The sequence below is a fragment of the Eptesicus fuscus genome, chromosome 12, assembly GCF_027574615.1.
Source record: "Eptesicus fuscus isolate TK198812 chromosome 12, DD_ASM_mEF_20220401, whole genome shotgun sequence".
Classification (NCBI taxonomy): Eukaryota; Metazoa; Chordata; class Mammalia; order Chiroptera; family Vespertilionidae; genus Eptesicus; species Eptesicus fuscus.
Window position 1 is genome coordinate 65,230,914 of NC_072484.1, and position 576,716 is coordinate 65,807,629.

A 576,716-nucleotide genomic window follows, 5' to 3' on the forward strand; every position below is an offset into this window, starting at 1 on the left:
ACGTTTAAGTAAAGAGCTAGATAGTAAATATTTTCCATAGTTGTCCATAATCGACAAAATACTCATGTTACAACTTTAAGTTAAAAGTGTAATGTAAGAGTGTACCCAGAAAATGAATTCAGCTATATAAATATTCATAGAAAATGTCTGGAAGGAAATTCACTAACATGTTAACAGTGGGTGTCATAGGCAGTGAAATCATGGATAATTATTTCTTCCTTTCGAGTTTTTAATACTTCCCAATTTTCTATTATAAGCACGTATTATTTTTATAATTGAAAAAAAATAAGCACTATTTTTTTTTTAACTAACTGTAATTGCCAAGTATACTGCAGTATTCATGTCAGTGGGTTGCCAAATTTTCTTCCCAGCAAAGAAGTCTGCTTGGAAAATCAGAGTTGATCTTGGTAAGAATGGGTCCTAAAGAACACGAACCCGAGGATGCATGGCGAGAATGCAGAGATCTTGTCCTTTTACAGCCGCAGGTGGGGTGACGCCTGACAAGTGACTGGAACACTCAGGGGTATTGAAAGGGCCACCCCTTCCCTGGTCCATTCTTGGCATGTTCTAATGAGCTGCCATTTTCTATGTAGACCAGATTTCTGATTCCATATTCCTAACAACACCTACCCTTTCAACACCCCATGGGGTGATGCTCTCAGCAGGTGGCATTCGGCGTGTTCCTGAGATGCTGCCTCTGCAGATTGATGATACGCTTTGTTAGTGGAAAAGCGTAATCTTACAGCTCAGGAGAACAAGCACATGCCTGGAATGCAGCCCTCACCAGCTCTTCCTGAACCGGCCCTTCCCCAGCACATATTGGTGGGCTTCAGCCCTCCCCACACCTATCCTCAGTCCTTGCCTGGACAACTTGGAGCTCCTGTTTCTTAAAAGGTGCTGTGGGAGACCTGAGAATACAAAAGGTAGGATGCCTGCCCTCAGAGAAGTTCATGGCCAATGAGAAATACAACATGGCCACGAAAGGAGACCGTATGGAAGGATGGTAAGTGCCCTAAGGAAGGTCAAGATGACGTGCCTTGTGCGAGATGGAGAGATTAATTCAGTTTTAATGGTCCTTGGGGATGGCCTTAATGGCCAGGAAGTGAAGTTTTAAAGGTGAGGGCGGGGTGGATGAGGAGTAGAGATGGAGAACAGAGACCAGATCCTGATCTTATCTTCTATGGCTTGCTGTGAAGTTTGAATTCTATTCAAAGTAGAGGAGATCTCTAAGCTCTGCTGAGGAGCTGTGTGTAAATAATTTCTCATGTTTCAAACATTTTACAAAAGTGCTCAGGATATTTTGAAATTTATAAGATAATATGGGAAATCTTTTTGGAAATGAAAAATAATTTTATATTGAAAGTCATTAATCTTTACTTTTTTATTTCAAATTTAAAATTATATCCTATACCTTGACTTCTTAAAGTGAAGCATCTAGATATATAAAACGCTAATATGCAAATAGACCAAACGGCAGAACAACCGAACAACCAAACAACCAGTCACTATGACATGCGCTGACCACCAGGGGGCATGTGTGGAACATGGCGGATGTCGGCTGCGGTGGGATGGTGGAGCAGGTGAGCAGGGGTGCCAGACCAAGGCGGGGGCGCCAGTCGCTGTCATCGGGGCAAGCCTCTGGTGGTTATTGAAAATTCTTTGTTCCCGCTCGCCACGGTCCCGCTGGGCACTCGCACCTGCTGCCAGTGCCAGCCCTGCTCACACCCGCTGCTGGCACCAGAGCTGCCACTCACACCCGCTGCTGGTGCCCGGCGCCGGCCCCGATCGCTCTGCACCGTCAGTGGGTGCGAGCAGCAGCTGCAGGCCCTGATCACCCCTGAGGGCTTCTCCACCTCCCCATGCTCCTTAGGGGCGGTCGGGGCAGCAGCAGTGGCTCACACCCACTGCTGGCGCTGGCCCCAATCGCTCCACACCGTCAGCGGGTGCGAGCAGGGCCATCGCTGTCAGCAGCGGGAGTGGGGCTGCTGGCAGACAGGGGACCAGGACCGTGGTGGGGAGGCCGGGCGGGGGCACTGCAGGTCGAGACCCGACCCTGTGCCCACTGCAGCCTCACAGCCCACAGTTCCTTTCAAGGTGCACGAATTGGTGCACTGGGCCCCTAGTACTAATTATAAAACCAACCCCATTCATGGTTCTCAGCAGCTGATTATCTTAGGTCAGGAGATGATGTGGTTGATAGCACAGGAGACAACTAGCAGGTACCATGTGTACTGTTAGTAATTTTGAGACTAAAATCTAGACCCTTACCTTCAAATGGTCTTTATCTTATCATTGGACAACTTGATTACACATATGTATGAGGTCATTTCTCTTGGCTGAATCAACTAGATTTCAATGTATAATAGGTTAACATAGAACTGCAATCTAACAGGGCTGGGAGAACTTACGAATCACCTGGTCCAATTCCCCCCTCACTTTACGGTAAAAGAAAATAAAACTAGGCAATATTTGATTGACTTAAATTTACACAGTTAGTAAAAGGCAAGGTTGAAATTCAGATCCAAGTTTTCCAATTCTAACTTCAATATTCATACCTTATAAGCAGCTATCATAAAACCTTCACTATTGTCTCTGCGTTTTTTTGTTTTGTTTTGTTTTCTGTTTACAATATTTATAGATCAACTAGAGGCCCAGTGCACGAAATTCATGCACGGGTGGGGTCCCTAGGCCTGGCCAGTGATCAGGGACAATCAGAGCCTTCTGGCTGTCAGCCAAGGCTTTCCTGCTGGCTGCCAGCTACCGGCCAGGGCCTGCTAAATGGGGGGAGGGACCATAGGATGTTGGCTGGCTGCGGGAGGTTGGCTGTGGGAGCGCACTGACCACCAGGGGGCAGCTCCTGCATTGAGCGTCTGCCCCCTGGTTTTCAGTGCATGCTATAGCAACCCATCGTTCTGGCATTCCGATCACTTAGGCTTTTATATATATATAGATAGATGTTTATTGTATATGCTTTTTATGAAGTTCCTTCTCAAGTTATTTGCCTACCTTGAGTTCATGAAAATATTCTCCTTTCACATTTAGGTTTATAATGCAGCTCAAATTCATTTTATGTATGTTATAAGGTAGGAGTCAAACACCTCTCCCCCCCAATACACAGTGTCCACTTTAGCCACTACTATTTGATTAAAAGACAATTTGTTTCTGGGAATCAAAGGTCTCCTGGTTAGGAAAATGGATGTTAACGACAGAAAAAAGAGATGTGTGAAATTAACAAAATAAATACACTGTATTGTGATTTTTCTGTTGGCCTAGAGCAGGGGTGTGTAGAATAAAGTCATCAGACCAAATCCAACTCTCTGCCTGTTTTTGAATATGCCTGCAGGTATGAATGGCCTTTCAATGGTTGGGAAAAAAATCAAAATAATATTTTGTAACATGTGAAAAATATATAAAACTCACATTTCAGTGCCCCCAGGTGAAGATTTTTTGGAACACAGCCATGGCCCTGTATTTAGATTTTGCACTGGCTGCTTTCATGCTACAAGGGTAGAGTTGAGCAGTTGCAACAGAGATCTTCTGGCCAGCAATGTGTCAGGCAAAGACTAAAAACACTCACTTTCTTAGAAAAAGTTTTCCAATCTTTGGCTAAAGAGTGTGTGGTAGCATCACAACCTTGCCTTTGGCCAGTGCTCTGAAGATGAGCGTCTTCACAGTAACCTGCAGTAAGAACTCAGTAAGAATGCTGAGGGATAAGCAGGGTTGTTTGGGGTTGTTTGTTTGTTTGTTTGTTTGTTTTTAATGGAAATCCACACGCAGATCCCGGTGAAAATTCAGAACAGAAAGATAAAGAGAAGATCCTAAAAACCTCAGAGAGAGAGAGAGAGAACAGGCTTTCTAGAAGGTTTTGTAATTTTCCACCAAACTTTTCATGAGTAACACTAGGCAGATGACAAGTTATTTTTAAAATTTCTGGGGTGAGCAATTTACTAGATGGCTGTAAACTGCTTGGCTGTTTAACTAACTATCTCTCTCAGTTTCCCTATTCCATTTGTCTACCTTTAGTAACTGCTCTCTGCTAATAAGAGTGGGCCATGGTCCCTGCCTCTGTCGGGTATTGAAGTCTCTCCCAGCCTGATTTAAGGGAGACAAGGGAATGGGATCTGAGAGTGGAACAGAGAGGCTGTTAGCTGATTCTTCCAAAGTAGGGATGGGCTGGAATCCCCAAGTGTCATCATCTTGATATGGAATTGTATCGTTCCAGAAGCAAAGTTCGTGGATTGCTTCATATTTCATTGGCTCAGTTATGTAGTGTGGACTCCAGCACTCAGGAGACGGTCATGTGTGCAGGTGACTCCGTGTCCTGAGGGCAGGTTTATCTTCTGTCTCAGCATTGATGAGCGATGTTCACCACAATGAGAATAATTTTGCTTTGTTTTGTTTCATCCCAGGACTGTTTAGGAATTTTTAGATTTCAGATTTTGAAGAGATGTAAAAATCTATTTGTAAACTTATTTCGGATGGGGCAGTGATATTTGTAAATCCAAATAGTGTTGTTAAGAAAACATACCATGAGATAAACTGTGATTAAAAATACAAAGAAAACATGATCTCTAACACTATGGCCTGGCATTAAAATTGAGCTTAATGAAGCATCTGCTATCATGATGCTTCTGAATGTGAGCCATGTTACTTTCATGGTTCGCGTGGGGAAGAGTAGCCAGTGTGTGGGGCTTTGACAGCCACGTGGCTATGTTTCACTCCATCCCTGATTAAGTCCTTTTGCCCCACTATAAAGAAAAAAAAAATCTGGGGTGAAGAATTTGTAAACTAGAATCCTAGACCCACATACACCTTATATCAATGTGAAGAGAAAGAAATCTAAAAAGATGAGAATTCCGAGTGTATTGCTCATATTTTTTATATTAAAAAAAATCTACCTGAGGTATTATAGCAAAATAAAACAAGAAAGAGCTCCAATAGGAAGACTGTAGAAGGTGTATGTGACCAATAAGAAAGGAAAGCAGCCAGAATAAAAATATAAAGGATCTGCCGAAACCGGTTTGGCTCAGTGGATAGAGCGTCGGCCTGCGGACTCAAGGGTCCCAGGTTCGATTCCGGTCAAGGGCATGTACCTTGGTTGCGGGCACATCCCCAATAGGGGGTGTGCAAGAGGCAGCTGATCGATGTTTCTCTCTCATCGATGTTTCTAACTCTCTATCCCTCTCTCTTCCTCTCTGTAAAAAATCAATAAAATATATTTAAAAATATATATATAAAGGATCTAACAAAACGATAGTTCTCGATCTTTAATGTGTGGGAGAATCACATTCAGTGATATTAAAATTTCAAAATTCCCCGAGAGCTCTTCCAGAGATTCTGGTGTGGTGGTCTGGGAGACAAAGCTATATGTTAAATGAACTCTCTTTGAGATACTGCACTAGGTTCTGAGCTCTCTTTAGCAGCAGTTTTCATGACAAAGAATGAGCATTTTCTTCTCTGTGGGTCCAATCACACCATTTAGTATTTTTACTTATTCAACAAATACTTATTCAAATGTTTATTGACTACTATGGACCAAAGAATTGTTCTCTTCTAGGCTTTTGGATTATATCCATGCTAAAGCAAATGAACATCCCTGCCTCTGGAGCTTTTTCTTTTCCTTTTTTCTCTTTCTCTCTCTCTTTCTCTCTGTATCAGCAATTTGATTTCTAAACATATCTATTCAATCTCTTGTTCCTTCTAAATTATTAATTATATCTAGAATAGTGTTTTTTTGTCTTTTCTTTATCTTTCCCTTTCATCTGATTGTTACCTTATTGCCTCAGCATTGAGCTCGTTTTATTGACTCCATATCATGAAAAATACCTAAAAGTTTTTTTCTGTTTCTTAGATTATGTTTTTCTCCAGACTGGGTTCTTTGACTGTTGTTTACATGTAATATTTTATGCATTTAGGGTTGTTGTAGATTTGCATAGCTTCATATCATTTCTTTTTATCTTACACATACTTATGCTGGTACCCATTTGCCCAGATCTTCTATCTGCTCTGCTAATGTTGTAGTGTACCCCGAATCTCACAAAGGACGCCTCAAAAAGTCAAATTATGGAGTCATTTATTCAAAGGCCGTCGGCTACAAGGGGCAACAGCTCTCCAAATCTCGCAGCCCCCAAAGGTTCGCCACATCTGGCTTATATGCAGAATATCACAAAGGTATCGATTACATCTTTGGGTTTGGAATGAGGAACCTGGTTTGCACAAAGCAGTTACAGAAGCGAAACTGAGCAAGTTAGTTATCTATAAAGATTAAGTATAGTTTTGGGTCTACGGATCACTGAATCAACAGAAACACATTATCTGGAGCCACTGAGGCAATTTAGAATAATAGTGCTGTCTTTGTCTTGGGACCACTGAGTTAACAGAAATGCATTATCTATAGCTACTGACACAATTTAGGGTAATTGTGCTGTGCTTCGATAACCAGTAAGATCACAATCAATGGGATATTCAAACCACCATCCATGGAGTATTCAATCGGTTAGGATAGCATACATAAGTTCAGAAAATCAAAATAACTTTTCTATTGTTTTAGCAAGCAAATAAGTACAGAACCCAAAACAGCAGGGTTCAAGTTAAAGTTAAAGATGAAACTGCAGTTTCTACCTGAAATGATTGCTACCATACTTCACTACCATATGGATAAGTTCTCTTTGATATTTATTTCACCTCATCCGACAGTCATTTGTCTTCCTCTCTGAGCCACAATATGTAGCTTAAGAGTCGCATTTTATTAAAGTTTGTGTGAACTGAGGGTATGTTGTTAAGTGTTAAGTGTGGGGGACGGGGAGGGGAAGGCTGACCCAGCTAGAATTGTTTGAAGCCCTTATCAGGGCACAACACTGCTCTCTTCTGAACATTCATTTAGTGTCTTGTATTGGGGATACTCACCCTCAAAGAGATGTGTCCCACTCCAATGGGCTCTGAGTCCTCTTCTCCACACAGCAAAGAAGCCAAGAACATGGCTCCTCTGGCCTCTTCTATTACCTGTTGGTGTGTAAGATTTTCCACTCCCAACGGTTTTTCTTCTCTCTTCACCGAGGCTGCATAGCTTTATTCTCCGCTCATTTTTCTTCAAACTGGAGGGCATTAGTGAGAATTTTCTGTATTTCCTTGTTTGGAAGTAGGTGAAGAGGAGGCTACGCAGTTTAAAAATTCCTCTTCAGGATCTCAGTAAGATACCTTAGTGGACATTTGACATGTCAAAATTTAGACTGCAGAGTCTATCTTACGTTAGAAAAAAACTTACAGATGAGAAAGAGTATTGGGGACTACAGCAAGCTAAGGGAGAGATGAGAACACATTAAAAGCAGAAAGGAGAGAGCCCAGCTATACGGCCAGATACTGATAATGAAATGTAAATTAAACAGACCAATGGACTATCCACTGACGTGCATTTTTTATTTGATATGCTATGTTGCAATATTAAACTGCTCTGCAGCTGCTAAAGGTCAGTCAAACACAACACTGAGTCAGGGGTACTTTCAAGAGTGAAAATGGCTTTATGGCTGTTGTCCCAAGGAAAAAAGTCATGTGCAAAGAGCAAAGGAAGCAAAATTCAGAAGACAGATTACAAAATCAGTGGAAGCTGAGACTTATGGTAAATACAGGAGTGATCAAGAGAATTATAATTCCTCCACCCTATTGTGGATGAAAGGAGCCACCTGCTAACCTGACAAGCTCAGGGGAGGCCTGTGTGGCCGTCTTGCAAACTCAGAGACATAAAATAACCACAAAAGATGGTCTGAAAATTAAATATTTAACTACAAACATGTTATGGCCGATATTTTCCCTGACAAAGATCAACTTAGATCTTTACTGAGCCCGTTTGCCTTTTTGCCTCTAAGATAACATATCTGTGAGATGTCTGGGTAACTTGTAACTTCCTTTTTACCCCGACCCCTAAGGACACAACAAATGGCACCGGGACATTTCCTCATTGTTATTGTTATCAAGTTAATTGTCAACTGTTAATTACGTTAAAGTATCCTGTAGCCATCTCTGTAAAAGAAGCACATGTCCATCATTTCACTTTTTACCCTATCCCAGAGGTTTCCCCGCTTTGCTTTATCCCACCTCCTTAATCTATCACCAATGAATTTCATGTAACTCCCCTACGTCCCTTTCCTTTGATTGCAATGTATAAATACAAATGTAACCCTCCATTCTCTGGAGCATTATCTCAATTCATTGAGGTTCTGCTTCCCGGCATATGTCGACAGTTTGGCTCAAATAAACTCACAAAAATTCTTTACAGGTTTCAATGGTTTTTACGTTAACACTATTAAACCCTGGAAATACTGGCTGGGAAAAACAGGTGTTTAAGTTTTCTTATCAGCTGCCAATTCACTTCCCCATACTGGACTTCAAAGTTTATTTTCAAAACATATACCTGCACATTTAATATATGTTTGTTATTTTTGTTAAATAAAATGGTTTAGATACATTTGTTGTTTTTCTTTAATAAGACATGGCAAGTATACTCCATGTATCCATGGTTATTTTGTGAAATTATAAATTTCCTAGTAAATAAATTAAAAGAGTTTGCTTTGAATAATTTGGTTAAATTAAAATACCTGAATCAGCCCTGGCTCAGTGGATAGAGCGTCGGCCTGCACACTGAAGAGTCCCAGGTTCGATTTCGGTCAAGGGCACATGCCTGGGTTGTGGGCTCGCTCCCCACTGGGGAGCGTGCAGGAGGCAGCAGATCAATGATTCTCTCTCATTGAGAAGGCTAAAAAGGGCTAATTCCAATGTAACCCTGATATTTGGGGCTAGTGATCTGAATTCAAGCCAGCAAGCTCAGTGTACATTCTTGATAACCTATAATTAAGTCCCTCTCTCCTTCCCAGGTACTGGTCTTGCAGAACCTGTTACTGTGGACAGTGCACTGCCCCGGAGGGAGGGTTATTAACACTGGCGCCAGGCCAGACCACCAGATATGGCCTGGAGACCCCCAACACCTGGGGGCCTTCTTGCAAGGCCCGTGAAAAGGACTGGAAGCATAATCCATGTTTGTGGGACAAAGACCACAGGGAGGGAGATATAAAGGAAAGCCCCATGCGTGTTCCTTCTCTCAGATTTGGAAGGCTGTTCCCTGAGTCCGCCGGTGTATTAAAGAGTGTCCCTCCTTTTTCTTAGAAGCGTCTTTGGTTTTCTTTGGTCTTCTGCAACAAAATCATTGATGTTTCTATCTCTCTCTCCCTCTCTCTTCCTCTCTGAAATCAATAAAAATTTATATTTTAAAAAATACCTGAATCATCACTCAGCTTTCTTATTTAATTACAAAATTCTTAATCTGAAAACATGAAATTAAAATACTCCATTAAACCAGGATACACCTTCTATCTCTGGGAAGAACATTAACTTACCACCAAACCAAATGGCTAAACTGCACCCTTTGCAGATGAACAAACAGCAAATGAGTCTCCTTGATTAATGATTTGAATTGAGTCTTCCTGACTGTGGCATATATCATGATTTAAAATGTGATTAGCATGGACTCAATGAAAATAAAATTCACACTACCTGGAAGCCATGTATATTCAAAGACAGATAGTTTGTTATCATGTAAATGACCATGAGAAGCAAGCCACCCTTGTAATTTTCAAAATAAAAGCAACTAGAAATTTCTATTCGATGGAATTTGAGGCTTTGTGCCTCAAAGTGATATGTCCACTTCCTTTTCATTATCGATGACTCCAGATTACACTCCACGAACCTTGACATAATTATGTCAAGAAAAAATATAAAACAAAAAGATGTGCCATGCTGCTGCATTTCTGCTTGCCAAATTGGAAGAGATGAAAAAGAGTTATTATGCCGTTTTGCTCTACTGCTGCATTCCAGCAGTTTTAATTGAAAAACATCATCCATCATGCTTTGCATGACAATTTTTCTTTGCCATTTTCTCCCAGCTCATCATAACATAATTAGGTTCCATTTTTCTAGCCAGGGGCCTATGTTTTCTTTCATACAGGACAACAGCTGCGAAGCTCAACCTTGATGCCTCCTCAAATGGTGAAATGCCTTTGTTTTTTGCTTCAGTCTTAGCAATTCTAATTTTCACACTCCTGCTTGACAAATTTTCTTGCTGGAAAAAAAAAAATGCACTCAGCTCTGAAACTTTCATGGGGTTGTGCAAAGGAGCTTCAGGATACTTAGTACTTGTCTGTACTGTAATTTATCCTTGAGCCAAGCTGTTTTGGAAATATGTTGAGAAGACTAATGTTGCTCTCATTCTTTTTATAGCTTCATAATTGCTAAAGGAGAACTGTCTTTGTTTCCAACCCATCTGAACATTTTAATCCTTCTTTCTATTTATGTCTATTCATGTATACTTGCATCAGTGTTTTCTGAGAGTTGGGAACATCAGGCCAAAATCTTGTCAATAAAAATCCTATTCTTCATGGCAAAAATTCTAAGACCTGGTATGAACGGTAATAATAGAGGTTAGTTTCTGAGCATTACTCTGTAATAGACATTGTTTTAAATGGTTTTGGTGAGATATCTAATCTATTGCTCATAAAAGTCATGAGGTAGGTGCTACTATCATCCTCATTTTTCAGAGGAGGAAAAGGAGGCTGAAAGGGATTCGAGAAACTTGCTTAAGAGCCCACAGCGAATGCGGTTGAGCTGGAGAGTTAAATTCAGGCAGCGATACCCCAAATACAGCATGTTGCCCTCCTACCTCCCCCTGTAGTCATCACCAGCTCCCAAATACTCAGGGGGCCCAGATTCCGCCCCCACCCCCACCCCCAACCTTCTATCCTGCCAGGTAAGTTCTCAGCATAATCCTTACCAGCTCTGTGGGGTATTGATATTAAAAACCTCATGGACAACCAAAAACTGATTGCATCTTATGTGTTCGGAGACCTTGTTGAAATTTCTCTCCCTAACGGTATAGATTTTAAACTGCTCTGGTCCTGGTCACACACTGTTTATCTGAGTGTTCACAATTTCCTTTCATCACTAAGTGGTGAAATTAAAATAGGAGAGTGACAGTGAATAGAGCTTCCGCGGCCATTTGAGAAGTCTGACTACACTGAGACTGTCATGCTAGAGGGGCCACGTGTAGAAAGATCAGAGACAGAGACAGAGAGATGCCTGGGGAGCCCCAGCCATATTCTGATGTGGTAACCCTATTTTCCCCCGTATGTAGTATTTTGTCATATTGAAAAGGTTGTACAAATGAAATTGTAGCAGGATAGTAAGAAGCTAGGAAAATCCCTGGGCAGATGGAGCGGGGAAACTAAGACAAGAAAATTAAACAAGGCCAAACAGTTTGGGCAGCTTGCAGCCAGCTTGTGGATCACAAGACCTTGTCTTCCCTAACCAAGGACACTGAGAGCAAATGGTTTATACCCTCCTCCGTAAGCAGAGAATACATAGCTGACACCACCCTGGCCTGGGAAAATAGAGAACAAAGACCCAACTAATGCCATCTGTGCCAGCTAAACCCAAGGACAGATGAAGTTGGGGAGGAAATAACAAAAACTCATGAAAACCAGACAGACCCAAGATAACAGTAAAATAGACCAAAGAAGAATCCAAAATTCCTCTATACAGTCATCTTGATGCATCAGCACATTAAAAATGCACCTGAAAAGTTGATGAATATTCTACTGAAACCCTCCCCTAAGATTCTCCCCTACAGGGAAAAACAACAAAAAAAAGGGATAAAAATCCCTCAGGACAGAGACTCAATACAGGCTCATGTTAGAGTCCACCCATGCCCTTTCCCGGACACGAACTTTTTATTTCTTCTTAAATTCTAAAGGTCCCCACAAGACTGCAGCCAGGGGAGTGGTGGGCAGTGGCAGCTTGACCGGGCTTACCCCCCATCTTATCTCCAAGGCCCCCTTTTCTCTGACTTGCCAGTGAGCTAAGCAGTCCCGCCTGGGCTCGCTCACGTCACTGTGACCTTCACGTCCCAGTGAGCTCAGCAGCCCTGCCCTGGCTCGCTTCTTCCCTGTAACATTTCTAGACACAAAGCAGAGCCCCCCTAGGCTCTCCCTGCTGTTTCTTCCACCCTAATTCCTTCCTTTGTTTCATTACCGCTTCCTTTAGTGACCATGCTTTCCAACCCATCTGGACTCGTGAAATCTTTCCTACACGAAGCCAAGGACCCACACACTGCAGGCCACCTGAGGCAGACCTGCTCTGGGCCGGCCCCTGTCTGGTACATTATGATTCACTTTTTCACTCAGCCCTTGAGATCCATCCAGATTGTTGCATATTTCAATAAACCATGCCTTTTTATTGCTGAGAGTGTTCTATGGTATAGAGATATCACAGTTTGTCCATCACTTATTGAAGTTCACTTTGGTTACAAGTTTGGGGTTATCCTAGATAATAAAGCGGTAATATGCAAATTGACCCTCACACCCTCACATAAGATGGCTGCCCCCCACGTGGTTACAAGATGGCCACCACAAGATTGCCAGCAGGGGAGGGCAGTTAGGGGCAACCAGGCAGGCAGGGGAGGGCAGTTGGGGGGACCAGGCCTGCAGGGGAGGGCAATTGGGGGCGACTAGGCTGGCAGGGGAGGACAGTTGGGGGCAACCGGGCTGGCAGGGGAGGGCAGTTAGGGGCATTTGGGCCGGCAGGGGAGCAGTTAGGTGTCGATCAGTCTGGCATGGGAGTGATTAGGGCGTGATCAGGCTGGCAGGCAGAAGCAGTTAGGGGCAATCAGGCAGTCAGGCAGGCGAGCGGTTGGGAGCCAGCAGTCCCAGGTTGTGATAGGAATGTCTGACTGTGGGATTGGGCCTAAACCGGCAGTCAGACATCCCCCAAGGGGTCCCAGATTGGAGAGGGTGCAGGCTGGGCTGAGGAACACCCCCCCGCCCCCATGCACGAATTTCATGCACCAGGCCTCTAGTTATAAATAAAGCTGCTATATGCATTCATGTAAAGGATTTTGTGTCACAGAAATACCATTTCTTTGCTAGAGAGTATTGTAAATGTGTATTTCATTTTTAAAGAGACTACCAAACTCTTTTCCAGAGTACCTGTACTATTTTAATTCCCAGCATTGATATGTGAGAAAGCCAATTTGCCCACATCCTTGTCAGCATTTGGTATTGTCACTACTTTTTATTTTAGCTTCTGTAATAGATGAGTACTGATATCTCATTATGATCTTAATTTGCATTTTTCTCATGGATAATGATGTTGTATATCTCTTCATGGATTTATTTGCCATTCCTATATCCTCTTTGGCAAAATGTCTCTTTATGTCTTCTGCTTATCTTTTAGTTATATTGTTTATTTTATTGTTGAGCTTTGTTTTTTTAAACTGATATAATTCATGTACCATAAGATTTACCCTTTTAAAGTGTAAAATTCATTGTTTATGTGTGTTTTTTAAATCCTCACCCAATGACATGTTTCTATTGGTTTGAGAAAGAGAGTAAAGGAGAGAGAAAGGGGAAGAGAGAGAGAGAGAGAGAGATCCATCAGTTGCTTCCCGTATACTCCCCCACCGAGGATCCAACCTACTTTGAGTGTTGAATGTTCTTCACACTCTGATAGATATGTGATTTGCAAATCTTTTATCCCAGGCTATATTTTGAATGTTTTATCCTAATAATAGGTACTTTAACAGAGTAAAAGTTTTTAATTTTTGATGAAGTCCAACATGTCACTTTTTTCTTTTATAACTGGTAATTTTTGTGTCATTTAATAACTCTTTACCAAGCCCTAGATCCCAAATATTTTTTCTATATTTTATCCTAAAAGGTTTATACTTACATTTTACATCTAAATTTATTATGCATTTTGACTTTTTTTTTGTGTGTGAGGTGTGTAACTTAGGTGAGACTTCTCTCTCTCTCTCTCTCTCTCTCTCTCTCTCTCTCTCTCTCTCCTTCCCTGCTTCCATCTCTCCCTCTCATTTCTATGAATATCCAATTGCTCTGGTACCATTTACTGAAAAAAACTCTCCTTCCTACTCATATTTTGCTCTTTCACCTCTGTGAAAAATCCTTTGGTTGTACTTGTATGGGTATATTTCTGGTTCTCTGCTCTGTTTCACTGATTTATGTGTCTATCTCTCTGCCAATACAACAGGATTTTGATTAATGCAGCTATATAATTATCCCATTAAAATTATCCCATTTTATCTTTTTTTTTTAAATGGTTTTAGCTAGTCTGATTCCTTTGCCTTTCTATATAAATTTTAGAACAATGTTGGCTGTATCCAGGAAAAATATTGCTGGAATTTTTATAGGAATTACATTTTTACAATGCTGATGCTTCCAATCCAAGGACATGATATATCTCTCCATTTCTGTAGTTATTCTTCAATATCTTTCATCAGTACTTGATAATTTTCAGTATATAAGTTCTGTATGTGTTTTTGTTATCATTTTACCTAAGCATTTCATGATTTTAATTATTATAAGTGATCTAAACCTAAACCTAGTCCTTACACTAACACTACCCCATATTGTATTTATATAGGCGTATTACTATTTTTAACCTAGCTGGAGAATATATATTTATATGGTCTGTTTTTCTGTCTTGAATTGAATAGCCATTTTGAACTTTGAATTGTCATTGCCATTTCCCCATTAGGGCATATTATCCAGAGGATTTTATGTCTTGTTAAAATGCAATACTACTCAGCCATGAGAAAAGATGAAATACTGCCATTTTCAACAACACGAATGGATCTGGAGAATAGCATGCTAAGCGAAATAAGTTCTATGGAAAAAGTCAAGAACCATATGATTTCACTCATATGTGGAATATAAAACTGAAAGCAACAAATCAACAAGCAAGACAAAGGATCAAAAACTCTTACACACAGACAACGGCGTGGTGGCTCCCAGAGGGAAAGGGGTGGCGGGGAGAAGGAAGTAAAGGGTAAAGGGGGTCAAACACATGGTGACAGAAGGAGATTTGACTTTGGGTGGTAAACACACAAAGTAATGTGCAGGTGATGTATTATAGAATTGTACACATGAAACATATAATTTTATTAACCAATAAATTAAATTTTAAAATACTAATAAAAAAGCAGGCAGTAAGGAAGGTCCCAGGAATAGTCTGAGCACCTGCTGTAGCTGGCCAAGATTGGGATTTAAGGTTTATCACAACAAATCTATAAAATGGAAAGCAATGTTTAGACAATTAACCACATTCTCAATCCATTATATGCAATATTGGGCACACAACAGGCACTTTATTCAAAAAGACATTTTGGAATAAATGTATATAACTTAATCTTTAAGCATTCATCACAATAGATTTCCCTTTGCAGACCATGCTTATATTCTTCCCTGGTTTTCTTTGTTGACCTAAGATCTTATCCACCCTCTGTGTTTACTATTTTTGCAAATTTGTTTATCTTGAAAAATACTGTTGCATCTCTCCACAGCATTTTCTGTTCACATCTGGCTGTGGACATCATCAGCTTACGGAGTCCACTCATGTCTATAATGTTTCCCCAAGCTTTGTTTTGGAAATTTGGGGCACTTTGGCTTTGAAACATGTGTATAGAAGATTTTTAACATAAAAAGCCCTTCATGCATTGTTATTTTAAAATAAATGTTAAATTTTGTGCTTCTGGGGTTTTGTTTTCCACAGCGGAGTGGCTCATTCCCAGTCAGGAAATAAAGTCGGCAAAACAGCTGCAATAGTGAAAAGAGGGACCAGTGGCCATGGAGGAGAACCAATGAAAACCTCTGCTACTGTATGAAGTGAGGTTGTGGAAGAGGCAACCAACTTAAAGATACAAAATGCTAAGGTGTGAGACTTCCGTGCAGTGCTTCCTGGGGCTCAGAAAATTATAAACATGTTGGCAACACTTCATGTTAAACATATAAAATGTATTCTATGAAATGTAAACTATGCCTGGTTCTAAGTCTAATGAAAAGTCTGGTATTGGAGCTAAAGAAATTTAGATTTTTTTTTTTTTCCCTTGGAAAGCAGTAGCATGGTTTTTTGTTTTCTTTTTAATCCTCACCCGAGGATATTTTATCCATTGATTTTTAGAGAGAGTGGAAGGAAGGGAGGAGTGGGAGAGAGAAAAAAACATGGAGGTGAGAGAGACACATCAATTGGTTGCCTCCTGCACACATCCCGGTCCCCATAACCAAGATACTAGTACATGCCCTTGATCAGGAATCGAACCCAAGACCCTTCAGGCCATGGCCTGGCACTCTAATTTCTGAGTAAGCTGGCCAGAGCAATAACTTTTTAAAATTTCAACCCTGCTTTTATCTAGTTGTGTGACCATAGGCACTTAAATAATCTGAGTTGTCTTAGTTTCCTTGTTTGAAACAAACAAGCAAACAAAACAAAAAAACAAAACTCCCAAAACTGATAAATAAATTCAATTAGGTAGCAGGATATAAAATAAATGTCCAGAAATCAGCTATATTTCTATACACCAATAATGAACTATCAGAAAGGGAAACTAATAAAATAATCCTATTTGCAATTGCATAAAAAAAATAGCTAGGAATAAATTTAACCAAGGATATAAAAGACCTGTACTCGGTAAATTATAAGACACTGAAGAAAGAAATGAAAGAAGATACAAATAAGTGGAAGTATATTCCATGTTCATGGATAGGAAGAATTAACATCATTGAAATGTCCATACTACCCAAAGCACGCTACAGATTCAACACAATTCTGAACAAGATACCAATGGTGTATTTCACAGAACTAGAACAAATATGCCAAAAATTTATGTGAAACCACAAAACACCCTGAATAGCCACAGCAATCTTTAGAAAGAAGAACAAAGTGGAGAAATCACATTACCTGATATCAAACTATATTATGAGTCCATAGTCATCAAAACAGCATGGTACTGGCATAAAAATAGACAAATAGATCAATGGAACAGAATAGAGAGCCCAGAAATAAAACCACGAGTTTATGCTCAATTAATATTTGCAAAGGAGGCAAGAACATACAACGGAATAAAGTAAACGGTGTTGTGAATATTGAACAGATATGTACAAAAAAATGAAACTAGAGCACTTTCTTACACCATACACAAGAATAAATTCAAAACAGCCCTGGCCAGTTTGGCCCAGTGATTAGAGGGTTAGCCCATGGACTGAAGGGTCATCGGTTCGATTCCCGGTTAAGGGCACATACCTTAGTGTCAGGTTTGATCCCTGCCCCTGGTCCAGGAACGTATGAGAGGCAACCAATTGATGTGTTTCTTTCATGTCCATGTTTTTCTCTCCTCTCCTCTCCTCCCCTCCCCTCCCCTCTCCTCCCCTCTTCTCTCCTCTCCTCTTCTTCCACTCTGTCTGAAAATCAATGGGGAAAATATAACCTTGGGTGATGATTAAAAATAAATAAATAAATAATAAAATAACAAAGCAGATTATAGACTTAAATGTAAAACTTGAAACCATAAAAATCTTAGAAGAAAACATAGGCAGTAAAATCTAGGACATTTCTCATAACTATTTTTTCTGATATTTTTGCACAGCAAAGAAAACCATCAACAAAATGAAAAGACAATCCACCGAATGGGAGAACATATTCGCTAATGATACATTTAATAAGGAGTTAATATCCAAAATTTATAAAGAACTTATGAAACTCAACACCTAATAAATAAACAATCCAATTAAAAAATGGCCAAAAGACCTAAATAGGCACTTCTCCAAAGAAGACCTACAGATGGCTAACAGACATATGAAATGCAAATTAAAATCACAATGAGATATCCCCTCACAACTGTCAGAATAGCTATCTTACCTAATAATAGACAAACATGTAAATTGACCGTATCTCCGCTATGCCCACAGCCCATCAGAGTGAGTATGCAAATTAGAAGGCCAAAGATGGCGGCCGCCCAGCTGCTCCAGGCATGGAGTGGCCAGGCGGGGCAGGACACCTGCTATGAGAGGGAGGGCAGGGGGCAAAGGGATCTACAGGAGCGGAGTGCTGCAGCAAAGACAAGACTGCAGACTCCGGAGTCTGCAGCTAAGACGAAGACGGCAGACTCTGGCCGGAGTCTGCAGTGAAGATGAAGACGGCAGACTCTGGCCTGAGTCTGCAGCAAAGATGAAGAAGGCAGACTCTGACCGGAGCAAAGGCCTGGGTCCCAGGTGCCAGAGGAAAACTGGTGCTGGAAGCCAAGGGAAGGAAGGCCTATTGCACGAATCTCTTCATGCAACGGGCCTCTAGTTATCAATAATTCAACAAACAACAGTGTTATCAAGGATGTGGAGAAATGAACGCTCATGCACTGTTGGTGGAAATGCAGATTGGTGCAGCCAGTGTTAAAAGCAATACCGAGTTTCCTCAAAAATTGAAAATGGAACTGCCCTACGACCCAGTAATTCCACTTCTGGGAATATAGCTGAAGAAACCCAGAGCACTCATTTAAAAGAATATATGCAACCCAATGTTCATTGCAGTATTATTTACAATAGACAAGATTTGGAAGCAATCTAATTGTGCATCAGTAAATGAGTGGTATATTTACCCAATTGAATACTACTTGGCTATAAAAAAGAAGGAAATCTCACCTTTTGTGACAGCATGGATGGACCTGAAGAGTATTGTGCTAAGTGAAATAAGCCCAGACAGAGAAAGACAAGTACCATGTGATTTCACTTATATGTGGGATCTAATGAACAAAATAAGCAAACATACACAATAGAAACAGACTCATAGATACAGAAAACAGACTAACAGCTGTCAGAGGGGTGGTGAGTTTGGGGGCTGGGTGCAAAAAGTGAAGGAATTAAGCAAAAATAAATATCAAAACTCATAGACACGATTAACGGTATGGTGATTACAAGAGGCAAAGGGGTTGTGGGAGGTAGAAGAGGGTAGAGGGGGATAAATGGTGATGGAAGGAAACTTGACTTTGGGTGAACACAATACAATATACAGATGATGCAGTATAGAATTGTACACTTGAAACTTTTATGATTTTATTAACCAATGTTACCTAATGAATTCAACAAAAAGAAAAAGAAACATGTGAGCAGAGATGCCCGAGCTGACTCACAGACCTGAAGTGAGAAGCAGAGGTGTTCCAGCCACCACAACCTGAAGCTCGTCACCCAGCTGAGCCTGAATCAGACCAACGCAAGGCAACCTGTGATGATAAATGAATACTGTTTGAAGTAACAGAAGCTTGACGTCGCTGTTACACAGCAGCAGTGTTATCACTGAGAACTGATACATGTCAGAATTTAGTTTGTGAGTGCTGGTGTCCCTGGCACAACCTTCAGGTGTCGCAGTAAAAGGACAACCTACTTTCTGGCTTGGGCCATGCCCCTGTCCGGCTCAGGCTGGTATTTCTCCTCCCACAGCCACTTAATGCTGACGGCAGAATTCTGCCTCTGGAGTAGCCCCATGAAGGATATGGGCTTCTGGTATTTTCCCAATTTTCTTGTCCCTTACCACCCTTTGACTCTAGAATATCTACATCTTTTTCACACTTACCACGGTGTTGAAGACTCAGGAGTTTCTTGATATCTATTATTTGAATAAATCAATCAATGGCTGCATTAGAAGGTCATTTTCTGAAAGTGTCATGTGAGTTTAAAAGTCCACCTTTTTATCTAATGCACTTAAGTACACCATTGATATTAAGAATAAATAAGCAAAAGTATATTTTTCAGCCCAACAGCATGGCTCAGTGGTTGAGCATAGACCTGTGAACCAGGAGGTCACTGTTCGATTCCCAGTCAGGGCACATGCCTGGGTTGCGGGCTCGATCTCCAGTGTGGGGCATGCAGGAGGCAGCCGCTCAATGATACTCTCTCATCAATGATGTTTCTATCTCAGTCCCTCTCCCTTCCTCTCTGAAATAAATACAAATATATTTTTAAAATTATATTTTCAGTGGAATTTGATTTTGATTGCATTTCATTTTAAAATGACAAAAAGGGGTTACATGCTAACCTGACTAACTCAGGGAAGGCCTGCTTGGCAGCCTTGCAAACTCAAGAGACCTAAAGTAACCACAAAGGATGGTCTGAAATTAAAACCTTTTAATTAAAAAACAGTTTATAGTAGTCATGTCCTAGGCCAGTATCTTCCCTGACAAAGATCAACTTCCATCTTTACTGAGCCTATTGTCTTTTTTGCACCTAAGATAACATCCCTGTGAAATGTCAGGGTAACTTGTAACTTCCCTTTTTCTGGACCCCTCAGGGCACAACAAATAGCGCCAGGGCACAAACCACAAATTCCCTCATTGTTAGTTATCTTGTTAACTATCCTGTACCCACCTATGTAAAAGAAGTACGGTAGGTCCTCCGTAAGGTTAAGTCGGAGATTCGTTCCTACGGCGCGACGTAACGTGATTTTCGCCGTAAGTCGTAACCCACCTACATAAGCACCTACGTCAAATACACAGCAGTAATGAAGTGAAACAGTAAAACAATTTAAAAGAAAGGTAACAGCCAAAACCGGTTTGGCTCAGTGGATAGAGCGTCGGCCTGTGGACTGGAAGGTCCCAGGTTTGATTCCGGTCAAGGGCATGTACGTTGGTTGCGGGCACATCCCCAGTGGGGGGTGTGCAGGAGGCAGCTGGTCGATGTTTCTCTCTCATCGACGTTTCTAGCTCTCTATCCCTCTCCCTTCCTCCCTGTAAAAATCAATAAAATATATATATATAAAAGAAAGGTAACAATTCCTGAGCTTTACTTGTGGTAAATAATAATAAAAAACATAAAGCACATATGTACATACGTCGAAATGACGGAACTTTTTTTTTTTTTTAATTTTTTTTATTGATTTCAGAGAGGAAGGGAGAGGGAGAGAAAGATAGAAACATCAATGATGAGAGAGAATCATGGATTGGCTGCCTCCTGCACACCCCACACTGGGGATGGAGCCCACAACCCAGGCATGTGCCCTGACTGGGATTCGAACTGTGACCTCCTGGTTCACAGGTCGACGCTCAACCACTGAGCCACGCCAGCCGGGCGGAACTTTTTTTTTTAATAAATAAATGGGAGATGGCGACATAACCACGAAATGACGTATGAACCTGAGAACTGCCTGTATGTGTCTATCATTTTACTTTCTATCCAATCCCAGAGGTTCTCCTCCCCCACCCTTTGCTTTCTCCCACCTCCCTATCTATCATCAATGCATTTCATGTAACCCCTTACATCTCCACCTTTGATGGTAATTTACAAAAACAGGTGAAAAACCACCATTCCCTGGAGCATTATCCCAATATGTAGAGATTCTGCTTCCTGGCAATTGTCGACAGTTTGGCTCAAATAAACTCACAAAAATTCTTTACAGATTTGAATGCCTTCTTACGTTAACAGACACATGGTTTAGTGGGGGCTGGGGAGACTCTGTGACAAAAGAGAAAGTAAAATTCCATTAATTAAATCTCCTCTAGCCCTTCCAAAACTGGTGCTAAGGGAAACCTGCTTGGCTTAAAAGAAACTTGTCCTTTGTACTAATATATCTGCTTAATCACTCAGAAAACTAAAACTGAATTCTTCCCTGCGGTACTCCTCAGAACTTTTAATATGCTAATGCACATTGTAAACTCCCCTCTCTGGGGAATTAGTATGCAGCATATCCTCAGCCAACTTGGCCCTGGAACCCGGAGAACTTTTTGTGCTTCGGGCATTTGTATGATTATCAACCCAGGGAACACAGTTTGAGAAATTCTGCTCCTTCCCAGTGACCTACAAAGTAATGAATCATTCTGTCAGTTACACAGTTACACTTAAATCCCACCTGACTGGCCCTAAATTGACTTCCCCTGGTTGGTAACCTTTTTATGGTTACAGCACATTTAAAGGGAATGAGAGGATGGGGGCAGCGGGTGGGAAAGAAAGCCACTACACAGGTCAGAAATGATTACAATGAAAAGACTTCTTCAGCTGAACTAAGCTTCACAGGTCTACAAAAGAGTCCGTGGTCATCTCACTATTCCCCTTCAACACTGTGTCTTTGAGTAGAACTAGTGCCTGGCCCCACACACCTAAGGGAAAGCCAGGAGCATTCCAGCAAGCGCTGGTATGTTGGGTACAGGCTGAGGTCACAGGACATCCTTTAACTCGTTGGTAATAAGCTGTATCTTGTTCTCACAAACGGAGCATTGCTGTGGCTGCAGATAGACCCGCTTGAAGTAAAAGAAATTCACACAAGTTCAAAACTTAATAGCACACACGTCCTCAGAAGTCACAGTGTTGCCGCAAGCTCCCCACACACCAGAGGGAAACAGCTGAGTCAATCAAGACAAATGACATAGCACCAAAAATCCCTGGTGAGTAAATGATATTCAAACAGATCACTGTTTTTTATCTAATGAATTTTGTTTGATTTAGAGTTAGTTCCAAACAAGCAAAACCAAGAATAAAAAAAGCACCTTTAGCCACCTTGGTCCTGGGGATGCAAAGTGGCCACTTGCTAAATATGATAAGCTCCGGGGAGGCCTCCATGGCAGCCTTACAAACTCAGAGACCTAAACTAACCACAAATGGTCTGAAATTAAACCATTTTAACTAAACGCAGTTTATGGTGGGTAGTCGTTCTAGACTGGTATCCTGCCTGACAAACGTCAATCTTTACCCTTAACTGAGCCTGTCTGTTGTCTTTTTGCATATCATTGTAATGTCTAAGTCATTTTCTTTTTCTGGACTCCTCAAATCACAGGCACGGCTCTGCAGAGACCACAAATCCCCTAGTTGTCACTGAGTTAATTGTTGACTGTTAACTATCCTGCACCACCTAACTAAAAGAAGTATGTGTCTATCATTTTACTTTTTATCCACTTATTTAGTTTTTGTGATTCTAAGTAAAATTTCAAAGCAGTTTTCTTGGAAACTTGACAAAATGATTCTAAAATTGAAGTACAAAAATGGATGTATAGGGATAGTCAAGAAAATTTTGAAAGAAAAAGACAAATTTACCCTAGTGTGAGTTAAAGGATAGTTTAAAGCTATAGGACTTAAAGTAGAATGTTACTGAGATAGGTTAAACAGACAGCCCAGTAGGAAAAAAGAGAGTGAAGAAATGGAAAAAAGTAAATAAGGAAATTTGGTATAGGAGAAAGTTAGAATTTCAAATAAGAAAACTCCAGATGGAGTATTTAATAAGTGGGATTGGAACAACTAGCTCAACACTTGGAAAAAATAAAACAATCTAATGAACAAAATAAACTGATGAACACAATAGAACCAGAAGCATGGATACATGGAACAGGTTAGCAGGTGCCCGAGGGTTGGGGGATGACTGGATAAAGGAGATGAAGGGATTAACTAAAGAACATATATGCATACCCCATGGACACGGACAATAATTTTGTGAAGGCCATGGCAGAGGAGGGGGAGGTGGGAGGAGGTGGGCAAAGGATGAAGAAAAGAAGGACACCTGCAATTATGTCAACATTAAAACTTTTTAATAAAAAAATAAATATTAAAGGGTCTTTTTAAGAAGAAGAAGAAGAAGCAAAAAAAAGATTAAAAACATGAATAACAAAATTATAAAGTGCCAATAAATACATATAATAACAACAATTTGGAAGATGAGGAAGCAAAAACACCCAATCAGAAAAGAAAAAAGAATCCAAAAATATGAAGATAGTGTAAGGAGCCTTTGGGACAACTTCAAGTATAACAACATTTGCATTATGGGGGTGCCAGGAGGAGAAGAGAGAGAGAGAGCAAGATATTGAAAACATATTTGAAGAAATAATGACAGAAAACTTCCCCTACCTGGTGAAAGAAATAGACTTGCAAATCCAGAAAGCACAGAAAGTCTCAAACAAGAGGAACCCAAAGAGGCCCACACCAAGACACATCATAATTGAAATGCCACAGGTTAAAGACAAAGAGAGAATCTTAAAAGCAGCAAGAGAATAGCAGTTAGTTACCTACAAGGGGGCAAGAAATATTCAAAGTGGTGAATAGTAAGGACCTACAACCAAGATTACTTTACCCAGCAAAGCTATCATTTAGAATTGAAGGTCAGATAAAGAGCTTCACAGACAAGAAAAAACTAAAGGAGTTCATCACCACCAAACCAGTATTATAAAATATTGAAAGACATTCTTTAAGAAGAGGAAGAAGGAGAAGGAGAAGGAGAAGGAGAAGAAGGAGGAGAAAGAAGAAGAAGAAAAGAAGAAGAAGAAGAAGAAGAAGACAATAAATACATATCTATGAACAATTGAATCTAAAAATCAAAATAAATGAACAAGAAATCTAATGAACAAAATAAACTGATGAATAAAATAGAACCAGAGGCATGGATACATGGAACAGACTGACAAATCTCAGAGGGGAAGGGGGGAGGGGGCGGGAAGAGATTAATCAAATAACTTATATGCATATATGCATTACCTATGGGCACAGACAACAGGGTGGTGAAGGCCTGGGGCAGGTGGGAACTGGGTGGAGAGGGGCAATGGGGGAAAATGGGGGAACGTGTTCTCAACAATAAAGATTTAAAATAAATAAAATAGTCCTTAAATATAAATTTAAAAAAAGAATAGTCCTGGGGATATAAAGTAAAACATAGGGTGTACAATCAATAATCTATAATAATAAAAGCGTAATATTCTAATTAGACCGGACATTCTTCTGGATGTCCTTCCAGTCCACCTTCCAGACGAGGCCGGGGCTGCGAGGGAAGCCAGTGCCGGCAGCGGGGGCAAGGAAGGCCTACTTTTGCATGAATTTCGTGCATTGGGCCTCTAGTATTATAGTAACTATGTACAGTGTCAAATGGGTACTAGATTTATTGGGGCGATCACTTAATAAGTTATATAATGTGCAATCACTGGGTTGTACACCTGATATGATATTGTATATGAACTATATTTAAAAAATAAAATTATTTTTAAAAAATAACAATTGGGTTATGAATAATCAGAGCTTGGTTTGTGCCTTTATACAGACTTAAAGCTTCTGTCTTACCATATTCTTAATTTATCCTGAGGTCCTCTTCTGCCCAACCAGTGTTTCCCAGGTGTCTCTGGGTCTATTTTTTTTTATCATCAGTTTTATGTTGTTCATTAGATTCCACATATGAGTGAGATCATGTGATACTTATCTTTCTCTGCCTGGCTTATTTCGCTTAGCATAATGCTCTCCAGGTCCATCCATGCTGTTGCAAATGGTAAGAGTTCTTTCTTTTTTACAGATTAAACGGATAGCTTTGTCATTTTTAAAAATCTGACTTCCAGATTGTCTTTAAAAATGTGCCCTCGCCCCCTCCTGGCGGATCTTCAGTGGCCCTGGCACGCGGGTGACTCCCGCAGCAGAGCGGCCTCGGGAGCTGGAGAGTGGGGTGGGGAACCAGGGTGCGAAGCCCTCCGCGGGCGCAGAGCGGCTCCAGGCTTGGGGGGCGTGGTCCCCCGCCGCCTGGGGCACGGAGCAGGCCTGCAGCTGTCACCTCAGAGGACCTGCCTGCGCCTCCCTCCTCCTCTGCCCTCCGCAGGGCGCGTACCTGGTCCGCTGCCATCCTGAGCGGCCTATTTATTCCGACGGCCGGCCGCACAGGCCCATATTAGGCCGTGCCGGTCAGTCAGGCCCGGCGCCAGCCGCCTGCGCCCTCGGCCCGCGCCCTCCAGACGGCGGAGCGCCCTGACAGCCACCAGGCCGGCGGCCTCTGCGGAGCCAGCGGGGCCATAGCCCAGGCGTAAGTAACGGAGTGCGGGGGCACGGGGGCGTCTAGAGCCCCTCTTGGTGTAGCGCTGCCCTTGCGTTGCCCTGGGGCCAGCTCTGGCCAGCAGGGCTCAGCTCAGCAGTGGCCTCCTCCCCAGACCACCTCCACCCGGCCCGGCTCTCCTCCCGCTTCCTGTCACATTATGCAGTTTGGTAGCCTTCATGGTGCCGTCATTCTCTGAACTATGAACTACTTGATCATTTGCCTCCCTTACTGGTCTGTACGCTCCAGAAAGGTAGAAGCAAGCCGTCACTCTGTTCCAGGGTGTCTCGCTAGAACCCTGAAGAGTGCCGGGCACTTTAAAAATTTTCCATAAACATTAATTATCCCCGGGCAACTCTCTTAACTTTAAAGCCAGGAATATAATTGCCCTGCATTTCCTCCCCCCTACACTCCCCCCCAGGATTCTTTAGCAGAACTAATGAGCTATAAAGCATCTTAAAGCTCTTTAAAAAGTATAAAGCGTGGTGAGAATGCAAAACATTGTGAACTCCTCAAGGAAAGAAGAAGCCTGTCTTATACTCCTGGCCTTTATTAAACGCCTAATGTGGGGACGATTATTCCTATTAAATGAATCAGGCATGTGTCCATACCAGTGGGAGACTCAGAGTGCAAATGGTAAGAGTTCTTTCTTTTTTACAGATTAAACGGATAGCTTTGTCATTTTTAAAAATCTGACTTCCAAGATTCTCTTTAAAAATGTGCCACCTCTCAGGTGGCACATCTAATCACGTGCACTACCCTAGATGCACTCTACAATATAGCAATAGTGGGCCCTTAATTCCCATGGACTACTCAAGTCCTGCACATTGTTGTTGCCATGGGAATTAAGGGCCCACTGTTGCTATATTGTCCATTATTTTCTCTTTTTTAAAAAAATATATTTTGTTGTTGTTGTTTTAAATATATTTTTATTGATTTCAGAGAGGAAGAGAGAGGGAGAAAGAGATAGAAACATCAATGATGAGAGAGAATCATTGATTGGCTGCCTCCTGCACGCTCCCTACTGGGGATCGAGCCTGCAACCCAGACATGTGCCCTTAACCAGAATCGAACCCGAGACCCTTCAGTCCACAGGCCGATGCTCCATCCACTGAGCCAAACCAGCAAGGGCTAAAAATGTTTTTATCGATTTTCAGAGAGGAAGGGAGAGGGAGAGAGTAAGAGAAACCTCTATGAGAGTGGAACATAGACCTAGCATGCCCCCTATCAGGGATTGAGCACAACCCAGTCATGTGCCCTGACTGGAGTCAGATAGAACTGGGTTCAAGACTCAGTTCTTGCACCTGTGTAATGTGGCCATTTAATGAAAAGAGGTAAACTCAGAAGAGTGTCTTAGTGTTGTTGCCTCCTATTAAGGAGAAATGATGATAAGTAGACGTTTCTATGGTTCTTTTTACTTGATGTAATAATAGAAAGTATAATAATATAACAAAAGTGGAATTTTGTAAAATATAGAGTTGAAAGTACCTTACTCAACCTTTTCTCGATATTTTTACATATGCCACATATACTCATAAGGACTCTTGAGTGCCAGTAATAGCAGTATCAGTTCAAACTAGCTTAAACAAGAAAGGGAATGGCTTGTCCCTCAAAACTGAAAAATACAGATATAAGGCATGTTTCAAACTCCATTGCTCTGGATTCTCTGCTTCTCCCCCATATTTCCCAGGTACTGGCTTATGACAATATGGCTGCAGCAGTTCCAGACCTCTCATCTATATAGCACATGGACACCCCCAGCCATTGAACCAGAGACCTGAGCTACACCCTGATTAGGCCAGTCTCAGATCTTACACCCAGCCCTGAATCAGTCACAGTGGTGAGGGAGATGGGAGTCAATCCCATCCCAATTTCACCAAATGAAGGCAAGTTGGATGCTTGGGGAAACCCAACATTGTCCACTATAAAGTTGTTGATAAGATATTATGTATAATGTGTTTATAAGAAAACAAGCAGAAAATGGGCTAGTTATTGTCCATTCTTAACCTCTCTTTGAAACTAATGCCATCTGTGTTTTTATTAAAATAGCCCTATTCCAAAATGTTTGACAAGGTTGGTTTGGTTCCTGCCTTAAAGATATGAAATCCACCCAGCTGGTGTGGCTCAGTGGTTGAGAATTGACCTATGAACCAGGTCACCTATTGAGATCATAGTTCAATTCCTGGTCAGGGCACATGCCTGGGTTTTGGGCTCGATCCTGGTTGGGGGGAGGGAGTGGGAGAGAGAGCTTGCAGGAGGCAGCCAATCGATGATTCTCTCTCATCATTGATGTTTCTATCTCTCTATCCCTCTCCTTTCCTCCCTCTGAAGTCAATAAAAACATTTTTTATAAAAAGATATGAAATCCTATGGGTTTAGTCATATCATTTGGGTTCTCAGCAACTCACTTCTGTCCTAGCAACATCAAGATCAACGTGTTAGGAACTATGAGTCTGAATTGCCTGCAGCATATTGGATCTCATGATCGTATCTGGATGCGGCAGTTGGCCTTGCAGCATTGTTAATGTTGATATCCTTTGAGGGAGTCTTGTACATCAATGCCATACTAAAAATGTTTAAATATGTGTTTTCTTATAAGAAAGCTTTTATGCTTTTCAACTTAATGTAACAACTATCATCTTAAAGTTGATTGATGTTCTTATGTTTAATGTAGCCTACATAATATGATTTAGGCTAGTCATAAGGTGTTATAGAAGAGTTCAGAAATATAATGACCTCTTTTAACCTGCAAGTCCTTGCAAATAAAGTCTTAAGCTCCTAATGAAATAAAACTGAGCTATTAATGCCAGAAAATCTGTCAAGAAGGGTTTTATTTCTATTTTAAGTATACAGATTCTGGCTAGTTGTTATAATTCCTTTTTATAGGTCTTATAGTTGCCATTATATAATTAAACACTCCTATCATGCTTAACACTTGTTTCCTGAAAATAACTTTAATTTAGCACTGAAAATAATGCCATGCCTTATTGAGACACACGAGATTTCTAACTCTTTACAGGATCACAGAGATTTAGAAGATGTATAAACTTTACAGCTGCAAATTTTGTGTCCCCATTGTTGAAATTATCACCTCCCCTTCTTTCTTAACCTCTTAGTACTGACTTTTCTACCATTAACGTTTATTCTTATTGCATGCAACTTATAGCCAAGTACAAACTAGAAAGGGCGACAGATATTTAAGATCCCCTCCTCACGTTAAGGTTACTGACTCTAAGAATGTCCTTCATAAGTCAAAACTGTGCATTAACTTCCTTGAAACAGCCTGTTTCCATTTCCCTGGGGAAGATGAGACATCTAGCTTAGAGACTTTTCATTAGACTAGTGCTCTTTAAGTTGAGAAGTGATGCGGTCCCTGCTACTATGAAATAGGGAACAAAGAAAAGCTGAGTAAGGAGGGAGGAGAGAGAAACCTAATGACTTTTTGCATTTTCTAAGTGTAGGATGATTTAGTTTAAGTTTCAAGTATTGTGAAGTCTCAAATCAGCAGATATTGGGTTGTGCTTTCCAAAGCATCTGTATTGAATGGTTTACTTCATAGCAATGTTTTGAGCAGAACTTTAGGGGACTTTTTTCTTTCTTTCAGCCATACTGCATGGCCCCATGTTGTGACTTTGTGAAGTGGCCATGTTAACATTTGGGTGCATTTTGGGGAGGTGCACATAACGTTTTAGGTGATGCTGCATCTCGTCAGAGAGAACGTTACCTAATGCCTCTGTACCCTCTGCCTGCAGGGAGGGCAGCTGTATTTGGTAACTGGAAGTGGAACTGCAAAATGTGCCCATCTTATCGCTTCTGTCTTCATTCACCATGGGAGGGAGGGCTTTCCAGCCCCCCTAGAAAAATCTCTGCTGCTGGTTAGGAAAATACAAATTTACTGTTTATCCCATTGACATTATTTTTAGGTATGAAAAAGTAGATATCTTAAAGTTAAACTATTCTGTTTGGAATGAATAATATTTATTTATAAATACTTCTTCGAACTAATGCTGCATTTTTATTAAAGAGACTTTTTTCTTAGAGGAAAACCACTTCTTTTTCTTTCCCTCAGGAATGTCATAAGACATCTCTGTTGCTTTGTGAGTAATCAGACATGCAAATAGCCCCTCAAGAATCAAGCTAAATTTAAAGACGACTTACTTAGAAACACTGGAGAGTGTATCATGGAGTTCAGACTTGAGGGGAAAGAAAAATGCCAACATAGCTTGAATTTACTGAATAAAATTAAGAACATGAAAGAATTAGCAGAAATGGTAGATGTAGTACTCATAGCAGAAGGAGAGACATTTCCTTGCCACAGATTGGTCCTGGCTGCCTTTAGTCCTTATTTCAAAGCTATGTTCACCTGTGGACTAATTGAATGTACTCAAAGAGAAGTCGTACTCTATGACATCACAGCAGAAAGTGTGTCAGTTATATTAAATTATATGTACAGTGCGGCGTTGGAGATCAATAATTCCAATGTACAAACTGTAGCTATGGCTGCCTACTTTATGCAGATGGAAGAAGTCTTTAGTGTGTGTCAAAAATATATGATGGACCACATGGACGCCTTCAACTGTGTAGGTATCTATTATTTTGCAAAGCAGATTGGAGCTGAAGATTTATCTGATCAATCGAAGAAATATTTGTATCAGCACTTTGCGGAGGTGAGCTTACATGAAGAAATACTAGAACTTGAAGTGCACCAATTTCTGACGCTTATTAAATCCGATGACCTTAACATTTCCAGAGAGGAGAGCATTCTGGACTTAGTTCTGAGATGGGTAAATCATAACCAAGAATTGCGCAAAGAGCATCTTGTTGAGCTTTTGAAGCAAGTCAGATTGGAACTTATAAATCCTTCTTTTTTAAGACAAGCCCTAAAGAGGAACACGATGCTTCTGTGTGATGCAAATTGCATTGACATAATTCAAAACACATTCAAAGCCTTCAAGACACCCCAACCACACCCTCTAAATCTTCGTTACGGCATGGAGACGACTAGTCTTTTGCTTTGCATTGGCAATAATTCTTCAGGAATCAAGTCAAGACGTAGGAACTATGGGGATGCCAGTTTTTGTTATGATCCCGCGTCACGGAAGACCTACTTTATCTCCTCTCCCAAGTATGGGGAGGGTTTAGGAACTGTGTGCACTGGCGTTGTCATGGAAAACAATGCTATAATTGTGGCTGGAGAAGCAAGTGCTTCTAAACTCTCTAGACAAAAGAACAAGAATGTTGAAATCTATAGGTTTGTATCTAGCACTACATTTATCTTTGTTTGCATTATCTTGCTTTAACATTAGCAACAGTGGCAGAAAATACTACTGAAAGAATGATCACATCTTAAATATCATGCAGTCAAAATTATCCTGTAATTACACATTTTACATATATGTAAAAGTCATCATTAAATCACCCATACTTAAAAAACTTTTCTCTCCATTTGTTAAAAACATATAGTTGAATTTGCATAAGTTAAATGTATGCTGTGATTCCACTGTATATTTTCATTCTTTCCTTATTTATCAATATACTTTGTTTTTGAAGAGCTTGATATAACTTTTAACCAGAAGAAAACTTTATTTCTACTGACTCCTTTGAGCTGATTTATTTTAGTTCCTGCTTCAGAGTACTATTTTTTTTTCTCAAACAAAAATTACTAGTTATATGTCACTTTTCATTCTGTATCCTTAATTTGTGGATCTTCCGTAAACCTCCAACAGTATAAAATGTTTGTAGCCTAAGTAAGAGTGCTTCAATCCTAGAACTGTAAGAGGAACAAGAGTGTCTGCTAAGAAGTAGCATATCACCTAGGTCTTGTATGTGAGGACACATACATTTGTTTACTATTTATTCGGCAAGTATTCAGTGAGTATTCAGTTCCTACATCTAACTGGGTAAGTAATAAATGTGCACATAGAATACATACTAGACAGTAAAGCTCTCCTTCAATATCTTTCTCCTCTCAGTACTCTTTTACCAGGTTTTGTTAAGACTTTTCCATCAGATGCCCTAGTTGGTTTGGCTCAATGGATAGAGCGTCGGCCTGCGGACTGAAGGGTCCCAGGTTCGATTCCAGCCAAGGGCACATGCCTGGGTTGTGGGCTCGATCCCCAGGAAGGGGCGTGCAGGAGGCAGCCAGTCAATGATTCTCTCTCATCATTGATGTTTCTCTCTCTCTCTCCCTCTCCCTTCCTCTCTAAATTCAATAAAATATATATTTTTTAAAAAAGACTTTTCCATCAGAAAGTAATTCTTCTGGACTGTGAAGTTTTGACAAAGGAAGAATTAGGAGGTCTACTATCTTTCTGTCACCTCTTAGCATTCAATGTTTCAAGCTATAGACCTGTCCCTTTTTCACATTCATCCTTTGGAGATGTGTTTCATCTTCCCTAGTAGAGAGAGGGAAGGGAATGCAGAGCCCTGGATACGTGGCCTGGACCTATGCCCCTTGTGGCAGAGCATGTCACGGAGCAGAAGGAGCAGTCTTCTTCAGAATTACCAGGTAACCACTAAAGAGCCAAGATATCAATTCCTATAGGAGAGGAAGCTTTGGCTTCCCCAGCATGATTCTCATAGATCCATGCCACTTGTTTTGTTTGGTCTTGGTTAGATGCACTTCTTTCCACTTGAGAGCCTCTTGTTAAAAGTGCCTCGGGTTCTTTAAATAGCTCCTTTTCTTCCTGATCAAGATAGTCCACAAAACTGCCATCAGAATTTTTAAAAATTTATTGTTGACAGTATTACAGATGCCCCCTTTGCCCAGCCCCAGCTCCACCCCAGGCCTTCCCCACACTATTGTCTGTGTGCATGGGTTATGCATATATGCATATGTGTTCTTTTAATAAATGTCCAATCCTATCAAAATGTGTTTCTGTTTTGATCCTCAAACATCTTACCTCTTAACTTTTTTGAAAGCCTGCTTCCTTTCTTACAGCATATGTCTATCTTATCTATCTTGAACTCAACCAGGTTCCCATCACCAACCAGTTCCTCCACATTGGTCAGAATTGGGGTAAAAATATCAGTTACCCTCTTCATTTCCTTCAATAATGAAATTGTCAGCAAGGCAAATAATGAAATTATCGGAAGCACTGCTTTGGGTTTAAATGATACTTTCAGCAGTTGTCTGGATAGTTAAAGTCTTACAGCACTACTGAAGGTCACTTCAGTGCCAATTTTGTGATATGTATGAGAAGTCAATTGTGGTATATTCCTGCTATATTATCCCTGTTTCTCATCCCTTTTATTTTTTTCCAGATGCTCTTCAATTTGTTTGTACTCTATACTTCATAGATTTTCATGCGGATGTATTTCTTTTTGACTGAAAAAGGAAGTAGATTCATACTCTAGTCAGTCATTTCTTTTCAAAAACATATACCTTTCCATCTCCTTTACTTATTTCCCTTACTTCGATATACAGCTGAGGTTGTCTATTGTTTTCAGACTGTCAACCTCTGAGAACATTGAATGTTTTGTCACTATTATTTTCTTTTTTAAGTCTTACCCATTTTTCTTAATAAATTTTAGGGTTTTTTAAAAATTTTTATGATTTTATTTGAGCCAAAACTGATAATTGCTGGGAAGCAAGATCTCAATCCTCCCAAATTTTAGTTTTATCTGGGCATTTTCTCTCTCCATTTTCAGTTCAAAATGTTAAAAATCAGACTAGCAAGTTGCCCAGCAAACATGTACATCCCAACCTTCACGGGATATAATTCATTCTTGCCCTGTATTCTTGAATCATGTCTCAGCAAACCAAAATGCATTTTTTAGTTCTTGGTGTATATTCATTCATTGGCTTTACTTCAGTAGCCCTCCTTTTTCTTATAAAATCCAGTACAATTTAAAATGGTTGGGGGGGAGGAAAAGGAGATATCTGTAATACTATCAATAATAAAAAGTATATTAAAAATAAGAAAATAAAACAGTGATTCCCCTGTGATGCTAGGGGCTCTGGTTTCCTACCTAGAATTTCATAGAAGACAGCCATCGTGAGGTTTGATAAATGTCTGTGCTCAGTTTGGACAAGCCAGCCATACCCTCTAGGAAAGGAGCATAATCTTCCAACTTCTCTGTCAAACCTAAAGTAAAAAGTCATCTCTGGGGAAGAATGAAAGAGTTGACCTTAAACAATAGAGAAAAACTCCTATAAATATGATCAAATGTCAATGTTTGATGCAAAATCAGTAGTCCATACATTAAAATTGTATTCCATATGGAACACACACATATAACTTTTTCTTTGTTTCCAAACAACAAATTTTTTCCCCTATTTTCCATATTTTACATTTTTTGTTGTTTTGTTTTAGCTTTGAATACATTCTGAATTTTCTAGGACAGATCTAATATCACATATTTTATCCCACTGTCCCCATAAGTACTTTTGTCCTTCTTAGACTGTCCCAAATCAAGATTGACTTACCACTATCAAGAGGCATGACAAAGTATAGCCACAAACTCATATATTCAGTGACTATAAAATGCTACACACGTGCACACACACACACACACGCACACACAGATAATCAGTTAATGTGTTGGACTTCTGGAGGAATTGAGAGATCATATATCCTAATGTCCCTATCTCCCAAGATTCTTCTCAGGCTGACATAATTATTCATGGAAGAAATTACTGAAATTATCATATCTAGGGGATTAAAATAGATGTTAAATGCCCAACAGACGCCTGCAGGCGGATTTCCATACACCTACAGGAGCTCTTGATGCTGTTCTAAGCCAGCAAGAACAATCTTTAAAGTCTACACATCCTACATCATCTCATTAGAAGTCATTGAATGGAGATATTTTCAGATTCTCTGCTCTAAAACTTTTTCTTTAATGTAGTATTAAACTGAAACTTCTATTCTACAGAAGAGACTTTTTTGTGTGTTTATTTTTACTTCTTATTCTCTTATGGCAAAGTTACAAATGATTTGCTGAAAGACTTTCCTATTGTCTGTGTGTTAATCCTCACCAGAAGATACTTTTCTATTGATTTTTAGAGAGAGTGGAAGGCAGGGGAGAGCCAGAGAAAGAGAAACATCGATGTGAGAGAGACACACATCGATTGGTTGCCTCCTGCAAGCTTCCCCACCAGTGCCAGGTGTTGAGCCTATAACTGAGGTAGGTTCCCTTGACCAGAATAGAACCCGGGATCCTTCAGTCTGCAGGCCTACACTCTATCCACTGAGCCAAACTGGCTAGGCCTCCTATTGTTCTTGATTTTCTTCCCCAGAATTAGGAAATGAAGGCTAGTCCTGGATATTCTATACTTTTTCAGTATATTATTTTTCCTAAAATTCTGCAGGTAGGTGTGGTTATTTCGATGCACATTATATTTTGTTCATCAGTCCTTGCAAAAAAAAAAAAACCTGTATCACTATCTTATATTGATTTTTTCCCTTTCCAATTAGAAGAACTAAATCATATTATCTTAGTTGGAAAAGAAACTTATGTGTGTTTCTTGGGTAGTTGTTTTCATATTGACTCTAATCCTGACTTCTCTCTCTATTAATTTACAGGTATCACGATCGAGGAAACCAGTTTTGGGAAAAGTTATGCACTGCTGAATTTCGAGAGCTCTATGCTCTGGGCAGTGTCCATAATGACCTCTATGTTATAGGGGGACAGATGAAAATTAAAAACCAGTACCTTATCACAAACTGTGTTGATAAGTACTCTGTAGAACGGGACAGTTGGAAAAGGGTGGCTCCCCTTCCACTTCCATTGGCATGTCATGCTGTAGTGACAGTGAATAACAACCTTTATGTGATTGGCGGCTGGACCCCTCAGGTTAAGACATTTCCTATGTCCCCAATTGGCATGGCTATGCTGAGTCTGGCTGCTATGTTGAAAAATGTTATGGTTGTTGTATACTAAAGGAGTATGACTTACATTTTTTAATAAAATATTTTTATTTTTCTAGAAAACTGAACTTAAGATTTTAAGTGTTAAAGCAGTTTAGGGGAGTGAATTTTAAAAGTGTGTTATTCATAGACATGACTTCATTCAGTATTCATGCTGTATTCTTTTTTTAAACATATTTTTATTGATTTCAGAGACGAAAGGAGAGGGAGAGATAGAAACATCAATGATGAGAAAGAATTATTGATTGGCTGCCTTCTGCACGTCCCACACCTGGGATGGAGCCCGCAACCCAGGCATGTGCCCTAACTGAGAATCGAACCGTGACCTCCTGGTTTATAGATCAACACTCAACCACTGAGCCATACCGGCTGGGCTCACGCTGTATTCCTCATGATGCTTCCCATCTTGCTAATAATGAAAGATGCTTATGTTGAGGGATTATCTGTAGGGAGCATCTAAGGAGGAGGCAGAGAAGCTGGGTCCTCATCCCAGTACTGTCTGCATAACTGCTGTGTGACATGAGGCAAGAACTTTTTAAAGGTCTTTTCCACATTTAAAATTCCTACTCTAAGAGGGAAACCAGAATGCTCATTTCCACAAAGTATATTGTGATTTTAAACACTGTATGCGTTTGCTGGGCATCAGCAGATAGAGAAATCAGAATACTATTTGTATTGAAGCCCCATGAAATGTTGGCAAGCCAAAATTGAAAAGTCAATAGAGTGTGACCGCAGTGGCCAGTCCTTTATCTCCGCTTGGGTGTTCCTCGCAGTGCCTGGAGCTCTCACAGTGGTATCATATCACTCCAGCTGCCTTTTACCCTAGCCATCTAGTCTTTCTAATAGAAATTAAGCTTACTAACTCCTTGTCCACCCACATAACATAATTGAATTTATTTTTGCCTATATAATTTCTTACTTCTCCATATTTGCTTCATGATAAAACTGATGCTTTGCATTTATTTCATAAGCTTGGACTTTGCCATGTATATAGAATATCATGCTCATTTTAAAAACTTAAACTTTACATTTTAAATTTCGTGCTCTGTATCAAAAAGACGTACAGGTTTAATCACAGCTGATACCTGACAAGTTATCTGTGATTACTTTTTCTCATAACTATTCATTACATTGTTAATTTTCCATGAATAAGCTCAAAAGACAACTTAGAAGCTTTTCTTTACTTTTCTTTCACTGAATTGGAGATTAAATACATTAGAAGGAAAATTTAAAGAATAAAGTTAATATTTAATAATTTATATTATCTTTGAACAGATGGCATGTGAATATTTGTTGCATAACAGAAGCTTTTGCTAGTCTGTACCTAATACTATACATTAAATTGCAAGGTAACATGGGGTTGTGATTGCAACCATAGTGATCATAACTCTTGATGCATTTAAAGTAATTAAAATTAATTGCACACAACTTTCACAAATATGGCAATTATTTCTGTGTTGAACACCTGCGTCCAAAACAAAAAACAGAAGACACTTAAGCATCCTTAGCCTGAAGTCATAGAAGTTCCTGACATGTTGTAAAAAAAATTACTTCACCTGAAGCTTATGAAAAGACACATCTGTGTAAGAATAAATAGTCATTCAATTTGTACTATCTCTAGTCATTAAAAAAATAGATGTAAATAAAATAAACTGCAAATAATTTATATTAATCCATATATTTTGAAAACTGAATTCAGACCATTCCTATATAGGTCATAATTATGGGGTTGAAACTATAATGTTTTTGTAATTTTTTCTACTTGGATTAGAAATTTATTATAAATAAAAATACCTTATAAAATTTTAAAATCAGTATCTCACAAATATTAAAATCCACCACTATAAAGTTTGGCAAAATAAAATTATACTTTAAATGCTGCTTTAGAAAGCTTGGTTTCATTTTTAAGATGTTGAACTTTTTTTAAAGTGCTGTATTTTATTGTCTTATCTTTTTAAAAAATATATTTGTGTTGATTTCAGAGAGGAAGGGAAAGAGAGAGAGATTGAAACATCAATGATGAGAGAGAATCATTGACTGGCTGCCTCCTGCACGCCCCTTTACTGGGGATCGAGCCCCCAACCTGGGCATGTGCCCTTGACTGGAATTGAACCCAGGACCCTTCAGTCCACAGGTCGATGCTCTCTATCCATTGAGCCAAACCAGCTAGGGCTGTCTTATCTTTTTTAATGCTGTATTTTATTGTCCTACTGCTAGATCACAGATGATTTGCTGTAACCCAACGCCTTAGCCCCACTGTTACAGAATAGAAATTCCTCTGATATTGACAATGTACGTATAACCCCAAGTCATGAGATGTATGTGTTGGAGAGTTTCAGTCGCTACACTTAACCTCTGTCTTTTTGGCTATTTGATTTGATTGATTGCATTTATGTACTCACAGAGATCTTTAAATGGTGTATTATTATATTGGTTGTCATATCTCATGCAGATGGATCTTCCTGATGAAGAACCTGATCGATTAAGCAACAAACTGTTGCAGTATGACCCCAGCCAAGATCAATGGACAGAGCGGGCGCCCATGAAGTACTCTAAGTACCGATTCAGTACAGCTGTAGTCAACAGTGAGATTTATGTCTTAGGTAAGAAGAAGCAGATTGCTAAAAGAATATAACTACTTCTTTTTCCTCAGCAGTTTGCCTCAATTAAAACAAATTATTCTCCCTTCCTCTTGCATTCTAGTTCAAATGTGTACCTACTGTAGCTAGCCAAAATTTTTCTTTTATTTCTTGTTTTCTAGAGCACAGTCAGATAATATTAAATGAAAATCCATTGACATATTGAATGCAAAATTATTTTTATGGAATTTTTAAGTCCCTTGGAATGTAAGACTAGTAGTGATACATCCTTATATATACTACCAGGAAAAATATTTTGAAATGGGAATGACTTTGGCTACCTTTAATTGATGAAATGTAAGCTTTTGCAACCAAATGTGATTATCTGTGCTAATAGAAGAGAAAGCCACCATAGGTAAGACAGTGCCACTGATCAGGCCAATCCTCTTCATTTGCCTCACCTATCTAATTTCTGTAGAGATGTTATAAAGTAATTTTTATCTGAATGCATTTTTTTTTATTGCTTGAATATGTATGGTCTTATACTACTAGCCAGTAGGGGTGGGTGAAAGACTGGTTCATTCCCACAAGCAATCCTAGAACATCAATATACTGTATTTCCCCTATTCTTCCTCCTTGGTTTTTTTTTTTTCCTCTTTTATTATTAAGTCCTTTGCTCTTCTAAGCACATTCCATTTTCCTAACATCATCCTCTATCACCTTTTCTCCCTTCCTCCATAAGTATGGGAAACAATTAAACTGAGGTAAGGAGGCTGACTGGACTGGGGGAAAACTATGCCAATTCTTTATTTTGTTCTATCTGTACTGATGGCTAAGTGGAAAAAACTTAGGGAAGAGAATGGATAGCAAGAAGATGACAAAGAAAAAAACAAGCATTTGAATAGTTTTGGTTATTTTGTTTGTTTGTTTGTTTTCCTTAAGAGAAGCCATTATTTTTTGGATGTCTGCACAGCAAGAGGCAAAATAATTAATGTGCTCAAATATTAATAGTTTTATGATTTTAAGAATGAAAACATTATGTAACATAATTTATAACTATCTCAGTTCTGAGATTCATTTGTAATTTTTTAAAATTTCTTTATTGATTAAGGTATTATATATGTGTCCTTCTCCCTCCATAATCCCCCCAACCACCCTACTCATGCTCATTTGTTATTATAATCTTTTCTTCTGGATATACACTGAGTGGCCAGATTATTATGATCTCTGAACTCATAATAATCTGGCCACTCAGTGTATATCCTATATAATAAAAGGCTAACATGCAAATTGTCCCCTCGACCAGGAGTTAGACCAGCAGGCAGGCCGGCCAACCGCCCATGTCCCCTCCCCCTGGCCAGCCTGGCTGGACCCCACCCATGCATGAATTCATGCACCAGGCCTCATACACACACACACACACACACACACACACACACACTGAGTGGCCAGATTATTATGCGTTCAGAGATCATAATAATCTGGCCACTCAGTGTACATTTGTTACTTTGTTACAACCATATGCTTGTCATAGGCCCAGAGAAACAATATTTAAACTAGGATAAATTGCCTAGGATATATGACTCAAGGGAGTAAAGGGCTCATCTACTAATTATGTTAAATTTAGAGGTAGTCAAAAGTGGGGTAAAAGTAATGTATTGATTGGGCCAAAGTGAGATTTCCCCCTGATGTGGAGTCACAACTAAGCTAGATGTGGAATAAAAATGATAATGTGTCTTTTGGTAAATTATCTGAGGAAAGACATCTTTTAGAGGTTATACTTTATGGCATGAACTAATGTCCACTGAATGAATGAAAGGAAGTAGATTTTAAAGGGCCTGTAAGTTTGGGGTAGGTGAAATGGAGAAAAGAGTGTGCTCTAGGAAAGGAGGTAATGAGGAAGGGCAGGACAGAATAAGTAGGGAGAATGGCAAAAGCAGAAGTTTGGAGGTAAGAATGAAGATGGTAAGAGTAGAGGATGAAAGGAGAGTGAGAAAATGAGCCCACAGGGGCAGGTAGCTGTGAGAGATAGAGAGTTGTATAGGTGAATGAGAACCAGGTTTCCAAGGCCTATGGATAAAGAATTAAGAGGATAGTAGAAATCAATGAGAAACTACAGAAGCAAGATGATTAAAGAATGTCTTAGGAAGACTGGTGAGGTGAGGATATAAAGAACAAATCAAAGGTGAAAAGAATTCTAATGACTCTAATTCTAGTGACTGATCAAGAAGATTTTATTTGCTAGTGTGAAAGTTGGCACTTTAATTAAAGGCAGTGTTTCTTTTCTAAAAATGTATTATGGCTTTTTAAAAGTTGTGTTTTTTTAAAATTGATTTCAGAAAGGTCTCATTACCCTGAAGGGGGCGTGTAGGAGGCAGCCTATTGATGTCTCCCTCTCTCATTGATGTTTCTCTCTCTCCCTCTCTTCCTCTCTCTCTCTAAAAATCAGTAAAAACATATTGAAAAGAAAAGGGTTTGGAAGAACTGACAGAGTAAGGCCCAGACTTGACTTGCACATTGAAAGTCACTGAGGTCCAATATTGGGTCAATACGAAAAGCCCAGGAGTTATTCAGAACCAGATGGAACGGCAATTTTGTAATTGCAGCTTATTTGGTACCCAGGACTCAGCACTGAGTGCTATATTTTCACTTGAAATGTATTTTCAATTCCAGTGGAAATGTAGACACTTCAAACATTTGATTTTCTCTCCAAAACCAAGCATAGTCAGGCTTTAACAAATGGAACTTGATCTTCCCTTTTAGTTCTTTTATTTGATTTTCATGATAATCTCTTTTGAGGAGCAAACAAAATGCAGAGAGATGTTCGTGTTTTTTCCTTAGCCCGGAGAGAAAAAACTGGCAAAAGACAGTAAAGGGTGAGCAGGTGAAGAGAATGGCCTTAATGCAAGTGAGGACCATCAGCCCAGGCTCTGTGAGCCCAAGACACCTGTATATACTAGTAAATTAGCATTGCCTGGCATACCCAGAATTTGTAAAAAGCAAGCAATAAGCCTGCTTTCAATGTTGTCCTGAAAATACCCAAGAACCCTGTGTGACTAAGAAAGGGACAAGAAGCTAGGTTCGTGTCTTTTAGGGTTGTAGGCTCCAAAATGAGAGTAGAAAAAAGTCACAGAATAGAAAACTCAAGTGAGAATAAAATTGTCACAAGCATTATATTAGCAGTGAATAGGTTGTATTTGACTTGTGCGTCAAAAAGTGCCCAGCCACTCCTGGAAGTTGACAGAATGGAAAATCCCTTTCTACCTTGTATGATGGCACCTGGCAACTCCTACCTCTCTCAGATGTTTATAACGAAATGAGTTCCTGTACATCACAGGCAGGGAGATGTCTCCCCACTTGAAGGCTGAAAGGAAGGCTCAGCTTATTTCTCATGACCTGGTGTATGTGATGACCTTCTATCCAACCTTGAAAAAAGTTGATCAGTAAGTCATCAATTATAGACATAGCAAATAATTAAATTGAGAGTCAACACAGGTAAGATTTTGGCAACATCAGTAAACACTTATTTACTTATGCAGCATGCTAGAATGTGAAGGAGAAAGAATTAACATTATCGAGTACCTACTATACGCTAGCCATTTTGTTTCTATGCAGCACATGAGAATAAATAAAATTCTTATAGTGGTACTTGTGAATAGGTATCAGCAATTGTAAGTTCTTCCTTACCCTTCTCCACCTTTCCATAGTGGGAGAAATGGCTCACCTGTCCGAATCTCAAAAGACGGACTGGGAAAGAGAAACAGGGCAAAAATGAGATTTTTAATAACATTCTTGAGAGCCGGAGTCCATGGTAGGCACACACGTGGGGCAGGGAACATAGCCTATTTACTTAGTCCCTCCTCCGGTTCCTCATTGGCTACGTCCTATGAGACCACCTAGTTTCCTCATACTTCGCCTAGGCCCTAGGGTCTTGCTCTCTTTCATTGGGCCATTAAAATTTTGGGCTAAGGCCTTTCTAGTTGTCTCCACCTCCCTTTGTTTAGGGGAATCTTTCTGGAAAGTGGGTTATGGGCCTGGTGCACAGCTCTCATACCCTCTTCCCACCTCCCCACATCCTGTTTGCTCTGGGGAAATTAAATAACCACCTGGCGGTTTTCGTTTTTTGTTTCTTTTATATGAAGATGAATCAGAAGCATGTTTCTTACACACAGTTAACTAATAATTTAACCTTTGCAACCATTTATGAGATTGGTATTATTATTCTTAACTTATAGATGAGAGCATTGAGGCCTAGAGAAATTATATTGCCCAAAGTTGCCCAGCTTGTAAGTGGTGACACAGGCATATGAACCAGGGTCTGTCTGTTTCCAGAAAGCCTGCATGCTTTTCCCGTGACACATGGGAGCCTACAACAGTAAATATATTTGCTAAAGCTTATTTAGCAATGTAAGCCACTTTAGGAGCCTGTCAGAATGACTACAAAATCCCCTCCTCTTTTGGATGCAGCCCAGGGGAGAATAGGGTACGCTTGCCACCCGAAGCAACCCTCCAGTCAGAAGGGCATCAAAGCAGCACCAGTGTCTTCAAGGCACTGTGGAGGCAAGTCCTTGGAGCCAGTCAGAAAAGTACAGCTCCGCCATTGCCCTCAGCCAGCTCCCTGCCAGGTTTTGCACGGGGAGAGATCTCCCCCACACCCCACAGAAGGGAAAGACTCTACAATAACCAAACACGAGAAGAGCTGGTCTTTATCTCTGTAGAAATGATAAGAGAGAAGGAGGTATATTCTCTTCCATATCCATCACACACACCGGGAAAACACTAAGGTATACGTTTTGCATTTGAAGTCCATTTGGGTATGACTTTAAAAGGTAATTTCCATTCATTTCTTTGTTCTGGAATAAAGTCAGGCTCAGGTTCTGACAGCATATAAATTAAAGATATGGAGGTTTCTCATTAAAATTCTAAAGATGTGTTGATCCTACCCTAGGATTCTTCTCATCAAGAGCGTTCTCTTGTAGTGCTGGTGCTGCCTTATTAACAGAGATCATGCTTTTATTTGATTATTTATCTAATCAGGATTCATCTCCAGTTTAAGCTCATTAAGTCTGCTGTTGATAATCTTGCTGAACGTGTACTTGACTGTGGAATTACATCCAAGTGAGAGAGAAAATGTGTTCAGGTATTAATGGTCAGAACAAGGACAGAATGCCCTGTAAGCCATGTTGCCCTGGAGTAGAGTATGTGAACCATCTACCAACCAAATAAAAAGGGCACATATTTAGCCCTGGCTGGGTGGCTCAGTTGATTGGAACATAGTTCCATACACCAAAAGGTTGCAGGTTCAATTCCCGGTCAGGGTACATACATAGGTTTGATCCCAGTCGAGGTGCATATGGGAGGCAACTGATTGATGTGTCTCTCTCTCTCTCCCTTCCTCTCTCTCTAAAAAGCAACAAAAACATATCCTCAGGTGAGTATTAAAAAAAAGAAGGCACATATTTAAATGGTTGGTTTTGTAGAGTAAGGGCTGACATCATATTTAAATACACTCAGTAACAGAGAAATAAAATGACAAGCATTCTAATTAGCCAAAAACCAAGAGATTAATACCCATTCTTTGTATGCATTATCTTGGAGGAGCTTTTCTAATGGGCTTTTACGTGAAGCTTCTGAATTGCATTCAGAATGTTGGTGCTCAGTGTTTGTGGCCTAACTTCCAGGAACTTTCATTTAACCTGCTTACTTCTCCTTGTACGGTGGCTGTAATATGAACACAGAGCTCTGCAGTTCACTGAGGAAAGCATGTCCCTTCCTCGGAGACACTGCGGCTCAGACTTGGCACTGTAACGCGCTAAATTATTTATCCAGCAAGATAAGAGAGAAAGTAGCTAAAAGCTTCCTGAGTTTTTAGCCTCCGTCCCTAAATTCATATTGAGATAGGAAACAGGCCACCCTCCATCAGCAAAGAGAAAAAATAGATTTCCTCCAAAGTCCTCTTCCATCACCGCTTATGCCTGGCATAAGTCCCAACCCTGGCGACAATAAGCTGTTCCCAGCAGCCTTGGGTTCATTGAGGACTGTGTGGCAGGCACTGTGAAATCTAAGATGTGTAAAAAGTGGCCTTTGCCTTGAATGAGCTTACAAATACATCCGCTTGGACAGACTGAGAAACCATAGGAAAAGTTACGTTCCCCATTCATTCGTTCCAGACACACATGTGTCAGGTACTGAGGATGCAGTTCTGAAGAAAGATAAAAAATACAGATGATGATGCAAATACCATCTGACTAGTGCAATGATAGATAAAAGGTGTTAAGTAACAGTGTTCAGTAAGCGCCATGAGATCAGAGCAGTTCTTAGTTTGGGTTTTGATATTGCTATAAACAACACAGCCAAGCACCAAGGACTCTTCTAGGACTCTCTCTACAGGAAAGAGAGCTAGTTTCACCTGAGGCCAGCACTTTAAAGCCATCTTGTTGTTGTTGTTGTTGTTGTTGTTGTTGTTGTTGTTGTTGTTAATCCTCACCCGAGGATATTTTTCTCCCATTTATTTTCTTAGAGAGAGTGGAAGGGAAGGAGGGAGGAGGAGGAGGAAGAGAGAGAGACAGACAGACAGACATCACTGTGAGAGAGACACATCCATCGGTTGTCTCCTGCACACACCCCAACGAGGGTGGGGCTCCTGCAACCCAGATACATACCCTAGAATGAGAATTGAACCTGCAACCCCCTGCTCCATGGACTGATGCTCTAACCACTGAACCAAAATGGCCAGGCCCTTCTAAAGTCTTTTGAATTGATCATGCAGATCAGGGATATCAGATTGGGTATGCATGGAATGAGGTCACTGATGAGAAGAGTGTCTGCAAGTGCAGGAGTGTCTCTCCTTCAAGGAATTCACCTGTCTCAGGAGCCACATTTCAGGTCAGGAAATATGGTCCTGACATTTAAGAACTTTCACTGTGGGACTTCAGAGGAAAGAACAAAAAGATCGCCTACAAACTTGTATTATTATTACAGTCTATTGGAAATTCTTACACAAGTACTTTTCTCATAGAGGGCTGTACTTAAAGTCATACTTATGTACATACTATTTCTGTTACTTGTTATAGTCTCTGGACTTCTGAGTCTAATTGTATCTCTTTTAAGGTACCTGCCATGAGAGCCTCCATTTATTTGCATACATGGCTCTTTCCAGCCCATTAATTTCTTTTTTTAGTATTTTCTTTTTTATTTATTAATGATATCATAAATGATAACTTTTGTAAAATAAAACATTATTTGGATGAGTTCCTACTAATAATATATAAATTCTAATCGAATGAAAACAAAGACCTTCATACCAAATGATGTCATGTGAGGGGAGTAATAACAATATTAGTAGTTAATGAACGTGTATCATACTTCTCCATGGTGCTTATAATTTTGTTTGCTTTTTTAAAATTTATTCTTCACAGCAACCCTATTAAGTGGGTAGTATGTGTAATTGTTAATGGTTTATAGATAAAAGAAATGACAGCCCATTAATTTCTTAGTGTCAAGAAAGATGCCTTATTCATCTTTCTAAACTCCTTATCACTTAGCACATTGCCGTGCATATATTAGGCAATTAGTAAATATCTTTTGAATGAACTGTATCATCCAAAAGTGGAAGATACACTGGACATTTGGGTTTGGGCCTTCTTTTTATCCCAAACCTTAAATTTACCAAATAATGGCCCTTTCCTAATGGGGAAGAATTCATGCAACTTAAGAAGAGAGGAAAAGGCTTGCAATGAGAAACAGAAAGGACACATCCCTAGCCTGCAAGATTGGTGAAATCATTGCTAATGATCAACAGGAAGGCAGATGCCGGTCAAGTCACCCTCACATTCAAACCTGGAGTTCTTATTCTTTTTTTTTTTTTTACATATATATTTTTATTGATTTCAGAGAGGAAGGGAAAGGGAGAGAGAGATAGAAGCATCAACGATGAGAGAGAATCATTGATTGTCTGCCTCCTGCATGAAGCCAATAACCTGGGCATGTGCCCCGACCAGGAATGGAACCTTGACCTCCTAGATCATAGGTCGACGCTCAACCACTGAGCACACCGGCTGGGCTGGAGTTCTTATTCTAAAGGGAGTGCTCATTGTGTCAACCAATGTTGGATATTGTAGAATATAAAGCCTGCAATATAATCAGCCTCATGCATAAGAACAAGCAGATGGAACACTATGAATAAAAATGACATTAAATTTGGCTATGGAATACCTAGTTGACATCACTATTGCTTCGAAGTAACACCAGGCAAGAAAGAGAAATTTCAAAGGCCCACAAATCTCTGATACAAACCATAGCAGGAAGGGAGTGCTATCCACAATAAAGTGTTTGTTCTTAGTTAACTCATTTCTGTGTATCATTCTCAATAGGTGGAATTGGCTGCGTGGGTCGAGACAAGGGCCAGGTTCGAAAGTGCCTGGATGTGGTGGAGATATATAACCCTGATGGGAACTTCTGGAGAGAGGGCCCACCTATGCCAAGTGCCATGCTTTCTCTTCGAACCAATTCTACCAATGCCGGAGCTGTGGATGGGAAGCTCTATGTCTGTGGGGGATTCCATGGAGCAGGTACTGATATATTTTTTAATGTTTTATAACCTCCTCTGTTGTTGATTGAGCTTCGTAACTGACCCAGTCACCAAAGAATAATCCTAAGAGCAGTATGAGCACTGGCAAAAGCATGGATTTTAGTGTTCAGTGACCTTGAGCAACTTACTGAACCTTTGAACTTGAGTTTTCACATCTACGAAATGGAGCTACAACCTCCAAAGGATACCGTAAGAATAAGATGAGATTTAGTTTATAAAGTGAATATGAGGAGAAACGGGAGAGGGAAGGCTAATCTCTGATTATAGGACTGAATAAGAAATATTTTTCTTTTTATTCTTTTTATTTTTTTATTGTTGACACTATTACAGATGTTCCCCATTTTCCACTCCTTTTCCCACCTCCACCCAGCCCCTGCACTTCCCAACCCCCCAGCCTTCACCACACAGTTGTCTGTGTCCATGGACTCTGCAAATATATTATTTGGCTAATCACTACACCTTCTTTATCCGTTAACCAACATCCCCCTCTCCTCTTATATGTGTCAGTCTGTTTCACATATATATGCCTCTGGTTCTATTTTGTTTGTTAGTTATTTTGTTAATTAGATTCCACATATTAGTGCGATCATATGGTATTTGTCTTTCTCTGATTGGCTTATTTCGCTTAGCATGATTATCTCCAAGTCGCAAAGGGTAAGAGTTCCATCTTTTTTACAGCCACATAGTATTTCATTGTGTAAATGGTCTACAGCTTTTTTTTTTTATCCACTCGTGTACTGATGGGCACTTGGGCTATTTCCAGATCTTGGCTATTATAAATAATACTGCTATGAACATAGGAGTGCATATATTCTTTCTGATTGGTGTTTTGGGATTCTTAGGATATAGTCCCATAAGTGGGATCATTGGGTCAAAAGGCAGTTCCATTTTTGCTTTTATGAGAAAACTCCATACTGTTTTGCACAGTGGCTGCACCAGTCTGCCTTCCCACCAACAGGGTATCGGGGTTGCCTTTTCTCCACAATCTCGCCAGTACTTGTTTGGCTAATGTCAGGCACTGCCTGTAACAGGTGCGGGGCTAGCTGTTTGGAGCTACAAAGTGATCACAGTTTGCGGCTGTCTCTGCTGTGCCTGGGTGTGTGGGGGGGAGAGGCCAACCTGTGTAATAAGTCTGGCTCCCACCAGCTCCAAGCCTGGAGGCCATCAGCCGCAAAGGCCCAAGGCACCCCCATTTCTGCTTTTGCCTGCCAGCTGCCAGTTAGAGCTTCTGGTAGCACATGCATTGTTTGAAATTGGTTCTCAGTGAGTCACCAGGTAGTGGCAAGTGGTGTTCACCAGACTGATACAGACTCAAACTCGGTGCCGGTGCTGGGTCTGAAGTCACTCAGCAAAAATCCTAGGGACACCAATGCCAGCTGCCACCTGCCACCTGCCAGGAGCCTGGTGACCTTTATGGTGGGACAGGGTCTCAAGGAACCATCAGGATGAGGTCAGCAAAGTCCATTATATTCTAACAGACCAAGATTTGGCTGTGTGAAGGGAGAGCATATGATGGGGATATGGCTCTCTCCCTAAAGCTACACAACTCAGTCTCTCCCTGATTCTGCCTGGACCTTTTCAAGAACTTTCCTAGATAGTTTGCATCATGAACTCAGGCTGGCCATAGCCAGTTGACTCCTCTGCAGAGTGTGAGCTCAGCAGAGCAGGATGACAGGGAGTCAGGATGGTGGGGCTAGTGCATTTCCTTCGTCTGATGCCTATGGAGGGAGTGCTAGACTCAGGAAAAATGGAGTCCGTGGGCAGTGTGAGAGAGGGGCTCAGTACAGGGAGCCTGGTGGCTGTCCCTTCAGCTCTCTCCCCAGAGCCACACAACCCAATCTCTCCTTGCATGACTACAGTCCACTCTGAGCCACCCTCCCTCTCTTGGCTGCAAATGAGATTTTGTGTGCTGGACCTTTAAGAGGGTGGCTGGGTTTCTAGCAGACTTGGGTCTCTCTCTGGTGGACAGAATCCCCACTGATGTTCACAGCCAGGTGTAATGTGGGCTCTTCTTCCCAGCTCTGGTGCTCCTGGCATGGGAACCTGGTGTGGGCTCAGGGGGGACCTTTGCAGCTGAGCTATCCCTCTGTATTCTCAGCTAACATACTTGTGTGTGCGGCCAGCCCTTTTCACATCTCTGCCCTTCCTATCAGTCTCAATTTGGCTTCTTCTATAAATCTCTGGTTATGAGACTTATGTTCAGCTAGTCTTCAAGTTGATTGTTCTATAATTTAGTTGTAATTCCAGTTTGGTTTGGGGAGGAGGTGATTGTAACTTACACCTACTCTGCTGCCATCTTGTATCCCTGATAAGTTTATAAATTATAACAATTTATATTTACCTAATAACAGACTCAAAATGGGTACACTAAACATTGATAGGAGAGCCCTAGCCAGTTTTGCTCAATGGTTAGAGCGTCAGTCTGTGGACTGAAGGGTCCCAGGTTCAATTCCGGTCAAGGGCACATGCCTGAGCTGCAAGCTCTATCCCCATTATGGGGCGTGCAAGAGGCAGTCAATCAATGATTCTCTCTCATCGTTGATGTTTCTATCTCTCTCCCTCTCCCTTCCTCTCTGAAATCAGTAAAAAATATATTTTTAAAAAGTTGATAGGAGAAAAGGACAAATCCATAATCTTACTGGGATGTTTTTAACGCAGCTCTCTTAGTAACTGACAGAGCCAGCCGACAAAAATCAGTGAATGTGTAGAAGAGTAGAATAACACGACCTAATTAACACATATGGAACACTACACCCCACAATTACAAAATACACATCCTTTAAAGCACACATAAGCCATTGATTTTTATATGCTAGGACTGGACACTTTTTTATATATTATCTCCTCTAATCATAGCACAATTGTGAAAAAGACAGCTGGGCTGGAACTCTTTCATTTGCCCCTGCAGGCTCACCCCATCCCTTCTCTATCCTGCTGTCTCTTTCAAAGCTAACCTGTATGGGTTCCATTCATGGCTCCTTTCCCCTCTGGCTTCTGGTTAGGTTCAGCCAATTGGAGCCCAGAGCAGATATTGTTGAGTGAAAGGAGTCCTTTTATTTATTCTCCCTGCCCCCTCCCTGCAGGGCTGCCAAAGATGGCTGCATCTTCCCCTCCCTAAATCTGCCCCTGCCAGGCAGCACTCTCCAGACAGCTGCCCTCTGCAAGTCCCAGTACCCATTCTCCCCTGATGCCTTTCAGGTGGCAATGGCCCTTGCTGTTCTTAGTCCTGGGGTGCTGTGCCATGCCTGTGGGTCTTCCTAAACACTGCCCACACCTTCCCAACAGTCCCTTTGCTAAACTCTTCAAATTACCCAGTTAGAGTGTGCCATGTTTCCTGCAAGGACCCTGGCTGTGTATTAGCATCTCTGTCTGCATTAAGAAAACATAAGCTCGCCCTGGCTGATTTGGCTCAGTGAATAGAGCTTTGGCCTGTGGACTGGAGGGTCTCGGGTTCGATTCCAGTCAAGGGCACATGCCCCAATTGCGGGCTTGATCCCCAGTGGGGGGTGTGCAGGAGGCAGCCAATCAATGATTCTCATCATTGATGTTTCTCTCTCCTCTCTCTCTCTCTTCCTCTCTGAAATCAATAAAATATATTTTAAGAAAGAAGGAAAGAAAACGTAAGCTCAAGGAAGTCAATGACTCCCACAGGTCACATGACTCCAGCTATACCTCCTTTCACAGGTGTAGAAATAGAACAGTTTTGTCTCTTGCCCCCAGCATCAATAAATCATTAACATAACAGTGGAACATCCTTTCAACTTTAGACAATCAGTGCGTCTTGAATAAATTTTTAATGTCAGTTGTAACTTGGCCTTTCTTAGTTTCTTAAATGACAGGAAAACTGTGTCTTCCATTTGTACCTTGATTGTTTTTTTTGTTGTTAATTTTTGGTCTGTTAGATAAAGTTATTTAATACAGTAATTATGAACTCTGAATTTAATACCCCTATAATATTTTATCTTCCCACTTTGCTGTTTTTCAGATCGCCATGAGATTATCTCCAAAGAAATATTGGAGTTGGACCCATGGGAAAATCAGTGGAATGTTGTAGCCGTCAATGTCCTCATGCATGACAACTATGATGTCTGCCTGGTGGCCAGAATGAATCCTCGAGACCTCATCCCCCCGCCTTCAGATTTGGTGGAAGAAGGCAAGGACCACTGAGGTCAGCATTGTTATAGAACCTTCTGTTGTGTCTGCAAAGGAGACGTTAGGAATGGAGAGAGCTCATGGGCATCCATAAATGTGCTTTGCGTGCATAGTGGCCCGTGTGCAAAGCAGCTTGTGGGCGAGGGGGAGTGTGCAGAGTCCACCCTCAGGGACCCCCACTTGGTTAGGGTGGACAAAACATTACAAAGACTGAATGTGGTGATGTCACAAGAGGAGTACAGGGTGAGTGCCACAGAAGTGCAGGGGATGGAGGAATCTCACTCTGCTGGGGACTCAAGGACAGCATTGCCAAGAAGCAGGCCTTCATCAGAGCCTCCGAGGATGAGGAAGAAGTAGTCCATGTGTCCAATTGATAGTGAGATTACAGATAGCTGAGTGAAGGCCAGAGGTGGGCCAGGCTGCCTGGACCACTGCCTTTGCTATAAAGACTAGAAAGGTAGGTTATAGCTAAATGACCAATATTTGGAAAACCAAGGACTTTGGATCTAGTCTCTAAGCAGGGAAATGATCTCAAAATAGTGGTGTGAAGGAAGACTTATCTTTGTACTCTGTTCTGGCTTCAGTCTTATAAAGACTGTCTATTCTCATGCAGAATACTCTTCTGCTGCAGAAACATTGTCCAAAAAAGGGCTAACAGTGTACTGACTACAAGTTCCTTAAGAGCCCAGGCCCTCAAGCCAACCACAGTGAGCAGAGGAATTCCACCCTGGGCTGGGTCTGTATCAGTGAAGGAGATACGGTGTTCTATAGCCATGGTCCACTCTTGGGTTGGTACAGAGGGTCCTGGATTGGACCTACCCAAGCTGCCTTTGACTAGTTCTCAGACACACAAGGCCTTTCACAGGCTGGTCCTGGCTGAACACAACTGGCCTACACCACCCAACCCAGGCACTGACCAGTCCCTGGAGTAAAGAGAGAAAGCATACCCCTTTGGCAGCCGGCTGCCCTCTTGGACCCAGTCTTTGCACTATCTTCCCCAAGGTGGAAGGGGAAGGATGGAACCTCCTGCTTCAGCCCGCAGTTGAGCGTAGTTAGAAAACAGCCACTCTCGAAATACATTTCAGGGATGACATTTAAACAGCACTAGGGAAATCCATCTATTTTTACTTACTTTCTATACTTCTGGAAGCACAGTGGATTCAAAGAATGCATTTTGATCCCTGATCTTTGACAACTTCTCCCGAGTTTCACCTTACACAGGCTCTCTTTTAAGTAGGAGTGGTTAGTAAATTCCCTAGAACTTGGCCGCAGGCTGACATTCTTAGATGAGGATAGCTCTTCTCTGGTATAGAGTTGTGTGACTTTTGTGACCTCTATTCCATGTCCCCAGGTTCTAGCTGTTAACCAGGCAGGAGAGATGGATCCATGGATATGAGCCAGTTGTAAGCCTGCTCCTGCCACCATGAAGGGGGGGGGGGGGGGCAGTTAGACCCAAGGTAGGTTGTCCCCTAGTAGGCTAGACAGAGCAGGAGCCATGTCTGTCTCTCTGCAGTTGTACCCAAGTGCCCACTGCAGTGCCTGGCACATAGGGTGGCCCACACAGAGTAGCAATTCTCAGTCTGAGGGCTTGGTCTCTGAGCATTTCCAGGAATCTGAGTTAAATGAGTTAATTCTTCTCCCTGCTGGAGGGTCTTCTAATCCATGGATTCTTTTTCTCGCTGAAAAGGCAGAGCAGTTCTTCCCAGAGGGCTGTACTGGCTGGTGGTGTTCATGGTTGAGGAGCACCCCCACAGGTTGCTGCTTGCCTAACCTCCTCTTAATGGGACCCCTGCACCTGCTCCTATTTAAACACAGAAGCTGTCACATTTCCCTGGATCAAGGAGGCCTTGCCTACGTGTCATGACACATTTCTAGATGCATTGGGTTTCAGATCTAGGCTTTAGTCCCAACTCAGCTACTTAGCTAGCTGTGTGATCTGGGGCAATATAACCTTTCTAATGCCTTACTTTCCTCATATACAGAAAGGGAAGAAAAATGCCTTATAGGGTTGGTGTGAGCATTGAGTGAGAAGACGCTGACCAAAGTGTGTGTAAGATATTAAAATGGTAAACATTTATTAGCTGCCATTATTATTATTATCATTACTGTTGCACTCAGCATTTCCCAAAGCATAGTGCCCAGAACAACCCGGTGCTTGAGTGCAATCTCTTGGGATTCTAGGGAGAGATGTGGATGCGGTTTGAGACAGTTCTTAATTTCCCAGACCCGGCCTTTTGGGTCCTCCATATGGCATGCTGAAACAAACAGCGGTTTGCTTTAGTGTTTTCTTAAGCTCTGGGGTTTCTTGACTGACTTTCACATTTGTAATTCAAAACTAGACGCTTCTGCCCTCCTGTTGTTACATATTGGTAGAGATTCATCTTTGAAACAACATTTTCCTATCAATCCTTTTTCACTTTAGCTGAATGCTGTCCCAATATCACATGGAGGGCTCTTGTAAAACTTTGGCTGTTTGCTAGTTCTTCTCTTTATGAAGCAGGATTATTTGACACTGAGCAATGTATCCTAAAAGGGAAGTGATTTGGATGCTGAGGCTGATAGAAGGCTGCAGCTGTCAAGCACACCCCCGTTCAGTTTGTGTTCATAAAGAAAGCATCATTGTTCTCTCTGATTGACTTTATAATGAGCCAAATGCTTTGAATTTGAACTTATAAAACTTTACCAATAAACGATCACTTTCATCTTGTTTTTTCATATTGCAAATCCATGTCAGTTTCATTTGAAGAAGGGGTTCCTGTGCCTGGGACGTGCTGAGCATCTCCAGAGTGGGCTATGACCAGCCAACAGAGCATCAGGAGTGAGGCCAGAGGCCAGGATGTCTGAGGCAGATGAGGGGCAGGAAGTGGTCCCATTTGCAGGATGGTTAAAGCACAGGAGGATGGCAAGCGAAGGAGATGAGGCCAATCACAGAAACCCTCAGATGCCATACCAACGATCTGGCCTTTATGCCTCAGCATCATGGCTTCAGGCAAGGAAACCCTTTAAGAACATCCTACCACAGCCCCAAGTAGATGAGTAAGGTGAGAGCAAACAGGGGCAGATGGGCAGGAGGCCCTGTAGGAGCTCAGGTCATAGAAGCTGACTTAGCCCAATAGCAGCAGGAACCATGAGAGTCCAGTGCAGTCAGAAATGGAGGGTGTCAGCAGTTTGCTGGCCAGTTCAGAGCCAGGGAGATGCCAGGAGTTTCACCATAAGAGAATGGCTGCTCAGCCAAAACCAAAATCTTTCAAGGGGTCCACCCCCTTCACCTTAAAGTGTTTCTTAAAGAGAGCTACTACCCGAATGGCTCCAGTTGATCATCCTGGGACTGTCTAGGGGTTGCCAAGATAGAAGAGGTACTGGGGTGTAGAGTCAAGTCACCCCGCTTATTTGCTAACTCTAGCAAACCCAGCTGAGTGTGCCCCGATAGTCATTGCCCTATTCTTCTTGTATACAGCGGCTTGGCCCTGCCCCAGCTCATTGGTAGATCCTACCTCGAGTGAACCAGTCGTAGCAATCCCATGTCCTTCCCCAGGGTTAGTTTATCACAGCCATGTGGCACAATTCCAGCCAAAGAGACACAGAGGGGTATCTACAGAGGGGCTTTGGGAAAGGTTTTCTCTTTTTGAAAGGTGTAGAGGAAGAGATGGGCTCTTCTTCTGTTGTCTTTTCAAGTCTGCAAGCCCCTGGAACTGCAGTCACTGTCCTGCAGTGACAACAGACTGGAGAGAAAATGCTGCAGTTGCCCCACGGAAGGAAAAGACCCAAGATTTGTGACAGAGCCACCGAATGAACCAGCCATGGGACTTCTTGTCAGATGCTAATTATTGCAATAAATTTTACGTGCAGCCCAAGACTTCCTAATTGATAATCCAACCTTCCCCCACCAAAGCCACTTTCTCTTGGGATGACCTTGATACCCCTGCTGAAGGGGAGGACTCAAGCAGTCTGGACCTTGGATGTCTCCTGACAAGGTGATTTAGTTCATTTCCGTGAGGGAAGCTCTGCATGCCTGGCAAGTGCCCAGGGTTTACAGTCCTGAGTCACTTCTTAACTATTTCTTAGGTATTTTTCTCTCCAAATGTCAACATTTTTGTTTACTACAAATCCCACCCACCAGCCATTTTTGTAAATAATGTTTTATCAGCACACAGACAATCATCACTTCTGGATTGTCTGTGAGGCTTTCATGCAGTCACAGCAGAGCTGAGGGGCTGCAGGAGAGACCTCTGGCCCACAGAGCCGAGGATAGTTCCTACCCAGCCCTTCACAGGAAAGCTTTGCCAACTCCTGGTGTATTCCATCAGATTTTCTTGAAGAAAAATACTGAGCTAAGGGAATAGATACATTACAAAGGAATATATATGCATGTACTTTTATTTTTACATATATAACCTGGTTCTAATCCATTCTTCTTTCATTCAACAATATAGCTAAAGCAGCCATCGATGTAGCATAATTTCTTTTTTTGTTTGTTTGTTTAAATTTCTTTATTGATTAAGGTATCATATATTTGTCCTCATCCCCCCATTCCCATCCCACACCCCTCCCCACGCATGCCCCCACCCCCCTGTTGTCCTTAACCACTGGTTAGGCTCATATGCATGCACACAAGTCCTTTGGTTGATCTCTCCCCTTTATCCCCACCCTCTCCTACCCTCCCTCTGAGGCCTGACAGTCTGATCCATAGCATAATTTCTTAAACAAATCACCAAGAGATGGACATTTCGGTTGAGTCTTCCAGTTGTTATTCGAAGGGGAAAGACCTGACCTCCCACTCTATTGCCCTGAGCTCTGGCACCAAACTCCAGGGTGGTGGTTGTTTAGAAAGAAGGTGGGCTTTGCATGGCACTGACTCTCTGTGGGAGCCTGGGAACATTAGACACAAGTGCAGGAGCCTGCCTCCTTGTGGCAGACGTGGCCCCAAGCCCCTTTAGAGGCATTTGGGCTCATTGAGAGGCATTACGGATAACTGCCAAGTTAGGAAGCACACCAGTCTCATGCAGAAGGCTGCTCCAGGCTACACAGAGGAGCCCTGGGAGGACGTGGTCAGCTGTCACTGAGAGGACAACTGGACAACTCAGGCATAGTTGCAGCATCCTATGGGAGGCCACGCCCACCCCGCAGCATTAAGAAACTCAGCAGTAGGTAATCTCCATTGGCATGGAGCGCAGGGAAAATAACGCGTGTTGGGAAGAGTAGTTGAAGCTTCAGATTCCAGCCAAACATGAGGCTTTTCACCAGCAAGGGCACTTCCTTCCCATCAGAGGCATGATTTAAGGCCCAGCAGCCTTACTGAAAGCTTGTTTCTCTGCCCTCCCAGTGCTGTGAGTCTTAGAGCAACGTTACCACAGGGAAGTGTGCCAGTACTGGGTCTGCTTCCCCGGGAGGGGGTGTGCCACGCGAGGGTGGACCAGGGAGAGGGCAGAGGTCCCCTGGGGCATGGATCTGACAGCCCCTGGCTCCGGATAAAAGTCACTCTCTCCCCCTTTCCCTATCGCTACTCAACACACATGGCTGCTCAGCCCTGAACTAGGCACTACCAGGATACCCAGAATAAAGCTAGAGAACATCTAGCCGTTGCTCGGAGAGAAGACGTGCAGGAAGAAGATCGAAAAGCATCGGTCAGCTGGTCAGTGGAGCGCTTCTTCTGAGCCAGGCACTGCTCAGGGCAGAGAGACGTGATGCAAGGCCGGGCTCTCGACAAGGTCACATCTGGAGAAGAAAAGAGATGTGCAAATACAGTGACATGGCACCTTGTGAGAGGTTAGAGTCTAAACCCACATCAGGCAAAAATGCAGTGTAATTATCCCTGCATTCGCTTCCGATTGCTGCCAAACAAATCTTTACACACTTAGTGGCTTCATTACAACACACATTTATTCCTACACTTCTGTAATTCAGAAGTCTAAAGTGGATCTCTGTGAGCTGAAGTTGGAGTGTCTGCCGGGCCGCACTCCTCCTAAAGCTCTGGGGAAGGGTCTGTCCTTGCCCTTTCCAGTCTCGGGGGGCCGATGGCATTTCTTGACTTGCGGCTCCCTCCTCCATCTTCAAAGCCAGCCATCATATTGCCCTGCCCTGCTCCTGCGGTCACACTCCTCCTCTGACTCCCTCTCCCACTTTGTTGTTGTTAATCCTCACCTGAGGATATTTTTTCCATTGATTTTTTTTTAGAGAGAGTGAAAGGGAGGGGGAGAGACAGAGAAAGTAACATTGATGAGAGAGAGACGCATCGATTGGTTGCCTCCTGCAGGTGCCCGACCGAAGGATGAGGTACGTACCCTTGACCAGAATCAAACCCACGACCCTTCAGTCCACAGGCTGATGCTCTAACCACTGAGGAAAACCGGCTCCTCTCCCACTTTGAAGGAGCCTGTGATTACACTGAGCCCACTCAGGTATTCAGGACATCCTTTCATCTTAAGGTGGGCTGACCAGTAACCTAATTCCCCTCTGTCACAGTGACTGGTTCCAGGACCTCCCCCATACCAAACTCTGCTGATGCTCAAGTCCCTTATTAAAGCAGACAGTATCTGCATATAACCTACGGACAGCCTCTTGTTTACTTTGAAATCATCATCCAGGTCACATACATTACCTAATACAGCGTAAATGCTGTGTAGATAGTTGTTATGCTGTATTGTTTAGGGAATAATGACAAGAAAAAAGTCTGTACCTGTTCAGTACAGACACATCATAGGCCTAACTGCATAATACATATCAGTAACAACATAACATTTCTTTTCCTGAATGTTGATCCGCGGTTGGCTGACTCCATGGCTGTGGAACCCGCGGATATGGAGGAGGGGACTGCATATTACAAGTTCCATGGATTAGGATGTTCATTTGGGGAAAACCATTATTCTGCCTAATGTCTAAGACTGCCCATGATTCACCTGTGCACAGCCTGTGCAGAACTTGATGCGGACACGGAAGTTTGGGCGCCACCACAGATAACAACGGCAAGTGGAAATGTGGGTGCTCAGTCCGAGACCATCTCAGAGACCTCTGTGACATCCCAGGGGGGCGGGCGGTGACGAGGCAAGGCTCCTGCCTGCGGGGTGACCTCCCTTCTCCTTTAACGTGAAGCCGTGCATGCGTTCCGCAGGAGTCGAAGAAGTGTGTGACACTAAACACGAGTCCTCGCACAAGTTAGGGGGTTCTCTGTCCGGTACGAGCAAAGCGGCCCAGACAGCGGAAGGATCCCGGAGGGAGGCCGTGGCTTTAGGGAGCCTTGGTGGGGCTCCTCTCACAAGCGAGGGACCAACGGCTTGGGTTTGCTAGATGAACAAGAAAGGGTGAGGGCATTCCAGGTGCAGGGGCCGCCTGTGCGAAGGCCCGGGCCTGGAAGAGGCCCGCTGTGCAGGTACGGAGAGAAGCTTGGGGCCGGGGGCTGTAACAGCAGACTGAGCCAGGCGGGCTGGGCCCTGGTGCAAACTCATGGAAGCCAGGGTGGGACTTTATAAAGATCATGTTGGTGGCCACACCTCAGGGTGAACAGGAACAGGCAGCCTGGTAGGAGGCTGTTGGCAGAATCCAGGTGGAGGCTAACTACGTGGGACAAAGGAACAAAGAAAATGAACTATAGTCCGGCCAGTGCTGGAGTGGAGTGGAGTGGAGTGGAGTGGAGTGGAGTGGACAGTCCCTCCTCCATATCCGCGGAGTCAACCAACCGCGGATCAATATTCAGGAAAAGAAATGTTATGTTGTTACTGATATGTACGATGTAGTTAGGCCTATGATGTGTCTGTACTGAACAGGTACAGACTTTCTTTTTCTTAATCAATTTCTTTATTGATTAAGGTATCACATATTTGTCCTCATCCCCCCATTCCCATCCCACACCCCTCCCCACGCATGCCCCCACTCCCCTGTTGTCCTTAACCACTGGTTAGGCTCATATGCATGCACACAAGTCCTTTGGTTGATCTCTCCTCTTCCCCCCCCCCCCTCCCAGACTTTTTTCTTGTCATTATTCCTAAACAATACAGCATAACAACTATTTACACAGCATTTGCCCAAGATCCCAACTCCCTGGTGCCTGTGGGCTGGACCGGGCGTTTCACTGCTGCGTCTGCATTTGCTCACCTGCACCACCTCCTGGGTGGGAAGGTGAAGTGGGACCAGGCGCTGGAGCTCTTGCACAGCGTCAGGCACGATGAAGTGTTTAGACGCCTTAAGTGCTGTGGCTGCTAAGCAGAAAGTGAGAGGAATCAGAGGGCCCCAGCCGTCTGTCCGGTAGCTTCCTGCTGTGTCCTGAGACCTGCTCTTCCCACACCCCCAAGGGACGAAGGTAGGCTCCCTGGGGTCCCACGGCTGCCCCTTTATTTCCCAGGGCCACTACATTAGGAATTTCTTGTCCTTTTGAAAAGCAGGGGACAGACTAAAATTTCTCACTTTATGAAAGCAAAACTATAGGGGGGAAACCTCAGAAATCACTCGCTGCTTTCTTTGCTTATTCAAAAGCAGAAGGGATCACCCTCCTTTCTGCCTACGTTTCTCGGTCACGTGCACCAAGAGTTCCCCTTGCTCCCGGGAGATAATTACACGCCCAGTAATTAAACCCCGGGAGGAAAAGAGCTCTGGAATCTCCTGTGACTTCCCTACCTCCCTTTGCACAGGCTAACGCTGCACCTGGAATGCCCTCGCACCCTTCCCAGAAGCGTCCCTGCCGTGGCCTTTACTCTGTATAGTGCAGCGGCACCCTGTCACCAGCAGCGCTCACTGAGCCCCGTGCACCAGTCCCGGGCACGGTGCTGTCCATGGTGAGGAGGAGAGAGGTGTAGCAGAGAGGGCATCGGGGGTCTTCCGAGAGGTGGAGGGCATGGATTGGGGGGTAGGAGAGACCAGGAAAAGGTTGGCAAATTCTGGAACTGCGTGGGTACAGAATTGTGCAAAGAGAAGAATGGAGGGGGTCCCGGCAGGACAGTTTGGCCAGCCCTGGTCTCAATGCCTGGGGCACCAGGATGCCAAGTGTGGACTACCCCAGGTGTCCAGACTCTAAGACAGGGAACGGCTGATAGGTCTGGGGTTTGGAGAGATGCCACCGACGTGTGGTGGAGGGGAGGACAGGGAACCCTGGGCGGAATCTCCTCTACGCCCCAGTTTCACTAGGCCCCTCGGCCAGTCCCAGGGTGGGGACGGCACACTCAGATGGGGAGAGCGGTCAGGGGAAAGGCTTTACGACACTGGGGTATGGCTCCATCTCAGCCCAGTTTGCTACGTGACCTCGGGGAACACACTGGCCCTCACTGAGCTGCAGCTGGGGGCTTCTCTTAAAGGGGCAGATAGACCTAACCCCCTCTTCTCCCCACCCCATGCCCCTACATCTCACTCAAAGGAGAGAAAAGGCAACATGCCTATTATATAGAGGAGGGAATGAGGACACAGGCTTGGGCCACATGTGCTGCTGAGAAGAGCCAATCATGGGGCTGAGGGAGAGCCAATGGACCATCTGTAGATAAAGCAGCTGGGCCTGTGCACCTGCCCCCAGGTACCACCACCCCTCCCCGCAGGGGAGAAGGACTCCTTGCTGGAGAAGCCAGCGGCTTCAAGAAAAGACACCCCTCTGGCATTTCCTCCCCTTTTGGATGTCCCCCTGCTTCTCTACTGCCAAAGACACCCCAGGTTCCCTCAGGAATTCTGCTGCAGCCCAAGGATTATAAGGCATTGACCGCCACCCCCTGTTGAGGGAGCCTGGCTGGATGGAGCCCACCTGTGCAGGCTCCTAGGCCCAGCAACACATGACCAGGGAGGGGAGGGGAGCCTCTGGGACAGCTCCTGCCACCTGGAGGAAGTGGAGAAGCATTCAGCCTGGAGCTGGCTGGCGGCCACTGGGCTTCCAGGGGGGTCAGCCACTGATGAAGTTGGTACCGTGAAATGGAAATACAGAGCATTTTTTTACACCAATAATGAACTCTCAGAAAGAGAGACTAAAAAAAAAAAAACTCCCATTTACCATTGCAACAACAACAACAAAGGAGATACGTGGGAATAAACTTAACCAAAAGAGGTTGTAATTCTGTATCTTGAGATTATTTCTTTCTAAATGCCACAGTAAAGTGTCCCCGAAGTGTGCGGCTTCCATTTGTTCATGTCACTTGATGCTCAAAGAAGCTTGGCAAAGTTCCTTAACCCAAGTTACAAAGTTCTTTGTAAAAAGGGGTTAATAGTACTTTCTTCAGTGTCAGCGTGAGGATTGAATTAGTTGCATGGACTGCTGCACTGCCACCCCTAGGTGGCGCCATCCTCATTAGATTCCGTGTGATTGGCCCGAGGGGAGCTGGGCAGCACAGTCTGCATAGCCAGCCCAGGCGGTCCTGCCTACCAGCACAAGTGGTAACAGGAAACGCTCAGTAAGTGGTAGCTAGTGTAATAATAATTACGTATTCTTATAGTAACTTTTTCTTGCAAGAAAGGCGAACTTGCCTCTGGATGCTACAAAGAAGCTTCAGTTAATAACAAAAAGGAAATTAGCAAACATTAGACTTTCCAGACCAGGCATTTTCCTAAGGTGCTTTCACGTGCGTTATTTCACTTAATCTTCACCACAACTGCGTATTATCACCTCTCTTTGACAGATTAAAAAACTGAAACTCGGATATTTTAAATAAATCAAGTTGACTATTAAATATTTGAGCCAGAATGGGAACAGAAAGGGAATGGGAGTCTGTTGGACTCTATATCCAATGCTCTTTCCACAGTGGCAAGCTGCAGACAGGTGTGTGTGTGTGTGGCGGGGGGGGGGGGGGGGGTGCATTCTTTCTTCTGTAAGTAGCTCCCTGATTTTCCATCATAGATACAACCTCCCCTGGGACATTCTCAATCCACATGATTTGGATGAGACTAATGGCCAATTTGTTCTGGCCCCTATGGTCACAGTGATGGTTCAGGAATGAACACTTGGACCAAGTCAATTTGATTAAACTCAATTCCAGGACTTTCGTGAGAACTGTAGTGGAGGACAAAAGCTCTCCGTCTGCTGGACTTTAAACTATGAAGCCTGGGACTTTTGAAGGTCACTCTGAGGAGGGGCCTGTATTCAAAAGACAGCAGAAAATAGGTGGAGAGAAATTGGGTCTGACATCTCCTAAGCCCTTAGAAAATTAGGTCAATCTTTGTTTAAATCTATGTGAGCTAAATAATTCTAGAATTTTTTCTCAAACCTATTCAAACTGTTGTGTTTTTTGTTTTGTTGTTGTTTGTTTGTTTTGTTTTAATCCTCACCCCAGAATATTTTTTCCATTGATTTTTTTTTTTTTTTTTTTAGAGAGTGGTAGGGGGAAAGAGAAAGAGAAACATCAATTTGAGAGAGACACATCGATTGGTTGCCTCATGCAGGCACCTTACTGGGGCTGGGGATTGAACCTGCAACCCAGGTATGTGCCCTTGACCAGAAATCAAACCCAAGACCCTCTGAATTTGGGTTAAGCAGTATAACAGTGAGTTTTATGTGTCAACTATGTTGGGATAGAGTACCCAGTTGTTCAAACACTCAATAAAATATATATTTTTTAATGTATTTTATTGATTTTTTACAGAGAGGAAAGGAGAGGGATAGAGAGCTAGAAACATCGATGAGAGAGAAACATCGACCAGCTGCCTCCTGCACACCCCCCACTGGGGATGTGCCCACAACCAATGCACATGCCCCTGACCGGAATCGAACCCGGGACCCTTCAGTCCGCAGACCAACGCTCTATCCACTGAGCCAAACCGGTTTCGGCCCAAATAGCTATTCTTATGGATCTAACTAAATGCTGTTTGCCTCTCGCTTTGAAAGGCCTTTTGTTCTTAGGTTAACGATATTAACAACCATGATGAAGCCTGGTTTCTCCAATTATATTTCCATTGCTCCTTTCTCTTCATCTTTGTCCAAGCCCAGAAGTTTACCGTATTCCCTCTTCTCCCTTCTTCCAGGGTAATTGTGATTTTTAGCCAGCACATAACTTTCCATAATAAAACTATATTTCTGAGCCTCATTTCAAATGTGTGGTCATAGAATAGGTTATAGCCAACGAATGGGACATGAGCAGAAGTAATGTGTTTAACTTCCAGGTTCCTCATTAAAAGGAAAGGCATGCCCAACTGAAGAATGGTGATGAGCCATCCTGGATTTTGTGGATCACAGCACCACCCCTAGGGGAGTGAAGCAATAAGATATACTGTCACCTGAACTTCATCTGGTTTATGATATTGATTTTTGGGATTTCTGCAGCAACATACAAATTTTCATCCTAACCAGTATGCCACAAAGCTTACCAAAGGAATAATCTACTTAATTCAACCATCTACTTCTTTTAAAAAAATTTTTTTTTATTGATTTCAGAGAGGAAGGGAGAGGGAGTGATAGCAATAGCTATGATGAGAGAGAATCATTGATTGGCTACCTCCCGCAAGCCCCACACTGGGGATCGAGCCCGAAACGAGGGCATATGCCCTGACGGGGAATCAAACTGTGACCTCCTGGTTCATAGGTCAACGCTCAACCACTGAGCCATGCCAGCCAGGCAACCATCTACTTCTTGAACCACTGAGTGTCCTGTTTCCTGACTGCTTCTCCTCCTTCTCACCTTAAACATGGGTGACTCCCTCCCAGGGTCTTCCCCTAAACCTGGTTTCTTTCTATATTTTCTCCCTTGGAAATCACATCTACTCTTATAGACGATAACTTCACACTCTTCTAAGCCTAATTCATCTCTGAGTACCAGGTCTGCTTATGAGATCTCTCCTGCCTGACGAATTGCTAGCAAACCGAATTCTGTATATTTAAAATCAAACTGACAATTCTCCCCCGCCCTCCTCTCTCTCTCTCTCTCTCTCTCACACACACTCACTCTCTCTCTCACACACACACACACACACACACATCAGGGTACGTGCCCTTGATGGAATTGAACCCACAACCCTTCAGTCCATGGGCCCACAATCTAACCACTGAGCAAACCGGCTAGGGCCCAAACTGCTTTTGCAGCTCCAGCACTTCAAGCTGTCCATCAAGGTTCACTTTTCATTACTTAAGTTGCAGCTGATTTTTTTTTTTTTAAATCCTCACCCAAGGACATTTCCACTGATTTTAGAGAGAGGAAGTGAGATGGAGAGAAAAACATCAATCGATTGCCTCCCTTAAACGCCCAACCAAGGGTCAAACCCGCAACCTGGGTATGTGCCCTGACTGGAAATCAAATCCATGACCCCTTGGGACAATGCTCCAACCAACTGAGCCACACCAGCCAGGACACAGTTGATATTTGATATGTGACAATAAATAGTTTATTGATAAAAATATGAATTACTTGACTGAGATCTTATATTCCTTTATCTAAAATTAATTAAATTTGATAACTTAGTGCCAAATTCAAACATTCAATTTTTTTCCCAAACTTTTGGCTAAAACTCCAGATTCTTTCTAGCATTACAATGGCATTTTTTGTACAAAATCCAATAACTTTTTAAAAACTGTTGTAAAATATCTCAATGACAATATTGTGGAAATATTTTTCAATGAAATATAATATTTCTGGCCCTCCAACTAAAGTTCAATACATTGTATTCAATGTGGTTCTAAGTGCCACAAGCTCAACAAAAACCAGTATCTTCAAAATCTTGACATTTGTATTTTAAGCAATTTATTTTTTATTAAATATTTTTTTTGTTCAATTACAGTTTACATTCAGTATTATTTTAAATTCATTTCAGGTGTACAGCACAGTGGTTAGACAATCACATAGTTTACAATGTGCTTCTTCCCTCTCTATTTCCAGTAACCACCTGACACCATACATAGTTATGACATTATTATGGGCTATATTCCCTAAGCTGTACTTTATATCCCATAACTATTTTGTAATTACTAATTAATCCCTTCACCTTGTTCACCCAGTCCCGCAAGTCCCCTCCCCTCTGTCAACCATTCGTCTGTTCTCTGTAGCTAAGAGCCTGTTTCTGTCTTGTTTATTCATTTATATTGTTCTTTAGATTCCACATATAAGTGAAATCATCTGATATTGGTCTTTCTCTGACTTATTTCACTTAGCAGAATACCCTCTAGGTCCATCCATGCTGTTGCAAATGGTAAGAGTAAGCAAAATATTAAGACACTTTTATGTGAAACAAATGAAGCTTCGTTGAGGATGATTTAAAATGTATTGCCTTGATTATGTTTCCCACAGTTGTTTTCTCATTGTGGTACACCTATGTTTTGTAACAAGCAGGTCCATAGTACCCATGTCCATACCAATATTATTCCTCTATAAGTTTTAGCAAATATTTTTGTGAAATGCTTAATTATATTTTATTATATAGTGCTAAAAATTCCAATAGTACCTTCTAAGTCTTTTTTATTGCTTTATTCTCACTTTGATAACATTTTGGGGAGTTTTAAGTTTTCAAATATTTAATGTACGAAACTTTAATTTCTTCCAATGTGCTAACAAAATTATTGTAAGCTAGTGATTCTCCTAAAGCAACTTGTGTTTTGTTAGCCACAGTCCCTTCGGTAACACAGGCCAAACTATGTCATCAGTGTTTCTCAAATGTCACTACAACAGAATGCCCATTTTCTATGGTACTACATCCTAAAACTGTTAGTACAAACCAGTGAGTTTCTATTAAACATTTATATTAACTAATTGTAACATATAGCACAAGTACTATGAGACTGTTTACCATTAAGTATTTCAATATTTTCACCATCAGTATGGTGCAGGGTGTATAGACATCAGCTCTGGTCTATCTACTGAATTTAACCCAAGGACTGCCCGTTTTAGCTTCTGGTCAAAACTCCAGATCATCAATGGGTCCTGAATGGAAAGATGGGGCTGCATTTCAGAAGCAACTCTAGAAGAGTAGTCCATGCTTAATTTTTAGTGTGGGGGATGGGTATCAAGTGATGTCACATCCAAGCCCTTTACTGATTGAAGTTACCGACCTGCCTTCTATAGTAATTTGAATTTTTATAGTAATTTGAATTTTCCGCATCCCTGGATTAGGCTTTGAAAAAAAGACTTCCACGGTTATGATGGTTTCTAGAGGGGAATGGGAAGGGGGGTTAGTAAAGAGGGGCAAATATATGGTGATGGAAGATGATCTGACTTTGAGTGGTGGGCACACAATGCAATATACAGATCATGTATCATGGAAATGTAACTTAAGACCTATATCTTATTAACTAATGTCACCCCAATAAATTTAAAAAAGAAAAACAGAAAAAAAAAGAAGAAAGATCTGTTAAACCTTAAAAAAAAAAAAAAAAGACTTCCTGTCCTACAAAAATCCTGAAAAGTGATTGACAAATCCTGGCTACCTGCTAGAAATGGGAGGAAAGGGAAAAATAGATAAAGCAACCCCTAAATTATTACTGCCAAAATAAAGCATCTTGTCACATCTGTACCTCCAACTTCTGCTGGTCCAGGTCAGGATTTAGCTCCATAAAATTTTCACTAACCCCCAGCCAGTAGCGCCCACCACCCCCTCAGGTAATGCTCCCAGTAGTCTCTTTCTTTTAATTTACATGTTACCCTTGATTATAGATGCATCGAAAATAAATCCAACCTTCCCATCTAGCATCCTCTGACCTACCCATTGGTCCACGAACACTAAATCTTATTATTTTCCTTCACATGGCCACACAGGGCTTCTTTCCCCATAGATCTTAAGCAGTCACACCGTGTCTTCCTCACAAAGGTTTCCTCGACCTGGAACACCCTCCTTCCTTTCTTCTCGCTGGAATCCGTCTGCGTCTGGCACAGAAGCAACTGAACTACTCAAGATCTTCCTGGATCTCCCAGGGGCTTAATCACAAGGAACAACAACAGCCTGTAATTATTGGAATCGAGAGTCTAGTAGACCAGACCGTTTCCTTAGCTGCCCCCGCTCTTCTCTGACCGTCTGTCTCTCGTGCACTCATCCTATTCGTCCCCAGATGACAGAGGCTGGGCAGAAGTCATTTCTGGCGACCAGGACAGGCCTCGGAGTTTGCTAAATAACTCTGCTAACGAGGGTGTCGGCCGACGTGCCGAGCACCTACTAGGTGCCAGAATGGTTAGCGCTGGGGCACAGTCTGCTCCAAGGAGCTTACAGGCTATTCACTAATTCAAAAGTTGTAAAAGCTGTGAAAAGCAAAGAAGCGACCCGGACTCCGCCTCGCTCGCAGAGCCGTGGGCGCAGGAAGCGTCTACCATTGGCCTCAGTCCTTCCACCAACCAGCACCGCTACGGTCTCCTGAGATGCGACCAGTCCTTCCTTCCCCGACGCGCTCTCGCGTTACCAAGTCCGTTCAGCCACACACTCCCAGTCCCGGCGTGCCCCGCGCCGCTCTTCGCGGCCCCACCCCGCCGGCTGAGCATCCTCTTCCGGAGAGGCTCCGAGGGCCCCGCTGCATGCTGGGAGTTGAAGTCTCTGCGGAGGCGGCGCGGCGCCTGGGCCAGCTCTCAGCGCGTGGCAGGAAGCGGAAGCGGCCTACGGGCTGCACCCGGTCCCGGCTCCGCCCCGCCCCACTCATCCCAGTGCTATCACTGACGTGTCTCTCGGCGGAGGTGCTGCACCCGGTTGCTGGCTGAGCCGCGGGCAGCGTCGCCTCGCGCGGAGCGGAGTGGAGCCTAAGCGGGACCCGGAGTCCGAGCAGCCGCCGCCATGGCGAGTGAGTCCCTGGGGGCAGCCCCGGTTGCGCCGGGATGGAACACAGTCCCCCTTTCCCCTCACCGGTCCGGGCAGGTGCCCGCCCACCAGGCCTGCCCGGATCCCAGGCCCTCGGGATTCCCATGAGTTCTGGTACTCGGTCTGCTCCCCTGCCCCCTACCTCCTGCCCCAACACAAGCTGGGCGGAAGGCTTACCCGGGTAGCGCGAAAGGTTCTCCCAGCCCTAATTCTTCTTTCGTTTTTTCCATCAAAGTCAAGTTTCTGGAAGTCATCAAACCCTTCTGTGTCATCTTGCCGGAAATTCAGAAGCCCGAGAGAAAGGTAAGTCCCCAAATCGCTGTCAAAGGAGGCTTTGTGAAACTCTGATGCTTGAAGTTTACAGTACAATTAAATATGGCTTCAACACGCCAATGGAAACTCTCTCCCTTCTCTTCCCCCCCTAGAGTATAGTTGTATGTACTCCTGAGCTTTGTCGAAAGGTGACCTCCTTGTGTGGGAATTTCCACCTAAACCATCGTGCTTTATTCAGAGCATCCTTTGTGGATGTTACTCCAGTGAGCAAAGCCTCGAGTTTGCCCTGTCCCCAAAATTGACCCTGGCAGTGAATGAGGAAGGCCTCAAAAGCCCTAGGATACTCAGGTTGGGTCACCCTTCCCTCTTCACCTCCAACAGGAGCAGATGCAGTTGGGTTTTTCTAGGAGATGCTCTTTGTAGCCAGCTGCTAAAAGGAGCTAAAAGCAGTCGCTTTATTCTGTACGAAAACTTTTTATGTAGGCTGCCAAATCACCTGAGAGTAAAGGCATTTTGTGAGCCCTGCTTTTTATAGCAGGTGCACTAAAACGTGAAAAAGTAGAAGTGTAGATTTATATTGCATCTTTGTCAGAATTTCTGCTGCTACATGGATAGCTACAGGCCAAGATAGTGAGTGTTGCCAATGTAAGCAAAGCTGTCATTGGGTTCTTAAAGAATAGGAGTATATTTTGTCTTCACATTCTTTTCAGACTGTTGTTCATGCATTCACATATATGTACTTGACATCAACATGGACACTTGGGTTCTTGGAGTGTCTTTTCTTTTTTGTGTGTGGTCTTTGTTTGTTTTGTATAAATGCCCCACATATGTATTGCCTTTGGTGGACTAATATGCAAAGCCCTTCCCCTGTCACTCCCCCCCCTCCCCCCCAGCATGGTAGAAAGGTCATGGCTCTGGAGGCAGGCAAACCTGGGACCCACCCTTCCCACAACCTCTTACTAGCTGTGTGACATTGATTGGCCTTGTAGCTTACAAGTAAGTGTGATAGACGGAGCAGTGAAAATATGTGCAAGATATAGCAGTGGCTTCAAAAGGGGTTAACTCTGGAAGATGTGATTTCTGATGGTGGTTTTGCAGGAAGAATAGAAGTTTTCTTGAAGCGAGGGAGAGGAATTTCAGGCATAAAGAATGTGTAATGTGCAAAGGCAATGAAGACAAGCAGGTTGGAACACAAAGGGTAGGTGGGAAGCGATAGGAGCCAGACATTAGAAACTTGCCTTGAAAGCAGGGTAGAGGATTGGAGTAGACAAGACTTGAATAAACAGCTTTTGATGTGTTACTGTTAAATTTGGCTGCATCCTGGAAAGACTTGTTTATTAACAAATAAGGAGTCTTATAAAAATTGTCTACTCATTTTTCCCATAAAAAATCATTTCAGCCCTGGCCAGGTGGCTCAGTTGGTTGGAGTGTTGTCCCATTCACCAAAAGGTTTCAGATTAGATCCTGGTCAGGGAACATATGGGAGGCAACTGACCCGACCCAACCGACTGATATTTCTCTCCCACTTCTGTCTGTCTGTCTGTCTCTGTCTGTCTCTGTCTCTCTCTCTCTCTCTCTCTCTGTCTCTCTCACTTTTCCTTCCCTTCCTTCCCTTCCTTCTTCCCTCCCTCCTTTCCTCTCACTCTAGGAATTAATGGAAACATATCCTCATGTGAGGATTAAAAAAAGAATCATTTCAAAGAACAAGATTTGTTCACTTAATACTGTCACTCACAAGGCATTTCCACATAAAGATCCGTATTCTGCACAATATTACTGTGTTTTTAAGCCTTTTATAGCTATTCTTGCAGTGTAAGCATCAAGTACTAACAAAGACACTGAGTTTTAGAAGCAGAAGACCCAAAAGAATTCCCACTCTACTTCTTAGTACCAGAGACTGATATTAAGAGCACATGCATTGGACTCGAACTCACTTCAGCCTTTCTAAAACTCAGTTTCCTCATTGTTAAATAAAAATAAGAGCTATGTAGTGCAAGGGTCCACTGAGATGATGCATATGAAGGTCCTTGCATATAGAAAGCCTGCAGTACATGGACTTGTATTTTGACATGAATGTTTGGTACATGGTTTGGCGTATAAGGCTTACCTTTTTTTTTTTAATATATTTTATTGATTTTTTACAGAGAGGAAGGGAGAGGGATAGAGAGTTAGAAACATCGATGTGAGAGAAATATCGATCATCTGCCTCCTGCACACCCTTTATTGGGGATGTGCCCGCAACTAAGGAACATGCCCTTGACCGGAATCGAACCTGGGACCATTCAGTCCGCAGGCCGACGCTCTATCCACTGAGCCAAACCATTTAGGGCAAGGCTTACCTTTCTGATGAACAGAAAATGGGGTCTAATCTGAGTTGATTTCTATTAATTTGCTTATGAAAGTAACTTCTTGCCTTATTTCTTTCTCTTCTACATAGATTCAGTTTAAGGAGAAAGTGCTATGGACCGCTATTACGCTCTTTATTTTCTTGGTGTGCTGCCAGGTAAGCCAGATTTCCCGTTCCTGTATCGAGGTGGGGGTCAGAGAGGGCTGGAGACAAGTGTGCTGACGCCTTTTCTCTATGCTTGTTTCCAGATCCCCCTGTTTGGCATCATGTCTTCAGATTCTGCCGACCCTTTCTATTGGATAAGAGTGATCCTAGCCTCTAATAGAGGTAGAACTCTGACTCTCTGCACCTCTTTTTGTACAATGTGGCTTGACTGACCTTTTTTAGTTAAATTACAGGCTTTGGCTTTATGTGGCGCTCAGAGAGTGTTTGGGAAGAATGTCAGTGTGCTGTGCTGAATAGCCTTAGTAAATGCTGAATTCAGCATCGAGGCATGTCATCATATTCAGAATTGCATATGAATGCAGTATAAAAGCTGTAATAACAAGATTGAGTATGTTGCAGGGGTCCTCAAACTTTTTAAACAGGGCGCAGTTCACTGTCCCTCAGACCGTTGGAGGGCCGGACTATAGTTTAAAAAAAAACTATGAACAAATTCCTATGCACACTGCACGTATCTTATTTTGAAGTAAAAAAACAAAACGGCAAAAACACCCGCATGTGGCCCGCGGGCCGTAGTTTGAGGACGCCTGTCGTAGAGAATAGGAAAAACTAGAATGTTTTTTAAACAACTGAAATAATGATGTTTCTACCTGTCTTTCTTGTGTTTTGATAACCTTTAGAATATGTATTTGTTTCTCAGCTGCATCTTTTTCATATCTGTAGGTTACATTGCTATATGTATCAAAATATGTAACAGTATTTTGTACACTCTAATTCTTCGGGGGGGATTTTGAACATTTATGTCAGTACCACTTTTGATTAACCATTTTTTAAATATAGTATAGTTCAAATAAAATCAGTTGGAAGTATTTTAGTGTAATGAAAGTAGTTTATTCACAACTAGATACAATTGTATAGGCTTCCTTTTCAGACTTGGGAATTATTTGAATGTTATCCTTTTTATTAACTGATGAAGAGACAAACCTTCTTATCTCTGTAAAACCAGAATGAATCTGTTTATGGTGAATTTAATGCAACTATCTATTTAAAAGCCATGTGACTTCTGAAACAGAATAAGATGTGATCTGGCCAACTGAATAGAATGAATTGAATTATACTGTAATTGTTGATATTTTGGGATCAATCTCTAAATGCTGCTAGCAAACTGAAGCACACTAGTTTTGTGTAAGGGTACACAGTCAGATTTTGCTCGTTCATTTTCTTAATAAACTGTTGCTTTTCCAAGCTAATATGGGCTGTTTTGCCTCCCCTGTCCTCAGGCACATTGATGGAGCTGGGTATCTCTCCCATTGTCACCTCCGGCCTCATCATGCAGCTCTTGGCTGGCGCCAAAATAATTGAAGTTGGTGACACCCCAAAAGACCGAGCCCTCTTTAATGGAGCCCAAAAGTGTAAGTGAGATTTTTAGTGATGTTCAAATGTCTGTAGTGGAGAATTTGAATTTGCTATAAAGTTTGGGACATCAAAACAGTTTTTCCTTTGGACAGTGTAACTTCCTTGGCCCACCAACCCCTGCAGGTGCTCCGTGGCTTGTGTTAGCAAGAAAGCACTTCTCGGGCTGGGCCATTGGCTGGGGCCTGTGATTCGCTGCTTCAGTGAGGGGCTCAACTGTGGCCACCTGGCCTGTTGTTTTCCTGGGCACCACTCCTCCAGCTGCCCAGCACTATGTGCCGGTAGTGTGGCCCAATTCCTCTTGTGCTTCTGGGCACTGCTCTGAGCAGTGTGTCACCCTTTAAGCCAGAGTACTGGTGGGCTCTATGGGGGGAAAACAAAACAAGAAGAAAGTGGAGGAGGTGCTAGAAGAGAAGGAAGAGGGATATAGTGGGCAAAGTGCTCAGCCGTTGAGAGGTAATGGCAAAGGTGGGGTACCTGCTAGAGTGGAAGGGGTTCTCAGATGAAGGCAACACATGGGAGCCAGAAGAGAACTGGATTGCTCCAACCTCACAGATGAGTTTCTATAGTCACAGAAAACAGCACATGAGACAGAGAAGTCAGAGGGAGGCAAGTGCAAAGCTAACTCTGATTGTGAAGCTAAGGGAGAGGAGAACAAATGGAAGAAAGACGAGTCAAAAGGCCCGAGGCTTTGCCTGGGGTTTGGAGCCGGAGCCGATTATTAGAGCTGCAGAATCCAGTGGAGAACTCACGTTTGATGAGGCTGACCTGGTCCCTGCCAAAGAAGCCACTGTCTGGTGCCCCCAGGTTGTCATATCCTTCTATGCTGATGTGGCATTCCTACCCCTCAGAAGATGATGACAAAAAACTCTGCTGGTGCCAGCCCCTGTCACATCTGACTGTGGGTTTCAGGTGGGGAGGGGAAGGAGTTCTACTTGTCTTGAAGCTGTAGAGGTGGCTTGAGAAGATGTCCTTTGAAGAGCCAGTCTAGTTTCTGTGCCCTACAGCAGCCCAGTGCTTTAAAGCTGTTCCATGCCATACAGTTTGCACACCCATCCCAGTGGAGGGGAAGGAAAATAAGTGTTTCAAGGCAACCCATTCTGCACTTTGGGGAGAAAAGCAAAGGGCCTCCTATGAAGGGAAAGATCTTACAAGCCAAGGTGTTCCCAACAAAGAACTAAACCAGTTGATAAGTTACCAAAGCTGCCATTTTGGGGATGGAAACTGGTTGAGAAGGGAAAGTATTTCATTGGAGCATATACATAGATTATTCTTTCTTAGAGGTGCTAATTCTTGAAATTTACAAGAAGACCCTTTTCTAATTATGAAGTTACAAATATTAGCTTATCCATCAAAACCACTTGGCTGAGGTATTTGGGGAGGGGAAGAAGGTAGCATAAGAGGTGTTTGTTTGTTTTTTGGGGGTTTTTTCTTATTGATTTTAGGGAGGGAGCAGGGAAAGAGAGAAAGAAAGAGAAACATCGATTTGTTCCACTTATTTATTCATTCATTGGTTGCTTCTTGAATATGCCCTGACCAGGGATCGAACCCACAATCTTGACATATCGGGTTGACACTCTAACCAACTGAGCTACCCGGCCAGAGTGCCTCTCTGTTTTTTAATGTTGAACTAGGAAACCATTAGTGTCAGCGTTCAGTCACTGAGCACAAATTCATCAAATCATTTTAAGAGTTGGATTATTTCAAAAGTCCTGGTCTCAGGAGAAGATTAAACTTTCATACTGGGACAGTGGTTCACTTTAGAGCACAAAACAAAATAATTCTTTTTTAATCCTAAGAATTAACCAATACCCAATATGCTGTCTTGACTCAGGAGATCCATCAGTTCTTGACATTATCTAGACCTGCATCTAGAACTCCATTGTAAATCTTTTTAGACATCTGTTAAGTGTTTGTGAAAACTTTGTTTAAATGTAAACTTCATACTACATTGTCAGTTTCTTTCTTATTAATAGTATATAGATTTATAATCCCTAACAAAAGACAGAAAGCACTTCTGGGAGAGCCATGGTGCAAGGTACTTGGATGGGCTGGACAAGGCAGAGTGGGAGGATGTCCATTGCCCCAAGGCTGCACAATTGAGTGGGAGGAGCAGGGCTTGGCGGTCTCCCTCCACCAGCCAATGTCCTTACCACTTATGAGGAGATGATGTGTACTTCAGAGTTATTGTAGGAATTCAGTGGAATAATGTTTGTAAACATCTCTCAGTGCCTGTCAGGTATTTGGCAGGTATTGTTTTTCTTCTGGGAGTTTAAAAAGATTCAACTCAGGAAAGTTGACTCTCCCAACCCCGTTCTACTATTTCCTAGCTGTATCACTTTTGGACAGAGTTAGGTGTCAGCTATGACAGCTTTCACATCTCAGTTTCTTCATCTGGAAAAAATGGGAATAACAGTAGTTACTTCATAGCAAATTAAGTGTCACTAGTAACAATGACCAGTCATCAAAGTGATATTTACAGTTTTCTATCCAGCCATATGTTCTTCCACACCAGAAGAAATCTTTTTAACTTAGTAGGTTAAATAATGAAACAAAAAACCAATCTAATTTAAACTTGTCAGTTTTAAACATAAATTAGAATTTTAAAATGTATACATGAATTATTTTTAAGCACAGATTGTCTATTTTTTCTTTGGTCTTGACAATTTTTTAAAATTTCTTCTGCTTAGAGAATTCAGTTTCAGTGAGCAGTTCTTTAAAAGTCAAATGAGAATTATATATGATGGGTACTCTGGGGCACAATTTTATTTTACTAATTATGTTTGACAAACTAACCAGAAAAGCTTATCTTGAAACCCATGCTCTTGCTTAGAGATTCATCTAGTAATTTGGAACCAGTAAAAATGTGTTGGTTCCATTTTGCCTAACAATGAAGTATAATGATCTAAGACCCGCAGATAGTCTACACAAAGCTTCTATTAGGCCAAGAGAGCTTTGTGGCAGAGGAAATGGGACAAGTGACTAAGTTACTGATGGCATTGTGAGGTTTTCGTTAAAAAAAAACAAAACACCACATACGTTACATACAAACTGGGAACCCCTTTATCCCAGAGTTAATCATCCTTGTTCTGGACTCAGACCTGGATGATAAGCCTGCAGAGGTGGCCCAGGCATGTAGTTCAACTCAGGAGCTCTCCACAACCCAAGTAACCTGATCTGAGTGTGGATGCTGTGGGGCAGTGACATCACCGAATAGTGTGCCTAGCATACTGTCTTTAGAAGATTTTGCTCCTTGATTTGTCTTCCACAGAACAGATTTGTCATGTTCCAACTCTTCCTCTTCCCGTCACTGAAGGGAAAGTGAATTTAGGAGGTGAAATTAAGGAGCTCACCTGCTTCTGTTAATAGGCATTTGAGTTATTGTATGCTTTGACAGTGTAACTGTTGGGTGTTTCTTGGACCAAGCTCCTTGAGGCAGTATCAGTATACATATAAAAATAGATGTTTTTATTGATTTGAGAGAGAGAGAGAGAGACAGATTGATGTGAGAGAGAAACATCAATCTGTTGCCTCCCCATGCACCCTGACTGGGGATTGAACCCAAAACCTGGGCATGTGCCCTGACTGAGAATTGAACTGGCAACCGTACAGTGCTCAGGACAACACTCAACCAACTGAGCCACACCAGCCAGGGTGGCAGTATCAGTATTATTCATCTTTGTTCTTCGTGCTTTGTACAGAGTAAGTGTTCAATAACTGTTTCCTCTATGACTGTGTAATGTCCCACTTTGAGAACATAGTTTTCTTTTGATTTCTAGTATTTGGCATGATCATTACCATTGGCCAGTCTATTGTGTACGTGATGACGGGAATGTATGGGGACCCTTCTGAAATGGGTGCTGGAATCTGCCTGTTAATCACCATTCAGGTAATTGTTATGCTGACATTCTCCCCTTCTGAGTAGCTCCTCACACTCACTCAGACTTCCCAAATAGCAGCCCTGAACCATGCATAAAATAAACTCTATGGAGAAGGAGCCTCTTTAAACTCAACAGAGGAAAGCCCTGCTGTCTGTTGTCTCCTCAGCCTTCAGCATTTATATCAGAGAAGCCCCTTGCAGGGGAGGAAAGAGCCACGCCTGTAGGGAACAGGAATGCAGTCTATTTGGGTTTCTTTACTTTCATTTTTTAATTTACAGCTCTTTGTTGCTGGCTTAATTGTCCTACTTTTGGATGAACTTCTGCAAAAAGGGTATGGCCTGGGCTCTGGAATCTCCCTTTTTATTGCCACTAACATCTGTGAGACCATCGTGTGGAAAGCGTTCAGCCCCACCACTGTCAACACCGGCCGAGGTAAGCGCCCTGGGATCTCCGAGGGACAGGGGTCGGTGAAAAGTATGGACATGTGCAAAGCAGAAGAGCAAAGTTCCCGTTCCAGAGAAGAAGCAGCTCCGTTTTAGGTACATTTCTCCTGATTCTTCTGTGTGCATTTTTAAACACAGGCTTCTGCTCCTAATGATACATAACTTACATATTCCACGTAAGAGTATTTCACACATGTTTACCTTGCCAGAGTACAGAATCCTGCCTCTTTTTTCTAGCCAAGTGTGGACTTCTTGGCAAGGATGAGCAGCATTTATTGAAGCAGTCTTCTGATGGACATGTAGGTCATTTCCAGTTTGGGTTGTTACTGCAACAGAAACAGTGAACAGCCTCATGCATTCATGTTTCTGTATTTTGGCAGTTGCTTTCAGTGAATACGTTTCTAAAAATGAAATCACTGAACCAACCAACGCACTTGGTCGTGCAAGAAGCAACTTTGTGTAAAAGGCCTGAACTTGGCGTTCACCTCCTGGCTGTTCCTGTTAGGAGTAGATAAGTGGTTTGGGGCAAATCCCTCTACCTCCCAGCCTTGGTTGCCAGGATGAAATGAGAAATAGCATGAAATGGTCCAGGAATAACCAGCAGGAGAAGCAGCAGGTGGTCCCACCATCATGTCTTAGAAACATGAAGAAAGTGCCCTCAAGGGCCATTATGCAGGTGCCCGTCACAGTACTGATATCAGGACCTCCCACCTGCCCACAGAGCACAGCTCTGGACATAGCACTGGCTCCCTGCAGGAGGCCAGACTTTCATTGTGGGAGAGTTACGCTGTCCTCGGGGAACATAGAGTAATACAGTGCTCCTGCTTCTTACTTTAGCTGGGGGCTTAACTTCAGTAAGTTTCTTGAATTTTATAAGCTTTCTAAGCCTTACTAATGTCCAGCTCCCCAACTCCCCCTCACTTGGGTCTGCTGCCTAACCCTCGGGCCATGTACCCATTCTTGCTCTTGATTCCTTCAGTCCCTCGGTAAGCTGCTCTGCTTCCTGGCTCTTTCAGCACCCTTTCCTATGCGGTGTGTACTGACTGGATCAGGCTGTGTGGTGGGCATGCATGTTGTCCTTTCTGCTTGATCATCAGTGTAAGGAGCAGAGAAGTCAACCCCGTCCCCCAACCCCCTTGTCAGAGGCAGCCTGCACTTCAAAGCTGGGGATGCTCTACTGCCTGGGGTTTTCCAGGGAAATGAATGGGCAGCTCCGAGCCACTCTTCAGTGTAGGACCTCTTCAGCTGGAGTTCAGCTGGTCCTGCTTTTGTGGTTTTATAATTGATCATCATTCCACACATCTGGTGGCCATTGACTCACGTGCCAACGAAGTGAGAAATCAAAAGGGTAGACTAGCCCCTTTCTGCAGGTTGAAATCTCTACTGGAGAAATAGAAATGAGGGAGGAGAAAATGCCACTGTACCCCTGTGGTTATAGGAACAGGCACCATGGATCTCAAAACTAATTCTGTTTTCCTCTCTAAGAAGCTGTTTGTCTCCTTACCACGTGTGTCCCCTCCTTTACCGACAGGGATGGAATTTGAAGGTGCCATCATTGCACTGTTTCATCTGCTGGCCACACGCACTGACAAGGTCCGAGCCCTTCGAGAGGCCTTCTACCGCCAGAACCTCCCCAATCTCATGAATCTGATTGCCACCATCTTTGTCTTTGCAGTGGTCATCTATTTCCAGGTGCGTCCAGACCCACCACAGGGAGACCTAATGGTCCGGTTTAAGTTTTGGAATGTCTTGGTGTGTGCGCCCTCACCCGCACCCAGGGTGGTGTACATCACTGTATAGTATTGAAGTGATGGGATGGCATCTGAAAGGAGAGATTTCCATGTGAGCTGGGCAAGTGTGTTCCATCGAGTCATGGGGACCTGCCTGAACTAGACAGAACTGAGGCAGATGCAACATTTCTGATATTATGCTCCTTTGGGTCGGGCGCAGCAACAGATAAAGAAGATACATCTTTAAGTTCCTAGTTCAAGAGAAGTGAAAAGTCATCAAGCTCTAAAGCTTCATCGCCATCTTACCCAGAGTTTATAGAGTATTTGTAGGTAGTGTCATTCTAGAAAAGGCCCTTCCTCTTAAGAGCTCTTACCTTTCAGATTATTAGTCTGTGCCACTTGCCTGTGAGTAAGAGACCTGAGCTGTCAGTTGCTCTTCGGTAGTTGGATTAGTCTTTATATTTTTTCATCAGCCATTCTGATAATTATTGAAAAGAAGGGATGGCAATGGAAAAGACAGCTTAGTGCTTATAGGAAGGTCATTATACCACCAAGTGCTTTTTCTGAGGACCAGACAGTCTGTTTCTTCAGCTGAGACTTAATCAGATGCCTAATTAATAAGCTTTAGTGCACCATAAGCTTGGTGTGGGTATTTGGAGTTAGGTCATTAAATTTTTATTTTATTTTATATATTTTATACTGAATCCTGTTTTAGGCACTTGGAGTTTGTAAAAATAATATAAAAGAGAGCCTTTCTATTCTCCAAGGGTTTCAGAGGGAGCGGCTGTATTCATAGAAAAGCTTAGCTTTTCTGTTTATGATTTAAAACATCGGAAAAGACTGCTCTGGGGTGTGAGGTGGAGGCCATGGTGGCCTTGTCTTGAGGCCACTGTAAGAGCACAGGAGAGGTGACCACCAAAGAGACCACTGTTAGGACTTGCTGGGCACGTGTCCTTCAGGCTCTCTTATGGCCCACAATGATGCAGGCTCTCTTATGGCCCACAGTGATGCAGATTTAATGTGATGGGCCTCGGGTTGCTTGTTTGTTTGTTTGTTTGTTTTTGACAAAAATGGGATTATTCCACTGTACTGGGCTTTGGTGCATTTTTTAAGCCTTTCTTTCTGGGAACCCTCAGTTAAAGTGGACCTAAGTGCAGTGATGGGTGAGGAAAGGGCATGTGAGCCTTGGAACCAATGTAGGTCCAGCCATCCCCAGCTGGGCTGTGTCTGTGCAGACACTGGAATGAGGCAGTGAGGGTGCTCTGCTTTGTTTGGCTTCTCAGGGCTTCCGAGTGGACCTGCCCATCAAGTCGGCTCGTTACCGAGGCCAGTACAACACCTACCCTATCAAGCTTTTCTACACCTCCAACATCCCCATCATCCTGCAGTCCGCCCTGGTGTCCAACCTATACGTCATCTCCCAGATGTTGTCAGCCCGCTTCAGTGGCAACCTGCTGGTCAGCCTGCTGGGCACCTGGTCTGTAAGTATGGCTGCTTGAAGAAATGCGTTTTAATGCTGTAGCTAGTTACAGTGGTGTGCATCCATGTGTCTTCCTTGTGACCAAACATTTTACCCAAAGATATTTCCTAACCATGCCTTTTACAAATTCAGCACATTAAATTCTCTTTTCAGTAAGAAAATGGCGCTGTGGACACTTGAGCAAAATTGTGTTCCTTTTCATCAGCTCAGAACTTCCTTTGTCCTTATGCTAAGGTATAATGAAACAGCACTCACAAGCTTTCTGTGTATTCTTCCCAGGATACATCTTCTGGGGGTCCAGCACGAGCTTATCCAGTCGGTGGCCTTTGCTATTACCTGTCCCCTCCAGAATCTTTTGGCTCCGTGTTAGAAGACCCTGTCCATGCCGTTGTATACATAGTGTTCATGCTGGGTTCGTGTGCATTCTTCTCCAAAACATGGATCGAGGTCTCAGGCTCCTCTGCCAAAGATGTAAGTATAAGTTACAATTTAATTAAACCAGGAAACAGTAGCTCTCGCATGTCACTGGTGTAAGTGGTCTGTGAATACCTGCAGCCGCTTCCTCCTCATTAGGCCGAAGTGTTTATGGCCATAGACGAGCCCAGGGGTAAATTAATGCTCACCTGGGGAGATGGAGCCAAACTAAAACTAGACTTCCTCATACGACCTCTTTGGAGCAGTTTTTAAATTATCTGTATAAATATTACTAGGATGCTAAAGAAGGAAACCTGTGTTTAAGCCACTATGAAATGTCTACCTGGCTCTCAATTTCAAACTTAAAATTGAACATTGTCTTCTCTTCGGGCATCATGCAGGTTGCAAAGCAGCTGAAGGAGCAGCAGATGGTGATGAGGGGCCACCGAGAGACTTCCATGGTCCATGAACTCAATCGGTGAGGCTGGCCCTCGGTCCTAGTGGTTTTCTCATAATTGTAGTTTTCTTACACATCAAGCATCTTGATAGGGCTTAGAGATTTCTGGTTAATTAAATCTTATCCAGGGTAGAAAAGGTCCTTGAGTCCACAAGAAAATCAGCATTGCCAATTTCAGATTGTTTTTCGATCCCTAGCAGGGACAGTAGACAATTTTGTTCATCCTCTTAATGAGAATTCTCTAGATTTACAGCACATTGTTCAGGAGAAATAAAATGCAAGCTATATAAGAACTCTTACATTTTCTAGTAGTCACATTTAAAAAATAAAAATTTGTAATTAATGTAAGGAAAATCATCAGATATTTTATGTTCTTGTCTTCAAAATCTAGTGTGACAACTTTAATATCTCAACTTGGACTAGTCATATTTCACTAGCCACATGTGGCTTGTGTGTCCACTTACTGGACAGCAGTCCTAGTCTAGACCTAATGGTATGTGAGCAGTTAAAGTTTCAAGGAGGTAGCGGAATGACCTCTACAGGAGTTAGGTTCCTAAATCAGAGGTAAGTAGGCAGGTAGCCTGAGTATGGGGTGGGCCACGCTACAGGTATTTATGTGGTGGCCACCTTGCTGACTCATCTCCTCCTCCCCAGGTACATCCCCACTGCTGCTGCCTTCGGGGGGCTGTGTATTGGGGCCCTCTCCGTCCTGGCTGACTTCCTGGGTGCCATCGGATCTGGAACTGGGATCCTGCTCGCGGTCACAATCATCTACCAGTACTTTGAAATCTTTGTAAAGGAGCAGAGCGAGGTTGGCAGCATGGGGGCCCTTCTGTTCTGAGCCATGTCTCCCCTGGACCAGGAAGAGAAGCCATGCTCTGGAGTTGCCAAGGAAGGGAGCAACGAATCCAGCACGGGGTACTGCTATGGCATGTGGACCTTTAATTTTTATTTTTTTAAATTTCATATTCTTTCATTCCACTTTGTAAAGTGCTAGAAATTTCCAATTTGACATTTTGCTTTCTATTCTGGCATTGGCAAAAATAACCATAGAAGTGAGGTTTTATTCACCTGATGGCCAGAGGTTGGGAGGATAAATGACTGTACTCATGTGTCCACGTAACCTTTGTTTTAACCTTTGCACCTTCTCAGTGCCGTAGGCGGCTGCAGTGGTCCCAGCTGTTCCCTACAAGGGAATAACTTACTGGTTAGAAGCACAAACATTGTTGAAAGGACTACATTTCATTGTGGTAGTAGGTGTGAGGCTGGGAGCAGACCATGTGTTTTCTGGTAGATGTGGGAGACTCATTAGCATGTCCCCTCATGGTCAGGGGTAGGAACATCTACTTAAAACTGGTTCTCTGGATGACACAATTGTCTTCTCTTTTAAAAGTAGTTTTAAAGAGGGATGAATTTCCTGGCAGACACTTTTGGGCTGTCTGTTTATCCTCACCTGAGGATATGTTTATTGATTTTTAGAGAGAGAGAAACATCAATCTGTTGCCTCCGTAAATGTTCCAACTGGGGATCGAACCCACAACCTATTTGATGTATGGGACAATGCTCCAACCTACTGAGCCACCAGCTGGGGCGAGTTGGGATTCTTTAGCTTATGAAGTTGTGCCTGGCCAAGCTAGGCAAACATTGTGTGGTGGATCCCTGAAGTGATGTCTGTCCAGTTCTTCCAGTTGTCACTGGACCTGGTCCCCCGTGGTTCCTTCACTCCCCACTCAGCCTGAGCAAGGGGAGGCACTGTGGCAGGTGCTCAGACATGGAGAGACAGTGACTTAACTTGGTGTTCACAGGCCACCACTATCTTCCCTCGGCTCCCCAGAAAAGAAGGGCTTAGACCTGAGATCTGTGATGCAGTTAGGGTCAGAGAGCTTGTAAGTTGCTTTAATGTTTGATATAAAAGACTCACTATTATGTGTAAAATCAATTTTGTTTGCAATAACAGGTGATCTAGATCTTAGGAATTGGAACGTTTTTTAAGGCCTTTAGGGAGGTCCCTCTCAAGGACAAGTGCCTGGCAGTGTTTGGCAGTAAGGCACTGCAGGCCTGTGGGATTCTTGCTGGAGGGCGCCCCAGTTCTAAGAAGGGAGCATCAGCCCTATGAAGAGCAGTGTCCCTCCAGCAGCAGGTACACACTGGCTTCTGAAGCACAGAGAGGTGGTCATGAGTCAGTAGATGTGGCAAACTGGACACCTGAGTCAGGAGGGCTCCCAGGAGTTCTCACTGGCAGTGCAACCAAAACACAGACTGACCAAGGGACAAGAAGTAACTTGCTTAAAGCCACCCGGCAAGTCAGCCACAGAACCATGATGGGCCTGTCCACCCCCCCCCCCCCCCCCCAGTCCAGGGCATACCACCATGTCACACGCGGCCTTGTCAGACCCAGTCCTGAGCCGAGACCTCCGCTACACTTGGTCTCCTCGGCCCCACCCATAGGAATCCTGCAGCCTCGAGGCAGGAGCCCCGCAGCCCTGCCTGCAGCCTGTAGTCATCAGAGGGGCCCTGTGGGGCTCAGGCTCAGGCTCAGGCTCTGGTTAATAACCACAGTGGGTTGGGGCTGACCTCAGCTTCCAGGGACTGTCACTGTGGACGCCAAAATGGCATAACTGAGATAAGGTGAAAAAGTAACAAATAAAGCCAACGTTTTACAAGCCATTTGTTCATGTTCTTTTGGTTTTCAATACCCTTTTATTCCCAAGAAGGCCTGTGAGAGAAGACACCTGAGGCTTGGTTGGGTCCTGATTCTTTTTTTTTTTTTTTTTTTTGAATACGTTTTTATTGACTTCAGAGAGGAAGTGAGAGGGAGAGATAGAAACATCAATGATGAGAGAGAATCATTGATTGGCTGCTCATCTTCTACTGGAGATTGAGCCCACAACCCAGGCATGTGCCCTTGACCGGAATTGAACTTGGACCTTTCCGTCCACAGGCTGATGCTCTATCCACTGAGCCAAACCAGCTAGGGCAGGTCCTGATTTTTTACAGGGTGCCCAAGGTCTCCCCTAGGTGCAAATTCCTCCTCAGAAAGACATTTTGTCTGGAAAACTTTCTTCTGGTGGTAGTATCAATCACATGCTCAGGATTTTGTTAATTTGAAATACAGGTGATTAAGCAGAAATCCTGATTCTGGGCCCGTGTGCAGACTGCTCGAGCCTCTCCTAGGACTTCAGGGATGTGTCCTGAGGTGCCGAATCTTCCCAGCAGAAGCCTATGGCCCCATGCCTCCCAGCCCTTTTCAGTCTAGGCCAAGGGGTGCTGTTGCCCTTGGCAGAGACAATGGGCATCAGTACATATCCAGTCACTGACCAGGAGAGTCTCACTGCCCCTGGACCACAGCATCATGTGGACAGCAGTGGCAGGCATGGTGGCTGCTTCCCTAGAATGTGCCATGCAGAAAAGTCTTCCAGTGGTTTTCACTCAGAGCCCAATGACAGACTGTTTCCAGGGTAGAGGGAGAAAAATCTTCCCATTCACCCAGGTTTCAAAGCTGACACGCTTGTCCTGGCCAAGGCCTCACCCCAAGCCCTCCATCGCCACTCCGTGCATCATGTTTCCTCAGTGATCCATGATGGAGGCCCTGAGGCTGGAGCCTCGTAAGGAGGAGGACCTGCCCTCCTGTCACCATGCTCGCTCAGGCGGTATTGGCCAGGGCAGGCTGTCCCTCTGGGGCCACTGAGGGACAGGTGTTGGGGCATGGCCTTACAGAGACCATGTGCTGTGAGACCAGCAGGACAAGATGTGCAGCCAGTCTGCCCTGTGCTCCCTCTACACTTGCCGGCCAAAGGGGTTGGCTCAGAGATGCAGGGCAGGAGCCAACAAGCAAGCACGGCAAAATGTGGAGACAGGCAGGGGGTTCTGTTTGGACCTAGAGAAACTCAGAAAACCTCCTGCTCCCAGAGGAGCACTACATCTTCTCTTGCCTGTGCCTGCGGCCAGACCAGCCTCACCTGGGAGCAGAGTGAACGGAACCCACCTGTGAGCAGCCACGTATATGGTTTTGGTGCCGGGCTCTGCCTTGGCTCACTGTGACACCAGGCTGGCCCCTCTGCACCTCACTTCCCACCTGTGCACGAGAAGTTGAGCAGTGACTCCTAATCATCCTGGGAGTAATGATTCTGTGGGGCAGGCACCGTGATAGCTACCAAAACATGATCTCATCCGCCACTCCCATGCCCTAGCTGCGAGAGGCCTTGGGAGGAAACCTCTTGTTCTGGTTTTATAGGTGCAGAAATAGAACTTGGCCAGAAATCACACAGCCACGTAGCAGCAGAGCCAGGACAAAAAGCTCAAGGCCCTCTTCCTCTACTCCAAGAGCCTGCTTGGCTGCTGGGCCTGTCTGCAGGTACCTTTGCTATGGGCCTGGCTGGGAAAGGAATGAGGGGCTCAGGGAACATGACCCACTCCTAGGAGCCTCCCCATGCTGCCGGTGGCTGGGTCCCTGCAGGGAAACTGCCTTAGCTTGGGGGCTCCGCTCCAGTCCCATCACTTTCCTCTATCTGCTGACACCCACTCCTTATGTCCCTCCCAGCAAGGCTGTCATTTAAAATTAAAGGCAAGATTAGGAATTTCCCAGACAATGAAAAGTTAAAGTTCATCACTACCAAACCAGTATTATAAGAAATGTTAAAGAATCTTTAAGCCTGGCTGGCGTGGATTGATGATTGAGCATCGACCTACGAACCAAGAGGTCACAGTTTGATTCCCAGTCAGAGCACATGCCTAGGTTGCGGACTGATTCTCAGTGGGGAACATGCTGGAGGCAGCTGGTCGATGATTCTCTCTCATCATTGATGTTTCTGTCTCTCCCTCTCCCTTCCTCTCTGAAGTCAATAAAAATATATATTTGATAAAAAGAACCTTTAAGAAGAAGGGGGAAAACATAAATATGAATAATAAAATGGCAATAACTACATACCTAAAAATAATCACTTTAAATATAAATGGATTAAATGCACTAATCAAAAAACATAGGGTAGCTGAATGGATAAGAAAACAAGACTCATTCATATGCTGCGTACATGAGATCCTATTCAGATCAAAAGACACACAAACTATAAGTAAAGGAATGGAAAAAGGTATTTTGTACAAAAGAAAATGAAAAAAAGATGACTTATATTAGACAATAGACTTTAAAGGCTATAATAAAAGACAAGCACATTACATAATGATAAGAAATCAATCCAACAAGAGGATATAATCTTGTAAACATTTATGCATCCAACGTAAGAGCACCTAAATATATAAAGCAGATATTGGTGAACATAAAGGGAAAGAGCGACAGTAATACTGTCATAGTAAATTTAACGCTCCATTGACATCAGAAAATCAACAAGGAAACAGCAGTCTTAAATGACACATTAGACCGGATGAATTTAATATTTTTAGAACATTTCACCACAAAGCTGCAGAATATACATTCTTTTCAAGTTCACATGGAACATTTTCCTGGATAGACTATAAGTTAGGTTACAAAACAAGTCCCAATAAATTTAATAAGGTTGAAATCATATCCAGCATCTTATCTGACTCTAACAGTATAAAACTAAAAATCAATTACAAGAAGAAAATGGAAAAATACACAAACACATGGAGACTAAATAGTATGTTATTAATGAATGGGTTAACAATGAGAAAAGAAGGAAATCAAACGATAACTTGAAACAAATTAAAATAAAAACACAACAACCCAAAGTCTATGGGTCACAGTGAAAGCAGTCCTAAGAGGGAAATTCACAGCAATACGGGCCTATAAACAAGAAAATATCTCAAATAAGCAAGCTAACCTTAAAACTAAAGCAACTAAAAATGAACAACAAACAAAAACCAAAGTAAGTAGAAGGAAGGAAATAATAAAGAGCAGAACAGAAATAAGTAAAATAGAAGTGTTAAGAAAATACAAAAGAAAGATAAATAAAACCAAGAGCTGGTTCCTTGAAAAAAATAAACAAGATTAATGAACTTTTAACCAGACTCATCATGAAAAAAATAAAAAGGTGAGGACCCAAATAAATAAAATTAGACATGATAAAGAAGTGACAACTGACACCACAGAAATGCAAACAATTATAAGAAAACTAGAGGCCCGGTGCATGAATTCGTGCATGGGTGTGGTTCCTCGGCCTGCCTGGCAATCAGGGCCGATTGGGGCCGTCTTGCCTAGTCCCAATCAGGGCCCATTGAGGCCAGCCAGCCAGGGGGAGGGACCATAGGATGTTGGCTGGCCACAGGAGGTTGGCTGTGGGAGCACACTGCATTGAGCGTCTGCCCCCTGGTGGTCAGTGTACGTCATAGCTACAGGCCAGTCGTAATGGTTGCTTAGGCTTTTATATATATAGATACTATGAACAATTATATGACTACAACTTGAACAACCTGGAAGAAATTAATAAATACCTAGAAACATACATTTTTTTCCAAAACTGATTCAAGAAGAAACAAATCTGTACAGACTGATTACTATCAATGAAATCAAATCAGTAATCAACTCCCAACAAAGTCCTGGACCAGATGGTTTCACAAGTGAATTTTAACAAGCATTCAAAGAAGAATTAACACCTCTCCTTCTCAAACTATTCCAAGAAATTCCAAAGGAGGGAAGGCTCCCACGCACATTATATGAGGCCACCAATATCCTGATTCCAAAACCAGACAAAAACATTACAAATAAAATTACAGGCCATTATCCATAAGAAACCTAAATGCAATAATACTTAACAAAATATTACCAAACAAATTCAGCAAACATTAAGAAGATCATACACCGTGATCAAGTGGGACGCAAGATTGGTTCAATATCTGTAAGTCAATTAACCTGATACACGATGGAAACAAAATAAAGGATAAAAATCACATGATCATATCAATAGATGCAGAAAAATCATTCATTTATGATAAAAACTCTCGGCAAAGTGGAAATACAGGGAACATACCTCAACATAATAAAGGCCATGTATAACAAACCTACAGGTAACATCATACTCAATTGGGGAAAAGCTAAAACTTTTTTTTAATGTTTTTATTGATTTTGAGAGAGAGGGGAAGGGAGAAGAATAGAAAGAGAAACATGGATGAGAGAAAAACATCAATAATCAGCCACCTCCTGCATGCCCTGTTCTGGGGATCAATCCTGCAACCTGGGCATGTGCCCTGACCAGAAATTGAACCAGTGACTTCTTGATTCCTGGGTTGACGCTCAACCGCTGAGCCACACCAGCTGGGCTAAAACTGTTTTCTTTAAGATCAGGAACACTTTAGGGTTGTCCACTTAACCACTTTTATTAATATAGTATTGGAAGTCCTAGCCACAGCAATCAGACAAGAAAAAGAGGTAAAAGGCATCCAAATTGGAAAGTAAAAGTAAAACTGTCATTATTTGCATAAAAACAGACTTATAGTGCAATGGAACAGAATAGAGAGCCCAGAAATAAGCCCATGCCTATTAATATTTGACTAAGGAGGCAAGAATATACCATGGAGTAAAGACAGTCTCTTCAATAAATGGTGTTGAGAAAATTGGACAGATGCATGCAAAAAAAGGAAACTAGACCATCAACTTACACCATATACAAGAATAAACTCAAAATGGTTTATTTTGTATAAAACAAACAAACAAAACAAAAACCATAGGCAGTAAACGCTCTAACATTGCTCTTAGTGATATTTTTTCCTGCTGTTTCTCCTAGGGAAGGAGAAACAAAAGAAAAAAACCTAAACAAACGAGAATAAGTCAAACTAAAAACGTTTTTCACAGCAAAGGAAACCATCAACAAAACGAAAAGAACCTACTCAATGGAAGAACATTTGCCAATGATACATCTGATAAGGGGTTCATATCCCCAAATTTATAAAGAACTCATACAACTCAACACCAAAATAACAAACAATCCAATAAAAATATGAAAAGATGCTCAAGAGAAATCAGAGAAATGCAAATTAAAACTACGAGATACCACCTCACACTTGTCAGAATGGCTATCATCAATAAATCAACAAACAAGTAAGTGTTGACAAGGATGTGGAGAATAGGGAACCCAAATTGGTGGAGCCACTGTAGAAAACAGTGTGGAGGTTCCTCAATAAATTTAAACGAGAACTACCTTATGACACAGCAATTCTACTTCTGGGTATATATCCAAAGAAACCCAAAACAGTCATTTGTTAAGATGTTTGCACCCCTATGTTCAGTGCAGTGTTATTTACCATAGCCGAGATATGGAAGCAACCCAAGTGCCCATCAATAGACAATTGGATAAGAAGTGGTACATATATACAATAAAATATTACTCAGCCTTTAAAAAGAATGAAATCTTACCATTTGTGACAACCTGGATGGACCTAGAAGGTATTATGCTAAGTGACATGTCAGACAGAGAAAGACAAATACCATATGATTTCACTTACATGTGTACTTTAAAGAACAAAATAAACAAAACAGACACAGCCTCATAAATACAGAGAACAAACTGAGTGTTGCCAGATGGAGAAGTACTAATTGGTAGTTACAAAATAGTCACCAGGATGTAAAGTCAATATAGTCAATAATATTGTAAAAACTATGTATGGTGCCAGGTGGTACTAGAATTTTTGAGGGGATCACTTCATAAATTATATGATTGTCTAATCACTATGCTGTACACCTGAAACGAATATAAAATAATATTGAATGTCAACTGTAATTAGAAAATAATTTTTTAAAAAATATTACAAGTAAATATTGAACTCTAAGTAATTGAATTTTTGCTTAAATATTTAGGGATGTAGCCCGGCCGGCGTAGCTCAGTGGTTGAGCGTCCACCTATGACCCAGGAGGTCACAGTTCCATTCCCGGTCAGGGCATATGCCCAGGTTTCAGGCTAGATCCCTAGTGGGGGGTATGCAGGAGGCAGCTGATCAATGATTCTCTCTCATTGTTGTTTCTATCTCCCTCTCTCTCCCCCTCTCCCTTCCTCTCTGAAATCAATAAAAACATATATTTAAAAAAATATTTAGGTATGTAGTGTATTGATGTCTGCAACTTTAAAATAAATAAATGATGATTGGATAAAAATGGCGGATGGCTTGAGGAGAAGAATGGATAGTTTCTAGGCGATAGGTATGCAGATTGTCACCAAGCCATTCCTGCAATGTTGAAATTTTTCATAAATGCCAGGAATGCGTGTGTATTGGCACAGGACATCCCTGGAGAGGTGCACCTGCTGTATAATTCAGCTTGCTTCTGGAGAGGGAAACAGGATGAGGGCAAGGGAAAAGAAGGTTCACTGTACTTTTACGTTTTGAACCATGATGTAAATTATCCATAACATTTTTTTCTTTTTTTTAAATTAAAATCCCAGCTCAGGAAGCTTTCCCTGACCGCTCTTTTCCTAGAGGCATGTTGGGGCACATTGGCTCCCCATCCCTGCCCGCCTTGGCAGCCTGGACTGCAGGGAAGGGAGCTAGGGCTGTGGCTAGGACGCCAGATTGCACTCCAGGATTGGTCACGCCCCCAGGCCCGGAGGTGTGGCCCGGCAGGTCCCCAGGCGCGTGATGGGGCCGAGTTGTGCGCCTCTTTCCGCAAGGGGGCGCTGTGGCCTCGCAGTCACCAGAGCTGTGCGGCCGCCGGGCCAGTAGGGGATGGGAGTGGGGAGGGGGCGGGGGAGAGACAACGGAGACCTAAGGGATTGGAACCGGCGAGGGAGTGGCCGTGGGCCCGCAGCGGATAGCCTTTGATCCCCGCCGCCACCGCATTGACCTTGCCCATGACCCCTCGGCCACTCTAGCTACTCGGGCTCCCCGCCAGCCTGTCCCGCCTGCTCAGCCCCCTGTCCCAGTCCTGGAGCGGCCGGCCTCCCCTGGGCTCCGGTTACCACCTCTGGAAGCCCTCCGGGCCCCTCCTTTATCACCAGGCGCTAGGTTTCTCCCGGTCTGTGGGTGGTGGGGCCCGTGGCAGGCTCTTTTCCCCGAGGAGAGGCCTGGGAGCGCGGGTCACCACGGCGTTTGTGTGCCTCGGAGCTGGCAGAGCCCACCGTTTCTTCTTTGCAGTCGCCTGGTGTCGCGCAAGCCAAGCAGGCGCGTCAGAGAGCGCCCGGGCGCCGGGGACTGGGAGCTGGAGGCGGGCGTCCTCAGGGGCCACTATGAGACGCGCCCCTCAGGGCCTTGTGATCTGTCCCTTGGGAACCTAGAAAGGGGTTTTGAGCAGAGGCCTGACTGGGGCCGTGGGGAGGAGCCCTGCAACGGGCGAGCAGAAGCCCGGGCCAAGCAGGGGTCAAGGTGGGGAGATCATATTGGCTGCTCCCCACCCCAGCGGCTGACGGTTCTCAGCCCGAGTCACGCAGGCCCGTGGTGACTGCTCAGGTACGCCTGCGGGCACCTTAGTGACACTTCTGTGCGCGCTGTCCGTGCACATGCCCTCACTCACGCCTGTGTCCTACACACGAGTCCTGGGTACTGCCGGCCCCGTGCACAAGTGCTGTAAGCTATGTATGGTCCAGACTTGCACTGGCCACCCTGTGTCCCCTGTGCCGCGCACACCGCGCCCGCTGGCCAACACGCACCCCCGGGGCCTGACGCCACCATGTCCCTTTGGTGCGGAGTCCGCGCGCCCGCGCCCTGCCGGCAGCTTCCCGCGTCCCCATTAATCACGCGGCGCAGACGGCACAGATCTGCGCACAGGCGGCGTGTCGGTAACTGCGGGTGACGGAGCGGGTAATCGGCGGGCGCTCATCGGCCCATCTTATCGCGCCGGCCCAGCCGCTGCCTGCCGTGTGCTGCCCATTGATCGCGTCGGACAGGGGCCGAGGGTCAGCGCCGGCCGGGCCGGCCTGACAGCCACATCCATCGCCGCCCAGACGCATGCTGATGGCAGAACAGGCAGCGAGGCCTGGCCATTAATCACTGCACCTGCCGCGGAGTGACAGGGAGGGGCGACAGGGTCAGCCGGCTGACAGCCAGCCCCTGCTTCTGGTCCATCCCTACCCCCTCTCCTAGTCCTGCTGCAAGGTTCTCCTGCCCCCGCCCCCTTCCCAGGGGCCCAGTCACCCTGACCAGGCCTACCCTCCTCCCCACAGAGCCTGCTGTCCCAGGAATAAACGGGAGTGGGAGTGGGTTGGGGAATGGAAGGGTGAGCAGCAGGTGGATTGAGGTGAACACTGTTCTAACCTCTCAGTAGGCGGAGACAGCCATTTCTCCCCTCTGGCTGCACCAGCTTTGGCTGGGCCTCACTGAGGATGGGATCCCAGGAGCCCAGTGAGGGATCTGTCTTCTTCTCCAAAGTCAGTTGTAAACACCGAGGATAAAGCCGATGCCTTTGCAGGTTCTCTTCTTTCTGCTCCCAAGCGTGTGTGGCCCTGAGCCTGCCCTTGTCCCTCGGCCTAAGGGGAAGGGTTAAGTCAAGAGGTATTTCTCTAGGGGCCTTTTCTAGGTCTTTGCAAGGGCCATCTGCCTGGGATGGGGAAGGATGGAGCCTAGCAGGCCTCTGGCTCCTATTGGACAAATAGTGACCTCTTCTTCTAAGAGGGATAGGGATTGGGAACTCTTCACTGAATTCCAGTATCTTGAGTACTCTAGACAGCCACATATCACCTCACCATGTCCCACCTGGATATGTGGGAGATTGCCCCATCTTATGGATGAGGAAACCAAGGCTCAGGACTAGAAGGGACTGGCCTCATCAGGACCACGTCCCTACCTGCCATGCCCCCGGAGCCTGGTTGCTCCACTTTACCACCTGTTGCCTCTGCCCAGGGCCCCCGGAGATCAGGGACTGCTAGGGTCCCTCTATGCTGATACTGGGAGGGAAAGAGGATGTTGGGTGACTAATGTCTACTGCTTTCCTAGCAGCAAGAAGCCTGCTGGCCCTGAGGTCTGAGACATGGAGGCCAACAGGGAGTGACTCCCATCATTGTGCAGCTCCGTTTTATTAGAAAAATGGTTGAAAAAGATCTGCTAACCAAGAAGTCACTTTCTGGTATGATACCACCATCTGTTTATTCCTAAAAATCAAGATATCCTATGAACCCATCTAGGGGGTGCAGCTGAAGAGGTGTGTCCGTGAGCCCTTCAGGCTTCCACAGCGGGCCATTAGCACAGGCTGGGATTTACATGCAAACACTCCCTCTCAGCCCACCCAATCAGCTCGCCCAATCAGTTTGTGGGGAGGCACCCAAGAGCTTGGGCCCAGAGCTTGAATATCAGCCATTTCCTATGATCATCCCCCACCCTGCCTCACTTTAATATTACAACAATTTTTCACGCCAGACCTGAAATAGTGCAAAAAATGGGGCTGCTATAATTGTTGGTAGATTGTGTGTCAGCCTGATAAGATGTAACAAATATTTTCCTCCCCACAGGGTCTGTTTCCCTCTTGGTAATGGATGGAGAAACTTCTCATAGTCAGTGAGGGATCGGTCGTAAAAACTTCGCATGGAAGATTAATGTAATAATCACAGGCCTTGCTGGAAAAAATAGGAGGAAAATTAAAATAACCCAACTGTCCCACTTATCCAGAACCATCTCCCTCACTTTGGAGGCCAGATGAGTGAGGTGGGCCACATCTCTGAGCACGAAGGAGCAGGATTTCTGAGGAACAGGTACTGGGGCTATGACCACACACACACACACACACACACACACACACACACCTCCCCACCAACTGCTCTGGACATCAGGGTTTCCTGAGCATCTGGGGGACGCTGTCCAAACTGCATGTGAGAGGTTAGCCATCACCGCTGCCTCTCTACTGTGGAAGGTTTGGGGGCTGGAGGAAGAGGTCCAGGTGGGCAGAGCCTGGTTCTTGTCCTCTGGGGTCACACCTTAGGAAAGTCACCTTCCTCATATCTGCTCCTGCTTGCCTCACCTGCCTGGGATGGTTAGATCTTAAAGGCCCCTCCCACAACTCAGCACACTGAGGAAGGTGTTATAGCCATAGGGGACTGGTGCACAGACTCCAACCACTGATTCCAAACCCTCCTGGTTCTGTCTCTTACCAGCTGGGCAAGTGACATAACTGGCACCAATATCACAGGGCTGATGTGAGACTATGAAAGGAAATATGAAGCATTAACACAGGCCCTAGCCCATAATCATCTCTTGCTACACTGATATCAGAGGTAACATTATTCTGTTTTTTCTGATGTGGCTAAGTTGGGAGGTCAGAGACACAGGATATGAACACCCAGGACAGGCCACAGGGCTCAGCCCTGACTTCAGATATATCTCCTCCCCCACCAAGAACCCCATGCTGGGATTCTCCTTCAAGGGCCAGGCCAGAAGTAGGTCCATTCTGGCAGCAGGGACTAGCTGGGCTCTTAGGGTCTGAGTATGGCCTGAGGGCTGGATGGACTCCCACAGCATTATCTCAGCCCTCCTGTTCCCGCAGTCTTCTGGACCTGCTCAAATAATCATCACTAATGGGAGAACAGTTGTGCTTGCCCAAGGACTTTGTGGTTAACTTGGAGTAGAGCAACAATTGGATCAAATGGCCATCTTGGTTAGTCTCTTCTCTCTCCTGCACAGACAGCAGCACGGAGATCCTGCTCATGAGGGCAGAGAACCAAAACAACCAGCTTGTACCAAGGCATTGCTTCTGTGGCTAAGCCTGCCTCAGGCAGCACAGAGCTAGCAGACAGCAGGCAGCCTGGTAGAAAGAATGGGAGCTCATCCTACCAGGTGAGAAAGTCCGGGTACCAGATCTGTCAGGCACTGCCATCTCTCCTTCCTCTCAAGGGGCTGAAAGTCCCGCTTTAGTGAACTAACAAATAGATGTAATACCAGTGATGGGGACATGTCAAAGGGACACAGAAACCAACTGAAAGAACTCTCAATGGTCAAAGCAGGGCTAATATGAGCAACCAAATAAATAGCATTGTATGATAACCCAAAGTATATAATAAATATCCATGAGTCCATACCGAGATAAATGATTGAGTAAACAATTGGTGAGAAGAGACAATCTCCCATGCAGAAGAATTCCAAATAATTTATGTAGATGCTTAGCCCTCAAGGAGGTGGAGCCAAACTCCCCACCCTTTAAGTGTGGACTATGTATGCTCAGAAACTTCTTCCAAAGAGGACAGTGTGGGGAGGGAAAAGGGTAACTTTACAGTGGAGAAATCTAACAAATATGACCTCAGCCACGGAAGATAGCTCAACACAAATAGTGACCTGTTAATGGTATGTGATAAAAATGGCACTTTACCTGTATGATCTTACTCCCAATAACCTGCAACCCTGGTTTAATCAGGAGAAAAACATCAAACACACACCACTGAGCCCTGGCCGGTGTGGCTCAGTTGGTTGGAACATTATCCCATGCACCAAAAGGTTGTGGGTTTGATTCCTTGTCAGGGTACATACCTAAGTTGTGGGTTCGATCTCTGGTGGAGCGCTTATGGAAGGCAACCAATCAATGTTTCTCTCACATCAATGTTTCTCTCTCTTTCCCTTCCTCTCTCTCTAAAAATGAATAAGCATGCCCTCAGGTGAGGATTTTTTTTTTTTTTTAAAGGCTGCTGTTACTGTGAGGAGAGAACAGTCAGTAGAGGGGTGCAAAAAATGCAGAGCAATAAAAACTGTAACTTGGAGAAGCAAAACCATGCTCTAAGGAAGCAGCAGCAGCAGCTGCCACCGCTGTCACCAATACTTGCAAATGGGCAACAAGACAGCAGCCAAAAATGGAGGCTTGACTACTGACCTGTAGAATTTTAGGAAACCAGGAGACCTTCATCCAAGGTAGCCGGCTCTTTGTGGACAATCTTCCTCCTGACATCACTGAGGCGGCAATGAGGAAGCTATTTGATAAACATGGGAAGGCAGGCGGTCTTCATTCATAAGGATAAGGCCTTGGCGTTATCCACATGGAAGCATGAACCCTAGTGGAGACTGCTAACGTGGAGCTGGACAACATGCCACTCCATGAAAAGCAGCTGCATGTGTGCTTTGCCTGCCATAGTGCATCTCTTCCGAGCCGAAACCTTCCTCAGTTTGTATCTAATGAACTGCTGGAGGAAGCCTTTTTTGTGTTCAGCCAAGTAGAGGACCGTAGTCATTGTGGATGACTGAGGAAGAGGAAGGCCCTCAGGAAAAGGCATTTTTTAAATTTTATTTTGTTATATTTGTATTGATTTCAGAGAGGAAGGAGAGGGAGAGGTAGAAACATCAATGAGAATCACTGATTGGCTACCTCCTGCATGCCCCCCAATGGGGATTGAGCCCACAACCCAGGCATATGCCCTGACCGGGAATCGAACCATGACCTCCTGGTTCATAGGTTGATGCTAAACCACTGAGCCATGCTGGCTGGACATGGAAAAGGCATTGTTGAATTCTCAGGGAAACCAGCTGCTCAGAAAGCTCTGGACAGATGTTCTGGACAGCAAGCTCCTTCCTGCTAACCACATTCCCTCAGTTTGTGACTGTGGAGCCCATGGACCAGTTAGATGATGAAGGGGGACTTCCAGAGAAGCTGGTTATAAGGAACTAGCAATTTCACAAGGAGTGGGAGCAGCCACGTAGATCTGCACAGGTTGGCTCCTTTGAGTATGAGTATGCCATTGAAATGGAGAAACAGCAGCAGGACCAAGTGGACTGCATCAAGGAAGCTTGTGAGAAACTGGAGATGGAGATGGAGGCTGCTGCCATGCTAATGAGGCATCAAGAAGAACTTCGGAGGATGGAAGAGCTACACAACCAAGCGCAAAAACGAAAGCAACCGAAGCTCAGGCAGGAGGAGCGCAGGCACAGTGACGAAGACATGTGGCGACAGTGGAAGGATTCAAGGGAAGGGGACCTTCCCTGATGTGAGAGAGCAGGAAATACAAGATGGGCCAGATGGCTATGAAAGGTACACAAACAACAGAGGTGCCATGCCCCTTGCTCCTGTGCCTGCTGGTATCCCAGCTCCTCCAGGACCTGCCACTATGATGCCAGATGGAACCTTGGGATTGATCCCACCAACTACTGAACACTTTGGCCGTGCTGCTACAATGGAAGGAATAGGGGCAATTCAACCATGCAGCTCCTGGAGCTGAATTTGCTCCAAACATCAATGATACTAATAAAATTGCAGTCTTTAGTTTCCCTAAACCCTTAAGAAAAGGACCTTTTTGGACTAGCTGGAATTCTACTCTGGAAACGTGTTAGGGATTCCTCCCAATAGTTAGGTCTTTCCTGCCTGTACTGCTCTGGGGAGTATGCTGGAGGCAGAGAGCAAGGGAGAGGCAATATTTAACAAATCATTTCTGGGTGGTATACTGTTTAATCATATCTGCGTGGTGCATTCCTGAAGTGTCGTGATTATTGAAGGCCTGGGAGGGTGGGAACAATGGCAAAGTGGATCCAGTTAGAGCCCCCATTAATCTTGATCATTCCATTCTTTGTTTATCCTGTTCTATTTGTGTTCTCATTCTTATATTCCCCAACCCGAGACACTGCCATATGTACCGCTAACATCCCCCAATGACCTTAGCCCCATCACTTCATCAACTCCCAGGTGGGAATTCAGGCAAATGACTGCAGAGGTCACAGACAACATACATACGGTCTTATTATAGCCCACAGATTATTCCTTCATGTCCTAAAGAAGACACTTCCTCTTAGAGATTTTCAGTTTAGCATATCTTTTAAAAAATCTTGTGTTAACTTGCTTCCATTTGGGGGAGCGGGGAGGGAGAGTTAAAGATCACCCAGGAATGGCCCTTCTGTGTCTGATGTTTCTGTTCACAGTTTTTCTTTTTCTTTTTTATATATATAAATATATATGTATATATATATTATTGACTTTTACAGAGAGGAAGGGAGAGGGATAGAGATTTAGAAACATCGATCAGCTGCCTCCTGCACACCCCCCACTGGGGATGTGCCCGCAACCAAAGTACATGCCCTTGACCGGAATCGAACCCGGGTCCCCTCAGTCCACAGGCCGATGCTCTATCCACTGAGCCAAACCAGCTAGGGCATGTTCACAGTTTTTCTTTTTCTTTTTCCTCTTTTTAAATATATTTTATTGATTTTTTACAGAGAGGAAGGGAGAGGGAGAGAGAGTTAGAAACATCGATGAGAGAGAAACATCAATCAGCTGCCTCCTGCACACCCCCTACTGGAGATGTGCCCTCAACCAATGTACATGCCCTTGACCGGAATCGAACCTGGGACCCTTGAGTCCGCAGGCCGATGCTCTATCCACTGAGCCAAACCAGTTAGGGCCACAGTTTTTCTTGATAGGCCTAGTACAACCTTGGGAACGGGGTTGCTGTATGCTGAATGTCAGACAGCTCTTAGCCTTGCCTACATATCTCAGTTAGTTATGGTGTGCCTTTTTATTTTTTTTAATTGGTGTACCATGTTTGATTTGTCCTTGATACCTTTAGAATTTTTCTGGGGGGAAAAATGGAGCAATAATGCAGCATCAATTTATTAAAATACATTTTAATCCTTAAAAAAAAAAAACCACAAAGGTACATTTGGCAGAACACTACCTGATCAGCATTGTGAAGGTCATTATAAACACGGAAAGTGTGAGGAACTGTCATAGCCACAAGGAGTCTAAAGGGAAATGACAACTAAATGTAATGTGGGATTCTGATGGGATCCTGGGACAGAAAATGTGAATCAAGTATAATAATGCATCAGTATTGGTTCATTAACTGTGACAAATGTATCACATACTACCACCATAAGATGTTAACAGTAGGGAAACTAGGTGTGAAGTATGTGGGAACGCCCTGTACTTTACAATGCTGTTATCTAAAACTGTTCTAAAATACAAAGTGTTGGGTTTTTTTTAATTAAAAGAAGAGATATCATCAAAATATCCTATAAGGATTTATTAGAAAACATGCTAAGTGAGGCAGAGTTCCTTCAAAGCAACCATGGGAGAAATTATGATAACTTAAAAAAAGAAAACAGTACACTGAACTTGCCATTAACCACGCCAGAGGGGGAACAGAATCCGAAGGCCAGGGGTGAGCCTTGTATCTGCAGGCTGTACCCAGGCCCAGCATGCTGGGAGTGTCTCTTTGCAGAAAGACTCACTTCATGTACTTATCCTGCTGGTCAGCCAGGATTTTGGCTGATGACTTGGCATCATAGAAGAGCTCACTGATCTCCTCAACGTGCTCTTTCTCGATGCTGTCCTTCCCGTTGATCTTAGCAAGCAAGTTGGCCGGGGTCAGCAGTTGCACTGAGTACCTAGAGTGAACAGGAGCCAGGGCAGGAGTGAAATGGTGGCCACAGATAGGAGCCCTTCCACATCCACAGGAGCACTGCACCAGGGGCTGAGCCCAATGCTGGGCTGTGAGAGCTGTTGCAAATACAGCAGACAAGGAGGCATGAGAACTGTCCTTTCTCAAAGACTTGTGTGATCTCATTGAGGGGTCAGAAGTCACCAACATGACCAAGTCCTACTCCCCAAATCTCTGTCAGTCTACAAGTTCTTCGACAGGAGGTGATTCCATTGCTGCTTGAAAGGGAGCGCAAACTTAGTGGCAGGTAATGCCAAGGTCCAGATCAGGACTGTGACAATGGCAGGGAAATGAACACAGCCACCTGTAAGCACATGCCCTATCCAAAGGTACGAGCATCCAGGAGATTTAAAAAGCACCATTCTACCCAAACAAAACATCTTGCAATTCTGCTTCAACCTTAGGAGTGGGAGAAATAGGGACAGGAGCGACATCATGATTTCACAAGGAGCCAGGACACTTAGGCGGGACATCCTCCACAGGCAATGGCTTTGAGCCAATGAACAGTCAGGAAAGCAGTCCATGTCTGCACTCCTCCTCACGCTCACCTACACCCACCATTCCCACCCAAGACACGCCTGGAGGACAGAACCAGCAGGGCGACGGGTAAGGAGGTGAGGTAGGGCCCAGCTAATGAACTCCCTGCTCTGGACCCTGGTCTCTAGTCTGTCCTTTTCCTCTACTAAGGGGACTGACCTGGGGTCAGAGCCAGCTGTCCATCACAGGAGTGCACCTGCTACAGGACAAGGGGACTTCACCTGTTACTCTAGCTTTTAAAACACCATCATCTAAATATTCTGCACTCCACATCACAGTGTCCTGGGACAAGACCCATCGTACCAGTAAAAACAGACATGGTCCTATGCCCTGAGAAGGGGCCTGCCTTTAGGTCCCCACAGGCCTTGCTGAGAAGGCATCATTGGGGTCTGGAGCAGCTCCAGGGGACAAGTGGCTCACCTCAAAGTGGTCTTGGTGCCGATCTCCCCCAGGTGGTTCAGTGCCTCCTCACTGATGTTGATTCCCTCTGTCTGGGCACGGATTTTAATGATCTTTTGAAGAAGAAAAACCATGATCAACGGTGAGCAACCTCAAGTCTCTCATTTATAAAGTGCTTTAAAAACAACCTGGTTAAGTGTTTCTCATCCCATCATTAGAACAGCAGAGGCCCAATCCTAGGCTGGTGGGGCAGAGCGCCAACCTCTCCTTAGGACTGCACTCACCCACCTCTGGAGTGCCATCTACACTGTGCATGGCTTTACAGCCAGGGTGTTACATTCATACTGACTGAAAAGCAGCTGGTACCCTTGGAGGAGTCAACCAGGGTGGCTCAGCTCCTGCCTCCTGGTCCTTCCCACTCAATCCCCAGGACTAGAAAACTGAGGCCTCTCCAAAACCTGCCCAGGCTCTACCCTTCCTCTCCAGTGTGGACACCACCACCTATAAGCACTCAGGTAAGAAGAATGATTCTTTATTTGCTTGATAAATACGATGGCTGGATAAATCAAAAAAAGTTACTTTTAAAGATTTACCGGCCCTCATAACATCACCCAAAGGTATCTAATCTATCAAGAAGAGGCTGACGCTTGCTGCAGTTTGAAGATCCAGTAAAGTTGGATGGGAAATAAGCTGGCAGTATGGACGCAGTAACACAAGTGGCACCGGGATCCTGCAGGCGCCCCAGCACTGAGTGATAAGAGGCAGCTGGGATAATGATGTTGTGTGTTGTGAAGCCGAGATAACTCGAAGACTTTGAGCCTCATATAATACAGGAATTTTTCACTTTGGCAGCTTCGTAAACAAGATATCAAGAAGCCCTTGTTTAAATTAAAGCCATAAAAACACACCCGAGTAGAGGCGTAGAAAGTAGGAGAGACTGAGCCCCCAGCTAAAGCCTTCCAAGGGGAAGAGCAGGAGCAGAGGTTTAGGATATAGACATTTCAAAACTGGCCTTTCAGCTCTCAGGCAGAGACCCTGAGGACAGGAGCTGCAGGGGGAGGCAGTTCAGTGTCTGGTGGCTCTGATAAGGGGCCCAGGATGTTACCTGCTTTGAATGGGAAAGGTACTGCTCAGTAAGAAAGCCAGGCTCAGGGCCAGGGCTTCGGCTGAGGTGGCTAGGCCAGCAGCACACATCGGGGGAGGTGGCCAGGTGCTGGCAGAAAAGACTTTTATTCTGTCAACAGACTCTGAACTCAGAGTTTTGTATGAAATGTCCTGATTTCTAAATGTTGGCAACTTGTTCAAATATTTCGCACTGCACCAGCCACATTAAACCTAGCTGTTCAGCTAGGGTATGACCTCCATCAAAAGAATCTAAGCTTGTGCATGAGGGGTTCCACCACCTGGAGTCCAAAGCTAAATGCAGCTGAGCAGGGAAAGTCCTTGATGGATAAAGGGAAGGCAGAACTGGAGCAGGAAGGGAGATCCCTGCTCCCTGCTCCCTGCACAGGACTCCCCTCTCACCACACAGTCAGATCCGGACGGGTTTGTGCTCCAATATAAAAAAGGGCTTCTCATTGCCAGCTGGGGACCAAGGAAACCTCCAGGTCCTGTCAAGAAAAATGTCCCCTGCAGCCTTCGGAAACTTTAGGGCGATGCAAATATTTAATCCTTGAGCCTGCTCCAGGGGAAAGCTTCAGCCCTGAGGATTTCATCTTTAGCGAACTACACTGATTTGAAAGTTGGGCTCCAGGAATGTCAGGGACACTACTCTCACTCTCTCTAGAGCAGGTCAGAGCTATCCCAAGAGCTCCTGTTTCAGACTACTTGGAAATGGACAGTTCATAAATTAGATCTTTAATCATTTAATAACCTGCTGGGATAGTTTATGAGGGTGTCAGCACTGATGGCAGAGTACACAAGTTACATTTGCTCTGTTTTTTAAAAACTTACCCCAGGCTCCATCCAATAAAGATGCTGAAGTTCTCCCTTGAACCAGCAAGAACAAGGCAATGCCCATGTGGCAGTTAGTCAGTGCTCTGCTAACCCAAGAGGAAGCGTGGCTGAGCCAAGGTGGAATGAGGCTGGGAGCCAGCCAGCAGTTACTGCTCTGGAGGCACACTGGCAGAACGTCCCAGGGGAGATCAGACTGTGTGCTCCAGGGTCAAATGGAGGAAACAAATGTGAACTGGCTCTGAGTGGGTCCTAGCTCTGCAGCTTATTCTCTGTGACCATGGGGCCCTACTGTTCCCGAGTCCCCAAACCTGGTTATTGAAAGCTGTTGTAAGGATCCCAGTGGATGCCTGTGAAGCACCTGCAAGCTGGTAAAAACAGTAATAATTACTGCAGTAGGAAGGGATGGCCCGCCCTTCCTTCTCCTCTAAGTTATTGTCACTATCTCGCTTCATCTTCACGATAACCTTGAAAGGAGGGAACAGATCTTCCAGTGAACCAGGAAGGCCAAGGCTCATAAAGGTGCACCAAATTGCTCATGTCAACTCAGCCAAGTGCTCTGAGTGTGCAGGGCTGCCTCTCCCAGCAGGCTCCAGTCCCACGGAAAGGATGGGGAAGGGACCAATTTCCCCTTTGCTTTTACTTCTATTCCATGAATGCCTTGACTTCAACCTAGCATTCATCCAAGAGCAAAAAAACTATTATCTGGTGACATGGCCTCCAGTCATGGAATTATACAGTTGCTGCCATGAACTACAACTGTTTCAGGTATTCTGACAATGCTGGGTATGGAGGGAGACCCCTGCTCCATGCTCACCCTGGCACTCCTGGGTACTGGTCAACAACAAATGCTGGCAGGGCCAAGGAGGATAGGCCACACATAAGCAAAGGGGCAGCCGGAGAGTGCCCAGGAGGGGCCCTCAGAGCTCCAAAAGGAAAGGCCCCGCCAGTGAACTGCCAGAGGGGCTCCACCCTGAACTGAGGGATTTCTAGCAGATGGGAAGCTGGTGGCATCGTGCTTAGGAACATAGGCTTCAGGATCAGACAGCCTGGATTCCAGTTAGTCTGGCCTGTCACCTATTAACCAGTGACAAGCTTTATGAACTTGGGCATTAAATTAGCCTAAGTCTCGGTGTCTTCATCTTTAAGAATGACAAGGATAATAGTTCTCCCTGCCTCATGGTTCTGGGATTAAATGGAATCGTGCTGGCTAATCATGTCCATGGGTTTAGTACAATGTCCAACCAACAGTGCTCATTCTCTGGTGAGAAGAGAGGGTCGAGGCAGAGCCCGTCAAGATGTCAGTGCTGCCCTGGTCCACTCTATGTCCCATCCTTGGCCGTACGTGGACCTCAAAGTGACAGACCTACACCTTGACAGCAAGACCATCTGGGGCACCGGGGGGCAGAGTAGGGAAAATAGCACAGCCCTTGCTGTCCCAGTGGGTCAGCAACCTATGGCAATGAGTAGATGGCCTGGGCTCTGCAGGGCAGACTGGCTTGCATCCTTGACTTGCCACTTCATGACTCAGTCATCAAAAGGAAAAGAGATTATGGCCGTAACGACTACTGAAGTACCAGTAAGGGGACTCGAAATTCTAAGTGGGCAGTGCCTAGGCACTGTTTAGCACACAGTTGGTATTCCAGCTCCAGATCAAGCAAGAGGCCATTCCTGTGGGAAAAACTAAGACCGTGCCCCTTTGGGTAAGGCCCAATCTCATACATGCTGGCACCCCCACCCCACCCCCAAACCTAACCCAAATTCAGCTCACGTGGAATTTTGAGCATGCACTCTGTGTCAGGGACTGAGTTAGATGCTTTTATGTACATTTCCTTCAAGCCTCTCATTATAAGGTTAGTTTTATGACCACCATTCCACGTGCCCCTCTAAGCTCTGTGACCCTGCTTCACCATCATCTCTACAGCCAAGGCAACAAACCTATGCACCACCCCGAAAAACCTGCCACTAGTCAGGCTCTTTACGGCAGCCAGGCTCTGCTAAGACTCAAGTGCTTATCCTCTCCAGCTTCTGTTCCCTGCTGGAGCTGGCTTGCTGTGGGTTCTGATGGGACAGAGTGCCTAGCTTTGCCCACTGAGCAGAGACCTCGGACAGGGCCTGTCCTGGGCCCAAGAGGCTATTGCTAAGTCATATTTCATTGCCTCTTTCCTAGAGCCAGTAGCCTCCCTAATGACCATCATCAAGTCAGTATTTTTCACCATCCCTTTCCTAAAGTTTATTAGAAGGGATGTAGGCAACTGAGGTTTTGTGACACTTCAGGCAATGTCTCGTTGGCCCATCCGTCCCTCTGATGGGGTATTGAGGTTCTGGAGTATTGTGACTTGCCCATGGCAGCAGCTAAGTGGCAAATGATGGTGAGAGCCAGGAGCCTTTCTGCACAGCATCAGGGAACACTGGGAGCAAATGAGGGAAGAGAGCGAGGAGGTGGGAAGGCAGACTCACCTGTTTCATTTCCTGTGGAGTGTACAGCATGGTCCGGATGATCATCACTCGGTCCAGAAGGTCGAGGGGGATGCCATGAGGAGAGGTGATATCCTCAGTACCCCTGCAAAAGCCAGAATGATCACATCACCCCGTGCTCTTTGAGATCAGACTCTGAACACTGAAAACATAGCTGAGGTTCTCACCATGACAAAATAGCTAGTTTACGTCCTAAGAGTCAGAGCCAGGGTAAACAGACTAACATTCAGGTATCATCAAAAGCAACTTCACTATTTGAGAAAATATCAATACCACAGGAAATTTGGGAAAGAGGGAGAAAAAGCCACACACCCAAAAAAATCACATTTTCATATATAAAGATTTTTATAAACTACACTAAGTATGTAGTTTTTTATTTTTTATTTTGTTTTGGTTTTGTCTATGTCACTTTAGTTTTAATCCATCAGGCATTTTATAAAACCCAAACTGTTGGGCATTTAGGTAGTCCCAATTGTTATTTTTTACTAATGATGCTTTGATAAACACTTTTATACAGTCAGTCATGAACATTTCCTCAGAAATTCTAGTAGTGCCTGATACAATCCTGAATATCTATTTGAATGGATGAATGAATGTCCTAATTTACAAAGCTACACAAGTGATCTGATCTCATTGCATTATAGCCAGCACTGGGCATTCTAATTTTTAAAATATCTTGCTGCTTTGACAGCAAATGGTTTAGAAAATAGAAGGGTAACATCTTGTTTGAATTTGCATTTCCTTTATTCATTTGAATGCTTTCCCTTATATGCACTAGTTATTTTATTTCTTTTGGGGAACTGACCAGTCATGCCTTTTTCCTATTTTCCTCTTGGATCCTTAGCCAAGTCATAGGAAGAACAGTCCAGGAGAGGAGCCCTGTTAAACCCACTAGGTCTTAAGGTACAAGCTGCCTGCCTGGCAGGAAGCATGTTGGGCAGCCCTGGCAGCCCACGGGGCCAGGCTTCAGCCACAGCGTCTGGAAGCCTCAATCTTTGGGAGTCACAACAGCAGAAGGTCTACCTCTACACCGTATCTGGTGCCAGATTAAAGTCTATGTCATAACTTATCAATATAACAAAGAACAAGAATAGGTCATTTGAATTTAATGGTTAATATCAGAATACTTAGTTTCTAATATAAGTAATTACTGTAGAAATAAAACTTCAGTAAAAAAAAAAAATCTGTTGAAATTCTATGTGGCCAGTTGAAGTGTAATGTATATTTATCACTGCAAGAATAAAATGCTGTTCTGATATATGCTACAACAGCATGGACCTCAAAAACATAGTGAAAGAAGCTAATTATAAAGGGGCAAATATTGTATGATTCCATTTATAGGAAATATCTAAAAAAGGCAATTCATAAATACAGTAGAATAAAGGTTACTAGGGATAGGGTAAGGGGAAAATGGGATTTATTGCTTAAGGGGTACAGAGTTTCTATTTGGGGTGATGGAGAAGCTTTGGAGATGGATGGTGGTGATGGTTGTAAAACACTGAATATAATTAATACCACTGAATTGTATACCTAAATGGCAAACTCCATGTTATATACATTTTACTACAATAAAAACAATCCAAAAAAGAATAAAATGCCACATTAATGAACAATTGTTAAATATAAAAAAACTAGAGGCCTGACGCACAGAATTCGTGCAAGAGTAGGCCTTTCTTCCCCTGGCTGCCGGCACTGGCTTCCCTCTGGCACCCGGGACCCAGGCTTCCCTCCTGCTGCCGGCAGGCACCCGGGCTTCCCTCGCAGCCCCGGCTTCATCTGGAAGGTCATCCAGAAGGACATCCGATCAAATTAGCATATTACGCTTTTATTATTATAATAGTTAAGACTTTTCAAAATAAATGGAGAAATAGAATAGCAAATACAAATATTATTATTATTACTTTTAAAATATATTTTTAATGGTTTCAGAGAGGACAGGAGAGGGAAGAGAGATAGAAACATCAATGATGAGAATCATTGATCGGCTGCTTCCAGCTTGCCCTCTACAGGGGATCGAGCCTGCAACCCAGGCATGTGCCCTTGACCGGAACTGAATCTGTGATCCTTCAGTCCGCAGGCCGATGCTCTATCCACTGAGCCAAACTGGCTAGGGTGCAAATACATATATTAAGATAACTTTAGAGAAAAAAAGATCTCTTCCACCAACAAATAAATTCTAAAATTAATAACAAGTAAGAATTATAAAAATTAAATTCTATCATGATTCATATATTGGTATTTGGTTTTCCCACAATCTTCATATTAAACAAAATAACCTTTAAAAACTATATTTAATTTTAGTTACAGTATTTAATTATATTTATGCCATAACTTTGAGGTTTCTTAAGTCCTATTTTGGAATTCTCTTGAGAATTCTTGGAAAACCTTTAAAAGATCTCACCGTTATCGTGTTAAAATATCCCAAATTCTGCAATGCTCATGATAAATCATCTTCAATTCAGACATAATAACAAAAGCATAGGTGTAAAGAAGAATCGCTTAGAGAAAAATGAATGACTCCCTAATCAAACTTCAAAAATAACAGAACTTATAAGAATGTATTAAGAAAACTTCTTATAGTTCTGAATCCATAAAATTAAAAACTGAAACAAAGTCCTGCTTAAAGACTACGCGGTTTTCCAGGAATTAAAGATGAAACATTTTTTAAATTTGTCCAAGCTATGGACCTTAGGTGCAGTTTCTTTTAGAAAACATATCAGTGAAAAATGGTTTCCGAAATTCTCTTCTGCACAGAGCAGCAACTCCAGGAGGAGCTCTCAGTGTGGAGCAATCACTGTTTGACAGGGGAGCCATAATAGCCATATTACATTATAAAACTGCTAACAATAAACTGCAGTAATAATTATATTTTGGCTAAAAGTGCAGATTTATTCTTGTACCTGGAAGTTCATTACTGACTCTGGCCTCAGCCTAATACTAATTTCATCATTATGCCATTCGACAACTGTTCAAACTATGTTAATGGTGTGCTTCTTCCAGATGGGTGTGAGGCCACAGACGGAATTCTCCTTGGAATCCAATATGGTATATCTGTAGGAACAAGGAATTGTGCGTCTAAAAAATTATCCTATAGACACACTTATATGGGTGCAAAAATTATAACTCAAGGGTTCCTCCACTGTCACACTTTAAATTTTGGACCAAATATATTTTTGTAGAGGACTATCCTGTGCATTGTAAGATGTTCAGCAGTGTCCCTGGCCTCTACCCACTAGATGCCAGCAGCACCTCCAGGCAAGACAAATAAAAATTTCCCTGGCTCTGAATTACTGCCTGACTGGTTGTTTATATAACCTTGTAACTGCAGGGACACAGATAACACAAAGCTTAAAGCTTCTATGATGACAGGAAGCACAGTAAAGAATACTTCTCTGGGTAACATGAAGGGTAACTCCCATAAGTCCACTGAGCCCTAAGAAGAAAGCCATTTGATTTTTTGATGAGGCTGCCAATTCAATAAAGTAAGAACAGTCTTTTCAACAAATGGTCCTGGGACAACTGGGTATCCACATGCAAAAGAATGAAGTTGGACAGACCTATTATTCCTTATGCCACACACAAAAATTAACTCTAAGTGATCAGTAACTAAATGTCAAAGCTACATTAGAAAACTCTTATTAAAAAATCATAAGAGTATAAATCTTTGTGACCTTAGATTATGTATGAACTAGAGGCCCAGTGCACGAATTAGTGCAACAGTGGGGTCCCTAGGCCTGGCCTGCGGGATCAGGCCGAAACCGGCTCTCTGACATCCCCTGAGGGGTCCCAGATTTCGAGAGGGCGCAGGCCAGGCCAAGGGACCCCACCGGTACATGATCAGGGCTAGGGAGGGACGCAAGAGGTTGGCCAGCCAGGGAGGGACTGTGGGAGGGCTCCAGGGCATGTCTGTCCCATCTTGCTCAGTCCCGATTGGCCAGACCCCAGCAGCAAGCTAACCTACAGGTTGGAGCATCTACCCCCTGGTGGTCAGTGCATGTCATAGCGACTGGTCAACTGTCTGCCCCCTGGTGGTCAGTGCACATCATAGTGAGCCGTTGAGCAGCCTTAGCATATCATTAGCATATTACGCTCTGATTGGTTGAACGGCCGACCAGTCGACCGGACACTTAGCATATTTGGCTTTTATTATATAGGATGATTTTTCTTAGACATGAGACTAAAACACAGGCAACAAAAGAAAAAAACAGATTAACTGGACATCAAAATTTAAAACTTGTGTGTCAAAAGAAAGACACAATCTAGAAGACATTGAGCCCTAGCTAGTTTGACTCAGTGGGTAGAGCGTTGCCCTGCGGACTGAAGGGTCCCGGGTTCAATTCTGGTCTAGGACACGTACCTCAGTTGCAGGCTCCATCCCTGGCCCTGGTGGGGGTACATATGGGAGCAATCAATCGATGTGTCTCTCTCACATCAATGTTTCTCTCTCTCTCTGTCTCTCCTCCTCCCACTCTGTCTAAAAATCAATGAAAAAACTATCCTTAGGTGAGGCTTAACAACAACAAAAAAGACAACTGACAGAATGTGAGAAAAAATATTTGCAAATAATATATTTGGTAAGGGTCTAGTACCCAGAATACATAAAGAATAAAAACAATAAAAAAATACAACCTTCATAAAAAAATGGGCAAAGGATCATAAACAGATAATTTCCCCACAAAGATATACATATGGCCAACAGGCACATGAAAAGATGTTCAACATCACTAACCATCAGGGAAATGCAAATCAGTATTACAATGAGATACCACTTTATACCCACTAGATGGCTAGAATAAAAAAGACAGACAATAATAACAATTGTTGAGGATGTGGAGAAATTGGAACCCTCACACACTGCTGGTGCGAGTGATGAAGCCACTGTGGAAAACAGTCTGGCAATTCCTTGCAAGGTTAAGTAGAGATACCATTTGATGCAGCAATTGCACTCCCAGGTATGTATCCCAATGTCCGTCAAATGATGAATAGAAAAATGTGCTACTAAATTTTCCATATTTTAAAATACTATTTATTCAGCGTTAAAAACAAGTAAGTACTGATGCATGCCATAACATGGGTGCACCCTGACATTACATTAAGTGGAAAAAGCCAGACACAAAAAAACACACACAAGAATGTATGGTACCATTTATATGAAACTAGAGGCCTGGTGCTTGAATTCGTGCATGGGTGGGGTCCCTCAGCCTGGCTGGTGATCAGGGCTGATCGAGTCCATCTCGCCCAGTCCCGACCAGGGCCAATTGGGGCTGGCTGGCCGGGGGGAGGGACCGCGGGAGGTTGGCAGTGCATGTCATAGCGACCGGTCATTCAGTTGACCAGTCGTAATGGTCACTTAATGGTCACTATCCAGAAAAGGCATGAAATGCATAGAGACAGAAAGTAGGTTAATGGTTGTGAGGGGCTATGGAAAAAATAGGTGTGTGTGGGAGGGAGGGGTATGGGTGGAAGTGGCAGGGTAGCTGTTGATAGGTATAGCATTTATTTTGCAGGTGATTAAACCATTCTAAAATAGACTACGGTGATGATTACACAACTTTGTGAATATGTTAAAAAAAAAGCCTGAATTTTACACTTTAACTGGGTGAACTGTATTATGTGTGAATTACATCTCCACAAAGCTGTTCTATTCTTATTTATTGTTGAGAAAGAGAGAGAGAGAGAGAGAGAGAGAGAGAGAGAGAGATATGTCAATTTGTTGTTCCACTTATTTACTTGATGCATCAGGATAATACTTCAACTGAGTCACACGGCCAGGAAAAAGCTGGTTTTTAACAAAAGTGCCACTTGGGGTGTTCTGCCACAGGGGTACACTGAATTCAGACCTGATTGTTTCTTAAGGCTCCATGCTTTAATGCAACACTGACTTGTGAAGAAAAACTCCTACAAAGACTACTTAATCCCAGGGAGCTAATCTCCACAGGAAAAGAAGGCCTCCCAAGTTTTAGAGCTGGGATCAGGCCAGGCTCTCCTTTTACACCTGAGCATCCTGCAGCCTGAAAGGGAAAAGACTTCTCAAGGTAAAAAGAGTGGAGCCAGTGCAGCTTCACCTCCCACTGTGTCTGTGAATGTTCTCTCTTCCCATGGGAGAGGGAGGCACCATGGAAGAAGCCTAGGCCATGTGCTCCTCCAGGAATGACTCCCCCTATGTACCCAGAGGACTTAGGGATTGTCTGCACTTTCACAGCCACACCTCTCCATCAGGTACGGACGCTCCCCACACCACCAAACAACATCAAAGCTCAACCCTACCCACTCACTGACCGGGCAACTACGGAAAGCAGTGCAGGGAAGCAGCAATGGCATGGACTTTGGAGTCAGATGGCCCTCGCAATTCACCTCCCATGTGAATCTGGAGATAGGGTGGTCAGGGTGCCTTGAGATTACAAGAGAAGGCCAGCGTAGAGTACTTTAGACAGTTTCTGGCACAGAGGAAGCCCTCAATTACTGTGAGTTTCCTTTCCTCTCCCTTTCTTTTCGGGCTCTAAAGGTCATATATGGGTCTGAAGGCAAGGAAGCTCAAACTCTACCTCCAGGGGGTAGAGTCTGATGGGCGGCAAGTCAGATGAGGCCAAAACTATACAGACATTCCAGAAATTCCATCATTTCACATCTCACATCTCAGAGCATGGCTCTGAAGTACAATGCTCCGGTCAAATCCCAGCTTTGCTTCTGAGCTGTGTGACCTTAGCCAAGGGCCCCTCCTGGTGCACCCTCGATGTCCTCATCTGAACGAGAACAGCAGTCCCTTCCTCACTAAGCGGAGGGGAGAGCAGCAGTGTGCCTGGTACACAGAAAGAGCTCCTCATACATGTTGGATATTTTTATTATTGATATTTTGACATCATCATCACCACTCAACAAATTTCCCACTAGAGCTTGGCACCAAAATCCTCTTGTAGAGCACACACACCCCAATTTTGTTTACCTCAGTGGGCCTGCACAAGACCCACACTCTGAACATCTTCCCTCCACTTGGGTGATTGCAGTCTGACAGCAGTGAGCAGCCACAGCCTCAAGGAGCCCTTGATCAAATCAGTCAGAATGAGGCTGGCCATGTCTCCCAGGTTGCAGACTGACCAGAGCTCTGTCCCTACTGGGAAGTTCTGAGATCAAAGCCACCTTCCTATGCACCTTTTTCCTGGACGGGACAGGACTGAGAGAAGGTACTCTAAGTCCAAGAGATCTTGCTCCTGCCAGAAGCTACCAGGCTCTACTGGGCTGGGTTATCCACTGTGAGGGAAGGAAGCCTGTTAGAGCTCCGCAGCAGGGATGCCATCTGTCCAGGCTGAGCCCTTTCACCAGCTGTCCAACTGTAGCCAGGCCTGACCAAAGCAAGGCAAGTACAGCAAATCTGCAGGGTCTGTGTGGCGGGGACACCACGCTCACCGGACACCAGACCACATATCTGGTTTCCAGAAGCTGCCTAGGTAGCCAGGCTCCTCTCACCAACAACTGTCCTGGACCTGGTACAAGCTACCTTCTCTCTAAGATGGCAGAAAAAAACCTGGGACAACAATGCTATCAAGACAGCATATTTCAGGGATTCAAAGTGACTACAAGATACTACTATATAAACTTGAATCATGAACACACGTTCTAATTCCCAGTCAACTGAGGGGGAATCTAAGGGGGTCCCAACCCAGTGCCAACAGCACGGCTTCTGGACAACCTCAATGGAGAAGACAAAGCTGCTCCATCAAGAGCCAGCTAAACTGCACATGACCCACTGCCACTCAGGAGCCAAGTCTAGGTGAATCAGCAATCTGGATTCCTAACAGTGTGGCTCCAGCTCTGTGCTAATACTCATGGGCCTTGGGGTCTCTTTCAGGATTCCTAGCACCCTTGCTGCCAGGAGGACGCAGCCTCCAAGGCTCTGTTGCTCTCACTACTCTGCTACAGACTTAAAAAGGGGCTCCTCACCATCCCCCTTCATGCCACTAGCAGGCCTCAGCTTTCCAACAGGAGGACAGAAAACCAAAACAGCAAAAAAAAAGTACCAAGTATGGGATACTGACATTTAGGCTTACGAGCTGGGAAGATAGTGTGTCCTCAGGGGCTCACAGGCCTACAGAACACTCAGGAGAAAACAGTTATCAACCAAGTCCCTGTTCCAGCGCTGGGCCCACCTTGGCAGGGTAAGCATCATATGAGCATTTGCCTTCCAGGTGTTAACACCTCTCCTTTTCAAAGGCAGAACTATGGGAATAGGGGTGAGGAAAGGCACCAGTGTGGCTCCAAAAAGTTCTGGAGTAGAGAGAAAATTCTGGTTTTGTTACTGGTTCCACTATGAGAAAGACCTGGGTTCTCATTCTATCTTTATGACCACGAGCAAGTTAAGCTACCATTCTGTTTTCTCATCTGAAAAATGAAGCCAAGAATATTTACTCCCAGAGCTAGTATAAGGATAGAAGGTAACATATATATATATCATCCAAGACCAGCCTGTCTGATCTTGTCTTTGCCCACTCTAACTGAATGACCAAATCATACCACACTGTAACCCCAGACACCCCGTAGGAGGCCCTCATATTCAGTAACAGGGTGACTGTTGGCTTTGGTGACCATGACGGATTGAGGCTGACACACGAACTACCTTTGAAGGCAAGCCACTTTGGCATGTTTCTCTCAAAATGAACATGAGCTCGCTCATCCCCAGCCTGACTCATGATGTAATAATGTTTAAAGTGATCCCAGAGGAACAAGTTAACCAGATGGAAGATAGAAAACTCTCATGGCTGGCAGATAGCCCCCTACCTGATCACACAGTTGCCTCGGTTAGATGCAAAGATGACGATGGGGGCGATAGAAGATTCCAGGGCCCGGTGCAGGTAGGTGAAGCACTCGATGTCCAGCATGTGGACCTCATCAACAAAGAGCACTCCTGGAACCAGCTCAGCAATGCCCTGATCAATGTACTTGTTCACCACCTTGTTAATCTCCCCTCGAAGTTTGTCTAGGAGACAGCAAGGGTAGACATGCAAGGTCAGTACCAGGTGGGGAAAACGGTCACCGTTTCTCTGCTCCCCACACCTGAATTCAACCCAAACCCAAGTTTGGATCCTGGTTTTGTGTTCGCTATGTGACCCCAGGCAAGTTGTGTCCCTACTCCAGGCTTTGGTTTTATCATCTGAAAGTAGGAATAATCACACCAGAAGTCACAAAATAGGCAGCTCCTTAAAGATGTGCTTTAAGTCACTCTCCCCACCAGATCTTATTACTCACACCCCCAAACTTAGCTCCCTGCCTGATGCCATAGATCCTGGAGTTTGGGAGCCCTGGATGAAATGAGTTTCCATATGCAAATTATCCTATTCTGCACTGGTAAATGACCCTTTCTTTTGACCCTTTATGACAAAGCTTAGGTTAATTAACTTTCATTCAAGTGGCTGGACAAAGAAATGAATAGAAAGCATGTGTAGAATCCTTTCTGGAAGGAAACCTGAAAGGAATGAAAGGTTCTGAGAAAAGGTCCAATCTCAGAGTTCTAAGATGGACGAGTCCCTCAAAAGTTAAAGAACCCATCTAAAGTCACAGTTCTCATTTTCCAAACCAGATCCTGTGCTATCATCTGGAGGGAGCTAATCATAAACAGAACATGAAGATTTGATACAGCATCTCCCACCAAAGCCATGACGCAGGGATGGTCAAAATCATGTTAAAATACAGAAACTGCTCTTGGTATCTCTAACAGAAAGGCCTCAGATCACTCCAGTGGCTGAAATGTTAAAGAAAATAAGATGCTTTAATGTTTAACACTTTAAGGTGACAAAGCTATAGGGGGTAAAATAAGTGAAGAGAGATACGTACCCATAGGGAAGAGAAGCAAGGGAAACTAAAAGTCCACAAGGGACCAGCAACATTCTTACCAAGCTCTGGGAAGTGCTCAGGAGGCTGAGCGAGTGGAATGGGGACCCCTGGCACCCAGACAGCAGAGCTTGCTGTGCTCAGGTGTGTTCTGGCCGGAGCTATCCTACAGAGCTGGGGTGACACAATCCACATTTCTGGAACCTCAAAGGACCAGAATCTGTGACAGTTTCCATCCAAAGATGAGTGCAAAGATACTGAATGCAGTCAAGAGTGTGTGTTAGCAAGCAGGGTCAGAGGACACACGATATGCTTTTGGCCGTCTAAACCAGCCACAGACTATTAGCATAGAGTCAGGCTCTTCCTCCGTTTTGGGGAAGAGTCACTCACAGAGCCTCACACAGGAAGCATATAAGAATCCAGGGCCCTCCAGCTCTGCTTCTGGCTCACAGGCCTTGCTGTTGCTCTTACCTGTGATTTCTGTCTTCTTTGGCTTCATTAACTGGCCCATCATAGACAAGATGTCTTGTCCCCCCTGTGTAAGAGAAGACTTAACAGAGTCAGTCCTGCTTCCTAAGGCAGCTGTAAAAGCCTCACCCGTCCCCACTCCCTCATCCCACCAGTTCCCAATGTCAACTTGACAGGGTCCTAAGGTGTACAGACCCTGAACAGCTCCAGTGGAAAGCTTAAGAAGCTTCTAAAACAGGAATTCTTAAGAGGTTCCCCCTGACCTGTAAGAATAAAATTAAATCCCTTCATGGGAAGTACAAGCTCTGTGGGGCTTGGCCCAACCTCCATCTCCGGTCATATCATTTTCCAATCCCATACTCCTTGATTAGCTACATAGGACTCCTAACTGTTCCCTGAACACCCAAGTTCTTTTATGACTCAATGCTTTTGTGTATTCTAGTCTATCTTCCAGGAACCACATTCTCTTTCCTGGGAAGCTCCCAGTTATCCATTCAAGTTCAGGTCAAAGGTCCTCTGTGGGGTGTCTGACCCCTCCTGGTGCTCCAGCTCCCTTGGGGACACTGTTCGAGTAGGTATAAGGTGTACTTAATTATGTTCCTGTATTTCCTTTCATTAGACTCAGTGACGCAGTCGCATTAACTTAGTCCTAACCTGGAGCTGCTCAGAGTCCGTGAGCTCATCCCTGAATAATAGCTGGCTCCTAATAGGCTCACCCCCTGCCTGAACCCTCCCCACTAGCTCCTTGGGGGCAGTCAGCAAGAAGCTGCTGTTTTGTCATTTACCCAGCAATTCATGATAACCTGTTGGTTACCAGACCCTGGTACACAGAGGCGCTCACTAAATGTTCACTAGTAAAATGTAGCAAATGTTTCCTGAAGACTTACAACATTTGATCCTCAAAACAGCCCTGCAAACAGGTACTATTATATCCTTTTCACAGAGGAAGAAACTCAAAATCAGAGAGCCCTAAGTCACAGAAAACCTGGAGACCCAAAGTGACTAATTAGCCAAGCTCATTAGCATCACAGCAACACAAACCCTGACTTGCAATTCTCAGCCCTGCACTCTCTCTAAGTCAAAGGCTCCTAGAAGGTCGGTTTGGGGAGAGCCATTCCACAAGCAGAGCGAACCTGTTAGTCCACAATGTGATTCTTCAGCAATCTCTTGGCCAAGGCTCCAAGGGACAAAACACCCAAGGATCCAATTTCAATTTCAAAAATCCATCCTCTCTAGAGAAGAGGTAGCCTCTCTTGGCATGAAGAAGAAAGCAAACTCAAAGACTACCAGCAGGAAAGAGTTGGGATTTTAAATTGCACATTTCCCAGAGCTGTCATAAAGTCATACTGTATTTTCCCACAAAGTATCCATCTTCTACTCAGCACGAGCAGCACATACAGGTCCCACTCAAAGCTATAAAACTTGGGATTTTGCTAAGCATGGGGAAAGACACAGCCTTGTCAGCCTTTCTAAACTCCTGCAAAGGGCTTCAAGAACACTCCTGTCCCCCCACCATTAACACCCAAAGAATCCCAGGTGTGAGCTGCTGCTGGAGAGAAGCCACAGAGGCTATATAGTCAGGGCCAGAGGCCTGGCTGGGATAAGGAACAATACATGTGAAATCATCTGTGACTAGAGCATTTGAATTGGAACAAAGGAGTCCCTCTTAGCTCATGTCGCTGTTCACTGCTAAACATTACAGACACAAAAGGACTTGTTTCTCTAAGAAAGGGCAGCAGCAAGACTCTGACAATTCACTCCCAGAGCTTCTGTGCACATGCAAAAGGGCTTGTGTGCCAGTTCATGCCCGGGTAAAGGCAGTTACCTGGGGCCGTGCGTTGGCCACGTCCAAGTCATGCAAGGTCACATCCTGGATGATTTCTTTCTTCTTGTGCACATCCCCCTTTGGCAAGGGGACATACTCTTCAGCTTCAAGGTCGAATTCTGTGGCATAGGTATCACACCTGCCCTGCCGCTGCAAAGGGAGAGAAACCTGAGTGCCTGGTGAGTTTTCACTGCCAAGTCCCCAAATGGCACATTGCTAAGTGAGATTAAAGTCTCAGTTCCCAAGTGTAGGCCTGACAGCATACTCGACTAACTCATATTCGACCAACTCCAAGCATTCCCCACTCTTCTGCTGCCAAGAGAAGGAAGCTATCTGCTCATCTCTGGGCTCCAAAAACCCAGTTGAAAAACACCTGATACTTTCTCCAAGAATATTTTTCCTTCTCTCTTTTAACTGTATGCAATTCCCGATAAAGGGCAAATCCAATAGATTAACTGGAGCCGGAGGGAGTTGTTCAGACTCCTTTGTAGGTGGGTGATTTATTGTATGATATGAAGTATTATGCGCATCCATTAAACAGTGAGGAACACTGTACAGGACACTGAAAATCAGATATAAAAGGAATGCCAACTAATGCAGCATTCCTTTCCACACACATATATCTTGAGAAGAAAATACCAAAGAGATAAAAGGAAGATTAAATACACTGCACATTTCAATTTAAAAATGACTACAGTTGTTTTGCTTTCTCACCCTAAACTCCCCCCTCTAAACAGGTTTTAGTATTTTTCTAACAGACTTTTTAGAATGAAGATAAAGGGAAAGCAAACTTTATTAAACACAAAGGGGCAACTGCTGACCTTCCATCAGCATCGCCCCAGACACCCCATACCCACTCCCAAAGAAAGCAACTTCCTGGTCACCCAGGTCTCCCCATGGCAGACAAATCATGCATTACCTTCACGGCTCCACTGTTGGCTTCAATGTAAATCACATCTCCAGCCTCTACTCGCTCTTTCTGCAAACTTTCAAAAATGCTGGGGTCCAGCTTAAAATTAAAAAAAAAAAAAAAAAGTGAATCAGAGAAGTGTAATACATATTATATTTATTTCTGACAAACTGTAAGGTATCTTTCCGTAAGGGATTTGAGATAGCTAATGACTGTATGGAGAAAGTGTATTTGTGTGCATGTGTCTGTATTAGAATGTGTGAGGCTGGCTCTGAGGGTTTGAGTGTCCTAGAGGGAAAGCAAAAGAGTGAGTGTACCTGTGTTCCAGGTAGAGAGGGACGTAGGGGGAAGCCTAGTCTCCTTTCCCCCTTTACTCCTAAAGTTGCGAACTGGCAAACATGGCTCTGACTACTTTTAGGCGGCCTACACTGTTCCTGGAGGACAGGCCCCAACACCCCTTTAAAGATGGCTGTCGCAGGTTCAGTCCCTCACATTCCTCACCTTGGGTACTGATAGAACCTTCTGCAACTAAAGCTTTCTTTTTGTAACTAGCATTTTGTGGGCCTGTGACTTTGGACAAGGCTATCAGTTTCTTCATCTATATAACAGCACCCAGATGTGATCACAGATGTGTAAAATTCAAAGGGAAATATAAACCAGGATCTTTCCCAAGCCTTTTGATTCAAATTCCAGTTTTTGCTCCCTGCTTGCCTGCCTGTTTCTATCTCCAGGAAAGTAGCATATTTGGGGAACTGCTGCTTTTCTCCAGATCGTCCAGATTCAGGCTACCCCTGATGATCAATATTCTAGGACAGCATCTTTTGTAAGGAGTTAGCATTTAGAAATAAGTTTCTCCCAGTTAAACTTCATTTTGTAATGTGAAAAACACTTGGGCTTTGTCTCAAACAATATTAAAGAGTAAAAGCCCAGGATTCAGTGAAAGAAGTCAGACACAAAAGAACACAGATTGGCCCTAATCGGTTTGGCTCAGTGGATAGAGTGTCTGCCTGCGGACTGAAAGGTCCCAGGTTCGATTCCGGTCAAGGGCATGTACCTTGGTTCCGGGCACATCCCCAGGAGGGGGTGTGCAGGAGGCAGCTGATCGATGTTTCTCTCTCATCGATGTTTCTAACTCTCTATCCCTCTCCCTTCCTCTCTGTAAAAAATCAATAAAATATATATATTTTTAAAAAAGAACACATATCGTATGATTCCACTAGTATGAAATGTTCAGAAAAGGCAAATAGTATATAGAAACAGAAAGTAGATTAGTAGTTGCCAGGGGCTATGGGTGAGAATGGGAAGCTATTGTAACTGGGCATGAGGTTTCTTGGGGTGATGGAAATGGTCTAAAACTGGTTGGTTGTACAACTCTGTAAATAGATCTAAATTCCTTGAGTTGTACACTTAAAATGGGTGAGTTTGTTTGAAATTATATCTCAATAAAGCTCTTGCAAATGGTAACCACAAAAACAAAGCTCTGCCTCTCTGGCTGGGTTGGGCCTGATGGCCTCTTGGAGCACTGCCATGGGCAGGAGGGACAGTGGTTGGTCAGCCTCTGACACAGGGCATGGGATGAGGGAGGCATTCGATACTGATTGCAAATAAGGTATTCTCCTTCACACTTAAATATCCATGAGTATTTAAGCCCCATCTATCCAAATACCTTATACTCAAAGCAGCTAGAAGTACTCATTTTAAAAGAAAAATTTCACCTCTCCCCTATGTCATTTTCTAAGGAAACTGTGCAAAGCAGCCTTATGGATAGCTGAAATCTAAGTTGCATGCCTTATTTTATCTATCATACATTGAAGAGCACACACTATTTTTTGCCTTAAGCATTTTTATATTGGTTAATTTCCCAAATGAATTGACTGAAGATATAATTATTGGAAGGTGGCAGGTCCTACTAAGAAATCTAATTAATACAGAATGGGAGAGATGAGGGGCAGGTTTAAAAGAGATTATTTGCAGAGGCATGCCCCTAAGATGGAAACCCTGTTAGGAAAAAGAAAAATGGCCCTTTGAAGAAGAGACATTTTTATGATCTCCATAAAGCAGTGACCAAGAAACCACCTCACAGAATCAAAGAACCATGAAATCACAGACAGGAACAAAGATGGAGAAATTATACTGCAAATTGTGATCAATCTACTGCAGTTTACAGATGGGAAAATGAAGGTCCAGAGAGTTCAACTGATTTCAAAAGGTCACATACTAGATTGGAGGGTGCTCTACCACTTAACTAGTTGTATGATCCTAAGATAACTACTTAACCTATTAATGAGACTCAGTTCCTTTATCAGTGGGAAATTATACTAGTACAAACAAATACATACATAATAAATAATAATAAATATTTGTTGGAACACTTAGCACAGGGCCCAGTACATACAATAAATAAGAGCTATGATGATGATGTTATATTATTAATAATAAAGCAAGCCACTCTGGCCAGCGTTGCTTAGTGGTTAGAGCATTGGCCCACACACCAAAGGATTGAGGGTTTGATTCCCAGTCAAGGGCACGTACCTGGGTTGCAGATTCAATCTCTGGCCCTGGTTGGGGCGCATGCGGGAGGCAACCAATCAATGTGTCTTTCTCACATCGATGTTTTTCTCTCCTCTCCCCCCCTCCCTCCTTTTCACTCTCTCTAAAAATCAATGAAAAAAAATATCCTCAGGTGAGGATTAACAACAACAAAAAAATAATAATAATGCAAAGCCTACTATCTAAACTGCTCCATTTCTCTAACTGAAAGCTCTGACAATAACATCAAAAGCTACCACTTCTTAGGTAACTAGGTGCCACATACAAAGCTACAACTTTTATCCTTAAAAGAACTCTGTGAGATAGGCAATTTTTTATTCCCATTTAACAAAGTCACTTCCCAAAGGTCACACCATTATCAGCAGCAGAGCCAGAATTCCCTTTCAGACTCTAACTCCAAAATCCATGCTCTTCCCACCAGGCACCCCTGTTGCCAGCATCCTCAGGTTTGTAGGACAGGGGTCTGAGGGCCTCCTAGGGCCTCCCACAGTCCAGCACTATGGCTTCTCTACAAAGCCCTGGCCTAAGCAGAACCAACCACTGAAGTACTCCAGGTTTCTAGGTCCTGACATATATCTGCTGTATTTGGTCTCTTGAAGTCAACTCATCATCCATTCTCCAACTCTTACCAAATTACTCAATGCCATTGCTTTTTGTAAGCATGAGCACTGTAACTGAAAGTATATGCCCAGGTTCAGAGAGTAGCCCAGGGTTCTGACAAATAGTCATAACATAAATAGGTGGCAGAAGGTATACTCGAACAGCCACACAGCTCATGTTTTAACATATACAATTTCCTTAGAGTAAATAAGAAAAAGCTATCTTTATTAAGTCCCTTGTGTACTGGCCCTATACTTGTTACTACTTTATACACATAGCATCCTCAGATGGCCCTATGATAATCATCACCCACAGTGCACAGACATGGAAACTGGAACACAGGTTATACCACTTGCCCAAGGCCACACAGTGCTGAGAGATTCTAAGGCAAGAGAAAAAAAGTCCACAAACATGTACTCACTTTCAATTGTTTGGTTCCTTTGGCTGTTTTGAGTCCTATGATTACATGACTAATGGTTTTACCATACCCTCCCATGGGGTTCTCTGTCTCACACGGAGTTAGCTCTGTGACTTCACCTTCATAAACCTCCTTGGTTTCCTTTATCCGCAGCCCTGGAAGAGATGGCAGATGAACTCTGGTCAGAGCATAATTTTCTTACTCCTTAACAACTTCTATTGCCACAAAACTTCCATGTCACAAGAATTGACTAGTCAGCCTTACTGACGTACATTCAAGGGTATACTCCTGTGTAGAAAAGCACCACAGATACAAATATAACAGAACACAGAAAAACAATTGTATTTCAGCCTTTCAAAGGGACTTCCTCGATTCTAATCTAGAACTAAACAGACAAGCTATAATTCTCAAAATTGTTTCAGATATCTGCTACACGTTCAAGGGGTGACAACAATGAAATACTACTCTACAACCTCCAGAATCACTAAAATTAAAGGCTGATAATCCCAAGAGTTGGTAGGGATGCAGAACAACAGGAAGGTTACACTGCTACTGGGAGTATTTATAAAGTAAACTGGTATAAATACTTTAAGAACAACATGGTATTATTTCTTAAAGTTGAATATCCTATGATTCTGCAATTAACTCCTAGGTATATACTCACTAGGCATGAGTGCACATGTGCACCAAGGGATACAGCCGGTAGTAGTCATAAAAGCATTGTTCTTAATTGCCAAACCCTGAGAAAACTCCACTGTCTGTAAACAGTGGAAGACAACTGAATTGTGGTTTACTCATACAACAGAATATCACAACGCAATGAAAAAGAATTATGACCACATGCAACAACATGGATGAATCTCAAACATAACTTTGTGGGAAAGAAGCCAAATGTGGCAGAATATATACTGCAAAATTGCATTCATTTGAGGTTTAAAAACACGTACAACTACACTATAATGCTAGATTCAAGGCAGTCATTAATTTGACAAGGAAAGGAAGGATGGAGATAGAGGAGGACACAAACTACACTTTAGGGTATTGGCAATATTCTTTTTCTTGACTGGGTGGGTTTTCAATTTATGATAATCCACTGAGCTCTATATTTATGGTACATGTACTTTTCTGTATGTCTGCACAAAATTACCAAGTCACCTTAAAAATATTTAAATAAATAATATTGTATTAGTGGGACCTAGTAAAGGAAGAACACTGATGGCTTAAGTTTAGGAAACACTGCTCTAAGCCTTAGCTGGAGTCTACAGTCATGGTTCTTACCTTTTAGAATCACCTGACGAGCTTCTACAATTCCTTATGCCCTGGCCACACTTGAAGCACTTACCTCCAAATCTCAGGGGTGGGGACCCTGCCATTACTATTAGTTTAAAGCTCCCTAGATGATCCCAATGTATAGCCACAGCTGAGAACCACTCATCTAAAGAATAATGAACTCTGTTCTACTCAAAATGTGAGCCATACAGTACTTCTGATGGCAGGAAGCCCTGATATGGTCTGGGTGTCCTCACCATGGAGCCACCTCTGTTCTGATATGGGAATACCCAATGGCAAAAAGAAACACTGCCAATGGTGTCAATCACTTCCCACTTTTAAATGTGGTCATTATCTTAACACTGGGGCGGCTGACTTCTTTCCCCAGAAACCCAATTTGGGCAAAAACTCTCTCAGATATTCAAGTGAAGGAAACGTTTTATTCTACCTTCACTCAATCTGATAGCCTACAAATGGAAGTTTTGGAATAGCCCCAAAATAGAGGTTGCATTTCATTTTTGCCTCACCAAATTCTTAGTTCCTGAACACCATGTCAAAATTTTCTAAATAAAATGAATGTATCAGAAGACTGTGACAGGGGACTCTTTGAGATTCTTTCCCCCTCCCCATGTGGGAGTCTGTACTTGTTCTTCAATAAATTTCCACCTTTACTAAAAAAAAAAAAAAAAAAAAAGATTGTGACCAACTTGGAAAATTCTGTACTTTTTAAATGAAATTTTGATTTTTTTTAACCCACATGGCAGACATGATTTTTTTATTGATTTCAGAGAGAGAGGAGAGAGAGAGAGAGAAGAGAGAGAGGAAGAGAGAGAGGAGAGGAGAGGAGAGGAGAGGAGAGGAGAGGAGAGGAGAGGAGAGGAGAGGAGAGGAGAGGAGAGGAGAGGAGAAAAAGAAATAGTGATTGGTCACCTCCCATACATGTCCTGACTGGAGATCGAACCTACAACCTAGGTATGTGCCCTGACTGGGAATCAAACTCACAACCTTTTGGTGTACTGGATGATGATCTAACCAACTGAGTCACTTCGCCAGGGCTGAACTTTGATTTTTTAATTCAAAACTTTCATATCCCAGAGATAAATTCCTCCAAATGGAATGTTTCCCTATATTTACTGTTAGACGACTATGACATGAAATTCCTCAAGCGGGGGAAAAGGCATTCCCATCTCTCACTAGTTCCATATTTGTTTAGAAGTTGCTCTGTGCTGACAAGCAGACAGGGGATATGGTTGACAGACAATGAAACAGGCTGTTAGCCAGGAAAGGGACTGAGCTGGCACTATCTCTGGCAACAACAACGCAAATGACACAGGTTTCATCTGCTGGCTCAGGTTTCTAAATCCCTGACAGGGACCTTCATCACATCAAGGAAATAGCACAGACTCCTTGCTTTTTATTTCTGGTCAGCTTACTGCTTTCTCCCACCCCCACTGTCAACATCACAGAAACTCAAAGGCAGAGAAAGATGGGCAGGGTTCTTTTTTGAAGATTGTCAATGACCTGCCTTTTTATTCGGTGGCAGGATCAAGAAATTTCTCTTCACCTGGCTGCCATCAAAAGAACTGTGTTGCTCTCCTCCCCCCCAAAAAGGGCAAATCACAAAACTGGTGCCTAGGAAATTTATCTTTATTTTTTCAAATGTTAAAGCATTTGAATTACCTTTAAGCAACCTAAACACATACACTCACGTAAAGGTCAGTTTTGTCAGATTTTATCAATGTCAGTAAAATATTTTTCAAATTTGTAAAAATGCATTTTATTAGTACACATATTTGAACCAGTTGTAACATCTTACAGATTATCTCCTTAATTAATGAGTTAAATAAAATCTATGACACATGTTCATTAAATTCTTTAAAAGTTCTCAAAAGATTTAAAACCTATGGCATCATAACATTCACTGAATGCCTTTCAACACTTCATGTAATAACACAGGCTAAACCTTACAAATACAAATGTTGCTAAAAAAGCAAGAAATGCCCGGCTGGTGTGGCTCAGTGGTTGAGTGTCAACCTATGAACCAGGAGGTCATGGTTTGATTCCCGGTCAGGGCACATGCCCAAGTTGTGGGCTCGATCCCTAGTGTGGGGCGCGCAGGAGGCAGCTGATCAATGATTCTCTCTCATCATTGATGTTTCTCTCTCTCTATCTCTCTCTCCCCCCCTACCTTCCTCTCTGAAATCAATGAAAAGATATTAAATAAATAAGTAAATAAATAAATAAATAAATAAAAAGTCCATATTCCACCCTGGCCACGTGGCTCACTTGGTTGGAGCATCATCCTGTACACCAAAAAGGTTGCGGGTTTGATCCCTGGTTGGGGTGCCTATTCAAGGCAACCAATCAATGTTTCTCTCTCGATGTTTCTCTCTCCCCTTCTCCCTTCCTCTCTCTCTAAAATCAATAAAAACATATTCTTGAGTGAGGATTTAAAAAAAAAAGTCCATATTCCAAATAACACAAAGCAGCCTACAGACAGTTCACAGTGTCTCTGGTCTAAAGCAAGAGTCCCAAACTCCAGGCTTACCTAGACCTGGCAAGGACCATTGAGAAGCAGAGCAAGCCTCACAGAGACTGGGGCAAGCTGGAGTGCAAGCCTGCTCTGAACAGGAGAGAACCCACTTAGCTTTGACCGACTGCTGCTAGGTGGAAATGAAAGCTTCTTTCAAGCCAGAAGGAAGGATTTTATATGACATCTCTCAATCTCTAAATACTGGCAACTACATAACTCAAATTTCATTTTTAAAAACACTGTATAAATCAAACAGAATGTCTATTGCCAGAAACAGACCAAGCGCTATCTTACTTTAGCTAAAGGTTGTTTTCTCTCTGCTTTACAGTCCACCCCCTTCTCTCACTCACAAAAACTTCACTGAGCACCTACTGTGTGTCAGCAACTTGGGCAACCTTTGTTACCCCCTATATCTATAGTAGACATTTAATGAATATCCAGTCTGTTCCTTCCCATGCCTTCCCAACTCCCAAAATGACAAAAGCTGGGAAAAGAGGGTGACATCTTTGCCTCCTCTTTCTTTCAGCCCCCAACACCTAATCCTTCAGGAAATCCTGTCAGCTCTATCACCCAGCTATATCCCAAATCCAACCATTTATCACCTCTACCATCACCACCCTTGCTGAAAGCTATCACCATCTCTTTAAAAAAAAAAAAAAAAAATTATATTGATTTTTTACAGAGAGGAAGGGAGAGGGATAGAGTTAAAAACATCGATGAGAGAGAAACATCAATCAGCTGCTTCTTGCACACCCCCTACTGGGGATGTGCGCGCAACCAAGGTACATGCCCTTGACCAGAATCGAACCTGGGACCCTTCACTCCGCAGGCCAACGCTCTATCCGCTGAGCCAAACTGGTTAGGGCTATCACCATCTCTTTCTCAGACAACTTATGATCTCTCTACTTGTACCTGCCCTCTTTACTGTCTACTCTCTATACCCCAGCCAGAGATTCTTATAAAACCAAAACTATTCTCCAATTACTTCTCCTTTCACTCAGCAAAAAAGCCAAAGCCCTAACCATGGCTAAGGCCCTATAGGATCTTACCCCTAAACTAGACTTTAGCTGTTCTGAGGCAAGGATCCTGGGCTAGACAAATCTATTCTTGCTTAAACTTTCATATTTTCCTTGAAATTTTAAAAAATAATTTCTCTCTAGTTTTAAAAAACATATTTTTATTAACTTTAGAGATGGAGGGAGGGATAGGGAGAGAGAAATATCAATATCAGAGAGAAACATCAATCGGTTGCCTCCTACACACACCCTGACCAGGGACTGAACCTGCAACCTGGGCATGTGTGATCGTCAATAAAACTGGGGAACTTTAGGTACATGGGAAGATGCTCAACCAACTGAACCACACCAGCCAGGGCTCCTTGAATTTTTTTAATAAACTTCCTTCTTCAGAATATTTATCTTTGACAAGCAAAAGGACTGGAAAATGATGCAGGCACTGACAAGTGTTCATAAGCCATGATGACTCAGCAACTAACTATATCCTAGAGACAGACTCCCACACGTGCAGAATCATTAAATATTTCTTAACAGCTTAAAAGGAATAAACTATTTCTACAAGTAGATGTGAGAGAAGCTGAGATTTTCCCAGAGGTAGGCCAGAAGAAATAAGGACAGGAGCCTGCCCCACAAGTCCTAGCTGGCAAGAGGGAAACATTCGGGAGAGAGGTCATTCTCTCCTCACAGCAGCTCTTCAAAGCATGGGCCCTAGAATCAGACAAATTAGGTTAAAACTAGAGCTCTGCTTCTTACTAGCTGGGTCACTATGGACAAGTTATTGAACTTTCTGAATCTGTTTTAGAAGATGTTAAATGAGACTGAGAGCTTCCTCTCGGCAGAAGGAAAGGCTATAATCAATGCAGGGGCCTGGCACATAACAAACACTCCATATGGTAGCTCCAAGCCCTACGAGATTGGCACTGCCAGCCTCAAAGCTCTGCCAGTGACCAAATAGTATCATCACTCTCTGACAGGCCACAGTTCTTCTGGCTCAATATCCAGAACCAGGGGCTTTCTGGCAGCATGACACACAATTCTTTTGGCTTAAGTCCAAAACCTTTCCAATGGAAAGTCATCTCTAAAAACATAAAAAGGCTTCTAGGAAAATCTGATTTTTTTTTTTTTTTTTTAAAGCCAAAGCCCTAACCATGGGCTTTTTTTCCCTCCTCAAGTAAGATGTCACTGTGAAGATTTTTTCTTCAAATATGTTTTTATTGACTTTTTAGAGGGAGAGGGAGAGAGAGAAAGATATATGTAAGAAAGACAGAAACACTGATTGGTTGCCTCCCATACGCACCCCAACCGGGGACTGATGCCACAACCTGGGCTTGTGCCCTGACTGGCAATCAAACTGGCGACCTTTCGATGTACGGGACTATGCTCAACCAACGGAGCCACACCAGCCAGGGCCTGACTTGTTTCTTAAAAATCACTTTATAGCCACATTTATTTTGTCAGGTTAAGAACCTCAGCCCCATAGCTAGGGCCCACGTTTGTTGCTTGTTAAAGCACCTCAATTAGAAAGTTGGGTTTTTGTTTTATTTGCAAAGATAACACTAATGGTGCCAAAAGAAAAAGAGCAGTACAACAAATACAAATCATGAAGTCTTTTTCACAACCAGGAGGCTTTAGTGCACCGTGCAAGTGAGAACTCCTCCTCCCACAAACATGATACTCACCAATGGCCCTGCGGAAGTTCTCCATCAGCACTTCTGTCTTCTTGATCTCCGTAGAGTAAACTTCACTCCCCACCATGGGGCAGAAAGGCACCTTACTACCCAGCTCCTGAGCAATAGCGAGAGCTAGAGCTGTCTACAGAAAACAATGAAAATGTACTTGTTTTACTTCTTGAAAATATGATCATTCAGAGACATATGCTGTTAAAAAAAGTTATAACCAGAAACAACTGAAAATCTAGTCCTTTTAGTTTTAACATCAATTGGCATGTTTCACACAATAAATGTTTGATGACTCTTCTGTATTTATAATCTAAATGGCATTTTTAATCATCCCTGTAATTACAAGTTATCATTCATTGAGACCCAGTGCAGGCCCAACTCTAGTGCTTCACATGACCTCCCACTCACCCTATGAATTAGATGCTACTACTATCACCACTTTACAAATGAGGAAACTGAAACACAGAGAGATTAAATAACATATCCTAAGTACCATAATCTAGAAAACGGAGGAGGGGGGACTTAAATACTGGTAGCAGGGTTACAGAGATCATATTCCCATCATAATTAGTATAGTCTTCCAAAACTGTTCCCTCAATATTAAAACAGGGTCCTGACCTAATCACTCAGAACACCACAACTGGGTCTTTGAAATAATTGCTGCCTATTTACACAGGTACAGGAAGACAACCCACAGGAAATCAAAAAATTACATGATGTTCACTTTATATTAAGTGGCCCACACATAATGAATACATGAGGTCAGGTTCTGAAGCTATGAACTGGTCTTAAGTTATACTTGAACATGCCCTAGTAAAACTACAAGTTGATTTTTAGTAAGATAACCACAGTTGTCAGATGCTAAACAGAAGCAGACTTAACAGATGTACGGTCAAACATCAAGTAGCAAAAGCCAGACTTCTAAAGCTGGTACAGGACTGAGAAGTGCCATGACCTTTTAATGCCATCTCATCTTTCCTCAACAAGAGTCTGAGTAAGGTCAGTTCCCAAAGTGTATGGGCTAAGGAAGAAAACAAGCTTGGTGTTGAAGAAAAACAAAGCAGCTTGCTCTCTCCTTTTTTTTTTTTTTTTTTTAATATATTTTTATTGATTTCAGAGAGGAAGGGAGATAGAAACATCAATAATGAGAGATAATCACTGATTGGCTGCCTGCTGCACGCCTCCTACTGGGGATTGAGCCTGCAACCTGGGCATGTGCCCTTGACTGGAATCGAACCCAGGACCCTTCAGTCTGCAGGTGGATGCTCTATCCACTGATCCAAATTGGCCAGGGCAACTAAGTGGCTCTCTGAGACAGTGTTATAAAATTGGCCCAGTAAAAGTTTGGCTTAGATTTTCTTTTCAATGCTCCTTTGGTGATAGTTTTTGAGACACTAGAATCCTCTAAGAATCAGCATATAGTGTAGCCCAAAAAGCACTGGCCTGAGCAGCCTATTCTCCTGTACCCAGAGGTCCTTTCAAAGAACCAGGGCTGAATGGGGACTCTGGGGTGTTTCAAATATCTAGCCAGTCCCTTTACAGATTCCAACAAGCCATACTGCCTCCTCTGACTGAAAGGCCCCTTTCTTCCCTGCAAAGCCAATTTTCTCCCCACTCTGCAGGGCAAATGTCAAGATCACCCCTTCCAGTTTTACCAGCCCTCAGTGCTGCCTCCTACTCAACTTCCAGCTGCATTTAAGATCAATCAATACCATGCAGCTTAGTGTTCAACTAAAGCATTTTGTGCTGTCATGGTTTCCTCTCTCTGCCCTGAAAGCCCCTTGAAGATAAAAATCGTGTCTCCAATTCCTATATTCTAGCCCCCCTTCCGCCCCCCGCCGCATCTCTCACACAGCCAGAGGAGTACTGGATAAAGTTAGCATTCAGAAAAATGCTTGCTGAGTGGTTTTCTTCCCTCCTCAAGTAAGATGTCACTGTGACGATTTTACGAAGCCCTAGGCAAACAGAAATGTATTTCTAAAGCAAAGGAGCCTCGAACGAGATAGGAGACAAATTCTAGAGACAATGAGACCCCTCCACGGACTTCATTCTCTCTTCTCTGGAGGTAGTCCAGGATAATCTGGATTTTAGAAACTCAATTGTATTATTGCACATTGGTTTTAAAGAACATACATTGACCAATTTAGCTAAACAAAGACTAGTTAAGACAAAAAATTAATTTGGCTTAGACACTAAGTTCATTCTCTTGGGTAGATTAAAAAAATGAGAGAAAATGAGTACCTTGCCAGTTCCAGGAGGTCCTGCCAACAAGACAGCTCTTCCAGCCATTTTCTTGCTTTTGATTAATTCTACTATCACGCCACATGCCTAGACACCACAATGGAAATAATAAATCAGTATTAAAATGTTCCGCGAGGGGAAAAGTCCAGTCTCTGGCCCAAACAATTCACATACTCATTCAACTAACACTGAGTGCCAATACACTGCAGGCACTGTTCTAGGTGCTGGAGGCAGTGGAGGGCAAGACAGAAAAGCCCTGTGCTCATGGAGCTCCTATTCCAGTGGCAGAGACCATCACAAAAACATTGCAGAAGATCACTACCATGAAGAACAAAGGGTAATGACGGAGCCAGTGTCTGAGGCACAGGTTAGTTTGGAAAGAGTGATCTGGGAAGGCCTCTTTGATGACAATATATTTGATACACTGCAAAGTTCTAGGCATATCTGGGCAGGAGTCAGTGTTGCATTCAAAGGAAACAGCATGCCCACGGGACAGAAAGGCTACAGTGACCAAAGTACAGGGAATAAGGAGCATGGGTAGATGAGGTTGAAGAGGCAGGCAGGGGCCAGAACTCAGAACAGAATTTTAGTGTCCACATTAAAGTTTGGATCTTATACTACTTGTAATGGGAAGCTTCTGAGAAGGTCTTCGGCTATGTGTCATGTTACGATGATTTGTTTTTAAAAGATTTTGATGGCTGCTGTGTAGAGAATAGACAGTAGGAGTGCAAATGGGAGCAGTGACATTTAGCCTGGGGACCAGACATAGACTCCAGGAGCCCACACACGTCCTGAAACTGAAAATTAAATTGGAAACAAAATTATGCTTATGTGTTCACATGTGCATTTTTTGATTCACAGCTTTCATCAGATTCCCTAATTAACTCACTAAGGGTTAAGAATCAATGACATACACTACTAGTTGGTATCAGTTAACTATCCCAGGATCCTGCAAAAAATGCTGGTGAGGTTAAACCTGTGGCATCATAAGATTCACTGAATGCCTTTCAAATTCACAAGATCAAATTTCTTGCCTTAGCTTTACCAGCCCTCAGTGCTGCCTCCTACTCACTACTGTACACTATTGACAGGGTCTTGTGAATACATCTTACCTTCTGTACCACTATTCCCCATAGACTGTGGAGAGTATCTTGGTACCACACTTAAGACAGCCCCTCAAAACTGTGGGTTCAAGAAATGCATGTAGATGTACTATATTCCACTTGTGATTCACCTGGAAAAGCACAGTGCTCTTAATATAGCCTAGAAGCTATTCTTCAGATGCTGCATCTCTAAAAGATAACAGAACCATTATGGTCTTTCTATAGAGCCTTATGTCATAATCCTCAGCATTAAAAGTCTTTGGGAAACTCAAAAGAGGTAGAAGAGACTTTCCAAACCTTGGATATGTACTCTTATTCACAGACTAGGACCTCTTCCATTTACTCTTCCTCAGTTTAAGTTCCAAGTTCTCTCCAGTAAGGTATGTTCAGTGAATACTAAAATTTACAAAGTAAAAACTGGAAGAGCCTTTAAAAGATACCTAGTTAAACTCTCTCCTTTTTTCAGATGAGGATATTAAGCACCTGCAAGAAGGCTGAAGTGACCAGACGTACAAGGATCTGGTAGCTGAGCTGGGATGCCTATTAATTCAATAAATACTGGACCCCGATAATGAGTATTTAATAATATTACTGGTCTCTATCCTCAGGAAGCTCATAGTTGTACAGAGGCTTACAGCATCAAAGTTAAGAGCATGGATTCTAGATTCAATAGACTTGGGTTTAAACTCTGGCTCTACTACTACCCGTGACCCTGGACCTACCTACCTAACCTCTGTGAACCACAATTTCCTTATCTGACAACAGAGTTCATAATAGCGGCACACATGCTAAAGGATTTAAGGGTAAAGTGTACTATTGTCTGCAACTTACTTTGAAATGCAAAAGTGGATTGGTAGATTGATAAATGAACAGATATATGATAAAGCAACAGAATAAAATGTTAATTGTAGAATTTCGGCACACAGGTATTCACTATATAAGTCTTACAACTTTTTTGTATGTCTGAAAAGTGTCATGGTAAAGTGGGGGAGAGACATTAGGGTGGAGGGGAAAACAAGACAATGGAGATAAAGCTGCTTAGTATAGTGCTTGGCTAACTCAACTAGTGTTAGCTATTTGCAGTAGCAGGTCCTTAGTAAGCAGAAGCTGTATAAAGAGAAATTTGAAAGACACCTTGATCATGTCAATATTGCCTTTTAGAAAAGACAATGCTCAAAAAGGAAGCCAGAGGCTTTTCTTTGGCCCTTTCTATTAGCACAATTAGGCTAGGAGGAAACAATCTTAATCTCATTACTAGGGTTTCTATACCTGCTAAACCACAGCAAGGCCAAGGGGCATGAATTTGACCCTAGAGCACAGCAAACTGACAGGTGGATGTAATGGCATAGACAGTACTAAACTGGGAGTCAGAATGACAGGTAGGTACAAACCCCAGCATTGCCACTGCTAAATTGAGTGGCCAGTGGGTAGGTGAAGTGACCTCTCTCACCCTCATTTTTAATCTGCAAAAATAATAATACAAAGAGCTCAAATAACTGTGATTATAATGTAGGTGAAAGAATTTGACATCACCGCCACTTAAAAAAAAAGTGGATTGAATTGGAATGGTCAAAAGGATGCTGGGAGTGTAGGTCAAACAGATTGCTCCTCCCTGTAACTCTCACTTCCCTCCTTCAGCTCCCAGGCCCTGGGAATCACAGTAAGCTTTTTAAGGTTGGTCACTCCCCTACTTTAAAATACTCATAGCATTGGCAACAATCCAAATTTCTTATCATAGCCGGCAAAGCCCCGCAGGAAGTGGCCCCAACAAAATATGATAATTATTTTCTTATACTGGTTTACTAGTAAATGTTTATCGTCTGTCTCTTACCACACTAAAATGAAAGCTCCATGAGAGCAGAGACCTGATTTATCTTGCTCCCCGCTGGATCCCCGCGAACAGAGCATGGCGGGGAGGGGGGGGGGGGTCGGTTCACTCAAGATTTGTGGTCAAGGAGGTGAAGTAAGCAGTCAACCTCCCCAGTGGGGTCATCACCTGCTCCGCTGGACCGCCCCACTCCCGTCCCAGCGAGGTGGTCCTCGCCGCCCCCATAGTCAATTTCCACTGCCCCGAGGAAACTTCAGCGGGACACCCCGGCTCCTCGCCACGGCGGCCCTGCTCAGCGCCCCAACCCCCGGCCGCCCGCCAGCCCACCTCTCGCGCGTTCTCCTGGCCCACGAGCCCGGAGGCCGCCTGCTTGGCCAAGCCGCTCTCGTCCAGCCCCAGCCCCTTCACGTGGCTGTGGGAGGCGATGCGCTGCGTCTTCGTGGTGCTCTTTACTTCCTCGATCTTCATCTTGTACCGGTCGGGAGCCGAGACCAGCGTGGGAAACCAAGAGCGAGTAACCCACGCCCGGAACACCGGTTACCATGCGGCCGTAACTAAGCGGTTGGTCAGGGCCCGCCTTGTTCGGCGCTCTATTGGCGGAGGCGGAAACGCCTTCGCTCTTCATTGGCTCGTGGCTGGCCCCGCCCCACCTACTTCCGTCTGTGTTCACGGATTTCCATTCCCCACACCCGGTGTTCGGGCGGGGTAGAGACGCCCGTGCAACACAGACCGGCCAGCCAAGCCTGGGGTTTGGTCTGGGGCTGAAGCATTGCCTGGAGGTCGGGGTCATAATCGTGCCATCCTATACATTTCGTATTGGAACGTCCTGTGCTTCAGCGAAGCTCAGGTAATTACCTCCGTTTGGATTTGGAGAAACAAGTTTAGAGTTCAAGCTTTGACTTTTGCTTCGTTTTCTGACTTCCACACTTTTGTGTCTCCCTAGGGAGTCCCAACGCAGCCAGCCAATCACTCCCACCTTGCAACCCGGTAATCGAACCCATGACCTCCTGGTTCAGGGTTGACACTCAACCACTGAGTCACACCGGCCAGGCTGGAAGTCATGCAGTTTTGCTGCATGTATTTTACACACTGGAAATTAAGGGACGTGGTAGTGGTTTCTGTCAGTGAATGGGACCTTTGGCATTTTTAGAGCCTGAAAAAGCAGAAGCAAGGCCTTGGAAAGCTGAGGTTACTGGTGGCCTATGATTCATTAACCCTATAATTATCACCTCTAGGTCACTCCAAAAGATCACTTAACATTTCATTGACTTATTCCTGGTCATTCAGAGGTGAATAGTAATCCTTTTACCCTGTGGAGGGGGGAGTCTTTCATCCAGTAGTCAAAGTGAGGCACTCTGAGGAACTTCTTTGTATATTATCCAGTTAGGAGAAAAGGCCACTATACATTTATTATTTTAAGCCCCAAACTTTGGCACAAAGTAAAGAGAAAAGTTTCCTTTCAGCCAAATAAGGAGGTGGTAGGATGACTTTGGAGCCCAGAGGAATCCATAGGAGCACTTGGTCCAGTGGTTTTCAAACCACATTTCCTAGAGTTGTCGAATTCTTTCATGGCCAGTATGAATGGGGGAGGGGGACGGCTGAGAGTATAGGATACTAATTCCAAGCCCCTACCTTCCTTTCCACCAAAGCTCTTCCATTTTTTTTTACTGCTAAAGAACAGTTCAGCTGAAACCGGTTTGGCTCAGTGGATAGAGCGTCGGCCTGTGGACTGGGGGGTCCCGGGTTCGATTCCGGTCGGGGGCACGTGCCTTGGTTGCGGGCACATCCCCAGTGGGGGTTGTGCAGGAGGCAGCTGATCGATGTTTCTCTCTCATCGATGTTTCTACTCTCTGTCTCTCTCCCTTCCTCTCTGTGAGAAATCAATAAAATATATTTTTTAAAAAGACATTCTAAAAGTAATAGGCTTTAAAAAAAAAAAGAACAGTTCAAAAATCACTGATCTGGCCCTAGTTGGTTTGTCTCAGTGGATAGAGCGTCAACCTGCAGACTAAAGGGTTCTGGGTTTGATTCCAGTGGGGGGCACAGACCCAGGTTGCCGGCTTGATCCCTAGTGGGGGGTGTGCAAGAGGCAACCAATCAATTATTCTCTCTCATCATTAATGTTTCTATCTCTCTCTCCCTCTCCCTTCCTCTCTAAAATCAATTTAAAAAAAATTTAAAAATCACCAATCTGGCTTAGCATTCTCACTTTACAGGTAAGGAAATTGAGGCCCTAAAAGGGGATGGGAATTGTCCAATGTCACAAGTTGATCAATTGCCTGACAAGAGTCCCAGACCCCAGATCTGGGGTGCAAAGAAGCTGGACCTTGGCGGCCAGTTTGGCTCCATGGTTGAGCATCAACCTATGAACCAGGGGGTCACGATTTGATTCCCGGTCAGGGCACATGCCTGAGTTGCGGGCTTGATCCCATGTGGGGTGTGCAGGAGGCAGCCAATTAATGATTCTCTCTCAGCATTGATGTTTCTATCTTTCCCTCTCTTCTTCTCTGAAATCAATAAAAAAAAAAAGAAGAAGAAGAAGAAGAAGAAGAAGAAGAAGAAGAAAAGAAGAAGAAGAAGAAGAAGAAGAAAAAGAAGCTGGACCTGGTTGCAGATCCAGACAGTGCCTTTTATTTAGACAGATGTCTATATGGTGGGCCAGTGTCTGAGATACACAAGCTGAATGAAGGGCAGGTGAGGCCTGCAGTAGTGGACATGGGTTATTTTGCCTACCCAGAATCCAACCAACTTCCTCTGGCTCTCATCACTAATTTTTTTAGAGACCCACACACTTTGAGTCTAAGTGGTTTGGATGGGTTGACCCCACCCTACAGGATTGTTTCAGGGATGGACGCAGAACCCTGGCCTATCAACGTATCCCATCCTCCTGGACATGGAGATTGGTTTGAGAATGTGAGTGGGCAATCCAATAACAGTCCTGACACTTTCATGTTTTATATTTTTTATATATTGGTTCATGGGTGTCCAAGTGATCTTTGCTACTTCATGAGAAGACTCTGCCTGAAAATGGAACCAACACAGAGGAGGAAAGCTGATAAGAGATTCCTGATGAAATCCTTTGCATTCCCTTATCCAGCCTTGCCCACTTGCAATGTAATATGACACTGAAATTGGGGCTTAAAATAGTTTGAGTTAGGTTTTTACCTGTTAGTACTGAAAATCCATATTAGTTGAATGGTGCATATACAAGTAATGGTGTGGACTGCTACATTCCAGGGCTGTGCTGTGTGAAAATCCCAGGACTGCCAACTCTCTCACTCCCATGACCCTTGCTCTTTAACCACCAATCCATCCATCCTTCTTTTCTCCAGTCCAAGTAAGTTCATTTCAGCCGCGTGGTTTCCAACCCTTTGTTCCCTCCTGGACTTGACTTCTTTCACACCTGACCTTTGAACCCACAATCCTAGGTCAAGCCTATCTCTGCCTTCACTGCCTCATGAAGGATGCTGTGTATGTCAGCAGGTAGTTATTCAATAGCCCATTATACCGTTATGGTCTCCAGCTTGAGCTGAGCACTCAGAGCTGCCCAAATAATAATGAAGTGTTTTTTAGTTAGGATATTCCCACACATACTAGTACCTTCTATCCCCTGGTCCAAGATGGCTGCTTTAGCTTCTCCTAAAAGGCTATGTTTGAACAGCAAGGAGAAAAGGGGTAAGGGAAGGTATGCTCCTTACATTTAACCTTGACCTCAAGTTGCACCATCACTTCTACTTATATCCCAATGGTCAGACTTAATCAAATAGCTGCAAGGGAGTCTGGGAAATGTAGTCTTTAGCTGAAAAGATATATGCCCCATTGAAAATTCTTTTCCTGTGTAAAAAGAGGGAGAAGCTAGATTGGGAAACAATTCTTAACTCTATCCTAAACTTCTATTTGCCAAGCACTGCTGGATTATTCTTGTATACTGATTTAAGTACAGACATGATCTTCCTCCTAGTCAAGGTAACTCTACTAACTGGCTTTCAGATAACAATCTGGGCCCCACTTCATCTCTCAGAGGCCTCAATACACCCATTACCCTCCTTTTCTTGTATTTCATCTATTCTCCCTGATAATTCCCCACATGATATAAACATACTAAATTGTTTCCATCTTAAAACACATTATATTCAATGATGAAACACTGAATTTTTTTCTTCCTAAGATCAGGAACAAGACAAGGATGCCTGCTTTTGCCACTACTATTTAACATAGTAGTGGAAGTTCTAGCCAGAACAATTAGGCAAGAAAAAAATGAAATAAAGGCACCCAAATTGGAAAGCAAGAAGTCAAACTATCTCTCTTCTTAGATAACATAAAATTTTAAATTTATCTTTATTGTTGAAAGTATTACAGATGTTCCCTTACTTTCCCCATTGACCCTTCCACCCTGCACCTGTTCTCCCAGCCTGACCCCCTGCTGCCCCAGGTTCTACAAGCTGTCCACATTTCTGGGTTCATGATCTTACATCTTCGAAAAGAGGAATGGCTAATAGAGTCTTTCTCCTGATGTCATTTCTCTGGTTCTGACCCTCCTGCCTTCCTCTTATAAGGACCCTTGTGATTATATTGTAACCAAATGACCAATGGGTCTGGGCTGCCTGTCACTACTTGAGCCAATTAAGCAGAGACAGGGTTGAATCAAATATGAGTGTTTATTCCAATAATGCTGGCTGTATGGAATAGCAGCAGGTCATCCACAAAAAATCTGCTCTCCAGCCCCCATAAGCCAGCTGCTTATATTGGGTAGGACAAAGATTACCTGGTGAAGTAGGCAAAAGGAATAAGAATGGGTTTGCAAAATGGGTTTTACAGGCACTGGGAAGTAGGCAATTCGTGCTGGGACAGTACTCCATTGTTTGGGCAATCTTTCCATGATAATAGGCAGTTCTTGATTGGATTCCAAGGTTGACTCCTAGGTCCAAGGTTGACTGCCAGATACAACTCCCAGCCAGATTAGAATGCCCTTTCTTTAATCAGAACAAAGCAATCACAGTTAACAGAGCATGATTAATATTTATTATAACTATAGCTAGTTCCCAATATTCTATTTTTGCCCCTAACATTATCAGGCTCACAGGATAGTCTATCTCCCCATCTTAAGATCCTTCACTATGGTGGACAATGAAATTAGGTCTCAAAAGAACTGTTGGTCCAGAAGGAAACTCACTACAGACTGATTCATTTGCCTGCCAGCATAACTATTATTGCTCGTCTCACATTCAGTTCTTATAAGTATATCTCTAGTGACACATGAACTCGCTCATCTAGGGGAAATGATGAACAACATAGACTGATGAACAAGAACAGAACCAGAAACAAGGAGGCATCAATCGGACTATCGGGCCTCAGAGGGAAGATAGGGGAGAGTGGGGGGAGGGGGGAGAGATCAACCAAAGGACTTGTGTGCATGCATATGAGCCTAACCAATGGTTAAGTTCAACAGGGGGTTGGGGCATCCGTGGGGAGGGGTGTGGGATGGGAATGGGGGGATGAGGACAAATATGTGACACCTTAATCAATAAAGAAATTAAAAAAAAAAAAGAAAAAGATTCTTCATTGAATCACACCTACAAAGTCCCCTTTACTATGTTGGGTATCATGCTCACAAGTGCCAGGATACGGACATCTTTGAAGGGCTTTTATTCTGCCATGGCCAGGCTCCCCTCCTGGGATTCCATTACAACCCCAACTGATTTACCCAGGTTTTAATCCAGTATCAGAGGGCACACTTTTGTATTGCTTGCTCTGGACAAAATTCCAGGTTTTTCTCCCATTGTGCTAACTTGGGTTACATGCTCACTACCAGTCCAATTGTCAAGGCTGGTGGAATGGATCTGAGTCTCAGGCTCACGCTTGGAGCTATAGTGGGGTCAACACCCACAGTGACCCAGAGGAAAGGAAGTGAGATATCTCCTAGGAGAATCAAGGGGTCTTACAGAAGAAGGCGGAGTGGATGCTGACCATTACAGACCATAATGATCTTGCAAAATATGGTTATATCCACGTGGAGATGGAAGAAATGGTGAGTTACACAGTTACCATGGGGGTAGGGCCATGATTTGAACCTTCATGATGGAACCAGTTCCTTACAGGACATCATCTTTCTCATCCTGTGACTAAGGTGGCATTAGCAGCTCTGTTTAGTGCTGGGAATGCCATGAAACATGGCTGGTGGCTTGGGTAACAATCTCATCCCAGGTTATTATGGGACATATGGAGGAAGTTAATGGTTAACACAATCACTGGCAAGGTAGATACCCTCAGAGAAAAGGGAAATTTCCATTTCACTCCTAAAAGAATCTTTAAAGGCAAAGCTCAAATCAAAGAGCAAAGTATAATAACTTCCTCTGGGTAAATTTATAATTAATCCTGGATTAATTGGCTTTAATGAAATTGAATTAATTACTAGCTGTTTATAAAGAACTTTGAACTACGTGAGTACAAAATGGCATTAAAGAAACAGAAAGGAACCAGCATCACATTAAGAACAAATCCCAAATAATCACAGTTCTGCAGACTGTTTCCTGTCAGTCATTTCCCAGGGACTGTGCACAGCCTGTGGGACTGTGTGACCCGGGAGTCTGCTATAGAGGAGGTATTTTTGAGCTAGAGGTTTGGGAGTGAGTACTCTCAAGGAAGAGTTATGGAACATTTGCATGTGCTAGTTCCCAGCTATCAAAGATGTGCAAGGCCCTGGCCAGTGTGGCTCAGTTGCCTGGGGTGAGGGTGGGGGGCGTGCAGGAGGCAGCCAATTGAAGTTTCCCTCAAAAACGTTGATGTTTTTCTCTCTCTCTTCCTCTTTCTCTAAAAAAATCAATTAAAAAATCTTTTAAAAAATGTGTAAAGGATCCTCAGCCTACAGACTAGGGGGAGAGCATCAGAGCCCCAGTCAAGCAAACTTGACTCAGTGTAGTAGATGCCAGGATAGAGACAAAAGACACAAATGAAGGAGAGTGATGTGACCTGGATTTTCCTGGCAACAGCACTGTTTCAATAGGGAGTCCCCCCTTTCCTTCTGGCTCTTGGAGTGAGCTTATGACTTATGCCTGGCTAGGGAGAGCATTGTATTTCTCTGCTTAGTGCTGGGGCACAGGACTTCATCGAAGACAATGACTTGAACTGGACATCATGTGCAGTTGCTGAGGTTGCAAGCTTGGAGGTACTGACAGCTATCTTGTCACCATGAGGAGAGAGCCTGCCTAGGGATGAAAGCAACCTAGAGGAGGGAGGAACAGAGACATAGAAACAAAGTTGGTGCCATTGTGTCATCATCTGAGCCCTGGCTGAGGCTCTGGGTTATCACAAATTAAGCTGCTCTAAACGCTCATGCATTGGTTTCTGTGTGAACATGTCTTCATTTTACTTGGCTCAATACCTAGAAGTAGGAATGCTGGGTCAATTTTATAAGAAACTGCTGAACTATTTTCCAGAGTGGCTGTGACTTTTTCCATCCCCCCCCCCCCCCCGCAATTTAAGAGTTGTTTTGTTTTAATTTTAACCTTTCTAATAGGTGTATAGTGGTAGCTCACTGTGATTTCAATGTACTGAAATCATTTTTCTGCATCAGCTTGGCTCTCCTATGGCCTATTCTCCATATAGAAACCAGAGCAATGCTTTTTACACATACGATAAGTGAAGGTGTAAACCAATGATAGTCTGTCCGTACAATCCTATATAATAAAAGGGTAATAGGCAAATTGACCCTAATGGTGGAATAACCAGAACGACTGCTCGACCAGTCACTATGAGGCGCACTGACCACCTCTTGGTCCCTTGCCCTGGCCGGCAGGCTTTGAATGGGGTGGGGGGTGGGGGGGGGTGGCGGCGGGGAGCAGGGCTGGCTGCGGGCAGCCGGGAAAGATGGCCCTAATAGCAGGCCAGGCCTAGGGACTGTACCCGCACACGGATTTCATGTGCCAGGCCTCTAGTGGAATAATAAACAGCGGTAAAAAGAAGTATGCACTGCAGTTACAGGCAATAACGTGGGTGAATCTCAGATGCACTAAGTGAAAGAAGCTGGACTCAAAAGGCTATCCATTGTATGCTCCTATTTACATCATGTCCTGGGAAAGGCAAAGCTTGTAGGGGTAGAGAACATAGGTCAGTGGCTTCCAGGGTTTAAAGGTGTGGAAGTGTTTGATCACAGAGGGGTTTCTTGGAGGGTTGTGGAACTGTTTTGTATCCTGATTTTGGTGGTGGTTACATGACTGTAGATTTGCCAATGCGCATAGAACCATACACCAGAAAGAATCAATTTTATTGTTGCAGTTATCCAGGTAAGAGATGATGGCTTGGACCAAGTGCTAACAGTGCAGGTGGTGAGATGTGGTTGCATTCTAAGGGTAAAACCAATGGGATTGGTTGATGAATTGGATGTGGGATATAAAAGGAAGAGAGGACTCATGGATTGAGCCAGGTTTACTGCCTGAGGAACTGAGAATGTAGTTCTCATTAAATGTGATGGGGGCTGCTGGTGGAGTGAGGACACTAAGTTTGAGATACCTATTAGACATTCAAGTTGTATGTATAAGCCTGCAGTTAAGAGAAGTCTGGTTAGAGATATCCATTTAAAAGTCGATGTCTCTTACAGCCAAGAGAGAGGAAAGATCACCAGGGAGTGAGTGAGTTAGTGAGGAAGAAAGAAGGCCGAGCCCTGGGTCCAGGGTTCTGATTCTCTGTGTATTCTATGCTGTTCTAGCTTTGCAGTGGATGGCAGGATGGATTCCCCAATCTCAGGTTCCTCCAAGCTTTAGGTGGGAGGAGCCAGGTGAGCAGCACTGGATTCGGCGACTTCGGTGGAGTCCCGTCCTGGGGCACCCTCCTTCTGCGCTGTGTCTGGCGGTGCCCTTAGGTGCCCGGAAGGCGGAAACTTCGGGGCCGGAACTGGAATGTCTGTCGCGCGGGTGACGGAGGGGACAGCTTAAAGGATCGGACTGCAGCGGCGGCCGCGGGAGGGGCGAACCGGCTGGTGTTCAGGGTGGCGGCGGCATGGCAGGGGTGCGGGTAAACGTGAACGTGGGCGTGCTGGGCCACATTGACAGTGGCAAGACGGCGCTGGCGCGGGCGCTGAGCACCACGGCCTCTACCGCCGCCTTCGACAAGCAGCCGCAGAGCCGCGAGCGCGGCATCACGCTCGACCTGGGCTTCTCGTGCTTCTCGGTGCCGCTGCCCGCGCGCCTGCGATCGGCGCTGCCCACGTCCTACCCCGCGGCGCCGGAGACCGGGCCTGAGCCTGGCGAGCCGCAGCTTCAGGTCACGCTGGTCGACTGCCCCGGGCACGCCTCCCTCATCCGGACCATCATTGGCGGTGAGCGCGGGCCGGGGACGGGAGCCGGGCTCGCGGACGCTGGGCGGAGCGGCCGGGCTCCGCTGCCTGGCGAGGGAGATCACCTCGCTCAGTAGGTGGGGCCAGCGAGGCTCCGAGAGGCGGACGGGACTTGCCCAAGGCCCCGCCCGGAGCTTGACTTGGAAGCTTTTCCCACCCAGCACAACTGAGCAGGAAGGTGCTTTCCTTAAAAAAAGAAAAAAAAAAGTTTTTGATTTTTCAAAAAGTCAAGATGTGTTTGTAATATACGAACAAACTGAGAAAACTGAAAAGAGTACAAAAGTTATATACGTAAAAAATGTCACCAAAAGGTCTCCACTCACCTGTCCTTTGGTCGCCCTGTTCCCATTCCCAGAGTCAACACTGTTCCCAGTTTCTTGTGTATCATTTCAGAAAAACTCATATAAAGACAAGCATATCTGTGTATACCTATATCCCCCTCCTTATTTTTCTTCTTCCTTTTTTTTTTTTTTTAACAAATTGGTAACAACATATACACTATTTTACTCTAAGGGTTCCATATCTGTACATATAAAGCTACATCATTCTTTTAAAGGTCTCATAAAACTCCATTGTATACTTGCACCAACATTTCTTAACTCTCTCTCCTTTTTTTTTTTTTTTTTTTTTTACAAAGGTGGAAATTTATTGAAAACAAGTACAGACTCCCATGTGGGGAGGGGGAAAGAGTCCCTTCTTAACTATCTCTTAATGATGGATATTTATTCGTTTTAAGTTTTTGCTAATGATGCTTCAGTGAATTTTCTAGAACAGAAATCTTTGATGGGTGTGCTGTGCTAGTATATGTAGGATAAGCTCCTAGAACTGAACTGGCTGTGGCAAAGGGCATGTGTATATATATTTTTAATATTTTATTTATTTCAGAGAGGAAGGGAGAGGAAGAGATAGAAATATCAATGATGAGAGCGAATGATTGATCAGTTGCCTTCTGCCTGATTGGGGATCAAGCCCGCAACCTGGGCATATGCCCCGACTGGGATTTGAACTGTGACCTCCTGGTTCCTAGGTTGACGCTCAACCACTGAGCCACTGCTGGGCCAGATGATTATTTTTTATTGAACATGTTTAACCCGCGGTTCTACAAAAACAGCATCTTCAGAGATTTATTAAAAGGGATGAAAAACAGTGACATAGGCATAGATTTGAAATATATCAAGGCATAGATTTGGCTCAGTGGCTGAGTGTCGACTTATGAGTCAGGAGGTCACGGTTTGACTCCCGGTCAGGGCACATGCCCAGCTTTTAGAGGACTCGATCCCTAGTGAGGGTCATGTGGGAGGCAGCAGATCAGTGATTCTCTCTCATCATTGATGTTTCTATCTCTCCCTCTCTGAAATCAATAAAAACATAAAAAAAAGAAATCAAAGAATTTTGAAAAGTTCTATGTGGGGAGGAGGATGAGCAGAGCCAGAGCAGGTTCCTAGCTGTCACCACTTGGCTCATCAGTGGCATCTTGAAAATCTTACAGAGCATGTCTTTCTCCTGGGACCCTCCTAGCAGCTGTTTTGCTGGTACCATAGGGCCAGGCAGGCAAGGGATGAAGGGAGTTTCTAGAAGTATGTTCTCAGGAGTATTGATTGGATCAGTCGGTGCAAATCCCAACTTGTCTTCCACATGGACTCTGACATGAGCCTAACGTGGTCTGTCTTGGGCTGATGATTTTATTGGCCTGGTGGCGGATGGCCTAATTGGTCCATGGGCATGATGAGTGTGTTAGGTGCTTTCATCATTGTTACTGCTTAACGGTTCCATGCTGTAGGCAGTCTGAGATACTAGTAACTTCCCCATTTTATAGTAGAGGAAATGGAGGCTCAAAGAAGAGAGGGGATCTGCCCAAGATCATGCTGCCTAAAGTCTGCTACTCAAGCCATATATATATTTCAGTCATCAGATGAATATAAAGGGGCATGTGACCTCTACCCTTTTCTCCTCCCCTTGTAACTGAATTCTGTTTGGTCACATCCAAATATATTTTAAGGCATGTACTCTGAGTCAGTCTAGGTTGGAAGTGGAAGAGACAGATTTTAAAAAGAGAGAGAGAGAGAAGGCAAATTCTTAGTCTTTTTTTTTTAATTTTTTTAAAAAATATATTTTATTGATTTTTTACAGAGAGGAAGAGAGAGGGATAGAGAGTTAGAAACATCGATCAGCTGCCTCCTGCACACCCCCTACTGGGGATGTGCCCACAACCAAGGTACATGCCCCTGACCGGAATCGAACCTGGGACCCTTGAGTCCGCAGGCCGACGCTCTATCCACTGAGCCAAACCGGTTTCGGCTCTTAGTCTTTTTTAGTATATAATGTAAAACGGTGAAGGATGTACTTTTGGAGTCAGAACTGGGCTTGGGGCCTGCCTTTCACTCTTACGAACGGTATGACTTTTGAATCTAATTCTGGACCTTCCAAACACTGGCAGATAGTAGTAACTACAAAGCTCTTTATTGGCATTGCTTTTCTGGCATGTTTGCCACTTTCTGGGCAAACCCTACAAAAAGTGTGGTGGTTACCATTTAGCAGTTGAGGTAATTGGGATTTAGGAATGTTGCTAATAAGTGGCATAGCCCAGATGTGCTTCACTGCAAAGCTTTCCCCACGCTTCCTCAGACCACTTTATACTGCCACTGCCCCCTTCTAACTTATACATTTATAGAGAAGCTTTTGATAGGACACAAATGTTTCAGATACTGCCCTGATTCTACGTAAGCAATGCCCCAAGAATTAGGCAATCTTGGTCTAGATTATAACATAGAAGAAAAGAAGAGGAATTTTTCTCTTATAGGTACATTGTGACTCTTTATTTTTCTCTCACCTCCTGAGTGAGACTTTCCTATTCTTGTTATAGGCATTAAAATGTGACCTGAGTACATGGGAATGGTGAGACCGTGGCTGCTAGTATTTATCCTTAAATAGGTCAGATTCCCACCCTCCTTTCCAGGGAAATGAGAAAACGGAGTTTTTTCTTTTGAGGGGAAGGATGCTCACATTTGAGGTCCTACTCTGACCCAGGCCCATTGCCAAGAATTTGATTGTATGCAACAACCTCAAGTGGTGGGCATGTAGTGGGAATATTAGTCCTGTTTTTCAGATGAGGAAACTGAAGCTTGGAAAGTAAAATACCCTGGGCTGATGTTGGAACCTGACTATGCTGCCCTTAACCTGGATCTGGTCAATATCTTTAGTTATCCTCATGATCCACAAGGCCATGGATATCTTTGCCTTCTTGAAATGTCTCTAGAGGCCAAATCCTGGCTTGTGGCAGCTGGACTCTTACAGTTCTGGACTTTGTTCTTCCTCTCCTAACCACTTGCACTCTTCCTCTCTCTAATTCATTCTCCACATAATAGACAGTGTACTCCTCTTACAAATGATCATCAGATCTTGCCAGCCCTCGGCTTCTAGACTTTCCAGTGGCTTCTTATTGTGCTTAGAGTAAAAGCCAGCTTCCTTTTTATAGCCCACAGGAAGAGACCCTCTTTATGGTCAGGCCTTTGCTTTCCAACGAGCCTCATCCCTTCCTTCCCCTACCTTCAGCCACACTGGCTTCATTTCTACTTATTGAATGGGCCGGTCTTTGCACCTGCTGTTCCCTCTGTTTAGTCATCTGGCTCCCCATCATTTATGTCTCAGTTTGAATGTCACTTCAGAGAGGCCTCCTCTGATCTACGTATCTAAAGTGTCTCCACCTCTCTTCTCATATTTTCTCGTGTCCATATTTTGTTTCCATATAGCCCTTTTCATTTTCTGATATTCTTCATCTTTTTACTTGTTAATTGTCTCTTTCCTCCAGTGTATTCTCACTTTTTGGTCCAGAGCCTGGGGCATAGTAGGCACTTGGTAAGTTCCAAGTGAATGAACCTGTGTACCAGCTCCTGGGCTAGCTGGTTATAGTGAGCAGAAAGCAGTCAGTATGAAGTAGGTACATAATGCATGCTGATTCTTTTGCCTTCCTCTAGGAGCTGACAACAGAGCCAGGGAGAGGGCACTGTTCCATGTGCAGAGTGACCTATTGAGCTCTTTGCACATAGGACAAAAGCAGGAATAACTTAATTTGCTGGGGGCAGGGGTGGGGGAGGCATGATAGGGAAAGAAGAGCTTTCCTGGTAGAGAAAATACCTGGACAGGGCTCTGAGGCTTAAATCTGCTGTCTTGTTTGCTTAGAATCAGAGATAACAGCTAGCATTTAGGTGCAGCTGGAAATCAGCTTGGTGTGTAGGGAGGTGTGCCGAAGATGAAAATAAAATGTTGATGGGCCAGATCCCTAATCTAAGTGTTGGGCTTAGATTAGGCCCTTAGTTTAGATTTCTCCTAAGGGTACTGGAAGGCTTTTAAAGCAGGTTTGTGACATGTTCAGGCCCAAACTTTAGAAAGGCAAGATCCATGGGCAGGGACTCCTACTGCCACAAGGCACTGCACCTATACCTGGGATTGCTGGAAGATTGGGCTTTTGTTAGTGTTCCCGGCCTGTGTGAATGGTTTAGACCCCTTGCTGAATACATTATTCTCAGTAGAAGGAAATTAGAACTATTGTCTGAGTTCCATGATGATATCTCTGAAATTTAATGTATCGTAAAGCTGGCTCTCTTTAATCCTGTTGCTCCCCTAAATACTTTCATGTACAAAAAGAATTATTTCTTAACTTAGAGAAAATTGGGTTTTATCTCCTTAATCTATGTGGCCATAGATAAAACTCCTAAGTGGTGCTATGGGGTTAATAACAACAGTAGTACTTCCCATTTATTTAATGCTACCCTCATGTTTTGTTTTTTGTTTGTTTACCTTCACAGCAATTGTGTGAGGTAAGAGATATTCCAATTTTACAGATGAAGAAGCAGAGGCTCAGAGAGATCAGGAAACACAATTCATAAATGGCAGAGCTGTTTGAATTGTTGATCTGACCACACAGCCTATCCTCGGGCATTCTCAATGTGAATGACAAAGTGCCTATCCTCTCCAGTCCCCTATAGCGGTGTTTCAGGGCAGCATTTTTCTCTCATCCATTTTGAGTATAAACCTTTCAGGGTTAGAACTTCGAAAAGATTCAGTAATGTATGTTTTAAAGACTTGGGTGGGGATGAGGGACTTGGACCCATCCTTAATCTAACTCTGGCAGGAAAGAGGAGAGCTGAAAAATGCTGGTATATTGGTTTGGCAATTTATAGTCCTCCAGTGGCTGCTAGGATTAACAGTGTATTGTCTCCTGGTCTTTTGTTCGAGTAGTTAATGAACAGCAGCTCTTCTGCTACCACTTGTTGCCCTGATCTCTTGCCTCCTGTGCCTACCATTTATTTAAGTGGTTCTTCCTGCGTGGCTTGGACCATCTTAGGTCCCCCTGGACACAGCTGACGAAAGCTGCCAAAGCTTTGTAAGTCTAACTCAGGGTTACTCTCTTTGGAGGAAAAACAGTCAGCAGCCCCGGGATTTTTACCTCTGCAGCCCGGGAAAGAGCATTCTTTGTAAAACAAGCTAATTTGCCTTCTGTTTTTCCAGCTTTCTGAGCTCTTGGTGCCAACGTGGAGAAAGTGCTTGTCCCTTTGTCCTGTTTTATCAAGGAGTATGCTTGCAGTCTGTCTGAGGTTCTTTCTTTGGCCCCATGAAACAGGGTGTTTGTGGGTGTTACTGAATGTGTGTTTTTTACCAGATTTAAAAAAAAAATTGATTTTAGAGAAAGGAAGAGAGAGAGAGATTTGTTGTTCCATTTACTTTTGCATTTATTGGTCGATTTTTTATGTACTCTGACTGGGAATGGAACCCTCAACCTTGGCACATTGGGATGACGCTCTAACGAACTGAGCTACCTGGCCAGGGCTCAATCAGATTTTTTATATTAACGTGTGGGCATCTGCACCTAATGCCCAGAAAGCCATACAGGACGAACAGAGATAACAAACTGGGGGCCTAACCATTTGAGATATTTGGATGTTATTCTAATGCAAAACCAACCAACCAAAGGAAAAAATCCTACTTTTGGTTTTTCTTGTCCCTAAGTCTTTTTATGAATCTGTGTAGAAATACATTGTGGTATTCATATATGTTTGCCCTAAAATATTGAGGCATATATATATATATTTATATTTTAATCCTCATCGAGGACATTTTTCCATTGATTTTTAGAGAGAGGGAAAGACAGAGAGAAATATTGATGTGAGAGAAACATATTGATTGGTTGCCTCCTGCATGAGCCCTGAACGCGGGACCCTTCAAGTCTGCAGAATGACGCTCTATCCACTGAGACAAACTGGGTAGGGCTATTGAGGCATATTTAAAGGAGTTGATATAAGTGGAAATGCTTCCTTAACCTTAACTTCTTTAGTTCCTAGAATCTGCCAGGTATAGGTTCCCTGAGCCTTAATGCTCACCCAGGGAAAGTTGCCTTTTATTTTTTTTTATTCTTTGTTGAAAGGTGTGCACCATACCAAAGATTCTCCTCTCTAGTGCCACTTAAATTTTTAAATTTTATTTTATTAATTTTGAGAGAGAGAGAGAGAGAGAGAGAGAAAGAAACATCGATAGGCTGCCTTCTGCACTGAGCCAGCAACCTAGGCATGTGCCCTGACTGGGACCTGAACCAGCAACCTTTCGGGGCCGGAATGACACCCAACCAACTGAGCCACACCAGCTAGGGCCAGTGCCACTTTTGTGATGTTCTCTACTGGTGTCTCTTGTTTTAACTTGCTTAAAGCCTCTTTATGTCCAGATTGGAAATCGGCCTTCCTCAGTGCCAAGTGTACTTCTTTCTATTCATATACAAGTTTTCCTGTTTTGTCTGCTACCTTTTCACTCTCTGACCCCACCTGATCTCCATCCAAGTTGGAGTGCCTTTAGCCATCTCTAGGAGAGTCTCAAGTTGAACTGTGTCTGCAGTACTTTCTCCTGGAGTTGGACAGCGGGTGACTTTACTTCAGTTTCGATGACAGTGTGGGAGTAGCACAATATCAGAGATGCAGCTCTGAGTTTAAATTAATGCAGAATATTTGAACAGGAACCAACAGGAAAGAAAAATGGAAACAGGTAGTCATATTTCATTCTGTTAGGGTACATTTTTCTTCTCATGGGGCTTGCCCTTGAGAACAAAACATATCAAATGTTAAATCAAAGAATATTTTTGTAGTCATGCTAGGAATAGAAAATAATGCAAAGACTTTGCCTTCTTAAGGCAGATATTTTTGCTGGAAGGTTATAATAAAAGTCAGAAGGAAATCATAGCCATAGCTTTTGGTAAAGCTGTAATCATTTAAAATTAATTGTTTTTAAACTTTTCACTTAGCATCTCTTTTGTTTTCTCTCAGCATGTCTCTTGGGTTTTTCTTCAAAGTCAACCCATCCAGGATGGAATATAAGATTTGAACAGGCATCCCAGGAAGCAACTCATAAATTAAGCCCTGGGACATATCTCCATCCCCCTGCTCCCCACCTCCACTCCATGATGGCTGTCATCCTTTGTTGGCTGGAGCCTCAGTTGACCTTGGACTATACTGAATGAAGATGACAGTACAGTATATGCAGCTCTGATGCTTTAGGTAACCCTAAGGCCTCAGTCCTGATGAGGTGCAGCCTGATATTTCTGAGGTGGCCTCAGGGTGGAGCTGGAAGTGGGAATGGGCCCTCACTGGCTGGGCTCCAGTTCTACCTTATGCTTCCACTCCTCTGTTGCAGACTGTCTTCCAACTGTTGTTCCCATTAGCCTCACAAGGGGCATCACAGGACAGAGACATCTGAATTACTTTGTGTGCGCCAGGCACATAGTAGATATTCAATAATGTTTTAAAACATTTTTATTGAGATATAATTCACGTACCATAAATTCACCCACTTTAAGTGTACACTTCAATGTTGTTGTTTTTTTCAGTATATTCACAGCACTGTGTAGCTGTTGCATAGTCTAAGTTGAGAATATTTTCATCACTACAAAAAGAAACCCCAGCCCTAGCCAGTTTGGCTCAGTGGATAGAGTGTTGGCCTGTGGACTGAAGGGTCCTGGCTTTGATTCTGGTCAAGGGCACATTCCCAGGTTGTGGGCTTGATCCCCAGTAGGGGGTGTGCTGGAGGCAGCTGATCCATGATTTTCTCTCTCACCATCATTGATGTTTCTATCTCTCCCTCCCTCTCCCATCCTCTGAAATAAAAATATATTTTTTAACAACAGAACAACAACAAAAAACCCCCAAAGAAACCCCATACCCATTAGCAGTCACTCTCCATTCTCTCCCCCAGGCCTAGGCAAACACTAATCTACTTAATGTCTCTATAGATTTGTCTTTTCTGGACATTTCATATAAATGGAATCATACAATATGTGACCTTTTGTGTCTAGCTTCTTTTACTTAGTGTACTGCTTTCAAGGTTCATTCATGTTGTAGCATGAACTATATATACTTCATTCCTCTTTTGAAAATAATTTTTTATTTTTAATTGTTGTAAAGTATATATTACATAAAATTTACCATCTTAACCATTTTTATGTTTACAATTTGGTGGCATCTATATTTAGAACTCTTTTCATCTTACAAAACTGAAACTCTATACCCATTAAATGATAACTCCCCATTCACCTTACCCCAGCTGTACTTAATTCCTTTTCATGACTGAATAGTATTCCATTATATGGATAGACCACATTTTTGTTTTTGAAATCCATTCATCAGTTGAAGGGCATTTGGATTATTTTCACTTTTTGGCTATTATAAATAATCCTGCTATGAACATTGGTTTACAAGTCTGTGTGGAATGTTTTCATTCTCTTGGGTATAGACCTAGGAGTGGAATTCCTGGCCCATAGGGCAACTCTGTTTCTACTTAAAGAACTGCCAGGATGTTTTCCACAGCAGTTATACCATTGTACTTTCCCACCAGCAATGTATGAGGATTCTAATTTCTCCACATCCTCACCAACACTTGTTATTGGTTTGTCTTTTGGTATCTCATTGCATTTCCTTGATGGCTAGTGATGTTTAGCATGTTTTCATGAGCTTGTTGGCCATTTATATATCTTCTTTATTTTTTTTTAAAATATATTTTTATTGATTTCAGAGAAGAAGAGAGGGAGAGAGAGATAGAAACATCAGTGATGAGAGAGAATCACTGATTGGCTGCCTCCTGCATGCCCCCTATTGGGGATCGAGCCTGCAACCTGGGCATGTGCCCTTGACTGGAATCGAACCTGGGACCCTTTGGTCCATAGGCCGACACTCTACCCACTGAGCCAAACCAGCTAGGGCTATATATCTTCTTTAGAGAACTATCTGCTTAGATCCTTTGCCCATGTTTTAATTAGGTCATTTGGCTTCTTTTAAAAAGTTTATTATTGATGAGAAAGAGAGAGAGAGAAGAGAGAGAGAGAGAAACATCAATGTGAGAGAGAAACATCGAGCGTTGCCTCCCACTCGTGTCCCGACCAGGGACTGGACTGTACCAGGAACCTAGGTATGTGCCCTGACCAGGGAATTGAACCTGCAACTTTTTTGGTGTTAAGGATTTTTAACATTTATGTTCATCAGGGATATTGGCCCATAATTTTCTTTGTAGTGTCTTTACCTGGTTTTGAAATTAGGATAATGCTGGCCTCGTAAAAAGAGCTTGGAAGTCTTGCCTCCTCTTGAATTTTTTGGAATAGTTTGCGGTTGATAGGTGTTAGTTCTTTGAATGGTTAGTAAAACTTGCCTGTAAATCTGTCTGGTTCAAAAATTTTGTTTGCTGGGATTTAAAAAAAAAATTTTTTTATTGATTTTAGAGAGAGAGAAAGGGAGAGGGAAAGAGAGAAACATCAATGAGAGAGAAAAACATTAATCAGCTGCCTCCTATATGCCCCCTACTTGGGTTTGAGCCTGCAACCCTGGCATGTGCCCTGACTGGGAATCAAGCAGGTGAATTCTTGGTGCAACGGGACAACACTTAACCAACTCAGCCACATGGGCTAGGGCTACTGGAAATTTTTAAATTACTCCTTTAACTTCATTAGTTGTTATTGGCCTATTCAGGTTTTCTTATTCCTCCTGATTGAGTTTTGGAAGATTGTATGTTTCTAAGAATTTGTCTATTTCACCCAGATTGTCCAATTTGTTGGCATATACTTGTTTGTAATATTTTTTTTATAATCCTTTGTATTTATTTGGTATCAGTTGTCACTTCATCTCTTTCATTTCTGATTTTATTTATTTGGGTCCTCTCTCTTTGTTTCTTGATGAGTCTGGCTAAAGGATCATCAATCATGTTTATCTTTTTGAAGAACCAGCTCTTGGTTTCATTGATCTTTTCTATTGTGTTTTATTTATTTATTTTTAGTCTCTATGTCATTTATTTCTGCAATGATCTTTATTACTTCCTTCCTTCTACTTCCTCCGGCCTTTACTTGTTGTCTTTCTAATTTTTTTTAGTTGTAGGGTTAGATAATTTATTTGAGCTTTTTTTTTGTTTCTTGAGGTAGGCCTGCAATGCTGTGAACTTCCTTCTCAGGAGTGCTTTTGCTGTGTCCATAGATATTATGTTGTTGTATGTTCATTTCACTTGTTTCCAGGAAGTTTTTTATTTCATTTTTTATCTCATTGGTAACCCATTCATTGTTTAATAACATACTATTTAGTCTCCATGTATTTTAATTTTTTTGAATTGACTTATAGTAGTTGATTTCTAGTTTCATGCCATTGTGATCTGAGAAGGTGTTTGATATGATTTCAATCTTGAACTTGTAAAGGCTTGTTTTGTGTCTTAACATGTGGTCTGTCTTTGAGAATGTTCCATGTACACTTGAGAAGAAGGTATATTCTGCAGCTTTGGGATGAAATATTCTATAAATGTCAATTAAATCCAATTAAGCTTCAAGTGATCCACAGCTTGTGGCTGCCTCCACTGGGCTTAGCTGCCCATGGGAGGGACCACACTGAGCTCCTAGGCAGTTTTTTTTAGCTGCACAGCACCCGAAGGTGGGTCAGCAAACATTCAGACTTTATGGAAGATTGGGTTTAGTTTTTTATTAACAAGTTGTGAAAGTTCTTTTTGCATTCTGGAGACCAGTCCCTTATTCGATATATGATTTGCAAATATTCTGTGGGTTATTTTTACTCAATAATATTTGAGTTAAAGAAATAATTGAGTTGAGTTGAATTAAATAAATACATATTGACAGAATTAAATGTTCTCAACACATTATTTGGCCTGTGGTAGGTGTGTAGCAAGTGCCATTTGCTTGTTTCTGGAAGGCCTGTTGGGTTCTCTCCTGTTCTCTTCCTGGATCTGCCCATTTCTGTCCTTCGTGCCTCACAGGAGATGGTTATCTGACTATTCATCCCTTGGTAGGGTCTCATCCCACATTAGGGTCTTGTCCAGGGTCTGGCCTGCAGATGTTTTGATGACCCATATAACAGTTTAAAAAATTTAAAAAACTCATCACCATTTTAAAGTCAGGATTTCTTATATAACAACCCAGATTCCTGGATTGTCTGGAAATAAGGAGACTCTCGTATCCATGGAGCCATGCTCCAGCCTGTTGGCACTGTCCCAAAGCCGAGTAGAAGGGGTATATGTGCTTCAGAATGCTCTTCTTTCTCTTACATGCCTGGACCCTGGAGGCATTTGGGCTTGTATTCAACCACTTATTCAATGATTCTGCAAACATATATTATGCATTTGTTTGAAAGTGAGGGCAAGTGTCTGTCTTCAAGGAGCTCCTAGTCCTGAGGCTAATGAAGAGCAGGGGCAGTGTCAACAGCCAGTTAAGATAAGATGCAGAGTTGTAAGGGTTTTATGAAAAGGAGCATAAGATGTGCATACCCTAGAAGGGTGGTTTGGAAGTTTCCACGCAGAAAAAAAGAAAGGGCAGAGCTGACCCATGGCACAAACTGAATGGTCAGCAGTATGAGAGTGTACTTGGCCACAGAAGAGGAATAGTCAGTAGCTGCCACTTTGAAGTGTGGGGGAAGTGGGAGGTGAGGCTAGGGCATCAAAGTAATGGGTGAGTGAGAAGGAGGGGCTGTCTTATTGACACTTTGAAGGATGGTTGAGATTTTGCCAGTGGAGAAGATGGGAGGCTTTCCAGGTACAGGACTTGAAGTAGACAAAGATACAGCCAAGATGAAGGAAGGGCTGGAATGTGACGTTCACAGAGGAACCATTAGAGTGTTAGAGCTGCAGAGGCAGGTGTGGCCCAGAGCTCAAGAGTTTGGAGAGCCTCTTGTGTGTGTACTGGCTTTTGAAGAGTCTGAGGAGCGGGCATATGACAAGTAGTCTGGAGGTTGGACATCCCTCTCCCCATTGTGACTGCAGCTTTCAGATCTGCTGGAAGAGGGAGAGGGAGAGTGATACCACTGGCAGAAGGGCACCATCAGGAGGAAAGTGTGGCTCCTGGGGTGTGGATATGGGAGACTGAGTAAAGGCTGAAGAGCCATTTGTCATTCAGAGGGAGCGAAGCGGAATGGACATGTTTAAGAACAGCTCCTGTCTGCTGGATACTGTTCTAGACCCTTGATCATCTCACTGCACCCTGCAATCCAGGCTCTGAGGATGGTGTTTCCCTTCTATATTACATAGCCCATAAAAACAGGCCAGTGGATGGAGCAGGGTTTTAACTCAGTCAGATTTCTGAGCCCCTGATTTGTCCAGGAGCCACTCTTTGACTTTAGCCCCATCCTTGCTGAGGAGTTTATGGATAAGTTAGTTTGTCAAAAATAGATTTCTGTTTCCATTCTCTCCTGGATTATTTGAGTTGTTTTTTGTTAATTGGGTCTTTTATTTTCTTGTGCTGTGTGATTAGGCTTGGCTGCTTTGAAGTGGCCCTAGTTGGGTGGGGAGGGAGCGGGAGGACTTAGTTAACATGGTGATCCTCTCTTGGCAAGAGAAGAAACAAGTTTTACTGTTGAGAGAGAAGTTGACGTTCTCTCTTTTCATATCTCTTGTGTTGTGATGATGCCTCTCTTGTCTTGGGGCCTTTAGGAAGACTGAAATAATTTCCTTTGTCTCTACCCTGCTTCCTGAGGATATTTATTTGGTGGCATGCACAGGTGCTACCTAAAGATAAACCTGAATTATTTTTTAAAAAATTTTTAAAAAAAATTAGGGCTTGGAATTGCTAGCATTGACCTACTTGGCCTCAGGAACCTGCCCTGGCTTCATCCTTTACCACAGATTTATTTGGGTTGCTTAAAGCTCTGGGAGGGTCAATGGCTTGTTCTTGGTCTTCTGACACTGGGACTAAAGCTCTGCCTCCCCAGTTGTATTGTAGTGTGGTGCTTAAAAAATAGCTCTACTTGTGGTCATTTCCAGGTGAATTCCAGGGCTGATGCCATAAGCACCAAAGACCCTCTTGTGTGTGGGTGTGCATGCTCAGTGTTCTCTATTCTCTAAAACGATCCAGGACACATTCAGAGATGATCCTCAGAACTTCTGCTCTAGAGAAAAAAAGACTTTACCTAAGAAGGATTCCATTTTTTGAGCACTTGCTGTTTGATGTCCACAGACAGTAGACCATGGGAAGATTGGGAAGGAAAGCTAGTTTTTGCCAGCACATTGTTTACCATTAGTTTTCAGCATGGTCAAGAGAGGGCTGACAGTACTTTCCAACAGATTTTTTCTGGGAATATTCTGGGTGGCACAGTCTAGTATGGTAGCTGTTAGCTATTGGGGCTATCGAGCACTTGTACTCAGGCTAGCGCAACTGAGGAACTGAAATTTTAATTAATTTAAATATGAATAGGTGATTCTAGACCTAAGTATCTAACTGCTTATTGGGCTGGTTTCCCCACCAGTGAACACCATAGGCCCTCAGACTCCATAACTGTAAGACAACCCTCCTTACTGCCTTACCTTCCCAATGAAATGATATCTCCATTCTTAAAAGTCACAACTTTTTTTTGGTGTGTTTTTTTAAATCTTCATCCTAGGATATTTTCCATTAATTTTAGAGAGAGTGGAAGAGAGAGGGAAAGACAGAGAGAAATATCTATGTGAGAGAAACACTTTGATTGGTTGCCTCCTGCATGTGCCCTGACCAGGGTCTGGGCCAGGGAGGAACCTGCAACTACGGTATGTGCCCTTGACCAGAATGGAACCCTGGACCCTTTGGTCCGCAGGCTGACACTCTATTCACTGAGCCAAGGCAAGGCACAACCTTTGATATGATCCTCAGCATGTCCTCCTTTGCTTTCATATGAATCAGTTACCAGGTCTTGTCCCTCCTGAATATCCTTTAACCTGTTCAGCGTCCCCATCACCACAGCTGCTTCCTTAGAACAGGTCTCTACTAGCTCCTGACTAGATGCATACAACATTTCTTCACAGTCTCTGATTGCTAATGTAATTATTTTTCTTTCCTGTTTAAAAGTCTTCAGTTGTTCTCCATTGGCATAAATGCCAAATTCCTCAGTCTGGCTGACAAGGTCCTTCCAGATGGGTCTGTGTTTCTCTGTCTTGGTCTATCTCTCAGTCTCTGTCTCTGTCAAGACTCCCAAGCTTAATGAACTACTTGCAAATCTCTGGACAGATGCTTCTGGCTACCTGCATGTTTTGGGGAGCCCTCACTGCTGGCCCTCCACAGCCTAGATTAGGTGACCATCATTTGAGGGCCTATAACATTCCCTAGGATCTCATTTTCTTTCCATTTGTTGTTATTTTCTGTTTACTGGATTATGTTTTTCACTGGACTTGATCCCTTTGAGGGCAGGGGCCTATTATCATTCAACTCCATCTTTAAGGGCCCAGGTCAGGGCCTGGCACAGAGTAAATGTTTGGTACTTGCATACATGAATGAATGAATGAATGAATGAATGAATAGATGAAGAGGTCATTTCCCACTGCCTGCAGCAATTATGCACCCTCCTGTGGTACTTTAAACCACTGGCCAAACAGAGTTCACAGTGGAGGAAGCCTGCCTTGAGGTTAGACAAGTTAATCTTTCAGTGGAAATTCAATCCTCATATTTCATTTTCAGGCCACTTTGCGTAGCAAAGTAGTTTAACTCGGAGCAGATTTCTGCTGTGCTGATGGTTAATTTCATGGCCCACAGAGGGTCAGCACACTAGTGCCTGGAACACGGCGACCACAGTGCAGCTCACCGCACACGCTGAGGGCCTGGCAGCCCTGTTATTTTAGAGAAGCAGTTTTCAAACATCCTTCAACAGACTGATTTTGAGTTAACAGGGGTGACCTTTTCAAGAACATTTTAAAAAGCTATAACATAGATCCCTCCCAGACCGTATATTTTCCTTTCTCCACGTAGTTCAAAGGGATTGAGTTTTCTCATAGGTTTTGCCGGCAATCTTCAGCTTGACCCTGGTTGTTTAAATCTGCTGAAGGAAATTTGAACAAACTTGTTCTTTGGTAATTCTTCTGCCTCTGTGAACCTTTAACCTTAAGGTTTCTTTCAGAGCCAGGGGCTGCATTGTCACCAGCCGTCCCTGCTGGGGCTTTCAAAGGGCATTGTCTAGTGTGTCTGTTTTCACTTTGCTACTGGAGTTCTTTTGAGGAAGGGTATTAATTCAGACCTGATTCTGAGACAGGACGAAGATTTTTAAACTCACCCCAGAGCTTGGGGTCGGGGAAATGAGCATAATGCAAGCCTGTGGCTGGTGCCAGTGATTGTTCTACAAATAGTCTGAGAAGGTGAAGGAAGAGGCGGCCTTCCAGAGATTGATTGGGCATATTTGCTGTCCAGTGAGTGACCCCAGATCTGTTCAGGTCTTGTTTGACAACATGACAAAAAGAGATTCCTATCTCTGAGGGCCTAGAGTCCCTTCCAAATATAAACTTCCTTTAGCACCAAGTTCTAATGAACTTGGGAGGCCAGACATGAACTTGGGGTTCATATACCATTATAAAAATAAACTTGCTGGGGAAAGAGAGGAGATTCTCGGAGACAAGAGGGTAAAAACTCGATGCTGCTCCTGTTGTCTTGCTCTGAGACGGACTCACCTCCATCAGGTAGCCAGTTTCACTATTTAGTTTTTATGTGTTTTCTCAAGGAAAGCCCAAAGACACCCCAAAATGTGTGACATCACAGTCATAGGCCCCTGTGGGCTTTGGGGCTGGTGTCTTAGGTCCTTGATGCCTGCAATCTGTCACTAGACAGTTCCTTGTTTGTTTTGTCACTCACTCTTTTCAGTAGGTTGGGGCTGTTTGAGCACCTGGTCTGGCTCCTTGGCTTTCTTTCATTTCTTCTCCCCAGATTCTTAGTGTCCTGAAGATTTGTCCAGGTGACCTTATTTCTGAAGGTCAGACATTGTAGAAGTAAAGGTGTTTCATTACATTAATTAATTCAGTCAACAAACCCTGAGCAACCTACTACATGCTAGGAGTTGGGTTTACATTGGTGAACAAGGCAGCAGTGATTCCTACTTTCATGTACCTCACTTCTAGTAGTGTGGGAGGAAGACATTACAGAAGTAAACAGAATTGTGCAGAATTATAAGTTGTGATAGTGCTATGAAGGACAATACATGATGTGCAGAGAGGGATGAATTGGTGAGGGGAATCTAGTTTGGAGGCCAGGGAAGGCCTTTCTGAGGAAATAAAGTTTAATCTAAAATTTGAAGGAGGAGCAGGAGCTGACCACTGGAGTGTTGGGAGGGAGTGACACATATGAGAGTTTTGAGGCAGAAGACAGGTTGGGCTGTTCTACAAGTAAGAGGTCAATCTGGCGGACTGTTTCATAGACAGTTTCCACAAAGGAGACCTGGTATGGAACCGATATATTTGGACAAATATGTATAGTTGGATTCTATGTCACTCTATTATGCTGGAAGATAAAGCAACTGTATGTCTTTTCATTCTGATATGAGGGCAGAGAACAAGAGGGAGGAAGGCAGCCAGCCTCTGGTGGCATATGGTCTCAGCATGGCTGTCCTTTAGTCTTCTTCCACCCATAGTATTGTAGGTTTCTGGTACGGCACTCTCATTTCCTTCCTATAGTTGAGGGAAGGGCTGAAGTGGAAGGTAGGAGCTGGCAGGTAATCAGTGAACCAGAGTTCTCACTGCTCTGTGACTATTTGATCATTTACTATTAGCCCATTGACTACTTATGATTCACAGTCAGGCAGAGGTTAAGGATATATTCCTGAACCACTCTACTAAGCACTGGACATCAGAAATGGTAAATGAAGTAGCTGAATTCGCTGGTACCCAGCCCAACTTCTGACTACTGGTCAAAGCCCATAGAGCACATGCCCCTAAGTATTTTCTTTTATATATATTTATATATATAAAAGGCTAAGCCACCAGCCAACTGGTAGGTATGACACGCACTGACCACCAGGGGGCAGATGCTCAACACAGGAGCTGCCGAGCAACAGGAACTTTGCAGAGTGCCCTCTCGCACTCTGGGACCCCTCAGGGGATGTTGGACTGCTGATTTCGGACTGATCCCCACAGGCCAGGCTGACAGACCCCACCTACTGGAGGGACCATGCTCACTCTGCAGATGCCCTTCAAGCCCCGGAGCCGCCCCAGGTGCGGCTGGCCATGGAGGGACTATGGGAGGTTTGCTCCAGGGTGTGTCTGGCCCGTCTCGTCCAGTCCCACCCCACTGGCCACCTTCTAATTAATTTATTTTCAATGTGCACGAATCCATGCACCGGGCCTCTAGTATATATATATTTTGTTAATTCTCATCCAAGGATATTTTTCCATTGATTTTTAGGGAGAGTGGAAGAGAGAGGAAAAGACAGAGAGAAACATCGATGTGAGAGAAACACATCGATTGGTTGCCTCCTGCACGAGCTATGAACAGGGTCTGGGCCAGGAAGGAGCCTGCAACCAAGGTACGTGCCCTTGATCGGAATGGAATCCGGGACCCTTTGATCTGCAGGCCGATGCTCTATCCACTGAGCCAAACCAGTTAGGGCCCCTAAATATTTTCTTCATCCCCTTTCCTTGTGGAGTTCAAGATAATGCATTGGGAGAAAATTTTGCCGTTTTCTCTCTCCCAGAAGTGAGTTTGGCATGAGATTGGTCCAGCCTGGATTGTGCCCAGAAGGGTAGAGGGGTGGTGCAACATTTGGATGGTTTGTAGTTCAGAACTGGAACTGGAGACTCACAGAAGACCAAGACCTTACCCTGAAGGTTCCTTCTAAGCAGGCCTGGCCTGGCTTGGTCTCAGACTTGAGTGGATCTTTTCTGCCTTTGATTTTTCTCAACTTCTTTAATAAGGGAACAGTAGGTTATATCCTTTAAAGCTCTTGTAATATGCCAGTTTAGTCTTTTGGGGACAGAACCCCGCCCCAGGTTGGAGGAGAGAATGTTTGCAGGTAATCCTACCAGGAAGGGGCTCTTCAGAAAGAACGTATTACTGAGCTTAGGGGATTCCTCAGAGAAAGAGCAACATGGGTTTCCCCTGCCTTTGGAATCAAATGGAATCTCTTTTCTTGGCAGATATTTCCTAGATAAAAAGAAGTACTATATACTTGTTATTGTAGAGTCATTAGTTGTTCCTAAAAGTTTTTAAAAGTACATAATAAGAAACTTTCCATGGTAACGAATAGAGTTTCTTTTCGAGGAACGGATATTTTCTAGGAAAGATAAGTCAGTTATTTTTGGTTTGATTTCTTCAGCTGAATCTCCCCCTCTTCCTTTTATCTCAAAATCTGTCTTGGAAGGCAATCTGGGGACATTTTAGCAAGCACCACCCTGGTAACAGATGTGTATCATCCTTTCCTTGACACATTTCCAGGCCCTGGAGAGAGAAACTGTACAGTTGCAGGCGGTGGGTGGAAACCTTCTCCATGCTGACTTTGGTAGTGTTTGGTGCACAAGAGGGCAGTGTTTGCTTACAGTCTTGTATGGAGATAATCAGGTCAGCATAGTTAGAACGACCTGGGACTCTTTTAAGACAAAATAAACTGTAAGCCACACCATGATGGTTTCCTATATATGCCTATAAGTGCTTCATTCCTCCACAGTATAGTTGCTTGCTATCTTTTTTTCCTTAAAAAGAAAAATATTGTTTATTTCAGCATTTAAAAAAATTAATGAAAATGTGGTTTGCAGCCATGTACCTACAATGGCAAAGGTTAAAAAGTGTTGTGAAAGTAGAACAGCTACTTTCTAATTAAAAACCACATGGGAAGTGTATTGTTTGAAGCAAGGGTCAATGTATACGCTCCCCCTTTAACATCAGTGTAAAGATGATCTGACTTCACTTTACAAGCATTTGAAGAAGTGGACTTCAGTCACCAACCCTTTTTTTTTTTTTTTTTTTTTTACCAACCCTTCTTACATTGTTTTCTTTTTCCGCAAGTTTATGGTATTAACCAAAGCAAAGATTTCCAGGAGAAAAAAAGGCGATCTCCTTGCCTCCTGGAGGCACAAAGTGCTACATGAAATATGCCATGTCTGCTTTTGTATAGGATTTGCCTGTTTTCAACTCTTCTGTGTTGTTTTTTTGTAGAGGCTTTCAAGCCAGAAAGACATATTGGTGAACAACCCTGTCCCACTAGATTCCACGATGCCAGAATTGGAGTCAGTTGGGAGCTATTGATTTCAGGTCCCTCCAGAATGTTAACACCCAAAAGAGCTTATTGTACAACAACAGCAGTAGGGAGGTCAGCATCCTGAGGCGACACTAGAGATGATGGAGAGGTGGAAGGAGCTGGTCTCAGGCAGGCCTGGACCTGGCTGTGGGCACTGCAGTGTCAGTGACACGTCAGGTTACCTCTCTGGGTCTGTTTGTGTACCGCAAATGCAGGTGATTATCCTTCTCAGGGTGGTGGTTTAGAGAAAATGTCTATAAAGCTTGTGGCACACAGTAGGGAGCAGTTCTTGTGATGTTGGTCCCTCTGGCCCAGGCCAGTTATAAGCATATGGGTGGGGGTTGTAGAGACAAAGATAGTGTTGTAGTTCTTTTATTCGATTCACTGAGCATGTCTGTTGCTTGGCCCCTGTGAGCATCTGCAGCAAGTCAAAATGAAATCTATGTATGGGGAGCCGCTTGCTGTCTGATCCTCTGATAGCCATCGAGGAGAAAAGCTGGGTTCCCAGGCTTAGCCCTATATGAAATCAGATGTCTTGTAATCTTTTCTAATCGCAACATAAATCTTCCAAAGTGAACATGTCTATAAAATAGATGTGCATACGCAGTAGAACATATTAGTATGTGTGACGTCCTCACAGAGTTTAATTGATCAGTGGCATTTAATACAGAATTTGAATTTGACAGCACTGAGTGAGGAGACCCATGGCTGGCCTTCTCATTTGCTTCCCCACGAAGTTCCTGTCCTGGCTTTTATTAGAAGGGTCTGGGTAGGAACGGAAGGTTTTTGAGCTGCAGGGTTTCAAAAGAGGCTCAAGCTATGTTTTTCCAGGAACATAATTTTTGAAAAATGCTGGAGTCCTCAATTTCTAAAGAAGCCTAATTGGAAGGGGAATGAAAAGTTGTTTTTGCTTGTGGCTTCGGGGTTGTTCTCCATCTTCACTCCCTAAGGCAGGGTTGGTGAACGAGGAATGGGACAGATGTTTCTTGGTAGTAATTTCCAGTCCGATTCTTGAATGCCTTGTATGCTCTGGGTCACCATCAGCTCATAATGGAGCAAAATTGAGTGAGAATTCCTGCAATGAAAGATGTGAATGGCACACCGGAGAGAGATGATGGTGGAGATAGAGTGCATTCTGTGAGAAAATATTTCCAGTACTATCTGTAAAATTCAGATTGTATAACTATTCTGAAGTGCTCCCTTCAAAAGAGTTTCCTTCCACAAGCATTGCAGCTGAGTAAATACCAATAATTTTTATTTTCCTTCTCCTTATCAGTCCCTCTACTGAAATGTTTCTGCATAACCTATCTGTTCTTTTTAAGTGAACATCAAATGATTAGTGTCAGCTTCCAGTTTGAATTATGATCCTCATTTCAAAACACAAACTGCTTCTTTCCTTTTGCATTTGGATGGAATTATCAATATTTACCAATACTGGGAAGAGCTGGAAATGGAAGCAATGCTGCTGAAAATGGTGTCCCCAAGTTAAGATAGCAGGGAGGGGTTATATGTGTCATGTGTGTATGGTAGGGGTAATGGTCAGGGGGCTGGAAGGGCCTGTCCGGACACTGGATGGCCTGTCTGTTTGGCTCCAGCCTCATCACAGCCTTTTTACAGATGGGTGAGCGGGACTGTGAGGACCCAATTGCACAGCCATCTTTTGGGAATGGAAACTCAGAAGAGGCTGGGAAAGCTATTCCTGACACCTGTGAGAAATGCTTGATCTGGCCTCTGCTCTCAGAGGCCCTCCCTCTCTGTTTCCTCAGTGTCTGTCATGGGCTTTGGTGAGAAGGGCAAGAGAAACTGAGGGCTGCTCCTAGACCTTTGTGGGCTGAGGTCCCACACCCACAGCCTGGAAAGCAGATGAACAAGAATAAAATGTGCTGACATCTCACATGAAATACAGTTTATACATACATATGCCTTGAATCCCAAGTTGCTAAGTGACATTCTCTTACATTTCAGTTTTTGCAGTTTTCTTTTTGTATTTTAGAGCTGATACATTATTTTTAAGTTTATTAACACTGAAAACTTTGGTACTTTGCTTATCGTACCTAATAGATGGCTGCCTTTGGGAAATCCAGAGGAGATTTCAGACTTTGCCTTATAGAACTTCCCAGAGTTAAGAAGCTGCAGTGCAATAGCTCTGGGTTCTGGTGGCAGAAAGATTTACTAATAAATTGGAATTTCGCCTCTTCTACTTGCTTATTGTGTGACATTTTGCTTTTCCTTAGTTTCTTCACCTATTTCAGAAAAGGAATAATACCTACCCTTGGCGTTTGCTGTTAGCAGTAATGACTGAGATATGGTTAGCATGGTTCTGGGTGCGAGGCAGAGATGCAGTAAATGAAGCAGCCCTCATGGTCACTGTCGCCCGCAGGCCAGCACTGCAAAGTTTGACACAAGAATGTCTCTACTTCAGAGGTCACTGGGGAGAGTCAGACACCCGCTCCCCTCAGCATTGCAGACAGCTGGAAAGAGCATTGAAATTATGCAAGGGCTTTGTTTCAAAGAAAGAAATGAAATTCTTGAATTTTTTAAGGCAAAAAAGGGGAGGGAAAGAAACAGATTCATTGTTTTAGTTGGCTATTCAACAGGATGCAGGACAAAGCTGGCCTCTCTCCTGTCTAATGTCATCATTGGCATTCTTTCTTTTTCATTTTCTTCTTTTTTTCTCCTTCTCCTCCCCCTCCCTCCTTTTTCCTCCTCCTCCTCCTCCTCCTCCTCCTCCTCCTCCTCCTCCTCCTCCTCCTCCTCCTCCTCCTCCTCCTCCTCCTCCTCCTCTTCCTACTTTTATGGCAACAATCCCCAACCCCCCTTTTGCTCCAAGTCATTCTCAGTTTCTGAGCCTGGGATTAAATCTTATGCTCTGGAGATCCTCTAATGCTAGGAATTATTTCCTCTTTTGCAGTATTTGGTCTCTTCAACATTTCTTGTTGCTTTCAAAGGGAGGTGCCAGTTGCTGGCCCCAAAGCTAGTTTTGAGGGGCTGTGACATTTGGGAGCTCTTGGACATGCTCTCACAGTTCCAGAGCAGTGGGCTGGTGACAGGGCGATGTTGGAGTGAGCAAGGTTTGGAGGAAGATGGGTGTGGATGGAAAACTGGACTGACTTCTGGATCAAGTTTGCCTGGGGTCTCAGGCCAGGTTGAGACTGGCAGATGCTGGGGGAAATTCTGTGGGAGGGCTGAGAAAATTCAACATCACCTCACCATTTAATGAGTGTACCGGTAGAGTGGGCTCTGCTAGCCCAATGCAGTGCTGGTTTTAAAAAACCTAAAGAAAAAGTTAGGGTCCTTGCTTTAGGGACACTCAGTGCTGGGAGTAGCTCACTGGGGTTCTTCTTCAGAAAGCAGGAGGACATGCATTCAGTTGTGAGTCACCTAATTAGGCACCCAGTTATTCTGGTGATGTGCTTGGCCCCAAGGGCCTGTATTTGCATCTTATCCTTCTTTCCCTAACAGTGGCTTGTGACACCTGTAGCTACCCTTATTTATAAGAAGCAGTGGAAAGAGCTGGGCTGGGCATGCTGGCCTAGGTGTAAGCCCTAAATTTTCTCATATTCAAATAGGGAGAATCACCTTGCAGATTTTTTAAAGCTATGTATAGTGTTTATCTCAGTGCCTGCAACCTATAAAGTGCTCAATAAATGTTGTTAGCTATTGTGACAACTAAATATGATTTGATTTTTAATCTTTAAAAGACTGTTTGTATAAAAACAAATCATTTGTCAGAGTCTTATATTTGGTTGGGAAAGCAGGCTAGATGGATGGTGTCTGATAGCATGTGTACTATATGATTTTTGCCTCTGCTTTTAAATTGGTGATAATGTAGTTGGAGAAACTCCAGAGAACATACTTGAAGTAATCAGAGTGTAAGTACTTAATTGTGTTGATTTGGCTGTAAAATTGTGAGTGCAGTTGGAATTGAAAGGAGGAAGGCCCATGATGGGGAAAGACAGGGTAGAAACCAGAAAGGAAATGTGGATGGTTTATTAGAAAGCAGCGTGTTTTGTCTACCAGGAGAGATCAGTCTCCAGGAAGCCTTGGCTTGTTTTGTGTTTGGAAGCTGATAGGTGCCAATCACTGCTGAATATGTTATGGGAGGAGCTTAACTTTTCTTTAAATAATTTATTCATCGGTATTAAAGAAAAAACCACAAAACCATATAAAACAGCATAAATGCAAACATGGTATAATTTTAAAAGCTTGAGGCTTGGAGTCTGAGAAACTGAATTTGAATCCTGGCTTCAACATTTGTAGCTGTATGATCTTGGTCAGATAACTTAACTTCTCTACTTCTGGCTCTGCAAAATAGGAAAGAACCATTTCAAGGATTAGAAGAAATGTATCTGGTACACGATAAGCTCTTAGTAAACATGGTTATTGTTATCACCATTACTTTTCTTCCTGATAATAAAGGCTTCCAGTCTCTTGTGATTCTACTTTGTCAGCTATAAATGTGGGCTTCCCTGAAATGCTATAGTTTTTTCTGAAGTATAACTGTATATATACTGGAGCATTGGTTCATTGTTGTGGAGAAGTTCATAAATGAATTTATGACTAAGTTTTGGAAAGCTTTTTTTTTTTTTTAATGCTTTATTTTAAAACCAGAACAGAAAAAGTTCTTAATAGTTTATTATTTTTAGAGCCTGAACGAGGTCTATGTGTATGCCTGGGGAAAAATTCAGAAAACTTTAGTTTTTTTAAAGATGTGTGTGGGGGTACCCTCATTTAAATTGCAGAAAGAGATTTCTCCCTTGAACTTACTGTTTATTTTTTAGGCATGTACATTTCCAAATATATCAAATATAAATGATTTTAAGTTTTTAAACTAACAATAAAACATTAGAACTTAACCGGGGATTTAAAAAGGTCTTGCTGACTTTCAGTTTCCCTCAGATTTGCACTACTCTGAAATTTCTGGATGTTTTGTATCTCCAGCTGAGCCAGAAAACACCTTTGTTTTGGGATTGTAAAGAACTCCATATCAAGCCAATTCTTATTATATTAAACTTTAAAGAACCTCCTACATTCTTTTGTTTTGCATATTGCAGCAGGGCAGGTTGCTTAAACTAAGCGGGAAATTGGCTGTGAATTTTAAAAAATAGAGGGAATACTCATTTTTGTGTCATTTGTCTTAGAGGAGTGGGCTCAGGTTTGTTTTTATAAATAGGAATATCGATTTGCAAAAACTGAATGAGGAGTAGAAGACAGGAGATGATATGTGGCACATTTAGAATTTGGAGAAACCACAAGCTTAAAATATAATATGAGTAGACATTCCTTATATAAATGGATAGACCAGCCAGTCCTCAAAAAAATGTTTGTTAACACAAACACACTGGACTGCGAGGTGAATATCATACTGTTGGGTTAGTTTATATGCATGTTGGCACATGTGTGGAAACTCATGGCAAAATAGTATACTGTAGTAAATGCATGTAAGCAGATTAAACAGAGCTCGGAGTCATGAGTTAAGTACTAAAAATGAGTGGGCTACGTAATTTTCAGTGACATTTTTATTATTTTGGAACTAGGTCTTTTTAATTGTCTTAAAGGAATATCTTTTTTTTGGGCAAGTTTGAAATATGAAAATTATTTTATTTTCCTTTAAATGAAACATTTAAATACCTCTCCCTCCCATAAAGTGTTTCAGCATATAAAGTGAAACTGGAAGTAGTTTTGATAAGTGACCTATTTTGGGGGCTGAGGAGAAGCACTAGAAAATTCAGTTGCTCAAACTCATTCTTTATGAGAAGTCAGCGGCATCCAGACAGATTATCATGTGAATATTTTCTCCAAATTTTGCTTTTTTTATATTCAAACTCAAACTTAGTTTAAAAGTGAAATGTCTAAATAAAACTTTCTAAAGATAGGTGAATTTTGGAGAAGGCAAATTGGTAGAAGCAGTACATAAAATCCAAGGACAAAATGACACGTTTTTCCCTATTAAACTCAATTAATATTTGACATTTCAAAATTCATATTGAATTTTTGCAGTGGAACATTTGTGATTCTAAAAGCCCAGAACTTGAAATAAATTCAGATTGACATATCGTTTCTTGCACCAATCTGAACCTTTTTACTTTACCACTGACCAAAAACTGCTTCTTACAGTTGCTCGACCTTATTACTTTAAATCTCCAAATCTCTATTATTATTATTGTGATTGTTATTTTATTGTAATAGTTATTGTTGTTACTATTATGGACAAGCTTTGGATGTTTGGTTTAAAAAGAGTCAGCCTTGCATCTTGATTACGGTGATTAGTATGAGTATGAAGCCATACAGGGATTTGATATATATATATATTTCTAGAGCATTTTCACTGTGATACCGGGGAGTAAGATTTTTGTTTTCACAGGCTAGAAAGGTTGCTGTGAATTCTATTACTTGGGAATCACAGCTTTAATTCTGGTTTGTTCAGTAAAACAAAAATTAGCCCTTGATACTGTTTTAATCTCTTGAATGAAAGGAACCTATTTCTGATTCTGATTTTACTGTAGCAGTCTCTCCGTTTCTTCAAGTGCCACTTCCCAAGGTGGACAAAACATGTTCTGTGCAGGAGAAATGTGAGCTGCTGGCTGTATGGGGGACGAAGGAGTTTAGGAAGCTATTTGCAAAACTACTTAAAATAAATTTGAGGGGTCAAACATGAAACAGTTGCAAAGGAGAAAGGAAAAAATGCTTTAGGTCAGTTCAGCTAAAATAGCGTAGGCATTCACATTGGCTAGAGGATTGTGTATTTCTTGCTAATCAGATAAATTGGTATAGATAATATTTGAGTATCTGAGGCTAGATCTCATTGCCTGTATATCAGGGAAATTAACCTAAAGGGGCATGTCATAAAGGGTTGATTTTGGGGAACAGATACGTTCGGAAGAGAGACATTAGCTGTTTATCGCGTGTCCAAAGACTGCTCTCAGACTTGAGTCTTGCTCTCCAACTTGCAGCTTGTCCATCAGATGCAGCCCTGGCTTGAGTCTGGGCAGATGGGCTTGCGTTAGCACTTCATTTAAAAGCGATCAGTACTTTTAAATTAAACATGTGAAGTTATCTTGGTGAAGCATTGAATAGGAGGTTGCTGGATCATTGAATTTGTCCCACAGTTTAGCCAGTTCAGCAGGGATTTTGGAGTCTGAAGCAATTAATATGCAAGTACATTTGAGTCAGCAAGGTGGGAGATTACCCTGTCTTATCAGGGTAAGAAAAATTTCTTTTCCCAAGATCCAAACTTTTTAGGAGATAGATAAAACCCATTGTTTGAGGCTCATGTTTGAGAGTGACTACCTCAAATAGCCAGATTTTAACCACTAAAACACACAAGAGGGTATAATTATATTAAAAAAACCTTTTGATCTATTATTTTGCATTTTGTATTGTGCTTAGCATAGAGGAGATCCCAGTTTCCAGTTTCCAGTTTCCTTTCTCACTTTTTTTCTTTTCTTTTTTGCTCATGTAGGTTGGTAGAAAACTTAATTTTCTTTGTTGAAAAAAATAATTCATTGAATGATTAAAGCACAGAAGTTGTTTTTGTCCTGTCAAATTGAGTACTTAAAAAGACAAAGCTGAAAAGGATTTTGACATGTAGCTAAACCTTCATGTGTCCTGTAAAACCAGATGTGCTCCATCCAAAATGCTGTCTGATTTCCTGACAAATTGACCTGGCTTAGGGTAACAGTTATTTCTTTGATAAACTCCTTCCCCTTGTATAGAGTAAGAACGTTTATACCTGTATGTGTGTGTTTTTAACCTGGTAGGCAGCATTTGGGCATGACACATGTGTGACACAGCTTTTCACACAGCTTTTCACACAGTGCCTATGCAGTCATGGGTTGGGATATGTTTAATACTTTTCCTTGCCTTTATTATTTTTTAATGTATTCATCCATTATCTCTCTCTTTTTTTAATCCTCACCTGAAGATATTTTCCCATTGATTTTTACAGAGAGTGGAAGGGAGAGGGAGACAGAGAAACATCGATGTGAGAAAGCCACATTGATTGGTTGCCTCCTACATGTGCCCCAATCAGGGCCGGGGATCGAGCCTGCAACCGTGGTACATGCCCTTGACCAGAATCGAACCCGGAACCCTTCAGTCCACAGGCCGATGCTCTATCCCTGAGCCAAACCGGTTTGGCTCCATTTTCTTGTCTATAAAATAGGGAAAGTAAGACCTTAAAGAATTGTGAGGATGGCGTGAAAGGACATGTGTGCGATGCTGATGCAATGATAGTCAGGTAGCACCAGCTCTGGAGATGCCTCTTCCTCTCCCCATACTCAGTGGGGGACACCTTGCCTTGCATTAAGGGGTGGGGCAGGTCTCTGAGAGAAGCAACAGCCCTGGACGCAGGGGCTGGCAGAAACTAGGACCTATTGGGTAACTGGGGCTTGGAAATTGTTGCTTTATTCCAGAAGACAGGGATACAGCAGGAAAGTTTAGTCTTTGAAAATCACATGTGACTTAAAAATAGTGTCTTATGCCCTGGCTGGTTTGGCTCAGTGGATAGAGCGTCGGCCTGCGAACTGAAAGGTGCCAGGTTCGATTCCAGTCAAGGGCACATGCCCGGGTTGTGGGCTCGATCCCCAGTGGGGGACTTGCAGGAGGCAGCCGATCCATGATTCTCTCTCATCATGGATGTTTCTATCTCTCTCTCCCTCTTCCTTCCTCTCTGAAATCAATAAAAATATTAAAAAAAAGTGACTTATAAAGACCCTTTACTTCTGGAAGCTTTGATTTGATGGCCTAATTTCAAGAATTTGGGGACATCAGTAACTTAGGAGAAGATCACCAGGGCCTGAGCTTTACTTAAAAGTGTATAGCCCTAGCCAGTTTGGCTCAGTGGATAGAGCGTTGGCCTGCAGACTGAAGGGTCCCCGGTTTGATTCTGGTCAAGGGCACATGCCTGGGTTGTGGGCTTGATCCCCAGTAGGGGGCGTGCAGGAGGCAGCCAATCAATGATTCTCTCTCATTATTAATGTTTCTCTCTCTCTCTCTCCTTCTCCTCTCTCTGAAATCAATAAAAGTATATTTAAAAAAGAATGTCTTTAAAAAAAAGAAATATCTTCCCTTCCTTATTAAAGGGCACCTGAAAAAGTAGTCTCACTATTAAAAGAAAGAAGAAAGAAAGAAAGAAAGAAAGAAAGAAAGAAAGAAAGAAAGAAAGAAAGAAAGAAGAAAGAAAGGAAGGAAGGAAGGAAGGAAGGAAGGAAGGAAGGAAGGAAGGAAGGAAGGAAGAAAGAAAGAAAGAGAAAGAAAGAAAGAAAGAAAGAAAGAAAGAAAGAAAGAAAGAAAGAAAGAAAGAAAGAAAGAAAGAAAGAAAAGAAAGAAAGAAAGAAAGAAAGAAAGAAAGAAAGAAAGAAAGAAAGAGGGAGGGAAGGAAAGAAAGAGAAAAAGAAAGAAAGAAAGAAAGAAAGAAAGAAAGAAAGAAAGAAAGAAAGAAAAGAAGGAAGGAAGGAAGGAAGGAAGGAAGGAAGGAAGGAAGGAAGGAAGGAAGGAAGGAAGGAAGGAAAGAAAAGTGTATAGCCTAGGGCCCTGGCCAGTATGGCTCAGTTGGTTGCAGTGTCGTCCCATACACTGAAAGGGGTGGATTCGATTCCTGGTCAGGGTACATACCCAGGTTGTGGGTTCAGTCCCCAATCTGCATGTGCATGGAAGGCAACTGATCAATGCTTCTCTCACATCAATGTTTTTCTTTCTCTCTCTCTCTATTACTTTCTCTCTAAAAATCAATAAAACATATAGTCAGGTAGGATTTTAAAAATACAAGTGTATAGCCTTGACTGCTTGAGGGGCACTTCAGGACATGACCTTGGAATGCCTAGCCAACTGACCATGTTCTTTACACAGGTGACACAGGGACCTAGCCTGGGCGTGTGTGGGTGTATGGCCTGGCTGCCTGGTAGCCAGCCTCCAGGGTTTCCTCTGGGGCCTTGCCTTTTCTTCCAATGCAACCGCCTTTCTATTTCAGATGTAGGATAAAATACTTTGGAGAATAACTTTCATTGTTTCCATTCTAAAATCTTTTTCTGTGTGTTGAGAGCATTCTGTGTTTGTTTACTGTGTTCCCATCAAGACCCTTAGCCTGTGCCGACATTCTTCTGAGCAGATCACATGTGCTTGGCAAACGGATGGGCCTTCTGAGCACTTTTTGTGTGTTTTCAGCCATGGTCCTTAGTTCTCAAGGGATATTGCCAGCTTCCATCCTTATTCCAGATTTAGAGGGGGAAAAAGACACCAAACCAAACAAAAAAGAAGCCTTGATATAAAATGGAAGTAGAATTTGGCAGTGGCTAGAGGAGATGCGATAAGGAGTTTGAAGTGTCTCTCCTTTGAAAAGTCTTTCTTGTTGGAGAAGAACTTGTCTCCCAGCATGTCTGTTCCTGGCGGACACCCCAGTTGGACTGATAGCGGGTGGGCTCCTCATTGCTCTGAGGCTGTGTTTCTTTAACTTGAGAAATGTCCTGAGGAATAATACATGAAACAAGCAATGCAAGGTTAAATCCTTATTTATTTATTTATTATTATTTATTTATTTATTTATTTGGAGAAAGTGTCCAGATGAAGTTTATGGCAGCTAAAAATAATAAAGCTGCACATTTGAGTCCTTATTAATCATATCTCATTTAATCCCTTCAAGAATTCTGGGAGGAAAATTAAAAAATATATATTTTATTGATGTTTTACAGAGAGGAAGGGAGAGGGATAGAGAGTTAGAAACATTGATGAGAGAGAAACATCGATCAGCTGCCTCCTGCACACCCCCTCCTGGGGATGTGCCTGCAACCAAGGTACATGCTCTTGACCGGAATCGAACCTGGGACCCTTCAGTCCGCAGGCCAACGCTCTATCCACTGAGCCAAACCAGTTAGGGCTGGGAGGAAAAATTTTAAAAATAAATGAAGAAAAGGTAACTCAGAGAAGTTAAGTAACTACCCAAAACTTATAGTAGGAAAGTGACTGACTCATGATTTTTAAAAAAAGTATTATGTTTCTGATCACTGGCCCAGGCTTGAGTTCTAGTTCCACTGTTTTATTAGTTGAGTAACCTTAGGTAACTTATTAACCTTTATAAGCTTCAGGTTTATAATAAGTAAAGTTGGTGCTCATATGCATATGCTAGAAAATTCAAACAATACTGAAAGATATACAGTGAAAAGTATGTCTTCCTCCGGTCTCTGTGCTCGGTCTCCTTATTTGCCTTCTTCCCAACATATCAATTTCCTTTTATGAGTATATTTTGGAGGTGAGTCCATATCAGTGTGTAATAGCTTCACTTCATTTTTTAAAAATGGAAGCCTACTGTCCCACCCCCTCAAGATGACTCTGTGCTATTTCAAACAACATTGAATGGACTTTGTTATTTTATCTTCTACATTTGTGTGCATGATTATAGGATGGATTCCTGGAGACAGAATCCTGTGTGGAAATGGGGTTGTCTCACTTGGCAGGCCTGTGTAGACACCACTGACCACTCTCTTCTTAGTTGGGCTTAGTGCTGTTGTCCTTGCCTAGAGAGGCCAGAAGGTCCCACCTGCCCTTCTGCCTGCCCACTGAGACCTGCTGACAGCTCCTGCTTTGGCTCTTGGCCTGCCTACTGCTAGCCACTGAGGAGCCTGTGTCCTGAGTAGTTGCCCCTGCTGGAGAGAAGGAGCAGTGAGAGGCTTTTCCATTTTCCCTGTTTTGTGCTCTGCCATCTTGTCCTTTTCTGGAATCCCACTGGCCCAGGCTTGAGTTCTAGTTCCACTGTTTTATTAGTTGAGTAACCTTAGGTAACTTATTAACCTTTCTAAGCTTCAGGTTTATAATAAGTAAAGTTAGTGCTCATAATACCTAATTGTGAGATTTGCTATGAGAAAACAGAATATTAATACTGGGAGTACTACAAGTAGTTAGCATTATTGAGCTTCGACTGTGCCAGGCACTGTTGCAAATCCTTTAATCTATGTTAATCATATCTCATATTCATTATATTAATCATTTATCATATCTCATCCCAGAGATGATTATCTCTTTCCAAGGAAGACTCTTGACATTTTGCTTCTTACCATGCTTATTAGAAACTAGAGGCCCAGTGCATGAAATTCCTGCACTGGGGGAAGGAGGGGAGAGGTCCCCCAGCCTGGCCTGTGCTCTCTCACAGTGTGGGAGCCCCGCGATCGGTCGTCCCATAGAGGTAGGCCCCGCCCACCTATCCAGGGCTCCTCAATGGATTGCCTCAAAGAGGTAGGCTGGAGCCACGGGACCCACCTCTGTGCCGCATGGAGCTATGGGACCTACCCACCCACGTGTGCATGCAGCTCCACCCACCCGCACGTGCCTGCTGCACACGCAGCCTCCTGGTGACCACTCGTTACGGCGTGAGGGCGTCACGGCATGAGGGTGTCACGACCACATAGGCTTTTATTAATAGGAAGTGACTGGAACAAGATACATTATATTTTTTGTACCTCAGTTTCCATGTCTGTACCATAGGGATGGCAATGCTTTATTTTCTCACGTCATTGTGAAGACTGATCAACGTAGAGCACCCTGCCCAGTGCCTGGCACAAAGTAGGTCCTCAGTTATTGTATTGGTTCCTTTTTCTTCTTAATTTTGCTGATGCATAGACTACTGAAGGGAATTTGAGGGTTCCTCAAATGTCCTATATAATAAAGAGGTAATATGCAAATTGACCCTCACGCCCTTGCACAAGATGACCGCCCCCATGTGGTCAAAGATGGCCACCACAAGATGGCTGGCAGGGGAGGGTAGTTGTGGGCAATCAGGTCAGCAGGGGAGGGCAGTTGGGGGTGACCAGGCCGGCAGGGGAGGGCAGTTAGGGGCGACCGGGCTGGCAGGGGAGGGCAGTTGGGGTGACCGGGCCTGCAGGGGAGGTCAGTTGGGGGCAATCAGGCTGGCAGGGGAGCAGTTAGGCATCAATCAGGCTGGCAGGAGAGTGGTTAGGGTGATCAGGCTGGCAGGCAGGCAAGCGGTTGGGAGCCAACAGTCCCGGATTGTGAGAGGGATGTCCAACTGCTGGTTTAGGCCCGATCCTCCGAGGGGTCCCAGATTGGAGAGGGTGCAGACTGGGCTGAGGGAACACCCTGCCAGGCATGAATTTTGTGCTCCAGGCCTCTAGTGTTTATATAATGACTTGCTATAAAGTCACTTTCTATTTGCTGTCCCTGTAGGAAATGATATGTGAAGTATTAACTTGGGGGAGAGGGGTTGGACGCTGTTTGTATTCTGAAGTTTAAGTTTGACTGCTTTCTGTGTTGCCTGAAAGGATACCATACACTGCTAGCAGGAGCAGCAGTGCAAACCACTGGGCTTCTTTTGTCACTCACCACTCTTTTATTGTTCCCCAGAGAAATGGTAAGAATAAGTGGAGAGGTATCACAGAAAAAAAAAAAAAAGGTGCATTTAAATTGGTGTGGCCGTCCAAACACCCATGAATCACACCAACAACTACTTTAATGTTTTCTTGTATTTTCCTCCAAGTTTTTTTTAATGGTGATAAAATGTACATAATGTACAATTTACTTTTAAACCATTTTTAAGTGTTCAGTTCAATTGTATTAAGTATATTCACATTGCTCTGCAACCATTACTACCATCCATCTCCAGAACTTTTTCATCTTCCTAAACCAAAACTCTGTGCCCATTAAACACTAACTCCCCATTCACCCTCCCCAGCCCCTGGAAACCACCATTTTATTTTATGAATTTGATTACTCTAGATACCTCATATAATTAGAATCATACAGCATTTGTCTTTTTGTAACTGGCTTATTTCACTTAGCATAATATCTTTCAAGGTTCATCCATGTTATAGCATGTGTCAGAATTTCATTCCTTTCTAAGGCTGAATAATATTCCATTGTATGTATATTCTTCCAAACTTTAAAAGCATGGGTTAAATACATAAACACACATTTATTTATAACCATCTCCATAGTTTTGTATTTTGCTTTGACTTAACACATTTTATTTTCCACATTATTACTTGATCTTTGTGAATATTATTGTTAGTGATGACATACTGTTTGATTCTCTTTTTAATTTTTTAAAATGTATTTTTATTGATTTTTGAGAGGAAGGGAGAGGGAGGGAGAAACATCAGTGATGAGGGAGAATCATTGATCGGCTGCCTCCTGAATGCTCCTCACTGGGGATCGAGCCCAAACCCAGGCATGTGCTCTGCGACTGGGAATCGAACCATGTCCTTCTGGTTCATAGGTCAACACTCAACCACTGAGTCACACTGGTTAGGCTGATTCTCTTTAAAATGAAGGTTATCTATTTCTTTTCTTTATTTCTTATAGAATTAGTTAAATTAAACTCTTTGCATATTTTTGAAATTAATGGTATTTCCCAGTGATACTGAGAAGTTTGTGGTTTGAGCTCTGCTCATTTTCCTTTTGAGATTCCTGATTATATTGCAGACTCTTCGAGATGGGTTAGCAGCAATGAATGGCTGTGTTTTGTCCCTTACTTGGATGTGGTAAAAAATACAGGTCTACCATATCTTAAGCATAATTCCAAAATTCAAAAAGCTTTAAAAATTGAAAGTCTTTTGGGGAAGTTTGGATGTAAACCTGGTCTGAACTGACTGAGGCTATTTATAGCTTTTATTTTTTCCATTTAATGTGACTATTTAAATGTATTATTATGTGGAATGGGTCCATTTCTGCTAGGCTATTAAATAATATATGGTATATTCTTATATGTACTGAATTACCTTGTTTAGGGGTAATATATGTTAATTTATTCATAATATCACAATTTAATATAAAGCACTTTATATGTAACTTTTACTTGATAACAATGTCTTTCTATGATATTAATTTATAGTGGAAGATTGTATGGTAACTATCATATTTTTTAAAACTTTTAAAATAAAAGCTTTATTGAGATATAATTAATTTGCTATACAACTCAGGCATTTAAGGTATTAATTAAATGGTTTTTAGTACTTATTAAGTTGTGTAACCATTAGCACAAAGTAGAACATTTTTATCAACTCCTTAAAGAAACGCCATACCCAGTAGCAGTGACTCCCCATTTCCCCCTTCCTCATACCCTAGGCAACCACTAATCTACTGTTTGTGTCTATAGATGTACTTGTTCTGGACATTTAATATAAATGGAATCATATACAATATATGGCCTTTTGTATCTGACTTCTTTCATTTAGCATAATGTTTTTAAAGTTCACTCATGTAGCATAAGTCTATAATTCATTCTTTTTTGTGACCAAACTATTTTATTTCATGGATATATCACGTTTTGTTTATTCATCAATTCATGGATATTTGGGTTGTTTTCACTTTTTGACTATTGTGAATAATGCTGCTATGAATATTCTTGTACAAGTTTTCATGTGGGCATATGTTTTCACTCTCTTAGGTATATATCTAGGAGTGGAATTGCTGGCTCATATGCTCTCTATTTCTACTTTTTGAGGAACCGCCAGGCTGTTTTTCACAGTAGCTGCTCCATTTTACATTACCACCAGCAATGTACGAGGGTTCTAATTTCTCCTTATAAAGCATGCCAAACTCAAAGGCTAACATGGGCCAAATAAACAAGGTTTAAGTTTATGGGGGCCGCAAAAAAACAAAAGCTTCAATTTTCATAGAAACATAGGTTTATTTCAATAGAGACATGCTGAATACAAAGGGATGAAATAAATGAGTAATTGTTAACATAAAATAATAGAACATTTTAATAAAAATTAGTATTTTTTTTCTTGAACATTAACTTACCAGACACTGAATAACTGCACAAATTAATAAGTATAACACAAATAAACCTATTTTTCTTGTTCTCTGAAAGTGAAATATTTCCTGTTGCGCACATCAAACAAGTCAGTCCAAGACTAATGATGTGGCAATCGGCTGCTAAAATATTCGCTGCTGGTATTAGTGGAGAGAAATGGTGTGCTTTCTCGGAAGGCACGTAAGGGAAATGAATGCAACATGATTATAGTAATCAGTCATTAGGGAACGTTGTAGTTTGTTATTAATAATAATGTATAACAGGATATTGTAAAAGTTAAGTCATGAAATTTTTATTAGAACGTTTCTTACCTACCGTTATATTGGCTGGGCTGCAAAAATATTCACTGTGGAGAGAGGAACCAAGATGGCGGCATAGTTAAACAACTAATCTGCTGCCTCACACAACAATTTCAAAAACACAACTAAAAGACAAAAACGTCTACCACCCAGAACCACGGGAAAGCTGGCTGAGTGGAAGACTGACAACTAAGAACAGAAAGGAGCACAATCGCTGAAAAGCTGAGGTACGGAGGCACGCGAATCGGGCCAGCGGCGGGCGGCTGGGTGCGCGGCTTTTCTTCAACCCGCAGGGAGACAAGCTCCCGATCACTCTGAAATCCAGTTTCTGGGGACACTCGGGGGACCCAGACACCTATGGGGAGAAGCTGGACTCTCGGCCATCGGGTCGGAAAGTGAGAGTGACTTTTTTGCGGTGGTGCGCCCAGCAATCATTGTTTACTGCGCTGGACCGTGGGGCGCAGGGACTTGGAAACGGGAAAGGCAGAGACGGCTGACGGCAGCCATCGCTGTTGGCCACGCCCCAGCCTAGTGACGCCCTGAGATCCCGCCCAGCCCTGAGGCCCCGCCCTGAGGCCCCACCCCGCACATTCTACAAACCTGCCCAGGCTCCACACAGCGGCTTTTACATATAAATGGCCTGTTCTGTGGCAGCTTAACCAACTGCAGCTCCAGTCAGACTGCTCCAAAACCGCCCAAGCAAAGGAGGAGAAAACTAGCCCTTGCTGTAGCTCCTGCTGGGGAACACACAGTACACAAGGGTACACCAAGAGTGTCCACCTCAAGTAACTGGGAGGCTGACCCGTTGAACCAATAGGACACCTAGTACACAAAACTACCCTACCAACTCAGGGAAGCAGAGAATATGAGAAGGCAAGGAAACAGATCACAAACCAAAGAAATGGAGGAAAACAAGCGATTGGACATAGAGTTCAAAACCACGGTTATAAGGTTTTTCAAGAATTTCATGGAAAAGGCCGATAAATTCCATGAGGACCAACTAGAAATTAAACATACACTGACTGAGATAAAAAATATTATACAGAGACCCAAAAGCAGACTAGAGGATTGCAAGAATCAACTCAAAGATTTGGAATACAAAGAGGCCAAGGACACTCCTCCAGAGAAGCATGAAGAGAAGAGAATTCAGAAAGTTGAAGATAGTGTAAGAAGCCTCTGGGACAACTTCAAGCGAACCAACATCAGAATTATGGGGGTACCAGAAGAAGAGAGAGAGCAAGATGCTGAAAACCTATTTGAAGAAATAATGAATGAAAACTTCCCCCACCTGATGAAAGAAATAGACTTACAAGTCCAGGAAGCGCACAGAACCCCAAACAAAAGGAATCCAAAGAGGACTACACCAAGACACATCATAATTAAAATGCCAAGAGCAAAAGACAAAGAGAGAATCTTACAAGCAGCAAGAGAAAAACAGTTAGTTACCTACAAGGGAGCTCCCATACGATTATCAGCTAATTTCTCAACAGAAACCATGCAGGCCAGACGGGAGTGGCAAGAAATATTCAAAGTGATGAATAGCAGGAACCTACAACCAAGACTACTCTACCCAGCAAAGTTATCATTCAGAATTGAAGGGCAGATAAAGACCTTCACAGATAAGAAAAAGCTAAAGGAGTTCATCACCACCAAACCAGCATTATATGAAATGCTGAAAGGTATTCCTTAAAAAGAGGAAAAAGAAGAAGAAAGATAAAAATTATGAACAACAAATACATATCTATCAACAAGTGAATCTAAAAGTCAAGTGAATTAAAAATCTGAGGAACAGAATAAACTGATAAACTTATTAGAATCAGAGGCATAGAATGGGAGTGGATTGATAATTCTCAGGGGGAAAGGGGTGTCTGTGTGGGGAGTATGGGAAGAGACTGGACAAAAATCATACACCTATGGATAAGGACAGCGGGGGGGGGAGGGAAGGGCAGAGGGGGGGTGGGAACTGGGTGGTGGGGAGATATGTGGGGAAAAAGGAGAAACAATTGTAATCTGAACAATAAAGATTCATTAAAAAAAAATATATATTCACTGTGGGCCGCGAGTTTGACATGCTTGTTCTATATCCTCTCCAAAACTCATTATTGTGTGTCTTTTTATTGTACCAGTTATAGTGGGTGTGATGTGTTAATTTTATTGTGGTTTTAATTTGTATTTCCCTGATGGTTAATGATGGTAAGCATCTTTTAATGTGGCCATTAATATATCTTCTTTGGAAAATATCTATTTAGCTCTATGCTCATCTTAAAATTGGGTTATTTGTGTTGAGCTGTAAGTTTTTCAAAATAATCTCTTATCAAATATATATTATTTGCAAATATTTTCTCCCATCTTGTGGGTTTTTTCACTTTTTTAATAGTGTCCTTGGGAAGCACAAAAGTTTTAAATTTTGATGAAGTCCAATTTGTTTTTTCTTTTGTTGCTTGTGCTAAGAAACCATTGCTTAATCCCAGATTATAAAAATGTACACTTATTTTTCTTCTAATAGTTTTAGCTCTTACATTTAGGTGTTTGATATATTTGAAGTTAATGTATATGGTGTGAGGTATGGGTCCAAATTCATTCTTTTGCATGTGGATATCCAGTTGTCCCAGTAACATTTGTTGAAAAGACTATTCTTTCCCCCATAGAATTGAGTTGGCACTATTATTGATAACCAATGGACTGTACTAGGTGTATCGGTTAATAATGGCGGATTTTGTAATCAAAGAAAACACGATAATTTCAAGAGAAACATCAAAAGTGCTTTATTGAAAGTAATGTCCATCACTAGCTACACATTTCCCCCATCTTTCAGGTAATTTGTGGATACCGTCCCAATAGAACTTTTCTTATTTTGAGGCAAACCATTCAGAGACCCAATTTTCCACCTCTTCGTATGTTTTGAAGTGTTGCTCAGAAAGTGCGTGTGCCATCAATCGGAACAAGTGGTAATCTGAAGGAGCAAGGTCTGGTGAATACGGCGGGTGGGTTAATACTTCCCAGGCAAGATCTTTTAACGTGTCTAATTCGTTTTGAAGTGTGTGATGGTGCATTATCATGAAGCAAAATTACTTTGCTGTGTCTTCTGGCCCATTCTGGTCATTTCACGATCAAAGCGTGGTTCAAATTGATTATTTGTTGTCGGTAGCGATCAGTATTAACAGTTTCACCTGGTTTTAGAAGCTCATAATACACCACACCTTTCTGATCCCACCAAACGCAGAGCATTGTCTTCTTTCTGAAGTGATTTGGCCTTGCAGTCGATGTTAATGGTTGACCTGGATCAACCCATGATTTTGTGCGTTTGGGATTCTCAAAATAAATCCACTTTTCATCGCCAGTCACAATTCGATGCAAAAAAGACTTTCTTTCGTGCAGTTGAAGCAACATTTTACTGATGACTTTTCAGTTTTCCATTTGTCTTATGTTCAGTTGATGTGGCACCCATTTTCCTTCCTTTAAAATCTTTCCCATTGCTTGTAAACGATTGAAAATAGTTTGCTGAGCAACGTTTAATATTTCTGCAAGCTGTTTTTGAGTTTGACACGCATCTTCATCCAATAATGCTTGTAATTGTTGGTCTTCAAACTTTTTCGGTTGACCTGGACGTTCTTTGTCTTTAACATCTAAATCATCACTTTTAAAGCATTTAAACCAGCGTTCACAAGTATCTTGAGATGGAGCATGTTCACCATAAGCTTCCCGAAGTATACGATAACTTTTTCTTCAAAATAAAGTAATGAATTAAAACTTCCCGCAAATGCTCTTTTTTTTGGCACGAAATTCAACATTTTTAAGCGTAAAAATATCTGTTAACACCTTCAGCAAATTTGACATATGAAGTTTTGAAGCTTGCTGTCAGTACAACAAAATAGCATACATATCAATTGCATATATATCAACATACCGGTATGTGTAACTCCATCTATTGAAAAAAATCTGCATTATTAACTGGTACACCTAGTAAATGTGAGACGCTATTCCTCCACTCTCAACTCTATTCTATTGATCTAAGTGTCTATTCTTATTCTGAATTACTTTTTAAAATGTTCTGGATTCTGAACCACATTTTCCCTCAGAGTCTTAGGGATTAGATAATATATTGCTGCTAACCCGTGGGGAGGGCACTGTTTTTCCAGTTCCTCAGACATCACCACATTACCTTGCTTGTCTGTCTTACCTTGTGATCTCCATGGCATACCCTAGGAAATCCTGAAAACAGAGCTGAGGCTCGTCATAGGTTTCCTGACATTCACACCATCACTGTGTTTCAGCATGGTAATGTGATTATTTTTAGAATCCAAACCTTGAACATGAGATGCTGTACACTAGCTGGAAGGTTGGTAGCCTTCAAGAAGTCCCCAATCTCTGAACTCCTGCTATACAAATGTGAGCACCCAGGAACCATATTTGGGCTTGGTGACTCTGACCATTTCCATGTTTGATTGGTCCTGTGCCAAGATGAACTAAAAATATGTTCTCCCCTGGGAAGTTGAAACTTGGGAAGAAGGGGCTGAGGATCTAGGAGTCCTGGAAATCAGCATTTTGATGGAAATAGTGTGTTAGACCAGAGAGAAGGCTGCTGAGATCCTCAGAGCTGTTCTGCTTTGGGGCTTCTTCAGAAACACCCTCAATCCTCCTTGTAAATCCTAATTTTTTGCTTAAAATTAATCAGTTTCCGTTACCTGTGAGGGAAAACATTCTTTATTAGTATCTTAGTGAATGGGTCCATGTGATAAAGGATGCCTTCTTTTTGCACAAATGTGCATTTTCTATCTGCCAGGAGCAGGGAATTCTGAATGCTTAGGCACTGAGAACACCCTGGCAGATAAAGAATGGTCCTGCCTGGTAGGACTCACTATTGTGTTCAGTATAGGGGATAGCAAATGTGCTGAATGTCGGATAGATGTGCCATAGTCAAAGACTAAGAGAGAGCTGAAGGAGTTCTGAGGCTCCAGAGAAATCAGGGAAGGCTTCCAGAGGAGGTGACATGGAGTGCAGTCTGTCTGGTGGCCCATGAAAGATTGTGAGTTCTAGGAGAAGGGCACTGTGTGTGCAGGGGCTCAGGAACCTGAAGGACTCAGGGTAGGGTGGGAATGTGAAATTTGTGGGGTTTTAAGCAGGGAAATGAAGATCTGTGGTTTACAAAGCTTACCCTGGTATAGGTGGGATAGAGGGGTGAGAGGCCAAGAGACCATTTTGCAGATTAGGTGGTAAGGCAGGGATGGAAAGGGAGGAGAAAACCCAAGTTAGGAAGTAGACTGTCCAGATCAGGGGACTAGCTCTCCATTGGGGACAGTGCAGTTTAAAGAAGGGGAAGGAAGGAGAGGGGGTGGTTAGAATAGAATGGGTATGAGATGGGGGTGTGGGAAAGGGGTGAGAACTCTGCTGCAATGAGGCCTGGCAGTCAAGGCAGGGCTGGGGGCAGTAAGGGGCAACAACCTCAGGGCCCCTCTTTTGTTGGGTAGATGAAAGGGGCTCCATTCGACTTTGTTTTATGCCAATCAGGTGCAGCTTTTGGATTCCTGGCTAGCTGCCATGTTGCCTCCAGCAAAGGTTTGGCGGCCTTGGTATTGTTGACCCTTTGTGCTGGATGGTGAACGTATCTGCCTTGCAGACCTGGCCCTGGAATCAGGTATTTGGAATGCATAGCTAATGTGTTCCACTCCCGACCTTGGTATTATTATTATTCCACAGTATCACATCTAATTGACTATTTCCAAACGTTCTTGTACATTTTGACTGTACAAGCAAGGGAGGTTGCCAGCAGCCCCTCTTTGCTCAGGCTGCTTCATCTGTGAAGTTTACTGGTACCCCCTCTTCACAGGTACCTGGTTCATCTCCAAGCCCTGGTTCATCTCCTAGCTTCACCCACCTATCCTTCTGGCCATCCTCAGCAGGGAGTTGGATGATGTACTGTTGTGTGCAAAGGACAGTCTTAGCCCCAGGACTGCCCACTGCCTCGCTATGTGTGGATCTGTGTGGAGATGGATGGGTGGGTGGGCTAAGGTATCCAATGCCTGGCATAGGGGTGGTGGTGAGGAGCAGTGTTCTCAAAGTGGGTCACCCCCACCATAGTGGGATCAGCAGTGGTGTTAGGGGCTATCTAAATCAGGTGGCATTGAATCACCTGTTGAGTGAGTCCTTCCCTTCTTAGTCCTCTCGTGCTCCCTCTGACAGTGTCAAAGAGAGAGGATCATAGGCTCTCTGAACACTGCCAATCTCCCTCCCTTACCAGAAGCAAGCAGCTCATAGAAAGTGCAACATCATTTAATATTTATCATTTTTTATGGTTACCTTCTAATTTTGGCATGTTACTGTTTTCAATTTAAGGAAGCCATATAAGGTTTCCTTTTGGGGGGTATTTTTAAAATTGTGGTAAATATACATAACATAAAATTTACAATTTTAACCATTTTAAGTGTATAGTTCATTCATTAAGTATATCCACAATGTTGTGCAACCATACCATTATCTATTTCCAAAATTTTCCATCACCTCAAACTGAAACCTCATGCCATTAAACAATAACTCCCCAGTTTTCCTACCCTAGCTATTGGCAACCACCATTCTACCTTCTGACTCTGAATTTGTCTCTTTTAGGGGCTTCATATAAGTAGAATCATATAGTAATTGTTCTTTTGTGTCTGGCTTATTTCACTAAGCATTAAGTTTTCAAGGTTTATCCACGTAGATAGTATACAACATGCAGAATTTCCTTCCTTTTAAGGCAGAATAATATTCCATTGTATGGATATACCACATTTTGTTTTTCTGTTCATCAGTTGATGGACACTTGAGTTGTTTCTACCTCTTATCTATTGTGAATAATGCTGCTATGAACATTGGCATGAAAGTATCTGTTCAAGTCCCACTTTCAATTCCTTTGAGTATATACCTAAAAGTGGAGTTATTGGATAAAGTGATAAATTTTCCTTTAAGGGAAAAAAGTGGTTTTAAAAAAGAAGGCAAAATTAATTATTTAGAGAAAAATATTAAGTAACAGTGTGGGTCATTGTAATATAGTGGAAAAGATGGAGCTGACCGGGGGTGATGGCTAGTGCAGTAGTGCAATGTAGCTCTAGTAGTAGCTCCTTAAAGGGTGTTCATGCTGGGGTGACCCAACTTTGAGAACCGTTTTAATTCTGCCTGTTCTAGCTATCATCTCTGTAGCTTTGGACCATTATTTCACCTCTAAGCCTCATCCTGTAAAATGGGGATGACATTTCTTTTTTGTTAAAATAAGTATTTTTATTGATTCTAGGAGACAGAGGAAGGGAGAGGGAGAGAGAAAGAAACATTGATGTGAGAGCAGAACATCCATCGGCTGCCTCCTGCACACCCCCTACCGGGGATTGAGTCTGCAACCCAGTCATGTGCCCTAACCGGAAATCAAGCCAGCAACCTTTTTTTTTTAAATTAAACATGTTCATTTTATTTTTATTTTTCCAATTTTTTAATTAAGGTATTATATGTGTACATATCTTACCATTGCCACCCCCCACCCCACTTCCATATATGCCCTCACCCCCCAGAGTTTTGCATCCGTTGGTTATGTTTATATGCATGCATACAAGTCCTTTGATTGATCTCTTATCTCCCCCACCTCTCCCTAACTTTCCCCCTGTAATTTGACAGTCTGTTTGATGCTTTACTGTCTCTGTATCTGTCTTTTTGTTCAAGTTTATAATGTTCTTTATTATCCATAAATGAGTGAGATCATGTGGTATTTTTCTTTCATTGACTGGCTTATTTCACTTAACATAATGTTCTCCAATTCCATCCAGGTTGCTGCAAATGATGAGAATTCCTTCTTTTTTATGGCAGCATAGTATTCCATTGTGTAGATGTACCACAGTTTTCTGATCCAGTCATCTGCTGACGGGCACCTAGGCTGTTTCCAAATCTTAGCTATGGTGAATTGTAAGCCAGCAACCTTTTGGTGCTTGGGGAACAATGCCCAACCAACCCTGGCCAGGGCAGGGATCTTATTTCATTTCCCTTCAGGTTGCTGTGCGATTCTGATGTGGTCGCATGTGAGAAGCCTTCTCACTGCCGGTGCTCCTTACCCCATTCCTCTCTACGTGCTCAGAGACCACAGCACTGCTGCAGGCACTGGACCGGCTCTTCCTCTACAAATTCCTTAAAGGGTGTGCATGTGGTGTGATCCAGAGTCTCGTCTCCCTAACCACATTCTTCCCCTTGCTGCTATTGCTCTGACCCCTAGAACAGAACCTCAGATGATCAGGCATCTCCCTGAACTTTACAAATGTATTTTTATAAGCGCTTACACTCTTGTGCTAATTTTGTAGTTTTTTTTCCCCTTGTTCCTCCTTTTAAATTTCTTTTTTTTATTCCTTTCATTTAATTACTTGATTAACACTTTCCATCATGTTTATTGAGCACCTGTGATGTTGGAAAAGGGAGATGTGAAACATGAGCTTCAACACCAGGAATTCTAGACAGTGTAGGTTTCTTTGGATTTATTCCCAGAAGGAGAATTGCTGGGTATTAGGGCAGTTCCATTTTTTACTTTTTTGAGATAACTCCATACTGTTTTCCACAGTGGCTGCACCAATCGGCATTCCCACTAACAGTGCATGAGGGTTCCCTTTTCTCCACATCCTTACGGACACTTGTTGTTTGTTGATTTATTGATGATAGACATTCTGACAGGTTTGAGGTGAATATATGCACTCCTGTGTTCATTGCACCCCTATGTTCATTGCAGCATTATTTACAACAGCCAGGATTTGAAAGCAGCCCAAGTGCCCATCAGTAGATGAATGGATAAAAAAGCTATGGTATACAATGGAATATTACTCAGCCTTACAAAAAAGAAGGAAATTTTACCTTTTGTGACAGCATGGATGGACCTGGAGAGTATTAGGCTAAGTGAAATAAGCCAGTCAGAGAAAGACAAGTACCATCTGATTTCACTTATATATGGACTCTAATGAACAAAATAAACTAACAAAAAACCCTGATATTTATGAAAAAATTTAATAAAACATAATCACATTAAATATAATGTCAAGTGAAAAAGCAGGAAAGATACCAAAAAGACAGAAATCAAGTGTTAATAGCAGCTAACTTTAGGGGATGGGAATGTACGTCACTTTTAGTTTCCTTTTATAAAAAAAGGTATTTTTTCCCAAGGTTTTTTTCTTTGCCAGTATTATTTTCCAAAATTTCTGTAATAAACATTATTAGTTTAACTATAGGCCTGGTGCATGAAATTCGTGCACTGGGGCGGGGGGTGTCCCTCAGCCCAGCCTGCACCCTTTCCAATCTGGGACATCTCTCTCACAATCCGGGACTGCTGACGCCCAACCACTTGTCTGCCTGCCAGCCTGATCACCCCCTTAATCACCCCCTGCCAGCCTGATCGACGCCTAACTGCTCCCCTGCCAGCCCGGTTGCCCCCAACTGCCCTCCCCTGCTAGCCCAGTAACCCCCAACTGCCCTCCCCTGCCAGCCCGGTCGCCCCCAACTGCCCTCCCCTGCCGGCCTGGTTGCCCCCAACTGCCCTCTCCTGCCAGCCCGGTCACCCATAACTGCCCTCTCCTGCAGGCCTGGTCACCCCCAACTGCCCTCCCCTGCCAGCCTGGTCACCCCCAACTGTCCTCCCCTGCTGGCCAGCAGGGGTTTAGTGAGGGACAACCAAATGACTGAACAGCAGGCTGCGTGGGGCAACCAGGCTGGCGGCGGGGGGGGCCCCAGTTGGGGGTGACCAGGCTGGCAGGGGGAGCAGTAAGGGGTGCCTAGACCGGTGGGGGCGGGGGTGGTTAGGAGCTACCAGGCCGGCAGGGAGGGTGCAGTTGGGGGCAACCAGGCTGGCATGGGGGGCAGTAAGGGGTGCCCAGGTTGGCAAGGGGGGGGAGTTAGGAGCGACCAGGCTGGCAGGGAGGGGGGAGTTGGGGGCAACCTGGCCGGCAGGGGTCAGTAAGCGGTGACCAGGCCGGTGGAGGGGGGCATAAACTGCCAGGGATCGGGCCTAAACTGGCAGTTGGACATCCCCCAAGGGGTCCCGGATTGGAGAGGGTGCAGGCTGGGCTGAGGGGACTCTCCCCCATGCACGAATTTTGTGCACTGGGCCTCTAGTCCTACATAATAAAAGCCTAATATGCTAAGTGTCCGGTTGTCCGGTCGGCCGTTCAACCAATCAAAGCATAATATGCTAATGATATGCTGAGGCTGCTCAACTGTTCACTATGACATGCAGTGACAACCAGGGTGCAGACAGTTGACCGGTCGACCAGTCGCTATGACATGTATTGACCACCAGGGGGCAGATGCTCCAACCGGTAAGTTAGCTTGCTGCTAGGGTCTGGCCAATTGGGACTGAGTGAGATGGGCTGGACATGCCCTGGAGCCCTCCTGGGGTCCCTCCCCGGCTGGCCAACCTCCCACGTTCCTCACCGGCCCCGATCATACACTAGTGTGATCCCTCGGCCTGGCCTGCGCCTTCTCACAATCTGGGACTCCTCGGGGGATGTTGGAGAGCCGGTTTTGGCCCGATCCTGCAGATCAGGCTGAGGGACCCCACTGGTGCACGAATTCGTGCACCGGGCCTCTAGTAGGCTTATCTAATAAAGAGGGAATATGCTAATTGACCATCACACCCTCACAAAGATGGCGGCGCCCAGTCCCCTCAGCTCCGCATGCCTGCCTCTGAAGTCCCCCAGTCCCCTTAGCCCCCCAGCTGCCCAGGGCTGGCCCGAGGTGTAGGCAAGCCTCGGATGGTGGCTGCCTAGCCGCCTAGGGCCGGACCGAGGTGTAGGCAAGCCTCGGATGGTGGCTGCCTAGTCGCCTAGGGCCGGACCGAGGTGTAGGCAAGCCTCGGATGGTGGCTGCCCAGCTGCCCAGGGCCGCCCGAGGCTCAGGTAACCAGGGCCAGCTGAGGCTTATGCTGCTGGTGGTGGCAGCAGCAGAGGTGTGATGGGGGCATCACCTTCCCCTGATTGCCGGGTCGCCTCCTGCCCCTGAGGGCTCCCAGACTGTGAGAGGGGTCAGGACGGGCTGAGGGGACCCCCCTGCCTCTCAGTGCATGAATTTTCATGCACTGGGCCTCTAGTCTTTGTATAAAAGTGCCTGCAATTTACATTTTAGTTTTCAAAGATGACTAAACCTTCTCTGTGTCCCTGGATGGTAGGGTGAGGTTTGGGCATGGGTTTAGATGGTAAAGCCATCTAAATGGCCATCAAGACTTGCTGTGAAGTCTGGGACTGGCATGTATAGATTAGTGGTTAGAGATCCCTTTGAGAAACGGGAAAGCTCTGGCCCTTCGCCCCAGCAAAAAGCACATAACTGTTTCGGGAGGTATTTGGATGCAGGGCCTTCAAGAAGCAGTTGTGGCCTGGCTAGACTTGGGTGATGGGTTGCCCTTGTTGACTTTCTGGAGGGCCCAGAATGTGGGCCTGATACCCATGTGGGTGGGTCTGTGCTTTAGCCAGGAGGAGGGCCTGAGAAAGTTGATCTGTGTCTCTCTGCTTGTATGTATGAGAATCTATATCCAAAGAGAAGAATAAAAAGGAAACCAAACTCACTTATAATAATTGTCTTCTGACATGTATAACCCTAAATGACTTATAATAATAAGGTTCTAGCAGAATGAAGTTGTTCATTTATGATTCATAGAACGATGGACATAAACACAAAGTTTTCCTTGGCTTAGGTCTCAGCATGCATATTTTCTGATACTACTACATATGTAGAATTTTTATATAAAACAAAAGTGAGTTGGTGTGCATATGGGCGGATGTATGCTATGAAACAAAAACACAGTGGCCCTTTATATAGTTTTTAAATACAAAGTCATATTTTTTTTCTGACTAAAACTAATACAGACCTATTTTGGAAAATTTGGGTAATAGGCAAAACTATAAGGAAGAAAATGATCATCCTGTTTACATGGTCAGAATTATATATTTCATGTAATATTTTTCTGCTTTTAAATGTTTTTAAAATATATTTTTATTTGATATTTTTAGACAGAGGAAGGGAGACAGAAAGATAGAAACATCAATGAGAAAGAAACATTGATCCGCTGCCTCCTGCACGCCCCCTACTGGGGATTGAGCTAGTAACCCGGGTGTGTGCTCTGACGGAATTGAGCCAGCAACCTCTTGGTGCATGGGACAGCACTCAACCAACTGAGCCACACCAGGTAGGCATTCTGCTGCTTTGTAAAATTTAACATTATATTCTAAGCATTTTTTCCACACCATTAGTCACTTTCGTTTCCAAACATCATTTTTTCATGCCTGTTGGAGTTCCATTGTATGAATTTACAACTCCTTTAAGCATGTGGTGTTGTGGAAAGCATGTAAGCTTTGACTTAGAGAAAACCTGTCATTTCCTGGTTCTGAGTGACCTGAGGAGCCTAGATTTCCTTATTTATAACACGGGAACAGAATAAGCCCCTTGTTGGGTTGCTGGGAGGACTCGGTGAGAATGATCATAACCTGGCACAGTGCGGGCACTCAGCAGTAATAGTTTCTGTTACTGTTGGTGGCAATGGCCCTGTTATCTATGGGCCCTCATAGTGTGTGTGTGTGTGTGTGTGTGTATGTGTGTGTGTGTGTGTGTGTGTGTGTGTGTGTGTTAAGAAGCAGCAGTCCAGCTCTGGCTTCATTTTTTAAACAAATTCTTTTTTCTGTTGCTGTAATTTGTTCTTTTGCATTTCCCCCCTTTGTTCTGTGTATTTATGTAAGCTGCTTTACATCCTTTTTGCAGTAGGCAGATAGAAATAGACACTTAACTCTTCCCTATAGTGCTGGATGTTTAGGTTGTTTCCAGTTTCTTGTTATTGTAAATAATACTGCACAGAATATCTTTGTGCATCAAGGTCTGTCCTGGGTTAGATTTTTTCCTGGAGCTAGACTCCTAGACATGGCATTACAGGGCCAAAGGGCATATGCATTTTTACCCCTCTAATCCAAATTTCCAATTTTCTTCTTAGAAGGTTGTACCAGTCTACACTCACAAGAGCAGCCATGTAAGAGAAGTCTTTGTGACTGATATATTTTTTCCAGCCCCCTCTCCTTCCACCGTGGTTCAGGGTAGCAGTGATCTAATGCTCACCTGGCTGCTATGCTCTGTGCCATCATCAGTAAATGGAGCTCCGAGTTGAGGTCTGCTTCAGTCTTACTCCCCCCCGCTTTTGGTAAATCTTATTTTTGATGGGAAGGCAGTCCTGTCGCCAGCCAGTCCTGCCTGCATAGACTGCCCCCTCTGCTAAACAATGAGCACATTCAGACCCAACTCGTGTTTTCAGTTATTAAAAAACGGAGCCGTCTGTCTCTGCCTGTGACTTTAATCTTTAAGCCTTTATTCCTTCACCCCCTTCCCCCTTCTCCCAACCCTTTGTTTGTGCACTTCCAATCTCTGGGATATGTGGGTCCAAGAGTTTCTGAATGTATTGTGCCTTCCCCTGGCAGCTACAGATGGTCGTAGCCCTGAGCAATGTTATTTCAGGGTATTCGGGAGGGGGAGGACTGCAGATGAGAGGGAAGGAGAAAACAGGAGATTGATCGAGAGAAGGTTCTCTTTGCCTCCAGTCATTTGGACTTGCAAAACGTATTTTTATATAGCTCTGGAGTGAGTGCTACAACTCTATTCTCTCCATTTTCAAATTTGGTAGAGAACAATTCTCTCTAGGAGCTGCTTAGTCTTAATAAAGTTTATATCTTCCTGTGGTCTCTTAGCATTTCCTCCTGAGAACTAGTTCTTGTGGTTGAATTCTGTATATGTATTTTTAAATAAAAGCAAAAATCCCAAGAAAGAATCTTCAGTAAAACCCCAAATCCCTTAAAACATAACCAAAAAATACAGAACATAAAAATGTCTTCAAGTTCAGAAAGGGAACTCTTTTGGCAACAGCTTGGGTCTGTAGTATCTTCTTGCTCAGGGCGTTCCAGAAAGTTGGATGTGCAAACCCGAGACAGAGCCAGGAGCTGACCTGTGGAGAGCGTTGGACATCATCACTCTTATGGGCTCTCTTATATGATCACTGGAGTGTAAGACAACATGGGGGAGGTTGGGCTGTGGGCACTCTGGCCTAAGGAAGGCTCTGTCCTGCTAATGTAGCATTTTTCTCAGAAAGCTGCTTATATCTTCCTCAGAAGGTCCCTACCAAATGTGTGTGTGTGTGTGTGTGTGTGTGTGTGTGTGTGTGTGTGTGTGTGTAACTTAGAACTTGGGCCTGGAGGTGCAGCTCTGAAGATGAGGCCCAGAGGAAGGGGACTTTTTTTTTTTTTAATGTATGCATTTTTACATGGGAACACTCCCTGTTGGTTTTCGAACTCTTTTGAGTACAAAGTTTCTGTAACATTTCAGCATTTCATAAATACTTCCAGAGAAAATGAGAACCTCCCTACCCTTCCTGATGTTAATGAATCAGGCTTTTTCCATACAGATGTATAATTATACTCATATTAGTATTAGTATGAGTATCATTTAAAATTTATTTTTAAATTTCACAGCAGGGCTACAGTACACCTGTTCTTTTGCACTTTGCTTTTCCCTAATTGACAATGTCTTGGAGATTTTCTATATGCGTTCAGATAGCCCAAGATGCACTCTGTTTTTGTGGCTGTAGGATACTGCCTTGTAAGCATGTATCATTCAGCCAGTCTTTTGATGGTGGCCATTGAGGGTGTCTCTTGTCTTTTGCTAGGTGAGCATACCTTTTTGCACCCTTGTGGAAGTGTTTCTGTGGATTTCTGTCTTAAAAGTGGAAATTGCTGGGACCATTACATTTTAATAGATCTGTTCCAAACTCGAAAAATTGTACTCGCTATGTGTGTTGTATAAAAGTAATATTTTAAGTGAGTTACCACCAGGGAAAATAAAAGCTTTGTCTAAAATCTCAGGGTTGTTTTTCTTTCTTTCTGCAAATTTTTTTCCCTGTAAAATTTATGTCTTTATCTGACATTCATTTCGGTGTGCCCTGACACACCATCATACACACCTGGGTTTGCAAACTTGAATTTGAAAATCCCAGCCTCCAATATTAGTCCCTTTTCTTTTATTCATTGTATATTTGTTGTGTGCCTGTTTTGTGCCAGACCTCCAATTCTGTGGTGATAAATACAAGGAAAATGTTCTCTCTCTGAGTGCTAATGTGAATTTCTCTTTGTGGTCATGTTTTCATAGCTGTGCCTTGGACAGACCATGGGAGAATTAAGTCTGGTGGCATGTATTTGTGCAAAATAAATAGAATTCTGTTTCCTGCAAAACAACAACCATGAAGCTGTTGGAGAATAACCTTTGTTTGGTGTGGTCAGGATTTTGGTGTCTATATCACCCACACTGCCCCATTAGGACATATGTGCTCACTGGGGAAATGTGGCACCTTAGAGTGCAGTGAAGGGTCCCTGATAAGAGAAGTTCAAGTTTCTCCTTGCTCTGGGATAGGACAATAATGCTGTTGATTATTTTGTTGACTTCTGGTGACCCATCGTCCTAGTGATCTCAGACTTGAGTTGTTCACAATCCACTCATGCAATTTTCATCTTATCTACACACCACTTCTATTATTGTTAATTTTTTTTTACTTTAAATGGACTCATTTCTTTTATTTAACCTTCTCCTAAGTAATATTATCTTTGAAATAAAGGGCTAGTTACATTTTATTCCAATGCATATTAAAGTGAATACATAACTATTACAGTAAAAAGTTTAGATCTATGATCCATCTTGAATTAATTTTTGTGTATGGGTTTTTTCCCCTTATGGCTACCCGGTTGTTCCTGTTTATCATTTATTGAAAGTTTTTCTCCATTGGATTGTTTTGTTGCCTTTATTGAAAATCATTTAACTGTGAGTTTATTTCTGGACTCTGTCGTATTTCACTGATCTGTTTGTCTATCCTTACACCAATATCACACTATCTTTATTAAGTGGCTTTATAAAGTAAGTTTTGAAGTCAAGTAGTGCAAGTCCTTAAACTTTTTTCTTTAAAATTGCTTTGAATATTATAGATCCTTTGCATCTGTGAACTTGGCATAGCTCTTCATTTATTAGGTTTTCTTTTAGCACTGTTTGCAGTTTTTAGTATAGAGATCTTGTATACATATTTTGTTAAATTTATTCCTAGGTATTTTTTTAAAAATATATTTTATTGATTTTTTACAGAGAGGAAGAGAGAGGGATAGAGAGTTAGAAACATCGATGATAGAGAGACATCGATCAGCTGCCTCTTGCACAACCCCTACTGGGGATGTGCACGCAACCAAGGTACATGCCCTTGACCGGAATCAAACCTGGGACCTTTCAGTCCACAGGCCGACGCTCTATCCACTGAGCCAAACCGGTTTCGGCTATTCCTAGGTATCTTATGTTTTTTTATGCTATTGTAAATTATATACTTTTTTGTTTCTAATATATTAACATAATTAATTTGTGTATATTGATCTTGTTTCATGAAAACATACTAATCTCTTTTTTTAAAATATATATTTTATTGATTTTTTTTACAGAGAGGAAGGGAGAGGAATAGAGAGTAAGAAACATCGATGAGAGAGAAACATCAATCAGCTGTCTCCGGCACACCTCCTACTGGGGATGTGCCTGTAACCAAGGTACATGCCCTTGCCCGGAATTGAACCTGGACCCTTCAGTCTGCAGGCCAATGCTTTATCCACCGAGCCAAACCGGTTAGGGCCCTACTAATCTCTTTTAATCCTAGTGGTTGTTTTGTAGATTTCTTAGGATTTTCTGTATAAATAATCAACCATGTTGCCTGTGAATAAAGGTAGTTTACTTATTCCTTTCTAATCTCTACGCCTTTTAGTTATTTTTCTTGCCTTACTGCATTGGCTAAAACTTTCAGTAAAAAGTTTTAAGAATTGATGAGAGTGGACTTCTGTGCTTTGTCTGATCATGGAAAGGAAAGCATTGAGTATTTCCCCATTAAATATAGTGTTAGTAATGGGTTTTTCATAGATGCCCTTTATTGTGTTGAGGAAATTTTCTTTCTATTTCTAGTGGGCTGAGCATTTTTATCTCAAGTAATTATTGAATGTTGTCAGGTGTTCTTTTTGCATCTTTTGAAATGAATATAGTTTTTTTTTACTATAATGCTGGTTGACCTTTACTTCCTCTAGTCCTGGGACTTGTGTCCATCCCCTTCTTATGCCATCTGCTAATATTCTTCTTCCTCTGCTGAAGGGGAAACAATGGCATAACTAAGAAAACAGCCAGCCTATTACGTATGATTCAAGATCATGAATTAGGGCATATCAAAAGAGAAATATAAATGATATAGCTTTCTCCATAATATAAGCATTACTAAAGGGCTAAAAATCAAATAATACTTCCCCAACAAATTCCACTAGAATGTCAGAGATAGAACAAAGGCCCTGCCACTTCTGCTGTTTCCCTATCCCAAATTTTCACCTTTTGGGCATAACCATTCATTGTTCCCAGCTATAATCTATATTCTGCCTATTGTCTGATCTGTGGGCAAAATAATCAACTTCGGGAAAATAAAAATCTATATCAACCCATTCAAACCATGTTGTAAAGCAGGGGTGGGGAACATCTGGCCCACGGGCCATATAAGGCCCACAAAATCATTTGGTCTGGCCCTGCCAAGGCAACCACAGGTGGGACTTGAAATTCAATAAATCTAGGAGCTTTTTTCATAGCAACATAAATTTATATTAGATGAATTATATTAAGTGGATGATGTTATAAATATTCAAATGGCCCTTGGCAGTAAAAAAGTTCCCCACCCCTATTGTAAAGCAATGCTTCAAGGGAAATTTGTAGCTTTTTATGTTTAATATACAAATAAATTTTAGAAATAGCTTAAAAATTTTTGATTTTAGAGAGAAGAAGGGAGGGAGAAAGAGAGAGAGAGACAGACAGAGACAGAGACAGAGACAGAGACATTGATCAGTTGCCTCCTGCATGTGCCTGGACTGGGGATTGAACCCACAACCTTGGTATGTGCCCTGAATGGAATCGAACCCACCACCTCAGTATTAAAAGAATTTTCAGTTCACCCCAGATTGATCTATAGATTCAGTGTAATTCTAATCATAAATGTAATTCTAATCATAATTCCATTGTGTGTGTGTGTGTATAAGGGAGGAAGGGAGGGTGAGAGAGAGAGAAACATTGATGTGAGAGAGTCACATTGATTGGTTGACTCTCACATGCACTCACTGGGGCCAAGGATCGAACCTGTGGACCAGTTATGTGCCCTTGATCAGGAATCAAACCCAAGACCCTTTGGTGTGCAGGCTGACATTCTAACCATTTAGCACACTGGGCAGGGCAACATCTACCTTTTTAAATTGTGAAATATGAGACTCTCTGAATTTTGGAGTGACTCTTTAAGCTTTAAGGGTAAAGTAACAGAGTTTCCAGGATAGTTTATTAGTTGATATCACCTTATCTTGTTGATTACTATTTGAGTCACTATTAAACTGAGCCTATTGAATGCCAAGCTTGGTGCTCCATAAGATAGGAAAACCTTGTTTTTAGAATATGTCAATAATCCCAGAAATCCTTGGCATGAAACATGGTTGCCAAATATAAATGAAACCCCAGAATTATTTACTTGTGGGAATAAATAATTGCATAGAGATATGGTTTTCTATGAGATGAGTGAGTCCTATTTTCTCAGTGACTTCTATATTATAGAATCAGGTGATGTATTCCCAAGTTACAAATTCTTCATAGACTACTTAACCTTGATAAGTAAGGAATGTGGAAAATTCTGGACAACATAATTGAATAGGAGTTGTAAGAGGACAGACTCTAAACTATATCATCCTCTCTGAGTCTGCACCATCACTTGTTTACTCTGTGATCTTGGGCTGGTGGCTTACCCTCTTTGTATCTTAATTTCCTCATCTGTAAAATAGGGTTAATAATAGCATACCTACTTTTAACAGTCATATTTCAGATTAATGAATTAATATAAAGTGCTTAAAACATAACCTGGTATGAAGTCAACTCTCACTAAATATTCACTATTATTATTATTTGTTATTTGTAGTAATATACTTGTGATACTTATTTCTTAATCTTTGGCAGCACTTCCTTGCCTTTTTTAGCTTGTTCATTCTACTCAAGAATTGCCAGCCCTGGCAGGTAGCTCAATTGGTTAGAGTGTTGTCCTGATATGCCAAGATTGCAGGTTCGAGCCCCTGTCCGGGCACACGCAAGAATCAACCAATAAGTGGAACAACAAATAAACCTCTCTCTCTCTTCCTTTCTTTCTAAAAAAAAAAAAAGAATTGTCATAGCTTTGGTATTCCCCACTTCTTGTGTGAGGCAGGGCAGGGCACTCTCAGGTTTTTTTTCTATTTGTCATGGTGCCTAACAGGGTTGTACTCAGGTGGCCTTATGGAGTTGCTCTGTAGAGTCAGTATCGGTTGTTAAATGAATTACTCTCTGCCACCCCTCCCCGGGAGAGTCTCCACTGCCATGTACATGTTGGAAGCAGACTTGCACAAGGGGGAGGTGAGTGGCTGGCCCTACCCTGAGGTGCCCCTGCCTTACAGGTACATTTTAAGTATGCTGAGCATTATTTGCATGAATAAGACACTCCTAAGCTCAGTGAGAAGTTCATCCAATAGGTTTTGCCTAACCAGGTAACAGATGAAAACCGAACTGTAAAAGGTGTATTTATTTGGACGATAGTGAAAAGAAAGGAATCACAGTTGTTACGCTTATGTTGTCATTAGATACCTCTGTCTGCGTCATTATACTAGTAGGCTTCCTTGGAAGATTTTTTCTATTTGAAGTTGTAGGTTGTTAGGCTGTAGATGGGTTCATTGTTTCCTAATTCTGTATAACTTAATATACAGAAGGTGCTCAAGAGGTGCTAGTTGAAGGAATGAGTTAAAATTAAGATGAGGGATAGCAACCCTTCCTTCACTTATCCATCTATTAAGTCATCTACTAGTATTGATTTGTTCATTGGTTTGGGCACTTACTAGTATCTGTTCATCCAGATTTTATTGGGTCTTTGCCTCCTCTGGGCCAGAGGGACTCAGATGAATCTGGACAGCCCCCTTCCCTGTGGAGAGACAGCTACAGGAGTACCCTCTGCAGTGCTGCTGACCAGCCTGTCAATGCAGGGAGGGAGAAAATACTGAGCCCAGTGAGGAGATGAGGGTGCCATCCAGCAGCACAGTTAATGCCATCACAGTCAGATCTGCCTAATAAAAGGGTCCCCCAGACCCCAGCAGATGGCTTGCTAATTTCATTTGTCTGTAAGGATCCTTTGCCTTGTAAACATTTTATTAGACCATTAAGTTGCCTTCAGCCTCTCCCACGTTTACTAATGCTGAAGAAGGCTGAGCATCCGCTTCCATTTTTAGGAAACTGTTGCTTTTCCAGAGGCTTATTCTTTGACCTAATTTATTCTGAATCCTACAGATCTGGTTTAATTTGCATGACTTGGATAACTGTCTTGCAAGGAAGGGTTTTCTGGAGTTGGGAGATGAGCTAGATAAGTGCAGGAGGCTCTGCTTGCTGAGGAATTCGGTGGTGCATTACATTGTATTTCTTTTAAAAACGATTCTTCTTGTAAGCTATTACTGACAGTGCAGCATTTTGGCAGTGGGGTGTCCAAGTGTACCAACCAATTTGGATCATGTTTTTTGCCTTCTTTTTCCAAGTTAACATAATGACTCTGAGTATTTTACAATGCAATGTAATACTGATCTTCAGAACCCATTTTAATGTTGTAGGGATAAATGAAGACCATACATCACTCTGATATTTAGTTTTGTGTCTTATGTTCTTCTAAGGAATATGAAACTGTGAATGATGCAGCTGGATTGTGTGAGGCATTCTGGAACACCTTTCTGGGAGGGAACTGCTGGAGAGCAGAGGTTCATTGACTCTAGGCAGCATCTTTTCATTTTGGCCTTCTGGTAGTATTTGTAAACCTTGGAGGAGGCAGAAGTTCCTCATTGTGATTGGTTTGCTTGGAGGTATTTAACCTGCCATTAACCTCGAAAAATACTCTTGTCTTTATCAGACATGTTTTGAATGCAGCTTTAGAGGAAGGGGTGATGGGAAATGCTTCATCTGTGCTGTGGGAGTCCACTTGGCTTGGAGCACACCAGTCACTTCTGTCTGCATACGCACAGAACACAGATCTGTTTTGAAAGTTGAGCATACCTGAAAAAAAGATGACGAGGGTATGACATAGAAACAGTTGTGTAACAACTATTGCTGTTGGTACTTTCTATTAGGGAAGAGGAGGGACAGAGGTAAAATTGGTTCCTCAGCATGTGTTATTTCTGATCTTTTTTATTGTATTATTTTATTTCTGATCTTTATGTAAGGTGGGTGGTATTGTTACCTGACCAAAGTTCATGTGCCTTTTGCTTCAAAAGGCCAAAACTCAAAATGTCAAGTTTGTAATAAGGAGAGAGGGTTTTTGGTCAAGAAGGTGCCAACTAAGAAGATAGAAGACTTAGTGGTGCCTCAAATCTATTTTAGGAAAGAAAATACAGAGTTCAGGCTTCTTTTATATCAAGGGAAGGGAAATGGGAGGAGCAAAAGGTGATTGATTATTGTGTTAGGTCTGATCAAATAACTGAATCAACACCCCCTTCCCTGGGAACTGACCTTTAGACCACTTCACAACCCACATTCCCTTTTGCTTAGACCACATTTCACTTCCAAAGACCATTATCTTTCCTCTCAGGACCCGCCCAGAAAAAGCCCACCTAGAGTCCTTTAAAAATTTCTGACTCCCCATCCCTTGGTGCTGGCACCATTTTGGGTCTCAGCCCATCTGGTTTTCCAGATGACCTAATAAATTTATAATTCTTTACCCCTTTTGGCCTCGTGTGTTTCTCCTTTGGCGACCCTAACAGACTACAGCCATATGGGTGACATCAGGTTGGGTTTGAGGAAGATTGTGAAACTTACTTGTTCTTAATCATGAAGTTCCTGCAAATCTTTGATAAACCATCATTATTTTTGTACATATTTCCCTTATCTTCTTCAGAGAGGCACTTCTGGTAAGGGGCTGTTTTTATAAAATTCAAGCTGCCAGCAGAATTCCTCTAATGATTAGCATGTCTATATGCAAGAAGCTATTAACCTGAAGGCCATGGGAACAAAGCAGGCTTGAACAAGATGGAGTCAGAGTGGCCAAGCATGTCACTGTGTTACAGTATTTTCTCTGTGTAACAGATGAGAGAACGGAGGCACAGGAGTGCAGAACTGGGACTGGGACCCCACATTGCTTCACCACTGCACTGCTCTTGGCTGGTCAGGAGACAGATGGGATAAGAGCTGCAGAAAGCTTTTCCTGCCTACTCAGAAGCCCACCTGTAGGAGCTGGGGTCTTAGAGTTGGGGGTGGGCAGCCGGGATCCTGCACCCAACATAGGCACAGCTCTCTACATTTAGATTGCCCACATCTGAAAGCACCCAAGAGCTCTAGTTCAAGAAAATTGCATCTTTGAATATCAGAATGTGTAAAGAGTACATTTATCGCCATAATTTAGGCTTCTTGCTTAATTTTAAAATACCAAACTTGCCCTGCCGGCATGGCTCAGTGGTTGAGTATTGACCTATGAACCAGGAGGTTTGATTCTCAGTCAGGGCACATGCCTGGGTTGTAGGTTCACAAAACTTTTTTTTGTTAAGGATTTACATTTGGCATTTACTCAATTGTAATTGATCGTGGATGGACAGCTCAGTAAAATTCTAGATGAGAAGGTCCTGTTAATAATCATGAACACTCCCCTCCACCCCACACCATTGGGGTATTTCTGAAGGGTGATAAAGAGAGTTTTGATGCTCATTTGGCTGCCGAATTAACTTATGATCTGATTTCAGGGCTTATCATTTCTGGAATCCCCAGATTTCAGTTCTAATAAAGATTCCAGGCTGGTGGTAACATCAGATCACCTGGGAAATTTGCCTGCTTGCCTATCTACTTTGTTCTCTCTTTTGATAAATGATAGATTTTTGGTTCCTAATCTTGGGAGATACCCCCCCCCCCCCCGCCCCGAATTATCACCATTGAAGAAACTCCAGGCAGTTGGATTTGGGCTCAATATGAGGAAGTCATTTCAAACAAGGCAGCCAGGACCTCCTGGTGCTGCCTCACTGTTTCCCTGTCACTGAAGTGTCCCAGCAAAGACTGTACTCCCCTTTGGGAGATGCCACCATTGGGCAGATGGTTGTCCCTTTAGCACCCTTAGAGTCTGTCCTTGCAGATTTCAGTCTAATAGAAACCAAAGTTACTTTACTTTTCCCACTCTCCCCCCTTTCTCTCCTTTTATCTATTTATCTTCTCAGGTTATTGGATATCCCGTTAAGTCAGGAGCAGAAAGGATGACTAAGATGTCATTCCTGCTTTCAAGGGGGCTCACAGTTTAGAGGGAGAGAGACCCGCAGCAAGACAAACTAGTGAATTCTGTAGGGAGTCACACCTTTAATGTGAGCTGTGTCAGGTCTCGTGTTGTGACCAAGGCAGTGTGTTGTCTGAATTACCCTTAAAAATGACTAGAAAGGGGGCTTTGTTGAAGGTGAGTGTCTTTTTTCTCAGCTCATTGTAGGGCCAGTTTCTCCTCTGGCATTGGGATGGATCGCTCTGTTGAGCACAGAGAAATAGTTAGCTGATGTTTAGGACTAACTGCATGAAAAATATCTATCTTTTGAATGGTGGGATCGCTACTCACCTCGAAGGTCTGTGAGAATGGAGAGAACTCTCCCTTTGAAAGAACAGGATATGGTATTTGGTGTTTCTCAAACTGGTTTAGGCAGGGTAGAAAGCACATGCAGAGTCATGTAGGTTTGAAAGACCACCACTAATCCAGGAAATTGTGGGTTTGTGTGTCTGAGTAGACAGAGTATGGGAGGGAAAGACAGTGAAGAGATTTGGGGACTTGGAGAGAAACGGCCAGCTTCTTGAGAACTACTTTGGGTCCTGGGTCAGAGTAGGAGGCCAGTCTTTCTCAAGTACAATCATTTTAGAACAATCTTCACAAACTCTGATTTAATATTTTTCTTTAAATCAATTCAGTTAAAACATTTTTTAAAATCCTCACCTGAGGACATTTTTCCATTGATTTTTAGAGAGAGTGGAAGAAAGAGGAAAAGACAGAAATATTGATGTGAGAGAAGCACATCAATTGGTTGCTTCCTGCATGCACCCTGACCAGGGTCCAGGCCAAGGAGGAGCCTGCAACCGAGGTATGTGCCCTTGTCTGGAATTGAACCTGGGACCCTTCGATTCCAAGGCTGATGCTCTATTCACTGAATCAAACCGGCTAGGGCTCAATTAAAAATTTTTAAATAATCCTATGGAAATTTTGTATTACTTAAGCAAGTGGAAACCAGTATTCCTTCCTATAAATAGAGTAAATATACATGTTGGCACACACACACACAGTTGTCAAGATCTAGTCTGCTGCAGGCTATGACCTTGAGCCACGATTTTATTTATTTATTAGTGAGATTGAAAGAAAACCAAAAAATTAATAATTTTCTTACACTATAATTCCAGATCATTATGTCACCCAAAATACTGGTTGCCCCTCAAAAATGTATACACATTTTAACAACTGATAGCTCAATTTTGAAAATGAAATGTATTTTAATAAACACTGCCTTTATAATTATTCAAAGTGTGTGTATATATTTTTGGGGGATACCTTATATTTCCCATTTTGGGAAACACTGCTCTAGGCAATGGGGAATCAGTAAAGGTTTGTAAGCAGTTTATGCTTTAGAAAGTCAGTTTGTGCAATTCTGTGAGTGGTGGTTGGAATAGGTAGAACTGGAGGTGGGAAGGCTATAGTTTAAGGAAAAAAGAAGCCCAGGAGAGAAATGCAGAGGAATAGGCTTTGGGGAAATGGCTATAGCAGGGGAAGAGGGACTGTTGCATGATTTAGCAGAGAGAATGGACAGGACTTGGGGCAAACGATGAGAAAGGGGGTCCCAGAGATGACTTGGCTTGGTCTCCTGGGTCAACCATAGTGGCCCCAATTGTGACTGAGGAGTGAGTGAAGAGGCAGGTTTGGGGATCAAGGAGGCATGTTGACTTGGAGGCTTCTGCAGGAAGTCTTCATAGAGAAGTCAAGTGAAATACATGTATATCTATTGGTATGTATAACTCAAGATCTCTGTTAATGGAAAGAAGAACAGATTTGCCCTGACCAGCGTTGCTCAGTGGTTAGAGCGTTGGCCTGTGCACCGGAGGGTCATGGGTTCGATTCCCATTCAAGGGCACATACCTGGGTTGCAGTTTCGATCCCTGTCCCTGGTCAGGGCATGTGTGGGAATCAACCAATTGATCGATCAGTGTGTCTCTTTCACATTAATCTCTCTCTCTCTCTCTCTCTCTCTCTCTCTCTCTCTCTCTCTCCCTTCTTCCCATCCTTTCCCCTTCCTTCTATTCTCTCTAAAAATATCAATGAAAAAAATATCCTCAACTCCTTGGGTGAGGATTTAAAGAAAAAAGAACATATTTTAGAGCTAGATAAATCTGAGTTTGACTCCTGGCTCCACCTCTCATCTGTTGGACCTTGGTTTCCTCTTTTGACTGTGAGATTGCAAATCCCAACCTTAAGGATTACTATGAGGGTTGTTGGTGTGCTTGGGCTAGCATGTGGCACAGAGCAGATGCCCAGGAACCAGTAATGATTACTTAAGGTCCTTCTACATTCACAGTCATATCTTGATATTTCGGAGAAAGCGAGTTTCAAAATCAGCAGATTGCTGCATGTTTTCCCTAGAATGAAAGAAGCATTATTCCACCTTTGTGATGACACTGGGCATTCTTGTGTTGGTGGGTTTTTGGGGTAGAAAGAGCAAATTGCTGACCTTTGTTTCCTGGGGAAAAGCTCAAGCCAGCTGAGCATCCTGGAATTCTTCCCTGTCCATTTCTGTCTGCTTTTTATATTAGCAACAGTGAACGGGCCCTCTCCATCTGCTTGACTGGCTTTGCTTACTGCCCAGTGCCTTAGAGAGGAGTAATTTGGAGGCCAGAGCTCTGCAGTTACACAGCCTCCCTACTTACTGGCTTTGTGAGCCTGGGCAAGGGCACTGCCTGAAGTCTCTGTTTTCATTTGCAAAACAGGATTAATAATACCCACTTTGCAGTTGGGAGGATCAGAGATAATATACGTAGAGAACTGGTTTAGTTCATGTATAGATGTGTGGTATATATTTTAAATACAGGTGTTGTTCTTAGTTGTGTCATTTGTGAAGCTTCTTATGGTAGACAACTTCTCACTTCTTTAGGGGGTGTGGGAGGCAGTAATTAATATGAAAGTCTTCACCTTGAGATAACCCTCTGTTACTTGAAAATGCAACATGTGAAGATCTAGATTGATCAAGAAGAGAGATACATGTACTTCCCACTTGGAGAATATTGGTGTGGAATGGGATTGTGGAGGACATCTCTAATTCTCTTTTGAGGCAGTGGAAGGGCTGGGAGGGCAGGGGCTGGCCCTTACTTCATCACAGGTGTTTCTCCACTGTACTTTAGTACTGGAGTTAGTTTTTGGTGTTGCTCCTTCTGCTTATCCATGTGCTGGTCAGAGACCGGTTCCTGTGCCTGTTGTGAGCCTTCTGGCCCTCTGCCTTACAGGAAGGACTACATCAAGTTCTTGTTGCACTCAAAGCCCTGCTCTTGAGTGTCACCTCTTACTGATATTGAGTGCAAAAAATAATGAAATGAATGCCACCCAAGAGAAGGATTTGAAGCTGGCTGAGAGTCACATTCCAAGAGCAATGGTTAAAAGCTCTATGTCAAAAAAAAAAAAAAAAAAAAAAAAAAAAAAAAAGCAGCTCTATGTTAACATGGGGAATATTTGGTTTAGAGACATGACTTTGGCTTTGACCTTCTGCTGTGGAGTGTTTTTAGAGAGGCTTATAAAAAAAGCATATTTAGGGGTAGAGTTTCTACTCTGTTGGAGATAGAATAAAAATTCAGATGATCTCTGTGGACTTAGACAGTGAGCCAACGCCAACATGATGAATGAAACAAGAGTAAGTGAAAAGGGTGTTGGGAGTTCCAGCTAGCTACCAGCTTCCCCAAGCAGTAATGGGCTGGTGCTGCCAGGTCAGCTAGCTCCCTCCAGGATTTCCCGTGATCACAGGATCCATGGCCTGGGAAGCAATGTCCAGCCAGCACACCTCTGGAGCACTGGCTTCCACCTTGAGCTCATGTTTGAAGAGGAACTCTGTCAAACTATCATTGACCCTTAGGAGGGCTTTGGCCACCACACCACACCTGTGTTACTCAGTGGATGGCCTTGAGGGTAGGCCTTGGCTAAGCAGGGTGACTGGGAGACCAAGAATGCTAGAATTAGAGACCTGAGTTATGATAGCTGCTCTCTTACTCAGTGGTTGTATGTTCTTGGCCATAAGAATCCTCCTCCTGATTCTTGGTGATACCCCTGGTGAAGGGTCTGGAGATCTTTAGTCAGGGGAAAAGGGAAGTGCTTGGCATGTCCAAGTATGTAGGTGGTATAGTGGGAAGTGCTTTTGTAGTCTAGCTGATTTGGAGGGTTTGGGCAAACATTGTAATTTTTGTGAGCCTGTTTTCTCATTTGTACACAGGGAACATTACACTTACCTCAAAGCAGACACATGGCCCGTTGCCATTGAAGACTTGTTAGAAGGTACAGGCAGGAGGTCTTGACTCCTGAGAAAGGAAGAGCTCTGCAGCTGTGGCAGAGCTGCCCCATGCAATGTCTGGAGCCCTTGGGGTGTTGAACCAGTGGAAGGGTCAGGCTGAGGCTTGGTGGGGACCCAGGTAGACTAAAGTGGTTTCTCACAGGTGGCACGCAGGATAATTTAAATGGAGTACCATCAAACAGACACTTTTAGTCTTAAACTTATATACTTTAATGTGTATTAGGGAAAAAAAACCCAAATAACTAGTATATCCAACCTATAATTTTGATGGAAGTTGTTGCTCTCCTTTGGCTTCATTTTTTTTTCAGCATTAAAAAGTGTGTAATTAGTGACTTTGAGCATGTTTTCATATGTCTCTTGGCCTTTTGTATGCTCTCTTTCGAAAAGGGTCCATTTAGGTCCTTTGTCCATTTTTTTTTATTGGATTGTTTATCTTCCTTTTGTTAAGTTGTATAAGTTCCCTATAAATTTTGGAGATTAAACCCTTATCAGAAATAACATTGGCAAATGTGTTCTCCCATGTAGTGGGCTCTCTTGTTGTTTTGTTGATGGTTTCTTTTGCTGTGCAGAAGCTTTTTATTTTGTTGTAGTCCCATTTGTTTATTTTCTCCTTAGTTTCCATAGTCCCAGGAGCTGTATTGGTAAAGATATTGCTACAACATATGTCTGATATTTTGCTGCCTATGGATTCTTCTAAGACTTCTATGGTTTCCTGTCTTACATTTAAGTCCTTTACCCATTTTGAGTTTATTTTTATGTATGGTCTAAGTTGATGGTCTAGTTTTATTTTTTTGCATGTATCTGTCCAATTTTTCCAACACCATTTATTGAAGAGACTGTCTTGACTCCATTGTATGTTCTTACCTCCTTTGTAAAATATTAATTGAGCTAATGGCTTGGGTCGATTTCTGGGTTCTCTGTTCTGTTCCATTGGTCTATATGTCTATGCTTGTGCCAGTACCAGACAGTTTTGAGAACAGTGGCTTTGTAATATAACTTGATATTTGGTATTGTGATCCCTCCAACTTTGTTCTTCTTTCTCAAGATTGTTCCGGCTATTCGGGGTCTTGACGGGGTGGGGCTGGCCGGGTCTGGATCTCACCCAATGGAAATGGGGCCCACTGGGTCTGGGTCTCGTGTGATTTTGAGGTGCATGTGGGTGGGTGGGGACTTGACTCTGGGTCCCGCAGCATGCCCCAGACTCTGACAGGAGGAAGATTTTCATATACATTTTAGTAATTTTCTTTCATCTCTGACACTTCTATTACACAGAAAGGGCAAATAGCAATATTAAAATATTTCCTCTAATTAATTCCCTTTTAATGTGCATGAATTTCGTGCACCGGGCCACTAGTCCTATATACTAAAAGGCTAATATGCAAATCGACAGAATGCCGGAACGACCAGCTGCTATGATGTGCACTGGCCACCAGGGGGCAGATGCTCAATGCAGGAGCTGCCCCCTGGTGGTCAGTATGCTCCCACAGGGGGAGTGCGGCTCAGCCAGAAGCTGGGCTCGCGGCTGGCGAGCGCAATGGCGGTGGCGGAAGCCTCTCCTGCCTCCACGGCAATGCTAAGGATGTCCCCGGGGGAGCGGGCCTAAGCCATCAGTTGGACATCCCTGAGGGCTCCCAGGCTGCGAGAGGGTGCAGGCCAGGCTGAGGGATTCCCCGCCCTCTGAGTGCCAGAATTTCATGCACCAGGCCTCTAGTTGGTGTATAAAAAAGTCATAGATCTCTGGGTGTTAATTTTGTATCCTGCTACATTGCCGAATTCATTTATTAAGTCTAGTAGTTTTGGATATGGAGAAAAACTGGTAGGAATGCAGACTGGTACAGCCACTGTGGAAAACAGTATGGAGTTTCTTCAAAAAATTAAAAATGGAACTCCCATTTGACCCAGCAATCCTACTTCTAGGAATATATCGCAAGAAATCAGAAACACCAATCAGAAAGGATATATGTATCCCTATGTTCATAGCAGCACAATTTACAATAGCTAGGATTTGGAAACAAGCCTAAGTGCCCATCAGCAGATGAGTGGATTTAAAAACTGTGGTACATCTACACAATGAAATACTACGCTGCTGTAAAAAAGAAGGAACTCTTACCATTGGCAATAGCATGCATGGACATGGAGAGCATTATAATAAGCTAAATAAGCCAATTGGAGAAAGATAAATATCACTTGATCTCACTCATTTGTGGAATATAATGAACAATATAAACTGATGAACAAAAATAGATCCAGAGACAGAGAAGCATCGAACAGACCGTCAAACTTCAGAGGGAAAGGCAGGGGAAGGGGTGGTGGTGGTAAGAGATCAACCAAAGGACTTGTTTGCATGCATATAGCATAACCAATGGACACAGACACTAGTGGGGTGAGGGCATGTGCTGGGTGGTGGGAGTGGCCGGGGAGAGGTCAGTGGGGGAAAAGGAGACATATATAATATTTTAAACAATAAATAATTTTAAAAAACTCACACTGAAATCTTGATGTTATGAGCAAAATCCAAATAAATCCTTTGTGCTCCAGAAAAAAAAAAAAAGTGTGTAAATTTAAAGAAAAATATGAAGTAAGTAATAAGCCAGGCAAGACTCTTCAAGAATGTCCAGATCATAAAAGGTATTCTCCCACCCTCCACCAAAAAAAGGAGGGGGGAGGCAGGTGATATTTCTAGATTAAAGAAAACTAAAGAGACCAGATCTAGAAAAAATAAAAACAAAAGTTCTGAAAGAGATTATGGGTAATGAAAGACAATTGGAGGAAATGTGAATATAGAGTTAGAATAAGTAATATAATGGTCTGTGTTAAATTATTGGGTAGGAGAATATAGATGGTACGCATTAAGGATTTAAGTACCATTGTGTCTAAACCTACTTTAAAATGGTTAGGGAAACATTTGTGTATATTATCTAAATTATATGTATTATATATATATTATATAACATATATTTATATATATACATATACATATACATATACATATACATATACATATACATATATATATATATATATATATATATATAGATATATAGAGAGAGAGAGAGAGAGAGAGAGAGAGAGAGAGAACACAAGTGTAAAAACTATTAACAGTTGGTGGCACAACTAGGTGAGTGATATATTGTGTTCATTATTCTGTTCTTTTAGCTTTTCTATAAGTTTGAAATTTTTCAAAATATAATGTTGGGAAATTAAAGAACTAAAAGCAGCAATAAGCATGATGAAACCCCCTGTAGTTTATCACTATACTCTGAGTCAAGCCGAATCCCTGTGGTGACCTGTGGCACCCACATTGTCACCCTCCTGTCCTTTAGGTACACAACAGGCTATGGTTGTTTGAATTGTAGGGCCTTTGTACGTGCTGCTGTTCCCCTTGCTCAAACCATCCTGTCTCTGTTTTGTCATTTCATTCTTAGCTCCAACGTATGCCTCTGAGTAAGGGATCCCCAAACCTGCTTTTCTAATGCTGTCAGTCCTCAAGTTACTGTCATAACATCAAAATTTAATTTCTTTACTGCATTGTCACCATCTGACGTGACCTTTGTAATTAATTACATAGTATTGTTTATCTGTCCTCTCACTAGAATATCAGTTCCATGAGTATTGAATGCTTAAAGGGAGAAAACAAAGCCAGGAAGAAGCAGTGGATATAGAACAATTTATAATGGTGGCATAGGAATGACTTAACATTTGAGAACTACTGCATTGTGGGATTTTCCTTCAAGTCTTTTTGGAGTCCTTGCTGACTTTTCATTTCTGGAACATATCTTTAATATTATATTATGATTTGATAAGAAAACATTTTGACCTAAGAAAAGTCATTCAGTGACATATCACTAGAATAATATAAGTTGGTTAGGAAATATGATATGAATTTTAAAAAGTTCAGTTTTCTTAGTTACCTAAATGTGATGGCTAAATTAAAAATGTTGTCTCGGTCCGTGAGGTAGAATTTATTCAGTAACTATTTGTAGCCGCAAGTTAAGATACTCAATAAAAAATAACCTAGTATAGACCCAGAGGCCATCAGTTGACGCCAGAATATTAACCCTTTGCACTCGCTTGCTTTTTTCTCGATTCCTTTATTCTACTGGGGATTTAATTTTTTAAATACCCCAGATTTTACAAAGCGCGACAGTAGAATAAAAAACTGGAGTTTCTTTTCATACAAACTTATTTATTTGGATTTTTTTATATTTCAAATTATTGATACATTCAAAGAGTAATTTTAATCTCGACATCTGAGTGCAAAAGGTTAATGATGTAAAGTAGGATTATAGAATTATCTGAGGCTTATTTATTTCTAGGAGGAAAACTGGAAATTACTGTGCATGGTGTCACTTAAAGGCAATAATTCAGATGCTTTTGAAGAAGGTTGGTGGTCAGCAGATCATGGCCTGATTCAGTATTACTCTTAGTGTATAGTTATGAGGAATGCTTTTGCAGTCTGGAGGAGGGCAACAGCAAGATCACATAATAGGGGAAACCTTGGTTGAAGATGTGTCTGGGGGAGTTGAGGTGGCCTGTGAAGAATTGAATTAGAAGATGCAGTGTTTCATTGTTGAGGTAGATGTAGCTTTTTTTTGCTACCTCTCCTTCCTGCCATGTGACTACTACCTGGACCACACATTTGGACTCTCAACTATATTATGGCTTTTAACATCCCTAATTGGTTTGTGGACTTAAGTCTAGTTTCAAGGTGATTGCAAGCCCTTGGATGTTAGGGATGCAGCCTGTGCTCCTTTTGTGTCTGCCTACATTTAGAATGGGATTGCACACACAGGTGGCAGGGCCTCTGCTGGGGAAAGGAACATGGGTTTGAGATTCAGAGGGCCTGGCTCTGGATCCTGGCTCTACTACCCAATATCTATGTGACATTGGATAAAATGATGATGACTGTGACATTGATGGTAGAAGTTAATGAATTCATTGGGTCTTGTCTGTGAAATAAGGGTGATCATAATGTGTTGGTGGGTCAAGTGAGATAATGTGAATAAATAGTCAGTTTAGTGGCATGGAAAATGCTATGAGGTATTAAAATCATGATACTCAAAGTGAATTGAATTGTAAAAGCATGGACTAATACATTATACTAGTATATAATCTTTGGTTGTAAAGGACATAAATTCAACCCAAACTGCTTCTTAAAACCAGCAAGATGATGATGACAGGCTTTACGCACAGCTGGTTCCAAGATATCAAATGATATGATCAGGACCCTGCCTCCATTTCCCTTATGTCAGCTTACTTCTCAGGCTGCTGGCTCCCGTGAGACTGCAGAGCTGCTCATGGTTCCTCAATTCAGCTTGCTTTCTGCCGAGCCAGCTCCTCTAGCAGAGAGATCTTTCCCAGGAGTCCTAGCAGAAGGCACAGGAGAGACTGAGTAGCTGGATCTAGGACCCAGCCCTACACCTAGAGTTGGGACTAGAGTTCCTGCCACTTATATATTAGGGACTGAGACAGGGAAAGAGGTGATTCCAAAGGAAAAGAGAGGCATTGTGACTAGACTAGTCTCCCTCATCACAGGAGAGGCACAGTTCCTGCATGGGGTTCCAAGTCTCTCACAGCCTAGAAGATTTACCGGCCTTCATTACAATCCAAACATTCTGCTATTTTTCGCTTTGGAAATTGTTGATAAAACCTTTCCTGTTTAGTTGAAACATTGCAAAAGTTACACAGGGAAAATAAACAAGACTCTGGCCAGTTGTGAAATGGAGAACATCAAAGTTTGGCCAGTCACCAAGCATAGCTTCCACTGGAGTGGCTTCATGTCTATGAACAGGTCTGTAGACATGGGTTTTAGTTTAGGTTCGGTTGGTTGCAGAACCAGAAACTAGGTGAGAATGGCTCTAGTGAAGGGATGGGTTGTGGAGAGGCAGAGCTGTGCTTGGGCTAGGCACGCTGAGTTCAGGTTGGAACAGGTGGTTGTCTATACCATGCACCACAGCTGTGTCCCTGCTTGGCCTTCCACCTGCCCCAGCCAGGGTTCCTGTCCCCACATCCACCTTTTCATCCCTTGACTGGCCCACTCAGCCTTCACACCCTTCACTTCAACGCCCATCTCATGGCTCTGTTTGTCAGTGAATCAACAAGATCCCCAGGGGAACCTGTTAGCTCAGCTTGCTGAAGTCACAGGTCACTGGCCAATTTCTGGCTAGGCCACTCTTGGGACAAGGCAGTGTAGTTCTATTCACTGTGACTGATTTAGGGCAATGGAGACTATAGATGGGTTGGAATCCTTTAACAAGAGAGGCAGGCAGGGGCAGTCTTTACCCCACTGCCTTTGGCAGTGGACTTGAAAATTGTTTTCAGATACCTGACCTCTGGACCCTGGGATGGATTCATTATATGTGTAGCTCAAGCATTTTTACTCTAATAACTTAGTAGGTAATAAGGTAACCATTTTTATTATAAATATTTGTATTTATTGTGAAGTAGATGTTATTTTTCCAATTTTGGACAAGAGAATAGGAAGAAAAAAATTAAAATTAACCATAATCCCACCTCCATAGCTAGCAGTTAACACAACTTTTGCTTTGTGCCAGCCACCATTGTATGCACTCATTGAATTCTTATAGCAACAATATGAGGTAGAATGGAGATATTATTATCCTCATCCCTGGTTCTGAAACAGAATTCAGGTCTGTGGTGTGTGTGTGAGGTATGTGTGACAAGGACACTGAGCCTATAGAGGTGCTGACATAATGCCCTGGTTCAAGTACTAACCATGTTTGACCAAGTGCTAACCAGAGGTTATCATCCCAGGTGGAGTGAGTGAGGTTGGGGTAGAAGTGGTATCCTCTCCAGTAGCTGATGTGGCACAGTCAAAGACAGGGTGTTACCTCCCTTGTCTCCCAGCAGGAGGTGCTTAAGGATCACCAGGTGAGACAAATTGGTTCTTAGTCCCCTAGGCCTAGACCCTCTGGGCTTGCTCACCTGCCCCTACAACCTGCCTGGATGTGTTTGAATTAAATACATGAGAGTCTGGGAGCCAGTGGCACAGCTCCCTTTTCCTCACCTCCCATGTGCATAATTTGTCTCAGCTGTGGTCTTCTTTTCCACTCTTGCCATGATTATTGTCCTGGAGATAAGACCTCCTGGGAAACCTCAGCATCTTAGAAGAGGGGTGGTGTGAGTGATTAGAATGAGTCAAATATCAATTACCATCCCATTTATTGAGCAATGTCTATATTTCGGGCTCTGTTTGGCACTATAAAAATATTTCCACTTTGCTCCACAACTCAGGTTTTATAGAAGAGGAAAGTTGGGGCTAGGGACAGGGGTGAAAAGGCTTGCTCAAGACCACACAGCAGGCCAGTGGAGAGCTGGTGTTGGAATCCAGATCCAAGTAAGGGGCAGAGACCAAGAGTCAAGACCACAGTGTGCATATGTTTCTTTTAATCCAAGTCCCTTTTTAGCAAGCTTTTGGCAAATATCACTGGGAGTACAGAAAGATGCTATCCAAGAGATTGTACTTTGCATGATTCAAGGAACTAAAATGCAAGAGGGGGAAAATGAAAGAAAAAAAAGACCAAGTGTAACAAGTTTGGGTAGGCCCCTTTAGTTGTCTCTGGCCCTGGCACTGATGTAGACTGTAAGAACCACTCTGGAAATAGCTGGTAACAGGACACCGTACTTTTAGCCTTTCTTTTTTCATTGTTGCCGGAAAAATAATCAGCTCTATATCTTAAGTGGGTGATAAAGTGGCTCAGACACCAGCTGTAACTTAAAACAATTTTTGTTTTAGTTGCTTTTAACAAACAGATGCGGCTGGCTCTCTGGGCCAAGCACAGTGTTCTGCTTACAGTGCGCTACTTGCGCCGCTCCACTGTCTTGATTTGTGTTTCCTTCTTTCTTTAGATGTGTCCATTCAGCCATTATTTTGGAATGTTCCAGAGGCTTGGGTTTGGGGTTTAAAAGAGTGATTCTGGACCGGTATTCATTATAATAGCATTTATTGAATGTGTCCTACGTGGCAGGCACTGTGCTGTACAGTGGGTGGTCAGGATGGGGCCCCAGCCCTTTCAGAGTTTATAATCTAGTAGAGAAGCCAGACAAATAAGTAAGAACTGAGCCTCTTTCCTCCCCAAAGGCAACCATTTTCAACTTTTTTAGTGGATATTTTTTGTATAATCTTTAAAACATGTTATTATGCTATTTTTTTTTCTCAGCTTCAGACATTATTTGTAGCCTCCCTCCTAAGGAAGACAATAATTCTTCCCCTTCTCATCTGCTCTTTTCAGTTATAGACGGGCATTCTTTCATATCTTCAAAAAGCTTAGAGGCACTGCACTTTGGGAACACTACGCAGCTGAATAAAACCCAGTGCTTGCTGTCAGGAAGCTTACAGATAGTGAGGAGAGGGGCCTGTGAGCAGACAATGTGAGGATTAGTCATTCTGTATTAGATTTGAAGAAAGGGTGGGGCTGAAGTCCCCGGTCAGCTTGCCACCTCTGTGTCCAAGCTGGCTCACTCTGGCCGAGTGCTCTGGAGCACTCAGTGCTGTCCTGGCCCAACCACCATCCTCTTCCACTGGCCCACAGCAGCCACTTCCCAACTGGCCTCTTGCCTTTAATAATCCATTGTCCCCACTGAACTTTTAAAAAATATCACTCACCTAAAAAACTGCCATTGGCCTTCTGTTACAAGTGAGATAAAACCCAAGCTCCCTACTTTAGCCTTCAAGGATCCCTGTGACTCTGCCCCTCCTCTGTCAGCAACCTCCCTGCAGCTTGTTGTGCAGCCACTCAGACCTGTCCTCTCGCTGGGGCCTTCTCACTTGCCGTTTCCTCTGCTGCGAACACTCTTCACTTTCATCTTCCAAGGGAACTTTACTGGCTACTCTTTTTAAAAATATATATATATTTTTTATTGATTTTTTTACAGAGAGGAAGAGAGAGGGATAGAGAGTTAGAAACATCGATGAGAGAGAAACATCGTTCAGCTGCCTCTTGCACACCTCCTACTGGGGATGTGCCCGCAACCAAGGTACATGCCCCTGACCGGAATCGAACCTGGGACCCTTGAGTCCGCAGGCGGATGCTCTATCCACTGAGCCAAACTGGTTTCAGCTACTGGCTACGCTTTAGAATATCACCCCGCTGTACCCCACTACTCTATACCACAATCCTGTTTTATTTTCTGCATAGCTTTTATTTCTATCCAGAAGTGTCTGTGTCTCTCCCAGGAGAATGTAAACTCCATGAGGACAGGGACCCTGCTTGTTTTGTGAAACTATGGCATCTTCTTTAGAGTAGTGCTTGGCGCATGATAACCCACTGAACAAAAATGTACGGATGAAATTAATTTTGGAGTGCTCTTCCATTGAGCACTGTCACTGCCTTGCTGCCTGGGGCCATTAGTAAAAACATTGTCCTAGTTAAAGTTGTGTCCAGGAATATAGTATTGTTGCTAAATAGCACTTATGAGCATGCTATTTAAAAAGAACGACTACCAGTTATAATAATAGCAAACAAGGACACTTACTATGTGCAAGGCACTGTTCTGTGCACTTTATTAGAGTAACATGTATTTCTCATTCTCACACTATAGGATAGGCATTATTATCACCCCCATATTGCAGATGAGGAAACCAAAGACAGAATGCATAACTTAACAATGTCAAGCTGTATAAGCAATGGAGCTGAGATTTGAACCCAGATATTCTGGCTCCTGAGTCTGTGTTGTCATGCAGATGTGCCTGAGTTCCATCAAGGGAATATTTCTGAATTAGACCCACTACATCTCTAGAAGTGAAACTGGGGATAGTAGGAATCATTCCCACTTATTGAGCACTCTGTTATGGTGTTTCTAGGCTGTTGCAGTGTGGCCAGTGATGGTGCACAAGTGCTTGCAGACACAGAGGACATAAATGTCTTAAAATGTCAGATGATAGGGGCCTTTTCAGAGACCTCAGTATGTTCTCAGACAGATCTGAATGGCCAGGTTCTTTGAAGTTCCCCTGGTATATACGGCTATGGCTATTACTAGCCACACAGTCTGAGGATTTCTCCAGGTGCAAGAAGCTCCCTTTGCCATTCTCATAAGGATTTTCATGCCCTTCTTGTCTCTGCTTCTAACTCACTGCTCTGAAGTTCTGACTCTGTACCTGCCTGAAGTAATTGTAGAAACAATCCCAGCCTGTCCTTGAATGTGTACTGTGAGACCAGGGCAAGCAGAGATCAACTTCCCAGGAACATCCCAAAGCAGACCAGGCTTCAGGCCTATATTTCCTCTGTTGTACTCTATGCACATGATTGCCAGTTCTCATGATACCCCTCTTTGTGGGTGGGTGATGGGACAGATCAGCAGCCCAGATTGCCACGCTGGCAGAACCAGCGTTCGGATCCAGGTATTTCTGACTCAGAAAAGACAATATAATTCTGGTTATAGTTCTGTTCTCCAAAGTGACTTCCAGTTACTCCTAGTGCATTTAGTTTAAATCGGTGTTTTTGGTGAGAATGGCAAGTGTCCCTAACAGCAAGCCACACCCAGTCCCTTAGAGTTTACCGCATTTTTCAAACATACTCAAGATAGGGAGAATAAACTCTCATATACCCATCATGCAGATTTAATAGTTACTAAGATTTTGTCATGCTTGTTTCAACTATTCGCCCCCCCCCCCCACACACACACTTTTTTCTGAAGTATTTTAAAACAAATTCATAAGATCTCAAGTCATTTTACCCCTAATACTTAGGTATATATCTCTAAAAAATAAAATTTTCTTGCATAACTCAATGTCATTATTACACTAACAATAGTAATATCTTTGATATCTAATTCTTCATTCATATTCAGAATTTTCCAAGTTTTCTAAAAAAATATTCTTTAAGTATGGTACCTTTCTTTCCCCTCTACCCCCTGCCAAAAAGATACAGGCACACTTATATTCCAAGGTCCTTGATAATGGTGAGGAGCCTGAGGTTCTGAGATATAAATCAGCTCCCTCAGGTCAGGTGGTAATATTGGGACTTGAATCTACACCTCTCTTTCTGAGTTTTGTGTTTTATGCCCTATACATGGCTGCCTGGGAATGTTTACCCTGAGTAGGATGAAACATTTAACCTCAGCCTAAATCTATAGCCCACAGATGTAGGGGCTACAACTGGGAGAGGAAACAGGAAGATAAGTGCTATCCCAGAAAGCACACCCCGCACAGAGTGGTTTTTCTCTAGAAGATGGAACTGATTGCCACGGTGAGTCAAAACCATCTCCAGCCCTGGGCCAGTGTCGTTTCTTCTTTGGTTTTGTGTTTATTCTTAAGGACCTTTTTCTGTGGTAGGGGCAGTCGCAAGACCCCCTAAAATGAGGACACCTGGCTATAGGGAGCTCTGCGGGATTATGGAAGAGCATGGCCTTTAGGATCTTGGCTCTGCTGCTCACTCACTGTGTGTTTGGGCCTGGGAATTGACCTCTCTGCCAGAGCTTCTGCCTGTGGAAAAGGGAATTACAGTGCTTACCTTGCAAGGTTGTTATGAAGATTATGTGAACGTAGGTGCAAGTGTCCCTAACATGGTGCTGGGCACAGAGTAGTCTTTTATAAAGGGGAGCGCAATGCCATTTCTCTTTGCTGTGGAGGAGGATGGAGCACTGAGTCAGCACCAGCCACTACCCCTCAATCCCCTCTCCAGCCGGAGGAAGACCTCGTACATCCATTTCCTCTCTCCTCTGCTATTGTAGAAGAGGTCTGGGGGCAAGATATCCAGTATTTACAAGACTTGGGAGAGAAGAAGGGAAGGACAGTGCTCAGCACTTGTCCTGTGTCCTGTCACTCCTTCACCTGGTCTGGTGTGACACCCCTTTATAGACAGGGTGCTGAGCACAGAGAGGGGTGTGCCTCATCTTCTTCTCTACATGCTAAGCGTTATTTCTCATTTTAAATCAAGAAACCCAGTTCATTGATGCAAGAAGTTGGCAGAGATTGTTCTGGCTCTTGGGATATGCACAGGGACAGAATTCCACTTACAGTTGGGGCAGGAGCTCAGGGGTGATGGAAACGCTCTGTTTCAGCGAATATGCTGAGAACACAAAGGAAATGTTTGCATCCTTTTATAGTGACTAGAGTAAACATTTATTTCACCTTGGATGACACAGGGCCCAGGGAGCTGGACCAAGTGAGACAGATATGCTGTGAGCCACACGAAGGAAGGCATCAGAACCTGTTGGGCTAGAGAGGGTCTAATAAATTGTGTCCCTCACAAGGGACAGTGTTTTCTGTTCCTTGGGTGGGCTACATGTGCTATGCTCTTGAGAAGATTGGGAACAGCTGTCCTGATTTGTTGCAGTTGAGTCCTATCTGGTCCATGGGCCAGCGGTTGGCGCCTCTGGTCATTTCAGCCTTTTTCACAAAGCTCAAGGTGACTTGGCCCTCTCCACAAAGATCTAGGGCAGTGTTCGGCAAACTCATTAATCAACAGAGCCAAATATCAACAGTACAACGATTGAAATTTCTTTTGAGAACCAAATTTTTAAAACTTAAACTTCTTCTAATGCCACTTCTTCAAAATAGACTCACCCAGACCGTGGTATTTTGTGGAAGAGCCACACTCAAGGGGCCAAAGAGCCGCATGTGGCTCGCGAGCTGCTGTTTGCCGACCACGGATCTAGGGGAACCGCATGCTCAACATCCTCCATGAGGTTTTGGCAGCTGGGGCTTTCATAGCCTTCTGCTGTGTCCTCTGCCTAGACAGCCTCTTCCCTCAACTTTCTGCCTCTTCTTTTTCTTCAATTGCTAATTTCCCTCTTGTGTGCTTGTTTAGCAGAGACGTCTGATCTTACTTTGATGTACTGCAGTGTATTGATATTGCGGGTTTGTGTGTCTTCGCACCAGACTGTGAGCTCCTGGAGGGCAGGGACTGGGTCATACTTGTTCTGAAGTCTGGGACCCAGCCCAGGGGTAGCATACAGATGTATGCAGTAGAACAGAGCCAAACTGTTATTTCAGTGCCTGGGTAGCTGTTTTGCAAGTACTGTCTGAGGCATTTTGAGAAATTAATAGTGGGGAGGGGGAGCCCCTAAGGTGAACATGCTTGCCAGGGATGCTGGCCGGCTCTGCCCTCTGTGCTGTCCCTGTGGTCACCTGCTCAGGCATGCATGGTGGGCTCTACAGGGAAATGGGTTCCTGCTGCTCTTTCTGAAATGTGACTTGCCATGCCTTCTTCAGTCCCCTTTGTCTCCGTCCAGAAAAATGTCTAATTGTATCTTGAACTCATTTACATTGCTCGCTTCAATGGCCTCGCTTGGCAGCTGAGGCCATATGCTAATTCCACCCTTTTCATGAAGGAATTCTGCTGATTTTACTTACTTTTTATGGTAGATTTACCCCATCCTGTCTTTTTTTCTTCTGTTTCCCCAGAAACAGTTTCCTAAGTTCACTCTCTTAGGCTCTGCAACTCTGGTCTTGCCTTTCTAGCACCTTTAGCTGGCATTAGTCAAGAATACCCCAACTTGCTTTCTCTCCTTCAAAGGAGGGGTTCTCTGTGCTCTGGGGACCCATTTCTAGAAGACCTGTTTGTATCTGAGGCTTCGGCAACAACCATTGACCAGTTCTTCGATTTTGGGCAAGTGCTTTAACCTCTCTGTGCCTCTGCAAATTGGGGCTATTGATGTTAGGACCTATATTCTAGGTAAATGAACTAATACATACAAAGCACTTACCCATTTCATGTTAGCTATGAAGATAATGTTCATTTCTGCTGGAAAGGGCTTATACCAAGGACTCAGTGAGGACAGATAACTTCTACTCTAGAGAAAATTCCAGCCTGGTGCTCTGAGGTTTTCCTGTTTCATTTTTCCAGGAAAAAAAAAAAATCATTGTCTTAGCTTATTATTGGACTTTCTAGCTACGAGAAGTATTTTGAGATTCAACATGGGGATCTATGCTTGTAACCGTAGGGAAAAAAAATCCCACCAGAAAGAAAATAACATTGTCGGTCACTGTTTGGAGCTTTTATGTGCATTAACTCCCTTATAGTCCTATGAAGTAGGCACTTTTTTTTGTCACCCTGGTTTTACACAGTATTGCTACACTGTTATTGCTGTACTAGGTGAGGGTCTCAGTTCAGTTCAGAATGTTGGAGTGTAAGGAGCTAGCACTGCCTCTTCATTCGTTTGGAAGAGGCCAAGGCCAGGGAGAAAGAGAGCTCACCCTGTGGCCTCTGGTCTCACCTGCGGTATCACTCTGGGTTCTGGTTACACCAGAGAGCCACTGCCCTTTTCCTGTGGGGTGAACCCATCTTGGAAACCACCTTTTCCACCCCCAATAAGACCAAAATATGGGTCATAGGGGCAGCTGACTAATAGTTCCTTAGTGCTTTTCTGATTCAAACAGGTACTGGCCAAAGAAGCTGGATGTTTATTCTGTTTCTTCCAACTTTCCTTTCTAGAGAAAACTCCCTCCAGAGACCTCACACTGGCTGGTTTTGGCCCCTGGACATGTTTTATTTGGGCCATACAGTTTAAACATGTTTTTGAATTGGTTGTCAACATTTAAAAATTGGCAAATTTCACATAATAATCCAGATTTTTGGCTTCTCTTGAGAAATTGGAAGATCTGGCAATTTCAGGCCCACATTCCTGTCTGGCCATGTGGTCTGGAGCTAAGGAGAGACTGTCCCCTACAGTTTGGCACAGGAGTTTCTGTTCCCTCTAGTTTCACTTTTTGTCTTGCATCTAGCCCACCTCATGCAGTTCAGGTGCCCCAGGGCCCTGCAGGCTCTTATGTTTGGGAATACTACTCCTCACTGTCCCATTTTAGGACAGGCCTTTATCCAGCACTAGAATTTGTGAGAACTGGAACTCAGGCCCAAGTATAATGATCACTTCCACTATTAAGCACCTGCTATGTGCCAGACCCTGGGTTATGAGGTTTGCATGCATGGCCCATGAGCCCCACACTATTCTGTGAATAACATATGATCCCCATCTTGTAGATGGACACACTGTGGCTCAAGTATATAGAGCACTGGGACCAGGTCTCACTAGGCATGCAGGTAGGCGAAGCAGAAGTAGGATCTGGTGTGTTCCCTGCAAAGCCCTGTGTGTCTCCCTTCCCACACATTTGGCCCTCGTTCTCATGGTGACCTATACATCTGCAGGTGTTTCTCCTCACACCTCCCTCTAGGAAGGGAAGATGCATGTGCCCTGAAACCCAGGGGCCAACCTGCTCTTTGATATGGAAAGACTCCTGATGAAAGTCCCTTCAGAGTTTCCTTTTGGGATTACAGGAGACTTGTCTGCAAGAGAAATCCTCTTTGGTGCCACTTCAAGAGAAGGTCTCAGATCAGGCAGACCCAGGTTTGGCTCCTGGTTCTACCATGTTCTAGATGTGGGAGCTGTACAGTCTTGAAATGCACTGTCCCCTCTCTTATCTTCCCTCCCTCCCTCTTTCCTCCTCCCTTCCTTGCCTCTCCTCTTCTTCTTCCCCTTTCTACCCTCACTCCTTTTTTCTATCCCCTCTTCCTTGCCCTCCTCCCTCTCACTTAGTGAGCCCTTCATACTGTTTCTAACTCTTCTGATCCTCATATTTCTCATATGTAGATGGGCTGTTGCGTGTCACAGTCGCCAGCAAAATTTAGACCCCTGTTAATTTGTAGCTACTGTTATGAAGGATGAAACTTTCTTGTTCATTTTCACAATGGAAATCACATTGACAGGGCCCTAGAGTTACAGAGCTTTAATGAAAAATATTGACTTAAAAGGTAGCATTTTTCCCAAGGCACCTTGATAAAAGCATTGGGAAGACCTGGGATTACACTGAATTGCACAGATCTTTGTAAGGCCTGGCCCTCCTGTTTCTATGGATCAGGTATATTTTTTGTTCCAAGCACTATGTTAGGTGCACCACATAACTTCCTAAAAGGGTAGTAGTGGTTTTGACTAATTCCCATCTCCATTTTATAGATGAAGAAATGTGTCCATAGACTTTAGGTGTTTCATGAAAGACTCAACAGCTGGTAAGTGGAGCAGAGATTCAGACTCCAGTTGACCCTCTCCAAAGTTTATGCTCTTTACCCTCTGCTGTGGGGCCTGATTGTGACCTCTGCCCCAGAATTTGAGTGGACCCAGAGTGTCAGTGGCCACTTAACAAAGATTCAGGAATTCTCTGCCCTCCCCAAGTCCTGTTGTTCCTGGTTGATCAGCAAGCCCTCATGTTTATTGGATACTGTAGGGAGAGCTCCCTGGTTTCATTCTGAGATTCTGAGCTGTCCTTTTGAGTCCACCCCTGGCTGAGAGAACTGTAAGGGACTGGGTGGCCCATTGACAGGGTCTCTTTCCTAGTGTGTTTGTGACTCTCAGACATCCCTGTGAAGTTTACTTAGGCTGCTCTAGGATGGAGTTTCTTCATAATTTGCATTCCCATGTCTACCTCTTACTGCTTTGTCCAGAAGTTCTTGCATCCATATTTGGTGATTTGTCTCCGTTTCCCTCCCCCACCCCTGAGGTGTCTGCCAAAATCCTGTATAATTTGTATCATCTCCCAAGCTGTTACAGAATATGAGGGCCCAGGATAATTTAGTTATTTTTGAAAAAAAAAAATTCTTAGCAAAAGTAAAAAAGGAGGAGGAAGTTTTTATACTCACTGCATGAAATAGACAATATTTCCTGAAACAGGAGATACGAACCTCAAAGAATTTAAAATAAAACATTCATTTATTATTTTTTTAAAGAAGGTAAATGAGAAAAAAAAGTAGAATAGTCAGTCTTTTTATCCTAAGTACAGATGAAATTGATTAAACCTTAAATACTGGCCTCCACACACCCGGTTTATTAATTGAAGAATTTCCTCTTACCCAGAATGGGAAGTTCACATTAAAATCGAGCTTGCCCCTGAGTGGCAGTGACACTTGAGAACTGAACATTTTCCACAATCCTATTTTCTCTTCGGTGCTAGAGGAAATCCTAAAATGGTTAAAAGGGGGGAGGGGGATTGAGGGGAGAGAACAGAAACCGTGCATTTTAAGGAAGCCTTCTTTCATTTCCTTGTAAAGCATGAAATCAAATTACAGCTCATGGCCCACACTTATTTTATTTCTACATTTCAAATTCCATTTTCTGCTCTTTTTCACTGTTCCTGAACAGGAGTTTTACTGTTGTGCAAAGTCAGCTAAAAAGATTACTCCAGATGGACTATCATACAGTAGCTTAAAGAAGCAAAAGACAAACTGCCTGGTGAGGTCGGCAGCCCATAGCCCATGGTGCCGCCTCTGCCTCCACCTGGACAGGAGACAGTAGTAGCCACCATCCCTTGACCTGAGGAGGCAGGGACACCTCTGCTCTTCCTCTGATGCCTGAGCCTGCCTCTGCTCCTTTCCTGAGGAGGGCGCTGGGAGTGGTGTTCACTTCAGTGTCTCCTAAGGGTAGGCCACAGGCCTCTGATGAGGGATGGTGTGAGGCAGTGCCTGGTGTGATTAATACTCCTGCTTGACAAGGTTGCAAGGTCATGCCTCTTCCAATTCTCATCCAATCTCTCCCATTTTGTTGAAGAGAAAGACTTGATTTAGTGCTAGTGTAGTATCTTTTACAGCCTCTTGCCCCTCTTTAGCAGAGAGAACGAGAGAGCAGGCCTCAGGCTCAGAGCTTCAGCAGGCAGATCTAGTTAGCATTGAGTAACATTGTACCACATTCTTTTGTCTTTTTGTTTTATCTTTACAATTAACTTCTTATGTCAAGTTTAGTACATTTATTTTGGTGTAAAGTTTTTTTTTAATATAAGTATATTTGGGTTCAAAAAATGACTTAATTTAAACATACATAAGTAAATGCTAGTAAAGGTAGTAGTATCCATGGCTTTGATATACCTAGATTTAGGAATTGCTCTCTAGCAAGCCTGACCATGGCTGGTTATGCTGTGAGGACAAGTCTGTAGTTTCTACATTGATCTACGGAAGGATGAAACATCATTAACAGAATATCTTAATGACCTTTACACAGACATTATCAGGTATCTACCTTCATCTCTTTTCTGCTTCCACCGCTGGATTGTCATAACTTGTAGGATCAAATCCACCCTCTTTACAGAGTTTCCTAACAGGAGAGATGCATACCAAGAATGGTGCCTTAAGTGGTTTTATGGCATTAAAGGATGTTAACCCTGGTAAGAAAATTATCCCCTCTTCGGGGTTCTTTAAATTCGTGGATTATGTTAAGGAGGTCTCTGGTGCCTCTAGCTCCCATGTCTGGCTAGAACTTAGTAGCAGTGTTTTATTTTTCTTGTACTTTTAAAAAATTCTTTTACTCATGGTAAATAATACTGGTTTCCAGTGATACAAAGCTTTACTTTAAAAATAAATAGTATTTGAGTCAGTAATATGTGTACATGATTCAAAACTTAAGAGGTACAGAAGTGTGGACAATAAATGGATCTTCCTTACACCCCATCCCTGCTTACCTAGTTTACTTCCCCAGAGTCAAACTGCTATGACCAGTTCTAAAAATTTCAAGGACAGTGATTTCAGGCAAATACTTTAACATGTAAAATCTGTAGACATGGCAGTATACTGTGCACACACTTTTGGCAGGAGTACCTACTCAGGGGATATAGAGCCACTGTGTGCTTTTTAGCAGCTGTGTAATATTCTGTTATGTGGATAAACTGAAGCGTAGGTAACTGCTTCTCTCCTGACAGGCAGTCAGGTTGGCCCCATGTGATTGCTGTTGCAGACACAGTACAGTGATGTCCTTATATGTGCCTCATTTGCATGTGGGATGTGGTTGGTTACAGGTATGTGCATTTGCACCTTTGATGGCTATTACCAAAATGGCCTTCGAAGGGTTTTTGTCTCTCCCCCCATACCCTTAGCGGCAGGATTACCAAATGTTTTGAGGGATGACATGGCCCCTGGAGCTGTACAATTTGACTTTGAATTTTAGCCCCTTATCCCAGTCCTTTGACCTAATTTTCTCATCTCTACATGGGAGTTGTTCACAGGCCTGTCTGGAGGGCTTTGGGAGTCGGTGTGTGTAACCGGCAGTGCCTGGCAGGGCAAGGACTAACTGCTCCTCAGCTCCTTTTATTATGGTCACAATAATTTTGTCAACCCTCTAGGTAAAATCTAGAATCTCAGTGTAGTTTCAGTATGCATTTTTATTGTTATTGGTGAGGTAGGGCATCCTATTATATGTCTGAACTAAGTGTATTTCTTTTCTTTGGCCCTGCTTCCTGTCTGACTTCCCTTCAGCTGCCCTGGCCTCCTTGCTGATTGTCTGACACCCTGACATCCCATAGGGTCTTTGTACCCACCCCTCTGTCTGCCTGGAATGCTCTTCTTCTGGTTAACTGCCAGCCCCGTCTTCTGTGAGGCCTGGCTCAGATGTCTCTCCTTCTCAGTGAAGCCTGTCCTGATAGTCCGATTTAAAACGTCAGCCTGCCTGCCCCTCATACATTCCTGAGCCTTCTTCTCCTGCTCTGTTTTATCCCCAGGACACTTATCATCTTCTCCCTTCCGTGAGATTCATGAATTAGGTGTATTGTGTGCTTTCGGCCATACCTTCGGCCATACCTTTCGGCCATACCTCAGTGAGCCCTGCTTGTTAAGGATAGAGGTTGTTGCCGGTTCTCATCACTAGGGTTTTGGCAAGGAGGAGCTCAGTGAATGTGTTGAGTGTTACCTGTCTATTGATACTGTTTCTATTTTTCAATGGATTGTTGCTCTTTATATTACCAACTAGAGGCCCAGTGCACGAAATTTGTGCACGGGGGAGGTGTTCCTCAGCCCAGCCTGCACCTTCTCCAATCTGGGACATCCCTCTCACAATCCAGGACTGCTGGCTCCCAACTGCTTGCCTGCCTCTGCCTGATTGCCCCAAAGCACTTCTGCCTGCCAGCCTGATCACCCCCTAACCACTTCCCTGCCAGCCTGATCGACGCCTAACTGCTCCACGGCCGGCCCGGTTGCCCCTAACTGCCCTCCCTTGCTGGCCTGGTCACCTCTAATTGCCCTCCCCTGCAGGCCTGGTTGCCCCCAACTGCCCTCCCCTGCTGGCCTGGTCTCCCCCAACTACCCTCCTCTGCTGGCCCAGTCACCCTAACTGCCCTCCCTGCTGGCCTGATTGCCCACAATGCCCTCCCCTGCAGTCCTGGTCCCCCCCAACTACCCTCCCCTGCTGTCCTGGTCCCCCCAACTTCCCTCCCCTGCTGTCCTGGTCTCCCCCAACTGCCCTCCTCTGCGGCCCAGTCACCCCTAACTGCCCTCCCTGCTTGCCTGATCGCCCACAACTGCCCTCCCCTGCAGGCCTGGGTCCCCCACAACTGCCCTCCCTTGCTGGCCTGTTCTCCCCCAACTTCCCTCCTCTGCTGGCCTGGTCACCTCCCAGCTGCTCTCCTCTGCTGGCCTGGTCACCCCTAACTGCCCACAACTGCCCTCCCCTGCAGGCCATCTTGTGTCTTGGAGTGACAGTCAATTTGCATATTACTCTTTTATTAGACAGGATTTGAAGAAGTGTTTAAACATTAATAAAAGTAGTCTTTTCCAGTATTGTGCATTTTAAGCTTCTTTCCCCAGTCATCTTTGGCCTTCATAATTTTTTTTCTATGCAGAAATATTTGATTTTTATGTTAAATTTGTCCATCTTCCTTTTTACAAAATGTTTCTGGGTTTTGTGTCTTACTAGGTGTTTTTTACTTTTAAGATTATAAAAAGTTCTGTCTTGTTTTCTTCCAATACTTTTCCAGTTTTATATGTTTTAATGTTTAAAATTTTGATCCATTTGGAATTTATTTTGATGCAATGTGTAAGGTAGAGATCCACTTTTAGTTTTATGTAGACAGCTACCCACTGTCCCTGTGTCACTGTTGTATGCTTTCCCCAATTTACAAATGTGGACATTGAGGCCCAAAGAAGGAAGGTTACTACCCAAGGTTTCACAGCCAGCAAACCTCACTCTGCACCACTGCCCGCTCTCAGTTCTGTAGTGTTTTGCCACGAGTCTCCAGCATCTATTGTGCTTTGGCTTTTCTTCCTTTTGGCAGGGGTCCAGCACCTCTGTGTGTCAGCTGTCCTGTCTGAGGCTGTTTATTTTTTTCTTGGTTCTTTACATCTTTTTGTTTCCTCTATTTCTGCACTGCTAACATTGCTCCCATTGTTCTCCTGGGTTTCTTTTTTTAAAAATTCAATTTATTGGGGTGACATTGGTCAATAAGACTATATACGTTTCAAGTGTAAAGTGTTCATCACTCAAAGTTTAGTCTTCTGTCACCATATATTTGACCCCTTTACCCTCTTCAGTCTCTCTCCCTATCCTTTCCCCCTGGTACCGACCATACTGTTGTCTATGTTAATGAGTTTTTTGTTTTGTTTGTTCATTTGTTGCTTTTAGTTTTCTATCTCACATATGAGTGAAATCATTTGGTTCTTGTCCTTTTTTCTCTGACTTATTTTGCGTAGCACGATACTCTCCACATCTATCCATGTGTCGCAAATGGCAGAATTTAATCTTTTTTATGACTGAGTAGTGTTCCACTGTATTTATGTACTACATCATTTTTATCCAATCATCCATTGAAGGACATTTGGGTTGTTTCCATGCCTTGGCTACCACGAACAATGTTGCAACAAACATAGGGGTACATACATCTTTACGAATAAATGTTTTCACATTTTTTGGGTATATACCCAGAAGAGGTATTGCCGAGTCATATGGTAGTTCTAGTCTTAGATTTTTGAGGAACCTCCATACTGTTTTCTATAGTGGCTGTACCAATATACATTTTTCCACATCTTCTCCAACACTTGTTACTTCTGGTCTTATTGATAATAGCCATTCTAACAGGTTGTATCTCATTGTGGTTTTATTTGCATTTCCCTTATAGCTAGTGAAGTTGAATACCTTTTCATATATCTGTTAGCCATTTGTGTGTTTTCTTGGGAAAAGTGTCTGCTCTGGTCCATTTTTAAATTGTGTGTTGTTGTTGAGCTGTACCATATAAGTTCTTTATGTATTTTGGATATTATCCCTTTTTCGGAGGTATTATTTGCAAATATCTTCTCCCATTCAGTTGGTTGCTTTTTTGTTTTGTTGATGATTTCTTTTGCCCTGCAGAACTTTTTAGTTTGATGTAGTCCCATTCATTTATTTTTGCCTTGCTTCCATTGCCTTTTGGGTCAAATTAATAAAATCCTCTCTGAGACCATGGTCATAAGTTTAGTACCTATGTTTTCTTCTATGCATTTAATTGTTTTGGAATTATATTTAGATTTTTGATTCATTTTGAGTTAATTTTTGTGTATGGTATCACAAATAGCAGTTTACTTTCATTCTTTTACATATGACTTTCCAGTTTTCCTTCTGGGTTTCTTTAGATGGTGATAAATGTACGTTCTGCTTCCTCCTGAAGGACAGTACCTCTGGTTTTGGATGTGTTCTGGAGGACACTGGCAGTTTGCCTTAGCACCTTTTCGGCTCTTCTTCCTCTTCTCATCTTCAGGGCCTTTCCACCTGCTCTTCAGGATGCTGTGGGGTTCCTAGGAGACTCAGGAATGCAGGACCCTGTCAATAGAAAAAGCAGACATTTTGAAATCAGACAGCCTAGGTTCTAGCTCTGCCTCTGCTGTTCACTCTTGTGTGACCAGACCTCAGATTACTCTCTATTAAAATGGGAGAGTCTCCTCTGCATAGGGTTGTGGTGAGGGTCAGAGCTAAGGCACATCAAGCGGAAGTCAGAAGCTGATATGCCATCCAGAGCCAGGCTGGCAGTATAAAAGCCAAAATAGCAGGCAATAGAGAGTTGTGTGGATCAGAGTAAAATTGGGAATATATCACTATTCTCAAGGGGCAGCTGCTTCACAGCCATTTTAGAGGCAGACCCAGTGCTGTCATTATCTGCTGTCTCATAAAGATTTTTGTGTGTTCTCTCTTGAATTGTAAGTGTTGGTAATATGTTCATATTCTCAGAGGCACTGTGCAGGCTAAAGAATGCTCTTTTCCAATTTTGCACATCTTAAGTGTCAGTTTGCAACTAGTGAGTGAAGTCCCAAGCCCAGGGCTTGGCACCAGGCCAGCTCCCAATCTATGGTGGCTGTTGCTTGGAGTGTGACAACATTTTTTGGGTTTCTTGTTGATTAAGCAGCTCACTGCTTCCACTTGTTGCTAGGTCAGCTCCATTCCTGCTTGTTACCTGTGGTATTTGGAATACCTGAAATATGCTCTTCTTTTGGTCCATTTGGTGGTGTGGCATGGTTCTCCTACTCGCGTGTCTCCTGGCCGGTCTGGGGGAATTTAGCAGGATGTTTGTGGAGGAGCATACCTTTGCAGGCCTGGTTAAAACAATAAGGATTTCCTATCTTTTGGTGGACACCGTGTTCTAGGCTGTTGGCTGCCACTCACCAAAGATCCCTGCGAGGGGCTCATGGATACCCCTGGATTTGGGGGAGGAATTGTTAATATTTGTTTCACGTTGTTAATATTCCTCCTCCTCCTCCTCCTCCTCCTCCTCCTCCATTAAAGGGTGCGGCCGGGGGGCGGGGAGGGGGGGCTTTGTGTATATGTGAATCATAGGGAAGGAGATGGCCACTTGTGGGGGCTCTTACTAAGTTGTGCATTATGATACAAATACTAATTCTGTTTTTATTTTTGAAATGATTAAAATATATAATTACAGAATTGGAAATTTCAAAACTGAGAAACTTTAACCCTGTTATAATTACTCTGCAAACCTTTAAAGCAGTGATTTTCAATCACTGTGCCATGGCACACTGGTGTGCTGCAAGAATTTTAAAACACCTGACTAGCCTGGCGGGCTTGGCTCAGTGGTTGAGCATCGACCTATGAACTAGGAAGGAGGTCAGGGTTTTATTTTCGGTCAGGGCACATGCTCGGGTTGTGGGCTTGATCCCCAGTGGGGGGCGTGCAAGAGGCAACCAATCAATGATTTTCTCTCATCATTGATGTTTCTATCTCTTTCTTCCTCTCCCTTCCTTTCTGAAATCAATAAAAATATTTTAAAAATAAAATAAAAAAAAATAAAATCACCTGACTATTTAGTTAGGCACTGACGTCTTTTCCCTTATGTTGTCAAATTAAAAAATGACAACAGCCAACCTAACAATAGCTACCCAGTGATAATGAATCAAAATTATACCTATTTTTTTTGTTGTTGGATTGGCAAAAACTTCATTTGTTGGTGTGCCACAGAATTTTAGTAATTAGTTTATGTGTGCCATGAGATGAAAAAGGTTGAAAATCACTGCTTTAAAGAATGCTATAGTAAGTAGAACCAGATGAAAAGCTCTGATAGATTGAGAAATATAGAGGGTCATTTGTACACTGCAAGTTTTTGACTTGTGTTTCCCACCCACTCTCCCTGGTCTCAGTATGATTTCCTTCTCTGGGTTCGTGGGAATTGGGAAGGACACTGTTTGATTCATTCTGTGGCAATACTAGGGATTTTGAAAAAGACAAGATGGGCCAGTTATGTCACTTCCTGTCGTCTGATCAAAAGTTTGATGAAGAAATGGAGTAACAAAAAGCTGCTTCCAGGCAGCCGGGCAGTTGCCTGATGGTGACCCCAGTTTCCAGTGGTGCCCTGGTTCTCAGTAGGTCCAGTCAAATCACTGTGACCTTTGGTCTCCTTAGAAATCCCTGATGTTGGCTGCGCTGCAACAGTCTGCTCGAGAGGCTGGCCTTTGGAGCAGAGCTGTGTGCTCCCTGCAACAAAGGCGGCTTGTGGATGTTAGAGCGAGGCCATAGAGAAAATCCCCATGGGCCTCGGAGGGTTTGGATCTGTCTGCACTTATCTTTTCTGGGTTTGTCAGTTCACTTTTATTTCCCATCTCCAAGATCCCAACAGGCATCAGATGGGAGGTGGACTAAATACTTATACATCATCCTTCCCCTCTGGCCACTGGGCCAAGAGAAGGCACTCCTGGATAGCTTTATAGACTAATAGGAAATTGAATTTCAGAGGAAAGAAACCAATTCCTGGTAAAGAAAGTGGAGGAGGTAGGGGAACTGTTGTTTGCTCAGTCAGTCCAACAAAGATTGATTAAGCTGTGCCTGAGCTGGGTCTTGTGCTGGTTGCTACGAATACAAATTGAAATCCAGGCCTTGGTCTGTGAGCTCTCAGTGTGGGGGGGGGTGGGGTGGGAAGGAAGGGTGAGGGCAAGTAAGGTTTGGGCAGAGAGGAACAGGAACAAAAGCAATTCAGGGAAGGAGTGAGAACTAGCATGGGTTGTGCCTCAACTCTCAGTGTAAAGTGCAGGCTGGGTGAGGAGGCTAGAGGGGCTCTGGTCCCCATTTGCAAGGACAAGTTGTGTATGACATGTGGGTACACCAGAGTTCAGATCTTTTCTCTATCCCTTATTTGATGAAGAACCCAGTGCAGTCACCTAACTTCTCTAAGCCCGGTTTTCTCATTTGTTAAATGGGTCAATAATAGTTTGGGTGAGGTAAGGGATAACATTTAGGTTTTAGAGGGAGCCTGGGTAGTTGGAATTACTCTTGAAACAAGGTTCATAAATCACTCTTGGGGTATAGTAGCCTTAACTCTCTGGGTACAGCTTTGCCCACCGGCGTTGGGGGCCACTGAGCCAGTCACTAGGGCCGTTCTGCTGTGAAGTCTTCGCTGACAAGTGCACAGAGGCTGAGAACCCAGGATGCACATCTTTACTGCTTATCAGCAGGCTTTGTCCCATCCTGCTGCCTCAAAACCTGGCCACATAGCACTGTACTAGTGACAGGCTGGAGAACATGTGGAGAGACCTGAGGTGGGTGGGGCTCAGGCTAATGTGTGTGTGTGTGTGTGTGTGTGGGTGGGGGGGGGCGGGGGCACCCCGGAGCTGAGCGAGGAGCATAGAGAAGGGCTCTGTGAAGTGCAGTGTGATCCTTGGCACGGGGAGAGTGTTCAGCACTGTGAGGTAAAAGGGGCGCCGGCGAAGCCACACCACAGAGATTGGTTTTAATCATAGACAGTGGGGGCTCTTAGCAGGAGAATAACACAGTCAGGTCAGTGTCTTACTTGATATTTATGTATTTAACATTATAATTTTATTTATTTCTGAATGGATAGTACACACTCCTGTTTAAAATGAAAAGGTACAGAAGACTCTACAGTCAGGATTTTTCTTTCTGCTCTTGTCCCCTGTCTGTCTGTCACCTAGCTCTTTTCCCAACAGACAACCAAAAGTTATTTGTTTCTTTTATATTCCTTCAGAGATATTTTATGCATAAAGAAGCAGACACTCATATACAACACACACACACACACACACACACACACACACACACACACATCATCTCCTTTTAACACAAGTTAAATTGTTCTACTCCTTTTCTCACTTATTTACCCTGGAGATCATTCTGTAGTGCTATAGAAAGAGATTCTTCATTATTTTTAATGGCCACATAGTATTCTTTCACATGGTTGTAGCATTATTTTTACCCTGTCCTCTACTGATGGATATTGCAGGGTTTTCAACTGGAATAAGCTTGCTATAAGGACATTTTACATGTATGTGAGCTTGGTTGTGTCAAAGATTATGTACGTTTGAGAGCTGTTTCCAACTTGTTCTTCATAGAGGTTGTGCTAATTTAACCTCTTCCCACCCTTCCAACAGTGTATGAATCAATTATGTATCTTTAGAAAATTCTTTTTGGGAGCCTGCTTGGAGGATGGATTTCAGAGGGACAAGTTGAGGTGACCCATTAAGGAACAGCTGACATGGGCCTGACATGGGTCATGGGAATTGGAGCTGGAACAGAGATGGATTCCAGGGGCGAGTTGGTGATTCAGTAGAAATGAGACAATTTTTCAGATGAGATTTTATAGGCCTCAATTATTTTTGTTGTTAATCCTCACCCGATATTTTTTCCATTGATTTTTAGTGAGAGTGGAAGGGAGGGGAAGAGACAGTGAGAAACATCGATATGAGAGAGACACATTGATTGGTTGCTCTCGCACATGTCCAACCAGGGTTGGGGATTGAGCCTACAACCAAGGTATGTGCCCTTGACTGGAATCAAACCCTCAACCCTTCCGTCTGCAGGCCGATGCTCTATCCATTGAGCCAAACCAGCTAGGGCTGGACTCAATTGCTTAAAAAGATGAGTCTGCTGTACATAATTTGTCCTGTTCATGGTAGATGATAGAATCACTGTCCCTGCTATTGTTCAGCTCAACTGTGGCTGTGTATTTAGGCCATACTCACAATCTGACATGCATACACACACATGTGTGCACACGCACATACACATGCATGCACACACATACATGCACATACTAGTATATGTACATACACGTATGATGTTCTGTTGATATAGTTGAATGCTCCTACTCTGCCCCCCGAAAGAACAGGAAGCCCCCAGCCAGCACAGAAAGGACCGAAGAAGTGAGTAGATAACAGTTCAGTCAAGCAAGAGATGATCATGAGGAAACCACAAGTACTATGAGGAGAAGGCCCAGAAGCCATAGAGGAGATGCCCTTTCCCCACCCAAACTCCTCCTTCACTTTTTTTTTTAAATGAATTTCTGAATTTCTCTTGTTTAAGCCACCAAGTCTGTGGTTTTTGTTGTTTTTAAATATATTTTTATTGATTTCAGAGAGGAAGAGAGAGAGAGAGAGAGCTAGAAACATCAATGATGATAGAGAATCATTGATTGGCTGCCTTCTGCACACCCCTACTGGGGATCAAGCCCACAACCCGGGCATGTGCCCCTGACTGGAATTGAACCCAGGACCCTTCATTCCACAGGCCAATGCTCTATCCACTGAGCCAAACCAGCTAGGGCTCTCCTTCACTTTTTTAGTCCTTCTCTCCTATCTCTTTGCAAGGGCAAATCTCTAGGCATTTGTCAAGTCTAACACTAAGCTTTTTTCTGCTTATATTTTCCTATGTCGGATGGAATGAAATGATAGGATTGGTGCAATACAAAGTCATGGGTTTTTGAGTCACTCAGCCCTGCTCAGGCTAGCTGTGTGGCCTGGGCAAGCTCTCTTTTATAGGCCTCAGTTTTCTGATCTCTAAATGGGGTAACACACCTGCCCTTCATGTTAGTTATGAGGATTCAGTGAAATCTTGTAGGTCAAAGCATGTCACCTGTGGCCTGGTGCTAGGAGATATGTGATCATTGTTCATTTCCCACTCTGCCCACTTTTAATACTTTAATTTGGCCGGTTTTGCCTGACCTAGGTCATTGGGCAGCTTTCTGAGCTCACCTCTCCCTTTTCCATTTCTAATCTTGTCTTTTCTCCTTCCAGGGGCCCAGATCATTGATCTGATGATGCTGGTCATCGATGTGACCAAGGGGATGCAGACCCAGTCAGCAGAATGCCTTGTGATTGGACAGATTGCCTGCCAGAAGCTGATTGTGGTGTTGAACAAGACGGACCTCTTGGCTGAAGGAAAGAAACAGGCAGCGATAGATAAAATGACCAAGAAAATGCAGAAGACCCTGGAGAACACCAAGTAGGTTTGCCAATGAGAGGAAGGTTCACATACACAAGCAGGCTTCAGGGCACACACAGATTGGGAGGCAGCTGTCAACACTGGGTCCTAGTAAGTGGGATATCACCTGGCCCTTGCTTGCATGAAGGGTAAAGGCTAAGGTGCTATTGCAAGAGACCCAACAGTTACAGAGGCATAAAGAAGCAAGAAGTTGATTTTACAGGTATTTTCCTAACATGAGCAGTGTGTGGTTTTGCTCTGCATGACGTTTAGAGAAACCCAGGTTGCCTCCATCTTGCTGGCCCTCCACTGTAGGGTGTGTTCTTGTTCATGTGGTCAAAGTGGGCACAGGCAGTGCTGTGTTCATGTTTGCAGTAAGGTCTAGTGTGTAGGACCTGGACCTAGAAGGGGCAGGTGAAATTCTGTTGGTGAGGACTCCATCCTTCCTGCTCATTTAGCTAGGGACTGTATTCCCTCACTGTCTGTTTAGCTGCAACTGGAGATATGAGTTGAAAAGAAGATATGAGCTCTGGTGGATGACTAGATGTTTCTGTTACAGAGGTTTATAAAATTGGATGGTTATACAGATGAATGGACCGATGGACATTGTTGTGCTGGGGGTACTGTGAAAGGTCAGATGACAAAAGGACCTTTGTTGTATTTCGTGCTTAGGAATTTATAGTTTTATCTTATGGAAAGTCGGGAGTTAAAGAATTTTGTACAGGGGACTGACTGAAAGAGGTTTCCCTCCCATGTAGAGATGGCTGGCTCTAGGTGGAAGGATGGCGTGGCAAGTAGGATCTGGAGGCAACAGAGAGAGAGGTGGGGAGAGGTCATGGTGGTTTTTCCAGGGAGAGAAGTTTGGCTCAGAATCAAGGTAGTGGAGGGAGGGGAGGGTGAACTAGGGAGATCCAGCAGATCTTGTCAGGCTATTGGCTCTGTCTACAATCAGCACATTCTGATAGGAGAGGTCCATGGGGGAAGAAAGGTGACAGTGCTACTAGGCAGGGTGGGGCTGGGGGTGTGTGGAGACTATGGGACAGAAGCCACCTGGTTGCTCAGGTGGTCAAGGAAATGACTAATTCCAATGTGGTCTCAAAAATGAGAAAACATCCTTGTTGAGCACACAGTGATGGCAATCTCATTGTTTTATCAATTCCTCTCTTCTTCTCTGGGCCAGCACTTTTTGATCAATACTAAATAGTGGTCACCAGGAGACACAATGCTTCCTCTGTGCTATGCAGCCTGAGACAATGTCCTGCTACTTCCACCTCTCCTTCTCCTGCCTGTGGAGGGCAATCAAGTAGAGTGTTTTTGTTTCCCTATCATAAAGATTGATATGCCTTCCCATTTATGACTTTTTTTTCAGATCCAACACCTGCAGTTCTCCCTCAGAATTCTCAAGTTGATTAAATTAAAGCTCCAGGCCTGTGAATGGGCCAAATATGTCATAAAAGATTTCCTAGCGCTGCCTTTTGTTAGCAAAATTCATCAATCCGATAAAATCGACACATTTAGATAAGTGTTGCATAAAAATTCAGACTTTGTTATTCCCAACGGAAGTGGATATGAGACTGTAAAAAGGAAGATAAAAAATTATATCTTCTTTTTTAGTGAGTTATTTGATTCCCTACCGTTTTATTTACTTGTCAGAAAGGGGAGAACAGGTCCTTTGGACTTCTGCATAAAAACCTAACACAATGTCAGTATCATTTGCTATATAAACAAGACCTTCTGGGATGGGCTTAGGGTACTTTTAAGGGTGAATTAATATTGATTATTCCAATTAATTAAATTAAATTCTTACTTGCAAGTTTAAATTATATTCTATTTTAGTTTATTGGTTGAATGTCAAATTGTGGACTTTATCACTCATCCAGAGGAAATTATCCATCTGAGGGGCCTTGAAACCTGTCCTCATTCAGCACCCAAAGGGCTGGGAGAGAAACTCAGATAAATGAAAGGACTGATACCCTGATGTGTTGTAGTTAGTGAGCTCAGTGGGCCTGTGGCCAGGTCAAGGTGAACCCCTTCCTAAGAAAACATTAGTTCTTACCTCTGTGCAACAGTGAATTTCTTCAAATCATTTTAAGTGATGGTTTCCTTTTCTTATGGTCCCTTGTTGAGTAAATCCTTTGTAAATGCTGGTCCAAATGTAAAGAAATTTTCTATCAGGTAGGGAAAAATTTGGGCTGGAGAACTATGTACTGTATGTATTAAATCCTGAAGTGTTAAAACCTGAAATATTTTTCTTCCTATCCAAAGAATAATTGAAAGAAAATTTGGAAAATAGAGAAAAGTGATTAAAATAAAGAGGAGACCACCCAAAGTTTTCTTATCTCAAAATAGCCGCTGCTGACGTTTTGGTTTATTTCATTCCTATCTTTTCACTATGCATAGTATTGCCCCTCACTTTTTAAATTTTAGGAAAATATACATAACATAATATTTCTTATTTTAACTGTTTGTAAATGTACAATTCAGTGGCATCAAATACATTCACAAAGCTGTGTATTTATCACACTGTCTATACCGAAAACTTTTCCATGATTCCCAACATAAACAATAACTTCTCTTCTCTCGCCCCTCTCCAATCCTCTGATAGCCTTTATTCTGCTTTCTGTCCATATGAATTTGCTTATTCTAGGTACCTTATGTAAATGGAACCATACAATACTTGGCCTTCTGTGTTTGGCTTATTTCACTTAGTATGATGCTTTCAAGATCCATATATGTTGTTGCATGTGTCAGAATTTCATTTCTTTTAATAGCTGAATACTATTCTATTGTGTTCATATACCTTATTTTATTTATTCGTTCATGTATTGATGGACTCTTGTGTTGTTTCCTTTTGGTTATTGTGGATAATGCTGCTATAAACACTGGTGTACAAATATCTATTTGAATACCTGCTATCAATTCCTTTGGGTATATCCTCAGGAGTGGAATTGCTGGGTAATATGGTAATTCTATGTTTAACCTTTTACAGAACCACCAAACTCTTTCCCATAGTAGCTGCACCATTTTACATTCCCTTTAGCAATGCATAAGAGTTCCAGCTTCTCCACATCCTTGCCAACACTTATTTTCTTTTAAAAATAGTTATCCTAGCCAAAACCGGTTTGGCTCAGTGGATAGAGCGTCGGTCTGCGGACTGAAGGGTCCCGGGTTCGATTCCGGTCAAGGGCATGTACATTGGTTGCGGGCACATCCCCGGTGGGGGGTGTGCAGGAGGCAGCTGGTCGATGTTTCTCTCTCATCGATGTTTCTAGCTCTCTGTCCCTCTCCTTTCCTCTCTGTAAAAAATCAATAAAATATATTTTTTTAAAAAAATAGTTATCCTAGTAGGTATGAAGTGGTATCTCATTGTGGTTTTGACTTGCAGTTCCCTAATGACTAATAATATTGAGCATATTTTCATGTTATTATTGGCCATCTATATGCTTTGGAGAAATATCTATTCAAGTCCTTTGCCCATTTTTTAATTGTGTTGTTGAGTTGTAGTTCTTTATATATTCTGGACATTAATCCCTTGTCAGATATGTGATTTGCAAATGTTTTCTTCCATTCTATAGATTGTCTTGTCACTTCTTGATAATATCCTTTGATGCATGAAAGTTTTTTAATTTTGATGAAAAATAATTTATTTATTTTTTCTTTCTGTTTTGGCATTGCATGAGATTGTTGCCAAATCCAATGTTATGAAGATTTTCTTCAGTTTTTTTTCTAAAAATTTTATAGTGTTAGCTCTTAAGTTTATTTAGCTCTTTGATCCAGTTTTATTTATTTTTTTATATACAGTATTAGTTAAGGGGCCCAACTTCATTATTTTGCATGTGGATAGATAGGTTTTCCGGCACCATTTGTTGAAAAGACTGCCCTTTCCCCCTTTACTCTTGTCAGAAATCATTTGACCATATCTGTGTGGGTTTATTTTGGATTCTTTAATTTGTTTCATTGGTCTATGTGTCTGTCTTTATGCCAGTACCACACTACTTTGTTTACTGCTTTGTAGTAAGTTTCAAAGTATGGAAGTTGAGTTGAGTCTTCCAACTTTATGCTTCTTTTTCAAGATTATTTTAGCTATTTGAGGCCTCTTGCAAATCCCATGTGAACTTGAGGAGATCCATTTCTACAAAAAAGTATTTCCATTTCTACAAAAAACAGTTTTTAGAATTTTATTCAGGATTGCAATGAATTTGTAGATCACTTTAGGTAGTATGAACATCTTAACAGCATTAAAGCTTCCAATCCATGAACACAGACACCTTTCCATTTAGTTAGATCTTCTTTAATTTCTTTCATTAATGTTTCATAATCCTACTAGTGGCCCGGTGCACGAAATTCATGCACGGGGGAGGGGGTGTTTCTCAGCCTGGCCTGCACCCTCTCCAATCTGGGACCCCTCGAAGGATGTCCTACTGCCGGTTTACAGGGATCGGGCCTAAACTGGCAGTTGGACATCCCTCTCACAATCCGGGACTGCTGGCTCCAGCCGCTCACCTGCCTGCCTGCCTGCCTGCCTGATTGCCCCTAACCACTGTGCCTGCTTGCCCCCAAATGCCCCCCACCAGACTGATCACCCCCAACTGCCCCCCCTTGCTGGCCTGTTCACCCCAACTGCCCCCCTTGCTGGCCTGCTTGCCCCCACCTTCCCTCCCCACTGGCCTGCTCACCCCCAACTGCCCCCCTGCTGGCCTACTCACTCCAAACTGCTCCCTCCCCATCCTGATCACCTCCAACTGACCCCCACTGATGGCCTGCTCACCCCCAACTGGCCCCCCTGCTGGTCTGCTTACCCCCAACGGCCCCTGCTGTCCCATCACCCTCTGGCGATCCAAGTTCCCAGCCCCTCCTTTCTTTCTTTCTCTTTCTTTTTTTTTTTAAGCGCCTCCTTGAGCGGAGGCCAGGGCCTGCCAGGGTGGGCTGGAAGCTTGGCTTCCTCCATCACCGGGGGCAACCCAAGCCTCCTGCTTGCTCCAGCTCTGTGGCCGCCGCCATTTTTCTTGGGATTTATTTATCTTCTATAATTGAAACTTTGTAGCCTTGAGCGGAGGCCAGGGCCAGCCAGGGCGGGCGGGAAGCTTGGCTTCCTCTACTGCCAGGGCAACCCAAGCCTCCTGCTTGCTCCAGCTCTGTGGCCAGCCGCCATCTAGGTTGGGTTAATTTGCATACTCGCTCCTGATTGGCTGGTGGGCATGGCCTGGTATAGCAGAGTGATGTTAATTTGCATGTTTCTCTTTTATTAGTGTAGATATAACAAAAGCCTAATATGCAAATCGATCGAATGGCAGAACTACCAGTGGAATGACCAGTTGCTATGATGTGCACTGACCACCAGGGGGCAGACACTCAATGCAGCCCACAGGCCTCAGGCCAGCCAAGGCAGGTGCCAGTGGGGGCTCCCCAATCGCTCCGCAGAGAGAGGTGACCCGGGAGGGAGGGGGTGGCGGCGAGCAGGTGGCGCCAGGCCAGTCAAGGTGGGTGCCAGCAGGGAACCCTCCTCTCCCCCCCAATCACCCCACAGGTCACACCACAGATTGGCCCTGATCACTGGCCAGGTCTAGGGACCCTACCCATGCATGAATTTCATGCATCAGGCCTCTAGTTTTCAGTATATAAGTCTTTCATGTCCTTGGTTAGATTTATTTCTAAGTCTTTAATTCTTTAAGTTACAATTATAAATGAAATTGCGTTCTTAATTTCCTTTTCAGATTGTTTTTGCTGGTGTATAGAAACACAACTGATTTTTACATGTTAATCTACTATCCTGCAATTTTGCTAAATTCAATTTTCCCCTTTTAACCACATATTGATAATCATGAGGTATTTATAGTTTTGATTTATGTTTTTATTAACATTTGATGTAGCAGTCACTGTAGTTGATCCTTTCAACTGGCTTCGGTTTTCTTTCTTATAAATAAATGACCTTGGGGTGAACATCTTTGACCATCATTAAATTTTGTCCATATTTTCAGTTTTTTCTTCATCAGAGGTTCGAGGTGTAAGATTGTTGGATCAAAGGGTATAGACCCTTTTAATGTACATTGCCACATTCTTTCACAAAAGGTTTGTCCCCTTTCACACAGGTGTCAGCACCTAACTTTGATTTATCATTTTAAAATATATTTCAAATTTAGTAGGATAGAAATGATACTTTCCTCTTGTTTTAATATGTGATTCCTTAATTACTGGTGAGATTGAACATGTTCCCTTAAGTACATTACACAGTTTGCTTTTGTGTATTTGAATTATGCCCATATATTTTTTGTATTTGTTTCTTGCAATTTTAATGCTTTCGTTTTTGTGTTGGAGGTGGAATCTTAAGTGTATTATATATATTTTAATTTTTCAATTATAGTTTGCACTCAATATCATTTTTTATTAATTATTAGGTATATAGCATAGTGGTTAGACATTCGTATACTTTATAAAGTGTTTCCCCCGATACTTCCAGGACTCACATGGCACTATACATAGTCATTACAATATTATCTATACTAATAAAAGGGTAATATGCTAATTAGACCAGACGTCTTCCGGATGTCCTTCAGGACAAAGCCACAGTGGCGGGGGCTGAGGCAGAGGCAGTTAGCGGTGATTGGGCCAGCAGGGGAGAGCAGTTAGGGGCGATCAGGCTGTCAGGGGAGAGCAATAGGGGCAATTGGGCCAGCAAGGGAGAGCAGTTAGGGGAGATCAGGCAGGTGAGCGGTTAGGAACCAGTGGTCCTGGATTGCGAGAGGGCAGTCAGACATCCCCCGAGGGGTCCCGGATTGGAGAGGGTACAGGCCGGTCTGAGGACCCCCCCTCCCATGCACGAATTTTGTGCACCGGGCCTCTAGTTGACTATATTCCCTATATTTCCTGCTATACTTTACATCCCTGTGACTGTGACTACCAATTTGTACTTCTTAATCCCTTCACCTTTTTCACCTAGTTCCCCCAACCTCCCTCCCCTCTGGCAACCATCAGTCTGTTCTGTGTATCTGAGTTGGTTTCTATTTTGTTTGTTCATTTATATTGTTCTTTAGATTCAAAATATGAGTGAAATCATATGGTATTTGTCTTTCTCTAACTGATTTATTTCACTTAGTATCATACCCTCTAGGTCAGTGATGGGCAACCTTTTGAGCTTGGTGTGTCAAACTTCACCAAAAAACTGAGCATAACTCGGGTAGTGTGTCACTTTGAGGAAAAAACTAACTCCAAGACTCTAGTCGCAAATGTTTCATCCTCAGGAGCAGCAAATGTTTCATCCTCGGCATGCGGCTGCGTGTCATCAGAAATGGCTACGCGTGTCAGTGCTGACATGCGTGTCATAGGTTCGCCATCACTGCTCTAGGTCCATCCATTGCTGCTGCAAATGGTAAGATTTCATTTTTTTTATGGCTGAGTAATGTTCCATTGCATATATGTACCACAGCTTTTTTATTCATTTGTCTATTGATAGACACTTGTTTTGCTTCTGCTTGGATTGACTATCCTATCTAATAAAAAGGGAATATGCTAATTGACCCTCACGCTATCGCAAATGGCGGCACCCACAGCCAATAAGGAGGGGATATGCTAATTGACTGCCCTGCCCTCAAAGATGGCGGCGCCTAGTCCCCTCAGCCCCGCCAGGGTGGCAGGGGCGGGCCCGACCGCTCCGTGCGCCTGCCTCTGGAGTCCCCCAGTCCCCTCAGCCCCCTAGCCACCCAGGGCCTGCCCGAGGCACAGGCAAACCTTGGATGTCGGCTGCCCGGCCACCCAGGGCCTGCCCAAGGCTCAGGTAACCAGGGCCTGCCGAGGCTTGCGCTGCTGGTAGTGGCAGCAGCAGAGGTGTGATAGGGCCGTCGCCTTCCCTTGATTGCCGGGTCACCTCCCACCCCGGAGGGCTCCCGGACTGTGAGAGGGGACAGGCCGGGCTGAGGGACCCCCCCTCCAGTGCATGAATTTTCATGCACCGGGCCTCTAGTTATAAATAACACTGCAATGAACATAGGAGTGCATATATTCTTTTGAATTAGTGTTTTGACTGGGTCATAAGGCAGAGTTCCATTTAAAATAAATTTTTTTTTCTACTTAAAATTTATTGTGTAAATACCACATTTAAATGTTAACTGATACAATTAACTATTTAATTCATGGATAGAGTTCTCATTCCACATGTGGGATTTGTCATTCTTTTTTTAAATTAATTTATTTTCTTTATTGATTAAGGTATTACATATGTGTCTTTATGCCCCCCTTGTCTGCCCTACCCCCCGACTCATGCCCTCACCCCCCTAGTGTCAGAACCCTCCTTACTGTTTTCTGTAGGGGCTGAACCAATCTGCATTACCACCAACAATGCATGAGGGTTCCCTTTTCTCCACATTCTCTCCAACACTGTTGTTTGTTGATTTATTGATGATAGCCATTCTGATAGGTGTGAGGTGTTATCTCATTGTGGTTTTAATGTGCATTTCTCTGATAATTAGTGAGGTTGAACATCTTTTCATATTTCTATTTTCTATCTTTATATCCTCTTTGGAGAAGTGTCTATTCAGGTCCTCTGCTCATTTTCAAAATCGAATTTATTTGGTTACATTGGTTAATAAAATTATATAGGTTTAAGGTGTACAATTCTATAATACATCATCTGTATATTGTATTGTGTATTCCCCACCTCAAGTCATGTATCTTTCTGTCACCATTTTCTCTGCCCATTTTTAAAATTGGATTGTTTGGGATTATTTTGGTATTTAGTTGTCTGAGTTTTTTATAAATTTTGGAGACTAACCCTTGTCATGTATCATTGGTGAATATCTTCTGCCATTCAATAGGTTGTCTTTACATTTTGCTGATGGTTTTTTTTGCTGTTCAAAAACTTTTTAGTTTGATGTAGTCCCATTTGTTTTTCTTTTGCGGGGCGGGGGGCGGGGGTTGTTTATTTGTTTCCCTTGCCTGAGGAGATATATAAAAAATATTACTCTGAGAAAAGTCAGAAATTTTACTGCCTAGAAGTTTTATGGTTTTGAGTCTTATATTTTAGTCTTTAATCCATTTTGAGTCTCTTCTTGTGTATGGTGTAGGAATGTGGTATAGTTTCATTTTTTGGCATGTATTTGTTGAATTTTCTCAGCACTATTTATTACATAGACTGTCTTTACTCCATTGTATGTTCTTGCCTCCTTTTTCAAATATTAGTTGACTAGATATGGGTTTACTTCTGGGCTCTCTGTTCTGTTCCATTGATCTATATGTCTGTTTTTATGCCAGTACCATGCTGTTTTGATTACTGTGACCTTGTAGTATAGTTTGATATTAGTGTGATATCTCCAACAACTCCCCCCCCCCTCAATTGTTGTAGCTATTCGGGTTATTTTGTGGTTCCATATAAATTTTTGCATTATTTGTTCTAGATCTGTGAAATACACCATTGGTGGTTTATTTTTTTTTAATTTCAAATATATATTTTTTTATTGATTCCAGAGAGGAAGGGAGAGGGAGAGAGAGATAGAAACATCAATGATGAAAGCATCATTGATTGGCTGCCTCTCGCATGCTCCAGACTGGTAATAGAGCCCACAACCCGGGCATGTGCCCTGACTGGGAATTGAACCATGATTTTCTGGTTGCTAGGTTGACATGCAACCACTGAGCCATGCTGGCTGGGCCACCCTTGGTGTTCTGATAGCAATTGTGTTGAATTTATAGATTGCTTTGGATAGTTTGGACATTTTAATTATATTAATTTTTAAAATATATCTTTATTGATTTCAGAGAGGAAGGAAGAGGCAAAGAGAGATAGAAACATCAATGATGAGAGAAAATCCTCAATTTGCCGCCTCCTGCATGCCCCCTATTGGGGATAGAGCCCACACCCCAGGCATGTGCCCTTGACAGGAATCGAACCTGGGACCCTTCAATCCACAGGCTGATGCTCTATCCACTGAGCCAAACCAGCCAGGCATATATTAATTCTATCTAAGAGCATGGTGTATGCTTTCATTTATTTGTATCTTCTTCAATTTCCTGGAACAACTTTGTTTTGTTTTGTTTTTCAGACTCTATTTGTTTACTTCTGCTCTGCTCTTGATTACTTTCTTCTACTCACTTTGGGCTTTGTTTGCTATTCTTTGTCTAGTTCCTTTAGGTGTTAGGTTAAGTATTATTCTTAGAGATTTTTCTTGTTTCTTCAGGTAGGCCTGAATGGCTACGAATTTCTCTCTTAGGACTGCCCCACAGATTTTGTTTTTTTTTTTGTTTGTTTGCATTTTCATTTGTCTCAAGTTATCTTTTGATTTCTTCCTTGATGTCATTGTTAACCCATTCATTGTTAGCAACATGTTATTTAGCCTCCATGTGTTTGTGTATTTTTTACTATACTTGTAATTGATTTCTGGTTTTATACCATTGTGGTTGGAGAAGATGCTTGATATAATTTAAAACTTTTAAGTTTATTGAGACTTGTTTTGTGTCCTAACATGTGGTCTGTCCTGGAAAATGTTCCAAGTGCACTTGAAAATAATGTATATTCTGTTGCTTTGTGGTAAAATGCTCTGAAAGTATCAATTAAATCCATCTGGTCTAGCTGTCATTTAAGGCCACTTTTTTCTTGTTGATTTTCTGTCTGGAACATCTATCAATTAATGCCAATGGGGTGTTAAGTCCCTTATTATGACCGCATTACTGTTGCTCTCTCCTTTTATGTCCATCAAGATTTACTTTATATATTTAGGTGCTCCTGTGTTGGATACATGAATGTTAACAAGCGTTATATTCTTTTGTTGGATTGTTCCATTTTTCATCATATAATGTCATTTTTTGTCTTTTATTAAAGTCATTGTTTTAAAGTCTATTTTGTCTCATATAAGTATTGCTACCCAAGCTTTTATTTTGTTTCCCTGTGCATGAAATATCTTTTTCCATCTCTTTACTTATAGTCTGTGTGTGTCTTTTGTTATGAGGTAGGTCTCTTGTAGAAAGCATATGTTTTTGGTTTCCTATCCATTCAGCTACCTGTGTGGATAGGAAAGTGTTTTTTCACCTTTATTGAGATATTTATTTATGTTCATTGACATAAAAGATTATGTAAATTTAAGACAAGGTGTTGATTATAAATATATTATGAAATGATTACCACTATAGTGTTAGATAACACCTCCATCATATCACATAATTACCATTTCTTTTTGTGGTGAGATCATTTAAAATTTACTGACATTACATGTAGATTTGTTTTTTATTTTTAATCTCATCAAGGATATGTGGTTTTTTAAACTGATTTTAGAGAGAGAAACATAGATGTGAGAGAAAAACATTGATAGGTTGCTTCCTGTACATACCTTTGTATCCCTCCTTAATGTTTTCTTTTTTATTTTCAGGAGTGTTTAATATTAATAAAGACATTGTTATCAATTAACCCTTTGCCTACCATTTTTACTACAAGTAAACCTTTAGCATTTATTTTATGTCTTTCCACTTTAGTTGCTTTTTTTGATATGCAGAAGCTTCTAATTTTTATGTAGTCAAACTTTTGATTGTTTTTCTCTGTGACTTATCTTTGAAAGCATTTAAAATTACTCTTGCATAAGCATTTATGAATGTTAACAGAAATCAAAATAGGAGATAAAAATGTACCCACAATCTTCCCAGCACATCAAATTAAAGTGTTTTTCCCTAGAATTCTTGTCAGTCTTTTCCACATGTACATAATTTGAGGTGGTTGTTATCACTACTTTGACACTGTTCTTGTGTTCTAGGCTTTCTTTCTTTATTTTCCACTAAATGTTATCATCTGACAATATCCTTGATGCATCTTTCTTTCAGACTCCCTCTGTGCTTCCTCTTGCTTTTTAAACATTTTCTATTCCTTTGTTTCTGTTTTAGCCAAGGACATCTGCTTAGAGCCCACTGGGGCTCTTTTGGCCCTTCCTCCCTCACTTGCAAAATCTCAAGTGGTTTGGCTGCTGCCAAGGAGATTCTTATAAGGTGTGCTTTCCATACTGGCTATGTGTCTGACTAGCTGTTCGGTCTTGGACAGTTTACTTTATCTCTCTGAGTTAATTTTCTTCTGTAAAATGGGAACTGATAAGATCAGCCTCATAGTATTTGTTATGAGGGGGTATTTGATATGGAGCCTGGTACATAGTAGGTACTTCATACTACTATGTATAATAGCTGTAACATGTGGAGTAATTACTGTGTGTTTGACACTGTACTAGGGATTTCCATGAAAATCAGTCAGATCAAGGGGTAGGTTTTATGTCTGGCTTGACTGGTGAGTAAAATAAGGCATTAACAAATATTGGCTTTTTAAAATTCTATTCCAAACCTAAAATGTATACTGTTTATGTCATTTCTGTGATTTGACAAAGGTTAGCCTACATCAGTGATGGGCAACCTTTTGAGCTTGGTGTGTCAAACTTCGCCAAAAAACTGAGCATAACTCGGGTAGTGTGTCACTTTGAGGAAAAAAACATTATTTCGCAAATGTTTCATCCTCAGGAGCAGCAAATGTTTCATCCTCGGCATGCGGCCGCCTCAGTGGCCGTGTGTCATCAGAAATGGCTACGCGTGTCAGTGCTGACACGCGTGTCATAGGTTCGCCATCACTGGCCTACATGCACATTCAGTATGTCTGGGCCTGGCTCACCCCATTATGTACCAAGAGGAGTCTGGAGGACATGTGGGGCACTGGGAACAGGGGAAGCACTTGAATGTGCTCCAGGTCAGCTCCTGCCTGCACACTCTGAGCTGTGGGTCTGGGCTCAGGGCTCTTCTTCAGATCTTGGGTTGGAGTCCTTTGTGCTTCTAGAACCTAGACATCAGTCTTGTTCTGAAACCCAAGGCAGGAGAGGTCTTTGGTACCCCAGGGGCTACTGAACTATCCTTCTGCTGCCAGAAGCCAGGGTGCCCCAGTATGTAGTATGTTCAGGAAATCAGCAAGGCCAGTTTATCCCGAGCCTGGGAAAGGGCAAACACCCAACTCCACATGCTTCTGTGTTTTGTTTCAGTACATTGTCATGCAACAGAAGATTCTTTCTGATATAATGGCAAATAAACCAAGATATGAAAGTGTGTGCATACTAGAACCAAATATGAAAAATATAATCTCTTGGCAATGTGTTGAAAGCCAAGGCTGGAAGAACACACCACAATGATGGGATTATGGTTGCACTAATATATTTCCCTTTCCAATGGAAAAGATAGATAAATCACTTCTTAAAGAAAAAGGGTCTCTCTGGGAAGGTCCTGTGAGGACTGGCCTCCATTAGACTGGGATGGTGGAGGTGCACTCCCAGGTGCATCCTCAGGGACTTTTGGTCACCAGTATTTCCTGAGTCTCTGCAGGAGGCTAGCAGGTATTTATTAGTCTTCTTTAAGGGATCTTTCAGTCACAGGCCTGGGAGCCAGGATTTACTGCTACCTTCTCAGGGAGGGTTCTGAAAATGGAAGTTAAAACCCAGCAGCACACTTTCATTTATTTATTTTTGTATTGATTTGTGTATTGGGCCATTGTCGCGGCCTTGCCAGCCAGCCAGCCACCCGCCCAGATTATCAGGAAAGAGAGGGAATAGGGTCATCCTGCAATGTGACCTCTACCCACAAGCATTTACCCTTGCACTGTAAATGTCACCTCTGCCACAGCTGCTGTGACCGGGTGTCCCCACCATCAGGCCCAGTGAGTGGGGCCTAAGAGCAGAGGCTGAGAGGCCTCAGCGCCCAGCTGTCCAGGAAGCTGCACTGGGCAGCGGGTGAGGGGGCGGGCAGGGCTTCCTGGAGGTCCCCCAGGAAGGCCCCCCAGCATCACCTGGGTCTGGAGAAAGGAGGGCCAGAGCATGAGGCTTCCTTGCTTCCAGTACCTCCCCTCTAAGCACTATCCCTACACGAAAAGCTCCAGAGAGAAGGAACCAGACTCTTCCCCACAACCCTGTCTCCAGGCCTCGCCAATTAACTGGCACAATCAGTGTGAAATAAATAACATCAGGCCACCGGGCAGTCAAACCCAGGCTCCCTCGTTGTGCCAAAGAAAGCCCACCTTGGAGGCCTTGGGCTTGGTGTTGAGCAACTCTGTGGTCTGAGGCCAGTCTCCTAACCCATGTGGCCGCAAACGCAGCCACCAAACAATGGCCACTTTAGCTCCTGCCCCCAGAGGCTGGCTGGAAAACAGGAGATGGTCTATGCAAGTATGGGACCTTGAGCTCGCCAAGCTGTGCCATGGCTTCCTGGGACCAGCCCGTGGGCACCAGGGCTCCCATCTCTGAGGTTTGGGGAAGAGCTCATTGGCTGTCACATGCCCATGAGTAAGTGGTGCCCCACAGGCAGCTGAAACCACTGTGTACTTCCCCTCCATCGTGAATCCAGGAGCACACTTTTAAATTGTGTTGTTCAATATAAGACATTTCCCTTTGGGGACTCCATTTCCTCATCTGCCAGGTGGTCTCTTTTTAGGTGCTTCTGAAAGGAGGAAGGGAGAGAACACCCATAGTGCTGCTGGTCTGGTCTACCAGGTGCTTCACAGTTGTGTTCTGTGTCCATGCTGATGATCTCTGAACTATGGTGGGACTTGTTTTTCTGTTCCAGGTTCCGAGGTGCACCAGTTATACCTGTGGCGGCCAAGCCTGGGGGACCAGAGGCCCCCGAAACAGAAGCTCCACAGGGCATCTCAGAGCTCATTGAGGTACTGTCAGCTTGAACCAGTTCTGCTCAGGCAGGTTCCTTTGTGTCCTGCTCAGCCTGAGAGAGACAGAGAAGCAGGTCCTCCCTCACCACCCTCCCCCTTCCCGGTCTCCCATTCCCCAAGAGGATTCTGGGATGGTTCCTTTAAACTCCACCACCCCCCCCCCAAAAAAAAAAAAAAAGCTTAATGCAACCTCCCTCAGAAAGTCAATCCCAAACAGAACTGAGGGCCTCCACCCTTCTAAGCCTTTTTCCCCCCTTTCTCTTGTCAAATACCTCCACGCAGACAAAGCAGATCCTCTCAGTCTGGAACTCTGGGGCCATGCCATCTGTTCCAGTCCTTCAGATTGTACCAGGTCCTCCAGTATGTCTCACCTGGGCTAGTGGGCTGGGGGCCAGTGAGCCAGGGAGAAGGAGATGGGCCCAGCAGCAGGGACAGTACAGCTTAGGTCCTGTGGCCTCTACCAAAACACTGGAGGCTTTATCTTCTGAAGCCAAGGGCCCAAGGCTCAGGCTGTTCCTCCAGGCTGGGTAGAAGTAGACAGAGGGAAGGAGCATAGCCGTTCACAGAGTGGCCAGGGCAGCCAGCAGGCAGGGTGGAGGTGGAGGTGGAGGTGGAGGTGGAGGTGGAGAGGTGGTGATGCTTCTATGGAAATGACAATGAGACTAGGGACTGTAGTGTCCCTCTGCTGGGCACTTGGGGCAGCTCAGAGGGTTGCAGTGCTGGCCCCACCACCTGCTCTCTCTGTGACCTTAGGCCCATGACCTGCTCTCTCTTGCCTCAGTTCCCTCACTTATAAAGTAGAGAAGATAATAGCACCACTTCCCTGTGGAGTTGCTGTGAGGGTTAAACGAGTTAATGTGTATAATGTGCTCAGAAGAGTGCTATATCAGTTTACTGAGATGGTGAGACATGATTATCACATACCAAACACTGTACTAAGATCTTTACATACAAGCTCATTAACATTCACAGTGACCCTGGGAGGCTTAAATTATCCGCAAATTACCTCAGAGAGGTTAAGTAACTTGCCCAAGGTCTCATAGCAAGTATGTGGTGGAGCTGGGATTCAAAGTCAGGTCAGTTGTGGGGTGGACTTTGGGGTCTGCCTGGGTCCACAGAGCCAAGATCAGGTGTGACTGTGTGCTGCCACTGTTTCTGTGATTACACGGTGCTGATCTTGCTGACGTAGCAAAAGCAATATTTTCTGGGTAAAGCTTTTGTTACTTTTTCACCAGCTCCAGAGAGGACTGGTCTGGGAGCTTGGGACAGTTATGTTTATTAAAGCAAAAGCCACAAAAATACTGTTTATATATTCCTTTAAGAAGCCTCTGCATACATCTCAGGCCAAGCCTGTTTTGAAACCTCTAGGCTTTTTTCAAAAGAATTGTTATCACAAGATTAAGAGTTTGAAACATTTACTACCAAATACTTTTTGATAGGAAGTAGCAAAATAAAAGGAATAATGTGGTCTTAGTTTTTATTTGTTTATGGTAATTAGCTCTGACACCATCTCTGAGCACATAGATGGCATGAAGACAGTGGGCAGGTTAAGGCTGAAGCTGTGGAAAGCGTCCACAGAGAAGGAAAAGCAGAACCACAAACTGAGGGACAGCACCGGCCTTTTGCAGGGGGGGCTTGGAGAAGTGGCCTTCACCCCTCCTGTCCTAACAATCTCAGGCAATCGCCTCTGGGAACAGCCCTGCTCTCCCCCAATCCTTCAGTTTCCCTTCAGTCACTTGTCCTTCTCTCAGGTGAGAGGCCAGCTGCTGGTGACACTTGGAAGTACTCACAGCCCTGGGCGGGGAGACAAATAAACAGATTATCACAATAGCACCTAACTGGTGATGAGGAGGAGAAATGCAGTCATACAAAAAGGGTAGCAAAGCCTTTCCAGAGGTGTTGTTGCCCATTTGCCCTCCTGGGAGAATAGTAGGGGTAAGGCTAAACAGGGTGGTGAACCTCAGGGCCTGCCAGTGTCTGGTGTCTGGTGAGAAAGGGCAAGAGGTGGGAGACTAGGCCTCAGCAATACCTAGGTGCTAGATGATGACAAATCTTAATTCTGCAGGCATCAGGTGGATGAAAATCATGTGAAGCCAGGGAGCAATGTGACCAAAGGTGTCCTGTAGCAGGCTGCCCCTGCTGCAGTGTGGGTGAGGACCCGGACGCCTGGCCTGTTAGGAGACGGTTGCAGTAATCCCAGTGGGAGAGGGTAGATGAGGCTTCTCCAAGTGCCCTTTGCTTTGCACTGAGGGAAGGCACGGAGAGCATGGCAGAAGTTTGGAGTGCAGTCAGAAAGTTGTCCGTTTCTGATCTGGGCTGGCCTGCCCTCCTCTGCCCTGTCCTCTCCCGACAGAGTGTGGCACAAGCATCTCTTTTCTAGCTCCTGACGTCCCAGATTTCCATCCCAACGAGAGATCCCTCGGGACCATTCCTCATGTCTGTGGACCACTGTTTCTCCATCAAAGGCCAGGGCACTGTGATGACAGGGACCATCCTCTCAGGCTCCATCAGCCTCGGCGACAGTGTGGAGATTCCTGCCCTCAAGGTCAGTCTTACCTTGTCCTTTCTTTTGCCCTCTTTCTCTAGTGGCAAAGGAGAGGAATGGTCCCTTTGTCCTCAGCTGGGTCTGCTTCCTGGGACTGGCCAATGGGTGCTGCTCTGCTCCATCTCCTTTCATGCCTTGCCTGGATTCTAGAACTACCACTCCCCTAATTCTTATAACAGCACCCATTTTGGAGATCCATGATGTGCCGCGATGGCTACAGAAGGTGCATTAGGCTCAGGACCATGTGGTCAGCCAGTGAGGTGCTAGGTGTAAACCTCCTTTCTGTGTCAGGGGGGCAAGTCAAATTAAACACAATTAGAATCTTGTGTTGCTCAGTCATACAGTCTGGAAGACATCCAGATGAGTTTCATACTCCTAGTGACCGCTGGCAGATACCATGCCATCCCTCTGGAGACCTGTGAGAAGGTTGGATAGCTCCGTGTCTTCCCAGCTCCCCCACCTTCTGGGAACTTCTGGCTGGCTCTGATTTAAAAGATGTCCAGTGGCCTTGATATTTCCCTTCTTCATTGGGCTTTTCTTATGGTTTTAGTTTAGAGGTAAAACTTTCAGCCTCCCTGTCTGCCCTTTCCTTCCCTTCAGGGGGGATGAAGGTGGAAAACAAGGCTAGTTAGAACTAGGAAGACATACCAGGAATTCAGGGTCCAGGGCAGTTCTCTGGTTCTAGAAAAATACAGAGTACAGGAAAGTGGTGGCATGCACTTGGCCCTGTGTGTACAACTAGGGACAATGCCAGCTGCTGATGTACTGACAGCCCTAGGCGAATGAATATTGCGTGCTAACTGAGAATTCTCCCTGAGGGCTGTGTTAATATGGCTCACTAGCTGTATTAGGGTCCAGAGAAACAACCAAAAGTATGTGTATGTATCTATGTACACAGAAAGAGGGATGTATTTTAAGGAATTGGTTCCCAAGATTGTGAGGCCTGGCAAGTCCAAAATCCACAGAGTGAACCAGCAAGATGGAGACCCAGGGAAGTGTTGCAATTTGAGTCTGAAGGCTGGCAGAATTTCCTCTTCTCCTAGGGATGTTAGTCTTTTTCTATTCAGGCCTTCACCTGATTGGATTGGGTGCACCCTCACTGTGGAAGGTCCTCTGCTTTACTTAGTCTAACCACTTAAATGTTAATCTCAACATGCAAACATCCAGGATAATGCTTGACCAAATATCTGGGTACACTGGCACAGCCAGGTTGACATAAAATTCATTATCATATTGGGGCAAGGAGTGCCATGATTGCAGTATCTGTCCTGAGCAAGGGGAGGGCAAGGGAACACGTGTGCCTTGTTGGCCATTCCTGATCTAGGGCTGCCAGAGAGGATATAGGAAAGGGGCATTTCGGGGTGAGAGGAATGGCCAGGGCTTTTTCAGTAAAGGAAATTTCAGGTTTAAATCTCCCCACTCTACTCATTTTATGGTGGTGTGACTGTTGCTTCCTCCTGCAGAAAGGGGCGGGGATGGGGGGTGCGGCGGGTGGATAACAAGGAAGTTTCCTGATGAGGGAGGACCAACTAAAGAAGAGCTTTTATAGGCCCGAGGCTGGCCAGGGCTCCCTGGCATGTCAACAAGAGTTGGAGGGTGAGGCGCTCCCCTTTTGAATCCTAGGGCCTTCCCTGACACTGTGAGTCATCATTCCCTCCTCCACTGGCTGTTGTGGATCCTCTTCTGAAGACCATTAGCCCTTGATTAAATTAAATCCATGTTGTGCAGGGACTAAAAGTATAAATCTTAAAAAATAAAGCACAAAATTATGAAAATAAACTAAACTTAATATTTAACAAAGTTAAGATTATAATAGCAACTGTGTGTTAATTCTTAGCAGGAACAGAGAATAAATCAAATGCTAAATTTCTTTCCATTCCTGGTGCTCCCTTAGGCATACTCCTTTGGACCACCTTAATCTAATATTCCTCTGCCCTGGGAGAAGATGTTTCTGCAGCCTGGGAGGGCAGCTGGGAGTAGGAAGGAGGTGTCAGAAGATGGCTCTGTGGGAGACAGACTTTGAATTGAGAGTACCTGAGGCTCTAGAGCAGGGGTGGGGAACATCCGGCCCACGGGCCATATAATGCCCGAGAAATTATTTGGTCTGTCTCTGCCAAGGCAACCACAAGTGGGACTCAAAATTCAATAAATCTAGGAGCTTTTTTCAAAGCAACATAAATTTATATTAAGTGAATTATATTAAGCAAATGATGTTATAAATATCCAAATGGCCCTTGGCAGAAAAAAGGTTCCCCATCCGTGCTCTAGAAGGAGGAAAAGGTTTGTGATGATAGGATCAGGAGCTGCAATGCTAGGACTACGGGTATGGGGGAGGGCTGAGACAGAGTTAGTCGGCCATGTTAAGTAGACAGCGATGTTTGAGTGGGGACATGTTCTGAGGTCTTTGGCTACTCTTCTTGTCCTTATAAAGGTGGAACTTGCCTATTGGGTATGTGGAAGGTGCTTGGCAAACATAAATTTAAAGCTCTTCTTGCTTTTGTGTACCTATTTTCCCACAACCTACTTTTCAGCCCTCTTGGTATCACTGGTTTAATGGCATAGGTCCCCTTGATATATATGAGAGACCCACAAGGTTTTTGAGAATGTTATTATTAGCAAAAGCACTGCCAGCCTGGACTGAAGAAATGGAGGAAAAAAGCAGTTGGACTTTTGGTATTCTACATGAAGGAACTGCACTGATAGAACTACTCAGCTACAAACACACATTATCCTTCAAGAAAAGGAAGAATGATTCCAAAGGCAGAGCTGTGGATGTAAAGTTAGAGGCCAGAGAGGCAGGCCCATAAGCAGGGGCCCCTGGAGTCTCTGTGGGTCCAGAGAGCAGAGGAGCAAGCCACAGAGGGCTGTTTTCAGACCTGGAAACCTAATGGGATTTGCCTTGCTGGATTTCAAACTTGCTTGGGGCCACTGACCTCCCATTTTCTTCCTATGCCTGTATTTTAAAAGCAGATAATTTGTTTTCTAGTTTCACAGGTCCCCAGATGGATCATACTAGTATCATCCATGCCTAATTAGGTGACTTAGATGATGAGTTTTTTGAGCTAATGATTAGGATGAGATTTTGGATTTAGAGTTAATGCTATAATGGGGCGAGAATTTAGGGATGTTGGGATGGGATAAAAGTATTATGCACATGTGATGGGTGTTAAGTTTTGGGGACCAAAGGGTGGACTATAGTGGGCTGAGTTGTGGGCCGCAAAAGATGTGTCCACTCAGAACCTAAGAATATGATCTTATTTGGAATAAGTCTTTGCAGATGTAATTAATGTAAGGATCTCAAGATGAGATCATCTTGATTAGGGTGGGCTCTTTATCCAACGATGAGTGTCCAATGACTCAATGATTCAAAGAGAAGATCAGTGAAGTTGGAGGTCAAGACTGGACTTATGCAGCCCTAAGCCAAGGAACACCAGTGATTGCCACAGCCACCAGAAGCTAGGAGAGAGGTAGGTATGGAAGGCATTCTCTCTTAGAGACTCTACAAGGAACCAGCCCTGTTGACACATTATTGTTGGATTTCTAGCCATCAAAAGTGCAGAAAATAAATTTCTGTTGCTTTAAGCTACCAAGTTTATGGTAATTTGTTATGGCAGCCTTAGGAAACTAATACAGATTTTATCCTGTACTGAAAGTACTGAAGTAAAAAGAAAAAGCCTTAAGTCCTTTGTAATCTTAGGCAGGTCCCTGAATTCCTTTGCACTTTGACTTTCTGGTGAATAATCACAACCCCCAGCTCACTGTCTAGGTTTGCTGTGAGGGTGACATGAGCTGAGTGCTCATTAGCATTAAAAGGCTTCACACGTTAGTGGTAGAATCAGAACCTTTGCATACTGATGGTCAGCTCTGCTCATTTCTTCCTTTCCTGTGATTCCCATCCGATAGGAGAATATGTAGGCTCAGGAGGGTTAAGCAGCTACACAGCAGAGCCAGTGTTTGAAGTCATTCGTCCAGCTCCAAAGACTAGGCTCTGTCCACTTTACCTGCTGCTCCTGGAGACCCTAGGGCCAGTGGTATTTTATCTTCTCTGAACAAGGACCCTCCAACCTCCTGAGCAGCTTTGTAAGTGACCCAGTGTGCCCTTCTGAGGCCTCTCCCTGGTCATGGAGCTCCTGAGGTTCCGAGGTCCTGACCTCCTCTCACCCTTGTCCTCCACGAACCAAATAGTGCCTGTTGTGCACTGGGGACATTGCAGGGTAGGACTTTAAACTGGATGGCCCTTCTCCTAAACCCAGTGACATCCCTGTTAGATTTTACTAATTGACTTGGACACATCCGACCACTTGAACTCCCTCAGAGGCAGAGCACAGCCATTCCAAATAAATGGTTGCATTCCCCTCCTGGCCAGAGCTTTCCTGCCAGAGCTTGTCAGACCCTGGCCCCTATTTCTGCTGCCCATGTTTGTTCCCAGCTGGGGCCCATTAGCTGATTGAGGGAACAGGGAATGAAGGAGGAAAACCAGATTCCATTTAGACCTCAGAATGGTGTAAACCCCAGACATCCTGAGATTCACCAGCCTCTCAAGCTTTTTGGCTCCCTCGATCCTCAGCCTGAGAAATCCCTCTGGTAAGATTTGTTGTTGGGATTTAGGCTAGTGATCTTTCCAATGATGACTGGCTATCAGTGTTGTAACATCCCAAACTCAGAGCCACATACCATGAAGAAAGAGAGAGCAAGGAGAAATTGAGAGAGGTCTGGGAGCTCAGAGGGACCACAGGCAAGTATTCAGCTTTTCTGTGTTTCACTAATTCCTCAGAACTTCGAGACCCCTATGTGTTGGCCAATGTCTGGGGCCTCTGAAAGAGGGATGGAGAGGTGTGGTGACCCCTTGACATGATGGATGGCAAGTCCCTAGCATATAGGAGGCTGATACTCATGTCATCTTTATTGTTGCCATTCAATATGACTTTCATGTGGAATTTCTGTTTGGGGTTCCAGATGTATTAAATAGCAGGGTTCTTTCCTGGCTATAAGGAAATAGTTCTTCTCAGGGTTCCTCAGTGAGTTATTGAAATGGAAACATGCTTCTGTATAGCCCTCTGGTCCACTGACTCCACCTGTTTTTCCTCAACCTACTCTTTGGTATCAATGGCTGTATGATTTTCTGATTTACTAGTCAGGGAAAGCAGAACTTATAAGCAATGGACTTAGATATTTGGCTGAGGAGAGCCTTGTCATCAGGCTCTTTTCCTCCTATCCTGGGAGCACCACTTGCATCCAGCCTCCCCTGGCTCACACTGGGACCACTCCAGATCCCGTTCCTTTCCCTACCTTGTGCTCCAGCCTCCCTAACTCAGCTTCAATTTGCTTGTGGGTCACCCTCATCTCCAGGATAAAATCTAAAGTGATTTGTGTGATTTGGTCTTGCTTTTGTCACCTCTCCAGCCTCTTTCTGAATTGCAAAGCCACACAAGAACACTCCTGCTCAGTGGATTAGTCAGGACCCTGGTTGTAAGTGATAGAACTCCAACTTAGACTGGCTTTAACATGATAGGGGGTGCACTGGCTCAGTTACTGAGAAGCCGGGGTTACTGGTGCCTCCCTCCAGATGTGTTTAGTACAGGCCGCTCTTTGTGGTCTTGTCCCCACAGCACTGGCTTCCCATTTCTTCCCCATCAAGTCCAGGGTACAGTGGGCTATATCCTAGTGGTTAGCTACCCAGAGGATTGACCCAATCAGTGGGGTTGCCCTTCCTCTGCTGATTACCCAGTTCTGGCCAGCTTGAGAGGGAGGTGAGCAAAAAGAGGCCAGAGGAAAATGACCCAAAAGCAGTGCCTGAGCTCTGATGGACTTGCTGTTGGGGCAGAAGTTAACGTTTCCTTACTGTTCAGTCAGGCTTGTCTGCTCCTTAGGATAGAACGAAAAGGCTTCTTTTCCCAGGGGTTATAAGCACAGTTATGGAATGGGATGTCCTTGGCCTGGCTGGACCAGGAGCTCATCCCTGTGGCCAGGATGAGTGTCACACTCCAACTGGCCAGACTGATTACATGTGTGATCCTGGAGCTGGGGCCGCGGTTGGGAGGAAAGGTTCCCAGAGGAAGATGGGGTACTATCACTAGAGAATAGATGTTGGGCAGGCAAAAATGAGCTATCCATGCACTTTGTGGTTTCATGTGTCCATGTCTCAGTAGCCTGGGCCCTGGTCACAGGGGCTGAGCTTAAGTCCCTCCCTATTACTTACTTGCTGGGGCAGTTTCTTCACCTCCTAGAGCCTGTTTTTGGGTGAACTACTCATGAAGATATGAGGACATTCACATAATATGCTTGCAACGGGGCCTGCACATGAGCCCTGCCATCTTTATCATTTTTATTATCACATGTCACTCTGAGTCTTATCTTTTCCCCATTTACTGTGCCTTTTTACCTGGACAACAGAATACAGAGACTAAGGGGTGTGGTGGCCTAAGCCCAGCATGCCCTGCATCCCTGAGCACCAGGGCTCTGTGAGACCTTTGCCTCTCCCTCACTGCTCTGCTGGCTTAGGCATTTGAATTACCTCAGCAGCCAAACTGTAATATCCTCTTGTCTCCTTAACAAGGTCTAGCAAAGGAAGAACAGGTGATAGACAAGGAGAGAGATTGATCTCAGAGCAGGCAGGGAAACCAGGATGATGTCTCTGTAGGTGCTGCTGTCGAAGACATGAGTTTGGTATTCTGAAGATGTAGCAGGCTGCAGCAAGCTGCCTCTATGCAGGCCTTTCCCTGTGGAATTCCTCCAACTTGTCCTTAGCTCTCAATCCCAAATGAGTGGTGTGCCCTTTGACATCAGTCCCTAAGAATCTGCCGGAGTTTCCACTTCCAGAAGACCTGTTTCTCTTTTGTTCTTTGTGTGTGTGTCTTTATTTCTGAGAATGGTTTTTCATGCTGACATGCCTATCCACAGAGATTGTGTTGATTTGCTGATACTCACAGCCCAGGCTGAGCTGCTGATGACTGGATGAAGCAGGCTGCATGTCCAGCTTAGCTGGGGTCCAGCATTCTCTTAGTTTAGTATCAGATGGCTTTTATTTATTTATTTATTATTTATTTTTTTATTTTAAATATATTTTATTTATTTTTTTACAGAGAGGAAGAGAGAGGGACAGAGAGTCAGAAACATCGATGAGAAAGAAACATCGATCAGCCGCCTCCTGCACACCTCCTACTGGGGATGTGCCCGCAACCAATGTACATGCCCCTAACCGGAATCGAACCTGGGACCCTTCAGTCCACAGGCCGACGCTCTATCCACTGAGCCAAACCAGTTAGGGCTCAGATGGCTTTTAGAAGCATAAACTCAGAAATGTAGAGGGGTATTGGCATAGCACAGGGAAGGATGGCTTGTTGGATATGTGCCAAGTAGTGCTGTGTGCTGGGCTCTAGTATTAGACCTTCTCAGGATCTCATCCTCTGCTTTCAACAGCTCTGTGGGAGCTCTGCTGTCCCACCTTTTAATCTTTATTTTATTTTTTTTCTCATAAACATTTATCCCCCCATACCCTCTACCATCTCCACTCACTGACCTCTGCCTTGCACCACTACACTGATGTCCATGTCCTTGAGTTCTATTTTTTTTCTTTTTTTGCTCAATCCTGCCAACACACCCACCCACCCAGAGTTGTCTGCCTATTCTCTATGAGTGTGTCTATATTTTGTTGTTAGTTCAGTTTGTTCATTAAATTCCACATATGAGTGAAATCATACGGTACTTGTCTTTCTCTGACTCGTTTTTTTATTTCACTTAATGTTCCCCAGATGCACCCATGCTGTTGCAGAGGATAAAATTTTCTTCCTTTTTATGGCTGCATAGTATTCCATTGTGTAAATATTCCATTGCTGTTTTATTCCTTCATCTATTTATGGAAACTTGGGCTGCTTTTTTGTTGTTCTTTGTTAAGTTCCTTTAAATGTAAAGTTAGATTATTTATTTGAGCTTTTTCTAGTTTCTTGAGATAGTCCTGTAATGCTATGAATTTCCCTTTTAGGACTGCTTTCCCTGTGTCCCACAGATTTTGGGTTGTTGTGTTCTCATTTTCATTAATTTCAAGGTATTGTTTAATTTCTTTCTTCATCTCATTGTTAAGGCATTCATTGTTTAGTAAAAGATTATTTAGCCTCCATATCTTTGTGTGTTTTCCAGTTTTCTTCATGTGATTGATTTCAAGTCTCATAGCATTATGGCCATTCTTAAGAAGATGCTTGATATGATTTCAATCTTCCTACATTTACTGAGACTTGTTTTGGTCCTAGCATGTGGTTTACCCTAGAAAATATTCCACGTGCACTTGAAAAGAATGTATATTCTTCTGCTTTGTGGTGAAATGCTATGAAGATATCAATTAAATCCATTTGATTTATTGATTTATTATGTCATTTAAGGCCATCTCCTTATTGATTTTCTGTCTGGAAGATCTATCCATTGATGTCAATGGAGTGTTAAAATCGCCTACAAAGACTGTATTACTGACAGTCTCTCCCTTTATGTCAATCAAGATTTGCTTTACATATTTAGGTACTCCTGTGTTGGATTCATAAATATTTTAAAGGGTTACATCCTCTTGTTGGATTGCTTCCTTTATTATTATGTGGTGTCCTTCTTTGTTTCTTGCTAAAGCCTTAGTTTTAAAGTCTATTTTGTCAAATATAAGTATTGCTACACCAGCTTTCTTTTCCTTTCCTTTTGCATGAAATATCTTTGTCAACGCCTTTTAGTCTGTGTGTAGTCTATGTCATTCTGAGGTGGGTCTCTTGAAGATAGCATATATATATGGGTCTTCTTTTCTTATCCATTCAGCTACATGTCTTTTGATTGGAGCATTTAAGTCATTTGCATTTAAAATGATTTATTGACATTTTATTTTTTCTTTGATTTTTTTCTTTTTCCTCTCCTCCTCCTCCTCCTCCTTCTCTTCATCCTCTTCCTCTTCTTCCTCCCCCTGTAATATTTCTTGTAATACTGGTTTGGTGGTAACAAACTCTTTAAGCTTTTTCTTGTCTGGCAAGCTCTTTATTTTTTCCTTCAATTTTAAATGATAGCCTTGCCAGATAAATAGCCTTGGTTGTTAGTCCTTGCTTTTCATCACTTTGAATATTTGATGCCAATCTCTTCTGGCCTGAAATATTTCTGTTGAGAAATCAGCTGATAGTCTTATGGGAGCTCCCTTGTAGGTAACTGACTGCCTTTCTCTTGTGGCTTTTAAGATTCTTCTTTGTCTTTAATTTTTGCCATTTTAATTATGATGTGTCTTAGTGTAGGCCTCTGTGAGTCCATCTTGTTTGATATTCTCTGTTTCTTGGGCTTGTATGTGTTTTTTTCTTCACCAGGTTGGGGGAGTTTTTGGACATTATTTCTTCAAATAGGTTCTTGATCTCTTGCTCTCTCTCTTCTTCTGGTAACCCTGTGATGCGGATGTTGTTATGCTTTATGTTTTCCTAAAGGCCTCTCAAACTATCTTCATTTTTTAAAATCATTTTTTCTTCTTGCTGCTCTGATTGTTGTTTTTTTTCTACCTTGTCTTCTAAGTTGCTGATTCAATCCTGTGCTTCATTGAGCCCATTGTATATCCCTTCAGTGTAGCCTTTATTTCAGATATGGCATTTTTCATTTCTGACTTGTCATTTTTTATGGTTCCTATGTCATTTTTCATGCTGTTGAGCATTCTTATAATTATTACTCTGAACTTTATATCTGATAAATTGCTTGCCTCCATTTCACTTAGCTCTTCTGGAAAATTCTCTTGTTCTTTCATTTGGGGCTTGTTTCTTTGTCTCCCCATTTAGGCTGCCTGTTTGTGTTTGTTTCTATGTGTTAGGTAGATGTGCTACAATTCCCAATCTTGAAAAGGTGGCCTTATGGAGTAGGTGACCTGTGATACCCAGTAGCACAGTCTTCCTGATCACCTGAGCTGGGTGCTCTAAGAATGTCCCTTATGCGTGTTATGTGAGCTCTCCTGTTGTAATTGTGTTTTCATTGTTATTAGCCCGTTCATGCATGGGTTCAGTCCTCAGGCTGGCTGACAGTGAGGCTCAACCCCCAACACAGTGTACAGGCTGCTGTGCAGGTGGTGATCACACGAAGCAGAATTCACCTCAGCAGTGTTTGGTGGGTAGGTAGAGTCCCATTTTGGCCCAGATTGATCTACAGCACTCCCAACCCTCTTATAGAACTCTAATGCCCGACACCACAAATAAAACACTACCCCAGCCTAACCAGCTGCTTTCCCTGAGGGTAGGACCAGGCACTGCACTTCTGCAGCTGACTGAAGTCCTTGGTAGGCTAGATAGACATCTTAGGATCTAGCCTCTCCCCTGCCCACTCTAAAGCCTAAGTGAAGGCCTTCCTCAAGCCCCCACTGCTCAGATGTTCCCTGCCCTTTATAGTGAGGAGCAGTCTAGCATGGAGGTGAAGAACAGGGCTTTGAGAGTCACTCTGCCTGCGTTATTATCTCACATATCAGCCCTGTGAACTTCAGCACGTTCCTTAACCTCTCTGTATTTTAGCTTCCTCATCTGTAAAGTGGGGATACTAATACTGCCTTCATTAGAGTTACTGTGAGGATTAAATGGGTTAAGCATCTTACAGTAGTGCCTAGGTCAGAGTTAGTGCTCAGTAATCATTTCTGTCCTTATCACAACATGAAGCCTAGTGCCCCTAGTGCCCTCCTAGCACCCCTTCAGGAGGAGCCTGGGGGACAGGAGATAAGCAGTCATGGAGGTGTGACCACATCTCCTGAGGAAAGTGTGGACCCCACAGCAGCTGTGGCACCCTGCCATCTCCCTGCAAGTCATGTGGAAACCCCTCTAACAAATAAAAGCTTCTGTGAGAAAATAAATCAGTTTTTAGGAAGAGATAGTGATTTGATTAAAAATAACACATATGAGTGCTTGGGCATGGCCTAGCAGTCCCTAGGGTCTGGAGTCCCAAGTTTGAATGCCCAGCTTTGTGATTGGATGCTGATTTCCAGGCCACCTTCATGGAGAAATAAGAACAGTCCTCGCTTGGCAGCAGTTCTACTGAGGGCCTTAGGCAGTTGCTGTTCACCCCACAGCTGTCAAATAAGTCATGAGGAAGCTCTCACTCAGCCCCAGTGCAATTGGCACAAAGTTTGGAGCAGTGGGCTGAGATGAGTGTGGGCTTACCAAGACTTCTGGGGATGCTGTATTTTTCTCCATTGTGGGTTACAACCAGCATGGGGAGCATGGCATTGAGGGGAGTGGGAAAGCTAGGCTGAGAACTGCAGAACTTAGAATACTATGGCGGGGTGGGAGTGGAGATGCGTGTCTGTCAGGAAATGGGAGCCCAGCCAGGGTCAGAGTTCCAGCTGAAGTGGCCTTGCTGCAGAAAATCAGAATATGCTCAGTCAGCATATTCGGGTTGTGCCCAGAGTGAGCATGGGTGCCTCTTGGCCCATGGAGTCATGTTTGACCTTGGCCTGCCTGAGGTCCGTTGCCTTCTTTCTGCTTGGAAGACAGTTCTGGTTTCAACAGAAAGGGTGGCACACTGGCCTTATGTGATCATACAGGCTGCACCCCCCGCAAAGCCAGCCTTTCCTATAGCCTTTGCAGAGTGCTGTGGTGTGTCTCATGTGGGGACAGCCCAGCACAGAGCCGGGGCTGTCCTTGAGCCTGCTATGGCAGTGGGTGATGTAGGGCTGCTGGGCAGGCAGGCAGCAGTCCCTTCATGTGGGGAAGATGCTGGGTGAGATTGTACCTAGACATGGGTCCTGAAGCTGAGTTTCAGGATGGCAGAGGGCGTTATTAGGGCATGCCAAGCAGAAGGAATAGTATGTGGTAAAGCCCAGAAGAGAAAGAATGCCTTGTGCATGTGAGGGAAGCATCAAGCTGTGGGGTCTGGGAAGAGGAGTGGTGAGAAGATCAACAAGAGGGCTGGCTTTGGGCAGTAGGAGAATGTTCTGAAGGCTGAGTCTAGAAGAGGAGTCTCCAGCTGGAGTCACTTCCATGGTCACATCCTGTGTGGCTTGGGAACACTCCTTGTCCTATTGGGGAGGCACTGCTGCACCAGGAAATAGGCTTGAAAGAGCTCTTCCAGGGGTCGCCACACCCTCTGCCACTCCCTCTTGCCGACCAGCTGTGTGTCCTGGAGCCCTGCTCATCTGCTCTGGGCCTGTAATCGGCTTGCCCCAGGTCCCTTCCTGGGCTCAGTTTCCAGGCTTGGTCCCTGCCTCTTGCCCAGTGATTGGAATAAATCCCTCATGCAGCCTGTACTCCTGGATTTCCTCTCCTTGATAGTGAAATTCAAGGCCTAGCAGGATCTAATCCATTATTTTTTATACTCGGGGTGAGGGTGAGAATTATCTGGGATGCTCATTACAAATTCTTGGTCCCAGCCCATATCCCTAAATCCCAGTCAGCAGGAACCAAGGAATTAATATTTGCACCAATCATTTTGAGGGCATTCTTATTATCAGGTAATTTGGGGGAAACCCTGGGCTGGGGTTTGGATTCTGGAGTTGGGTAGGTAGGCCTAGTTCACATCCCTGATTTGCCATGTGCTCTGTGGCCCTGCTGTCCCCTCCCTGGGCCTCAGCTCCTCACCTGCACAGTGAGGAGGTGCTTTGCAGGGGATAGGAGGAGGTAAAGACTTCACATAAAGTGGCCAGCATATTCATTCAGCCAGGTACTAGGTCAGGTTGTAGGGTAAAGGTTACATTTCTGTCCTCCCAGAATTTACCTTCTGATAGTAGGGGTATCAGCAAACAAATGACCTGATTTCCCTTACGGTAAAGTGATTAAGAAAAACAGGGGCTTGGAGCTCTTTAGGTCAGGAAAACTCTCTTTGAGAAGTGATACTCCCTGGACAAAAAGGATCCATACTGCCAGAGCTATAGAGGAGAGCGTGGGAGCATGCTGGGCGTGTGCAGCTCTGACGGAGGGGCAAGGGTGGAGGGATAGGCAACAGCTTGGAGTGTCTAGGGGCTTGGAGGCCATGGCTAGTGTCTGGGTTTTGAACACAGTCAGAGCTCAGCAAATGTGAGCTTCCTTTCCCTCCGCCTGAAGGATGCAATGTGAGGCTGGCTGGGTTACCTCTCCCAGCCCCCGCCAGCTCCTCTGACTTGGCACCTGAGGGAGAGGCCGGCCAACCTGCAGCCTATGGTGAGCACTTGTGGCCCTGACATCCTTCTGGAGCTCTGCTGTGACCTTTTTGTTTATATTTTTCTTGTTAAAAGAAAATTGAGTGTTTCCTGAGTGTGCATAAAGCCAATGCACCACTTAAACTGAATATTTATAATTCTTTCCTTTAAGAAATAAAACAATAATAAAAATACCATAAACATTGTTTTAATTGTTCACAGGCTTCAACTTGTAATAATCATGGGGAAAGGGCAAGTGAGATGTCTTTGAAAATAAAGGCACTTGCCTGCTTTTGTTTGGAGTTTTGCTAAAATGCCTTATTATAACATGTTCTTGTTTAAAAATAAATTCCAGCCATTCAGAGTTTTTTTTTGTGTGTGTGTGTGTTTTTCCCCTTTTCTAAAGTATTTAAATGAGAAGGGGCAGGGGTAATTCAGAATCTGAGCCAGCCTTTGTGGGACGGAGCTGTCTGTGACACAGTTGTAGGCTCTGCCCCCATCAGCCCGCACAGCCCCCTCCTTGGCTTGCTGTTAGTGACCAGTGTTTGTGAAGACATAAACAGTGTAGATGAGGATGAGTCCCAGTCTACACAATTGCATCAGCCTGCCTGCCAGCCTCAGTGCCTGGCATCCTCCTTCCCTGCACACTTGTACATGTAGAGTTAAGCCCTTTCCCAGCCAGAGTAGAGTTCTCTGAGAGCAGATAACCAAGGAAATGACCTAGGCTGAGGGTCAGAGCAGGCTTCTGGGTTCTGAAGGAGAAGGAGGTGAGCTGACATGTGGGTATAGAAAGTGTGCCAGGCAGAGAGAACAGCAGATACAAAGGTCCTGTGCTGGGAGATAGCTTAGAGAATTTGAAGATCTAAAAAAAAAAAGGCATTTTGGCTGAAGACCAGAAATTGAGCTGGGGTGAGAGATGCTATGAGAGGTAGGTGGGAGACCACATAATTAATCCATTTTAATAATGCAGGTGGTTTGGAAGGATGCTATGGAATGGTATATGTGGTCTGTGTGTGCATATGTATTTCTTTGTGTCTTGGAGAGGCAGATGGTATGGGGAATGGATTTGAGAGAGGGCAGAGTAACTTTCCAGGGCCCAGTGAGGAAGCTGATGTAGTAGCCCTGGCAGATTGAGGTGGCAGTGCAGTGGGACTTGGGGGTCTTCAGGAGGTGGGGTTAACAAGGCTTGGTGATGGCGTTGACCTGGAGAAAGTGGAGGGGGAGGCATGTCCAAGATGTCTCCCAGATCTCTAGCTGGAGTAGCAGGCTTGGGGGGGGGGGGGGGGGGGCATTACTGTGAGGGGGAGCCCTGAAAGGTGGAGTGTGGAGGCAGAGGGGAGCATGGGTTGGATTTTAATAAGTTAGAAATATTTGGGGATTATCCTGTTGGAGAGGAGCTCTAGATGGCAAACTGGCATTCAGGTTTGAATCTCAGAAGTTTGGGGGAAGACATGAGTTTTTGAGCTGTTGATGTATCCAGCCTTTGCAATTGGGGCCTCTGGCGAAGAAAGATAAGAGAACTTAAAAAGCAAACTTCAGCTGTTTCGTCTAAGGTTTACTTTTGATGCTTAAAGGCTCCCAAACCTCCTCTTGTTCTTGGCTTGGGAGCCTTTCCAGTTCTGAAAGGTGAGGGTCCAAGTAGCTCAGACTCTGGCATTTTAGGAAAGGGGGGAGGATATTTCTGGGGACGTTTGTGTTCTTTAAGATCACAGACTCCTGGGCCGGCCCAGAGAGGAGCTGCCCTGCCTGCCCCCTGCCCGTGCCCGTGCTGGTCTGTGAAGCCTCTGTGAAGCTGTCGCTGCTGGGATGCAAATGGGGCCACTGGGCGGAAGGTCAGGAGTTTAAGAGCTTATTTTATTCAAGACAGGGGTAAGAGACAAGAGGGGAGTGAACGGGTTTTATATGTGGATCCTGGTATTTTCCTTTGAGTTGGGGCGGAGAGTAGTTGGGGCAGGGAGGGAAGGCAGCTTGCCAGAGGGAATGTTGCCAAGCAGAGCTCTGCTAATGTGAACCAGACGCAGGGCCCATCTCCTGGCCGCTTAATGTAGTCCTTGCAGGCAGGGCAGAAAGGCAGCCTGGTCAGTGTGCCTCTTAACTCTTTGGGTTCTGGGCGCCAGCAGGCCTCCAACCTCAGCACATTGACGTTTGGGCCCAATGATTCTCTGTCCTGTGCATTGTAAGAGTTTTAGCAACATCCCTGGCCTCTACCCACAGAAGACAGAAGAACACTTCCCAGTTGTGATGACCAAAACTGTGTCCAGACATTCTAAATGTCCATGGTAGAGAACCAGGTGGCCTCATTAAGCTGCCTGGCCCTGTCCTGGGCTCCGCCTGACCTGTACCCTTCAGGGACTCTCCCTGGACTCACCACTTCTGCCGTAAGGCACTAAGCAGGGCTGAGTGTGTGGGAGACATTTTTCTTAGGAAGGAGGTGGCCATAGGGTCAGAAGGGAGGTGTGACTTGCCCAGGGTCGCATGACTAGTAGGAGGCAGAGCTGGGATGTAAATTCGAGTTCCAGGTTCAGAAGTCATTGTGCACTGCCCCCCTCAGGTACAGTCTGCTGGGGGACAGGGTGCCCTCTGCCAGCATGTGTCTGGTTGAGAGTTTGGGTCATGAAACGTGTGTCTTTCTTGCTTCCTGGGAGGACTGATTACTCAGTCTGTTTTCTCTGCTTATCCCAAGTGCAGTAACCCAAGGAGATGAGCATGGGGTGTCTGCCACAGTGCTGTTTATGCTTGAACAAATGGAGACAAGCTCTGTGTGCAGTGCCAGGGGCTGGCTATATAAATTATAGCACCATGCAGCTGTTGAAAAGGATGATGTAGATGTAGGTGGAAAGACTACCGCTAGGATCGTCAGATTCATGAGGGCAGAGATTCTTCTTGTCAATCTCGTTCCTAGGCCCTTAGTAAATATTTTCTGAATAAATGGGATACGTACTAGTATATTGTTAAGCACAAAAGCAAGTCTCAGGATGACATGCATGATTTGGTCACCTTTATGTAGGAAAACTGTGTACATATATTTGTATATAAATGTGTCAGTAAAGATCTGAAAGGAGACACAGCAAACTGAACTGTGGTTCCATCTTGGGGAACTGAAAGAAAGTGGAACTTAGGGGCTGAAACAGAGCTTTCATGTTTTAGTCTGTGGAATTGGTATGCAGATCTTTCACAACAAGTTTGTATTCATCTGTTTCTTGTGTGGCTTGAAAAAATTATGATGGAAAAAATGCAAAGAACCAGAGAAAGAGCAACTTTTGTTTTACCCTTTCCTGCTTCTCTCTCACCTCCCCTGTGCTCTGGGAAGCAGTTCTCTGCTGGGGAGGCTCTATGTGGGGAGTTTCAGATCTGGCCTGGCACTGTGGTGCTGCAAGGCCACCTCCTCTTCAGAAAGCTGGAGTGGGCCCTGTTCCCGCCCTGCAGAGTAGCCCCTGGCACCCCTGCCCTTTGCCTATTGTCTCTGCCCAGCCCTTTCCTCTGGCCTGCTGTGCATGCTCTTTGCCTTTCATTCTCTTAGCAGCTATTTTTACTCATTTTTCTCAAGTTTCAACTCTCTTTCTCTCTCCTCACTCCTCTCTCTCCACACTTAACCTCACAGAGAAGCATATGAGGCCTGTTGTTGGGGAATCTTTTCTTCTTGCTGCTCCATTGCCTTCTACACTTTAGCTTATATAAATACTCTTGTCCTTTTTATAGAGGCTGCCATCTTTCCTAGTAATATTCTGGGAAGACAGATACTCTACTTTCATTCACCAACTCAGCCTCAGCCTTGACAAACTGGCCTTTGCATGGTGATAAATAACAATGATAAGCTTCTGTTTATCAAAAGCCTGCTCTCTCTTGATTTCATAGCAGGTTTTCTGTTTCTTCTTTGTGACCCATGAAAGATACACTTCCCCATTTAACAGGTGAGGAGAAACCAAGGCCCAGAGAAGTAAAGTTCTTTGTCCAGGTTCACATATTTTAGATGTAGATCTGCCTCCAAAATGTGTATACTCTCCACCTGGCCTGTGTGCCTTTTTTGTGAGCCTGTAACAGTTTACAACGTCCTTGGAGCCATCCCCTGATTCGAGCCCTCCATGTCCCAGCTTTCTTCACTGCTCTGGGAGTCCCTAGGAGTTACCCTGTTCCTGCCACTAGTGCTTGAACCCTGTAGACCTCCTAGGTCATCCTTGACCTTAGCTGAACCTGTGAGGCCCTGAGAGAGGGAGGGGTTTGGTATAATGTGGCCTGCATTCTGTGGTAGACTCCAGCCCAGTTCTGGTAAGAGTTCCCAAACTGTACTTTGTGGACAGATGTGAATTGTGTGTGTTGGGGTGGGGAAGCATGGGTGAGACAATGAAGGGCCCAGCCTCTTTGGAGGTTCCAGACCTCAGGAAGCCAGGCACGGGGGGGGGGGGGGGGGGTTTGGACCAGACGGCTGGAAGCTCTCATAGTGTGGAAATATCTGGATGGAGAGGAGTGGGCAGGGGTGGGTCTGTGTCTTCTAGAATGGACCAGGAAAGGCAGAGCTGGTGGCTCAGAGTCTGACACCAGCATGTTCCCTCTGGAGCCCCCTTCTGATTAGTGACGAGGTGCTCTTGGTGGCCTGGCTTGTGAAACTGTTTAGGGACAAGTAAGTAGCCTCCACAAGAGGCAGTTGTGTATTCTGAGGGCCCAGCTGGGGCTTTGTGCCTTCTCACTTGCAGTGGGGCCCTGGGCTGCAACTTCAGCTCTGTGATCTTCAGCACTTGGTAGTTCAGGGTGGGGTAGGAAGCACACGAGTTCCTTTGAGTTAGTGGTGGCAGTGGGTCCATAGCAGGCAGGTGCAGATCTGGCTCTGTCTTGGCCCTTGGGCTCGGATGGGTCTTTGATAGGAATGTCTTGGAAACTTGGCTATTTCACTGAGCAGGAACTCTGACACTCTCCCAAGACAGAGCCCCATGCTGCCCACTTACCCTCACTGCCACCTGCCCAGCAGAGCCCATTGAAGGGAACTTTCTGGAGCAAGAGCACCTGGCTGGAGGGGAGGGAAAGGGCCCTGCCTTCTCTTGCTGTGAGCAGTTTTGGCCTCTTGGCCCTGACTGGTGGTTTGATCCTATAACCTGAATGAAATGCCAGCAACTAATGGCGGGAAGTGGGTGGCCTGTCCCGTTTTAGGCCAGGAGTGCATCGGCTTCAACCTCCTCCCCATTGCTGGCCTCGGTTCACAAGGAGCCCTCTAAAGGGCTTTTGATGTGCATAATGGATGTTTGGCTGGACCCAGTTTGTTTGCTTAAGCATTTACTCTTGCCAGTTCATTCGGACCTTCTCTTTCTTTTAAAAATATGCTGCTTGCCAAAGGTTATTTTGGATCTGTTTTTGTTTATCAGGTAGGATTGTTCCAGCACAATTGAAAGCAGACCCACATGTTGACACGCGTTTGAGCTGCTTGCCAGGGCACGCGCACACATGCACATGCAGAATCTGTGGAGAATAGTCCAGAGCCCTAAAAGCACATGGCTCATGAGTGGGGTCTGGGGAAGCTGCCTCTTTCACTGGGACTTGTAGCTTGATGATTTCATCCTCTAGGTGTTAGCAGTGGTAGGATTTCAGGTAGGAAGAAACAAAGGGTTGTTACCTCTTGAGGGTGGCAACCTAGTGAGTTTGATGGAGCTTTGGGATTAGGCTGGCTGGAGTGGAATCTTGGCTCTGCCATGGTGTCTATGGACCTCTTGCTTTGGGACAAGGCTTCCTTCCTATGCTGGAGCCGGCTCATCTACCTCACAAGCTGCTGTGAGGGCTCCATGCCAGAGGAGGGTGATGGCTCTGGGAGGCAAGCCATGCTGTCTGCTGTTAGCACAGGACAAGGGAATAGAATGTGGGCCTCTACCCATGGTTCCTGTTTGAGTGAGTGACCCTCTTTTTTGGATGCACTTGGGTACTTTGTGCCAGAAGACCTGCAGTGAATTTCTTCTGAAAACGCAGCTCTGCTGCATGTCCACAGGGCTGCTCAGAAAGCCTTTCTGGAGCTGACTCTCGTAACTCTTCCTTGCCCCCTGGACCCATTGCAACTGAGAGGCACTCAGAGGGGCAGTGGTTAAGGTTACTCTCTTTTCTGTCTATCCCAAGCCAGCAGCTTGGAGGTACTGGTCTAGCTCAGCATCTCCCTAAAGAGGACACTATATCCAGAGGGATAGTTATGTTAGCTCATTGATGTTTGACCAACTCAGGTAAAAATATGTAACAAAAGGGTATTTATTTGCTTTATATAAGTGCAGGTCAGGGTCCTACTGCTTTTAGCGTGATTGGTTGATTCTAGAGTTTGAAGGCTGTCAGGACGGTCTTCTTCCATTTCTTTACTTAGCTCTGCCCCAAGTGGCTCCACCCTCAGGCAGTCTTTCTCCTTGTGGGGGCTGTGGGCAGCTCTAAGTCACCATCCTTTGAGCTTATATCCAGTCCCTCTTTCCTGGCAATGCTACACAAAGTATAGGACTCAGGGGCCATGTAGAAACCTGGCCAAGGAAGCAAGCTGGGTACCCTGGGCTGATGACATCTATGTGATGCTGCTATCACACCTGGCCTGCTGGAACCCCTACTCTATTTCTAGTCCTAGACCAACAGTGTCCATATTTGGAGATTTGGAGAAAGTGTCAGTTCTCCCCAGATGGGAAGGAGGAGATTCACATTTTAACATTTTTTTCAGATTAAAAAAAATTCTTATAATTAAAAATTCAGTACTACTGAAAAGGATGTAAAATGACCCCCAGTCCTGCCTCCTGGAGAGCAGCACTGACATGCTTTGTCACACCCCCCACAGACAGCTCTAGTGAGTGCATAGACTGACACATGCCCTGGGACATTAGTGGCATCATATTGTGTATGCTGCGGTGTGCCCTCCACCCTCCACTCCCATGCAGCCCGGACATCGTTTCTTTTCAATAAATAGAGATCATATAGTCAGGAAACTGACTGTAAACACAGAGGTAATTGTTTTATCTGAGTTTTGGAATTATTCTAAAATATATTTTATACTCCTCTCTTTCTCTGAACTACACAATTTTTCCTAGAATACTGCATATAATTTCATCTTTTCTTGATGACTCAGCTCATTTTGATGAACCATTTGATATTGTAGGACTGGAGCTGTCTGAGTGTATGGTTTGCTTGCTCCTCTAAATAGCTCCATGCCAGCAGGGCCTAGAGGGCTGTGGTAGCCTGCCCCATGGGAGGATTCCCTGGCACTGTGCAGGCCACCAGGGCTCCTTCCCTAGTTACAGGAGCCTCACAGAGGCCAGGATGTGAGCAAAGGGTCCAAGTGGGCTCCTGGGCACTCTTAGTGTTGCCTAATAAATGGGAAACCTCTTCCCATTTGCCTTTACTCCCAGGACAAGGGGAAGCACTGAAAGGTTTTAAACAAGGGTGGGGGGATGAAGGGAAAGTAGGGGAGTAACCACCCTGGCCGGGTAGAGATCTGATTAGAGGGAGCCAGAGTGAGTGCAGGGAGCTGACTGGGTCCAGGCAAGGGAGGTGATCGTTTGGTCTAGGGTGGCATTGGGAGAGAACAGCCCAGGTTTGAGATAACCCATCTATAAGGTTTTGTGATTATGGGCATGGGGAGAGAGGAAGGAGTAAGGGTGAGAGTGACTCCTGGATTTTGGGTTTGCATGACAGAAGGGTGGAGGATGCAATAAGAGCAGGTGTGCAGGGAAGAGGGTGCACCTGGTCCAGGGGCTGTGATGCCCATGAAACTGGGTGGAGAGCACAGTGCTCTGTATACAATGTCCAGAGTGGGACATCATCTACTGATTGCTGGTTACTGAAATGGTGGGGCAGGATGATATCAGCTGGCAAGTTTAAAAAGAGGAAAAGGCCTTGCTTTTTTAAGAGCTATGACAAATAATGATTGGGCAGAGGGGGACAAGCCTGGAAAGAGGAGGACTGGCCAGAGAGGTGGGAGAGAGTGGGAGACCAAAGCCTTAAATGCTGGCTCTCATGTCCTTTCCCTCCTCCTCCTCCTCCTCCTCCTCCTCCTCCTCCTCCTCCTCCTCCTCCTCCTCCTCCTCCTCCACCTCCTCCTCCTTCTCTCCTCCTCCTCCTCCTCCTCACTGTCCACTTTCCCTGTCCCGCCCTCTCCCCATCCTGTGTGCTCACCTATTCCTTCCCAACCTGCAGCCCATTCTAAAAAGTTAGCATGGTTTCCTCAACCATGTGGACACCAGCCCAGCCACCCCAGCACACACACACTGAGCCAGCTTCTGTCCAGCCTCAGGGTCAGTTCACATTGTCCTGAAAAGTACCCTGTATTTGGCCATTCACCCATTGCTTTCATAACCCTTCCCAAACTTGTGTAGTACCTCTTTCTATCACCTGTATTGTCCTGTACTTCATGTTAGTTTAGCAACACACTTCAAAATTTAAAAAAATTATTTAAAAAGAAAACTTGATATCCATGAACTTACCAGATTGCTCTGCTAGTTTTCCCCCTCTATCTTGAATTTGATATAAGTAGGTCCCCCACATCCGTTTGTATTCACAAATAATATATACCATTGTTTTACGTGTTTGAAAGCTGTGTGTAAGTATAACATCTTCTATACCTCCTACTCTAAGCTTGCTCTTTTCATTCAGCATTGTGATGTGAGTTTTGCTTTTGCTGATGTGGGCAGTTTTCATTCATGAATTCTTACTGCAGTGTGGTTTCCATTAGGACTCGATTACAGTGCATTTATCCTTTATTTTCTTGATGGACATTCCCATAGCCATTTAACACCCTTGCCTTATGCTCTTGCTCACATACTAGCTGTCTCCTTTGGGACAGACAAGGGGGGAGGGAGTGAAGCCGCACCTCCTTGAGAGAGGAGTATTTACACAAATTATTTGGGATTCTTCCTTACTGGAGATTTGTCTCTTCTCTCTGTTGATTTATTCAGTCATTTATGTTTACAAGTGTGGGCCATAGGTATGTGTCTTATACTGTGGGTTATAATCTAGTACTACTAGTATTTTCTGACTCAAATTGTTCTAGCCTTAGCTACCAGGAGCTCTTTCAGGCTGGCTCCTATGTCCCCTTGGCATGCCCCCATCCTTTTGCCTTTTGAGCTCTTTCCTACTTTCCTTTTTGTTTGTGTTTTGTTAATCCTCACCTGAGGATATTTTTTCCAATGAAAGAGTAAGTGGAAGGGAGGGAGGGATGGAGGGAGGGGGAGAGTGAGGGGGGAAAAGAAGAGAGAAACATGGATGTGAGGGAGACACATTGATCGGTTGCCTTCCCACATGCCTCTCAACTGGAGCCAGGGATCTAACCTGCAACCCTGGTACGTGCCCTTGACCAGCAATTGTGGGCCGATGCTCTAACCACTGAACACACTGGCCAGGGCTCTTTTTTACTTTCTGATACTACAGATGCTCTAGGGTTGTTTTTGACTGTGGTTGCCCACAAGTTGCTGAGCCCCTGATCTGTGGCAGCAGGAAGGTTGCTGTTCACACAGACATTTTGAGGAGTAAACCCTGAGAGCTAATTTAGTAGATAAACTGGTGAAATGGTGTCCCTTCTAGCCTGCCAGCTGAGGAGGTGAGGTTGGAAGGAAGGGTTCATAGAGATGCAAATGAGAGGGGGCAGGTGCTGCCAGGAGCTGCCGTGGAAAGGTTGCCCAGAGGCCTTGCACAGTGTAGGGAAGGAGTGAGATCAGGAATGGAGCCTGGGAGCCCTGGGAAACCTGGACAAGTCACATTAATGGGGAGAGATGAGGAGGCTGGGGAGCGGGTGGACACCATTTAACAATTGCACCTCTCTTCATACTAGCTTTGGCTGCCTTAGGGCCTCAGCACGCACTGGAGTTACTGCTGTGGAAGGCAAGGCTTGCTGTAGACAAAAGGAAAAGGGATAATGTGGAGAGGTGTAGTTGGCAGGACCCTGGCATCAGGCCCTGACAGGTGCTCTCTGGGAAAGTCAGCTGATAAGCCAGAGGCATCCAGGGGCCAGTGGGGATTCACTAACTACAACATTTAACTTAATTTTTAAAAATATATTTTATTGATTTTTTACAGAGAGCAAGGGAGAGGGATAGAGAGTTAGAAACATCGATGAGAGAGAAACATCGACCAGCTGCCTCCTGCACACCCCCCACTGGGGATGTGCCCACAACCAAGGTACATGCCCTTGACCGGAATCGAACCTGAGACCTTTCAGTCTGCAGGCCAACGCTCTATCCACTGAGCCAAACCGGTTTGGCTTAACTTAATTTTTAATAGATGAAAAAATTGGTGCAACATTCTCATGGTCAGAAAAAATTCCAAGCTATACAAAAGATGTAAAGAATGTTTCCCACACTAATACTATTTGTAGTGTCTTTCCAGAAATAGTTTGTGCACATTTAAGCATAATATGGACACTCCCTACCCCCTGTTTTTACTTTGTTATTGATACTATAATATACACATTGTTTTAAACTTATTTCCCCTACAAAAACTCTCTGTGTCATATGGTACTTCTTTATGAGAACAGACAACTCTGCCTTTTTTCCTTTTACTGCTGCCATAGTGACAGTACATATGCACCTTCATTCATTTTACAGCTCTTCTAGTGACAGACACTTCTGTTGCTTTGATCTTCTGCTTGACTTTCCTGTTTCTTGTCTCAAAGTGTAAATTCATGACACAGTAGTTTTGTGTGTGTGTGTTTTTGTTTTGTTTTGTTTTAAAATATATTTTTATTGATTTTAGAGAAGAAGGGAGAGGGGGAGAGAGATAGAAACATCAATGATGAGAGAGAATCATTGACCAGCTGCCTCCTGCACATTCCCTGCTGGGGACTGAGCCTGCAACCCAGGCATGTGCCCTTGACCGGAATCAAACCTGGGACCCTTCAATCCGTAGGCTGACACTTTATCCACTGAGCCAAACCAGCTAGGACCACAGTGTTTTTTCAATTACTTTGGGTAAGTGAATTTTGATTTGTTAAACATTTTCACATGATCCCTGGGAGATGGCTTTGGCAGATAGTTCAAAGACAAAAATCAAGGCTCTGGTGAATGATGTTTTGCTTAAGATCATAGAGGTGCTAAACAGGAACTTGAATCTGGGTCTCCTGACTACCCACCAGTGTCCTTTTCATTATTTTCTAATTCTGGGAGACGTAAGTCATATATATATATCAGAGCAATAGACTGCCTCTATTTAACAGTGATCTACACATCAGTGGGCTATGGTTGGGTTTATCCCTGAGGTGACTCATCTCTGGGACCACAGCATGAGGCCAGGCCCAGAGCAGGGATTAGGAACCGCTTGTTGAACAACATGCACCCGTGAGCCCCAGGATTTGGGGTATACTGTGGCCACTGGCTTCAGGAAGTGCTCACAGGATATGGCGATCTGCTGGTGCATTGGGGTTGGAATGGAAGGTCTTTATGTTATACTTCTCTGGTGTAGGTATTTATTTCACCAACAGAAGTCTCCAGATGGAAGTGTTCTGCCCCATCATACAAAGAGTTTCTGTGAGAAAAGCAGCTTAGTTGTCAGATCCTAAGGTCTGTGCTTTTGGACTAGGTCATCGCAGACAGCCCAGTCATTTCCCAGAGGTTTAAGAAGTTATTTGCAGTCAAAGGATTTCCTATTTGAAACATTTGCAGTTTTTCTTGGGTCCATTTGTACCTGAGTGCATGGGGCTATTCAGGGAAGGTGATTGTGATTGTCCTTGAAATGGTGGCATGTTCAATTGTTGTAGCAATCTGCAGAAGTCAGAGGTCAGAGTGTGGTAATGGGAATGGGTGGCAGGGATGTGGCTAGCTTCCTTGCCAGTGCTCCTCAATACGTGCCTGCACATTTTCCCTTGAGGCAGCTGTGCTGTGGTCATTTGGGCCCTCTGGCTGCCATTTTCTCTTGGCAACACCACTCAGCCTCTGGAATTTTTCCTGAATGGCCCAAATGCTGGCCCCTGCAGCAGTTCGAGTGTGGATGTTTTCCCTGTATAAGAACTGCTTTACAAAGGCCTAGAGGCCGCCATCACATCTGCATTCTGCACATTCTCAGTACCTTCCAGAGTCTTTTCTAGATACAGGTCTAGAGTTAGATCACAAATTCAGGTGCCTTTTGGAGGGACAGAGCACGTAGGAAGGATTATACTTCTGGCCCTGTGTAAGTAATGGAGACCTGGATGTACCAAAGAAGCACTATGCTCACCTCAGCTATGTAGAGAGATGCAGAGCTGGTACAGCCAGATCTTGCCATTTTTACCTTTTTGTTCTTGCCTTAATTCACTTGCTGAGCACTCCAGTACATTGTTCAGTAGAAGTGGAGAGAACAGATATCACTCATTGTCTTGTTCCTGATGTTCCTGGGAAAGTGTTTACTATTCCAACATTAAATATTATCTTAGCCATGGGGTTTTTCGTGTATATCCTTTCAGATTGAGGACATTCCTTTCTATTCAATTTTGTTAAATGTGTTGTGTTTTTTTAAATCATAAATGAGTATTGAATTTGCTAAAATGTTTTTTCTGCTTTTATTGAGATGATCATATAGGTTTTCTTTTTTATTCTGTTAAGGTAGTGAATTACATTTATTGATATTGGAATGTCAAATCCACCTTGCCATTCCTAGAATTAATCCTATTTATTTGGTGAATATTGTCCTTTTTATATATTGCTGGGTTTGATTGGCTAACATTTTATTTAGCATTTTTTGGTCTATGTTAATCAGATACATTGCTCCATAATTGTCCTTTTTTCTAATACTCAGGTCGTATTTTAGTATTAACATTTTTCTGGCCTCATAAAAAGAGTTGAGAAGTTTCTACTTTCTTTTATTCTCTGGAAGAATTTATATAAAGTTGCTATTATATTGCTTAAAAGTTTGGAATAATTCACCAGTGAAGCTATGAAGGCCTGTAGTTATCTTTATGAGAAGGCTTTTAATTATCAATTTAATTACATATATATGTGACTATTTAGATTTTTATTTCTTTTTGTATCTGTTTTGTTACTTTTTTTACAAGGAATTAACTGAGTTTTGTCTATTTATTGGCATAAAATAATAATATTTTATTATATTTTAACTAGAGGCCTGGTGCATGCAATTCGTGCGGTGGGGGGGTGTCTCTCAGCCAGCCTGCACCCTCTCCAATCTGGGACCCTTCAAGGGATGTCTGACTGCTCATCCCTCTCACAATCCAGGACTCCTGGCTCCCAGCTGCTCTCCTGCCTGCCTTCCTGATTGCCCCTAACCACTTCTGCCTGCCAGCTTGATCACCCCCTAACCACTCCCCTGCCAGCCTGATTGATGCCTAACCGCTCCCCTGCCAGCCTGATTGCCCCTAACTGTCCCCCCCTACAGGCCTGGTCGCCCCCAACTTCCCTCCTCTGCCGGCCTGGTCACCCCTAACTGCCCTCCCCTGCAAGCTTGATCACCCCCAACTGCCCTCCCTTGCAGGCCTGGTCCCTCCCAACTGCCCTCCCCTGCTGGCCATCTTGTGGCAACCATCTTGTGTCCACATGGGGGCAGTCATCTTTGACCACATGGGGGCAGCCATCTTGTGTGTTGGAGTGATGGACAATTTGCATATTATCTTTTTATTAGATAGGATGTTTTTTGGAATCTAGTGATAGTCATTTATTTCTGAAATTGGTAATTTTTATTTTTTTAATCTCTATTTCTTGATCAGTTTTGCTAGGTGTTTATCAATTTTATTAATCTTTTAAAATTACTGCCTTTGTTGATTTTCATTATTGTTCATTGTGTCTATTCCACAAAGTGACCTTACTTTCCTTCAGTTAACTTTTTAAAACGATGAATGGCATACTTTCCCCGTGGGATTGTTGGAAGAGTTATTAAATGAGATATGTATAAAATGCCTTTCTTCATAGTCTTGGCTTTGTAAATGGTAGATATTTTTAGTTGTAGTAGTACTCAGAGAATTTAGGAACACTTACCTGCACAGGTAGCTGCTTCCATTTGGGCTAGAGTCAGAATATGTGTTCTGCTACTGGTGAGAAAGTTGCTGTAGCTGTGCCCTTGGCCTCAGGATCAGTCCGTGCAGAGCCAGGACTCCTGTAGACTGGCTGTGCCAGTGCTCGCAGGAGATGCTGGGAATGGAGAGCCATCAGTGGTCCCTGCCAGGGTGCTTTAGCGGGATGCTTGCTGAACAGACAGTGCTTTCAAGAGGGTTCCCCCAGGCCCAGACAGGAGGACATTCTCTCCCTTCTGCCCCTTAAGATTGCCAGGAATAGAGTTTGCTGGCTTCACTAAGGTCTGACATTTGAAGTGCACAAAGGAAGACCTGCATTTTCCTGAAAGTTTATTCTAGGAAGAGGAACTTAGAAGGGAAAAGTGAATTCAATCCAGTCATATCTGAACATTAAAAAATGTCAGGTGCCATAGAGAAGAGTGTAGACGTGTGTGGTGTGTGTGTGTATGAGCTAGGGTCAGTTAGATTCTGCACGTCTTCCAAGGGGCTGCCTAACCGGGCAGTCCTAGACAGCGGAGCCCCGCGCACAAAGCGGACACATCTCCGCGGCTGTTGCGGACGAGGAGACCACGCCATCTTGAGAAACAGAGCTGCCTGAGACTCGGATCCTGGCTTCTGACACAAACCAGGACCCTGCAGCCACTAGGGACAGAGAACTGCTATCACAGCTTCAGACCAACAAACAACAAGAATCCAGACGTCCCGGCAGAATTCCGTGAGTCAAAGAGCCTACCCCCTCCCCGCAGGCGCGCAGACAGCGCCATTTTAACTGATAGATCCGCCTCTCGCCCAAGCCGCAGAGCTTTGCGCAGGGACTCGCTCCCCCTCAGGGAATTTGGCGCGCGCGTGAGCGCACAGGAGAGAATCAGCTCCCTGTTGGGGAAATCTGTCAGTGCGCACAGAGGGCTCCCCTTCGGAGAATTTGGGGGAATTTGGCTTGCGGGTCACAGCTCTCCCTTCAGGGAATCTTAGTGCTTGCACAGAGGGGCTTTCCCTTTGGGGAATTTGGCGTGCAGGACAGCCTCCGCCCCCCTTCCGGGACTCCGGTAGAGTGCACGGAGCCAGCTCACCTTCAGGAAATCAAGAGTGTGCGCCCTAGCCGGTTTGGCTCAGTAGAGAGAGCACACACAGGTCGCAGCTCCACTTCAGGGAATTTGGCACGCCGGACACAGCTGCCTGGGATCCCTGATTCACAGCGCATTCACACTAAGAGCCAGCGACCCCAATCGTTGGTGCATGCACACATAGGGACCCTGAGTCTCAACGAGAAACCGCACAAGGCAACAGAGACTCTGACACTCTAGTCTTGGTGCAGACACAGGGAAACTCTGACTCCTGGCACATGCTAAGGATCTCATTTTCGGCACATACCAACAGTGTGGTGCAGACAGGGCCCCTGAATCTAAGTGTGCACACGAGACCACACGGAACACTGGGGACACTGACCCTGGGCAAGTCTGGTTCCCACCAACCAAAGGCAGCCACACGTCCTAGTGTCAGAGCACTTCAGTGAAACTCGGGTGGAGTGAAGTCCCCACAGCACACGGCCCAGGTCCACGCAAACGGAAGCTTGAGCTTTCTGGTGATAGCCAGAATGGGGAAACGAAATAACTCACAGAGGAAAGAAAATGTGGAGTCGCCAAGAAAGGAAATCAGTGAAACTGAAGCTTGCAACATGACCGAAAAGGAGTTTAGAGTAATGGTCGTGGAATTTATACATCGGATGGATGAGAAAATAAACAACTTATGCAAGAATCAGGAAGAAATGAAAAGTGATATAGCTACAATCAAAAACACCATGGAAAGTTTCAACAGTAGACTACAAGAAGCAGAGGACCGAATTAGTGAGTTAGAAGATCAGGTACAGAAACAAGCTCAATCTCAACAGCAATTGGAGAAAAAAATTAAAAAGCAGGAGGAAAGCCTAAGGGAGCTTCGGGACAACATGAAACGAAGTAACATGCGTATAATAGGGCTGCCAGAAGGACAAGAAGAGCAGCAGGGATTAGAAAATCTATTTGAAGAAATAATGACAGAAAACTTCCCGGATATGGGAAAGATAAAAGTTACGCAAGTACAGAGAGTCCCAAGCAGGATCAACCCCAAAAGACCCACACCAAGACATGTCATAATTTCAATGGCAAATATAAATGATAAAGAGAGAATCTTAAAGGCGGCAAGAGAGAGACAGAGAGTTACCTACAAAGGAACACCCATCAGATTGTCAAATGATTACTCAACAGAAACACAACAAGCTAGAAGTGAATGGACGGAGGTATACAAAGTGTTGCAAAGCAAAGGACTGAATCCAAGAATACTATATCCAGCAAGACTATCAATCAAAATTGAAGGGGAAATCAGGAGCTTTGCAGATAAAAAAAGGCTTAAGGAGTTTATCACCACCAAACCAGCAATGCAAGAATTGCTAAAGGGAATACTGTAAAAAGAAGAAATAAACATGTAAGAAGGAATATAGACACAAAAATAGATATGACCACAAGCAAATACCTTTCAGTAATATCTTTAAATGTAAATGGACTAAATGCTCCAATCAAAAGATATCGAGTAGCTGAATGGATAAAAAAACACGACCCATATATATGCTGTCTACAAGAGACCCACCTCAGAACAAGAGACTCACACAGATTGAAAGTGAAGGGATGGAAAAATATCTTTCAGGCAAATGGAAATGAAAAAAAAGCTGGGGTAGCAATACTTATATCTGACAAAATAGACCTCAAAGTAAATGCCATAACAAGAGATAAAGAAGGCCACTTCATAATACTAAAGGGAGAAATCCAACAAGAAGAAATAATTCTGGTAAACATATACGCTCCCAATATAGGAGCACCCAAATACATAAAAAAACTCCTGGAAGATTTCAAGGGAGAGATTAATAGCAATACAATCATAGTAGGAGACTTTAATACCCCACTATCACCACTGGACAAATCCTCTAAACAAAAAATCAGTAAAGAAACAGCAATCCTAAATGAATCACTAGACCAGATGGAATTAATTGACATCTTTAGAACATTTCACCCCAAAGCCACAGAATATACATTCTTCTCAAGTGCACATGGGTCATTTTCAAAGATAGACCATATGCTGGGTCACAGGCAAAGTCTCTTCAAATTCAAGAAGATAGAAATTATATCAAGCATCTTCTCAGATCACAGTGGCATAAAACTGGAAATCAACTACAATAAATACAATCCAAAGAAATCAAACACTTGGAGACTAAACAGCATGCTATTAAACCATGACTGGGTCACCAGAGAGATCAAGGAAGAAATAAAAAACATCATGGCAACAAATGACAATGAAAACACAACAATCCAAAATCTATGGGACACAGTGAAAGCAGTCTTGAGAGGGAAGTTCATAGCTCTACAAGCCTATTGCAAAAAACAAGAATCAATGGTAATAAATTACTTAACCCTACAACTCAAAGAGCTAGAAAAAGAGCAGCAAGAAAAGCCCAGTGTAACCAGAAGGAAGGAAATAACAAAGATCAGAGCGGAGATAAATGACATAGAGACCAAAGAAACAATACAAAAGATCAACAAAACCAAGAGCTGGTTCTTTGAAAGGATAAACAAGATTGATGGACCTCTAGCCAGGCTCACCAAGAAGCAAAGAGAGAGGACCCAAATCAACAAAATCAGAAATGAAAGAGGTGAAATAACAACAGACCCCGCTGAGATACAAAGGATTGTTACAAAATACTACGAACAACTCTATTCCAACAAACTGGACAACCTGGAGGAAATGGACATATTCCTAGAAAAATATAACCTTCCAAAAATCAATCAAGAAGAATCTAAAGAGCTCAATAGGCCAATAACTATGGACGAAATTGAAGCAGTCATCAAGAAGCTTCCGGCAAACAAAAGCCCGGGGCCTGATGGCTTCACAGGAGAGTTTTACCAAACATTCAAGGAAGAACTAAAACCTATCCTCCTCAGACTATTCCAAAAAATTCAAGAGGAAGGAACACTTCCAAGCTCCTTCTATGAAGCCAGCATCACCCTAATACCAAAACCAGATAAAGACAACACAATGAAAGAGAATTACAGACCAATATCCCTCATGAACATAGATGCCAAAATCCTCAACAAAATTCTAGCAAATCGGCTCCAGCAGTACATCAGAAAGATCATACACCACGACCAAGTAGGATTTATCCCAGGAATGCAAGGATGGTATAATATCCGCAAATCAATAAATGTGATACATCACATAAACAAATTGAGAGATAAAAATCACATAGTCATATCAATTGATGCAGAAAAAGCATTTGACAAAATCCAACACCCTTTCTTGATAAAAACTCTCAACAAGGTGGGAATAGAAGGCTCATACCTCAACATAATAAAAGCTATATATGATAAACCCACAGCAAACATCATACTCAATGGACAAAAACTAAAAACATTTCACCTAAGAACAGGAACAAGACAGGGATGCCCACTCTCACCACTCCTGTTCGACATAGTACTGGAAGTATTAGCCATTGCAATTAGACAAGAAGAAGAAATAAAAGGCATCCAAATTGGAAAAGAACAAGTAAAGCTGTCTTTATTTGCAGACGACATGATATTGTACATAAAAAATCCGAAAGACTCCGTCAAAAAACTAATAGACTTAATAAATGAATTTGGCAATGTAGCAGGATACAAAATTAACGCCAAGAAATCTATGGCCTTTCTATACACCAATAGTGAACTTACAGACAGAGAGACTAAAAAGGCAATTCCATTTACCATTGCACCAAAAAAATTAAGATACCTAGGAATAAACTTAACTAAGGAGGTAAAAGACCTATACACGGAAAACTACAGGACACTGAAAAAAGAGATAGAGGAAGACGTAAACAGATGGAAGAACATACCATGTTCATGGATTGGTAGAATCAACATCATTAAAATGTCCATACTACCCAAAGCAATCTATAGATTCAATGCACTCCCCATTAAAATACCAATGGCATATTTCACCGACCTTGAAAGAACTCTCCAAAAATTCATCTGGAATAAAAAAAGACCCCGAATAGCCACAGCAATCCTGCGAAAGAAGAATAAAGTAGGAGGGATCTCAATACCAGATTTCAAGCTGTATTACAAAGCCACTGTTCTCAAAACAGCCTGGTACTGGCACAAGAACAGACATATAGATCAGTGGAACAGAATAGAGAATCCAGATATTGACCCAAACCACTATGCTCAATTAATATTTGACAAAGGAGGCATGAACATACAATGGAGTCAAGACAGTCTCTTCAATAAATGGTGCTGGGAAAATTGGACAGATACATGCAAAAAAATGAAGCTTGATCACCAACTTACGCCATACACAAAAATAAACTCAAAATGGATACAGGACTTAAACATAAGACAGGAAACCATAAAAATAATAGAGCAATCCACAGGTAGCAAAATCTCAGACATATGCCAAAAGAAATTCTTCACTGACACTGCCCCTAGGGCAATGGAAGCTAAAGAGAAAATTAACAAATGGGACTACATCAAAATAAAAAGCTTTTTCACAGCAAAAGAAACCATTAACAAAACAACAAGAAGGCCTACTGCATGGGAGAACATATTTGCAAATGGCATCACTGATAAAGGTTTGATCTCCAACATCTACATGCAGCTTATACAACTTAATAAAAGGAAGATAAATGATCCAATAAAAAAATGGGCAACAGACCTAAATAGAAGCTTTTCAAAAGAAGACAGAAGGAAGGCCAAGAGACACATGAAAACATGCTCAACGTCACTAATTATCCGAGAGATGCAAATCAAAACAACAATGCGGTACCATCTTACACCTGTCAGAATGGCTATCATCAACAAATCAACAAACGACAAGTGTTGGCGAGGATGTGGAGAAAAAGGAACCCTCGTGCACTGCTGGTGGGAATGCAGACTGGTGCAGCCACTGTGGAGAACAGTATGGAGCTTCCTCAAAAAACTGAAAATGGAACTCCCATTTGACCCAGTAATCCCACTCCTGGGAATATATCCGAAGAAACTAGAAACACCAATCAGAAAGGATATATGCACCCCTATGTTCATAGCAGCACAATTCACCATAGCTAAGATTTGGAAACAGCCTAGGTGCCCGTCAGCAGATGACTGGATCAGAAAACTGTGGTATATCTACACAATGGAATACTATGCTGCCATAAAAAAGAAGGAATTCTCATCATTTGCAGCAACCTGGATGGAATTGGAGAACATTATGTTAAGTGAAATAAGTCAGTCAATGAAAGAAAAATACCACATGATCTCACTCATTTATGGGTAATAAAGAACATTATAAACTTGAACAAAAAGATAGATACAGAGACAGTAAAGCATCAAACAGACTGTCAAATTACAGGGGGAAAGTTAGGGAGAGGTGGGGGAGATAAGAGATCAATCAAAGGACTTGTATGCATGCATATAAGCATAACCAATGGATGCAAAACTCTGGGGGGTGAGGGCATATATGGGAGTGGGGTGGGGGGTGGCAATGGTAAAATATGTACACATATAATACCTTAATAAAAAAAATTGGGGAAAAAAAAAAAAAAAATGTCAGGTGCACCCTAACTGAGTGGTTCAGTTGATTGGAGTCTTGTCATATGCTTCAAAAGGTTGTGGGTTTGATTCCCAGTCAGGGCACATACCTAAGTTGTGGGTTTGATCCCTGTCAGGTTGCGTATGGGAGGCAACCACTCAATGTTTCTCTCTCACATTGATGTTTCTCTCTCTTTCTCTCTCCCTATCTCTCCCCTCCCCCCTTCTTCTCTCTAAACATATCCTTGGATGAGGATTTAAAAAAGTCAAGTGTTGGGCCTCTAGAAATGACAAGTCAATTCTCTGCTAGGCAGAGGGTGAGTCTTTAGCAGTTGCGCCGAGTGCCTCCCCTGGGCTGAGTGGTAAGGGCCCAGACGTAAGTTAGACACTGGCTCTGTCACATGATCAGAGCACATGATCTATGGGAGAGAGAGCACCTGGAAGGATAGCACCTGAACGTTGGGAGCATCCTCAGGAGAAGGGGGGCTGGGAGGAAAGGACTGCTTGGCTTTCTTGGAGATGTGAAGGGCCCTGAGAGGAAAGGAACATATGACCTGTGCCTAAAAGACAAACAGGAGTTTACTAGGTGGAAAAGTGAGGGAAGGGCATTCCCATCAGAGGCAACAGCATGTGCAAAGACCCAGAATAATGGAATAGCAAAGACTATTCTGTGATATTTGACCTTTTTGTTTGAATCACAATTGTTATAAAACAAAAGCAAAAACAATCACTCCATTGCCTATTGCTGCCATTTTTGACCAAGAAATAGCCTCTCGTGTGTACCTCTAGGCCTCTTTTGTGCCCATCATGGAGAGCTGTTCCTGTGATTCCTGGGAGGATGTCTGTGGTTGTGCCAGCAGAGACTGATGCAGAGTGTTTGCTGGCTAAGCCTGTGTGTGTTGTCCAGCACTGGAATGTGCTCAGTCGGGTGGATTTGTTTTATTTGGTCATCCAGACTCAAGTGACACAAAAGGGGGCTGATTCATAAAGCTGCAACAGAGTCCAGGCCCCCAAGATGCTTTCTGCTTGGCACTGGCAGAAGTGAGCAGCCCCGCGTGCTGCCTGTGGTGATGGCAAAGCACTTGCCAACTACAAGAGCTGGAGGGCCCCCAGGCTACCTCCTGGGATCTGGGCTGCAAAGGAAGCAAATTTGAATCTGTCACCTGTTTGTAGTTTCCTTAATTTTTGATTTGGCATTTTGATCAGTCTGTTTTTGGTCAAGGAAATGCATCCGTATCTCATAACAGGAAACCCCTTTTGTGATCTTTACTTCAAGGCATTTTTCTCTCTCTGTATTTCCTCCTACCTTTTTTTTCTTTTTTGGCAAAAATGTAGACCTAATACGATGTGCATCTTATTAAAAGTTCAGCATAAATTATTGCCATTGGTTTGTTTACAAAGTAAACAATTCCAAACCACTTAATATGGCCTTTCTAAAGTCACTAGTCTTTTTAAAAAATATTCCTTGGGGCTGAGATTGGGGTGGGAAGATGAAGTCAGATGGTCCCGGGTTGCTCCCTGTCAGAGTCCTGTGTTAATTAGTAGATTCGAAGGCAACAATCCAGCAGGCACCCCAGGATGCAGCAGGAACCACCCTGCAGTGGAACCTGCCTTCTTCTCTATTGGTGCACGGTCTCAGTGGGGTGGTGGGAACCCAAGAAGTTCTCAGATCTTTCTCAGCCCTGCCATTCTCCTGCTCACAGAGTCCCCAGGGAAAGTGTGAAAGTGAGGAATAGGAGGAGAGCAAGCCAAAAGCAGGCCCCAGCACTTGCTTCTCAGCTCTTAGGTGTGCACTGGCCTATGGCGCAGGCTCTGCCTTTCCCACCTAATGGAGCACCTCTGTCAGCTCAGAAGAGGAGGAAAGACAGACAAGTAGAAGGCGAGGTGGCTCTGGTCCCTAGGGCTGAGCTATCCTGGCTGCCTCTGGGGGACAGGGTCCTGGCAGGGCATCAGATGGCTACGTCTCCTCTGAGGGGCAGGCCTTGTGGGCACACTGGGATGGCTGGCCTCACCCCTGGAAAGTGTAGTCTACATAAGAATCTTGAAATATAACCAGCTGGATCAGGCCTCCCACTCCTCTGTAGGGAGAAAGGTAGGGCAGAGGCAAGGGGAGGGAGGGAGTCTGAGCTGAGTGTCCCTTGTGGCTGACACTATAGAATGCCCCTCTGACCTTTGCCTGGGCATCCAGAAAACTCCCTGGTCTCCTCTGTACAGCACCCCAAAGTCTAGCATTCAAGGCCATCCTGATGTGCCCTGCCTTACTCCACTGCCACGGCAAACGGAATTTTCATGTTTCCTCAGACACCTTTGCCTCCTGCTGGCCATACATGACCTGTGGCACCTATACTCCCTCTTCTGTCAGGAGCATTTGTGCAGGCACTTCATCTTCTGCCTCTCCACCTACACACATCCACCCCTTTTTCCCCTGGCCTCTCACCACCAGTTGACACTGTTACCTTGCAGGCAGCACTCTGGCAGTGTGCATTGGCTAAAAGTCCCCTTCAGTGCCTCTGGTCAGGAAAGCTGCACCTCATGTTCTGCTTCGCCCAGGTAAGGGGATCTCGTAGGGCCCCAGAGATTTGGAAAAGTGTCTGCAGTCTTTTCTGTAAAAGAAATAAAGCAAGCAATCTACCCAGGTGATGGTGACCCCCTTGCTGAGTTGGTAGCATGGCGCTGGCCTCTGCTCCAACCTCTGTGAGCTCATTCTTCCTGGGAGACCAGAGGTGAGCACCAGGGAGGAGCAACACAGTGAAATAAGGACATGCAGCTTGGGCCTTACTATTGGATCCAGGGTCTGGGAGGAGTGGTCAGGGACTGGGTAGGGGAGAGACACGTAGTAAAGGCACTTGATCCCCCAAGGGAGGAATAGCTTGGGATAAATTGGAAATCTAGCACATAGTAGCTGCTTAGGATATATGCTTTCCCTTCTCTTGATTACCCCTAGGTTTGATGATAGCTTTCTGAGAATTATTTTAGGGGGGAAAAAAACTTCCTGGAGCTACTTTCTGGAGACTTGGTTTTACTAATGCCTCCATCTTTGTTTTTGGATTGAGGACTCTGCTCTGGTTTCATTCATGGGAAGAGAGGGTGGTAAAGAGCCTTCCAAACTTCAGGTGGATGGAGGCTGCGTCAGGGAGGAAAGCAGCTGATGTTGGGAAACTTGGCATGATAGCCGCCATGACCTCAAGGTAATCTTGAGTTCACAATTACTCGATGTATCCCAGAGCTTCCTGCCTCATTTTTATTTCTCTAATGGCCTCATAGGAGGATTTCATATGTATGACTACCCTATTTTCTGTGCTCAGATTGTAAGCCTCATTCCCTCTGACTCATTCATGCTGTAAAATAATGCGTTTTTAAAGAATTGAAACTGCAAATCTATAAAACAACATATAATACATAAACATAATATATAAAGTTATAAAAAAATTTTTTTCTAGCTAGCTCTGTGAAGCTAAGCCTATCACATTCCCAGATCTTGGGTTTAAACCAAGTGCTTGCCTCAATTTTGCTGAAAAGACTTATCGATTAGCTCCTGGTCAACCCAGCTGACTTCTCCAAATACTTGGTAGATGCTGGTGGGACATGTCTCACTGGAATCCAGTAGCTGGGGTGGTCAGAAGAACCTGGGGCAGGAGAGGGGTACATCCTGTGTACTCCCATGCAGGGAGTGGGGATCCTGCAGTTTAGGGCAATGTTTGGCCAGATGTGGTGATGCAGGGTTCTAGAAATCATCTACTACCCTTGTGGCAGAGGGGCATGTCCCTGGATCAGCTCCTCTTGCTCTCTTGTGCCAATCTGAGTCACCACTGTTTTCTGGCACATTGAGAAGACAAAATGTTATGATATCCATGGACACATGACACACTGTCAGGCTTGGAAAAGGGCATTGGGAACCCAAGAGCACAGCCATGGTTTAAATCCAGGCCTGGCTGCTGCTTGCTCTGTGGTCATGGTTCTTTCACTTCTATGACCTTTACTTTCCTCATCTCTCAGAGGGAGTAGAGATGACCCGACCTTTTTTCCTTTTCATGGAGTCATTGTGAGGATTAAGTCAGAAATGACAAAAATATCGGGATCCCCTGTGGAGATGAGATCTGAGCACCCTGTGGTTCCTCTTGGGTTGGGGCCTGGACCATGGCTCTGTGCCCTTTCCCACCATGTAAGTGCCGTCCATGGCTTTCTGTGGCTTCAGGGGTTGTCTTCCCCAAGTGACGTTCACTGGTGGGGTTGGCTTCTCGGAAGAGCAGTCCCAGCTCTTGTTATCGCCCTGAGTCTGAGTGTGCTAGAGCTGGTCTAGAGACCCCTGGACAGCTCTTCTGGCCACTTCCTAGCTGCCTTTCTCCCTGTGTCAGGATTTCTCTCTTAATTTTTTCTTTTTTTTAATATATATCCTATTTTTTACTCCAATACTGTATACTGGAATATGGCCTTTTATCTCATTACTGGATCTTGATAGACTAGAATGATGGTAAGAAGCTTAATGAAATAAACTATATTATTATGGCAATTATATTAATTTCCTATTCCTGTTCCTATTGATTGTATAACAAATTACCACTAAATTTGTGATGCTACTGACTTAGTAGCTTAAAGCAACATACATTTATTCTCTTATCATTCTGGAGGTCAGAATTCTGAAATGATTCTCACTGGGCTAAAATCAAGGTGTCCCAGGGCTAAGTTCCTCCTGGAGCTGTGAGGGAGAATTCCTTTTTTGCCTTTTCCAGCTTCTAGAGGCCGCCTGCATTCTTTGGCAGGTGGCCCCTTCCTCCATCTTCAAGATCAGCAGTGGCTAATCAAGTCTTTTTCTTGATGCTCTTTCTGATTCTGACTCTTCTGCTGCCTCTTCCCTATTTAAGGACTCTTGTGGTAACATTGGGCCCACCCAGATAATACAAAATATTTCCACTTTTAAGGTTAGCTGATAAGCAACTTTAATGCTGTCTACAACTTTAATTCCCCCTTGTGTATCATAACATACCACAGGTTCCAGGGGTGAGGACCTGTATACCTCTCAGGGACCATTGCTGTGCCTGCCACAGCAATAAAATTTATAGTCACAGAAACAGCTATTATATCTAGAGTGTTTGCTATGTACTAGACAATGTGCATAAATTCACACAAATCCCACCACTGCCCTGTAGGGAATGGATAGTACCCTGTTTTGGGAGATGAAATAGAGGGGTCACAGTGCTGGCCTGGAGCTTTCACTAGTGGATGATTGGGGCTGGAATTCCAAGCTGTGTGTGCCTTAGAGTGCTGGAAGTGTGTGTGTGTGTGTGTGTGTGTGTGTGTGTACATACATTGTGCATCGAAGAAATAATCCTAGTGCTATATAAAACGTACAAGCCCCTTCAGTACCTTTTCCAAGAAGTTGGAAATTTTGCTCTTCCAGATATTTCCTATCCTACCTAATAAAAAGGTAATATGCAAATAACCATCACTCCGCTATGCCCACGATTGGGCGGTGGGAGGCTGGGGGGCGGGACTACGGGTGGCATATCCTGCCATTGAGAGGCGTGGGGGGGCGGGGCTACCGCCCCCCCCCCCCCCCGCATCTCTCAACGGCAGGATTGATGGCTGCTGAGGGTGGCTGCCTCGGACACCCCGGACACCCGGCTCCCCTGCCATCGGAGGCGGGGAGCTGGTTGTCCACTCCGGCTCCAGGCCAAAAGCCTCTGCCGGAGGCTTTTGGCCTGGTGCACACACGTGCACCCGGATCCCCTGCCTTGCTCCCCTTTGTCAGCGCCTCAAGCCCCAGCAGCAGCAGCAGCAGCAGCAGCGGCTGGGGATGAGCTGGTGATCCCAACAGCCTGGCAGCTCAGTGGCGGCGGCGGAGGCAGCATTGGGCCTGGGGACTGGCGAACAGGCAGAAGATGGCCCTGATCGCAGGAGGCTAGGCCTAGGGACCCTACCCGCACGATTTAATCGTGTGCTGGGCCTCTAGTGTATATATAAACATAAATAGATATGTAACAGTTTTTTTAAACAACTAGGACTACATTATATTTATTGTTTGATGCTTAGGCATTTTTCCCCCCACATTAATGTTATCCCTCCTCCTTCCTAAAAGCAGTAAAGTATATTGCATGCACTATAAATTATTTTCTCTTAATGGATATTTAATCTGATTCCAAGTGTTTGCACTTGATTGTAAAAGTTAAATAGGGATAAATGCAAAACCAGCTCCATGAATAGAGACACAACTTTCTGTCAGCATAGGTGGTGATGTGATTGTCTGCCCCAAGGAAGGATTGCAGCAGATATGCCAAAGAGCCTACCTGCTGGCTCTCAGGTTAGACCATGCCACGTGTGGTGTCCCATGCTGACGCCATAATTTAAAGGGGACTTTACCAAGTTGGAGCAGCCAGAGGAAGCCTTGGAGACTTGGTAGCCATGGTGAAAGGATATGTAGATGGGCAGTCTCCAATTCCCATCTCTGATAGTGCCCTGGCTTCCAGCTTGTGCCCACACACTAGCAGATTCTTAGGTATGCACACTTGTTCCTGCTCTCTTCTGCCCAATGAGCTCCCACGCCTCCATGAGGGCTTGACTCGCAGCTGTGTCCTCTGTGAGCTCTCTTATGCTTTGGGCTCAGCATACAGGCAGGACTTGGGGTCATCTGCAGAACTGAAACGTAAGGTGGTGAATTGGTTGGACTTTACAGTGCAAGGAAGCCCCCTCTGACCCTTGGGAGATGCTTCCCAGGAGGTTGTTAAAATGTAAGGGAGACAGGTGTTGGATTCCAGACCTGTGAATTCAGACTCCCTGCTCTTCTCTCTCCTCTTTACTCTGCCTATCCAGTGTCTTCTGTGAGCCCCCTTCCCTTCTCTGCCTGTCCTTTATTCCCCTCAGGGCAAGTTGTTTCTCTTCTTTAGCTATAACAACACTCCTGACAGGCTGGAGGGGAGAGGATCTCTGTGGGGTGGGAGTGGGAGCAGGGCCTGGTGCCCAGAGAGACTTACAAATGTTTAGTCATTTCATGAGGTGGGCATGAGCAGAGAGGCTGTATGGTCCTGGGAGAAAGGTCCATGCATGGAAGGGCATGAGATTTGGTAGAGGATCCCACTGGGAAGGCGGGCCTGTGGGCCTGTGTAGAGTGGCCACTGAAGAGCCTGGGTGGCTGCTAGCATTTATGTGGTAGGGTGAAGATGAATTTTTCTCATCTAAGTGGAAAAACAGCCCGATTTTTATCAGGGCAAGTTGGTTTGAGTGTTAGTTAAGTCATTTGTCAAAGCTCATTTAGTTGTCAAAATTAAATCATTCTCCTCCATTTCCTAGTGGATTGGTTATAATGATAACTTTCTTGGCATGACATTTATCATCCTGGTCCAAAAAGGGGACGGGGGAGGGGGGGAGATATACACAGAGATATATGCTGTTCCTTTTGTGGTAGAAAGATGCTATTTTAATAGTATTTAATTTTTATTCTCACTTACAATATTACCAGTAGTGTTCATTTAGCTGTAACTGTGTGCCTGGTTTCAAATCAGAACACCACCAGTGGTCATATTCTCCCAGGAGGAAGACAGGATGAGGTGGGCATTACCTCACCTGGCAATGCTGACAATAGCAGAGAACAACCCTGCAGACAGACTGACTCAATGCTCTCATTTCCAGCCATGAAATTAAAAAATAAAAATCCTATATAATAAAAGCCTAATAGGCTAAGGGTCTGGTCATCAGGTTGGCCTTTCAACCAATCAAAGTGTAATATACTAAGATATGCTAAGGCCACTCAACTGATTGCTATGACGTGCATTGACCACCAAAGGGGAGACAGTCGACTTGTCAACCAGTTACTATGACGTGTACTGACCACCAGGGAGAAGATGCTCTGACTGGTAGGTGAGCTTGCTGCTGGAGTCCGGCCAATTGGACTGAGCGAGACAGGCCGGACACGCTCTGGAGCCCTCCCACAGTCCCCCCTGGCTGGCCAACCTCCCGTGTCTCTCCCAGCCCTTATCGTGCACTGGTGGGGTCGCTGGATCTGGCGTGCGCCCTCTCACAATCCAGAACCCCTAGGGAAATGTCTGAGAGCCGGTTTCAGCCCGATCACGCAGGCCAGGCTAATGGAACCCACTGGTGCATGAATTCGTGCACTGGGCCTCTGGTTCTAAGATAATTATTTAAAATGTTTGGCTTATAAGCAAAATCTAAAAACATTTATTTCTTTTTTAATGCAGAAGAGAAAATGGTTCAATATCTCATTTTTCAGAAAACCCTTGATTTTTCTTTCATGTACAAGGTTAGAAACTTTAAATAGCACAAAAGTTAGAGGATGAAGGGTGAAAGCCTCTCTTCTCCAGCCCAGGCAAACTCCTATAACTAGTGTTAACAACTTTTCTAAATTTTTCCTAGAAAAAAAAATGTATGCTTATACATAGCTGTGTATGTGTGTGTGTGTGTGTGTGTGTGTGTGTGTGTATGTGTGTGTGTGTGTGTGTGTGTGTGTGTGTAAAATTCTTCTAGTACTCAGAAGAAATGCTTTCTTTTTATTATTATTATTACTACCTTTGAGATATTTATTAGCATGTTTATTCCATCTATCTCACTTTTAAATGTTTCATATGTATTCTGTTGTATGAATGCACCATCTTTTATTTAACCAGTATTTAACTGGCTCTGTTGATGGATTGTTGCCTTTTTAAAAAATTACATTTGATTCTGTATAAACATAGTTTTGATAAATATTTCTTAACTAGAGGCCCAGTGCACGAAATTTGTGCATGGGGGGGAGGGGTGTCCCTCAGCCCAGCCTGCACCCTCTCCGATCTGGGACATCCCTCTCACAATCCAGGACTCCTGGCTCCCAACTGCTCGCCTGCCTGCCTTCCTGATTGCCCTAACCGCTTCTGCCTGATCACCCCCTAACCACTCCCCTGCCACTCTGATTGATGCCTAACTGCTCCCCTACCAGCCTGATTGCCCCTAACTGCCCTCCCCTGCAGGCCTGGTCCCTCCCAACTGCCCTCCCCTGCTGGCCATCTTGTGGTGGCCATCTTGTGTCCACGTGGGGGGCAGCCATCTTTGACCACATAGGGGCAGCCATCGTGTGTTGGAGTGATGGCCAATTTGCATATTACTCTTTTATTAGATAGGATAGAGGTCTGGTGCACGGGTGGGGTCCAGCTGGTTTGCCCTGAAGGGTGTCCCGGATCAGGGTGGGGTTCCCGTGGGGTGTGGGGCAGCCTGGGTGAGGGGCCTGTGGTGGTTTGCAGGCTGGCCACGCCCCCTGGCAGCCCAAGCAGAGGCCCTGGTATCTGGGATTTATTTATCTTCTATAATGGGATCTTTGTAGCCTTGAGCGGAGGCCAGGGTAGGCCAGGCTGGGCGGGAAGCTTGGCTTCCTCCATCGCCAGGGGCAACCCAAGCCTCCTGCTCTCTCCAACTCCGTGGCTGCCGCCATTTTTGTTGGGATTTATTTATCTTCTATAATTGAAACTTTGTAGCCTTGAGTGGAGGCCAGGGCAGGTCAGGCTGGGCGGGAAGCTTGGCTTCCTCCATTGCCGGGGAAACCCAAGTCTCCTGCTCGCTCTGTGGCTGCAGCCATCTTGGTTGGGTTAATTTGTATACTCGCTCCTGATTGGGTGGTGGGCGTGGCTTGTGGGCATAGTGGAGGTACAATCAATTTGCATGTTTCTCTTTTATTAGTGTAGATTTCCCTTCAGGAAAATGGTGTCAAGACTTCTGCCCAAAAAAGTATTGTCAATCATTTTAATTTTTGCCTGACTTGGCAAGGTAGTTTATTCCTTTGCTACTCTATTTATGTTTCTTTAATTTATGAATGAGGTTATCCGTACATATGTTTATTGGCCATTTGTGTTTCAATGTCAATAAATTACCTGTTTATAGGCCTTGCCCATTTTTATACTGGGCTGCCTTTTTTTAGTAATTAGTATAAATTCCGTGAAATAAAGAAATTAGGCCTATGTCTGTAGTGTTGTAAGTAACTACTGCCAACCTCTTGGTTGAGATTTTGACTTGGTTTACTATTTTTTTTCCATGTAGATATTTTATATATTTATGCAGTCTAATTTGTCAGTCTTTCATGACATCTGTGTTTTTCTTCCTTCTTAAAATGGCCTACAAGATTATAAGTTTACCCATTCTTTCTGCTGAAAATTTTTTGTTCCATCATTTATTTGCACTTAATCTTTCACTGTATTTTGGTACAAGTAGAAAGGTGGTATTTAACTGTATTTCCCCCACCAGTTAGCCTGCAGTACCAGCACCATTTGATGGTGATCCTTCTTTTATCCTAATCTGAAGTGTCAACCTGTATCAGCAGTTATTTAATTCCATCTCTGAGCTTGTTGTTTCATTGATCTGTTCACTTTTTTCTTCTGTGAGAAACTGTTTCTTTTCTTTTCTCTGTGATTATTATAGCTCCATAATAATGTAGTTTTAGCTGGTGAGACTAGTCTCTGCCTCCTCCCATTCCCCATTTCTCCTTTTGTTTTTTTTAGTATCTTTTTTGGGGGGAGGGGTTATCCTTATCTGAAGATATTTTTCCATTGATTTTAGAAAGAGTGGAAGGGAGGGAGGGAGGGAGAGAGAGAGAGAGAGAGAGAGACATCGATGTGAGAGACATATCGATTGGGTGGCTCCTGCAAGCACCCAGACCAGAGCTAGGGATCGAGCTTGCAACCAAGGTATGTGCCCTTGACTGGAATCAAACCCCTGACCCTTCAGTCAAGACGCTGATGCTCTATCCATTGAGCCAAACCAGCTAGGGTTTGTCTTAGTATCTTCGCAGCTATTTTTCATGTTTATTTTTCAGATGAACTTTTTCAATTGCCAAAAAGTAATTTCTGACATTATAATTAGAATTTAGTTGACTATAGATTAATTTAAAGAGTGTTTAGATCTTTATGATCTCTATTCTTCCTGAGAACACTATAAGTCTTTCTATTTACTCAGAGTTTTTGGGTTTTCTTCAAATAGATCCTACATATTTCTTCCATTTTTACTAAGCATTTCATCTTTTGGGTTTGCTTATTATCAATAACATTGTTTCTTTCATTGTACTTTTTAATTTGTCTTTGTATGGAAAAGCTATTGATTTTAAAAATATTAATGCTAAAACCCACCACTTTACTGAAACAGACTTCAATATTGTTTCTCTTTTTTAAAAAAAATTGATTCTCTGGAGTTTTCTGTGTATATAATTACATTCTTTGCAAATAGTGATAATTTCCATACTTACTTTTCAATGTTTAGGTTTTCCATTTCCTTTACTTGTCTTATTACATTGTTCTGGAACTACTAAGTTTCATTCCAAATAGCAGGCATCTTTTTGTTTGTTTGTAATTTTAGTGAGAATGTGGCCTCATATCTTTTTCCTCATAGTAAGGAAATAGGCATTTATTCCTATTTTTTAAAATCAAGAATTGCTATTAAGTTTAAAAGCCGTTTTTAGACTCTTTTGGAGTGATTTATGGTTTTTGTCTTTTGACCTGTTTTATATTAATGGATTTTCTAATATTACATTCCAGCATGTATCCTCCTTAGTTGTAGTATATTTTTCTTTTACTGTATTATTGAACTATATTTGCAGGTATTTTGGTTAAGATGCTTACATTAATATTCATAATTGAAATATCTGTTTGACTATTTTTATCATGTTAACTTTGGGTATCAGTATGTTAGTTTCACAGAAGGCATTTGGGTGCTTTTCTTCTTTATTCTTTTGAACAGTTTAGTTATCAGTTCCTTAGAATATTGAAGGACTTGGTCTCTGAAAACATCTGAACTTACTTTTGGAGGATAGCACTTTGATAACTTTAATTTTTTTCCCCTTTGCATTGCCATCTTTCTTATTTCCATCTCTTCTAGAGATAATTTTGATAATATATTTTCCTAGCAAATTATCTATTTAAGTTATATTTTCAAATTTATTTGCATTGAATTTTGCCAGTAAATCTTTTCATTTTTATGAATATTCATTTTCTATTTTTTAACTTCTAATTTTGTATATTTATGCTTTACCATTTTTAAAGAACTTGCTTTTGTATTTATCTATCAATTCTACTATTCTCTTTTCTAATTAAATAACTTACACTGTTCTCTTTGTTCCATACTTTCCCCTTGGGTTAATTTTGTTCTTTCTCTAGCTTCCTGACTTAGAAACTAGATGTGTTGATCTTAGGTAGTTAGTTATCTAGGTAGTAAGGTTGTGAATGTCCTCCGAGCCCTGTTTTAGATGTATTCCACTATATATTTTACTGTTACTTTCTAGATATTTGCAACTTCCATTTAAGTCCTCCTTTGACTCAAGAGTTATTTAATGAGAAAATCTTCTTTATTTCCAAATTGGTTTTTTTCCTATTAGTTTTGTTATGCATTTAGAGTTTTTATTGCACTGTGGGGGAGAATGTGGACTGTGTCATGTCAACTGTTTGGAGTTTATTGAGTTTTTTTCTTCATGCCTAATATACAATTTTGTAAATATTCTAGGAGCTTTTAAAAAGACTTATCTGTTATCAGAATATAAAGTTTTAGATATAAATACTCACACACCTTATATTTCACATATATTTGGATCTTACTTTAAGCTAATCACTTATTTTGTTCAGATCCTCTAATATTACTTTTTCTTTCTCACGGGTGAAAATTGGTTGTTTTTTGTTTTTCTTTCCTTGCCTGCAATTTATGTGTTACGTATTTTGTTGCTCTTTTTGTTATGTGAATATTTTGATTCATAATCTCATTGCGAATTAAGACTTTCATTAATCATTAGTAACCCTTTTGACTCATTTAACCTTTTCAACCTAGACTTTAGGCTTGTTAGATTTAAATGATGTAATCTAGTTTTTATTTGTTAGCATAGTAATCTTTATCTTTTTTACTTTTAGTTTGTGTGAATCCTGTTATTTTTAGATGTGATTCTTATTTACAATACATAGTTGCCTTTTTAAAATCAAAATGAAATTTAAAAGTCCCACAAAGCTCTTCGAACTTCACTTTCTCCATCTATAAAGTGAGTAATTTTTAACTACAAAATGTTTGAATAAGACAAGGTTTGTGCTATTCACGCTACATACATTATCTTACTTAATTTACATAATGCTATCCTTTCCAGATACTTCTTATTTCCTTTGACAGAGGAGAAAAGTAAGACCCAGGAAGGCGACTTTTTCAAGGTTGCACAATTAATCAGTATTTGAGCTGTGATTCATCCCCAATCCAGGATTTTCTAATTCCAAAATCCGTACTTTCTACTCAGCCTATATAGCAACTATAGCACCATGGATGAAGCCCCAGGTCACCCTACGTGGAATGATTCCTGGCTTTTCAGACGAGTTGTGGCAAGTAGGGTAATCTAGTAACTAGACTCATTTTTGTACTTAATTAAAACCAGACTGCAGTGGGCTCAAGGGTCAAGCAAACAGTAACTCTCTTCCCCACCCCATCCTCTGAGGATGAGGGCAGCTTTGCTGCTGGGTGTGTGGGTCTGCCATACGCAGGGCCTTTCTTGCTCCTGCTCTGGTTCTCACCAAGCCTTCCCGAAACTTACAGTTACCCTCTTTACACTTTTTCCGGTGACATACAGAGACAGCAGATGGAGCCAGAGACTTGGAGAAAAATGACAGCCAGTTAAGAGGGCCAAAGTTACAGTGCTGAATGTGGAGGAAAGGGCTGGTTCCTTGGTGGCGAGGGGAGATTTTTCTAGATCCTCTCTTGGTGGTGATTTATATTTCAGGCTATCAGCAAGGAGGAAGGACTTGGGGCCTGGCTTCCACAGCCATTTTTGTGCCTGGAAGGTCTTTACAAAGTGTCCTGAGGCATAGCTCACACTCATTTTGTCTCTGTCCCTCCAGGGCCTGATTCTAGTTGGTCTTCAGTGAATGTTGAATGTTGGCTGGGCAAACTAGGCAAGGAACTGATTAAGCTGCTTTATTGCAAAAGGACAGACAGAGAGGTGTATTTAGACAGAATGCCACCATGTGGCATTCGCTCTAAGATGAGCACTAGGCCAGTGCTCACACCAAGCAGGACATGGGTCCAGCCTCACCACTTCCAGCTGCATGAACGTGGCCATCATTGAGTTTCTTAGGTTTCATCAGCTGCAAAGCAGAGATGATGGTGTTTGCAGAGTTGGGCCCTTATCTTGTTCCATTTTGGGGAATGATGAAGATGGTTTCAGTTGTGCTCTCTGCATTAGAGAGAAGAGTGCCTATTTGCTGGCACTTCGTGAGACCAGCATTTCTCTTCAGTCTCTAAACTGTGATGCCCATCCCGTGTGTGGTCCCAGTGGTACCCTGACCTCACCATTAGTCTGTCTTGTCAGTGGGCTGTGTGGCTAAGGGTGAATGGGCCAAGAAGTTTGAACTGTCCTACACACACAGATAAGTGCAGTTGGAAAAGTCGAGCTGTCAACAGGGAGCTCAGGTCTCTGCAGTGCAAGCCCTGGAGCTGGCCTCAGGAGAATGGGGCTCCATGCCAAGCTCAGTCATGGCTCTGTCTTGAGCAAAGGTCACGGCTCTAACTTCAATTCTTCCAGGACCAGATTCACTTTGGGCTTAATGTGTGTTGGGTGTAAGGGATGGAGCATGAATTGGGAGGAGATATAGCTTTAACTGAGTTCCTACTGTGTGCCATGTGCTGAATTAGGCTTTCTACATATGAATCCTCAAAAGAATCTTCCAAAACTGGTATTCTTTCCCCCTTGTTGCAGGTTACTAAAACACACACACACAAAAAAAAAAACAGAAGCCAGTGCCACAGGTTGTAAAACCAATCTTCTCAAAATCCAATGTCAATTTGCTCCTCATGCCAGTTCTATCCGTTTGAGCAGGAAAGTTCCGTTTCAATTAACACATATACTTCATGCAGCTTAATGAAGTCCTAATGGAACCAAAGGCAGTGTAGTATCTGCACTTCTCAGGAGGAGAAGCAGGTGTCACTATTATCATCTGCGTATCCTTTGGCCACATGTGTCTAGACGAGTGGTCACCAACCTTTCGGACCCCATGGACCACCAGTGGTCCACAGACCACCGGTTGGCAACTGCTGGTTTAGACCATCTGAGGCACAGTTTAGACCATCTGAGGTACAGTTTAGACCATCTGAGGCACAGTTTAGACCATCTGAGGTACAGTTTAGACCATCTGAGGCACAGTTGAGAACGGTCCTGTGGCGTGTTTTACAAGGAGCCTTTTGGCAAGGTTAGGAATTAGGGCTCACCAGAGATGTGTATTTAATTAAAGCCAGGAGAAAGTCGCAGAATTTCCTATGTTTTTCCTTCTTTCCCCCTGTAAGGAAGGGGCCATGGAGAACCATTTCCTGCCCTCTATAGCTGAAGCCTCTGCCTGTGCTTGGAGGTGCAGGGCTGACCTGGAGGCCAACAGCGTGCTGCTGCCACTCCCGCTGACCCCGTTGGGGTTGTGGCTCTCACCTCAACCTTGTAGTTAGACTCCTTGAGAATTCCTAACATTGTACAGGGTCAGAGCTGGTAGACTGCCTCTCAGCACGTCACCTCTGCCCCCTGTTCCCCTATGACATGTCTGCAATTGGGACTAAAGCCCAAGGGCCAAGGGACGCTGCTGTTTTCTTAGTAAGCACACAATAGTACTGCATTTTCCCACAATCCACAGCAGAAACAGATTTTCACATCATGACCCAAATATGCATACAGATAGAGAAAATGGAAGTTTTTATAAGGCAACAAATACATTTACCCCTGGGTCCTTTTGCATTGCACTTTATTCCACTTGTTCTGTTCCTTTTCACTGAAAACAAGAACATTTGGTTTTGACCCCCTGAATTGTCAACTCAGCTTTTGAATACAGGCAGTTTGCTGCCTCGACCCATCCACATGGGGTCTTGGTCTGCCCCTGGCTTTGACCTTGGTTGTCCGTGTGTCCTGGCATGGCATTGGCAGGGAGGCCTTCTGTTAAAGCAACACACTGTGGGGAAAAGCCCACTTGGTAAAGCCTTTTATTTATTTTTTAACAGAGTCTAGATAAGGAAACAAATAAAACTGGAAAAATAAGTTAACAAAGATTGTTTATAATGTGGGATATATCCCTCTAAGAAAATTTTAAAAATTAAAATTTGGATTTGACCAGGTCTCATGAGAGGATGGTAATGTGCTTTAGAAAAGGATTAACCATGGTATCTTCTTTAATTGCTTGGTTCCTTCGTTTATTGAAAATATATAATTTTACAGAAATTGGATCTATCTGCAGTTTTCAAAAGAGGGCCATTGGGCAATGTTTAGTAGGTGGGAAGTGCAAGTTCTCCTTCCCTGGTATCCATGCATTCAAGGTCACCTCTTTGGGCTGCCATTTTACTGCTGAGAATCTGAAAGGTAGTTGGAAGAGGAGCCAGAATAGTCAGAGTGGGAAACCAGGCTCCTGCAGGGAAGGAAGGAAACTGTCCGCTAAGGCAATGAACTCACAGTGGTCCCATGACCTTCAGGACACAAGCTGAAGCCTCAGGTGGCACAGCTGGCAGCCCTGTCCTGTGCCTCTCCCCTGTGAAGTTCCAGGCCCACAGAGCTAGTTTAGTTCCTCTTGTGCCTTTTGTGAACTTGGGCCAGAGTGGTCCTGAGAAGACACTGATCATATGATGTACAGAGAGGAGGCACTCAGAGTGTACTTGTCATCATTGTTGTTTTGCCTAGGATGCCCTTTCCAACCCGACCATCTGAAACACTCAGAGATCTTTCAGAGTTCACTTGGAACGTTGGAACAGCCCCTCTTCCTGGGGCTGTGTTTGTACTATGGCCGGAGCTCAGCCCAGGTCCTCTCATAGCGCCAGCTCTCTTCTGCTGGACTCTGTGCTTCCTAAGTGAAGGTTCCTAATCTCCCCATCTTGGAACTGCTGGCACAGTACTTGGTTCCACTGAGGACTCATCAATGTCAGTCTGCCCTCAGGGGATTCATAAAGGGAGTCAGAAAGGCTACATCCCACTCCCACCTCTGATGGATTAGTTGTGGTGGTCAACGGACCTGTATCAGGGAGATTCTGAGACAGAACTTTAGTAAAAGGGAAAGAACCCCACTACATGGCAGATAAGGAGCTAAGCATTTTCTTCATGTCTTCCTTTCTGATTTAACCCTAGACAACCCTGTGAAGTGAAGTAGGTGCTGTTCTAATCCTTTCCACTCTGATATGAAGGACCAAAGTGCAAAGGAGTGAGCCCTGTGCCTGGATTACAGGCATCTTGGGCTTCAGACAGGCAGCGTCCTCCCAGATACTTCTGTGCTCCTGGACCTGTGTCAGCTCCTGGACTTGGAGCCCCTTCTCGGGCCAGGTTCTTTTCTCTGGAGCTCTGGTCCTGTCCACCTGTTGGCATAGGGGATGGGCAGATGGACCTGTGCCTATGTGTCACCAGACTGTGCTGGGATAGGAGAGCCTTGTTTGCTGTGTGCACTCACCAGGAAAATACCAGTGTTCAGAAGAGGATCCACCCTTGCCCTCACGGAGGGACAGAGATGTCCTTGGTTGCTGAAAAATGGAATGTTCCAGCTAATGAGGAACAGTTGAGAGATGGGTGGGCCACCATCCTTGGGGCTAGCCTTGCCTCAGATCCAGACTTGCTTCTCTAGGTACAGATCATGCCATGGCTGCATCTCATAGCACCTTCTGGTTGCATGACATGGCAGGGGTCCTGGACTGACAAGGAGGGAGAGGCCCTCTTAAATTTCTCTCTTTCCTTCCTTACCCTCCTCTCCTAATCATTTAGCTAAATATTTTTGTAAAAAAATACCCAGCAGAGAAAGAATTTGGGCAGATGGCCGTGTTTGGGGTGAACATTAGTTTTGGACTTGTGTAGCTCTGGGGTGAAATCTCAGGTTTACCATTTCTTGGCTGTGTGGGCTTGGTCAAGTCACAGAGGTCCTGTCAGTGGTGTCCTCTTGTCTGTACATCATGCCTCATCACGGCATTGCTATGAGGATGACCACATTCAGCACTTGGCACATTGTGGCTTCTGGATAAAATGCTGCTACTTCCTAGTTGTGTGACTTCGGATAGAACACTTGCCTCTTCTTGGGCTAATTTTTCTCAGCTGAAAATTGGACATAATAGTAGCTACCTTATTGGTGTGGGGTTAATGTCTTTGTGCCTGTAGAGAGAGCATTTACTTATTAGGGTAGTGCCAGGTGTGTGGTATATCTTCCTGTCTATCAGATAACTCATGGCTATTTTCTACAGAAAAACAAACAAAATGATTGCTTTGCCTTATCTTTGAACTGATAGTTGCAGTTAGATTTACTTATAGTCATGAGTAGTAGGGATATTTATCCCGTTTACATTCAGGAATGGAGACCCTTGCTCCATTTCAGGGTTGCAGGGCTGGTAAGTCATAGGGAGCAGAGCCGGGGCGAGGGCCAGACTGCTCTGATGTAGCCCTCTGCTTTCATTCATCCAGAAGGCATGGCTCGGCTCTGGCTCTGGAGGAGGGAAGGGAGCCAGAGTCTGCGATTGGTACCGTGTGTTGTAGCCAATTAATCATTTGGCAGAAGTACTCCTTGGCCCATGGTCTGTGCAGTGTTGGTGGTATGGAAGGTGAGGCCCTATTACCAGAAGCCTGCACACTTGCCAGGGGCCTGCCGAGCCACCCTGAACAGCCAGTACCTTACCTTTGGATCCTGGCCCTCTCCTCCACTGCCAGGGCAGCTGGGATTATGGGCCCTGGCGGGGACACACTTTTTCAATTTTTTCTTCTTCTTGCTGATGACATCTTTTTTTTTTCCTAATTATAAAAGCAATATAGAAAAGTGTAAGGAAAAAATCCTATCTAATAAAAGAGTAATATGCAAATTGACCATCACACCAAGACAAAAGATGGCTGCCCCCATGTGGTCAAAGATGGCTGCCCCCATGTGGACACAAGATGGCCACCACAAGATGGCCTGCAGGGGAGGGCAGTTGTGGGAAGTTAGGGGTGACCAGGCCAGCAGAGGAGGGCAGTTGGGGGTGACCAGGCTGGCAGAGGAGGGCAGTTGGGGGAAACCGGGCCAGCAGGGGAGGACAGTTGGGGGAGGATCAGGCCTGCAGGGGAGGACAGTTGGGGGGTGCAGGCCTTCAGGGGAGAACAGTTGGGGGGACCAGGCCTGCAGGGGAGGGCAGTTGGGGGAGGGACAAGGCCTGTAGGGGAGGACAGTTGAGGAGGACCCAGGCCAGCAGGGGAGGGCAGTTGCGGGGGACCAGGCCTGCAGGGGAGGGCAGTTGGGAGCCAGCAGTCCTGGATTGTGAGAGGGATGTCCGACCACCCATTTAGGCCTGATCCGGGTGGTCGGATATCCCTCAAGGGGTCCCAGATTGGAGAGGGTGCAGGCTGGGCTGAGGGACACTCCCTCCCCCCAGTGCATGAATTTCGTGCACCGGGCCTCTAGTCGATTATAATTCTAGTGGTCCTTTTTATATGATTTTCCTTTAATTCACTTGCCTCTGATTATATGGTATATATTTGCACAGTGGAAATCACTATATTTAATTTTTACTTAATATCATATCATTGTTTTTGATGCATTTTGGCACCACTCTTTCACAAATACAGCCTTATATATTTGAAAGTGGTTAGTTGTCATTTTATTGCTCGCATAATATTATTTTTTCTTTCAATTTTGTTGAGATATAGTTGAAATGTAGCACTGTATAAATTTAAGGTGCACAATATATGCATAATATTATTTTTATGTTAAATGTTTTCTTAAATTTTTCTAAATCAATCTTAATTATGCAAGTAATGTGTGAAGTACACTTTTATTGTGCTCTTTATGTGTTGCCAAAAGAGGTAAAGTCCTTTTTAATCACCTTCTTAGCTTTTGTCTCTGGCACAGGGGTTCTGCTGCTTGTTTGTGTATTTATTTTTTGAAGAATGGTATTTATTTATTGCTTTATTCAATTACTATAGAAATGCATGCTTACTGTGAAAAATTAACACACCATCCCCTAAAATTGACAGTTAAAGTTTCCTAAAACTCTTCTCTCCAGAAAGAACCAATGTAAAGAACACGGTACATATCTTTTTAGACTTTTTTAGTGCACATATATGCAACACATTCATACTCACATGTATATATATACTTAATAATAATACAAAGTGGGCTTCCTTATATACACTGTTGGTTATGTTAATTTTTTCATTTAATATATAGTGGAATCTTCACACATCACTCATTTGTCTTCACATATTCTATTCTGATCCACAGAAGGGAGGTATCACACTATTTCCCTTCCCTCACGATTGACATGAGGACTGTTCCTGGTGTTCCTGGCTGTGGGGAGGGTATTGCACAGCATCTCTGTGTGTGCAGCGTTGTTGGACTATTTCTCACTTTCTGGATGGCTCTCAGCTTGGCTGGGTTGGCCTGTGCACCGTGTCATGTGGACCTAGATCTAGGTCTAGGGATTAAGGGGACGCAGGAGATGAGGAGCAAGCACTGAGCCTGCCTGGAGCTTGGGTGCAGAGAAACCAGGGCTGGGAGCCAGAAAGCTGGGGCCCTCTGCCCTCCACACACCGCCGGGCTCGGTGCCGCCAGCATCCGTGAACCAGGGCACAGCCCTCCCTCAGTGCTGCTCGGTGCCATCATTTTCCCCTTCCATGACATACGACAGCAGGGAGTTGAGTGGTTTGTTTCATCTCTTCTTAAGAAAAAGTTAAATTTATAATCCCAGCCCCGACCTTCCTTGTAACTCATGTGCTCATCCTGTTAACTGGTTTAATATATGGCACCACTATTTCATTAAACAACATACAGGAATAATTAGTTCAGCAACGATGCCTCAGAACAAAAGCTCTTGATTTAGTTTAACTTTCTAAGTTGCTCTCTTTTGATGTGCAAGAACACATCTGGGGTCTTAAAGAAAGCAGAAAGAAAAATAGAAGACATTTAGCAAGGCTGGGGGTTAGGGTTTTCTGAGAGCAGCAAGTAACCCTTTGGTCTCAGGCCTTACCAGCACAGTGCGGGCCCTGCAGACCCGGTGTGTGCCACTAACTTAGGATACAAGGACCAGGCTGCCAGCAGTGGTTTCCAGCTGCCTGTTGCAGGCTCAAGAAGCAGTGCTTCTTTTTGTTTTGTTTTGTTAACCCTCACCCGAGGATATTTTTCCCCCATTGCTTTTTAGAGAGAGTGTGGGGGGAAAGTGGCCTGTTGTGCCCAGAAAATGAAGGGAGGGAGGGAGGGGGAGAAAGTGAAAGAGAGAAACATTGATGGGAGAGACACATCGATTGGTTGCCTTGCACCACATGTGCCCTGACCAGGGCCAGGGGTCAAACTTGCAATCCAGGTACGTGCCCTTGACTGGGACTCAAACCTGTGCCCCTTCGGTGTGTGGGCTGATGCTCTAACCACTGAGCAACCGGCCAGGGCAAGAGCCAGTGCTTCTTACTCATCCAGACACGTTGTCCAAGTGTCCTCTCATTCCCCAGACTGTGGCCCTTGCATTTTCTCATACATGCTTTTCTGAGTTCAGACTCTCATTCTGCTCTTTTGTTCACTCAACAAACATTTATTTGGTGCTTATTGTGTGCCAGACAAATCACAGTACTCTGTTGTTATTGTGAACAAGACAAAGGCCCAGCCTCTGGAGCCAGCGTCCTGCCTGCCTGTTCCAGCTTCTCCCCTCTGCTTCGTTTGTCTTCAGTTTTTTCCCCATCAGCCCTTTTTTTACATGGCCTACTGTGGGGGGTCTTTCTGACTTTTACCCTTCCTCACCCTCACCTTGTGCCACAATGTCTTGTGAACGTCTCCTGCCGGCAGGGAGAAACTGCAGCGCCTTGGCCTGACCTCTGGGGCTTTGAGAACAGCCAACTCCAGCCTCAGCTGCAGCCATTCATACTCACATGCTAAGCTCTCACTGTCTCCTGACCCAGGTACATCCTTTCTATATCTTCTTTAGGCACCTGGGCCTTTACTCCTCTTCTGCCTGGGCTGCCCTCTCATCCTCAAGGCCCAGCACAAACATCACCTACCCTCTGGATTTCTGTCCCAAGTTTCCTGCATAGGAGCAGGTTGGCAGGTGGCTGGAAGCTCCTGGCATTTTGGGTAGTTGTGTCTGATTCATCTGTATCTTCTTAGACCTGGCATATAGTGTAGGGCATGCACCAAGCTCTGTGCACAGGAGGCCCCCTGGCCAGGTGTGCCCACCCTGGTGTCAGCACTGTGTGGTTCTGTGACTAGCTACATGAGTTCAGGAGCCTCAGACTCCTGAGCTGTAAAGCCTGCCTGGGAATCCCTCCCCAGACTGTTGTGGGTACCGAGCATTCTTAGGAAGGACCTCATCTGATATCTGGCAGCATCACAGGTACTCATAAAGTTGTAGTGCTGTCCTTGCAAAGGTTTGTTGGACTGAATTTCACACAAATTTTTTCCTTAGTTTTTTAGAGCCCTGAGATTAGCTAAGGCAGATTAAGTGATCCTATCCACCTCTGGCTTTTGGTTTCTAGGGAACCAGGTCTTGAGGTAGACAGACAGATGTCCTGAGTTTGTTGGAGGCCAGCAGTTTTCCTGGGCTGCCTGACAAAGCACCCCTGTCCCTACTCTGCCCCTTGATTTTCTTTTCTCTTTGCCCTTCTCACCCAGGAGAGCAAAAGGGCAGAGTGTGCTTTGTGCTTGCTCCCTTCTACCAGCAAGACCCAGTTGTAAATGTTGGCGTCTTTCTCAGCCTCATGACAGGCATTTAGTAAATACATGTAGACTGCTGCCAGGCTGCTGGTTGGATACCATGCCAGGATTGCCTTGGGAAAAGGCTGTTCTCAATCCACAAGTCAGAGCTTCCTCATTGGCCAGCATCACTGCTTCTGCCATTCTGGTTTATGACCAAATTTCATGTTCCTTCCTGCATAGTACATATGCCAACAGACAGCAGATGTGGGAGAGATGGTCGATGTATGTCACACTAAATGAGTGTTCTGGGCCAAGCACCTGATGTGTATAGAATCTTGATTCTCCTACCAGCAATTTTTATCTCCTGTTTACAGATGAAGAAACTGAGGCCCAGAGAGGTGAAATGGCATGCCCAGGTTCAAGACCGAACAGGCTTTAAACCCAGGTCTATCTGGTTTTAAAGTGCCCACTCTTATGGCTACTGGGAAACTCTTCTCAGCCAGGAGAGGGAGAAACCTTGGGTATTTTCACAGCTTTCCCACCACGAACATTTTAGATGCCACTTTATTCCCACTCTGTGAACTTTCCAAAGTCCTGACCCCCCACCCCTTCCTGCATCCCGTTTTCTGTTGCTTCTGACCCTCAAGAAAGAAGTACTAGGCCACTGGGAAGGAGCCAGCTTACCCTAACTGGCTCCCTGACCGGGGACAGCAGGCTTCAGGAGGCTCTTCTGTAATCTCTCTATCCACACAGCCCTCATTTTAATTTGCAAAATTGAACTGAGATCGAGACCAGTAAAGCCAGAGGATGGTAAATATTCATGGCTTGGTGAGGGAGGGTGGCTCTATTACTGCTATGAGATTGGGAGATTTATCTTGGGGATTATGGATATTCATGGGCCGATTGTGATTTGCGATATAACATGACTCACATTGGCCTGTGAGTTACCCCAAACAGACTTTGCACAAGCTTATGCCATTAAGCTTCCGAAAGTCATCTCAAGTGAATTGCCCTGTCCCTCTGCTTCCTAGGAGACCAGTGAGAATAACAATCACTCCAGCCGCCACCACGGCTTCTGAGCATTGTTCTCGTTCTGCTTCACAACATGTGGTATTATTCTCTATCCAGGTTACAGATGAGGAGACTAAACTGAATGTCCCTATCATGTCCATTTCCAGTGCTGCCTCCCCTCATGGGCCGCTGGTCCCTCAGATGCAGGAACTGTGCCTTATTCTGCCTGTTGTGTCCAGAACAGAGTAGGTGCTGAGAAAATGATGCACCTTGGGAAAAGGCTCCTGAGTGGGTTTTCACTCTCGGTGCTCTGCCCTCGATCTGACCAGGTGTGTCTGGCTGCTGCAGCACAGGGTTGGTGTTTCTCATCTGGGTGGTTCAGCTCACAATGGCCTGACCCCCAGTGCATGGCAGGGGGCAGCACATTGAGGCCAGCTGCCTGTTCCTGTAAATAGAGCTTTCTCTTCCGTGGTTGCTGCGGTGGCCGAGTTGAGGAATTGCAACAGAACTGTGTTTGCCCCGCAGAGCCTAAAATATTTACCACCTGGTAAAGTTTGCAACTCTTGTTTATGGGCTTCAAGGAAGCTGGCAAAGGGCCCTTTTTCACACCACTCTTTTTGAGTCCTTTCTCTGTTCCAGGCCTCACCTGGGCATCCCACGTATCTTAATGTCATTGTCACAGTAATCCAAATAAAATTGGGATGATCATCGCCACTCTATGGATGACGAACTAGTAATAGCAATAGTGTTAATCAATAATTTTTATTGAACAACTTATATCTTTTACAATGCCACACTAATTATTTCACATGTATTACCTCAATGTAATCCTCACAACTGCCTAGGAAGGGAGGTACATTGTCCATTTAAGGGAGCAGAGAGGTGAAATCCCTTGCCCAGGATCACATAGGTAATACATAGGATTTGAACCCAGGAAATCTGATTTCAAAACCTGCTTGTAATTGCTGCATTGTGCAGTAGTTTGTTCACTTGCCCTGAATTGCAGGTTCATGCAGCAGTTACTACCAGCATCAGTGTACCAGGCCTCCTCTTGGAGGAAAGCACACAAAGGGTCTGTGGGACCATTTGCTCAGGAGGGTCCTATGGGCTGGGCAAGCAGGGCAGCAGCAACCACTGCATACCTGCTAGGGACAGCTGCCAGGCTTCCAAGGCAGGGTCTGCAGCCAGGCCTCCAGGGTTTGCACCCTGGTTCCACCACTGCTAAGCCGGGTTGGCCTTGGGCCCCATTTTGATCCCCTGTACAGTGTGGGTGATAGTAGAACCCACCTCTTGGGAGTTTGTGAAGACTGAGTAGGTGGATACATGTGAGCTTGCTAGAACACTACTTCGGATATAGGAAAGTGCTCTCTACATGTTGGCAGCGGTGAGGGTGGAAATGGGTGGGGGCGATGGGGACAGTGACAGGAATTGGTACAGGAGGCCTGGGAACCTGGAGTAGTCTTGGAAGGCTGCCTAGAGGCAGTAGAGCTTCAGCCAAGACTGAGGAGCCAGGCAGAGGAAGGTGGAGGATCCTAAAGACACTAAGAGGAGGCCCACTCATAAGCTTCATGGGCAGGTCACCAGTTGCCCAAATGACTAACCTTGGCCATCACTCCATTGATTAGTGTGTTATCAGAATGTCTGCAGATCAGGAGCCATTCAAACCCTGTAGCTGAGCTGATAGGACAGAAACTTGGTATGGAACCTAACTGTTGTCACCTTACCCAGCCTTTGAGGTGGGCAGTTTGGAGCCAGGGAGGAAGGTGCTGGGCCAGGGAGGCAGGGGGAGTGGTGGGAAAGCCTAACATGGGTGGTTTAGATTCTGCTTCTGCCCATCCCCCACCTTTGCCTGTGCTGTTCCTCTTGTCCTACTTTATTTTGCTGACACAGAGCTGTCAGCTCCATGGAAAGCTCCCTCTGACTCTCCGGGCTGGTAGAGTGCAGCTTTTCTATCCCACCCGGTGGCAGCTTATTTCCTTGATGTTCTGCCATTCAAGCATTTCCCATTTACATGTTTAAAGTGTCAACTCATGGTGCCAATTCAACACCAACAGGAATCCCAAATTTGGGATGCGGTGAAGAAGGAAACTTTATTCAGTGCAAAATAGCTCAGTTGTGATACAGCATGGATCTATGGCTGTGAGGCGGCCTGGATCAGGCCCTTTGCTTGCCTGCTCTGCTCCTTGCTGATCTTCTTTGCCCTGCACTGGCCTTCTCCACTGTCTGGCCTGCTCTGTTCTGTGCCAGTTGGCTGCCTGAACTAGTCTGCTCTGCTCCAATGAGCCATCAGTATTCCAGCTCCAGTGAGCTCCAGTGGGAGAAACACACAGTTTGGTGGAAAGGGAAAGTACCCTCTCAGAGCCAGAGAAGAGCTGACTCACATAGAAAGTAGTTCCCCCACTGGTCCCTGATTAATTTATCCTCATGCAAATGAAGTCTCCAAATCCTCACAGCTTGATTGGTCCAAAAGGCACTGTCCTGATTGGTCAATATGGAGCTACTCTGATTGGTCATTGAAAAAGCTTATGGGACTATAGCTGTGCTGCTCTGATTGGATGAGGAAAGCCTCAGTCCTATTCAGTCATATTGGTTAAAAAAGGATTCAAAGAACTCCTTAATAAGGACTGGCTCACATGGTAGAAACACAATGCCAGCATGCAGTGCAGTGCAGAGGCAGGCAGTTAAGTGCAGGCTTCTCCCTGAAGTGCAGTTTTGTTTGTTTTGTTTTGATTTGTTTTGTTTTGTTTTTTAATTTGAACAGTTAGTCACCAGGAGCCGTTTTTAGTAGTAATCTTCTTTCAGTAGATATCAGGGTCCACAAAAGTAATTTTCATTGTCCTTAACTAAACTCAACCTACTTTCTGAGCAAGTACTTATAAATTCATAATTAGAAGTCAGCTTCCTGACAAAAAAGAGACAAAGGCCATTCAGAGGCAGCTTTACTTACCACAGGCAGAGCTGAGCCCCTAGACCCTTCTCCGAGGCCTTGCTCTCTCCTGGAGGGGAGGTTGGTCTTCAGTCCCCCTGTTGGGCCTGGGTCCCACAGCTTCTGCTGGCCCATACCCTGTGGTTCTGCAGTTTCATTCCTGGGGAAGAGAGGTGACACCCCCTTTCTTCTCTCTGGAGCCAGAGGTGATAAGCCTTGCTGACAACACCAAGTCATCTTTGTGACCACTTCCTCACTTTGCTCCAGATTTGGGGCTAGACCTCTGTGCCAGCCATAGCCATTGCTGTCGGCAACTGAACTTGCACTTTAGGGCCAATCAGTGCTGAATTTGTGTCCACTTTCACTGTTTATCAGCTAAGTGACCTTGGGCAGTTGCTGACTCTGTTTCCTCATCTGTCAAGTGGTGATGACAGTACCTACTTCCAGGGATGGAGGGGAATTGTGAGGAACGAAGAGAATGACATTCAGAGCCTGGCAGGATGCCCACCCGACAAGCAATTTGGGCGAGGACATTTAGTTCGGGAGAGAATCTATCTGATGCTCTTTCTGCAGGGACAACACATTGCAGCGGGTGGGATGGTCTTTCTTTTTCTTTTAATTTAGTTTTTAAAAAGCTTTCCTCCATAAATCAAAGCAATACATGATTACTTTAGAAATTTCTATGAACTATAAAGAAACTAGGGAGAAAAACCCTCACCAAGAAGCCCATTACCCAGAGGCAACTGCTATATATAGTTAAGATAATATTTTAAATTTGTTTTCATGCCTTGACTATTTGTTCAGTATTGTAGAAAAATCCTGTTTCCAAGCTGCTAAAATTGCTTCATATATTTGATTTTTTACATGACATCTTATCCATGCTTTATTTATTTATTTATTTACTAGAGGCCCGGTGCACAAAATTCGTACACGGACGGGGTGTGTCCCTCAGCCCAGCCTGCACCCTCTCCAATCTGGGACCCCTCGTGGGATGTCCGACTGCCCATTTGGCAGTCGGACATCCCTCTCACAATCCAGGACTGCTGGCTCCCAACTGTTCACCTGCCTGCCTTCCTTATTGCCCCTTACTGCTTCTGCCTGCCAGCCTGATCACCCCCTAACCACTCCACTGCCAGCCTGATTGATGCCTAACTGCTCCCCTGCCAGCCTGTTTGCCCCCAACTTCCCTCCTCTGCCGGCCTGGTCCCTCTCAACTGCCCTCCCTTGCAGGCCTGATCCCTCACAACTGCCCTCCCTTGCAGGCCTGGGTCCCTCCCAACTGCCCTCCCCTGCTGGCCATCTTGGGGTGGCCATCTTGTGTCCACATGGGGGCAGGATCTTTGACCACATGGGGGCAGCCATATTGTGTGTTGGAGTGATGGTCAATCTGCATATTACTCTTTTATTAGATAGGATAGAGGCCTGGTGCATGGGTGGGGCCCAGCCTGTTTGCCCTGAAGGGTGTCCTGGATCAGGGTGGGGGTTCCCTTGGGGCGTGGAGCGGCCTGGGCAAGGGGCCTGTGGTGGTTTGCAGGCCAGCCACGCACCCTGGTGACCCAAGCGAAGGCCCTGGTATCTGGAATTTATTTACCTTCTACAATTGAAACTTTGTAGCCTGGAGAAGAGCCAAGCCTCCTGCTCGCTCCATGGCCGGCAGCCATTTCTGTTTGGATTTGTTTACCTTCTATAATTGAAAGTTTGTAGCCTTGAGTGGAGGCTTAGGCTGGCCAGGGTGTGTGGAAAGCTTGGCTTCCTCCATTGCCTGGGAAACCCAAGCCTCCCTCCTGCTCTCTGTGACTGTAGCCATCTTGGTTGGGTTTATTTGCATACTCGCTCTGATTGGCTGGTGGGCGTGGCTGGTGGTATAACGGATTGATGGTTAATTTGCATATTCTTTTATTAGGTAGGATTTTTCTATCACCTTTTATCCCCTCTATGCCCTCTTCCACCTCCACCCATTCCCTCTATACAAGCAATCACCACACTGTTGTCCATTTCCATGAATTCTCTCTCTTTTTTTCTCTCCTTTTTTTTCGTTCAATCCCTCCACCACCCCACCCCACCCCAAGCTGCCTCCTTGTTCTCTATGAGTCTGTCTCTATTATGCTTTCATCCACGGTTTATTTTATCATTTCACTACTGTTGGACAGCTAGGTTGTTGCTATCTTTTGGCTATCATAAGCAAGAGTGAGGTGAATATTTGAGTGATTCCTCTTTGCCATTTGGAGACTTTCTTAGAGGTGGGATTCTTGGACATAAAATGTAGCAGCAATTAGCCCTTTAATAAAGGCTGGACCAACATGATCTCTAGTGCCAGTAGGGATGGTGGTTATAGGGGGCTTATCGTTGTCTCTGGGTGACTATGTGAAGAACAGGTCCTTGCCTTTGGGCAATGAGGTGGAGTTGGGATCTGCTCAAGTTTGGGACAGAATATTTTAGTGTTTCAGAGCACCTGGCTCTTGGGCCTTGTCTGGGGCTGCACCTTCTGCTAGCTAGCTGCTGTGCTAGGCACTACTGGGAATGTTCAGAACAGCTGAGACTTGTGCCATCTCTTTTGTCCTCACCTTGTCTATGGCATGGCTGTGTCCATAGGTTTCAGGAGGAACAAGAGACAGTCTCCCATCCTGTGCCAGCTGCTTCAGCCAGAGTTGCTTCAACTTCTCCATGTGGAGAGTGTGAATTAGACCAGACTCACACTCTGACTCTTTGTCCTGTAGCTATGACTTCAGGGTGTTGCTAGGGAAGGAGGCTCAAGTCTATAGTTAGGACACTGAGCTGACAGAGTAGGAAGTCTCCAGCTTTCCTGCCTGCCCAGTACACTTCCATCTTCCACTTTTCTTGGCCCAGGGTCTGTCTCAGAGTAGGCTGTCAGTCTTTATTGCATGCATTTATTGGAACATTTTTCTATTAAATTTAATTGACTCAATGCCGATATCTTTTTCATTTTTCATCACACAACTAATTCATGAATGCCTTCTTGTAACAAAAGTGAAATTTTTCAGCTAAGGGGAAAGGGATCATTGCATCACACCCCATTCTGCCACCTGTGTAGAGGAGACACCACTGTTAATTCTTTTGAGCAGCAGTCGCCAACCGTTGATCAGCAGACCACTGGTGGTCTGTGAGGCCTGAAAAGTTGGCGACCGCTGCTTTTGAGTGTATCAGTCTGAACCCTCTCTATGCATTACATATATATGTATATCTCTAAAAATACATAATGTTCCTCTCTGGTGTGGATCAGTTGGTTGAAGCATTGTCCTGTGCACCAAAAGATTGCCGGTTCGATTCCTGGTCAGGGCACATACCTAGGTTGCAAGTTCGATCCCTGGTAGAGCATGTACAGGAGGCAACCAATGGATGTTTCTCTCATACATCAATACTTCTCTCCCTATCTCCCTTCCCCTCTCTCTAAGATTAGTAAAACATAGCCTCAGGTTAGGATTCAGGAAACAGCAACATAATGCCATTTTGTAAATGTTTGACATCCTATCATATGATTTTTGCACTTTTCTGGTTTTGCCCAGTATTGATCTTAGATATCTTAGATATCTCACCTCGTCCCTACATACCGCTTGGTCACTGCCTGTGTGGACATTTCATATGGCACATAGCTTGTCCCACTGGTAAGCACTCAGATTGCTGTCCAGTCTCTGTGGTTATTACCTGTGTTGCAGTGATCGTCTTATCTGGCAAAGAGGTGTGCATGCTTCTCCGTGATAGGTATCAAGAAGTGAGAATCCCACCCTTGGAATTCAGTTTCATGAGCTATTCCTGGGTCCCTTCTCTATTGGCAGGCCCTGCCTCATCAGGACGAGATGCAAAGATGGACAAGATGGGGCTCTTGCCCCCTCAGAGCCCTGTCCCAGCACAGCTTCTTCTTGTTCTGCACCCCACCCCATAGATCTCTGCCCACACCTGCCTGGCACCTTTTGGCACTTCCCCTCCTTACTCTCTTGATCTTATTTGTATGGCATCCTCCTTCTAAACCCAATTCTGATGTTGTATCCTCTCTCCTGACTCTCTGAACCCCTTGGTCATGGCATTCAACATGCCATGTTCTCGCGTAGCACTTTACATATCTGCTCCTGCACCCAATGAGTGAGTGGAGAGCGAGAGCCATGGCTTCCCACATCCCCAGTGTCAGAGTGTAGGGCCTATCTCATAGCAGGTGCTACTCGAATATGTTGAGTAAAACCCAGGTAAAGGAATTCTGGTGATGACAGTAGAGATGGGCTGTGAAAGGTGAGGAGGAGGGTACTCAGTGTGGGTATGCAAGTGGGAACAGAAACATGGAGCGTGCTGGGGGCCCAGCTGATAGCGCCAGAGAGCCCTCCACAGATGCGAAAGCAGTCAGGCTGGAGAGGAAGTCCGGCTGAGTGAGGAGTGAGCACCAAGGACATTGTGTGACCTGGCCTCTATACTTGGCAGGCAGCCTAAGAGAAATGTGGGGAAGTGGTGGCTGTTGTGGGAAATGAGGTCCTTTGAATGGGAAGAGATGGTATGAGTCAGGTGAACTCCAGGATTTGCTAGCTTATTGGCTATGAAAACTCGAAGGATGAGGAGGAAGCCAGAGGCTGCAGTGTGGAAGGGAGTGGGACTGGAGCCACCACATTCAGTGGGCCTGGCACTCATCAAGTGCTTTGTTAGATACTAGACACAGGCCTCCTTACTTTCACAGAATCCCTCTGGCCTAGAACATATTAGCCCCATTTTACTAGTGAAGAAACAGGCTTGGAAACGTTACAAAACTGGCCCAAATGTTAGAGCTAGAGTGAAGGGCCCAGTGTGCCCACCTGGGAACAGGGGACCATGGGGAAGGGTGTGTTCATGTTAGGACAGCGTAGCTTTGATAAACCCTACTGGGGCTGTGGACCCTTTTCTCTCCGCCGAGACCTGACCCTTTGAGATCCAAGCTGCCTGGGTTCTTTGCACAGACTCAGGGCTCTCGGATATGCTGTGGTTGGCTCCCTGCTCCACAGTGATAGTTTTTCTGGGCCTAGCCCTGAAGACAAAGCTGGTTCCTTTGGATTGTCTCCCAAGGATTCCTTTACCCCTAAAAAGTCCAGGGATATCATTAAAAACAAAGCCCCAGTCGTATAGAAAAAAAGAAGAATCAAACATTGGTGTAATTCAATTTAAAGTTTTATGGGATGACAAATGTGTGGAGGGTGGCTGGGAGGAGGAGCATAAAGCTTCCTGGCAGGCAGGCCCCTTGTCACTTTTATAGTTCTTCATTGTTGCCGCGACTGGGAGGTTAACCACCACAGTTTGTTTGTGAGGTCGCTGTGGACGGGCAGGGGCCTTCCGCAGGCCATGTGGTAGGAAACCAAATCCATTCCTTTTCTCCTTGTGAGCCCACCGTGTGGCAGGCACTATGCAGGGCCCATCAGTGAGCAGAATAAACCCAGCCTGCCCACAGTGGCTGTTCATCCACCTGGAGTGGGAGCCCCACAGAAAATAGCTAAGCACATAGGCACCTATTGGAAATTATGGTAAGTTGCTGTGAGGAACATTGTAGGGTGCTCCAAGCCTCTGAGCAGATGACCTGAGCTGACCTGGGGCCGAGGGGCTTAGGGAGGGTGGGAGAGGTGTGTATGTGGGGAAGATGCACGTGGTCCCTGTGCAACACTGATCACCCTGGGTTCAGGAGCCTGGCCTGGGTGCTTGAGTTGGGGAGGAGGGATCAGAGCAGACAGACATATAGACAGGCAAAGCTCTGCCCCATCCATGAGCCTGGAATTGGGTCTTTGGGTGTCTATCTTTGGGTGTCTGTGGGTCCACAGGCTTCTGAAGATCATCATTTTCTTTTCATAGGGACATTTCTCATTGCTAAGCAGGGACCCCTGAGAGAAAGGTCTCCCCATCTCTTTCCTCTCTCTCCCCGTGGGACAATTGGGGACCCCTGAGAGAAAGGTCTCCCCATCTCTTTCCTCTCTCTCCCCGTGGGACAATTGGTCTTTTGCTGAGGCTTCAATGGAGTTTTTGCATAGAACAGATCCCACCGCTGGTCAGCCTGCACAATTCCCTAGAAACAAGACTAGGTGGGAGGGAAAGTGTCTCGTGTGCTGCCAGGACCACATTTATTGGCACTGGCACCCAGAGGGCTGTGAGCCCAGGAACAGGGCTAGGCAGCAGGTAGAGGCCTATGCAGATCTCCACCTCATTGCTTCCCTGCCCCCACCATGTCTCACCCATTCTACCAAGTGCTGAGTGGGGCCTGGCAGGGTCACAGTAGGTGGGGAGCTTTCACCTCTTTGTCTCTGGGGTCAATTTCATAGAGCCCTTCACTAATAATTGAGGGAAGACAGCAATGGAACACCATGCCTAATCTATCAGCCTAGCAACACTAGAAAAGCCTGCAAAATCAAATGCTAGTGAGAGTCTGAGAAGAGGCCTTCTCTTGCACTGATGGTGGGGGTGTAAGCCACTTCACAGAGTAATCAGTAAGAACTAGTGAAACCGAAAATGTGTCCCCCACACCAGTTTTCCATTTAGATACCTACACTAGAAAAGCTTTGTGCACATGTACAAGTTGATGAATACAGGAATAGTCACTGCAACATTATTTATAGTAGTGAAGAATAGCAGCCAAGGTGGCTATCAATAAGGGCATGGATAAATAAAAGGTGGAGTTGTCATAGAAAGGGATACTAACCCTGGCTGGTGTGGCTCAGTTGGTTGGAGCATTGTCCTGTACACGGAGAGGTTGTGGGTTCAGTTCCTGGTCAGGGCACATACCTAGTTTGTGGGTTTGATCCCCTCTCTCTAAAATCAATAAGCATGCCCTCGAGTGAGGATTTAAAAAAAGGAATATTATATAGCAGTAAAAAAGAATAGCCTAGATTGATTGATAGGTAGAGGTATATCTAGAGCTATATAAACATATAAATAGATCTATAAATCTATATCTCTTTCAATATAAATAGATGTCAAAAAACATAATACAGAAGGAAGGAGGTAAGTAGTAGACTTAAGTGATAATATGGTACCATTTGTATAAACTAACAAACAAATATACTATTAGGAACACATACATAGGTGTAAATATATAAATAGAAGGACATAAAGAATCCATGAAGGTAATTGCTACAGGGGATTTTGAAGGAGAGGAATAGGACAAGGGGACTTCTTTCTCAACATCAAGACTTGAAGTATGAGTGACAATATCTTGGTCAATTCCGGGTGGTGGGAACAAAGGTGGTTATTATATCATTTGATTTTCTTTCTGAATGAATTTCATTCCTTGAAAAAATAAGTGGGTGAGAATTGAGTCCCTAAGTCCCATCTGACATTCCATTCTTGCATCCCCAGAGGTGGTGCCAGGGAAGTTGGGGTCTGAACAACAAGGGAAAAGCTGGCATCCCCCAGGGGCCCTCGCTGCTCTCTCAGTTAATGCATTATGTGGGGGTTGTCTTATCTGTACATAGCTCGAAGAAGAGCAGCCACATTGAAACCTTATTAGGTCTGATGGAGCCAAACCTAGACTGATCTTTAAAAGCTTATTTCATTTTCCCCGCTCCGGTCTGAACCTCTTTGAATTGAAGTAACTGATCCTGCTGTAAGGTTATTAGTGTCAAATCTTGTGTGTTTCTTTTCCTCTTCGATTTACATTTGATTAAGTAAGATGAAGTTGCAAGGCCCCGACCCTTGCCTTTGGCACAGCCAGGAGCTCCCAGGCTCATTAATGGAACGATAATGGATAATAGAAGTCCAATCTCATTACAGCCAATACCATTATTACAAAAATTTCTGCACATCATAAAGACTCCTAGGCAGAGGCTTTTGCCCACTTCTTTCAAGCATCTGTTATTCTCTAGAATGCCAGGAGGATCCCAAACTCTGCTGTTCCCTTAGTTTGTGTGATGGTGTTGGGCCTGTCCATTTCGTATTCTATAGAAGGAATGCTGCCAAAGATCTCCCTGTGGGCAAGTGAAATTCACAGGTGATTGTGTATCATTTTGGTTTTCTGTGGTGGAGTAGACATGTATTGGTGGTTTGATAGAGTAATAGAGTACGGACTCTAATGACAGGCAGATCTGGATGCTACAGATACGTGTCCTAAACTCTGGGGCCTCAGTTTTCTTGTCTGTAGACAGATCATGGTCAGCCACCTCAGAGGTTGTTAGGAGAATTATATGGACCGCGGTCTGTAAAGCTTCCTCACAGGGTGTAGGTATCCAACAGATGTGGAATGTGTGTCTTCTTTATCTCTCTGTGGGTCACGTGGTGACATGATGAAGTCCATTGGAACATTCATTGGGTGCTTGCTATTCCATGCAATGTGCTAAGGAGAACGGGTGAACTCATGATGATTTCCACCTGGAATCACTTCCATTGGAGGTTTTCAGTAGCCTCAGAAAGAGAAACCAGGTCCTTCTGGGCACAGTATCCTGCAAAATCCTCAGAATGCTGGAAAACCAAATTGCAGATACTCAGAAGACCAGAGAGAGCATCTGACCATGTCATGTCTGAGAGCAGTCAGAAGGGGTTCATTTGCTCAATCAGCAAACCTTTACTGAGTGTCTGTCCTGTGCTAGGGGTTACCATGCTACCCAAAGACAGACACCAGGCAAGTCAGGTCTGAAACCAATCACTGGGCTTGGCCAGCAGGAGGCTGTTGCTGACCTTGGTCAGGGCAGCTGCAGCAGCTGATGGCAAGAGGAGAGAGAGCTGGGCTGCTCCTGCCTCTGCAGCCTGGGTCTCATGGCAGGCCTGACTTTCCTGGCTTTATCCCATGCCTGAGAAGGGCTCCTATCACAGTGGCTGGTGAGGGATCTTCCCTCTGCTCCTTCTCCAGAGCCATCTTTCTGGGTTCATCCCTTGTGGGCACTACATTGTCCGTCATCCAGACCCCACAGCCCCTGGTAGGGCAGAGCTACTCTGCCCCCAGCTCCAGCCAGCCCATGGCACAGATTCTGCTCAGCTGGTCAGGAGACAGGGCCTGTCTTTTGTCTCAGAGTTGATTGTCCCAAGTCTCAGCCTATTTGCTTTGTGACCTTGGAGACATCAAAACCTCTGTTTCTTCATCCATAAAACTGAATGTAAAAATATTAACTTGCCCAGTAGGGTTTTTATGAAGAATAACTGACCCAGATGATGGTAAAGCTTCTTTGTTCATTAGAAAGGGCCAAACTGCTTAGCAAGCATGAACTTAGGTTTTAAAAATTGTTTCTTGCTTCATGTATTCTTCCTCCCTCCCTGAGTCCATTCCTCTCTTCCCCAGAAGTGCTTGATGCCCGACAGATGGCAAGGACAAGAAGAGACAGCCATACCCTGTGGGGAGCCAGACTCAGGAGCTGGCCCTGACTGGTGGTCTTTCCTGTCTCACTTGGACGGGTGTCCGGCAGCAGTAACCCTCCTCTGTCACCCATCTTCCTCTGCTGCCATTCTAACTACACTCCGCCAGCAAAACATGGGGCCCTGGTGAGCCTCAGCCTTGCTTCTCCTCTGCTTAGAAGGCTCCTTACCCTGGAGGTTGAATGGAACCTCTAAGTGCCCAGCCAGTTCTGCTCCCACAGCAAGGGGATGTATCTCCATGGACCTTTGTGGATATGTAGATGACAGGCTTGGACTGGAATTCTCCAAGGGCAGGGACAGTGTTGTACCTATCTATGACTCCATTCACAAATATATATTGAGGTCTCCTGTTTGTCAGGCAGTGTGCTCGACACTAGAGATAAAATGGAAAAAACAAAGCCCTCATTGTCATAAAGGCTATATTCCAGTATAGAGAGACAGTCAGTAAACAAATATGTCAGGTGGTAGTGAGTGCTATGAAGAAAAATAAAACAAGGAAAAGAATACAGTGGTCCTATCTCTTATTGGGGAGTCAAGGATGGACTCTGATAAAGAGACATGAAGCGAAGGAGGAAAGGGAAACAGGGATATTTGGGGGAAGAGCATCCCAGTCAGAGGCAAATGCAAAGGCCCTAGGTAAACGCATACTTGGCGTGTTTAGGGAGCAAAAAGCAATTAGGCTTATGTTACTGAAGTGACATGAACCGGGTGGAGGGCAGGGGAATCACAGCAAATAAAGTCAAGGGAATAAACGGGCTGACTTTAGGGCCTTGTGGTCAGAGTAAGGACGTTAGTTTTTTAGGAATGAGATGATAAGCTGGTAGAGAGCTTGGAGGCTCTACCAGTGTCATGTCATCTTACATTTAAGCTATGCTGTGGAGAATGGACTGCAGGGGGAAGGTCAATAATCAAAGCCCAGTGGGTCAGTGACCAGGGTGGGCAGTGGATGTAGTCAGAAGGGCTGGCCTGTTTTGAAGATGAAGATCACCTGATGACTGGATTTGGGTACAGGAGAGCCAAAACGGAACCACATTTCTCCCAAGTGTCTGGAAATGTGGAACTGCCATTTCTGAGAACAATTGGCCTGAAGGAGATAGGTCTTAGACATAATAAGCTGGAGATGCCACCAGACATCCAAGGGGAAATGCCAGGAGACCGTTAGGCTTGCCTTCTCCCAGCTCCCGAACTTCACCTCTCCTGGAGCTGCTAGGTGCCTTTTCTTGTGCTGTTTCTGAGACATCTGATCACAGAACTCACAGCTGCCCTGCCGAAACCTCGTCCGCATTCTCTCCCATTTAGTGTAAGGCGGTCCCTCAGACTAGAAGTCGGGGAGTTCTTCTGTATGTGCCAGTCTCTCCTCAGTCCACATCCAGTCTGTTACACTGTCCCATCCTTTTACTGCAGAAAGAATCCTCTGAGTCTCTTCCTTGCTGGTTTCCTTCTTTCCTCTCTTATTTCTCCACTTCTCCCAATCTATTCTGCATACCGTGTGGTCAAAGTGGACTTTTTAAAGTGCACATTAAAAGGTGTCATCCCTTTGCTCAACTCATTACCACTAGTGGCTTTCTGTTATCCTTCACATAGTGAAGGTGGCTGGCCTGTGTCTCCAGCCTGACACTCCACTCCCCCCAGCCAGCCTCACTGTCTTTCAGTCCCTTAAACAAACTACATTCTTCCCCATCTCCACCCTGCCCTTTCCTCTGCCTGGAGTCCCTGTGGGTGGTTCCTTCTCATCCAGCTGGTCAATTTCAGTGCCACCTCCTCAGGGAAGCCCTCCCTGACCACCCAGGAGGAATTAGGTAATCCAATTATTTTGTCTAATAGCACCTCCCCATGGTTTTGTAATCCTGAATTTATTAGTTGATTATTTAATTCATGCACCACCACCACCCCCCCCCCCCGCCCCCAAGCATAGGACTAAAACTGTTTCTGTTCTCCTCACCCCTGTATCATTCCAGGGCCTGGTGCATGAGAGAAACTTAATAGGTATGTGCTGAGTGAATGCATGTACAGTGCCTCAGACACTTGACATGGATATTAGTAGATATAGGGGTGAGCAGAAGTAGGTTTACAGTTGTGCGTGAAACACCACTTATTCTTATATTATTTATTTATTAGTGTATTATTTATTTGTGTTACAACTGTAATCCTACTTTTACCTACCCCTATATTGGGTGAGTGGGTTGTTAATAAGATGGGTAGAAAATAAATGACTGAAAGACAAGCCTGTTTTTTCCATTCTTAATTGGTAAAACTATCTACTTTTCTATATTTTTGGTGTCCTAAATGGAATTTTATATTCTTGAAATGTGTCTTAGTGGAATGAGGACTTGCCAATGACTCCATGTGGCAATGCTGTCTGCATGCACCCTGTGAGAGCCCACAGTAGTGTCACACTACCCTGTCCCCATCTTTATCTGTTTCACAATTTCCTGTCTAGGCCCTTAAAATCTTGATTTGCACAGTTATTAGTCTCTCTGCTCTTCACGGTGCCCTCTTAAGGCATTCTTTATTATTTTAGTCCTAAGAACATGAGCCCTGTTGAAAAGAGAACATGCTTTGAATAAAGCCTGCTAGGCAGTCAGCTCAGTGGTGGGGGTGGGGCTGTCTGATGGTAAAGACTCTGGCTGCCCTCTCTCACAGGAAGGCTCTTAAACACAAGGGTCTCTCAGGCCCCTGCAGGACTGGAATCTCAGCTCTATACTCTGCCAAGTGTGTTTTTGCCACAAGGGGAATTTCTCTTCCAGAATCAGGGGCAATCATTCTCTTCAGAGGTACTGGGTTTTTCAGCAGCCTCCTGTGGTTGGCACTGAGGATGCAGCAGTAGGTAGACCATGGCCCCTGTCTTAAGGATTTAGAAGTGACCATCTACAGGAGACTGGATCATGATACCACATGCTGTACCACATCAGCAGTGAGGAAGCCACAGGTGCTTCCAGCACAGGCACCAAGGCAAAGTTCAACAACTCACAAAACAAAGCAAATTATTGGTTAGGCATATGTCCTACATATGTAATCAGCCTCTATACAACTATATACATGTGTGTATAAAATGAAAAGGAATGCGACACACCAAATCCAAGGAGTGGTTATGTCCAGCTGGGGATATGGAGTTCTGGGTAATATTGAGTCTTAGGTGGATCATAGGTTGTGGATATCCTATATAATAAAAGGCTAATATGCAAATCGACCTAACGGCGGAATGACCAGTCGCTGTGATGCGCACTGACCACCAGGGGGCAAACGCTCAACGCAGGAGCAGGCCCCTGGTGGTCAGTGCGCCCCCACAGGGGAAGCACTGCGCAGCCAGAAACCCTGAGCCAGGCTCACGGCTGGCGAGCACAGCAGCAGTGGCTGGAGCCTCTCCTGCCTCCGTGGCAGCGCTAAGGATGTCCAACCACTGGCTTAGATGGGGAGCGGGCCTAAGCCATTGGTCGGACATCCCCCGGGGGCTCCAGGACTGTGAGAGGATGCAAGCGGGCTGAGGAACCCCTCCATCCCCCCCCCCCCAGTGCATGAATTTCATGCACCGGGCTTCTAGTTTATTATATTACCATTTAAATCATTTAGTATATAGAGGTGGGACTGACAGGGCCATTAACCAGCAATGACAAGTCAGGTTCAGAGTCACAGAGGTTAGTAAGCAGCTCTGTCCAGAGGAGTTTCTCCCAGGAGGTACCCTGAGAGCTGGGGTTTTAGGGATGAATGAGAATTTGCCAGGTGAAAGAAGTCCCAGGGAGAAGGAGCCTCATGGACCCAGGGCAGAGACATACAGAACTACAGTGTGTGTAATGAATCCTGAAAGCTTCCATTGGCTGTGGTTAAAGGGTTGGGAGAACATGGGTCAGGAATAGCTGTAAGATGGGCCTGATGGTGGGAGGCTTCAGTGAAGGCAGAGGAGTCTAGCAAGCAGAGAGCGTGCTGGGAGCCATGGCAGTCCCCACCTACCCTGAGCATGTCACTCACTGGGAGGGACTGGTTCCCCATAGAAGTTCAGTTGACCAAAGCATTTTTCTGTTAATAACAGTTTCACCCAAAGGATTTGAAAGTCATGATGTAGAAGATAGGAGCCCATGTACATGTTGGTGCCAAAGGATTGCATCATCAGACTTGTGTTTTAGAAAGCTGGCTGGGAGGAGGGAGAGCAGGGTTTCAGGCCAGAGAACATCACACTGGGCTGTTGCAGTTCTTGGGGGAAGAGTTGTGATTTGGGTTTCTACCTCACTGAGCAGACACTTAGTGTAAGATAATATTCAAATTCTCCAGTTACTTTGAGATGCATTCCTAAAAATCTAAGTTTCCCATTGCCCTTACAGACCATTTCAGAGATGTTTTATGTTTCTCTTTGATTGATCTTGGCTGTGGCTTTTGACACTGTGCTTCTCACTTTCTCTGCCCCCTGACCTCATGGGTAGGTAGTTAATGATCTTTAAACAAACACTTGAGTATTATGGCTCTCCAGGAAGGGACCTGGGCCTGATGTCAGCACAGCGTTCTCCCTTTATCCAGGGAGAAAATGAGTGTGCCCCACACCCCACTTTGTAGACAGGGAGGTTTGTGGCCTAAAGGTCAAAATTGTCTTTAGTTTAACAGTTTTTGATGGTAGGTTTTCTGAAATATATTATATGTTTCTCTGCTTTGCTAAGCAGAAATCCATGAATGTGATTTCATCTCACCTCTGAGACAGTGGATCTTTGTAGGAGCATTCATTTATTTTGTGACCATTTGTTACAGCCTATCCCATGTCTGTTCCTGATTTACAAACTGTGGGTACAGAAATCTGCCTGGTATAGAGTCAGTGTAATAGTTTAGAAGCAGAGATAAAATCAAGTTTGCCTAAACTCCTGGGTGATTTCCGCCTGCCTGCCCTCCCCTCCTGGCCCCCCCCCCCCCCACTCCCTGCTGAAGCCCTCCTACCTCTTTGTTTATTTCTCAAATTCACCAAGCCTCTTTCAGGCCATTGCACTCATTGGTTCCCTGTTTAGAACTTTTTCTGGACCTTCACACAGCTTCTTCCTCTGATCAGGTCTTTGTTCAGACATCACCTCTACTTTTTCTGGACCTTCACACAGCTTCTTCCTCTGATCAGGTCTTTGTTCAGACATCACCTCTACAGAGGTCTTTCCTGACCACTAATCTAAAAAAGCCAGACCCTCCCTCAGCCCAGGCCTTCTCTATAACATGTTATATATAATATGCATATTATATCATTATATTAGTTACATACACTTAAATATAAAATTTTGTATTTTGTTTTTATTAATATAAATTTAGTTAATCTACACCAGTGATGGGCAACCTTTTGAGCTTGGTGTGTCAAACTTCGCCAAAAAACTGAGCATAACTCGGGTAGTGTGTCACTTTGAGGAAAAAACTAACTCCAAGACTCTAGCCGCAAATGTTTCATCCTCAGGAGCAGCAAATGTTACATCCTCGGCATGCGGCCGCGTGTCATCAGAAATGGCTACACATGTCAGTGCTGACACGCGTGTCATAGGTTCGCCATCACTGATCTACACTAATAAAAGAGAAACATGCAAATTGACTGTACCTCTGCTATGCCCACAAGCCACGCCCACCAGCCAATCAGAAGTGAGTATGCAAATTAACCCAACCAAGATGGCTGTAGCCAGAGAGCGAGCAGGAGGCTTGGGTTTCCCTGGCAATGGAGGAAGCCAAGCTTCCCACCTGCCCTGGCCTGCCCTGGCCTCCGCTCAAGGCTACCCCTCACCCAGGCTGCCCCATTCCCCAAGGGAACCCCAACCCTGATCCGGGACACCCTTCAGGGCAAACCAGCTGGCCCTCACCCGTGCACCAGGCCTCTGTCCTATCTAATAAAAGAGTTATATGCAAATTGACCATCTCTCCAACACAAAAGATGGCTGCCCCCATGTGGTTAAAGATGGCTGCCCCCATGTGGACACAAGATGGCCACCACAAGATGGCCAGCCGGGGAGGCAGTTGGGAGGGATCAGGCCTGCAAGGGAGGGCAGTTGTGGGCAATCAGGCCAGCAAGGGAGGGCAATATGGAGGGACCAGGCCTGCAAGGGATGGCAGTTCGGGGCGATCAAGCCTACAGGGGAGGGCAGTTAGGGGTGACCAGGCCGGCAGAGGAGGGAAGTTGGGGGCAACCAGGCCTGCAGGGAAGGGCAGTTGGGGGGGACCCAGGCCTGCAGGAGAGGGCAGTTGGAGGGGGACCAGACCTGCAGGGGAGGGCAGTCAGGGGTGACCAGGCCTGCAGGGGATGGCAGTTAGGGGTGACCAGGCCTGCAGGGGAGGGCAGTTAGGGGCAATCAGGCTGGCAGGGGAGCAGTTAGGCATCAATCAGGCTGGCAGGGGAGTGGTTAGGGGGTGATCAGGCTGGCAGGAAGAAGTGGTTAGGGGCAATCAGGAAGGCAGGCAGGAAGGCGAGCACTTGGGAGCCAGCAGTCCTGGATTGTGAGAGGGATATCCCAGATCGGAGAGGGTGCAGGCTGGGCTGAAGGACACACACACACACACACACACACACACCCCATGCACAAATTTTGTGCACCGGGCCTCTAGTATTAATATTAATATCTTTGTAATTTTTTTCTGGATATTAACTTATTTAGAAACAGACCTCATTCTCTTCCTACCCTTAGAACAGTGCCTGGCACACAGCCAGGGTCGATGAATGTGTCGATGAATGAAGAGGGCCCTGCCCAGGAGAAGCCCACAGACTAGGAGGCAGGCAGGCACAGATTAAGCAATGATAGCACAGCAGGCTGAGTGTCATTCAGAGGGGCTGAGGTGGCACCATGGAGAAAGAGACAGATCCTACCCACTGGAGTCTAGGCAGACTTCCCAGAGCAGTGATGTTTGGCTTTGGCTTTCAAGGACAGATAAGCATAACTTGGTAGGCTGAGGAAATGGGGGGCTGTTCTGCATGGGGCGGCAAGCCTATACAAGAGGGCTTAAGACAAAAAAATGTGGGAATGGAGCTTGGGGTAGAGCAGGGACTAGAAGGTTGGAGGAAACTAAGGTAGTGCAGGATTTGGTTGCTGTGACCACTGCCCACATCCTGGACTAGGTACCCTGTGGACCTAGACCTGTATTTTCAAGGTGGAGCCTTCTCTGTCCAAGGGGAGTCTGGCTGGCCCCAGATCTCCCTTTGGTTGGCACGCCAGGTACCAGGTGAGTGTTGGTGGCACTGGGACAGGGATTTCTCCAACTGGCGCCCCTCACCTCAACCTCCCGGCTTGTGGGTTTCATGAGCTTTATCTTTTGCTCCTGACCAGGTGGTGAAGAAGGTGAAGTCCATGCAGATGTTCCACATGCCTGTCACCTCGGCCATGCAGGGAGACCGGCTGGGCATCTGTGTCACTCAGTTTGATCCCAAGCTGCTAGAGCGTGGCCTGGTGTGTGCCCCTGAGTCCCTGCACACTGTCCACGCGGCCATCATCTCCGTGGAGAAGATCCCATATTTCCGGGGGCCCCTGCAGACCAAGGCCAAGTTCCACATCACAGTGGGCCACGAGACGGTTATGGGCCGGTTGATGTTCTTCAGCCCTGCCCCGGACAACTTTGACCACGAGCCTGTGCTGAACACCTTCGATTTCTCCCAAGAATACCTCTTCCAGGAACAGTACCTCTGTAAGGATCTTGAGCCAGGGGCAACAGGCAGTGACCAGGCCACCGAAAAGGCAGGCCAGGCCACAGAAGGCCTCTGTCCCCGACAGCAGTGGGCCCTCGTGGAGTTTGAAAAGCCTGTCACCTGCCCTCGGCTGTGCCTGGTGATCGGCTCCAGGCTAGATGCGGACATTCACACCAACATGTGCCGGCTGGCCTTCCACGGCGTCCTGCTGCATGGGCTGGAGGACAAGAACTACACTGAGAGCCTCCTGCCCAAGCTGAGAGTGTACAAGTTGAAGCACAAGCACGGCTTTGTGGAGCGGGTAAGCAGCTCCTCCCTGCCCATTGCCCTTCTGCCGAGCTCTGGTGGCTGGGATGGCACAGTTTGGCATCTGAGATGAGAGCCAGGAAAGCATCAGAGACCTTCTGATCTCAACTTCTGTAGTTTTTAGGCAAGGAAACTGAGGCCTTCAGGGGTCAAGTGGCCGAAGTTCTCTTGTTAGTCACTGTACCAGGGCCTACACCCAGGCAGGGAGGCCTCAGGGAGTAGAGGTGCCCCAACAGGGCGAGCAGGCCTGGCCCTCACACAGGCCAGTTTCAGGCAGCAGCATTTCACCTGGGCCAGCAACCAGTGGTATCAGTGGCCTTCCTGAGTCTTGGAGGGGAGGCTGGGCCCTGCCCTGTCACCCTGATGCCAGGCCCTGACTCTCAGGTCCAGGGGTGCGGGGGAGGCTGAGGTTTCATTAGGCAGTGTGTCTGCCCTAAGCCAGTTATGTCAAGGGGAGGAAGTATAACTGATCTTGCAGGCCATACTGGGTCAAGTCTGTCCTTAGTCTGTAGGGTGGGGGAGTAGGGGCTAATGGTAGCAGGGGGTTCCAGAGAGCAAGAGGTGCGAAGGTACAGGAAGATGATAGGGAGGGTCCAGGTTGCTGGCTTTCTGGGGTATCTGATGTCACTAGAGGCAGTTTTTAAATGTGTGGGTAAGCCAGTCTAGTTTATAGGCCTATCATTAGGGTGAATGGGTATGATGGCCTGAGAGAGCCTACACAGGGTCCCAAAGTCCTGGAACCCCCTTCTTCCCTTGGGTGGACCTGCCCACCCTCAACACCCATCCATATAGGTCTGAGTAGGAATCCATGCCTTACTGGCCTCAAATGAATGGGTGGACAAATATGCAAATCTCACTGTCCCTGGGGCTGGCTGCCTGAATGTGGGTCTGTGCAAGTAAGGAGTGACCAATGGGGCTGGGATTGGCTGTAACTGACTGAGCATGGCAGTGCTGCAACCCCAGTGTTGGGAACTCAGGCTCCTAGTGAGATGTGCCCTGAGGCTCTCAGCAGGCCTTATAGTTCTGCTCCTTAGACAATGGGATGAGGTCACCGCTCTGATTCAGCCCTGCTCATGTCAGCCACAGGCTCTAGCACAGTGCTGAGCAGATGCTCAGGAAAAGGTCCCAGAGCCTTGTGCATTAGACAGTGTTGGAGCAACCATTGCCTCCCAACCTCCTGTCTCCCTTTCTTCTTCCAGATCCCCAGGTTTTCTCTTCTGGAACTCTGTCATTGCAGACCCTTCCCCTCCCCTCCTCATCTCACAATGCTTCCTAGGTACTCAGGACCTGTCCCTCTTCCTCTCCTACCCCTACCCCTAATCCACCCTCCAGTGGGAAAATGAGAGCAGCCCTTTCCTTACCCGCTCACAGATCCGAAACTCAGGATTCCTAAATTGATGAACACAGCCCTTCAACTCAGCCAGGCACAGCTCCGTCACTCGGTGTGTGGGTCCTGCATCTGGGTCTACATCCCACCTCTGCTGTTCTCTGGGCAGGGGACTGTCCTCTGTGAATGTTGGTTTTCTCATCTGCAGAGCAGTGGCATATGCTAGGCTCCTAAGGTCACTGTAAAGTGTTGAAGGCTGACAATGGGGGCCTGTTCCAGGGCCCCGTCAGCCCTAGGCCAGCCCCAAAAGGCTGTTGACGATGAAGGTGATAAGGCGCACATCACTCATTTGTCTAGCTTAATTTGTTAGCAGCGTTATGGAGTATAATTATTTTGTGGTGAAATATCTACCGTGGAGTAATGCCCCACTTGGTGTATTCATGGATCTAATTGCCCCCACTTGGTGGGGCAGCAGTCACCTCCTTTGAATCAGGAGCCTGGGTTTGTGAGGAGCAAATAACACATTGCTAAAATGAATCAAGCTGGAGTGTCCTTGATGGGAGACTTTCCTTCCTGGTAAGGTTGGTAATGCACTGAACTTGGGCATCAGATGGATAAGGCTCAAACCTTGGCTGTGCTGTGCAGCACTGCATACCTCGGACAGCCATTTTATTTCAGCATCCTCATTCATTCAGGGCAAACTACAACCTCATAGGGTTGGATTGAAGGAACCACCATAGCACATGCATCACATGTAAGAGTTCTAGTGCAGGTGCAGCCAGAAGGCTGGACTGTTTGTGAGGGGTGGCCCTTTTTGCTTTAAAAAGGTGCCAGAGTGCCCAGAGATTTTCAGATTGTTTGGTCGGCCACAGTCTGGGCCATGTCGCAGACTGGTCAGGTATGTAGGACGAAGGCCCAGCAGACCTTGGCTTCAGTTCCACCCTCAGCACCTCCTAAGGTGAAAATGGGATGGTTATGAGACTTCCCTGCACCTCAGGTATGTTGCAGTGCTGCCCTGTGAGGTCAAAGGGAGATGAGATGGGGGAATACACTGAGGGCCCGAGATCAGTACTTGGCTCCTAACTCTGTTCTTGCTGTTTTCATGATTATCAATTTTTAAGCTCTTAGAGTCATAATAATAAATCCTGGAGCTTGGGGCCAAAATGGTATTTCACTCCTTACCCCAGGACATCATTATCCCTCTCTGAAGCACAGGGACCAGGGCTGGTGGAAGTGGCATGTTTGGGGAGGGAGCTAAGAATCAGTTTGGCCCATGGTTGTGGTTGTCCAGGGCAGGGAGAGCCCCATGCTGATCTTTCCCTGGCTATGCTTGGCTACCTCCAAAACTTCTTGGACATATCACAGCTACTTCCTAGCATGCCGGGCATGCCTCCATTCAAAGAAGTCTCCAAGAGGCCAAGGCATCTTGAAAAGGTTAAATTCAATCTCCCAGGATGGATCTTTACCACCATGGCAAGCCAACTCCCAGCCTTTACTCTGTCCTGGGGTAAGGACAGAGCACAATGGGCAGGCTCATTGTGTGCTCTGCAGGCACAGTCAGTTTTCTGGGAGGTCTTCCATTCAGAGAAGGAAGGCCCAGCCCTCAATAGATATGTGTTGAATGAACACTTTCCACCTGGAGGGCTTAAGGTATATAGGCCTTCTGAACCTATCACCTAAAATATATTATTCATTCACTAGAGGCCCAGTGCACAAATTTGTGCACTGGTGCGGTCCCTCAGCCTGGCCGGCGATCAGGGCCGATCAGGCCCACTGGCTGGAGGAGGGACTTCGGGAGGTTTGCTATGGGAGCGCACTGACCACCAGGAGGAAGCTCCTGCATTGAGCGTCTGCCCTCTGGTGGTCAGTGTGCATCATAGCAACCGGTCGTTCGGTCAACTGGTTGTACAGTCACTTAGGCTTTTATATATATATATACTAAAAGCCCAATGCACAAAGATTCGTGCAAGAATGGGCCTTCCTTCCCCTGGCTGCTGGCAGCGCCTTCGCTCTGGCTGGAGCCGCCTTTCCGCTCTGGCCCGGAGCTGCCTTTCTGCCTTCCCATGCTGCCTAGAGGCCTGGAGCAGCTGGGGTGGTGTGGAATGCCTACATCGTGGCCATGGCGATGACACAAGTGTCCCACCCCGCCCCTAGCTGCTCAGCACCTGTGTATGCAAATTAACCTGCCATCTTCGTTGGATTAATTTGCATACTCGCTCTTGATTGGCTGTGGGCATCGCGAAGGTACAGTCAATTAGCATGTTACTCTTTTATTAGGTAGATAGATATGTTCAGATGTTTACTGAGCTCCTGTGTGTGACAGACACTGGGGATACAAGATGGACAAAGTTCTTGTCCTCACAAGGGGGACTGGCAGAGAATAGTAGATTAGACACTTTTAAGTAGTAGTAAGTTCTAGAAAGAAAATAATTGAGGGAGGTAACTGGGAAATGATGAGGACCATGCATGGCCAGCTTTCAGGCCTCCCCAGCCTTTCCTCTTCCTGTGTTAGTTTTCTCTGGATCTCTTTCTGAGCTGCTGCAATCAAATACAACATAATCAACTCACCACTGGAAGTGGCTTTCCTTGCTCGGCAACAAATGAGTCACTTGGGAACTGACTTTGAATGCAGCCTCATTCTCATTTTTTATATTTGTGAAGAAATTATGCTGTGATGACTTATACTATTTGAAATTTTCTCACTTTTCTGACCATTGTTTTTCTGTGAACTGGGGCTGTGAGTGATGTCAGTGTATACTGTATTCTGTCAGCAGAGCCAGTAACAAACACAACACTTTGCCATGTGATTCAACTAAATAATATCCACACCCCACAGAGCCTTAGAAGTATGACATTCGAAGTCCACTTTTTCTGTTTTGAATATGCACTGGTGGGTGTGCACTGATAATACAAGTAAATGACTAAAACGTGTGGTTGGATGCAACACTGTGTAGCTCTCCCTGTGTCACTGCGATTTGTCGTGCACCTGGCACCTCCTAGGTTTGTGTTGCAACTGCTCAGCTCTACTGCTGTGAACAAGATGGAAAGGAGTCAGTGCGGCTGAGTGCCAGTAAACTTTACTTATAGATGCTGACATTTGAATTTCCTATAGTGTTCACCCATCATAAAATAGTCTTCTTCTTTTGATATTTTTCAACCCACTGGAACATGTAAAATCTATTCTTAGCTAAAGGCCATACATACAGAAACAGATAGTGGACAGGATTTGGCCTTCTAGCTATAGTTTTTCAACCCCTGATCTAAATAAATGGTAAATAGGAGTCTTGAAATAGAATACATATACTGCAAGGAAAAGTCTGATGTCACCTATGCTACAAGTTCTCCTCTCTCTCTCTGCATTCCCTAGGAGTCAGGTTCTGCGGTGGGGCTTGGTTAATAGAGCTGGTCCAGAGCTCTCACCCCCGCAGGGTGAAGGGAAGTGAAAGTGTTCTAAAGAGCTGTCTTTCTAGGGAGAGGGCTTGGCGAAGGGAATTAGAGCATATGGTAATGAGGGAAATCGTTAGTATCCCATTTTTAAGTAAAAATATAGAAATGTAAGATTATGAATACAGATAAAGGAGAAGAAACTATGAATGGCATAAAAAGTGTAGTAGGATTTCCACATTAACTAAGGGAAAACTGGAATGAATTTAATTAAACCAACAAAAATAAGAAAAACAAGAACACTGCTCATAAATAATAACAAAAACAGAAGGAACAAAATTAAGTTTTAGCCACACTAAATGTGACTAGCTGAGCTCTCCTGTTTAAATACAGAGACTGTAACATCTGGTTATATGCTGTTTATAAGAAACACACTTAAAGTGATAAACAAAGGTTAAGAATAGAAAGATGTTAGGTGACTATAAACAAAAAGAAAGCATGAGTAATAATATTAATTTCAGACAATGTAGAATCTAAGATTAAGAATACTAACCAAGATAAAGAGGACATGATAAAAGGCACAGTTACAAACTTTTATACACAAAACATATAAAAACAACATCTTTTAGAAATCCAAGGAGAACTTGGTAAAAAATGGAATGATAATTGCAGTGGGACACTTGCGAGTGCATATTTCAGAATTGGACAGGTCCACTAGACAGCAGATAAAAGACAAAGAGATGTAATACAGTTATTATGCTTGATTTCTAGATAGGCAGATGGAAATCCTTACATCCCATGAATAGAGAATATATACTTTTTCCTATATGTATGCCACATTTACAGAAACTGAGCATTCAGCAGTAATCATTTAAAAATATTTATAGAACACTCACTATGTGCTGTTTTCAGGGCTGGAGATATAACAATGAATAAGAAAAGAAAAATCCCTTCTCTCATGGAATTTGAATTTTAGTTGTACTTGCACCCACAGAAAAAAACCCAAAGGATTTTTTAAAGTAGAAATCATAAACCATTGAAATTAAAAATGAAGAATTTATATGTAGATATGGCTGTAGATATATAGTTTGTGTGTTCATTCATTCTTTCATCTATTTTCTGCTTGGAAATTAGCAAACAGTAAATTGTCCATTTGATTAAGGCCATTTCTCATACTATTATATAATGTTGAGTCCCTTAGTAATAACTTTTTTTCTCTTTTTGAGTTTTCTTGCAGTCCTTCTATTACATTGCAGAGAGCCTTAGGTTCCCTTGAAGATGACTTCAACACAGGGCCAAGATTCAGACCCTTCCATAGCAGCAGTATAGAACTAGGATTCAGTGCGTTTTCTTCGTTGTATTTCCTTTTACCATCAGGTTCCTTTTATGACAAGCCACTCTAATTTTCTCTTTAGGGTACCATGTGAAGTTTTCCTTTTAACATATATATTTTAAAAAAACTATTAAATAAATAATAGTACATGTGTGCAAAGATCTGGTGAAAATAATGAGGGGTGAAGGATGTGTCACAGCCAAGGCTGGGAGATGCTGGGCCATGTCCCCAGAGGTCCCTGCACCTTAGCCAGCAGCTCCTCTCTTCAGGCACTCAGGACAGTGTCTCACAGGAAATGGGGTCTTCCTAGTGCAGGACAGACTTGTGCCCATGCCAGAGGAACATCCAGAGGGCTACCGGGGCCAGGAGAGAAGCAAGAACTGCTGAGGTGGGAGGAAGTGGTCTGGTCAGGGAAAAGCACGGAAGAGCTGATGACCTTTGAGGTGTGCCTCATCACTGTTCAGATATTGGGGACAGGGTGGTGGTGGGGGAGGACATGGAAGAGGGGCTTCCCAGGTCCAGGAACTGTTTCCACAGAGGCACAGAGCTGCCATTACAGGCCCTGACCACTTGGAAAAGAACCCTGAGCCCAGGGTCTCCAGCAGCTGGAGGGCAGGGGACAGGAGCTCCAAGAGGTAGACCAGGCCAGGTACTGAAGCCAAGCTCTTTATCCTCGACCAGGGGAAACACTGCAGACTGGGGATTAGGGGAGGCTTGTTCAACTTGTAGTAGAGAAATCCTCTGAGCAGGGCCAGCGGAGCAGCCTACAGGGAGGCTGTCCACTCGAGGTCCCCAGCCTCGCCCCCCTCACCCAGCCTTCTAGTTTATTTGAATCATCTAGCCATCACTAAAGTCACCTGTTTTCTTACTTGCAACAATTGCATGAAAAGAAGTGGGCGAATGAGGGCTCAGGGCCAAGGACTGTGAGTGCTCTGTACCCCTGCCTGCTCCATTTTATACCTTCTATTGCCACACTACAGGAGGCCTTCCTCACCTCCCCATCCATCTGCCTCCCTCCCTGCCCTGGCATCTTGCACAGCTCCACCCCAATAATTTTCTACTAAACAAAGGTAGTCCTGCCAGCTCCTACTCAAAAATCTCTTTTGGCCCACCTCACCACCAGGACAAAGACAATGCTCACACCTTAACACACCACGGCTGGCCTGCCACTAATTATGAAGCTAGTGGCAAGCAAACTGTGGGTGCTAGGGAGTGGCAGGCCGGGAAGGCAGGCAGGTGGGCCAAGTGAATGCTTCCTTGAGACCAGGACTGGAGGAGAGAAGAGGGCCAAGCATGTCTGCAGGCTGCGGCTACGGGCTGCCCAGGAAGCCCAGGCTCCAGCTTGCAAGAGTCCCAGGGCCTGCTGGGTGGACCTCCTGAAGGTGTAGGACTTTGGGCAATTCTCTTCCCCTCAGTTTCCTTACTAGAGAAATGTGGGCTTTGCCTCTATTTTTTGTGGGGTGGTATAAGAAAAGATCAGTCCATGTAAGATGCTGTAACTGGCACAGGGTAGGCTTTTGTGGAGCGGAGGCATCCTCATTGCTGTTTACTCAGACTTGCTTCATGGCATACATGCCTGGGTCCCCAGCTGGGGTGGTGTCAAGAAGCTGGCACCCCCTGCCCCTGTGGTGGGATCGGACCAGGCATGCTGGTCATCCTGGGTCTGGCACCCACTGGCGCCAGGTAGGAAGGCCTTAGGGCTGGGCCAGAGGAGCCTGTGGCATCCACCCAACCAAATGTAAATAGGCAGACACCACCAGGAGCACTGGCTGGCTTTGAAGTAGGAAGCAGTGCTGCCTCCCGGCTCCTGGCTTGCCCCCTGCACAGCTGATGGTTGTTAAACGTGCCTGGCTGGGGTTCAGGCCAGTCTGTGACTACCGCTGGTAAGCAGGGGCTATACTTCCTGACCAGGGGCCATCTGGCAGGCTTGGTGGCCCAGGTGGGCAACTTCAGAACCTCATCCCCTGGAGGAAGCAGCATTTGGCCCGCCTGGCTCTCCCTTGTTCCCCCAGTCCCTGTCAGCAGACTGAAGGCTGTATCAGCTCCCAGACCACTGGAGAAGACAGGTGCCCCCGCAGCAGAGGCCTAGAAGGCGCCCTCCTTAAGGATAAGATCAGATGGCTGTCCTAGTGTTCTGGCCCCCGGCCCAAATCCTCAGCCTCTTTTACAGATATCGGCATCGATAGCTGAGAGTCTTGCTTGGCTGCTGAAGGGCCTGTTAGCCTGCCTTGAAAATTGCTTTTTTGTTTGCATACAGACACAGAGTTGAGGCAGATTGACGGGGTGGGAAGAGCTGGTTCTGGAGACCAGTGCACTGAGCGCCTAGGCGCTGGCTTGGACTGACTGTGGACAAGTCTCCCCCCACCACCTACTCCTACCCAGAACCTGCTTCTTTTTTAAAAATGTGTTTTTAATTGATTTTAGAGAGTGAGGAAGGGAGAGGGAGAGAGAGAGAATAACATCAATTGGCTGCCTCCCTGACCCCATATGTTTGCCCTGGGGACCGAACATGCAACCTGGGCACATACCCTGACTGGAAATCAAACCAGCAACCTTTTGGTGCATGGGATGATACTCAGCCAACTGAGCCACACCAGCCAGGGCAGAACCTGTTTCTTCTTTAAAGGACCTGTGGTAGGGAGTAGATAAGACCCTATGTGCAAAGGGCCAAGCATGGAGCCTGGTATATAGTTAGTTAAGTGCTCAGTAAAATGTCAGTTTCCTTTTTTCTCCATGAAAAAGCAGCTGCCTTTGGGAGCCATGCCTTGGCACCTCCTGATCAGCCACTGACAGGAACTTTACCTGCATGGGTGCCTGGGTGATGGAAAACAGAAACAAGGGGGGATTCAGTGCAGATAAGAGGTTGTAAAGGAGGAGGGAGCTAGCTGTCAGGGCTTGTCACCAAAGGGCAGAGCTGGCTAGTCTTGAGAGCTGGTTGTGGGGAGTGTCAGGCAGATTCCTTCTGGGGTGTGTGCCCTCTGTGATGTGCAGATCCTGGCCCACCCTAGGTCTTCCTAGCCTGGGCCTCTGGAACTCAATTGACAAAATGAGATGAATTGAAGGCTAATTTCCTTGTCTGGGCTAACCCTAAGGGGTTGCAATGAGGCTGATCCTCACTGACAGCATACTTTCATGTCAGAAATCTCATTTCTTCCTCACAACAATCTTGGAGGTGGATATGTTTGCCCTATTTCACAGGAGAGAACACTGAGGCTCATAGGAGTGACTTGGCTTGCCATGGCCCTGAACTGGGAGGAGGTAAATGCCAGTCTTGGTGAAATATTTCCTTTGCTAAACAAGAATGGATGATACAAGAGTGTCATCATTATCCCAGGGACTCTTGGCAAAGTTGTCAATTCTGGTGGCCCTGGAAGAATTAACACCCTATTTGTAGGGAGCCTCCGAGAAGACTTTGATTGGGAGGCAGGGGATTGGATTCTGAGGGGTTCTGAGGGCAGGACCTGGCAGGTAGTCTGTGCTGAGTATGTATTAGCATCCTTGCTTTTCTTCAGCAGGTTTGATGTCTCTATAGCTTGTGCTTTCTGAGTATATTAGAAGATCCCATGTCCCAAGTGGTGCTTCACTTTAGCTTTTCCCATTTTGACATTGTGCCAGTCTTTTCTCTGGATGATCATCCTGTTCCCAAGTCTTAGGTGTTCTTGTCCACATCAGTACCCCTAATCCTAACACCTACTTTTTTCAGAGGAAGAAACTGAGGCTCAGAGAAGTCCCTTGCCCTAGATTGTAGCGCTGGAAGAGGCAGAGGCAGGACTCAAGCCTTCCTAGCTCCTTTTCTCTCTTTAGTCCTCTTCACAGCAGACCTGGCTCAGAGCTCCATCTCACAGCCTGCTGACCCCCTTTCCTTGGTGCCACTTCTCAAATTTTAATTAGAATACCAGCTTCAGAACTTGGGCAGTTCCCAAGCCTCATCATGGGAGCCGGGCTCTGAGAGAGACACACACATGTAATGACATAATTATGTGCACAGGCAGCCAAGTCCCCACTCAAAAGCTGGGGACAGTGGGGACTCACCTGGCATGTGAACGAGGACCTGGCTTCATGTGTAGCCAGTGACTGCTCCAATGACTGAAAGCTAATAAACGAAGCAAATTATTCATGCAAACAGTGAAAGTCCCTTCTTAGAGTTATTGTTGTAGCTGTGCTGGCCCCATTTCAGCATTGTTTCCTATGAGCAAGTCCCACCGAGCAAATCCCATATGCATTGCCTTTAGTTTGATGTTACAATGATTGATTTCAAGATGAAAAACCTCCAATTGTTCTCTGAGGGCTTTTCCTTGTTGGATGTGCTGGTGTCTGATCTCTGAGGTCTCTCCTTCAGTGTGAAGAGTCTGTGACTTGGAGAGGAGTCCAACTATTGCACATGCACACGCGTATACACATATTCTAGAGATGGATAGGGCTGAGGAAAGCCATTTCCCAATCTTCCGCCTTTTACATCCGGGACAGATGACGACCCCTGGTCTTCCTGAAGCTCTCCAGAGATGTAGGCCTCACTGCCTGTAGCAAGAGGGGCTGTCGCCTTTCCTACAACCAGACTTTTAATTCAATGAGGTTTCATGCAACAGACATTTGATGAGTCCCCTCTTAGCACCCACCCAAGCCCCAGTAATTTCTGGAAAGGATTAGCTCAAAGATGCAGAAATGTGCTTAGGCCAGCTCCTACCTTTCAACACACACACACACACACACACACACACACACACACACACACACACACTTCCAACAGGGCCAACCTGTATAGGCCAGCTGCGGCTGTTTTGGGAGACCCATACACAGGCTTCGTCCTGGCTGCTCCTGCCACAGCCTTTGAATAGGGATATTGTGGCTGGCAGGGTGCTGTGGAAGAGTGCTGTGTCAACTAACAAGCTTTGCTCACGTCTGCGGGGCAGTGGCCAGTGGTGCTGGGTGCATAGAACTCTACCTACAGCCCTGTGGTCCTGTATGGCACAACTGGGGGAGTCCTGGGGGATTGTGGGCAACAGAGGCTTCATGTGAACCTGCAACAACTCTCTTTCCCCACTTTGCCTACTAGAGCTGAGGCCCACACAAGTGAGGACACAGGCCAGAGTCCTTCAGGCCACCAGACTGGGGCTTTGAGCCCTGGCTCCAACCCATGACGCAAGCGGTAGCTCACCATGCTCTCTAGATCCCCCTCTCTGTTGTGAAACCTTAAAATCTGGTTGGATGCAGCACTCCAGGCTGCTCTTAGCTCCTTTCATCGTTCCTCACACCTGGCCCCATCCTCATAACCTTTGCCCTGAGTGTTCTCTTGACTCGAGTGTGCCACATTTTCCCAAGTTCAGAGGCCTGTACTAGAACTGGTTACTTGGAATTCACCAGTACCACAGAGGGGGACAGCTCACCTTCTCTCCAACCTCATTTTGCGGGTGAGGAAACTGGAGGCCAGGGGAATCAGTTGCCTTTCATGCGTTCTGTGTCTGGCCTGCAGCGCTCCACAGCAGTGCGTCTGGGCTGGCATATCTGCCTTTGAAGGTAAGGGGCTTGGGCCCACCACAGTTCCTGCTCCTGTGGCCACCCTCCATCCATCCTCCCTCCCTCTCTCCTTCCCTGTAGATAGCCCATGGGGGCTGGGTCCCTGCACTTGGGGATCAGCTCCTCCAGGAACTTGGGGTTTCAGAAGTTGGGACTGGGGAGATGGGGCAGCCTCGTGCCTGGGCCAGACTTGCAGGCCATCTCGGGTTCAGCAGTTACGGCCTGGTTCCAGGGTGCCCAAGGGATGGAAAATGCCATTGCTGGGCTCCTTCACTGCTGCCAAACCTAACCTCCTCTTGGCTTTTGTTCCCCTGGGACACCACGAGGCAGGAAAAGCTGGATGTGTGACTTTGGGCAAATCCTTTCACCTTGCGGAGTCCCTGCGGGGCTTTTCTAAGGATTAATTCATGGTGTGGAGACACCTCTCCAAGAGCATGGATGATGACCACTTGTGGCTTTCACCTGCTGCAGGCCATGTGGGCGGCTGGGGCAAGGGCTGGGAGTGTGCGAGAGGAGGGGTTTGCGGCTGGCTCCTAGACAGATCCACTCTGGTTGCTGTAACATGACAGCATGACTCTCAGTGGGCAGGGCATCCCAGAGTTCCTGAGACCAGGTTCCTGGTGGTGTGCTGAAGGCCAGCTTCCCCCCCACCACCACCTGACTTACAAATGGAAGCAAAGACACAGTGGGTAGCGGGAGCACCCAGTCAGCACTGATGTGTCAGCACTATTATATCTTCTGGCCACATACAAGCAGGAGCTCCCTTTGAACCTGAAATCCTTTCTAAACTGCCACTCTACCACCAGTGAGACTATGAGGCCAGCCGCAAGAGGAGCCCCTCGGGCCTCCTCAGAGGATGGAAAAAGCCTATTCACTCCCAACCTTATCCCGGAGGCTTATAAAAATATTGTGGTAATGTAGGTCAGTGAACTGCACGGCATCGCACACCAGCGGGATTACAGGCCCTGCCCGCCCACCGGCCCACTCTGTCAGATGAGAATGTAAACAAGAAATGCTGAGAGCCCTCCGCTTCCTGGCCCTAGACCTGTCTATGTAGCACTTGAACCAGCGTTGGGGGTCTTCACCATCTGCCATGAAAGCCCTGAAGCTTTTTGAAGTTCCCCAGAAGTTAATTAAATTAGTCTGCCCTCATTGCAAGACCCTGGCTTGGGGAATGATAGATCCTTTGCTGTCTTTGTGGCATTTAGCTTTTTAAGTTAATATTTTATAACCAAAAGAAAGGAGGGGGCACCTGCCACCCCAGGGCTTTGGTCACTGGGAGGCCCAGTGCCAGGCCATTGAGAGAGACCAGCACGGGGTATGCAAGACAGCTAGGCCCAGAGCAGGCTGGCTGGCTCACTCTTTGATGACCATATCCTCCAACCGCATGTCCACTTAAGTCATTTACTTTTATCCCCAAAGAGCCAAGAGCCACCTTCTCCCCACCCCCATATCATGTGCTTATTTGCTGGGACCTGCCACGGGTCAGGGTGAGGGCTGTTTGGACAGAACTCCCAGTCTTTGGTGAGGGTGACTGACAGACCAGCTATCAGTGATGAGACAGGACTGCCAGACTCTCGGGACAGGAGGGGCCTGTTGTGGGGAAAGCTGCCCAAGTTGAACTGGGAAGATGATGGAAGGGTAAGGAGGGAGGGAAGTGTGATAAAGGTACATGAGGAGATTTGGGGCGTGATAGATATGTTCAGTAGTTTGATTGTAGTGATGGTTTCATGAGTTTATACATATATCCTAACTTACCAAGTTGGGTACCTTAAATATGTGCATGCTGTTGTATATCAGTTGTCCTCAATGAAGCTGTTAAAAAATGAGAGCCCACAGACAGGAGCGAGCACTACACACGCCCCAGCAACTATGGTGGGGTATACATCCTAGACTCACTCTAGCATTCAGGGAGCACCCAGCAAGGGAACGCAGCATGAAGGAGCCATGTTTCTGCCTCATGGCCTGTGTCCTGGCTGGGAGCAGTGAAGAGTAACAGATAAAGCTGTGGCCTATGTCAGCGAGCGCTCTGTGCTCTGAAGACAGAGACGGGCCAAGGGGTCGCAGAGGAATGAGGGGGGTGGAGCAGGGGGTAGTGAGCCATGGCTTCCGGGACACTGCAGGCACAAAGTCCTTGACTAGGACCTTTGCTGGGCACTAGGAGCTGGCACAGAGATGGGCACCCTGTCTCTGCCAGTGCATGGTCCACAGGCAGTGGGACAAAGCGGGGTGTAAACATTACCTCTCTTAGGACATGCTTGTATCTCTTGAGGCAGGAGCTTAGGTTTGTTAACTACATGCCATGTATGTGGCAGACTCTCAGCGGAAGAAGAGCAGACGGTCCTGTGAATGTGGTGAGGACCCGCTGTCTGAGAGAACAGCTGCCTGGGTGGCTTGTTTGGTTCTGCCGGTGCCTTTAAAAGGTGGTTCTCTGTATAGGATGGAAGCTCCTCATGCAAGCACTGTCCTTTTTTGGTTCTCAGCTAGCCTCGGCGTCAGGGCAGGTCTTGTGTCTCAGCCATATCTGTCTCAGTATAGTCAAGGCCAGTGGGACCAGGACATTCTGGCAGCACTACCTACCGCTTCTCCAGCTTGGCACGAGTCAGCCGTGGTCTTGCTCTGCTTTGCAGAGGCCCTGCAGACTTGAGTTTGCATTTCTGCTGTGCCGCTGCCTCGGGTGACCGCAGCCCACTCAGGTCTTGTTCTGATCTCAGCTCTGCCTGCTCTGAAATAGGAACGAAAACCCTTGTAGACAAAGGTGCTCAAGGGGCCCCCTAATGTCTCAGTGAGCAAAGCTAAGGGACTCTGGGGCTAGGGGGCTGAGGAGCTCTGAGGATTGAGGGACTCTGAGGGGCTAAGGGACTCTAAGAGTTGAGGGACTCTGGGGCACTCCTCTTTAGCAGCAGAGGCTGAGCTGGGGACAGGAGACAGCAGTGAGCCCTTCAGTCATGGGGAATGGGGAATGGCTAGTCCAGAGCCATTGGTTCTGGATACCTACTGCACCTGGCTGGGCTGCTGAATGTGAATAGAGGGCCCTCTCATGGGACTGGAGTCCTGGGAGCTGGGAAGTATGGGAAAGCACTTGGGGCTGGTGACATCTGTTTGTGTTGACTCTGCTGTCCTGCAGGTCTGAGGAACCATCTGCATTCAGTTCACCCAGCAGCCTTGTTGGACGCCTGCTGCAGTGGGAACAGCATCACCCACAGTCAGGGCAGAGCCGGGGGTAGAGGGGGGGGGCGGGGGGAGGGCAGAGCCCACAGCAGCCCCAGCCTGCAAAGGTTGCTCTGCTGAAGCCAAGTCCAGAAGAATGAGGAGGAGTTCATGTGTGGGAATGAGATTTGTGAATTATAAAGGGCTGTGCAAGTGGAAATGATTATTCTTATCATTATTTGTATCCGATTCATCCATCACCCTGGAGAGGAGGAATGCAAGTACCTTTTATCTGGTGCTATGAATCAAATAGAATAGGATATGTTTTTCCAAAAGGTTTTTAGGGTAAATGGGACAGTTTCTCCTTTTCAAAACAATCTATCTGGGGCCCTTGGATGAATCTTGGGCAGAAGTGAGATGTTTCTGAGGCTGAGGACAGCCCAACCCTCAGGGGTCCCCAGGAGTTCCCTAAGAGAGCCCAGTGAAGGCAGTAAGTCCCGCCACTGGCAACACCTCTGGCCTTCAAGCTGCTGCCCGTGCCAGTGCCTGCTCAGACCAGACTCTGTCCCCAGAAAGAACCCAGGTCCATGCCTGGGGCCTGGACAACAGAAGGAACTCCCCAATTTCTCCCGTGGCCCCTGTGCAGAACCTAGTGCAACAGAGGCCAGGTGGAGCATAAGCCTTGCTCCAAAGAGCAGCAGGTCTCAGGAAGAAATTGTGTCAGCCCTGCTGCGGTCATCTGGGAGAGGGTCTGGTCTTTAACATGCATGCATGCACACACGCACATCCCTTCTCTTTACACAGAGGCCCAGCAGCTTTCTGCACAGGCCCTGGAGATGAGCTGGGCAGGACAGGGAGGCCATCTGGTGGGGGTCTCCTGGCTATGCCATCTTCCCCAAAGGAGAATCTGAGCTTTGAGAGACCTCAGGAAGGGGAGAGTAACACTTCAGTTTTTCCCTTGGGGAGAAGATTCAAGATTAACATAGCTTGTGATGAAATCAAGGCTGCACCCAGCTAACTTTCATACACATGTATGTTCCTCCTCTCAGCCCAGGCCTCCACCAAGAGGCGAAGGGGTGCAAGCTCTACAGCATAGGGCCTGGCACAAACTCTAGGGAGCTGAGGGAAATTGGACTTCTGCTGAGATAGAGACAGGAGGGCGTCACAGAGGAGGGGGCAGTGGAACTGTGGAGTACATGTAGGCCAGGCCAGGAAGGGGGCTCTGGGCAGAAATGTGTGTGCATGTGGCAGGATGGGGGGTAGAGAGCAGGTTCTCAGAGATTCTTCATGGGAGTGGAAGCCAGGAAGAGGGTGAGGAGGGTTCAGGGTTCAGGCTCAGGAGTGGACATCATCCTCTCAGCCTGCCTATCCAGGAAAGCTTTCATGAGGGAGTACCACTAGCTATCATTCGACTAGTGCTGGGGGCAGGTGGGGCATGGTAGCCACACAGAGGCAGGTGTAGGCAGGGCAGCTTTGCATTCTCAGCTACCTGTGCCCTAGGAGCTCTGTGACATTGGACAGATGGCCTAACTCTGCTGTGCCTCTGTTTCCACATCTATAAAGTGGAGAAAGTGCCTCCCTCATGTTGCTGCCCTGGGGCTAAGCGTATTTGTTCACATGAAGCCTTCACAGCCACCTGGCACATAGCCTGGGCTCTGTAGGTGTCAGTGGTTGTGGGTGGTGATGACGACAAGGGGACCAGTCATCATAATGGTTCCAGTGCCTTCCATTACCTTTAAGATGGACTGATTACCAGGGAGGGTGTGATGGGCCTTGGCCTTCACCAGCACACACTGATGCTTTCTCTCTCCGGGGCTGGGTATGGGAACAGGTAATAGATGACTACAGCGTGATCGGCCGCTCCCTGTTCAAAAAGGAGACCAACATCCAGCTCTTTGTGGGGCTCAAGGTACACCTGTCCACTGGGGAGCTGGGCATCATTGACAGCTCCTTCGGCCAGAGTGGCAAGTTTAAGATCAACATCCCTGGTGAGTATGGTTATTTCCTCTTGCTCTCGGGGGTTGGCAGGCCATGGAGAAATAGCAGCGACCATGCCCTGACAGTGCCTGGGCCTGCTGTGCTGCCATGCAGAGCTCAGTCCACCATGGCCTCTGGTCCCACGTTTGTGGCTGGAAAGCCAGTTTGGGTCCTGGAGGAGCCTGGTGTGGAGTTAGCATCTGGTTTGAGCAGGGGTCAAGGTCTGAATATGAGTTCTCACTTCACTGTGACCATTGGGGTGACCTTGGATATGTCACTCATGCGCTCTGCCCACACCCATTTTCCTGACATCCTGCTGTGTACCAGACATAGAGGTGTGGTCATGGAAGGGGACAGGTGTGAACACACTGAGTGAAGATAGACTGGGGTAGAAAATAAATCAGGGGAGGATTGGCGCGTGTGCTGTCTGGACAGGGCAGTCAGGAAAAGCCTCTCTGAAGAAGTCACGGTGGAGTGGAGTCCTGACCAAAGAAAGGAGGGAGCCACACAAATCCCCAGGGAGGAACATACTGCAGACAGCGGGGGAGACCAGTGAGAAGGTCCTGAGGGGAGGATGCTGGGCAGGAGTGGCCTGAGCGTGGAGATGTGTGGGTAGCTTTTTTAGTAAAATCTCCAGATAGGGTGGTGCCCTGGCCCCAGCTAGGAAGTAGCACTCCCAGGGCCCTGGCAACTCACCAGGTAAAGCCAGCACCTCGGCTCTCCCTAAGGCCTGACTGGAGCCCTGCCTCCCGAATCTTCCTGAAGTCCAGAGGCCATGTGTTGCACTTGCCCTCTCGTGAGGGAGGGGGTCAGCAGAGGCCTGCTTCCCTGCACACTTGGCTGTGCTGTCTGTGCCCTGAGGCCCGGCCAAGGTGGGGCTGAGCCTCATCACCCTAAGAGAGACTCCCTCGGGGCAGGTGAGAGGCAACACATGCTTGGGACCTCCAGCCCTGACACAGCTTCAAGCGCCTGCCCTACCCAATCCAGTGCTCAGCTGCTCGGGTCCTCAGCCAAACTGGGTGCCCAGTGCCCTGCTCTGGGCTCCAGGGAACATGCACAGGGCGTGAGTCAGGCAGTGTCCAGGCCTCAGTCCCAGGCCCTGGGCCAGTACCTGTGGAGCTTTCTGGGAAGGAGGGTGCAGGTGCTGGGAGCAGAGCCGCCTGAGGGAGGGCTGCACCACAGCACTGCCCCTTCCCCAGGCTGCTCGGGGCTCTGCTGGTGCAGACAGGGGAGGGCACGTCTGTTTGCTTCTTTGGGGGTGGATAGGTTTGTGCTGACCTTCTCTCAGCTCCCTTTCGTCTAGCCCAAGGCAAACTCTGAGTTGGGGGTGTTCCCAGAATAGGCCAGACGCAGGAGGAGGCTTGTTTGGGGGCCCTGGGTGCTGGGTGGGAGTGGAGGGAGGGGAGACATGGTGACGCTGCTTCAGTCAACTCGAGTTCACATTCCTTTGTTAGATCAGTGTTGTCTATTTAATAGGTCTGCTTCCTGTTTGTGGCTTTTAAGCTTTTTATTAAATATAACTGGTCAGATTCCTTCAGCCCATCCACCCCCACTGCCCTCCCCCACCTCCTGCTTGTCTTTTCCTGCCGATTCCTCCCATAAAGAATTACTTTTAACCATTTTTAAGTGCCTTAATTGTGAAAGACTCTTCAGGAAACCCAAGCCATCCAGTGCCAGGTGGAAGAGGGCAGCATTGCTGGCTGTACATCGGGAATGCCGGTAGAGAAGCCTGGGGCTGTGCTGCTGCACAGTTGAAGGCTCCCTGGAGCAGGAAGCAGCTCAGGGGCTGTCTCAGCCCTTGGCTCGTGGATGCAGCTGGTTCAAACGCAGCTTACCAGCCTCCCTGCTGACTCTGTAGGGTGACCCCACTGGGGAAGGCAGACTGGAGAGCCCTCTGGGTGTCTTCCCATCTGCCCCTGACCTCAAGGCCAGATGCTGACAGGGCCAAGCAGGTGTAGAAGAGGCCAGGTGCTAGGCAGTAGTGAGTGGTGGAGACTGTGGGGACCTAGAGAACTACTTGGATCTAGCCAACTCCTGTTATATGGAATATAGACCCAGGGATAACATTTTACCTGATTTAACTTATGTAAAATTTCCTGATTAAAAACTGAAGTTGTCTGAACCAAACAAAACATGCCTTTGGCTGGGTTTGGCCTGTAGTGACTTGGGCCTCAGATTCAGGAGTGGGAACTGACATGTAAGATGCAAACAGTGTTTTATGGCGCTGTAGACGCAGGCCTAAGAGACAGGGTCCTGACACTTAGGCCCATTGCTTCCCCAGAAGATACTCTTGGAAATAAGAGTGGCTTAAAGGATGGCTCATTCTGTCACCCAAGGAGCCTTCCCAGAAAGTCTTAGGGGACCTCAAGGTTGAAAAGCCCCACGTTTATATAACTGCTCCCTTCAAAGTTGCCTCCGTGAGGTGGGAGGCCCTGTGAGATGAGTTAGGAGCCCTCTGGGTAACATTGCAGGTGGAGAGAATAGTCGGAGGACTTTGCCAGGTGGAGGTGAGGTTCCTCCAGACAAGCCTTACTCCTGCCGTGTCATCACATCTCTGTGCTTCCTGAGTGCTGCTTCAGTGCCGGTGCTTTATGTCAGAGCTGGGTCTTGTTATCTGCATCCCAAGGTGGGGCCTGAGGAGCAGAGGGGAGGCACCTTGCCCAGGGTCTTTTTGGGTGTGCAGCATCTGCCTCCCCAATTGGCCCTTAGAAAGCCATCAGGGCTTCAGGGGGCTCAGCACCATGGGGCACACACATGGTGGGAGATGCCTCCTTGCTGAGCGGTTGATAAAGCACAGTGGCCTGCGCTTCTGTGGCTCACCTGGCAGCACTGTCCTGCTGCTCCCACCCTCCATTCTGTGTCAGTGCCTCAGGCACCAGCTCCCACTATGAGAGACATCCTGGATGGTGGGCTGGACAGCAGCTCCTGCCAGCCCTGCACATCCACTGTGCAGGGGAAAGAACCTCTTAGACAACATCCAACCAGAGAAGGGCCAAGTGAGAGGATGAATGGACCTGTCACTCGTGACAGCTAAGAGTCACTGCTTATTGACTCTCGGAGTGAAGGCAAACATATGCATGCACTTTCATCTTCCAAAACAGTCTCCTAACCCTAAAATGACCCAGTAGGCTGTTATGTGTGCCTTGATAGGATGCAGCAAGCGTTTTGAGGAGCCCAGATTCGTGCAGGGGATCCATTTCACACAAGGTGCTCCAGAACCTGCCAATTTGGGGAGGGTTGTGTGTGGTCTACTTTAGCACTCTGGTGGGGATGGCCCACAGTGCACACACAGCTTACAGCCTTGTCCTGGAAAACTCTAGGCCCCAAGTACCACTGGTATGATGGGCACCACTGCCCCTCATTGGTGACCACACAAGTCACAGCAAATGAATCTGACCAGTCACAGAATTGCGGCAGACACTCACCTTAGAAAAGCCAGAGCAGCAGTGATTGAGACCCACAGCCATTGGAGGCCACAGCAACAGCCTCGTCATATCCATGCAACACCCCCCGCCACCCCCCCGCCCCACTTGCTGAGAGTCCACTTATATGCCAGGAACTTGTGTGGCACTGCCAGATTCTCAATCAAAACCTGACGTGGGTCCTGCTCACTTTCATTTAGGGTCATCAAATTTTGGTGATCTTTAATAATCCTATATAATAAATAGCTAATATGCTAATTAGACCGAATAGCAGAACGACCGTCTGGACGACCTTCCGGATGAAGTGGGGGCTGCGAGAGCCGAGGCAGTTGGGGCTGTGAGGGCCGAGCCCCTTGCATGAATTTCATGCATCGGGCCTCTAGTCTTTTAATAATTGCTAATCACAACTTAATGGAATCTAGGCAGATGGGGGAAAGAGAAATCTGTAGAATTGTACTTCTGGTAAGAACCCAGAAGGAACTTCTATTTCCTGCTCTTCAGAAGGAGCCAACACCCAGGAGCCATGGCAACAGTCAGAGAAGGGCTCTAGGAAGCTCCCAGAAAGGCTGGCTGTTACTTATACCTCAGCACTTGAAGTAAGTATCCCCATTTCACAGAGGAGGAAACCGTGGCTTGGAGGATAAGCAGTGACTTGCCCATGTTCCATACTAGTAAGCATGGAGCTGGAATTTGAACCCAAAACATCTGCCTGAGAATTCCCTCAGCCTTGGTTCCTCCCACACAGGGCAGGTGGTAAGCTCTGTCCCTTGGGCTGTGTATGAGAAGAGGTGCCAAGAGAGCTGCTGGGCAGGCCCTTGAGCAGAGGGTCTGTGAGGTCGCTGTTGATGGGACAGGAGGCTGCCTCGTGGCCCCTGGGAGAGTGGCTGGACATCAGGAGAGCCACCACCTGCTCACCTCTGAAGGGTGTTCTGAGGAGGATCCCTAGGCCTCCTGGCTGCAGCTTCTGCCCCACGGTTTCAGGGCTCTAGGGCTCAGTGTACCATCCCGGTCACGGTTTGCCAAACCAAAGGGGGTGGCTCCCCTGGAATAGGAAGTGTTACTTGCACAAATGGAGTTCAGTGGAACAGACTGGGATGGACAAATGGATGAACCTAGGCCTGTGGGGGCCGAAAAGCCTGGTGCTTGGCGGGTGTGCTGTGGGCCTCCCCAGAAATTCGTCCCATTCAGGCAGGCACCAGGGTCATTGGACTTCCTCAGCACAGCTGTCTCCTTATAACAGTTCTTTAGAACAAGACTCTAGTCCTTTAAAGTTGTCATTAAAAGGCACCAGTCCATCTAACTTAGCAAACTCCAGGCTCAGGGCTGGGACTGTCAAAGTTATTCTGACAGATTCGCAGTCAGCATAGTGGGTGTCCTTCGGGGCACAGGGTCAAGAATGAGGTGGGGACAGTGATCACTTTGAGGAAGAGTCAGGGCAGACATCCCGGAGGAGGTGCTGTTCAAGCAGGGATTGGTAAGAAAGAGGAGAAGAAGGCGTGTGGAGAAATCTGAAATCAGAGATGTGATGTTCTCTAGAACAGCGGTCGCCAGCCGATGGTCCGCGGACCACTGTGGCCAGTGGGAAAGACCATGGGATGGGGAGTGCAGGTCCAGGCCCCCGTTGCCTGCGCTGAGATCCATTTCTTGCACCTGTACCATGGATGTGGGAATTCTCACTTTGCCTTTTCCTGGGGTCCCATTTCTCTCTCTGCTGCCCATACCATTCTTCAAGCCCAAACCAGACCCCTCCTCTGTGAAGGTGTACCTGGCACTTCCCTCTGACCCACAGCATTGCCAAGAAGGCCTGGGCTGGGAAGGCAGGGAGGGCCTCTGTTTACTCCACTTGTCCCATTCTGCAGGTGAAGAAACTGAGGCCCCTTACTCATGGCTACCCAACTAGTAATTACCCAGAGTCTCTTTCTGCCTCTTCATCCCCAGGAGCACCACGCAGTGGCCATCAGAAGTGAGGGGCACCGAGGTGCTGCCAGGTGGTTCTTCTGTCAGAGCCCTTCCAGCTCTTTTATGATTCTCAGGTTCAGGCAGACCACTTCACAGCCCCTGCACCAAAACAGGGGTAGACAAATTCACCTTTGTGTCCCAGACTCACAGGGGCAGCCCAGGCCTCCTTTCATCAGCTGTTATTGGGCCCTTGACGTGCCAGGGGAAATGGAGCCTGGGCGGGCGGGGGGGGGGGGGGGGCAGGTCCTGGATGCTGGCTGTGCAAAGAGAATCCTGGGCACTGCGTTAGCCTCAGCGCTCAGCAGGGCAGCACCACCCCTCCTGCATCACTGGCTCTCAGTGCCTGGTATCGGTTAGGGTGGGCAGGCTAGGCTAGGACTGCAGGGGGCACTGGCCCAGTTCCTTGGAGGTTCTCCTGGCTCAGCACAGGGACTGGCCTCCAGAGTCAGGTGGCCAGGCCCTTCATTGCCACAGGCCATTTCCCACTCGGAGCTGTAGCCCCTCAGTGCTAACATGGGATGCATGATTCTGATTTCCAGAGAGGAAGTTAGGCTGAGATCACATAATCCCTGCCTGCAGTATCCGACCCAGGACAAGGGCTCCAAAAATGGTGGCTGGAGCCATGCATTGTTTTTGCTCACCAGACATCCCTCCTCACCTGGAGTAGCATGTGTCCAATGAGGCTTCTCCTGAATCCTCTCTCCTTGGCTTGTAGATGGCCATCTTCTCCCTATGTCCTCAGCTGTGTGTGTGTGTGTGTGTGTGTGTGTGTGTGTGTGTGTGTGTGTGTGTGTCTTTATCTCTTCTTATAAGGACACCAATCCTATTGGATTAGGCCCACCCTAGTGACCACATTTTACCTAATTACCTCTTGAAAGGTTCTGTCTCCAAATACAGCCACATTTGAGGTACAGGAGGTTAGGATTTCAACATGGAATTTGAGGGGAGACACAATCCAGCCCCTAGCAGTTGGGAAGACAGGCGGTAAGCAGAACACCTCCCTATAAGATTTGTATTTTGGCAAACCGCATCAAGCTGTGCAGGAATGTGTGAGGTGCCAGGAGAGTTCATAGCAGAACTCAGGCATTGGCCTTGTACTGGGCCCTGGAGGGCGAGTAGGAGCCCTTCAGACAGAGGTGAGGGAGTGTCCGAGGAAGAGGAGGAGTCTGAGCAGAGCTCTGAAGCAGAAAAGGTCAGCACCCATCAGGGACAGCTGGGCCCAGGGAGCCCACAGATATGGGGCCTTGGACTCTCAGAGGCTACCACGTGGGGCCTGGTAAGCCAAGGGAAGATGTTTGTCTCTCTAAGTGCAGAGAGAAGCTGTTGGAGAGCCTGTAGCAGGCTACTGTACAAAGATGCCCTGATCTACCTGTTGTGTACTGGCACCTGAAAGGGCAGACCCCTCCAGGCAGGGGGGCTGGCTCGGGCCACCCCGTCCTTATGGGCAGCTACCGCTCATTTCTATTGTGGGTGTTTCGGGCAGCAAGATGGTGATGGTGTGATCAGATCTCCAGTTTTTCAAGAGAGACTAGGAAACTGGATTTTTCCATGAAATCGTCCAGTTCTCAAATGTGGGCCACTGTGCCTGGCCTGCTGGTGCCAGGTCCTTGACGTGCCGCCTCCTCCTGTTGCTGCAGCCCTCTTCCTACTGCCCTGAAGGGCACACCAAGGCTCTGAGGACCAGTGGACCCAGAGGCCCCAGGGGGAAGTGGGTCTCTCTCGTGGACATCATTCACCTTCTGGAAAACCCAGCAAAGAGAATTAAGACTCATCTTGGTGCCATAGTGAGGGCCCGCAGGAGCCCTGAGGTTGTGGGTGTTGTGTTCCCATAAACAGGCCCTGGGCATGTCCCCTCCAGGGTTTGACATAAAACTGGTTTTCTTTAAAATGTGTTCTCTGCACCCACCCACCCAGTCACAACTGTAGACTCTGTTTGGAGAGGATTCTTGGGCAGCCTGTCCTCAGGATTTCATCGGAATTCTTGGCCGGCTGCAAATTGACTTTCATTGAAAGATGTTGGCAGGGCTGGGGTTGTGCTGCTCGGCATTTTCTGGGAGATTGAAAGCAGGGTACCTTCGAAGAACAAGAGCTTCAGAGTCAGCCAGACCTGGGGTGGAATCCTGGCTAGAATTTTAACCTTTGTGAGCCTCGGTTTCCTCGTCTGTAAGATGAGTTATTTTGAGGGTTTTTCCTCCCAACTTTTTGAAAAACTTCAAAGGTACAGAAAAGTTGAAAGAATAGTTTATTGAACCTAGACTTCACATTGTTAATATCTTACCGCATTTGCTTTCTGTGTATGTGCTGAACTATTTAAGTGTTAGCTGTGGAACTCGGTTACGTCTGTATACTTCAGCATGTGCCCCTAAGGTCTAAGGCATTCTCCTCTAGGACCACCATACCATTATCATTTGAGAAATGTAACATCGACATGGTATGACCTAAGGTACAGTCCATTTTTATTTCCCCACTTGTCCCTGCATTTGGTTGCCATGTCTCTTAGTTTCATGATGCTGACATCTTTGGATTCTAGGTGGCTTGTTTTCCAGACGTGCTCTTGGGGTCTGTCTGTGTTTCTTCATGACTAGGTTCTGGTGTGCATATGTAGAAGGAATCCCACAGAGGCAGTCTCGTGTCTTTAGTGCCTCACTTGGGATGCATACAATGTCCATTTGCCCATCGTGGGTCATGTAAGTGTGATAACTGGTTAAGGTGATTGTTAAGAGGGTCAGTGAGGAGATGGAGACAGTCTGTGGACCAAAGGTAGCTGGTGTGAAGGGAGTGCAGGGCAGCTGTGCCCATGCATGAAGCAGGTGTGCTCACATGTGAGGCCTCTGTGGCCTACTTGGGGGAGGGCACTGTGAGGTCCCTTTGCAACTGGTCTGGCAGCAGTGTGGTAGAGCTGGCTCTATTGGCCCCAGTTCAGGGATGTCCATCCCCTCCCCAAAGCTGTATGGGGCTAAGCCAGGGTCTGGAAGGAAGAGCTACTATTTCCCAAAATCTTCGGAGTCCTCTCTATCCCTTTGTCTGTCTCCTTGCCAATCCCCCTCTCCCTTGCTCAAGTCAGACCTGAACACACAGAGAATTGGTGCCCACCCCTCCCCAGGGGAGCACAGTCTGTTGGAGATGACTACAGAAAGTAACCAACACCATGGTAGCATGCTACGGGCCATGTGGACAGAGAGGATGCGCGACCACTCCCTTCCAGAGTGGAGTAGGGCACAGTAAGGCTTTAGCTGGCCTTGAAGGTGAGGGGTTTTCCAGGTAAAGGAAGGGAAGAAAGGCATTCAGGACAGGGAAAACAGTCTTCTCACACAGAGGCTAGAAAGAGGGTGGCATATTTATTGCTTATTATAATATGTATGACATTGTTCTAAATGTTCTTTATGTTACTAACTTAGTTTGGTGTGTTTAAAATGGTGGTTTTGGAACTTTTTTAAAGCAGTGGAACTTTTTCTTCTAAATAAAGCTTACATGGAATCAACCACAGTTGAGTCCCTAGGGATCCTCCTCTGTTCATCTTCAATTCCAGACCTCGGGCCTGAGGCCCTGAACCCCATGCTTGGCATCTGGCCTTTGTCAGGTCAGTTCATCAGCCTTGGCCCCACCGACATTTGGGGCTGGGTCATTCCTTGTGCACTGCGGGTTGGCCTCTGCTCTCTGGGTGCCAGTAACACACCCCCAGATCCCCTTCCCAATTGTGACAACAAAAGACTTCCCTGGACGTTTTCCTGGAAGGCTGAATGGCCACAGTTGAGAACCACCAGTCTAAGCAGAGGGAGGAAGCTGCAGAGCCTGTATGCAGGGAGGGGCCTAGTCAGAAAGCTCTACCTGGCAGCTGATAGGAGGTGGTGAAACTGAGGCCCGGAGGCTGGGGCAGTGGGCGCTGGAGAGCAGGCCAGGGTGGGCTGCGGTGAGGAAGGGGCTTCTCAAAGAGCCTCTACCTGAGGCCTCCTCTGGGTGCCTCATGGCCAGCAGGGCAGGTCCCAGGGAGGCCTCAGGTTACTTCAGCGCTGCCCTGGGACAGGCAATGCACAGCAGTGTGCCTGCTTCATCCCTGAGGCCTCGTGTTCTGGGATGTTCTCTAGGCACTGGGGTGGTGGGAGGTCCCCGAGATCTGACCCAGCAGCCTTAGGGGTGCAAGAGGCTTTTTGCAGCCTGAGGTGTGCTAGGAGCACAACACCATTGCCTGGATTCTTACAAGCTGAGTGAAACGTCTTTGGGAAATATTTCCCTTTGTTTATAAATCTCCTAAGCTTTCCAAATTTTTACCAGTTTGTGATTTTAGAGAAAATTTGTATTTTTCATATAATTTATGCTGCCTAAATAAAGTTATCAGAGCAAACTGAGTATTTGTTTTAATGTTTCAGGCAGTAGTGACACTTTTGTGATTAGCTAAGTACTCTCTCCAGAAAGCCTTGATGTATAACCACTGACCAGCAGTCTTAAATATCTGAAAGAAAGTCCCAGAAACCAGAGCCACCCCACATCCTCTCGCGGAATGGCTTGTGCCAGCTCTTGTGTCTTAATACCTAGTGCCCTGGACTGCAGCTAGTTATGCGCCCCAAACCTCAAGGCCACCAAAGACATGTGCGAGGAACAAGAACCTCACGTGCATCAGTTTTCCACACTAATGAATTCACCTCATTAACAGAAACATGTCACGTGTTCATAAAGCCTTGTCGTTACAGTTATTAACAAGGGGTAGGATGGCTCGCCAAGGAAAATCTCTCCCCAGCCAAATGCTGGAACGCAGGAGAGCCTGAAGCAGGAGGGCAAGGTCAGGCACGGACTGCTTCAGCCCTTGCTGCTGGCCAGTGTTCAGCCCTTGCTGCGTGCCAGACTCTCCTCAGTGCCTTCCCTAAATTACATTATAGAGTTCTCCCACAGCCCTCGGAGCTGGGAACTGTCCACATGTTACTAGTAAATCACTTGCTCAGGTCTTACCCTCTGACTCCAGGGCCACACTGCACAGCAGCCATCCTGGAGAGACTGCAGTTGGGATGAGACAATTTATCCACACAGGCACCTAAAATTGTACCTGGTGAGGTCAGTGCTCACCCGGGGTTTGCTGCTGCTGCTTTAGGTTCTGCTGCATCCACCTCTGAGTTTCCCCTGTGCTTCTTCCCCTGATGGGGTACACTGCAAAAGATGAGGTGAGGCAGTGGTAATCACAGCAGTAACACTGGTCACTGCACCCATAGGAGCCATTATAGAGCCACCCCAAGGCAGAGGATTTTGTAACCAGTGCCTCACATGGTCTCCACTGTACAGATGTCTCAGTGAGGCCCTGCACAGGTCACGTAGCTAGGCAGTGGAGGGCATGTAGGTTTGGACCCCAGCAGAATGTAGAAGTTGAGGATACCTGGAGCCAGGCAGGACAGGCTGGTAGAGAGAAACTGGTATTCCGATGGTGAGGTCAGTGCTCACCCAGGGTTTGCTGCTGCTGCTCTAGGTAGGCTCTGGTTCACCTTACTCTTGCCCTCCCGCTTCCACGGGGCCTTCTCACCAGGCCACAGACCCTGCTGAGTTTAGATGGCACTTGGTGAGCTGTGGGTGGCCATTGTCTTGCTCAGGCAGCTCCTGAGGTGGCTCACAGGGGGCCTGGCCCTTTGCTAAGTGTGCTGCTCGCTGCCTGCTAGTAAGTTAGGGACCAGGGCTTCTGTGGCCTGATGTTTGTTTACTTAGGGCTCAACAGTCTGAGTTGCTGCCTGCACAGCCCCAGGGAGCTCTCCTGTAGAGCGGCCTGTCTGACTACTGGCTGCTCATTCAGCTGCCTATCTGTGGGGCCAGTCACTTCTGGATGGAGGAACCAGAAAGACCCATGTGTCATGTATTTATCTTAACCCACTTCTCACTCATTATAAAAGTTGCATGGTTACATTAGAGAGAAAGCTTACAAATCGGGGTGGGGCGGGAGGAGCCACCCACAGGCTCCCCACTTCTGTGACACTACAGTGGACTCCTTCCAGGACTTCTTCAGGTGTCACTTTGTGTGGACAGAAAGAGCTCGCGTCAGGAGGTAGAGTTTGAATCTGCCCCGTTCACTAGCAGCTGTGACCCCTGGAGCAGCCACGCTGCCTCTCTGGGCTTCAGTGTGGTCTGTAGGAGGGGACCAGTGCTTGCTCCTCAGGAGGTGGCTGAGAGAACAGCAGCTTGGAGCATGTGCGAAGGGCCTGGCGCAGAGAAGACATTTAGTCGGTGGCAGCATTGTTTATGTGAGTCTCTAAGACGTGGCACACTGCACACTCAGCTTATGCTGCGTCTTCCCTTAGTCACCTGACTCACACTGGCCCTTCTCTGGGCTCACGCAGCTCACGAAGTCATCTTTGAACTTTCACATGCCTTTCTCATGCATCAGGCTTTGAATTTGAACCATTCCCTCGGTAGGTACTTCCTCACTCTCATATAGATGCCTGTAGTTTCACTAGCAGATGGCGGGGGGTACTCAGGGAGACCCCACTCCACTGCCTGACAGTAGTAGGGGCTCAATAAATACATAATGACAAAAGTTGGTCAAAACCAGGTGAATTTTTTTAGTGTTTGTGACTCAGTGATCAGTGTTAGAAATAAATGTGTGAAAAACAATTATATAGTTTTTAGTATGTGCCATGTACTATTCTGTATTTTGCATGTACTAATATCATTTCATTTTCACAACAAACCTGACAGAAGATGCCATCATAATTAGAGTTATTGAAATTGCCATTTTACAATTGAGGAAACAGAAGCACAGAGAGGCAAAGGAACATGCCCAAAGAGTCACACAGCTGTTGAGTTCCAGCATTGAGATCGGAACCCAGGCTATCTGGCTGCAGTCCTTGCTCTTACCCCTCTGCTCCCCACTCTGACAGGTTATCCTCTTGTCCATCTGCTCTTTGTGGCCTGAGCTTAGGGCTCAACAACTGGAAATTCCAGAAGTTCCAATTTCGGCTTGACCCCACTGCTGGGGTTGTTATGGTAATGCCCTGGATCTCAGTTTTCCTGTATGAAAAAGTGGAGCATTTATTGCCTTCAGGGTTGAGATGGGTAAGTAAGAAAATGTATATAAAGTGCCTGGCTCCTTATAAATGTTCAGTAAGTGTGAGTTTCTTTCCTTTCCTGTGCATGGAGGTTGTAGGCTGTCACTTGGGAATGAAGCATAGGATGAGACCAGAAGTTCATGTCTGTGTGTCTCTGGGGACTGGTAAATGTCCTGACTCTCAGATGACCCTTGCCAGCACCTGACTGTAAACACATACTTCTGCCCAGTCCTCATAGCTCCTGCTTTACTAGTCCCTGGCCTATAACCCCCCTTACTGCGGGCACAAACCCACTTGTGGGGGCTGCCGTAACCATCCCCTCTTATCCAGAGCAGAGTTCGGTTCATTAGTGTTATATTTAGCTTCTTCCCATTCAGCCCCCCACCTACCTACCCTGCCACTCCTGCACTCTGTCTCTCTGTCCCACTGCTACTCTTCAGCCCTCTATTGGCCCATGGCAGCTATCCTTCCTTCTGCTGCCTGTGCTGGGTCTTCTGGGCTCTGCACAGATGCCACCTCCAGCCCTCTGCCCCTGCCTGTGTCCTGCAGGGCCATGTGTGAGCCTGCCCCTGTGATGCTCCGGACCATCACCCTGCACTGAGCCAGGTGGGATTGAAGAATAAACTACTGAAGCCTTAACTCCGTGGCTGCCCCATATACCTGACGAAGTCCAACAGTGCTGCTGTGTTCTGGCATGGCTTAGCCCTTAGAGCTGAGGGCGTTGGCCAGTGTCCTCCAGGCTCAGCCCTTCCCTCCTCAGTGGCTGCCCCTAGCCAGGCTCTCCCACGGATGGCCTTCCCAGCTGCAAACTTAGTGAGAAAGAGTTTCTCTCCTAGTAGTCCCACCAAAGTGCTGGAGCTCCATACCCATCCCAAAACAGTGCCAGGGCTAGGTGCATGCACAAGATAGCTGAGGTCATGGCTGTCCCTGGCCCCAGAGGTGGACCCTGCTTCTACCTCTACCTCTGCTCCCTAAGGAAAGCCAGGGGCTGTTTCACGAAGAAGTAGAAGTGACAGATGTTTGCTACTAGCAGATGTACCAAGTGATTGTGCCAGGCTGTTCTCACTGCTGGAATGGCCTTCCTTTCACCCCTGGCTTCCGCTCAGCCCCAATATAGTGCACGGTACCTTCTGCAGGACCCCCTTAGCATCCTGGGCCGGCCTCTTCCTGCATCCTCTGAACTGCTATGGCCTCTCACCTGTCTCCTTAGGAGCCTCCCCCAGAGGTGAGCTTCTCTAGGCTGAGGGTCCTGGCTGAGTCTCCCTGTGTCCTTAGGGTCCCTCACAGGAAGCCCCCTGGTGCATACATGGTGGGCTAGGAAGGAGTCCTTCCCTTCAGCTGTACAACCTTCCCTTTTCCGGATCACGGTGCTTGCTCTGATGGCAAGGATTAGATCATTCATTCTCATCAGCCCTAGCCCACTCATGTGTGAAGGCAAAGCATTAAGGATATCAGGATTTTCCAGTGGCCTGCTCAGGTCTCAGAAGTCTCAGCAGAGTTGGCATAGCCATGGTTCTCGGGAAATGGGAGAGAATTCCCCTGAGAACCTGTGGCAGGAACAGGTGATTGTTCTGGACCCAAGGATTTGATGGGACCCTCACCCTGCAGGCTAACAAGTGTTTGCTGTCACTTGGGGAAAGAAGGCTTCTTCCTGTCCTAGCAGGGGCACCTTCCCACACAGGGGTCAAGGCCTGATGCCAGGCATCTCCTTCCAAATGACATGTTTTATGTGGTTTGAAAAAATCACAAACTTTCTTTATAACCAAAAGTAATATAATCTCATTCAATGAAATTTGCATGTTGCAGAAAAATAAAAAGGACAAGAAGTCTCCTCTAATCCCATCATTAATATTTTTCCTTTCCTTCTTCTTTTCTCTTCATGGGCTTCTTTTTATGTAGCCTAGAGGTTATGGTATATACAATTTTGTGTTTGGTTCTTTTCAATTACTATAATTATACAACTTTTTTTTTCTCCTTTTCTATGTTACACTGTAGTCTTCAGGGGAGATTGAATGGTGTAGTGTTGAGAGCTTGGGCGCAGGCCTCAGACAGAGCTTGGTTCAAACCCCAGTCCACTACTTACCAGATCGATAACCTTGGGTGAGTGGCTGGACCCCTCCAGGCCTTAGTTTCTCATCTGGAGATAAGAGTGTGCCCTGCCTGGGGGCTGTGAGACCTACATGTGCAGTGAGATGTGAAAGCACCTACGCTAGCACGGTTCCCAGCACACAGCTGGTGCACAGCATCCTGAGTTGTGTCCGTTGTCCCCCAAGGCTGTACCACAGCACCTTTTGCTTAGGTGTTTCCAGCTTCTCTCTGTCATAAATAGCATTGCTGGGAACATCTTTGTGTATCAGTCTCTATCTAAATATTATCAGAAGTTGAGTTCTTATTTTTAAAAAGAAAATACTCTAAACATTTAAAAAGTTCAAGTTCTTGAAAGCTCCTGGGAAAGTGATTTCCAAAAGTATCGCATCATTTCATACTTCCATCAGCACTCTCTGAAGGCATCTATTTTTCCACCGTGTCACTGGCATAGGCTGACCCTCTGCTATTTATTCTGGCTAACTTGATGCGTGGAAAATGGCATCTTGATATTTTTATTGCATTTCTTTGGTAGCTAGTGATGTCAACCATTTTGCCATATTCAGGTTTCTTTAAAGAAAATTAAAAGAAGCGGGTATGTGGAGAAGAGGGTGTAGTTTACAGCCAGGCGTGTTTATGGATGCCTGCCAGAATTCCCCACCTGGGCTCCCAGCCTGGGGTCTGAGTACCTCTTGGATTCTGAACTACGAACACCCCTGCTATAAACTTCGTGTCCCCCAGCCCTGTGCAAGTAGGAAGACCTGCAAAGATGGCCGTTTGTCCACCTCAGATTCACAGCTCTGGTCCCAAGGCATCAAGACACTCTCTTCCACCCAATGCAAATCCCTCTGCACATGGCCCATGGTAAGTCCTGAACCCAGAGCCCAGACTCAGGGCCTGTCCTCAGCACTCAGTCCCCAGGCGGGATGGCTATGTCACAGGTAGGCAGCTCCATCACCCACCACTGGCCAGGGCTGTGGAGGAGGTCTGTCTGAGACACTTCAGGAGAAAACTAAGAATTGGGAATTGGGGGACTTCTTAGAGCCTGAAGAATGAATCACCCTTTGCTAGACTCAAGGACCACCTGTGAGCCTTCTAAGGACAGGGGGCTCACAGGTCTGTGCACCCCTGCATCCCAAGGGCCTGGCACCATCCAAGGAAAGCAAGCAGGTTGGCACACCTAGCTACCTGGAGGCACAGTAAGGCAAGGGGTCTTGGTGTGAGGCTGGGGAGATGGCCTGGCCGGGGCTCACTGCCAGGTACTGGGGAACCACTGAGGGTGTTTAGTCAGAGGAGGCCAGGATCAGGAATGTGTTTGAGGAGGAAGCTGGTGCTGGTGGTCTAGAGGGGCTGGCAGATTGCCCCCAGGAGCCCCTGAGAATGCACAGTGAGCACAGGAAAGCAGGCACAGGGGCAGAAGCCTCCGGTAGCCCTCTCTCTGTTCCCCCAAACACCAGGCCAGCTGCTGCCCAACTGCAGGCCGGCCCTTCTCCGACAGCTGACTTCTACCACAAGCTGGCTTTCCCTGGACCAAGAGGACTGAAGCTGGCTTTATCAGGATAGCCCCAGTGACCCCAAGGCAAGGTTGGACTCTCCCCAGGCAGCCACGGGCATTCCACTGGGCTCTGTCCCACACAGCACGCCAGCCGGCCAAGGAGACTCTAGAAAACAGAGTTGGGAGAAAAGAGTTTAAAAGAGGTGAGGGGTGAAAGTTGAGGTTTCAGAAAATCCCAATAAAAATTAAAACAAGCCATCCGTCTTTCTCACTGGCATGTTACCCTGACAGTGGCCTTTGTGGATCTTGCCCCAATGTCTTTGGGGAAGGCGACTGAAACCTAATCCAGCAGCCAGCTAGCTGCTGCCAAACCCCGACCCCGCAAGACTGCCCCGCTTTCTGGGAGGGACCACCCCCGACAAGGCCAGCCTCTCCCGGAAGCCACCCTGACAGAGGAGGACCTTTCAGCAAGGGCAGAGAGCACTTTGGGGTGTATTTTTCCATAACAAATGACCAAACTCCTCCCCCTTTGGCTATTGAAGCATTTCAAAGCAATTGTAAAAATTATATGAACCCCATCGAAGAACTGTTACAACAATGTTTATACCCAGTGTTTGAAACAAAGACAATGATATTATAAATAATTGCAGATGATGAAGCTAGGCAAGAAAAAATAACATCATCAAAAGAATTTTACAAGACGGACCGTTCACAAAGATGGATGGAGTAACACAATACATTAGAAATATCTGCAATTAACATAAACACAGAGCAGTGGACGGGAACCATCTGCCCACCAGCCTATCCTGGGCATGGTCCCATGTCATCCATACGGGGTGGTGCCAGGGGCGTCTCACTGTGGCCAGGTGACAATGTGGCCCCCAGGAAGAGGCTGTCCGGAGGTATGTGCCCTGGCATCCAACGTAGGCCCGTGGGCTGAGACCTATTTAGAACGGATGCTGATGCCTGAAGAAGTATCTTTGGGGTCACAGCTTCCTCCAGGAACCTTTCCCTGACCCTAGATGGGGTTAAGCCAGGTCAGTTGTCCCCAGGCACCCGCCACTTCTCTGTCACAGCACTTCGATTCTGCATTGTTTCCGTGGGTATCCCGTGAGTGAGTCCACGTTTTCCTGCACCTCTCAGGCCAGTGTGTGTAAGGAGCAAGGAGGTGTGGGGGAACTGGCCTCATGTGGTAGAGGTGCCGAAGTCCTGACCAGTGGGTTCTCCGTCACACATTACAGCTCTGGGGCTCACGTAGCCCAGCCAGCTCTCATGGCTGTCTGAGACGGGTGTCATTGTCCCCAGTGGACAGACGAAGAAGCTGAGGCTCTGAGTGCATGTGCATAGACAGGGACTGCCCGGAGCTCAGCTGGGCTGCATGCTCTGTCCCTGGCATCTTTTTCTCCTTTTAATTAGTACTCGTTTTTCTAAAAAAAAGATAAAAATTATTTTTAACCATGAAAACTTTTGGCGATACAGAACATAATCGACAACCCTGATGCCAGCAAGATCAAACCGACATGTCATGTGCTTCCAGTCTCTCACCCTTTCTCTCTCTCCTCTCTGTCTTTAAGAAATATAATGTTACTGATAAAGCGAACCCTCCACGCTTCCCAGTGGGTAGCATCCACTCCCCTAAGTCGGGCCTCGGGCCCATGATGTGTTTTTGTGTTCTCCCTACGTAAGATTGCAACCCAGACAGCTTTGATGGTTTATGTGTGTTTTAAGTTCCTACATACTTGGTCTTGCACTGAACCAAGTGATTATGGGACACTTGCTGTTTTTGTTTTAGAACTTGCAATTCTAGCCAACAGTTCTAGTTGACTCATTTCACTGCTGTGCATTATCCCATAGTCCGCATGCACCCGTTCCCCACTTCTCTGCAGAGCAGTGTCAGCATTTCTCTAGGTGGGCACTGGGAGTGTGGTTGTCTGACCCTAAAGTGAGTGTCTGTGGACAGAATGAGGGCTGGCCAGGTGGCAGTGCCCACTTACACATCTGCCAGCCTCTCTTCTGCCCTCTCTCACCAACCCCTGCCTTGCCCCACTTACCATGTCTTACCAATTGAGAGATGCCACCGCCAGGTTTGCTAGAAGCTTATTCTCAGCTTGGTTTCTTGGAGGATCAGGATTGACCCTAAATACCAGGATGTTGTAGGAATCCTTCCAGCCTCCCAGGCGGAGTAGAGATGGAGGCCCTTGTTGGATCTTACCAGAGGTGAAGGGAAACCTGGGCGTTTCATCAGGAATTGGGCTCCTGATTTGCTCTGTCGAGTTTCTGCTAGAGGCCACTTCCCATTCGTAATGGAGAGTCTGACACCTGTAGGTTCAAATGGGCACCCTCCCCACTGTGGTCATTTCACACATCTGGAGCTGGGACCTGGAAGCACCTGGTGGGTGCCTGCTGGGTAGTTCCTCTGCCTGAGCTGAGTCCTTACTGTTGTTAGAAAGGGATTGCTGCTTGGGGGATTGCTGCTTGCTATAAACTGGCCTGTGGGGCGGGGCCTCTCCCCAGGTGAGGATGATTTGATCTCGGAGGGGAGAGTGAGCTTCTGGCAGGCAAGGCTGAGTTACAGCAGCCTGAGCAATGTCAGCCTTGGCCTTTAGAAACCAGCCTGTGACCAGTGGGGACCTTGGAGAAGCCACCCACATCCCCAGGCTCTGGAGCCTGATGCTTGCTCATTCATGCATTTTCCACCTCCCCGTGGCTCAGGCTGCCTCTGCCCGCCCTGGAGCTCTCCAGGGGAAGCCAGGCAGTCTCACAGCATTTGTGCTTCCGGAAAGATGGGTGCGAAGAGCAAGAAGGCAGGGCTCACAGGGGCCTGGAGGGGACCTGGAGCAGTTTAGGAAGCAGCAGGGCAGCGAGTTCAGAGGGGGCCCAGGAGGAAGAAGTCTGTACAAAGGCCCTGTGGCTGGGCCCAGGGGAGGGAGTGAGCGGTGGGATAGGTCCGTGGTGCTCACTCGCACCTGGGCCCGGTATTGGACTTTGTTCACAGTCTTAGGACAGGAGAATCCACCAGAGACAGGCCTGAGCATGCGTCTCTGTGAGACAGTTTCTTCCTCTAAAACAGGGTCCTAACACTCTCCCAGGTTGTTACCAAGAATAAAGCCTTGGCAGTCTGGGCTGCTAGAGGAGAGGAATTCAAGGCCTCAAATCAGAAAGCCACCTTCAAACTCCTAGACCTTGAGGTGACTCTCCTGGGACAGTGGGGTGCCAGCTGGCCCGCTGTGAACACAGACAACAGGAGGACCTGGGGCCTTGTGCCAACCAAGGGGAGACTGCAGCCAAGAGCCAGGCGCATGGCAGAGGAGGAGGAAGCATGCCAGAGCTGAGGCCTGCCACATTTGGCTGGCCATGGGGTGCAGATCTCTGAAGACTGTACAAGCTCAGAGAGGCAGTACTGCTCCGCCTCCTCTCCCAGCTGCCCATGCTCACCAAGAGAACAAGGTACCAGGAGGAGCTTATGTAGGCGGCATGTCTCTGCAGGTGTGTCTCCATCTGCATGTGTCCACACTTGTGACTCTGTGTATGCCAGTGAGTGTGAATCTGTGCCATTGAGTGTGTGTTTCTGCATCAGTGAGTGTGAGTGTCTGTGCCAGTGACTGCGTGTGTTTGTGTGTTGTTTTTTTTCACAGGAGGGAGGTGAGTGAGAGGCCAGCTTCCTGACAGGGCAGTTGTAAAACATTCATAAAACTTTTATTGGACTTGCCACCCTTCCAGATAAATATTTTTCGATTTTATGGGCTTCTTTTAGGGCTCTGAGCTTAATCATGGCTTTGTAGTTGCCTTTTTAAAAAAATGAATATTGTTTTGGCAAAAGGAGCCCTCTTCCCCTCACCCTCACCAAAGGCATGCTGCACTCTGAGCTCATAAATTCCTGCCACTCTCAACTCTTGCCCTTTCTCCCTCCACATCCTCACAACCATACTAGGATGAACCTGAAAAAAGAAAAGAGGGAGAGAAGAAATGTGCTGGGGACACATTGGATTCAGCTCCTCGTTGGATGTTGGTGGAGGGTCCAGACTGGGGCTCCACCTGCTGCCTCCCTGAGAAGTAGACCCCCTTGGCTGATCAGAATGAGGTTTGCACAGCCCCGCCTTCCCAAACCTTCCCCCCAGCCTTCTGCCTGCTCCCCAGAGGTCCTGAGTGAAGCCCCTCTTTTGCTCCCCTCTCCGATCTTTGCAGACCGCTCTTGTACTGGCCTCCCTGACCACCCCATCCAAAACAGCATCCCGAGCTCTGGACTTGGGACCATCACTGAGTTGCTATATGGTACTTCCTTCATAGCACTTATGACTCTCGGAAATTTTCTCCTTGATTTATTTATTGGTTGTAAGTCTGTCCCCCTTGCAAACTTAACCCATGCACTGCTGTATCCCCCACACCTGGAACAGGTGCCTTGTAAGTGCTCAGTAGATGTGTGTAAGATATCTACTGAGCACTTACATGGTAGCTACCCATAGATGGTTGTGATGAGGTGTAATAATAAAAATGGATCCTATCGTTCCATTAGATTAACTCATTCAGGCCTTAGAAACAGCCTATAAAGTGCTATGGTCATTTGCAGTTTTTGATGAGGAGACTCAGGCACAGAGTCAGATATTTTATATGAAGCCACACTGCTGACTAGAGTGTAAGCCAGGGTCTGGGTCCTGGCAGTCTGGTGCTCAGCCCGAGCTCTTGGCCATTACACTTGATTCCCCAGGGAGAACAACAGGGAGACAGCGTGTGCCCTTTCAAGCTGCCGCTACCTGGACTGAACCCTGCCCAACAGACGTTAGCCAGCACTTGGCGGGCGCCACCACTCCTGGCCTTTTGCCAGACCCCAGGCCAGAGGCACTGGAGCTGTAGGGCTGGAGGAAGGGACTCAGATGCCTTCATGGATGGGCAGGGGACCTGAGAGAGGGAGCCAGTCTCAGATAAAAGAAGCAGTGCATGGCAGTGATAGAAAGTGGCTGATGGCCCCGGGCACAGCACAGGCCGTGCAGGGGCAGCCGCAGCCTGTCCCACCCACTGGTGCAGGCAGGGGATGTGAAGATAGGTTTTTCAAGACAAACTAAAAATCCAGAATTGTACGTTTAATGTCCTGAGTTTGAAGGTTAGTGAGTCATTCAAATATTTCAGAAATGCGGCAAGGCTGGTGTCCGCTCCGGGTTGGCATTTTTCTCTTCTGTCTCTGGTGAGAATGGTAGATCTCAGGAAGGAGGGCCAGGCACCTCTGCCTGTGGGCACAGAGAGAGGCAGCAGCTGCACTTAGGGAAGAGGCCTTCTCGGAAGAGGTGGCACTGAGCTCAGCCTGGCAGGGTGTGGGAGACCGCCTGGGGGAGGGTGTTTCAGGCTGGAGGGCCGCGGCATTGCTCGGGAGAGAGGGCTCTCCCACGGCCCAGAGTGGTTGAGCTCTGGGGGACCCAGGGCACCTTGGCTCCTGATGAGGTCAGGGTTCCCTCTGGGGGATGGCAGGTCTGTGAAGGCTTCTGGCAGGAGCCTAGGAAGCCAGCCTCCAGAAGAACTCATGGGCCGGTTTGTGAGGTGCAGGGTTAGGGTGATTGGAGCTTCAGGCTCTAAGGACAGAAAGAGATAAGAAGACCAGATACAGTGATTGAGTGGTTGCTTAGGACCCAGCCCAGCCCAGGTGACTTTGCTAACTCACATAGTTGCAGGCCTCACAGCAACCCTGTTAAGGGGGCACGGTTGTTGCCCCATCTCCCCTCTGCATGCACAGATACACGCATGCACACGTACACCAGTTGCTGGGGAGAGGGAGAAGGGAGAGGGTACAGACCTGAGTTGGCTCTGTTGTCACTCACCTGCGTGAATGCAACCAAGGCTAGAGAGGAGTTGTGTGGAGCAGAGCTTCCACTTCCCCTTCAGCGGTGTTTCTGAGTCCCTGCTAGACCAAGTGTACCGGGGGTTTTCTTATGCCTCCTCCCACGGTCTGGTGAGGGGCAGTCTGGGAGGGAGGGCAGTGTTGCTACTCAGTTTACAGAGGACATAACTGAGTTTAGAAAGGTGCAGGGCTGGCCCAGGGGTGCCCTCACAGTAGCAGCAACAGCAAAGCAGGGCCCCAGGCCTCCCTGGGGTTTTGTGTGAATGTGGGGAGGAGCAGTACTGAATGTCCTCCTACACTGTGACTTCTCCGAACCCCACAGTGCTCAGAAATCAGAAAAGGGCGCCAGGTGGCAGAGGCACAGCTTCCAGGCTCTCCACCCCAGCCCAGTTCCCCCCTCCTCCTCCGGCATCTCCCTGGGCCACCCCAAGGTGTAGCAGGTAGTCTGGATTCTTCTAGGCTCTCTGACAGCCACCAGGGTCCCCCAGTCAGTGGCTGCTATAGCTCAGACAGCTTTAGAGTGGGCCTAGCAAACTAGAATGCCACTAGGGCCAAGCAAGCAGCATAGGTGAGTGGCCCTGTGGAGGACTACAGTGGGGAGCACTGACCACAGTGCTGGGGACCGAGGCCTGTCTGAAGGAGGGGCCCATGCTCTCCTTAGACCACATGTTGCCCTGGGAATGCAGACTCACATTTTTCAATGTTGGCAACTGATCCACTATTTTTAAAGAACCTTTAGGGACCTAACCTGACTCACAGCCAGCCAGATTATGACGGCAGCTATAGAGTTTACAGGGTAGCCTCCCACAAGCTCGGTGAGCCTGCTACAAGTCAGCTCCCATGACAGTAGTGACACTGTTGTTTACCACGTGCTGTGCATGCACTGACTGTTTCACATGCACTGCCTCGTTGACTCTTGAGTCCCTTTCAACCCTCATGCAGGGCCCTAGCTGGGCTCTGAGGCTGACATTGAGCCTACATAACAGTGCTCCAAATTCCACAACCACTCTCTGGGGGTCTACTCCCATGGCCTGAGAGATGTTATCCAACAGGCAGGCTGGTCTGAGAGCCCACTAGGGAGGAAAGAGCAGGACAGTAAGGCCACCGTGTCACATGGCCCGCCATTCAGACCAGACCAAGGGCTCAGAGCTCTAGCAGCACCACATCACCTGTCCCTTGCCTGCCCCTGCCCTCTCAGCTCTCACTAAGGCCTGGTCCCTAGTATGTAACAATGATCTAAGACTGGCTCAGTGGCCACTGTGTTCCAGGAGCTAAGAAGGACCTACTGAAGGCACGACCCTGCCCTTTAGGAGATCTCTTGTTTGAGAGGCGTGTGTGTGTGTGTGTGTGTGTGTGTGTGTGTGTGTGTGTGTGTTTGCGTGCACATGTTGTATATGCTTACATGTGTATGCATGCACATGTTCGTGCTTCCCTGGCAGCATTGGGCTCACCGTCAGTCAGGCACAAGGGCCTGTGCGGTGCTGTCTGAGAGGAGATAGTCCTTTCCCCCAGCTACCTGGAAAAGAACTTGGGTCCTTCCAGATAGTAATGAGGACATGTGATGACTTCTCTACCACTGACTCTGTGACCGTGGGAGAGTCACTTTGTGTCCCTGGGCCTCAGTTTCCTTCTCAATGAGAAGTAGGCAGTGTGCCCTCCTCATGTGAGTTGAGGGAAAGTACTTTTCCGATCCTTCCTGGGCCAGGCCTTGTGTCAGGCTCCAGGATCTCGTCTCTGCCCTCAGAGAGCCGCAGTCGGTTAGAGAAGTGAGCTCCCTTCAGGTACACCTGTGACGGAGGTCGTGCAGGGTCAGGACCAGTGCCGGAGGGTGACCCTGTAGTTGCCAAGCCTTGGTGCAGCAGAAAGGAGTCCAGCTCTGAAGCCCATCCCCTCACCCTGGGTGCCTCAGTTTCCTTGTATGTAAGTAGACCCCCAGAGAGTGGTTGTGGAATTTGGAGCACTGTTATGTAGGCTCTGAATAGGGCCTGGCATATGGCAAAGGCGTCGCCAATGTTGGCTGGCATTAATGTTGGTGTTTTTGTGATTGTGGGGAACTGCCTGGTGAGCAGTATGGGTCAGGCCTGCTGCATACAAGACAGTCTTTCCACTTTAGACTTCCTCTCTGTTGTTCAGGCCACTTCAGCATCTATCTGGGCAGTGGCCAAGGCCATTGGTTTCCCATCCCACACTCACTGTAAGGACCCAGAGCATAGCGGCCCCCTGGGCTCATCCCTGGGAATTTCTGGAGATGAGGTACCTACCCCACACTGCCAGAGTTGGGGTGGCCCCAGCCATGCCACACCCTTGCTTTTTGCCATCTTCTCCCCCCTCAAAGGCAGCTTAAGTGCCTTGCCCCACCCCCACCCCAACCCACAGCATTGCTCCCAGAGAGAAACAGCAGGTCCCTGGTGTGGCCAGGCCCACAGACAGACTCCCAAGCCTGCAGCAGGCAGAGGGCTTTGGGAAGCCCCGGGCCTAAATTTGAATTACTGCTCCCTGACCACCTATGCAACTTTGGGCAGTCACCTCCCCTGCTTAGAGACTGACTTATAGGATATCCGCTGACTGTCAGCCCACCTCACCTCAGCTCTCCCTCCCTCAGAGCACAGCAGGGTTCTAGCCAGGCCCAGGCCCTACACGCCAGCCTGCCCTCCAAACCAGGGACTTTGTCAAACCTCAGCCCAAGGCTCAGCCAGAAAGAGTCCCCAGGAGCACTCCTGCCCCGGGTCACCTTTTGGAAGCCATCACTCTGAGGCAGCGCAGCTCCATCCCTGGGTTGCAGGGCCCCTGCCCCTGCCCAGCACCTGCCACTCATGGAGCACCTGGCCCCGCCCCCTGAACAGGCAGGTACCCACACGGCTGTTCTTGCTGTGCAGACAGGGAGCATGAGCGAAGAGGAAAGGACGAGGGTCCAGGTCCCCTGTATGCTGAGGAGAAGGCCTCCAGAGCTGGCTGGGCTCAGCATGTGGGACAGCGGGCCAGTGAGCTCCCGTCTCCTCCCCAGCCCAGCCTCCTCTCATGTCCTGCTCCCCAGGTCTCCTGTAAACTGACAGGGCCTGCCTCTGCTGCCTGGCTGTGGGAGGGCGATGAGGAGCCAGGCTAGCAGACGGGTGAGCTCTGACCCCTGGAGAAGAAGGTTGCCCTTGGGAAAGAGCCGGCTCTCAGGACCCAGCCACTGGCAGACGAGATAGAGTACAGGTGGCTGAGGCTGCCAGCAGTGCCCTTTCCTGGAACTGCAGGCCACTCCTGCAGCCTGTCTCCTGGGGACACAGGGTCTGGATGTGGAGCAGAGTGTGTAAGCAGTGATGGGCAACCTTTTGAGCTTGGTGTGTCAAACTTCGCCAAAAAACTGAACATAACTCGGGTAGTGTGTCACTTTGAGGAAAAAACTAACTCCAAGACTCTAGTTGCAAATGTTTCATCCTCAGGAGCAGCAAATGTTTCATCCTCGGCATGCGGCCACGTGTCATCAGAAATGGCTACGTGTGTCAGTGCTGACACGCGTGTCATAGGTTCGCCATCACTGGTGTAGAGTCTTGGTCCTCACGAAGGAGGGAGGCCAGGAAAGTATCAGAGGGGCGGAACCAAGATGCTATGTCTATTGCTGAGAACTAAAGCAAAAGTAGGGTTTGCCAGGTAGATAGCATCATGGGGAACCCCAGGCTGAAGGAGCACCTGTATAGAGCCAGGGTAGAGGTGAGTGGTGGGGCCTGTGCAGGGCTGAGTAGTCGGACTCTGTGCAGGGCTGAGTGGTGTTCCTGTGCAGGGCTGAGTGGTGCGTCCCTGTGCAGGGCTGAGTGGTGAGCTCTGTGCAGGGATGAGTGGTGAGCTCTGTGCAGGGATGAATAGTCGGACTCTGTGCAGGGATGAGTGGTGCGTCCCTGTGCAGGGATGAGTGGTGTCTCAGTGCAGGGCTGAGTGGTGTTCCTGTGCAGGGCTGAGTGGTGAGCTCTGTGCAGGGATGAGTGGTGCGTCCCTGTGCAGGGATGAGTGGTGCATCCCTGTGCAGGGATGAGTGGTGCGTCCCTGTGCAGGGATGAGTGGTGGGTCCCTGTGCAGGGATGAGTGGTGAGCTCTGTGCAGGGATGAGTGGTGCGTCCCTGTGCAGGGATGAGTGGTGCGTCCCTGTGCAGGGCTGAGTGGTGTTCCTGTGCAGGGATGAGTGGTGTTCCTGTGCAGGGATGAGTGGTGCGTCCCTGTGCAGGGCTGAGTGGTGAGCTCTGTGCAGGGATGAGTGGTGAGCTCTGTGCAGGGATGAGTGGTGAGCTCTGTGCAGGGATGAGTGGTGAGCTCTGTGCAGGGATGAGTGGTGTTCCTGTGCAGGGCTGAGTGGTGCGTCCCTGTGCAGGGATGAGTGGTGCGTCCCTGTGCAGGGATGAGTGGTGGGTCCCTGTGCAGGGATGAGTGGTGAGCTCTGTGCAGGGATGAGTGGTGCTGGTGAGGAAGGTTGGGTCTGCAGGAGGCATTTGGTAAGGGGCTGCTTAGTGGAATTCGGACACCCACTGAGGAATGACTAGAGATTTCTAAGCTGTGAGGGGTGATTAGGTTTTGTTCTAGAGCAGTGGTCAGCAAACACATTAGTCAACAGAGCCAAATCTCAACAGTACAACGATTGAAATTTCTTTTGAGAGCCAAATTTTTTAAACTTAAACTTCTTCTAATGCCACTTCTTCAAAATAGACTCGCCCAGGCCATGGTATTTTGTGGAAGAGTCACACTCAAGGGGCCAAAGAGCCGCATGTGGCTCGCGAGCTGCAGTTTGCCGACCACGGTTCTAGAGGAATTTCTTTGACAACAGACCCAAGGGCAGATGAGAAGAGGGAGCTAGTGGGAGAGAAGCCTGGTGGGTCAGTACCCGTGGTTTTGGTGACAAGAACCTGCTCCTGCAGGGCCTGCTGGGGGGCCGAGAAAAGGGACCCTCATGACAAGCCACCAGAGGCGCCAAGGGGGCTCCCCTCACAGCTGTGAAGCTTCGGGTGAGGGTTTGAACCCTTCCTGGGCTTCTAGACTGCACACCAGGAATGGCTTCAGTGACCTGCCTTCAAGGGGGCTTGGCTTCAGTGACCTGCCTTCAAGTGAGTGTCATGCCTGCCCTGGGCCCCCGCCAAAAGGGATGGACAAGAGCCAGGTAGATAGCACCATGTTGGATGGTGTTGGGTAGTTCAGAACCACTACCAGCCCCACACCAACTATGGCTGTCCCCCACCATCCACCCTCTCACGTCGTGTGAAGCAAATTTTCCTTTGCTTCAGCTGCTCCTCTAATAACTGAGCCTCTGTCTGGTTCTCTAGATCAAGTCATTTTCTATAGCAAAATGGTTCTGTTTTTGCCTTAAAACAAAATCATTCTTCCACATAATGCACTGGTTTTCCCTCCCCATGCCCCCCCAATCTCCAAAGCCTTGACTACATTTTAATTTTAATTTACGCGGTGTGGGAAAGATTTCTGCAAAGCATCCTTTTTTGTTTTAGAAGAATTCATCATTGCTGCTAAGAAGCTTAATATAAATAAAGGAGGAATTAAGCAACATTAAGACATCAAAATGGAGGTGCAGATGCTCACTGCCTCACCTCCCCCCAAGCAGAGGGGCCGCGTGGAGCCTGTTGAGTGTGCGCTAGAGCTAGAGCTTCAGAGCACGTGCTTCCATAAAGGGCCTGTCTGTCTCCTGCCTTCCCCTAATTCCCTTTGCTGCAGGGTCAGCCGAGTGCACGTCTGATAGAAACGTAATCACCTGATCTTTTTAAAGCAAATAGCATCTTTGTTTATATACGGCATCCATAGCAAAAAGAGAAAGAAGGAGAGCCAGGCAGCCCGCCACTCCAGCCAGATGCTTAAAGGCTTCAGCTCCCAAAGGTAAATTCAGAAAACCAGACCTGACCAGGAGACGGCAGAGGGTTCCAAAGTCCCCAGGACCTCAGGGATTCAGCAGAAGTGAGCCCCCTTGCTCTGCCCAAGGGGCACTCACACTGGCCCCTGCCGCCCACCCAGCTCTCCCTAACCACTTGGCAATCCCAGCGCTGCACGGCCATCTCCATCCCTGCTGGCTCTGTCAGGGCTAAGCTTTTACAGGGCCAACACTGCCCTGGCCGGCTGGCAGGCAGAGGGAGCTGGGTTCAAACCTCAGTTCGCCACTGACTACTATGGGCCGTGGCAAGTCCTTGCACTTCGATGTGCCTCAGCTGCTCACCTGCCCGATGGGGCGGCAGCGGCGGCAGCCTGTGCTTATCAGACATGACCGGGTCCTGCCCTGGCCCATTTCTGCCCCCCGGGTCCCCTCCCAGCCAGGCCCACCTCCGGCCTCACCCCCAGCAGCACATCCTGCACAGATTACCACATGGGAGGGGTCTTGTCAGGCCCTGTGTTGCCAAACTTCCTGTGTTCCCCTGTGACCTATTCGGGTGGCGTCATAACCAAGGGCATGTGGGCAGAGACCCTCTCTTTAGGTGTCGTGTGATACTGGCGCCCACCCGTTGGGGGCTGCAGCTTGTTTCAGGGACCTCAGCCATAGTTCTAGGGACCACCTCACTGAGGGAGGTCCCCTCCTTTGGGCAGCCCCACCTGCTCACAGGTCAAGTATCCAGTCCAGACTCGAGGCCTGGCTGAATTCAAGGTCTTCTGTCCACCCCAGCCAGGCCACTCCATATGTCACCCTGCCCAGCTGCCAGGCATGTCCCTCTGAGCCCCACAGCCCATCTCGTCATCACCACAGCAAGGGCCCTGCCCCTTGCCCTGGCTCTCTCTCTGCCCTGTCATTTCAGCTCTCTCCAAAGCTGCTTTTTCCAGGAGGGGGAAGTGCTGGAGTGGCTAGAGTTAGCTACAACCCCATCAGGCCACCAAGGGGGCCAGTGACCCCTAGCTGCTTGCAAGGGTTCAGTTCCCACTGGGAAGATACAAGCCACCCACCAGCATGGAGGCCCCTTTTCCCAACATGAAAGCGACACCAGCAATTGGAGGCAATTTGCCGGCCTTTGATGGCCATGTCAGGGCGGCACCCTCAGCCAGGGCTTGGGAAACAGTTGTGCTTCCCACATTCTTCCCTGATTACCCCCAGCCTGAGCCAAGACCCAGCAGCCTCCAGCCCATTGTGCCTTTGTGTGGAGCTGGCACTCAGTGAGAAAGGCCAGCCAGGCCCTGGGAGAGTGTCCCCAAGAAAAGCCACGGGCAGCACCGTCACCCCAGGGTCACATCAGCCCGCCCCCACTGCCTTCTTGGTTTGGGCTCATCCAGAGTAGAGCAGGACCCTGGCTGCAAGAACCCACGGTTTGGGAAGAAAGAGCAGAGGATGTGTGCTGAGGCCCCGTGGAATAATGGCCACAGTGTGAACTTTATACACGTAGTACCCTTCCCCTCATGCCCACCCTGCAAAGTGGGGAGCCAGGCTCTAGACCACATGGGGTGAGGGGGGGGGGGATCTGCTCTCTGAGCCTGGGCTTTTCCCTGGGCCACGGCTTGCAGGCTGGTATCCCTAGTTCTGGAGGCACGGGCTGTGTGGGAGCACTTCTCTTCCCTCCATGCCCTGCTCTCCTGGATGAAACTATGCTCATCCCCTTCGTTTTCATCCCGCAAACCTGCCCTGAGCCCTGTGCCCTCCATGGAGATAGTGGCTGAGCTGGAGCTGGCCATACAGGAAAGGCAAGAAGGGTGTTCCAGATAAAGGGAGTGTGTGTTAGGAGGCCCTGCTTAATTTCTTTTGCTTGGAGCTAGAAGCGTGGTTGGAGATAGGGGTGAGGAGTGAGCAGGGGTGAGGCAGAGGGGGAGGCACATGGTAGATGGTGCAGGGCCCCCGGCTACCAAATAAGAGGACTCTGCTGGTGGTGAAGCCACGCCCAGATGGTGATTAGAGCAGCCCTCCCCCCACCCCCCAGGTGGGGGAGAGATCAGAGAGAGGCAAAGGTGGGGAACAGAGGTTGGGCCTGCAGGAGGTAGTGGAGGGCGAATTCCTGAGCCTGTGCCTCTCAGTTGCTGATCTTGATGCAGCAACAATGTCAGAAACACAGACTTCTAAGGCCTGGAAGTGGCCGGGAGCATCACCTGCCCCCTGGGTTCTGCTCGGGGCCCCATCTTTCACTGAGCAGAGCCAGAGAGCTGCAGGGACCATACCATGGCCTGGAGATGGCAGTGGGCTTCCTGGCCCACGCAGCTCTGAGAGCCTTCACCACCTGCCCTCCCTCCCATCCCTAGGGGGAACTTCTCCCCATCCTTGCTTCCTCCCCAAGTGCCCATGGACTCAGCAGCAGACTGTACTGGGTGGGCACTGCCTCCTCTGGGCTCGGACATGTGTGCGGGAGGACACGCCAGGAGCCCTGTAGTAGATGGCCCTGTGAGAACCCCGGGTCATGATAGAAACCTTGGGAAATAGAGAAAAGTAGAAAGAAAAAGAAAGGGTTGCTTGTAACTGCACTACTGACCCCAGATGGCCTTCTAGTCTCTTCTTTCTGCATCCAGAATGCAGGAGAACTCTTGCAACATTTTTGATTCCTGCATTTTTTAAATTAACGTTATAGCATCAGTCTTTGTGTAACTTTAAACTCTTCTCAGGTACCACTTTTCATCTCCCAGAACATCTTGCCACAGCAGATGCATGCTGGTCCTGTCCTGACTGCCCTCCTCTTAGTCTCCCTGGTGGGCACACTCTCCCTGGTGGGCACACAGACCTGGGTCAGGTGCCGCGCTGAGTCAGCCCATCTCCGTCTCTCCAGAGCCGAGGGACCGTGAGCCGTTACTGTTCCTCTGGGCCTGTTTCTTCCTCACTGCGTTGTGAAGATAAAGTGCCTCCGTGTGTGGCGACACAAATCTCAGGTTGCTTGATAGACCTGGACTCCTAGAAGTGGGTTGCTGGGTCCTTGCTGTGACCATCTGGGGAGCGTAGCAGCTAGTTCATGCCCAGTGGGGCCTCATCCGGTACTGATTCATACAGCACTATTCTTGGAGCACCTACTACAGATGATTGTTATATGCACTGGGCTTATAGTGTGAAGGGAGAGACAAAAATCCCTGCCAGGTAGGATTTATATTTTAGCAGAGGCAGATGACCAACATCAAATGAGGAAATAATAGCATATGTTTGAAGGTGATAATAGCTGTGGGAAATAGAGCGGGAGGGTGGTTAGGGCAGCAGGGAGGTGACAGTGACGGTGATGGGGAAGGCCTCACCAGGAGGTAACATGTGCTCGATGATTCCAAGAAGGTGAACCTGAGAGCCATTGGAGCTCCTGAGGAGGAGTCTTCAAATGTACAGGCCCAGGTTGGGAGTGTGCCTGGTGTGTTGGAGCATGGGGGACGAGGGGGGCAGTTTAAGATGCAGTATGGGCCAAGTCACATGGGAAGAGGGGGGTGCAGAAGCCAGAGGCCAGGAGCCATCCCAGGAGGGGCCACACACTGCTGCTCAGCCCACATGACCTCCCAGAGGGAGGTCCCTGAGAGAGGATGGCAGCTCCATGAGAACGGGACAGCCCTGCTTGCCTGTGTCCCCAGGCCTACAGGAAACACTTAGGAACCACTGGGCACTCAGCCACCACCCTCACCACTCTGACCCCCAAGTTGGCCAGAACCCTCTCTGTTTTGGGCTCCTGCAGAGCGGGGCACATGAGGCGCCTTGTGGATGTGGTTTGCTGTGGGCCACACACCTTCATCCACCCTCGAGCGTCACACTCATTCCCACCGAGCCCTTGGCACTCAGACCCTTGCCCAAGATCTCCGTGTGGCTGGCCCCAGGACATCTAGCCCCAGTTCCAGCATTCTTCCTCGGAGACGTCTGCCTCGGCACATGGGACCTGGCTGCCCTCTGCTCCCAGGGACACAGTGGTTTTGTTTCCTTGATTGTCGGTGGCTCTCTGGACTGTCTTGCTGGCTTGATTACTATCTGCCCCTTCTCAGATTAACGAACTTCGTGGGGTTGGGGCCCTGGTCTGCATGTTCACCACCAGTGTTTCCCAGTCCTGGAGCGTCCGTGAGTGCTTTCAAGTGAAAGGCGGGGGGCAGGGGGGGGCGAAGCTGGGCATGGCTCAGGACTGAGTGCCCATGAGTTCCAGCACCCAACACTCTGACCTGCCCTTTACTTTCTTCCATTTGCCATTGGTTAAGGGAAAAAAGGCCACTGTGAACAAAGCAGTTCCCAGTGACATTTGCTATGAATGCAAACAGCCCAGTAGCCCCAGCGGACAGGTCTGTATGGGTCAGGCTTCCTGGGCATTGTGTCCAGGCCACCCTGGAATGGAGCAGTGCTAACAGGCCTTGCCATCTTAGAAGAGCAATTAAATGGCCACGTCTTCCCCGGTGCCAGATAGATTTTCTGGCTCTGCCTTCTTTGGGCAGGGGAGGTATGCACTGTATGTAACGAGAGCCATCTCAGGCAAGGTGGGCCGCCAATTGGGCCACGCCTGTCTCCCAGCCAGACGCAGACACCGGGGAGCCCCCTTCCTCTTCAGCCATCAGACCTCCTGGCACCAGAGGGAGACAGGCCGCCCATGTCATTTGTCAGCGTCTGGTGCCGGCCACCTTCTCTGTTTGCAGAAGGAAGGCCTGATACCTGCAGGCCTGGCATTTGCTCATAGGGGCTGGCCCGGGGCCATTCCCAGAGGTGCGCAGATCAGCCGGGCGTGGAGCCTGTGATTAGATACCTTGCCGCCTGGCAGGAGGGAACCTTGCCTCCGTACAGGCCCCCAAGGCCTGTCGCGTCCTGGAGCCCCATTAACATCAGCTGTGTGCCCCGGCCTTCCTGGGTGAGGCAGCTTCGCGATGGCGGCAGTCTCCTGTGAAGAGGAAGGCCGAGTCCCTCCTGCAGTGGGTAGGGCTGTTCCTTACCGACTCTGTAGGTATCCCTTGAACCAGTCTCCTGGGAACCTTTTAAATGTCAGAGCTGCAGGGCCGGGAGAAGATGTTCTCACAGAACCATTTTTAGGAGTCTGCTTAAGGTGGACTCCTCCTGGAGTGATGGGCTAGCGGGCAGTGGCCTGCATTTGCCATTGGATGCTGGTCCAGGGATCAAATCCTGGCTCTTCTCGGCTCACAGTGGGGCCTTGAATACGTCACTGCCCTCCTGAGGCTCCGCTTTCCCATCTGCAAATTGAAAGGGTTGCTGACAGCATGGAGTGCCTGGTTTAAGCAAGAGCTAGCCTGCCTGCCCGCCCCTGCCACCAGCCCTCCCTCCTTGGTCGAGACGCAGGCCTGGTCCTCTCAGCACTGAAGCTTGATGCCTGAGTTCCACAGCTGGCTTCTCTTCGGAGCTAACCCACCAAGACCAAGCCAGCAGACAGAGCAGGGTGTGCAGGGAGGGGAGCCCTCAGCCTTGTGCTTATCCCCAACTTTGCCAGCTCTGGGCACCCAGCCTCTAAAACCACCTGTTGATGCAGCCCCTGTGAGCAAATCAGAAGTGGGTGTCCTCTCTGGGGGACGCAGAAGCCTATCAGGATCCCTCATTTGGGAAGCAGGTTGTAGGCTTGCGCCCACCAGATTATGAAGGCTTCACACCCAGCTCCCCCAGCAGAAGTCCCAGGCACTGCCACCTGCTGGGCCTCCCTGCCCCATGCGCATCTCGCGGTGCCCCCTCAGCTCAGCCTTGCCACAGCCCTGCCAGCTTGCTCCCACCAGGACCCCCTAGTGCGGTAGTGGTGCTCACAGAGGATGAGGGGTTGTTCCAGGGCACTCCACTGATGCCGAGCTACGATGGGGCCTGGCCCCTGTGCTCAGGGCCAGGCAGGTGGTCTTGTCCGGGCCGGCAGCCCACAAGGCGGCCACATGGTACTGCCACCAAGCTGATGCCTCATAAAGACAAGCCCCTGAGCCCTGTCCAGCGTTGCTCAATGGTTAGAGTGTTGGCCTGCACACTGGAGGGGCATGGGTTTGATTCTCGGTCAAGGGCAGGGACTTGGGTGGTAGGTTTAATTCCTGTCCCCGGTTGAAGCATGTGTGGGAGGCAATCAATTTATGTGTCTCTCTCACATCTATGTTTCTCTCTCTCTCTGTTTCTCACTCTCTCTCCCTTTCCCCTCCCTTCTACTCTCTCTTTAAAAAAAGATCAATGGAAAAAATGAGCGAGGATTTTTTAAAAGGACAAACACCCGAGAAAGAGTACGCAGCCTGCTGTTTCAGGATTATTGCGGCAGGAAGGGAAGGATGTTTAAGGCAGAGGGAACAGTCCGTGCAGAGGCCCAAGTGGGACCGGAGCCCAGGAGCAGCCCTGTGTCCTCACGGCTGTAGGGAAAGCACCAGGGTAGTGGTGGTGGGCTGGAGGAGTCGGGTGGGCATCCGTCAGATGTCAGCAGGAAACAGCTGTCTGCGCAGTAGCCTGGCCGGAGGGAGCGGAGGTCTGTGCCGAGGAGTGGGCAGGGAAAGGAGCTGGTAAGACGTGGAAAGCAAGGAAGCTGCAGGGCACGGAGACAGCATCTTCCAACAGAAGTTCTGGCCAAAAGTGGGGGGTCCACACCCAGCTGTTCTCTCCTCCACCCTCCGATATGCTAGGGCACCATGCGCTAAACCAGAGGGCACAGGGGCCCACGATGTCCTAGGAGAAGCCAGCCTCCCAGGCCGCGGGAGGGCGAGAGTGGAGAGCACCTATGCCAGTGGGCCTCAGTGTCAGGCTGTGGGTCTCAGCATGAGTGTGTTGGAAAGTAACAGAACCCTTCAGTGCAGAGAAAGGACATGGCCACTGGGCATGGAGTTGACCCCCACGGAGGCCGGAGTGCAGGGTGGGTGGATGGGCAAGAGACCCGGAGACCAAGGAGGTAGCCCTGCTGAGCTCCAAGCTGGATGGACCTGTGGCATGGACCAGCACAGGGGAGGGGCTGGCAAAGAGGGGGCAAAGGGGACCGCAGGCCTCAGGGGTCCGTTAGCTGGGGAGGGAAGCAGAGGGACCTTGGGGTCCTGGCTCAGCCTAAGGGAGTGCGAGCGTGGGCCAGTCCAGGTGCCCATCCGGGTGGCAAGTGGGCCAGCTGAGGAGTGGCAGATGGCAGACTTTCCCTCTGTGCCTTGCAGGTGGCCTCGGCCCGGAGTCCAAGAAGATCCTGACACCCGCACTCAAGAAGCGGAGTCGGGCCAGCAAAGGGGAGATGGCCAAGCAGGAGGAGGGTGCGGAGCGGCAGGAGCCTGCGCAGCATGTGTCACTCAGCCTGTCTTTCAAGCGTTATGTCTTCGACACCCACAAGCATATGGTCCAGTCTCCCTGAGCGGCCCTGGGCCAACTTGCCTGGTCCCAGGCTGGACCTCAGTGCCAAATGCACAACCAGACGTGCCTCGACCTCCTGCAGTCTCCCCACAGCTCCACAGGCAGCAGGCCCCCAGGCCCGGCGTTCAGCAGGCGGCAGTGCCCCCACCCTGCACCCTTCTGCTAGAGGACAGCACCCAGGAGGAAGGGGACTCAGCTGGAGAGGGACCCAGACATCAGCCAGCTGCAAATAAATGTCTCGTGGTGGCCTCTCACGGCTCATCTCTCTGTGTTTTTATCTGAGGGTTCCCCCACCACCCGGGAATTTCAGGGAACCACCAGGGCTCCTGGGGAGGGACCCAGCTCAGAGTCCAATGGGTTGAGAAATCCACAGGATGCGGGGCCCCTAGACAAGACTGGGGGCCCCAGAATCTCCTGGGCCTTCAGGGGGCATGGGGGTTCCCTGGGCAGCCAAGTCCAGGAAGGACATTCAAGGGATGTCAGGGAGCATGGGGCACCGGGCCAGGGCATTGGCTGGAGGGGTTGCTCATTCCTCCCCACTCCAGGAGTCCCCACACTCTCCCCAGAGTGTGGAGTGAGGGCTGGTAACAGCCCTGCACAGAAGCATGCTGCTGGCCAGGGTGTGAGCGTTGCCCTGCTCCTGTCCCTGCGCCCACAGGCCACCCCACCTGGAGGCCAAGCTGCTGACACTCAGCAAAGGGTGCATGGCGACCTGGCTGAGGGGAATCAAAGCTTTTAGAGACATCCGTAGGATGAACAGATGTTCCAGCGTTCCTTTATTTGGCCTCCAGACAGACGCGGAGGCCACCCTTTTATCCTGGTAATCAGTGCATTATGCTTTCATTTGCAAAAATGACATTAACTATACGAACAGGGACAGGTTTCGATCAAATGGCTTGGCGGTAGTAAGCCCTGGAGCTCTGGCAGAGAGGAAGGGGGTGGTGCTGCAGAACGCGCTGTGCTGTCCTGAGCGCGGTGGCGGCAGGCAGCCCTCATCACATGCCAGCGGCAGGGCAGGGCCCCTCGAGTGGGTGCAGGTGAAGGTGGCAGGCCTGCGCCCCTCACTGACCCTCAGAGGGACCCCGACCTCAGTCAGGGGGCAGCAACAGTGGAGGCAGGGTGGGTAGGGGGTGTCCAGGTCCAGCCCCCTCTTCCCTCTGCGCTGGGAATGAACCCGAGGAGTTTGGGGGAGCGAAGCAGTGCCCTGACCACAGCTCCTGCTGCTGTGGAGCGCCCCAGGGATTCGACCTCCAGCTCCTGGGAGCTCGCTGCTGCCACCTAAGGGGACGCCTCCAATAACATCAGGGGTCCTGGTGTGTGGCCCTCTCCCCCTCCCTCGCTGCGGGCCAGGCTCTGGTCCTCCGTGTGTAACCCCCACACCACAGACCAGGTCCTGGGCTGGCCCTCCCCATGGCCACGCAGCCCTTCGGAGTGAACGCAGATGGTCGGAGCTGGGGTCCCTCGGGACTTCCCTCTTAGATGAGGAAACCTCTATCCACCATCATTCTCAGCGTGGGAGGGGCTCACGCCAGAGCTTCTAGGTGCCCCGCCCCAGTCCGGCCAAGTCCTCCCTGACCAAGGGTGTGAGGCCCAGCCCTCCATCCAGGCTCCCTCTAGGGACCCCTGCAAGAAAGAGTAGCTTGAGCTCAGCTCAAGGTCCCTGTCCTGCACAGGTTATATGACCTTGGCCACGTCACTGTCCCTCTTTCTAAGTGAGGGGTCATGTGACCCAGTGGAGCCACCCCTCCCAGTGGGCACGGAGGGGTGCTTAGCAAGCAGGAGCTAGTTCTGGGACAGATCTATGGGGGTGGGGAAATGAGCAGACACAGGGTGGATTCGAGCCACTGCTTGGGTTAGCCCTGGCCCCTCTGCTTACTAGCCCTGTGACCTTGGGCCAGCCCCAAACCTCTGTGCCTGTGTGTCCCCATGTACAAAGTAGGAATAAAAGCAGCTGTTCTGCTCAGTGGTTAGAGAGTTGGCTCAAGGACCAAAGGGTCTCGGGGTCCATTCCTGGTCAAGGACACATACCTCGTACCTTGATTGCAGGTTCCCAGCCAGGAAGGGGCATGTGTGGGAAGCAGCCAATCGATGTGTCTCTCTCACATCGATATTTCTCTCTCCCTCTCTCCCTCCTCACTTCCTTCCACTCTAGAAATCAATGGAAAAAATATCCTCAGGTGAGGATTTAAAAAGCAGCTGTTCAGTGTGGTTGTTTAGTCACCTGGGCACAGTGCTGGCCGTCATATTACCCACAGCCCTGGGAGTGGGGCCAGCAGACACAGCCTTCTAACTGAGAGCTGAGGGGCCTGCAGACCCCTTAGGAGTGGTGCAGGCAGCCCCAGACCCAGCACTGCCATTTTTCCAGGATCTCTGTGCGGGTCCCCATATTCACCCACACCTTTCTCCCCACCTCACACCTCCCCTGAAGACAGCACTCCTCCAAGCCCAGAGAGGGAGGGAGCTCAGGGGGAGGAAACAAGGTACGAGGGGAAGAGAGAGCAGCCCGTGGCTGTGCCGCAGGGAGAGGCCGCCCAGCGTGTGCAGATGGGCCTCTGTCAGGCCTGGGATCCGCTGAAACCTGAGCGCCAGTGAGCCAGGTGGGGCCAGGGCACAGCCTTTGAGAGGAAGCGCAGTGGGGCTGTGGGCAGGAGTGGGGCCCACCCCAGCCTTCTGAGCACTGTGTCCCGCTTCCCCTGGCTATGCTGTGCTAAGCCCACCACAGCCACCGCCATACACATGAACTCGCTGAATGTGCTTATAGGGGTGCCTGGGAGGTGTCACTCCATTTTACAGGTGGAGAGTGGGGGGGGGGGGGGCGGGGAGGGCAGGGGACTGGACTCCGCTGGCGCAGCCATTGCCTCGGGTGGAACTGGGATTTGAATCTAAGTTCTGGATGACCCTAGAGTTCCCCCTGACTGTAGTGCCTTGAGTGTGCCCTTAGAACAAGGTGCCCTCTGGAGCCCTGCTTTGGACCCAGGTGTCCATTGCTGCCCCATGCCCTGCTCTCCCACTGCCTGCCATCCAGAATGAAGTCATGGGCAGGCATCCTGCCACAGGCAGGGGCAGGAGGGGCAGCCGTGATTGGCAGGCCCCGGACCAGCCAGGCTAATGCACCAGCAATGCGATAAGGCTTATCTGGAAATGTCCCTGGAATCGAGACTCTGATGGAAACAGGCTTCTGGGTTAATATCGTTTTGATAAATAAAGTCTTGTAAAAGGGAAGTCCTAGGGGCCAGGCAGGAGCAGGGCAGCCTCTGTTTTCTTTGAAGTTCATGTGTGTGTTAGGGAGGAGGGTTGGGGGGTGTCCGTATGGGGGTGAGGGGGGTGTCCCCGTGTCTGGGTGTCTGTCCATGTCTGTTGTGTGTGTGGACCTTGTTGTGTCTGGGTGCGTGTGCATTTGTGTGTACCAGTGAGGGTTTGTCAGGCTGTGTGTCTGTGTATCTGTGAGGGAGGAGGGTGAAAGGGGAATGTTGGGTCCGGTGTGTATAAGGAGGTGACCCAGTGTCCAGGGCCAGTTTGTTATTTGGGCTGCAGGGGCTTGCAGGGAGGTGGGGCCTCTTCCTCAGGTCTTGGTAGGATAGGAGGGGGCCCCTCACCCCTTCCACAGACCCTGAGCCCCCCTGTGGTCCTGGACCCTCTCGGTGCCAGCTCCCCCCTGGGTTGGTCCAGCCTTCTCTGCCTGGGCGGCCTCCACCTGGGATTCAGCTTTTCAGGTTCCCTTCCAGAGCCCAAGGCCACCGCTGATGGCCTGCAGGAGAGATGCAGCCATGGCTCCCCAGTCTCCCCCAGCCCCTGCTGGGCCTGCAGGAGCCTCCACACAGGTGGCTCTGATTAAAAAGAGCAGTTGCCACCTGGCTGATAATGGAGCCCAGCTAGCCACTAATTAGCCCAGTTCAGCCAGCGCTGGGGGCAGCACAGCAGGTGGGGGCACACTGTGTGCTCCCTCGGGGTGGCTGATCCCAGCTCCGGGCTTGCAGGGCTCTGCCGTGGGAGCCTGTGCTTCTACTGAGTGCCGGTGGTAAAGGCAGCTGTGGCAGCAGGCTGCACAGGCGGAGGCTTCGAAGCTGTTATAGTCCTGAGGGCACAGGTGGGGAGACTGTCAGTCAGGGTTTCAAGAGACCCTCTGGCCCCCAACTTCCGCTAGCTCTAGACACTCAACACTGACTCCCCACCAGGGGGCAGAGACGGGGGTTTGGAGGCGACCACCAGGATCAGTTGATTGGCTGCACGAGCCTGGGGGAGGGCGCCATTCAGGCGAAGGCCCTGGAGGAGGGAGGGGACATCTGGGAAGGTTTGGGGTTCAGCACAGGAGTGGAACGTGGGAGTCGGGATGGACTGGGGAAGAGGCCCAAAATGGATTACTCCACAGTTAGCCGTGCCTCCTGTGCCGGGGCCTAGGGTCACAGCCAGTGCTCGCTGATGTGGCTGGGCAGGAGCAGCCTGGACGCCATCCCCCCACAGTCCCGCGAAGTGGCCCGCAGCCCCGTGCCCAGGCTTGTCCTCGGGACAGTGCTGCTGTCAGGCAGGATGGGCTCAACCCCACCCCAGGCTGCCCGGGGCCAGCAGGTCAGAGCTCATGCCTGGAGTCTCCCATGTGCCCCACCACAAGGTGTTGCTCAATCCCCGCACGCCCTCCAGGTTATCACTGGGTCTGGTGGGGAGGCAGCACAGCACAGAGAAACGGCCACTTCCTGCGGCCATCGCTGCGGCTCCAGATAAAGGCCGACCAGAAGCCCAGGCCAACCTGAGAAGGCTGGGATAAGGGGCCAGTTCCAGCCACCTGTCTCACCCCTTGAGGGACATCCCACCGACTCAGCCCTCAGCCGCTAGGCTTCCCACAGATCACCACCTCACCTCTGGGCAGGGCAGGTCGGCTGCTAACTGCTACCTCACTCCCATGGGCCAGAGCCTCTGCTCTCCTCACTGAGGCCCCCTGTTGAGGGGGATGACCCGTGAGGGTGCCTGTGTCACCTCTGTCACAGCCATGCTCACTGGGCTGACCAAGGGGCCATCTGGGCCTTTGGTGAGGCCTGTGCACTCTACCTTCCAACCCACCCTCCTTCCATTCCTCCTTCCAGCCTCTGCCTCTGCCCCCACATCCATTTGTGTCTTATCCTTCATGGTGAGCCTGGCTCCAACCACAGGCCATCACTTTTCCCACCTGCCAGCCCCTGAGGCCAGGGCCTGGCCCTGGGCAGCAAACCACAGTGGGGCAGGCTGGAGGTGGAGCTGGGGGCACGAGTCTGCGGCCTGAGACCTGCCAAAGCACCTGTGGAGTCCACTGCACTCTCCTTGCATTTTCCACCTGGCACCTGCCCCTCCCACTCCGGGCCCATCCTGCAGCCTCTGCCAGGCCCCTCCTCCTCCAACTTCCTTCTAGGGGATGAGAGGGACTGAGAGGCTTTCGGCTGGGGACAGAAAAGGTGGGGGCAGACCCGCTGGAGTGCAAGAACCACGCCTTCCCTTGAAGCTAGGAGAAGCCTTGGAAGCCCAAATTTCCCAAGGGTCCAGAGGTGGGGCTCAGACCAGGCCACGGAAGCCAGCGTCCTGGCCCTTCATCTGCCCTCTCGGTTCAGTACCCAAGCAGGACCTCCCGAGCCAGTCCCTCACCCTGTCCCTGTACTGTCGCCACCATCACCATGGCTGACCTCGCCAGCACCCTGAGACCACCACCTCCTCCTTCACCACTACCACCAGGGACCTGCTGGCATTCGTGTGGGAGGCCTGTGGGAGGACAGGCCAGTGGGAAGGAGCATGGGGCAGTTGGCCAAGGGGGAGGGAGGTGTGAGGTGTGGGCTCAGTGAAGAGAGGGAGGAGGGGCAGATTGGGAATGATCTGGAGGTAAGATCCCTGGCCAAGGCACTCATGGGGCAGGCGGGGGAGCAGGAGGGGAGGGGTCCAGGTGCTTGGTAAGCCCTCAGGCCCACAGATGGAGCCCAGCAGAGGGCGGGATTGGGCGGGATTGGGCAGGACACCTGGACAACTCCAGGTGGGACTCCTGAGCTACCCCTCGGGGCCTTTGGGGAGCAGTCTGGCTGGAGACTGAGAGGGGCCATGGCTCTTTCATACAAGGCCAAGGGATTGCGAGACTAAGGAGGGAGTAGAAAGAGAAGGGAGAAGGGCCCAAGACAAGTCGCGGGGGGGGGGGGGGGGGGACAGGGCGGGGGCAGGGGGAGCTCAAACTGAGACTTGGGCAGCAGCAGTGAGCAGAAGGAAGACAGAGAAGGGGGCTGGGGGAGCCAGGGGGTGCTCTGAGGTGCCTGGGGTGGTAGACGTTGCATGAAAGATGCGCCAGGCCAGAGCAGGGGCAGGCAGGGTTTGGTAGAAGGGGGTTGGGACCTCGGGCGGCAGGGGGTGTGGTGGGCACCTGGCAGGACTGTTGTGTAATGCCTGTGGTGTGAGATGAATCCATTTGCTTTCTAATCAGATGTGGTGCTGGGTGATCGGCGGGCGATAGCCCCAATCTCACTGGTTCTCAGTGTTCTGCGGGGGAAGGAAGTGCACTCGATCCAGGCCGGGGCCTCCACAGAAGCCCAGCTCCCCTGATTAGCCCAAGCTAATCAAGGCCCACCACCTGCCCTGCCCCTGAGGGGACCCCGCGTTCCCTGGCCTTCACTCTCGCTGCTCCTTCTGCCTCCTTGTGGGACCTCAGACCAGCCGCCTCCTCTCTCTGGGCCGCATATTTCCCCTCACAGATGGCTCCTGATGGCCAGAGTGGGAGGAGGAACCCAGGACAGCGGTGCTCAGACAGGAGCGGGGACTCACAGGTTTCTTGGCCGTGGGGGCAGACCTGCCCCGTCCCCCCAGCACTGCTGCCCCTGGCGCAGGAGTGGGCTGGAAGGCCCGTCCTAAGGGGCATCTTTGGGGGCTTCCCTCACAGAAGGAAAGTGAAGGAGGAGGGAGGCTTGGTCCTCGGCCCCCCAGCACAGGGAGACCTGAGGGTGGACTGGCCTGGCCCCGGGAACTGGGAGCCTGGGTGCGTGTAGACTCACTGGCCCGCTGGAGCCACTCCCAGCCCACGGACAGCTGGTGGGCTGCTGATAAGGAGAGACAGTTGTCAGAGTCACAGCTTGCCACTGATAAAACAGACAAGCATCTCCAGTGGCCGGAAGAGGGTGGAGGAGGGTGCCCACATCTCGGGTGGAAACACTGAGGCTGCTGGTTCGGAAGGACCTCCTCTCTCCCCCTCCCCCCGTGGAGGCCCTGGCCTAGCGTCTGGGCAGCTGCTGTACACCATGCTGGGGAGGGAAGGCCACGCCCGAGGCCACCTTGCAAGACTCTCCACAGGCTGGAGCCCCACCTCGCCTCCAGCTCTGCCCACTCCCCAGTCCCACCTCAGCCACAGACCACCCCAAACAAGGCTTCTGAGGGCCCCTCAAATGCCAGACTCTTCCCACCATCACACCCTTCTCATGCTGTGCCCCCGCCTGGCACCCTCTCCACCAGGTCTGTCGCCTGCTCATTGTTCTAGGCACAGCTTGCTCCTATAAGGGTGACTATCCGGCCAAGAAGAATGATTTGGGGCAGGGACACTGCAAGTGTTACAGAGTAAGGGTGGGGAGGTGGGGAGGGGGAGGTGGGGAGGTGGGGACCCTCACTTACACGTGACAGGCCTGACTCAGAGTGTGCCACATGCCCTCTATCGGGTCACACGGCCTGGTGGCAGTCGTTTGGGCACTGGAGGCCAAGGCCTGGCTTGGAGCTCAGGGGTGGACAGGCAAGAGGTTAGTCAGGAGCTGTGGGCACAGCGACAGGAGTGAGGTTTGTCATCGCTGAGGACCCGAAGCCCCACACCCAGCTCCCCTTCCTGCTCTCGCCCCGGTGGGGCTTCAAGGCTGCAGTCTCAGGACTCCCTCCTTAAGGACCCACCCAAGGTGACCGGGAGTAGGTGGGGGATGGGGACTTGACACCAGGCCTGAAAGGGTCCAGGGCCTACACCTTTCCCAGAGGTTGCCATCAGCCCCCAGGATACTTTCTGCATCTCGTCATCCTTACTCTGCATGCATTATGATTGGTCCACTTCACAGGTGCAGTGGGGGAGGCTCAGGCAGGGGACAGTTCCTCAGCAGGTCACAGGTGCAGAAGCCGAGGTCTCTCTGGCTCCAGAACCATCACCCTCCAGAATCCTAGGTCAGCAGGTCCCTCCTGACCTGCTCCACCCCTCCCAGTGTGGGGACAGCAGGGGCCGGCGCATCACTGGGTTCTTTCGCTGGAGCCGTCGGCGACAAGGCCCTATCTTCCGGCTAGGGTTATTGAGTTGGTGGATGTGAACCTGAATCTGCTCTGGCCATCTTGTCACCATGAAGAGACTGGAGTTTATACCACAAAGGAATGATGTCTGCACTGAGGAAGATTGATAGGGCGATAGAAGGAGACAGATTCCTGAGGTATCAGCGGAGCGCTAGACCCAGCTACGCCTGAAGCCAGATCCCTCATTACATGAAGCAGTAAATTCCCTTTGTTGTTGAAGCCAGTTGGAGTGGGCTCCTGCGTGTGACTCACGGAGTGCACATGGGCAGAATCAGTGAGCTGTGTCTCTCAAGTGTGGGCCAGTGTGGACCGTGTCCTGGGTCCTGGGTGTACTTGCACAGGCATCCAGAGCCCATATATACCATTGTGTACCCGTGGATCCTCAGTCCTGCAGGTCTTTTCCCGTGGCCAGCATTCCCATCCAGCTGTGGGGCCTTGGACAGTCCCTCGCCCTCCCTTGCCAAGCACACAACTGCCCCCTGGCCTGGGGGATGCTCAGCCTGCCACCTCTGCCTGGTCTCCCCAGCAGCCCAGCAGGGTTGGGCACAGATCAGCATCCTGGATCCATTCTCAAGGCTGCCCACCTGCCTTTGCCCCAAGACCAAGGCTGTGCTTCAGAGTGCACCGCCACACAGCTCAGGCAGGTGTGCTCCGCACAGCAGCATTCTCACATGGTAGATTTCATGTAAAAATACCAATTTTTTCCACTTACTAACTTTAAGGACTTTAAGCTCCTTGCTCATGACTCAGTGTTTCCTTCTGAAAGCTGGTGATAACAATAGCAGTGCCCGTGGCCCCCTCCATCTCATCTGACCCATCAGCAGGGCACAGTGTCACCCTCAGAACCTACCCAAAGCCCATCTCTCCTTATCCCACTGCCACCGGCCTGGCCAGACCTCATGTCTCTTGCTCAGCAGGTTGCAGTCCCTCTCAATGGCCTCTGCTCCATCTTACTCCTACAGACTCTCACAGCAACCCCTGTTCACACCTGTCAGGTCACATCTCCCCTGTCAGAAACCCTCCCAGGGCCCACTCCTCTCTCAGAGTAAAAGCCAACATCCTCACTGTGACCCCCAAGGCCCTGTACTATCTGCCCTGGGACCTCCTCACCTCCTATCCTACCACCCTCCCCCTCACCCACCTGCTCCAGCCTCACTGGTCTCCTACCTCAAAACCTTTGCACCTGCTGACCTTCTTACCCCCCACCCACCCCCCCCCCCCCCGCCGCCAGCCCCCAGCCTGCCCCTCACTCTCCTCAGTGAAGCCCTGCCTGGGCACCTCAAAGTCCCCCCCCCCCCCCTTGCTACTTGTCCTTCTCTTCTGCGTTAGTTTTCTTCCTAACGCATATTACCTTCTAAATAGTTTGCTTATTTACCTCGCTCATTGTCAGTATCTCCCCTGTAAATGTGATCTCCAGATAGTTTTATGGGAGCTCTGTTGCAGGTAACTGTCTGCCTTTCTCTTGGCCTTTCAAAGATTCTCTCTGTCTTTAACCTTTGCTATTTTAATTATGCTGTGTCTTGGTGGTCTTCCTTGGGTTCATCTTGTTTGGGTATCTCTGTGTTTCCTGGACTTGTATGTCTATTTCCTTCACCAGGTTAGGGAAGTTTTCAGTCATTGTTTTTTTTCAAGTGGGGTTTCAGTGCCTTGCTGTTACTCTTCTCCTTCTGGTATCCCTATGGTACAGAAGTTGTTATGCTTGATGTTCCAGAAGTATCAAACTATCTTCATTTTTTAAATTCTTTTTTCTTTTTGTTCTTGTGCTTGGGTGTTTTCTACTACCTTATCTTCCAAATCACTGGTTCAATCCTCTGCTTCATTCATTCTGCTGTTGATTCCATGTCATGTATTCTTCATTTCAGTTATTGTAGTCTTCACTTCTGACTGGTTCTTTTTTGTTTTCTATCTTTTTAAAAATATATTTTTATTGAGTTCAGAGAGGAAGGAAGAGGGAGAGATAGAAACATTAATGATGAGAGAGAATCATTGATCGGCTGTCTTCTGCATGCCCCACACTGGGGATGAGCCTGCAACCTAGGCATGTGCCCTGAACGAGAATAGAACCGTGACCTCCTGGTTCATAGGTTGACGCTCAACCACTGAACCACACCGGCCAAACTCTATCTTTTTTATACTTACTATTTATTTATTGAATTTCTCACTGAGTTTATCTATTCTTCCCCTAAGTTTATTGAGCATTCTTATAACCATTGGTTTGATTTCTGTATCTAGTAGACTGCTTGCTTCCATTTCATTTAGTTCTTTTTCATCAGATTTCTCCTGTTCTTTCATTTGGCACATGTTTCTTTGTCTCCTCATTTTTGCTGTCTCTCTTTTTGTTTATGTGTATTAGGTAAATCTGCTACGTCTCCCAGTTGGCAGGGCAGCCTTATGTTCGAAGGTATCCTAAGGTATCCAAGTGCTCAGGGGTGTCCCTTGTTTGGGTTGTGTAGTTGAGCCTTGATTGGAGGGACTCTCAGGTTGTCTGGCTGTGAAGATTGACCATGACCACAGCTTATAAGCTGCTGTGCGAGAACTGACCCCATGGAGCCAGATTCACCCCAGCAGGGTCGGAGTCTGCCAAGACCACCTTTTGGGTGTGCCACGTGTGGAGCTAATCAGGTGGTGCTCTTTTGTGATCTAAAGCCAGCTACCAGCCCTAGCTGGTTTGGCTCAGTGGATAGAGCATCGGCCTGCCGACTGAAGGGTCCTGGGTCCGATTCTGGTCAAGGGTACATTCCGGGGTTGTTGTGCTCAATCTCCAGTAGGGAGTGTGCAGGAGACAGCCGATCAATGATTTTTCTCTCATCATTGATGTTTCTACCTTTCTCCCTCTCCCTTCCTCTCTGAAATAAATGAAAATATATTTTAAAATAATAAATAACAATAAAATAAAATAAAAAGTAAAGCCAGCTACCAGAGCAGGCCAATATCAGACTCTGCCTGTGACTGGCCCGAGATTATCTATCAAGAGTTAAAAGGAGCCCTAGCTGGTTTGGCTCAGTGGATAGAGTGTCGGCCTGTGGACAAAGGTTCGATTCTGGCCAAGGGCACATGTTTCTCTCACATCAATATTTATCTCTGTTTTTCTCTCTCTCTTCCACTCTCTCTAAAAATAAGTGGGAAAATATCCTTAGGTGAGGATTAAAAAAAAAAGAGCCAAAAGTGATCCATGTTTGGTAGCGGTCTGAGCTGGACCTGGATGCATGTGGGAGATGCCATGCGTTGAATGAAGCTGGTTGCTACCAGTACTGGGCCTGGAGCAGGGCAGTGAATGAAACAAGACACTCCCAGGTCTGCCACCATCTTGCTGGCTGCCTATAAGGTTCAACCACTGAGCCTTGAGTGTTACATGAGTTGGTGGAGGCATGGTCTCAGGGAGTCACCAGGGTGAGGTGAGTAGTGTTCACCAGGTTAATGCAGATTCCAATTTGGCGCCAGTGCTGAGCTTGAGGCCACTCAGCAAAAGTCTCAGGGTAACCTAGGGTAGCTGCCACTCACCTGGAACCTGGGAACCTTTGTAGTAGAGCAGGGTCTCAGGAAGTTGTCAGGTGGAGCTGGTAAAGTCCACCAGGGTTAATGCAGATTCAGATTTGGTTGTGTGGGGGGATGGCTTAACACAGGAAAGATGGAGCCCATCAGCTGTGGCAGCCCTCACCCTGAAGCCACACAACTCAGTTTCTCCTTGTATGTCCCTGACAACCCCTGAGCTTGAGGGGAATTTCTTGAGAGCTTTATAAGACTGCAATAGGCCCAGGCTGGCTGCCCCCAAAATAGCCTCGGGCAATGAGCTAGTTGGGTGGGGCAGAGTCTCAGGGACTTGTAAGGGTGGAAGTAGTGAGCTCACCAGCTAATGCAGATTCAGATTTGCCTGTGTGTGGAGATGGCTCAACACAGGAAAGATGGCACCCAACACAGGGATAATGTCAGCCTCCCGTCCCTCTAGCCCTCGCCCTGAATTCACACAACACAGCTTCTCGCTGTTCTTCTCTGGCACCCCTTGAGCTGCTGTCCATCTGTTGTAAGCACCAGATGTTAGACCCCTGGGGTCCGACTGGACCTGGGTTCAGCAACCTCAGTACTTGAGTTCTGGCTAGGAAAGAATTCAGAGCCAAGACTCAAACTAGAAGAGAACATTTATTTGGAAAATCACAGAGGTAGAAGTAATTCGTAGAAGAAATGGGCTGAGGAGACAAGTTATAGAGGCAAAGGAAGGGCCCTCGGAGTTAAGAAATGTGGAAGGTAAAGATGACATGCCTTGTGGGGAAGAAGAGGGGGAAGGGAAAGGCTCTGAGTCCTTTGTCCTAAGATTTTAAGGTGGAGATTTTAGGGGAGGGCCCAGGGGAAGATTTCAATAGAATATTCAGCAGCTTTCGCCGAAACCAGTTTGGCTCAGTAGATAGAGTGTCGGCTTGCGGACTCAAGGGTCCCAGGTTCGATTCCGGTCAAGGGCATGTATCTTGGTTGCGGGCACATCCCCAGTGGGGGGTGTACAGAAGGCAGCTGGTCGATGTTTATGGCTCTCTATCCCTCTCCCTTCCTCTCTGTTAAAAATCAATAAAATATTTTTTTTAAAAAAAAAAAAGAATATTCAGCAGCTTCCCAGATCTGTCCTTTCCAGGGTCTAGGTCACCAGTGATTGGTTGGCGCCAGGGCGGGGGTCATCATCCAATGCAGCTGGTTCTGAGGTCAGTCATGGCTTGCTTGTCTGGTTTTGCTGCTTTTTTCTGGGCCTGGAGCTGAAATACAACTGACGCCTAGATGTTATCTCTAGGGAAGAAAGGTCAGGGGTCCAAACCTCGTGATCAGTGATATGCTAGGGGAGGAAAGGTCGGCAGGAGGGCAAGGTTCCACCCTACAATTGTCCCTTGCTAGGCACCCAGGGCTTTCCATCCTGATGACCTTCTTTACCTGCCCCATCATCCTTGCTCTGCTCAGGTCTAACTGCCTACCACATCTCTTTTTCTTTTCTTTTACACATCCACTGGAGCCCACGGTGAGCGCCTGCAAGTGAGAGATTGTGTGCGTGCTCTTTAAAGGTAACTCCTGGGTTTCCCACAGCCTTCTGTCTCTCCCGCACAGATGGAATTCCCACGTCTTTTCACAAACAGATGTTTATGTGGGCTCCTCTTCCCGGCACTAATGTTCTGGGCTGGAGGAGCCTGACGTTGGGCTGAGACCCCCTTGATATTCAGGGGAACCTCTACAGCGGAGATATCCCTCTGGATTCTCAACCGCCACATGTGGGTGTGGGGCCAGCCTGTTTCGCGGCTCCACACCTCTTACCAGTCTCAACATGGCTTCTTCTCTATATCCTTAGTTACAGGACTTCTGTTCAGGTAGTCTTCAGCGGGTTGTGTGGTTGGCAGTTAGACACGAGCAGAGCAAGGCTGATAGGCTAAGTACATAAGATCACCAGGGTGAACACCCTGGATGCCTAGCAAAGGACAATTGTAGGGTGGGACTTCACCCCCAGGGTGACCTTTCCTCCCCTAGCATATCACTGATCACGAGGTTTGGACCCTCTGACCTTTCTTCCCTAGAGATAACATCTTAGCCTCTGTTGTATTTCAGCTCCAGACCCGGAAAACCAGCAAAAACCAGAGAGGCAAGCCATGACTGACCTCAGAACCAGCTGCATTGGATAATGACCCCGCCCTGGCGCCAACCAATCAGTGGAGACCTAAACCCTGGAAAGGACACCCGTGGAAAGCTGCTGAATATTCTATTGAAATCTTCCCCTGGGCCCTCCCCTAAAATCTCCGCCCTTAAACCCCTTAGGACAAAGGACTCAGAGCCTTTCCCTGCCCCCTCCTCATCCTCCCTAGGCATGTCACCTTTACCTTCCTCACTTCTTACTCCGAGGGCCCTTCCTTTGCCTCTATAACTTGTCTCCTCAGCCCATTTCTTCTACGCATTACTTCTTCTACCTCTGTGATTTTCCAAATAAAAGCTCTCTTATACTTTAAGTCTTGGCTCTGAATCCTTTCCTAGCCAGAACTCAAGTACTGAGGTTACTGAACCCAGATCTGTTCTGACCTCACAGGTCTAACACCTGGTGCCGTTCCCATCACCCCCAACAGTTATGCAGGTTGACGGTTCTATGATTTCGTTGTAATTTTGATGTGGTTATGGGAGGGAGGGAGTACAGTGTCTACCTAATCTGCCATCTTAAGTGGAACCCCTCGGTACCTTTTACACTTAAAAGAAATTCCATAAAGGACACAATTTGTACTCTGTGAATACAGGTATAGATGTATTTAAATAAGTAGGAAAAAGCATGCAAGGATGTGCTGCAAACCAATGAGCCGTGACTGCCCTAAGAAGGAAGTAGAAAGGGCAGCCAGCGGTGGGCAAAGGGCATCCTAGCCTTATCTTTTGTCTTAATTTTGTTCAGAGACTGTATTTGTATATTAGCCATGAATTAAAAATGAGCGAGGAAGAATGTTCTATGAAGCACAGAGGCATGGGTGATGATGGGGGTCATGCAGGCACCTTGTTGTTCGCAGCCCCTTGACCCTCTTCTCCCGAAGACCAGCCGTCTGGTCATTGCCAAGTTGGTTGACAAAAGGCTGGTCCTGAGGAGGGAGGCCTGGCACTCCTCTGGCTGCTCTGAATCCTTTCCTGGACCCACTCAGAGCAGTTCCTTCCCTAAAGGCCCAGGAGTCCCCTGGGCTCCAGATTCTTTGGGCCCCACCGCTCCACCCCATTTCATGACTCCCACCCAAATCCCCAGGCACAGAGCTCAGCGGTGACTCTGGCTAGGAAGGGTGGCCTGAGAGACGTTGATGACCGGGTGGGACCAGGGACAGCAGGCTCTGCCTGGGTAAATATGGGTCAGCAAGAGAGTGACTCCTACAGAGACCCAAGGGGATAGGGACAGGCCAATAATCCACCCCCGACTCAGCTTCCACCCTCAAAGCTGCAGCTCAGGGCTAGAGATAGATTGGAAGAGGAGGCTGGGGACCACCCAGTCCCCGGGAGGCTTGTCAGACCTGGCAGGTCACGCCTGAGCCCTGTGCTTGCAGGGAAGAGTGAAACCAAGACACAAACACACAGTGAAAGAAGGGAGGAGACACACAGAGGGAAAGAAAGAATGAAAGAGTCAGACACCAAGACAGAAAGAGACAAAGAGATATGGAGTTCCAGAGAGCTCGAAGCAGGAGAGAAAGAGGCCTGGGCGGGCTGCCCGGCTCTGATTGGCCAAGACTGACTGCAATTAAAGCCTGTAATTGATTCCCTGGGATGACGAGGATCATTTCAATGCAGAGAATTAAGGTTTTCTTCCAAGATGGAAATAAAGATTAATTTGCAATTTCCTTCCTCACTGCACACAGGAGAGCAGCTCCTGGCAGGTGGGCTGGGGGTGGGGTGGCCTTTAGGGCTGGGCCCACAGCCTCAGAAGAGGGACCGGCACAGCCCCGGGTTAACAGCCTTCCTTCTGGTGCTCCTGGCTGATGGATGGTCCTATGAAGCTTGGCGGGCATTAGCCCACCTCTGAGGGCCCCTCCACTCCCTGTCTCCATAGCAGAGTATGAGGCCAAGGCCAGCGTTATGACTCATCAGTCTCTCCCATAGTCTGACGTCTGGACAGCCACAGTGAGAGATGGTAGGAGAGTCCCCTAGGGGAGAAGTGGGGAGCCCCCTGAGCCTCCCTTCTCCCTTTTAATGGGTTGTCTTCAGGGCCCCCGGCCTTCTCTTGCCATCCCAGACAGCTAACGGAGCCTCGCTGAAACTGACAGGACTTCCCAGCAGGGAAACACTTGCTGGAGCTCAAGACGCCCGCGGATCCCGCCCTTTGCGCCCTTTGTTGGGGGTACCCCAAGGGCAGCCTTGTCTCTGCCGCCAGCTCCTCCAGGCCCACATCCTACTTGGGGCCAGGCATAGGCAGGGTGGCCCAGTTGAGCTCAGAGTCCTGGCCTGTCCAACCTCTAAGCAAGCACAGCCTACCCACAGCCCAGCTCCTACAGGCTCAGCCTCATCCTGAGCTGGGCAACTCCTCACTCCACGGAGCCCATGTGGACACTCCCTGGCAAGACATGGGAAGAAGCCTGCTGTCCGTGCCTGTGTCTTCTGAGATCTTGTCTTTGCAATCTCCGAGTACTCGGGGGCTGTATTCTATACCACTTCTGAGTGGGGCTTCCATGATCCCCAAGAATTTGAACTTGGGCTCACAGCTGAGGGTGTGCCTCTGAGACCCACCCCACTGTGCTGTGGGCCTCACCCTGAGAGCCCCCTGAGGCCCTGCCTCTGCACCCGCCCCACCCTGCCCAGGTCAGCTGTGGGCCTGTAGTGTCCCCCTGGTTCTGAACAGCCTAGAGCTGGCCATGGTGCCTCTTGTGCCAACTTTTCCTGAGGGTGACCTCCAAATGACCTCCCAGCACACAGGGAGTAGGAAGAGCAGGTTTACGAGCAGGGGGCTGGCGCATTCCTCCTGGGCGGCCTGCAGCCTGGGCCTATCTCACCATCACCACAGGATTGAGGTCTGGGCTGCCCTTGGGCCTTAGACCCCCCTCCTGCCACCACCAACCCAACTCCCCCACCACCACCACCACCACTACCACCACCCGTCCTGGCCCACCTGCTGACATCATGCATAGTCAGGACCCTGGACTTCATTCAGTCTTTGAGCCTGAGTCACCTGGAGCTAGGCTGGGCCCCACCGCTGCCCCATCTCTCCAAGTTCAGCCTCCTTTACACATTCCCAGGCAGGAGAAGCTCCTCACGTTATCCAGGCCCACTGACAGCTGACAGAGCAGCACGCTGGGGAGACATAAAGACAAGATGTCCAGCACAGTGCCTGGTGCTCAGGGCTGTGGGTGACTCTTAGAACCGGGTTGGGTCCCAGTTCTGCCCTCTGATCTGCAGCTTTGCTCACCCCCGAGGCCCTGGACAACTGCAAAGATTCAGGGGCAGTGCTGGGGCTCCCCTCCCCTCCCAGGCCAGCATCTCAGTGCCCTGACGAAAAGGTATAGGGTTTCTTTGGGGGTTGATGAAAATGTTCTAGAACTGATTGTGGTGAGGGATGTAGGCTCTGTAAATATGCCAAAAGCCATTGAATTGCGCACTTTAAATGAGGAACTGTATGGCATGTAAATTGTATCTCAATAAAGATGTTAAAAAACAAAACAGTGAAGTTAACCTATGAGCCAACAATTCCACTCTTGGGTCTATACCCAAGAGAATTAAATGCATATGCCCTCACAAACACTTGGACATGAATGTTCATAGCAGCATGATTCAGATTAGCCAAAAAGTGGAAATGACCCAAAATGTCCATCAATTGGTGAATGGGTAAATAAAATGTGATTGACGCATACAATGGAATAATATTACCAGCCATAAAAAGGAATGAGATACTGGAACATGCCACACCACGGAAGAACCCTGAAAACATTGTGCTCAGTGAAAGAAGCTAGACCCCCAGGTCACGTATTATATAATTCCATAAAACACCCAGAATAGGTAAATCCGTAGATGCAGAAAGTAGATTTGTGGTTGTCAGGAGCTGGGGGCATGGGAAGGGTGGGAGTGACTGACAGTGGAGATGGCGTTCCTTTTTAGGGGGGACAACATGCTGAAAACGAGGACTGTGGTGATGGTTGCACAACTCCGTAAACACACTAAAACCATTGACAGCTCTGACTGTTTTTAAAAAGTGCTGCTTGTTTATTACACACAGTGAAAAGCACCCTTTTACATATACAGTTCTGTGAGTTCTGAAAAACACATGCAGTTGTGGGACCCCCACCACAGTCAAAACACCACAGAGCAGTTGCCCCCTCTCAGGTCCTTTCTGCCCCCGCAGCACACCTCCCCTCCACTCCACTCCCTCCTGGCAAACACTGGTCTGCTTTATGTCCCTATAGTTTTGCATCCTCTAGAATGTCACATTATACGTCGCCTTCTTTTTTTTTTAATTAAAAATTTTTGCTATGTTTTTATTGATTTTAGAGAGAGAGGAAGTGAGGAAGGAGAAAGAGAAACATCCATCGGTTTGCCTCCTGCTGGCACCCTGACCAGGGATGGAACCCGAAACCTGGGTATGTGCCCTGACCGGGAATTGAACTGGCTACCTTTTGGTGTGCGAGACGACGCCCAACCAACTGAGCCACAGGAGCCAGGGCAGGCATTGCCTTTTGAGTGAGGCTTCTTTTGCTTAGTAGTATAGTGTGCCTTAGGGACTCACCCATGTCCTGTGTGTATCCGTGTTGGTTCCTTTTGTTGCTGCATCGTATTACACTGTGTGCATATACTACTATTTTTTATCTCACCAGCTGAGGGGCATTTGGGTTGTTTTCAGTTTAGGAGATTGTGAATAATGCTGCCATAAACATTCATTTATGGATTTTTGTCTGAGCATAAGTTTTTGTGTGGGCCGTGTGATGCATGTATGTTTAACGTTACAAGTAACTGCCAAACTGTTTTTCCAATGTGGCCGTACCATTTTGCGTTCTTATCAGGCACTGTGGTAGATCCGGGGTGAAAGTGGCCAAGAGGAGCAAGGCCTGTCCTCTTGGGGCTGACGATCCAACACGAAAAGCGGATAAGCAACAAGATAACCCATGAGCATACAGGGTCACGTCAAATGGCGATAAGGGCTCTGAGGGTGTACAGCAGGGTGACATGAAGAAAGGGGGCGTTCAGGGAGGCTCTCCCTCAGGAGGTGAGCTAATGAGGAGGAGCCATTGAGCCAAGATCCAAGATCCAGGTCAAAGGGCTCCAGGCAGGGCTCTGACAGGTGCAAAGGCCCTGAGGTAGGCATGTCATACCTACTGTGATGGTGGCTGTGATGAATTTATTGGGGACTTACTCTGTGCCGGGGACATGCTGTAACCCTTAGAGACATCTTCCTGTTTGATCCCCAGAGCAACCCTTACCAGAGGGATCACGGTCATCCCCAGCTTATAGCTGAGGAGCGATGAGGTCCGGAAGGTGTTACCTGCTGGAGGCACACAGCCAAGTGGGACTCGGAACTGTGCTTACACCTGGGCCCCAGCCTCAGCCGGGAGCCCTCCCTGCAGTCCTGATGGTGCCTTCCCATCAGTAAAACGGGGTCGGTGGTGCCTGCCCTGCAGCCCTCCGTGAGAATTTTGGCGGAGGGTCCTGGCAGTAGGCCGTGGACTCATGGCGATTCTGCGGGGCAGGGATCCCACCAGCCAGGACCCTGGGGGTGAGGGAGCGCTGCGCTGCGCTGCCACCGGGGGCCGACAGAGGGCAGGAGCGGCCCGCACCTCGCCGCCGGCCCGGAGCCGGGGCAGCAGCTCGGGCGCAGGATACGAGCCTAAGGGCGCCCGCAGGCAGCGGGCCGCTCACGGGCCATGTCCCGAAATGTGGCCGGGACGTGGGCACCCCTGTGTGTGTAAGACTGTGTCGGGGGACGCACGACCCAGGGACAGGAACCCAGTTCCGGACGTGGGGGAGGGGCGCAGAGAGCCTGACAGACCTAGGTCATCTCCCCTCGGCTCCCCACCCCCACCTCCCGCGCCCCGCGCCCCGGATTTGGATAACCCGTAACCCTTCCTCCGCAGCAGAATCCCTGGGACCGGACATCGCAGCAGGCCCCACCGTCTTCCTCAAGAAAGTCGCCCGCAAATCAGCTCCATTTACAGGGCCTTTCCCAGGTTCAAAGCTGCAGAGTCCACTGGAAATGGGGCCAGTCCGAGCTGAGATGTGCTGAGCGTCCCACACCTACCGCACTTCAAAGGCTTGGTATGGAAAACAGAATCCAAACTATCACATGAGCCATTTTTTGTGTTGATCACATGTTGAGACGATAACATTTTGGATAGACTGGATTTTAAAATATATAAAATAAATTTCACTTTTATTTTTTTCAAGTGTAGCTATTTAAAATTTAAAGCGACATGCCTGACTCTCATTTGTGGCTTTGTCCTATTTGTACAGGACACTGCTTGCCTACATACACTAGTCTGTTCGCCCGCTTAATCTTCATCTAATCTTCTCTCTGAAGCCTCTGCCATTATCGTCCCCATTTCATAGATAGAGAAACTGAGGCACTGGGTATGGGCACGACTTGCACACACCCAACAGCGCCGCCACATGCCCAGGTTCACACATGCTTACGCAAACACACAGGTGAGTGCCCGAATATGTGTGGTGTGCCAGGACCCACGTGTAACAGATGGATGGACCTGTGCCCAAATGCACACTGTCGACATCCCAGCGGGGACGTGTACAAATGTTACCTGCTTACATCCAGTCTTGTGATGACCTCACGGGCACACATGTCCACACTCCTGTGCTCGGCCCCCTGCTCACACCCAGGCACACATACCTGCAGATGTGCTGGCCTTCAAGGCACAGGGGTGCAGCCAACATCCCCTGCAGGCCCCAAGTGCCATCTGGAGGACTTTTGGAGGCCCTGATGCTGGCTGAGAGACCCAGGATCAGCCTGGCGGTCTCCCTCCTCACCCAGGGCCTGGGCACAGGGATCTGGCTGCAACTTTGTGTCCCAAAGAGCCAGACCCAAGGTGAGGAGTGGGCCTGCCCTGGCCGGCCTGGCCCTGGTGCTGTGGGTCCTCTCTCTTGGCTGCAGAGCATTTGCATACAGCTCCCCGAGCCCTCAGATCACATTACATGGAGGCCCGATGAAAATCTTTGTTGAAATAATATTTAACACATGCTGCACTTTTAATTAACTATCTGAATAATCTCAAATTAATACCAGAGCTTTAAATATAAGTTTTCATTTTCACATTTGGTAACATAATAGCAGCCCGCCTGGTCTGTTTCCCCCTCCTTTGATTTAATTAAAAGCCCTTTTGTGTGTCTCTTGTCACTTCAGAAACGGACAAAAGCCCAGGGATGGGGGGAGGGTGGGGGTGGAGGCAGGCAGGAGCTCCTGGCTTGGGCTGCTTAGGGCCTCTGGGGCTGGCTCTGGTGTGGCCATCACAAACATTTGCACAGGGAGACTCACACACAGTCACAGATGCCCACAGGTTGCCTCTCATACACCCGGACACACACCAGAGACAGCGCACGCCCTGACGTGCTTATGCACTGCTCACGTGGCCAGGCCCTGAAGACAGACCAGCCGCACGGACACTCCTGCACCTGCAGGCACACATGCGCACATGCACACAGGACGCTTGGCGTTGGGGTTCTGATTTGTATTCCGAGTCCAGATCCGAGAAGACCACAAGCCGCTGGGCCCATGTACTATCTCCAGCTGACTCCTGCGTGATGCACGTGTGTGTGTGTGTGTGTGTGTGTCCCGGTTTGTCTCTCTGTCTCTGTGCCTCTATCCCAGGGTTGACACTCCAGAAACAGGGCCAGGCAGGCAGCCTCTAGGGCCAGTTGGCTCCCTGGCTGATGCTGCTTCCGCTGAGCCAGGGCCCCGCACTCCCTCTAAGTCTGCTCATGGCCCCTGAGGAGCAGGCAGGGAAGGACAGCTTTCACCGGGGGTCTTCGCCTTGCCCCCACCAGCAAGCCATGTCCTCCTCTGGACCAACTACAGGCTGAGGGAGGCTCTCCTTGGGCAAGAAGCCCGGAGAGCAATGCGGGGAAACTGAGTCCTGTGGAGTCAGGTTTCTCTGACAGGTCCAGGCTGGTGGGACCTTTTCTGCTCAGTGGACCTGAGGCCCTCAAGAATTAGGGCAGAACTCACAGGCGGAGCTTGGATTTTTTTTTTTTTTTCTTTTAAGAAATTTTTTAAGATACATTTTATTGATTTTTTACAGAGAGGAAGGGAGAGGGATAGACAGAAACATCGATGAGAGAGAAACATCGATCAGCTGCCTCCTGCACACCTCCTACTGGGGATGTGCCCGCAACCAAGGTACATGCCCTTGACCGGAATCGAACCTGGGACCCTTCAGTCCACAGGCCGACGCTCTATCCACTGAGCCAAACCAGTCAGGGCTTTTTTTTTTTTTTTTTTTAAGAAATTTTATAAAACGGAGCTTGGATTTTTGGCAGGGGAAGCACAGATTCATTTGGTTCTGAGGCTGAAAGTCAGAAATGGCTTTAGACATGGAAAGCAGAGACTGGGTGGAGGCTCTGTGCATCCCAAAGAACCCCTCAGAAATTGGGGAGAGGTAGGGAAGGCAGTCCAACCCTGCCCTGGGGCCCAGGGACAAGCCCTGGGGCAGCCCCCACCAGGGGCAGAAGTAGCCATGCATCTACTTTATTCAGCAGTTAGCAAACACCGAAGGGCTGGATGCCTGTTGAATGACTGTATTGAGCCCTGGGGCCACATGGCAGCGACTCCTGGGGGGTGAGGGGACAGTCATGTGGGTACAGGTGTGGGGAACAGGGAAGCCAGGTTTTGGCCCTCATGCTGGAGGACAAGGGGGGAGGGGGCCAGCATGCAGGCTTTAGGCCCTACCCAGACATGGGACCTCATTAATTCAAAAGTTTAAAGGACACACTTCGAGGGCTACAGTGACCAACATTAAGGTCCAGCCTCCCACCCTGTGCCCTGGTCCTGGGACCTAGAGAATGAGTGGCAGGGCCAGGTCTTAGGAATTGACTGCTCTGGGTATAGGTCTCCCTCCCCAACACACACCAGTTCCTTTTGGCTCAGGCTGAGCAGCCAGCCCGGTTAGCTGGGACCCAGTGAACAGCTGCCCCATGGGCTGCCTGGAGGGGCTGGCAAGCCTGCTCCCACCCATCCCACCCTGGCCAGTGAGGTATCTCCGGGCCCCTCTCCCCGCACTGTCACACACACGTACATGTCACTGGCAGCCACACTGTCACACACCCTCACTTGTGTTCACTCACGTACACATGCACACACGTAGACATACAGTCACCCAAGACCACAGCCATAAGTGAGCGCAAGGGTCCAGACATCCTACTGGTCCATGCAGGTGACAGTCACTGGGAGAGCTCCAGCAGTCCCATCCACCGGCTCTTCCGCCTGGCGGCCCGTTGGAGAGGCCACATGTGGGCTGGAGCTGCTGTTGTCCTGAGGATCTCCTACACCCTAGGGGCCGCGCACAAGCTCCAGGAGCTCTCTCAAGTCTCAGGGAGGGGCAGGGGTCCCAGTTTACGGAGGGGGAGATGGGCTCAGAGAAACTAGCTAAGTGGTTCAAGGTCACACAGGGAGAACCGGATGGAGCCAGACGTGAACTAGAGCCTGTACGCCACTCAGCCCACCTGCTGCCCCTTCTGTTCCTGAAAGGCTAACCTGATGAGGCCTGTTGGGGATCGAGGCCAATGGGCGGGTAGGGACAGGGCTGCATCTGGCACACTAGAAGGAGGACCTGGTGCCGTACAACTCAGCTGACCCGGAGGACTCAGAGCTCCAGGTCTGTGGTGAGAACCCAGGGAGCTGGGGAGCTGGGAGTCGGAGTGGGGAGAGAGTTCCCCAGGCCTATCAAGGTTGTTCTAGAACCAGAAACCACTGTGGTTTGTTCCCCCAGCAAGGGACCTGTGTGTGACCTTACCCCATAGATCCTTTGAGCTCCTGCAGAAGGCTGTTGTACACAAGTTTGAGGATTCCATACCCGGAAAGTGCTTAGAACAGACAACCCCTTCATTCATTCGTTTGCTCATTTATTCTGTCAGTCAACAAGCATGCACCCCGTGTCTGCAGGCATACGCACTGTCTTGGTGGGGGGTGGCCAGACTGACCTGGGCCCTGCCCTTCTGGCTTCCATCCTACTGGGAGACAGACAGTGAGCACACACCAAAGAGGTTAATGAAATAATTTCAGATAATGACGATTAGCCAGAGTAATCAGGGAGGACTTCTCTGAGGAGGTGACATTTGGGCTGAAACCTGAGTGACTAAGAAGCATAGGGAGAGCATTCCAGGCAGAAGGCCAAGGCCCATAGGAGTGAGAGCTCACAGGAGGGAGGCCTGGCCAGGGGGAGGGTTTGCAGGGCCTGGTGGGAAGCAGCCTGATGGTGACTGGGGCAAATGGGACAGCTCATTCCCTGTTTGAGGGGCGACCACTGCTCAGCTCAAGCCCACGGTTGCCTGTGGGATGGAGGACCCAGTGTGGCCAGAGGTTCCTTCAGCAATAGGTTTATACATAAAACCTCCTGACTTTTAAAATGGCCACAAATGATCCAACTCACACAAAACCTTTCTGGGGGCCAAACCCAGCCTGTGGGCCTCTAGTTTGAGACCTCACGAGGAAGTGAGGGCCTGGATTCAAATCCTGCCTCCCAGACTTTCTGGCTGGTGGCCTTGGGCAAGTTGCTTGGGCAATCTGTGCCTCCATCTGTAAAGTGAAGATACAGTGCCTACTTACAGGGCTGCTGCAGAGGACTAAGTGCGTTAATTTATTCATTCAGCAGTATTTATTGAACATCTACTGAACATCAGGGACAGTGCTAGGTTTGGGGTGAGGGCACAACCATGAACAAGAGTCAAAACTCTCTGCCCTGGTACCTCTTACCGCCCACAGGAGACAGAAAATGAGCAGCACGAGTAAGCCCTCGTGTAGAAATGCCATGTAGCAAGACGTGCCGAGGGGAGAAAATGGGGCAGAGAGCGGGGCAAAAGGAGTTGAGGGGGTAGGGCTGACATTTTAGACTGCATGACTAAGGAGGGTCTCACAGGGAAGTGGGTTTGAGTCAACGCCTGAAGGAAACGTGTGGAGAGGCAGGGTGATATGTGTTCCCAGCAGAGGGATGGCCAGCGGAAGGCCCTGAGGCCTGGAAGCAAGGAGACTGGTGTGACTGGAGTGGAAAGAATGAGGCCAGAGAGGCGGGGAGGTGGGGTTAGCGGATCAGGCCCCTGGGAGAACTTTTCCCGAGTGAGGTGAGAGCCGTGGAGGGTGTAGGGCAAGCATGTCAAACGCGTGGCCCACAGGCCGCACGCAGCCCACAACGAATACTTTGCGGCCCAGCCAATATAACGGTATGTAAGAAACGTTTTAATAAAAATTTCATAACTTGCCGAAACCGGTTTGGCTCAGTGGGTAGAGCGTCGGCCTTCGGACTCAAGGGTCCCAGGTTCGATTCCGGTCAAGGGCATGTACCTTGGTTGCGGGCACATCTCCAGTAGGGAGTGTGCGGGAGGCAGCTGATGGATGTTTCTCTCTCATCGATGTTTCTAACTCTCTATCCCTCTCTCTTCCTCTCTGTAAAAAAATCAATAAAATATATTAAAAAATAAAATAAAATAAAAATTTCATAACTTAATTTTTACACTATCCTGTTACACATAATTATTAATAACACACTACAATGTTCGCTAATGACTGATTTCTATCATCGTGTTGCATTCATTTCCCTTACACGCCTTACGCGCAGGCGCACCACTTCTCCCCACTAATACTAGCAGCGAATATTTTAGCAGCCGATGGCCACGTCATTAGTCTTGGACTGACTTGTTTGGTTGTCTGGTAAGTTAATGTTCAAGAAAAAAAACATTAATTTTTATTAAAATGTTCTATTATTTTATATTAACGATTACTCATTTATTTCAGCCCTTTGTATTCAGCATGTCCTTATCGAAATAAACCTACGTTCTATGAAAATTGAAGCTTTTGTTTTTTTGTGGCCCCCATAAACTTAAACCTTGTTATTTGGCCCGGGGTAGCCTTTAGGTTTGACGTGCTTGGTGTAGGGCAAGGGGGGGACGGGGTGAGGTCTGACTTTGGTTTTGACTGCTGCGGGGGCAGAAGCAGGGAGAACAGGGCGGAGGCTACTGTGACAGCCCAGCCAGAGGTGATGGGGACTGGACCCGGGGCTGGGAGAAGTTGCTTAGATTCTGGATAGATTTTGAAGGTGGAGCCAGCAGAAGGGGCGAGGGAAAGAGAAAGAGCTCGGTTTTTGTCTTGTTTTTTTTTGTTCCTGCATCTAGAAGATGGAAGTGCCATTTCCTGGGATGGGGAAGGCCGAGAGAGCTGGTTTGGGCGGCTGTGGAACGGAGGCAGGCAGGCAGGCAGGCAAGGAGCGGGAGGCGGCTGGGAGGAGAGGGCCCGCCAGGGGCATAACGCTGGGCATCGCCCAGAATCAAATTGGGTGGAAGTGAGGACACAGCAGACTATGGCCCCAGGCAAGCTAGGATGGATGCAATATCATTTGTCATTTCGGATTCCGGGGGGCGGGGAGGGTGGAAGCAGCTCCGGAACGCGGACTCAGGTGAAGCCAGTGACCCTGGGCCCCCTGACCCCAGGCCAGGTATCCGGGAACATCAGGCAGCCGGTGGCTCCGGTCGCCCGCGCCGCCGAGGCGCTCCCCTCCCCCTCGTGCTCACTCCCCAACGCGCCTCCCCTCCCCCCTCGCCACCTGCGGGGTCGGACAGATCCGGCCCTTTGTCCCGCGCCCCAGCCCCGCCGCCCCGCGTGGCGTCCCGGGAGCAAACACAGCTGAGCGCCGGAGCTCGCGTGCCGCCCCCGCCCCCCAAATCTTCGGGCCGCGGGGTGGAGGCTTAGCCGGGCAGCTGCGGGACTGGGGACGGGCGGGGCCGGCTCCGCTAGGAGCCGCGCGCCCGCCCCCTCCCACCCGACGGCCGCGCCTTTGTCATGTAAATGACCCGCTGGCGGCCGGGCGCCGCAGCTCCAACAGCTGACCTGGGGGCGAGGGGGGCGGGGGGCTGTCTTAGCTTCCAGATCTGCCCGGGGCCCGCAGCAAAGACCCGCTTTATCCTCCCGCCCGGAACCCCGACCTCCTTTATGCTGGGCGGCCTGCTCGAGTCGCTGGGCTTCTCTGGGACTGTCTGCTCTCCTTGGATTTCACTGAAAGGAACCTGGCCTCCGTCTTCCCTTCTGCGCTTTGAGGGCGGGGCCCGGAAGGCAGGGAGAGCCACTGGGGTGATGCTTGGCTTGGTGGAAGTGAGGACATAGCAGACTATGGCCCCTGGGGTGATGATTGGCATCGGGGTGTAAATGAAAGGTGGGTGTGCTTGGTAATGGAGCAGATGTTCACCACACCAGGGTTCCCACCCATCCCGGCCCCTCCTAGGGTAGTTGAGGTGGGGCCTTGATTGGGGACACGCCCCCCCCCTTCCCCAGAGCAAAAGATTCACCAAAATGGGGATCAAAGTTATTTATTGCCTGCGGTGAGGAGTCAGACCTCGGGGGGAGAAACGCTCCTGCGGCTGGAACACCGGGCAGATCTGTAGCCCCTGTCAGGTCACCTGGTCCTCCCTGGGAGCACTTCTCTCCCCATTTTGCTGATGAGGAGCCTGAGGCCAGAGAGCAGTGGCCCCCCAGCCCTTATCTTCGCCTGCAGAGAATGGAGGACTGGAATTCATGCCAGAAGATGCAAAAGTGACCAAGATGGTTAGACAAGATGCTTGGAGTCCAGGCTGTACGAAGGGAGTAACAAGATAGCATTGTCCGTCTCTCAGGTGCAGAGCAGGAACGCCGACACACGTGCTGGGCACTGCCGAGCGTCCCCTCCTCCGCGCGGACCCGGCCGTCCCACTGCCCACAGGCTGCTGTCAATACGAACCACGCTCTCGGTTTGCAGGAGCTTTGGTCCAGTGGTTTCACATCCAGGAACTCATCTTTATCTTTAAAAGGAACGGACGGGCTGAGGGGGCCAGCGTGTTTATGCCCGTGAAGCCTAGAAGTCTCTCCAAGAGTAGAGGTTTGTAGGCCCAGCTTGGCCTGTGGGACCTTGGCCTGCGGGACCTTGGACAGTTGGCCTCAGTTTCCTCATTGAGAAGGTGGGAACAGCCGTGACATCTACCCCTCCACAGGCAGAGTGCCCCCCAGGGGCACCTTAGGCGCACGATTGACATGAAGGAAAAGCAGAGTGTTTTGAGATGATGGGTTATGAGAGGTCAACAAATGGAGATGAGAGCCTCTCTGGGCCGCAGTTTTCCTTCTAAACAAAGAAAACTTGGTCTTGGAGCTCACTGGGTGGCTCCTAGGCCCTCCCCAGCGACATCAGCGGCTGGCCCCCACCCTCCCTGACGCTGGCTCTGAAAGCTGAGCCAGGATGTCCCCGGCTCAGGCTGAGGGGGTTGGTGGGGACACCAGTCAGTCTGTCTGCTGGACTGTGTGTCAATCCCAGGCCGGACTCACCCTGGCCTGTTACGGGAGAAGCAGAAGCGGGGAGGAAAGAACAGCTTCCCACCACCTCCACCCCTGGGCCCTTGGCCGGCCGGCTCTAGCAAGCGGGAAAGGCCTGTGGAAGGTGGGGTTGATCACACACACACCTCTCCAGGGAGGGGCCTTTATGGCCAGATCCAGTTTCTGGCAGGACTGGTTAGTCCAGGTGGCCCTTGATGGATGGCCGAGATATAAAGTCTGTACAGATTGGTTTGCTGGGCAGGAGACCCAAGCTGGGCAGACTGGGGGTGGCCCAGGCCCAGAGGTAGGATGGGCCTCCACCTGTCTTGTCCCAGCGACTGTCACCAGCTTTTGGGGGCCACCTGAGGGCACTCTCTGAACCTCATTTCCCTGCTTGCCGCGAGAGGTGGCACAGAAAGAGGCGATTCTGGGGAAGTCGCACAGGCCTGAGGTTGCCCACACAGGAGGTGCACCCCTGGTTGTGCTCCAGGTACAGGGCCCCGCACCACATACTGGTCTGGGCTCAATGCCTGTGCTGCATCCTGGAGGACAAGCCCCAGCCCTCCGACGTCCAGGCTGGCACCAGCGCTAAGCCTTCCCTTCAGACGAGCTGCTTCTGAAGGATGTGAAATGGAGGGTGGCCAGTGATCCCATGGTCATATTCACATTGTCCCCTTCTTATCTGAAACAGTAGTGTGCAGGACACCAGGGATCCCTGAGAGAATGAAGCTCTAATACCCTAAGTCGCCTTTAGATAATAAATTAACTTCTCTCCTTTGCATCTGGAATGGTACTAATGATGTGCCCTCCTGGGGCAAATGGAGAACATAATCACTGGAGTCCATTTTTGTGTGCTTGGTTCAGATGGGAAACTGACTGAGAAGCCACCTACCCCTGTTCAAAATCTACGACCATCAGAACCCCCGTGAGCTCCTGGATGGGGATACTGGTGGAGGCAACCCAGAGAGGTTAGGTCCAGGAAGGAGAAGTTGCTGGCCTCTACAGGGTTGAAAGGGTTCATGTAACCAACCTGCCATCAGGTAGCTGGTCAGTATCCTCAAGGGCCAGCCCCATCAGGGACTCAGAACTGGTCTCTGCTGCTGGAAAGCAGGCAATTCCTAGCAGCAGTGCCTGGATGCTATTGGCTGTGTGCATGGAGTCTGCCGGCACCCACAGCTGCTCTGTTCACAGACCCATCATGCAAAGACGGGAGTGGCCACTAGGCAGGTCAGTCTACCCCAGCTGGGCATCTCTCCTCTGTATCCACCCTGTAACTTAGTTCCCAGATGTCCTTCTCTCCTGTCATCCATTCTTGCTTTTTTCAGGCCATAACCCACCAGCCAAGCCATTGCTTGCTGCCCAGGAGTCTTCCTCTGGCTGTTTCTTCCTCCCTACTCTGTCATAACCCAGTGCACAGCTCACCACACTGCCCCTGGGGGGTACATCTCGATCCTACTCTCCTTTAGGGATGCTCCCGGGGCTGTAAGATGGCAGAGATCCACATTTGTTTGCAGACCCATCTGTAAACCAGGCTTTAATCTTTTCTTCCTGCATCAGTTGACTCTAGGGAACCTCCCATGAAGCTAAAGGTGGGAGAGGAACAACAGAGGTAAAAGTGTGGGTGTCTGGGCACCTCCTCAACAGACCTGTGCTATGGACCTGCTCAGGCCCCATCCCGAGTGTTCCGCTTTCATCACACAATGGATTGCCCCTGGACAAGCGGTCTTGTGATTCGGTGGATCTGATGACTAGCTCCAGTCACAAGGTCACGTGTTGTCCCATCATGAGATGCTCAAGCCCTGCAGAGCCCCTGTGGCATTCCAGAAGCTGCTTCTAGAATAGCAGGGCCTTCCTGCAGGATTCCGAGCATGGCACTGCAACTCCTACCAGGGCTGGCCAGAGGCTCCACCTGGGGCTATGTCACCATTATCAGAAAGATAGATCTGCAGGTCATGTGACCCAAGTCTGAGTAGCTTAACCGTAGTCTGAGCCTTCCGCAGAGACTTCTCTTGCTCTGGGCCTTACTTGGAGCGGGCAGTCACCTGATGAGTGGGCTGGGGCAGAATTCCTGAGTGTGATATCTGTGCATCCAAGATCCTGGAAACTGTGGTCAGAGGCAGGAAGAAAAAGAGCTTGTCCTTTTTCCCCAAAAGGGACTTCCCAGCATGCCCCAGACCTTGGAATCCCTAAAATCTTCACTAATTTGGCAAACCACTCACTGCCTCACTAGGATAATGAGGATACTTGCACACCTGCCCCAGGTCCAAGCAGTGTGACATTTGGTGGCATATGGACACTCAGTAGTTCATTTGTTGGTACATCAAGCTTTTTTTCTCTTCAATTGAATTAAAATGAAGTTAAACGCAGTCCTTTAACATTGTTAAACTGCCAGCATAATATGATCCATTTCTATACCAGTGACCCAGCTCCGTACTTCCTAGCCTCTTCTCCGGTGCATGCCCACGTGGGAGGCATCTGAAATTATGCTCCCTCCAAGGTTGATGATGATGGGATTATTTAATTTTGCTTTCTAATTGTTCTGTTGTTCGACTTTTAAATTAAATATGTTAATGCTTTTTTTCAATAACATTTTAAAACGTCACTAACACTGCTAAATGCACCCCCTATGCCACAATGTGCAGCCCAGGCTACAGGGACCAACACTGAGCATGGCAAGGGGTGCCCCAGAGGAGGGTTGGAGAGTAAACTCAGCTGTGCTTTGAGCCAAGGTTCAGACAGGGGAGGCATGATCAAGTAGGGAGGGCACTGGGACAGTGTGAGCCTGCCAGAAGCTGCAATGCAGGGAGCAGGTCCAGGCCCCAGGGGAGGGGCAACATCCAGTCAAGCTGCCTGGACGTGAGAGAGGGCTCCAGTGCCATTAAAGCAGACTCCAAGGGCAGGAGGAGCGAGAACAGTCATCGTGAACATTGATGCGGCCCTTAGTGTGTGCTGTGTTCTAAATGCTTTATCTGTATTAGCTCATTCAGTTTTCCAAACAGCCCTATGAAGTAGGGTCTATTGTTAGCACCATTTTTCAGATGAGAAAACCGAGACAAGGGGCCATTTAATAACTTATCTGAAGGGAACTGAAGCAGGAGTCTACATCTAGAGATGGAGCCAGCATTAATGCACTCATGCATTTATTATTTTCAACAAATACTTCCATGTGCTCAGGGCTATTTCTGGCTTTGAGGAAATAGAAGTTAGCAAACACATACCCGTACCCCTCCATATATCCCTGCCCTCAAGGATATGAGGGGAGATACACATTAAACATGTGAGCACACAAATACTGGTATGTTGTCATAAGCAATGATACCAGCCATGAAGCAAGGGCATCAAAAACCTGACATGGCTGGGGGAGGAGGGGTCAGGGCAGGGGTCCTGGTACAAAGGATATTTTAGCTGAATGCTGAAGCATACATAGAAGTTAGGGCTTGAAGAACATCTGGGAGAGGAAACAGCATATTCGAGGGCTCTGCGGTGAGCAGAAGATTAATTCATTAGATACTCCAGAAAGGGTGCAGCCTAGTTAGAGAATAGTAAGCAAGAGAGAGTCTGGTGGGAAATGGGAGTGAAGAGTTGGATAGAGACTCCATCTTTTAGAACCTTATCGGCCAGGAAAAAGAGTTTGAATTTTATCCTAGAAACCTTGGGAGGCTATTGGAAGGGTTTGTTTTGTTTTTTTTTAAACCTAGCCCAAGGATATGGTGTGTGTTTTTTAATTTATTTTTAGAGAGAGAGGAAGGGAGAGAGATAAATATTGATTGGTTGCCTTCCTTATGTGCCCCTACCAGGGACCAAACCTGCAACCTAGGTATGAGCCTTGATCGGGAATTGAACCTGCAGCCTTTTGGTGCACAGGACGATGCTCCACCCAACTGATCCACCTGGCCAGGGCACTGTTGGAAGGTTTTAAATGAGGCAATCACATGGTCTGATTTACCTTATCTTGGGATACTTTGTTACTACATGGTGTCAGGAGGCAAAGGAGGAATCTGAAAGACCCATTAGAAAGCTATTGTAATAATGTAGATAAGAGGAAATGGTTGCCTGCACTGTAGTGATAAAAAATGGGGGTTGAAGGACTGATCCATCTTTGAAAAATCACATTGGAAGTCTCCCACACTTCCATTCATAGCCCATCAGCTAAAACTCCCGGTTTCACCTAGCTGCAAGGGAGCCTGGGAAATGTGGTCTTTGTTCCACATGGCCTTGTGCCCACTAAAGAATCTGGCATTTTAGGTCTAAAGAAAAAAAGAGGACAGATATTGAGGCAGACATCTAGCAACTCCTCCCTGTGATGTTAGAATCAATGGTGGTGATAATGCTAATGGTGATGGAGGTATAGGTGATGATGTTTGTGATGGACATGGTGGCATTCCCAGTGGCAGGGGCAACAATGATGGGGAAGGTGGGAGTCTAGGTGGTGGCAGTAATTGTGAGATGATCATGAAGGTGGTGGTGGTAAAGGTGATGGTGGCAATGGTGGTGGTGTTTAATGGTGGGTTGTGATAGTGTTTTTGTAGTTGTTGTGATGGTTATGGTGGTGTTGATGATATTCATGTTGGTGGTGAAGTTAATGTTTGTGGTAATTGTCAAGGTTTTGCCGACACTGATGGTGATGGCTGCAATGGTGATGGTAATGTAGTGGCAATGATGATGGAGATGGTGGTGGTGGTTGTCTGACAGTAACACTGTAGATGAGTCTTTAATTTCTCACTTCCCATTTATCCCAGTCAGTCTTCTCCTTGCTCTTTAATTTCCTTTCTGGCTAGTACTCTTCCTCCTCGTGCCAAAACAAATCCTCAAAGTCCAACCTTCCCTCTGAGGGCCAAACCATCAGGCTTCCATATCCTTGATGTTGCATCTCCTCGTTTCCTGGTAACTCCTCACTCACTGAAGAATTTGTAAACTGGCCCACAGACTTTCCCTAGATCTCAAACTGCTCTATCTTCCTGGAGGATTTTATGTCCACCTGGACAATCTGTTCCATATCTGGCCTTTCAGTTCCTGATTGCCTCATCTTCAAGGACCTCCTCCTGCTGGTCCCTTCTCCAGGATCACTAATTCAAACACTCCACACCCTGACCACTATCTCCTCCTGGCCCCACTGTCTTTTTGGGTCACAATCATGATATTAGTTGTCCATTGCTGTGTAATAAATTACCCCCAAAAGTTAGCAGCATTTAACTACAACAAATGTATTCTTCCACAGTTTCTGTGGGTCAGGAACACAAGCTGAATGGTTCTGACTCACGATCTCTCCCAAGGTTGTGATCAAGATGTTAACTGCCCTCATTTGAAGGCTTGACTGGAGATGGAGGATTCACTGCCAAGATGGCACAGGGCTGCAAGCTGACACTGGTTCCTGAGGGGTGGTTTGGTTCCTCACCCTTTGCACCTCTCATGGAGTTAGTGTCCTCGTGACATGGCAGCTAACTTCCCCCAGAGAGAGTGACCCAAGAGCAGATGATAAAAGCCGCAATATCTTTTATGATCTGACCTCAAAGGTCACTTATGAAATATCCTATTAGTTCCATGCATGAGCCCATCTAGGGTGGGAGGGGACCACACAGGGGCCTGAATACCAGGAGGTCAGCTTGGATGCTAGCTCCCACAACTATCTACCTTCTTTTTGCCTGATCCACAGCAACTGAGCCCAGAAGGGAAAGCCACACACCAAGGTAAATTGGTTTCAGTGTGGATTCAGGCCCTCCACCCTGCCCAGCAATGTGCCACTCATCATGCTTCTTTGGCCAACCTATCCTCCAACTTTCTAAACAGCCATTTTAAAACTTCACCCTCCCCAAACTCCACCCTCTCCCTTGCTCTCCTCTCTCACATTATTCTCAGAAATGACCTCACCTTCAATTTTACAAAAGAAGGAGAAGGAGAAAGAGAAGGAGAAGGAGAAGAGAAGAAGGAGAAGGAGAAAGAGAAGGAGAAGGAGAAGGAGAAGAAGAAGGAGAAGGAGAAGGAGAAGAAGGAGAAGGAGAAGGAGAAGGAGAAGGAGAAGGAGAAGGAGAAGGAGAAGGAGAAGGAGAAGGAGAAGGAGAAGGAGAAGGAGAAGAAGGAGAAGGAGAAGAAGGAGAAGAAGAAGAAGGAGAAGGAGAAGGAGAAGGGGAAGGGGAAGGGGAAGGGGAAGGGGAAGGGGAAGGGGGAGAAGGAGAAGGAGAAGGACGAAGAGGAGGAGGAGGAGGCGGAGGAGGAGGAGGCGGAGGAGGAGAAGCAGTGGAGGAGGAGGAATTTGTTACAGGAAGTCCCTCATCTTCCTGTGACCAAGCACACCTGTATCCATCTTCCCTCTCTACTGTTGCTGTAGAGGAATTGTTGCTTCCACCCAAGCCTAATCTATTCACCTGTGCCTTGGACCCAGCACACCCCTCTTTTCCAAGAGCCATGCATTATCAGCCATTCTCTCTCTCTCTCTCTCTCTCTCTCTCTCTCTCTCTCAAAACACACACACACACACACACACACACACACACACACACACACACACTTTTTTTTTTTTTTCCATGCAACTGTTTTCTTCACAATGAATCTGAAGCATCCTCAGGCCTCCATAGCCAAATACTTCATATTTCTCCCCTACATTTTAGGCCCCCTGCAGTCCTCCATCTTCCTGGTTTTTAAATACCATTTCCCACAAAAAGGAGCCAGGGCTCACTGGATACATGTCTGGTTCCAGGTCTGGAGCAGAGAATATTCAAGATGAGCCTGCAATAGCTTATACAGAATGCAAGGGGAGTGCTCAAAGTCTGTGGGGTCATGAAAAGAGGACTCAAGTGCTAACTTGCCCAGGCTCCCACACTGACTAGAGGTAGGACACTTTTAACATCAGAAACCACTGCAGTAGACTGAAATACTACAAAGATGTTAAAAATCCACATGTATAAAAGGATGGCTAAAAACCTTATTGGTCAATGTTGGGTCTTCTAGGAACTAGCTTATTCCAAAAAAAAATTTTTTTTTAAATAAAAGGAAACAACAACCATTTATCCTCCATTTTCTATATGAACTATTCCTCTGAATAACTATTTGATGAGGGAAGTTCTCTTTAGGAAAATTATAGAAAAGGAAATGAGAGAATATCACCACTTTCAGCCCCTATAAACGAAGCATGGGATGATCATCAGTGGTTACCAAAATCATCAGTGAAAAGCACACCTGTATCCATCTTCTCTCTCTACTGTTGGGACACTGTATAAAGTAGGGGTGGGGAAACTTTATTCTGCCAGAGGCTATTTGAATGTCTGTAACATTATTCGTGGGCCATACAGAATTACCAACTTTAAAATTAGCCTGCTATATTTGGTCAAACATTTAATTAACTCACCCCTAATGTGTTGGCAGGCCCAGACCAAATGATTTCATGGGCCTTACATGGCCCGCAGGCCAGTCATTCCCCACCCCTATTATAAAGGACTAGAGGCCCGGTGCACAAAATTCATGCACTGGGGGTGTGTCCCTCAGCCCAGCCTGCACCCTCTCCAATCTGGGATCCCTCAAGGGATGTCCGACTGCCCGTTTAGGCCCTATCCCAGTAGGATCAGGCCTAAACAGGCAGTCGGACATCCCTCTCACAATCCAGGACTGCTGGCTCCCAACTACTCACCTGCCTGCCTTCCTGATTGCCCCTAACTGCTTCTGCCTGCCAGCCTGATCACCCCCTAACCATTCCCCTGCCAGCCTGATTGATGCCTAACTGCTCCCCTGCCAGCCTTATTGCCCCTAACTGCCCTCCCCTGCAGGCCTGGTCACCCCTTAACTGCCCTCCCCTGCAGGCCTGGGTCCCCCCCAACTGCCCTTCCCTGCAGGCCCGGTCGCCCCCAACTTTCCTCCTCTGCTGGCCTGGTCACCCCTAACTGCCCTCCCCTGCAGGCTTGATCACCCCCAACTGCCCTCCCTTGTAGGCCTGGTCCCTCCCAACTGACCTTCCCTGCTGGCCTGATTGTCCACAACTGCCCTCCCTTGCAGGCCTGGTCCCTCCCAACTGACCTCCCCTGCTGGCCATCTTGTGGTGGCCATCTTGTGTTCACATGGGGGCAGCCATCTTTGACCACATGGGGCAGCCATCTTGTGTGTTTGAGTGATGGTCAATTTGCATATTACTCTTTTATTAGATTATTAGATAGGATAGAGGCCTGGTGCACGGGTGGGGGCCAGCTGGTTTTCCCTAAAGGGTGTCCCGGATCAGGGTGGGGTTCCCTTGGGGCATGGGGCAGCCTGGGCAAAGGGCCTGTGGTGGTTTGCAGGCTGGCCACGCCCCCGGCGACCCAAGCGGAGGCCCTGGTATCTGGGATTTACTTATCTTTTATAATTGAAACTTTGTAGCCTTGAGCAGAGGCCAGGGCAGGCCAGGGCAGGTGGGAAACTTGGCTTCCTCCATTGCTGGGGAAACCCAAGCCTCCTGCTTGCTCCATGGCCAGCCATCTTGGTTGGGTTAATTTGCATACTTGCTCCTGATTGGCTTGTGTGCGTGGCTTGTGGGCATAGCAGAGGTACTGTCAATTTGCATGTTTCTCTTTTATTAGTGTAGATGAGCCAGACTAAGAACTCCTGAACCATTTGTCAATCTCAACCTCACGAAAAGGAAGTGATGAGACATTAATGTCCTAAAGTGATACCATAGGAAGTACACAATGGCATCTATGCAATATCCTTGTCAAAATCTCTTGCTTAAAACTGATCAAGCCTCTATACCTATTTCAAGCCTAAAGACCTTCAGGAAAACACAGGGTTTATAGGAACATGTTAAATGACACCATAGGGATACAATTGGCAAATATAAAATGTTTCTTTAACAAGTGAGTTGAAAAGAAAAACAAAGGGATGAGAAAATTATAAACCTAACAGCTTAAAAAGACATAGTCAAATACAATTTATGGGTCTTGTTTGAAAGTTGTTTTTGAAAAATCAAAAATAATCAGTGAAATTTGAATAATGACCAGATATTTGATGGCGATATTAAGATTTATTGCTTTTTATGTATGATAAAGGTATTGTGATTATGTTTTTAAGTCTTCATTGTGTATTTATGAATGAAGTATGATGTCATGGGGTTGCTTAAAAGTAGTCCAAGATTGAGGGACTGGTAAGGGATATAAATGAAATAAGATTGTCCATAGGCTGTTAATTGTTAAAGCTAGGTGATGGGTGAAAGGAGGTTGATGCTACCACTCTCTTTGATTTCCAGATGTTTGGCACTTTTCATAGTAAATATTTTTTAAAAGAAGATAGTCCAGCCTCTTTTTCTGTGCCATGGCAACTAAGAAGGCAGCTGCTCTAGATGGTGCCACTACAAATTGATGGTTGACTATTGGCCTGCATCCCTGAGTGACTGTGTGGAGCAGAGCCCCCATGGACCAGTATGAGGCATACAGCATGAGCTTGAAATACACAATTACTGGGTTAAGTCATGAAAATTTGGGAATTGTTACCTCAACATAATTTAGATCTCGATTTTTCAGTCTGGTACTGACCTTCCTCCCGAGCCCCAGATCATGTATCCAAGTGGTTACTGGGAATCTCTTCCTTAGGTATCTACAACTAGTATGGGAATCAGTCTCTGCAATAAATGCCCTTGCTTTCTTTTCCTAAAGGGACTCTGTCAAAGAGCCGGGCTGCAGGAGGGCCATGCGAGGCCCAGCAGAGTGGGGAAGAGGCAAGGCCCAGCTCCATCCTGTGCTGTCTCTTTTAGCCATGCATGGAAAAGCTTTCTCTACTCAGCAGTTACCCGAGAGCCCCCACCGCTGGGTTTCCTCTGGTTCTGGAGGCAGAGCAGAGAATGTCCCTACCCTCAAGGCATTGGCCAGCACACATGACAGGTGGGAGATATGCAGGAATGTCAAGTGGAGAGACACTGATTCCTGTGGTCCCAAAAGAGGGAGAAACGGGATGGGGAGACCATGGGCCATAAGAAGGCCTAGGCTCCACTTGGCCTTTATGGAGAAGAGTTGGAAGGATGCTGGGAGTGGGGCTACATGGCCAGAGGTGTGGTGGCGGAAAGGCTGTGCGGGTGTGGTGAGGATTCAAGGGGTACAGGGCAGCCCAAGCATCTGGAGAGAAGATGGCTTGTACATACCCTTGCTGCCATCCAGAACTCCACGACCCCAGGGGTTTCCTGACTGGCTGCTCCGGTGACCGCAGGCGTAACCACGGCGCCTGGGGGCTCAAGTGGCTGGTGGTGCCAGGTTCCTGCTTTGGGGGTGTGACAGCATAGTGTGGTTGATGGCCCTACCCCACCACTGCTCAGCTCCCATGCCTCCCAGGACTCATGGAGGGGAGGCTCATTCCGCTGGCCACACCTCACCAAGCCAGGGAGTGTCAGGTGCGAGGAACATGGGGCCAGGCAGCCCTGGTGGGAGAGTGGGAGATGGGGAGCTCAGAGATGTCATCTGAGGTCATGCTCACCCTTGGGCAGGCCCCTCTGCGATGCTGATAGAAACTGTAATCAAACCTTTTCTTAGATCTAAACTGCCCTTGCGGATGTCCTAGTGTCTATGGGCATCCTAGGACAACCACCCAGGACAGCTCTGCACTGTGATCCTGGGCCTTCCCAGGCACTTGTGCCTAGACTGTTCACTGGGTTCAATGGAGAGTGACTCATGCCTTTGGATGAACAAGATGTCAGGGGCTCTGGGGCAGGCAGCATAGCCTTGGGGAGAGGAGAGGGAGAGCTTTGACAGATAAAGAAGCAAGTCCCAGACAGGGAGAGCGACATGCCTTGGGGTCTCCAGCAAGTGGGGCTGAGTATATCCAGGACCCTGATAGCTGCCTCCTGGCCTCACCACACACAGACGCTGGCTCCAGTCCCACCTTGCAGGTCCTCATTCCTAGTCTGGCTCCCAGCTGTGGCTTCCTGATTTCTTCGTTCTGATCCCAGATATAGCCTTCTCCCACTAGGCTCCCTTCAGGGAATGTGAGTTGGGGCCAGGTCTTGCCCCAGGGATCCATATATTCAAGTGCCCTCTCAGGCAGGAGGTCATTGGAGAAGTAGGTGGCCATGAGCTGTTCTCATATCAGCCCCACTGACCTTCGTTCTCTCTAAAGGCCCTGTGTTGGGCTGAATCATGACTACCTAAGATGTCCACTTTCTAATCCCCCAAATACGTATGTTACCTTAGATGGCAAAATGGACTTTGCAGATGTGATTAAGTTAAGGGCATGAGATGCAGAGATCATCCAGAATTATCCAGGAGAGCCCAATGTAATAACAGAGTCTTTATAAGAGGGAAGAAAGAAGATCAGCATTAGAGACATTGGAGATGTTACACTGCTGACTCTGAAGCTGGAGGGTGGGTCCACTAGCCAAGGACTGCAGGAAGTCTCTAGAGGCACAGAGACAGATTTTCCCCCAGAGTCTCCAGAAGGAACACAGCTCTATCAACACCTTGATTCTAGCCCAGTCAGACCCATTTTGTAATTCTGGCCTCCAGGACTGTAAGAGAATAAATGTGTGTGTTTTAAGCCACTAAATTTGTGGTAATTTGTTACAGTGGCAATAAGAAACAAATATAGGTTTCTACCCAGAGAAATCCTAAAGAAAGTGAAGGTCTGAATTATAAAATAAAGGATAGTCTAGAGGTGAGGAACAGTGTGAGCAAAGGCTCAAGGGGGCCTGGGAGGGTGGCCTGGGGGCAGCGGAAGCAAGCTCGCTGCCCCCACCCTCATCCCAACCACAGGGACACTGAAGGGAGAAAGGGCACATGAGCACGGGAGACATTACCTACATGCCATTACTCAACACACTCCCCTCCCCCCCGCCCCTGCACTGGTGTGGGGGGCACCATGTAGTGGGTAGAAATGCCTTATTTGTCAGATAGAAAACTGAGGCTTGGAGGGGTGAGGTAACTTGCCCAGTGACTGGACCCTCCTCTCTCTGACTCTAAACCTCATCCCTCGTATCAGACCTGAGTGGGCATCTCACCTAAGGCTGGAGATTTGTATACCCTGCTCCCCACAACTCCCTGAGGCGGGCATCCACTTGAGTTCTGACAGGCCTGATGACGGAAATAGCCCAACAGAGATGAAGCTGAGGCCTCCGCTCCCATCAGGGGCCACTGGGGATCTGTCTCCAGGAGAGAAGACTCAGATGGAGGCAGCAGGAAGCTGCTTGTCACTTAGTGACCTGGGATCTGGACACACCCCTCTAATTCCTGCTGGGTGAACTCAAACAACTCTTTCCCCCAGGAGGCCTCAGCTTCCCCTTCTGTGAGATGGGGCCACATAGAGAGCAGCTACTGTCCACAACATATTGTTATGTGGACAAAGCAAGAGACATTACGACACATGTGGAATGGTGCCCATTTTTGGCTGGAATACTTTGCAAATTGCGCCAGTTAAACCTCTGGGGAGCCAAGTGTTGGGTGTGTCTGTGAGAGTATTTTTATTTTATATTCTTTTATACATTTTAAATTTGTTACAATAAGCACAAGCTGCAAAATAAATCTCAAATTTGTCATACAAACTTGTCCATGTATGTAAAGGGCAGTGGAAGTTTTCAAGACTGTTCCCAGATACTGCTTCTCCCTCCCTCCCTCCTCTGGGTGGGGTCAGCCTTGCCCGAAATCACCCACGGCCACTCCACCCACTGCGGGTGACAATGTCTGCCCACTTAAGTCCAGAGAGAGCAGGGCAAGTCCAAGCAGAAAATAGAAGCCTAATAGAAGGGAAAATACGGTATAATTCCACTTATATGAGGTCCCTAGAGGAGTCAATTTGCATAGAAGCAGAAATTAGAATGCTAGGGGCCAGGGGCCAGGGGAGGGGGAATGAAGAGTTGGTGTTTAATGGGGACAGAGTTTCAGTTTGGGAAGAAGAAAAAGTTCTCAAGATGGATGATGGTGATAATTGCTCAATGATGTGAACATACTTAATGTCCTGAACTGAACACCTAAAAATGGTTAAAATGGTAAATTCTATGTTAGGTGTATGTTATGTGCTGTAGAGTTAGCTGGACTCCTGGCAGTCCTATGAATGGGTGATGTCCACAACATCCTGCCCTCAACAGCCCTGCTCAGCTCCTGTAGACTCAAATCTATGGCTTCTTTTATGGAGTCAATCCATCTCATAGTTGGTCCTCTTTTCCTGCTGCCTTCCATTTCCCCCAGCATTGCTTTCTTTTCCAAGGAGCTCTGGCTTCTCATGATGTGCTTGAAGCGGACAGCTTCCGTTTTGCCATTTCTGCCTTCAAGGATATTTCAGGCTCAGTTTGCTCTAAGACCCATTTGTTCATCTTTCTGGAGGTTCGGGGTTCCCGTAGAGCCCTCCTCCAACCCCATATTTCAAATAGATTCGTTTCTTTCCCATCAGCCTCTTCACTGTCCAACTTTTGCATCTGTACATAATAACTGGGAATGTGAGGGTGTGGATGATCTTAGCCTTCGTCTCTAATGACGCATCTTTGCTCTTGGTGATCTTTCCTAGTTCTTCCATGGCTGCCCTTTTATGTGTATTTCACATGTGTTATTGCTATGTGTATTCTACCACACTCACTCAATCAATCAGTAGCCCATTGCAAAATAAAAGGGAGGTAGGTGATGGTGAAGGATGAGACTAGGAGCCTAGGGTCTTGGTGGGTGTTGGGACTTGGTCCTGGGTCTTTGAGAGAAGTTTGGAGGCTTCTACCTGAGGGCATAGTAGAGTGTTCCAATTTGTTTGAATACAAAGGGGATTTTAATGTTTTCCTGTGAGCCCCTTTGGAGAGTTTGGACTTTGGATTACTAGCAACCAATGACTCTAGCACAAATGACCCCCGAAAGCAAAGTGCCTTGGTGTTTTCTGAGGGCGGAGCCAGGGAGTGACACAGTCTGAGGGGTATCAGGTTGTCCCTAGGGAGCCGCTTCAGAAAGCTGGTGCTGGCAGCCTGGAGCCCAGGGAGACCATAGAGTAGTAATCAGGTTTCTGGAGTTCAGAGTGGGAGCTTCCTGGGTCATTGTGGGATACCTGGGGTGGCCAGAGGCGTCCAGCACACGGTGGGTGTGCAGATCTGAAGCCTGAGCCTGCCACTGCTGGGGTGGACCCCTTCTGAGCTGGGCGCTGGGCAGCAATGCGCAGCACACCCCTCAGTGGCCTAGTGCAGAGGCAGGACCAGACAGTAGCAGACAGTACGGGCAATCACGGGGTCCATACAGGTGGTTGACTGGGACCTGGGAGATGTGGGGTGCCACCAGAAGCAGCAGTCTTAAAATTGCCGAGTCAGTGCTCCATCCCCCAATCTGGCTGGGACAGGACAGCATCTGCAAAGGCTCACAGACCACTTGTGAGATGTGTTAGGGCTTCGGCTGTGAGAGCAGGACCAGTGCACCTTGAGGAAGTGGGAGAGGCAAGCCAGGCCCTGAGCTCGGGGAAGGTGGGCCATGGGCAGGTGGGGCTGGCAGTACGGAGCCACTCTTTGCTGTCCTAGCACCTTCCAAATATTAACATCACAAGAAGGGATGGGTAATATTTGTTACAGTGGGGGCTCTCTTTCCAAGTTTCTGACCTATAAAATGGGCAGGGCTGTCTGGAGGCAAGGATGACTCGGCGGGCAAAGCGCAAAGTAGGTGCTCAGCACCTTCCCTCCATCGGCAAGATGAGCCATTGCTGTCTTGACAAGTTTTGATGATGTGATTGTCCTAAAAGCCAGATGCAGGGTGCTGGAAGCTGTTGTGTAGAATCAGCTGGTGTCCCAACTCTGAGCTGAGCTTGGGACCCTGGCCATCCAGGGAGAAACACTGGGGTCTGTGAAATCTATTGCGGCAGAGGAGCCAGGTGAGGTCTGAAGGTCCCCCATGGCCCTGCCCCATGGCCCTGTCCCAGGAGGAGCACAGCTGTGGGAGGCCAGGGCTCTGCAAGGGCCCTGCGGTTAGTGTGGGGGCCTGTGGAAGAGAGAGTAGTGGGCAGGCAAGCTATCCCTGTCACCCCTTGTTGCTCTGAGACTGTGCTCGGCATCCATTCCACAGCTGTCTCCAGGTGTCTTTCTGTCTCTCCATGTCTCTCTCTATTTTGGCACGTTTGAGCTGTCTCCCTGGCCCTCCTCTCTGTGCCCTCGTGTCTCTGTGTCCCAACCTCTCTTTCTGGGTCTTTCCTTCCTTCCATGTCTCTCCCTGCTCCCCCATCATCCCACTCATCCCCACCCCAGCCATGCAGTGCCCTCCAGCTCACTCGGTGTCCTTATCTAGGTCCAGCCCCTGCACAATTGCTGGGAGCCCATCCCCATGACAACAGGGCAGATGGCTTCGAGTAGTTGCTCTCCCTCCCACCACAGCTCAATCCGTCTTTGAAATTAAATCAGCTGTGATAACATCATAACATCGACTGGCCAGAGGGAGGGAGGGCAGGCAGGAGGCTGCCTGAACCCCACCCACCCAGTCCCAGGCCTTGGATGCAAGGGGAAAGGATGAGGAGGGCCAGCTTTCAATGTGTCTGTAATCTTGACCAAGTCTCCTACCCTCTGAGCCTCCGTTTCCCCATCTGTAAAATGGGGCAAACAGGCATCCTTCTTTCTTCGGGCCAGTGCAAGTCTCAGGCAAAGTGCCTCAGGTGTACTCAGTAGGGCTGAGAACCTTGCACCCCGCCCCCAGTTCACAAAGAAACCAGACCCTGTTGGAAAACTTCACTATGGGGGTAGCTGCCTGGCTAGTCTCAGGGGCCAGGACATTCACTCAGCCACTCATAGTAGAGAAGGTGCAGACCTGGCTCCCTGCCTGCTCTGTGAGCTGCAGTGTACCCTTCCTCTCCAGGGTTTTGGTGTCCGATCTTGTAAAAGGCCCCAGTGTCTTGAATCCTACTGCCAGGAGGACACACGGGGATGCCATCTTGTCTACCCCTCAATGGGGAGACTACTCCCTCTCCACGGGATTCAGGTCCCTTTAGACATCCGGGGCCCTGTCAGGATGTGAGAACCCAAGAGTGGTGGGTGGAGGAGGTGGGACCCTACAGATCTGAGGCCTCCCTGGGAAGTGGCGCCTGAGGCCAGATGAGCTTGGTAGGAGTTTCAAGCGGGGGGGGGGGGGGGGGGGGGGCATTATGTGCCTAAGTGCTGAGCCAAGAAGGAGGTGGGGAGGGGCTGCAGAATAGAGGGTGAGGGAGACCGTGGGAAGATAAGCAAAGACCTGTCAGGAGGCAGAGGAGAGAGGGGCTGCGTGAAGATCTGGGAAGAGGCAGCAGCGTGCCAGGTGTGTGTGCAGGACAGCGAAGAGGCTGGGGAGGCTGGGGAAGCCAGGGAAGACATGGGGGCCAGATGGCGCAGGGCCTTCTGAGCAACTGTGAAGACTTTGGCTTTTAGTTTGAGTGTCTTGCAAAACTCTTAGGTTTTTACAAGATCCTTTTGGCTGCTGGGATGAGAACAGGGTGAAAGAGGGGGAGGGAGCAGGCAGGGAGGTCAGGGAGGAGGCTGGTGCGATGTCCAGGAGACAACTTGGGGCTGCATCTATGCTGGGGCTGGACCAATAGAGGGGCCACAGTGTAACCCGCACCCTCAAGGCCCTCCTGTGTGGAAGGCTGGACTATGCTGGACCTGACCAGCAGGTCCCATGCCAGGATATGGGCGCTGGGTTGTGGGGGTTCTGTGGAGGGCCACCAGGCTTCCTCACGGCTGCGGTCCCAGCATCCTGAACACAGGCCCAGAGGGGGCTCCTGGTGAAGTTTCCTTGGCCAGAATGGCCTGCTCCGGTGCAGCTTGGCCACGGAGGCGATATGGAGCAAGGCCTCCAAAATTAAATTTAACAGGCCAAAAGGAGATGAGAAGCGTGGCCCAGATGAGGGCAACAGCATGCACAAGATGTGGACGCTCAAAGGGCCTGGGGCAGGTGGTGCCTGGAAATGCAGCAGGGGCCTTGAATGACAGTTTAGGGAGTTGGACTTTATCTTGGGTGGGTAGCGCTAGTTGCTCCTCAGCCTGTCTGACAGTTTCTCCATCTGTCAAATGGGGCTCAGGGGTGAGACAAAGATTTAGGGAGGTAGTTGAGGACATGTCGGATGCTTAGCCAGGTACGTCAGCCGCCATGTTCAGTAGCTACAAGATGAGTTGAAGCAGGGGAATGCCCGGATGGTCTGTGTGGAGGGGGAAGGCCCAGCTTCAGGTGGGAGGCTTAGTGAAAGGAAGGCAGCGCAGACAGTGAGCCCTGACCCCGAGGTCCCTGGAGCGGTCAGGAACGCCAGTGCCTTCCAAGCACCCAGATCTCTGCTGGGCACCCAACCCCAGGAACATGCAACCACCTGGGCTGCTGCGCCGTAACTGGATTTTCCCAGCAGCTGTCAGAGCTAAGCAGGCCCACTTGATACAAGCTCGGCTGGCCAGTAATTGGTGAAATTAGCAGGTCGGCAGGGGCAGAGGTCAGGTGGTTAATGCTGTAGTAGGGGTTTTGATGAAGTTAGTCCCTGCAGGACTGGAAGCTGGGGTTCGGCCTTCTGTGCATCTCGGGACTCTCCTGCCCCTTGAGTAATGTGGTTAGGGGACCTCCAGCTGCCAGCCTGTCCCAGGGGCTCCTGGAGGTGGGACCCAGCCAGAGCCTGGGCTGAGGCTGGAGGTGCAGCTGAGCATCCAGGTCACCTACTATGTTCTCCTGACCAGGGCACCTGCAGCACCAGAGGGCTTTGCAACCCCAAAAGATGTTGGGGTGATGCCCTTTGGCTTCCTAGAAGAAGGCTTTAACAAGCTCCCCTGGGAGAACCAACACCCAGGCCCACCTCTGGGCCACCATGGGTGTTCATCCCAGCTCTGCCTCTAGGTGTGGGATGGATTCCTCCCCAGGTCTCTCTGGGTCAGGCTTCAGCCTCCCCCCAGGTTCAAGGCCTTCCAGCATCTTCTCCCATCTGAGCTCCAGAGGTTATCCTCTGAGCATACCCCCCGCTTTTTGTCATTCCCTAAAACAGTCTGCTCCCATTTTCTTTCACTTCCCATTACTTATTGGACACCTACTACATGCCAGACACTGGGCTAGGAGCTGCTATGCATGGCTGAGCAAAATCTGATTAGGTCCCCGCCCAATGGCGCTCCCAGCATCTTTTCTGGTCATGCCCACACGCCTCTCTTCCCAGCCTGGGAAGCTAAGTAGCGACAGAGACCCTGTCACAATCAGCTTCAACCCAGAAGCCTGGAATCACCTCCTTTTCTGACTCCACTCCAGCCCCCAAGAAACAAGGACTTGCCAGCATACTGATCCTTCACACAGACACACACGTGTACTCCCATGGGCACCTACCTTAGCTGTTGCTGCAATTATTTATTATTATTATTATTATTACTATTATTATTATTATTTTGAAGGCAAATCCTTTGGAGTCAATAAATTGGATGAAATTCTGGCTCAGCCACTTGCCAGCTGTGTGACTCCTCTCCGTGCCTCAGTTTCCAGTTGTGTAACATGGGTCAATGACCCCAGTCTGGGAGAGTTGTGGGCATTACATTGAACTGTGTGTATCTACCTCACTGGCCTCTTTTCTTTTCCTGCCTCAGGGTCTTCGCACTTGCTGTTCCCTCTGCCCGGATTGCTTTTCCCCCAGATAGCTACATGGTCCACGGTATCACTTTCACTGCCGTCTCTGATAAATGCCACCCCCTCAGAGAGGCCTTCCGGGACCACCTGACTTAAAACTCCCCTGCCCGTCCCCTATCCCATCCTTCTCCATCAGCTTACCTGCCTGCATTTCCTCTCTCACGTTCCCTACTACTGGAGACAATAGTCTACACACCTGTTTGTTATCTGCTCCCCAACAGTGTCAGCTCCACAAGACAGGAATCTAACCACTTTGCCCGTTGCTGTGTCCCCAGGGCTCAATACGTATTTCCTAAATTGCATTGAATTAAAAGTGCCTGACACATATTTGAGTTTGAGATTACTTCAAGATAAAAATATGCTTTAAGCCCTGGCTGGTGTGGCTCCATTGGTTGAGTGTTGTCCTGTGCATGGAGAGGTTGCCGGTTCACTTCCCTGTCAGGGCACATACCCAGGTTGTGGGTTCAATCCCTGGTTGGGGTGCATATGGGAGGCAACTGATTGATATTTCTCTATCACATTGATGTTTCTCCCTCAAAAAAAAAAAAAAAATCAATAAAAACATTTAATATATATATATGTATATACTTTAAAATATATAGTTTTAAAAGACTGTCACTCAGTAGGCCCACAGGTAATCAGAACACAGCTTCCCCGTCTTCAGCACCAGCACCCCTCAGCACCCCTCCCACGACAGGAAGCTCACTTGCCCTCGGGGAGTCTGCCTTGCCCTGACTTGGAGAAAGCTCTGCTTCCACAGGAACTTGTGACACCCACCCCTCTTGGGGTCCTCAGTCTGATCTCTGAGCCTCAGACCCATCTGCTCTCCTGGCCTGAGACAGCCCTGCAGAGACTTAGGGACAGCAACCGGAGTCCACCAGGCTGCCTTTCTCCAAGCTGTCTCCCCATCCCAGGCTGCCCACGCCCCCGCCCCTCCCCCAGGGCAGGACCTGGAGCCCAACACCAAAGTGGGAGCAGAAGTTCTGAACAGCTAACCTTCCCTCTTCCCTGAAGTCACGTGAGACTTCCCAGGAATTTTTTCATTAACACCTTCTAGTCACACAAAGCTTGGGCCCTCCCACTGCTGGCCCAGCCAGGGCTCCCCAGCCTAACTTCCTTCATCTCTCTCTTTTTTTTTTTTAATTTCTTTATTGATTAAGGTGTCCTTCATCTCTTTAAAGCAAAATTATTTACAAGTTTTCAGGACTGGGCATATTCTTATTTCTAATTGGGCAACAGCTCTTGGATCTGCTCCCCCCTCCCAGGTGAGTGTGTCAGAGAGTGTGAGGTCTGTGCCTTTGGTGGCTCCTTCAATGAGGAATCAATGCTGAGGACAGGCCCTGGGCCCAGGTATCAGACCGCACCCAGGCTCATAGGCATGTCTACAAGCAGCCACTTCCCCCCCCCCCCCACACACACACCTTCTCACAGCCCCTGAGCCAGGTGCTGGGGTCGGCAATGAGGAAAACAGAGCTCCTGTTTTTGAGGAGTTTATGGTTTTCTGGGGCTGCAGACTGTAATCAAACCGCCCTCCACTGCTCCATGCTGCACATACACAGTCAGAAATGTGTGCATAGTGCCCACACATATGACATAGACCCCCGCCCACATAGGGTCATGTGGGCATCATCTGGGAAGTCATATAAGAGGGTCCCAGTCCTCAGAATACCCACCAGGAGTTCTCCCAGGTGCCCACCGTCTGTCTGCCCACAGCAGCCCATGTACCTGTGAACTCTCCCGTGTACCTGTGTCCCCTGCCACAGCCGACAACTGCTCAAAGGATGCCCACCACCACCTCAGTGCCCACACTAGAGTGTCACACCCAGAGCCCGCCCCGACTCTGAGGGCTGCCCTTCCTCAGGCTCCAGATGCCACAGAGGCAGCAGGAGCCTCCACCCCAAACTGTGTCTGGGGCATGAGCAGGCCCAGCTCCTGTCCCATCTCCTGCTCCGGCACCGACTTCCTCCCAACAGTAGGCCTTTATTTGTCCTGCCTGGAGTCATCACACCCAATACTCACACACATGGACCCACACACACCACACCACACTCACACATACCCACCCCACATCACACAAACCTGACTACATACATGCCACACCCATACACACACCGTGCACACAGACACACACCACACTCACACACATCACGTCACACACACCACTTCACACACCAAACCCCCATACCACATCACACACACGACACACCCACACCACACCACATCAAACATATCACCACCCCCACATATCACATCACACACACTTGCACACATCACACTACACTCACACCCCCACCACTACACCCAGAAACATTTATTCTCCCAACAAATATGTGCCCTGCCCCTTGGTGCCAGGCATTGCTCCAGAGGCTGGGGACACAGTGAGGGACAAGCAGGTGCAGGCCCTGCTCCCTAGCTCCTCAGAGTGGCTGAGAGGCGCACATCTAACACAGATGAATACGTGAGGGCCATGGAAAAGCAGGTGAGGGGCTGTGAGAAAGCAGAGCAGGCAGGTGGGGAGCTCATTCAGAACAGGGGTGCCAGGGCAGGGCTCCTTGAAGAAGCAGTGCTGGAGCAAAGGCCTGAAGATGAGTGGACGTTCACGTGAGAGAGCAGCCTGTGGGCAGGCCCTGAGGCTCTCAGGCATCGGGTGCAATGAAGGGACAGAGGCAAGGCCGGGATGGGTGCAGTTCAGAGAGTGAGGGGTGGTGGGAGGTGAGACCAGGAAGGTGGGCAGGGCCAGGTCCCCAGGGCCTCGTGATGAGGATGAGGCCTGAGGTCTTTATGCTTAGAGCAAAGGTTGCCACTGAAGGCTTAAAGCAAGGTCGGTAACATGATGCAGTGTGGGCATTAGCACAACAACACCGAGAAGAATCCCTGTGAGGAGCAGGGGCCGGAAGTCGGGGCCAAAGCCCGGTGAGGATGATGTGGCCACACTGGCGTTAATAGTAGGCGTGGAGCCCGGCCAGCGTGGCTCAGTGGTTGAGCATCGATCTATGAACCAGGAGGTCACAGTTCGATTCCCGGTCAGGGCACATGCTTGGGTTGCAGGCTCGATCCCCAGTGTGGGGCCTGCAGGAGGCAGCCAATCAACGATTCTCTCTCATCATTGATGTTTCTATCTCTCTCTTCCTCACCCTTCCTCTCTGAAATCAATACATTTTTTTAAAAAAAATAGTAGGTGTGGAACACAAGGTTGGATTGAGATGGATAGATGGTCATGGCATTTATCAACTGACACGATACAGATGAGAGATCATAAATCACCTGCAGAACCACCCCTGCATCCTCCCCGCACTGCCCCCAACAGTGGGATTTGGGAGGCAGTGCCCGCAGCCCTGAGGCCCAGGCCCCTCTGCACATCCGCTTGTGCTGGAGCCAGAGCTGAGCAGGCCCACGTGGATGCCCACCACCCCCAAAGCCAGGCCAGCTGATTCGATGCACTCACTTGGAACGTTTATTAACCATCAGCCTGCGGAGGCGGTCAGGCGGTGGGTGCAGGGCCTGGGAGGCCACGGTTACTTGCTGTCCACTCGCTTAAGCTGCTCCTTGCCGTTGATGGTCAACGACTTGAGCTGCCCATCCTCTTGCACTTCCACACGCTCCTGCCCGTTCTCCACGATGCGCTTGGTGGTGACCCTGTGTCCATTAACCATCTCGGTGGATGACATCACTGACTTGAACCCTGAGCTGCCAGAGCCAGAGCCCCCAAAGGAGGTGGATGAGAAGGTGGTGCGGCTAGCGGTCCCCCCGCGGCCCAGATTGTCGAAAGCGGAGAAGGCCTCCATGAAGGCTGGGAACTCACCGAAGCCGTTGGAGAAGGCGCCCCTCAGGCCATGGCCCTGGCTGGCACGGTCACTGTTGAAGGGGGCGACCCAGAAGTCAAAGGAGAAAGGATCCAGGCCACCAAAAAACTCGCGGAAGATGTCCTCGGGGTTCCGGAAGGTGTAGCCGCTGTCGAAGGGGCTGTTGTAAGGGGTGCTGGCCCCGCCGCCGGCCCCCCAGCTGTCACAGCCCGCCCGGTCGTATAGAGAGCGCTTCTTGGAGTCGGACAGGACCTCGTAGGCCTCGGACACCTGCTTGAACTTCTTCTCAGCCTCCTCCTTGTTGTCAGGGTTCTTGTCAGGGTGCCAGCGCAAGGCCAGCTTTCGGTAGGCCTTCTTGATGTCCTCCGGGCTGGCACTGGACTGTACCCCCAGCACTTCGTAATAGTTAACCATGCTGAAGGGGGAGTTGGGGCGGAGGTGGGTGAGAAGGTGAAGTGGGCCCAGGGGCCCAGGTGATTAGGGTGGGTGCGGAGGAGGCGGCAGCTGGCGTGGGTCCCTCAGCAGGGGTCTTGCTGGCTCTGGGCGTGGCTCTGCCCAGCGAGTTTACCCTTTCATAGTACCAGCTTTCAGGGACAGGTGGACACCTCCACTGAAAGGGGTGGGGGGGAGGGGGGAGACACTGCCACTGTGGGGCCAGGCAGGGGCAGGTTCCCCAGCAGAGCTGAGACCAGGCCCTTTATGACATCAGCCCCTGGGCGGGGCAGATCCACCCCCAGCTCTGGACCCAGCAACACTGGGCATGTTGGCTGAGCCCGGAATCAGCCACAGGATATGGGCCCACGTGGGCAACAAGGTCAGTGATGCTGGTCAAGGGAAGGGCGTGAGGGCTTCCTGGGATATGGTCCATGGCTGGGTTGTTGGTATGGGTTGAGGGGGCCCAAGGTGGAGGTTCAGGCAGGATAGGGGCAGGAGTTCATTCTTCTTGGGCCCCATTATCCTATCAGATCCTCAAAGGTAAGCTCCACAAAGTCAGGGATGTTTGTCAGCATCTAGGACAGTGCCTGGCAATCAGTTCAACTTGTTGAATGAATGAAGCTCAGAGACATGCAGCAACATACTCAAGGTCACAGAGTATGTCAGTGAGAGAGACGGAAATGCAGACCCAGGGCTTCCTGAGACTAGTGGACAGCAAATCAAAAGAAGCATTTCACCCTGGCCAGTTTTTCTCAGGGGTTAGAGCCACAGCCTGCAGACGGAAAGGTCAAGGGTTCGATTCCCAGTCAAGGACATGCACCTGGGTTGCAGGTTCCCAGCCCCAGGAGGGGCACATACAGGAGGCAACCTAGCAATGTCTCTCTCTCACATCACTGTTTCTCTCTCTCTATCTCCCCTCCTTCCTCCCTTCCACTCTCTAGAAATTAATGGAAAAAATATCCTCCAGTGAAGATCAAAAAATAAATTAAAAGAAGCATTTCACTCAATTCTGGAAAGGAAAATAGCTCTAGATTAGTGAGTGTAATGGGTTGAATATTGTCCCCCTCCCCGCCCCCCCAAAAAAAAGGATATGTCCCTGTCATTATGGCCAGAATCTATGAATGTGAGCTTATTTGGAAAAGTCTTCACAGATATAATTAAATTAGGGATCTCAAGATGTGATCATCCTGGATTATCTGGAGCTGCCATTATTTAAATCTAATGACAAGTACCCTTATGACAGACACACAGAGAGGCACACTACGAGAAGAGAGGGTGATGAGATGGTGGAGGCAGAAACGGGGGTGATGCAGCTCGAGGACAGCTGATAGTTACCAGAAGCTGGAAGGAGCAAGGAAGGGTCCTCCCTTGGAGACGCTGGAAGGACTGCAGCACGGATGACACTTAATTTTGGGCTTCTAGCTTCCATAACTGCGAGGGAACAAATTTCTGTTGTTTTAAGCCACCTAGTTTGTGTTAGCCATGGTAGCCCAAGGAAACTAAGACAGTATGCATTTCTATTTTTTAAATTTTTAAAAAATTCTTGTTCTGATGTTGGATCATTTTTTAGAAATGGCAATTGACAGTATTGATTAACAGCTATTCCTACCTTCACCTGACCTCCCTCCAGTTAAGATGGAAAACATGCTAAACTGCATCCTAACCAAGCCAGTGAGGAACTTAGCTGTTTGGATCACTAATTCAACTAGGATGGCATTTTTTTTTTTCTTCTTCCCTTCCTTCATCCCTCCTTCCTGCCCTCTCTTCTTTCTCTTCTTCCGGTTTCTAATGTCTATTTCTTTTTATTATTCTCCCTCCCTCTTTCTCTTTTCCTTCAACACTCATTGGTAGTGGGTTCCCAGCACCTTGCAGGGGACAGCATGTTCTCACCAATTCCAGATGCCCGGAGGAATGAAAGTAGAATCTGGAGACACTTTGCAAACCCGACCTAGAGATAAACGCCATCACCCCACATACCTTACCAAGAGCAGGACTTGCTCTCTGTGCCCCACATCCATCCACCCACACTGACTAACACACGTAACTCATGTCGCTTAGTAGAGGAAATAAATGACAGAATAACTTCACTGGGCTTAGCTACAGATGAAAATATTTCTGCATTTTTGTAACTATATTTCTGCCACTATAGTTAGAACCTGTTCTTGACAGGCCTGTCTATTGAAACTGGGGAAAGAGACCAACCCACATAATTCTCCATGACAATGACATTGGGAGTAGTGCTGTTGTAACTATGGAGACGGTAGGGACATGACCAAGTGAGGTATGCATGGTGGCAGATAAGGCATCATTGAAACAATAGAAGTCATTAGGGTGGCAGTATTGGTGTGAAGGCTGTGGTGATAGTAGAGTTGACAATGGCAAAAGTGGTGCTAGTGGAGGTAATGGTGACACTGGTGGTGAGGATGTTGGTGGAGACAGTAACTTATGGTGGCAGTGGTAGTAGTGGTCATGGTAACAATGGAAGGGATGTAATTGTGAGATGAGTGGTGAAGAGGTGTTGATAGTGATGGTGGAGGTGTGATGGACATGGCTATTAGCAGAGCTGTTGGTGAGATTTGTGGTGGTGGTGGTGGTGGTCCTGGCGGTGGTGATGTTGGTAATTATGGTGATGAAGGCAGTGAGGTAGTCAAAGTTGCATGTTACACAGCTTTGCTACAGTAACAACCCCCACATTTCCATGCCAAGAACTAAAGACATTTAGTTCTTTTCCACTTTACTTGTTAGCTCCATTCACATGTCTCCTCATTCTGGATCCCAAGCTGAGGAAGTGGCTCTAATCTGAAACATGGCAGAAAGGGTGCAAGTAAGAGCTGGTAGAAACCTGGGATGCCTCTTAAAACTTCTGTTGGGGCCGAAACCGGTTTGGCTCAATGGATAGAGCGTCGGTCTGCGGACTGAAAGGTCCCAGGTTCGATTCCGGTCAAGGGCATGTACATTGGCTGCGGGCACATCCCCAGTGGGAGGTGTGCAGGAGGCAGCTGATCGATGATTCTCTCTCATCGATGTTTCTAGCTCTCTATCCCTCTCCCTTCCTCTCTGTAAAAAATCAATAAAATATATTTTTAAAAAAACAAACAAAAAAAAAACTTCTGTTGGGATGTGATGTGTGTCACTCTTGATCACATCATGTAGTCAAAACCAGTGTCAATGGAATGGGAATAGTACTCCTTTAGGAAGGTTCTGCAAATCTCAATCAACATCTGGAGAGGCACAATACTCCTTTTTTTTTTTTGCAATCCTCACCAGAGGATATGTTTTTCATTGATTCTAGAGAGAGAGGAAGGGAGAGGGAGAGAGAAAAATATAGAGAAACATCGATTGGTTGCCTCCCGTACGCACCCCGAATGAGGATGGTAAGGCACAATACTCTTATAGGGAAGAGGGAGTGGTCAATATTGCAGTATGCTACAGATGATATCAGGGGTGATGGAGGCTGTGATAATGATGGCCCTGGTAGAAATGGTGGTGCTGCTGCTAGTTATGGAAGTGGAAGTGGTGATGCATGGTGATGTAGGTGGCATAACTGTGATTGTAATGAAAAATAGTGGGGATGCTGAAAGTGGTGGGAATGATACACTGGTGGGAATGACTGCTATAGCCATAGTGCTGATAGTGGGGGTAATGATACTGGAGGTGTAGTGTTCTATATTTTCTGTTGGTAACTCACTACCACCATCTTCTTCTGTAGTCTTCTCTGCATAGCAGACAAGTCTGGAAGATTTTATAGAATCCCCTTACCCATATGGTCCCAGATTAGTCTTTCAATTCATGAGATTTGAAAAGTGGAAAAGAAAGAGGCAGTTGTAGGCAGATGACCACCCAAAGGTTCACAGCAGCTTCTGGGCAATTTTCTGAGAATTCCCTGCTTCAGAACTGGAAGCTGAGCTATTCAGGGGAAGCATCCCAGAACATCAAGCAATTCCCAGCAGCTTCCTGTGAGCTCTGAGATCTACTCTCTTTGGAGCTGCAGACTGAGACCGTCAGCAATGAATGACTTGCTTTCTTGATCTTTACTCCCCTGGGTTGCTCAAAGGTTGTGGAAACTTTATTAAATGTCTTCATATCAGTTATTCTAGTACAGTCAGCAACTGTGTACATGTGTCATAAGGACAGTTGCTCAGATGAAGGTGGTGCGAGTGGTGGACATGGGCATGGTGATAATGATGATGATGATGCAGGTGGTGATGGTGTGATGTCAGAGGTGGTGTTGGAGGTGGTGATGATGGTTGTCATGGTTGAGCTAGAGGTAATGGTTAACTGGCTGAGGTAGATGTGGTGGTGGTGGTGGTGGTGATGATAGAGGAGATGATGATGGTAGTGAAAAGGAAGGTGGTGGTAATGATAATGATGGTGGTGGTAGTGATGACAGTGATGGGTGTATTTCTGCTCATGGTAATGTGAATACTAGTAGAGGTAGACATGGTGATGATAATGATAGAAATGAAGCAAGTAGTAGAGATGGTAATGGTGATGATGATGGTGGTAGAGATGGTGGTAATAATGGAGGTAATATCAGAGGTGGGATGGTAGTAGCAGTGATAGAAGTGATGGTGATTGTAGTTATGATGATGGTCCTAGTAATGGTGATACTGGTTGAGGTAATGAAGATGATGTCCGGGGCAGGATGTGATAGGGGTGATGGGAGTGATAGTGTGGTAATAGTGATATGAGCAATGCGATGGTGATACCATAGTAATGGTGATGGTAATAGTGATGGTGGTGATGATGGAGGTAGGGATGATGGTATGGTGATGGTGATGGTGATAGGGTGATGTGATATTGGTAAGGGGGTTGATGACAACAGCATCACTACAAGTGAGCCTGAGGGTGCCATAGCAGTGTAATTAGGACAGTATGTGGGTGGCTACAGCAATGTTAATAGACAAGAAACCCAGAATGATGAGGTGCCCAAGAAACCTACAGATGCTTCCTCCTACCCAGGCTCCCCTCTTGCCTCCTTGCCTGAGACTCTGGTGCTGACCACCTCTGTCCTCCCAAGGAGGAATTTTCTTCTGGGCCCTGCTGTTCCAGAGCCCATTGGCAGGTTCCCTGTCCTGCTCTATGCCCAGGCCCTGTGCCCAGCCTAAGGCCTCATCCTGGGGTGGATCTGTAGGAAGCAGCTGGGGTGAAGACAGGGCTGGAGACCCCATCATATATCCCGTGGGTCAGAGCTGTCCCAGAGCCCAGCTCCTCGCTGCTAAAGGTGCCCTGAAGACAGAAAGCCCTCCCAGTTCCCCGGTGGGCGTGGGGCAAGCTCCCCACAAAGAAAGGTGTGGAGCCTGGTGGCAGCATGCAGAGGTGATTTCGCCTTTTACAAAGATGGAGGAATAGGGTGACCAGGCATGAGCATTAGCTCCGGCCCCCACAGTCTTGTCTCTCACAGGCTGATAGGCCAAAACTTCCCTCTCCAACTCTCTCTGTCCTCATTTGTCAATGGGGTAGTGAAACTCCTCCTTTTCGGGACTTCCTCCGCTCTGGGGAGCCAGCCTAGCCCCCCAGGTCTCTGACCTTTGATGTCCCTAAAGCCAGCCCCTGAGCCAGGCCTGAGGAGAGAGAAGACCTTGAGTGACCAGGTGATCTCAGGCAGAGCCTGGCCTGCACAGGGAGGACCAGAGAGGGCAGGGCACAGCCAAGATCACACAGCAGTCCCAGGAACCCTCCCCCAGGGTGAACTGATAGAGGCCAATTAGGCCACCAATTGGTATTCTGAGCAGCCAGAGGCCCCTCTCTGTCTTTGTAATTAATGGAGTGGCTTTTTAAAAGGATTCTAATCACCCCGGATTCCTATCTGCTTATCACTAGCATTCCTAATTAGATGATCCTGGCAGTCACTGGGCTAATTCTCTCCAGCCCCATGCAGCCCTGCCCAGCCTAGGGCAGCCCACCCTACCCCCCTCTCAGCCCCCACCCCCAGCCAGATGGGCAGTTCAGGCCTTCTCTCCCCTCAGGGCCCCGGGTTCTCTAACTGCATTACCTTCAGGATGGATGGGCGACAGCAATGGATGGATGGGTCACTGGATGGACAGTGACAGGTGAGTGAAGGGATTGAATGAACAACTATGAGAGTGCATAGATGGATAGACAGACAGACTGAGAGGTTAAGAGCTCAGCTTGTCAAGTCTGACAGCTCTGTTATTTATTGGCTGTGTGTTCTTAGTGAAGTCACTTAAGCTCTCTGTGCCATTTCCTCATCTCATCTGTAAAATGGGGGTAGTAATAGTATTTTCCTCATAGGGTTGCTGTGAGGACAGCTTACTTGCTAGTATAATGATGACAATGTTGATAAGGATGCATAGAGGGGTGGATGGAAAGACAGACTGACAGATGAGGGAAGGAATAGTAGATGAACAGGTCCATGGAGGAATGGATACAAGGCTGGAGGCACATACAAATTGGTGGGCTTATGGAAAGCTGGTCACGTGGTGGGTTATTAAACAGGTGGAAGGGACAGTGAGTGCTCAGGGCAGACAGGGAGGTATGGGAAGTGGAGGGCAGCCCTTCTCCTCCAGAAGTGACAGGACCATCTCAGCTCAGGTCTCAACACAGACCTGGCTCAGGTTAGCTTTCCCTCCCTAGGACTGCCAGGAAAGCTTCCTGCTCAACCCTCCAGCTAGGGGGGATGGCTGCCCACTGGGTCCCCAGGATCCTTCCCTCAGTCTTAACACCCGTCCTGGTAGAGACCCATGCGGTCTCTGGCGGCTCAGATCTAGCCTCAAGTAGGGCTTTACTACTAAGGCATCAGTTGTGGGGGCCCCCGCCCACTGAGTTCCAAAGTGTACCAGCCTGTTAGGGCACCCACTCTCCCCTCCTCACTCACACTTCCCTAGTCCTCAGCCCACCACCCCTGCATGGAGTGACCCTGGGCAGGACTCTGATCACAGGTCCAACAGCTGGTCCCAAGCCTCTGGATTCAACTCCCAGAGCCTTCCCACATACCCATGGGCTCCGCAGCTTCTGGTGTATGGGGTTTCCTAGATCTTTCTGGAAAGAGTATACAACAAAGAAGCCTGACGTGTCTTCTAGAGTCAAGGCCTGCATGCACGCATTCACATCAGCAGACATCCATTCATTCATCCGTCTACCCAGCTAATTCACCCACCCATCCATCCACCAACAACTCACCCATCTATCCATCCCACAGGTTTCTCGAGCTCCTGTCCACACATGTGCTGTGTGCCGGGCACTCCTCTGGGTGTTGCGGGTACATATACCAGTGAAGATACTAGACAGGGCCTTGTCCTCATAGAGCTGACATCTAGTGGTGGAGATACAAGAAACTGATAACTTATGAACGTTCAATATAATGGCAGGTAGTGAACGGTGTCGCGGAGAAAAACAAAGCAGAAAAGACTTAGAGAGTGACAGCGCTTCTCTTTTAGGCAGGGTAGTCAGATAGAGCACCTCCACATGCACACGCAGGCACTGATGCCCCCGTGTGTTTGTGCATACCCGTACAGACAAATACACATGCATACATGCGCACACAAGCACACACATGCACACACAAGGCCTGCAGCCCTGCTGTGCCTGGGCAGTGTCTCTAAAGGCACCCCTACTGGCTCCAGCTGGGGAGTCCAGGACTGTTTGCCCTTTCTCCCCTCAGGCTTCTCCATGCCCGGAAGGGTGGGTAGGACCTGTGACTTGGTATAACTACCAGAATGTGGGATGTTATTCCCGAGTGCAGGACATTGTATAAGACTCCGGCCAAGCTGCCAAGAGTCCTGCAGCTGCAAGCAAACCTCAGGTAGAGCCCAGCTTTGGTCAGCATGTGACTGCCGCTTTGTGGGACCCTAAGTGAGGACCCAGCTACATGGTGGTGTTATAATTAGTAGCTATTTATTACACACCGTGGGCTCCTGACCCACAGAGACTGTGAAATAATATATGGGTGTGGTTTTAAGCTGCTCAGTTTGTGGCCACATGTTATGTATGGTACTTGCTATATTAGTGGCTGTATTTTTAGATTTCTGAAATGTTTCATAATTGAAATTAAAAGGTTAAGAAAGATCCCTATGATATAAAACAGAAAGCAACAAAAATGAACAAAACACACACAAAAAACTCACTGACACAGACAACAGTATGGTGGTTATCAGAGGGAAAGGGGGTTGGAGGGAGATTGAAGACAGGAAAGGATATGATGACAGGAGGAGACTACACTTTGGGTAATAAACACACAATGCAATATACAGACAGCATATGATAGTACTGTGCTTGAAACGTATATAATGGTATTAACCAATGTCACCCCAATAAATTAAATAAAGAAATCTTTAATGAAAAAAAAAAAGATAGATCTCTATAGAAGAAGAGACAGGTTGCAGGGCATGAGCCTGAAGCTGGGGGGTGGGGGCAGGTACTACAAGCAGGTGAGGATGACTCTAGGCCAGTGATGGGCAACCTTTTGAGCTTGGTGTGTCAAACTTCACCAAAAAACTGAGCATAACTCGGGTAGTGTGTCACTTTGAGGAAAAAACTAACTCCAAGACTCTAGTCGCAAATGTTTCATCCTCAGGAGCAGCAAATGTTTCATCCTCGGCATGCGGCCGCCTCAGCAGCCGTGTGTCATCAGAAATGGCTACACATGTCAGTGCTGACACGCGTGTCATAGGTTCGCCATCACTGCTCTAGGCAGTGGACGGTGGAAGGGGGCACAGAGAATAATGTCAGGATGGTGTGCTCTGATATGTGTGTACAAGTCCCCTTCATCCCTACATTTTGAGGAAAGGAGACCCATCCCAACATCCCCTCAAAGCTGGGGAAACCTGGATCACAGACCCACCTCCCAGATCAGCCCAGGCAAACCTAGGGAAAGAACAGGGAGAAGGAGCAAGCGGTCCCTAGGGAGCCCCACAGTGTAGCAGAGGCACTGGGAGGGACATATGGGACAGTGGAAGAAGGCAGCTGCAAAGAGTCCACTAAGTCCCCTCTCCAAGGCGGTGATCCCTATAACTCCAGCCTGCATGCCCGTGCGGAGAGATCCTAGGGCCTGAGACCTCAATCCGGCCCCCACTGGTGCTCAGTTTCCCCAGCTAGACAGGAGGGGCCAGGGGAACAGGGTGAGGGGAAACGCAGAAAGCACCTACTAAATAGTCAGAGGCATCCCAATGGCATTCCCAGAGACCTTGAGAGTCTTAGATGCTGTGGAGAAGGAGAAGTAGAAGGGTGAGCAGCTTGTCCTGGATCCCAAACACCCAGGTCTTCTAGGGGTTGAAAAGTTTTTGCGTGGGAGCTCAGTCTGAAGACCAATGGGCTGAAATGGCATTAGAAGGGGGTCTCTCTTAGGACTGAGGACCTTTGTCTTTCTCATATTATCCTTACAACAATCCTGCAAGGTGTGGTCTTGTTTTACTGGTGAGGAGTCAGGATTCAGAGAGGCTAAGCCGTTCGCTCCAGGCTGTGCAGAAAAAGAGAAGCAGTTCTGTCTGCTCCACAGCTAGGTCTTGCCCCTGAGTGATATTGGTTGGGGCCTGGGAAGTTCCTGAAGAGCTTAGGGAGGGAGAACTCAGATAAGGCTTCCCCTGGGATCTATGCCTAGGGTTTTAAAGGATGAAGAGGAGTACTCCAGGCAGATCTGAGAAAGAGAACATCCCAGGGAGAGAGACCAGTCAGCACATGGTAGAAGGGGAAAAAAACATATTTTTTCTTAATAATTCTTAATAATTTAAATTACAAAGGTGGCACATAGTTATAAGACATTAAAATACTAGCACAAACCTTAACCGGTTTGGCTCAGTGGATAGAGCATCAGCCTTCGGACTGAAAGGTCCCAGGTTTTATTCCGGTCAAGGGCATGTACCTTGGTTGCGGGCACATCCCCAGTAGGAGGTGTGCAGGAGGCAGCTGATTGATGTTTCTCTCTCATCAACGTTTCTAACTCTCTATCCTTCTCCCTTCCTTTCTGTAAAATATCAATAAAATATATTTTAAAAAAATACTAGCACAAGTGTATAAAATGAAAAGGGCCCTCTAACTCATCCTGGATCTGTCAACTTCTCAGAACTAGCAACCATTTTTTTAAATTTATTTTGGTATGTATCTTCCCAGATATTTTCCTATTTCTGCACAAGCATTTTTTAAAACAAACAAAAAAGCGTCATGTTTTATATATTACTAGAGGCCCGGTGCATGAAATTTGTGCATCGGGGGGAGGGGTCCCCTCAGCCCAGCCTGCACCCTCTCCAATCTGGGACCTCTCAGGGAATGTCCAACTGCCAGTTTAGGCCCAATCCCGGGGATCGGGCTGAAACCAGCAGTCGGACATACCTCTCACAATTCCAGACCGCTGGCTCCTAACTGCTCTGCCTGCCAGCCTGATCACCCCTCACTGCTCCCCTTGCCGGCCTGGTCACCCCCAACTGCCCCCCCCCCCTCCGCCAGCCTAGTTGCCCACAACTGCGCCCCTGCCGGCCTGGTCTCCCCACGCAGCCTGTGTTCAGTCATCTGTCCAGTTGTTTCAGTCGTGACGGACGCTGGCTTTTTATATATTAGGATTCTGCAATATGCTTTTTTTCAAAAACCTGCAATTTTGCTTTTTCCCCCTAGGGCTTCTGTGAGGTGAACCTGAAGAGTGCTCATTGGGCCAGAGAGCATGTGGAATTTTGGTCAACACTCCCACCAACATCATGTACTAGGTCTGATTCCACATTTGTCTGGCCTTTTCCATTTTTGCTAAGATGAGAGGTAGAAAGTGGTACCTTCCTTTTCCGTTTGCATGTATTGCATCATTTCTGAGGGTTAGCACCTGTCTAAATGTTTACTGGCTGTTTATTTACATTTCTATTGGGAAGGACCTCTTTGTGTACCCTTTGCCTGATATTCTTTTTGGAAAAATGGGGGGGGGGGGTTATTATATATTTATTTTTCTATTTTGACTGTTTGCATATTTTGCAAAATTATCTCCCATTCTTCAATGATTATGTCTAAATATTTTAAATAATTAAAACTATTAAATCTCATTATTTGAAAAATGGAAGAAAACAAAAGAAAAGTAACCTATCACATAGATGTTGCTATTTGTTAACATTTGGTGAAAATTCTTTCCTCTTAGATGCTAGTTATTGTCGCGATTGTGTTACCTATTTCTATTCCATGACTTGCCTCTAAAAGCATATCCTTCAGGAGGGATTCTAAAGGCTTTCTAGCGGATGTCCTATAGTTCCCTCTCCTTTTTTCCTCTATACATAACATAGAATTGACCATCTTGAAACTCTGCACCCATTAAACACTAATTCTCCATTCCCCCTCCCCTAGTTCCTGCCACCCACCATTCTACTTTCTGTCTCTATGAATTTGACTCCTCCTCTAAGAGCCTCATATAAATGGAATCATATTTTATTTGTCCTATTGGGACTGGCTTATTTCACTTACCATAATGTCCTCATGGTTCATCCATGTTGTAGCATGTGTCAGAATTTCCTCCCTTTTTAGGGCTGCATAATATTCCATTGCATGGATTGACCACATTTTGTTTATCCATTCATTCACAGATAGAGACTTGGATTATTGCCACCTTTGGATTACTGTGAATAATGCTGCTATGAACATGGGTATGCAAATATATTTTCAAGTATCTGTACTCAATTCTTTTGTGACTATTTTCTTATCATGCCCTTTTTGGAGCATTTAGGTTGTATACAATCTCTCCATTTTATAAATAATGATGTCCTGAACATCTTTGTATGGGAGCTTCTTGTTAAAGGCATTTGGATGATAACTCAACATTCAAGTCTTAAAAATGGAATTATCTCAGAGCTCGTTACAAAAGCACTATTCCAAATTATCCCACCATTCCCTCCCCACTGCAAAAGCTTTTACATCTTGCACGTTCAATACTTTTTCTTTCTTTTTTTTTTCTCTTTGATTCCTAGAAGGCTGAACTTAACCTTGAGTTTTGCAGTGTACCTCTGTGGAGGAACCAACCTGGGAGATTCAGCTGGGTGGGTTGGTGTTTGGTTTCAAGACTAACTCTTTAATAAATCTCAAACATGTAATAGGAGATGTGTGATGATGCCAGGACTCAAACTCAGTGTCCCCAAGACCCAGCAGGCATGGGCATAGGGGCCAGATGGAGAGAGATGGAGGCAGAGCTTCCTGAGGGGGGGAGAGGCAAAAAAGCTCTGCAGACACGCAGTTCCTGAGTCCTGACCTTCTGCCTACCTTTAAGTGAATCTCCTCATTTAAGATCATTTGCAACTCATATTTTTACAAAACATCATTTATATTTTTACAAAACATCATGCAGCACCAACAAAACCTGTCTGCTGGCTGGATAAGGCCACAGCTGCAGGTTTTTAATCTCTGAGTAAGTGTTCACCAGCGAGATGCTAGTTGTTCCAACTCCGCTTGATTGAATAACCCTCCACCCTTGCATTGATTCAGGATACCTCCTTTATCATCCATTATCTTGTAAATAATAGGCTACGCTTTGGGCTTACCCAAATCTGCGCCATTGATCTACCGATTCTTACAGCAGAACCCCATGCTTGAATGATTCTGATCATAGAATCTTGTTTAGTATTAAAAAGCATTTTACACACACACCTCACTTTATTTTCCCCTAATTTTCTGATTTGTTCCACTAGTCTTGTCAGTTTTTCTAAATAAGTTTGGAACCACTTTGCCTAAAACAACAACAAGTCCCAAAGGATTACTTATTTCCTGTCTCTCATTATAAGCTCAGTTGGGACAGCCCACTGATTTTGGGAGCAGCCTACTGTTGGCCTTCTTTCCCCGCCTCTCAGGTGAGTTTGTCTTTCCCTTTCATCAAGTGAATGGGAGGCATTCCTCCCAAGCCCTATTCACCAGGGACAGGGTCCATTCCCAGTCCTAACCTAGGGGTGAGTTACCAGGAGACAGCACAGCAGGGACTTTTGAAGAAGGATGAGCTGGTTTCGAAGAATTACAAAGAGGGTTTGGTTTCTTCCTACAAAAAAAAAAAAAAAAGGGAAGAAGAAGCAGGGCTTGGAGTGTCCTGGTAGGAAGAAGGGGGAAGAGGCCTTGGGCCAGCCAGCCCCACTTTGATGCAAACGGATAGAACAAAGGTCGACCCACCCCAGGCACCCTAGCACCAGGCCCCTCGAATCATAAAGGCACCCATTGCCTTGCTAACGATGGCCATTTATTTGCAGTGCTTGGCCTGCCTGCCCTGCCCTGCCTGAGAGCCCTGAAGCCACAAAATCAAAACTGTGCATCTGGCCAAAGCCGGTTTGGCTCAGTGGATGGAGCGTCGGTCTGCAGACTGGAAGGTCCCAGGTTCCATTTCGGTCAAGGGCATGTACATTGGTTGCGGGCACATCCCCGGGTGGGGGGTGTGCAGGAGGCAGCTGGTCGATGTCTCTCTCTCGTCGATGTTTCTAGCTCTCTATCCCTCTTCCTTACTCTCTGTGAAAAATCAATAAAATATATATATATTTTAAAAAAACTGTGCATCTGTACAATGACTCTGGGCAGTGGGAGTCATTGTTATGAGTTGATTTTTATAGAGGAGGTAACAGAAGTCTCTGAGCTTGGTCCTACTGCTTTCCAGTACATTTGGACCCGGGACCTGCCAGAGCCAGCCTGCTTTCCCTGCTCCTAGAGATCACCCCTCTCCACTCAACACCATCCCACAATCTCCCCCCACCCCAGCCTTCCCCAGCTCTTTGTCAGAAACAGCTCCTGCTGATTCACCAGAGCAAGATCTTGGTGTGTTTTATCTCCAACCCAAATGCCAAGACAAATAGGGTCAATAAACATTAGTAGGGTAAATGAATGAGTCTATTCAACAGACATTTAGGAAGCACCTACCACAAGCCCACAAAAGACAATTGGATGCAAGAATGACAAGACAGACACAGTGCCTGCCTTCTTGGATCTCACACTGCAGAGACAGGGCATCCACTCTGCTTGTTTCCTGCTGGCTGCCTCTCGGCACCTTCGACAGTGCTTGGCACTAGGTGCTCTAAAAATGCTGGTTGACAGAAGGAAGGCAATAAGACTGGAGGAGGTATTCAACAGGCCTGTGTACAGTACACTCTTGATTACATAACAATATATGCACACAACCCTGCAGTTATGAGCTGGGACACAGGAAAGACATCCCGGTCCTCACTGTGGCTACAGGTGGTGGAAGGGAGGCAAACATGCTCTGAGCTGGGAAAGGAACAGAAGGGGAGCTTCTAGAAGGCTTGAGAGGGCCCAGGCATTCAAATGGGCAGACAAGTGCCTACCCAGCTTCACAGGTGGGTTCCTGTATGCTCTAGGTTTCTCTTCTACAGGGAAAGGGCATGGGTAAAGTAGTGGTGGCATACCAGGGGCAGAGATGTCCTGAATCAGAGTGCCAGAGATGCTCCCCCAACTCTAACCTGCAGGCTAGGGCATCTGGAGCTTCACAGAAGGCATGCTGGCTTTCACAGGACCAGTGTTTCTCCAGCCCCAAGCAAGCGTCCTGCCACTGCCAGAAATCTGGGATAGGAAGAATGAAAAGAAAGCCTCCTGGACCACTGGACATCAAGGCTGTCAAGGAACAAGGAAGTTGGCAATTAGAAACACTAGTAATCAGGGACCAGAGATGATGATGACTAGGGTCAAAAGGTGTCATTGATCAGGGACACATGGCTAGAGTGACTTGTAATTAGAGTGGTGGAATCATGAGAAAATGATGTCATTCATGATCAGAGAGGGTAATGGTCATACATGAAGGATCAGGAGGCAGTGCTCAGAAATCTTGGTGATCAGAATGATTGTTAATTGGCTATGTCAATCATTGATCAAGAACACAAAGGACCAAGGATGTGGGTGACAGGAGCATTAGGATGAAAGCATTTAGTGCTCATGTTCTTCATGACCAATGGTAGAGGAGCTATTGGTGATAAGATTCAATGACTGAAGACATCCAGGGATCTTGGTGGTGTGTGAGCTCCTGGGGATCAACAGCATCAATGACTGGAGAATTTGATAACCAGAGACACAGGTTACTGGTGATTCCAATGACAAGGAAGGTTGGTGATCAGTACTACAGGTGATCAATGGTATAAGAAACATTGGTCCTGGGGGTCTTGGAAGATAAATAAATTCAGCAATCACTGATTTGGACACTAGAGGCTGTGGTAATCATCATTGACCAGTCAAGGATACTGGTAACCAGAGTCACTTTTGATCACATTGATAGTCAGAAAATTTGATAGTAAGAGGCTTAGATGGTCAGGGACATTGTTGGTGATTGGAGACAAGTGGCCAAACACTTCGTTAAAGAGACATTGGTGATGAGAAATAGTATGATCAGAGATCATATAAGTGTGATCTCATCTATCATTGATTAGAAAAACATTGATCAATGACAATGGTGATCATACTTCTTGATGACCTAGAGCATTAGTGACAGAGTGAGCAACACCTTGATGCTTAGGTGGTAAGACACAGTGGTGATCACAGACATGGTAGATAGAAATACTGAGGACACAGACGGAGGTCATCAGAGACATTGGCAAACAGACACATTGAATAGAAATATTGAACAGATATGCTGATCAGAAACATTGGTGATAAGAGATATTCATGACCACACATATACTGGTGAGCAAGCAGTCAGGGTAGACACTGGTGATCACATTTTGTGATGTCAGTGTTCAGACACAGCATCCATCAGAGGCATTGATGAAGTATTGGTAATTAAGTAATGGTGATCAGTTATTAGTAATTAGATGTCTATGATCATAGGCTCTGGTGTGATTGTCATTGATTCACTGACATTATCATTGACCATTGAATATTAGTCATGGCTATCTCTGTTGACCAACATAATTGATTAAAGAAGACAGAAATCAATGACATCAGTGATCAAATACATTAGTAATCAGGTTTGTCAATGAATGGGAATATTGGTGACCAGCTAGCTCAGAAACAAAAACTGATCAGTACCTGAGAGGAAGTGAATGTGAGGTCAGTTCTTGCTGAGTCTGTAAGAGCCCCAATTGAGCCCTCAAAAAGGGGATCAGTGTGTGGACCAAAGGCCAGAGAAGCCACAGCCACCCTCAGCGTCTCCAGGATCCACCCAGCCACCAGCACCCCCAGGTAGGTAATAATGAGGAAATTCACATGGAAGCAATTCAGAAGACTATCCGAGTCCCAGCCAGATAGGGCCCCAGCTCCCATTCCAGTTTTTCCCTCCAAATCACTGGGCTATAGAAGCAGTTCAGCTTGACTGCTAATTTCCATGCCTGGGACTCGGTTGCTCCAGGAGTCCATAAGACAGGACAGAAGCATTCACAAAAAGTATTTTATTATTAACAGGAACAGAAGGATAGCATATAATTTTTACAGACAACATATAAATGTTGTACATAATTAACAATAACTTAGTTCACTAATCCAAAATAAAACAAGCCAAATGAAACATAAAAACAGAAAATACTGCCGATTCTTCTTATGTGGATGCTAGTCCAAAATAAGTTACTTCTGGTGGTGGTGCCCCCAGCAGCAATCAACGGCCCATATTGCACTTGGTCAACTACATCAGCACAATCCTCTTCCTGGGCACGGCCCTCTCGAGCTGCCACACCCCACCACCACCCCATACAGAATCTAAGCTCAGGCCGGGTTATGTACAGCTGTACCTTGGGAAGGATCCAGCCAGCCACAGCAAAGCAGAGCAGAACCCAGGTCTCCTGGGACCCCAGCAGGTTCATGGCCTCTCCTTAAGGTCCTGGCCCTGACTCACCCCCAGCTCCTGCCTTTGCCACCTGCCAGACCAGCCCCCAGAAGCCAAGAGCAGCTAAGGCCCCGTCCCTGGCCCCCAGTTCCCATTCTAGGGCTATGGGATCCAAGAACTTTTCCAAAAATAATTGCGAAGCTACAGCCTGGATTTGTAGGTTTTATTCCTTTCCATAAGAAAGGCTTCTGTGGCAAAGTACGTTTGGCTGGACCCAAAAAGAGTTTAAAAATAAAACAACTAACTCATCAGCGAGTTAAGCTTATGCAGTCTTTTAAAATATTTTTTCTTTTGTCTCATAGTGGGAGGGAAGGGGGTCGAGGGGTTAGCAGAAAAAGGATGTATATACAGGGGTCCACCTGGCAGAGGAGGCAGGCGGTAGCTCGGCTGTGAAGGGGACACAGGCCACACCAGCTTCAGCCTCAGAGCCAGGGGAGCGTGCTGGGAGACATTTCCCCTCTCAAGAAAACGTGGTTTCCTTCCTGTGACCCAGCCCTGGCCTGGGAATCTGTGTAGGACTGTGATTGTCTCTGCCTTCCAGGGCCCGTCAGCAGGGCATGCACTGGCTCAGCCTCCCGTAGGCCATGACCCCTCTAGGTTGGCGAGGCCCAGCCTGGGGTCCAGCATTTCAGAGCCGGAAGCCCCAGGAGAAGGTGGGGGCTAAGCCCCTCACAGATCTGCCCTCGGAGCCCCGGCAAGTGGATGACAGGCCAAGCTGAGAAAGACCAGGAGCACCTGGGGCAGCTCAGACCTCTCCCAGTCCTTGTGAGAAACAAGAGCGAAATAAATTATTTCTGCCTACTCCCTTTTCCTTCTAAAATTGGTTTCCTTTGTTTGTCCCCTACCCCCTCCTCCTCTCTTAAGACATAGTTGTCCTTTCTGCTCTCCAAACAATTGTCCGTGATGGAAACCCCACCTGGGTAGCAGCTGGGCTGAGGCCACCTCTCAGCCCCAGTAAGGATCTTCATAGTGGCCGGCGACTGCTGAGCAGAGCGCCCACAGGTGGGGCCGCGTGGGGCTCGGGCTGGGCTGCCAGGAGAGGCATCAGTCTTTGGGGAAGGGCAGACAGGCAAGGTTTTGGTTCACCCAGCCGTGGAGCACCCAGCCTTGAGCTGCAGGCCGCCTTCCTCTGCATCCATCTGTCCATTCGTGGAGGGCTGTCCCTAGCCCATGGCGGTCACCATGCTGGATGGGTGGGGGTGGCCAAAGGAGAGGCTGGAGGAGGGGTGGATGGGTGTTGGGGTGGGCAAGATGTGTCCCGAGTGGCTGAAAGGTGGGAGGTGGCCCACAGGTGCCATATGTCCAGCCAGGGTGGCGGCGCTAAAGGGGGAGGCCTTCTCCTGCATACACTTGGACAGCTCCTCGAAGCACTCCGCCCCCTTCTTGTTCTTCTTGGACTTGTTGGACATCTTCCGGTTCCGAGTCTGGATCCCTTCCTTCTTCATGGTCAGTGGCCTATTCACCTGGGGGCAACCACAAAGCCTTCAGGGAGTCAAGTTCCCTTCCCAGAGCAAGACCCCCCCACCCGCTACTCGGGCTTGGGGCAGAGGCAGGCCTGGGCTGGGACCCCCACCTCCAGAAGCCCACGGAGTCCTGCCACCAGCACTGCCACAGTTTCAGGAAGGGCACTCAGCACTGTGTGAGGCTGACCTGTACCCTGATGGACACTGAGCCCCCTAAATTCCAGCACTGCCTCCCCAACTACACAACCAAAACACTCCCCCACTTTTGTTTTAAACAGAGAGAGTTGTTGGGCCTGCTGTGGAGAACACACCTCTAGCCAGCTTGCCCCCTGATGGGAGCCCTCTGGAGCCCAGGGCTTTCCCAAGCCACGCCAAGCTGCAGAGTGGCTGGGGCCTCGGCCTGGCAGCACAAAGAGCAGCGGTCCCTGGGGAGGGGTGGGGCAGGGCGGCGGGGCGGACTTACATTGTGCAGCTTGTAGTAGAGGCCACAGGCATTGCAGACAGGGTCCCCATTGGCGTTTCGGCGCCATAAGGTGGTGGTTGTCGTCTGACAATTTGCACAACAGGTGCCGGCTCTCCTAGCAGCAGACTGGGAGGGGAGGGGTAGCGTCAGCAGGCTGGGCTCCCACGCCCCACCTCTACCAGCCTCCCTGACCCTTGCCCCACCCCCACCCTGCCCCCACTGACTTAGCTGAGGAGCCTAAATCCCTAAGGAGAGTTGAGGCACCTCAGAGCTGTGGACATGTAGAATTTGAGATCTCGACAATCACAGAGCTTTAGAATAAAGAACACTCAGAAGGCTGATCTATCAACGGGGTTTCAAGAGCTGGAAGGGAAAATCAACTACCTCCTGGATTCACCAAACAATCTGACTCTGTAAATGGGGAAACTGAGGCCCCTGAGAAGTGCTCTTTATTTTTGGTCCTCCTAGAGTCCCTGGGTCTGGAGCTGCTTCTGTCTCCTCCCACAGGACTCCTCTCAAAATCCATAATTCTGGGCGGTCAGTGTCCTGCCTGAGGGCAAGGCAGGGCAGGGGTGGGGGGAGGGGAGTGTGGACCCTGTGGCTGCCCAGGGTGGAGATGTAAAATGTTTCGGGTGTCTCACTCAAGCCGAGCTGTCCAACACAGTAGCTACTAGCCACATGTGACTACAAGATTAAATTTCCACTTCATGAAAGTAGAAATCCTGTTTCTCCCATTGCACTGGCTACATTTCAAGGAGTCCATAGTCACAACATGGGCTGGAGGTTACCATAGTGGACTGTGCAGACCTAGAACATTTCCATCATTGTAGGTTTACTGGACAATGCTGGTCTTTCTATTCAACCCCTTGTACCCCAAACCTCAAAGTCCTAACCGCCCCCAGGCCCTCAAGGAATGCAGGACAGAGGTGGTCGGGCAATGAGTGTCTGATTTCTGGCGAAGGGAGTGAAAGGCTTGCAAGAGAAGGCCACACAGTCTTTATCCAAGAAAGTAGATTCCTTCTCCCGGTTCAACCAGTGCCAGCCCCACAGTCACAGAGAAGGGCAGGCAGCAGGGGTGGGTGTGGGGGGCCAGGGCCAGCAGAGGCTGGAATGGCCGCAGGGGGGCCTATGGACTGCAGTCCCAGAGCGGGGAGGGGTGAGGGTGAGTAAGCAGCCTGAAGCTGGAATTCTGACTCAGGGGCCAACACTTTAGCCTCCATCCCTACCCGGGCCCTCACCCCGCCCCTCGCTGCAGGGGGAAAAAAGGGGCCCCCCAAAGCGGCGAGAGTGATTTAAGCCTCATAAATCACTTCGCCCTGAAAAAATATATTTATTATTCTTAGCATTTTACACATTATTTGCAAAGTGGAGCGTATTAGAAATTTCAAAACAGCCCAGCGAGAGGCAGGACTGAGCCGAGGAGAGACTCTAAAAACTCGCAGAGTCCGGAAACAGATACACGAAGTTTCCTTATCTTCAGGCTGCAGATGTCCGGATAGGAAACTCCGGCAGGAGATCCGAAAGGGCATTTTTTTTTTTAAATCGCTCAAATGAAAATACACAGTATAGGTGTCTCCATGGAAAAATAATAAAGGGCAGGTTTTTTTAGTGGTTGGTGTGTTTTATTTAAATAGGCATGAGGAGATTGTGAGAGAGCTGCCCTAAGCCACAGGGAAAATTACTTCATGGCCCTATTTTTAAAAAGAGTTAAACAGAGGCCAGGGCCCTTGGACACTCAACTCTTGGTATCCCTGAGCGGGGTGGGGTGAGGGTCCCTGACGAGCGGCCGAGGAGGAAATCTGGCCTGAAAAAAAAAATCTGGCCAGAGAGAAGGGCAACCCCAACGGACATCCAAGTGATTTTAATGATAAAAGATGTGAAGTGGCAATAATCTGCGTTGGAAGGCTTCTGTTGTTCTTGTTTTGTTTTGTGTGTGTGTGTGTTTTTTTTTTAATTAACTGTCAGCCCCTGCCCAGGTTAGCTACCGGGGTGCCGCCCACCAGCCTTCTCCCCAGCACCAGCTCCCCGCCTCGCCCCGCTGCCTACCAGTCTCCGCTTAGGCTTGATGAGCGGCCGGTTCTGCCCGTTCATCTTGTGGTAGAGCCCGCAGGCATTGCACAGGTAGTGGCCGGTGCCGTCTCGCCGCCAGAGAGGAGTGGCTGTGGCCCCACAGTTGACACACTCCCGGCCTTCTGAAGGGGGACAGGGAGAGACATCAGCCTGCTTAACCAACAAGGTCACGGAAGACGGTCGGTGGGCGAGCGGATGCCGATCCGGCAGCAGTCCCCTCGGCCGGGCTGCTTCAGGGGAGGTGACTTTTAGTCCCAGTCTGGACGGGGAAAGGGAGCCAGGCGGTCTCCCCCAAGGAGCTGGGTCCAGAGAACAGTTGAAGACCTAATCTCCCTCTTCAAAACCCTCTCTGGGAGAAAGGGAAACCGGGCTGAGGGAAAGCGGGCCAGGGGTTCTCCGCACGGACGACAAGGAGAGGGTATTTACAACCAACTTTGTCAATGGCAGGGCCGCGATTGGAATCACCTGGCTGGCCCGGAGGGCTCCGGCCCCCTTTCTAGTTCTCGGTGGTCTCTCTCCTACCCCCACAACCGCACCCGCTGTCTACTGAGTCTGCTCCACGTCTATGCCCTCAGCTTTACCCTGACTTTCTGCTCTCAGTCCAGGGTAACATCCTTCTTTCTCCCCAAACCCCCTCGTCTGCTGAGGCCCTACATTTCGGTCCAGGACTCAGATCGAAGTTGTGCCTTAAAATAAAATAAATAATACGCCCTTTCGTTTTTAGGCTAAGTTGTTTTTGGTTTTTGGTTTTGTTTTGTTTGCTGTTGTTCGCTTCTTGTTTTTGTTTGTTTTGTTTTTGTTAAAAGACCATCTGGAATTCAAATAGAACGTAAAACAAACTTGGGAGAAAGGACTAATTAAAGGCCAGCTAGCTGGTCTGAGCAGAACCGGGACTCCGAAGTGAGACTAAGATGGGTGCAGGTGGCGGCTTCGGCGATCAAACAAGGTAACTGCTTTAGCATCATGTTACCCAGGAAATTTTTCCACATTTAGTTTAACTAAATTGTCAATATATATGGGCAAGAAAAGGTGGGTCCTGGACTTAGGAGTACGTTTTTTAAAATCTTCCTTTCCCCAGCTTAAAAGAATTGGGAAGGATGCACCGATAGGACTCCCACGCTAGCCATGGTCTCTGCTCTACCAAGGCCAGATTCTTGGACAAATCCAACGTGGCCCCAGCAGCTCCTCCTGCGAAGGGTCAGAGGCACCTACAGCTTCATCCCTCCGCTCCAGCCCTCGGGGAGGGAGAGGGAAGGACACGCCAGGGGCGGGAAGCATGAACAGGCTCTGGAATTTTGCTTTGGGGAAATCTCCCAAGGAGATCAGGAGCCATAGAAGTCCCAAGATTGGACTGAATGAGTTGGAGAACCGGATTCCTTAAAGATCTGGAGCCTTTGGAGTGTACACGCTCACAAACACACGTATACATACACACATAAACACGGCCTCTCTGCTCTCCCCTGCATATTGCATTCTCTCACACTGAATTTTCACTTAAGATTCAGGGAGGGGAAGGGGGAATTCCCCTTCTGTGGTCTGGTCCGGCATTGGCCAGCCTTGGAGGGAAAGGTAAGGAATGAGGAAGAAAAGTGAACTTTGGGGGCCACAAGGAACCCTTAAAGGCAAATGTTTTAGGACCCCCTCTCCCCCATTCTGGGCTCTCAGACATCTCTTGGGGCTCTTAGAAAGGGACAGCGTGCATCCCCAGACCTGGGAGACTGACACCGCCCCCCTCTCCTATATCACAGCCTACACCACCCCACCCCAACAACCACCCCACAAAACACAAACTGCCCCCACTTCCACTAGGTCCCTAGCACCTGCTTTTACCTGAGCAGGAGCGTGCCTTGCTGCGCTGCTTTGGGGTGAAGCTGGAGGCAGGGCCACCCAGGAAGCCTCCGGGGTGGAAGAGTCCGCTGCTGTAGTCGTGGGTGGCAGCTGGCATATAGGAGGGGTAGGTAGGGATGGGGTGATGCGTGGCAGGCTGGGTGCCCATGGCGGCCAGGCCTGGGCGCAGGGGACTGCCGCTTTCCATCTTCATGCTCTCGGCCAGTGAAACTTGGTACTTGACGCCATCCTTGTCCTCCCCCCGGGCAGCACTACCCCCTGCGGAGGAGGAGGCTGGGGAGGCAGCCCCGGTGGCGCTGGGGTCAGGAGACACTTCCTTGGGCGGCGTGGGTGGGAAGCCGAAAAGGTGGGAGCCAGAGTGGGCGGCAGTGGGGGTGAGGGAGGCCACCGAGCCCCCACTGCCTCCCCCGCTCCCGCCCCCCGCCCCCGGGTACACGGAGAGGGGGCCTCCAGGGCCTCCAGCAGCTGAGGGGTGCAGCGGTGTCTTGGAGAAGGGGCTCACGGTCCAGGGGTTATGGTGGTGTGCCGCGGCCGCGGAGAGGGCTGCTTTGCCCCCGTCCAGCCACGGCAGCCCCGGGCTGTGCAACAAGTGTGGACGGCACATCTGGCCCCCGGTGAGTCGTGCTGAGGGGGAGAGGGAGAGGGGTTAGGACACGGAGGGTGCGGGCCCAGCCAGGGCACGGGTACACAGGGCCACCACACACAAAGCCACCAGCAGCAGCCCCCGCCCCAAAGACAACCTGAACTGTAACAACCGGCAAAAATCAGGAATGTCAGTCCGGCGTTGAAGGACAAGTGACACAGAAGGACCCGCACTGGACAAGGCCCAGCGTGAACCCCCAGGGCCAGTTGGAAATGGGCAGAAACCCTGTGGGGCCCAAGAGGCCGCTGCCTCCACCTTTCCCGCCCCGATTTCTCAGCCGCTTCGATTCCTGCGGATCCCACATCCGGGAAGCAGGCAGCCGGCCCTCCTCCCCTTCCGCGCCCGGCGCGCGGCGCCAGAGCTCCCCGTCACCCACCGCCATGGGCTCACCGTGCGCGGGGCTGTAGGAGACGCGCGCCCGCGCGTGGGCCGGGTTGGCGTAGTAGGGGTTGCCCTGCGAATCGAGGTGGTTGAAAAAGACGTCCACTTCGTCGGGGGGCAGCAGCTGCGCGGGCTCCATGTAGTTGTGCGCCAGGCCCGGGTGGTGCGAGTCGGGGTGCTGCGCATTCAGCACCGCCGGGTGCGCCATCCAGCGCGGCTGCTCCGGCGCCACCTCCATCGCGGGTGGCGGGTGGCGGAGGCTCGGGTTGGGGCGGAGGCGGCAGCGGCCCTGCACGACGGAAGGGGCATGAGGAACGCAGCCCCAGCCCGACACCCCCAAAGTCCCGTCGTGCTGTGTCCCGTGTGCTGCTCACCCACCACCCAGCGGAGTTCCGCCGCCGACCAGCCTCGGGCGGGAGGAAAGCTCAAAATGAAAGGAAGGTGAGGAAGCGGGTGCAGCCACGCACACTCACACGGTGGCCGCCGGCTCCACGGCCACACACCCGTGCACACGGGTCACACACGAAGAGGGGACCCGGCACTAGTTACCCACACACACGCACACGGTCGCACTTTGGACACACACTGAACCCCCACCTTCCTTGTACACTCACACAGAAACAGACTAAAAGTTGGAGATCAGGACTGGGCACATGATCCCAGCGACACGCACACACCTACACTTGGCGCCACACACACTGACTGACTTTGTCCCCCACCCCCAACACGCACACGCAGCCCCAGCGGCGGAGAGCCAGCCCCCCTCCCGCGAGCACTCCCCAGGCAGCACAATCAGCACCTCTCCGGGGCGCACCAAGGCAGTCACCCGCAGCCCCACCCCGGCCTCGAGCTCCCGCAGAGACCTCCCCGAGCTTGGCGCGCCCCAAACCCCCAGCCAGCCTTCGCACCCCAAACTTACACACGCAGCGCCACGGGGAGAGGGAAGCGGCCTGGGGGAGGGGGGAGCACCGCGGGAGCCCGGGGTGAAGGGCCCAGAGGCAGCGCTCAGACGGCTGGCGTGGCTCACTGGGTAGGAGCGGGGGACAGCGCGAGCCTCGGCCCTTGGCCCGCCCGGCTCCGGCCCCTCGGCATCCTCCGGCCGCCCTGGCGCCAGCTCCGACTCCAGCACAGACATGAAGCGGGGGCCGCGCACGCCTAAGAAGCCCGCGCCAGCCAATCACCGCCACACGCCGCCCAGCCTCCGCCCCCCATTGGCTGTGCCTTCAACCGGGCCTGCCGGACTCCCGGACTGACCCGCCGGCGGGCCCCCTCCTCCCTCAGGTCCCCTCCCAGCGCCCTCCCTGCGGCCCCTGCAGCCACCACTCCTCCCCCCCCCCAGCCCTCGCACCCCCGCCAGGACCCTCACCTCGCAGGCTGACCGGGCCGCTGCGCTCCGAGTGCGGACACTCCCGAATCCCCCTAACCTCTGGGACCCCCTCCAGGAACTAGCCTCCAGCGGGGGCCCCCTCCGCGGGAGCCCTGTGGTGCGCGCTCTGGGTGTCCGGGTGTCCTCCTCCCCAGGAGTCCAGCCCTTCCACATTCTCGGATCCCACCTCCTTGACGGCCGAACGTGGCCAGTCCAAGTCCAACTACCTACCCAGACCGTTCCGTCCCCCAACTCTGGGGCTGGGGCGGGGCGGGGCGGGGGGAGACAGCTGCGGGACAGCAGGAGCGCTGAGGGGCGTGAATGTGAATTGTGGGATCCCAATGGGCACCTGGGCTTCGGGTACGAGGCCACTCAGGACTGTGCTTGACCCGGTGGAGGTGGCCTGGCCAGCAGCTCCAAGAAGGGGAGGAGGGGTCCCCTTCCCGGGCGTGGCCTTCGAAGACCAACAGGCCGAACTGCCCGAGGCGAGGCCGCGGAGACCGGGACTGGCGCCGGCGCCGGCTCGAAGGAGACGCCTCGGGCAGGAGAGGCATTTTTCTCCCCGGGGTCCCCTAAGGCGGCCCCTGGGGAGAGGGAGAACTCCGGCCCCCGCGTCACCTGGAACTGCTCCCCACACACCTCCGGTCCAGGCATCCAGCTCTGTGGGTCGAGTGGGCCCGGTGCACAAATCCCCCGGCTTTCTCCCATTGCACAGGAAAGACCGAGGCTCCCAGGGAGCCTATGGCCGAGGAGGGGGTCGGGAACAAAGAAATTTGGGGGGACTTAAGTGCGAGGGTCATGGGGAGTATGCAACGTCCTCCAGCTCCTCTTCTCTCGCCGGGTCCACGGCTCTCACGGTAGATGCCCAGAGGGATCCCAGGTGGGTCCGGGGCAGGGGGAGGGCGGGGTCCGGGACACCCCCGGGAAGGGGGGAGGGGCGGCAGGATTGACAGTCGGTAATTGGGTAACTGGAGGCGGCTTCTTCGGCCGGGCGGCCCCGCCACCGCGACGCCGGGCCCCTGACGTCACCCGATTCGCCAGGAAATGAACTTTTTAATAATCCGAGAGGGAGGAAAGCCCTCGGTCCCCTCGGTTCGGGGGGCGCCCGGCCCGGCCCAGATCCACGCGCGCGCCTCCGTCTCCCTCTCGGGCTAACTGTGGGCAGCGCCCAAGGGTCGCGGGCCGGGACCAGGGGCCTCCTCCCGCCTCTGGGTCTCGCCGGGGCGCAGGTAAAGGAACGGGAGGGGGGCTCAGAGCCCCATCCGGCTGGGAACCGGCGCGTCTCAGCCCTTGGAGACCCGCCTGCCCCGACCGGCCGCTGCGCCTTCCGCTCCCATCCATTCCGGCGCGCGCGGGGCCCAGGCTTCTAGGAACTCGGCTCCGCGGGAGGGGAAGCCGGCGCCCGCCGGGTCAGACGCGCCGGGGTCGGGAGCCGGGGCGCCCGCGGGCACCGGGCCTCCACGGCCGCGGCCGGCAGGTGAGTGGCCTCCCAGCAACGCGCGAGGTCTGACCCGGACCCGCTGTCTCTCCGTCCGCCTGTTTCTCCTCCTTTAGTTTGCGATTCTTCATCAACGCGTAAAACGCGATCGCCGCCAAGCCTCGAGCCTGATTTGTGACCCAGGAGCCTAGCGGGAGCTTCTCAAAGACAAGGCGACCCCAGGGATCCCCGCCCGGGTCCGGCAAGCTGCCCCCCTCGAGCTCGAATCCGGGACTCGGCGGGAGAGGACGCCGGCCCGCTGGCCGGCTACGGGGCCATTAACGCCGGGGTGGAACGGAAGCTTCCCTCGGGGCCGTGATCGGCGCCTGGGTTCGCAGGGAGGTGGCCGCTCGGAGCGTTTGGAAAAGCAGGTAATTCGACTTTTCCTCCCAAAGGCGCAGTTCACATTACCCCCCGCCCCCCCCCCCCCCCAGTGGGGTGGGTCTGCAGTTTTCTCGCCGCGAGCTCCGCTTCCAGCTCCTCCGGAGCAGCCCGAAGACCCTCCGGGGCAGCGTCCCGGACACCGCAGGGTGGAGGTGACCGGCCGGGCCGGCCGAGCGCAGAACGGAGCGCGGGCGGGGATTTAATTAGCCTGCTCGGCGGCTCAGAAAATCGCCGTGCAGAGGAGCTGAGCAGGGCAGTTAAGCGATGCTTGAGCAGGGGCCTCAGGAGATCGCACCAGCCTCCCTTCCCGCTATCCGGGCCTACAGGAAAAAAAGGAAAAGGGAGCCCCGCCGGGTTTCCTGAGGCCCTGGGGTGGCCGGCCCCAAAGGCAGGCAGGCAGGCAGCCGAGGCCTCCCCTTGCCCTGGAGCGCCTGCCTGCGTTGGACGCGGGACTGTGCGCTCTCCCGCAGGAACGAACCCGCCTGGGAGAGAACAGCGCGGCGCCGGCAGCGGGCCGCCCAGCGGACCTAGAGAGGGGACTGCTCTGCGTCTGCCTAGGCCAGACAGACAGACCGACCCGGCCAGACGCCTTGCTCACTGGGCAGCGGAGACCATCCTATCACTTCTGCCCAAACCAACGGCTCAGGAGGGCCAGGGCAGCCCTCGGGAACCGCAGGGTCGGCCTGAGGAGGGCAGATTTATTTCCGTCCAGGGCCTCGGACGCCCGGGCACCTTCAGGGGGACACGCTCCTGTTTTTGCTTTTTTTTTCGGGTTGGTTGGTTGGTTTGGTTTGGTGTTTTTTTTGTTGTTGTTGTTCGTTCTCAAGAGTGGTTGCGAATGCGGGGCGGCTGCCTTTTGATCGCTCTCAGATGTTGCATGGAAACAAGATTTCGCGAAGGACCGGGAAAGCGCTACAACAGAACTGAATTTTCTGACGCCTTTCCACGTGACCCCAGGTGCCCCCAGCGAAGTGTGTGGGTCGGCACAACCCGAGACGCTTTCGCGGGAGAGCTGGGAAGGGGGGACCCGAAGCCTGGTCCGCAGGGCCTCACTTGCCTGGGTCGGGCTGTGGCTGCCCCGGTTTTACCGGCCCCACGTAGCCCTTTCCCGGGCGCCCTTTGTTTAAACTTCGCGTATCAGAGGCGGCCCCTCTGGGACCGTAAGTTTGCCCTCTTTGTAATCCAATTCTTCTCGCCTTTTCCTCTGGACACCTAATTCGCTGGCGGTGAGAGGGGCTGGGGGTCGGGGGGTTCAAAGAAATCCGTTTGCTTAGGGACTGCCTTCTATAGGGATATTTAATTTGCCACACAGCGACCTCCCAGCCCCACACCAGCAACGCGTCTTGAGGGGTTCTGTGAAGGAAGTGGGGGCCTCTTTAGCCAGAGGGGTTCAGACGTCTCCTCTAGGGCACGGCCTCAGACCTGTTCAGGTCACTGCTGTCCCTCCCATAGGGGAATCAGGGCTCCAACAGCCCCTACTGTCCTTTGAGCTTCACTCCCAGCCCCCAAATCCGATGGCTCCCTCTGCTCTGGCCTCCAGGCTGGCTCTCATCCTATCAGTCTTCTGGGCCCCTTGAATCGTAAGGATAGGGCCCGACGTCCCGAGGTCTCCGCACCTGGGGTGGAGAGAGGCACCCGGGAAATCCTGCATCTCCTCACTAACCCTCCGTCCAAGCCGCGGCTTCCCCAGGAGGCCCTGCTGAGCCGGTCCCGTCCACGGACAGCCACCGTTTACTCGGAGCGGCGTGGCGCGGCCGCACAGACAACTGGTAAATCCGTTTCGTTCGACTCAATTTGTTTGCAATTTGTCAGCGCGGCTGGGAAACGCTCTCCGGACGGACGCCTGGGCAGCCGCCCCGGCCTACCTCCTTCTCGGATCCTGCGGACTCTGAACGAACCCCAGCGCCAAGGGCCTGCGTGGACCCCGAGCTCCCCGCCAGACGTTCCCGACCCCGGCCGAGAGACGTGGCTTTTTCCAAAACAACGGATTTCCTTCCGTGTTTTCAGGGAAAGGAGCGGCGGCCACACCCGGGGGCCCTGGACGCCGGACCTTTCCCCTCGCCGTTGGGGCAACCTGGAGTTCAAGCCCGGCCTCCGAGCAGGGACTCTAATGCCGGGGCGTCCAGACCCCACCTACACCCCCGGCGGCGGCGGGTCCCTGAGCCCCCGGCGGCCCATTCTCATTGAAATCCCCACTAAAAGGATTCTGACTTCGGCTTGTGGCGCCGGGGCGGAGGGGGCCGGATTTCAGACCCCGCGATCTCCCCCACCCGAACCCCAACCCCATAGGATAAAGGGCCGCGGGGCGCGGCGCTCGGGGCGCGCGCGGGAGCAAGCCGGGTTAAGCCTCGCAAAGCCGGCGCACGGGACCGGCGGGCAGGTGCAGTCGCGGCTCCGCGGCCCGGCTTGGGCACGTCCGCCGCCGCGGCCCGGAGGTGGGGGGTGGCCGAGACAAAGGCCCCAGCTGGGGGGGGGCGGCAGGGCGCTTTGGGAGGCTCTGGGAATAACCGGGGCCCGAGGCCTCTGGCTCCGTCTGAGAATTGGGAAGGCGAGAGGCCCGAGGTGGGCCTGCTGTGTCCAGCTCCCCAAAGGCTCCCTCCGGTTTGGACCCCTCTGACCTGGGTGGGCAGGGCAGCTGGTAGGGCGATCCCGGAGGACCGCGTGTCAGGGGCCACCGGGCCAGGAACACCGTGCGATTAGGGGCCGGTGGGTCGAGCCTGGTGGGGGCTGGAAGGGCCCCTGGTCAGGCTGAGGCTGGGGACTTACCGAGCGAGGTGCGGCGGACGGCGCCCCCGGGCGGACGGGGTCGAAGCGGAGCCGGGCGCGCAGCGGGATGCGTGGTTAGGTGGGCCCGCCGGCCCCGGCGGCCGATCACGAGCAGGGCCTGGGCCGTGCGCCGAGCGGCCGCGTGGTGCGCGGCGGACCGCTTTTGTCCCTCGGTGGCCCACGCGGGCCGGCTGGGATGGAGGCGACAGCAGCCTGGAGACAGGCTTGAGCGGCGAGCCCTGGCCGCGCAGGCCTCCCTACCTCTCGCTCCCGCCGCCTCTCCCTCCCCGTGCCACAGCGACCGCTGCTTTTTATTTCGACAGCACTTTGAGGGGGCGGGAGCGCCGCAGGGGGTAGGAGGGTGCTCGGGGTCTGCTCCCCGGCTCCTAGTCCAGAGACCTGCCGGGTGGAGGGCTGGCTGGCACTCAGGGCGCACACTCCCTACGCGCCCATACTCCAGACCGCTTACTTCGCGGGGACACACGCACTCGCACCCCTGAGAGGGATGCCCGCTCAGAAAGCCCTGACATCTCTCTTCAGAGACTCTCCCCGGGGCCCTCTCGGACCCTGGCCACGCGCAATCGTACACAGATGCCTGCTCCGCCTTCTCCAACCCACTTCCAGTCCTGTTTTAAAACACACACACACACACACATTTGTGCACACGTGTGAGCTCACACAGCTGTGGCTTCGTGGACATCCTCGGCCAGGAGATCTGGGTCACGCCGACATGCACACGTGCTCACACTCAAAGGTAACGCAACACTCACTCCGGCACACCACCTCCCTTACTTCCGGGCTGATTTGGCTCCGGCTAAGTACAGTCACTTTCCCTCTCCCTACCCTGCCCACCTGTACCCCTCCCCAACCCCCCCACTCCAGAGCAGACAAAAGCCTTTTGGGAGTGGCGTGTAAGGCATCTCCTCGCACAGGAGGGTGGAGGGAGGGAGTAGAGGGCTTGCCCTTGGAAGATGGTGTGGAGGAGTTAGGGTGTGGGGGTCTTCACCCCGTGAAGGCTCCTGGGTTTGTGAGCTAGTCCTTTAACTTCCAGAGCCCCTACCATGAAATGGAACCTCCGATCCCTCCCTGCTCATTCCAGCTGCCCAGGAGAGAAAGTGGTCTAGGGATCTTGGGCCCAAAGAGAAAGTGATTGGCCTTGGTAGGACTGAGAAGTCTGTGGTCCTGGGAAAGCAAGGGTGTGCCCTGGAGAGGGGTGTCTCTGCCCCCCCCCCCCCGCACACACCCCCTCCCGCTGTCTGAGGCTGGTGGTGACTGTTGCATGTGTATGCGCTCATGCCTGTGGGAGAATATCTGTCCTGAGTGCCCATATGTGGCTGAGCATTTGTGTAAGCACATGGGAAGTCTGCAAAACTGAGTATATTAGCACATCCATTTCTTTCCATGGGTCCCCAAGAGCTTGTGCATTGAGTCTGTGTATTGTGGGTCCCTGGGAGGCCATGTGGGGTCCCTGAGAGTTTGTGTATTGTGTGTGGCTATTTCAGAGTGTGTCCCCACATGTGCACACAGGAGAGTCAGTCTGTGGAACTGGATATATGTTCCTGCTGCTGTGTTTCTGTGAGACCATTGTGCCCATGAATCATGTAATAGGAAGTGGATATTTCCAAGTGTTTGTCTATAAATTGGTATGTGTCCTTGTGTGGGTCAGTCACTGGGTATCCTGTATCTGTGAATCAGGGAGTGTGTGTGTGTGTGTGTGTGTGTGTGTGTGTGTCTTTAACAGCATAGGTATGGGCATGTATCATTGTACCTTTGAACTGATGGTGGGAGGATGGATAGTGTATCCAGGGAGGATGGAGAGTATATCTAAGTTGTCTACATATCTGTTATAGCTCCATGTATGAACTGATGTGTGTTGGGATATGTGTTTGTGTATCTGGGGTGTGGGGATCTATGTGTATGAATATATCTTTCAACTGTGAGTGTTTTTCTGCCTAGTGTTACCCTGTGTCTGTGTCTGTGTCTGTGTCTGTGTCTGTGGAGGAGTGTGTCCCTGGGTGACTCACAGTATGTGTGTCTTCTCAGATCACCCGCCATCCGCACCTTCCCTAACCAGCAGGGCAGGCAGCCAGTGGAGCTCCCGGGTGTCATTTGCCAGGGCACTTTCTGTCCGTCTGTGGGAGGGGGAGATGAGTTGATAAGGCTTATCTCCTAACACCAGCGCCATGCTGAATAACTGCTCTAATGAGGCGGCCTCCCCGAGACCACCCTCTCCCAGGGCATCCAGCCACACTGGGGAAGGGCACAAGGGAGCCAGTCCTGGGGTAGGGGCACAACCCTCCCTCCCCCCATGAATCCAGCAGGGCCTGAGTATCCGCAGGGCCTCCTGTAGTTCTGTCTTGTTTCCTCAGGGGTGGTGGGTTCCAGGTCTCACATCACCCACCGAACCCAGCTCCCTGCTGCACCGGGCTGGCCGAAACTGGCTGGAGCCTCCCAGCCTCCGATCTTGAGGTGGGGGCCATAGGAGTGTGGGTGGATTGAGAGACATGGAGACCCAGGAAGAGGGATGAGACAGGAAGACCAAAGGATGGGTTTTAAAACTCCACAGTGGTAAGGGCCACAGACACTGCGGGGGGGGGGGGAAAGGGGGGAGTCGGGGGAGCACTCGGGGACAGACAGAAACAAACAACTAAAAAGTGGCAAAAAGGGTTAGGGAGATTGGAACAAAAGCAGTTAAAGTGTTAACTGGAAAGGAACATGGACGGAGAGAGGAGAGAGAGGGAAACAAGACAATAGGGCAATGGGGAGGAGAAAGGGCCCCAGAAAGAAGAGTGAAAGTGGGGACGGGGAGACGGTCTGGGCAGGAAGGACAAACTGAGATAGAGAGCCGGCCAGGGGCTCAGCAGTGCCGAGCGCCACGGTAGCACGGGAGACCGAGTGCCAGGTGGCGGGCGGGCCGGGAGGGCACGAGTGCAGAGCCAGCGGGCCGGGCGGGGTTGCGGAGGTGAGGAAGGCGGGCGGGGGGTCCGCGCGGGGCTGCGCCGCTGTCCCGGGTAATTTTTCATCTCGGCCGGCTAATCTTTGTTCCCAGCGAAGATAATGAATAGCCAATCGTTATCTGCCCGGCTGCTGGAGGCTGCCCGAGAATGGGGTTGTACAGGGCTGGGAATTGTTTCCAAAGTGCCGCGGAATAAATGGTGTTCCTTATCTCTGCCTTCCAGATTATCGGAGCCCTTTCAGAGCGCGCACAACAAATGCGCCCGCCATCGAATGCATCATTTACCACCGCAGATCCGCGTGCTGATGGGCAGGCAGATAGCAGTCCACGGGGGGCACGCCAGGCGCCCGGCGGCGGCGGCGGCGGCACTGCTAGACTGCAAGGTGGAGGTGGGGGGAGAGGGAGACCCGAATGTGCGCCCCAGTGTGCCCGCCTCTTTGGTTGGGCATGTGGGTGTGCCAGTGGATGGGCACTGAGCAAGCAAGGGTGTTGATGTGCCTGCGGGTATGTCAAACAAGGGTGCTACAAGAAGTGCACGTGTGCAAGCCCATGCGCACACGGGTGATGGGCGTGTGTGCTGTGAGTGCCTGGAGATGAGGCTCTTTGAGGATGCACAGGGGAAGGGGTATTGCACAGGAGTATGTGAGCGTGCATGTCACTGAGGGGAGGTAACCACGTGTGTGAAGGAGCGGATGTGCAAGCCCCTGTGTATAAGTGTGATGGATGTGTGGATTGTGAGTGACCCAATGTATCTGCCTCCAAGAAGCCCTTTAGGAGTACACACTGGAGGTAGCGTGTGTTTATTCAGGCATGAGTGTGTTACTCTCCTGAATGTCCCGTGCCTGCGGGTGTCCCATCCCACTCAGTGTTTTAGGGGCATGCATGCTAATACGCATGTGCATCCATGCACTGCCAGGAGTGAAGGGGCAGGTGTCGGTGTTCGCCCCAGTGTGTGCCCTGGTGTGTGCACGGATCTGCGTGAGGGTGGCGGTTTCCTTGAGAATCTCTGCCCAGCCGTGCCCGGGTGCCCTGCAAGAGGGGCAAGCGCGGCCTTGGGGGCTGTCGCTGCGCCTGCATGTGTAGGCTCGAGGGGGAACACACGAGCTGGGGCCCCCTTGGAGCTTGGAGAAGAAATAGCCAAGCAGAGAGCATGGTGTGTGTGGGTGTGATAGACGTCACAATGGAGTGGGATGTGCCCTGTAACAGGACTGCTTGTGACAGAAAACGGGGTGCGTAAGGGAGAGGGTTCTCCCGAGAAGTTTGGGAACACCCAGAGATCCTAACCCGCCTCCGTGGCACGTCCTGCCAGTGGTCCCAGAGCCTCCCCAACTCTGGACTGGGGTTAGGGAGACCCGAGCCCTGCGGCCCGAGGAACCGCGCGCGGTGAGTGACACGCGCTGCCGACAAAGGCTGTATTTTTCCAGCCTCGCGCCCCGCCCGCGATGGTCCCCATGGCGACGCAGATAGCGCTGCAGCCATTTTTCCTATCTCCCCGGAGTCTATTATATCGCGGGATTAGCTCATCTCCAGGCAGGTCAAACCCAAAGTCACACAACCTGCGGTGCCGGCCGTGCCCGGGATCCGCTGCCTTTCCCGGCGGGGGTCTCGTCTCCGCTCCGCGACCTCCAGCGGCGGCCCATACGCAGGCGCAGAGCGCCACCTGGCGGCCGCGGGTACCAGGCGCGGGGTCTCGGAGGGCCGGCGGCCTGAAGGGGTCTCCCAGGCAGAAGAGGTGGGGCAGGGGTCTCTTCCTCCAGAAGCGGGCTTTGTTTTGTCTCTGCTGTGTCGCTAGGGCCAGTCTGGCACTCAGTAGATGCTCAAACATGTTTGTTAGAAGGGTAGATGGATGGGCAAGAAATTAAGGATGAGGCAAACTGTAACCGATCACACAACTTAGTTGGCAACAAGAAATCCTTTATTGGAAGTACGCACTGAATTTAGAATAAAAGCCAAACTCCTTTGGATCCTACACAATCGCCACTCAGACCTGGTTCCCCCCCCATTCGGGCTCCAGCCACAGTGACCCTCTTTTTGTTCTTTGAACAGGGAGTTTGCCTGCTCTCCTCTCTACCCGAGTGTATTCGGCCTCTGCTCAGATGTCACCCCTCAGAGAGCAAAGTCACTCTTTGCCCTACTTTTTTCAGTCTATACTATATGGGGTGTCTCCCCAAAAATGTATACACACACTTTGAATAATTATAAAGGCAGTGTTTATTGAAATACATTTCATTCTCAACATGGAGCTATCAGCTATTAAAGTGTGTTTGCATTATGTTGGGACACCCTATATATTTCTTTTAGAATGCTAGCACCTTGTAAAATTGTTTTGTCGCTCTCTGTCTTTGCTGATTGTCAACTCCCCTGGAACAAATGCCAGGCTCCCTGGGCAGAGGGCTCTGTTTGGGGGAGGGGGAGTAATGTGTTCCAGCGGCTGGAATGTGTCTGACAATCGATTGACATCAGTTACAACTTTGGGAATGAGTAAATGAGGAAGGGAGGAGGCCAGACGAGCAAGTGGACCAGGCCCTTGCACTTTATTATCATCACCAGAGGCCTGGTGCACGAATTCATGCACGGGTGGGGTCCCTCGGCATGGCCTGTGGGGATTGGGCCGAAACCAGCAGTCCAACGCCACATGCCGCTCCTGCCTGCCACTCCTGCTCATCCCGGCCCCACTGCGCCTGCCGCGGGCTCGCACTCAGTCAGTCCTGATCGGGAGAGGCTCGCCAGCCATGAGCCCTGTGTCTGGTGCCCATCCCGAGGCGGGTGAGGGGGGCCTGGACGCAACTGGCCCTCTGGGCAGGTGGTGAGATGCCCTTGCCTGCCCGGGATCCGGATCCATTCTGCTGACTTCGCGCAGGTTGTCGGGAGCCACCTGGCAGCTGTTTTATTATCGTTTCTTCCTCGCGGAGCGTCCAGGGAGGGGAAGCAGCCGGGGTGGCCGAGGCCGACTTCCAGGAGGCCAGCAGCTCTGTCAGGATCGTGTAGGTGGCACTGGTCCGTCGGTGTCTGGCCCCTTCTCCGGGAGGGAGTGGCTGCTGCTGGGCTGGTGGACCACTGGGATGTGTCGGTCAGCTGAGCGGCACTCCCTCTGTGGGAACGCACTGACCACCAGGGGTCAACTCCTGTGTTAAGCGTCTGCCCCCTGGTGGTCAGTGCATGTCATAGCAACGGGTCGTTTGGTCACTTAGGCTTTTATATATATAGATTTCTCTTTATTGTTATTCCATCCCCCTCCACACCCATGTTTTGCTCATTCTAGCCCTGGGGTGCCTGGCTCCACTGACCTGTCCCAGCCTGCAAGTCCAGAGGGGCCTAGGATTGGGGGAGAGAAAGGCACAGAGGCCCCTCTACAGCATGCGCCTGCCTTGCCTCTTAGGGCAGAGGACAGTTCTCACCCCTCTTTCCTAGGGACTGGGAAGGACTGGGCTGCCGAGTGAGACTTCACTCATAATGCAAGATAATTTTACCAGGGTTGCCATGACGCGGCGATCATTAATTACTGAGCGTGGAGCAAGAACAGCAAGGCATCTAGAACTGAGAAAAGGCCACAGCCCAACTGGACTTCCTGCCCACCTCCGTGCTGGAGGAGGCTAGTTAGGCACCAGTCCAAGCCTCACCCTGGACGAGGAGCTGTGGGGTAGCTGAGGCTCTCTGCCAGTCTCCAACACACACACACACACACACACACACACACACACACACACACACACGGCCTGGCTGGGTGACCTTGGGCAAGTCACTTTCCTACTCTGAGCCTCAGGTCTGCCTCTGCAAACCTCCCTCCAGGGCTGTCATTAGAGTTACCAATAAACATGTATTTAAAAAGAATTTTGTAACCCAGGCCTCATAAATTGGCAGTTCAAGTCTCAGGAGCCAATACAATGACTACTTGTTGCCAATATTTTGAAGTGGGGGATTTCGCATAGAGAGCCTCATTTCCAGCTTCCCTTGAAAATTAGAAGGTTGGTTACTTGCGGCCTACATTCCTGCCTGGTAATGTAATGCTGTGGTTCTGTTTTGCCAAGCATGTGGCCATTGCTCCAGGGTCCCCATCCACCCGATTCAGGCCCCTGGATCAGGGATGTGTCCCTCATAGAAATACTGGGTGCTTAGCTGTGTGGCTTTTGGCCCTTCTTCATATCCTTTGGTGGAATTTCCAATATCTTTCCCCCTCTAGGTACTATAAACCACTTAATATTTAATTAGTTAACTAATAAGTCCAATCAGGACTTAAAAAAATATATGCTAAGCCACACTGTTTTGGACCCTGGGTATACAATATTGAACAAAGCAACAATGGTGCCTGCCCTCAGGGAGCAATCAGACATGACTCAGCACACAGATTAATGCATCATCACAAACTGTGATAGAAACTCTGAAGGGGGAAGAATACATATTCACAAATATGGAATCCAAGCTTTTTTACAGAGACTTACTCTGGGCCAGCCTGTACTGAGAGGTAAGGAACGTGGAATGAAACCAGATATGGTCATTGTGTGCAGGCAGCTCTGAGGGTGTCAGAAATGTGGGCACATCAAGAGATCCTGATCATTTCAGCCTGCGAATTGAAAGCCCAGGGTACTTGTTAGAGGAGAGGCACTTACCTTACTCTGGGAGCATAATATATAAAGAATGCCTGCAAACCAACAAGAAAAAAATACAATAGACAAAAATAGAGTATGATCAGGAAAGTCATGGGAAAGGAAATAGAAATGGCTCTTAATTAATGAAAACATACTTAATCTCAGATAAATAAAAGTTTAAAACACATTGAGATATTTGGGATGAGTAAAATTAGATTATGATGATGGTTGTAACTCCATAACTTTATTAAAACTCATTGAAATGTAGCATTTAAATTAACTTTATGGTATGTAAATTATCCCACAATAAAGCTGTTTGAAAATAAACTAAAAACCACTTTGAGGTACCATTTTATACTATCAGAATTAGCAAATATCAAAGCATTTGATTACATACTATGTTCCTAAGGGGCTGGGGGAGACAAGTTGGTGGGAGTGTCAATTGATGAACTCTTGGAGTGACACTATCAAATTTACAAAAGCATTTATGCTTTAAGCCAAGAATTCCACTTATAGGACTTTACATGATATGCTCTTACTCTTGTGAATGTTTAAGGAAATTCACTGCAGTTTTGTATATTATGGCAAATGATTGGAAGCAAAAGATGCTTATCTAAAAGAAATTGTTACAAAGTATTATACAGCCAAACAGTGGATGTCATGCTGCTGTCACAAAAGAAAGAAAAAGAAAGAGAGAGAGAGAGAAATAAGAAAAAGCGGGTCTTTATGTACAGACATTGAATGATCCCAAGGTAGACTTAGTAGAAAAATAAGAGTAGAAGGTAAGTGTGGATGCCACCGTTTGGTTAACAATAGAGGTAAAGAGAGAAGATATACACATATTTGTTCACATATTTATAGAATTTCCCTGGATAGAAAACAAGAGAAACTGTTAACAATAGTTGGCACTTACAAAAGGATGTAGGTTTGGGTGGCTGGGGATAGGGAGAGGAGAAAGGGTTAACTGTAAGCTTTGATTACTACTGAAATTAGATAGATGATAGGTAGGTAGGTAGGTAGATAGATAGATAGATAGATAGATAGATAGATAGATATTGAAATAGAGATAAATGTATACAAACATTTATGCATATATATCCTATACAAAAAATAAAGATTAAAAACAAAAATGAAAAAAAAATATATTAAAAAATAAAGATGGAGAAGAACAGAAGTTTGCCAAGAAGAGAAGTCAGGGGATAAATTCCCTGCTGGCTAGAACATAGGGGAACAAGATCTCCTGCCCTATTGGCTGGGTAAGTTGCTACGAGGACGTTGCAGAGTAACTCAGCTGTATCTAATACAGTTGGAAATACTGATGCCACATGACCTGGCAGTTCCTCTTCTAGGTGTATGAGAAATCCTCACATGAATAAAAGAGATGTAGGCACTATCCGTGTTATTTTATTTTCCATCACCATTTATCCCCCCCTCCCATACCCTCTTCTACCTCCATGCACCCCCTACCCCTGCAATCACTCATGGGGCGCTATTTGTAAAATAAAGAAAAAGTTTTCAAAGAAACTTTGGAGTCAAGCAAGTAGCCCATCTCAAGGGAGCTGCATATACAAACAGTGGGGCATTCTTCGCATGGAATGCCTTGCAGCAATTACATTGTATGGATAGTTGTAAGGCAAATAAGGTTTCAGTCAAAGAACTGGCAGACTTTTTTAAAAATATATTTTTATTGATTTCAGAAAGGAGGGGAGAGGGAGAGAGAGAGAGGAAAATCAATGACGAGAATCATTGATCGGTTGCCTCCTGCACACCCCACACAGGGGATCAAGTCCACAAGCTGGGCATGTGTCCTGACTGGGAATCAAACCGGGACCTCCTGGTTCATAGGTCAACGCTCAACCGCTGAGCCACACCAGCCGAGCTTGGCAGAATTTCTAACACAAAATAGTACTGTACGTTGTTTATGGAAATGAAGCATATGAAGTAAAAGTATAAAAGCATAAATGGGATTAAATCTTCTGGAAGATTTAAAACTAAGATCTGGAAAACAGCAAGCCATGCCATGTTCTTGGATGGAAAAATTTAATACCATAAAAATGTCAATTCTCATATATTTTTGTGTAAATTTAATATAATTCAAATTAGAATACCAACAGGGTGGTTTTTTTAAAACCTGGATTAAATGACCTGAAAGATCATGTGGCAGAATAAATGCCCAAGAATAACTAAGGAAAATTGCAAATAGAATAACATGAGATTTTCACCTTACTGGAATTAAGGACATATTATAAAGCCACTACAAGCAAATCAATATGGCATTGGCAGAGGAATAAGCAATTTAAAATAATAGAGAATCTAAAAATAGATTCCAGTCTATATGAGAATGTAGCATATGACCAGGATAGTATTTCCATTCAATGGGAAGGGGTAGATTGTAAAATAAATGGTGTCGACCCATGTGGAAGAAAATAAAATTCAACCCCTCTTATGCGTCTAAATAAATTCCAGATGAATTAAAATTTAAATGTGAAAAAAATAAATAACTACCAATCTTGCAAATCTCTCTGAGGAGACGTGCAGTCTAGACAGAGGCAACAGTATGTTTGAAGGGCAGTGGGTGAAAGGGCCAAGCATGTTCTGGAAGAGGCAGGAGCTCTGTGTGACTGGAATGAAGGGAGAGGCCAGGTGTGCGGGGCGGCTCTCCAGCAGTCTCTGACACAAACATGTATGTCCAGAGTTCTTGTAAAGACTACCACTAGTTTAGCTGACACACAGTAGGTGCTCAATAAATGTTGGCTTCTTCCTTTGCTCTTCTGGTCTGCACATCTTGCTTCTCTCCTCAGTGGCCTTTCTCTGCCCCCAGACTCCAAGGATGAGCTTCACTCCCTAGAGAAAGACCCCGTGCATTTTTTCCCCCGTAGCATTTACTACAACTACTTATTTGTTCATTGTCCATCACTCTCCGTTCTAATATAAACCACATAAGAAGAGGGACCAGATCTTTAGGGTCCACCCAGGAAAATAGAAACCACTTGGAAAGATTAAAACTTAATTTCGAACTTTAAATGCAAGGATGTGATTGTGTAAGCAATGAAGCTGCTAAGAACAGGGGACCCCAGTGAGGCAAGCCAGAAAGAAGTAGCAGGAAGCTGACACCTCCCCCAGGGCTGGAGAGAAAGAAAGGGGGTGGTGTTTTCCAAGTCCAGGGCCTGGGGTGACCCAGAGGGTGTTCAACAGGCCTGTACTGCGAGAGGCGGAGCCACAGAAGAGACGTAGCCACAACCAGAGTGGCCACCTAAGACAGGGCTGGGGAGAAACACTCTGCCTTCTCCTTTTCTCTGCTCCTCTATATACCCCTCCAGAGCCTCCATTGGTTGAATCCAGCAGGGAGCCACCTGCAAGAGTGGGCTCCCCATCCCCCACCACACAACACAGAACAGAGCAGGGGAGAGCCAGGGATAGCTCTGAAGAAAAACTAGCTGGAGGTGGCACTGGGACCTTGTTCGTCTTGTCTATCTGTATATCAGAGCTTCAAAGACATAGCCTGGCACACAGTAGGACCTCATTCAACAGTGAAAGAATAGATTGGGGTTCTCAACTCATCACATGCAGAAAGCTACTTAGAGCCCACAAAACAACTTTAGTCCCAGGAGGGCATCCTGGGGGCCAGGTCCGCAGAGGCCGGCACATCCCAGGTGGGCAGTATGGCCACTAAGTTCTGCTCGGCCAGCATCTGAGAGGATCCCTCCAATTCCAGGATTCAGCTTAACTTGCTCAACTCCTATCCAGTGGGGGCTGTCCTCTTCTCAGGCTCCATTAGCACCCAGCATCCTCCACGATGAGTGTCTCTCCTGCCAGAGCAGGGAGAGAACATCCTCACCTGAGAGACAGAGACAAAGAAACAAAGAGACTGAGAGAGAGAGAGAGAGAGAGAGAGAGAGACAGAAAGAAAGACAGAGACAGAGAGACAGGAAGAGAGGGAAGAAGCCCTGTGAGCAGCTGCTTTCTGCCCGCATGGCCCTGCATACACTCACACTGGGCACAGGACGGTCCCAGCCTCCAGTAGAACATGTCAGGCAAGACCTGTGGGGAGCACTTGGATGCTACTAGACGGGCTTCCAACCGTCAAAGGAGCCATAGCACGTTCTGTGGTCCAGCACGTGAATGGGCAGCTTCATCCACATCCTGTAGAAGACTTGGAGGGATTGACTGATAGGTCCAAATGTTGGTGGGAAGGTGGCGCAAGAAGCGTTCCATGAGCCGCTGGTGGGAGCGAGTCTGCATCCATGCACCTTGGAGAGGATTTTGGCGATACTAATAAAGAGATGCATACGCGTCAACTCGGCGGTTCCACTCGCAGGTACAGCTCTCGGCAGCACCAATTGAAACGTCCACAACCACAGGAACAACACTCCTGGAAACAACCCAAAAGTCTGTTCACAGGGAGAGGATAAAACAGCAACGCCATTCATCAGCGTGGCGGAATCTCACCAACGAGACTGAGAGAGAGAAAGCAAGTCACAGGACACATGTAGATTCCATTTAAACAGTGTCTAAAAACAGATAAAATGCTTTTATACATTCTGTGGTTTTGCGTACCCATTTGTGCACAAGGCTGTGAAGACAAAACTGGGGTACACAGCACGTAGTGGGTGACCTAAGGCAGCTTCAAGAGTGGTGTGGATGCAAAAGGTTTTCACCGCATAGGCAGGCGTTAGAACGAGCATGGGTCCTGAGCCAGCCTGAAGCGCCACCCTGGCCAGCTGCTGGGAGGAAATCGCAGTGCCCAACCTGACCATGAATTCACGCTCAATAAATGGAGCTGTTATTATCATTTATGTCATTCGTATATCACTCTCACTTTATAGGTGGATGGAGACCCAGGGACGGAGGCCAATTGTACTGGGACACGCAGTCTGTGGGTAACAAAGCTGGGACTTGATCCAGGCCTCCTGGTCATTTCCACCCCTCAAAGTTGCAACTTAATATTCCGTGCTTTTCAAGTCTGCCTAGGACTACTGGGGGCAATTTTCGTTTTGGACAAGAGAGAAACATGAGAAGGATTGTCTCTTTCCCTCTGGTTGGGCTAAACTGTGTCCACTATGTTGAAGTCCTAAGCCCCAGTACCTCAGAATATGACGGTATTTGGAGATAGGTCTTTCAAAGAGGTAATCAAGGTGAAATGAGTTCATATGAGTGGGCCCTAATCCAATAGGATTAGTGCCCTTATAAGAACAGGATTTAGGACACAGGCATACACAGAGAGACAACCAAGTGAACACACAGGGTGAAGACGGTCATCTGCAAGCCAAGGAGAGAGGCCTCAATGAAACTAACCCTACCAACACCTTGATCTCAGGCTTCCAGCCTTCAGGGCAGTGAGGGAATAAATGTCTGTTGTTTGAGTGCCCGGGTCCATGGTACTTGTGAGGGCAGCCCTAGGAAATGAACATGCGTTCTTTGAACAAACTAGTGCTAGCACCGGAGTTATGTGGGTGTGTGGCAGCTCCCTGGGGGATGCCAGGGAATAAACTAGAACCCCGAGGATGCTGAGCAGAAAGAGGAAAGAATCTGTGTCCCTGAGAACATAATTGAGCTGTCACACTAAGTCAGTGCACCAGCTGCTATGAGTGTTGATTACTTAAGACTCACGTTTACCCCTTCCATGCAGCCTTCAGAATCAGCCTCTTCTGATTACAGCCCTCTCTGTGAGGCAGCCTGAGAGACAAAAGGCCCCTAGCCCTTGCCTCCAGAGAGAACTAACTTTGTGATGCCATTTATTCCCCCGGAGCTCCCGACAGGATCAGGCTGAGAGCACATTCTGGCTAAGCTCCTTCCCACTTCCTGGCTCTGCTCCCCTTCCCCTCCAGGGTTCTCCGGAGAGCACTCTATAAACCAAGCGACATACACTCAAACCTTTGTCTCAGGCTCTGCTTTCAGGAAACCTGATCTGAGACAGAGGTGAAGGGTCTGTGGTACCATGTGACAATTGGAGGCAGAGTTCACGAGGCTGTTGGACACATAGAAGCCAGGAAAGAGGCCAGGGCTAGAAAGAGCTATTAGGAAGCAATCTGCATCCTCACACTTCATTCTTCCTGTGACATGGTGAGAGAGGCCATATCTAAATGCTAATGTGTTTATGAAATCACTGAACTGGTATTTCTCTGCCTTTAACAGTGAAAAAGCCAAGGACCCAAGGAGACCTCTAAAAGGGCAGAGAAGAGAAACGCCCTGATGGTCTTTGCCAGGATGATGCCTCTCAGAAGCAGGCCAGTCTTACACACACACACACACACACACACACACACGCAGGCACTTTTTAAAAAAGCTTCTCCAATTTTACCAAGTGTATCAATTTATTTACTGGATCTAAGGAACATTTTTATGGGAGATAGTCCTCTTGTCACTGTATTTTACAAATGATAATGGAAACGTGGCCTTTAGTGAAATGATCTTTAAGCAAATTGGCTGCTTGGAAGAGCTGGCCTTAGTGGATGGATTTGGGGTGAATTGATCCAGAGCTGTTCTGTTCATTGGCTTCAGGAGGGCTGAAGGCCAATGCTGTGCCCCTAAAAGATAGGTCCTTCTCTCAGCCTGTGAGAGCCCATCTCTGCAGATTGTTGGGCCCTTCAACTTCAACTCCTGGAATCTAATTCGTAGATTCTATTGAGTATTTCTCCCCTGATAGGGACCCTGATTAGGAATGTAAAGGTGTTTAATTCAGACTCACAGACTCTAGCTGAAAGGGACCCATAGGACCCAGAAGAACAACCCTTTAGAGAGCCAGGAAGTCCTTCATTGACACCTCTACCTGGTGGTCTTCTAGCCTCTCTTGATAACAGGCTCCCTCCTTCAAAGAAGACCCTTCAGAGCTGACTATGAGAAAGGTCTTCACATAATGTTGAACCCTGTTTCCCTGAAAGTCTCCCTATCGCTTCTGATTCTGACTTCTGAGACCATAGGTCCCATATTTCCTTCTGCCTAAGACAGCCCTATAAACTTGGGAACAGGAACTTGACAAAAAGCTGAATCTTAAATCAGCAATAGGGAAAGCTAAGAACTCACTCAACTGACACCAGAGACTCCTCAAGGCATCAAAAAAGGCAGCACTGGCTGTATCTAGAATTGTAAATAAGTGGATGAAAAACATAAGGAAAATTATTTCCTACCTAAAAGCCTATACCCAGCCAAACTATCAACCAGGTATAACAATAAATACAGACATTCTCAGACATGCAAGCTCCCAAAAAAGTTGTCTTCCACATACCCCTTTTCATAAATCTCTGGAGGTTGTGTATTGCCATAATGAAAGAAAATCAAGAGAAAGAAAGGCCTGGCATAGAGAAAATAGAAGATCCAACAACAAAGGAATGAAATGAAGGAAATTCCCAGGCTCCAGATAGGCTCCAGGTAGGGGAAGAAGGAGCAGGCCAAAGAGAGTCAGAGGATGTGATACCAAGAAATGGAAACTGAGAGAATATGTGATGCATCTAAACACCTTAATATGGTAGCTAGACAATTTGCTGAGTGAGTGGTTAACTTAGCAGTAAACTTATATAGAAAATTAAACAAAGAGAACAGAAACCCAAAACAAATTAACTCCAGGGTAAAAAACAGCAACCATAAGATAGTGGCAGAGTAGGTGAAACTTACACCCACCTTCTCCCAGTACCAAACCGGAATTACAACTAAATTATAAAATAATCAACCTGCATAACCAACTGAAGACTAGCTGAACAGAAGACTTATAACTAAGGGTTACAGAAGAAGCCACACTGAGACTGGTAAGAGTGGAGAGGCAAAGCCTGGTCCTGCACCCACATGATATGGTTGAGAATCTGGAGGGAATATCTCAGCTGCAAAAGTACCATCTGAGGCCCTGGCTGGTTTGGCTCAGTTAGTTGTCATGGGTTTGATTCCTGGTCAAAACCACGTACCTCGGTTGCAGGTTCAATCCCCAGCCACAATGGTTAGAGTGAGAGCGGAGGGCAACACAATCTCTCTCTCTCTCTTTCCCTCTCTCTACCCCCCTCCCCATCCCTTCCACTCTCTAAAAAAATCAATGGAAACAATATCCTCACCCGGGGAGTAAGGATTACACACACAAAAAAGTACTCTCTGAGGAGTGAGGGGTCTCAACCCACTGCTGAGCTCCCCAACCCTGAGCACCAGAGCCAGGAAGAAGGGCCCAAATAACAACTGGCTGTGAAAATCAGTGGGGATTCTGTCTGCCATGTAAAGATGAGAGTCTGATGAAAACCCGGACACCTCTTAAAGGGCCAGTGCACAAAATCTCGTTCACAGCCCCTCACCCTGGGTTCCAGCAAAGGGAAGGGGGCTAAGAGTGGACTTGAGTCATACAGGGAGACTGGGTGGTGTGGCTTTGGGGAGAGAGATGGAGAAACAACTGCCAAGGTCTCTGTGCTGAGTCCCACATCCTCCACAAATACCATCTTTCTTGAGTCGAGCACTCCCCTCTCCATGACATCAGCTTGGAAAAATGCACAAGCCCTACCTTCCAGACTCCATATGGCCCAGGCCTGGCGAGCCTGGGCCCAAAGTACAGACTTCCTCCGAGGGCCCTTGAGGAGGTCTGGGAAGACTCAGGGGGTGTCAGAGATGCACGGGGAGAAACTGAGGCTCTAGGGTGGGGGCCATTTTTCCTTCGCATGCCCAACCTGTGATACCATTTTTATGCAGGGTCCTCCCTCCACATGGCCAAAACCTAGTTGGTTTTAGCCTGATGAATTCTGCTGGCCTCACTCTGATGGCTCCCTGAGACAAGTCCCACCATAAAGGCCCACAGGCCCCAGATGGCTGGCTGCTGGCCTGGTGTGCCCTGAGACTTTTTGCTCAGTGGACTCAGACCAGTAGTGGTGCCGAATTTCAATCTGTATCAACCTGGTGAATACCACTTGCCACTACCTGATGACTCAACAAGACCTACCTCACAAAACTTGTGTACCACCAGAGACTCTTTAGTGACTGAAGAGGCAGCTAGCAGGGGAATGTAGATCTCAGGGTTCCTTGGGCCTTTTGTTGACCTGCCCCAGGGCTCAGTACTAATGGGCGCTGACCTTGGCATGCAGCTTGGCCCCTCCCACCTGTACCCAGGCCCAGCAAAGGCTACAAACTGTGAGTTGCTTTGTAGTTCTAAACAGGTAACCCAGGGCAAGTCACAGGCAAGGTCTGACATTGATCAGCACTGAAGTCTCTTTCAAGAGTCACAGATCCAACACACCCAGTGGTAGTCTTCAGACCACATTAGCGTAAGTGGAACACCCAAAGGAAGACAAGGTACAGGGCAGTCACCAGACCCTGCTGGAATGAATTCTGCTTCATGGGGTTAGCCCCTGCAAAGTAGATCGTACACTGTGGTCAGGGTCAATCTCATAGTCAACCAGCCTGAGGGTTAACCCCACCCACAGATGGGCAACAGCAATCAAGTCTCAGTTATAGCAGGAGGGCTCACATAACCCACACAAGTCTGAAGCATCTAGCTCAGACTGCCACTGAGCCACACAGGACAGCTGCTACATAAGGCCACCATATCAAGACTGGGCAACATAGAAGACCTACCTAACACAGAGAAACAAATAAAGAGAGGCAGGCCATGGCCAGTGTGACTCAGTTAGTTGGACTGTTATCCTATACACCAAAAGGTTGCAGGTTTGATTCCTGGTCAGGGCACATGCCCAGGTTGCGGGTTCAATCCCAAGCAGGTGTGAAGGAGGCAGCCAATCGATGTTTCTCTCTCTCTCCCTCTCCCTTCCTTTCTCTCTCTCTAAATTCTTTTTTTTTAAAAAAAAAAACTTAAATTTTTAAAATTAAAAAATAATGAAATCAGTGAGGATATCCTTGAGTGAGGATTTAAAAATTAATAATAATAATTTAGCCCTGGCTGGTGTGGCTAAGTAGGTTGGGTGTTGTCCCATGCACTGAAAGGTTATAGGTTCTATCCCCAGTCAGGGCACGTGTCCAGGTTGTGGACTCGATCCTCAGTAGGGGGCATGCAGGAGGCAGCCAATCGACGTTGCGCTCTCACATCAATGTTTCTCTCTTCCTCTCCTTTCCTATCTCTCTAAAAATCAATTACAAATCTTTAAAAACTAATAATTAAAAATAATGAAAGAAGGGAAGCTAAAATGATGACACAACGAAACATGCCCCAAATAAAGGAACAGGAGAAATCCCCAGAAAAAGAACTAAATTAAATGGAGGCAAGCAATCTACCAGATACAGAGTTCAAAAACTATGGTCCTTAGGATGCTCAAGAAACTTAGGGGAAGAATGGATGAACTCAATGAGAATTTAACAATAAGATAGTAAGCATAACAAAAGACAGACACCATAAAAACCCATCAGAATACAATATCTGAAATAAAGAATACACTAGAAGAGCCCTAACTGGTTGGGCTCAATAGATAGACCGTTGGCTTGCAGACTAAAGGGTTCCGGTTCAATTCTGGTCAAGGGCACGTACCTGAGTTACAGGCTACTCCCCGGTCCTGGCCCTGATCAGGGTGCATGAAAGAGGCAACCTGTGAATATGAAGAAGAAGGAGGAGGAGGAGGAGGGGAAGACAAGTCAACAGCCGATTAGATGAAGCAGAGAACCATATCAATAATTTGGAAGGTAAGGTAGCAGAAAACACCCAATAAGAGAATCAAAAATAATTCGAGAAAATGAAAATAACTTAAGGGACGTCTGAAACAAATGAAGCATAACAACATTCACATCGTGGGGGTACCAGAAGGAAAAAATAGAGAGCAAAAGATTGATAATTTATTTGAAGAAATAAAAAATAAATAAAATTGAAGCAGAAATAAAGACTTTCCCAGATCAAAAAACAAACAAACACCACTAAAAGAGTTTATTACCACCAAACCAGTATTATAAGAAATGTTGAAACCGTTTCCAGAGGAAGAAAGAAAGGCAGATCCAAAATTGTGGTGGAAAAGGTAGAGGCTATACTCACCTCCTCCCAGAACCAAAGTGAAATTACAACTAAATTATAAAGCAATCATCCTGAATAACTAACTGAAGACTAGCTGAAGAGAAGTCTTATAACTAAGGATTTACAGAAGAAGCCACATTGAGACTGGTAGGAAGGGCACAGATGTTAAAGGGACTGGCCCGCTTTCATGAGTGGTAGCTGAGGTTTCAGAGGGATATCTCTAAGCTGGGTTGAGGGTTCCCTTTGCAAAGTGTAGGGTCTAAATATCAAGCCAGGCTCCACAGCCCAGAGCACCAGAGCTGGGAAGAGGTGCGTGCCCACATAACATCTGGCTGTGAAAAGCAGCAAGGTTTCTATTCCCCCAGAGAAAGACAGAAGTCTGCTTGAGACACATGCACCCTCTTAAAGGACCAATGCACAAAATTTCATTCACCTGGGCTCGAGTGGAGGGAGGGTGAGTGGACTAGAGCCACATGAGAAGAATCTGGAGTTATGTCTCTGAGTACAGAGCTGAGGGACAGCCACCAGGATTCCTGTGCTGAGACATTCCCCCATGCCACAGATGCCACCTTTCTTGGGTGAAGCACTCCCCTCTGTGTGACGTCAGTCTGGGGAAAAGCAATAGCTCCACCCTCTAAACTCCACCTTGTCATACCCCTGCAGAGCGTACACCCTGCTAAAAAGCACAACCAGAAACTCTTTTAGTGACTGAGCCTAACAGGTAGCTGACAAACAGGTGTGGATCTCGAGGTGCTTTGGAACTTTTGCTGAACTGCCACCAGGACAGATGCTAATAAAAGCCTGCCTTGATATGTAGCTTGGTCCTTCCCACATGCATTCAGGCCCAGAGGCAACCACAAACTGTGGATTGCTTGTAGCTCCAAACAGGTCGCCAGGGGCTAGTCACAGGCAGCATCTTACAATTGGTCTGTACCCAAAAGGCCCAAAACCAACACACTCAGTGGCCAGCTTCAGACAACATCAGAACAGGATCCAACAAGTTTCACAGGCAGCGTGTCCAAAAGGAGATTGCAGCATGCCAGACCCTGCTGAGGCAAATTCTAATGTGTGTGGTCAGCACAGCAGTTGCATGCCTTGATTCCGGTTGAGCCTCATAGTCAGCAAGCCTGAGGATTTATCCCACACACGAATGGGCCAAGAGCAATCAAGACTCAATGAAAACAGGAGCACCAACATAACCCACACAAGGGACATTACTGGAGCACCCAGCTCAGGTGATCAAGGAGACTGTACCACTGGACCCCCCAGGACACGTACTACATAAAGCCACCCACTAAGACTGGGAGTCATATCAGATCTATCTAATACATAGAAACAAACACAAAGGCAGCCAAAATAGGGAGACAATGAAACTGGCCCTAAATGAAAGAACAGAAGAAATGTGATCCTCTTTGGCTTCATCTTGTTTGGGAACCAATTTTAAGAAATAATGACTGAAAACTTCCCTAACCTGCTGAAGAAAAAAGATATACAAGTCCAGGAAGCACAGAGGGTCCCAAACTAAAGAGCTTCTGCACAGCAAAAGAAATCAGCATCAAAACTCACTGTATGGCCCTAGCCAGTTTTGCTCAGTGGATAGAGCGTTGGCCTGCAAACTGAAGGGCCCCGGGTTCGATTCTAGTCAAGGACACATGCCCAGGTTGTTGGCTCGATTCCCCCATAGGGGGTGTGCATGAGACAGCTGATCAATGATTCATTCTCATCATTGATGTTCCTGTCTCTCTCTTCCTCTCCCTTCCTCTCTGAAATCAATAAAAATATATTTTTTTAAAAACTCTCACTATATGGGAGAACATTCTCATCAATGATATATCTGATAAGGGGTTAATTTCCAAAATATACAAAGAACTTATATAATTCGACAAAAGGAAGACAAACAATCCAATTGAAAATGGGCAAAGGACCTGAATAGACACTTCTCCAAAGAGGACATACAAATGGCCAAGAGACATATGAAAAAATGCTCAACATCACTAATCACCAGAGAGTTGCAAATTAAAATGACAATGAGTTACCTCCTCAAACCAGCCAGAATGGTTACCATAAAAAAATTGACAAACAAGTGCTGGCAAGGATGTAGAGAAAAAGGAAACCTAGTGCACTGCTGGTAGGCATGAAGACTGGTGTAGCCACTATGGGAAATAGCGTGGAATTTCCTCAAAAAATTATAGATGGAATTGCCATTTGACCCAGTGATCCCACCTCTAGGAATATATCCTAAGAAACTCAAAACACTAATCACAAAGAATATATGCACCCCTATGTTCATAGCAGTACAATTTACAATAGCCAAGATTTGGAAACAGCCTAAGTGCCCATCAGCAGATTAGTGGATAAAAAACAAACGAACAAACAAACAAACAAAACTGATACATTTACACAATGGAATAAAAAAGAACGAAATCTTACCATTTGGAACAGCATAGATGGATCTGGAGAGCATTATGCTAAGCGAAATAAGCCAGTCAGAGAAAGATAAATATCACATGATCTCACTCATATGTGGAATCTAATGAAGCAAATAAACTGATGATCAAAAATAGACCCAGTGTCATAGAAACATGAACAGACTGTTGAACCAACATTACTTATTGAAGAGACTGTCTTTATTCCATCGCATGCTCTTGCCTCATTTGTCAAATATTAATTGAGCATAGTGGTTTGGGTCGAATTCTGTGTTCTCTGTTCTATTCCATTGGTCTATATGTCTGTTCTTGTGCCAGTACCAGGCAGTTTTGAGAACAGTGGCTTTGTAGTAAAACTTGATATCTGATATTGTGATCCCTCCAACTTTTTCCTTCTTTCTCAAAATTGCTGCAGCTATTTGGAGTCTTTTTAGATTCCATATACATTTTTGGAATATTTGTTCTAGATCTGTGAAATATGCTGTTGGTATTTCAATAGGGACTGCATTGAATCTATAAAGTGCTTTGGATAGTACAGACACTTTAATGATGTTAATTCTTCCAGACCATGAACATGGTATATTCTTTCACTTGTTTTCCTTTTCCTCTGTCTCTTTTTTCAACATCACAGTTTTCCCAGTACAGGTCTTTTACCTCCTTCATTAAGTTTATTCCTAAGTATCTTAATTTTTTATTGCATTGGTAAATGGGCTTTTTTTTAGTTTCTCTTTCTGAGAATGCATTATTGGTGTATAAAATTTTCATTGATTTCTGGGTCTTAATTTTGTATTCTGCTGCATTGCTAAATTCACTTATTAAATCTAGTAATGTTTTGGTGGAGTCTTTAGGGTTTTCTATATACAATATCATGTCATGTATGAATAATGGCAGTTTTACTTCCTCCTTTCCAATTTGGATGCTTTTTATTTTTTCTTCTTTTCTAATCACTGTGGCTAGAACTTCCAGTGCTATGTTGAATAAGAGTGGTGAAAGGGGATATCCCTGTCTTGTTCCTGTTCTTAGGGCACATGGTTTTAGTTTTTGCCCAGTGAGTATGATGTTGGCTATAGGTTTGTCATATATGGTCTTTATTATCTTGAGGTATGATCCCTGCATTCCCACTTTGCTGAGAGTTTTTATCAAAAACTAGAGTCCCAGTGCACGGATTTGTGCACCTGAGGGGTCCCTCAGCCTGGCCTGTGACCTCTTGCAATCCGGGATCCCTCAGGGGATGTCAGATAGCCGGTTTTGGCCCCATCCCCACAGGCCCAATACAGACAGGAGGGAGCCTGATCCTGTGCATTGAGCATCTGTCCCCTGGTGGTCAATGCACGTCATAGTGACTGGTTGACTGGTCATTCGGTCGTTCAGTTGCTTTTATATATACATATATAGATGTGTGTTGGATTTTGCTGAATGCTTTTTCTGCATCTATTATTATCATCATGTGATTTTTGTCTTTCAGTTTGTTCATGTGATGTATCATATTTATTGATTCACAAAAATTGTACCAGCTTTGCATCCCTGGAATAAATCCCACCTGGTCATGTTGTATAACCTTTTTAATATACTTTGATTTGCAAATATTTTGTTGTGTATTTTAGCATCTATGTTCATCATGAATACTATCTGTTATTCCCTTTTTTTGTACTGTCTTTATCTAGTTTTGGAATTAGACTAATGCTGGCCTCTTGGATTTAAAAAAAAATTATTTCAGAGAGGGAGAGGGAGAGATAGAAACATCAATGATGAGAGAGAGTCATTGATCAGCTGCATCTTGCACACCCCACACTGGGGATTGAGCCTGCAACCTGGGCATGTGCAATGACCAGGAATCTAACCGTGACTCCCTGGTTCATAGGTCGATACTCAACCACTGAGCCATGCCATCTGGGCCTCTTGGATTTTTTGAAATGGTTTGAAGAAGATAGGTGTTAGTTCTTCTTTGAATGTTTAGTACAACTACCCTGTGAAGCCATCCGGACCAGGGCTTTAGTCAGCTGGGAATTTTTTTTTATTACTGCTTCAATTTCATTCGTTATCAATTTATTCAGGTTTTCTGATGCTTCCTGTTCAGTTTTGGAATATTATATTTTTCTAGAAATTTGTCCATTTCATCCATGTTGTCCAGCTTATTGACATACAGTTGTCCATAGTATTTTCTTACAATCCTTTGTATTTCTATGTTGTCAGTTATTACTTCACCTCTTTCATTTCTGACTTTATTTATTTGGGTCCTCTCTCTTTGTTTCTTTTCTTTTCCTTTTTTTAAAGTACAATTTCCATTTCTTTTTATACCAGAGAACTTATCCTCACTCCTTAAGGATTTAGCTCCTTACAGGGGCTTTGGTGGAGGTTGGGGGCAGCACCTGCAGGTCTAAATTGGGATGCAGGTGTTCAGTCCTTCTGGGCTTCATGGGAATGATTCCTGACTACCTTGCTGTGAATGGCACAGCTCACACAGTAATGTAGCTTCACATACAGCTTGGAAAGCACATAGGTATCGAAGACACTCACTTCGGAGATGTCCCTAACAGCTGTGGCTTCTACTATGTTTTGAATGACAAACTTCTTAATGGCCTTGTCCTTGGGCACACACCAGGCACAGTTGATTTTATATAGGCTGCATATGACCTCGGCCTTTTTGGACACAACTGTTATTCCTTCTTTTCTTGGTCATCTTGAAAATGAGGACCTGAAAGAGGACCTCTCTCTTTGTTTCTTAATGAGTCTGGCTAAAGGATCATCAATCTTGTTTATCTTTTTGAAGAACCAGCTCTTGGTTTCATTGATCTTTTCTATTGTTTTTATTTGTTTGTTTGTTGTTTGTTTGTTTGGGTATTTTTTTTTTTTTAGTCTCTATGTTATTTATTTCCACTCTCATCTTTATTATTTCCTTACTTCTATTTCCTCTTGGGTTTTACTGTCTGTTCTCTTTATAATTCTTTTAGTTGTATGGTTAGATTGTTTATTTGAGCTTTTTCTTGTTTCTGGAGGTAGACCTGTAATGCTATGAACTTCCCTCTCAGAACTGCTTTGGCTGTGTTCCATAGATTTTAGGTTGTTTTGCGCTCATTTTTATTTGTTTCCAGGAGGATTTTTACTTCTGCCTTGATTGCATTGGTAACCCATTCATTGTTTAATAATATGCTATTTAGCCTCCATGTGTTTAAATGTTTTTTAGTGTTTTTATTGTAGTTGATTTCTAGTTTCATGCCATTGTGATCCAAGATGATGCTTGATATGATTTCAATCTTCTTGAACTCATAGAGACTTAGTTTGTGTCCTAAAATGTGGTCTATCTTTGGGAATGACACCCTCACACTTGATAAGAATGTATATTCTGTAGCTGTGGAGTAAAATGTTCTGTAAATGTCAATTAATTGCATCTGATCTAGTGTGTCGTTTAGGATTGCTGTCTCCTTGGTGATTTTTTTGTCTAGAAGATCTATCCAGTGATGTCAGTGGGCTGTTAAATTCCCTTACTATGGTTGTATTGCTACTGATCTCCCCCTTAATGTCCTCTGGAAGTTTTGTTTGTTTATTTTTTATTTGGGTGCTCCTGTATTGGGTGCATAGATGCTTACCAGGTTTATATTATCTATCTGTATTGATTCCTTTAGTATTATGTAGTGAGCTTCATTGTCTCTTGTTATGGTGTTTGTTTGGAAATCTGTTCTGTCAGATATGAGTATTGCTACCTCAGCTTTTTTTTTTTTTTCATTTGCATGGAAAAATTTTTTTCATCCCTTCACTTTCATCATGTGTGAGTCTTATTCTGAGGTGTGTCTCACGTAGACAACATATATATGGTTTTTGTTTTCTTACCATTCAGCTACCCTATGTCTTTTGATTGGAGCACTTAAGACATTTACATTTAAGGTTATTATTGATAGATATTTATTGCCATTTTTCTTTATGCCTATGTTCCTCTCTTTCTATTTTTTCTTTTTCTTACACCAATTCCTTTAGCATTTCTTGCAGTGCTGGTTTGGTGGTAATAAACTCCTTTAGCCTTTTCTTGTCTACAAAGCTCTTCATTTCAACTACAATTTTGAATGATAGCCTTGCTGAATAGAATAGTCTTATATTCAGTCCCCTGTTTTTCATTACTTGGAATACCTCATTCCACTCCTTTCTGGTCTGAAGTGTTTCTTTTGAGAAATCAACTGACAGTCTGATGGGAACTCCCTCGTTGGTAACTTTCTGCCACACTCTTGGAGCCTTTAAGATTCTTTCTTTGTCTTTGACAATTGCCATTTTAACCTTTTTCACTTGGATGTCGAGATTAAAATTACTCTTTGAATGTATCAATAATTTGAAATATTAAAAAATCCAAATAAATAAGTTTGTATGAAAAGAAACTCCAGTTTTTTATTCTACTGCCGTGCTTTATAAAATCTGGGGTATTTAAAAAATTAAATCCTGAGTAGAATAAAGGAATCAAGAAAAAAGCAAGCGAGTGCAAAGGGTTAATTATGATGTGTCTAGGTATGGGTCTTTTAGGGTTCATCTTGATTGGGACTCTGTGTTTCCTGAACTTGAGTGACTTTTTCCTTCACCAGGTCAGGGAAGTTTTCTGTCATTATTTCTTCAAACAGGTTCTCTATTCCTTACTCAGATTTTTCTCCTTCTGGTACCCCTTTTTTGGTTTAAGGCACTCTGAAGACTGCCCTGACAAGGGTGGCCAGGAGAATAGAGTTGGCTTGAATAGACTAACATCAACAAGTAGAAACCACTTGTTCACATAGTAAATATTTGAATTAGTTTGGTCTACACCTTTAGAAACCCTTGAGTCCAACAGGACTCCTCTGTGATTTACGGTAACATACTATCCTATGGTGGGCCCCCAGGGAACAAATGTCAAAAGGTTTATTGGGAAGCTTTCAAAATCACCACTTTGCAAGGGAACAAGGGAAATAGGATTGGACATAAAAAGAAGTTGAACTGTGATGCAGTCACTAGAGGACTCAGCCAATCTCACAGAAAGCTTTAGGCCTGGGGTGGCCCTCAGAGTTGTCCAGAGTTGGAGCAATGAGGCTGGGTCTTTTATATATTGATTGATTAATTGATTGATTGATTGATTGATTTCGGAGAGGAAAGGAGGGAGAGAGAGATAGAAACATCAATGGTGAGAGAGAATCATTGATTGGCTACCTCCTAACATGCCCCCTACTGGGGATCAAGCCCACAACCGGGGCATGTGCCCTTGACCAGAATCAAACCTGGGACCCTTCAGTCAGCAGGCCGACGCTCTATCCACTGAACCAAACCAGCTATGGCGGGACTGGGTCTTTAGACTCATACACTGACAAGTCTTGGGAGAGGCAGCCTTTGAAGAGCAACTCAGCTAGGAGCCATCAGCAGTCAGCATCCCCCAGCAGCTGGGGGATGTGTTGGGGATCTGCGAGACACATTAGTGTCCAATACACTTCCTGACTCCGCCAAAAATCTTTTCAGGAAGTGTAAGTGTCCCTAGTTCTCTCCATACTTAGCTCCACTTTCCCAGAGATCCCTGGCTTTTGCTTTGGGAGCACCATAAAGCCATCTGGATCATCCCCAAACCGTGGGATGCTAGCACCCAAAGAACTGTGGGCAAATGGCCAATCCTCAAGCCCCTTCGTCAACCTCTCACAGCTGCCCTTGGCAAGAAGTGCATAGGCTAATGGGATGCACTTTCTCTTCCTTTGCCAGCCAGTGGACCGCTCCCCCACCCCACCCGCCCTCTAAGAATGGCCAAAGAGTCGACCCCATCCCTCAGAACTCACTCTGGAACTCACTGTCTGCCATGCCTGCTCTGACTGGTGCTGAACTTCACTGCATGCACTTGTGGGTCATCTCCTGGCACATTGTCTAGTGGGGTTCTGACCATGGGGTCTCCTCCAATGGAACTTTTGGGGTATATCTTCACTTGAACACCAAGAAGAGCTCTTGGCATATGATGGTGGCTTCTCAGAAGTGCACACCTCCTTCTGGCTTCTTTGTGTACTTAACAGCTCCTTTTTCTGACCAGAGGACAGTGGGACCCTGGGAGCCTGCTGCCCAAAGGCATGACCTAGAGAAAAAGGAGCGTGTGTTGTGGCTGACAGGTTTCTGGGAGATGCTGTCAGTTGTGTTTCATTCTCAGACTTCCTTCGGCCTCTGTGGGAGGACTAGCCATGCCAGCGGGCACATGTGGCACAGCAAGCTGGATTGCAAAATATATCCGGCATGGCAGTTGGTGAAAGAGTTATGCAATAGCCACCAACTTACGGAAACCACTGTGAGACGCTCCCAGGAGTAGAGGCTCCTGGCTTTGCCACCCTGGCCACGGTCTCGGGTTCCACATCAGCAGTCTGAAGAGTGCCCCAGGCTGTGGGGTATCAAGAAAGATCTTCCCTGAAGTCACCCTGGTAACACATGACCCACAAGACCCAACATTGCTGATATCTTCTCCTCTGAAAGTCTCCAGGGCTAATCTCTCTTTCACATTTTAGAAACTCCAGAAAACAGTCAAAGTTGGTTATCAACTGCCCCTCAGACCCCCAGACCTCCCAGATAGGAGGTCCCCCCCCCCTTAGAAAGGGACAGGGCCAACCTGGGGAAGGGGTCTGGAATGGGCAACTGAATGGGGAGGAGGCTAGAGGTCCCATCTTGTAAAGAATTGATGAAGTAGCCTTGAGAAGGGCAGTGTGAGGGGACCCACTCATTGACCTTCTAAGTCTCTGTCCCAATATGGAGAAAGCAGGTGGCATTCTGGGGCACAGATGACAAAGCTGGGACCTGAGGGAAAGTCAGAGGGTGGCAGATCCCAGTCCCATATCAGAAAGAACTTCCTCCATGAGCTCTCCATGGTGGGATGGAATGACAAAAGGGAGTGAGCTCATCATCATGGAAGGAACTAGACAACCACAAAGATAATCTAAGTAGTACCTGTGCCCTATCCTGTAAGAGCCACTCACCTGCACAGAGAAATAATCGGAATTCCTGAAAAGGACAGTGAGGGGAGGAATTTTGCAAATCAAGCAGGGAGGCAGGTGTCCTTGGGGAACAGACCTGCCAAGCCCCTCCTGCCCCCTGAGCTCCACATCTCCCTCCAACAGTGGGGAAGGAATGGAGAATGGACTTGGAAATCAAACCCACCTGGATATGAACCCCAGCTCTGTTATTTACTCTCTGCGTAATCCAGGGTCAGTCATTTGCCTTCTCTTAGCCCGTGGTTTCTCCTCTGAGGATTACCTGAGATGAAGGATGTCAAAGCCCCTGGCACACAGTTAATGTTCAAGACAAGAAAAATTGGTTTTATTTCAATCCCACCACCCGGCCACATTGAATCTTCAAGCCGAAACCTTACCACCTTGAGTGACAAAAATTGACATCAGGTTAGAATGCATCCTTATAGACATTTTCATATGCCTTATGTACATACTAGAGGCCCAGTGCATGAAATTATGTGGTAGGGTCCCTAGGCCAAGCCTCCTGCGATCAGGGCCATCTTCTGCCCGTTCACCAGTTCGGACTGTCAGGCCATTGGGATCACCAGTTCATCCCCAGCTGCTCGGGGGCTCAGGCCTGTGGGAAAGCAGGCTCCAGCAACTTCACCTCCATGCGCATGCTCCGGGCAGCCGCTGATGGGATGCGCTGCCCGCTCTGGCCACACTCATGCGGTCGCCGCCACTGTTGCCGCAGGTGCTGGGGCTTGAGGTGCTGACAGAAGCTGTGGGGCATGCCCGTGACCTACCCGCCCCAGCACGAGCAGCCCCGAGCGGGCAGTGCGTTCCATCAGCGGCAGCCCAGCGCACGTGCATGGAGGTGAAGTCACTGGTGCCTGCTTTCCTGCAGGCCTGAGCCCCCGAGCAACCAGGGATGAGCTGGCGATCCCAACCACCTGAGAGCCAGCCCAGTTCTCCCGCCACCCACCCCGGTTTCCCCGTTCACCATTGCTGATCCATCGGAGCCTGTGGGCCAGGGGCAGGGACCGAGAGGTGCTCAATGCACCTCATGGTGACCAGTCGTTTGGTCGTCCTGGTCATCATGGACACTGGCTTTATATAGATAGATAGATATGTGCATATGCATTGAGAAGGGGTTATTTATGTAAATGTTGTAATTTGCATTTTACTCTGTACCTTGCTTCTTTTTTCACTCAAGAATATATCTTGGAGGGGAGGAACCAAGATGGCGGCATAGTTAAACAACTAATCTGCTGCCTCACACAACAATTTCAAAAATACAACTAAAAGACAAAAACATCTACCACCCAGAACCACGGGAAAGCTGGCTGAGTGGAAGATTTACAACTAAGAAGAGAAAGAAGCACAATCGCTGAAAAGCTGAGGTACGGAGGCACGCGAATCGGGCTGGCGGCGGGCGGCTGGGTGCGCGGCTTTTCTTCAACCCGCAGGGAGACAAGCTCCCGATCACTCTGAAATCCAGTTTCTGGGGACACTCGGGGGACCCAGGCACCTACGGGGAGAAGCTGGACTCTCAGCCATCGGGTCGGAAAGTGAGAGTGACTTTTGCAGTGGTGCGCCCAGCAATCATTGTTTACTGCGCTGGAGCGCGGGGCGCAGGGACTTGGAAACGTGGAAAGGCAGAGACAGCTGACGGCAGCCATTGCCGTTGGCCACGCCCCAGCCTAGTGACGCCCTGAGACCCCACCCAGCCCTGAGGCCCCGCCCTGAGGCCCCGCCCCGCACATTCTACAAACCCGCCCAGGCTCCACACAGCGGCTTTTGCATATAAATGGCCTGTTCTGGAGCAGCTTAACCAACTGCAGCTCCAGTCAGACTGCTCCAAAACCGCCCAAGCAAAGGAGGAGAAAACTAGCCCTTGCTGTAGCTCCTGCTGGGGGACACACAGTACACAAGGGTACACCAAGAGTGTCCACCTCAAGTAACTGGGAGGCTGACCCGTTGAACCAATAGGACACCTAGTACACAAAACTACCCTACCAACTTAGGGAAGCAGAGAATATGAGAAGTCAAGGAAACAGATCACAAACCAAAGAAATGGAGGAGAACAAGCGACTGAACATAGAGTTCAAAACCACGGTTATAAGGTTTTTCAAGAATTTCATGGAAAAGGCCGATAAATTCCATGAGGACCAACTAGAAATTAAACATACACTGACTGAGATAAAAAATATTATACAGAGACCCAAAAGCAGACTAGAGGATTGCAAGAATCAACTCAAAGATTTGGAATACAAAGAGGCCAAGGACACTCTTCCTGAAAAGGCCGATAAATTCAATGAGGTCCAACTAGAAATTAAACATACACTGACTGAGATAAAAAATATTATACAGAGACCCAAAAGCAGACTAGAGGATTGCAAGAATCAACTCAAAGATTTGGAATACAAAGAGGCCGAGGACACTCTTCCAGAGAAGCATGAAGAGAAGAGAATTCAGAAAGTTGAAGATAGTGTAAGAAGCCTCTGGGACAACTTCAAGCGAACCAACATCAGAATTATGGGGGTACCAGAAGAAGAGAGAGAGCAAGATGCTGAAAACCTATTTGAAGAAATAATGAACGAAAACTTCCCCCACCTGATGAAAGAAATAGACTTACAAGTCCAGGAAGCACACAGAACCCCAAACAAAAGGAATCCAAAGAGGACCACACCAAGACACATCATAATTAAAATGCCAAGAGCAAAAGACAAAGAGAGAATCTTACAAGCAGCAAGAGAAAAACAGTTAGTTACCTACAAGGGAGCTCCCATACGATTATCAGCTAATTTCTCAACAGAAACCATGCAGGTCAGACAGGAGTGGCAAGAAATATTCAAAGTGATGAATAGCAGGAACCTACAACCAAGACTACTCTACCCAGCAAAGTTATCATTCAGAATTGAAGGGCAGATAAAGAGCTTCACAGATAAGAAAAAGCTAAAGGAGTTCATCACTGCCAAACCAGCATTATATGAAATGCTGAAAGGTATTCTTTAAAAAGAGGAAAAAGAAGAAGAAAGATAAAAATTATGAACAACAAATACATATCTATCAACAAGTGAATCTAAAAGTCAAGTGAATTAAAAATCTGAGGAACAGAATAAACTGGTGAACTTAATAGAATCAGGCATAGAATGGGAGTGGATTGATAATTCTCAGAGGGAAAGAGGTGTATGTGTGGGGAGTATGGGAAGAGACTGGACAAAAATCATACACCTATGGATAAGGACAGCATGGGGGGGAGGTAAGGGAAGAGGGGGGGTAGGAACTGGGTGGTGGGGAGATATGTGGGGAAAAAGGAGAAACAATTGTAATCTGAACAATAAAGATTCATTAAAAAAAAAAGAATATATCTTGGAGACTTCTTCATGCTAATAAATATAGAAAACTTCATTCTCCTTAACTATGGCTTTATTTAAAGGATGATTACACTATGGTTTAGTCAGCTCTTCCTCTATGAATGGACACTGAGTTTATTTCTATTTTTTTACTCTTATAAACAATGAGCATCTTTATTGATGCTTTCTACCATATGTAAACAAAGGTTCCACTAACAAAGAAGTGGAATCCTATATCAGAGAGAATGTGCATTTATGATTTTAATATATACAAGTGGTAAAAATTCATTAATAATTAAATGCAATTTTCAATTTGGTTACCTTAATCCCAGAGGCAAGTTTTAGGTACTGTGATTTTTCTTATATGTTTAAATTGCAACAAAAAGAATGTATGCTTCTTGTAAAAAGCAGATACCCATGTGTTTCTTAAAGTGCAAGTCCCTTCCCTTCCTATCCCAGTGGCTTTGCCAATGGTGAACAGTTGGCATGGATGCTTATAGACTATTTACTCTGCATTCACAAACACACAAATAGCATATGAAAACAGACTTCTTCTCCAGAGACATAGAAGCATGGAATACACTGACAAATTTCAGAGGGAAGGTGGGGGTGGGGGTGGGTGGGGAGTGATTAACCGGGGAACTTATATGCATATGTGCATAACCCATGGACACAGACAATAGTGTGGTGAAGGCCTGGAAGGGGCGGGGACAGGGTGGAGGGGGTCAATGGAAAAAAAAACAAAGGGGACACCTGTAATACTTTCAACAATAAAGATAACTTAAAAAAAAACACACAGATTTTTCCTTTTTACATAAATACAGATAGATAAGCAAATAGATATAAAACTTGATTTTCCACTTTACCAATATATCTTGTACATCTTTCCATGTCAGTATTTTCATATCTGGATCTTTACATTTAATGGTTGCATAAAAAAATTTTAATCTTCATCTGATGATATGTTTCTGCTGATTGTTAGAGGGAAGAAGGGAGAGAGAAAGAGAGAGAAACATCGATGTGAGAGAGAAACATCAATCCGTTGCCTTCCACACAAGTCCCAACCAGGGATCGAACCTACAACTTAGGTACATGCCCTGCTGGGAATCAAACCCACAACCTTTTGGTGTACGGAATGATGCTCCAACCAACTGAGCCACTCGGCCATGGCATGGTTGCATAAAACTTTATTGTAAGAGAGAACATAATAAATTTACTCTGTCCCCAATTGATGGACATTTTTTGTTGTTTTCAATCCTTTGCTATCATAAATGAAGCTGCAGTGAATATTCGGGCACATGCATCCTGTTGAGCTTGAAAATACATTGAACTAAAATAAAATAAGCAAAATTAATCTTAGAAGTGTTTGTTAGAAGACAGGAAATCGGTTACCCTTGGGAAAGGTTAGTGACTGGGAGGAGACACAAGAAGGGGTTCTGGGGTGCTGGGAATGTACTGTTTCTTGATGTGGGTGCTAATTACATGGATGTGTTTAGTTTGTGAAAATTCATCAAGATGTGTACTTATGAGATGTAAATTTGTAGTTATACTAAAACAAAACTTTAAAATGTAGGTGAAAAAAACAACGTATTTCAGTTTTCCTTAGGATAAGCTAGATATGACAGAAGCTCTATAGCAAGTTAAATTCTAATTTGTGCAAAACATATACTATAAGCAGTTAAGTAATTTTCTCATAGATATTGGACAAGTAATTAGGGAAAGCATAGGATTAAATGGGACAAAATTTACTCAGGGATTTAATAAGTCCAGAAGGTTGAGAAAAAGTTTCCTGAGAAAGTGATGTTTCAGCTGAAATTTGAAAGGTAATGAGATCTGTTTCTGTTTTTTTCTCTTAGGTTTTCATATGTCTGGTGATTTTGAATTAAGTGCCAGATATTGCATCTGAAAAATCATAGAGACAAAAACAATCATAGAGACAATGTTTGGTATTATCTTTCTTCAGAAAGGATTCCCATTTGCTTCTAGAGGACATGTGCTAGGGCAGTTGCTAGGGCAGTTGCCAAACTAGAAAGGCTTACAATTCAAGAACATATAAATCCAACCATGGAGATGTTCAAAACAAAGCTAGAAGGGATAGCCTATTTCCAGTTCACTTTCGTTTTGCTTTAATAATAATAAGTCAGTTGAAATATAATTCAGCCTGGCCGGCGTGGCTCAGTGGTTGAGCGTAGACCTATGAACTAGGAAGTCACAGTTCAATTCCCAGTCAGGGTACATGACTGGGTTGCATGCTTGATCTCCATTGTGGGGAGTACAGGAGGCAGCCGATCAATGATTCTCTCTCATCATTGATGTTTCTATCTCTCTCTCCCTCTCCCTTCCTCTCTGAAATCAATAAAAATATTTTTAAATAAATATATATAAAAAATATAATTCACATACGTGTAAGTCACCTATTCAAAGTGTAAAATTCAATTGTTTTTAGAATATTCATAGATATGTGCAATATTACTCTTGTCAATTTTAGAAGCTCCATACCATTTATCTATTGCCTCTTTTATCCCCTCTATCCCCCTCCCTAGCCCTAAGCAACCATCAATCTACTTTTTCTCTGTATATATTTGTGTATCTGGACATTTCACATAAAAGGAATCAGATTTTATGTGGTCTTTGTGACTACCTTCTGCCACTTAGCAAAACTTTTTCAAGGTTCATCCCTGTTGCAACAAGTATCAGTACTTCCTTCCTTTTTATGGAAGACTAATATTCTATTGTATGGATCAACCACACTTTATCCATCCATCAGTTGATAAATAGTTGGGTTGTTTCTACCTTTCGGCTATTATGAATCGTACTTCTATAAACATTTGTATACAAGTTGTTGTGTAAACATGTATTTTTATTTCTTGGGTAGGAACCTACGAGTGGAATTGCTGAGTCATATGGCAACTCTTTGTTTAACCATTTGAAGAATTGCTAGACTCTTTTCCAAAGTGGCTGTACCCTTTTATAGTATGAGGGTTCCAATTTCTCCACATGTCATTGCCTGACTTTTTTATTATAGCCATCCTAGTGGTCAAGAAGTGTTTTTTTTACTATAAAAGGGTGTTGCATTTTGTCAAATGCTTTCTCTTCATCTATTGAAATCATCATGTATATTTTGTCCCTCATCCTATGATATGGTGTATTACATTGATTGATTTTTTTTCAGATGTTAAGCTAAATTTGCATTCTTGGGATAGATCCCACTTGGTCATGATGTATAATTCCTTTATATATGTTCCTGAGTTCGGTTTGCTAGCATTTTGTTTAGGATTTTTGCACCCATATTCATAAGAGATATTAGTCTGTATTTTTCTTTTCATATGATACTAGAGGCCCAGTGCATGAAATTTGTGCATGGGGGGGGGGTCCCTTAGCCCAGCCTGCACCCTCTCCAATCTGGGACCCCTCGAGGGATGTCCAACTGCCCTTTTAGGCCCGATACCGGTAGGATCAGGCCTAAACGGGCAGTCAGACATCCTTCCCACAATCCAGGACTGCTGGCTCCCAACTGCTCGCCTGCCTTCCTGATTGCCCCTAACCGCTTCTCCCTGCCAGCCTGATCACCCCCCAACCACTCCCCTGCCAGCCTGATTGCCCCTAACTGCCCTCCCCTGCAGGCCTGGTCACCCCCAACTGCCCTCCCCTGCAGGCCTGGTCCCCCCCCAACTGCTCTCCCCTGTAGGCTTGGGTCTCCCCCAACTGCCCTTCCCTTCAGGCCCGGTTGCCCCCAACTTCCATCCTCTGCCATCCTGTCACCCCTAACTGCCCTCCCCTGCAGGCTTGATCACCCCCAACTGCCCTCCCTTGCTGGCCTGGTCCCTCCCAACTGCCCTCCCCTGCTGGCCTGATCCCTCCCAACTGCCCTCCCCTGCTGGTCATCTTGTGGCGGCTATCTTGTGTCCACATGGGGGCAGCCATCTTTGACCACATGGGGGCAGCCATCTTGTGTGTTGGAGTGATGGTCAATTTGCATATTACTCTTTTATTAGATAGTATAGAGGCCTGGTGCATGGGTGGGGGCCAGCTGATTTGCCCTAAAGGGTGTCCTGGATCAGGGTGGGGGTTCCTTGGGGCATGGGGCAGCCTGGGCGAGGGGCCTGTGGTGGTTTGCAGGCCAGCCATGCCCCCTGGCGACCCAAGCAGAGGCCCTGGTATCTGGGATTTATTTATCTTCTATAATTGTAACTTTGTAGCCTTGAGCAGAGGCCTGGGCTGGCCAGGGTGTGCAGGAAGTTTGGCTTCCTCCATTGCCAGGGAAACCCAAGCCTCCTGTTTGCTCAGTGGCCACAGCCATCTTGGTTGAATTAATTTGCATACTCGCTCCTGATTGGCTGGTGGGCATGGCTTTGTGGGTGTAGCAGAGGTACGGTCAATTTGCATATTACTCTTTTATTAGATAGGATACCTGGTATTTGCCTGGTTTTAGTATCAGAGTAATTCTGGCCAAATATAATAAGTTTGGAAGTGTTTTCTTTGTGGATAGTTTACTTTTATTGATAATTCAATCTCTTCACTTATTACAGGTGTTTTCAGATTGTCTATTTCTTCTTGAGTCAGTTGTGGTACTTTGTTCATTTCCTCTAAGTTTTCTATCTTATTGGCATACAATTGTTTATGGTATGTCTTTATGAATCTTTTATATATATATATATATATATATATATATATTTTTTTTTTTTTTTAGGTTAGTATTAATGTCTCTTTCATTTCTGATTCTAGTCATTTGAGTCTTCTTTCATTTTTTCATAGTCAATCCAGCTAAAAGTTTACCAATTTTCTTAATCTTTTCAAAGAATCAGCCTTTGGGTTTGCTGATTGTCTCTATTGTTTTTTTCTATTTATATTTTCTTAATTTCCACTCTAATCTTTATTATTTACTACCTTCTTTTTATCTTCTTCTTCTTTCTTTTCCTTTGGATTTAATTTGCTCTTATTTTCCCAGTGTCTTAAGATGAAAGATTAGGTTGCTGATTTGAAATCTTTTTTTCTTTTTTGATAAGATTGATCAGCTTTCACTTTCCCTCTAAACACTGTTTTAGTTATATCCCATAAGTTTTGATATGGTGTTATCTTCATTTTCATTCACCTCAAAGTATTTTCTAATTTCTCTTTGATTTCTTCTTTGTCCCATCGATTATTTAGGAGTGTTGTTTAAATTCCATATATTTATGAGTTTTCTACATTAATTTGTTATTGATTTCTAACTTCATTCCACTGTGGCCAGAGAACTTAGTTTGTATTATTTATGTCTTTTTAAATTTATTTAAATTTGTTTTATGGCCTATCATATGGTTTTTCCTGGAGAACATCCCATTCACACTTGAGAAGAATGTGTATTCTTCTGCTATTGGATGGAGTGTTCTATAGGTGTCTGTTAGCTCCAGTTGATTTATAGAATTCTTCAAGTCTTGGTTTTTATCTTCTGCCTAGTTGTTTCATTGATTATTGATAGTGGGTTATTGACATTGCCAACCATTTTGTTGAATTGTTTATATCTTCCTTCATTTCTGTCAATGCCTGCTTCATGCAGTGTGATGCTCTGTTATTAAGTGCATATACATTTATAATAATTATATCTTCCTGATGAATTGATCCTTTTATCATTGTAAAAAAGTTCCCTTATATCTCTAGGAACTTTTTTGTCTTAAAATCCATTTTGTGTGGTATTAGTATAGCCAGTCCAGATTTCTTGTGGTTGCTGTCTGCATAAAATATCTTTTTTTTATCATTTTACTTTCAATTTATCTGTATCTTTGAATGTAAAGTGTGTCTCCATTAGCCAGTATAGATTTTAGAGCTTTTTTAAAATTTAATCTGACAACCTCGGCCTTTTACTAGATTGTTTATTCATTCACATTTAATGTTACTATTGATATAACTGGATTTACATCTACCATTTTACATTTTGTAGTTAATATAGTAGATACGTGAGCTGAATTCAGACTTGGGCAGTTTGGCTCTAGGACACTTGCTCTTGACTTCTCCGTATCTATCTGTACATACTCGAAGTGTCAGAGTGAGAAACACTACAGGGCCTGGGGCTTGGGAGAAGTAAATGAAATTTTAAAAGGTCAAGGGACTGTGGCTGTGTAGATGAGAATGAGATGCTGTGATCAGGAGAGGGTTGGTAGGGACTTGCTCATAGCAGCATTATTTGTAATGGCTAAGAACTGGAACAGCCCAAGTGCCCATCAGTAGAAGAGTGGATAAAAAAGCTGTGGTACAGCCGAAGCCGGTTTGGCTCAGTGGACAGAGCGTCGGCCTGCAGACTGAAAGGTCCCAGGTTCGATTCCAGTCAAGGGCATGTATCTTGGTTGCGGGAACATCCCCAGTAGGGGGATGTGCAGGAGGCAGCTGATCAATGTTTCTCTCTCATCGATGTTTCTAACTCTCTATCCCTGTCCCTTCCACTCTGTAAAAAATCAATAAAGTATATTTTTAAAAATTACAGTTATGAAGTAGCAACGAAAATAGTTTTTTTAAAAAGCTGTGGTACATTTACACAATGGAATACTATGCAGCAGTAAAAAAGAAGGATCTATTACCCTTTGAGACAACATGGAGGGACCTGGAGATTATTATGCTAAATGAAATAAGCCAGTAAGAGAAAGACAAATATCACATGATCTCACTTATATGTGGATTCTAATGAACAAAATAAACTGACAAACAAAATAGATCGAGACACTGAAGCGTGCAACAGATTGATAAATCTCAGAGGGAAGATGGTGGCAGGGTGGAAAGAGATTAACCAAAGAACTTATATACATATATGTATAACCCATGGACACAGGCAATAGTGCCGTGAAAGCCTGGGGAGGGGGCAGGAGCAGGAAGGAGGGAGTTAAGAGGGGAAGGGGGTACATCTGTAATACTTTCAACAATAAAGATAAAAGTAAAATCATTATTTTTTTAAAAGGAAAGAAAAAGTCCGGTCTAGCCTGCTGGATGATGAGAGTCTTGTGGCTGGCTCCCTTGTTCCTGTCACTCTGGCCAACAGCCAGCCAATTGCCTGGTATGTGAGTAAGGCTGTCCTAGGTCATCCGCCACTAGCTGACTACAGACACATGAAAGAGCTCAGTGAACCCACCAAGACCACAAGAACTACTCAGCTGAGCAAAATGAAAGGCTGGTGTTTCACCCACTAATTTTGGGGAAGTTAACTGATTCAAGGAAGCAGGAGAGTATGGGTGGTGGCACCTAACCACCATAGATAAGATGGGCAGCTGGGCCAGAGCAGTAATTGGGATGGCTTGAGCCACACAAATCGTTCATGGTGGCTAATTGATCATGGTGTCCCTAAAATAAAATACACAGGCAGCCCAGTAAACCTCACTTGATCTGCATGCCTCAAATACGACTTTGAGATGTCGTATTTTCATTTCTGTTGCTCAAATATTTTCCATTTTCCCTTTTAATTTCTTCATTGACTCCTGGGTTATGTAGAAGTGTGATGTTTAGTTAGTTATTGACTTCTAATTTAATTCTATTGTGGTCAGAGAAAATCGGAGTTAAGAGAATTTTGCAGGATTTGAAACCTTTTAAATGTATTAAGACTTGTATTATCATGCAAAATACAATGTGTTTTGGCAAATATTCTCTGTGTACTTGAGAAAAATATGTATGCAGATGTTATTGGGTGAAGTGTTCTACAAAGATGAATTAGGTCAAGTTGGTTGGTAATGTGGTTCAAGTCTTCTATATCAGGAACTGGCAAACTTTTTCTGTAAAGAGCCAGATACTATTTTTGGCCTTGCAGGCTATACCATCTCCATTGCAACTACTCATCTCCACCATCACATCATGAAGGCAGTCATCAACAATATGTACATAAATGTGCGTGGCTGTATTCCAATGAGGCTTTGTTGATAAACACAATGCTGATCTGTTTGCTGGCCCCTGCACCATATCGCTGCTCATTTTCTGTTTATTTGCTCTATCAATTATTAACAAAAGTATGTTGAAATCTCTGATCATAACTGTATTTGTCTATTTCTAGGAATTTGTCCATTTCATTCACATTTTCCAATTTGTTGGCATATAGTTGTTTGTAATATTTTCTTACAATCTTTTGTATTTCTTTGGTGTCAGTTGTTACTTTTCTTTCTTTTCTGATTTTATTTATTTGGGTCCTCTCTCTTCTTTTCTTGATGAGTCTGGTTAAAGATTTGTCTTTTCAAAGAACCAGCTCCTGGTTTCATTGATCTTCTGTATTGTTCTTTTTAAATATATTTTATTGATTTTACAGAGAGGAAGGGAGAGGGATAGAGAGTTAGAAACATCAATGAGAGGGAAACATCGATCAGCTGCCTCCTGCACGCTCCTTACTAGGGATGGAGCCCACAACCAAGGTACATGCCCTTGACCAGAATCGAACCCAGGACCCTTCAGTCCTCGGGCCGACACTCTATCCACTGAGCCAAACTGGTTAGGGCTGTTTTGTGTGGGAGTTTTTTAAGACTCTATTTTGTTTATTTCTGCTCTGATCTTTATTATTTTCTTCCTTCTACTCATTTTACACTTTGTGGTGTGTGTGTGTTTTTTAATTTTATTGTTGATAGTATTACATATGTCCCCTGTTTTCCCCCATTGACCTCTTCTAGCCTGCCCCTGCACCCCGACCACATGAGTAGAAGTCCCCTCAGCAGAGTATGGTGCTTTCCCAGATCTCCCTTGGCTATGCCTCTTGTGAAGTTTATTGGCTCCTGCTCTGATGTTGTCTGAAGCGGGCCACTGGGTGTGTTGGGTCTGGACCTCTTGGGAGGCAGTCTGGTGAAGGCCAATGTAAGATGCTGCCTGCGACTGGCCCTCAATAACCTGTTTGGAGCTACAGTTTTGGCTGCTTCTGCTGGGCCTGAGTGCCAGGGGAAAGGACCAAGGCGGGCTTTTACCAGTACCGGGCCTAGGGGCGGGTCAGCAAAAGTCCTAAGGCACCCCAAGATCTGCCTCTGCCGGCTTCTGCCTTCTGACTGCCTATTAGGCTCAGTCACTGAAAGGGCCTCTTACTGTACTCACGTTGCATGAGGTAGGTTCCCATTGAGTCACCAGGTAGGGGTGAGAGCTGTTCACCAGACTGGAATAGGTTCAAACTCGGTGCCAGTGCTGTGTCTGAGGCAACTCCGCAAATGCCCTGGGCATACCAAGTCTAGCTGTCACGCACTGGGTGCTCACACACCTTTGTGGTGGGGCGGGGTCTCCGGGAGCTGTCAGGGCAAGGCCAGCAGAGTTTACCTGTGTGAAGGGAGGGCTCTGCTCTGGTCAGGCGTGTGAGGGGAAAATGGTCCCTGTTCTAGAGCCACACAGCTCAGTCTGTCCCACATTCTGCTGGGAGGAGACAGAGCTCAGCATGGTGCGGCTTCCTGGAGTTGGGATGCTGGGGTTAGTGGATCTCCTATGATGGGGAGGTGCCAGTCAGGTTTTAGGGTAGGTGGGGCATGTGGGCCCTGCCCCAGAGCCACACTACTCATTCTGAGATTTTGCCCCAACCTTGGCCAGGCAAAGTCACTAGGAGTTGGGTGGGTGGGACCTCAGGACTTGGAGCCAGAGCTTGGAAGGTGGGTCTGCCAGAAACCCAGAGTGTTGTTCTAGCGCCGTGGTCGGCAAACTGCGGCTCGCGAGCCACATGCGGCTCTTTGGCCCCTTGAGTGTGGCTCTTCCACAAAATACCACGGCCTGGGCGAGTCTATTTTGAAGAAGTGGCGTTAGAAGAAGTTTAAGTTTAAAAAATTTGGCACTCAAAGGAAATTTCAGTCGTTGTACTGTTGCTATTTGTCTCTGTTGACTAATGAGTTTGCCGACCACTGTTCTAGCGGATCTCACATGAGAGGGACGTGCCAGTCAGGTTCACAGGAAAGTGGGGAGAATGGCTCCCACCCAAAAGCCACGCAACTCAATTACTGTCATCCCTTGAGTCTTTCCCCAGACCTGTACACCCTGGCCAAGGCAGCTGACACCTAGCAGGGCATAAGTTTCACCGGGTGAGGAGAGAGGGAGTCCAGTGGGTGGGGCTATTGCTTTCCTTCGGGCTGATGCAGCTTGGGAAGGAGTGCTCTGCCCAAGAGCGATGGCATCTGCAGTAGGGGAGAATAACTCCGCACAGGGATTCTGGAGACTGTCCCTCAGCTCTCTCCCCAGAGCCATCAACCCCAGCCTCTCCTCAGGCAACTCTAGTCTGCTCCACCCTCCCTCCACAGGAGCCCAGGGTGAGTGGCTGCAAATGAAATTGTATATGTTGGCCCTTTAGCAGGGTGCCTATGTCTCTAGCAGACTTCTGTCTCTACCTGGAGGACAGAAACCTGACTGCTTTTTACAGCCAGATGTTACGTGGGCACCTCTTCCTGGCTTTGGTGCTCTTGGCTGGTTTAGACCCCATGATTCTGAGGGGTAAACCCCCCACAGTTGGGCTATTCCTTTGGAAACCCAGCTGCTGCCCATGGAAGTGGGGCCAGCACCTTTTGCATCTCTGCCCTTCCTACCAGTCTCCACGTGGCTTCTTCTGTAAATCCTTAGTTATAAGACTTCTCTTCAGCTAGACTTCAGTTGGTTACGCAGGATGATTGTTTTATAATTTAGTTGTAATTCCAGTTTGTCCTGGGGGAGGACAAACTGACTCTGCTGCCATCGTGGATCCCCCATATTTGTTTTTCTTCTAGGAAGCTGGAGAAAGGGAGGTATCCTCTCACCCAATAACATGTTTGTGGGCACCAGAAGGGGTTGCTAGGGCCTCTGCAGAGGACTGGGTACAGGACCTGGGCAGGCATCCATAGGTTGGGGTTAAGAAGTGGGTGCAGAGGGGTCCTCTCTTGGTTCCTGATCCTGGGGGGTTATGGACCACGGCGGTTGGAAAATGAGAGGCAGGACAGCTGTGCAATCCAGTGGGAAAGCTTTCCTATCACTTAGATAGGGGTCAGATCCCAGCTGGGTCACTGTATTGTGGGTGACCTTGAGGAAGTGGCTTCACCTCTCTGAGCCTTGGTTTTATCCCATCTAAAATACAATGCTGTCTGCACCCAGGGTGGTTTTGAGAATTAAATGAGATTATATGTTTAGAGTGTAGAACACAGTTCCAAGCACACAGTAAAACCAAGGTGATGATTGTAGACTCTGGGCCTAGAAAGTGTGTGCTGGGCGGGGTCTAGCCCAGGCATAGAGGTTGCTTACTTCTGCTGGGACGAGTAAGACAATAACTATGGCTGGCCTGCCTCAGCAAGCGAGGGACTGTAGTTCAGGGCTTACTTGCAGGAGCTGGCAGCGGGGGACTCCTGCCACAGTCTTACTTCCCACTGCTGCGGGGGGCACTCTCTGAGAGAAAGTCTCTTCTCATGGAGCCTCTCAGCATGAGTGGAGAGGATGGTGGATGTTCAGCATCTGTGTCATCACCTTCTGGTGTCCTTCCTGTAATGAAGAAGCTAGAAAGCAAAAAGGAACCTTTTCTAGACCCTTTTGCAGTTAGGGCTCTGGAAATAATTGAGATTTGAGCAATTTAATACTCACTTATCCCCTTACAATGATGCCTGGGGTAAGGGATCTAGAGGACATTTTCTTTTTCTTTTTAAAATATTTTTATTGATTTCATAGAGGAAGGAAAAGGGAGAGAGAGAAACATCAATGATGAGAGAGAATCATTGATTGGCTGCCTCCTGCAGGCCCCCCACTGGGGAATCGAGCCCACAACCTGGACATGTGCCCTGACCGGGAATCAAACCATGACCTCCTGGTTCATAGGTTGATGCTCAACCACTGAGCCACGCTGGCTGGGCTAGAGGACATTTTCTTGACCAGAACTTTAAGTATATACATTGGTGAGGGGGACATCAGAATTTTGAAAGGCTGTGTATTGACTATTCTTTGCAGGCCAGTGATGACAGCAGGAGATGTCCCCATTGAAATGAGCTCCCTGGATAGGTTTTAGAAATAACCATGCATTCTTCCTCTCCTTATATCTACAGCATTTTGCAGCTTATCCAAAAAAGAGGTTGAGGACGGTATAGGGGGGATAAATAGTGATGAATGAGACTTGACTTGGGGGTGTGAATACACAATATAGTGTACAGATGATGTGCTATAGAATTGTGCACCTGAAGCCTATATAATTTTGTGAACCAGTGTCACCCCAATAAAGTCAATAAAAAGGGAAGAAAAAAACAAATATGTAATTGTTGGAATTATGCTGCAACAACCAAACATCCCTAAAGTCAACTATGTAAATGTGGAAGCCATTGACCCAATTCTATTTTCTCTTCCTCAGAGAAGAGAACTTTCTAAGGAAAATCCCTTAGGATATATTGGGGAGTTGACATCACCCTTCACACAGGCACCAAGAGTATATCATGTGACGCATGCCAGGCCAGAGTCACTGTGATTGGTTCAGGGATGGGTGTATGACTCAATCTGCACCAATGGTCAATTATCCTTGTAAATTTTTTTCTAGAACTAATGGGAAAGAGAAATTGCCATTTCACTGAAATTGCTAAGCTGGTAAATCATCAGTCTGAAGCCACTGGAACTATCTGGATAGCACAAGGAGAAAGCCATCAGAGAAAGAACCCAATACAGAGGCCCACGGGCCAGCCATTCCTAAATTGGTAGTTTTCAATTACATAAACCAATAATTTCTCTTTTTGCCTTAAGACATTGAGTTGGATTCCTGTCACATACAATTATATGATTCTGTTGGACACAATAAATTGTGAAGGTCAAGTCAGGGTTCCATTTGTTTTACAAGGCATAAACTTTGTTCCTCTCTAATCAAGTAAGAAAAGAAAATCACCCAAATCATCATTCCAGTCATTCTGTTGCCCTTAGTGGCCTTTCCCAGCCTTCTCCTGATCTGAACACACACACACATACACACACACAGGCACACACACACCATGACCATTCCCCAACAGCTAACGCTAGCCCTCCCTCCTGTCCAGAGGCCCCTCCGGCCTTCGTTGATACTCACAGTCTGGTCCTCTGGTCTGTTCTCCCTCCCTGGAGCCCAGGTCCCCTTGCCCCCACAGAGGAGCAGAGTCTCAAGATATAGGGCTGAACAGAAGTAGACTTAGGCTGATGGCCACCAAAGTATTGATCATGCACCTTATCAGTAAAAACCTTTGAGCAAGCACCTCAACCCCATGTATTTATTTTTAACTTACATACTTTGCAATTTTATTAGCATTTTATGTACTAATAAATCTTTATTAATTCCATTTTTAGATAAACATCTAAAGAGAAATTTAGGCTTGTTTCCTTCATCTGGATCAAGTGGGAATAGAGATGAGACTAAAGGTGGGGCCATGGCCTGGACTCTCCCTCCCATCCCCAAGTTATTTTTTAAACTTTCACTGTCATGAGTAAAAGGAGGGGGCCTGTCCAGGAAAGGCTGGCTGAACCACCTCTGAATAGTGGAAATATTGGCGCCCTGGGCTGGGGGCAGGGTGGGCCCAGTTTCCAGGAAGGGCTTTGGCAGGAAGCCAAGCAGGAAGTAGCTGGGAGTTTCTGAAAGGGCAGCCAGGCCTCACCTCTGCAGCAACACAACTGACCTATCCTTTCAGAGATGGGGAATCCTTGGCACTTCCCAGCACGTGCGTGTGTGTTGAGGGAGAGCAGGAGAGCTCCTGAGCTGAGAACAGGGGATGGAGGTAGTGAGCAGCTCCTCCGTGGGCAGCTCCTCAGTGGGCCACCAGGAAGGGTGGCCATGGACAGAGAGAAGGTGGGTGCATTTGGAGGGGCAGTAACTAGGAACACTGGGGTCTTACTCTGGGCCTGACCCCACCACTCATTGCTCATGCCTCAGGCCAGAAGAGGGAGCTGTCCCACTGTACTTCCAGCCAGAAACGCGTTTGGAGTAGAGGGGGACAATGTGGGGGCCCACAGGGCCTTTAATTGGTTCAGGTTTAGCAGCAGGTTAGAAAGATCCCGGGCACAGAATCCCATGGTGGATTCGATAGGAGCTGCTCCCTGTTCTCCCTCCCTGGACTTCTGTGGTCCCTCATGACATCTAGCCTAGGAGGTGCCTCCTCCCTCTTTTAGTTCAATTATAGGACAGAAATCCAAAATAAGAGTAGCATAGACAGTACAGTAGTTTGCTTCTCTCTCCCCACTGGTATGGGCATAAGCCTTTCAGGGCTGATATGATGTCTCCAGGGTGTCGGAGGCCCTGGGTTTCTCTGCCTTGTTGCTCTACCATCCCTGCAAGGTCCAAGATGGCCCATCCCCATGACCCCTTTCCAGGCAGCATGGTGGAGGGAGGACAGAAAATGGTTCAGAACTACTGTGTGGCCTCATCTAACTGAAAGGATGTGGGGATATAACCTTAGAAAGTGGGTATGTGCCTTGCTGCAAGCTCTCTGCCCATGGAAAGAGGAGAGCAGATATCGAGGAGTGAGGGGGCAGCTGGCAATCTACCCCACATTCCTCCAACACTCGAACTCACACAGAAACCAAACTGTTCCCGCTGGTGTCCCCCAAAGAAGAACTTTGCTGAACATGATGGGGAGGAGAGAACAGGGTGGTTACTACAGGACTTGTGCATGGTGCAACAACAGCCCGGGGGCCCCAACTCAGGCCTCTCACCCAAAAGAGGGAGCAACTCCAAGCAGCCCCTTCATGTGGCCTGTGACTTCTTATCCCCTGGCCTGTCCCTATGCCCCCGCATGCCAGCCCCAAACACAGGATCCCCAAATACTGACCTTGGCAATCCATATCCTCTAAGCATCTGAGGCTGAGTGGTTGGTTCGTTTGTTCAGTCATTCATCCATACATCCAACAAACATTTATCGAGTGACTCCTAAGCCCCAGTTTGCATTCAGAGGTCCTGCACCTCCAGAGATCCTGTGCTCTGCTTCAGGGTGGAAATGCCAACCCCGCTGGTCTAACTAGGATAAATATCTGGGCTTTGGCAGGCAGTGCCACACAAAGAATTGAACCTGGGTGATTGAGGGCCCTGCAGTGCCTAGGGGCCGTTTGTGTCATGATGGGTAAGACCTTACTGAGCGTAGATCTGAAGGAAATGGAAACAGACCCAAGAGTTCAGGAGAGACTAGCTCCTGTGATATCTGAACCCCTTGAGGCAAGTGCTGTCCCTCCCTGTCCCTAGACAGGAATTTTCAGGTGTGCCAGGTTGACACCGGTCTTCTGCTGCTACAGTCCAAAGTGTGCTGCCTGGCAGAAACAAGGCACAGAGCTGAATGAGTGAGAGAGTGGAAGAGCAAAAATTTGGTGGGTCTGGCTGTTGGCTCCAGTCTCTGCCCTATCCCTGCTCCCCCTTCTTTCCTCTCCTTGCAGTAGCCACTCACCCATATCAGTGAATCTGCAGAGGAAAGTGAATATTTCTCTACTTTAGGCCAAGATTCAACTGCTAGCGCCATCGGGGTGTCCGGGAGTGGTCAGAGGCAGGTGGGAGCCATGCCTCTTCTAACTGACCCAAGTAGAAAACTTGTGTGTGTGTTGGGGGGAAGGACTCTTTATTCCGAATATTATCTAGCTAACATCAAACATCACTTGGGCTTAGCTCTCATATCCTGGTCACAGCCAAAGCCCAGAGTCCAATTATGTCCAGTGCATGACACAAGTCAAGGTTCTTGTTGCCCTGGTCACTGCCGCCTGGGCCACCTCAGGGGGTGCCTGGGACATATTTCCTCTTTACATCTTCTCCTTGGAGTTTAAGCCAACCTCTCTTCACTAGATGTCCTCCCTCACAGCTACATAACATTTCAGGGTTTTTTTAAAAAAAACTTCTTCCTTAAAATATCTATGTAACTGAAAGGATAAACACTGCAACCTCGCAGGCATCTGGAGACACCAGAGGTAAAAGTCAAGTGTGCTTACAAGAGGCTCCAAGAGAAGGCAAATGCCCCAAAGACAGGACGCAGTTCAAAATAGCATGTGGGAGCTGTCGTAAAGGCTGACCAAGCAGGAAATGCTTCAGGAGTAGGGAGAAAGGCTGTGGGGCTTCTTCAGCAATGCTGTCTGCTTAAAGCCCCTTCTTCCTACCAGGCCTTCCTCTCACAGGAGGGGAGCATCCCTGCTTCACGGGCAGGCAATCCTGTGGAAATATGGGCACACACTCATCAGTACAAATCAGGGTGTGTGCTCTGAGAAAAATCACAGGATGCCAAGAAGGCATATGAGAAGGGGGCCCAGCTCTACACACCAAGTGTGCTTACAAGAGGCTCCCTGAGCTGGACCTGAAGGATGTGAGGTCAGAGGCTGGCCAAAGTGGGACACAGCTGATGGGCCCCCAACATCTATTCCCACCTCCTTCTGTTGACTGCACTGTAAATGCAGATGCTGGAAAACTCATAAACTTCATGTCCAAGACACCTTTACAACAAGGTTCAAATTAGATTCCACCAATCCGTTCATTCATGTGTGATTTGGAAGGCAAATAGAAGGAAGAGACCATCTCCAGAGGACTTTGGGGATTTTCTGCTCATTAGCATAGTCAGAAAGGTGCTGTGTCTCTCTACAATGACATTCTAGGGTCCAGGCTCCAGCTTCATGGGGTTTGACTGGCAACTGCAGCAGCTGAAGTGGTCTCTCATTGCTGGAGCACAGCTGAAATTCTTTCTTCCTTCCTTCCTTCCTTCCTTCTTTCCTTCCTTCCTTCCTTTCTTTCTTTTTTCTTTTCTTTCCTTTCTTCTTTTCTTCCTCCTCCTTCTCCTCTCCTCTCCTCCTCCTCCTCCTTCTCCTCCTCCTCCTCCTCCTTCTTCTTTCTTCTTCTTCTTCTTCTTCTTCTTCTTCTTCTTCTTCTTCTTCTTCATGCTATGGCAACCTTACAATTCCCTACTCCATGATGGTAGCAGACTTCAGGCCATTTCTGCTGCTTTTCCAGGATCATCCTGGAGACTCAGCCTAGATCCATTCCACCAGCCCCTCCAAAGGAGCTTCAAGTCCCAGAATTAAACTCCCCCTGCTTAAAACACCTAGGGTGACTTCTGTTTTTGACAACTGAGATACAGGCAAAGAGAAAACAAAGGAATGTTCCAGATGAAATGACTAACACAAGTATGATGGTCTAGCTGAAGACACAGAAGGAAAGGGGAGAGGTAGGGCCTAGGTAAGAGTTACTGCAAGATGTGAAGGAGTCTGAACTAAGGCAGAAACAATAGGATGGAACAGAAGGGAGGGTAGGAGGTAAAGAATAAGCCACTTGGTAACTGATTACCTGTGGGCATGAAGAATGACCTTGAGGTCTCCAACCCAGGTGGCTGGGACCAATGAGATTCCATTTATCTAAAGAGGCAAATAAGACAGTGCGACACCGTGGGGAGAACATGTAAGACAGATAAGAACCCTGACCTCCTGTCTTAACATTCTAGCAAGAGAGACAAATAAACAAGTGGATAAAATAATTTCCAAAAGTGATAAGGGCTGCCAAAAAAAGAGAGATATTGAAATAAAAAGGGACAGATTGGTTGGGAAAAGTCTATCAGAGGAAGTAACAATTGAGGGAGAATTGAAGGATGGGAAGAAGGCATCGTAGGAAGATCTGAAAGAAGGACAGGTCGACAAAGGGAACAGCCAGTGCAAAGTTCTTGATACAGGAAGGGACTTGACATGCCCAGGCAGCACACAGAGGCAGGATGGTTGCAAAGGAAGAAGGGAGGAGACAAGTCCTGGAGGAGGGCTAGAGAGGGCGTGAAAACTCTCAGTGAGCCAGAATCTTTCATTAACAAAACTCTCTCACCACCCCCCAACCCTATGTTCACTAACAAGGCTCTTGCCATTTATTTGGCAAATGAGTGAACAATGTGTTAAAAGTCATACATCCTAAGTTCTGGTTCTCCAAAAGGGCAGAAACCATACACACCAGCCACCAGGGGCCAGTCCAAAGATGAGTAGGGGGAGATGGAGATAAGAATCAAATAAAGACAGGAACCATTGGTTGCCAAATGCCAGGCAGAAGGGCCTAAACAGGACCTCCCAGATGATGGGGAGAGAAAGGTAAGGATGAGGGTGAAGGCAGAAAACTTCCAGAGGGTATCAGATCAGATTGTAGATCAAGCAGGATTTTTTCTGGTGATCGGTGCCAGTGATCTAACCTGAACTGGCTTAACTACAATGAGCATTATTGGCATAAGTAGCTGAAACACCCAGATGTGGACCAGGTTCACATTAAGAGGGCTCTAAACACCATCCCTGTTGCCCAGTTCTTTCAGCTCAACCCACCTTCTCTGATGGCTTCACTCTCCTCCTGTTGGAGAGATGGTTGCAGCAGTTCCAGCCCCTTACATCTGCTCAGCCTTGAGGCCATCAGGAAACAGGAATGTCTCTGGTAGACTTTGGATCAGACCCATCTCTGAGCCCATTGCTATGGGCAAGGGATTGCAGGGCACTGACTAGCTATGGCTGAGGTGGCCCACTCCAGAGCCAGATGGGGCCCAGAGGGAAATGGGGTGAGTTATCAAAGAAAGAGGAAATGGTTGCTGATCCATCAAGGACTTCCAACAAAGAGCCATCAAAACTACGATACTACCCTAGCTGGTTTGGCTCAGTGGATAGAGCATCAGCCTATGGACTAAAGGGTCCCGGGTTCGGTTCCGATCAAGGGCACATGCCCAGGTTACGGGCTCGATCCCCAGTAGTGGGCGTGCAGGAGGCAGCCGACCGATGATTCTCTCTCATCATTGATGTTTCTATCTCTCCCTCTCCCTTCCTCCTGAAATCAATAAAAATATATATATTTTTAAAAGCTACAATACTACCACTACCACTCACAAGTATCATCCACCGAGTACTTGCTCCATGGCAGCAGTTATTAGAGGTGCCCTCTAAGGACCAGTCCTTAGGTGTCGGGACTCAGCAGTGATCAAAGCAGCAAGCCTTACCACCTTCCACCTTCACACTGACATTCCAGCTAAATAAGCCAAGTCCATGCAGGTGGGAAAGGCCTGGGAGACCGTGAAGCAGGGAGGGGGAGAGCAGAGAGCTTAAAAGGAGAAGGTGACTTTTGAGTAGAACTTCAAAGGACATAAGAAAGCAAAGCTTTGGTCGTACCTGAGGTGAGTGCCTTTCAGGAAGAAAGAGCAGCCACTGCAAAAGGCCTCGGGCGGGTGTGTGCCTGCGGAGTGGGTGCGGTGCGGGTGCGAGGAGGAGCGTGAGGGAGCCATTGCGGCTGGGGTACAGGTGGCGACGCTGGAGGAAGGAGAGAGGAAGGGGAGGACTTCCTTTTGAATGACATGGGAGCCTTGGAAGGATTTTGAGCAAAGGGGAGGCGTTGGTTTGAATAGGTTCCTGCTGCCTGCCATGCAGAGAAGAGGTTGTATTGGGGCAAAAGGAGCCTAGATAGGGGTTGGGGGGCTCAGGGCAGGCTGGGACCAAGGGGCCAGATTCTGGAGGCTTTGTGACGGTAGAGCTGGCGGGATTTGCAGGCATAGTAGATGAGGTGGTGAGGAAAAGAGATTCCCATATGCAGATAAGAAAACGGGGCCACAGGAGCTTAAGAAACTTGCTCTGGACTCTGAGTCAGCCTCAGCAGGCTGTGTGCAATCACCGGGCCTGCCTGGCGGTGGGGGCCCCCAGAGGAAGGAACTGCTTCTTTCTAACTCACTGGTGGCTGCCCTGCCTGTGTGAGAGCCAGGGTCCTGCAGCCTGACCTCACCAAGGACAGGTCACCTGCCCACAGTGACTGCTGACTTTCCCTGTGTCCCTGGGGCTGGTTGTCCAGGTGGTCTGGGCCCACAGCTGGGGATAAGAAGCAAAGGCCGCCCGCGTTTTCTCTGAAGAGAAACACAGAGGGACAGAAAGCAGAGGCTGGTGTGTTTTTCAGGAAGGAAATCTTCGCTGCTGCAACAGTCTGGGAGTCTCTGCTCAGCCCAGCAGTCAGGCCCAGCCAGGAAGCACCCCCTCCCACTGCCCTCTCTGGTCAGAGGCAAACACTTTTGAGGACCGGAAGGGGAGAGGTGAGGTGAGCATCAAAGCAGCTGTGGAATTTCGGAGGTGGGCCCACGAAGGGGGTCCTTGCCATCTTAAGTGCTGGTGGTGACTTCTAAGCTTCCAAACTGTGAGCAACAGTGGGGTGGGGCTGGGTGGGTTGGCCTGGCAGGTTGCCCAGCTCCACAATGCATCATATTACCCGGCCGGAATTCCTGCAGGACGCTTTGTTCTCAGACGGCAGACCTGCTAGGGCCATCAGGCCTGTGCAGCGGCCAGGGCAGCAGACCAAAACAAGGCCTGAAAGAGCCTCCGCCAGCCACGGGGCTGGCCACTGCCCCACAGAGCTGCCTGCCCTCTTCCAGGCACCCTCCACCCGCCGGCGCCAGAGCCCCTCCTGGGCCACTGCCCTTGAGCAACCTGGAAATCAGGCCTAGTCCAGCTGGACAGGCTGTGGTAACTCTAGCTGGTGGGCTTCGTTGTAGACAGTGTAGGCCACTGTCTACAACAGAGACCACCCAACCTGCTTCCCCGCACCAAGACCCACCCCCAACTGCCAGGGCCCAGCCTCCACATGGCAACCTGCTGGGCACTGTGTGGGGGCATTCCCTGGACAGTGAACAATGGGAACTGTCAACGTAAGAAACATTCAAACCTGTAGAGAATTTTTATGAGTTTATTTGAGCCAAACTGATGACAATTGCTGGGAAGCAAAATCTCAACGGATTGAGAAAAATGTTGAATGGCAGTTTTGCAGTTTATTTTATACATCACAATCAAAAGAGGAGGCTACGTGAAATCCATTAGTAATACTAGTAGATTAGAGAGGCAGGAGAAAGCAAATCAGGAAAACTGCTGGGATTGGATTAAAAAATAAAATGTTAGCCTGGCCAGTGTTGCTCAATGGTTGAGTGTTGACCTATGAACCAGGAGGTCATGGTTTGATTCCTGGTGTTGGTACATGCCTAGGTAGAGGGCTCGATCCCCAGTGTGGGGTGTGCAGGAGGCAGCCTATCAATGATTCTCTCTCATCATTGATGTTTCTGTCTCTCTCTTCCTCCCCCTTCCTCTCTGAAATCAATAAAATAAAATAAAAATTTAAGTAAAATGATAGACATAGACATCTTTTACATAGGTGGGCACAGGGGCGTTAACAGTCAACAATTAACATGCTAACAATAACAATGAGGGGATTTGTTGTCTGTGCGCTGGGGCAGTGGTTGTGCTTCGAGGTGTCTGGAAAAAGGGAAGTTACCTTGACATTCCAAAGGTACCGTATGTCATCGTAGATGCAAAAAAGACAACAGGCTCAGTTAAGGTAAAGATTGACTTTTGTCAGGGAAAATTCTAGCCTAGGATTTTAGTTAACTGCTTTTAGGTAAAAAGTTTCCATTTCAGACCATCCTTTGTGGGTACTTAGGTCTCTGAGTTCGTAAGGCCTCCACGCAGGCCTCCCCTGAGTTGATCAGGTTTAGTAAGTGGCCCCTTTTCATCCAAAAAACTCTGCAGAGCTGCCCAGTCTCCAGCAGGCTGTGTGCCTCGGGAATGAGACTTAACCTCTCTGTGCTTCAGCTTCCTCTGCTTACAGGAGGCCTCAGTTTCCCACATCGGTGCAACCAAGCAAGGACAGCCATGAGAGGAAAAACATTAAATTCAGGGAACGGATTCATAATTATGCAATCAGAAAAATGTGGAGGGAAATTGCGTTAATATCAGTACTGAATTTGGCATTACTTTGATTTGTTGGAATTTTTTAAAACAAACACATATAGCATTTACCCTGTGCTAGGCGCTTTTCTAAGCATTTCCCCTATTTGAAGGTGCTGGCGGCAGCAGCATGCTCACCCTAGCAAAGCAGACTGAAGCCTGGCAGGTGGAGTAGCAGGACTGTGACTCAAGCCTGGCTCCAGGGTCTGTGCTTACAAACCCTGCTCCACAGGCCACGTTCTTAGGACCGATAGTGCCTTAAGCTGACCTTTCCCCTGCCAACCTCTAAGAAGAAAGTAGGTTGTAAGAGAAATGTGTGTGAATGTGTGTGTGTGAATGTGTGTGTGTGTGGACTGTGTGTGGATGTGCATATGTGAGTATGTGTTGAGTATGTGACTTGTAACAGTGCCTGTGTGTATATGTGTGTTTGCATGTGAGAGTGTGTATATATGAGTGTGTGTGAATGTGTATGTGTTTGTGAGTGTGTGTATGTGTGAGAGTGTATGTGTGAGTGTGTGGTGTGTGTATGTGAGTAGATGTGTGGGTGCAAGTGAGTGTATAGGTAAGTGTGTGCATATGTGAGTGGTGTGTGTGAGTGCATTGTGTGTGTTTATGTGTGTGTGGTGGTGTGTGTGATGTATGTCTGAATGTATGGTATGATGTCTGAGTGTGTGGTGAGTGTGTATATACATGAACGTATGTGGTGAGGGTGTGTATGTGGTGAGTGTGTGTATGTGGTGAGTGTGTGTGTATGACTGTGTGTGGTGTATGTGTAAATGTGTGTAGGGGCAGCGGTGGGGTGACTGCATGTATAGGTGGGTGTGTGCATGTGTGAATGCTTTATGTGTGTGTGTGGCAGTCTAGAGAACTCCTCAGACGAGCTAGAAGGAAAGAGGGAGTGGGGCAGGGGTGAGACTTCAGGGTGCGCCTGAAAAAAATTAAAAAGCGATTAATCAAAGTTGAATTGTTTTGCTAAACTCCTAATGCAAACAACATGTGGGGCAGCGCCCAGATGGTGCCCGGGAGCCCGACAGAGTCTTCAGGAAACAGGTGCTCCTGGAATGTTTCCTGCCGCTGGGCTGTGGCAGGCGAGCGAGGTCTTTATTACTTTCAAGCAGGGCCAGCTGCAACCCAGGGCAACTGGGTGGAAACCCACCGCCACCGGTCACAGCAACGCGGGCCTCAGCCAGGACGGGCCCACGGCTTCCCGGTGCGCGGTGCATCCCTGGGCTAGGGTCCGGGTATGGAGGACAGGGCTCTGTTGACTCGGTGGAATTGTCACCGTAGTTAGCTAAATATTAATACGAAGGAAGCAAAAGGAATCGGACATTGTTGAGCCAAATGGGCTGGGGAGCAGGAGATGTTTGCTTCACCAGGAAGCTACAGCTTAACAACCCTCCCTTCCCCCACGGAGGGAGCAGCCTGCCTCCCAAACAGGATTGGGGGGCGGGGCCAGGGGTAAACACATGCGCAGTGGAAGTCAAAATGGTTCAGGGGAGGTGCTTGACCATAGAGGCCTGTCAGTCTAATCTAGGAAAGGGATCTTTGACTAAGGAGTGGACCCATCAGAAGCCCGGGAAAGCTTGGAAAATTAATTGGTTATTTTGAAAAGTTCCTCGTTAAAACCCCAGTGGAGCAAAGAGTCCCTCCTGCCCCTGTCGTCCCCCCCCCCAACACACACACACACACACACACACACACACACACACACACACACTCAGTAGGTTCATTTGCCTGTTCTCTCTCACCCAGCAGCACACAGCCATGCAGGTCTAGCAGCAACCCGGGCCTCCAGACCACGAGCTCCAAAGGGCTACGCTGTAACATGAAGCAGAAACACTGGATACTGGCCTTTGTTTGGGCCTTGATTAAAACAGAGATGGGCCATTGGGAGCCCAGAAGGGGCACCCCTTTGATTTTGCATCACAGAATAAACCTTGCCACACCACAGTCTCCTGTGCATGGGTCCGAGAAATGCTTTTCTCGCTGTCCCATGGAAGAGCCCAATTTCCACTGACAACAGGATTGCTGGCAAGAAGGTGATGAGCATCTTTAACTCGGAGAGCTATTGCCCATTAGTCTCCCAAAGTTCTGCACGCACGTGCAGTATCATCCACTGTGGGAGCTGTGAATGGTGTCCTTACACTGTTTACAAGCATGGGGTATGGGCAATCTTTCTGTGTGTTGCTGGTCTAATGGAAGAAAATGGTATCTCCCAAGGGAAGGATTTCAAGCAGAAGATGGACACAATCACGCCTATGTTTTAGGAAGACCATTATGGAAGCTAAGTTTATGACAGCCTGAGGAACAGTTGGGATTGTGTTCAGTCACAAAAAAAAAAAACAAAAAAAAATTTTTTCAGGGACTTGAACAAATAGGGATTTTACTTTCCTCACTAAAGGAGAAATCCAAAATGTTGTTCGAAGGCCTTCCTCAAAGCCACCCCCTGCAGATATCTGCTAATATATCATAGGCAAAAGCAGAGCCACACGCCACTTCTGGCTATAGTGGGGCCTGCAGAAGCATTCGATTTTTCCAGCCTCCACAGTGGAGGGTCCCAAGGGAACAGAGGTTGCGCATGGATGGCGATTTTAGTCAGCTTCCACCACCCCACCGCCTCCCAGTTTTGATATATTTGATTCCTGCACCATAAAGTTCTCAAACATCAGTCATCCCCATAGCAGCTTCACAGTTTTTCTTTATTTGTCTAGCACTTGTTTTTTACTTACTATTTATGTTTTCAATTGACTTGTTTTTTAAAATGAAAGTATTTTAAGAAAAAGCTCTTATGTCACTATCATTTTCTGATCTTATGCTGAAACACGTGTAAACCAATATCCATGCCCATTGGCATACCACCAAAAATTTCTCTCCCATACCCCAGGGTACTCTTTCCATCTGTTCATCTTTCATGTTCTGAAAACTTAATTCTTCCTAGACATATTTTTAAAAATATTTTATTGATTTTTTACAGAGAGGAAGGGAGAGGGACAGAGTTAGAAACATCAATGAGAGAGAAGCATCCATCAGCTGCCTCCCGCACACTCCCCACTGGGCATGTGCACGCAACCAAGGTACACGCCCCTGACCAGAATCGAACCTGGGACCCTTGAGTCCACAGGCCAACGCTCTATCCACTGAGCCAAACCAGTCAGGGCCTTCCTAGACATATTTTAACAGCTTTTAGTGGCAGCCACTTCACTCTCCTCCCTTCCTAATCTGTTTCTCCCTCAGATTTCCCATCCTGGTTGACAGCAACGCCTCCTTCCCATTGTTCTGGAAAGCCATTACTCAGGAGCGTCACCCCACATCCACCTAGCTGTCTACATGGACACTGCAAATGTAATCTGTCCCAAAGTGTAGAATTAGCAGTGGGATGTATGAGTCTGGAGCCAGGGGAGAAATTAGGACAGGAGATAATCCATTCGGAAGTCATCAGTGTGTAGGTGGTGTTTAAAGACATGAGACCAAGTGAGATCACCAAGAGAATGCGTAGATGGAGGAGACAAGGCCTGAGGACTGTGTCCCGGGGCACGCCGAAGTTTAGCATTCCGGAGAAGAACCAGCTCTGGGCACTGAGCAGCCAGTGAAGGTGAGGAGAAGCAGGAGAGAGTGGTGCTCCAGGGGATGCCAAGACTGAAGGCGGACAGATAGATGACTGATGATCCGCAGATGAATGAGTAGGTAGATAGATGAGAAGTAGATGCACTGCTTTGCATTGTTCTCCAATTTCCATGGTCCATTTCAAGACGCCATGTGATGTTACTGAACAGGTTGTTGGCACACATTCAGCTCTCACAAACTGATATGAGCTGGCTCCTGCTCACCACTGCCTCGAAACCAAGTGAAGAAAGAGTTACAAGAAAGAATTAGAAGAATGGACAAGTGATCAACCATATTAAATGCTGTTGACATGTGAGATTAGATGAGGACTTCTGTGGTGATGTATATAACATTTTACCACACAAAAATGTTAAACTTGATATAGGCAAGATGCAAAAATAACATGACCTCATTTTACCTGTTTGTAAAGTCAAGCTCTCCCAATGCACTTTAAAAACCAGAGAGCGAAAGAGAAACAACTGCTTAGTTCATTTATTTTCAACCTTTCCTTTTTCCTAGTACATGTATTAAGGCTATGACTTTCCCTCAAGTATGACTTTTACTGCATTCCACATGTGTTTTTTTTAATTGACTTTCAGAGAGAGAGGAAGGGAGAGGGAGAGGGAGAGGGAGAGAGAAACATCGATGTGAGAGTGGAGCATCGTTCGGCTGCCTCTTGCACACCCCCTACTGGGAATTGAGCCTGCAACCCAGGCATGTGCCCTGACTGGGAATCAAATGGGCAAGCTTTCAGTGCTTGGGACAAAGCCTAACCAATGGAGCCACACCGGTCAAGGTCACACATTTTTATATGTGGCATTTTAAATATCATTCATTCAAGATATATTTTGAATTGCAATCGTGTTTTCTCCTTTGGCTCTTAGGGTTTTTGTTTTTGTTTAGTATTGCTTAATACTTTTTTAAATTGAGAGACCAGGGGAGAGAAAGTTTTGAAAAGATGATGATCTGACCCCAGGCTGATTCATTTTTACCTGGTTCCACATTTTTCTTCCGTTTTTTTTAAAGAGACAGAGACAAGTTCACATGAATGAAAACCAGAAGAAACAACAGCAGAAAACAGACAAGGAGAAATGGTCAAACACACATATGAATACACTCTCTTACCTTTCTCAGTAACTTATAGAACATGCTTTTTCTTTTTGATAAAATTTCTCTTAGAATCTCATGCTTAGTTAACATCTGGAATTTTTGTCAGATTGAAAGTTACACACTCAAATATTTCTCTATAATCTTTAGGATGTCCTAGTTTAGTATTGCAAAGACTCTAAACTTCTCTACTGTACACACTGATAAAATTTTAGTTACATAGGTATCTACGTAATACATGTATAACATTTCATATTTTAAGTGGTTTTTTTAAGTTATCTTTTAAGTCATTATTTCTAAATTATATTGTGGTCAGAGAACATACCTATATTATTTCATTTCTCTGAAACCTTCTGAGAGTTGCTTCCCAGGTTGGCATAACTCACTAAGTCATCTTTACAGAAATCAAATCTCTTATTTTTTAAAGGAAAAATCCATGACTTCCTATTCCACAGAAGAAAAAGTACCTTATTTTAATTCCCAAAGCATTCTTTTCTGTGATTTAATATCCCCATTGATGAGAATTTGAGGGAAGGGGTTTGCTATTAAGAACTCTTAAAGGCAAACATTATTAAGAACAGAGTTGCAACTCTCAGCCACAGTGCTAAGGCAGAATTCTGTTTCCACACAGATTCCAGCAAAACACAGCTACCATTAAACCCCTGAGCCTGGAGGCCAGATGGAAACAGCACTGCCCCTTGATGACAGCATATCCTAACGGCAGGCAATGCACCTAAATGGAAAACAAAGGTGCAAAACCAAGTCACAGGTTAGGACAGCATCACTATAAAAGGTTTGGTTGCCAAGCCTCTCTCTCAAAATATGGCAGGGAAGGATTGATACAGATTCTGGAGACCCGCCGAGAAAGAAAGATCCAGCACAGCCCCTGGTCAGCACCTCCTCTTCCTGACACCCTCGGCCCAAGCTCAGCCCATTTGCCCACTATCCTCACCCCTTAGTTCTCACCCAAGGGAACAACTTACTTGCTGTTGGAACCCTAGGGTCTCAGGAGAAATCTTAGTCAATGTCTTAGCCACTTATTTACATTCAACCTCATTCAAGGTCTCTCTTCTTGACTGCATTGTCCTAACCCACGTTCCCACCAATATAAATACTATTTCTAGTTCTTGTCCTAACAATCCGAGAAATGTGGTATTGGAAGCTATTAGGAGATCTCTAGTGACTCTCCTTGGGAGGAAGGGGGAATTCAGAGAGCTTAACCAACTGCCCAAAGTCACAGCCATTAGAAGATGGGCCAGGATAGAACTGCTGCCTCTTAACTTCCTACCATGCTCTTGCTTCTTAGTCACATCACTGTGCATTAGTCCAGGGCTCTCGTACCCTGATCTGTGGGTGTGGAGCTGAGGAACGGACTTGCTGCTGACAAAAATAAAGGGGAGGTTTCAAATTCTTCCTGAGCCAGTGGGTACCTTTCATTCCCAGGCAGACTGCAGTCCAACATCCTGGTGCCACCTGCAATGGGGATGCAGCCAAGCAAACTGCAAGTCTACAGATTGATTCTCGTTTGAGCAAGATCATTGCAGTCAGACAGACCCAGATTCCAACCCTGGCTCTGCCATTTAACCAGTTGTGTGACTCTGGGCAAGGCATTCGCCTCTCCAAGAGTCTCTTCCCTCCTCCATGTTACGGAGATAATACACTGCCCATCCATAAGGTTGTGGTGAAAGTAATAGGAGTTATTATATGTAAGTCATTTAGAACTATGCCTGCCACATAGTAAGTGCTCAGTAAATGTTAGCTGTTAGCAGAAAAGGAAAATTGAGGAAGGTTTAGTGACACATGGGAAAGATTTGGCTAAGCCTGGAAGGTTTAGTGACACATGGGAAAGATTTGGCTAAGCCTGGAAGGTTTAGTGACACATGGGAAAGATTTGGCTAGGCCTGGAATACTCATTTGTCAAGGGCCTACCCTGTGCCAAGTATTTCTCATAGTGGCTGCCAAAGTCACAATGACCATGACCTTGTGCTAAGTATCATCCCCAATTTCAGAGTTGAAGATTGGACACTCAGAGAGATTGTGACTTTCTCAACCAGCAAGTGACACAACTGGAGTCATGTTCCAAACTGCACACTTTTACATATTTTATCCCATTTCATCCTCTCAACCACCCCAGCTGATCAGTACTGCCAGTTCCATTTGACAGGCATGGAAAATCTAAGTACCGAGCCTAGGGTTAAACTCCTGGCCAGTGGCAAAGCCAGAATTCAAACTCAGAATGTGCTGGCCCCAAATTCCTTGCTCTGCTACCTGGGCAAGTCCCCTGACAGTGCCATGAAGCATTTTGCAGAAGAAAGCAGAGGTGTGAGGAGAAACTCAAGGGCCTACCTTGAGTTTCAAGATGGCAGCATAGGTAAACACCTGAACTGCTGCCTCATACAACAATTTCAAAACTACAACTAAAAAACAAAACGGACATCATCCAGAACTACAGGAAGGCTGGCTGAGTGGAAATTCTACAACTGGAAGGAAAGAGAAAAGCACACTGAGACTCAGAGGAGCTGCAGAAGTAAAGGCAGAGGTACAGAGGCGCGCGCACGGAGAGGGCTGGCAACTGAGGACGCGGCTGGCTTTTTCAAGCGGGAGGGAGACAAAAGCTCCCGACTGCTCTGAACTCCAGTTCCCGGTGAGACTCTGGGGACCCAGACTCATACGGGGAGAAACTGGACTGTCTGGTAGCAGGCAAAACTCGAGGGCGGCTTTCTCTCAGGGGTGCTTGCAGCAATTACCGTAGGACAATAAGACCCAGGGGCCTCTTAGGGTAGGGCTGACAGAAAGCCATTGCTGTTTTCTCCACCCTGAGACTCCACCCCATCCAAGCTGAGCACAGAGGCTTTTGCATATGAATGGCCTGGTCCTTTGAAAACTAAACTTATCTAACAAACTGCAGCTGAGTCAGTGAGACCCAGAACATCCAAAAGAAGGCCCAAGGCCCCACAGCAGCTTGCATTGCTTCACAGCTGGGCCTCATCTGGGCACCTCCAAAACCCAAACAAAGAAGAGGAATCTGCAGATCTCTCCGTAGCTCCTGCTGGGTGGCCTCAGACAGAGGATAAATTAGCACCTCCTTAGAGATCCAAGTGCCAGTGTACACAGGGTCAGAGTGAGACCATCCAGATTACAACTCCTCAGATCCATAAGGGACACACTCAGGGGGCAGACTCAGTGAGCACCAAAGCCCCACTGAAGCAAGTCTTGTCTCATAAGGGTGTCTCCAGCACAGAAGTTCTCCCATCATAGACACAGCTGATCCTCACAGCCAATTGGCCTGGAGGTCAATTCCTCCCAGTGATACCAACAACAATCAAGGCTTAACTACAATAAGACTGTGCACACAGCCCACAAAGGGCTGCACCAAGAATGTCCACCTCAGGTAACTGGGGAGGCTGAGCCACTGGGCCCTATAGGACACCTAGCACACAAAGCCACTCTATCAACTCAGGGAAGCAGCCAAAATGCGGAGACAAAGAAACAGGTCACAAATGAAAGAAATGGAGGAAAGCAAACAACTGGATATAGAGTTCAAAACCACAGTTATAAGGTTTTTCAAGAATTTTCTAGAAAAGGCCGATAAATTTAGTGAGACCCTCAAGGATATGAAAAAGGACCAACTAGAAATTAAGCATACACTGACTGAAATTAAAAATATATATATAGAGAGAGAGCCAACAGCAGACTAGAGGATCACAAGAATCAAGTCAAAGATTTGAAATACAAAGAAGCAAAAAACACCCAACCGGAAAAACAAAAAGAAAAAAGAATCCAAAAATATGAAGATAGTGCAAGGAGCCTCTGGGACAACTTCAAGCGTACCATCATCCGAATTATGGGGGTGCCAGAAGAAGAGAGAGAGCAAGATACTGAAAGCCTATTTGAAGAAATAATGACAGGAAACTTCCCCCCACCTGGTGAAAGAAATAGACTTACAAGTCCAGGAAGCACACAGAACCCCAAACAAAAGGACTCCAAAGAGGACCACACCAAGACACATCATAATTAAAATGCCAAGAGCAAAAGACAAAGAGAGAATATTACAAGCAGCAAGAGAAAAACAGTTAGTTACCTACAAGGGAGCACCCATACGATTGTCTGCTGATTTCTCAACAGAAACTATGCAGGCCAGACAGGAGTGTCAAGAAATATTCAAAGTGATGAATAGCAAGAACCTTCAACCAAGATTACTCTACCCAGCAAAGCTATCATTCAGAACTGAAGGTCAGATAAAGAGCTTCACAGATAAGAAAAAGCTAAAGGAGTTCATCACTGCCAAACCAGTATTATATGAAATGCTGAAAGGTATTCTTTAAGAAGAGGAAGAAGAAAAGGGTAAAGATAAAAATTATGAACAACAAATACATATCTATCAACAAGTGAATCTAAAAATCAAGTGAATAAAAAATCTGGTGAACAGAATAAACTGGTGAATATAATAGAATCAGGGACATAGAAAGGGAGTGGACGGACAATTCTCGGGGGGAAAGGGGTGTGGGGGGTGCAGGAAGAGACTGGACAAAAAATCATACACCTATGGATGAGGACAGTTGTGGGGGGGGAGGGGTAAGGGCAGAGGGTGGGGTGGGAACCGGGTGAAGGGGAGCTATGGGGGGGGGGGGGAAGAGGAACAATTGTAATAATCTGAACAATAAAGATTTATTTTTTTAAAAAAAAAAAGCCGAGGTGTGTGCTAGCTGAGGTGGAGAGTCGATATGACTCAACCCAGAGTCTGCAGGGGAGAGTGAGAGAGGCTAGAACCTGACATTTGGGTGGAACCTCAGAGGACCTGTGGCCTAAGCTTCCTTTCATCCTGAACATTCTCTTCTTCAGTAGCCCACCTCTGCTTGCACACTCTCAACGATAGGGGGCTCACTACCAATTTTGAACAGCTTTGATGGATCAGGAAGCCTTTATTTTAGGAGAAATGTACCACCTGCAACTCACTGGTCCCAGTCCTACCATCCTGAGCCACACAGATGTTACCTTCGCGTGAAATAACGATAACAATACGAATTTAACAGCGACTGCTTTTTTGAGTGGGTTCAATGCACTAATCACTGTGCTACAGGCTTTTGTGTGTATTATCTCATTCAGTGTTTGAAACTGGCTATTGTGCCCATCCCCCTGCACCCAAGCAAAGACAGGAAGTTCCCAATTTATAAACTAATTGTGTTCCTAACATTCTTTTGTAAGGCTGTTGTTTGAATGGTGAAACCACTTTCCCACATAAACAATGTTATAAGTGGCTGTGGGTGGCCCCATGTGCCCCTCCCTCAAAGTGTTGTTTACCCATCTCACCCAGATGGACCACCAGGGATTTACACTGAAAAAGAATAGGTTTGGTCAGGTTATACTATAGTCGCAGATACTACACAAGCAGGGAAAACTGATGTCAGGAAAAAGATGTTTGCTCACCTTCAATGCCAGCTGCTTGAGAAAGTGCTAGCCTGGAATGGTACGGCTAACTTTCCACGCTGGGGCAGGCATGCCTGGGAACTGGCTTCAACGCCAGCTCTCTCCTACTGATCAAGCCAGACAGTGATGGCCCAAAAATTTTACCCAAAGAATCGCTCCCACTGGTGGGGATAGTATGAAGTCCTAGAGGAGTCAGTCAGGCCTGGCTTTGCCACTTTCTGCATGTGTGGTCCTGGACAAATCTACCTGACGTCTATGAATGTCCCATGTGAAAAGTGGGGACACCACAGTCCTTCCTGGATGGTAGTGATGACTCAAAGAGGCAATGTATGTCAAGAACCTGGCTTGAGCCTGTGACACATAGTAGGTGTTCAATAAATGGCGACTTGTATCATTAAAAATCATCAAAGTTCTACAAGGTCTATGCCTGGGGGAGAAAAGAAGAAAGATATGGGGAAAGAAGAGGTCCAAATGCACAGGGCATGGGTAGAGTCTATGATCTAAAGAGGTGGATTTCTCTAATCTCCTGCCCAGCAATGAACTGACTGTTAAAAGTAGAGAAGCAATAACTGAATAGAAGTCTCAGAGAGACTCTGGATTTTGAAATAGGATAGGAGGCTGCCTTCAGTCAGCCAGACAGCCTGGAAGCCTGCTGAAATCCTGGGAGACTAGATAGTAACTTCAAGCAGCAGCTAACGTCACAGTCAGACAGAAGCAGCACGAACAAGAGGCTAAACCAGTGGTTCTCAAACTGGGGCCCACGGGCATGGTTTCCAGACTCTGCTAGTTCACCAAGAGCTTTTAACTTCGGGAAGTCGTTTTCCATAATCATTTGCATGGCTTCCTTCGAACCAAGGGTAATCACAGAATTCCAGTACCAGCATTCAGTCCGTCATCACCTGATAGCCATCAGGTACTCCTCTAACGGCCATAAGACACTAAGGAAAGAACAAAGGTGAGCAGAAGATGGAAAGGATGCTTTTGTGACAAGAGAAGGGCAAACAGCATTTGTGTGTGATATAAAAATGAAGGATTTGCAATAGGTCAAATAGAGAAAAATGTAGGAAAATTGTGTCATCACAGTGGTTAAAGAATGTGCCAGATTCCACAGAGACTGTACCAAGATCACCAGCACCCTCTTCCTGTTTTAATAAGGTCTCAGTAAGACAACCTCATCCCCTGATGTACATTTATGTTGTTCATTTAAGTTTCATTAGTGTTATCATTTTTATGGTATTCATTTTACACATTTATTTTGCTTTTATTGTTGTGGAAGGAGATAGTGCAGATATTTAGTTTTGGGTGTACACAAATTTATATAATGTTAAAATAAAGCTAAAGTCACAAAATAGCCAAAAGCTGAAGCAACTCAAGTGTCCATCAAACGATGAACGATAAACAAAATGTGGTCTATACAGACAATGGAATAGCGTTCAGCCTTACAAAGGAAATCCTGACACATGTGACAACCTGGGTAAACCTTGAAGGCACTATGCTAAGCAAAATAAGCCAGTCATCATAGGACAAATACTATATGACTCCACTTATATGAAGTCCCTAAATAGTCCAGTTCACAGAGACAGAAAGTAGAATGGTGTTTGTCAGGGGCTGGGGGCGGGAGGGCCTGGGGAGTTAGTGTTTAATGGGCACAGACTTCCAGTTTGGGGAGATGAAAAAGTTCTGGAGATGGAAAGTGGTGATGATGGCACAACAGTGTGAATGTACTGAATGCCACAAACTGAACACCTAAATGTGGTTAAGATGGCAAATTCTATATGATGTATATTTCGCCATGTTAAAATAAATAAAGTTAAGCTAAAGTCACACTGGGAATGGGTGAGATTTTTTTTTTTTAATTATTAAACAAGATTTTTTTGTTTACCTCAGGGTAAGATAGCCTGGGCCCATCCTTCTGGGTAGAATTTTGGGGATTAGAGAATAGACTGGTTTCCCACCAGCATCATTATCTCAGCCAGACTATGGCCAGTACTGAGAGGGAGAGGAGAGGTGAGGAAATGTCTGAGGTGGCCAAGCAGAGTCCTGGCCCATTGTGGGCACTCAAGAAAGGGCAGTTTCCATTTCCAATGTTGTCCTCTCTCCCTTCATCTCTCTCTCTCTCTCTCTCTCTCTCTCTCACTCTCTCTCTCTCTCTCAAAGAAGAGGGCCCATTTTAAATGTTAGGGGGGTTGGCAGGGACTGTGGAAACAGGGGTCAGACTCAGCCTAGACCCCTGTGTCTCTCTGCAGGCAGAGCCCTTGCCCATCTTGGCTGAGGGTGTCCTGGGGCTGCAAGTCTGAGGGTCACTGCGGGGTGGCGACACGTTGACTCTGGGCGCACTCATGTTGGAAGCCGATTCACTGCAGCAGCCAATTATCTGATGGAACGCTTCCTTCATCAGTGCTAATATCCATGTAGCGAAACAATGAAAGGGTTTCCTATCAGTTCCAAATAGGACGTGAAAAACTCTCAGCGCTAAGAGTAGAGGATGCTGGAATAGGGCAATGGGAAACGCCTGAGTCACCAGAGGGCCTCTTTGATTCCAACCACCCAATCATTGAAAAGGAAAAAGAGAGAGAAAGAGATTCATTAACGGTCAGACAGAGGAGACAGGAAGGACTGGCCCTTCAGATGGTACCTCCCCAGAGTGCAGAGAGTGGGAGACATCTGGCTGTAGGGACACTACCCACAGAAAGAAACAGAGCCCACAGCTTCATCTGCCCCCACCCAGCCTCAGCTTATCTAGAAGCCATGCTCCACAGGCCGTCCCAGTATCAACAAATAAAAGCTGCTTCAGAGGAGGAATTTTCAGGACGTATTTGTCTCCAAGCACCTGCTCACCCACAAGCTGGACAAGCTGCAGGCCTGGCCCAGGACAAGGAGGCTGCTCACCCCTGTCCTTGGCCTCACCAGCAGCTCAGATTTTGTGGAGGAAAAATGAGCGAGTCACACATGCAGAGAGTTCCTCAGGCCTGAATCCTGCCAAAAGCCTTTCAGAATAGGTCTCCCAGCCCCCCTCTGGTTGAACACAAGCCCTCTCTCCATTTCCCTCCTCTAAGAATGTACTAGTCCGTTATTCTTATAAGACAAAATGTGAACATGCCCCAGGCAAGGCAGAATGACTATTAACTCCGTGGCCAGCACATGCACTCATGCCTGAATTCCCAAAGCTAATTGTCTGTTACAGTCAAACCACATGACCCTCCCAGAAGTGGGATTGCTGGGTCAAACGGCAGTTCCGTTTTTAATTTTCAGCCTCAGGACTTAAAAAGGAGCCCCCCATCCCTCCAGCCTGTGGGACTCCCTTCACTCAAGAGGCCAGCCTCCACCAGCGCTTGCACTGGCCCAAGAAAACAATTCAAGCCAGTGTTGCTTACATAATGATTATCATTAGGGTTAACAAATTATTGCAATTTTTAAAAAATGAAACTAGACCACCAATTTATACCATACACAAGAATAAACTCAAAATGGACAAAAGATTTAAATGTAAGTCACAAAACTATAAATATCTTAGAAGAAAATATAGGCAGTAAAATCTCAGATGTCTCATGTAGCAGAATTTTCGCTGATACATCTCCTAGGGCAAGAGAAACAAAGGAAGAAATAAACAAATGGACTACATTAAACTAAAAAGATTCTGCACAGCAGAAGAAACTATCATCAACATGAAAAGGGAGCACACTGTATGAGAGAACATGTATGTCAATATACCAGATAAAGGGTTAATTTCCAAAATATATAAAGAACTCATACATCTCAACAAAAGGAAGACAAACAATCCAATTTAATAATGGGCAAAGGGCCTGAATGGACATTTCTCCAAAAAGGATATACAGATGGCCAATAGACGTATGAAAAAACGCTCAATGTTACTAATCATCAGAAAAATTCAAATTAAAAGTACCTGCCAGAATGGATACCATCAATAAAGCAACAAACAACAAGTGCTGGAGAGGATGTGGAGAAAGGGGAAACCTAGTGCACTGCTGGTGGGAATGCAGGTTGATGCAGCCACTGTGGAGGTTCCTCCAAAAATTAAAAATGGAACTACCATTTGACCCAGCGATCCCACTTCTGGGACTATATCCTAAGAATCCTGAAACACCAATCAGAAAGAATGTATGCACCCCTATGTTCAAAGCAGCATTATTTATAACTAGAGGCCTGGTGCACGAAATTCATGCACGGGTAGGGTCCCTAGGCCTGGCCAGTGATCAGGGCTGATTGGGGCCTTCTGGCTGCCAGCTGGTGCCTTCCTTCGTTTGGCACCACCCTCTGGTGGTCAGCACTCATCATAGCAAGTAATTGAACTCCCATTCTCCTGGTAGAACTCCCAAGGGGACACTTTGCATATTAGCCTTTTATATAGATAGATAGCTAAAATCTGGAAACAGCCCAAGTGCTCATTAGTAGATGAGTGGATAAAAAAGCTGTGGTACATTTATACCTTGGAATACTATATAGCTGTAAAAAATAAGGATTTCTTACCCTTTGCAACAACATGGATATACCTGGAGATTATTATACTAAATGAAATAAGCCAGTCAGAGAAAGACAAATATCACATGATCTCACTTATATATGGAATCTAATGAACAAAATAAACTGACAAGCAAAATAGGTCCAGATGCATGGATGAATGCAACAACTGACAGATCTCAGAGGGGAGGGAGCTGGGTGGAGGGGGGCAGAGAGGTGAGAAATGGAGGACATCTGTAATATTGTCCATTTTTTAAAATATATTTTATTGATTTTTTACAGAGAGGAAGGGAGAGGGAGAGAGAGTTAGAAACATTGATGAGAGAGAAACATCAATCAGCTGCCTCCGGCACACCCCCTACTGGGGATGTGCCCGCAACCAAGGTACATGCCCTTGACCAGAATCGAACCTGGGACCCTTGAGTCCACAGGCCGACGCTCTATCCACTGAGCCAAACCGGTTAGGGCAATATTGTCAATTTTTTTTTAATTTTAATTTGTAAACTAAAAAAAAATTATTGTAAGTAATAGCTTTCCTAATTGTTCTTACTTGCTGGTTATATAAGACAATACCCATGTTTAAGCATCCCAAGTAAGATGAGAATATTTGAGCCTGTCCATGTCCGTGTCACTTGGGGGTATGCAGTGCTCTAGTAAACAGGCAGCCTTTTGGTGATGTGCTGAGAAATGTACAGGTCCTGCGCATAGTAGGGGTTTTATGAATGCATCAAATGAAACTGAACCCAAGGAGGCTTGTCCAGTACATGTCAGGTAGGGGTCTGCTTCCCAGGAAACATGTGTCTTGGGGGAAGAGTGAAGGCTTTCTTGGGCTCAATTCCCAAGTGAGCTGGAGACTCCTGAGAGAAAGGGGTCCAGCTCAGCTCCAAGTTTAGAACAATGTTGAGTGCTCAACTCACCACAGGTGCGTGTGTGCTGGGAAATTCTTCCTGAAGCCTCTGAGGTCAGGGGGCGGAGTCCCGGAGGGCTGGCTGTGTTTATTGTCCATTGTCCGGAACCAGACAGGAAGCACTGGCTTGGGTGGATTCATTTACAGCAGGGAGCTCCGAGTTGGCACCCAGCACCGTTTTCCCCTCTGAGAGGCCAGCTTCCGGGAACAGGGGGGTTTTCAGGAGGGTCCCCTCTGCGTGGACAGCAGCCTCCTGCAGAACCCCTCTGGCTGCCCTCGGCTGTTTCCCTGGGAGCCCAAGGGCCTGCCTGACTCAGTGCTCTCCTGCCCTCTGATCCACCATGGCGGGGGGTGGGGGGGGTGGGGGGGGGCGAGCAGTCTAGCCCCTTGGGGTACACACCCCACCATACTGGTCCCATAACAATGACAACCAAACCTCAGTAACAGCATCTTTCTTTTTGTTAAGGATCCACTCTCTGTGCCAGGTGCAGAGTTAGGTGACATACACACACACTCCTTTTGTTTTTCTTCGATTGGGGATGTGAGTCCCATTTCACAGACAAAGAAACCGAGGCTCAGAGAGGCTACACAGCTCATAGATAGCAGTGGTGGGTCTTTTCTAAGTCCAGAGCTCTCTCAAATTCAAATGCCTCCAGGGGCCCCTCAAAGCACAAAACTGGCGATGCTGGCGGGGTGTGCAACAATAGAGAACAGTGAGGGCTGAGGAGAGATGGGGGCACCTGTGCCACCTTCAGGGGTCAGGCGCTGCTTAACTCCAGCCTGCTGTTACCTTGCAGTAAGGTGGGGCATGAGTGGCCAGATGTCCACCTGTACTACCCACATTTTTCCACCTTAGTAGCTTGTACAGTAAGTTCCTAAACACTGGATAGGTCAAAGAAAGCCTGTCTGCAGGTCCCGCTTTCCACTTCTGCCCTGTGCCACGTCCAGTAACAGTGAGCACCTACTGTGTGCAGGTGCCGTCGCACTATGTTCCCCTTTGGCAGATGAACTGAGGAGGAAAAGGCACACTAGCTGGCCCAGCACCCAGCCAGTCCCAGTTGGCTCATTGCGTTCCTGCCTCCATCATATGTTCATCTCCATCCATCCAGAAGGCCGGGGAAGAGTTGGGGACCTGGTGGAGGATGGAACCGCCGACCCTATTTCTGTAGGTCATTTCATTTTTCTACAGTGGCCCTGAGACCATCCCCTGATGCCCCCAACACTAACCACTAGCTCACAGGGCTGGGATTTCACTTGGTGCACCGTGCCATCATATTTCCCCAGCATAAGCTTGGTTCCATGGCTCTAGTAGCCCGGGATGGCTCCAGGGCCCCTGCTCCCTCTCTCTGCCAGGGCCCCCGCTCCCTCCCCCAGCAGCCCCTGCTTTAGAGGACTGCTAGCCCCACTTCCCCTACCTGGGGAGGGTGGATGGCAGTCCCCCTGAGTGACAGGGCTGTTCTTTGTGGAGGGGGAGATTAGAGGCAGGCCGGGGGCTGCACAGCCCCCTCCTGGATGACAGGAGACATCAGCCTGCACTCGGCACAGCCCAGAACGAGGAAAACCTTGACAGGCCTGGAGGGGATCCAGGAGGGAGCAGAGGGAGGGGGACACACTTTGCACACACAAAGGCAGGACCTGTCTTCACACCTGCAGGATGAATGAGCAGGGGCTGAGGGAGCAGTAGGGGCTGAGGGGACATGAATAATTCGCTCTGAAAGAAGCATGTCACGAGGAGATAGCTCAGCCAGACACTTCAAATAAAGGCAAGCAGCCACGGTGACAGGGGACATTCTTTGCCAGCAATGCTCTGCGGGAACCTAAGTGCTGAGATCCCTTAAAGAAAGGCATCTTAAACCCTTCACAGCTATTTTTATTTTTTAAAAAGTTGAGAGAGAAAGAAAAGAAAAAAATACCACCGCAGAAGTGTGAGTCTGTGAGCCCTGAGAAAGGCCAGATAATGAGTTCTGGTACCTTCATTTTACCTTTGTTGGGAAGAATGATGCTTCCCGGACGCCCTGGGAGGGGCCTGGAGAATCAGGTCCCCTCGTTCTCCCCGCCTCTGCCCCTTTGGCCACCGTGCTATCCCGCGTTAGGCGCCCTGCCTGCCACTTACCCAACCTTCCAGAATCAGCTCTGACGACTTCTCCTTCAGTGAGGACCACCCCCACCAACCATGCGTTCTCCCTCCGTCCACCCTAACTTACTCATCTGGTGCTCAAGTGTGACCTTACCTTTTGACATTGACCCAGCCAAGTCCTCAGAACAAGGATCCTGCCCGGTTCTGGTCTGTGCCCCCCAGCAGAGCACAGTGCTCTATATACAGTGACCAGCCACTAAATGCCACTTGATGAGGACAATGACAATGGCTTATTTTTTTCTTGAAAAAAACAGGCAATGACTAAATAGCTAAATAAATGATGACGGAGCCTACCATGGGGCTGCCCTGGAGCTACTTGAAAGAATGAGGCTGCCTAGGTGTGTTCACGTGGATGGAGGCCATGGAATTCAGCAGGAAAAGTTTCCGCGGAGTATATAGAGCCAGGAAAGGGCTTCTCCCTAAACTGTTAAGCGGGGCTACCTCTGCAAAGTCAGGATTGGAGGAAGAAGGGGACTGAGGGACTTTCACTTTTTATTATACATACCTGGGTATTATTTTATTTTTTTATAGTGGGTATGTATTACTTTTATAATTTAAAAATATATTCTTAATCCATGTGGGTTAGGGAGAGCTAAACCCTTTCCCAAGCTGGGACTCCACGGCATGTCTTCACTCAAGGAAGAAAAAAGAAGGGTCAGCAGAGGGCCACCAGGGCTCAAAGGAGGAGGGGAGGGGAAGAGTCAGTACTGGCTGTGGTTGCCATAGCCCTTTCCAAGGACAGACAAAGCTTTGCCTGAAATCCTCCAAGCAGATAGCAGCTCATGTCTCATTGACCAGAGCAGGTTACATGGTCACCCTAGCTGCAAGGGAAGCTGGGGAAATGAAGGCAAGTCTCATGCAAGGCTTAGACCAAGAACAAATTTCATCTCAGGGAAGCCCTCTTCTAGCCCAAAGGGCCTCTGCCCACTTACTTTTCTTCTTGCCTCAACTCTACTGCAACTTTTTCTCTTCTCTCACAACAAGGGGTCTATCTCCAAAGGCAGAGGCTCACAGCTAACCCCTGTCCCTGCTCACAGAAACTCCCTCCACCTACACCATGCCCACGGGTTTCTGTTGGCATTATTCAATTTTTCTTTTCTTCTTCTTTCTTTTTTTTTTTTTTAATTTCCCACAAACACTTCAAAATTCTGCATTTCGGTCTTGCCACCACCAGGGGGACTCCTGCCTGTGAAGAATACAGTACAGCCAACAGCAAAGAAACCTGAAGCCGAGAGCTGGGGCAGCCTCCAGTCCTGTGGTCACTGAATCACCTCCCAAAATTCGGGCCCATGTGCCTGAGGCACTAGGAAGCCAAACACCAAGACCCTGCGCTCGGAGATAAAGGGTTATTTGATTTGGCCAAAGCAAGAGAAGGGGAAAGCAGATCTCTTACATCTATCTTCCCAAAAAAGCAAAGTAGGGAGTTTTTATGTCGTTAGGGCGTAAGAGGGGGCGGGTTTCAGGGAACCAAAGGGAAAGGCTTCTTCAGTCACAGATCACATGTGTACAACCAGACTTTCTTACAGGCATGTATTCCTCCTACCAAGCAAACTTAGAAATTCTCCCGTGGCCTTGGAGCTATCTCCTCCTGCTTGACAAAGAAGCAGCACATCAACAACACAAAGTTATATTGTGAGAACAGGGTGCTGGGTTGAAGGACCAAGATTTCACAGAATGTCTCATAATTGTGTATCAGTAACGTTACCTTTTTTTTAAAGAATAGTTTATTGATTTTTAGAGAGAGAGAGAGATGAGAAGGACACATAGATTGGTTGCCTCCTGTATGGCCCCTACTAAGGATCGAGCCCCAAACCCGAACCCTGGGCATGTGACCTGACTGGGAATTGAACTGGCAACCTTTCAGTGCACTGGACAATGCCCAAGCAATTGAGCTACATCGGCCAGGACTTTTGTTTTGTTTTGTTTTTTTTATTTTAGAGAGGGAGGGAGGGAGAGAGGAAGATAGAGAGAAAGAAAGAATGCACTTTCTTATGGATTCATTGGTTGATTCTTCTATATGCCCTGACCGGGGATCGAACCTGCAACTTTGGCATATCAAGACAACGCTCTAGCCAGCTGAGCTACCCAGTCAAGGCAAATTGTACTTTCAAACACCTCTACTGGAACTTGCTTTACAGGCAGCCCTTCAGAACATGACTAATGTATTTTCTTAATATACACTGAGTGGCCAGATTATTATGATCTCTGAACGCATAATAATCTGGCCACTCAGTGTATATAATAAAAGGCTAATATGCAAATTGTCCCCTCGACCAGGAGTTCGACCAGCAGGCAGGCCGACCTACCGCCCATGTCCCCTCCCCCTGGCCAGGCTGGCCGGCCCCCACCCATGCACGAATTCATGCACCGGGCTCTGTGCAGCTTAATATGAAGGAAACTAGGACACAGTCCACTAGCCACGGCCTGTATTTGGCCAAAGCAAGAGAAGGGGAAGGCCACGAGGCCAAGACCCTGTCCGTAGGAGGCTCTAAGAAGCCATCCTTCTCCCTTCGTCTCCTCCTCTCCCCTCCAGCCCTGTGGGAGAGGTGCCTGCCCGCGGGAAGTCCCTGGGCAAGCGTCTGAAGGGATCTCTCATGGAAAACCAGCAGGACTGGGGCCTGTGAGGTGACTCAGAAGAGGTCAGGGGCCATTTGATCCAAGCCTTGTTTTCACACTTTTTATATTAACGTCAAGTGAGGTCAAACCTACAGAAGCCTTTTTTCTTAAAGGTATGAATCTGTGCAATTAAAACAATCCTAAGATCCCACCATTGGTCACAATGCTGTTCCGTCTTGCCTCTATTGTTTAACATTCTATAAGGCTGTCTCACTCCTGGAGGAGGAGGTCTGACAGAGATCACAGTGTTCTTAGGGGACACTCTCTGTTTGTGGGTCTCTCCTGCCCAAAACAGAGCATCCTGCCAGGAGACCATTGGGCCTTAGTGCCCTGACCCTGAGGCCAGGCCCAGAGCACCTCAGAGAGCTAGGGGGGAAATGACTGCAAATGGAGCCAAGTTCTTTTCAGAAGTATGTCCCCAAGCCACTGTCCCTTCAAAGACCATGTGGCTTGCCCTTGGGTGTAGAAGATGGGCCCAGGGCAATGCCTCCCACCCCCCTCACGCCCCACCCCCCTCCCCCCCCACCCCCCCCCCACCCCCGCCCCTGAGTTCCCAGCCTGTTGTTGCACGGGGCTGCGGCATCTCTTCCCTGAGCAGTGGCTGCCCCCAAGAGGGCAAAGACTGCAGCCAGGCATTTTCCTGTGCAAGGAAAGCTGACTGAGGGGAAGGTACCACATAGGAGGGGAGTGGAGGAAGTTTCAGAGGGGAGCAGCTGTGTGCAGCCCACCAGGATGTGTGGGCTCCAGAGGTTCCGGGGGAACTCATGAGAGAGGTCCCAGCCAGACTGCCTATAAGAGGGGACTCTTGTAGTGGGAGAAGGTGGGCCTGGGGGGGACCCTATATGGGGTATATGGATGAGGCCAAGTCAGCCATGTGGGAATTTTTTCATTTTTGTTGTTTGTTATTCATATTTTTTATTTTACCTTTATTATCAAAAACTTCAAACTTTTGTAATAGTAAACAGAATACCTAATGGCCCCTCATATACCCTCCTTCACCCAGGTTCAACAATTAACTCAGAACCAATGTAGCTTCATCTATTACTGTCATGTATTACCCCATAATTATTCCCATATTGTTGTGTACACCACAGAATTTCATCTGTAAGTATTTTAGTATGTTTCTCTGAAGGAAAAATAAACTTTTAAAACATAATTATATCATTATGACAACTTTTTTTAAATTAACATTATTTCCTTAGTATTATCAAATATCTAGTGTTGTGGGTTGAATTGTTTCCCCCCCCCCAAAAAAAAAAGACACGTTGAAACCCTAACTCCTGTACTTCAGAGTGTGACCTTATTTGGCAATAGGATCTTTATAGAGGTGATCAAGCTAAAATGAAGCCATTAAGGTAGACCCTAATCTGATCTGACTGGTGTCCTAAGAAGAAAAAGGACACTTGGGCACCAAGACAGACGTACACAGAGGGAATGTCGTGGGAAGAGATGCAGGGACAATGCCATGTAAAACTGGAGCTGTGCTGTCAGGAGGCAAGGAACACCTGGGGCCACCAGAGGCAAGTAAGGATCCTCCCCTGGTGCTTTCAGAGGGAGCACAGCCCTGCCAGTACCAGCTTGATTTTGGACTTCTAGCCTTCAGGCCTATCAGACAATAAATTTCTGTTAAGCCATCCAGTTTGCAGTACTTTGTTAAGACAGCCCTAGGAGCTGAAACCGGTTTGGCTCAGTGGATAGAGCGTCGGTCTGCGGACTGAAAGGTCCCGGGTTCGATTCCGGTAAAGGGCATGTACATTGGTTGCGGGCACATCCCCGGTAAGGGGTGTGCAGGAGGCAGCTGGTCGATGTTTCTAGCTCTCTGTCCCTCTCCCTTCCTCTCTGTAAAAAATCAATAAAATATATTTAAAAAAAAAAAAGACAACCCTAGCAAACGAATCTTGTCAATGTTCAAATTTCCAATTATGTAACAAATGTCACTTTTTTTTTTTACAGTTTGTTAAAATCAAGATCCAAACAAGGATCACCCATTATGATTGGTTAATAGATCTCTTAAGACTCTTTTAATCTCCTTTCTTTCTTGCAATTTATTTGTTGCAAAAAAAACATCTTGTTGTTTGTCCTGTGGAGTTCACCACGGTGTGGAGTTTGCTGTTTGCATCTCCATGGCGTCATCGGACCCCCCTCCCACTCAGAGTGCACGTGCTCAGGGGCAGCACAGCACCCTCCAGGGCCTGCATGGAAATGCTAAGTATGTCAGGCTCGCCCCCACCTGCTGGATCAGAACTTCATTTTCACAAACTCCCCAGTGATTCATGAACATGCTGGAGTTTGAGAAGCACAGGAGATACATGTTCTTCTCTGCATTTTCTAAAATTGGTAGTTAGAGCTAAAGGTTTGATCAGATTCAGGTTTGTTTTGGGGGTTTTTGTTTGTTTTTTTGCCAAGACTATGTCATAGGTGGTGATTGTTCTGTCATCAGGAGGCATGTCATGCCTTGTGGGCTCTCTGTTATAATGCTAGCAGAAGTTGATCATCAATGCCTACATTTATTAGGGTTGCAAAATGGTGGTATTCTTTTTCCATTATGCCTCTTCATGCAGTAGTAGAAATACATCTTTGTAAAGAAAAATTCCTCTTATCTACTATTTGATTACCCAGTGGTACTGTTGATATGGGGAAAAAAGAATAAATGCTCAGTTCTTTCCCTCTTAGGTAACACTTTTCAAAACAGTAAGCTCCCAATGGTGACAGAGAGTTTATTTTGTGTTTGTTTATAACATCACTAGAGGCCTGGTGCATGGATTCCTGCATGGGTGGGCCCGCTGTGGGAGCGCCGTTCATCCCGATCAGCCGAGCGGCTGTGGACCCACCCTCTGAGCAGCTGCTCTCACTGTGGGAGTGCACTGACCACCAGGGGGCAGCTCCTGCATCATAGTGACTGGTCAACCAGTCGTTCTGGTCGGTCCACCATTTAGTTGCTGGGCTTTTATATATATAGATATAAACTCATGGATTTATGCAGACTTGATGTGTTTGCAATCTATTACAGTTCTTATTTTAATTGATGCCCAGGTGGTTGCTCCATCTTTGGCCAGTGGGAATCATTCAAGTTGTCTCCTGAGTCCTTTGGACATGGCCCTGGTAGCCTTGAGTAGCTACCTTGCCATCTCATATGACCAGATGTTCCAAACTCATCTTGTGCATCTCCTGGAATCAGCACTTCTCCATGAACCTCTGGAGAAGGGTGTTTAGAGACCACAATTTTAGTATAAGTGTGCTTACTGCTATCAGTTGGCCTTGTTTTGTGGCCTTTCACTGAATAAAATACATTTAACATTTTAACATAAAATACATGAGTTCACACTACCAATCCAATACTATGAGATTCTTAACCTTTTCAGTTTCACCTGCATATCTCCTTTCTCCCAAGCATCAAATCAAGCTTTCAGTGACACCAGGAATAGCTCATTTGCCCTATGGGACTTGGGGGTTGTAGAAGCTCCAGCCAGGGTGGCAGCTTGTGTGAATGAGGAGAAAGCTCTGCAGATTGGCTGTGGCTCTGAGGGAGGTGGGCCTACAGGCTGACAGAGCCAGCTGAGTTGGGGCAAAATGACATGAGGCCTTGAAGATCACAAAGGGGAATGATAGGAGGGAGGGCCGGCCCATCTCAGGATTATTCATGGAACAGGAGGCTTGGGTAGAAGACTACAGGAGGAAGAAAAAGGGCCTGAGGGGCAAGACATTGCCAGCCTGTGAAAGAGATTGAAGGTGGAGCCCCCATTTTGAGAGGGGCACTGATTACCTTAATTTGTGGGGTCCACTGGTATACAAAAAAATTAAGTATTGCCAAAACTTGGTTACATAAATTACAAGATATTTTAAGTGTTTCCTTTTAACAAACTAAAGCTTTTATTTTTTTAATGCTACAATGTAATTATGCTCACATAATATTAGGACATTTATTTAAAAATCTATATAATAATCTGAAATCATTATAAGGAGTGAGTCTAATTGTGGAACATGAATTAAAAGCTGAATGAAAAACATTGTCTTATTTCAACCCTATCAGTGGTTTTCTGCAATTATATGTTTGACCTTTTTTTAAATAGACTTTATTTTTTAGAACAGTTTTAGGTTCACAGTAAAATTGAGTGGAGCCTGGCTAGTGTGGCTCAGTGATCCCATGCACCAAGAGGTCCCCAATTCGATTCCCAGTCAGGGCATATGCTTGGTTTGCGGGTTCCATCCCCAGTAGGGGGCGTGGAGGAGGCAGGTGATCTCATCAATGTTTTTCTCTCTCTCTCCCTCTCCCTTCCTCTCTCTCTAAAAATCAATAAAACATATTTTTACAAAATAAATTTAAAAATAAATAAAATTGAGTAGAAAATACAGAGAATTCCCATACATTCCCTGCCCCCACACATGCACAGTCTCCCTATCATCAGCAACTCCCTTCAGAGTGGTGCATTTGTTACAATCCATGAACCTACTACAGTGGCACATCACAATCACCCAAAGTCCACAGTTTACATTAGGGTTCACTCTTGATGTTGTGAAGTCTATGGGTTTTGACAAATGTACAGCAGATCCTCAATTAACATTTCATTCGATGTTATTTCATTATAACGTTGATAAGATGCCATAGAAACTTAACTGTTGTTTATACCAATTAGCCTATGGAAAAATCGGTTTCATTATACATCATCTTGTTTAAAGTTGCAGAACCTATCAAGACTTCAAGCGAGGACTTACTGTTTTATGATGTATATCCATTACAGTATAATACAGAATAATTTCGTTACCCTAAAAATCCTCTGTGTTCTGCCTATTCATCCTTCCCTCCCCCAAATCCCTTGGCAACCAATGATCTTTTTATTATTTCCACTAGAGGCCCAGTGCACAAATTCGTGTACCAGTGGGGTCCCTCAGCCTGACCTGCGGGATCAGGCCAAAACCAGCTCTCCGACATCACCAGAGGGGTCCCGGATTGTGAGAGGGCACAGGCCAGGCCGTGGGGCCCCACTGGTGCAAAAGCAGGGCCAGGAAGGGACACGGGAGGTTGGCCAGCCAGGGAGGGACCTCAGGAGGGCTCCAGGGCATGTCTGGTCCTTCTCACTCAGTCCCAATCGGCCAGACCCCAGCAGCAAGATAACCTACTGGTTGGAGTGTCTGCCCCCTCTTGGTCAATGCACATCATAGCGAGCAGTTGATCAGCCTTAGCATATCATTAGCATATTACACTTTGGTTGCTTTCACGGCCGACTGGTCAACCAGACACCTAGCATATTAGGCTTTTATTATATAGGATAGTTTTACCTTTCCCAGATGTCATATAGTTGGAATAATAGTGTGTAGCTTTTCAGATTGGCTTCTTTCACTTAGCAATATGCATTTAAGTTTCTTCCATGTCTTTTCATGACTTAATAGCTGATTTCTTTTTAGTTCTGAATAACATTTCATTGGCTGGATGTATCACCATTTACTCGTTTGTATCCATTCTCCTACTGAAAGACATCTTGGTATGTGTACCATTTTGCATTCCCACCATCAATGAATGAGAATTCCTGTTGGACCACATCCTCACCAGTACTTGGTGTTGCCAGCGTTCTGGATTTCTGGCTATCCTAGTAGCTATGTAGTGGTATCTTGTTTTCATTTGCAATTCCCTGATGGCATATGATGTGAGCATCTTTCCATATGTTTATTTGCCATCTGTATTTCTTCACTGGTGAGGTGTTTGTTCAGGTCTTTGGCCCATTTTTTAAATAGGTTGCTTGTTTTTTTATTGTTGATCTTTAAGAGTTCTTTGTGTGTTATAGATAATATTCTTTATCAGATAAGTCGTTTGCAAAGATTTTCTCTCAGTCTGTGGCTTGTCTTTTCATTCCCTTGTTGTTAGACCTCTTTTGGAGAAAATATTGAAGATCTGAGTTTGAGGCTCACCCATGTGCAATATGGGTGGGACCCCTCCTCCTTGTGCCACATGGTCCCCGAGTGGAGAGGAAGGGCCTGTGAAAGAGAGAACTAGACCTCACAGGGAAGGACGAACGGGAGAGGCCTGTGACTGGCAGAGCCTGAGGGAACTTCCTCCCTCAGGGGGAGATGTGGACATGGGTGAAGCATGAAGGGGAGAGTCAGGGCCCCTGAAGACATCACGGGGGGGAAGCTAAGTGTGAGGAAGGGGAGGTTTAAAGGGTGGGAGAAACTGAGGAAACGCTTGGAGGCAACCTGCTCATGAGCACGGAGGCCTGTTAGGAACTGGAGTCCGTGTGAGACCATTGTCCCTGAGGCTGGGGTGACACTGCTAGGACGTCCAGGAGGCAGACCCATGGGAACTTGCCTTTGCCAGGATAGGCAAACCCTGGAGCCTGTGGGTCCAAGTGTGGAGGGAGCACAGCCCCAGTGTTGTCACTAGGGGTCCTACTTGAGCTACTACAAAAGCTTGTCATGATTCCTCACACAAAGAGGGAGTGCACATGTCATCTCTGGCACTTTTCAGGGTCAGATCCTCATGCAGTAACCACATGCAAATATCAGGTTTTGCTATGTTCACCTATGCCGGGCACCCAGAAACAGCGAGACATTTAAAACCCACAATCCAAGTTCAGACAACTCCTAGGGCCTCCACATAGGGAAGTTGAGTTCCAGGGGAAACTTGCAGTGAAATATTCCCTTACTTAACAAAATGAGCTGCTTGAAGGCTATGTCCGTGAAATTGTTGGTGCCTGATTTCCCTTTTCAAAACCCACATCACCAAAAATAATCGAAGAGGTAAACATGACACCAGGCTGGGGCCCAGCTGGTCTCTTCTGGCCTGAGTTGTTGCCAAGTACACACAAATTCATCAACTGTCAAAGCAGAAGTGTGGCCCTCTCCTCCTCCCCAGGAACAGAAGTTGCCACTGTGTCCCTCATCGTAAGATCTCAAACCAGACGTCTTAGCCAAATTTTCTCAACACCCATCTAGCTAGAAATAAACCCAATCGGGAACCTGAAGTCTAACAGTTCTGGTTTGTGATGACCTTTCCGACTCATTAATTCCTGGAGGTCCTCACAGGATCCTAGATTTGGTTCTGTCTGTTCATTGGGTAGGAGGACAGAGGAGGAGAAGCTAGAAAAAGTGAAGGGCAGAAAGGAAGTAAGATAAATATCAAACAGCATTCTGAGTCGCCGATCTGTAACTATCACTGGTAGGAAACTTGCTGATACTCGTGTCCCCATGACATCTGGGTTGAGGGGCTCCTGTGCCTCTAGGACATCTGACCTCTGGTGATCACAAGTGCTCCAAGAGCGCTCAAGAACTCCTGCCCCAGATTCCTTTTCTTCTTCTTTTTTCTTTTTCTTCTTTTTTATTTTTTATTGATTTTTTATTGATTTCATTGAGAGGAAGGGAGAAGGAGAAAGAGATAGAAACATCAATGATGAGAGAGAATCACTGATAGGCTGCCTCCTGCACACCCCCTACTGGGGATCGAGCCCACAACCCAGGCATGTGCCCTTGGCCGGAATTGAACCTGGGACCCTTCAGTCCGCAGGCTGACGCTCTATCCACTGAGCCAAGCCGACTAGGGCCCAGATTCCTTTCCTGTGCCTGGAATTCTATCATTAATGACTCTTATCTCCTGTTGTACCGATATAGAAAAACTGGAATCAGCCTAAATGGATAAAAACAAAAGTCAACTTAAATAAGTGACAGTATAGTATATAGAGTATCCCAAAAATATGTATACGATAAAGTTTACGGTACAAAACCGGCAACAGTCGATTAACTGAGGGCACTCAAATACTGAATGAAATTATTCTTGATGTTTGTGATTCCATTGCTTCGCATTATCAGCAGTGCCTGGACGAGAACAGTCATCAGTTTGAAAACAGCCACTGACCAAAACAAATTATTCATTTCTGTAGATTCTTGTAAATTTTGAAAATGAACTGTATGTTAATAAACACTGGGTTTATAATCATTCCAAGTGTGTATACATTTTTGGGGACACCTTGTATGTTACAGTGGAATACTGTTCAGCTATAAAAGAGAGGGGATAAACTATTAATCAGTGGGTCTCCGAAAGACACTGTTCAAGGAGAAAAATCAAGATGCAGAACCCTGGTATAAGAAGGAGGGGAAGAGGAATATTATTCAACCATTAAAAAAGGAAAGTCTGCCATTTGGCAACATGGATGCACCTTGAAAGAAATATGCTCAATGAAAGAAGTCACAGAGAAAAAGACAAACAGTGTATGATCTCACTTATGCTGTATGTAGAACCCAAAACAAACAAACAAACAAAAAACGAACCAAGCTCACAGTTACAGAGAACAGAGGTGGGAAGGGGGAGTGGGTGAAATGGGTGAAGGGGGTCAAAAGGTACAAACTACCAGTTATAAAATAAGTAAGTCATGGGGATGTAATGTACAGAATGGTGCCTATAGGTAATCACGGCACTTACTGCATATTTGAAGTGCTAAGAGAGTAGATCTTAAATGTTCTCATCACAAGAAAGGAAATTTTGTAAGTATGCGTGTTGTGGGTGTTGACTAGATTTACTGCAGAGACCACTTCACAATATATACAAATGTCAAATCATTATGTTGTATACCTGATGCTAATATAATGTTATATGTCGACTACGTCTTAGTAAAATAAAGAAAGGGAACTTACATACATAGATGCTTGTATACGGGAAGGCTGTCTGCAGGAGAACTCACAGGAACCAATAATACTGGCTGTCTCCACAGTGCGTAACTGAGGGGGAGGCTCTCACTGTGTGTCCTTCTGTACCTTTTAAATCTTAAATGGCATAAATGTATTATCTTTTAAGATACATTTAGATTTTAAAAGGAAGGAAATGAAGAAAGATCTATATGTAGAGCCATGAAGAGACATGAAGAGATTCATGATTAAATAAAAATGAATTGCTAACAGGATGTCTAGTGTGAGTCAATCTTAAAAAAAAAAAAAAGAATATTCACATTCACATATAGACTTGGAAATACATAGAAAATGACTTGAGGGATACAGCAGAAGACAGGTGTTCCCTTGGGGAAGGGTGGAAAAACAGAGAGGTCTTGTACTTTTCATGGTATCCCCTTCTGTCCTGTTTGTTTTAAAATAAATGTGTTACTGTTTTAATAATAATAATAATAGTAATAGTAATAATGGATGGTTAATGCAAAGGGATGTGACCGGGTCCTGGGCCACTCCTGGCTCCTGCCATCCCAGCTGCGCCATTATGGGCAAAGTAACTCCACGACGGGAGGCCTGTGCCAACCTCCAGCGCAGCTGTAAAGCTCAAACCTGCAGATCAGGGTGGGCAACTCCAGGTCTCCATCTGCAAGAGCCGCTCATTGAAATCCATGTGAAAGAGCCACAGGAGGGAGCTCACGATGAGGGAACGATTTGCTACCTTCACTGTAAGTGGTGAATACGTAAAATTGCATAGAATTAAACGCAGAGTGCACACACATGCACATGCACACACACACATGCACACGCACACCATGGGTGCAGATAAAACAGGGGCATCAGAACAAGATTAGTGGGCGACATCAGTGTCCATATCCTAATGGTCATGTTGTACTGTAGTTTTACAAGATGTCACCATTGGGGAAACTGGGTCAAGGGTTCAGAAGTTCTCTCATTATTCTCTCTTATAACAACAAGGGACTCTACAATCATCTCAATAAAGACTTCCATTTTTATAAGTGTACGAGCTTAGGCTTGATTAGAAGAGTTGTTGTGAGCATCGAGGATGCAGCAAAGATGGAATAAAGGAGACAAGCCGCTGGGAGAGGAGAAGGAAGGCTTCAAGGACCCTTTGATTTACCCAGCGTCCTCTGAGGGCGTCACACGGGAACCATCGCAGTGCCTTCCCTGCGGCCGTACAAGGAGCTGGGCCGACAGGAGGACTCAGTCCTGGGAGGCGGGGTGCTGGAGGACAGAGGGCAGCAGGAAGCAATGTCTGCCCAGGAGTTCTTTCTCCGCCCTTTGGAGTCTCCCATCCGGCTGTGTCTTCGGGCAAGTGATGGCTCCAGCTCTCTGAACCTTGGCCTCCTCGCCTGTCTAAAGGGGTCTGCACTTAGACCTGGAAATTTGCTTGGGGGGTTAAAAACACACAGGCCTGAATATTTTGACAGTGTTTGGCATGTGTGGGTGCTCAGGAAATGTGGGTGCCTTCCCCCTCGGAGAACCAAATTCATGGAGCAGAGTTCTGAAGTTTTCTGAGGGGCGTCCCTCCCACCTTTGCCTGCAGACAAAACCGTGCTCACCTGCAGCATCACCTGCACATGCCTTCGTAAGAGATGATTTCCTTTTTGGGGGAAAAAAAATTTTGTTAATCCTCACCCGAGGATATTTTTTAAAAATATATATTTTATTGATTTTTTACAGAGAGGAAGAGAAGAGGGATAGAGAGTTAGAAACATCGATGAGAGAGAAACATCGATAAGCTGCCTCTTGCACAACCCCTACTGGGGATGTGCCCGCAACCAAGGTACATGCCCTTGACCGGAATCGAACCTAGGACCCTTGAGTCCGCAGGCCGACGCTCTATCCACTGATCCAAACCGGTTTCGGCTTTTTTTTTTTTTTTTTTTTTAATATATTTTTATTGGTTTCAGAGTGGAAGGGAGAGGGGGATAGAAACATCAATGATGAGAGAGAATCATTGATCAGTTGCTTCCTGCATGCCCCCTATTGGGGATCAAGCCCACAACCCAGGCATGTGCCCTTGACTGGAATCGAACCCAGGACCCTTAAGTTCACAGGCCGACGCTCTATCCACTGAGCCAAACCAGCCAGGGCAACCCAAGGATATTTTTTCCATTGAAATTTAGAGAGAGTAGAAGGGAGGGAGGGAGAGAGAGAAAACATTGATGTGAGAGAGACACATCGATTAGTTGCCTCCAACAAGGGCCAGAGATCAAACCTGCCACCCAGGTATGTGCCCTTGACTGGAAATCAAACCTGAGACCCTTTGGCGTGAGGGCAAATACTCTAACCATTGAGCACACCGGCCAGGGCAAGAGATGATTTCTTTAAAAAGCAATTATTTCAATCCTAAAGAACACTCTCCAGCCTATTCAGCACAGGTCCCAAGCACTGGGCTGGAAACAACAGCACCCTGGCCTCGGCCTCCTCCAGGCTATGTGACTGTGGGCAAAGCACATAACCCCTTTGTGCCCCAGTTTCCTCATCTGTAGCTTAGGGTCAAGAACCCCAGGATGATTGTGAGGATTAAATTAAATGAGATAATATAGATGAAAAGGGCCTTGCAAACTGCGATTGTTTTTTGCTATTACTATTACCAATCTTCTATTTGCTTAAAGAACGCATCTCTCTTCCCCTGTTGTCTGCTGACGTGGACCAATGCCCCAGTGATAGACAGGAAGTCCTCGCCGGAACTCACACAGCCAGGCATGGCTCTCCGTGCTGGACTTCATCCTTGCAGTGACCATTCGCAGACGTTTCTGCTGTTATCCCCATTTTCAGACGGGGAAAATGAGACACACAGAGATTAATCTACTGAAATAGCTAAACCCTGCCCAGCCCCAATCCGCTGGAGCTGGGTAGCAGCCACCCCTTCAGGCAGCACCTGTGCTCACCGGCTTACTGCCTCCCCACCACTCCTGACTGCCACTGACACTGAAGCCAAGTACTCACTGTTTTCATTCCTAAAGGCCCTCACACTGTTGCTCTTCTTATGGTGGAGACATCGTTCTTTGTACCATGTCTACCAAAAATGGAAAAACAGAAATTGAATCAAGGAGCCATGAGTTTTACTTTGTAGGAAGTAAAGAATGTTTACATGGAGTCAGTCTGCAGACAGCTGTCCTGTCCACTCATGTGCATTACAAGCTCAGAGCTGCCTCACAGGTTGTCAAGAATGTGCGCTGCTTGCCGCGAGGGGCCCGGTTCACTCACAGCCCATGTGGATGGCACCTCCGGTAGTCACCAGCCTGCACAGCCCAGCACAGCCATGTCCCCAGGAAGTTTGCCATTGCAGTCTCAGGTCTCGGGGCCCTCAGCCCCTGCCCTCAAGTCGTGCATTCAAGGGGGCCCATCTGTGTGTCCTCCACTTGCCTTCTCTCTGTGGTGTGCCTCTGTCTGTCGAGGGAAAACCTCAAGGCAAGGCTGAGTGTGGGACTGTGTCACTCTCTGACAGACCCTGGCACTTCCTGAAAGTGCTTTAGATAAAACAATGAAGATGACCATCGGAGATAATGAGGCCTGGATGTCAGCACTTCCCGTAAGCCTCTGAGAAGGGATCTAAGATCCCTCTGACCTGTGAAACCCCCATATTCCGCCTCCACAGATGGGAATTCCCTGTTTAAGACTGGGCCTCGCACAATAGCTGCCAAAAACCATGAGAAAAAAAAACACGAAAAACTAGGAAAGACTTATTCCGCTTGCCCCATTCATCTATTTCTGGAAATCTAGCCTAAAGTCACAAAAAGAAAGAGGGAGGGAGCGAGGGAGGGAAAGAGAAAAGGAGGGAGGGGAGAAAAAGTAGTATTCATAAAAATGTCCACCGGGCAAAAACACATCCAATTAATCACGGTGGGTAGTTCTGTGGTGAAAGAGTGTTTGTTCATTTTCACTTTATTTTGAAAATTTTCTGCAATGTTATGTAAGTTGGATAATTCAGACTGAATCAATGCAACCTTCACATGTGATGTGTCTTAAAGACACCAGGCTACCGACACCCCGGAAGCACGCAGCTGGTGGTCAAGAGCAAGACTCCGGAGCTGGTACCTGGTTTCCGAGGCGGCTCCTCCGCTCCCCCACTGAGTGACTCTGCAGACTGTGACTGAACAGGGCCCCTAGAGGCAAGCAGCGCACATTCCTGACAACCTTGTAAGTATCCACCATGATTAACTGGATGTATTTGGCTCAGTTTCCTTATTTTTAAAATGGGCACTATAATAGCACCTAGCTCCTAAGTTGCAATTAGCAATGTGCCATCATTTCTGACTCAGCAGCTCATCCAAATCCCCGTCACTCTCCATCTTCCAATCCCAAAGGCATCCCAAACTCAACTCTTCTATGAAATGCCTCCAGCTCCAGACCACAGACAGAGCAGGACTTATGCCTCCCAGTGGACCCTCTGGCCTCTTTCCCACTCCCGAAGCCCCCTCCTCAGCTTTAATTCGTTTCAATTTTTTATGTTGACACATTTTAAAGTAAATCACAGACTTCATATCATCCCTCTTCTGCTTAGTCCAGTACATGTCTTAAAGAAATAAGAATCTTTTTCTATAGTCAAAATACATTATAATCACTAACAACATAATATTTTATTAACATCATATAATAGTTGGTTCATAGATAAATTCAGAGACATTTTAAAATTCATAATTTTTCCCATCTTATTTTTTTTTTGAACTTTGTCAGACATGATGGGCACTGGAGAGGCACAAAAATGCACAAAGACACTGTGTGGGCGAGGCTGGGGGCAGTGGCAAGTCTGACCCTCCTGGAAGGATAAATCAGAGGGCAATGTGGCAGACATGGGTCTTTTGACCCAGCAAACCCACGCCTAGGAATTAAGTGTATGGCGGGTATATCAGAGTGTTCTGTAGGAACATCTGAAATGTCCATCCCTGGGACAGTTCATTCAGTCAGGGTGATGACATGCTCTGGGACCTCTAACAAGACCCAGAAAAACTAAATGCAGTCCCTGACCCTCGGCTGGGTCTGTGTCTGAAGGGATGTTATTGGGTTAATGAGCAGAACAGGATTACAGGCAGATTAGAGAAAAGTGGTGTGCTGAGACTATTCACTGTGTTGTGTTTAGATATTTTTTTTAAAAAAAAGTAATCTTTAGTCTTAGGAAATGTATACTGAAGTCTGTAAAGAACCCTGATGCATGCAACTTATTCTCAAATGGCTCAACAATGTACATTATATTTGCACAATATACTAATACTGTGTGCTTACATATACTTACAGGGGCGGGGGAAGAGAAGGGAGAAGAGAAGAAAGGAGAGTAAAGAGACAATGATCAGTAAAATGCAAATAATGGATGAATTGGGGTAAATGATATACAGGTGATTTTTATAGGTACTCTTCTTATTCTTAACTTTTTATAAGTTTACATTTATCCCAGAATAAAAACTTCAAAAACAAAAGAATGAGGCAGATAAATAAAACCAACATTCACAATCTCCAGGAAGAAGACCCTTCTTTTGGGGCGTCTTTTGCAGGCAGTGTGGTAGCACCTGCTGTTGCTTCCAGAAGAACACAGTTGCCTGGATCTGAGCCCACAGATGCACAGACCACCTAGTGAAGCACTGAGAAGGGGTGGGGGCAGGACAGTCATCCCCATTCAAAGAACAAGAAAACAACAAATGGGTGTGGGCACTAATTTAGTTAGCCCCTCGGACTTGCCATACGGACAGAAGTCCCAATTTCAAAGACTCCCTCCATCACCCTACTAGTGCCTTCAGGAGGGACAGGGCTGCCCAGGTCATGGGCCTGCTTCCTCATAGGCAGGGTTGGCACCGGGCTTGGCTCAGGGCCTTTAGAGCATCCCCCCAGGTGCTCTGGCCCAGCCTGGCCAGTGTCACCCCGGAGCATCTGGCTGAGCAGACAGCCCGGAATCTTGGACCCTTGTGAGAAGCAAATACTGTGCCAGCCAAGCCCAGGCCTCTCCATCAAGTCTCCCCACCCCACACGGGGGCTAAGGCTGCCTTGCCCTGGTCTGAGGGAAGCCTACAGAGGAGATGGGATTGGCCCTTTCCATCCCTGCCCTGCTCCGTCCTCTGAGCAGGCAGCCCCCTGGAAAGGGGGCCGAGACCTTTCAGAGGATTTAGGAAACACAAAGCAGAGTGCAGACCCCTTGCCCTGCCAGTTTCCACCACTCCCATCAGTTGGGGCCAGAATAACAAAGAAGCTTCCTCTCATGTGCCTACTCTGGTTGATAGTGCTGCCCAGGAAGCGTGATGACACGGATTCTGAGGTACCGTCCAAGCTTGAAGGAGAGCGTGTATTGATGGTCTCTTGGCCATGTCTGCATGATGTGGAATGAGACTGGCAGTGTACGGACCATATATTTGCTGCCCGGAGTTATAAGCATGACCCCAAGAAGAGAAAGATAGGGAGAGGTCATTAGCAGAATCACTGCTATTACTACTGCCGCTCCTCTGATTACAGCCAGAGTCACTGAGCACCTACCATTGGCCAGACATTTATAGATGCATCCCGTAGCAGTCCTAAAGGTGTTGGAATTAGCAAGGCTGGAGTCTTGCTGATCTCTGAATGTCTGTTGAACTGAGGAGTGGGCAGCACAACCCCGTTTTACAGTTGAGGCAACTGAGGCTCACAAAGTGCTTGCCAAGGTTCCGCTGCTCATAGGTGGTGGAGTCGGAGGTGCACCCCTAAATCTGGGTGCTTTCCATCCCCCACTCTGCCTCTCTCCCATTCACCCTTCCCATCCCAGGGCCCACCCCTGGCTGCCTTTCCTGAACCGCACCCCCCACCCTAAGTCCCTTGTAGACATCGTGTCCACTGCCTACAAAGCCATGGGTGCCCCTGGGAGGCACAACAAGGTGGCCAGGGACTCACTGCCCCCACATTCAGTGGACAGGGGCCTCCCTGTATCCGTTACTTGTCCCCAACCCAGGTTCTTCCCACCACACAGCAGTGATAGATAGTTTGTGAAATACCCCGAGCTTGCGGTTGACCAGAATTCTGAAATAATTCCATTGAGACCGGAATTCATGCAATGGTCTGTATCCTGATGTGGTAAAGAAGGCAGCCCGCAGGGGTGGGGGGGGAGTGGTGGTGGTGGTAAGAGGATGTGAAGGCCCAAGAATGGTGAGGCAGCCTCCAGGCCCTGCAGAGCAAGGGCTCCTGCTGCCACCCCTCCCCTGGCCCACGGGCTCCGGAAGGCCCATCTGACAGGAGCGGAACCCTGATAAGCACCACCTGACCAGGAGGCCCCGGGCAGAGAGATTAATGCACAAATTGTCAACAACCTCCCAACGCTGCACCCCCACAAGGGAGCAGGGGCATAAGGAGGCACATTGGGAAAGGAAGGACAGAGAGGCCTCAGCCAGGCATAGGCGAGAGAACGGACGGCCTGCCCCAACCCCTCAGCCTCAGCCTTGCCCCCAAACCCACAGAGCCTGGGGCTGGGCAACCTGAGTGGGAAGAGGCTGACGTGTGAGGCTGAGTGATCATCATGGCGGCCGGGTTTATCGCTGGGCTGGGCCTTTGCCTGAGCAGGCCCTTGATGTGCAGAGAGCCTTTGGAGGCCCTCTCAGTCTGCAAGCATCCCACAGCTGGTTGACTCCTGAGTTTCCTGGGCCTCAGGCCCTGGGGTCTCCACCAGACCTGGCCAGCCGCCATGACCAATGAGCAGGCCCAGGTGGCTTTGGAGTCTCCATGTTCAGGGGCTTCCCTCACACGTTTCCTCACCTGGAGGGCAATCCCGTGGGTTTCCTATAGAGCAAAACGCACCCAGTGGGAGGGCTGCCCTGTACTCCGAGATGAGATTCCCTTTTTAGGAAAAAGTAAAAAATAAAACCTTTTCTCTGAAGAAATGATGGTACCAATCAGACATGGTGTACTGAAGACCCACTGGTATATTTCGTTTGCTACACAGATCATTAATTGGGCTTCCATATTTAAATCTTTGAGTCTATTTTTTTAAGTTGTATTTCCAGCTTTGTTTGGGAAGCTCTGAGCCACATGTCCCATGTGCCCCAGGCCCCACCTCCTCCAATCAACCCCTGCCCCTGCTCTTCCCTGCAGCAAGCAACCTGTTCCATGCTGCTTATTTATGTCCTCAGTGCCATGTGGAGTCAGCCACGCCCCCACACGTTGTCCACCTGCCCCGGGCTCATGTGTTCCAAGCCAGGGCACCTCAGTCCAAGTCCCATCTATCACCTTCAAACAGCTGCCCCGTATGTCTGCACCCACTGGCCAGGGCCACTGGCACCCACAGCAGGGGCAAGCACTGCCCCAGGTCGCACCATCTCTGTGCAGCCGAGGTTTCACCCACAGAATCTAGAGTGTAAGCCCAGTGCTATCCTGGGTGGCACAGTCCCAGGAGTCTGCAGATGACACCCGGTTCCTTCTCAATCATTCCTCCACCCCCACTCGGCACTCAGCTGGTACAAAACCCCGTCCCTGCTGATTTCCCTACAAGCCCGTCTTCCTCAGTCAGCGGCCAGGTCCGGCCACACAGGCAGGGCCCGAATACTCCAGCACAGGGACCAGAGCAGTAGTGGCAGTGGGAGCACAGGGTGCTGTTTGAACCGGGCAGAGCCCAGGCCCCAAGTGGCCCGATCATCTGAATTTTTTCAAGAGGTGAAGAAAATACAAAATGTTAGGGAGTCTCTCCTGACTTTTAAATGTTGACCATGAATTCAACTTTTCATAACGATAACAACATTCTGCAGGAAGAGAAAATCCATCTGCTGGCCAGCTGGTGCAACCTGCAGTCAGCAGCCAGGCCTCAACTGGGTCCCGTGTTACATGCGGCCAGGGTTGTGAAGGTGCAAAACCAGCTAGGCAACGTCTTCTGAGCGTCTTTTCTGGGACCAGCCCAGGGCTGGTGCGGGGCACCCACCCAAGTCAGACTCGGTCAGATCCAGGCCTCAGGGGGCGAGGCTTGGAGCAGTGCAGAGACAGATCATGGCAGCACAACCAAACAGTGTGCTCTCCTGTACAGGCATGGAGAGTTTCCCGGGGTTTCACAAGGCATTGCTAACAAGCTTTCCCCGGGGAGAGGGAGGTTGGTAACTGGGGGTCCGAAGAAAGGGGGAAGGACTTCTACTCTTCTCTTTATACTCCTCTGGTCTGCTTGAATATGTATCGTTAGCATGTATTACTTCTACTGAGTTTACAACACATGATACGAATGTAAACCAATGCAGTGACACCGTTATGACATTGTAACTTGAATGCCCAGAAAGCCCAACAAAGCAGTAACTGTCTCCATCCGGGAGAGGGGAGGAGAGTGGCAGTAAGCCTTCTCAGGGGTGATACTGGGGGCTGGGTTTTAGAGAAGGAGGAGGAGTTTTTCCAGGCAGACAGGAAGGGAAGCTTCCTTGCAAACCAAGGAAATCAGTGGCTATTGGGGTCACTGGGGAAGGTTTCACGAGGTTTATGGAAGGACATACTTCAGCTGGACTTAGGACACAGAGGATTTGAATAGGAAAGGGGGTTAAGGTAGCAGGCACAACACAAGCGTCGAGATGAGGGATAAATGAGCCTGGCACATGACCAGGACCATGGAATTGAGCTGGGATTCCTCAGGGTGGTTCCAGAGCAGGGGCTGCAGCCCGAGAATGTCCCTGGTCCCCAGAGGACTGAGTCAGAGCTACCTCTCAGAGGCCCAGGAGGCCCTCGGTCTATCCCGGCAAGACAAACAACCACTTCAGGCACCCTGCAGGCTCTGAGCAATGTGGCATGACTTGCCCCCGACTGGGAACTGATTGATCAATCACTATATTCAGAAAACTGCTGGGACCTTTACTCACCTCAGGGGGACCATAAGCTATCTTTCTCTAAACTCCAGTTTCCTTAGGCACCTCCACCTGCGAGGTAATCGTGAGGAACCAATGGTATGAGGATGTCAAGTTACACCACGGGGCCTGGCTTGGACCAGGAACACCGTAATAATTGCTGACATTGACCTGGTACCCGCTTGCTTAAGTGCTCTACCACCAGCAATTGGTTTGGTCTTCACAAGAACCCCGGGTGGCCGTTCCAGTGATAAGCCTTTGTAACAGACAAGGGAACTGAGGCAAGCATGGCTACCCACAGCCAGTGCGTGTGGGAGCCGGAATCTAAACCCCAGCTGGCTGGCTCCGGCACCCACGCTGTCACCTACCACACCTTTCATGTAGACACCACACCTCTTCATCCTTTCAAAGTAAAACTTGGCCACCACCATCCACAGAGATTCTCCATGCCAGAGCACCAGCCATCGACTGGCAAAAGTGACCACAGCCAGCAGGGAACGCCCAGCCTCTGTGCTCTGGGCACTGCCCAGCCAACCCTTGGAGAAAGGAGTGGATTTCCTGGGCAGGGGTCGCCCTCTGGTGGTGATGGGCACAGAGTCACCACTGACCCCAGGTCTTTGGAAGGAGGTAGCAAGGTGAGGTGGGCCCAGCTCATACCTGGACCTCTCTCACCACTCAGGGGCCAGGGCCCAGATGCCCCACATTGTGAAGGGGAAACCAAGGCCTTGAAAAAGGAGCAGAAAGTTTGTCAGGGCCATAGAACATGTCCACGGAATAACTGGAAGAAGCCAGACTTGGCCTATGGGATGAGAGGGGCACAACAGCATTTATTGAGTGCGTGTTCTACATGCATGGTCTTCCATGACCCCTATTAAATAAAAAATTATTCATGGTACTTGTTAAAGACAGTAAGCATGCTTTATTCAAGGGGGACCATTTCAACAGGGTCCTTTTTTTTTTTTTTAGAGATGGATGAAGGCAGAGGGAGAGAGAGAACCCGCGATGTGAGAGTGAAATATCAATCTGCTGCCTCCTGCATGCCGCCTGCCGGAGATCAAGCCCACAACCCAGGCATGCACCCTGATCAGAAATCAAACCTGCAACCTTTTGGTGCACAGACTAATGCCCAACCATCTGAGCCACACTGGCCAGGGCCAACAGGGTCTTATTGCGGGGAAGAGTGATGGAGCTCACCCTGAATACAAGGAAGAGGGAATTTATAACCACAGAGCAAGGTGGGGTCCGTGGATGGAAAATGACTAAGAGGAAATATCAGGGGTAAGGGGGGATTCTGGCTCAATCAACCTAACAGGATTCTTGTTGAAGGTTAGCCAGGTGATCACACATCACTTGGTAGATGGTGGTGGGTAAGGAACCTGATCACATATAACGTGTGAGAGATTCTGGCTAAATTGACTTACCATGATTCTTGCTGAAATTGGACAATGTAGCGATGAATACAGAAGCCCAAAAGTCAGGGCCTAGTTGAAAAGAGAGTTCAGAGGAGCTGAGTAGAGTTTGTCAAGGAGAGTCTTTGTCCCCCTCTCTGCGATCATCCCATTCTATGGATGAGGCCCAGGAGCTCAGAAACCCTGCTGATTCCAGAGCCATCCGAAGACCAACCTCCCAAAGAGCCACCTCTTAACTGCCTTGTGTTCCATTTGGTCCAGTGAGATGTGGCTTAAAGCAAGATTCAGTTTTCCCTTTAAAATGGGACCTGAATTAGATATGTGTTTTGCCAGCATTCAAGTTCCACCTTCACACCCTGTGCCATATGCTCCCATAACAACAGCAGACCCCTACCTAGTGTTTACTGGCCACAGTCACCTCATTTGAGCCTCACACCAACAATGACGCTCTTAGTTAGAAATTAATATTATGCCCATTTTATGGATGGGAATATTGAGGCACAGGGCAGTTGGGTACCTTGTCCATGGTCACACAGCTAGAAAGTAGCAAAGCTAGCCATCCACAGCAGGAAGCTTGCCCAGAGCCAGGGAGGCTGAACTCTCTGTATACCACCTCCTCCCTTATCAGGCCAGTCTCAGGGTCTAACTTAGTTTGTTTGTTTTTTAAATATATTTTATTGATTTTTTACAGAGAGGAAGGGAGAGGGATAGAGAGTTAGAAACATCGATGAGAGAGAAACATCGATCAGTTGCCTCCTGCATACCTCCTACTGGGGATGTGCCCGCAACCAAGGTACATGCCCTTGACCGGAATCGAACCTGGGACCTTTCAGTCCGCAGGCCGACACTCTATCCACTGAGCCAAACCGGTTAGGGCCTAACTTAGTTTTAAATGAAACTTTATCACCACCATAAGTGGAAAACCAATTGCACTTGCCTAAGTAAAAGGTAACACAAAGAATGTAAACCAAGGAAAGGGATTCCATTCCCCACAAAGAGTCAAGTGATTGGAGAGCCTGGAGTTCTGTTTTTGCCAAGAGATTATGTGTTTAGAGGAGTGCTAGACCAGCACAGGGTCTAACCTATTCCAGATTTAATAACCGGGGCCTCACTTCTAGCAGTGGACCCTGGGAAAGGTCATCTCTCTGGGTACCCGTGTCTGTGTCTGTCAGGTGTAGGAAAGACCATTATCTGTGCCCAGCCCACAGGAGACAACTCTGGGTCCTCAGTTATAGGTGGGCAGTGCCCCTAAGTCACAGGATGGCCACATTGGCAATTAATTCAAAAGCCTTTACAGGGCCCTGAAATCCTACACACACACACACACACACACACACACACACACACACACACCACAGCCCGAACTAAAACCTCCCTGGAGTTGTCTCTGCCCCTCCTGTGCCCTGGGTGTGCATTAGATACCTCAGCCCAAACTGACCCTCTCTAGCCCTGTCAAATTCAAAGGGGTCTCGTCCTCAGGGCTCAATCTTCATCTCTGACCATCACCCCCTGCCCCATGCTGCTGGAGTCCCTCACCTGAGTCCACTCATCGCAGAGCCCATCTCGCATCTGGTCTCCTCCTGGTTCCCTCCTGGCTCCGAGTGGCACCCCACCCGTGACCTGGCCTCACAATGCAGAAAAACCTGAGCTCTCTAGAAGAGCTCTGGGTACCAGTGGGCGAGAGGCTGTGTCTTGGTCATTTTCATCCAATACTTCCTCACTACATGCACAGACCCACCTTGCCCACTCCAGGCCTTCTGCTGGGCAGCAAATCCAAGTCCTGCCCCTGGGTTCCCAGCCTGGTGGAGGGAAGTGCCAGGCCCCAAGAGGGATGGATCAGAGATGGGAGCCGGGGCTGACTCAGAAGCCCCATGAGGGAGCCAGGGCACAGGAGCAGGGAGTGGGAAAGCTGTGTTACGAGATGGTGGTGTGAGAGCACCATGTGGAGGGTCTGAGGGTGCACAGAAGTGTTTCTGCAGTGAAGGTGCCCCTGGAGCACCCTGCATGCTCCTGGAGGAAGACTGTGGGTGAGGAAAGGTGCCCCAGAATGCCAGGCCTACCTGCTGTGCAAGCTCCCTCAGCTGCAAAGTGGGATAATAGTATCTGCTGAAAGAGTGGCTCTGTTAACAGCCAGATGCATAGGTGACCAGAGCGGTGACTGGCACTGAGTAAGTGCTGAGTGTAGGCTGTTATTATGACAGTGTCTGTGGGCTTCCAAGGTCCGTGAGGGTGGGAACTTTGCCCACTCCCATGTCCCCAGGCCAAGGGCCATGGGCAGCACCCAGCACACAGTGGGCACTCGGTGAACATCTGGCGTATGTGAGTCAGCACAGCAGTGGGTGTACACCTGCCTATGAGTCTGAGAAAGAACCATGGGTGTGGGAGGAGCACATACACCCAAACACTGAAATGGCTGCTCACCTGTGGCTGTGTGCCTTCGCTGTCCTTTATGAGGATACACATGAAACAGGGACAGGGAGACCATCCTCCTCTGTTACTTCAGGTCATGCCAGGGCAGGAAGTTTCCGCTGCATATCACAGCGCCCCCAAGCGCTCAATGACAGGGCAGCAAGAAACCAAGATGGGCCGCACCTCATAGAGACCAGGCTCAGCTCTCCCACTGAGAGCCCAGCCAGCACTGGGGGAAAGCCAGAATTTGGCAAAACAGAAAAAATCCCTGTGCCTCCTCCCTCTTCACCTGAGGCTGCTCCTGGGCTCTTCCCACAGGACTGGCCCCAGTACCCAAAGTATCAATACTAGAAGGGCCCTCGGATAACTCATTGTGCAGGAAGACTCTAGGCCTGGAGAGGGAAGGGACTTGCCCACGATCGCCCAGGGGCTGGCTGCAGAGTTGGACCTCAACCCAATGTATTGAGACCATCTGCCACTAGAAACGTGAGCAATGGACACCTCTAAAGGCACTTTGTAAACAGCTCCACAGTTCCAACAAAAGGGTTATGCAGATCATTCTCAGAGCTGTTGAGGGAAGAGATTCCATTTCTTGAGCCAGCACTGTTGGAAGACTACTTGCATCCTATTAATGAGCTATTTCAGGCCTCAGATCATATTGTCCCCCATTCCAGGCGAGCAGTGTGAGGCCCGAGTCTCGAGTGGGTGGCACACCCAGTCAGAAGCCTGGCATGGGTATGACCATGCCTGGATGCAAAGGCAGTGGGGGGTGCGGGGGGACAACAACAGGGGCTGGGGAACACAGTGAGTGCCAGGGCCATGAGGGTGCCAGGACCAGGCCTGGGGAGGGGAAGACGGGGCCACCCTGGAGAGAAGGTGTGCCGTGAAACCTGACTTGCAGCCACCAGGGCCTGAAGGGGGCAGGGCAGGGAAGAGACCAGAAGGGAAAGAGCAGCATTCACTCACCTTTATAGCCAAAACTCTGCTGTGCTGTCCACCTTCCAAGCTGTCTCTTCCCAAGGATGTCTCCCCAACCCTTCAGACTAAATCCATTGATCACATCACCCTATTTTATTTCCTTCATAGTATTCATCACTACCTGCAAGATTTTCTAGTTTCTTGTCTTTCTAAAAATCACACAAGACTTTGTCCCACTTACTGTAACGCTGGTGCCTTTAGGCACAGTGCCTGATACATAGTGAAGGTATTTCTTAAATGAATCACAGGCATTGGTGCGCTGCCTCCTTAACTCTGCTGAGTGAGCGCCCACTCTAGGGAGGCAGTACTTCAAAGAGCAGTGCCAAATAGTGTAAGGTAGGAACCCCCCAGAGGATTAGGGAAGGCCACCCAGGAGGCGAAGCTTGTAGAGTTCTCTGCCAGTTTCCTGCAGGTTCTGGTGGGAGGCAGGCTCAATTGCTCAGAGATCACCCTTGAAATCTCTCCCTTCAGCCGTCAATCACATCCCACGACTCTCTCAATTGGACCCTTCTCACCTAGATCTGTAACCTTTTCCCTCCCTATGACCTCCTCACTTCCCAACAGAATTTGAATTGGCTGTCTTTCTCATCCTGAAACAAATCTTTTTGGATTCCATCTCCTGAATGAAAGACAAAAAAAAAGGGGGGGGCCAGAATCGAGACTCTTCCCTCCCCATCATCACCCACAGGCAAATCCTATAGACCCTGTGAATATTCCTAATTCTGTCTGCGTTTCCCGATATCTATTTTGTTCATTTCTGTGTTTCCTGCATTTAGTTCAGGACCTGCTATGGTAAATATGGAACCAGCCACTGGATGGAAACTGAGAATTTAAAGGGCTTGGTTGGGGGCACCATGGAGGCATGGCCATGGTAGGGGAGAGGCTGCACTCCACTCTGGTTCTTGGCTAGCCCCGTGTGGAGGTTCCATCTTCCCTCCCTGTCATTTCCCAAGCCTGTGCAGACAGGTAATAGACCAGTCCCCAGATCCCAGGCCAGAGCCCCAGAATCCAGCCCAACTTCAAAATGGCGCCAGGCCTGGTCCAGGGCAGCAAGCCTGTGCCGAGGCCATGGGCCCTGGGGTTCGTCGGGGGCGTTTCCTGTCTGAGCCTGCCGCCCCCAACTGCTGGCAGCATGGTTTCCGCAGGGCTGCGGCCGGGGCCTGCACTATCAGCTCGGCACCAGATGCCCGGTCAGGATACTTGTGGTGAAACTGTGAGGGTGCATTCAGCCCTTTGGGGTTTTCTCCCGTGTCAGCCTCCAAGACAAATGGAGGAGGAAAAGTGACACCCAGCCCTCCTTCTTCAGCTGTGTTTTCCCCCTTCTAAGCCAGGAACAGGGCTGCAGGCAGCTGCTCCAGGCCAGGGGCCTGCTGAACAACCACCTATGGATGTAGGGGCACTTGAAAGCTGCAGCCATGATGGATGCTGGGGTCAGGCCACTGGGATCGGGCATCTTGGTCAAGCTGGACAGATGGGTCTGGCCTGGGGGTATGAACATTATTCTGGAACCCTGGGGAGATGGGAAAGCGCTCCTCTCCAGGCACACACCATGTTAGGGCCACAGATAGGGTAGACTGGGTCTGAGACCAAATAAGAGGTGTCAGGTATCTGGGACACCTCACTTTGCCTGGGGTGGGGAGTTAAATCTTGGTCAAGGCTTTATAAACAGGGCCTCACTTCACCCCTAGCACTAGGAGTTACTGAGGCCATGTTTGCCACAGGGAAATCAAGGATTAGGGAGGTGCAGGATTACCCATGGCCAAAGATGCTACACCCAGAGCTAAGGATGAGAGGAGGCTGGGGGAGAAGTTGGGCGCGGGATGCTTCACTGTAGCCCCTAGCCCAGGGCACTGGGTGAGCCACGGGCCCTGTGCCATCCAGCTAGCCCACAGCCAGCACAGGGAATCGGGGAGCCCAAGTCCCCATCGCTAGACATCTGTGCTGCAGCCCAGCTCCCACGTTGACCCCAAACCCAGTTCTAGTCTAGGTGGGGGTGGCAGTTCCCAGACCTGCGCCCCCAGGTGGTGCCACAGCCAGAGCACCTATCCCGCCTTTAACACAGGTGCAGCATCGCACATGCACTGCTTTTTCTAGCCCAGCTGGCCATCTGCGCCTGCACACCTGGCCTCACTTCAGTGACGTGTCCACGGGGTTGAGACACGAGGGCACAGTGCAGCTCCCTGCCCAGGCCTGCAAGAGGCCCACCAGCATGAACCCTTGCCAACTTTTCTCTCTTTTCCAGGCTGGTGAAGTAACTGGCCAAATGGGCCGTGGTGGTGCCTGGCCAGGGTGACCAGGGCCCCAGCCCTAAAGCACAGCTGCGCCTGCGTTTCCTCAGAGAAGCGGAGGCGGAGCTGCAGGGCTGCTGGACCAGTAAGTTGGGCAATTCTAGGGGAACAGGGGGAAGCGTGGCTTGGTCCTACCTAGGGGCACCAGAAACTAGGTGTGCGTGGGCCAGACCCACGAGGAGAACAGAGGAGAACACCATGTAAACACTGGTCAAGTGCAGCCTCCAGTTTCCAGCCCTTGAGGACAGGATACCCCAAGGACTCAGGCTCCGGCCAGAAACTGATTGGAGAAATGGAAAGAGATAAAATGAGAGGAAATGGAAACAATTGCTAATTCTTAACAAGCAGTTGCAATATGCCACTTTATAATTACCTCATGTGATCCTTAAAGCCATCCTACCAAGTGGCTAATATAACACTGCTTCATTTTACAAATGAGGGAACTGATGCCCAAAGCCTTGCCTAAGGTCACAGTGGAAGGCAGTATTTGGATTTCCATGCAGACCCATGACTGCAGGGCCTCCCTACTGAAGGAGTGTCCTCTCCCATACTAAGTCCCCGTCCTTCTAATGTCCTTTTGACCGCATACCTCACATTGTCCACAATCAATTTCTCTCCTGTATATTACACCTGAATCCTTCCCAATAGCATTTAATACGAATCTCTTCCATCTTAAAATTTTCAGCTGCACATTCTTCTAATAGCTACCCTGGTCTCATCGCTTTCACAACTAGATGGGAAATGCAGTCAGTATTCAAAAGGAGCCCTAGCTGGTTTGGCTCAGTGGATAAAGTGTAGACCTGTGGACTGAAGGGTCCGGGTTCAATTCCGGTTAAGGGCACATGCCCAGGTTGCGGGCTCGATCCCCAGTCGGGGGCGTGCAGGAGGCAGCCAATCAATGATTCTCTCTCATTATTGGTGTTTCTATCTCTTTCTCCCTCTCCCTTCCTCTCTGAAATCAATAAAAATATATTTTAAAAAATAAAAAAAAAAGGAGCCTCACCTCAGGCCAATCCCATTCCTACCACTCCACCAACAGTTCTAAGTCGCCTAAGAATGACTTCAATGACCCTCCTGAGACCTCCCATTCTTCCTGTTGCTTGGCAACTCTTAAGCAGCACTCACTGACTGCTCTTCCTTGAAACATCTTTCCACTTGGCTTCCATGACACCACATGGTCCAAGCCTTTCTCTTACCTCATTGGCCACTTTCTCAACTTGTGTGCAGTGGTGTGCTCCAAATGGCCACTGTACTTCAAGTCCTAATGTTCAGTTCTGGGTTTCTTCTTACTCAGCACCCTCACCCACCCCAACCTCTATCTCACCATTTCCACAGCCATCTTCATGCGAACAACCCCCCCATTTATCATTTCCACGCCAGTCCTCTCCTCTGACCTGAATATCCAACTGCCCATAGACATTCCCACTTGGATGTCATAAGCACACCCACCTTACCATGTCTGAAACAGCTCATCATTCTCTCCCTCAAACCTGGCCTTACAGATCTTCCCATATTAAATGAATGGCACAAGTATCCCTCAACCAACCACACCAATATTTAAGCTATTCATTCATTCAGTAAGCCACCTACTATATGTAATACACTGATCTGAACAGCTAGCTGGTAATGTAAGGGTGAGCATACCAGACAAAACCCCTGCACTATCAGAGCTAGTCCAGTAATCACACATTCTAACTGTGCAGTACGACGTGGAGATAGAACAAGAGGGTACAATAGGATTTGATTGAGTCTGAGAGGTCCTAGAAGGCTTCCATGAGACAGAAACGTTAAACTGTTACCTGAAGGATGCACAGGAATTACCTAGGTGAAGACGAGGTATATATACCAGAGAAGAGTGGGAGAAAGCATGGCACTCCTTTATTACTGCTCATTTCCCCATCTAAATCTCTCAAATCCATCCACGTTGGCACATCACCACCCTTGCCCAAGCCATCACCTTTTGCCTAGATTACAAAAGGCTCTCAGGTTTTCTCCCACATCCTCCAGCCTTCAGTAGTTCATTCTCAGCCCAAAATATAAATCTAAGCATGTCTCTCACACACTGGTCTGTCTTCCCTTCATTTGAGGATAAAGCCAAAAGCTTTAACAGACTTGTACAGCCTTACCTTGTTCTGTACTTTTCCTCTGCAGCCCTTGGTTGTACCCTGTCCACCTGACTCTCTGCATCCAACTTCATGCCAAGCCCCAGGCTGCCCCAGGGCTTTTGCACATGCTAAGCTCTCTACCTGGAACTCTCTCTCCCGCACCATCCCCTGCCATCTATGTAACTCCTACAGAGCTCAACTCAAAAGTCACTTCCCTCCCTGGACAGTTTGGCTGTGGATAGAGCATCAGCCTGTGGACCAAAGGGTCACGTTTGATTCTGGTCAAGGGCACGTACCTCGCAGGCTCCTCCCCAGCCCTGGCCCTGGTCAAGCGTGTGCAGGAGGCAACCACTCAATGTGTTTCTCTCACATCGATATTTCTGTCTTTCCCTTTCTCTTCCACTCTCTCTAAAAATCAATGGAAAAATACCCTCGGGTGAGGATTTTTTTTAAAAAGTCACTTCCTTCAATGGCTCTTTCCCCAGCTCCCTTGCAGATTAAGTGTCCAGTACTGTCCAGTATATAACATCAGAGGACCCTGTCCCCTTTCCTCACAGGTTTTGTCAGTTTGTAATTATGAATTTGTGTTTGATCATTTTACTATCTATCCTCCGTAAGAATCATTCTGCTTTGCTCATCATTTCTTTTTTTTTTTTTAATATATTTTATTGATTTTTTTACAGAGAGGAAGGGAGAGGGATAGGAAGCTAGAAACATCGATGAGAGAGAAACATCGACCAGCTGCCTCCTGCACATCCCCCACTGGGGACATGCCCGCAACCAATGTACATGTCCTTGACCGGAATCAAACCCGGGACCCCTCAGTCCGCAGACCGACGCTCTATCCACTGAGCCAAACCGGTTTCGGCTGCTCATCATTTCTTTAGTGCCTAGTAGAGTATGTGATGAAGAATAGGTAATCAAAAACTGCAAGAACAGAGCTCTCACTTCCTCCACTCTGTTCTGCAATCTTTTTTTTTTTTAATATATTTTATTGATTTTTTAGAGAGAGGAAGGGAGAGGGATAGAGAGTTAGAAACATCAATGAGAGAGAAACATCGATCAGCTGCCTCCTGCACACTCCCTACTGGGGATGTGCCCACAACCAAGGTACATGCCCTTGACTGAAATTGAACCCGGGACCCTTCAGTCGCAGGCCGACACTCTATCCACTGAGCCAAACCGGTCAGAGCTGTTCTGCAATCTTATGAAGGCCACTTCATCTCTGTGGCCTCAGTGTTCTAATATATAACCAACTATTAGCCCAGTGCACAGATTCATGCACAATGAAAGGAAAATGATTAAAAGAAAGATTCGTGCGGTAATTTTGTTACTGTAAAAAATTACATGTCAAATTAGTATGTATAATATCTATAACAATCTATTATAATAAAAGCATAATATGCTAATTAGACCAGACATCCTTCCTTCTGGACAAAGCCACAGCGGGCAGGGGCCATGGCGGAGGCAGCCTCTGTGGTGGTGGGGGTCAAGGCCCTTGCACAAATTTCGTGCATGAGGCCTCTAGTAGTATAAAATTAAGACACACATGCGATTGGCACCAGTGAAAGCTTTATATGTATTGCGCATGCACAAGTCAACGTTTATTTTTAAATTGCCAGTGCGCATATGTACTGGCCTCTCGATCAGTCAGATGGTCGATGAATAAATTGCAATGTGGTTCACACTGAATGTTAACAAAAAACCACCAAATTCACAATCGACAATGACAGATCGAAACACATGCGTGTGATTGGCGCCAGCAAGAGCTTTATATGTATCGCGCATGTGAGAGTCAGCGTTTATTTTTAAATTGCCAGTGCGCATCATATGCACCAGTGGTTGGTCGGTCGGTCAGACGTACAGTCAGACGTACGTACATACGTACGTACGGTCGGTCACTTTGCCTTTTATATATATAGATAGATACTTGTATGCACACTTGCTCTAAGGAGTAAGTCCATTATTTTATGAATAAAAATCACTTGATAAAAGCATTACTAAGTTATGAGAGATTGTCAACAGGACAAAACAAATGTTTCATAGTCCCTGTTTTATTTTCTTTTGTTCGCACATGTTTTAAAAAACATGCATACACTTGCAAAATACACAAACATCAGGAATTAGAAGGGCATAAAACAAGGAGCTTACAGGCTTGAAAGAATATCCTAGGCTTCAGAATAAAACAAAACCAATCAAATATTAAAAATTTATTTGTTCAAAAACACAAAGATATTTTATTTTTAATGGAATTTAAGTTTTTGGTGTGTGTGTGTGTGTGTGTGTGTGTGTGTGTGTGTGTGTGTGTAGTTTTAGTTGTTTGTTTTTAAATTTTTTTAAAGGAACAGTTTAGAGGGAAAAACTAAGCTTCTTGTTTTGTCTAAGGCAGGGCCTGGCTTCTCTTCCTTGAAGACCTTTTATAAAATACAGATGCCAGCATTCACTGGCCTCAACGTTCATCCCCCCACCCACACACACACACACACACACCTGCCATCTGTAAGTGCAGCACCCTGGGCCCATCCAGTAGACAACTGGCAGGGCCTACAGAGCATCCAGGATGTGGTCAATCTTGGTGACCAGCTCCTGTCGCTTTCCTAAGATGAGCTTTTCGTTCTCGATATACGTGTCTTTCTTGAGCTTGCCAGCCACCAGCCGCTCAGCTTCCACTGCCGACTTCAGCACCAGCTCCTTCACCTGTGCATCCAGTTTCTGCATTTCGCTCACCTGGCCAAGGCAAGAGCAGGGCAGGGCTTGAGAGTGGTCCTCTCACCTCATTCAGCAAGGCCCACCACCTCCCATGCCTACAGATTCCAGAACTCCCAGGCCACAGGGGCTGGCTATGAAGGGAGACAGGTTTGGCTTCAAATGCCAGCCTCTCCCTCCCTCCCCCCCACCCCTTACCCCAAACACTGTTCCTTCAAGCTCTAACCTTTGTGAACAAAACCCTTCACCATCCCTGGGCCTTAGCTATAGAAGAGGATTGCAAGAAATGAATGGGAAAATATGTAAAATCACTTAAACATGGTGCCAGGCACACAGTAGGTACTCAAGGAACGTTCATTCTCTTCCCTTTGGCTTATCAAATTAGGTGCAGAAATTCACATAGGCAAAGGACTAGCAGGGGTGTGGTATTAGGTCTGAATGACTCCCATGTTATCACCAACTCGATGTCAGGCTGCGGACTTTTATAGCCACATTCACTCAACATTCAACAAATATTTAGTGAGCCATAGTGCTAGGCATGATTCTAGGTTCTGGAAAAAGCACTAAAGACAGATAAGGCATCTGCCCCACAAGAAGCTGACATATTAAAAATACTTAAGCACATGAATAAACAGTTTCAGAAAATGGTAGATGCTATAAAGAAAACAGCACAGGATAAGGAGAATTCTTGGGAGAGGCACATGGAGAGTGTGGTTAGGAACTCTAAAGGATACCTCCAGGGGGAGGGGAGGTTCCCATCCTCCTTTATAAGCCACAAGAACTCACACAGCACGTCCCAGGCAGGATTCTCAGCCCTTTACATCAAGCATATCAAACTTATTTCACATTCACAACCACTATGAGGTAATACTAATAGCATTCCAGTTTACAGGTGAGGCAACTGAGGTACAGAAGTGAGATAACATGCCTAGGTTTACAAAGTCTGAATCAGAGCCTGGACTTAACCCCTTCTTCTAAGTCTGGTTCTTATCACGTGGTTCAGTCTGGCTTCCAAGGAGGAATCAGCTGCTGTCAGTACCGGCCGTGAGGATAGACAGTGCTATGTAATCCAGCAGAGCTTTCTCCACACCCAGCTCAGATCCAAGACACCCAAACTTCCTGTTCCACCACAAGGATTGACACAATGCCACTGGGTGCAGTATCACACCACAAGCCAGCCGTGAGCAAAAGTGCCTGGTGTCTGACCCAGACAGAGCAGCCACATGATGCTCTAGATAATGGGGTACAACTATCTAGCAACGACCCAAGCGACTCAAAGATGGGATATGGCAAGCAACGAGCCAAGCGACTCAGTGCTGACAGACACTTACCTTATCGCACAGGTCAGAGCCCTCCGTCTTCAGCCTGGACTGCAGCAGTGCGATCTCACTGGTCAAGGCTTTGTGTTCCGTCTCCAGGCTCTTCTTACCACTGTTGAGGGTGGACACATCCCGGGACTGCTTATACCTATTGACAGTCTCGTCGAAGTGACGGTAGAGACCTAGTCTCTTATTGACCAGGGTCAAGACCTGCTCTGTGATGCAAGCCACCTTCATCCTGGCTTCCGCAGCCGGATCCTGGAAGAGAGAGAGTATGAGACGAAACCAGGCCTGAACCCACTCCAACCTTCACCTCCCAAAGATCACCCACTACCAGATGTGCAAACAAAAAAAGCCATCTTCTTGGAAAGTCAGAGAATCAACCTTGTACTAACACTGAACCTGGGCCAGTTCAGCAAGGGGAAAGACTGGGAACATGAAGATGAAACAGATGTTCACTTCAAAGTCCAGCAGGGCGGACAAACGGATGTACTAATGCCAGAGTGCACCATGAAACACATAAGGTGCTGAGGAAAGAGAAATCTCAGCTTGGGTAAGGGCAAGATTCCAGGATATTCATTATATCTCTCCTTAAAATACTTCAAGGGAGCACTAGCCGGTTTGGCTCAGTGGATAGAGTGTCAGCCCATGGACTGAAGGGTCCCAGGTTCGATTCTGGCCCAGGACGCAAGTACCTCGGTTGCAAGCTCGATCCCTGGTCCTCTGGTCAGGTGCGTGCTGGAAGCAACCAATCAATGTGTCTCTCTCACATCAATGTTTCTCTCTCTGTCTCTCCCCCTCCCTTTCACTCTCTCCAGAAATCAATGGAGCCCTAGCCGGTTTGGCTCTGTGGATAAAGCATCTGCCTGTGGACTGAAGGGTCCCAGGTTTGATTTCAGTCAAGGGCACATGCCCTGGTTGAGAGCGTGATCCCCAGTAGGGGGTGTGCAGGAGGCAACCAATCAATGATACTCTTTCATCAGTGATGTTTCTATCTCTCTCTCTCTCTCTCCCTGTCTCCCTTCCTCTCTGAAATCAATAAAAATGTATTTAAAAAAAGAGTTAATATCACCAACACTAGGAACTCCTGATGAGACACACTGCAAATGCAACATCACTTTATAGTGTTCTTGCCAAAAATGCGTAAATGCGTAATCTGAATTTAATCAGGAAGAAACCTAAGATAAATGTAAACTAAGGACAGTCTACAAACTTCAAAAGATCTCTAAACTTCAAATATGTCAAGGTCATTAAAGACAAAGAAAGGCTGAGGAACTGTGCCAGATTAAAGGAGACTAGAGAGCTATGATAATTAAATGAGCTGCATGATCCTGAATTGGATTCTGAAGTATGAAAAATAATTGCTATAAAAGTTATCACTGGGATAGTTAGCAGCATTTGAACATGGACTGAATTACATTTTCTGAATTTGATCGTTGCATCGTGGTTATGTAAGATAATACCCTTGTTCTCAGGTTGCATACACGCTTAAGTATTCAATGGTAAAGGAGCACAAATGTCTGCAAACTTCTCAAATGGTTCAGGAAAAATAATGATGTATAGAGATCAAATGTTAACTGCTGTCTAGGTGACGAGTATACAAGAGTTATTTTTATCTTTCTTGTAATGTTTCTATAAATGTGAAATTTTTTTTAAATCAATAAAACAAAAGCAATTTTTATAGCTTAAAAGATAGGGCTATTTCATAATAAAACCTAGACTCAACCCTTCTGCATAACAAAGTTTGTTAGCAGCTGTCCCAACTGCACTACCTTGAGCCTTGGGCAGCCTTACTGGTTTATGGAACCAGCTGGATCAACTTTTTTGCTTACATTTACACTACTGCTACCCACAGGTCCCTGTGAGCCCTCTCTGCTGTCCCACAAACTGTTCCCTCTGGCTGAGTGCCCTTCCCACCTTTTCTGCACCTCACCTACTCAAGGCAGCCTTTTCGGGCCCTCAAAAGTCCACACTGTGCCTGCTGCCCTGTTCCCATCGTACTCACCCACCATTAGCAACCTGTGCGTGCTCCAGATCACAGCTACAAAAACAAGGTATCTTTACAGAAAGGATTAGCAGAAGCCACAGGCAGCAGAGAATCTTCTGGGCCACAGGTGCTACCCTGGTCTATTGTGACGACCAATGCTCAGTAAGGCTAGTAAAACACATTATCAAGGGTGCAAAATGACAAAGTGACCAGAAGAAAAACACAAGGGTACCTTTGTGATAGAAAAATCCAATCTGACGTAGATGATGACTGTGAAGAACAGGATGTAGAAAGCAGCCACCACCAGCAGGGGCTCCTGCAGCATGAGCACCTTATTGAAAGTGTAGTGCACCTGGGGGAGAAGCAAGAAGATGGGCTTTGACAGGCCAACATGGACTCAGAAACCTGGGAGCCAAAAGGGGCTTCACCGAGCCAACAATCATCCAGGCGGCCCCACCCACCTGCCCAGCCCTACCCCCTAAGGATGCTGTGTTCAAACCACTCCAGCCCAAGGAGGGAAAGATGGGTAAGACCTGGCCCCCAGCACCCACTCTCTGTGAACGGAGCCATAGGAGACAGAAGAGTGGAGTCACGTACCACAATGTCCTGAATGTGCTGTTCTACCAGATTTTTTTTGTAGGCAACAATCACAGGGCGGCCAAATGTGTCCAGGTAGGTGTAGTGCAGCTCATCTGGGGCACGGCTGATTTCATAGGGACTGTCAACTTGGATGTTCCTGGAGGCAGATGGGATAAAATACAGCCTCAGACAAACTGCACTGACCAACTAGGTTTATTTAGGGTTGGAAAATTCCAAGGCTCAATCCAGGGGGCTTTCAGGGTCACTAAGTTCACACTCCACTCTGTTCCCCTTTCAGCACCAGGAACATCTGACCACCTGACCCACTGCCAGAAAATCCTGAGTCTGAGACCATTCTTCTGCTGAGGCAACAACTGTCTGTCTCCCTGCAACCTGAACTCATAAGGACTCACCAGTACTGGCCTACCCCTTGGAGTCACACAGCTCTCAGAACTTTGTGTGCATTCTACCCGAGAGCCTCTCAGGGACTTGAAGAGGCTCCTGAAAAGTTACTCCAAATGTTCTCTCTCTTCACAGACTGAAAATTTGTTATAGGGTATAGGTGGACATGTCCTGCTTTTGCCAGCACAGACTCATTCTCCCTTCTCCTAGTCATCAGCACTCTAGTTTTACTTGGAGGAACTACCCATTCCCCAACTGAATGTCTTCCACAGGAAGATCCATCAAGGTGCCTCTCCTTCTGGTGATCAGAGGAGACAAATAACCCAAGGAGGCCAAGTAGATGTTTCCCTTTAAAATGAATCAAGAGTAAAATGACCAACAGGTATTTGTCGCTCACACCAAGGGCAGGTGCCCCTGCGTGTGCCCATCAGTTTCAGCCAACTGGAGTCCTGGAGATACTCTGGCTCTGGCTTTCCTCAGCCTAGCTCCTCAGTCTATTCGGTCATTTTAGGATATCTGTCAAAGATATATACTGACACCCAGCCGGTGTGGCTCAGTGGTTGAGCATTGGTCTATGAACCAGGTCATAGTTCGATTCTGATCAGGGCACATGCCTGGGTTATGTACTCAATCCTCAGTGTGGGACATGTGGGAGGCAGCCAATCAATGATTCTCTCTCATCATTAATGTTTCTCTCTCTCTCCCTCCCTCTCCCTTCCTCTCTAAAATCAATAAAAATATATATATAAATATTTTTTGAAACTATATACTGAGCACTTACTCTGTGCCTCCTCCACACAGATTTTCTTTGAGTAACCAAGGGCACCACCAGAGAAATGGGAACAGAGGAAAGGAACAGTCACACTCACCTGGCTCCTTCGGGCAAGATGATCTTCACAGTCAGAGAATCTATCACTTGCTCATCAAACACATGGTCCACAAACCTCATTTTCAGTGCATACTGGTCACCTGAAGGATCAAGCAAACACATGCAATGATGTGAAAAACTGAGAAAATAGGACAGGAGAAAGGGGGAGTACACTCCCATCTTACACACAGAGGAATAAAGATGCTATCTGAAGTTAATGCACTAGGAGACTCTGGAAGACAGAGATGGTGGTAGCGGCATAGATTTTGGGTCTTCCCCAATTTCCACATAAAGACAGAGCAACTACATAACAAAATAAAAAACCCATGGACCATATTCACAACAAAACTAGGTAACATGGCATCTCCACCAACTCCAAAATACAAGGGGGTGTAGTCCACAAAACACCAACAGCCACACGACCTACACATTATGAGTGTCTGTAAATGATAAAGCAGAAGGAAGCAACAGGGCAACTGATAGACTGAGAAAAGAAGAGCCCCTGACAGACAATAGTGTTCACTTGAGAGTATGGCAGGCCAGCTGGAGAAGAGCAACTAAAACTCAAGAGTCCTACACCCTGCACAGGGGGTAAGTAAAATGGGCCTCAGAAAATCTGTAAGTCTAGAGCAGTCTAGTCCCTGAGCACTTTGAAAAGCCCACCAGAGCTCCCCTTCCAGGATAGTACCCTACACGGATGAAAAACTGAAATAGAATCAAAAGCAAGCATAATGGGGACAACAGAGCTTTAGGAAAACAAAGCCAGAGAAAGCTCAGAAAGCAAGCCAACATATTTTTTAATACTACACTAAAACAACAGAGAATTGGACAGCTATAATTATTCCTCCTAGAAGTTCACATTAAAAATGAGCACCAGGCCCTAGCCAGTTTGGCTCGGTGGATAGAGTGTCGGTCAGGTTCGATTCCGGTCAAAGGCATGTACCTTGGTCACAGGCACATCTCCAGTAGGAGGTGTTCAGGAGGCAGCTGATAGATGTTTCTAATTCTCTATCCCTCTCCCTTCCTCTCTGTAAAAGATCAATAAAATATATTAAAAAAAAAAAAAAAAATGAGCAACAGCCCTGGCCGACTTGGCTCAGTGGCTAGAGAGTCAGCCTGCGGACTGAAGGGTCCCAGGTTCGATTCCGGCCAAGGGCACATGCCTGGGTTGCAGGGCTCAATCCCCAGTAGGGGGCATGCAGGAGGCAGCCGATCAATGATTCTCTCTCATCATTGATGTTTCTATCTCTCTCCTTCTCCCTTCCTCTCTGAAATCAATATAGAAATATATATATTTTTTTAAAATGAGCAACAAAAAAGTATCAGACTCCCCCTTTTATATTAAGTTATATTTTAAAAACTTATGTCAACTATAATTAAAAATAATTTTTTAAGTTACAAAAAAAAAATCCCTAGAGAAAATGAAAGCATACCAGAAGACATGCCCACAAAACCAATTAAATTTGTTCCTACTATTTCAAACAAGCTAAAGGTATTATGAAAATGACACAAGTTATGAAAGAGCAATATAAATCAGACTTATAGAAATTCAGAAGTTTCAGAACTCAGGAAAAGTTTTAGAAATAAAAGAAAAAAATCATTTTATAAATGAAGGCTAACCTAGGAGGAATGTGAATGAATAAACAGATAATGCCTTATGATAAAAAGGTAAAAAGAAGTTTTATTTTTTAATGTATTGTTATTGATTTTAGAGAGGAAGGGGGAGAGAAAGATAGAAACATCAATGATGAGAATCATTGATTGGTTGCCTCCTGCATGCCCCCTACTGGGGATGAGCCCACAACCTGGGCATGTGCCCTTGACCAGAATGGAACCCAGGACCCCTCAGTCTGCAGGCCGACACTCTATCCACTGAGCCAAACCAGCTAAGGCAGTGGTTGGCAAACTCATTAGTAAACAGAGCCAAATATCAACAGTACAACGATTGAAATTTCTTTTGAGAGTCAAATTTTTTAAACTTAAACTTCTAACGCCACTTCTTCAAAATAGACTCGCCCAGGCCGTGGTATTTTGTGGAAGAGCCACACTCAAGGGGCCAAAGATCCGCATGTGGCTCGCGAGCTGCAGTTTGCCGACCATGGAGCTAAGGCAAGAAGAAAAGTTTTAAATGAAGAAAAGATTCAAGAGAAAATGCCAAATACTGAAGACTGGCAAAGATTCAACCCCCACTGAGCCACACCGGCCAGGCATAATATCTCAGCCTTTTTAAGAATGATGAGAAAATATTCTTTCTCCCCATCTAGAAGGACTGGCAATTGTGAAATAATAATAATAATAACTGCAAGAAATTAAAAAAAAAAGATGGGTCTCTCCGTTTTCTACTCCCTTACTAAGACTGACCCAAATTATAGAGGTACTCATAGCTTGGGAGGTTGTAGCCAACGATGTAATGGGTCTTCCACCCTCCAAAAAGAGGGAAACGAGGCCGGATTTCCATCTCTACAGAGTCATCTAAAACAAGGAGGTGGCTGGTGGAAACATTGCCAATCTCATCCCGGTAATAAACATCCTGGGCAGCAGCGGGAAGAATGGTCTGCAAGAAAATGAACATACATTTTTCAGAGGAATTAATCCTAAATAGAGAAAATACTTCCTGCACCAAAATCTTCATCCTAGTACTACTCAATTAAAATAATCCCCAAACTGTAAACAATCTAGAGGCTAACTTTTCCCCCAAGGCTTCAAAATGTCTAGATATCAAATCTACTTCTCAAAAAGGTCGATAGCCAAATTCTTCTACAAGTAAATAATAAAGAGAATCATAATTACCTTTGCAAATACCAAAGACAGAACAAAGGTAAAAACAATCTGAAAGTTATTATACAGAGGAAAACTAAAGATGGAAGAAATTACATCAAATAACTAGGTGACAGGCAAGGTCATAGAAGGGTTTTCTCCACATAATATATATCTTTATTGTTGCTTCCAAATCTGGAAGCATATTTTGATAATCAGGGGGAGAAAATGTAATATATTTTGCATACAGCAAACCCTTCTGTAATATATAAATACATGAAAATGCTTATAAGATTTTATTTATAAGACAAAAAAGATAAAACTATAAAGTATGATCAATTGCTTTTTTTAAAGTGTAAAAGAAAAAATATTAAAATGTCAGCAATTTTAACTATGAAGAGTGGTATTATGTTTTTCCTTTTTCTATTATTTAAATTTTCTTTAAAAAAAACACGACCTAGTTATATAAATGAGGGCATTTTTATATGCATATGTGAACAGTATATTTTTCTTGTATATGTATATATTTTTTCTTATATATATATATGTATACATATACACATTTTTTTAAATTGATTTCAGAGATGAAGGGAAGAGGGAAAAAGAGATAGAAACATCAATGATGAGAGAGAATCATTGATTGGCTGCCTCCTGCACACCCCCTACTAGGGGTCGAGCCCGCAACCCAGGCATGTACCCTTGACAGGAATCGAACCCGGGACCCTCCGGTCCATGGGCTGACACTCTATTCACTGAGCCAAACAGGCTAGGGCAATGAGGGCATTTTTTTAAAGATTCTTCCTCTTGGTTCTAACCCTGTCACCCAACCACTTAAATAAATGCCCATATTTAGCTACTTTCAAAAAGTAAACGAAAGAACAAATATGATAAAGTCATAGTTTCTACCAACGTCCAAGCTTAACACTCCATACCTTAAAAGAACGGATGGAGGATATACCACTATCGGGTTGCCTCTGGTAATCATAGCGTGAAAAAGGTCCCTTAAGCACAGCCCCTGTGTGCTTCAAGTCCACATTTTCTTCCACAGCAATATTACCCCAGTGAGAGACCTCGATGACTCGGGTCATGCTGGTGATAGTAAGAAAAGGGCTGTTGTTCTCATAATGTACTTTAAAAGTATCCTGTAAAAGAAGGAAATAAGTAGTTCAAAGTTCAAATCAAACTGATTAGAAGCTACATATAAGCAACAGAATGATTAAATTATAATGTATCTAATGTATGCAATATTTTAAAAAATTTACTAAGAATTTTTAATACTATATGGAAATATTCATGTTATTAATTAGAAAAAATAGGATATACAAAATTTTTTTAAGTTCCAACACAAATATCACTTGTTTAAAAAAAAAAAAAAAAACTTCTACAATCTACTTACAACTACTGAGAAAAAACAGATTCTGAAATGCAATACACAAGAACACATATAGGAAGCAGAATTAAAGATTATTTGTACTTTTTCCTTATAGTTTTAATTTTTTCCATTTTTCATTTACAGCCGACACTCAATACTACATTAGTTTCAGGTGTACAGTACAGTGGCTAGACATTTATATATCATACGAAGTGATCCCATGATAAATCTACACCATAGTTATTACTAACTATATTCTCTATTCGGCACTTTATATCCCAGTGACTATTTTGTAACTGCCAATTTACACTTCTGAATTCCTTCCCCTTTTCACCTGGCAACCATTAGTTTGTTCTCTGCATTGGAATTTGTCTCTGTTCTGTTTGTTCATTTGTTTTTAGATTCCACATGTAAGTAAAATCATATGGTATATGTTTTTCTTTGACTTATTCCACTCAGCATAATACCTTCTAGGTCCATCCATGTTGTAACAGATGGTTAAGATTCATTGCTTCAAAAGACCAACTACTACTCCATTGCATGTATGTACCACATTCTCTTTATCCACCCGTCAATAGATGAACACGTTAATTCCTTATTTTGGCTATTGTAAGTAATGCTGCAATGCACACAAGAATGCAAACATCTTTTCAAATTAGTGTTTTGGATTTCTTTGGACATATACCCAGAAGTGGGATTGCTGGGTCAGATGGTAGCTCCGTCTTTAATTTTTTGAGGAACATCCATACTGTTTTCTACACTGGCTGCACCAATTTGCAATTAGGCCAAAAAGCATGAGGGTTTTCTTTCTCTACATTTTCACCACAACTTAATTTATTAACAATAGCCATTCTGACAGGTATAAGGTGATACCTCATTGTGGTTTTAATTTACATTTCTCTGATGAGTAGTGATGTTGAGCATACTTTCATATGTCTACTGGCCAACTGTGTCTTATTTGGAGAAATGTCTCTTCAGGTCCTCTGACCATTTGTTACAGATTGTCTTTCAGAGGGTTGTTGTATGAGTTCCCTGTATATATTTTAGATATTGAGCCCTTATCAAATTTATCATTGGTGAATATCTTCTTCCATTCAGTAGGTTGTCTTTTCATTATGTTGATGGTTTCCTTTGCTGTGAAAAAACATTTGTTTGATCTAGTCCCATTTGTTTGTTATTTCATTTGTTTCCCTTGCCCAAGGAGACATATAAAAATAAAAATAAAAATGTACTAAGAGCAATGTCAGAGTTTACTGCCTGTTTTCTTCTAGAAGTTTCATAATTGAGTCTTACCTTTAAATCTTTAACTCATTTTGAGTTTATCCTTGTATATGGTATAAGTGGTCCAGTTTCCCTAACACCATTTATTAACCAGTTAACTGCCATGTGTCCAAAAGAGAAACCAATGAAGGTCCACCGTTGCGTCTATAGACACTTATGGTATACAAAGGGTTAAAGAAACTATCTTTACCCAATTGTACTTTTTGCCTCCTTTGTCAGATTAATTGATCATATAGGCTTGGATTTATTTCTGGACTTTCTATTTTGTCCCACTGATCTATGCATCTGGTTTTATGCCAGTAGGATGATGTTGATTACTACAGCCTTGTAGTATAGTTTGATATCAGGTAGCTTTGTATCTCCAACTTTGTTTTTTCTCAAGATTATTTTGGCTATTAGGGGTCTATTGTGGTTCCATATAAATTTTAGAATTCTTTGTTCCAGTTCTGTGAAAAACATCATTGGTATTTTGATAGAGATTGCACTGAATCTATACATTGCTTTAGGTAGTATGAACATTTTAACCATGTTAAAACTGTTCAACCCTGTTTATGCTTCCACTTAATCTTCTTCGATTTCTTTCTTTGATGTCTTATAATTTTTTGAGTCCAGGACTTCTAATACTATGTTGTATATAGGTGGGAAAAGCAGACATCCATGTCTTGTTCCTGATCTGAAGGAAAATGCTTTTAGCTTTTCATTGTTGAGTATGATGTAAGATGTGGGTTTGTCACAGATGGCCTTTATTATGTTGAGGTATGTTCCCTTTATTTACACTTTGCTGGAAGTTTTTATCATAAATGGATGCCATATTCTGTAAAAATGCTGTTTTGTGTGATATTGATGTGATATGGTTTTCATCATTCATTCTGTTTGTGTGGTGTATAATGTTAATTGATTTGTGGATATTGAACCAATCTTGTATCCCAGAAATAAATCCCATTTGATCACGGGCATGATCTTTTTAATATACTGCCGAATTCAGTTTGTTAATATTTTGTTTAAGACATTTGCATCTAGGCTTATCAGGGATATTGGCCTATAATTTCTTGTTTTCCTGTAATACCTTTATCTGGTTATAGAATCAGGGTGATGCTGACCTCATAAAGTGAGCTTCGAAGTCTTCCCTCCTCTTGAATTTGTGAAAATAGTTTAAGAATGATACATAATAATTCTTCTTTGAATGTTTGGTAAAATTCACCCAAGAAGCCATGTGAAGCCATCCAGTATAGGATTTTTGTTGGGAGTTTTGTTTGTTGGGAGTTTCTTGATTACTGATTCAATTTTGTTAGTAGTTACCAGTCTATTCAGATTTCCGTTTCTGACTGATTCATTCTTTTGGAAGATTGTATGTTTCTAGAAATGTATCCATTTCTTCCAGGTTATTCAACTTGTTGGCAAACAATTGTTCAGTCTTTTCTTATAATCCTTTATACTTTTCTTTCATTTCTGATTTTATCTGGGTCCTCTCTCTTTTCTTATTCATGAGTCTAATTAAAGATTTAGCATTTAGCCCCACCAGTGTGGCTCAGCCATTGAGTGTCAACCCAGAAACCAAGAGGTAACCAGTTTGAGTCTCAGTCAGGGCACATACCTAGATTGCAGGCTCAATCCCCAGTATGGAGCCTACAAGAGGCAGCCAATCAATGATCATCTCACATCATTGATGTTTCTATCTCTCTCTCCCTCTCTCTTCCTCTCTGAAATCAATTAAAATGAATATATTAAGAAAATATAAGAATTTTAATTTTTTAAAAATTAAATCTATAGAAAGCATTCTTAAAAGTTAAAAATAACCCAAAATCAACAGCCCTAACTATATGTTAAGTGACTTTTGAAAGAGAAAACAGAGGGGAAAAAGAGAAAGAAAACATAGGGTGAAATAATATAATTCCTAAGATTTGCTTTAAATTATTACAGGGAAAAAAAAAAAAAAGGACAGCTGAAGCAAGTGTGCTGATATCTTAATAACCACTGAATCTAAGTGATAGGTGTACTGGGAGTTTGTTATACTATTCTCTATACTTTTACATATGTTTGAAATTTTTCCGTAACAAAATCTTTTTTAAGACTTAATTGCTCCTTCTACCTTTAAGGCCCAACCCTAGGCTCAGTAATGGGGCCAGCTTTACTACCCACAGCAGCAACTCCAGCCACACTAGACAACACACCACATATTTTCCCATCTCTTTTTCTTTCAATCCTCATCAGAGGATATGTTTAGAGAGAGGAAGGGGGGCAGGGAGAGAGAGAGAGCAACATCGATCAGCTGCCTCCTGTATACACCCTGACCAGGGGTTGAACCCACAACCTAGGTATGTGCCCTGACTGGGAATCGAACCCACAACCTTTTGGTGTATGTGATGACACTCCAACCAACTGAGTCACCCAGCCAGGGTTCCTATCTGTGTTCTTATCCTCAGGCCTCTGTCCTTTTTTCCTTTTTTTGATATATTTTTATTGATTTCAGAGAGGATGGGAGAAGGAGAGAGAGAGAGAAACATCAATGAGAGAATCATTGATTGGCTGCCTCTTGCATGCCCCTACTGGGGATTGATCCTGCTACCCAGGCATGTGCCCTTGACCGATTATCAAACCTGGGACCCTTCAGTCTGCAGGCTGTCACTCTAACCACTGAGCCAAACCAGCTAGGGCAGGCCTTTGACTTTCTTATTGCCTCTGCCTAGAATGCCTTGTTTCCTTCTCCCCCAACTTCCACTCCAACTCTCCAAATGTTATCTGCTTTAAAAAGTCTTCCTAGGACATACATACTTTCAACCATAAAGTTTTTTTAATAATTAATAAATAAATAAATAAATAAAATTCTTCCTAAACTCACAGCCTCTATCTGTACTCCCAAGAGAACAATGACCCCATGGAGTCATTCCACAGCAGGTTAAAAAACTGATCTCGGATTTCCACCTACTCTACACCTCCCAACCCTATCAACCAACTAGTTGCCGCTCTAGAAGACCTTTTTTGAAGTAGACAGGGATGAACAAGACTCCACATGAGCCTACCTGACTATAGGCAGGGACATCTCTGAAAGGTCCATAATCCAGGAGGTCCTCAGATCGTGTGGGGTTTCCCAACTTGGTGTAGCTCTCCACATTTCGAGAGGCAAGCTTCACACGCGTAGTTTGTGTCTTTGTGGGATAGGGGGAGTAGAAATAATGGTTGCCCTCAAACACCACAAACTGTTTCTCTGATTGAGTGATCTGGGTTGGATATGGCTGAAGCACATGGGTATAGACTGTTTCCAAAATGACTGAAATCTTCATCCCAGGATCAAGAGCAACTGGTAACTTGACCATGAAGAATCTACCACTGCAGGAAAAAT

The 576,716-nt window shown here is 46.5% G+C and overlaps 7 protein-coding genes, 2 long non-coding RNA genes and 1 pseudogene across 15 annotated transcripts in view; 6 read left to right on the forward strand and 4 right to left on the reverse strand.

Annotated features, from left to right (window-relative positions):
• Nucleotides 1-29,816: 29,816 nt before the first annotated feature.
• Nucleotides 29,817-54,671, forward strand: KBTBD12 (kelch repeat and BTB domain containing 12). Its single transcript, XM_054724119.1, has 6 exons — nt 29,817-30,886; nt 35,163-35,433; nt 37,960-38,110; nt 46,459-46,656; nt 50,662-50,844; nt 54,504-54,671. The coding sequence occupies exons 1-5, from the start codon at nt 29,817-29,819 to the stop codon at nt 50,841-50,843; spliced, it is 1,872 nt and encodes a 623-aa protein (XP_054580094.1). The 3' UTR covers nt 50,844; nt 54,504-54,671.
• Nucleotides 54,672-67,318: 12,647 nt separating this feature from the next.
• SEC61A1 (SEC61 translocon subunit alpha 1) lies at nt 67,319-82,749 on the forward strand. Its single transcript, XM_008159401.3, has 12 exons — nt 67,319-67,467; nt 67,720-67,787; nt 70,195-70,260; nt 70,353-70,431; nt 71,547-71,678; nt 75,459-75,568; nt 75,839-75,992; nt 77,535-77,695; nt 79,017-79,214; nt 79,493-79,684; nt 80,029-80,105; nt 80,739-82,749. The coding sequence occupies exons 1-12, from the start codon at nt 67,461-67,463 to the stop codon at nt 80,923-80,925; spliced, it is 1,431 nt and encodes a 476-aa protein (XP_008157623.1). The 5' UTR covers nt 67,319-67,460; the 3' UTR covers nt 80,926-82,749.
• A 9,203-nt stretch (nt 82,750-91,952) lies between these two features.
• LOC129151005 (uncharacterized) lies at nt 91,953-93,175 on the forward strand. The gene is made up of 3 exons (XR_008557805.1): nt 91,953-92,040; nt 92,423-92,662; nt 93,062-93,175. It is a non-coding gene; the product is annotated as an uncharacterized LOC129151005 (long non-coding RNA).
• Nucleotides 93,176-94,616: 1,441 nt separating this feature from the next.
• On the forward strand, nt 94,617-96,212 carry LOC103304386 (non-POU domain-containing octamer-binding protein-like; annotated as a pseudogene).
• A 1,661-nt stretch (nt 96,213-97,873) lies between these two features.
• Nucleotides 97,874-132,499, reverse strand: RUVBL1 (RuvB like AAA ATPase 1). 2 transcript variants are annotated; one of them, XM_008159385.3, is made up of 11 exons: nt 132,268-132,499; nt 129,010-129,096; nt 126,769-126,901; nt 120,275-120,426; nt 116,713-116,802; nt 115,794-115,943; nt 113,972-114,035; nt 112,451-112,649; nt 103,661-103,763; nt 99,269-99,360; nt 97,874-98,258 (listed from the first exon to the last, which is right to left on the reverse strand). In XM_008159385.3, exons 1-11 carry the CDS (start codon nt 132,406-132,408, stop codon nt 98,099-98,101), a joined length of 1,371 nt encoding a protein of 456 aa, XP_008157607.1. In that variant the 5' UTR covers nt 132,409-132,499; the 3' UTR covers nt 97,874-98,098. The 2 variants fall into 2 exon arrangements, with proteins under 2 accessions (XP_008157607.1, XP_054580309.1); XM_054724334.1 differs by lacking the exon at nt 132,268-132,499 and adding an exon at nt 131,944-132,188.
• Nucleotides 132,500-140,881: 8,382 nt separating this feature from the next.
• On the forward strand, nt 140,882-379,241 carry EEFSEC (eukaryotic elongation factor, selenocysteine-tRNA specific). 2 transcript variants are annotated; one of them, XM_008159374.3, is made up of 7 exons: nt 140,882-141,253; nt 232,646-232,853; nt 247,386-247,482; nt 249,866-250,030; nt 326,672-327,328; nt 343,873-344,029; nt 378,798-379,241. In XM_008159374.3, the coding sequence occupies exons 1-7, from the start codon at nt 140,935-140,937 to the stop codon at nt 378,986-378,988; spliced, it is 1,794 nt and encodes a 597-aa protein (XP_008157596.1). In that variant the 5' UTR covers nt 140,882-140,934; the 3' UTR covers nt 378,989-379,241. The 2 variants fall into 2 exon arrangements, with proteins under 2 accessions (XP_008157596.1, XP_054580319.1); XM_054724344.1 differs by lacking the exon at nt 378,798-379,241 and adding an exon at nt 377,841-377,907.
• Nucleotides 379,242-429,110: 49,869 nt separating this feature from the next.
• Nucleotides 429,111-430,114, reverse strand: DNAJB8 (DnaJ heat shock protein family (Hsp40) member B8). Its single transcript, XM_008159363.3, has one exon. The coding sequence runs from the start codon at nt 429,885-429,887 to the stop codon at nt 429,186-429,188; it is 702 nt and encodes a 233-aa protein (XP_008157585.2). The 5' UTR covers nt 429,888-430,114; the 3' UTR covers nt 429,111-429,185.
• A 91-nt stretch (nt 430,115-430,205) lies between these two features.
• On the forward strand, nt 430,206-443,311 carry LOC114229505 (uncharacterized). 2 transcript variants are annotated; one of them, XR_008557729.1, is made up of 4 exons: nt 430,206-430,287; nt 440,475-440,563; nt 441,419-441,478; nt 443,060-443,311. It is a non-coding gene; the product is annotated as an uncharacterized LOC114229505 (long non-coding RNA). The 2 variants fall into 2 exon arrangements; XR_003615540.2 differs by lacking the exon at nt 443,060-443,311 and adding an exon at nt 441,800-441,871.
• Nucleotides 443,312-446,173: 2,862 nt separating this feature from the next.
• On the reverse strand, nt 446,174-459,502 carry GATA2 (GATA binding protein 2). Of its 3 annotated transcripts, none has more exons than XM_054724332.1 (6): nt 459,481-459,502; nt 453,497-453,776; nt 452,446-453,087; nt 450,592-450,737; nt 448,546-448,671; nt 446,174-448,082 (listed from the first exon to the last, which is right to left on the reverse strand). In XM_054724332.1, the coding sequence occupies exons 2-6, from the start codon at nt 453,723-453,725 to the stop codon at nt 447,783-447,785; spliced, it is 1,443 nt and encodes a 480-aa protein (XP_054580307.1). In that variant the 5' UTR covers nt 453,726-453,776; nt 459,481-459,502; the 3' UTR covers nt 446,174-447,782. The 3 variants fall into 3 exon arrangements, with proteins under 3 accessions (XP_054580307.1, XP_008157561.3, XP_054580308.1); XM_008159339.3 differs by lacking the exon at nt 459,481-459,502 and adding an exon at nt 454,407-454,602; XM_054724333.1 differs by lacking the exon at nt 459,481-459,502 and adding an exon at nt 454,072-454,094.
• Nucleotides 459,503-562,141: 102,639 nt separating this feature from the next.
• Nucleotides 562,142-576,716, reverse strand: part of RPN1 (ribophorin I) — a 24,549-nt gene continuing 9,974 nt past the window's right edge. For both annotated transcript variants that reach the window (XM_008159325.3, XM_054724057.1), the window contains exons 3-10: nt 576,397-576,703; nt 571,656-571,865; nt 570,328-570,520; nt 567,968-568,067; nt 566,715-566,853; nt 566,350-566,469; nt 564,143-564,388; nt 562,142-562,832 (exon numbers count right to left, since the gene is read on the reverse strand). In XM_008159325.3, coding sequence (XP_008157547.1) covers nt 562,650-562,832; nt 564,143-564,388; nt 566,350-566,469; nt 566,715-566,853; nt 567,968-568,067; nt 570,328-570,520; nt 571,656-571,865; nt 576,397-576,703 — 1,498 coding nt within the window. In that variant the 3' untranslated portion in view covers nt 562,142-562,649. The remainder of the gene's footprint in view (nt 562,833-564,142; nt 564,389-566,349; nt 566,470-566,714; nt 566,854-567,967; nt 568,068-570,327; nt 570,521-571,655; nt 571,866-576,396; nt 576,704-576,716) is intronic.

Bases quoted from the DNA above. Each gene is read 5' to 3' on its own strand.
- GATA2 (XM_054724332.1), bottom strand. From the start codon at position 453,725: ATGGAGGTGGCGCCGGAGCAGCCGCGCTGGATGGCGCACCCGGCGGTG. The intron at 453,088-453,496 runs GTGAGCCCATGG...TCTCCCCCTCAG, and splicing joins CTCCTACAGCCCCGCGCACG to CACGACTCACCGGGGGCCAG. The intron at 448,672-450,591 runs GTAGGCAGCGGG...CTCCCCTCCCAG, and splicing joins TCAAGCCTAAGCGGAGACTG to TCTGCTGCTAGGAGAGCCGG.
- KBTBD12 (XM_054724119.1), top strand. From the start codon at position 29,817: ATGGAGTTCAGACTTGAGGGGAAAGAAAAATGCCAACATAGCTTGAAT. The intron at 35,434-37,959 runs GTTAAGACATTT...TATCTCATGCAG, and splicing joins TTGGCGGCTGGACCCCTCAG to ATGGATCTTCCTGATGAAGA. The intron at 38,111-46,458 runs GTAAGAAGAAGC...CATTCTCAATAG, and splicing joins CAGTGAGATTTATGTCTTAG to GTGGAATTGGCTGCGTGGGT.
- SEC61A1 (XM_008159401.3), top strand. The intron at 70,432-71,546 runs GTAGAACTCTGA...CCCTGTCCTCAG, and splicing joins GATCCTAGCCTCTAATAGAG to GCACATTGATGGAGCTGGGT. The intron at 79,685-80,028 runs GTAAGTATAAGT...GGCATCATGCAG, and splicing joins CAGGCTCCTCTGCCAAAGAT to GTTGCAAAGCAGCTGAAGGA.
- EEFSEC (XM_008159374.3), top strand. From the start codon at position 140,935: ATGGCAGGGGTGCGGGTAAACGTGAACGTGGGCGTGCTGGGCCACATT. The intron at 141,254-232,645 runs GTGAGCGCGGGC...TTCTCCTTCCAG, and splicing joins CATCCGGACCATCATTGGCG to GGGCCCAGATCATTGATCTG. The intron at 327,329-343,872 runs GTAAGCAGCTCC...GTATGGGAACAG, and splicing joins AGCACGGCTTTGTGGAGCGG to GTAATAGATGACTACAGCGT.
- DNAJB8 (XM_008159363.3), bottom strand. From the start codon at position 429,887: ATGGTTAACTATTACGAAGTGCTGGGGGTACAGTCCAGTGCCAGCCCG.
- RUVBL1 (XM_008159385.3), bottom strand. From the start codon at position 132,408: ATGAAGATCGAGGAAGTAAAGAGCACCACGAAGACGCAGCGCATCGCC. The intron at 126,902-129,009 runs GTACTCATTTTC...TGTTTTCTGTAG, and splicing joins GACCTCCTGGAACTGGCAAG to ACAGCTCTAGCTCTCGCTAT. The intron at 99,361-103,660 runs GTGAGTCTGCCT...CTTCTTCAAAAG, and splicing joins CTCCACAGGAAATGAAACAG to ATCATTAAAATCCGTGCCCA.